This window comes from Rhamphochromis sp. 'chilingali' (assembly GCF_963969265.1).
Source record: "Rhamphochromis sp. 'chilingali' genome assembly, chromosome: 17".
Taxonomy (NCBI): domain Eukaryota; kingdom Metazoa; phylum Chordata; class Actinopteri; order Cichliformes; family Cichlidae; genus Rhamphochromis; species Rhamphochromis sp. 'chilingali'.
This window is the reverse complement of record NC_137944.1, coordinates 12,511,941-13,088,656: the sequence shown is the minus strand read 5'-3', so window position 1 is coordinate 13,088,656 and position 576,716 is coordinate 12,511,941. Positions and strand designations below refer to the sequence as shown.

At 41.2% G+C, this 576,716-nt stretch overlaps 3 protein-coding genes and 3 long non-coding RNA genes across 7 annotated transcripts; 2 read left to right on the top strand and 4 right to left on the bottom strand.

Annotated features, from left to right (window-relative positions):
• The first annotated feature begins 110,401 nt into the window (after positions 1-110,401).
• Positions 110,402-124,131, top strand: LOC308384306. Of its 2 annotated transcripts, none has more exons than XR_013969301.1 (4): positions 110,402-118,669; positions 118,760-118,897; positions 119,437-120,715; positions 120,795-124,131. It is a non-coding gene; the product is annotated as an uncharacterized lncRNA (long non-coding RNA). The 2 variants fall into 2 exon arrangements; XR_013969302.1 differs by having other exon boundaries at positions 118,760-118,909.
• A 10,278-nt stretch (positions 124,132-134,409) lies between these two features.
• Positions 134,410-430,933, bottom strand: csmd2 (CUB and Sushi multiple domains 2). The gene is made up of 72 exons (XM_080862285.1): positions 430,097-430,933; positions 407,144-407,360; positions 378,428-378,540; positions 335,874-336,068; positions 330,307-330,514; positions 290,437-290,549; positions 286,306-286,383; positions 282,391-282,478; positions 281,373-281,497; positions 277,464-277,585; positions 273,619-273,722; positions 271,683-271,795; positions 265,415-265,597; positions 263,742-263,932; positions 263,343-263,478; positions 260,176-260,370; positions 256,982-257,120; positions 255,418-255,605; positions 253,671-253,859; positions 252,959-253,075; positions 252,310-252,525; positions 251,187-251,375; positions 249,599-249,768; positions 249,313-249,469; positions 248,929-249,120; positions 243,350-243,476; positions 235,114-235,316; positions 234,731-234,922; positions 233,144-233,282; positions 232,738-232,925; positions 228,897-229,091; positions 227,719-227,835; positions 225,815-225,928; positions 220,990-221,085; positions 219,774-219,977; positions 218,966-219,090; positions 216,574-216,670; positions 215,806-215,910; positions 215,533-215,651; positions 212,923-212,992; positions 210,946-211,062; positions 209,713-209,922; positions 207,906-208,094; positions 196,285-196,462; positions 194,897-195,042; positions 194,723-194,803; positions 194,087-194,200; positions 186,216-186,404; positions 185,259-185,405; positions 182,836-183,024; positions 181,624-181,809; positions 181,305-181,499; positions 180,992-181,165; positions 180,698-180,871; positions 177,780-177,953; positions 173,838-174,026; positions 169,365-169,538; positions 168,142-168,324; positions 164,988-165,164; positions 163,317-163,496; positions 163,000-163,173; positions 162,691-162,864; positions 161,242-161,315; positions 160,591-160,702; positions 160,186-160,365; positions 157,454-157,519; positions 156,359-156,520; positions 154,689-154,801; positions 153,951-154,038; positions 149,324-149,456; positions 140,111-140,288; positions 134,410-139,575 (listed from the first exon to the last, which is right to left on the bottom strand). Exons 1-71 carry the CDS (start codon positions 430,269-430,271, stop codon positions 140,129-140,131), a joined length of 10,806 nt encoding a protein of 3,601 aa, XP_080718411.1. The 5' UTR covers positions 430,272-430,933; the 3' UTR covers positions 134,410-139,575; positions 140,111-140,128.
• On the top strand, positions 416,871-420,005 carry LOC308385155 (nesprin-2-like; the record flags this gene model as incomplete). The annotated part of the gene is made up of 5 exons (XM_080863937.1): positions 416,871-416,922; positions 417,855-418,003; positions 418,704-418,868; positions 418,943-419,077; positions 419,982-420,005. Exons 2-5 carry the CDS (start codon positions 417,947-417,949, stop codon positions 420,003-420,005), a joined length of 381 nt encoding a protein of 126 aa, XP_080720063.1. The 5' UTR covers positions 416,871-416,922; positions 417,855-417,946.
• A 79,915-nt stretch (positions 430,934-510,848) lies between the features above and the next one.
• Positions 510,849-512,066, bottom strand: LOC308385038 (uncharacterized protein). The gene is made up of 3 exons (XM_080863752.1): positions 512,021-512,066; positions 511,780-511,859; positions 510,849-511,301 (listed from the first exon to the last, which is right to left on the bottom strand). The coding sequence occupies exons 1-3, from the start codon at positions 512,058-512,060 to the stop codon at positions 511,005-511,007; spliced, it is 417 nt and encodes a 138-aa protein (XP_080719878.1). The 5' UTR covers positions 512,061-512,066; the 3' UTR covers positions 510,849-511,004.
• A 10-nt stretch (positions 512,067-512,076) lies between these two features.
• Positions 512,077-513,072, bottom strand: LOC308385037. Its single transcript, XR_013969447.1, has 3 exons — positions 512,919-513,072; positions 512,422-512,628; positions 512,077-512,189 (listed from the first exon to the last, which is right to left on the bottom strand). It is a non-coding gene; the product is annotated as an uncharacterized lncRNA (long non-coding RNA).
• Positions 513,073-513,785: 713 nt separating this feature from the next.
• LOC308385049 lies at positions 513,786-514,940 on the bottom strand. The gene is made up of 3 exons (XR_013969448.1): positions 514,823-514,940; positions 513,970-514,165; positions 513,786-513,882 (listed from the first exon to the last, which is right to left on the bottom strand). It is a non-coding gene; the product is annotated as an uncharacterized lncRNA (long non-coding RNA).
• Positions 514,941-576,716: the final 61,776 nt, after the last annotated feature.

Here is a 576,716-nt window from a genome sequence, read left to right as displayed (position 1 = left end):
GCTCAGGGTGCCGGTGGCGAGAGTGCCGCTTCTTTTTATCCGTGGAAGCGGGCGGGGTGAGCGGTGGAAGTCCCTGGCAACTCCGGGGACCCCCAAGAGCCAGTCGAGTCCCCCGGAAAGAGCGCTCGTCATGATCAGGAGCGAGCCACGGCTCCCTCCCGAACTCTTCCACTAGCTGTGCGCCTGCGGCGTGCTGCTGCCCCTCGTGATCGACGTCCAGGACCCCCACAGCGTCCGCGGGACGCTTCGTGGAGGGCGAGACAGGACGTAGCAGTGCGCGACGGCGGCGCTGACGCCGGTTCTTTCTGGAAGTGTGTACGATGGATGCTGGAGTCACCGAAGCAGAGGGTGATGTGGCGGCGATCTCCTCGTCGTCCGCCCACATCCTTGCCAGAAAAGAGGCAGGCGAAGTAAAGTCTGAGCAGTGTGGGGAGGGCGAGCGGCTGGTCCGAGGCGGTGCAACAGGTGTGAGTTCCTCCTCTGAAATGAGCCAGGGCTTCCAACGAAGCTCGTCCTCCCGTAAGGCTAGCAATACCTGCTGTCGCTCATCGTCGTCGAAATCTGTGGCCTCCACCATCTCGGTGCGCTGGGCTATGTAGTTTGACAGTGGCGGAGACGAACTGTGAGTTGATGGCGGTGCAGCGGTGAGCCTCAGAGTCCCTACTCTGACTGCCTCCGGCTCGCGAGGCAGCGGCAACGACAACCGTTGGCGGGTCGGAGTCGTAGGTGCGGAGGCGGCGTTTAACACCCTCTGGGCCAGCGTGCGGGCGCGAAGCTCCTCCTTCAGGGGGGCCAGAGAGTCGAACGCCTCAAAAAGCTGGGGAAACCGCCGGAGCTGTGGCGCTTGCTGGAGGATTGCGTCAATGGCCGCCAACCCGGTGGACACCACTCTGGGGTCCGTGCACCCACAGATGCGCGTCATGAGCCGGCAGAGCCGTTGCAGCTCCTCCCCAATCTCGTCCGGACTGTCCGCTGGGTCTGACATGGTCAGATCGTACTGGAGGTCCGCGGAGGGGTTGTGAACTGCTGGGTCCATGTTGTGGTCGTGTTCTTCTGTCATGTTTCGGCCGTGTGGCAGGCAGGATGAGGACCCAAATTGCAAACTCACAGACACGGGGGATAAACTCAAAATGCAGCTTTATTGCTGATAAGTGATAAACAATAACGATGATACAAAAAGTAATACAAAACTACACTAAACTGGGAAAAGCTAAAGTAACATATACTGGAAGACACGGGGAGAACCACACACGGCATGAGGGAGAACACGACACCGAACAGAGGGAGACTCAGACAGAAATACACAGAGGGTAAACGAGGAAAGTGGGCACACACGGGGAACACAGGTGACACTGATAATCATAACGAGACAGGGCGGGGTGAACTGAACATGACATGTACAGGCACAGAGGTTCAGACAGGAGGAGAGAGAGAGCACGGGGAAACACAGACGTAACAGGCTGGGGAAACATGAAACAACCACAAAGGGAGACGAGGGCTCATAAATACATAGAGGGCACACAGGGGGGAGAGAGCCATGAAGGGAAAACACTTAGGGAACAACACAACAGGGCAACTCAGAAAACATGGCCTAAATAAGGAACAAAATACAAAAATACATGAAAACTAAGAATACTGGGCCCACATGGCCCAGGACCATGACAGCTTCTCTTCTAAATACTTTTTTTTGCCTTGCAAAACCCCACAACTCTGTAGAACTTCTTAAGTTTTGTAAAGCCAGCCCATGCCCTAGTTCAGACTTCACTCTGGTCTGAATATTTGACATCCTTGGGCTCAAAAGAAAGTTTGTGGCAGACACTCTCTAACTCATCTTTGCAGTCACTTGGCAGGAATTTGATGCCCCTCAGCAAAAGCTTTAATCTAGTTAAAGTAGAATCCCACACTGGCTGATAAGGCTTATTTGGAGAAGAGAATGAATTGTAATTATATAAAAGAAAGAGTGGGGAAGAAACCTAAAGTTCCACAGCAACAGTTTGCTCCGTGACTCTAATTACTTTACCTCTAGATTCATTTTGTCACATCCAGCTAAAGCACGTTCCTCAAGCAAAACCTTTCTCCCATCATTCTTCATTGTTTTTCCTGACTGCGTCTCATTCTACTTGTCAACAGCCTATCCTGAGGCTCTCGGCAGAGGCGAGGCTTACTGCGTATGATGAGACTTGTTTTTCATACTGTTACCCAGTAAACAAAATCAAACATTTATGAGAGTTTTATGCAAGACATCAGAAGAAGCCCCTGTCTGTGGTAGATTCAGGGGGGTATAATATTACTCTCCTTACAAGACCTTCCTGCTCTGCTCTGGACACTCTGGCAAAAGTGATCCTGCCTTATTAGCTCACTGCAAGAGATGTCAGCAGGTCACCATGGCTAACAACTTCCCTTTGAACTACACCCACTATGTGTCTTGCTTTTTTTCTCACAGTCACATCAACTTTCATTTTTCGTCATCATTTGTTCTCAATTTATCTTCGCTCCATGGCTGTAATGACAGGTACTGTATGCATGTGCTATCAAAGACTTCAAATATATCTTCAAATATTTATGTTAGAAAGAAAACGACTGTGTTCAAGTAAAACAGTCTGTACAGCAGGTATAAAACCCTAAACTAATTTAGATACTTAATCCAGAACTCCAATCAGCAACCTCAAACTTGCCAATGAAATTTCCCATTTTTCTGGCACAGCTCCTCTGAGTCCCAGCCGAGCCAATCCACCTTCATCTGTTGGGCCAAAGTTGATACAGAGCCATCAATTCCATTAGGCACTGGCCTGATACACCGTACTAAAGCTCCCCCTTAGAACAGGTCCCTGAACCCGATAAGAACTGGCAAGGAAATAGACTGACTTGTAATTCATGATATGTCACTGTCTCAAAGTTTCCTTGCCTACCTTCTCCCCATAGATAACTCCAGACAGTTCTGCTTTGTGACTTAATTACAGTGTGTGGTAAGTCTGTGATAAAGCCATCTTCTGCACGGGGATTTAGTTTGTCCTAGAAAAGCACAAAATAGGAGGTATGAGCAAATATTGAATGTACCTATTGATTTCTGCAAATGGCTGTGATAAAAATACACGAGCATCATCTTTGTTGTTTCCATTAAGCGTTCATTGGATTTTCGAACCTGTTAAAAATTGTAACTCATTTTCTCACAGCACCACACTGAGACAAGTCTTCATTAGTGCCTTTTGTGTGCCGACGCCTGCCGTTGTGTTGGTTGGTAAACACGTATGTCTTTGCTCTGTGAGCTCAAATGATGATTTACATGGCAGCAGATGCAGAACAGAAATACCCACAAGTTGTTCTCTACATTTCTCTAACATTCCATGTGAAATGTATGGTTGACATTTGTAAACTTTAGAAGCTCTATGAAATTAACAGAGTGTCACTGACTGGTGTAGAAACCACCTGAGTGTCCACAGAAATGCTAGCGGCTCCATACCTGCTGGTTTCCTGAGCAAAATACCAGCAATGCAACATGATGATAATGTTAATATCCCAGGACACTGAAGTGACACCTTATTAGTTACACCTTGCTAGGATCCCTGTTGGTCTTCAAGACTGCCTTAATTCTTAGTGACTCACATTCAACAAGGTGCTAGAAACATTCCTCACAGATTTTGCTACATATAGACATGATAGCATCACATAGTTGGAGGTGATTTGAACATTTTCCACTAGTGCCTACTTTGTCTGATTGGATTCAGTCGTTTCCCATTATAATTGAATACAAGCTAATGTTCACGAGGTCACTAGAGCAACGTGGCCCAAAGTCCTGTGACGTCATTTCTGTGCAACACAACACAAACACAACACAATAATGGAGGACGTCAAAATGATGGTATGCTTGTTCCTCGGTATATGGCTTTTTGTGAGATTCAGGGACCACTGTGTTGGTTTTTGTGTAACCATTTCTCTCTTTACCAGGTTTCAATACCAGTTTTTTATAATGCAATATTTATTTGCCTTTAGAACAAAGGGAAACTGTCTTATACAGCACACCACCACAAACATGCAATATATTGGGTTTCCTGAGAACATTACCCCAAACCGTAAGTCCCTTTTCTCCCCCTCCTCACCCCCGCCCTCCCTACCAACACATATCACATTTGCAGCATAACTGTAACATTCCAATGAAACTACAGGTTAACATAATGAACAAGGAGAAAGGTACAATAGGTCAGTGATTTAAAACAAAAAGAGTGAAGGAGACACTCTCATGGCCGATGCTTTATTTGTGACATTAACTGTTGACATCACATTTTCATATTGACTCAGCTCACTTGGAATCTCTGCCAAGATAGTACTAAAAATTACCTAGTACCAGGTACTACCAACTAATAGAAAAAAACTAAAAACCAAGTTGAGGTGAGTCAAACCAAGCCAAGTATGTACTAGTGGAAAATAAGGGGCCCAAAGTGTGTGAAGAAAATATCAAACACACCATCACCACCACTAGCCTGAACTGTTGTTACCAGGATGGATCTATACTACTGTCATGCTGGTTATCCCAAATTATGACCTTAACCTGAACCAGGACATAAATGCCAGAGAATTCTGGTATCTCATGAGCCTCATTAAATTTTCAGACTGATGTAGAAGTCTCAAAAACTCATGTATCAAATATGATACACTTCTCTTTCATGGGTTAACCATTTTAATGTTGTAGCAGAAACTGAGAGTCATCAGACCTGGCAACATTTTTCCAGTCTTCTATGGTCACATTTTGGTGAGCCTCTTTGAATTATAGACTCAGTTTTCTGTTCTTAGCTGACAGGAGTAAAACCTGGTGCAGTCCTTTGTTGCTGTAGCCCATCTGCTTCAAGGTTCAACAGAAGCTTCAGAGCTTCAGAGAAGCTCTTTAGCATACTTTGATTGTAACAAGTGAGTTACTTTTGCCTTCCTTATCAGCTCAAAGCAGTCTGGCTCTTATCCTCTGACCCCTGGCAATAACAAGGCATTTTTGCCTAGTAAAATGCTTTTCACTGGATGAATTGACCATTCTCTGTAAACCTTAGACATAGTTGTGTGGGAAAATCCCAGTAGATCAGCAGTTTTTGCATATAACTGCTGTTTAATTAGGTTAAGGTAGCAAAAGTAATTGTTTAAATAAAAAACACCCCTGTACAAGTATGACATTAAACCCACCTATGAAAAATTAAACAAAAAGGTTGATGCCAAAGTGATGGACTGTCTGATGAAACTTTCCTCCCACACTCTTACTGGTGAAAAAAGGTCAACTGCAGAAACACTAAACCTTATACGAGACGTGTAGGAAAGAAAGGAAGCATGGAAGAGATAAACAAAAAAAGTATTAAAAGTCAGAGCAAGTCTAGAAAATATCTTTGGATGCGAGCAAACATTTTTTTAAACTGAGTCTCGCTTATTATGAAAGTGGATAAAGATATTAGATCAGTCAGGGCAGACTTTAGATCAGAATTCTCTTAAATAAAGAGACTTGGAAGAACCCTGCATAATAGCCCCAAGTGGCTCAAATTAGCCTTAAGAAAAGTATTACCACTCTTTACTTTCTTTACCATTGAGCACTTAACTTTGCAACATCTGAGATGTAAGCCTTTAGAGAACTTTTAAGCAGGGATACTGCATCCAGATAATCATCACTAATACCATTACGTTTCAATTTTATATACAAATTAAAAGGATTTACACAGAGCTTTTGAATGTGTTTATCTTAAAGTTGGTGGAAAAAGGTCAACACATACCAGGGGTGATCATACTGAATGCATTATATGCAATAGCAAGAATCAAGGTATAAGAACAGCCTTTTTTTCTGATTTTGTAAGTAAAAAGCGCTCTTTTTTTCCTCAGATAAAAGCTGCCGTCTAAAGATAGCATTATTGACCAGAGAAACGCACACAGGGATTCGAGAACTTTAGTGTGGAAATGCTGTTTTTGTGTGATATTATGTTTCAAGGTTTTATATCAGTCTCTAGATACAGAAAACAAATATATAAAAAATATATTAAAATGTTCCAGCTCGATGTGGAACACAGTGTTCCCAGTGCACACTACACACACAGAGTTGATATTCTAGTTGTTTGAGCTTATGTACAGATTGCCCTGCCGGACACAAAAAAGAACTAGTTCAGAATCTAAATTTGAAATAATATTGGTCTTTTATAACATGACATACAAGACTGTGATATCATTTTATTTTATTTTACACTGAATTGATATGTTGATAAATTTTATCAACGGGTTTTAGACTGTTTCATTGTATCATCCAGGAACGTTTAGAGCACTGATGTGTTAGCTGTGTTCTAACATGTAATTGGATGAAGACGTGTTTGCTTCCAGTGGCTCATTATATCACTAATAATGTCAGTAAACAAATTCAAATTTGGATGAGTGTGGATAGAACATAAACAGTGTCCAAGTTCTGGGAATGCTGTCCCTCAACAGCATCATCTTGCATTTTGAGTTTTGGGTCAGACATATTTTCCATCTGCCCCCCTCTCTTTTTTTTTTTCTTCTTTTTTTTGCAGATGGTGATTAAATCTTTAATTGTCAAGGGGAGGCGGGACTGCAGAGCATGGAGAGGAAAAACTGGCAAACAGATTTTTAATTATGGCTCACTAAATTAAGACACCCAGATTCAGTCCCATATCTCCAGCTGATCTATTCCTCCCTCTCTCTCTCTCTCCCTCCCTGACTCCAGTGCCCCATGACTCTGATTGTATTACTCATTCAGAGAGATCATCAGTCATTTCCAGCTATCATACAACGTGGCCATGTATAACAGCCCAGGAATGAAGGACAAAGTGACAGTGAGATACTGAGTGAAGAAAATTGGAAAAAGGAAAAAAAAGTACCAAAATATTTAAGGATTCCTCTGCTGCCTCGTCCTCTAGTTCTCTAAGATTCTCTTAATTATTATTGTTTCTTTAGAAAAACTGCTAAAAGCTAGTGGCTGATGGCAAACATGTGAAGCGCACATCTATTATTCAAGTTTTCTTTAAGTATTAAGCAATTTGTGTGTGTAAATATATAATATACATTCAATGTGTGACACAACAAAATAAATCTAATACTCTAATACAGTATTACAAATTAAGGCAGAATTCCACAGTGGAATTCTGTGTAGAAAAAAATGAACAACAACAACAACAACGACGAAAAAAAACCATGTTGACATCATGTGTTCTTCACTGATTATGTACTTGACTCTCTTATCAATTGCAGTATGTGCGTGTTTACATTTCTTTGCTACACGATTCAATGCATATATGCATCAATTAGACAACTATGTGTCTGCTTTTGCTGTTTGACAGAAATTTTTTGCAGAAATTTCTGTCAAGAGATCAGAGTATTGATTTTAATCCTGCACTCACACAAAGACAGCAAGCTGAATAGCAATGCTGGGGCATCATAACAGTGTAGAAGCTGTGAAAGCGTATCAGTGTGTGACAATATACTGAATGTGAAATAGGCAGAGCGTCCTCACAAGGAGCACCCCAAAATGGTGTGTTTACATTCAGATGGCAAAAGTCTTTCATAACTCAACTACCTGTCAGCTTATTGTTTCAGGCTACTTAGGCTATGTTCACACTGCAGGTCTTAATGCTCAATTCCGATTTTTTGATCAAATCTGATTTTTTTGTCTGCTTGTTCACACTACAAATAAAATGCGACAGCAAACGGGCTCTAGTGTGAACACTCAAAGCGGTCCGCTCTCATTCTCTCCCCCTCCCTCTCCTGTTTCTACTTCAATCATGAAACTGATCAATGATCAGCTGATCGGCTTTTCTCTCTTGTTTGTTTATCGCCCACTTTGCTTCAGAAAGAAGAAACCAGCGGAGGCCACGTTAAACAACAGCAGCAAGTTTAAGCTTGATCAGCTGTTGTTAGAATTTATTTAATATTAATTTCTAGAATCAGCTGATGTTTGCTGGAGCCACAGCTGGAAAAGCTGCTGGTCAGGATATTGTTTGGTTATCTGGTGAGAGGGAAACATGAAGATGAAACCAGGAGATGTTCTTACTGAATCATCAGAGCTGTGATGGAGAAACAGGTTTACCTTTTAGGTGACATGAATGAGTTGAAGGGAAGTTATGAACTGTTTCTGAGAGATAAATAACACCAGGATCCTTTTTTAGGTAGCTGACAGCTGGTAACTGTGCAGGTGTGGGTCTAGTTTTGTCAGGGGGGCCAGGTAGGGCATTGACAGGGAAAGGGGGGCACAAAGAATTATTCTTATTCTCATTTAAAATATCTAGCTTTTAAAAAATAATTATTTGAATCTTACAACAAACGATTGATAGATTGATACATATATACCATCAGAACAGTGTACATCACTGTTACAACAGGCTTTATGATTTTTCCTATAATGGTGGGCCGGTCTCTAGTCAAAACGCCCGGGCCGATTTTTTGTCCCAGTCCAGCCCTGTATGCAGCTCATCTGCAGTCTGGTGTTACCTACATCTTCCTATTCGGAAGGCAGAATTTCTGAGTTCTGAGTACAATCGAAAGCACCACGACTGCAGTTTTCGTGTTGGATGTAAAAAGCGCACATGACGCTGTGACGTAGGCTAGAATCATGGCGGCGGTCAACAACGGTCCAGGCGTGGAAATATGCACATTATTTTTTCCTTTCTATTGGTATGTGGTACAGTGCACTTGTGGCAAGTAAGCAAGCTAGAAGACTGGCACTCTTGCTGGGTATCCAGTTATGGAAGCAACACATTAGCAAGAGAATTCTGAATAAAACCAAAGTTACTTTCCCTACTAACTAGTTACTTTGAAAGTAACGAGTAACTTGAAGTAACTGAGTTACTTTTGATAGAAGTAACTAGTAATGTAACTAAGTTACTAATTTAAAGTAACTTACCCAAGACTGCAAATAACATAACATTTCACATTTTGATGGATGCCTACAACTCTTTTCTAAATTTAAAAAAAGAAACTTTTTCTAGTGACCACACAAATTCTCATGGACACGTTACCCAACTTTTTGTCTTCATTTTACATTATAATGAAAACCGGTGTTGTTACTATACATATAAAAAATACAAACTTAAGAACAAAAAACATTTTGTATTCAGCTTCCAGAATGAGTAAACTTTGGCAAGGGGAGTGAAATGTTGTTTTAAACAGGCAGAGTGAGGACAGCCTGCCACAGTGGTTGGGTCATCAGTGTGGTCATTAAGCAGACTGTAATGGGCCATGAGAGAGACTGTTCTGCTCTGGCGCCGGGCCGGCCGACCTGTGGATCACACCGCCATTATCATTCAATGGATCGCACCATTATGCCCTTGATGGAGGGGAACTCGGAACACGTCTGGAGGAGGTCTGAAATAGCCGCAGTGCGCTGCTTTCCCGCAGCCATATGGTAAGCAGGTGTGTTAGTGGGAATGCACTGAAATCTACATTCACACACTTATACATGAATAATGAATAATGAATAATACGGTTTACAAATGTGCATTTATAACCTATTTGGATCACAAATCCAGTTCAAATCCACCAAAATTGTAAAAACGTTTTACTTTTTAGAAAGCCAGCTGTGCACACAGGTACAGTTCTGTCACACACCTTCAATTGAATTTTCCTCCTTCTTTTATCTCTAGTCATTATATTTCATACATGTTGAATGTTGAAGATTCTGTGTGCGTGTGTGTGTGTTGGGGGGGTCATAGAGAAGAGAACATAAGGGGATGACAGCATTGCGATCACAACTAAAGCTAGTCACGGGAACTGTCAGCCCAGACGCTCACGCCCTTCTTGTTTTTCCTGGCGTAGACTCTCTCCAGGTGACTGACAAAAACAATATGACATGTTTCTTTTGTCTAGATACCTAATGAGGCAGCTTTCTTACAAAGTCTAGGAATAAACAAAACAAATAAAACTCAAAGGTACAAGACTGTCTAGGGAAAAAAAAAATCATAAACCCTGATCTGTGGTGGTCTTATATTCCAGCAGCATTCTCCATCTGCTTATTAACTTTCTACCTTCGTTCACCCTGTGTTGAAATACCATGTCAGGGCAGCATTCAGAGCAGTTTTTTTTTTAAGTTTATGTAACTCAGCTGAATACAAGTGAGATTTTCATATAGAAGAACCAAAAAACAGCTGAAAATTTTCAGCAAACACTCTGCATTCTTTATCTCACGCTCACCGGTCCATGTTTTTTGATGGCCAAGCATGTAGCCAGCAAACACTACAACACTCATTAATCTTGGAGTGACTTTCCTGGTGGGAGTTGGGGGATTGTAGCCAGTTATGTCTCTCTCCACATCTACTGAGTGCTCAGTCCAGCTGCCAGCAGTGGTCCGAATAAGCGGAGCTGAGGCCATTCTCAATAGGGAGGGATGTGGGCCGCATATGCCCACAGCAGCTCTAGGACAACACTCACGCAGCACGGCAGTTGGCCAGACAAACTGTGCTAAGAGTCAATTTCGTTGAGCTTACTTGTGGAGTTCAGTGATTTTCAAAGCCTGAGTGAGAGACCCCGCATTCGCCGGGGAGATGGTGTGAACAGAGGGGGGGGGGAGGCTTTTCTTTTCAAAACTCAGGACATCAAAAGGTGGTTGATTTCACTGATGGAGATTATTTCTTCTCGTTTAATCTCAGCTTCCCTCATGAAATCTGTATCATCTGTTTTCATCTTTGTCTCTTATTAGGCTTTCATAAACGACACACACAAAACGTTTCATGTCCAAGCCAGCCAATCGGGGCGGGAGGTCTGGACTCTATTTGTGGCCATTTGGCTCTTTGGTTGCCAACACAAATTGAGTTAGAAGGGAGAATTTTCAACACTGCATGCAACAGCTCTAGGTCTGACCTTCAAACGGAAAGAGGATGTCAAAATCAAACAATGGTCTTTATTACAATCAGCATCTTAAAAATACTCAACAAAAAGTTATGTTGTCGCATTGGGTTGAAGACGAGTGTACAATCGTGTTGGTGTTTATTGGTGTTTTCATTATGTATCGCTAAAGAAGTGGAGAGATTTGCAGATCATACTGGGGGAGATGGTGCAACAGCTTGAAAACATGAGACTTTGTGGGGGGAAAAAATCAGCAATATCTTTGCTTCTGTTTTTGACTTGTTCTCCTCCTGCTGTGTGCTGGTGTGCTGGGACCTTTAGCCCTGTGCTTGAGGTATTTTCATTTCAATGGAAAGAGACAGAATATCAACCCAAAATCCAGAAAAACTAATTACATAAAAGGTATAAATTAATATCCATTTCTCATACCCATGAGTGAAATAAGTAACCCAACCAGGCTCCCACAGATTGTCTGTGTGCACATTTGCACACAGATTACAATCAATCATTTACAGATACTACTTATTCATTATACACGTATCTAAAGCTCACCTGTCCACAGGGTACCATGCCCACAGTCAAGCATGGAGGTGGAAACATAGGGGCAAATGTTCTGGTATAAAATGCTGGACGAAAACCTCCTCCTCTCAGTCAGAACAGAGAAAATGGATTCTGGATGGGTCTTCTAGCATGACAATAACGTAAAACATACCATAAGGTAACAAAGGAGTAGCTAAAGAAGAAGCACATTAAGGTCATGGAGTCAGTCTCCAGACCTTAGTGCTATGCAAAATCTGTGGAGGATGCTAAAACGTCAAGTTGCCAAGAAACCTAAAGGATTTAGAGAGTTTCTGTAAAGAGGAGTTGGCCAAAATCCCGCCTGAAATGTGTGCAAACCTGGTGACCAACTACAAGGAATGTTTTACTCCTGTGCTTGCCAACAAGGATTTGTCCACCTAGTAATATGTAATATGATTGTTTTACAGATGTATGTGTTTTTTGGAATTTCTGGTTGCTTTTCTGTCACCTTCTGTTGAAATGAAACTAGCATTAAAAATTAGAGACTGTTCATTTCTTTTGTAAGTTGGCAAACTGACAAACTCAGCAGGGGAGGAAATTATTATTTCAATTCAACTTCACCTTCACCGTCAACAGTCACCTCAAGGTGATTTCCCCCTCTGTATCACGTGTTACATCATGATATCACAGTTCAGCTGCTGATTCTTGTGCTTGATTCATGACTTCAAAGATGTCAACAGTTTCAGTGAAATCGTTTATTAATAGACTGACTTTGACCCCTACCTTTGTTGTTCTCAACATGCCTGTAAAAACAAGGAAGACACTGCTGCATTGCAACTTTCTTCAAAGGCATGAACCATATTTTTATGTTCCCCATTGATGTAAAAATGCAATCTTTTATCCACACATGAATTCAGAGTTCAATTTATTTTCCCAAGCCTAAAATCTTTAAAATCAAATGAACTTAAAATTTTAGCAAATGTCCACATTAACTTCAGCAGAGCTTTATAAGAGACCACAATTCATCACTCGTGCTTTTCTAGCATTCAGTCACAGTGATTGATTTGTCTGTCAGCAGCAGAGACATTCCGAGGTGAAACGCTCTTTTTCCAGTGTAGTCCCACCATGCCCTTGGATTGTGACCTTTTGTCCAATCCATCAATTACCTCGCTGTTTTTAAACTCATTTAGACTGACTGCAGCCGAAAAAATTGAAATAACAGCGCACATACAAACACGTTGCCTGTGGTTACTGCGTACACACTCACGGCATACGCATTCTTACATAAAATGATTGATGATCAGGATGGAGTAGGTTACCTCTTCCATGAGCTGCCGTTGGCCCATGTGTCCAGAGGACTTGTAGACACGTGCGAAAACCAGGAGGAAACCTCGAGAACCAAAATAGAAAAGAAATCGACCCAAAGCAGAAGTGCTAAAGATGAAGTGCAGTTCCTCAAATGACCACTTGAGACTGGTTTTTAGTTTTTAAAAGAAAGTAAATCCTTACAGAGTCTTATGTTAAAGTCCAATTCTGCTCAAGTTTGGAGCGAAAACAAATATCCTTTCAGTCTGGTACTAAAAATCCCCATACACCTCAATATAGCCAATTCTCCCTTTTCAAAACAGCTGAATGGGGGTGGGGGTGGGGGCGCTCTTATATTAAGAGATAAAGTCATGCATTAATAGATGCTTGGATCCTTTGACAGTCAGGTGTGCCAACACAGGCTTCTGTAGCTGGAGGCTGTCTGCTAGGCTTTAATTAGAGCCACTGAAATAGACCTCTTGACCCCATTTGTGGGGTTTGTGCCTTTTTAAAGCAATTATCATATGCCAATATGCCATGCTGTGTGGTTAATTGTACTACCAGACCCTCCAAGAAGTTTGTTTTCCAGTTTTGCGAATGAAAGCACATTTTTGTATGCACTGCTTAGCAAGTATCTGTGTCTATGCAGTGCATCCACACAACCTATGGATACACGTTGTAAACCAAGGTTGATAATGTTAAGCAATAATATAAAACTAGAAATATGATCACTTCTGTGTCATATAGAAAATACTATACTAAATGCATTAAAAAGAGACTTAGTGTGCAATGTTGTGGTGGCTATGTGCACTTTTTTATATAGAGTGCATGGTGAAAACATACATTAATGTTGAAAATGTATGGCAAGGGCAAAGATGATAAGAAGGATAGCTTCAGCTCCATTTGGGTAATACTGTGGTAAATAACCTTTTTTTTATTGAAAAGTGATAGGGAACACGGGCCCATCACTGATGCATTTTTGGAAAGGGCTAAAACCAATGGGGAAGAAAAGAAGAGTAATAACAAATGTGAAGAATTAAAATAATAATATAAACCATGAATATTTAAAAATCTAAAATCAGTCCTCACAGTGGATGACTTATTTGTTGGTCATAGTAATGAGACTATCTGCCACTTTGCACTATTGCACCCGTTGTGTTTCATATAACTTGTACATAATGAAGGGATTAGTGTGTATAGTGACTATTTGACTTAAATTATATGACAAAGCTATTAGTGTCAGATAATTGTAAACTGCATGGCTAAGTAATAGCTAAGTTGTAGAAAGTAATAGTCATTTATACAACTTTCATTTTTATGATTAAATGTTTTATAGAGGAATTTAGAATTTTTTGTGGGCCACAACCCACCTAACCTTTACATATCATTTACAACTAAAAAGCTTATGTACATGAAAATCAAAATATATCAACAAATTATTTTTTTTAATTTAACACTTTTTAAATGGAAATTGTTGACCTTCTGTAACAGTTCTGATGTTATTTAATACATTTGTGAGCCTTTAAAGTGCTGATAATTTTTTTTACTTCAATACAAGCTTTGTCTAACCTTTTCACCCTTATTGCTAGTGTTTAGCAGTATTGTGGTAAGAGTGAGGTATCTCCCTTAAAGACTCAAATGAGTCTTTCAATTAAGACTCTTTCAAGAGGTATCAAATTCCTCACGTGTCTGCAAATGAAATTCAAACAGTGAACAGGATATTTAGCCCTCTTTGCATTGGCTTCATGTCTTCAATTTCTACTTTAATTCTCTCTCTATCTCCGCTTGCCAATTACGGATGATTGTAATACAAGAACCACTTCTAACAAAAGGCTCTTTTTTCAGCCCTGCATGATAACACAGTAACATGGATGTCACTGCTTCTCCAACAGAGTACAGGTTATAGCTTCTGTAGTGTGGCAGGGTCATTGGGACACTAAGCATCGCTGGCTGGAAAGCATATACCACACCTGCCCTTATAGAAGTGCTTGCCTCTATAAAGAATGCAACATTGAGGTCCTTCATTAGGTCTATTACTAATATCTGTCTGGAAAGTTTAGCCTCTGAATCCATTTCCATGTTGATGCATTGCTCTGACCTTTGGTGATGAGAGGGATTTGTGTGCAGTAAGCAATTGCTTACATGCTGTAATACAAACATGACAATGAACAGCTAAATTAAGACCATTATTACACTTGCAAATACAGATAAACAGAAACCCATGGCAGGTTGCCATTACATACCCCGGGCACAAGCAAAGCTTTGGGATATCTTGGTGAAAAAGCCATTACCTCGGCCATGATGCTTGTCACCCCACATTTGATCAATGCTTGGATTTTAAAGCCTCTTTTAAAATCTCACATCTACTTAATATCACATTATTCACCAGATAGAGTTCAGGCCTTTAAGGTTTTCCATTCCTTTCCAAAGCTGCAGAAATTCTCTATGTCATGGAAATGTGCCGGCAAATGCCACCTGAATGATAATTTGTATATTAAGCTTTGCATCAAGGAATCCATGGCCTTTTCAAATGCGCTTTTCAAATGCAATATGAATGGAAGTAAAATGTGTTTTTGTCTTGGGGTTCTTAACCAGGAAAATTCCATTTAATCTCAGATAAAAAAAATCTGTTGCTAGATTATGCGTGTAATATTAAAGAGAAAAAAAATCCTCCAGGCACTGGCTGTGTGGGATATGCTACAACATGTAAATAATAACAGTGTACAGTGCAAACATAACGTTAAGGCCTTATCTGTTGCTTTTTTCACTCTTTCAGCACATGAAACTAAATGGCTTAACACTAGAGGGCTCACATGCATTATCATACAAAAGAGCTCTTCATTTGAGTACTGGGGGATGGGAAGTGGGTGGGGGGCACAGATGACTATGTATTATTGATTATGCTTTATTGTGCTGAAACATCCCTTTTATAGCCGTGGACAAAACTCAAGAGGGGATGGAATGTATCATCAGAATTCATACCCAGCACTCTGTCTTGTGTCATGACACCCGAGTGCAAATTGAGGACAGTGGGAACTCAGAATTTTTCAAAAGTTTCAAATTAATTCAGAAGGAGCGGCGATGGAAGGTGTCAAGAAACTAGGACTTATGTGTGCGTCAAAGAAAGAAGAGAGCAAAACTACCTGACTGTATCTCAATACGCGCATCCCTGTTTCCTGACGTCCACGTCATGTAAAGTTTGCGTTATCATGCACACGCTCTATCACACCACTGACTCCATCCTGCGTGGAGTCGGTGCATGCGTAAGCCGTTGCAAACTGAGCAGCTGGTCTCCCCTGTGGGAGTCATTAGCAGTGAAGCTCATCCTTTTGTCACACACTCCAGTGTCTGTCCCTCACCTCTCAGCCCAACCTCAGGGCCCATCACGTTCCCCCCTGCACACCTGGCTTTATTTCTTTCTTCTCCTCTCTGACTTCAAGGCTCTGCAGGCTGGCTGCTCCCATAGAAACTGAACTATATAACTATAAAAGAGAAAGGGCAAATGAGCAAGATATAAACAGAATGGAAAGAAGGAAGAAGTAGACAAATAGGGAAGAGGCAGTGGGGGAATGAGGTCTATCAGCCCTCCGCAACCTATTATCCTGGAGTCCTGGAGGATGCATTTCCCTATACATACTCCCCTAGACGTCACTTTCTTCCTCTGTACCATGTTATTTCTGTAAGCCCCTTGCCTCCCTCATCCGTCCATCCGGCTGTCCCAAGTTTGCCCGCTGCCTCTCTCTGTGGTCACGCCACAGAGAGAGGCAGTTATATTAAAGCCTCCTCTTCTCTTCTAATCTCACCACGGCAGAGAGGCTGGAGCTGGCTTTGCTTCAGATACACAGACCCCCACTTGCCCACCTCTGCCCAGAAAAATCTCTGCTCATAGTTACCACTGACAAATATGCCAACACATTTTCCACACCAGCCCAACAAGCCCCAGTGCTCGCCTCTGTTAAAGGCTCAGCTCCAACCCTATTCAGTTGTACATATGTACTTATTAAGATGTAAATTCAAATTGTTTGTCTATCCTCTCTTTAGTATTTATGAAATGGACATTTGAAAGTGGAATGAGGTACTTGAAGATAATATAGGGAGTAAGCAGGTGGGTGGATTTAGGGATGAGTGCTGTTCCTTGGAATTCAATATTTTCCACTGGAGATGTCCCATGCCTCATCTATATCAGACAGAAGATAAGGTACAATTGATCCCAGGGGGAGGTAGTTTAAGAGAAAATGCTTAAACACTTTTCCTCCTGTTACCATAAAGCCCAGATTGAGGGAAATTAATGTGATTTTCAGGCTGGTCCACTTGTCATATACTGTATTTGCTGCACTCTCCTGGGATGGTTTAGGATTCCTCTCAGCAGCTTGAGGCCATACCTCACTGGATCCAAATGGAGTTACTGAAAATTGGGAATGAACTCCATTTATGGATTTTCACTCCAAATAAAGTGGCTAATTCGGTCAAAAGAGCCATGACCCCAGCAGAATTAACCTAGCAATTTGTCACTTCCAAGGACATCTCCAGGGAGTTTGCTGAAACCGGCCAACTTGATATAATCCTTCATTCCCCGATCAGTAATGGAGCAGAGGAGAGGTGATAGACGTGATTTACAGTAACCTATACTTTCTCTCCATCTTTTCATCCCTTTTTCTTTTCCCCTCCTCTGATGTTTGGTTTTCTTCCCAAAATGAATCTCTTCAATTTTGCTTTATGACGCTGATGCCTACGCTCACTGTCGCAGTATTTACATAAGCGTTACGGTGCGCATACTTTTAGAACCCTATTCATCATCACTGCCACAACTGCTCGTGGAAGCAAAGTGAAGTGGGCCCTCCCAACTGGATGAATAAAAATCCCATTGATTTCCTTTGGAGGAAGCATACCAGGCCTGATGCCGAGGCACAGTGCACACCTGTAGATCAGGTGTTAATGAATATCAATGTTAAAAAAAAGAGAACTGAACGGGGGGGGACATATTTTTCCTTTCAGATACATAGATAGATAAATCCTCAATAATCTTTGTGTTCATCCACTGTCTAAAAAAGATCTTTAGATCTTGTCCCCCTCCCAGGCTTTGCGTAAGAATTTTCTTTGAGCACCTCATCCTCTTCACTAGGGTTCTGATATAAACGGTAGTAACCAGACCAAAAAGCAGCGCACATTTCAGTGCTTCTTTTTCTCTGAAATGTCATAAACTTTGGATTCTAGCCAATCATTTTACCTTTGCAAGGATAGTAGGCGGGCCCAGGGACGTACGTTCTTTTAGAGAAGAGCTACAGATTAAAAATGCCCAAGGCGAAGCGGTCAAAAGTCTGGCTGTACTTCACAGCAAAAGATGCAAACTCAGTAGCCTGCAACAAGTGCTTTAAGGTGATACTGTGCAAAGGAGGTAACACCTTGAATCTGATGAAACACCTGGCAACGCATAGTGTTTTTTTGAAAGCCGAGAAATGCACCGTATTTGATAGCTTGCTGCAAGACCTCACACCGAGCACATCTACTGCAGGTGTGGTGCCTGTTATCAGACCCGGAGTTAGCAACATCCCCCAAGAACCCGAAGAGGAGAGTCCTGGCCCCTAGCCCTGCCAGTGTAGCAGAAATGATGACGGATGATGATGGCAGCAGCAGCCATTCTTCTCTGCGTGAGTTGCTTCATGTTGTTCGTGTGTAATTTACGTTGAGTAGGCTAACCACGTTATTACATTAATGCATGTAAGGTGAACTACCAAACACCGTCGTAGTTTCATGCGGCTGTCTTCTTGTTTGATGGCAGATACTAACTTCATGTTGTATCAACAGAATAGGCTAACTTGGTTATCATTTTGCAGAAAAAACATAAGAGGTTTTTGGACAAAGTTTGTGTTCTCCATTCTTTAAGCACCGGTTCGAGCACCGTTTAGCACTGGCTTTTACCATAGAATACCAGAATTGGCAGGTCCACCACCACTGGTGCCCTGTGCTTTTCACAGATAATAGCAGGTTCACCCTGAGCACAAGTAATAGATGTAAAATGGTCTGGAGAAGCCGTGGCGAACGTAATGCTGCCTGTAACATTGTCCAGTATGACCAGTTTGGTAGTTGGTCAGTGTATATTTGCAAAGAAGGATATATATATATATTTATATATCACTTATATAATGAATATACGAGTGTATATTACACTTGTATATTCATTTGACCTCAGTTATCCATTAGTGTTTTCGGCACCTGCTTTTGATACGTGTGTTAAAGGTTTACTTGTGCAGAAAAAAAAAACCTTTTCAAAGAATTCATAACATTAGGTTCCCGTCACTCGCTCCCTCTTAAATGCAGAACTGAATTAAAAATCCTTCTTCTTACATACAAAAGTCTGAATGATCAGGCCATATCGAAAGCAGAGCACTATATTATACTAACAAAGTGCCTCACTCCAAGTGCCAGACCACTTGTGGTTCCCAAAAGTACAATGAGAGCCAGCTATCGGGGCCCTCTGCTGCAGAACCAGCTCCCACAGGGTTCACGAGAAAGATGCCCTGTCTACTTTTAAGATCAATCTTTAAACTTTCATTTTTGATATAGTTTACAGTTTCTGCTGGAACAGATGACTCTGAACCATCCCTTAGTTCACTGCCCTCTCTTCACACCTTATGTGAGGTAATATACTGTAACACTATTTTAATGCCATTGCCTTGTGTTACTGCATCCAGTAGTTTTATCTTTTGTAGTTTGTGCCTGTTTACTCTCTTCTCTCCCAGGAGATTCTTCTGGAATCTCCTGGCCTTCTTCCAGAGCATGATTCTGCTGGAGTTGTCTTCTTATTGAAAGAGAGTTACAAGTTGTTGCTCACAGGGGATCACTGATCATTGGGGTCCTCTCTCTAATATGGAAGAATCTCCCTTGACACATGTTGTTTTGAACTAAATTGTATTTAGTATGTAATTCTTTTGTCACTATGTTGTACAGACAAGTTTGATTTTCTAGGTCTGCTGTGCCTCAAATAGATGACCATGAAAAGAAATCCATGACAAGCTTACCACAGCTCAGCGCTAAAGCAGTCAAAACACTGCATCCCTAGTGCGCCAAACAGTCTAAAGCCTGAGATTTAGACACACGGGGCTTACTTTTATATATGGTTACCTCATTAGCTGAAACTTTTGTTTTGTTTAAGAACAAATAACACTATAACGTGAAAGAAAAACCAAGAAAACCTTAATTCGTACCCTTAAAAGGAGCTTAGTTTTCACAATACTAATAATGTCTAGGTTTTTTCTTGCCAATGATTGTTTTGCTCAGACACAGAGGAGCTATTACGTTATCACAGCCATTCTTGTTTGGTCTTATCCTCCTCTAGTGGAGCGATTATCAGGGTGACATCGTGAAGCCCGTCGTCTCGAAACACTCCAGGTCAAAGCAGACTGTCCTCCCCTTGCTCTTCAACCATTGTTAATTCTTCCCTATTTTACACCATTGATCTCCTGCCTCCCGGCCCAAACAGCCAGGTCTTTGTGGAGCTGTTAAGCTGCTCCGCAACTGGACTTTCTGCCTTCGTGTTGCAAGCACAGTATCGATCCAAAGTTCCTGAACTGCCAGCTGGGTAGAAAAATAAATAAATAAAAAAGAAGAAAAGGTGAGGTACTTAGTTCGATGAATGGAACAACCTTAAAGAACACTAGAGCCATTTATTTTTATTGTGTAGTTCTTGGGGACACTGATTGTTTTTCCAATGTGTTCTCAGGTTTGTTCACATGTGAAATATATTTGCATGACAGGATGTGTTCAGTGTTCAGCGTGGGACCTGATAAAATAAATAATTTCTGCTCCTGGTATTGTCTTTAAAAAGTGCTTAAATGAAGGTCTTTTTCTTTGAAGTCTAGTCCTATAGTGATGCGTAATTCAGGTTCAGGCAAAAACCATGAAAATGAAAATGAATAATTTCATTGACTGACTTTGTTTCTTAAAGCCAATATGCAAAGTAAAGAAATGCTAATCTGCTGTGGCTCAAAGAAAATGCTGATGTTCAACAGAAAACTAAGTAAGTGCTTGTACAGTCAGTGCTATTAGCATCATACTACTATATGTTTCTTCCTGACAGTCAACTGTTAAAAGCCATATGGCATCTACAATAAGACTGCCATCAGAGCAAAGCTGCTGACCTCCTGGGGCTAAAAATTAAGAGTCAAAAGCTGCAGTTTCTTTTTGTACTGACTCCTTTAAAAAGCAGTGTGATACCCAATACTATCTTGGCTTCTATCTGCTATCCGGTCTTTAAGTTATGACGTGATGAATCCTGCTTCCGGGCCCAAACTACCCTGCATTTTATAAGGCTTTTGTGTTTTAACATGTTTTAATGCTTTGTATCTTGTTCTATTTAATCTAAAAAAAAAACAACCCTAAAAACTGTCAGTGTTCACTGTTGGCCTCTCTCGGTTTTTATTACCACGACTCATTTTAAAGCTCAGTTTTTAAACCCTTACGATGTAACTACAGCCCAGCCCATGCAGCAGCAGTATATTAATGACTAACCTCGTATTGTGGATGGATTATCTTGGTGGTTCTCTGGACAGACGTTTGGTCCGTTTACAGCACCATGCCATGCGATTGCATTTGTCATCGAGAACCCTGACGTTAACTTTTATCGAGTGGACAATTAGTGTTCATCCTCCAGTTTCACTGTTTATATTTTGCTCTCATAACTGTGTCGCTAGCGATCACGTAGCACATCATTATATACCAGCTAGCCCAACTTCAGTAACCCTACAAACGTCGCTGTTTACTTTCCTATCGTCATTTATGTTGGAAGTGATAGCAGAGCTGTATGTTTTAATTTGTTTAATAAATCTCTCAGTCAGAACATGGTATATTATATTTAGATGGAAGATAGCGAGCTAACTCCCTGCTAATTTATAACTTAGTTAAATGTCATAAATTCTGTTTTCATGGATGCCTGGATGTTACACTTAATTGTTACACCTGGTAGAGAAGCCACACTGATCATTTTATTACAGATGAAAGGATTTAGACAGTTTTTAACTCTGAGTGATGCTGCAGTGATCATTTGAGTTATGGACCTGCAGCAGATTTTGGGCCCAGACACGGCTAATGACATCAGACTTAAAGACCAGATAGCAGACAGCTGATAACTTTGACTCTTCATCCCCTTATCTCACTTGGTCATTCTCTAAAAATCCAGTGCAACTAGGTTTTTTTGTTTTTGCCAACCTAAACCTTAGCAATGTTTGCATGCATATCACTAGTGCAGGGTGTAGTCAGTGGGCTTAAAAGGTGCTGATCAGCCAAAGTAGGCTGTGTAGCACTGCCTTTGCTAAGTTACTATTTAAAGAGCCTCCTTGGGATTTTTATGTATTAAAATATATCCAGTTTACACTGTGTGTGTGTGTGTGTGTGTGTGTGTGTGTGTGTGTGTGTGTGTGTGTGTGTGTGTGTGTGTGTGGGGGGGGGGGGGGGGGGGGGGGGTTAGGTGTAATAAATGTGCTAAATCTATTCAAATTTATTATGCTTTTTTTTTTCTTTGCAGTTCAAGCACTGGCCATAAATCAATGCCACAGCTGTACTTTCGCAAAAAAAAATAAAGTTATCAGCTAGGAATTTTTAAAAAGAAGAACAGAAGCTGAGCGAAGTTATAAGAAACTTATAAAAACCGTATAAGAAAAACAGCTGACAAACCTAGTGAGAAATTATAAAATGGCTTGTTACAGTAAACTACCAGAGGATAACAAAAATAACAAGAAAAATACAAAAAAAATTAACTGGCATTCTTAACAGCATAACCAAATAACTATTATATCCAAAAAGTTATGTGACTATGAGAATGAATTGGCTCGGTAAATAAGTCATTTGGGGTTTTTTTCGTTTGTTTTGTTCTTACTCTGGTCATCTGGATATGACTATTTTCTATTGTTATTGTTGTGTGCACACAATAATATTCCTTTCCCCACCTCACAATGTTTGTTCCCCATCTCTTTCACACAAGTTTAAGTAGTACATCAATGGAGTGGCAGTGGTGCAGACATCAACTCTGCACAGCAGCTTCTTTCAGCTTCAAAGCCAAGCAAGACAGCCAAGCACTTCCAGGTCAGTTACAAGAGGTCCCCTCTCCAGTGTGTCCTGTGGTGTCCTCGCACACAGAAGTATCTTCAGCACTGACAAAGGAGAGACAGCACGGGTCATTCTCATTACCTCATTTGACCTTTCTGTGTAGAGCTGCAGCAATGCCAAAGGCTGCATTATAGCTGGAGCCAGAAGCATAAAATCAGCACCAGTGAATATATTTACCAGAAGTATTGTTTCTAGCTAGCTTACTAGGTAACAGCTAACGCCCATGTTCTATTAACCTGCTCACAGTAGCATCATTACAAGCTCAGTTTAACAGGTTCAGTTAATTGCGTTCCATACCAGTTTCTTTTCTTCACATGGCCCTGCCTGGCAAGTATATCACACTTTTTCTGGCCCCATGGATATGTTTAGTAGCCTGAAAAATTAGGAAATTGGGCAGCACAGTGGAGCAGCAGTTAGCACGTTCCCTCATGCCAACAAGGTCCTGGGTTCTTTTTGTGTGGAATTTGCTCTCCCCATGTCTAAGTGGGTTCTCTCTGTATTCTAGCTTCCTCCCACAGTCCAAAGACATACATGTTAGATTAAGTGGTCAGCCTAAATTGCCTGTAGGGGTAAATAAGAGCATGACTTGTTGTCTGTCTCTATGTCAGTTAGCACTTTGACAAATTAGCAAGCTAATTAGTAACTAAAGATTTTTAATTAATGCACTCTTCCCTTTTAGACACACCCCTGCATGCTGCACATATTGGGGAATGGCTGCTGCCATCCTGCAGCAAAATGTGCAGAATATCTGCCAAATTTAAACAGTTTGTCTACATGCTTTTTGTCACGGTCTATGTGGCAGACCGTGGGGATGAGGGGAATGAGGAGCCAAGATGCAGGACTTTGTGATGAAGGCAGTGCGTTTATTTACAGTGTTGTAAATAGTTCAAAGACTAACCCCGTGTTTTCCCCTTGACTTCCGTGTCGTGTCTTCACCCACAAGTTTGTGTTCTGTGCTCTTCCGCTCCTGTGTCCCCGCACCCCGTGCAGCTGCTTTTGTCTTCCCTGTCTTCCTTGGTACTAACACCACTAACGTGGAGTCTCACACAACAATCCCACACCGAGGAGCGCTCAGCCACAGTCTTAAGAAGCTCCCCAACGACGCTTCATTAGCTGCAGGTGTGTGAGTCATCTTCTGCTTCAGGTGTGGCCATCCTCTAGACAGGACACGCCCACCAGGTCTACCTGAAACCAGTACTCAGCCACACTCACAGACACACCCACTTGCCTATACAAACAAGGATGAGGAATAACAAGAACAGCAGCAGTGCAGACAAAACACACATCACAAAATAACAGCAATAATTATAAGAGTAGTCCACACTGCTGACAGACCCTGAATCCCTGGAGCTGGGTCTGTGACAGCTTTAGCGGGCTCTTAGTTCAATGACCTTGTTGCTGTGTAAAATAAAGTGAAGAGGATCTGGTTAAAATTGTGCTTTTTTTTCTTTTTTTAAGTTTAAGCTTATTAAAGATGTGGCTTGATAAAGGACTTTTTACCTGAAAAGGTTTTGATTGTGATTAGGATAGCAGATGCTGCTTTTGTCAACTCAACCCAGCTGGAATAAACCTTTTCTTTCATTCTAAGTTCTTTCATTCCTGCTGGGTTCACTGTAACAATCATAGTGCTCCCTCATTGGTGCACAGTGTGTGTGTGTGTGTGTGTGTGTGTTCACTATTATCAAACCCTATTTTGTCATTTAAATCTGTAACACGATATATTTAGTCACTCCACATGACTAAGAACTGCCTCTTTGTTTCATTCTTGACGCCAACCCAACAAAATGGTGTGTGTATCAAAGCTTGCACTGACATTAGAATCAATATGCAGTACACGTCTGCTGTTAAAAGGGGTATAGTGGTCACTCTCTGGAGGGCAGACTTTGTGCTCTCCGAGTCAGAGACCAGATTAGAATTCCTCACAGATTAATCTTTGACTCATAACAGACTGTAATTAAGTCGAGACAACTTCTAAAGTCCAGAGTAAGGAAAGAAAAAAAAGTCCGTTTATATCACCCCCGCTTGTGCAGGATACAAGAGGTCAGGCCATAACACGCTGATTAAGGGATGAGTTATTCAAAAGATTTTTTTTCTGAAATGCTCCACAGGACTGATGGTATATGAAGATGAGAAAAATAATCTGCTCTGCATGCTAGCTGCTTTGTGATATATCAGCCTAATATCGTGGGACATTTAACAGGATCGCATTTATGGAAAGATTTTTTGCGCTTAATGTATGTGTTATCATTCAACCATAGGAGGAGTATTGTAAAACTTTTACTGTACTGTGGCATACAGGCAATAGATCCAACCCAACCATCTATCTCCCCATCCTTCCCTCTCTCGCAACTGTTCTCCTACTGCTATCATTACCTCTGCCATTTCCCCCTTTTTACCTATCTGTTAGAGCCCATTAAACAGTTTGTGGAAAGGAGGGGGGGGGGCATGGATTTGACACCGAAACAAGCCCTACCTCACTGTACCCAGAACACACACACACCCTCCATTCACATGTACGCATTATCCTAAGCCAAACCATTCGAGGTGTGTAGCGTAAGCCTCTGCACTGCGCCTCATGTTTCATGAAGAGATAAGGGCCACTAAAAATACCCATCGTGTACGGAGAGATAGCCAAGCTTTAGGAGAGGTATCTACAGCGAGCAGCCAGCAAAGCGGTGTCTCCTTTAATTCAATCCACAGACACAGACAGTGTTTTGCAAAGAAACAGAGCTAGAAAAAGAAATATTTGAAACAGGCTTTTTATGGGTGTCTTATTATTATTATTATTATTAACACAATATGTTGTCGGATGTATCTCCGTTATTTAAGCAGGTTCATTTAGACAGCTTGATAAAACAGGTGTATTGTTTCTGATTGGGGTTGATTCATGCATTATGTTAAACTTAAAATGAGATTATTACGGATTGACTTGAAACAACGATCACACTTTGATTAAGTCGTTATTATTACATCTTCCTTCACCTAAAGTCAGCTCTCAGGGAAGTCTATCCAGGTAGTGGTGTAAAATATCTTACAAAGCATGGCTCTGTGTAAGACCAGATCTTGATATTAGAGCAGAGAACTGTGTCAACAAGTTTCCCGCTGTTCTGACGCATGTTAGATCCTGTAGCTAAACAGAAGCTGATCCTCTGAGGGAGATCTGTTACCCTCTGCACACACAAGTCAGCAAAGCACAGTGGCTTTGTTTGTACTGCTTTATTTTTGCTTTATGTTAACACATATAGAAAAAATATAGGTTTATGTGCATGTACACATTCATAAGGAACCCTATATTCTGTAATAATAAAGTAGACCTACTTTATGAGTAAATACCTTTGTTTAAGTATTGCAATAATGATACTTCAGTGCACTGAATAGGCTATTTTTGGACTAAACTGACATTGTGTTACGCTGTTAAGTGCCTAATTGTATACGCTTCATATTTTTGAGAGCTGGATACAGTTACCTGGAAACGATTTCTTGCAGCAAGGAAGGGTGACTAGATATTGCCCTTTTCTGCCATTTTAAGTTAACGTGTGAATTCATATTTTGATATCAGTAATAATAAGAATTGGTGTTTAGCTGGTTTTTGCGTGTGTCATGAAAGGCACATCGCTTGCCAAGACCCTGTTGTGTTAGGATCTTAGTTGCACTAAGAACAGACCTGTTTGCAGTACTTTACTAATTATTTACGAACACAAACTGTATGTATGAATCCAGGCCATAAAGCCTTTTACTAAAAACAAAGTTACTAACACATGAATAATAGTAATGACAGTGACAGTAAAGACGTGCTGGTGAAGATAGGGAAAGTGAGGTACTGACCATTTTTCCTGGAGTTGATAACAAATCCACCCATAGTTTAGTTCAGGTATTAAGGCTGGGGGAAATCTGATCAGCTGACAACAATGTCAGCCAAGGTGATGTGATGTGCGCTTGATGATAAACCTGCCATTTATGCCACCAGCAAACCTCCAGCTTCCTTTTTTTTTTTTTTTTTTTTTGGCCTGTCCCGTTTGGCTCTTTTGCCATCAGAATTGTTGTCTAAAGGCAAAGAAAGATGCCCAACGGATTTACTTTACCAAACTGACCATCCCAGCCTTGCCGTAATGGTCCATTTGATTCACCTTTTATTGTTTATTTTATTTTCACTTACTGAATACGGGACAGACTTGACTGGGGGAAAGAAGGGGAGAAAGAAAGAGGGAAAGAGAAACAGCTGAGAAGAGGGACGGGGGAGAAGGGCAAAAGACAAAAACCAACAGAACGGGCAGAGAAAAAAAATGCATATATCAATCACCTGGATCACCTGCTGAGAAAGAAAAAAGAAAGCAAGCAGAAGAGAACAAGAGTAATAGAATAAACAACATCACAATGATATATGGGAATATGACAGTAAATACTAAATGTTAAACATTATTGTGCAGCACATAAGATCAACAGAACACAGTGTGCTTTGAGGTAGGAGCCAAAAAGGGTGTAGTTTGTGGGTGTGATCACCCGTGTGTACACCTGTGAGCATGGACGCGCTTGTTTTTTGTTTTTTTAAAAGGTTCCTTCATGAGAACGTGGAACATAAAATCAGCCTTTATGCGGATGATGTGTTACTCTTTCTCCAAAATTCACAAACCAATATCTCTGGGGTGATTGAATTGATAAACTCTTTTGCAAGAATATCAGATTACTCAATTAACTGGTCAAAATCTACAGTCCTACCGATTAATTGCTCCTTCCATAATTCCTCTTCTACACCACTGCAATCGGGAAATATAAAATATTTAGGTATTAATGTTTCTCCCAAGCTTGCAGATCTAACTAAATTAAACCATATCCCACTTTTAAAGAAGGTAGAAGATGATCTGGCTAGATGGAAATGTCTACCCATATCACTCATGGGAAGGGTTGCCGCTATAAAAATGATGGTCTTACCAAAAATAAATTATTTATTCTCAATGATCCCAACTAAACCGCCACAAGATTGGTTCAGATCTCTAGATTCATGTATGTCCAAATTCCTTTGGAAAAATAAACCCCCACGTATAAGCTTAAAAACACTACAAAAGACCAAGGATAAAGGAGGACTAGAACTGCCTAACTTTCAGCACTACTTCTTAGCCAACAGGCTTCAGTTTATCTCAGGATGGCTAAAACACACCCTCTTAGATGAACCTTGGCTAGATGTAGAACAAGCACTCTGCAATAATCTAGAGATCTCAGACCTACCATTTATCAGCTCAAACATCCAACGACATGAATGCTTTAAAAGCATCAACATCAGCTCTTCTCTGACAGCATGGTGGGAGTTTCTAAAATTGACGGCGTCTTCATTAATCCCATGCAAACGTACACCTATCTGGAACAACCCTGACATATTACAAAACAATAATATGATAAACTTTTCAGATTGGAGTGATAAAGGAATCAAATATTTAGAACATATACTAGAAGGAACAGAATTTATTTCATTTGACGGACTAGTTACACAATATGGGATCAACAAGAAAAGATTTTTAGAATATCAACAAATTAAATCCATAGTAAAAAAGAAATTTAAACCGGGTCAAGTTGAACTACAAACACCACCAAGTGTGGTCCAATTTCTTACTCTTAAACCCCCCAAATTACTATCCAAAATATACAGAATGCTTTCTAAAACAGATGAATCAATATCACTTCCTATTGCAAAATGGGAAGCGGATTTATCAGTTAACTTAGACCTAAACTTCTGGTCTCAGATTTGCTTAAAAACCTTTCATCTAATTAGAAATCCCAGTCTTCAATTAATTCAATACAAAATACTACATAGAGTGCACTATACAGGGCATCAGTTGTTCAAGATGGGTTATATGTCTACCAACAACTGCTCGCACTGCCAAACCAACTCACCAGACAATTATATCCACGCTCTTTGGTTCTGTCCACCAGTTCAGAAATTTTGGCGCGAGATATGTGAAGACTTATCGAAGTGTCTGAAATGTAACATTCCAACTTCCCCCTTAGTGTGTTTGTTGGGCAGCTTAGATAATGTCACTTCAGAAAAGAATATCGCCCATATGGTTTTCACTGCCCTATGCATAGCCAAGAAAACAGTCCTCATGAACTGGAAAAATAAAAATAATCTTAATTCTAACCAATATAGAAATTATCTATTAGATTACATTAGTCTTGATACAGCCTCTGCCACCACATCAGATCAATTGCTCTGGGCTCCTTTGATCAGCTCCATCACCTAGTGGGGGTGGGGGGTCATAGTTTGGTCCCGCCTTCACTGTTGTGATTGGTGTGGGGGTAGGGACAGGCTTAGGGCGTCGGGGGGTTCCCCGGAGGCATCTTCCTTGGGGGGCTCAACCCGGGTTAGCGGTCATGTCCGGTTAGGGGCTCTGTTGGCTCTCCGGTGACTGTTTCCTCGCGGCTGCGTGCAGCGGGGCTAGGGGAGGGTCTGTGCTGACGGACGTGGGTTACTGACCTGGTAGCCTGGCTGGCCCTGGGTGGGTCCGGGATGGGCGTGAGGTTCTGGGGGCGCTCCGTCTCTGGGCTGGGACCCGGACTGGGCCTCGGGGGCTTGGGTCCTGGTTGGTGTGTTGCCGGGGTTGTGGGCGGGTGGGTGCATGGGGGCCCAGCCCTGGAGCAGGGTGCCGCCGGTGCGTCGAGCCACCTGGGGGGCTCTTCAACTGGTGGGGGAGATTGTCACATCTTGCAGGAGCTTTCCTCTCCTCAGGAGCTCCCTCTGCAGGAGGGGGAGATACAGGAGAGGTGGAGGAAGATCTCAGCCTGGGTGTTTATTGTCTTATGTAGTCTGGAAGATGAGTGGATGGTGGGGTGGGTGCAGTTTTCTCTGTGGTGGGGTTGGGTGGACTGTCCCGGGCTCTGTGGGGCCGGGCGGCGCTGCTGCACTGGGCCCGGTCTGGATGGGCCTGGGCCCCCTTTCCCTGGCGGGTCGCGGAGTATGGGGGTGCCTACTGGGGTCAGCGGGGGAGCTGGCCCCAGGGAGGGGTCACTTGCCCCTCCCTTCCTTCCCTCCCCATCTCCAGCTGCCTCCCTCTTCCCGCTCCACCACAACCACCCACACATGCAGGGCCTTGGAGTAGGGGTATGTCACCAGGGTGCAGAGGAGGCTACCCCCCCTCTGTCCCCTTCTGGCTGCCTCTGCCTCAATTTTATCCCACAACTTAGACATTCACATTACTCACACTCTCATTACACATACATATAGGATCTTGGGGGTGGGCACGATACACGGAGTCCAAAGTACCATCAGGGTGTACACCCCACCCCTGGCATCGTTGCCCACCTCTCAATTTTAAATACACGTAGACATTGAGGGCTAGCAGGAGGGACCATGCGCTTACCTGCTGCTCTCTGGCAGGTAGCTCCATGCCCTCCTGGGTTTTAAATGCACCTTAGAACACACATGCATCAACATTACAATGAGCGGGTGGAGGGAGGTTTGGAGTCTTCTCTCACCCCCGTTCTCTGCGACCTGCTGGAGCAGGGGGGCTAGGAGGAGGAGTTGGCCGTCCGACTGCGGTCTGGAGTGTGGAGCCTTCCTGCTGCTGCGGAGTCGGGGCGGTCTGCCTCCCCCCACCGCAGGGAAAAGGGAAACACCACCTGGGTCTGGGTGCAGTTCCCCCCTCCAGGGGCGAGGGCACCTAGACCCGGTTTGTAGAGTACGCTTGGGGAGTGTGATCGTGTGTACAACGTCTCTTTATGTCTTTCTCCACGTTGGTTGAGTGTGGAGTAAGTGCATATGAGAGCATGAGGGTGGGAATGGATGTTTGTATCTGTGTGTGCCTGTATGTCTGTGTCTATATGTCAGGTTGGGTGTCAGGCGCCACCTCTCTGGGGACATCTCAGGCCCTCCAAGGTTTGGAGGCCTATCTCCCCCTACCACCACTTCCCCTGCCAGTGGCGGACCCCCTCAGACATCGGTGCGTTGGTGGTTCTTTGTGTCCGGGGATGGGCGTCCAGGTACACACCGGCTCACTCCTTGGCGGCCGCTTATCGGGGCCTGGAGCCTGGGGCTCGCTCGGGCCACTTCGGAGGTGGGGTGCCCCCGGCCTCTCGGCCTGGGGCTCGGTCACTCAGGCGCAGCTGGCTGCCGGCGGAGCTCACGGGCGCGTCACTGCAACTCCCCCTGGCTTCTGCTCCGCGGCTGCTGAGTGAGCCCTCATCTGGGACTCTCCTCAGCTCTTTCCGGGACAGTGGCGCAGCTGCCCCTCTGTTGGTCTTCCTTGGTCTCTTGTGTTCTGGGGGCCTCTGGATGTCTGGAGTTTTGATCTCCTCCACACCTGCTTCACGCCCTGGAGGATGGGGCTGTGGCCCCCCCACACCCTCTAGCAGATTATTACAAACCTCCAGCTTCCTACTGTTTAAATTTTGCTGGTCTCTGAAATAGAACTGTTATCGCTCAGCCGCTGAGCCTGTCAATGTGAGTCCAAAAGAGCACAGAGGTTCAAGAAAACCTTTGCTCATGAAGAGAAGACTCGGGCGCTAGCTGAAAAACCTGCATTATGTTACACACCAGGATCATTTTAAACAGCTACGTTCTCACAACTGGAAACCTGGAGAGCACAATTCATGTCCTATTTTTTGAGTTTCATGCTTTACCGTTTGTTTTGCTGTGTTTCCGCTTGGTTCAGTTTAATTTGAGCTAGATTTAATCATCTAAAACTGCAGGGTTAGTTTAAAGAAAAGGCCATGGTTTCGTTTAAAATAAAAAAACATTAACATTGAATGTTAAAAAAGCATTAAGAGTACCCAGGCATGCAACAGTCTGCCATGACCCACTTACCGTTTGGCACCAATGCCAAAAGGCACACTGACACTGTGGATTTCAGAATCAGAATCAGAATCAGAATACTTTATTGATCCCTGGGGGAAATTATTTTTTGTTACAGTGCTCCATTTTAAACCAACATTAAGACAAGACAGACAATACACTAACTAAGAATAGTACAATATATACATATATATACATACATACATACATAAGTCACTCATAAATAAATAGTTGGAAAAGAAACATGTGTAGTTGTAGCAGCAAACAGTGTGTTAAGTGGATGCGTTGTACAGGGAGATGGCCACAGGCAGGAATGATTTCCTGTGTCGTTCAGTGGTGCTTTTCGGTAATCTCAGTCTCTCACTGAACGAGCTCCTGTGACTGACCAACATGTCATGGAGTGGGTGGGAGGTGTTATCCAACATTGTCTTTATCTTGGACAGCATCCGCCTCTCCGACACCACCTTGAGGGAGTCCAGCTCCATCCCCACAACATTGCTGGCCTTACGGATTAGTTTATTAAGTCTGTTGGCATCTGCGACCCTCAGCCTGCTCCCCCAGCATGCAACAGCATAGAGGATCGCACTGGCCACAACAGACTCATAGAAAATCCTCAGCATTTTCTGGCAGATGTTGAAGGACCTCAGTCGCCTCAAAAAATAGAGACGACTCTGGCCCTTCCTGTAAAGTGCTGTGGTGTTTTTAGCCCAGTCCAGTTTATTGTCAATGTGTACTCCAAGGTATTTATAGTCCTCCACAATGTCAACACTGACCCCCTGAATTGAAACAGGGGTCAAGTGTTTCCTGGTCTTCCTGAAGTCCACGATCAGTTCCTTGGTCTTTGCCACGTTGAGCTGCAGATGATTCTGCTCACACCACGTGACAAAGGAGTCGACCACAGCCCGGTACTCTGTCTCATCATCCCTGCTGATGCATCCAACCACCGCAGAGTCATCAGAAAACTTCTGAAGATGGCATGTCTCTGTGCAGTGGCTGAAGTCTGTGGTGTAGAGGGTGAAGAGGAAGGGGGAGAGGACAGTCCCCTGTGGTGCCCCTGTGTTGCTGATCACCTTGTCAGACACACACTGTGGGAGACGTACATATTGTGGTCTTCCTGTCAGGTAATCAACAATCCAGGACACCAGAGAAGCATCCACCTGCATCGCTGCTAACTTATCACCCAGGAGGGTCGGCCTGATGGTGTTGAAAGCACTGGAAAAGTCAAAAAACATGACCCTCACAGTGCTCGCCGGCTGGTCCAGATGGGTGTAGACACGATTGAGCAGGTAGATGATGGCGTCCTCAGTTCCGAGACGAGGCTGATAAGCGAACTGAAGGGGATCCAGGTGTGGTCTTACTATGGGTCGCAGCTGGTCCAGGATGAGCCTTTCCAGGGTCTTCATGATGTGGGAGGTCAATGCCACGGGCCTGTAATCCTGGGGGCCACTGGGACGAGGCGTCTTTGGTACAGGGACGAGGCATGATGTCTTCCACATCACCGGGACCCTCTGCAGACTCAGACTCAGCATAAACAGTTTATGAAAGACTCCACACAGCTGGGGGGCACAGGTCTTGAGGACAAGGGGACTCACTCCGTCTGGTCCAGCAGACTTGCCTGAGTGAAGTCTCCTCATTTGCATCTCAACCTGGTATTGAGTGAAGGTGATGGGTGGGGGAGGGGTGTCAGGAATCTCACAGGAGGCAACAGCGCCATGTGAAGAGAGAGGCTGGCACAGTGGTGTGGCTCTGGATTCCAGGCTGACTACAGGTGAGGTTGTGGGGGTGGGAGCAGACACTGTGGTGTCGAATCTATTGAAAAACAGATTCAACTCATTGGCTCTATTCTCACCTCCCTCAGTTCCCCTGCTGTTGGTTGGCCTGAATCCAGTGATGGTCTTCATGCCCCTCCACACCTCTCTCATGCTGTTCTGCTGGAGTTTCCACTCCAGCTTCCTCCTGTAATTGTCCTTAGCCTCTCTGATCTTGTCCTTTAGTAACACCTGGATCTTCCTCACCTCCTCTTTGTTGCCCCCTCTGAAAGCCCTCTTCTTGTTGTTGAGGAGGGCTTTGATGTCCTTAGTCACCCACGGCTTGTTATTTGGGTAACAATTTGACAGAATTTGACAGAAGTAGCCCGTTGCGATATCTGCAGTCAGTCCTGCAGTGATTCCACATCAGCAGCATGTGGAATTTAATATTAAGTAATTTAATTCCAATCCTGCTTTATATGTTAGACTAAAATAAAAATAAATACACATATTTCTTCGAATAAACATTTACATTTTCAGTTATTAAAAGACTCGATTCTTTCTCCTACACCTGAACACATTTTAGGGAGAGAAATGTCTCCTTTTTCTAAGCCCTGCAAGACATACTGATTTGCTCTAGGTGAATCAAGAAACTTCCTAACAAGTTTTTCGCCCTCTTATGTGTGCAAATTCAATCCTACATTAAAAACTCCTGAGATGGGCTTGACCCTTTGAAATATCAGCAGCAATCAATTATTCAGTGTCAAACTTTGAGTGCTGATTTAGGAGAGGGATTTTGACTTGGCAAAACATTTCCTCCTCTCAGCAAAAAACTGTCAAAGTTCTAGTTTTCGTGATGTCAAGAACTAGTAAAGACAAAAGTTGACTAAGTTGGAGGTTGTAGCACCACTTTGGAATATTCGATAAACTTTTTGTATTCTTCCTTATCCCCTCCTACCTCCAGCTCCTCTTTTACTTCAGTTTTTATCTTCAACGTCCACATTTTCTTCATCTTCCTCCTTTACTCCTACTGCTTTTTCCCCTTCGACCTATTTTCTTCCATGTACAACCCCTCCTCTGCCCTTTCTGCTTCTCCTTTTGTTCTAAATATTTTTCAAATTTCCCCCACTCCTTCTTCTCCACCTTCTCTTCAAATTCAGAGCTTTTTTTCTAATGTCCTCATATTCCACTTTACACCTCCTCTTTTTCCAACACGCTCACAACTTCTTCCATTTCCATTTCACCTTCCACATCCTTATTTTCACTTCAATTTCATCCACCATCCACTCCTCCATTTCCATTCCCACTTTTTGTGCTTTTTAATTTTTAATTTCCACCAGTTTTTTCTTCTTCTTCTTCCTCTGCTTCCATTACTTTTTTCTTTTGCAGAATTTTATCTTTCAGTTTTATTTTTCACATCTTCTTCTTTCAGGACAACTTTTAGTTCTCATTCATCCTCCACTTCTGCTGCTTTCTTATTTCCTCTCCCTTATGCACTTCTAATTCCAAGACTTCCTCTACTTTTTCCCAGCTTGACTACCACTTTCAACTGTCATTTTCACAGTTAAACTTTCCTTCTTCTTTTTTTATTAACTTTTTCTGCCTCTTCCTCTCCATCATCTTCCAGTTTCACACATTTTTCTTCTGTATTTACTTTCCTGTTTGCCCATTTCCTCTTTCATTTTCTTTCTTTGACCCTCAATTATTATCATTCTCATGTGTATAAAGGTATTTATTGTATTATGGTCTGTTATACTGAAATCCTGAAATTAAGGCTCTCCTTAAGGAGAAGAAGAGAGTGTTTAGATCTGGAGACAAACAGGAGCTGAGAGCTGTTCAGAAGAAGCTGAAATGGAAGATAAGGCATGAAAGGAAAACTACAGGAGGAAGATTCAGTTTCAGTTTTCAGTTTTATTTGTCACATGCAAGTTAGCACAGGGTCAACATTGCAATGAAATGTGTTTGACGAGCAGCAGTCACTCAGCATCATGATACAGTAGGAGAAAATATAATAAAATAAAATAAAATAATAAAGAAAATAGAAAAATAGTAAGGAGCAAAATATTAGAGAGACATGGTAAAAGAGAAAAGATGACTAAATATATATGTATCTATAAATATAAATATATGTACACTAGTGATTAAATAAGAGCTGTATAGTCGATGAAGAGCATCCTTGCATATGCATTCCCTTTCTCCAGGTGAGTGAGGGTGGTGTGCGTTGCCACGGCGATGGCATCCTCTGTGGCTCTGTTTGTCCGATAGGCAAACTGAAGAGGGTCCAGTGTGTCAGGGAGGGAGGAGCAGATATGACCTTTGACCAGCCGCTCCAGGCACTTCATGCTGACGGATGTCAGTGCAACAGGACGGTAGTCATTCAGACAGGAGACCACTGATTTTTTGGGAACGGGAATGATGGTGGATGCTTTGAGGGACGTGGGGACCACTGACTGCCTCAGGGAGAGGTTGAAGATGTTGGTGAACACCTCTGCCAGCTCGTCTGCACACACTCTGAGTAGCCGGCCTGGGATGCCGTCTGGTCCTGGGGCTTTGTGAGGATTTACCTTTTTAAAAGTCCATCTCACAGCTTCTGTTTTCAGAGTTAGAGTTGCAGCCTCACTGTCCTCCTGAGGGTAGAGGATCTGTTCTCTGTTGTCTGCGTCAAAACGAGCATAGAAGTTGTTAAGCTCGTCTGCAAGAGATGCAGTGGGCTGAACACTGACTGTGTTGACCTTCTTGTAGTCAGTGATGCAGCGCAGTCCATTCCACATCGCCTGGTGTCAAAGCCGTGGTAGCTGGACTCCATTTTGTCCCTGTAGTCCTTTCTGGCCTTTTTTATGGACTTTCGGAGGTCGTACCTGGCTGCTTTATATGCATCAGCATCCCCGGAGTTAAAGGCAGAGGTCTGCACTTTTAGCTTGGCGCGAACGTCTTTATTTACCCAGGGTTTCTGATTTGGATATATGCGGACAGTGGTTTTTGTGATGGTGTCATCCATGCACTTTCCAATATATCCAATGACAGAGTCTGTGAGTTCATTGATTTTGCCATCAGCTGCATCCACAAATATCTGCCAGCCAGTTGTGTCAAAGCAGTCCTGCAGGACCTCCTCAGCCTCACTGTCTCATTTGTAAATAACCCTGGAAGCTGGTTTTTCATGTTTCAGTCTTTGTCTGTATGCAGCAGCAGCAGTATGGAAAAATGGTCTGCCTTACCAAAAGCTGGGCGGGGGGAGGGGTTTGTAGCACTCTTTGAATGGAGTGTAACAGTGGTCCAATGTTTGATCACCTCTTGTGGGGAAGGAGATGTGCTGATAGTCAGTGTTGGGGAGTAACGGAATACATGTACCGCCGTTACGTATTTAAAATACAAAATATGAGTAACTGTATTCCGTTACAGTTACCGTTTAAAAAGGTGGTATTCAGAATACAGTTACTTTGTTGAAATAAATGGATTACACTGCAGTACTTTCCTGTTTCATATTGTCGCGGGTCAGGACTGTTTGGGTTTTGTTTGACAGCTACGTTCTTTTGTTCCAGGCGGCAGCGTTACGGTTGCCATGGTTACAGGGCGACGCTCTCTCTCTCTCTGCGACTGTGTGTTTCCTGGGTGAGAGAGCGCATTTCGTTGTTGTTGTTGTGCTAAGCTAACAGGCAGAATGCTACAAGCATAGCTCTAAAGAATGTAGCATCATAGGCAGTGTAGTCCGTGTTGCAGGGAGAATGGACTGCCATACACGTTATGGGTCTGTGAGCGCGAGGAGGGAGAAAAAGGGGAGTGGAAAGGTACGAGTTGTCATCGAGCAAAAACGGGAGCTGGAAGCATGTAAATATAATAATAACCACTGCAGCCAAGAAGAGAGCGTGACGAGCCCAGTTGTAAGTAAGCTATTAAGACTCGACTGTACGCTGTGTTCGTGCAGCCTTTCAACGCCTCTCTCTGTCTCTCGCAAGAAAAGTTGACCCACACAACAAAGTAAAGCTATTTGTCGGCTACGAGCCGACAGGGACCCCGCCGTATTAGTCAGAGGTCCCTTTACTACAGTTCGGAGTCGCGGACTTTCAGTAATAGTAATAAATCACACAGCAATAGCACATTCACGCTGTTGTAAAAAGCATGATAATATATTAAGTAATCCAAAGTATTCAGAATACATTACTGTCATTGAGTAACGGAATACGTTACAGAATACATTTTGGGGCGTGCATTCTGTATTCTGTAATGGAATACATTTTAAAAGTAACCTTCCCAACACTGCTGATAGTGTTGGGAAGGTTACTTCCCAACACTATCGTCCCAGATTTAAACCTATCGTCCCACTAGGTTTAAATCTGGGACTCCCCACCATTTGACCTTAGAACTGAAGAAGCTTCTCGGATGAGAGGTGAAACGTCTTCAAGTAACTTAAAGAAGTCCAGACGCTTTTCTTTGCAAGCTCCTTTGACCCAGTGCTTTTAACACCATCCAGCTACGACTTCTGAGAGACAAGCTGGAGCTATCGGGAGTGGGGTCTGCAATACGGGGGCCCCACAGGGAACTGTGCTGGCACCGTTCCTCTTCACCCTCTACACTCCAGACTTCTCCATCAACTCCCAACGCTGCCACCTACAGAAGTTCTCTGACGACTCTGCCATAGTCGGCCTCATCACAGGTGAGGACGACTCAGAGTACAGACAGTGGACTCTGGACTTTGTTGACTGGTGTCAGCAGAACCACCTGCTGATCAACGCCGGGAAAACCAAGGAGTTGGTGGTGGACTTCCGGAGACGCAGACCCACCACACTGACACCGGTGAACATCCAGGGAGTGGACATTAAGATAGTGGACTCTTATAGGTACCTGGGTGTTCACCTGAATAATAAACTGGACTGGAGCCACAACACTGATGCTCTTTACAGGAAGGGTCAAAGCAGACTCTACCTGCTGAGGCGGCTGAGGTCGTTTGGAGTACAGGGAGCGCTTTTAAAGACCTTCTATGACTCTGTGGTGGCATCTGTCATTTTTTACAGTGTTGTATGTTGGAGCAGCGGTTTATTGGCAGCTGAGAGGAAGAGGTTGGATAAACTCATCAGGAAGTGCAGGTGTTTTTGTCTTTTGGAAGACCAAGTGCAGATGGTGGGAGACAGAAGGACTCTGGCCAAAATTATTCTATTCTATTCTATTGTACTTATATTGCAGCTTTTTCCCCCTGCAAGGTAAGACCTTGAAAACATCAATGCACATGCACAATTCTCTAACTGAAGAGCAAACACTTACAACTAGATTTGAGATAATGACATCCTGTGATGCCTTCCTTTCACTCATCGCCTTTCCTATTCTGCCTATAAAAGTGCTCGCTGCACTCCAGTTGCAGTTGGCACAAACAAGACCGACATGAGTTTGACTCAAAGAAGGTCAAGTCTGCCTCAGAAGCCACCCATTTCCTTCATCTCTTTTACAGACGTCCACAATTTGATGGAAAGTAGATGTCAAGTCATCACTTGCTCTTCATCTTAGCCGGGATATGGATTGGAAAAGATTACTGCGGATACACTCACCCAGCCTGCCCCACCGGTCCAGCATTTCATCTCTCAGCATGATTAAATGGGAGACATTCGCACCCGATTTGTTAATTCATCAAAGCGGGGTACCTTGTGGGATATAGAGGTTGTATTAATCACATTTTGGGCAAATTCATGTTGGCTTGCATAAAGCTCAAACAGGCATGCATTACAGATTAGTCTTCTGGTGAAGGTGCCTCACCGGAGATTCATCGCATTAATATATTACCCCAGTCACAAGGTCTGAAGTTAGGAAGAATGAAAGAGCGCGAGAGAGAAAGACAGTAAGACAGAGACTGGGTGTCTTTTGGTGTTGACAGCAAGCTTTACAGTGAATAAAAATGATTAACTTAAAATATCAAGCAAGGATCTATGAGTGCTTTTTCAGAAGACAAAAAGCAAACAAAATAAAACAAACAAAAAATGATACATGAAGCGGAGTCAGAGATATAAAACATTCCGATTTGTGCGCTTTTCTTCGAGCATGTCCTCTTTGAAGTGATTGCCTGCTAAAAAGGAATCGCAATCAGCCGCAGGAGAAAAAGACCAAAAAAACAGCACTCTGATTGTTATGAATAGCATTTAAGGATTATAACATTCCGACTGTGTACAGGGACATGGGGTCTCACTTTCCTCTCCCTTGTTGTCTAATTTGTCTCATAACTAGGTTTTATAACAGTCATTAGAAGGTAAATCCCCTTGGCTCAACTTTCCACAGTAAAGCACTGGCATTCGGAGCTTGATAAATGGACACTCAACACTGGTTATTATGATGAATGGGAATTTCACACTGGTAACAGTGCCAGGTATGGGAGGGGAAGAAAACCCTGAAAGAAATTCCTCCCAAAAGTGCTGCCAATGGCAAATTGGAAACTGATGCCTTTAGGGTAAGTTGACATTCACAGTATTGGCTTTTATTGGATTCCTGGACTTGCCTGAGGTTAGGTCAGGGTGATCCATTTCCCCCCAAAAAAGAAAAAAAAGTTACAAAGTGATTTTTTAAATACCACTAAGACTAAGTTGCAAAAGTGATGCAATAAACAAATCAGCTGTTACTGCAGATTAGTGAGGGTCCCTGACAATTTACCCAGTAGTACAGGTTGCTAGGCTTGTGCTTCAGATGTGGATGCAGCCAACCAATATTTTACAGTAACTATAATATCATTATATAAATACAGTGGGGTGACTCTGCAAACTAAAATTGGTGTCTAATAAATGGGTTATGGGCAGAGGAGAAAAATAGAGCAAGTGGAGCTAAAGGGAGAGGAGAGATGCAGAGGCGAAGAAGGTATAGTATGGGGCAATTTAATCTCCACGATCTCAACTGGCTAATAAGAGGAGAGCGAGGGAATATAAATAGTGAGCGAAAGACTAATGGAATTCATTTTAGGAGAGTATTTAACCTATTTCAGAGAGAATCCAGTGTAATCAATTAAAAATGCCTCGAGCCAGGGCCTCAACTTTAATTACTCTTCAAATGTGATTATTCTCTGACATGCTACCTTCCTTGAAATAGATATATTAGCTACATTAAAATGTTGGCTCTTGTACGTGTCTGTAACCATGGAGCGTAGATCCAGAAAATATATACATGTATTCGGGATTATTTCTTCGGCTTGCTTTATGTAAAGAAGCATATCCACAGAAGGAGAGTGGCAACAATAAACGGAACCTAGACAGATGCTAACTGGCTACAGCTAGCTGTGTCAGCATGGCCTAATAGCTAGGTTTCATTTGACGTAGACGTGACGTCGACGTAAAGCGCGAAATTTGACTGGCGGTCGGAAGTGAAAAAGATAAGCGCAAAATCACAGACAGACAGTACGCAAAATGCCTATGTCCTGTTGTGTTTACGGATGCTCCAGTAGGTCGACCAGAGAAACTGATAAACTGTATTTTAGGGTACCAAAAATAGCCCAACGAAGAGGAGAAAAATGGAAAATTCTAACCGAAAAACGTAGGAAAAAATGGATTTTAAATTTACGTTTACAGTCGGGAGGAGCAGAGTCTGCCAATGCCCGTGTCTGCAGCGACCACTTCGTCAGAGGTAATGTTATGTTTGCAAACGAACTTATTAGCATTAGGTTGTCGTTAAATTCTCGTTTACTTAGTGCTTTTAAGTTAGTAGTCTAATATTGATTTGATTGGGACTATAGGCTGCCCAAGTGCTTTGGATGACGAGGAGTCGGAGGACTGGGCTCCGACGGTCAATCTCGGCTACGAACGAAAACCCAGATCGGAATCAGTTCTCAAACGAGAGAAAAGAATGAAGCTTAAGGCAGAACAGCATCGATGTGCAGAGGCGATTTTGGATATGCAACAGACGGCTGAGAGCCCGGATTTGAGCCTAGTGACAGTGGAGAACCCCGAACTGCAGCTTCCAGCTGAGAATCCACAACCAGAAGACTTCAGTGTGAATGAGACATTCACTTATCCAGGTAAGATATTGTGCTGAGATGTAAAACAAACAAGAATCATGTCAAAGAGAAAAAGATGCCATTATCTGTAATGATTATGGTCCAAGTTACATATTACATGTTTGTGATTTTTTAATCACAGAGTAAATCCATACCATTTTATTCAGAAAAAAAGAAAAAGTGGCACTTATTACCGTCAGGCACACACCACAGGTTTTTGTACACTGCTATGGTTCTTATATTGCCAGATTCCAGACAGTCTCCTTTCACAGATAAGTAAAGATATCCGTAATGTAAGGTTTCTGTGGTGAGAAACATATAAATATATTTTTTGTATATACCCTCTATCTGAAAAATGCATCTGAGTGTCATGAGGGATCTAAGGCAATCACACAAATTCTTAGCTGATGAATTCTTAGCTAAAAGAAAACACTCTCTCCCCACTACTACTGAAGTACACCTGCAAAATGCTAGCAGTGCCCTATGCGTATATGTGTGTGTGTGTGTGTGTGTGTGTATGTGTGTGTTCTCATTGCAATAACATCGTACTTAATTAGGCTACTAACCCTGCCATACAATTGCAATGAGCTGCAATCACTTCTCCATCCTCCTTTGCAATTACCCAAGTCTTCAGAGGTGTCTCGTTAGACCGCTGAGAATGGTTTACCTTGAAACAAACAACTGTCACTCTAACGAAGTCCTAAGGATGTGGCATGTTTGTTGACGTTAAAGCCGCTACCGCTAACTGTTAGCGTGTTTAAGATAAAGCAATATAAGAACAAACACTCACCCTTGCAAACACCAAACTGTATCCATCACGGAGACGTTTTGTTCCAAGGTTGTGGACCCACCCGCTGACAAAAAAATTGTACGCCTCCAGACTCTTGAAAGCTTTCATTTGCTGCCTAGTGTAGTAAGAAGTCTGGAGGACCAAGTAGTTGGTGATATCCACAGCCTCGATAGTAGGCAAATCCTTTACTTCTGTGGTGTATTCGGACATTTTCAAAGAATACGGATCACGTCCGATATATTTTTTAACTATCTGTTTATATCTCTCCCGAGAAACGGGGTCTAAAGTTGCACAATAGCTGCTCTCCTGACTCTCCACAGTGTCCTCCATGTTTACTTCCGCCCTCCACTCAAAAATCGCGCTGCCTCCGCACGTCATCAGAACCACGTGACCGCAACCCAACTATTGCGGTATCCAGATGGATACATTTAAAAAAAAAAAAAAACTCACTAAAAGCTCTTCATTTGTGGTGATAGTACTTGAATAATAGCAAAGTGACTCATCATCAGATCTACCCTGTGGTCTTGCTATCTGGTCAGGCTGTCAGTCCACTGTCTATTTACTGTGGAGGAGGTTGTAAAAATTGTGAAAGCTGTCAGTTACAAGTTGATGAGTCAGCAATCCTCATTTCTGTCCTGTGACAGTAATACTGAGGTGAGCCGAGGATATCCTGAAGTTTTCTCTCAGTAAGCACTGCTGTTTTTGTTATTGTTAGCTTTTGTTAGCCAGTGTTTGATCCACTTTGAAGGCATTTTGACTAACACTGTTGGACGCTTAGTGAATGACACTTATTGAATAAACTCTGACGTAATGTAATAACGTGTTTAAACTATTTAAAGTGTGATTTTTAGGATATGTGACCAGGAGCTTTGGCTAAAAATTCACGGCTGGACACCAGAGTTGTCCCCACCCCTCCCGGAAAAAAAAAAAAAAAGAGAGAATGTAGTTTTAGGCAGGTTTTTCTCGCTGAACTGCTCTGGGTGCTGTGTCCCTGAATCTCACCAGTGTTAACCTCTGGCGGAAGACATGGAAAAAAGGAAAAGATGTTCCTGGTAAATGACTGAAACAAATAAAACCACACACAACCAGAGAAAGGTATGAGAAGTGTGAGGAACAGACACATGTGCGTGTTAGAGAAATGCCTCATTTGAGAAAAAGTTAAATTAACCCATATACAGACGCACCCATACATGCAATGAAGAAACAGCTTACATACATGTGCACGTACATGCAAGATTAAAGTAGCGACACTTAACATACACCTGTTTTTAAATGATATAGTTCATACATTACTGACAAATAAACTCTCTGGGTTGCAAGACAACAACTTAACGTCAAAAGACAAAGACACTGGTCTGATGATTAAGTGAGGATACGACAAATTTAGTGGTTAAATTGGGACATGTTTTTGTTGATTGTTTAAGACAAATGACTACTGAATGGTAGAAAATTCCTTTTTAGGTTTCTAAACAGGATCTTAAGAATTTTAACACGTACCTGTGTTGTCCTGTCAACTTGAGGGGTTATGAGTTGATTATATGGTGAGAAAAAACAAAAAAGGGGGGAGAGGAGACCCCGTTGTTTCTCCCCTCTCTGGATAACACAGCCAACACAACACAGCCAGCACAACATCATTTTCCTGTTCGCCTGTTTTGTTTTGTTTTTGTTTTTTCTGAAAGCCGAAGCTGACCTGGACTCCTACCCTCCCCTCTACCATCGTTGCCCTCTCCGCGACTATCTTTGACCCTTTGACCCCTGAAGGCCACAGCAGCTGGACTCACAACAACAACTTGAGGATGTCAACAGTGCTGCAAAAAAGCGATCTCATGCAGCAGAGACGGAGAGCACTAAACCTAAAGCCCGTTTCACTACACGGGGGAAATTCCCAGACTGCGTCAGCTGACAGAGCTGTGACGAGACGCACATTAAGCCCGGAGGAAAAGGGAGGGTGAGCAAAAGAATGCTGACCTCTGAGAAGAGCCGAACAGCAGAGCTGCAGAAGGCCGTGGAGCAAAGTAAGGACAACATAAACAGACTCCAATCTGACGTGGAAGGAAAAGACTCTGAGGTTTTTGCCCTCAGTAAGAGCTCAAGGCATCAGAGCAGAAACTGAGCATGGCTCCGGAGGAGCCGGCTGCTAATTGAACCCATCAGTCAGACTTGGAGGCCCACATACAGGACTTGAAATCAGGCGGAAGCTTGCTGGAGCAGGAGGTCGTCAGACCTGACGCAAAGCTCCAACAGCAGGAGCAAACCCTGAAAGAGTTACAGAAGCAAAAGGGTCAAGTTACAAGGAGAAGATGCAGGCAGCTGCAACAACGGATGAAAACAGACCCAAAGAGGAGGGGAGGACCCCAGGGCATGCTTCAGGCCGCTGGTTTACCCAAACAACAGAACAGGAAGGTGATGAACACAAACACACAAACACACACTTCTGCATCCGCCGACTTAGAATGAAGAGAAACACACACATGAACACTTATGCACTCGTTGAGTGAGTGAAAACTGATACACACCCATGCACCAAAATCAAAATGTTGATTTAATTCACTAAGAAGTGACACACAATGCTCCAGCTGCTGCAATGAAGAATGCTTTACTGACAAAGGCTCAATGCTGCACACGACAAAGTCAAATACAGAATTTGCTATAATAATAAGCCCAGAGGGCATTTGTGTGGTCTGGGGAGCAGAGTCCGGAGCGGTTTGGTTATGAAAACGATGCCTGTGCGAGATATCTGGGGCTTAAGGCCTCGACTCAATTGTTTACTGTACACTAAAAAGAAAAGAAAACAGCCTGAGCAGTGGTGCAGAGTGAAAACGATGAATTAACAGTGTGAGTCTTATTTCAGAGCGCCACATCATTGTGATGGAGATTGAATAGAAGGAGGAACACACGGACAAAGAAGAAGAGAAAGGGGGGGCAGCCCTTGAACACGATTGCCTGAGGTATTAAAGTTCTGTACTAAATTCTGGTTTCCAGTGTGAGAAAAGTCACGCAGTGCCAGTAGTAGAGCTAGGTTGAGTGATGATTCTAAATTACTGTAAGTAAATCATCGTACACCCGTTCAAGTTTCATGATAACGGGGATCTAGACTTTGTTGAACCCTAGGCAATTTGAACAGGTAAAATTTGAGTGACCAAGTAGCAGTTGAATAAAAGTCATTGAATAAGTGTTGAAATAAACTGGCAGAATTAAGAGAATTAAAACATTTCAAGAGCTCAAATTACTTAATATGGAAACGGTTCTATTTTGTTTCACGAACGCAAAACATATAGGTTTATGAATATGAAAAGGTTGAGGTGGTGTTGATTTGAATCTGTGTAGGTTTAGATGGGCATTTTTACTGATAGGAGGAATATTCAGTGACAAGTCCTAAGACCCGGGCGTCTGCATTTTTGTTTTTGTTATCTTTCATTTTATTTTGTTTTATATTTTGAACAGTGCACTGATTTTTGTTTGTGAATCTTTTCTTTAAGCAGATCTGCACATCGGAAATTACAAGCATTACACGTCGGCGAGAAAATTGTTGTAAGTGAGTTTCTCCGCATTAGAATTGGCTCTGGAGGAAACCACTTATGGGGACAATTAGAAAATGAGAGTCCCTGCCCAAAAAAGGATTCAGCGAGGTAATCCGATCTCAAGTTCTTCTTTTTCTTTTTGAAATGAGCTCATTTTGCTGAGGGCGGAAATCTAAATGCGGCGATGGTTTCCACTATCAGCAAAGAAAGAAAAAATGGATGAATGAATGAATGGATGAAAGACTGGAAATAAAACAAACGGACTGACTGGTAAAAGCTGACAAGACTTGACTACGACTTAAGGTTAACCTCCACCGAGATAGAACAAGAGGGTGGATGAATTTATGTGTGATTCTTTTTACAGGAAATCTTTTTATAGCACCTCTGGAATGTGGATGTGCTGCTAATGTTTGCTTTGCTGTGTTAAGAATGTGTGAGGAGGGTGCAGTAGAAAACAGACAAGTGACATGAAAACAAGTAATGATAACAAATAACTAATTTGGGGACAGTTTAACCTAGAGCCCACTAACTGGCCATTAGGGGGCTCTCTCTCTTGGAGTAACATTGCCCAAAGGGTGAATAAAGCAAATTGCGGCAATAATAGTGATTTAATGATTGGAGAAACCTGAACATGATACTTGTCTGGTGTGCCGAATCTTTTATTACTCTTATGATTTGCAGGTGGTTGTAAATAAGCTGTTTACTTTAACAGGTTTGCTTTTTAGCTGAATTGCAAAATACAACTAGAACGATTAATTGAGACTAATCGCAACTAACCTGAAACTGAGGAGGTTCTATATAAGGAAGAATTAAAACAGGTATAAAATGCATCTGATCTTTAATTGCAGGTGTGACCATGAAGATTTTTGGTACAGATTGCAGGTTGTTGCTCATTATTGAAGTGTGCTCATAAAGGCAAAAGCTATATAGGGGGTCTATGATTTGGTCTGTGTTTTAATAATTTAGGTATGGCAAAATTAAAGGTTTTTAGACAATTTAGGGGACCAGTGAGAAGCATAATTAGATGATCAGAAACTGAGTACTACACTTAAGTTAGAATTGAGAACGCCCAATTTGTTTGAGGTCTGTTGTTCATTATTATACACACATTGCAAATGTGCTTATAAGGAGCTGGCACTTAGTCTGTGAAGGTCAAAAGCTTCATCCGACAACGGATCGGATTGATATATTGGAGCTATTGACTTCACGTGCAGAGGGTTAAATGCATGCACCCTTACACACATAGGCATAGCATAGGATTGGAATAAACAAAGTCAACAACATTAGGGTAGGAGAGCCAGCGCAGGAGAGGTGTTGGCTTTCTGTCTCTTGCAGAGAAGGGAACAGACACCAGACGGGGACACGGAGATATGGGGACCCTTCACAGCAACTGGGGTCAAGTGTCATGGCCTTGGGGCTCCTTGAGAAGATGGATCCCATAACCACAGCGATAACCAGGAAGGGGTTGGCGAAAACTAGGAACACCAGAGACCAACGAGGTTCGAGAGGCTTTTGGCAAAAAGGGGGACACGGCGGTGACAACGGACAACAAACACACAGATCTTTGTTTGGAAGTGGGGCAGAATAATCCCCAGATCTGTGTAACGACTGAAGGGTGGTCTAACCCCGGAAGTCGAAGAAAGAAGAATCCGAGGGCGTTTCTTCACTCCAAGAGGAGGTGGTAAAGGGGCCTGAAGCGTGACAGGCTGAAACTCGAGTCTGAAGCTAAAAGAACAGCTGGGTTGTGGGAAAATTGGAAAACAACGGAGGTGTTGGGGTTGATAAGTGTCATAACGTGTTTGTTTGGTTTGGAGACAAATCCTGGTGTGAGTTGGGCTGGCAAGCCAGCCCAAAGAGGAGGAATGTGACCAGGAGATATTTTATTTTGTATTCTTATGATCACAGTTATAATTAGAAATATCAATCATTAATCATTTACCATTGTGGAATCTGATGACAGTATAATCTTTGTTTTATATCTATGGTAATCTGAGTAAAGATTAATGTATGCAGGTTATCATCATTGTAATCAAGTCTCAAATGGTATCCACAGCATTGTATTCACCGTCCATAACTGGAGGGTCCAGCAGGACCTTGTTCTAATTCATTTGCAGGCCTACATCAGAACATGCACATAGAGAGTTATGTAAACACGCACGTTCACCCTTATTTACACAGGGAGGTCATGTCAGGACATTCTCTAGTTGGACACACAGGCTCACAGAACTGCACAACATGACATGTCACACACTTGTTTTTCTCTAAAGTGTCATCTGATGTTTGTATAAGGAGAACTTTGGACTATGGGGAGACTGTTATCATTTCCAGTAAGGTCTAACTGTGTGATGTCATCATGGGTTATATAAGGATGGGGAACGGTCCACTCTTTGGAGATCTGTGGCTGTACGCTTGTCTTCCCATGCTTCTGTTTTAGAATTGTGTAATAAAATCACTATTTTTGTCACCTACACGGACTCGGCTGTTTTTCCTTCTTACCCAAACTGAACCAGACGTAACAGATACTCATCTCTAATATTTCTGTGAAGGTTCTCAGTCATCCAGGTCATCGTAGTCAAAGGAGCTTGCAAAGAAAAGCGTCTGGACTTCTTTCATTTGCTTGAAGACGTTTCACCTCTCATCCGAGAAGCTTCTTCAGTTCTAAGGTCAAATGGTGGAGAGTCCCAGATATAAACCTAGTGGGAGTAACCCCCCACAGAGGGACAAAAGGACCCCCTGATGATCCTCTAATCGCCTGAGCCAAGGTGTGAAACTGGGTGTGGGTCCCAATCAGCCAGAGTTTCGGGTGTGTTCATTGTGAAACCTGGCCCCACCTTATCATGCGAATTCCTGAGGTCAGATGGCCCAGGATGTGAGTGGGCGTTAAGGCGTCTGGGAAGGGATCTCAAAACTGGATTATAGATGGCAGAGAGTTGGTGTCGTAAACCCCCGCCTCTGTTCAAAGATGGTCGCTCACAGTGGACATACAGTGGGGCAAAAAAGTATTTAGTCAGCCACCGATTGTGCAAGTTCCCCCACCTAAAATGATGACAGAGGTCAGTAATTTGCACCAGAGGTACACTTCAACTGTGAGAGACAGAATGTGAAAAAAAAATCCATGAATCCACATGGTAGGATTTGTAAAGAATTTATTCGTAAATCAGGGTGGAAAATAAGTATTTGGTCAATAACAAAAATACAACTCAATACTTTGTAACATAACCTTTGTTGGCAATAACAGAGGTCAAACGTTTACTATAGGTCTTTACCAGGTTTGCACACACAGTAGCTGGTATTTTGGCCCATTCCTCCATGCAGATCTTCTCGAGAGCAGTGATGTTTTGGGGCTGTCGCCGAGCAACACGGACTTTCAACTCCCACCACAGATTTTCTATGGGGTTGAGGTCTGGAGACTGGCTAGGCCACTCCAGGACTTTCAAATGCTTCTTACGGAGCCACTCCTTTGTTGCCCGGGCGGTGTGTTTTGGATCATTGTCATGTTGGAAGACCCAGCCTCGTTTCATCTTCAAAGTTCTCACTGATGGAAGGAGGTTTTGGCTCAAAATCTCACGATACATGGCCCCATTCATTCTGTCCTTAACACGGATCAGTCGTCCTGTCCCCTTGGCAGAAAAACAGCCCCATAGCATGATGTTTCCACCCCCATGCGTCACAGTAGGTATGGTGTTCTTGGGACGCAACTCAGTATTCTTCTTCCTCCAAACACGACGAGTTGAGTTTATACCAAAAAGTTCTACTTTGGTTTCATCTGACCACATGACATTCTCCCAATCCTCTGCTGTATCATCCATGTGCTCTCTGGCAAACTTCAGACGGGCCTGGACATGCACTGGCTTCAGCAGCGGAACACGTCTGGCACTCCCTGCCGTTGTAGTGTGTTACTGATGGTGACCTTTGTTACTTTGGTCCCAGCTCTCTGCAGGTCATTCACCAGGTCCCCCCGTGTGGTTCTGGGATCTTTGCTCACCGTTCTCATGATCATTTTGACCCCACGGGATGAGATCTTACGTGGAGCCCCAGATCGAGGGAGATTATCAGTGGTCTTGTATGTCTTCCATTTTCTGATGATTGCTCCCACAGTTGATTTTTTCACACCAAGCTGCTTGCCTATTGTAGATTCACTCTTCCCAGTCTGGTGCAGGTCTACAATACTTTTCCTGGTGTCCTTCGAAAGCTCTTTGGTCTTGGCCATGGCGGAGTTTGGAGTCTGACTGTTTGAGGCTGTGGACAGGTGTCTTTTATACAGATGATGAGTTCAAACAGGTGCCATTCATACAGGTAACGAGTGGGGGACAGAAAAGCTTCTTACAGAAGACGTTGCAGGTCTGTGAGAGCCAGAGATTTTCCATGTTTGAGGTGACCAAATACTTATTTTTCACCCTAATTTACAAATAAATTCTTTACAAATCCTACCATGTGAATTCATGGATTTTTTTTTCACATTCTGTCTCTCACAGTTGAAGTGTACCTCTGGTGCAAATTACTGACCTCTGTCATCATTTTAAGTGGGGGAACTTGCACAATCGGTGGCTGACTAAATACTTTTTTGCCCCACTGTAGATGGCTTCTTTCACTCCTCTTTCAAACCATCTGTCCTCTCTGTCCAAAATGTGAACATTGGCATCCTCGAAAGAGTGTCCTTTATCCTTAAGATGCAGATGGACTGCTGAGTCTTGTCCTGTGGAGGTGGCTCTTCTGTGTTGTGCCATGCGCTTGTGAAGTGGCTGTTTGGTCTCTCCAATGTAGAGGTCTGAGCATTCCTCGCTGTACTGTACAGCATACACCACATTGTTAAGTTTGTGTTTTGGCGTTTTGTCTTTTGGGTGAACCAGTTTTTGTCTGAGCGTGTTGCTGGGTCTGAAATACACTGGGACGTCATGCTTGGAGAAAACTCCCCTGAGTTTCTCTGATACACCGGCTACATAGGGGATGACAATGTTGTTGCGTCTGTCCTTCTCATCCTCCCTCGCTGGTGTCTGGTCTTCTTTTCTGTGCCTCTTTGCTGACTTTAAGAACGCCCATTTAGGATAGCCGCACGTTTTGAGTGCTTCCTTTACATGTGTGCGTTCCTTCTTTTTTCCTTCAGGCTTAGAGGGAACATGTTCTGCCCGGTGGTGTAGGGTCCTAATTACTCCAAGTTTGTGTTCCAAAGGGTGATGGGAGTCAAAGAGGAGGTACTGGTCCGTGTGTGTGGGCTTCCGGTAAACTTCGATATTGAGTTTGCCGTTCCCATGTACCTGAAAGTTCTTATGTTTCAGGTACATGGGCCAGACGGAAAGGAAGGCTCTTGGCTCTTTCAAAGGAAGAGTACCCAGCCACTGGTACAGATATGTGGACGACACCTGGGTCAAAATCAAGACACAAGAAGTGGAATCCTTCACTGCGCACATTAACGCTGTGGATAAAAACATCAAGTTCACCAGGGAAGACACAAAGGACAACTGTTTGCCTTTCCTGGACTGCGCTGTGCACATTGAAGAGAACGGCAAACTCAAAATCGAAGTTTACCGGAAGCCCACACACACGGACCAGTACCTCCTCCATCTCTAATATTAGCCTGCATTATTTTAGCTTATAACTAGCCGGTGTATCAGAGAAACTCAGGAGAGTTTTCTCCAAGCATGACATCCCGGTGCATTTCAGACCCAGCAACACGCTCAGACAGAGGTGTATGTGGTGTATGCTGTACAGTGCAGCGAGGAATGCTCAGACCTCTACATTGGAGAGACCAAACAGCCACTTCACAAGCGCATGGCACAACACAGAAGAGCCACCTCCACAGGACAAGACTCAGCAGTCCATCTGCATCTTAAGGATAAAGGACACTCTTTCGAGGATGCCAATGTTCACATTTTGGACAGATGGTTTGAAAGAGGAGTGAAAGAAGCCATCTATGTCCACTGTGAGCGACCATCTTTGAACAGAGGCGGGGGTTTACGACATCAACTCTCTGCCATCTATAATCCAGTTTTGAGATCCCTTCCCAGACGTCTTAACGCCCACTCACATCCTGGGCCATCTGACCTCAGGAATTCGCATGATAAGGTGGGGCCAGGTTTCACAATGAACACACCCGAAACTCTGGCTGATTGGGACCCACACCCAGTTTCACACCTTGGCTCAGGTGATTAGAGGATCATCAGGGGGTCCTTTTGTCCCTCTGTGGGGGGTCACTCCCACTAGGTTTATATCTGGGACTCTCCACCATTTGACCTTAGAACTGAAGAAGCTTCTCGGATGAGAGGTGAAACGTCTTCAAGCAACTTAAAGAAGTCCAGACGCTTTTCTTTGCAAGCTCCTTTGACCATCTCTAATATTAGCCTGCATTATTTTAGCTTATAACTAGCTGTGGTTGATTAGCCAGCTCATAGTCAGCTGGCTAGAAACAGGAGGACAGCATGTCTAATCTGCTGAAAATGAGTAATTCTGATAATATTGGAATAAAATAAGCATAGGTATGCATGTTTTTGTGTGTTAGACCCCTGACTTCAGTTTAGGAGATGAGGCTTGAGGTGAGGAAGAAGAGGATAACATTTTATTAAGATACCAATGACGTTGTCTCTTTCCCTCATGTTTTTGCTTCTTTGGTGAAGGTGACCCCTTGTCACATGACAAAAAAATTGGTATGGTCCTTCATATCTTTTGTCTGAAGGTGCAGACATTGATTACAATTTGTCTCCACAAAACCCTATAACTTCTCTTCTCCTTTGCCTTCGGCATACATATGTGGCCAGTCTGCAGCCACATATATAAAACAAGAGTAAGTGGATGTCCATCTCTGCCACTGTATTCAGATGGTGGGGCAACATGGCGGCTTCCAGAAACTGTCACCCTCCTCTATGTGTTTTTAATGGATTAATTCTAGGTTTATGAGAATGCAATGACGTAATTACCCACTAATCAATGTACATTTATGAGCACAATATTCTTTTTTTCTATGAAATAATCTAAAAAGTGACTGACTATACCTTTGCCATATTTTATTGTCCTATTTTAAGCCATCATTTCTGTTCAGAATGAAATATCTCAACAATTACTTTTTGAGTGTCAGTCCTGACATAAATGCTGACCCATCAGTGCTGTGACAATCTAAAATCACTTTTCCCTCAGACACTGCGTCATCAGGCAGTTAAAACCCTAGACTACAGATGTTCAGTCAATATGTACTCACAGTTCCCCGGATACTAAGAAGGTCTGTAAGAGCCGCAGTGCCAGTCAAGCAGTAGGCTAGTTTGTTTGAAAGTCAACCTAACACTAATCCACTCCTCTGAAACCCTCTCAGAAGGGAAGAGGGATCAAAGTGCCTGGAGGGCACACTCCAGAAAATATGCAACTCTGCACTCACATAAAACTCTCAGTGAGATTGGGATATCAAAATGCATAACGACAAGTAGAGAAAACCACATATGGAAACACGGTCCGTACAATTCTGGATCCTGGCTGGATGGATGAAAAAGGACAGCAGAACAGGAGGTTTGATTTTGAGACATTAGCTTTGAAATGCTCACCATCATCTGTCATATCTGATGTATGCAAGCAGACATTACACTGTGGGTCACATCTTCCTGTATTTTACATCTTTCATCCAAGCCCAGTATAGCCTTTGTTTCATTCTGTCACAGCGAGCATGAATGGATGACACGAGTGGCCACTTAATCACTGCTGTTCAGTGTAAGACGTGAAGCTTAGTGGCACAAACACTCTTAGAAATAAAGGTGCTGTCTACAATATGTTTAGATAACCCTGTTTGATTCCTGGTACAACCATCATGGTCATCCATTACTATAACAAGGTATATTGCAATTACGAATTTATATTTTTTTATATATACATTCTTTTTCTGAGGTTACCAAAGATTAAACCAGTGGAATTAGCAACATGACTGACAGGAAACAAGCCAGCTGTACAAGACAATATTCAACTGGTCAAATTTACGTACTTTCCAATATAGTATAGACAACAAAAAGAAGAAAAGAAACACCTTTAGGTTACCTCTTGCCCACTTCCCCACTTATTAAACAAATGAAATCACAAGCCTCCTACAACCAACAAAGTATACATGATCCAATAACTGCAGTGGGGGCAGAAAATAAAGGCGACAATGGAAATATGGTATATGGCTGTTCAAGAGCCTCCACTGGAGCAGAGACAGGTAAAGGTCAGGAAACATAACAAAGTAAGAAAAACAAACAAACACTGGAATTCAACTGAAATCCAGCTTCTACCCTTCTAGACAGGTGAGTGGGCAGAGTGAAGTGGAGTGAACAGACCCATTACCAAGGCTATTATTCGAAGTGCAAGAGTATGTGTGATGATGTAACTGTTACCCTTAAAAAGTGTAGCAGTCAAGGCATATGTCTCTGAGCCTGGTGGACGAACCATGTGGTTCAAGCTGTAGAGCAGCTAGATCTCAGTTCCCATATATCGACTCCTCCAAGGTAGCCGTTTGACAGCTCTCACCAGTCATTCCCCAGGGGGACAGGGGTTCAGTTTCCCTGCATCTCCTGCAAACACAGGTATGCAATTAAGTATTATATGGTGAAACTGACAAATTTAGTGAATGAATGCAGTTTATAAGACTGATATCTAACTTATACTTGAAACCATGGTTGTTGTAAAAAAAAATAGTTTTTAATGTAACCTTTAAATAATACAAAGAACTCTTCAAGAGCCCTTTGGCTGTTTGGGGCAGAATCAGCCCTTTTAGGAAGAACCCCTTTGTTAGCCTTATTTCTAAGAGTGCTCAGTACTCAGTAGAAAATCACTGGAAAGAGGACATGTCAGAATTCTATTTGAAAGAGGAACCTAGTGGACCCTCATGAAAATTGTACTTTGACTATAAGAACATTTCTAAAAGAAAAGGGAAAAAAAACAAACAGCTGAATGATTCATTCATGATGTCCAAGGTGCAGATCAGTGCTCCATAAACACCCCTGACAGATGGTTAGGATTCCACTTTTGTGCTCACTTTTTAATGGGTATATTGAGAGTAAGACCAGGTTGACCCATTTAACAATTAATTTAGTGCAATAGTCCAATGAGTTCAGTTTACAGCACCCTTGTGGTTCTTTTTAGCATTTCTATTTTTACAAGTGTACTATGCCCTTTTGCTAACCCCTGATGTTTTTTTTCCAAACTTCAATCCCTCCAGCTTTGGGCAGACTAACTTCTCACTAACACTCCTCCTTAAACTGATTCAAGTGAACAACCATAGCTGCAGACTCACAACTGTCCACGCCCATCCCACTGGATGAGGACTCTGTGACTCAGAGATGGCTCGACAGATGGATTATATTCCTGTTGTCGGTGCCTCGCTGTCGGCTACAGGGCAGAAGTGTTTGATAAAAGCATGTCAAAACAGTTTGTAGGGTTCTTGGACTTAGAAGTCCACATTTTGGGAGGGCCAAGCTCATGTCTGCTGCCTCTGCAGTGATTCACGGATGGTAAAGGTGTTTACTTGAGGTGGTGAGAGGGGGAAAAAGTGGGGAGAAAACACTTTTTAAGGCAAAAGATGTTCCATTTTGATTCCTAGAAAGCATAATTCTGTCTGTTTATTTGGAGCTTATATATACACACACACATATACATACACATATACATATATATATATATATATATATATATATATATATCCACCACTATGTCCAACCGGACATAGTGGTGGTAGATAAACAGAAGAAGACGGCCGTAGTGATCGATGTAGCGGTTCCGAATGACAGCAATATCAGGAAGAAGGAACATGAGAAGCTGGAGAAATACCAAGGGCTCAGAGAAGAGCTCGAGAGGATGTGGAGGGTGAAGGTAACGGTGGTCCCCGTGGTAATCGGAGCACTAGGTGCGGTGACTCCCAAGCTAGGCGAGTGGCTCCAGCAGATCCCGGGAACAACATCGGAGATCTCTGTCCAGAAGAGCGCAGTCCTGGGAACAGCTAAGATACTGCGCAGGACCCTCAAGCTCCCAGGCCTCTGGTAGAGGACCCGAGCTTGAAGGATAAACCGCCCGCAGGGGCGTGCTGGGTGTTGTATATATATATATATATGCTGAGTAACTGTTCTCTGGTGACCTTGTATCCAGCTTGGCTGTTTTCATGTGTGTGAGGATAATACTAAATAAAGGCGGGTCCTTCTATACAGTAGATGTGCTGCAGCTTAAGTTTAATTGCTTGTGGTGGCAGTCAAAGTCAATGTGCTGGTCAATGGCCCGTGCATGCCGCAGGTTCATTTCCCCATAATTACTCTACATGCGCCTGGTCAATGCATAAGTCTGTCATCATTAAAATAATAAGAATGGGTTGGGCAATGAGCAAGGCAGAAAGAATGGAGGGACAAATGCATAAGAAATGAATAAATCAATACTGCAGTGGAGAAGAGGTGGAGACTCGGCACGTTAGAGGCAAGTGCTGGGCTGGTATCTGGGTTTTTTAGACACGTGCAAGCAGTCAAACGCACATTTATAATTATACTTTAATTATACAAAATTAAAGGGAAACTTTGAAAACACATCAGATCTCAGTGGCGAAAAAATCATGCTGTATATCTATACTGTAGGGGTGCAACGATACTCGGATCGATATTGAACCGTTCGATACAGTGATTTCGGTTCGGTACGCATATGTATCGAACAATACAAAAATTTTAATTTATTTTATCAACGTTTCTTCTGACGATGCTGCCTGTGTTGAGCGCTCAGTGGATCTGCGTTCGACTACTCCGCCTTGGCTGCACTGTCGAGCGCAGATCCACTGAGCGCAGCACAAGCTAGCAAGACAGAAGCTAAGCTCGTTGCAACATGGCAAATTGAACCTCCCCCACCCTCAGTCAGATCTGGCCTTTGGAACTATTTTGGTCTTCATGTGAAGTATGACCCTGATGGTAAGCGCTTCATGGACAAAAGTTAAACAGTATGTCGGATGTGCCACGCAATGCTCAATTACATGGGTGGGAACTACTGTGTTAGCGCAGTTTGCTCGTTAACGTGTTGCCGTCCAGCCCCAAGCACGGGGCGATCCGCGGTAGCTCGTTAACGGAGATTTGCCGTGTTGTGGCGTTAACATCATTTCAGATTAACGCTGACAGCACTAGTTGGAACACAATGAATATAACTGCACATTTATTCCGACAGCATCCTAGTGCAAAGACAAGTGGAAGCAGACAAAAACAACAAGCACGCATGCTACAAACTTTACACGAGTCATTTAGACAGCTGTTAGAACATGATTCTCCTTATGGGGACCTGATATGTTTAACACTTACATCACCACGGACTGCCATTTGGCTTTTTCTACCTTTAAAACCCGGAGAGCAGCCAAATGGCTTTTAGCTAAGCTTTAGCTTCAGCCAAGTGGAAGCTAAATTGGCTAGTCATTCATATGTAAATTGGGTTGTTACCTGGGAATTCTGGAGGGAGGGGAGTGGGGGTGTGTGATTGAGGGGGTGGGGGAGCTGCTAAAAGCTGTGAACTTCCTTTTGTGTTTCATCTTGATGCATTCTCAATCATCCAGGGAAATAAATCTCCAAAAGTCACCAACTTGGAGTGTTTCAGTTTGCCGTCTTAGGGAGAAATCAACACACATGGGTGTATTTCCTTTGTTGCTGAGATTTATTGATAAAAACAGTACAAAAAAACCAACCATTTGTATACATATTTACAAATAATAATAAAAAGTGAGTGAGTACATTTCAACATTATACCAGTGGTCTGATTGATGCCACAATGGAGCAAATCGAGCAAAGACTGATAAGTTTGCTGCAATTTCCAGTGTGTGGGGATCATTTGTCACCAACTGCATCACGTGCTACAACCCTGGTCTACATATCACCGTTGATGAACAGCTTTTCCCATCAAAGACTCGGTGCTGTTTCCTGCAGAATATTGCAAGTAAACCTGACAAGTTTGGGATCAAGTTTTGGGTGGCTTGCGACCTAAAATCCAAGTACATTTGCAATGTCTTCCCATATCTTGGCAAGGACCCCAATCGTCCCACTGGGGAGAGACTTTCTGAAAATGTAGTAATGAGGCTGATGGAACCATTCCTAGACAAGGGCAGAAATGTTACCACGGACAATTTTTTCACATCGCTTTCACTTGCGCAAAAACTTCTTAGACGGAAAACCACCATCCTCGGCACAGTCAACAAGATTCGCAGGAAAATTCCTCAATCCACTAGACAGACAGATCGCAATGAATTCACCACTCAGGTATGTTGCAGGTCTTTTGTGGTTCTATGTTTATGTGTTTCATTGTGTGTAAAAGGGCTATGGAAATAACAATTTATCTTATTTCTTAGGTGTTTTCAACCTCTGCTGCCATGCTGACGGCGTATGCGGCCAAACGGAAGAAGACAGTCTATATTCTTAGCAGCATGCACAGCGTGGTTCAGACTGATAACACTACCAAAAGGAAGCCAAACACTGTCACCCTTTACAACAAAACAAAGTGTGGCGTGGATGTGATGGACCAGATGGTTCGGGAGTACACTGTCCGCAGAGGAACACGGCGCTGGCCAGTTGCCGTGTTTTATAACATGATTGACATGGCAGCACTGAATGCATATGTGCTGTATCAAGCATGCACCGGGACGAAGGAAAGACGGGTGGACTTCCTGGTGGAGCTTGCAAGGGAGTTGGCTCACTCTCATGTAGCTGCGAAGAAGGCAAGAAAAGAACAGTTGCTTCGGACACAACCCTCCACAACGAGCCCTGGAAAAAGAGCCATGTGTCAGGTCAAACACAATTGCAAGAACAATCATGCCACTGTGCGATGTGTTCACTGCAACAGATACACATGTGGTAAATGCAGACTACAGATACCATGGCAGTGCCAGGATTGTGAGTGATTGCTGAAAATGTTGAAATGTACTCACTCACTTTTTATTATTATTTGTAAAAATGTATACAAATGGTTGGTTTTTTGTACTGTTTTTATCAATAAATCTCAGCAACAAAGGACAAACACCCATGTGTGTTGATTTCTCCCTAAGACGGCAAACTGAAACACTCCAAGTTGGTGACTTTTGGAGATTTATTTCCCTGGATGATTGAGAATGCATCAAGATGAAACACAAAAGGAAGTTCACAGCTTTTAGCAGCTCCCCCACCCCCTCATCCACACACCCCCACTCCCCTCCCTCCAGAATTCCTTTTTAACAACCTAATATACATATGAATGACTAGCCAATTTAGCTTCCACTTGGCTGAAGCTAAAGCTTAGCTAAAAGCCTACCAGCCATTTGGCTGGTTCCGGGTTTTATAGGTAGAAAGGTAGAAGCCTGGGACTCCTAGTGTTAATATGCTGCTGAGAATATAGCCCAGAAGAAGCGTATAGTATAGCTTTTATTTTGGAAAGAGCCATTTCTCTCTAATAAACTCTCTTTTCCAAAGATGAGTGATTTCTCGATCATAGATTTAATTTTTTATTACTTTGTTGTTTCAGCAACATTAAATTTAAAAACTATACTTTTGAGTTAAAATATATATTTATAATTTTAATAAATGACAAATTAAAAAAGCATGAACATTTATTTGTATCGAAAAAATATCGAAACGTGAATCTTGTGTATCGTTGCACCCCTACTATACTGATATGGACATATGACGCCCTGGACAGAACTGGGCCAGAGCATCTCTAAGCTCTTGGGCAGTCTTAGGTTCAACCTAGTAGTGATGGGATTTCCGGCTCTTTTTAGAGATCCGGCTCTTTCGGTTCAGCTCACTAAAAAGAGCCGGCTCTTTTGGCTCCGAACCGGTTCTTCAGGTTGTTTTGTTGATTTATTATTGACAATAATATAAAATTATGCACAAAAGGAATTACTAACGTAAAAAAAGTGGTTTTATTCATATATGTTTATATATAAATATATGCGGTGGCCCCTAGAGACAAAACACGTACAAACTCCAAAACACATTTCTAGCATGAACTGAACTTCCAAAGCAGAGCTACTAGATCACTTAAATTACACAACTGAAAGCATGTGTGTATTGTTTGTGTATTTATACACAGGCACTCATATATATTCAAATAATTTTTTTTTAAAAAGTTCATTTACCTGTTACTACCACACACCAAATCCAGTCGTTGGTACTTGCTGGCTTGTGTAGCCACAAGATAACAAAAGCTCAACATCCTGGAGCACTTCTGTTGTCTTTTGTACATGTTTTGAGTTTTTATGTGCTTCTGAGTTTTTACGTGTTTTGGAGTTTGTACATGCTTCAGAGTTCGTACGTGATTTGAAGTTTGTATGTGCTTTGTCTGTAGGGGCCACCGTAAATATACTTTTATTTATTCACTCCACATAAAATGTAATAAATAAATCATATAATACAAAAATCAACTATTCACATTTCAACTTTTAACTATTTAAATTTTCAGCTTTTTTCTTTTACAAATTTAAAGTGAAAACAACACAAAACACTGCAAACCACAACACAATTAAATATAAATTATAATATGAAAACAAAAAGAAGATGCATATTCTCTGTCATATGGACCTGCATGAAAAAACTTTCTGAATCCTTTTTCATCCGCAACTGGAAATAGTTGTGGATGATTACCATCCGGTTGTTCAGTCTGACATCACTAGCCGTGTCTGGGTCTAAACTCCGCTGCAGGTCCATATATCAAACGATCACTATGGCATTACTGAGAGTTGAAAAACTGTCTAAAGTCTTTCATCTTTAATAAAATGATCAGCGATCTGCTCTACCAGGTGTAACAATTGAGTTTAACATTCAGGCATCCATGAAAATGGAATTTATGACATTTAACGGAGTTAGAAGTTAGCAGGGAGTTAGCTCGCTAGCTTCTATCTAAATACAATATAGCATGTCCTGACTGCGGGGTTTTGGAAACAAATTAAAACGTACAGCTCTGTTATCACTTCCAGCATAAATGAAAACAGAAAACTAAACAGCAGTGACGTTTGTAGGGTTACTGAAGTTGAGCTACCTGGTATATAATGATGTGCTACGTGACCGCTAGCGACACAGCTATGTTAGCATAATATAAACAAGCTAACTTTTTTTCCACTCGATAAAAGTTACCGTGAGTGTTCTCGGTGGTCAGGAACAAATGTAATCGCATGGCAGGATGCTGTAAAAGGACCAAACTTCAGCCAGGAGAACAACTGAGATAATCCATCCACAATACGAGGTTAGTCATTCATATACTGCTGCATGGGCTGGGCTGTAGTTACATCCTAAGGTTTTAAAAACTGAGCTTAAATAAATGATTAGCGGTAATAAAAGCCGAGGGAGGTCAACAGTGATCACTGACTGTTTTAGGAGCTTTTTGAGATCAAATAGAAGAAAATACATAACATTAAACATGTTAACAACACAAAAGCCATATTAAACGCAGACTACTTTAGACCCGGAAGTAGGATTCGTCGCGTCATCACTGAACAACCGGATACCTTTCTAATGTGACGTTGTTGTCCCTTGTCACTACCCGATCCGTACCGGAAACCCGATCGGTACCCCGCATGCGCAAATCTTACGTCACTTCCTCTCTTTGCCAACATTGTGACATTCAATATATTTGAATGGTACCGTTAGCGCCCAGTTAGCTCCTAGCATTTCTCAACAGCTCTGCCTCCTTTTCGACTGCCCGGGACATTTAAACAATGGATAATCCGTATACAAAGAAATTCATGCTTTTCTCCTCAACAGAGAGCGTCCCCCGATTGAGCAACAGCACCGTAAAATAAGAAGAATGGCGCCTAATTACAGAGTTAATAATGCAGACTTTGTAATATCTCACGTGTAGATTCATCAGCCAGATTAAGTGTTTACTGACAATTGACAGTGATAGCGCACATCATCATCACTATTCCAACAATCCTCTCCTCACAGACAAGCATAAACACACTCGACTATCGCTAAATCAGATTTAACACACGTTTGTAATGACGATAATTCAGTTTATAATAGGGTTTATTCGCTCGGTCAGCAGGTGGCGGTATCCTCGTACACTGGGGAGTAAACTGCCATTAAACGAACAGAAGAAGAAGAAAACATCTGCACATGCGCGGTACGGATCGGGTAGACCCGATTTGTACGGTCAGACTTTACACATGTGCAGTAAGGATCAGAGAGTCCTGATCCGTAACTTTATTTTTATTTTTCGTTTTTGTACTGAAATGCTTCATTATTGCAAACATTTTAAGATATAGTTGTTATTCTTAACATTTTAACAGATACTCTGACCCATAACTATCGTAAAACGCTACGACCGGAAGTAGAAACCTTTCGCGCATGCGGGGTACCGATCGGGTTTCCGGTACGGATCGGGTAGTGACATCCCTGGCCCTCTCTCTCTCCCTCTGGCTCTGTTCCTGTGCTACTTGAGTGTAACTACCGCCCCTCCCCCCTCTGCCCAGCGTAAAGCACAAGGCTCACGTGCACAGTGAAGTGGAAAAAAAGTGCGAGAGAGAGAGGGTGAGAGAAAGGAAAAAAAACAAAAAACCACGTGACGGCTCACGATAAGGAGCCGGCTCGCGTCCTTCACGTCAAAGAGCCGGCTCTAAGAGCCATTTCGTTCGCGAACGACCCATCACTACAACCTAGTCACCTTGACTGGACTGAAACATAATGTCCCAGAGGTGTTCTGTTGGCTTTAGGTCAGTTGTGAATAATGAGAAACCCAGGATCCGCTGCACCAGCGTAGGGTCTGACAATGGGTCCAAGGATTTGGACCCATTGGACCCAAGGATTTGGACAAGACATAATGTGGATTGCACAACACTTGTCACTACATTCTACATTTCCAGTTAATACTTGTACAGCTGCTGTTATTGTGTATATATTTATTTATATTTCTTCATACATTCTTATATAGTTCTATATTGTGTATTTTGTTGTACAGTTATTTTATTTTCAACTTTAATTTATATATTTTATCTTATTCTTTCCCAGTTAAATTTACCCTTCATTCTAATTTGTGTCGTACAGTTATTTCATTTTTAACCTTAATTTATATTTTATTCCTTCCTAGTTAAATTTACCCTTTTTAATTTTTCAGATTTATTTCCTATCTTATTCATAGCCTTTTCCTTTTTTGTTTTCTTTAGGTCACGAGCAGTTGTCCAAGCATTTCACTACATATCGTACTGTGTATGACTGTGTACGTGACAAATAAAATTTGAATTTGATTTCATTCCAACACCTAATGTGAGTCAGGGTGCTGTTGCCCAGCCTATAGAGGTCCCTGTGTCCTTCCATGGATATGCCTCCCTGAACAATCACTGACCCACAACCAAACCAGTCTCCATGGCTTCTCCAAATGCTCAGGCCACCTTCATTAAGTTTGCTTTTGATTGTTTGGACAGAGACATTCACACCAGTGGGCTGCTGGAGGTCATTTTGTAGGGATCTGTTCCCATCCTGCTCCTGTTGATGGGTTAAGGGCATTCTGCAGCCCTGTCCTGCTCTCCTAGACTAACCTACCTCTCTCCTGGAATGTCTTCCATGCTCTTGAGACTGTGCTGGGAGACGCAGCAAATCTTCTGCCATCCTGTAAAACTTGGATTACCTATTCAACCTCTGTAGGGTCCAGGTATCGCCTCATGCTGCCAATGGTGACACTGACCCTATCCAAATGCAAAAGTGAAAAAAGTCAGTCAGAAACAATGAGGAGGAAAGAAATATCAGTGGCCTCCACCTGTTAAATCATTTCTCTGTTGGGGTTAGAGCACTAGTTAATTAATCCTTTAATATATACATCATTTGCAAGCCTTTTGAACATTTGATTTTTCTTTAAAAAGGAAAAGTTACGTACAAAAGGCACAATTAAAGAAATAGTTTAAATGAAAGAGACAATTTTTAATAACTGCCTCTATTTGCAACTGTTTAGTTTTGAAACTGCACAGTCAAACACAGTTATAGCAGGAACCCTGGTAAATCTGACAGCACATACCGAATGACAAGGTCACAACGAACACTGCTATATGAATAACAATTCACCAAATGTATTTTAATGTGTCTGCTGTAAGCGTTTCTACCACAAGCTGCAAACTGAAAACCTTTTTTCTCTTTTGTGATAATGAAGAAATCTGATCAGATTTGCCTCTGCCATTCAGCCCTCAGATAATTCATTTCATATTTCGGATCAAAATACTTGGACGGAAAGCCATTTATTGACAGAAACGTATTAAGCATTCCCGAAGCAGCAGCTCAGCTCATTACAGTTCCCCTGAACCTGCAGGACTGCAGGGTAAGGCGGAACCAATAAAAAAAAATCCTGTGTGTCTGTACGCGTGCACAGCCGTGTGCAAGAGGGGATGTGTGAGTCCTCCGTGGCGCAACCATGTGTTCTACAGTTGCTGGGTATAATCCTCGGCCTTTACCAGCTGCCCGCAGGTCTTTCAAAAGCATCTCACTTGAATTAAAAACAGGTGGACACAGTTTGATTAGCTTGTTAAAACACACCTGCTCCTAAAGGCTGAGGCGTTAAATGCACATCCAGACACACACGCACCAGTATGCAAAATACACATTTTCACAGGAACATAAAACGTGGGCCTGTACAGCAAAGATAATTATTGTAGGTAGAAATATTAGCAACATTAAAGGGTTTTTACAGTAAAAAAAAGTTTAGTACCTATCGGGAGAATTATATGAAAAAAATAGGTAATGTAGGAGTGATTGTAGGTCATAGTCATTTTTTTGTGCATTATAGTCAAATTATTAAGACTCATTTTATCCAAGTTAGCTAGTAATGTGCCCCTCACTGTATTACCTTTATCTTCTATTCCAAGAGGAGTTTACTCCCTAAATATGGACTGTCCTAGTTTTAGTAGAGCTCTACCGAAATGCAAAATAAGTTACACTGATAGTAGAAAGGTTTTTTTTAACAATTCATGGCAGGATTTCTACTCAACAATACAAGTAGGTTAACATAAATAATAAAATAATAATAAAAGAAACACTGTTTCTATGTTAACATAATAAAAGTTAACATAGAAACAGTGTTGCTGTTCAGGGCAAAGCAGCATGCTCCAGTACAAATAGGTTGTGGTTCTACAAATGCTCTGTAAAGCTTATTTGTAACTAACATTAGCCCATAATTTTCCTTTTACAGCTTCAAAGGGTTTTGGACATTTATTACATTCACATAGTCTTTATTTGAAAGCTCCTTAACTGTGCATTGAGAGATATGCATATTTCTAAAACTGAGCAGGGCTAGGTGATCAAACTGAATATAACTGGCAATATAGAGACAAGACCTGACAATGGTGGTATTGCGATACATTAATTAAACTAATAGATGGTCTAATGATTCAGTGTGTGGCTCACAGTTTTATGGTGTGCTGTGATGTTCCCACTGGCTGCATTTAAAAGGCACCAGAGAGGGTCTTTGCAAAAGCATTTTATGATATGCCAGCAGGTTAACAGCTATTTGAAAGCCCATTGAGTCATTCTTACACTTAAACATTCTCACACATGAAGCACTTTATTCACAGTCAAACTTTACTTCAGTGACCAACAAGTAAGTGTGTGTGTGTGTGTGTGTGTGTGTGTGTGTGTGTGTGTGTGTGTGTGTGTGTGTGTGTGTGTGTGTGTGTGTGCAGGTAAGTTTATATGGTATTGCAGAGTAATTTGCCACTATCACCAATGAGACAGGGGCAATTGAATCCTGGCATTTTATGTTTAAATGCTCATTTATGCATCAAATGTAGCTCCGGAATATACTGAGACACCATAATAGAATTTAATCCAAATGCATTACATGGGAGGGAAGCTAGAGCAAGTAAACCCTCTTCCCTTCCTTTTGTCTCAGCTTTCAACAAATCCCTTTCTAGCAGCTACGCATTGGGTCCATAAAACTTCTCCATATGAATATTTAATGTAATGCAAATTCTACTTTGTTTTATTTTCCCTCTGCCCGGTCCATTATTTTGCCAAGTGCTGCGACAGATTTCTAGCTCGCTGGTTAGAGTCCAAATGCACTGCACACACATTACATGACTTAAGTGTCCAGATGCTGAAAATACAATGGAGGAAATACAGGTTTTATGCATGGTTTAGCATTGTTTGGTTGGATGCTAATACAAACTACATGTATTAATTATTATGTACATGTCTTTTGGGATGTGGGAAATTAAATAATGATTCCTGCTTTAGTGGATGTTCAGGTCAAAGGTGACTGAGAGGTAGAAACTGGAGGCAGATGTTTTAATGGAGATGGCTTTTTTTTTTTGTCACACTTCCACAAGGCACTCAGTGTTCAGACGGTTTTATTCACACTAGAATTTGGATGAAATCCTTAACGTGACGTGTAATTTGTTAATGCCAAATCAATTAAAACGATTTCAAAAAAATTGACACAAATTGGAGTTTGACGATGAGATCAATTTCAGTGTGCTTGTTAAATTTAAAAACCTAGCCAGGAGACAGTTAACTTGGCTTACAAGGTCACAGAATCCATTAGAAGAACTGGCACCTGTAAAGCTCACAAATTAACACATTATCTCATTTGTTTAGTCCACACACAAAAAACCATTTGGAAAAATGACAAGTTGTCGTTTTACCAAGGTCAGTGTGATGGACGATTTGCTGGTTGCCTAGCAATCACTGTGTCAGCATCACTCCAGCTTTTGTACAGCTGGAACAAACTGAGACATGAAAATGAAATGTCCATCAGTAAGCTTTAGAGGAACCAACACTTTTCTAGGAAGTTAATTAGCATGTCTTGGTTGAAGTTTAAATGTGGGAATGAATCTTTTCATTACTAACTCTTGACAAAAAAGCAAATATGCATCTTTTACGAACAGTCAAAACACTGCTTGAGGGTGTAAATATGAGCAACTGAATAGAGGTGGTATCAAAATTGCATCCTTAAATGCATATTAGTGGACTGGTTAATTTTCTTAATATAACTGCTTACATGCTTACTCCTCTTGGAAGAGGAGTATGCAGTTTTATGTGAAATGCCCCATGCATCTCTCTTGCAAAGTGATTTGCTGACAGGTATAAAGACGTGGATAGCAACACCATGTGTCACAGAGAATACATATTTGTTTACAGAAGGGCTTTCTCCTTGGAGAAATGAATAAACCAATAACTGAAAACAGACACATTAGTTATATCCCCTCTGCTGTTATGGCATTTTTAGTGTTTTTCAATTTTTTTACATCCCTGCATGTGACATGATTCCCAATAGTAATATTCTTCAGATTTTATTATCTTATTCTAGTTAATATGAGAAAACTTACGATTTTCCTTGTTCCCTAATGTCTGATGAATATGGTCTCTTCTGCAACTTAGGGTCACAAGGAGGCTGAAGCCTATTCCAACTGTCATTAAAGGCTGAACACACATGTTATGTACACATGTGCATATATATATATATATATATATATCTTGCCCACCAATGCCTTCTTGTTCCAGTAGCCCACTTTTCGTCTGGGTGCCCTGGTTCCTCAACACCTGACCTTGTTGATCCGGGCGACGTCCGAGCCAGCATGCCTTCATATTTATCTGTCTCGCTCATGTCTGCGGTAGGCTTGCTTTGCATAGGGGGTCTAGCCTTAGGACCGTTACTGGATACAGACGCCCCAGGCAGGAATCGAACTTGCGATCCTCTGTTTCAAAGGCGTGTAGTCTAACCACTACGCTATCCAGAGCGGGATACATGAGCGGGACACAGAAAGGGATTGGCAAGAATACCAGAGGCGCAAAACACCAGCTACTGGTAGACAGAACAGTCAGCCGAGACTGCAAGACCAGACTGACCAACCTGTGCACTGCCTGGATTGATTACAAGAAGGCCTATGACTCAATGCCCCACAGCTGGATACTGGAATGCCTAGAATTGTACAAGATCAATGGGACCCTAAGAGCCTTCATCAGGAACTCAATGGGGATGTGGCGTACAACACTAGAGGCCAACTCCAAGCCCATAGCACAAGTCACCATCAAGTGCGGGATCTACCAAGGAGATGCTCTGTCCCCACTGCTGTTCTGCATAGGCCTGAACCCCCTCAGTGAGATCATTAACAAGACTGGCTACAGATACCGACTACGGAACGAAGCAGTTGTCAGCCACCTCCTGTACATGGATGACATCAAGCTGTATGCCAAGAGTGAACGAGACATCGATTCACTGATCCACACTACCAGGCTATACAGCAATGACATTGGAATGTCATTCGGACTGGAGAAGTGTAGTCGGATGGTAACAAAGAGAGGGAAGGTAGTCAGAACTGAGGGGATTGAACTACCAGAAGGCAACATTGCAGACATAGAGGACAGTTACAAGTACCTGGGGATCCCGCAGGCGAATGGGAACCATGAAGAGGCCGCTAGAAAAGCTGCAACCACCAAGTACCTGCAGAGGGTCAGGCAAGTCCTGAGGAGTCAGCTGAATGGTAAGAACAAGATCCGGGCCATCAACACGTACGCCCTGCCCGTGATCAGGTACCCTGCTGGGATAATAGGCTGGCCAAAGGAGGAGATAGAAGCCACTGACATAAAGACAAGAAAGCTCCTTACCATGCATGGAGGGTTTCACCCCAAGTCCAGCACCCTGAGGCTGTACGCTAAGCGGAAGGAAGGGGGCCGGGGACTGGTGAGTGTCAGCACCACAGTCCAGGATGAGACAACGAACATCCAAGAATACATTGGGAAGATGGCCCCAACTGACCGAGTGCTCAGTGAATACCTCAGGCAGCAGAAACCCAAGAAAGAGGAGGGAGACGAGGAACCATCATGGAAGGACAGGCCCCTGCACGGTATGTACCACCGGCAGATAGAGGAGGTGGCTGATATCCAGAAATCCTACCAGTGGCTGGACAAAGCTGGACTGAAAGACAGCACAGAGGCACTAATCATGGCAGCACAAGAACAAGCTCTGAGCACAAGATCCATAGAGGCTGGGGTCTATCACACCAGGCAAGACCCCAGGTGCAGGCTGTGTAAAGATGCCCCAGAGACAATCCAGCACATAACAGCAGGGTGCAAGATGCTAGCAGGCAAGGCATACATGGAACGCCATAACCAAGTGGTCGGCATAGTGTACAGCAACATCTGTGCCTAGTATAACCTGGAAGTCCCGAGGTCAAAATGGGAGATGCCCCCAAGGGTGGTGGAGAATGACCGAGCTAAGATCCTGTGGGACTTCCAGATACAGACGGACAAAATGGTGGTGTCTAACCAACCGGACATAGTGGTGGTAGACAAACAGAAGAAGACGGCCATAGTGATCGATGTAGCGGTTCTGAATGACAGCAATATCAGGAAGAAGGAACACGAGAAGCTGGAGAAATACCAAGGGCTCAGAGAAGAGCTCGAGAGGATGTGGAGGGTGAAGGTAACGGTGGTCCCCGTGGTAATCGGAGCACTAGGTGCGGTGACTCCCAAGCTAGGCGAGTGGCTCCAGCAGATCCCGGGAATAACATCGGAGATCTCTGTCCAGAAGAGCGCAGTCCTGGGAACAGCTAAGATACTGCGCAGGACCCTCAAGCTCCCAGGCCTCTGGTAGAGGACCCGAGCTTGAAGGATAAACCGCCCGCAGGGGCGTGCTGGGTGTTTTTATATATATATATATATATATATATATATATATATATATATATATATATAATATGCTGCATTAAAACAAAAACCCCTACCAACCACAACCTGGGACTACCTCAAGTAGACTAGTACACTATTTTCCACACAGCAAAATCTCCAGTGTTAAATTAACACTGGAGAGTGTCTATATGGGTCCACACCTCTGAGTGTTAAATACAACACTGTTGAGTGTTAAATTAACACTTTTGACAGTGTTATATGTTTAAAAGTAACCTAGTCAGTTTTGAAGATTAACAATGGCTAACACTGAGCAGTGCTGATTTCCTAACACTGGAAAATAACTCAAAATGTTAGAAATATTCCAGTGTTAGGAAATCAGCACTGCTCAGTGTTAGCCATTGTTAATCTTCAAAACTGACTAGGTTACTTTTAAACATATAACACTGTCAAAAGTGTTAATTTAACACTCAACAGTGTTGTATTTAACACTCAGAGGTGTGGACCCATATAGACACTCTCCAGTGTTAATTTAACACTGGAGATTTTGCTGTGCAGGGAACACTGTTGGAACACTTTATTTTATTTATTTTTAGGTCTTATTACCTTATTGTTAGGGCTGTTTTTGTTGTGCATCTGCACTTTAATGTTGTCAATGTCTACGCATGGGACAGTGTGAAACGTAATTTCAATTCCTTTGTATGGCAAGTACATTTGAAGAAACTGACAAATAAAAGTTTTCTATTTCTATTTCCATATATATATATACACAAGCAGTTTGTGTCAAGCCATTTGTTGGCTTCATGTATGAAAACACAGACGTATGTGAATTTATCATGGCATTGTTTTTTTATCTTCATTACATCACTGTATATAGTGAGATGTAAAAACTTCATGAACGCCAAATATGTGAATAATTAATACATATATTTATGGCTTTTTTTCTTAGCAAGCTACACATCATTTGTATGAAACAAAGTAATCAATTGCAGGCACTATTAGTGTCACTGATGAACACTTTTCACAGATATGCATGGCAACTTGTTTCAGTGACTCCAAAGTGCCACTGCCCTAAAAATTGCTTACAGTAGCAATATGCATTGATAAACAACAAAGTAAATGTAACGGACACGTAATGTCGCAGTTCATTTTAAAATCAGCTACTACATATGATCTATCTAATATATCTATCTTTTTAAGGATTTGAGTGATTAGAAAAAGCTGTATAGCAGGGCTCTAGAGTGCGACCAATTTGGTCGCAAATGCGACCAAATTTTTCAGTGGTGCGACTAAAAAAAATATTTGGTTGCACCTGTGTGACCAACTGTTCGGGTAGCAAAAAAAATAAAAAAAATCTGCAACCTTCCCTGTGGTCAACAACAGACACACATTTTGCCCCTATCGTGGACTAAAGCAATCAGAGATAGTAAGGGGCAGGACCTCTCTGATTGGCCGTGGTCCAGTTGAAAGTGCAGGTGGAAGTGGGAGGTGAGTAGCTTGAATAAAGCGATATCAATTCATTAAATCCTGAATCGACTTTTAAATATAACTGTGTTTTGCCAGAAACGCCAGATTCTCAGATTAAAGCTCACAAAGCCATTTCAACAACAACCAAACAGCAAATGAGAGCAGGTACACGGACTCCACACAAAGACGTAAACACAGAGCGGACCGACGCATCAGAATCAACTTTGTCTTTCTCGGCTTTCTCACCCGACGGCCCGTAGACGGACACGCTGTCGGAGCTTAGCGATCCTGATGCGTCCGGTCCGCGCTGTGTTTACGTCTTTTTGCGCTGATTCTGAGCTGCAGGTTTTGTCTCTCTCCAACCAAAATCCACCGAGCCAGCAGCAAAAGAAGCAGCAAACTGCGCTTCACATTTGATCAATGTCATCATGAATTTTGCTGTTTTGCTTCCACGACTATTAAAATCACACTCCATGCACAGCTAGCTCTCTCTCTCTATCTCTCTCTGTACTTCAAGAACAGTTTCCCGTCTCCAATCTCTGTTTTCTGTATTATTCATTCGCTTATTGCCCACCAGTCCGTTGTTTACAGCGCTGTCGGCTGCTGTCTTTTTCTTTTCTTTTTTTCACTTAAATGACCTCGGATAAGAAAGCCTATTTTTTCTGTTGTTCAATACTGAAGAAATTTAAACTTTATATGCAGAACATTGTAGAATATTTTTAAGGTTATGTGCTATAAAAAGCCAGACCAGGAAAATCTCCTTCATGTTTTTCTGTGTTTTATTCTCAGTTACTTTCACACAAAGGCATCTGCTGTGATGTTCACAATTCTGAAGAAGTCAGTACTGATAAATGATCAGAATTATAATATTTCTGACTGTCTGAGGCTAAGTTGAATCGAATCGGGACTTTAAAAACCGGAATCGAATGGATTATAGAAATCAGTGATGATACCCAGCCCTAGTGAGCAGCCTAGGCACGACAGAAGTGGATGTAGCTGTAATAGGAAAAGAACTATTGCTAACTTTTCTGTTAAGTTAAGGCCTGATCCTTCTGAAATTCATAGCCAGTGCTCTGACACGGTGTCATCAATCTTTGAATGCTGAAAAAGCACAGTGTATCCAGAAAAACACATTATATTATATAAATTATTATAAAATTTGTGTGCGCCTAACTTTTGTGTCGGTACGCCTAACTTTTTAAAGTTAGGCGTACCGGTACACCCATGGCAAAAAGTTAGTCTAGAGCCCTGTATAGAGGTGGATAATCCTGGTACCCTGGGCAGTTTATATATTAAGTTTTAACCAGACTGATTAAGGCCTCTAGGAGGAGTCAGGGAACAGCTGTGATAGGAAAAATATCTGACTCTCTTAATAATCACATATTTTTGTCCTTTCAACTTTCTAAACATGCCGCCCCTTTATTAAATTGGACCCAAAGGTTAAAAATAAAGAAGTCACATAGATCACACGGATAAGGTGTCTTAGTTTCTTTTTTAAAAAGAAAAAAGGAACTGTTGCTGATTGATTAATAACACTGATCATTCAGCTGTGTTAATAAAAGATCAGTGTTTGTGCCAAAAAAACTAAGTAATAAAACTGTCTGTTTTCTTATTTCCCAGTTTTATTCTCTGTATTCTGGCTTTTTAAACTGTGAGGAGGTGAATGCTAACCACAGAGGATGGACATTTATATGCTAGCCTGCCATTAAGGGCTTTGAAATGGCAGATGGGCAAAATGGCTGACCGAGGTCTGTCCAGGCCTCCGATCCTCCCATCCCTCTCTCTGCCAGCTTTGCCTTGCCAGACTTAGACGTGCCAGAGAGTTAACCCCTTTCTCCCCCTTGAGGGTGTCTCTGCGGGGTGGCAAGGGCATGGCAAGGCATTCTGTGGAGCATCAGAAGCAGAGGTCAGCATGTGCAGTTAATGTCCTGTGGCAAGCCAGTTTTATGCAACCAAACCTCTGCTCGTGCTGAAAAACCATTTTTTAAGAAGGAGGGGGGTAGATCGCAAGTGGAGCATTTACCTGCTTCTCTAATAATAATATTCAAGATGACTGATGAAGTGGACTGCCTGAAGAAAATAATTGTGATATTCATGTTAACAATGCATATTATGAATAAGTGTAGGCTTTTTGGCATGTTTTCTACAGTTATAGTTATAGACCCTCTCCCCACTTGTACTTTAACACTTGTAAATGTTTGTCAAGACAGAGACAAACTGCAAAACCATAAAATTATAGAGAATAATACAGGAAAAACATTTTTCCCATAACTACTGCATAGTAACAAGTCTGATTTCAAGAGCTTTAGTAAGCACATAGATCAGCCTCCAAAATCAGAGAATCAGAGTTGTCCATCTGTAGGTGTGCTTTGTTAGGACAGATATAAGGAAATTTCCTTTATACAAGCCATCAACATTTTTAGTGAGCAATAAGGCAAACTCAATAAGTTTGCCGGAGGAAACGTTTAACACTGTGTGTGTGTGTGTGTGTGTGTGTGTGTGTGTGTGTGTGTGTGTGTGTGTGTGTGTGTGTGTGTGTGTGTGTGTCTTTCGCACTCTCTTTCCCATTATCACTTACTGACCTGGCAGTTCCTCCATGACTCATTACTGTTAAATAATGTGAACGCCCCTTGAGGCCAAAGTGCTGGCCTTCGCTTTGCAGAAACATTTACCTGAATATTAGTATGCATGTTTCTGTACACCCCATTTCCTCGTGCTCTCTGCCAGCACAGGGCAGCAAATCAGTAGGTCAACTGGTCCGTTGTATAATATCTGCAATACGGTGTGTGTGTATGTGTGATCGACAAGGTTCGCGAGAGGGTCGATCTGGGAAGTGGCGGCGCTATCTTTGAAAGATGGCGAGAGCTAGTTAGCTATTCCCATCACAACACTTTGCAGAGCTGGAAGAAATGACATTTGAAAAACATGTTGCAAAGTCATATTGCTGAGTGTCTGCGGTAATGAGCGTCTTTTGTAGATTTAACAGGTCTGTTGATGTTGGTGGTGATTTAGCAACACTCAGGTGCCCTGAATGCAGAGTTGAAAAAAACATTTAAAAAACATTTGTACTCTATTCCAATTATTCATAAAGTGAATACCAGGAAAAAATAAAAAGAATTATACTTGAAGTATTTGAAGTCATTAGTGTAATGATTTAATTATTTATGAGAGCGTGGGCATAACCTAGTATGGGAAAAGCTTTCAAGATATTATTGAAATCAAATGCTAATGGCTATTCCTCTCTGTGCATGAAACATCTGGAAAATATATGTTTTCAGTCAGCTATTTTTGCTTCGAAGCAGGGGAGAAACTCTAAGCTTTGTGTATATCTTCCATTGTTCCATTTTCACGTCTTCAATTTGTAGTTCTCCTCCCTCTTCTATTATACCGAGCCTTGTAGAACTGAAGGCCCCCAATCACTCCCGTGTATTTTGCTAGAAAAATGGGAAAAAAACATGCAAACATAAATGCAATACCACCATTGACAGGTCAGTATATAAGGCAAAAACACAGTTTTTACCAATTTGACAAGCTTAAAAGTCGATTTTTGGGATAAACGCCTTTATTCTTCAACACAGCCTGAACTCTATTAAGCAAGCCTATTTTAATATCTGTAAGTAAACTAAAGGAATGGTTCTCCAGGCTTGACATTAATCTCTTCTCTGGATGTTGGCTGCCTTTTGTTTCATTCTCTGTCACGATGATTTTAGACTGCTTCAATAATGTTGAGGTCTGAGCTCTGAGGCCAATGTAAGATTGTGTTTGAGGTCATTGTGTTCAATCTGCTTTCAAGGTGGTTTTGTGTGGTCGATCAAAATCTGATTGTAATTTCCTGTGTTCATTATTCTGTCAGTTTTGGAAAGATCCTCCACACCACTGGCTGAAATGCAGCCCTAAATCATGAAGAGCCTCCGCCATGTTTTACTGATGGTTCGAGACACTCACTGTTAGACCGCTTTTCTGATCTCCTCTATACATATTGACAATGATTTCAACCACAAAGTTCAACCCTTGAGGACTTGTTTTCACTCCAGCATACCTTAGCCTTTTCTCCCCCGTTTTGCTTCGTTAAGAATGGCTTCTCGACACCCACCCACGGTTCCATTGACACAATTTTTAATGAGGCTTCATTGAACAGTGGATGGATCAGCTGGTGGGCCAGATGTATCTTCTGTATCAGGTCTTTGTTAGATTTGTTTATATTTCTTAAGGACATGATTTTCAGATATTGTTCATGTGCTTTAGATCATTTTTTAGGCTTGCCACTTCTTCCTTCGTCCTTTTTTAAGGGTACACTGCACACCATGGTGAGATATGCCACATTTTATCTTAATAGCTCTATGTTAATAACATTTTAGTTGCCATACTATTTTATGTTTTTTATTTTCAATTAAAGACATGAAGCCTGATTTGCAGTGCAAGTGTCTAAATATACAATTTAAAATTATTATGCTGAGCTGCATGTTGACACTTGTTCTCATGGTCAACTGGAGATCATTACAAAGTTGCTCTGAGTCATCACATTCATTGCACGATGTAAAATTTTTTCCCTAGTGAGAGTGCTCTCTTCCCGTGAGACAATTATCCTAACCTTAGAGGTGAGACAATTATCCTAACCTTAGAGCATAAGGTATGACTGAATAAATTGGTACAGGAACCATTATTGTCAGTACTGATGAAATGGTGGTCATGCAGCGGTAATGAATTCAAACAAAACAATCTGAAACATCATTGTACATACAACATATATATAAGTTGCATACTGCATTTATTGAGAACAAAGTATAAACGTAGTTGCACATAGAAAGGGAAACACTACTTAAAGAACTTAAAAATTCAGTATTCTTTAAATAAGCAGTGCACCACATGTGGTTGTTTTACCCAATCAGTTGCTTATATGGCATCTTTGTGCTTCATCCTGGATCAGATGCTACCAACTAATTTCATTTCCAAAAATATGTCAGTTAAAATTTGGCTTTGGTTTTGAGCTTCTCTTTAAATGTCTCTAATTGTTATCAACGGCATAAAAAGCTCAACCAAACTGAACAGATAGGAAGATTTTGGACACTCTAAACTCTAACACTCTAAAATCTATGAAATAAATAAAGTCATATGTTTTGAAAGAATTGTGTTCAATCCCTCTAACAGAATTCCCAAAACCTGACGATTGAATGCTAAGGTGTACTACTGCTGTTTCGTTGTGTGAACAGATGACTCAGTTCCTCATGAAGACATCATTTGTTAGTTTTTTTTTCTTTTCTTTGTATTTGTCACTGATCTGTAGATTTAAATGCAAAGAAAATGGACAAACTATGTTACACCGTCTTGATTTCCACTGTCTCTGGCCCAGAACAGACACTCTGCTCGGTACTTCTATTCCCCGGATTATAGTGAACTTGCCAGGCAGCCTGTACACATGCTGATTCCTTGGTTTTTTGCCTGTCCACGATCGAACAGGGGCATAATCCTCTGTGTGTTTTGCTCTCAGCTCAATCATCTGGAATGGCAGAATTAGAAGGGAACATTGTAGAGCAAAGCGCCTGGGGGAAAAACAGTGGAACTTTACCTGTATATGAGCCTTGCACTGGTGTGTGCTTTTCTATATGCTATTTCATCTCACATCTGGGGGAATTTCTATTTTAATTGCTAATATAACTCCCAGTATAAAAATGTATTTTCCTGATTGACAGAATTCTGTAGATTTATTATTCAGCTCTTTGTCCCAAAGAAAAATAAATACGATAATGAAACTGATTCGCTTACAATTTCATTTCAGTTTCATTTGCTAACAGATTCAGGACTGGTTACTTGATTTTTAGCACTGCTGTAGGTCTAACAGTTAGCCACTCAGTGCTGCCGGTAGGACTAATGCCATCTACAGGCTGTGCACTATGAGAGGGACATTTAAATGGACAGTGCTTCATAACTTTAGCAGCCCTGAGGCATAGCTATTGTGTGATAAATGGAGGAGGCTGCTGAACCATTTTCCTTGGCTTCGCTCCACAATGACATTGATTTAGGTAGAGATTGTTTTTTTCTATAGTGATTGGTTAAGGAGAATCAAATCCCCACCCCACATGGAAATCACTTAAAGTGGATACAGTGCCAAACTGAAAATGAAAGCAGACTCTTACAATATACCAAAGATCAGTTATATCAAACTACTGATCCCATATGTTACATGTAAAAGCTTCATCTGAGGAGCAATAAGCAGATACCTGTTACAAGCAACTAAATATAAGTGCATTTGTCTCGCCAATGTAGAGGTGTAACAGCTCAAAATGGAAGTAATCAAGTAAAGTATAAACTAGTACTGAAGCAGTCTCTATCAAATAATCCACAAATTCTTCATATTGACTTTGTCTACGTTACCTTACTAAAGGAAACTGATGACGTAACCTGGGCTTCTCACAGCTAACCTTACAATGGAGTACAACTTCAGGTTACTGCCGCTTGAATTGTGGGACCACAGACATGGAGGACTCTCCACAAACTGTCACTTCCCTCATCAGGCATCCAAAAAAGCATTTGTCAGTGTGACGATTGGCAACGCAAGCACACAGAGGTTTTTAAATTCAGTATGGAGAATTGCTTCTATATAGAGAGATGACTGAAAGTTCATTCAAGAACTTTATAGCATTTCAAGAAATATCAGCGGTAACTATTCCAAATAATTTTCTGTCTAATTCTGGTTCAACTGATTTTTTTCTTTCCTTTTTGTATTGTAGATGTCCAGATTAAGATCATCTGAAACTGGCACATCCATTCTGCCTGTAGAAATAAGCTGCAGTAATTTGCTGCTGCTTTGAGATTAATTCTAGATTACAAGGCCCTCCTAAATTTGCAGCAATTTGTAAAATTGTGACAAAATTTGATCCACTTTTCTTTTTCTTTTTCATAACAGCACAATTTAGAAACTGGTATGTTTCAGGTTTCGTGCAGCATTTTTGAAAGACTGTCCTTTGATTAGAGTTGCTACAGATGCAACCTAAAAAAAAGGAACTACCAAACTGATTTTTCTAATTTAACCAAAGCCGTGATTTTCTTCAACTTTTTCTAACTTTTCTAAAACTCAAATCAAATTCAAATTTTATTTGTCACGTACACAGTCATACACAGTACGATATGCAGTGAAAGGGTAAATTTAACTAGGAAGGAATAAAATATAAAAAATTAAGGTTAAAAATGAAATAACTGTACAACACAAATTAGAATGAAGGGTAAATTTAACTGGGAAAGAATAAGATAAAATATATAAATTAAAGTGGAAAATAAAATAACTGTACAACAAAATACACAATACACAGTATAGAACTATATAAGAAAACTGCAAGCAACATAATTTGTGACCAAATCATGGATACAGTTAGTATTCCCTGAAACTGGACTGAAGATGCTATTAAATTGTGCATGCAAAGACTAAATACAATCTTCCAGATCCGAAAAGTGAAGCTAGTGTGAAAATACCTTAAACATCTATACTCCATAACAGAAGCAGCACGGCATGGTTTCCCAGTGGCCATGACTGGATGTCAAGTTTCTACTCCTGGCTGTATAAAATACAATTTTGCACGTACTATATTTTAACATATCCAAATCATATTAAAACAAAAAATCAGGAATAACATTTTTTTACCTTCAGTTCACCTCAAATGCTTCAGCTGATGATCTTGTAAATGCAGCCTGTCAGTTCACTGTTTACCTCAGCTGTCGAAATGCTGGGGTCATTGTGACAATGATTGCCAAGGCTCCAGTCACAGAGGCCTGGTGACCACCTGTCACTAAGGAAAAACATGTTTTCCCCAACTGATTGGCAAAATCCTCCCTGTGACTGCTTTGGTCACTAGCATAAGCGCACCTGGAAAATACTCATGGCACCTCACTTGTTTCACATGTTACAGATGACATTCACATGTTACTTCTATAAGCAGAAGAAGTTTGGTGATCTCCCTGACTAAGCCCACTAAGATGATGAAGGCCAGTTCAGCGATAACTGCTGCAGAGTTTTTTTTTATCAATCTAAAATGCGTTTCCCTGCTTATTGAACACAATATGGTATTCGTTTTTTAATACATGCTCATCATTTTGAGTTAATAAAATTAAGATGAGCTAACTTGTAACCAGCGTTGGTCAAGTTACTTGAAAAAAGTAAACAGTAACTAATTACTGATTACTTCCCCAAAAAGTAATCCCGTTACTTTACTGATTACTTATTTTCAAAAGTAATTAATTACTTAGTTACTTTTTTAAAACACGATTTACAACCTGAATAGGTGATAAAGCGATAGATCTTTCAGCCCAATTCCACTTTTTCTACATAATCCATCATACAAAATGTAATCAAATGGAAAAGTCTCTTTTTAAAACTTGTTTTATTAGTTTTAATCTTTTAACTTTATGCATCAAGCAAAAATTTAACTATATGCAACATTCTCTGACTGGAAGAAATTTGTTTAATATTTAAACCTATTTTCTGCACATTCCAGCACATAAAATACAATATTTTTTGTGTTTACACTCACTCTTTCAAATAGATGCAAGTAAAACACAGCAGAAAATAAATAAAGTCAAAGACTCAGCGGTCCTGTTGCTCTATTTTCACCTGTAAAGCAGGACTGAGGTAGGCGGAGGTTTACCCTGGTGCAGGTGTGCCGCAGCGGTCAGTGGAAGAATCCGCGAGTTTCTCTCTGAATTTCCCATTACGTCGTTGCGCACTCGGTGCTTGCTTGGAAGTTTAGGGGTTTTTTTCGCTGTAAAAAGAAGTTTTCTTCCCACGCACAACGGACACTAATGTTTTTGTCACTTTTTATGGAATCAAACTCAAAGTAAGGTCAGTACTTCCACGCTTTAAACGCTGCACGCTCATACTCTCTCCCACAATCGATATATTATCCATTGTTGATCTGCACACAGCTGTTGTCATGAATGTTGCACTTGCTTACGTCACTGTCATGAGACATTCTCGCAAAAAAAAATCACGGTTTTAGTAACGCAGTAACGCAGCGTTCCAACGGGGAAGTAACGGTAATCTAATTACCGTTTTTGCAATAGTAATCCCTTACTTTATTTGTTACTTGAAAAAAGTAATCGGATTACAGTAACGCCTTTCTGCCCATCTCTGCTTGTAACTAACAACAGCTGCATGCTTGATTTCTCCGTCACATATACCCTCAGCCATTATGTTCATTGATTTCAAGGTTTAAAACACAACCTTTAAGATGTGACCTGCCTAATGGGTGATGTTACATTGGCTACGTATATATGCACTACTAAATAGTCTTCTTCCTATAGATGGATGTCTTTCTCTTATAGTTTATTCTTATTTCAGATCAAGCTTTTGAGGAACTGTCATACCTTAACATGAACTCACACAAAGTGCTGCAAGACATCACAATAACATGTAGAGACATCAAATTAATAAGAAGTCACATGATAAATAAAGATCTCTGTAACTACATAAGATTTACAACACTCAGTAACACATTCTGAACTGTCCCTGCATCCAGGACATCCACAAATTAGGCATAGGAATCTAGCAGGAACACTTGATTATAAGGGGGAGGAAAAGGTCAGGCCATTCATCACCCACATACCTGGTCATTACAGCAACACCAGTGGAAACTGTGACAAATGAACCCTTCCCACTTTAATAGACTTGGCATTCTGGTATTCTGAATGCACACTCCAGTGCGACTTGGAGTCAACAAGCCACATTCATTCACTGTGGAGAGCTGGAGCATTCGTAACCTCTTCAACCAAGACCTGGCAATTAACAAAAGCCTATGAAAGAAAGTAGGTGCAACGGATGAGGACGTGGGAGAAAAGAGACGAATAAAAGAACAAGCACCGTGTCTTCATGCAACCTTGTATAAGAGGCTTGGTAGGAGAGTACAAGATTTCATGCATTTTGTCTTTGACAGGTGCTCCAGTCCACTGTTGCTTTTTTGCATTTGCATTTTCAAATTAGAGAGCAGAAATCCTATTTTGTCTAAATGTATACCCCCCAAAAAATGTAATAAATAAATAAACCAACATACTGTAATTTTAGCAACGACTCAAACTGTTAACACAATAGGGGTATTATCGATGAGGGGACAAAGCAAAGTGGTCCCTCCGGAGAAACTGCGTTTTTCCAAACTCTCCCACTGTTTTCCCATTGACAGCGCTCTTTGCTCTCTGGCTGAGCCCCAAACACAAGAGCGAGCCCTCAGTGGCAGTAATTACTGCACCACTCAACCAAAATGACAAATGAACAAATGTCACAATACCACGGCCTGCTCGCTCCTTCTTTGCACCAATAGCCTTACCCCCCCCCCACACACACACATGCACGCATACCCTTTAAAACCTCCCAAAACCCCTTTGTCTCTCTCTCTCTTAGGTGAACACACAAATTCACACAAAGTTTTACTGCAGGAAGTCAATCGCACAGATCGGGCGAAATGGCTGCGACAGGTGTACACATACATCTTTGGGGAGACAAACAAAGACACACCAAGAAAGAAATGAAGGGGGGTTGAGAGAGCTAGATAGCCTGTCAGAAAGCAGGCACCCATGTCCGTAGCAGCAGGGTCGTATGCCGAACGCTAATTACATTGATGAATGGCGTTGGCTACGTGTCCCGCTACCAAGGATTTACAGCCTCAGTGACCCCCACCACTATCACTATCACACATGAAGGACAAAGGATGCAGTATACAGCGAAAGAAAGAGGACAGAGGGAGATAGAAGCAATCTCCAAAAGAAGAAGAAGAAGCTAAGAAAGATTTGATGCTTGTTGACATAACCAGCCTGTATTATCACCATTTCATGGCGCCCACAAAGCTAATTGAATCTGTGCCTCCACGCTGCACTGAATCCTCTTTACTGCTGGCAGGGCCACCTTCATTACGTTGTTTTTTGTTTTTTTTTGTAACAGAACACTTCACATTTGACATGTGACTCATTGAAACACACAGACACTCATCACACAACACGGACACATTTCGGGAGCTTCATTCCCACTGTGGCTCACACTAACAAAAGCCACATAATACATGTGTTCTCGTCATGTGTTTGAGTGTGCTGGAAAAATGAGAAGGGATAGGAGCTCTCACATAGGGGGATAAATTGAAGCTTTTTGCTCATGTCATGAAAGACGGGGGGAAGCTGAGAATTTGGGGTCGTGCGATAACGTGTGAGAGTAAAGCAAAAGACGAAGAGGGAAAATAGGATGAAGAGAGTACATAAGATAAGAAAAGTAATACTCATGTTCACAAGTGTGTGTATCTGTGCGTATTTCACTTTCATGCTTGACATTTGTATAAAGCGGAGAGAAAACGTGAGTGAATTTTTTCAGCTTTTTGGCCTCTGTTTTACACATGTGTGCATTATCAAAGAAAGTCATAGTTATCTTGAATGCAACTGAGCAGGCTCAGCTTTGACAGAACTGTAATCAAACAGGCCAGTGGGGAGGAAATGAGGACATCACCGCTGGGTGCTGCATGTTCACTTCCTTTTATTGCCCTTTTTTTCCATCTTGGCAGTTTTCTGCCGATATGAAGGATTTGTGTACAAAAGAGACTGGATGACAGCTCGAACTTATCAGGCATCCGTCATCTACAGGTAGCACCTGTTCCATGCAGTAACTAGAGAAGAAACAAGGTTTAAAGTCTGAAATTCTGCAGTGTTTGTGACTCGTTATAGACATACAAAAAAAACGTACAGGAACCCTGTTTTAATCAGAGTATATTCGTTAAGCTTAAGTCAGTTAAACATTTTGGATATTGATCTGGTCAGTTAAGTAGCAGAGGGGTTTTTTAATCAGTTTCAGCTGTTTCGGTGCTGATGAATTTAACAATAGGTGCACTCGAGGGGCAACAATTAGACGACCCCCAAAACAGAAATGGTTTTACAGGTGGAGCCCACTGACATTTTTCCCTCCTCATCTCTTCTGACTGTTTTTTTCATTAGTCTTGCATTTGGCTAGTGTTGTTGTGACTACTGGCAGGACGAGGCAATACCTGAACCCTACGTAGAGTTGCACAGAGTCCAACTCTACGTGCTATCTAGGAGAACTGAATAAGGCCGTAGAAGGTCTTTAACCCATCAGCAGGACTAGTATTTGCTCCTTTGTGCATGGAGGAACCGGATGAGCACTCCCAGAGCCACAAAATGACCTCCAGCAGGACACTGGTGTGAGTGTGTCTGACCAAACGGATGTAAACAGACTCGGAGGCCCAACATCCTTTAGTGAGCCCTGTGTTCACTGCCCAGCACCGTAGAGTCAAGCATTTGTCATAGAATACCAGAATTAGCAGGACCAGCACTGGTGCCCTGTGGTTTACACAGATGAGAGCAGGTTCACTCTGAGCACAGAAAATGATGCTGCCAATAACATCGGGGTGCATGACCAGTTTGGTGGTGCATCTGTGGAGGCATATCCATGGAAGGACACACAGACCTCTACAGGCTAGGCAACGGCACCCTGACTGCTATTAGGTATCAGGATGAATTCCTTGAACACATTATCAGCCACTGGCCAAATAGGTCCTTGATTCCTCCTGCTGCACGACAATGCCTGGCCTCATGTAGGGAGAGTATGCAGGCAGTAACTGGAGGATGAAACAATTGGTACCATTGACTGCCCCCCACTGTTTGCCTGAGATAAATCCAGCAGAAGAACTCTGGGACATTATGTTTCAATCCTTTCAAGGCTGCCAGGTTGAACCTCATACTGTCCCGAAGCTCAATGATGCCCTGGTCCAGATCTGGGAGGAGATCCCCCAGACACCATCCATTGTCTCATTAAGAGCAACATTGCCCCAATATTGTCAGGTATGCATACAAGCACATGGGGGCCATACAAACTACTGAGTACCATTTTGAGTTGCTGCAGTGATATTTTGGAAAAATGGACTAGCCTGCCACGCCAGTTTTTAAACTTTGCTTTTCAGGGTGTCTTTGAATTTAGACCTTTGTAGATTGATAACTTTCATTTCCATCAAACAGCGTGATATCCTTTTATCCTTAACACATTATCTAGTCCAGATCAGTGTAGATGTCCAGCATGATTTTTTTCTGATGTGTTTTCAAAGTATTCTGTATTGATTTTTTTTTTTTTTAGTAATATATAAGACAGCCAGGTTTTCTTTAATGAATCTTATTTGATTTCCATTAAGTATGTACTGTACACAGCAGTGGCAACAACATCTCATGGTTTCTGGTTGTAATAGTATTTAACAAACTTTGTGGCACAGTTTTCCAGAAATAGCAAGTTTATGAGCAAGTGGTGTCGCTACTGTTCACTGAGTTCAAAGAAACGCTGATCCATCTTAGCCAGATGGTACAGAGGCTACAGTAAATGCCTCATCTTCAGAACAAAAAAAGTTCAACAACCAAGTCTTATAGGACTTAGTGATGGCCAAAGCTCACTTTGATTTCATCTGTTGATTATTATTAAATACACACAAGGTCAAAATAAAATTTGGGAGCATAAGGTGGCAGGAAAGCAGGAAGTGCAGTAATAACTCCTTTTGAAAGCCATTTTCACATGGGTGAAACTGTGACTGTGATGTTGGGGGCTTTCAGAATGTCACAGATGCTGTGATCCACTGTTAGTCAAAAGTGCACCGGCCTTCACTGCAGGGGTCGACTCTCCATTTGGCCATCCTGACATCCATCTGTGCCCGTACAAACCGCATTCACAGAGCAGATCACAGGCAAAAGCAGAGAGCTGCGCAGACCTCGGCTCACCCCCGAATGGCTACAAGTTTGACATTTAATATAAGAGAAGAGTAAAATATCACAGGCAGGAAATTGTGCTAAATTAGCTGCAAAGATTAAAAGAGAGTGCATTTGGAATGTAATAATTTAGAGAGTATTAACGTATCAAAGTAAAATTTGTTGTTCATCCTCTATAAAACAATATATGACTAAGAAAACATTGATGTGCATTTGTTTTCCAGTAGTAGAAAATGTATTTAATGAAAAAAGGCAGACGAAAACACTGCTACTCAGTCAGATACCCAGACAATGTCAGATAGTTATTTTCTCGTTTTGGCAAATACACTACAATATACTGTCAAAGCACAACAGCTAAAATGTTTCCAAAGCATTTTTTCAAAACAGCTTTTTGAACTTTGAAGCAGGATTACACCATGGTTCATATTCTTCATGAATGTTTTATTGTACTTGTCATTAATAAAGCAATGAGAACATATTACTTAAACATGTCTTACTAGAAAAAAGGGGACAACAAAGATGATTCATCACTGCTGCTAATATATATATATATATATATATAAATATATATATAAAATCCAATGATCGAGGCTTTAGCCCATAGTGAGATGGCGAGGTCAGGAGAGTATTTAAAGACACCTCCTAGTATTGCATTATAGCTTAAACATGGCCGTGCACTGAGTCCTATCAGAGCCTACAGCTTTTCAGACTGCCATCGACATACCATAACTATATACTGTCACCAGGGGGCAGTATCAGAAGAAGCCAATATGTGGGCCGCTCTTGTGGAGAAGAGGGAAGCTCCAGAACCGTGACAGTATGTACCGCAGGTGAGGTAAAATACCTTTGTGCATATGCTATAAATAAAATTACTTGCCTCAAGCAGAGGCTGTATTGTTCATGACACATCACAATATCACAAAAGTGAGAAAAACCATTAAGCCATCACACAGTGTTATTATCATGCTATTCAAGAAGGTCCTTATGAAATGGAATTTAGATATTTCTCTTGGACAGATTCTAATTTTGGCCCGATGCTTGATACTGCCGGGAAGTTCAAGACATTCATCCAAAACAACAAATCTCATGTAAATCTGGCCAATTATATTGATTGCATTGTTGGTCAAGGGAGCTGTTCCTAAAGCATTATTCATGAACACCAAAATGGAAACAAAGCAGTGTATTGTGCTTTATTTCCTTCCCAAAGCTGTGCCAGCAGGACAACATATATGACATGGGTCATATTCAAAAGTCCATTTTTAGTAAAGGTTCATAAGCATGCATTAAGCAGCAAATACTTGCCAGTTGAATGATGACTTTAAGCTACAGTGCGTAAAATCTCACCACTAGATGTTAGTAGACTGCAGATTGCATTCAACTGAATTCTGTTTTCTTCCCCCTCCTAATTCAAGTTCGTTTAACAAATCCAAATTTCACAAATCCACAGCACAATAGAAGGGATGGACAGCCACACTGGACAAAATCGGTTTCAAATTTCTCCAGAGCAACAGGCAACAAAAGAACTGATTATTCCCACTGCAGAATAAAATTGCAGTAGAAAAAGAGCCTGTGTCCTCATTCACTAACCAAGCAAGAAATGAAGTTAATGCTTCAAATTCATCCCCAAGAAGATATCTATACATCACTATGCATATCATGTGGGCTGTGCTGCTGCTATGCAGTTTCTGAGAAGCAATTTAAAGCAATCAGCTCTACTGCTAACAGAGGATTTAAAAAAAAAAAAAAGTCTATATCAAAAGGGAAAAATGATGACTATGAATGCATTATTTTTGTAAGCAGAAAAGAAACTAACGGGACACTGTGGAAACCACTCAGAAAATATTTGAACGGCATATTTTTTTTAATTCCCCGTTCCTGCTTTGAAACAAATCATTGTTTCTGTCCGTAAATAATAAAAACCCATTCGGTTAGGCATGTCATGGAGTTTGGCTCAGTCTCCACATGCTCTCCCTGTTTGGCTCATCATCTTCTCATCTTTGCTTCTTCTCAGCCAACAGACAAGTTCAGCAAGGGGAAGCCTGTTGCTAGGCAACTGCACAGAGTGTATGATTAGAACTTTGATTTCCAATCTATCACCTGAGAGACTGACGTGGCTCCTTTCCTCCGATTCACTGTAGCCCAGCTGGGATAGACTCATACACAGCAACTCCACATGCCAAATTAATCTTTACTGTGAAATTAAACATTTGGTTTACACGGAGTTGCGCTAGCCTCCTCTTCAACCAACCTATTGTTAAGCTGCAACTCCAGAGGATCCTTTTAAACAGCAGGCCAAACTTTCGGCCGAGTAAATGGGTTTATTTTGGGATCTGGAGAGGATTCTGCTTCCATCTGTTGCAGATTTGGCTTCAAACTTTGCTGGAGATGTGTAATTTTGTCAATCTGGTTTTGTCCAATAGGCCTCGACTCCAGATAAAAGTAACACTAGTTAGGCTACAAGACATGATAAAAGGATTTACAAAAATCTCATTCATGTCTGCTTTGTTGGGCGACAACACCTACAATGATGGAGGCGTTGCAACCAGGTTTCATCATTATGATGGATTCAAATCTGTCTGAGATGCTCCTATGTTCTGGTTAATGATTTGAAAGAGGATTGGAGGAGGGAAGGTGTCTAAGCAAGAAAGTGCCTTTTCCTAGACGAGCAGTGTCAAAGCACCTTAACAGTTTAGCCCCAGGCAGTATAATGATACATGAATGACATATTTTTCCCCCACAAGGGATGTCAGTATGAAAAAAAAGAATTGACAGGTGTGTATAAATGAGTAACATACCTGTCTTTAATATCTATGTGTGTGTGTGTGTGTGTGTGTGTGTGTGTGTGTGTGTGTGTGTGTGTGTGTGTGTGTGTGTGTGTGCGTGCGTGCGTGCACTAGTGATGCAAAATTCATCAAAATGTTTCCCTCTGGCATGCTATCCCAATAGGTAGGAAATCCAATCTAAGGGCCAAAGATGATAAGATAGTGGGACACAGAGGTAAGATGAGATGAAAATTTCGAAGAGACGGTGAGCTAAGAGGAGGAAAAAGGGGAAAAAAGTGGGGAGTGGAAGAGAAATGCGACAGACATTTTGTGACTTCAGGGGACAGGATAAATATATAAATAAATATAGACACCCGAGACTGGAGGGGCTTCACAATGGCTACTGCATTTAAGGAGAAGATATGAAAAGGAAAACAGAAGAGAGGAGATGTGGAAAAGCAAGCATCTGTCAGTATGACGGGTGAACCACGGTGGCCACAGGCATTTCATGGATTCCAAGTCTTCACCTTCAGCTTGAATATATTTCATGTCAATGTCTCGGCCAACAGGTGACAGCTCAAAAGCCTGCAAACAGACAATACAACAAGCAACTGTTGTTTGTGGTTCAATAGGTTCAAATTCAGGAAGGAAAAAATATTTATTGAAATTCTGAATTATAACAAACCAATATCTCTAGATGCAACAATACGAGGAAACTGCCTCACAACATCCACCAGCAGACGTCTTGTTCAGTTGTTACAGTTAGGCCTGGAAATGTTTGGACAGTGTCAAACTTTTCATAGTTTCAGCTCTATAATAGATTTGAAATGAAAAAAACAAAAAAACAGATGCAGTGCAGTCTTGCTGCTTTGATCTGAGGCACTGAACTAAAAGACCGCATTAACCACTGGGGAATTACAAACATACACAGCCCCCTGTTTTCAGGAGATCAAATGAAATTGGACAGTTCACTCAAAAGCTGTTCAGTTTTTCCTTCATAGTTTAGGTGGTTAAAAGTTCTGGAGTTGATACCAAGAGATTGCATCTTGAATCTATGCTTGTGAATTCATAACATGCAGTCAAAGGACCTGTCAGTGCAAGTAGAACAGGCCATCCTCGGGCTGTAAAAGAAAATCCATCAGAGAGATGGAAGTAACATTAGGAGAAGCCAGATTAACAGTTTGGGTACCAAAAGAACCAGCAGGTCATCTTAGAAACATAAACGGGCCTTGACCTAAATTTAAGACGGGGGTTGATGAGCACCCCTGTCTTAAATTTATGAGCACAGTATTTAATTGAAATAAAAAGCTATTCAAAGAGCCAAGTGTAGGCCTGTCATTATCCCAAGTATACCATAAAGTAACACTTAAATACAGTATACATGAGCGTTCCTCCATAAACACTTTTCCAGATTATGTTTGTGGTCAAGCCGTGGCTTTGTTGCAAACACTTTGACCTTGAGTAACTGTTAGAAATTATTTTCTCAATAAAAGTTTGTTTTAAAAAACACATGGCAGACAGGACTGGTACTCGACTGCAATGGAAAACCAGTCGATCCGAGTCGAGTCGTGGCGAGCCATGGTGAGTCGATCGGAGTAGGTACTAATGGAAAAGGGGCTTAAGTAACCTTAAGTTGCCTTTTTTTCTGCCTGTTTGCATTTGGGTTCTAATGTGGTTCTTGACACATGATGAAGAGAAGACACAGTGAAGGACACAGCTAACCATGGACAAGAAATCAGTATCATTATTGATTTCTTATTTAGTTTTTATTTATTATATCTCAAATTGTAAAAATTAATAGCCTCTTTCATATATAGCCCCCCATTCTCAGAGGCTCATAAATAATTGGGGACAGTTGAGTGAAAACCAGTTTTCATGGCCAGATGAGGTCTGTTCCTAATTATTCCATGACTAATTAAGCAGATAAAACATCTGGAGTAGATTGCAACCACTAAACTTGGTAGGTCCAAAGAAATAAATCTAGAGAGAAAGATAGCGGAAACATTAGAAGTACATTCTTAAAACGAATGCACTGACCAGCTCAGGAGCACCAACAGTACTGAAGGACCACAGAACACAACTGAAATGAAAGATGACAGAATTGAGAGAAAGATGAATTTGCACAGAATGATGGGAAGAGTATGGGGAAGGAGTCAAAGCATATCAAATCAAATCAAATCACTTTTATTGTCACATCACATGTGCAGGTACATTGGTACAGCACATGCGAGTGAAATTCTTGTGTGCGAGCTTCACAAGCAACAGAGTTGTGCAAAATACAATAACATAAACAGGCAAAATATACGAATGGCTAAATCTGAAACTGTCATGATCCTGGGTCCTTTTGACCCAGCATTTTGTGTTTTCTCTTCGATTTTGGTTCTGTTCTTCCTTTGTTTAGTGTTTACTCTGTTCTGCCCGTGTGTTCCTGTTTTATTGTGAAGGTCTGCGTCTTATGTGAGTGTTTTCAGTTTGCCTCCCTAGTCTCGTTATGTTAATCACTCCCAGCTGTGTTTCCCACCTGTGTGTAATCTCCCTGTGTTCTCTGAGTGTATTTAAGTTGTATTTTCTGTCTTAGTAATTGCTGGTTCGTCTGTGTTGTTTCCCCTTGGTCTCCCTGCGTCTTCCCATATGTATTTCTCCGGACCTCCCTGCATCCTCGTTCTGGTTTGTCTTATTAGTTTACCCAGTTTAGGTTTCCAGTTTCATGTTTTGTCGCCACCGCTGTTTGTACTTACCCACCCCTGTTAATAAACACTCACCTGCACCAGAGCTGCTGCCTTTTGGGTCCTTCCTACATTCCACACGGCTTGCCCCGGCAATCCGTGACAGTACGAACCAGCCACCATGGACCCAGCAGCAGTAAATCCGTCCAAGGAGCTCCAGGACGACGTTACATATAACGTGGAGATTCTCCTCGGGCTGTGGCTTGAAAACCCTCCAGAGGAGCTTCGCCGCACCGTCGAAAGCCGGCTACAACGGCTCTTTTCCGGCCTGCCATGGCTTCTAAAATCGCTTCCTCCGACCATGCAGGCTTTTCTCCAGCACACACCTCACCTTCTCTCAGCCACTCCTGCCTCGCTGCCCGACTCGCCGGATGTGATCTTGCCCGGCCCGTCGGAGCCGTCTGCGGGGAGGAAACGCCGATCGCGCCGCCGACGCGCCACCCCACAGCCGGACATTCGGACTTCTAATTTACCGGCTGTGGTGAGTGAGGACTCTGTGTCTTTTCCAGACAACGTGACTGTTCATTCAGGGGCTGTGTTTTGTGTGGCGGATGTCAACGCGAGCTGCGTATCGCCTGTGCAGCTACTCCCAGCTCAGTTAGCTCCCCCGCAGCTACCCTCAGTTCAGTTAGCTCCCCCGCAGCTACCCTCAGTTCAGTTAGCTCCCTCGCAGCCACCCTCAGCTCAGTTAGCTCCCTCGCAGCCACCCTCAGCTCAGTTAGCTCCCTCGCAGCCACCCTCAGCTCAGTTAGCTCCCTCGCAGCCACCCTCAGCTCAGTTTCCAGTGTCCCCCTCAGCTCAGTTTCCAGTGTCCCCCTCAGCTCAGTTTCCAGTGTCCCCCTCAGCTCAGTTTCCAGTGTCCCCCTCAGCTCAGTCTCCCGTGTCCCTTTCAGTTCAGTCTCCCGTGTCCCTTTCAGTTCAGGCCCCAGTAGCTCCAGTGCCGCCTGTAGCGCAGGCCCCAGTAGCTCCAGTGCCGCCTGTAGCGCAGGCCCCAGTAGCTCCAGTGCCGCCTGTAGCGCAGGCCCCAGTAGCTCCAGTGCCGCAGGCCCCAGTAGCTCCAGTGCCGCCTGTAGCGCAGGCCCCAGTAGCTCCAGTGCCGCCTGTAGCGCAGGCCCCAGTAGCTCCGGCTCCAGTATCCCCGGTTTCACTCATTCACTCCATGCAGGGAGAAAGTCTAATATCACCTCAAGGGGCTTTTCGCGGTTCAGCCGCCATTGGCACAGTTTGCCGCTCCAGGGCTTCCCCAGAGGCTAGGTCTCAGTCCCCAGCTGATTCTGGACCCCTGAAGTCTATGCAGCCACCTGAGAACTGCACCATGTCAGCGTTGCCTGGGCAGAGCCAGTGCTCAGTGCATTGCCAGTTGCCTTCGTGTTTGCCAGAAGACTCCATGACTGCTGGCTTAGTGTTGACTTCTGCTGGAGGGTCCGAGGGACCGCTCCGGCCTTTGTCTCTAGTCTCCGCTGGAGGGTCCGAGGGACCGCTCCGGCCTTTGTCTCTAGTCTCCGCTGGAGGGTCCGAGGGACCGCTCCGGCCTTCGTCTCCTGTCTCCGCTGGAGGGTCCGAAGGACCGCTCCGGTTTTCGTCTCATGTCTCCGCTGGAGGGCTCGAGGAGCCCGTCCAGCTTCCTACCTCATCAGCTGGGGGGCCCGAGGAGCCCGTCCAGCCGCCTGCTGCAGCTTCATCATCCTCCTCGCCGGCTGCAGCTTCATCATCAGCCTCGTCTGGTCCAGCCTCAGAGCCTTCAGCCTCGTCTGGTCCAGCCTCAGAGCCTTCATCCTCGCCTGGTCCAGCTTCATCCGAGTCTTCATCCTCGCCTGGTCCAGCTTCTGCCTGTGCTTCGCCTGGCCCAGCTTCTGCCTGTGCTTCGCCTGGCCCAGCTTCTGCCTGTGCTTCGCTTGGTCCAGCTTCGTTCTCGCCTGGTCTAGCTTCAGCTTCAGCTCCAGCCTCGCCTGGTCCAGTTTCATCCTCGCCTGGTCTAGCTTCAGCTTCAGCTCCAGCTTCGCCTGGTCCAATTTCATCCTCGCCTGGTTCGGCTTCAGCTTCGTCCTCGACTGGCCCGGCTTCAGCTTCGTCCTCGCCTGGCCCGGCTTCATCATCTCCGCCTGCTGTGGCCTCAGCCTCGCCTGGCCCGGCCTCGTTTGGGTCTGGAGCTAAGCGGCCGTTTTCTAGACCGCTGGCTAGGCTACTGGCCGGCCACCATCGCCTGAGTGGCCGCCGTTGCCTTCCGCACGGCCGGCCCCCGGACCCTCTTCGCCTGAGTGGCCGCCGTTGCCTTCCGCGCGGCCGGCCCCCGGACCGCCATCGCCTGAGTGGCCGCCGTTGCCTTCCGCACGGCCGGCCCCCTGGACTGTTTGGGTTCCTGTGCTGTCGGCCCCCTGGCCGGCCCCCTGAACTCTTCTGTTTTGGACTCCTGTGCTGTCGGCCCCCTGGCCGGCCCCCTGGTCTTTTCTGTTTTGGATTCGGTTTTCCTGTGCTTTGGTGTGCTTTTCTTTTGGTTTTGGACTTGTGTTTTGTTTTTCTTTTTGTCTTCTGGCCTTCTGGTGCTCCTGTTTTGTTTTGCCTCGAGCCCTCCGTCCTGGACCCCCTCCGCCCGCCCTGGTCGGGTTGTTTTCTGTTTTTTTTGTTTTGTTTTTGGGCTGTCGGGAGCCAGCCCTTGAAGGGGGGGTTCTGTCATGATCCTGGGTCCTTTTGACCCAGCATTTTGTGTTTTCTCTTCGATTTTGGTTCTGTTCTTCCTTTGTTTAGTGTTTACTCTGTTCTGCCCGTGTGTTCCTGTTTTATTGTGAAGGTCTGCGTCTTATGTGAGTGTTTTCAGTTTGCCTCCCTAGTCTCGTTATGTTAATCACTCCCAGCTGTGTTTCCCACCTGTGTGTAATCTCCCTGTGTTCTCTGAGTGTATTTAAGTTGTATTTTCTGTCTTAGTAATTGCTGGTTCGTCTGTGTTGTTTCCCCTTGGTCTCCCTGCGTCTTCCCATATGTATTTCTCCGGACCTCCCTGCATCCTCGTTCTGGTTTGTCTTATTAGTTTACCCAGTTTAGGTTTCCAGTTTCATGTTTTGTCGCCACCGCTGTTTGTACTTGCCCACCCCTGTTAATAAACACTCACCTGCACCAGAGCTGCTGCCTTTTGGGTCCTTCCTACATTCCACATGGCTTGCCCCGGCAATCCGTGACAGAAACTAATAAATATATGTACAATATATAATAGTATATGCAAAAAAAAAAAAAGTCTCTTTCAGTCTCTTGAGAAAGAAGAGGCACTGCTGCGCCTTCTTCACTGTTTTGTTTGTGTGTACTGACCACGTAAGATCCTCAGCCAGATGTACCCCAAGGAACCGGAAGCTGCTCACTCTCTCCACAGCAGCGCCGTTGATGGTGATGGGGGTGTGTACTTCTCTGCACCTCCGGAAGTCCACTATCAACTCCTTTGTCTTTGCGACGCTGAGGGTGAGATGGTTGTCTTGACACCAGTGGGTCAGGGCGCTGACCTCCTCCCTGTAAGCTGTCTCATCACTGTTGGTGATAAGGTCCACCACTGTAGTGTCGTCCGCAAACTTCACAATGATGTTGGAGTTGTCAGTGGCTGTGCAGTCGTAGGTGTAGAGTGAGTACAGGAGAGGGCTCAGTACACACCCCTGTGGAGCACCAGTGTTCAGTGTGATGGGGGATGAGGTGATGCTGCCCAGTCTGACCACTTGGCGTCTGTCAGACAGGAAGCTAAGGATCCAGCTGCAGAGGGAGCTGCTCAGTCCTAGATCCTGCAGTTTCCTGTCCAGCTTCGAGGGAACGATGGTATTGAATGCTGAGCTGTGATCTACAAACAGCATTCTCACATACGTGTCTCTCTTCTCCAGGTGTGACAGGGCATGACTTGAGGACGCGGCCGGGAATCCCGTCCAGACCAGTAGCTTTGCATGCGTTCACCTTCCTGAAGCACTTCCGCACATCCTCCTCAGACACAGTGTGCGCACTGATGTCATCCGCGGTGCGCACACTGTCCGGTCTCATGGTGTTCGCTGTGTCGAATCTAGCGTAGAATACGTTTAGATCCTCACACAGAGAGGCCGTGGTCTGCGGTGTGCATACCACATTATCTGTTGAATATGGTGGAAGAAATGTCATGGCATGTATCAGGATGGATTGTGAAGTGTCAGAGCTATACTCTCTGCTCAGATTCAGTCAAATACTGCAAAACTGATTGGACAGCGCTTCGCAGTGCAAATGGATAATGACCCAAAACATACTGCAAAAGCAGTCCAAGACTTTCTTAAAACTTCAATTGTCAAGTGAGTCACCTCAGAGCAGCTTTTCAGTTACTTAAGACAGAACTGAAAGTAGGAAGACCCACAAATGAGCACATTCAGTGATGTCTGTGGGTTCTAGATTTCAGGCAGTCATTGACTACAAAGGAATTCCATCCAAGTTTTAAATGCAATCCTTGTGTAACACCCGTCCCACGTTCTATTGAGAGGGGCCCTGGGTTCCTGTTGTTACTTTCCTATTGATACTCCCTTTTTAATGCTTATGGTATTAAATATGTAATAAAACTACACTACATGGAAATAAATCACACACAAGCAGGTCAATTATAAAGTTAACTCCACTTTAGTGAATGCTGAATTAACAACACAAAGAAAATAAGTAAAATCAATAAAGTTTGTTAAACAATGATAAGGTATCTACCTCAACAGAAACAAAATAATCAAATAATATTGTGGGCCCACACGCACTCTCACCAAACACACACACACACACACACCTCAAGTGCTACAGTCTTTCTGCTAGCAAACCCCTCATTGCAGGCCTGAGTCGTGGCTCGGGTGCGTTGGGACCTAAAACAATATGGTCGCTTCACTTGTTGCCAAGCAGTAAAAATAAAAAGCACGTGCAAACAACAGTACTCACACCTCCAGGCAGTTCAAGGGGATAGCGGGGAAACTGGGTCACGGCTACCAGCAGGCCGCGGCAGCAGCACTCACAGTCGTCCTTTCCACGTGCTCCCACGTGAACACATAACTTCAGCACACCAGCAGAAGGGACCTCTCTGACCACCAGCAAGACGTCCGTCTCCTCCTACTGAATCACACAACTCCGCTAAATGCCAGTTCACATGCGATAACATTCAATCTTAGCATTAGCTTAATAAATAAAAACAGAGCAGAACAAGAGCTTAGCGAATATGCTAGGCTACGCTAGCGGCTATGTTAGCAGTTGTGCTAGCGGCTGTGTTAGCGCTAATCCGTTTTACACAATAACATTGGGTACAAGTGTCAGACAAAATCCACCTTTACCTCACAGTAGGGTACAACAGTTCTCGACTCCAGTTAACTATCCGTTAACCCGAAAATGCGTCTGTCGCCCTTCTATGAACTCTGCGTTCACTCGACACTGTTCAGCTCTCGTCTCTCTCGCTTCCTGCAGAGTGCACACGGCTCCCCACTTACTCCCACCCCTCTACCTGAGACTACTTCAGGGTTCACTGGAGCTGTAGTACATATCAATACCATATCAAAAATAATGACATAAACCTCAAAATACAAATAAAAAGGTTGTGCATTTAACTGACACACATCACATACTTTGCAGGCATTTGTATACATTCTTGAACACATTAAACATTTGCAATTAACTATCAATATTAATGAACAAATTGAAATAATGAGCTACTTATATAGCCAGGGCTACACTTGTATTTACATTTCTGTTAGATTGTCCATTCCTTTTAGCCTCTGAAAACAGGGTGCTGTCTTTACAAAATGCCTGTAATTCCCAAACAGTCAATGCAGATTTTAAGTAAGACCCACTGAATCAAAGCTGAAGGTCTCCACTTCAATCATACCTTGTTAGCCATTGTCGTGCAGAGAGGTAAAATTACAAAAGTTGTTCCATTGTTCAAAAACAAAAGGATCTAATTGTATTGAGTCTCCTTAGCTGTGGATTCCAAATCCAAGAAAGGAAAGTTGGCAGTTAGACTCTCTATATATTTATAGTTTTTTCCAAGTAGACTTCTTTTAAACAGAAGCAAGAATCGGGACTAAAACTTCTCTGTTTCAGAATAGACCTGTACATGCTGATAGATTTTCCCTTCACTTCATACTTATTCCATTTTATAAAAATATACAAAAATAAGCACGTTGTTATTTTCTGTAATTTCTTAATGCACCAAAAACGTGGTATTATTCGAATGAAAATGCAAAGTTTTAGTACCAAAATTCATAAATCACCCACTGCAGACTAATAATGTGGTAAAAGACTGTAATTATTTACACCTATTAGTAAAATTACACTTAATAAGCCTTGTCACCAGCTCCCCTGGTAAAAAAATGCCCAGGTTGACTTTACAACAGGACACAGCGGTTACATCCGGTCTATAGGTGCAACATGTAGTCAGACGCAGGAAGAGTGTTACTGCTCAATTTTGTGTTTTAATGTAAAGAAGCTGCAGTGGGTATAGTAATCAGTTATTGCTTTCATCTTGGTCTGGTCAAATGATCATTGCACATTTACCACAGTAAGCAAAACTCTTCAAAATACTGTAGAAAACACAATAAAATAGAAAATATAGACAAAAAAATTGTTATTTCTTCTGTCAATGTTTGAGCTGCTGAATATGTAAAGTTTTCCAAACGCAGCAGGAAGCCGAAAATGAGATTTTAAAAACCCAAACTCTTAGAAGTTAACTTAACAGATAATGCATTGTTGATGTCGACGCTGTAGTCATAAAACTGTTTCGGCGTCTCTGTATTTTATCATTTAATGTATATTTTGACAGTATACACATAAAAGTATGCCTCCAGATCTCATTTTCACTGCAGCAAAGTTGGTAATGGCGGGGGAGCCTTGCAGCATTTATGTCTTGGCTTGTAAGTACTAATAGACTGCTGAGAAAATGCTCCACTCTTATCTTTTATACATATATGGAAGAATGCAGACTATAGTGAGGGGGTTGATCGTCTCTGTAATAAGAGCTTTAATTGGTGAAAAACAAATTACTTGCTTTTATTCTTTTCTTTTTTATCAATATAAAACTTTTCTTCCCTCACATTTCTCTTTTTCTCCTCTTTCACTGGAAATACTGCTACAAGCAGTTCCTGCCAGCAGAGCACACATAACAATGTATTTCAGTGACTACTGGAGCTAATTCAAATAAGTGAGCGTATACTGTATGTGTGTGCAAGTGTGTGGCTGTGTTTCACCCAAGAATTGGCAAGGTTAGAGCCTTTCTTGATTGATGAAATCAACAGCTAACATGGGTCATTAGTCACTCTTGTTCTTCATCAGGTTTCCCACAGTGATTAATCAAACTTTGTCAAGTTGCCCTGACCTGCAAGTGTTCTTTCACACCGGCCAGTTAGCCCTCCATACTCAAGCCTACTTAAAAAAAGATTAAAATCACTGCCTCTGTGTTTGTGTTCCAAGTCAGTGTGAAGTATTAACTTAAGGCTGCTCTACTTTATCACCAGCTGACGATGCAGATCAAAAAAATATATCGATTTCACTTCCAGGCAGATAAATCATACGTGCTGCCGTCTTATGAGCTCTCTCATCAGATTACAAAGTGATTCTGCTCAAATGCACTGTGTAATAGTTTGTTCTCACCTGAGGTCAAGCAGAGCGCTGTGATGGGGATTTACTGGTGGCTTTTTTGGTCGTGGTTCATAAGCTGCTTGTTGCTCTGACTTACTGATAATTCTTTTTTCTTTTCATTTTTTTGCATTTGCATCGCCGCTTCTTTGAATTTCAAGTTCTCAGTTTTCACTTACTGTATCATTGCTCCTCTGAGTCCTCTGATAGCATGCTAGCTCTGCCAAACTAAATTCTGGCTCACACATTTAACATCAGCATTCAAAAGCCTACTTAACGTCAACATCAGTTTTACTGCTGTTCTCTTCCTGCGCCACCCCAGCGTGTCCCTCGGGCCTTTTAATATCAGGGAGAATTTTTTCAGAGAAAAAGAATGGAGGCGGTTCCCAGAGGCCTCGAGATTTTCTTTGAGCGCAAAGATGCGAGACGACAATTAGCTTTGCCACTTTTATCACCGCTCCAAATCTGACACAACCGTACACTCCACCATCTTTCCTGAGACGTCAGCTTCCTCCAGTTACCTAGGTGTCCGGCAGCCACGTTCACCTTTGTTGCTTCTCTAATAAAAGGTTCTTATTATGTACCTGTCAGTTTACCAGAGAGGATGTGAACTGTTTGCCTGATTTTTTTTTTCTTTTTCACTCTTTTTTAAATTTAAGACACTGTGGTTTTTCCAAAATTCCTGTTATTACAGCTGTAGGCTGTGTTTAAACAGACATATCAACACCGCTGTTACAGTGATAACTGTGCATATACTATGAATGCTAATAATTTCTCCTCCACTAATTTGAGAAGTGAGTTTAAATGTAACGCTAAGGGGTCGACGGGTCGTCTCACCATGATCCTAACCTGATACATTAGGTACTGACACCAAATAGCACCATATGTATCAGACACAGCTGACTTTGATTTAAAAAAGGCAATATTTTTGATGCTCCAACAACAGGAACAGACTAAGCATGCAATCTGTTTGTTTTCTCTCTCTCTTTCACTCTTCTTTACCTTTACTTTGTTTGTTTATTGCAAGGTCTGAAGGGGCATCCCTTTTGGATCAGTCCACTCAGTTTCCTGCTATCCCTTGTTTTACTGTGTCAAGCTGGGATATTCGAGGAGACATCAAAGCGAGAGGTTTACTCTCACAAATCCCTCAAGCAGGCTGGCCTGGGTCTTGGCTAATATCATGCAAAATCCATGCTCTGGTGTCCCAGAAGACATTGGACCAAGGATGAAGGGGTTGACTGATAAGAGGAAGTATATATTTGCTCTGTCAGATGAATTTGTCAGCAGGGGGTCTGACGGGTTAGGGGGTTGCTGGCATACTTACTCCATATAGCGCACCCTGGGACAACTCGCTGTAATTACCAGTAAACATCAGAGAGCTCATCATCTTTGACGATGCCTTCTTTAGACCCGACTCTAATCTGACATTTATGAGCTTATAGCAATAAAATAAATACTATAACCTCTTTAAATTCACTTACTTTCAAGTTTTCTTGATCTCTTCTAAATGTATTCTGCATATCACTGTTTTCAATCATTACCATGCTAAAGTTGCAAACTTCTCTGGATTTAAAAAAAAAAAAGCCAATTACAATAACTCCCTCATCCCCTCTTTATTCCAAATAATTGGTGGTTTAATGAATAAAGGAAGTAGAGACCAAACAGACTGATAATGTGCTTGTGAATCTCAGAATGAGAGAAAACTTTTCATCTTAAATAATGAATGCATACAAAGAAAATCCCAGCTCTGTGATAACAGTCAACAATGAATCTCCAATTACCAGCATCTTTGGATCATAACAATAGGACGATAACTAAAAGGGAACTGTCAGTGCTTTGGCGTGATGGAATAATAATACCCAAGGCTCATCGGGAGGATATGCACAAATCTGGAAGCACACTTCCAGTATTGTCTTCCGTTCTCTCTTTCTCGCTTGCTTTTCTCTCTTTTGCCTTATCAGTCAACTGGAAACAAACAGGCTTGCCATGTGTGACTGTCAAATCAATTCATTAGCACATTTGTGTAATTACTGAGGTAATTAATGTTGAATCAATGGCTAAGAGAGCTATTGATAGGGAAGCTTAATGAGATGCTGTTTTGATTACTTCACACTGGACATGAGGAAATGCTTGTAGTTTCTAGTGCAGCATTCAAATGAAATTAAATTATCTATAAAAAAAAAACTAAAAATTAGCTGGTCTCCTTATGTGGAGCCCAAATGCAGAGCTAAAAACTGGACAGAAACAGCTCTGTGTGAATAACAGAAGAAACATGGAGTGATAACGTAAAAAAGTGTCTAAAGCCTGAATATGAACATTAACAGTACTTGGAATATAGTGCAAGCAACTTCAGTTTAGTTCTATATTGCATATCTAAAGCAAATGCTATTAATGGAAACAGATGTCATTATTTAGTCCAACATTGTTCTACATGTAAAGTTCAGCTCATTAGCAGATCTACACTCTCACTGTTATATTTCTGTTTCACTGCACTAACAGTAACCTGTTAGCTTTAGCAGAAATGCACACACACACTGACACAAGCACACATTTTACACCTATAGAATGCAGCAAATATTAGTGAGTTGGTTGGCGAATAACTAGTGGAGAGACAGATGATGAAGTGCCAAGCGATGGAGGTTGAGGTAAGCAAACTTATTACATCCCAACAGAAAGGGCTGGGTGATAAAATAGCTCTGAGCCTGGTGTTAAAAACTGAAGGAGAGAGATGTGAACAGAAATTGAAACAATTAGAAGAGGAGTCTAAGGGACATTCAGTGAACAGGAAAGCCAGAGGAGAAATTAAGGACCTAAAAGAAACTCATGACAGGTGCTGTAAGTGGCTGTTCCTGTGGAGGGCAGCCTCTTCCTGGATGACTGAGGAGGAGGATGACACAGGAAAATCAGGAGACATGGTGAGTATAATGGAGTCTTTGAAACATTTGAAGGAGGAAAATAAAAAGCTAGAGGACCAAGTGAAGGACTTGACTCCGAAGGTAGAAGAGGCTAACAGGTATTACACACCGAAACTATATCCTTGGGCCGAATTGGCACGTTGTGCACCACCACCACCATATGTCATGCCTGTAATGACCCTTGGAGGGGGACAAGTTCGTGGTCCTGATGGACAGACTGGAGTTGTCCTTGGCGGAATAGCAGATGTTGAATATACTACTACTCCCCTGAATATCCCCGAGGAAGGGATAAGGGCAGTGGAATGTCAGTCCCAAGATATGGGAGGGAGAATGATAGCCTCAGCTGCAGATGAAGGCTCGACCTCGCCTCCCAGTTTGGTGGATAGTGGAAACATCATACAGGCCGAAGTGTCTATAGTGGAACAGCCAAAGCAGGACGGGGAGGCCAAAAGGACCCCTAGAATGAAGGACAAAATACCACAAGGAGTGATAACCAAGGGAGAACATTGGGAAGGAGAAGTGTACGGACAAATGCATGAGCCCCCACGTGCGTTAATAGAGGCATTAACGGCATTGGAGGTTATAAAGCAGAGAGTAATGCAGGGAGGGCCAGAAGAGGAGAATGAAGACCGTGCGAGGTCATCAGAAGAAGAGGACGATGAGGAGGACGAAGATGGAGGAACTGAGCCCCAACCAAGTACAAGCCTAATTTTGAGGAAAAGAAGTGTGAAGAGAGACCAAGCACAGAGACGGCCCATATTTAGGAGCTCAAAGGGAAAAGGAAAGTTGAGGAAGAGTAGAAAAGTGAGTTTTGAACAAGGAGCTCCTGACCCTGGTTTAAATCTGCCTCTAATAGCAGGTCCAAAGAACGAACCAGTTTATCGCGCCTATAAGGTGAGAGATTTGGAAGCATTGGTTAAACAACTTCCACCAATAACTGAGGGAGGAGCTAGCTGGTTGAGAAGGCTGGGCGCGTTGACCGAAGGAGAAGAATTAGCGCTGGGCGATTTTCGCGCTTTGGCCGGACGTTGTATGCTGGGTGGTGGGTTAGCAGATGTAGAGCAGATAGCTCAAACAACCAGATATGCAAATGACCTACAATACCATGAGGTGCAGAATGACTTAGCAGATGCAGTCCGGGAGAAGTACCCAACTCCTAACTCTGGAGCCATTCCAAAAATTATTTGGGATCCCAAAAACACACCCAGAGAGTTCTTAGCTAAAGCAAAGGAACAATGGTTGTTAGAAACAGGAATACATCCGGGGAAGGAGGGTGAAAGTAGAGCGTGGTTTCGTTCGGCAGTGCTGGCAGGGCTGCCCAACCAGGTTGCAGTTGACTTGGAAAAGAACCCAGATTTTGCCGTTGCAGACTCGGTGCAGTGGGACAGACATGTGACCCACAGACTTCAGCAGGAACAGGACTTGGCAAACAAACAAAAGAAAGAGTTGGAGGAAGCCCAGGCGTGGCTGGTCAAGTTGCAGCTGGCAGAAGCAAAAAGCAAAGCAGGAGACAGAAAGAAAGAGGATAAAGAGAGCGCAAGGAAAATAATGGTGGCAAGGCCCCAGCCTGATCCTGTGCCTGACTGGCCAAATCAGGATCCAGGTCTCTACCCTGACGATCGTTGGCCCGCCAATCCACCAAGGCAGCGTCAACCAGTGGGGAATTGGGGGACCGGTGGACCGCAGAGAGGGCGTGGTGGATCCGTGAGGGGAGGACAAAGGGCTCGGAATCCGGGGAATCCTGGCAGTGTGTCTTGGACTGCGTGTCTGAGATGTGGAGCAGAAGGACACTGGGCCCGAGATTGCCCTGAACCGCCGCAGAACTATCAGGGGCGAGGCTATCGATCCCAGGCACGAGGAGGCCCAAGACAAAGAGCTGCTTACGGGGGAGCACATCAAGCTCCAAACCCGAATGCAGCACCAGCACCCAGTAGCTGACTGGGGCTGGGAGAGTACCCAGTACCCAGTAGCTGACTGGGGCTGGGAGAGGGAGCAATACTGACGGAGCCCGGAGAAACCGAACAGCGTGGGGACGGCAGAACCCATACTGTCAATGACCGTGGAAGGCACTGAATTGCCCTTCCTGGTGGATACTGGAGCAACATACTCAACACTGAAAGACACACCAGACAGTGCGACACTCTCCTGTCACACAGTTAATGTGGTAGGCTTTTCCGGGATTCCAATGACACTGCCATTGACAGATCCAGCATTGACACAGCTGGGAAAACAGACTTTGAAACACCAATATGTGGTGTCCTCACAGGTGCCTGCAAATCTCATGGGCAGGGACCTGCTTGTGAAACTGGGAGCCACAATCATGTGCTCACCAGATGGACTGATTGTTACTCTGCCTGGAGGAAAAGAATTCCCGTGTCTGGGATCACCTTCAAAGACTCAATATCTAGTCCAGAACTCTGAACAACCCACAGCCGAAATCTACTGGGGGAGGCTAGTGGAAGAAGGCATTCTGAGACATTATCAGCTGTGGAAACCCTGGATAATGAGTCTGGCCGTCTATTCCCCTCCACGAGATCCTTTCCACGTTACACTCTTTTATGATAGGGAAGATAACGATATCTATCGGGAACAGTTCCAGTCTGATCTTGAGGGACAGACGTGGAATGTGCGAACACATAACATTTATGTTGGACCAGAAGGTGTGGCCGCGGCTGTGAAATTTACTGATGAACAACTGCCTTGGTACAATGTGGGAGAGGATTCAGCCCCTCACATTACATTGGCGGTCCACGAGGGTCATGGGCCAAGAGATCTGGGACCAATTGTCAAGCGGGCGCTGGACAACGCATGCTGGCAAACCACCCAAATTCCAAATGTCTGGTATGCACCAAAATGTAAAATATATCGCATAACTTGTTTGTCCAACGATGCAGTGATCTTAGAACATAAAGAAATCTCCAGAATACATGGCAGGGAAAGAATGGATCATCCTGATGCAGTAGCTGAGCTCTCAAAATTGCCTGATACTTTGTGGTCCGCAGGGCCCACAGATGTAGGTCTAGCTAACTGTTCGCCTGTCCTGTTCCAGCTGAAGTCTGACACACCAATTAACAGACCACAATATAAGCACAAAACTGAAGCAGAAGAAGGTATAGCTGAAACCATTGAAGGACTGTGGAAGGCAGGAGTGCTTGAGCCCTCATGGTCATTTTGGAACACACCTATTTTGCCAGTGGAAAAACATGGGACAGGGAAGTACCGTATGGCACATGATTTGAGAGCAATAAATGCCATACTGAGGACTGACACTGTGCCTGTACCAAATCCCTACACAGCTCTGACCGAAATTACTGGGGACCAAAAGTGGTTCACATGTATTGACCTAGCGAATGCATTCTTTTGTCTCCCACTGCACGAGTCACTCAGAGACATTTTCTCATTCACATACAGAGGCCGGAAATTTAGGTACACACGCCTACCACAAGGCTTTGCACTCTCACCAGGTATTTTCAATCAGGTGTTAAAAGAGGCATTGTCCCCATGTCAACTGCCAGAGGGCTGTACATTAATACAGTATGTTGATGATCTTCTTATTGCAGCCCCGTCAGCAGCGGCCTGTACGGCAGCATCGCTCGGGGTGTTGAACAGATTGGCGGAGTGTGGCTTCAAAGTGAGTAAAGAAAAACTGCAGTTGGTCCGGCCAGAGGTAACATTCCTGGGCCGGGTGATCGCACACAGATCAGTGGGGTTAATGAACACACACAGAGACCAAATTCTGACACATCCAAAACCAAGAACTGTGAAGGAGTTGCTTTCCTTTCTTGGCTTGACAGGTTACAGCAGGCAGTTCATTCCGAACTATGCGGGTAAAACTGCCCCTTTAAGGGATCTGATCAAGAAAGTTGGTGTTCGAAATCTGAAGGCTGAATTGCCTTGGACGCCGGACACAGAGACAGCGTTCATTTCGCTAAAACAGGATTTGTCAAGAGCCACAGATCTGGCCACACCTAACTATGATGAGGCATTTTATCTTGATGTTTCAGAAACAAAGGGAGTTGTGAATGGTGTGTTGTTTCAGAAAAAAGGGGGAGGTAGGGATGTACTTATGTATGTTAGCATAAGATTAAATTCAACAGAAGCAAGGCATCCCACATGCACACAACACGCAGCAGGAGTAGCAAAGATAATTCAGAAAACAGCACACATAGTGAGGGAACACCCACTGAAAGTGCTTACCACACACAGTGTAGTGGCCTATGTGAACTCACAGGTATTCACAATGACTCCACTGACGCAACAAAGGTTGAGCAAAATTTTAGAGGCGCCAAATTTGATATTCACACATGAAGGAATAAATATGGCAGACCTAATGGGGTCAGGAGAACCACATGACTGTATTAAGAAAGCCCAGGTTGAAGGAAAAATCAGGGAAGACCTAAAGGCAGAGCCCATACTTGGAGCTGAGGATTGGTTCACAGATGGATGCTGCCACAGAGATGAAGAAGGATTGAAAGCGGGCTATGCAGTAGTCTGTAGAGTAGGAACTGAGTTTCAGGTGAAAGAAGCAGGAAAAATTGAGGGACAACAGTCGGCCCAGAGAGCTGAAGTGATAGCCCTAACTCGAGCCCTGAGGCTGGCTAAAAACATGAGAGTGAACATCTACACTGACTCAGCATATGCGTTTGGAGCAGCTCATGTGGAACTGGCTCAGTGGAAGAGAGCCGGGTTCAGAACGGCCACTAATGCACCCATCTGTCACAAAAAGGAAATGGAGGAACTGGAAAAGGCCCTGGAGGACCCAGACGAGGTAAGTATTATAAAATGCAAAGGCCACTCACAAGCAGACAGTATGGTGGCAAAGGGAAATCAGAAAGCTGATGAAGCCGCAAAGGAAGCAGCGGGCTACAAAGGACAGAGACAAATGGTGCAGGTAACCCCAGAAGAGGAGGTTAGCACTAACAGCATGGAAGAAGTTAGACAGGCTCAGGAGGAGACATCCCCAGAGGAAAAGGGGGTGTGGGAAAACAAAGGAGCCTGGCAAGATGGCGGTTTGTGGAGGGGGCCAGATGGGCGTCCCGCTTTAACGGCCAAAATGGCGGAACAAAAGGTGAATGAAGCTCACGGGCTTGGTCACGTGGGAGTGAAACAGATGGAGAGAAATTTGTGCCGATGGTGGCATCCTGATTTGAGAAGGATGATACTGGAAAAGGCCAGAACGTGCCTAATTTGTGGGGCACACAACCCAAAGCCAGCAGTAAAACCTGAAGCTGGTAAGTTTCTCATGCCAGAAAGGCCAGGAGAAGAGGTCGTGATTGATTATACCGACATGATTGATACAGGCCCAGGTGGGGTGAGGTATTTGTTGGTGTGTGTGGATGTTCTGACTGGATGGCCCGAAGCATGGGCGACCAAACGTGAAGACGCGAAAAGCGTGATTAAGTGCTTAATCAATCATTACATTCCAAGGCATGGGTTTCCCAAGAGAATTAGATCAGACAATGGTACTCACTTCAAGAGCAAAGATTTGCAAGAGGTAGAGAGGATGTTGGGAGTGCAACATAAGTTCGGGACGGTCTATCATCCTCAATCTCAAGGAAAGGTAGAGAGGATGAACCTAAATTTGAAAAACAAGTTGGCTAAAATCTGTGCGCAGACAGGGCTAAATTGGGTCGCAGCCCTGCCCATTGCTTTGATGACCATAAGATGTTCTGTTAACCAATCCACAGGTTTCACCCCTTATGAGCTGCTGACTGGGAGACAGTTTCCAGCACCCTGGACAGTGGTCCCGGTGGAGCAGCCCAGGACAAGCAACAGGTCTCATGCAGAATATTTTAATGAGTTGAAAGCTCTTGTGTCCAGCTTTACAAAACAGGTCACTTGTGAGAGACCCACGGGGAACGGAGAGGTCCCGGACGCAAAGGCAGTGTGGCTAAAGGTCATTAAGCGAAAGTGGAAGGAGCCCCGCTGGACTGGTCCGTATGAGGTGACCGCCCGGACGGCTACAGCAGTCCAGCTGAAAGGGAAAGGTGACACCTGGTACCACTGGTCGCAGTGTGCACCCGCACACGAGAGCTTGGTGGAGGAAAATTCGTCTTCAAAGAACGCAGGTGTCAAGGAACAGAGGCAGAATAAACCTCTTCACCTGTGTAACGGGCCGACCAGTAGTCCACCTGGAAGGCCGAAGAAAGAAGAGCAGCCTAGGAGGAGATCGCCGCGCCTATAGAAAGGAGTGGTAACAAATTGAGAGTTTGAAAAGGGGTGGTTCAAATAAAAAGAGTAAAAAAGGGAAAGAGGAAAACAGAAACAAAGTTTTAAAATTTATGCTGAGTATAAATATACATAACACAATGCCATCCCGCGAACCGGAGATTCGTGAGGAGAAAGGACTGATTAAAATGTTGCTTGTGATTGTTAGTTTGATGACTGTGATGATATTGATAATGGCCCTATGTTTGCTTGTTTATATTTTGCAGGGAGGCCCCCGCGAACTGTCTGAACACTGGGGCCAGTTGAATCCAGCACCAAAAGAGAAACCGTTTATTGAAACAGGGCTAAAAAGGAGATCAAAACGCGAGGTTTCGGGTAAAAGGGATGAGTGCCTGAGTACATATGGTGGTTTAGAGTTGAACTATGTTAATGGGTCCACAACTTCATTCACCTTTGACTTATGCGATGTTTTAAAGTGTGAGGGAGCAGATACTAGTTGGAGAGGATATAATGTGTGGGTTTGTTGGGATTATGCAGTAAGTACACATTGTGAAAGAGGGAGTAGGCCCTTTGCAAACTGGTGTCGGAACTGGAATCAGGTAAAGGGTTACACTGGGGAAAATGGGGAAACGTCAGGACAAGGGTCAGAGAACGTGTTAAAACTCCAAAGAGATTATAGTCCATCTAAGAATCCTTTGACTATGTCGCTGGGCAACTGGCGGCGTAAAAACTCTTTGTATTTAGTCTTGGGTGTGGAGACTGTGGGAACTGACCCGAAGGGGTTAATTAAAATTAACTTTCTTGAAAAGGCTAATCCCGTAAATCCCGTAGAGCCAGTTAGAGAAGAAAAGGAAATACACATGATTAACAACCCAATAAACGCTGTTGTAAATTCTATAGGAAAAAGGGGAAATGGGTCGTCATATGTGGTACCAGAGGAACAGGAACTAAAGGATAGACGAGTCCTGGCGGTGGACTACACTAGACTAAAGCCTCAGGATTTAATTGAGCGCGCCACTGGGTTCAGTGACAGTAATCTCTGGCTGGACTGGATGGCTCTAAATGCTAGGGAACAAGAGGTATCCAATTGTGTTGCATGTGCCTCTGCTAGACCACGATTGTTCACAGAGCCCGCTCCACTCCATCCGGAGGACAAGTGGGGTTATGATTGCATGTTACGAATGACTAGAGGAGCGGTGAGTACTGGAGACTGTACTGTGTTATCCAGTTTGTTTCCTCCAGTTGATAAGCGGACAAAGGTAGGACCATTTTTGCCGAAAAAAGGTAATTATACGTGTTTTAAGTTCTCCACAGATAAAGTAATATATAACGTGGGGGAAATAGACCCAAGTTGGTGCGCTGTTACCCAGACGGGAAGAACCACAAACAATGTAAGTGATCCCAACACTTTAATTGGGACTTGGGCTAGAAGTGGACTTTATTATTATTGTGGGCACAAGACTCTTTTGGCTCGTGTTCCTCTGGGAAGTGTGGGGACGTGCGCGATGGTGAGACTAGGAGCACCTCTTATGCTAATTGGAAATCAGGTAAAAAACATTCCACAGCACAACACACGCACATTGGCAGCTAGGCGGAAGAGACATATCCTGTCCAAAAGCGGGATTGAGGGAACACACGCTTATGACCCTAGGCTGAACTCGCCAACCTGGATTGACTCAATAGGGGTCCCCAGAGGAGTTCCGAATGAATATAAACTCATAGACCAAATAGCTGCGGGTTTTGAGAATCTTCCAATAATTTCTGCTCTTTTTCCAGTGACCCCGAACAAAAATGTAGACAGAATCAATTATGTTCACTATAATTTGCTGAGGCTCTCTAACCTTACCAGAGACGGGATGGAAGGGTTAGCGGAGCAGATGGGTCCGACCTCATTAATGGGAGTCCAAAATAGAATGGCCCTTGATATGTTATTGGCGGAAAAAGGGGGGGTTTGTGCGATGTTCGGGGATCAGTGTTGTACTTTTATCCCGAATAACACTGCTCCAGATGGCTCGGTGACGCGAGCCTTGGAGGGGCTAAAGAGTCTCTCTAGGACCATGCATGACCACTCGGGAATTGACAACCCGCTGGAGAGCTGGATGACCTCAGTGTTCGGAAAGTGGAAGGGGCTTGTTCTGTCAATTATGTTGTCTTTATCTGTATTGGTGGGTATTTTGGTGACCTGTGGTTGTTGTCTCATTCCTTGTGCCCGAAGGTTGGTAGAGAAAGTGATTGTAAAGGCAGTGGACCCTGGGGCGGTGGCCCCTATGTCCATGATGCCGATGATGGATCTGGAAGTAGTCGAGTGGACTGAGGAGTGAACAACAACCTATGTATCGACCTCTGGTGTGCCAGAGGTCGAAAGGGGGATTGTGGGGATGAATAGAAAAGTGTTTTACCAGCATAATATAATCTGCAGTATAATCATTGTTTTAACAATGTAACAGATAGCTTTAAGATGGCCTTAAGATGTTTATGATGATGTTAACTTTGTATTTCAGGTGCAGTTATAATTATTTTATACATATTGCATATCTGTGCTTATTTGAGTTGATGTTCAGGTTCATTAATGGTTTTGAGCTTCATCTAGTGAGAGTGTCTAGGTGATACATGCTGAGGGAAAACTAGAACATAGAAGGAATTGCAATACATGCTTACAAAACACTTATATCAGGTCATTTTATATTAAGGTTTTAGTAGAGGTTCTTGGTTAAAACATTTATTTAGTAGAAGACATACACATAGTCTCAGTGAGCTTCTGGTCTAGTGAAAGGTCAGAAGTGCAACAGGTGAATTGAGAAAGAGCATTTGAGGACGAGACACAGACAGTAGGAGGTGAAGAGGTGACACAAAGAGCATGTGAGGTCAACACGTACACACACATTAGTTAAGATTTATTTAGAGGAGAGATTAGTTAGGTCTAGACAAGAAAGAGGAACAATTCATTTTAAGACAAGAACGGAAAGTACAAGCCATGAAAATAGAAGATGATTTTCTGGGTGAAAAGTCATGATGATGTTGATCTGATCTATGTATAAAATGTATCGGTGACGCATGAAGGGGCGTCAGTAAACAAACCCTGATGTTATAAAATAATTGTTTGTGCTTTAGTAAGTCGAAGATCAATTGCTGTTTCCAGTGAATCTTCCCACGTGTGAATTAAAATCTTCGTTTGACTTCACCCGGCCGGACCAGTGTGGTTATTTTTCGATCACCTCTTGTACCCTTTCTCAATTCTTGAATCTTAACACTTCACACTGGACATGAGGAAATGCTTGTAGTTTCTAGTGCAGCATTCAAATGAAATTAAATTATCTATAAAAAAAAACTAAAAATTAGCTGGTCTCCTTATGTGGAGCCCAAATGCAGAGCTAAAAACTGGACAGAAACAGCTCTGTGTGAATAACAGAAGAAACATGGAGTGATAACGTAAAAAAGTGTCTAAAGCCTGAATATGAACATTAACAGTACTTGGAATATAGTGCAAGCAACTTCAGTTTAGTTCTATATTGCATATCTAAAGCAAATGCTATTAATGGAAACAGATGTCATTATTTAGTCCAACATTGTTCTACATGTAAAGTTCAGCTCATTAGCAGATCTACACTCTCACTGTTATATTTCTGTTTCACTGCACTAACAGTAACCTGTTAGCTTTAGCAGAAATGCACACACACACTGACACAAGCACACATTTTACACCTATAGAATGCAGCAAATATTAGTGAGTTGGTTGGCGAATAACTAGTGGAGAGACAGATGATTCCCTCTGGAGCTTGCTGATGATCAGCAGAGCTAAATTGTCACATTGTTGCTGTTGTATCACTGTAATAATCTTTTTTTCTGGTGCAAATATTAATAAAGTTAATATAAGTTAATGAAGCAACGCGTTTTTACGATTCTGCATTATGCTATTAGGTCATGCATGAATCCTATTTTGTTTAGGACTACATCTTTGTTTCACATCCCATGATAACGATTGATTTGTCGTTGTAACTCTTTGTTAAGTCTAATTGTTGAATGTTGCCATTGTGTTTCTTAAATTTGTACAGTCTTAGTTTAAGCAGTAGGATCAAAGCCATTCCTTTGATTCTGACCACCTCTCCAGCCACTCTGTGCTGGGGGAGGTTTTATTGTAGATACATCCTATCTGAAAGATCTGTTTCTTTTGATGTAAGCTTCCTGGGTTTATGACCCTTTGGTCAGCAGGAGGTCACACACACACACACACACACACACACACACACACACACACACACACACACACACACAGTGTATACATTTACATACAGTGCCTTGTCTTTGTAACCAAAGGGGGGTTGCAAGGGGAGGTGCTTTGTAAACTATTGTTTGAAGTTTGTCAATAAAAGGCAGCGAGAGGAGGCCACCATTTTGGGGTTCTTTGTCGTGCTGGACACAGACGAGGCCTCCCTTGTGCAAGTAATGGATCGATCGACTGTCTTGTTTTCTTCATGATGAATAAGTCTCTAGAATTAGCGGGGTTTGTGGAAACACAGACCCAACATTTATTTGGTCCTTCGGAGCCGGAGCCTAACACATTGCATCCACCGAGGAGAGGGAGAGGACGCCACCGCAACGTCTGGGATGATTGACGTAAAGCCCTGGTGTTTTTGGCTTGCCACCAGGCCGGGAAGTTTGCGCCTGACCTCCCCTCGGGATGGATGACGATTGACGGGATCCAGAGACTCTTCCCATGAACGTAAACAAACAGTGAGTACAGAAGGCCTTAGAGAGCGTCTCTATAACCGTGTGAATGAATGTGGGATCCTAGAAACGCGTCACCGTGATTCTGCGTGAAACGTTTGAGTCCCGGGGAGCGCTGGTCACGAGAGCGCACGTGGACCCAAAACAATAGAGAGCGGCTACGGGCTGTGCGTTAAACGTGAGTCCGGGAGCGCGCTAGCCGCGTGAGAGAGACGCAGGCTTCTCCGCCGTTTGGGGCGTAGAGAGTTCTCCGCCATTTGGGGCGTGGAGAGAACCTAGGTTCAGAGTCCGGAATCTCCGCCATTTGGGGCGTTGGAGAGTGTCCGAAGGTTGAATTCTCCGCCATATGGGGCGTTTGAGAGTTTTCAACAGAGAGCGCTAGCTGTGCGTGCAGACGCAAGCGATAGGCCTATGTTGTGTGTGTGTGCGGGCCAGACGTGGTCTGCGTGAGTGTGGCTGATTGTTGTCTTGTAATGGAGAATAAAATGTGTAAGTCTGCCTTAGAAGGAGATGTAAAATTTATGCAGAAAGTTTTACCAGGCAGCACGCAGTATGTAGGTTGTTGGTATAAGAAATGTGGATTTGAAGGGACATTAGTGGAAGTTAAGTGTAAAATGCTGGTAGAAAGAATATCTGTAAGTGTAGCAGGTAAAACAGGTAAAGCGAAGCAGAGGAAGGAATTGCAGTTAGCAGTTGCTAAGTTGTGGCTGGAGCAGGCTCAGAAGAGGAGAGAAGCACAGAATGTTAAAAGAGCAATATTGCAAGAAGTAGTTGTGAAACCTGAGGATGAAACTACAGCTCAATCCACTGCAACTACTCTAGAACAACACCGTAGAAAAGCATTAGGAAGAGCAAGAATGTTAGCAGAAAGTAGAGTCAGAGAAGAGCGTGAGAGAGCAGAGGTAGAAGTGGAGGAGAGATTAGAGGCATATTAGGAGCAGCATTGAGTCGAAGACAGACTAGGCAAGAGAGGAGACAGAAAGGAAAGAAAGTGAACACAAACGTTACAACTACATATCCATCCCTGACACAACACAAAAAAACAAAAAAACAAAACATATGGTGTTTCTGTAACAGAGTGTGAAGATGAAGAAAGTTTTTCTCCTGATCAATTCCGCGAGTGTGAGAGTGTCTGACGTCATGGTGTGTGTGAAAGGTATCCAGCTGGGGCAGACGTGATTCTGCAGGTCACCTGCCCAGTGGACAAAAAGAAATAAAATAGTTGTGTGGATGAATGATGGCACGAAGAGTGTTTGGTGTTTCTCAGTCTGAAACAGCTGTAATGCTATTTTCTGTTTTGGAGAAAAGTACAGTTAAAGAAAAAAAACAGAGAGAGATGTGTGTTGTTTTAAGCAGTGATGAGAATAATGGAAGTGTGGTGAGAGATGAACACAAAAACATACTGAAAATGCATTAACTATACTAACCCCACATGCATATACACATACAATGATACTCATGAGACCAGACAGCATCTTAAGCATGAGATTCTGTTTGTCATCTTGTCCAAGTCACTAGTAAGATGAAAGTGATACATAGACTAGTGGACTGAATATTATAGGAGGACAGATGGTTGCATCATAGAGGAGGAAACAGAATGCTGATGAGAGGTCTTAAATGAGTGAGTTGAGTGAGCTGATTGTGAGTTTCTGGTGTGTGAAGAAGTTTTACCATGGCACACATTTAGTTACATGAGAACTAAAACTTATTATGTGCTAAGACAACAGGGTTATGCTGTATGTTGTGTGTATGGCTGATTGGATGAATGTTTGAGATTAAACTGGCTGTTTGATTTGTCTTTTATTACTAAAGTTGAACCTGCCAATTGGGTTGTTACGATTTATCCCCCTGGCATGAAGAACACGTGTCATGATTTAAACAAGGCCTATCTTTCCTTTATTTTCTTTGATTTCTCTTATTTTCTTTCTTTTATTTTGTTACTTTCATGGTGCACTGAAAGTTTTGTTTGATGATCTCTGTTTGAGCAGATCTGCACGATTAGAATCGAAGCGTCGTCAAGAAAACTGTTGCAAAGTGAGCTTCTCCAAAATTAAAATGGGCTCTTATTTGGGACAATCAGGAAACAAATTCCTGTCCAAAAGGATTCAACGAGGAAATCCAGTCTAAATTATTTTTCTTTTTGAAATGACGTTGTTTTGCTGAGCGTGGAAACGAATGCGACGATAATTTCCACAATTAGCAAAAGAAGGAATCACTGAGTGAATGAGTAAGAATTTTAAAATAAATGGGGAACTGACTGACTGACAAAAGCTGACAAGACTGACTGACTTAACACCATTGTGTGAAGTTAACCCCCACCTGACAAAGGTGTGGATGTATCTCTGTGTGCGTCTCTGTTGCAGGAGCAGGAGACCACAGGAGGAAACTTGGGTCACATGACTATGTGAACTCTGAAAATTTAACCTTTTAGTTTATATTTTTCTGTGTCTGTGAATTTACCATGTGTGTGTTATTCATAGGCTTGTGTTGCTCACAGAGATAACTGTGACAAAGTATGCACACACCTGCGCAGCGCTAATATTTGCATTTTCTTTTCTTACAGCATGCCAGTTCTTCATGTGAATTGATGATGCGATTTATACCAGGACAACTGGTTGATGTTCTTTCCCACTACAGGATTTCTGGGTTTATATGTGAATGACATTCTTTCCACGGCTAGGGTTAGCTAACTTTATGGTGTTTTTATGGCACCTCTGGAACCTGTTGACCTGTGTCTGACCTCCGTCTGACCACAGTCAATGGGTATTGCTAATGTTTGTTTCTCTGAGAATGCTGTGGAGGATTCGGCAGAAGCGGACAAGTGACATGAGTAAAACAAATAAGAGATTACGATATTTATGGAATAGTTTATTATGGGCTCATTTGCTGGCCACTTTTGGACCCATAATAAATATATGAGTGGAGTGACTTTGCTTAAGAGAAGTCACCGATTACATTAATGTTAACTGAGCACATGGGATGATCCATGTTTGAGGCGAATTACGGTAATGATAGTGATTTAATGATTTGAGAAAACCTGCACATGACACTTGTCTCGCCCGTGCTGAATGCGTATTACTTTTTTGATATAATTGTTTATACGTGTGAAGTTTGATTTTATTCCAGATTTTGTGTATGCAGGCTCCTGGTGGAGCCAGTTTTTAAGACAGGGATCCAGGTTTGGTGAGTTGACGCATGAGAAGTGTCCATGCGTCAAGAGGTGGGGTCCAGAATTAATATTAAACAATGTTTACTATTATTGTTGCAGTGATTTGTGTGATTAGCTGTTTATTTACAAGTATTAAACCTATGCAAGTGGTGCATCCATGTTCAGATGAGGCTTTGATGGCCTATAAGTGAAGTTCACTGATTATAATGTGGAATGACGTTGAGATGTTAAATAATTTGGAACAAATTATGGGAAAAAGTAGAAGTTTAATGAGTTTAGAATAAACCCGCAATGATACTTGTCTCTGTGATGCTGAATACTTTATTACTCTTATGATCTACAGTTGGTTGCAAATGTGAAGTTGTTTAAATTTAAGACTTTGTCTTCTGTGATACAGGAGCTGGGAGTTAAACAAGCTGAACATTTAAGTGCTGATTAATGTTCTTACACAGGGTTACAGCTTGGAGTGAAGCTGCTCCAAGGGACAAACCCTGGAGATTGTTTTAGGGAGACTGTGCAACACTCTTGTACATGTCTCATTGGGGAGTTGACACATGGCGAAAGCCGTGTGGCGAGAGGAGTGTCATTTTTTCAATTTGTAGATGTCATGAGGTGCCATGATGAGAAGGAGTGACTGAGAGGATCGCCCACAAAATGGAACCTGAGGGAGCGTGCCAAGCTCCAAAAAGTGACAGCGCAGAGGAGGTCCAGCGATGGACTTGTGGTTCTGTGAACAGCACAAATGCCAGGTGACTGTAAAATAACTAACAGCACTTTTTCCACAAGTGAAGCCAGTAACTTACTATCCTAAAAGATTAGCTCTAGTTGCTCGTGCTTTACCTCCATGCGTGAGACCAGTATGTGCAGCAGCTTAAGCTGTACAATGTTTCAATAGTTTATTTCACCCTTTGACACTGTTAGTTCCACACGAGGTAGATGTTTACTATTGCAGACTAAACTTACATTTCTGTCACCTACAAGACACTTGTCTTTAATGTTACTGTTACTCTCACAACCACACATATTACCATAAAGTGGTGCAGAATTCTGAATCTGCCAAACCCTTTTTGCCAACGGAGGAGGGCACTTCTCATGAGAGTAGAGAGCGCGAGGAGAAGAAGTGTAAGCTGAGGGATGACTTAATAGATGTGCCACTCGTTGAGGGAAAGGTTTGGTTTGTTGATGATTTGAGTTTTACAACAGCAGAGGGACAGACTAGAACACGTTTTACTGTAGCTGACAGTGAGAGAGAGTTATCTATGTAGGACAACTAGCATGTTTCATGTTTGCTTGAGCAGCAGAGATGCTAGCTTTAACGGAAGCGTGTAAAGCTGTAGAGAGACAATATACACTGATAGGCAGTATACATTTGCTACTGTACATTTCTTTGTAGTGCAGTGAGTGAGACGAGGGGTGACAACCTCTACAGGGAAACCTGCAGAACACACCAAACTCTTGCAAAATCTGCTGGAGGCAGCGTTATTAACCAGTGGAATTGCCGTTTGTAAATGTGCAGCACACATGTGAGGGAAAGATCCGGTTGCATTAGGGAAAGTTTTTGCAGATAAGATCGCAAAAGAGGCAGCTTTAGTTAAACATGGTGTTAACCTTTTATCAGTACAGCATTAGCAGACATGCAGGCCCACTCACCTACTGCAGGACAATAGTTGTGACTTACAGAGGGAGCAAGCTTGCAGGATGATTTTTTATCTGTGTGATAAACCAGTACTGCCTAATAATTTGTATAAGACTGCTGCTATTTTGAGCCATTGGCTATACCATGTCTCAAACAGGAGGGAGATGAGCAGTCGTTATACTCACTCTAGGATTATTAAATACTTTTAAAAAAAACTTTTTTGCAGAGAGAACTAATGGAACAGTAAAGTTAAGATTTAGGAAGACAGGCAGGACATGGTTAGACTGTATAGAATAAGTACACGAGGATTACTCCAACAGAGAATGGTCTGACTCTTTGAGATTACACATGTTAGAGGATTTAGAGTTAGAGTTCCAGTCTTCTGTAGTGATGATAGAAAAGCAGAAGAGAGAGCATATTAGCAGATTAGATGCTTGAAAATGTTTAAAAGTAAAGTAGTCATGAGAACAAATGATCTGCCAGATGATTCTGTTTCTTCGCAGGAGCAGAGCCTGAAGTCTGGAGATTGGATGATGATAAGGCCATGGAGAGGAAGTGCTGGTCCAGTCCATGGTGGGAAGGTCCATATCGGATGCTGCTGACGACGACCACAGCAGTGAAGATTGCTGGAAGGAACACTTGGATATATCAAGCGCACTGCAAGAAGGTGACGAACATTCAGGCCAGCTCGGAGTAAGTGGCAGGAAGACCGGGAACAAAGGGGGGGGAAAGCCTCCAGGGCCCCTCGTCTCAATCCGGTGAAGAAACCAACTGAGCCACAGGTACTCATCAGAATGGCTGGGAATGTGCTGTGCATCTTCTTGTGCCTGTGGACCCTGAGTGGGATGACAGGGAGCGCACTGGGACAGAGCGAACCACACCAGGTACCCGCATGGGTTTTCAACAACTACTGGTGGCAGTTTAAGAACACAACCGCTCACATAAACAACGAGACCAATGGTTATGCTTGTGATGCCACTGGCTACACATTCTTCTGGACTGTGGCCCTGTAGCATCACTGAGAGCGAGACAGTTTGTTTGGTTGCTTTAGCAACACATCCAGGAACACTGCCAACTTTTCAACTGCTCTGAACCTGAATGGAAGGTTGATTCACCAGTAGCTGGGAAGGTGAACTGCTCTGGTAGGACAGACCTGCTCGTCTGACTCAAAGAATATGACTTGTTGCAGGACATTATACAGTTAAACGAACTGGAAACAGGCCAAATGCCTATGTGTATGAAGGACAATGGATTAGCCCAAGTTGGAGATTAACCATGGAACATGGCAACATCACCTATTCTTTTGTCTTCTGCAAGAAGGATGTAAACAGAGAAGCCTTTTGTCTACATTTACATCATGAACACTTGAGGTTTTGAGCCAAGAAGATCAAAACAGCTTGATCCAATTTCCTTTACAAAGCTTTTTCTGCGGTGACAACAGGACAGGAGAAGAGTTGTAAATGCAGATAATTCACAAGTTGACTCTAACCCCCACAGGATGCCTACAGTGAGAAGATTTGGGGGGTTGATAGGAGTCATAAAGAAGGGTGTTGACTTGCTGCAGCTTTGAAGTTAGCTGAGAGCCACATGGACAAACAATAAAGTCAACTGATGCATTTAAATACCTATGTCTATATACAGTTGGATTGTAGTGACACATGATTTTTGAGAATGATGATTCTTCTTGTTTGACCTTTGACATTCAGTTGTTTACTTGAAGAAATACATAATGAATTGCACGACAGGAGTAGATCCGCCACAAGGCTGGATAGCTTGGTTACCGTCTGGTCCTTGGTGGCATCTTCTTTTGAAAATATTAATTCCTGTTTTTGAACTGTTGACATTGATTTGCTTATGTACAGGATGTAGTTTACTGTGCATGAATGAAATCTACACTGACACTGTCTGAACAAAGGGTGCATAAGTTGAAATTTAAGAACAATGACAAAAAGGAGGGAAATGTTAAGTCTAATTGTTGAATGTTGCCATTGTGTTTCTTAAATTTGTACAGTCTTAGTTTAAGCAGTAGGATCAAAGCCATTCCTTTGATTCTGACCACCTCTCCAGCCACTCTGTGCTGGGGGAGGTTTTATTGTAGATACATCCTATCTGAAAGATCTGTTTCTTTTGATGTAAGCTTCCTGGGTTTATGACCCTTTGGTCAGCAGGAGGTCACACACACACACACACACACACACACACACACACACACACACACACACACACACACACACACACACACACACACACACACAGTGTATACATTTACATACAGTGCCTTGTCTTTGTAACCAAAGGGGGGTTGCAAGGGGAGGTGCTTTGTAAACTATTGTTTGAAGTTTGTCAATAAAAGGCAGCGAGAGGAGGCCACCATTTTGGGGTTCTTTGTCGTGCTGGACACAGACGAGGCCTCCCTTGTGCAAGTAATGGATCGATCGACTGTCTTGTTTTCTTCATGATGAATAAGTCTCTAGAATTAGCGGGGTTTGTGGAAACACAGACCCAACACTCTTCTCCTCAACGAACATTTTTTTAGCTGCTCCCTTATTTCCCAAGGGGTCACCAGAGTGGATGGATCCGCATATTTGACTTGGCACAATTGAATGCCCTTCATCAAACATTTATCCAGGCTTGGGACCAGCACTGGGAGTAGCTTTTGAGTTTCTCAGGCTGTGTTTGTGTCTTTGCGGTTTTAAAGAGACACATATAGGGGAGAGATTCATCACGACGCCATGGAGTCACAAGTAATTTTTTTCCTTTTACTTCTCCAAAATGATTCCTTAATGTACGGTAACATTGGCCTATTTTTCTGCCCTGTCTCCCACCCCTCACAGTCTCTGAACCTGGTTCTGAAGGAGGTTTCTTCTTGCTAAAAGCCTCTTTCACCATGACAGCTGGGATAGGCTCAAGCCCATCTGCAACGCTGAATATCATAAGTGAAAAAAAATGGATGGATGGAAGTATCTACAGTGGTAAACTATATTGTAAATAATTACGTTGTTATGAATTTCACCCACAGTTAAACTATTTTCTAACTTTTCATCTCAGACTTCTTTTGCTCTCAAGGCAGCAGATAAAAAATGTGAAGTAAATAAGTCATAATCAGGTTGAACCTCACAAACTGTCATTTGTAACGTGGCAAAACGGTTCAAAAAATGACTGGTATGAGAAAAGCAGCCTGGTCCTTAATGCCAATAAAACAAAGAATTTGATCATAGACTTCATGAGACTTACTTTGTCCAATTACCTGACATGGCCCTTCAAAACCTCAAGCCGTTTTTCCCAAACATAAAACAGGGCTTATACTCCTTCTTCAAAATCACAATACACTTGAAGTAATGTCATCTGCTGAAATCATGGACTGCCACTTCCTGTGTTGTGACAAGTGAAATGACACAATTTCACAATTTTCATATCACTTTCATAGCAAAAGCAGCCCCAGTGTGATGGATGTTGTTGTTGTTGGTGTTAAACTGTGACTAAATTCTAAAGTCTGTTTCTTTCCTCTCAGCGTTGACCTGCCAGCAGGCGTTAAATCTTGCGGTGGCTTCAGAGATGTCCTTTACGCAACCTGCACAGGCTGAACAGTTAGTCCCTGGAGGCTGGCTCTTCTCCAGATCCTGCAAGTATCCCGGTGCAGTCCCAAGGCAGGCGACCTTGAGCAATGTCACTAAATGTTTGAGAATGAACGACAAGAAGCCCGTGGCAATCAGTAAAGAAAAAGAGCGCTTCAAGATCATTGGAGGACAAAACAAGAGGCATTAAATACTCATCACACTTCTTTTGGATTTGCACAGTATACTGTATCTGTACATTTATAATAGGCAGTGTATAATTTCTTCAATTGGTGGTAGATTTCTACAAAAACAGGTGTCACGTCTTCAGTTTAAAGAACTGGCACTAGGTTTATATTAGTATTTAGATAAAGGAATGCTTTAATATAACGCAAATTAACACCTGTGAATTTCTTCCTTTTAGTCGCCGAACTGTAAAGGTCTCCAGTAATGTCAGTGGGCCACACAATCAAGTAAAAGATGGCATCCTGTTTGTTCACACTATGTGTCAACAGCCACCACGTAGATCTCAAAAGTGCTCACAGTGAGTGTAAACACCAAGCTCCCGGTTACTTTTATCCAGTGACAATTCCAATAAAAATGCTTTCAAAGAAGAAAACACTGAGATGTTTTCTCAGGGTTGACATAAAGTAGAGTGAGAAAGGCAGTATTGGTACAGTACTGTGTAAAAGGCTTGAGTCATTTCTTTATATTTTGCTAGGAAAATGGAAAATAGATGTTGCAATTCATTGAAATGTACAAGCGAATACAGTAAATAAGGTAAAAACAGTTCTATCAAGCTTAAAAAGTAATTTTTTGTAGGAACACCTTTATTCTTCAGCACAGCCTGAACTCTCTTAGAGAAGCTTTCTTCTTCTGGATGTCAGCTGCCTTTTGTTCTGTTCTCTGTCAAGACAGTCCCACGCTGGTTCAGTAATGTTGAGGTCACCAGTGATGCTTGTGCTGTATTGGCAATATGTTTCTGGTCGTTGTAATGCTTAAAAAATAAGCTTGTCATGGTCCCCGTGCCTGCTCGGCTGGCCCTGTGTGGCTACATGTTATGTTTTGTCTATTCTCTCTCTCCTCTCTCTCTGCTCGCTGCCTGGGCGGAGCTCATTGTGAGCTCCCGGCCTCCACCACCTGTAGGCAATCACCTGTGGCTCCTCACCTTGTTTGCTCCCGCTACTTAAGGCAGTGACTGAGAGCACCTCGCCGCTGGACTATTGAGTAACGCTCGTCAGTGCTACTTTAGCCTCAGCCAGTTTTGAGCTCTGTCCGTGAAAGTTCCGTGCTAACTCTTGTTCTCTGTATGCAGATTTCTCGTGCTTGGTTTGGGGACTCTGGACGCTTTTCCCGACTCCTCTCTGCATCCCTGGGAACCCTGGCCCCCTTCTCCTTCACCTGTATATAGTGCACCTGGAGTGTGTAAATAAACCTGTTTTTCTGAGATTTCAGTCTGCGCCGAGTCCTCCCTGCTCCTCCGTGACAAAGCTGTTTTCAATCAGATGCTTTCCAGATGGTATTGCATGGTGGTTTATAATCTGATGGTAGTTCTCTGCATTCATAATTTCATCAGTTTTGACAAGATCCTCAGCAACATTGACTGAAATGGAGCCCAAACCATGACAGAGCCTCCACCGTGTTTTACAGATGGCTATTGAGACTCACTGTTGCTTTCCTGACCCCTCCATACACGATTTCAACAAAAAATTTAAAAATTATTACTGATTTACAGTCCACACAGTGTTGTGTATTTTGGCATACCTCAGCTTTTTCTCCCAATTTCCCCTCCTTAAGAATGACTGCTTGACAGCCACCCTGACAGAAACCCCTCTGATGAGGCTTCAGTGGACAGTAGATGGATCTCTAAGGTCCTGTGTCAGATCTTTGATGGATCCCCCCCATTCCCTAAGGACTCTCAGATATTGTTCATCTGCTGTAAATTGTTTTATAGGACTGCCACTTCTTTTGTCCTCCACTTGTCCAGCTTGCTCAGATTTTTTTAAGGACGCTGCACACCGACCTTGTTAGTACAAAATGTTGTATTTTATCTCTGTCAAACTTTGTTATCTGGCATTTTTCACAGATTCATGAACAAATGATTTGCTTTTGCATCAAACTCCTAATGCAATTGCTAAGTTGTCTCTTACATACAGATTCAAACATGCAGATTAACAAACATTCCTCTGGCTTCAACTAATTACAACCAGGACCTGACTTTATCTCATCTCTGTCAGTTTAAATGAATTTTATTTGTACACCATCAAATCACAACAGTAGCATCAGGATGCTTTATATTGTAAAGTTAAAGACAATAATAGTGTGAAAACCCCCACCACTCCGCCCCAAAGAGCACTTGGCGACTCAGGAAAGAAAAAACTCCCTTTTAACAGGAAGAAATTTCCAAACCAGGCTCAGGGAGGGCAGCCATTTGCTGCAAACAGTTGGAGTTGATCATAGAATGAGATGGGACAAGAGACCGACTGTGGAGAGAGCCAGAGATTAACAATAAATGATTAAATGCAAAGCAGTGTGTGAACTTGAATTCTTGATTGGTGTTGTGGACCAGTGTGTAATGGCATGGTCACGTTGAACATAAGAGTCTAAGATGATTATCAAGACCTTGTGGTTTTAAGAAAAACAACAATTCAACTAGTATTATGAACATAAAATTTAGCTGAATGTGAAAGAATGCCGCTGTTCCTGAAAGGGCATGCATTTAGTCGTGCTGTTGGTAATTAGTGTGGTGGTGGACAGGTTTGAAAAACTGCCTGTGAGTATGTGCCCACATGCTCAGTTGTAGATTTTCCTCAATCATTCAAATTAACCAATGCAGATGAATGGATGGCAAAGGAATGATGAAAATAATGAAAAGAATTTGTCAAGTCGTCAAGGCCAAACAGAAAAGAAACCACTAAGAAAAAAAGCTAAGCTGCAAAACATAAAATAACAACAATGACAAAGACTCCATGGCTGAAAGGTGATTTGAAGCGAGCCCCTGCCAAGCTCCCTTTAACCTCACAGGAAGGTTTAAAACTGTACAAAAGAAAAGTCAGCTTTACAAGTCTCAAGACACCTGTTTAAAACCATGACAAACAAGCCTAATCAAAGTGTCCACACAGCACAGCGCCTGATAGCCAAATTGGAAGGAGCGCATGGCTGTACAGCCCCACTAACTAGCAGATGCTGTTCAGCTGTGGCATTCATGGCCACAACATCACAACTTCACCAGTGTTTTGTTGCTGTTGTCTCTTCTCTTTCCTCTTTGTGCGCCATTGTACTTGTGTTTTTTTTTAACTAATACACAACTTTGCAAAAAACACAGGACTCACCTTTGTGTTGACTCAGTAACATAATTAGATGAGTCCATTGTTAATTCTTGATGCGGATTGCACATCTTGTGTACTCCGATCCGCTTTTGCAGTTGAGAGAATGTATATGGAAAAAATATGAATGAGGCATCCATAAAATATGTACTTATTCATGGAGACTAGGGGATATTTAAGACATTTCTAATTAAATTCAGCAGATCCGAGGTGTTTTGCGAGAAATCCCCGTAGCCTGGGCCCATTTCAGTGATTGTAATGGAAGAAAAGCAGAAGAGAGTGATTATAAAGTAGCAAAATAAATTGCTTTGCATGGTTGCCTCTAGTGGTGTATCAGACCCTTTATGACCCTTTGCAGTATCTTGTTGGCCTTAGTGATTTCTCTACAATAACTTGTGGAGAGTATTAATTTAATTTTTGTCCTCGGATCGCGTGTCATCACTATGATTCTCCACTCCATTGCTAAAGAAAATAATTTTGTCATCATATACACTGCTATAGACTGATAAAAATAACACTTGACAGCACATCAGATCTCAAACTACTGCGTTTCTTTTGATGGAAATGCAAATTATCAACCTAAAGACAGATCAACTCAAAGACACCCTAAAAATCAAAGTGAAAAAATGATGGGGCAGCTAGTCCATTTTTCAGAAATTTCATTGTAGCAACTCAAAATGAACTTAGTCTGTATGGCTCCCACATGCCTGTACACATGCTTACCTGTCAATATCAGGGCATGTTCCTAATGAGATGGGGGATCCTTGGGGATCACTGAGCTCTTGGACAGTCTGAGGTGCAACCTGGCAGTGTCAGATGAAGCGAAGCATAATGTCCCAGAGGTGTTCTATTGGATTTAGGTCAGGCAAACGTGGGGGACAGACAGTGGTATCGATTATTTCATCCTCCGGGAACTGCCTGTGTACTCATATGAGGTCAGGCATTATTGTGCACCAGGAGGAACCCAGGACCCACTGCACCATCTTAGGCTCTGACAGTGCAGCATTTCATCCCAACACCTAGTGGGCAGTGCTAATCCTGTTCCTCCTTGATAAAGGCACAGATGCTGATCCTGCTGATGGGTTAAGGGCCTTCTACGGCGGTGTCCAGTTCTCCTAAAGGCACTGGTTGTCTCTGGTAATGTCCTCTATGCTCTTGAGACTGTGACTTTTGAGTTCTTGACTTTATTTTAATAACCACGTGGTAAAATATTGTTTTCCCTCCTCCAAGTACTCATGTTCGTCTATGCATTTTTTATGACACACTACATGTTTTTTTAAGCATGTACACAGCACACTCATACATAAATCTGTAAAGCAAAGTGAAGACACACGGTGGGGTTTCCTCTCTGTCCAATACTTCAATGGTGAAGCTGAGCAGAGGGGAAATCTTTTTCTTTTGGTTCCATGAGTAAGTTTATACATGTCCTTGTTTTCTTATTCTGCTTGAGTAAAAAGAAAAGAAAAAAAGGGAACTTTGTATTTCTATTCTGTTTTAGACGTGCCGGTATATTTAGCTTTCAGCTTGATTTCCCCAACAAATGTTCAAAATGAACCAAAATTGCTTTCCTATTCTCTTTCTCTGTTGGTGCTTTGATTCATGCTGCATCTGATTTTACAATTTTTATATAGTAACTTACTAAGAGACAGTTTAATGCAGGGATGTTAAACTCATTTTACATAATGGGACGCATACTTTGACCCTAAGTGGGCCGGACCAGTAAAAGTCCTCTTTAAAAAAGTTTAACCTACACATTTACTCCCTGAGAATGATAGTGAAGTTTGATTGGCCATGGCGGAGTTCTTTATCAATCAGAAGGATCTGCAAACCTTATTCAAATACAATTAAAAGACCAAAATTTAAGCCTTCCTTCTTATATTCCAAAGCAGTCTACTGGGCCAGATTGGAGTCTTTGCATGGCCAATTCTGGCCCCCGGGTCTTATGTTTGACACCTCTGATTTAATGTGTTTACAGTATTCTCGCGTGACTGAAGCCACATCAACAGAGCTAAGCACTTGATTTCCCCGCTGCCTTTAAACTGTGATTACACGTCTCTCTCTTTGCTCTTCTGGCGCTGGTGTCTAAATGTAGATGACAGATTGAGTCCAGTATGAAAAACTACAGAGAGACTCTGGTCTTTTGTGGTTACATGACATTCGAGCAAAGAGATATTTAAAAGTTAAAAAAAAGTAAACCTGAAATTCTGTAGTTTTGTGTTATTTTCTGTCTCCCCCCCCCCATCTTAAACTGAGAGGCTTTATGGAGACGTGCCGCGGCGTTCTAGTGACGGTTGTGAGTAAGAAGAGTAGGTATTGTATGTCGAAAGACACGTCAGAGAGTGGTGGAGAAAATGCAATCAACTACACACTCTGTGCTGGAAAAGCTCCGAGCCATCTGCCTTTGTGGGAAGCCGGTTGAATAAACACAACAACATCAAACCCAAAGGCTGCTGGAAAGGCTGCTTTGTTCAGCTCCTCAGGTATTTCTAAAAATCAAACGATCAGTCATTCCACTTCAATCACCGTCTGCCACCGGTCAGCCCCGAAGTGAATGAGGCAGCAGCACACCTACTCAAATCCCACACAAGTATGAGTGAAGACCTTTCCACACTACTTGAGCACTAACAGAAATTTTCCCACAGCGCAAACTTAGCGTTTCCCTTATTTCTTTTGTTTATCTGCACACGGATCAGCGCTTCTTCCCTGCTCTCTGTAAATCTTTTCACCACAATCACTTGGCTGTGTTAGTACTGCAGGATATGTGGTTTTCCTTCAGAAGAGGGGATTGGCTGAGAGTGGAAGCCAGCCCCTTGGGATTTTTGAAGACAGGCAGGTAAGACCTAGATCATTCTTCCTGTCTGTATAGGGCTAACTGATGCACTCGGAGTCAAAGCAAATGTGTTACAGTTCAGGTTCTAGTGGCCACTTGTCCTTTTGGATCCTTTGTATTCATAAAGAGATGCATTTGGAGAATGAGAAATGAGGTAGCAGATCCATTAAATCGAGAGGAATGACCTTGCTACTAATAAAAGTCAGTTTAACTTCCGTACCATTAATGCAATAATGCATACAGTGTGTTACTGTCCTCGTGAAATTATTGCAAGCACTTTTGGACTTTGCTTCACAGTGCCTTGAGAAATCTGATGATATTTTGCTTTCCCAGATTTCTCTTGTGATCATCGTGATCATGATCGCAAGGCGTCGACACCTTTCTGTGATATAAATATATTGTAATTAAAGCTAGTGGCCAGCCACTGCATCATAACATGCTAAGAGTGACACGCAGGCCTGAGGGATGGAGTTTTTGGCTGTGTCAGCATCTGTCTATAAAAACTAAAGCACATTTACAATCAGCCGGCTGGTTGAAAGTTATTATCCAAGGGGATGATAACCTGGTCGCTGACTTTACAAGAGCTTATATGATGTCTCAAATTATCTGTGAAAGTAGGAGAGCAAGTTGTGAAGTTTCACTTGCACATCACGTATTATTGCAACCTTAGATGCACTCCACCCTCAAGTCTTCCTTTGTTTTCTTTGTATTATTGTAAAGTCTTTACCTTACAGTATAAAGCACCTTGAGGCAGCTGTTGCTGTGATTTGGCGCTGTATAAATAAAACTGAACTGAATTGAATATGTGCATTTCTGATCATCCACACACCCCCAAATCTTCCTTTTTATGGAGACTGAAATACAACCCCAGATCCAAAAGAACTGTCCATAGAATGTAAATAACAAAGGAATACAAGAATATGCAAATCTCATAAATGCATATTTTATCCACAGCAGAACACAGTAAACAAATCAAAATGTCTAAGCTGAGAAAATGTAGAATTTTAAGAAAAAATATTATCTTATTTTGAATTTGCTATATAGGACAGAGCCATGTACAACTGCATCGAATCTTTTTTTCTTTTTCTTTTTTTTTTAAATGTCTGGGAACTGAGGAGAGCGGCTGCTGGACTTCTGGGAGAGGAATGTTGTGCTATTCTTATGTTAGGATTCTAGCTCATCAGCAGAGTTGAGGGATGTCTCCTGAAGTCCACTGTCATCTCTACAGTTTTAAGAGTGTTCAGCTCCAGATTGTGCATGCAAGAACTTCCCTGAAAAAGTATCATCTCCATGGGAGGACACTGCTCAAAAGCTTGTATATACTTTTCACTGTTAATGGGGCTTTTCAGATGTGGAGGCAGTCACTGCCATAATCACGGGTCCACCCCATACTCTCAGAGATGCAGGCTTTTGAACTGAGTGCTCATGGTCTGTGTTTAGTGTGGAGAACATGTAGAACCACCTTATGTTTTCTTAAAACTATAAAAAAAATTTCAGTTGAAACATTCGATATATTTTCTGTTCTGTGAATAAGTTAAGAAGCAAATGCAGTGCAGCTCACTACATTTTTAAATTTAATTTTTACACAGGGCCATTTTTTTTAAATTGGGTTTTTATACCTTTCTGTTTGGAAATAAAAGATAAAATATTGCCTTCGGCATGCAATATAAGCCCTATGGAGTCTTCATGGGCCATAATACAGTATGTCTATACACATAATATAGTCATACTGTACTATGTGTATTATAGATACACATAATATGTGTAACTATAATGCTATTAAAAGAAGAGTCACACAAAGTGTCACTGCTGTAAGTGATGCAAATATGATGAGATGAGATAGCCTTTATTTGTCAGTTGCAGGTCTTTTGCCCACAACCGAGATGACAGACCTTGCCGACCGTACATACAATACACAAACATCACATTGGGGAGACAGGTCAGGCTAGGTAGCGAGGAAAAAAACATCGAAATGTGTAACACAAAAGGATAATACAGGAATGCACAGATATCAACGCACCATAGCACAATAAACACAGACAAGCAACATGGGAAAGAGTTCCAGTGTGTACATCTGATCTGGGACCGCTGCAATCTTCGACTGCGCCTCCAACTGACCCGATGTCCACATCAGAGGGGAGGTAAGCGTTGGAGGTGGCGTTGGATCCGGGGTAGGGAGGGTGATGCGTCAGTGAGTGCTTATCAGTATCAGTATATGTATGTGTGTCCATAGTTCAGCTGAGACAGTGTCCTTCGCCCTGCCAGGCTAAGTAAACAGTCACCAGCCAACCCAGGTGGCCTATGCTTGGAATGGGAAGGAACAGACTCAACACAGTCGTTATCAGGGAGTTTTTGTTCGACTCCAGCCTTGAGCCCACAGCTGGCGCTGAAGGGGTAGCCGGATTATGATGGTAATTTTTCTTTTGCAGCAACTCATGAGAATTTCAAGCTGTTCTTTAACACTCCGACACTGGCCTCTCAATCTCCCGTTGGATAGCCGCGAGTTTCTCCATGATGTTATTAACCTTCAGTTCCGTGGTCTTGTCATTCTTTTGCTCAAAGAGCAGATTCTGAGACCTCACGACCGCAGTCAGCTGTTCCAAGATGTAATCCAACTTCCGCTCAGAGGTGTTGTTCTGAGTGGACTTTTCCTTGATGTAATCCAATGTACGCTCAGAGGTCTTATTCAGAGTATTCACTGCTGCCGTAGGCGCCTCCAAGCTCTTAACCATGCTGCACTCAGTGAGCCTTTTCTGAGAAGTCGCGCCTCGCTCGTCCCAACTGTGTTGCTAAACACGAGTCCAACATCATCATCAAGTTTGCGGATGACACAACCATCATAGGCCTCATCACAGGCAATGATGAGACGGCCTATAGAGAGGAGGTGATGGCACTGTACGAGTGGTGTCTGGAAAATAACCTGACTCTCAACATCAGCAAAACTAGAGAGATGATAGTGGACTACCGGAAACGACCAGTCAGAGAACACCAGCCCATCCATATCAACGGTGTCAAGGTCGAAAGGGTGAGCAGCTTCAAATTCCTTGGAGTCAACATCACAGAGGACTTCTCCTGGACCCTTCACACAGACACTGCTATCAGGAAAGCTTGCCAGCGGCTTTATTTCCTGAGGAGGCTGAGGAAGTTTGGCATGAACGCCAACATCACCTCAAATTTTTACAGGTGTGCAATTGAGAGCTTGCTGACGAGCTGCATCACAGTTTGGTACGGAAGCTGCTCGGCAAGCTGCCGTAAATCACTACAGAGGGTTGTGAAGGCAGCAGAGCACATCACTGGCACGAGGCTTCCTGCCATTCAGGACATTTATCTCCAGCGATGAATCCGTAAAGCACACAGCATCATCAAGGACCACAGCCACCCAGCACATCAGCTCTTCTCCTTGTTACCATCTGGCAGACGTTACAGGAGTCTGTCTGCTCGGACTCAAAAACAGTTTTTACCACCAAGCCATATGACACCTCAACCACAACACTTAAACACACACAACACAGCACTCAGAAGCTACCTGCAGCTTCACAAGTACTCTGTTTAATCTGCACTGGTCACTCCAGTTTATTGTCATTGATATTTATATTTAAAAAGTGCAATACTGTAATTTTCTGCTGCTCATTCCTGTGCAATATCCCATCTGCCCTCCCATCATATTTCTTTTCAAGATTTTCTTATTTAATCACTAGTGTACATATATTTATATTTATAGATACATATATATTTAGTCATCTTTTCTCTTTTACCACGTCTCTCTAATATTTTGCTCCTTAGTATTTTTCTATTTTTTTTATTACTTTATTTTATTTATTTTATTATATTTTATTATATTTTCTTCTACTGTACCATGCTGCTGAGTGACTGCTGCTCGTCAAACACATTTCATTGCAATGTTGACCCTGTGCTAACTTGCATATGACAAATAAAACTGAAAACTGAAACTGAAAACATCGTTTCAATCCCAGCGGGCAGCCTTGGGGGGGTTTGAACAGCCGGTTCCGCTTTCTTAATTCTCCGATGAGCCAGGGCCAAGCCAGCTCCGATCAGCAAGAACCCTGTTATCATGGTTTCGAATAGGTAGATATCTTCAGCGTCCTCGATCAACAGTCCCGCCAGGCACACGATCCTCCATTTCTGCCACCCGTCCATCGTGTATCCGGCAGGGAAAGTCCCTCCAGGGCACTCGAGCTCTCCCAAGTCCATACTTCTCGTTGAGAAAAGGGTGTCAATAGCATTCAGAGACCAGTTGATCAAATCCATAATGCTCTTTAGGTTTTAGAAACAGACTGTGAGAGAGTGTTCCAGGGACAGTAATACAAAAAACACGAGACTAAACAAGGACATGAGAACTAAGCAGGGAAGATAAGGGAGAGGAGAGGAGAAAAAGTGCGTCCGCCTCCTCCGAGAGCCAAAAGGAAAGTGACATGACATTTTTGACAGTAACATTTTTTTACCGATAAGTGCTGCACAGATAAATTAAATGTTTCTCAGAGGAAAAACTTCCCAGTCATGTGGTGTTCTAAAAAGAAAACGCTCATGAGTACGTGACACATCCTGTCGTGTCAAACACTTCTGCTCTTAATCGGTGCGGTGATTCAGCAACAGGCACCCACACTTTAAAAGCTTAACCCTCTCAGGCTCAAATTAAACTTTTTGTTGCTAATGCACAACCAAGCCCTGCAGTGGTACTTCTGAGTAAAAAAAAACTCAGAAAATATGTATGTGGGGTAATCAGGTTGTTAGTATTTAACTGTTGCAAATCGACAACGCCTGCCTCGAGAGGGTTAATAAAGCATTCCATTAAATGCTGAATGTCAGACGTCTCTGGCTCATAGAGCGACAAACAAGATGTCAATGCCTTAATGCCCCAACTCAGGCAATATAACATTATCAAAGGGGACCCACATACAGAGTCCACATCAAGAGGTTTGAGAGGTGGTTTCACAAGTTTATCAGCCAGATGATTACAGGATTCTTTTCCTTTTCATCCACTTTTTACTTCTCGTCTAGCTTTAGTCACTTACGTCATATTTAATTAGACTAGGACACCAAAGACTACTTTATTTTGGGTTTAAACACACTCCTTCACAACAACCCGTTAGATTTGTCTCGTAAGCTTCATCTTTTCTCCTTTACCTTAAGATTGAGTTTCAGTTTAGTCACTCCATGTGAAATAGTTTAGCTTTTTCCTTTTCCTTCCAGCTTTTTTGTTCAGTTTTCCATCATTTTTGTGCCACACCTGTGTTGAGGTAGTCAGTCAGTCTCTTCAGTGTATGAGCTGGCAGGTTGTCTCGTCAGACTGAGACTCAAGACCCCAGACTCCTTGTGTGTTTTTGTACTTCCTTGTGATTGTGCATGACCTGTTGCCTGACTTTTGGACCTTTCCTTTTTCCTCATCACTTGCTTCACAAACAAACACCTGTGTATGAATATATCTACCTGGATAAAAGATTGGGATTTTTGGATTGATTATTCAATGAGCAAGCTAATCTGGAGGATAGCTGTAAGAGCAGTGAATGTATGAGCTGAAACTCTGTTTGGATCTAAAAGAGAAAGCCACTGTCCTCATTAGTGGAAGGACCACTCCCCTTCACAACTGAGGTACCAGGGAGTTAGAGTGCATGCCCTCACTAGATCTATTGATCAATTATCTCCCTATTGGTGAAGATGTTTCCTGATAGTTTATATTAATTCATCCTTGTTGAGATATTACTGATTAATAATATACAACTCGAGCTGACTTCTCTCCCTGACTTTCTCATCCAGACTTTTTAAAACATTTTTACTCGCTGCAAAAATATTGCGAACACGAGCCATCGCATTTTCAATTTTGTCTACATCTGCACCCAAAATCACAAGATGCATTGTAATACTCCTTCTGACTCAATTTCGTGTAGTGTATTTCTTGTTTTCTCAGATCATGAAGTGTGCGCATGCTTGCAATGTTCTTTTAAAAAGAAAAAAGAAAGAAAATAAGCTTGGAGCCATAAATTCCAAGCTTATTTTGACATCAGGTTGCATCAGGCATACAAGTATACCAGCAAAGACCCATTAAGATGTTTACTGGTATATTGGGGGGAGTCATTATTTCATCCATGGCTGAATTGATCATTTTTATGCTAGTGTCATTTTAATGGAGAGAGACAGAATATCAACACATTACATAAAAGTATTGAGGTTATTGGCATGAGTGGAATAAATATTTGATCCCAAATCAAAACATGAAACTCAACGATAAGAGTTTGAAGTTGGTCACCAAGTTTGAACACATGTCAGGAGGGATTTTTGTTCACTCCTTTATACACAAACTCTCTATATCCTAAAGTTTCCTGGCTGCTGCTTGGCAACTGAAAGCCTGTCCATTTTCCCCTCAATCTGGTGAAGTCGTCCTGTACCCTCAGCAGGAAAACCACCCCTTGACCTTGGTGATGGTGTTCTGTGGTTATACTCCTTTCAAACACAACAGGTCGAGTTGGTTCCAACAAGCTTGATTTTGGTTTCATCTGTCCATGGCACGTTCTCCCAAGCCTTCTCTGAATCATTTAGATGTTCACTGCCAAACTTAAGAAGGGCCTGTACAGTGGGGCAAAAAAGTATTTAGTCAGCCACCGATTGTGCAAGTTCCCCCACTTAAAATGATGACAGAGGTCAGTAATTTGCACCAGAGGTACACTTCAACTGTGAGAGACAGAATGTGAAAAAAAAATCCATGAATCCACATGGTAGGATTTGTGAAGAATTTATTCGTAAATCAGGGTGGAAAATAAGTATTTGGTCAATAACAAAAATACAACTCAATACTTTGTAACATAACCTTTGTTGGCAATAACAGAGGTCAAACGTTTACTATAGGTCTTTACCAGGTTTGCACACACAGTAGCTGGTATTTTGGCCCATTCCTCCATGCAGATCTTCTCGAGAGCAGTGATGTTTTGGGGCTGTCGCCGAGCAACACGGACTTTCAACTCCCGCCACAGATTTTCTATGGGGTTGAGGTCTGGAGACTGGCTAGGCCACTCCAGGACTTTCAAATGCTTCTTACGGAGCCACTCCTTTGTTGCCCGGGCGGTGTGTTTTGGATCATTGTCATGTTGGAAGACCCAGCCTCGTTTCATCTTCAAAGTTCTCACTGATGGAAGGAGGTTTTGGCTCAAAATCTCACGATACATGGCCCCATTCATTCTGTCCTTAACACGGATCAGTCGTCCTGTCCCCTTGGCAGAAAAACAGCCCCATAGCATGATGTTTCCACCCCCATGCTTCACAGTAGGTATGGTGTTCTTGGGATGCAACTCAGTATTCTTCTTCCTCCAAACACGACGAGTTGAGTTTATACCAAAAAGTTCTACTTTGGTTTCATCTGACCACATGACATTCTCCCAATCCTCTGCTGTATCATCCATGTGCTCTCTGGCAAACTTCAGACGGGCCTGGACATGCACTGGCTTCAGCAGCGGAACACGTCTGGCACTGCGGGATTTGATTCCCTGCCGTTGTAGTGTGTTACTGATGGTGACCTTTGTTACTTTGGTCCCAGCTCTCTGCAGGTCATTCACCAGGTCTCCCCGTGTGGTTCTGGGATCTTTGCTCACCGTTCTCATGATCATTTTGACCCCACGGGATGAGATCTTGCGTGGAGCCCCAGATCGAGGGAGATTATCAGTGGTCTTGTATGTCTTCCATTTTCTGATGATTGCTCCCACAGTTGATTTTTTCACACCAAGCTGCTTGCCTATTGTAGATTCACTCTTCCCAGTCTGATGCAGGTCTACAATACTTTTCCTGGTGTCCTTCGAAAGCTCTTTGGTCTTGGCCATGGCGGAGTTTGGAGTCTAACTGTTTGAGGCTGTGGACAGGTGTCTTTTATACAGATGATTAGTTCAAACAGGTGCCATTCATACAGGTAACGAGTGGGGGACAGAAAAGCTTCTTACAGAAGACGTTACAGGTCTGTGAGAGCCAGAGATTTTCTTTGTTTGAGGTGACCAAATACTTATTTTCCACCCTGATTTACGAATAAATTCTTTACAAATCCTACCATGTGAATTCATGGATTTTTTTTTCACATTCTGTCTCTTACAGTTGAAGTGTACCTCTGGTGCAAATTACTGACCTCTGTCATCATTTTAAGTGGGGGAACTTGCACAATCGGTGGCTGACTAAATACTTTTTTGCCCCACTGTACATGTGCCTTGTTGAGCAGGGGGACCTTATGGGCGCTGTAAGATTACAGTGACATGCGTTGCCAATGGTGGTTTCAGATCACTAACAAGCTCCTCCCATGTAGATTTAGGCTGTTCCACCAGATCTACAATCTTGTCCCTGATATCCTTTGACAGCTCGTTGGTGGTTAGAGGTTGGAATAGGGAAAAAAAAAGATCTTTGGACATGCTTGTACACATAATGAGTTAAGACCAGGAGTATCTGTTTTGAACAACTGATTGTAATCTGTGTCACATACTTAATGTGATGTGATTTGTTTTTGGTTGATATTCTGTGTCTCTCCATTAAAAAAAGTAACATACATGAAAAAAAAAACACCATAAAGAGCAAATCAGATATTCTGACCCACAATTGCAACACGCACCAGGAACACTGGATATATGGCCTTGCCTCTTCCCCCCTTAGAAAGGCTATACACGATACATACATTATACTATGCATTAACTAATGATTATGGGTTTGAGGCAATAAACACAAGAATTCACCCAAGTGGTAGGTTTTATGTTTTATTCCAAAACCTTCAAAATAAGTTTCAAGTTCAAGAAAGTAGAATAAGCTTAGACACAATGCAAAGCATCATATACAGACAGATAAAATACATTTTATATATTGCAGACAAGCCATGGTGGGTCTTACATATGTACAGTATGTATGTAAACTTTTATATACAATCTTTTTTACATATACAAAAAAAGCCTTGTTTCTATTTTTCTTTGTATATATTTATATTTATATATATATTTATATATATATATTTATATTTATATATAGATTTTTATATTTATATATAGATTTTTCATATACTCCCCACTAGCATTTGTACTACAATAATGAAAAAGAAAAACATTTACATATATGTCAATCCATTTTTTCTTTTTATATTACAAATGTATTTTCATAAAAATATATCTCTGTACAAAAAAAGGTTTTTTTTTTATTTGTTAACATATTCTCTTATCTCAGAGATATTTCCTCTGCAGTTGCTCTGTCGTTGCACAGTCTGCTTAAGCTCACGTTTGTCCACGTCGTCACCGGTAAATCCTTTTGGTGTACAGCGAGACACCGACACTGGCTCTTTGCCTTTCGCCGTTTTGTCTTTTTTTTTTTTTTCTCGTTGAGGCCTTTAATGGCCATGTCGAACCTGCTTGGGCATTGCGGGTTTTTCAGTCTCACATAGAGACTAGTTGAGAGATTTACAGAACTGGCTTGAAAAAAACATGTTGAAAGAAAACAAAATGAAAATATGGGACTTTATAAGTTTGTTGCCATGGAAAAACTAACAGAAAAATATCTGGTAATAAAAAAGCAGCTCTTTGTAAATACTTTGCTATATTATACTCTAGATAAATTGGACATTCTGTTTTTAGTCCAAAGATAACACATACTGACAGGTTTTTTTTATATTTTTTTTTTATCCATTACTGCACACAAACAGAGAAAAAGTTGTGGGATTACAGATATTCAACACAGTATAGATAGATAAATTCTGGTGCACTCAGTGAAATGAAATACATTCAGTAGTTTTTGAGCAATAAATCCAGTGATCTGATCACGAATGATCCTACTACCACGCTGCTCGCATTTCACATTGAAAGAATAAAACTCATTTAAGCTTCAAAGCTTTTCAAAATACATCCCTTCCCTCTCTCCCCACGCTTTAGTCCACTAGAAGAGCTGAAATGGGCTGAATAGTGAAGGCAAATTGCATGGAATGGGCCTGTAAAACACAGCGGGGAAGTTGAGATTTGTTGTCTGGCCATCAATATGTGGTGGCAGTGAGAGACGGGAGATTATAAATGATAGCTGATGCAGAACGTGTCACACGGCATAACTGATGGATCGCTCGGTCTTTCAATACATGTGCAGTGCTGTCCTGTGCTGCGCGAAGAAAGGGAGAGCCGTTGGTCGGGTCCCTGACTGCGAGGAAAACTCTGTGAACTTTTGAAGGAAACTCAAAGACCATAGCTGTGGTGTGTTTCATTATAGAAGAGATGGGAGAGCAGGACAGAACCCAGAGCTGTGACCGGCTGATAACGAAAATGAACTGAAGATGAGCGCCGTTTGTGTCTTAAAATATGCAAAGAGAACCAGGAAGTAGCCTGCTGCTATTAAGAAAGACTTAATTCTGACTCTTAGAGCACGGCTTCATTGAGAGCTCTGCGATCTTTACTTTCATATGACTGGACTTTCTGGGCTAACACTAGATAGGTTAAATACTTCTATAGATGTACTGACCATTAAGGGAAATGTATCCATAAAATGGTTTGCTTGACATAAAAAAACAACAGCAGAAATAAATTAAGCAACATCAAGACGTGACAGAATAATAAATCTTAATTTTTATCACTATATGTCTAATTCTAAATCGTCTGAATTTGGATAACTTTCTTTGGTTTATTTTTAAACTCGCAAAGCAAACAGAGGGCAAACACCCAGCCGAGCACGAAGCCAACAACATAAAGTCCTGGCCATTAATCCTTGCACACCAAAATACAGTACGACTGAGCACACGGCTCGTTTGGGGGGGAAAAAAACAAACTGATGGTGACTCTGGCATGAACCTAACAAGCTCAGATTTTCAGTGAGATCAAAGATTAAAAACAGATCTACAAAGCCTGCGGACTCTTCAGTGTGTGTGGGTTACTCAGGCAGGGATAAGGGCTTTACCGAAAACCCTAAAAGACTTACATTTCTAATATCTGACATAACAAGAGGAAACCCCCCTTCCCAAAGAAAAAAAAATCCTAGGAAAGATACTGGAATTCCTTAACATAAGAACACTGCGTCTAAAGCATATTTATGATATAAGGGGGTAACAAGGCACTATAATTAACATAAAGTGCTTCCTGGAGGTATGAACATGAAAAAAAGAAAAAAAGAAAATTGTGTTTGGCCCTTTTTTTTAATCCTTGAATTTGTGGGGAATGAGCCCTTGTTAGTAAAAACAATCATATTTGTGTGAGCGCTTGCTTCTGTATTATGTTAATCCAGATTTATAGTCTAAATCTAGGCAAACGGAATTGCTTCCTCTGGGGTTCGTGAACACGCCGTCCTTATTTACACGTGTTCGTTTGATCGTTTTGTGTAAGTTGGGGAAAAGACCGCTTGAAAGTGCCCTCAACAGAAGCTGCGATTTAATAATGAAGCTGTCCACTTTGCTGACATATTTGGAGCAATTTCACAAAAAAAAACAAATGAAATGCAACGTGCAACAGCCACAGAAAACTATAGGAACTGAGTAGCAGCTCCTTTGAGATAATGCGCGAGCGACTTCTCCTCTCCCTGTGAAATATCCAGGGTAATTCAATCGTTTCCTCTCCCATCAATTCACTACCAGAGCAAGCACGGGGCAATATTCTATCTGTACGGCCGAGATAAACGCGAGCTTTAAAAGTAATAAAATTGTAAAAGCAATTACCGACCCACAGCGAAACTGATTGAAGAAACAATACGGTGATTGGTTTCAAAAGGTCTGGAATTCTGAGGGAAATTATGTACAACGGGCAAATTTAAAGACTTCATTAAAAAAAAGAAATGTATAATAATAAGAATAACGCAGCAACAAAAATCCATAAGATGAATTTCCTTTTTTGATTTTAACACACTCACACACACAAAAAAGGAACTAAAGAAGTGAAAAGGATCTGAGCGTGTCCTGATATTGGGAATGTAAAAATGAATTTTCTTATGGGTTTGATAATGAAGCTAAAATTAATGCAAATTAGACGTAATGGCCCAATTTGCTCCTGTGAAATTCGCACACTATTCACCTCACCTAGCAGCTGCAGGTTAGCATTTACAGGTACGGGAGCACACACAGACACACACACACACTTAATACGGGTCACAAAGCATTCGTATTTTCATCAGACGTGTCATTCACCAGCCAAGGTAGAGCCCCGCTGTTATATTAGATGACAGTTTCCTCCTGTGTTGCATTTTCAATATAATTTTTTTTTGCATATCACTCCCCAGTTGCCATAGATATGGGGAAGCGTTAGCAGCAAAGACATAAACACTTTTTTCAACCCCCTCCCAAAATCATATTTATCATTTCCGCAATTTTTTTCTTTTTCTTTTTTTTTTCCAAAGGGGAGCGAGCTGTCAGAAGTGAGCTTGCATGAAAAAGACCTGAATGCAATCCAGAGGGAACGCATCTCTCGCTTCATCCATTCTTCAAACCCCATGCGCCTTCATTTGAACATTTCCAGAGAGCGAGAACATGACCGCACTTTGATCTTTGTTTTCCTAAGGCCAAAGTTTAGCGGAGCTACTGCTGCAACTTGTGTCACCTTTTAATCCAGTGAAACGAGCAAAGCTGGATCCGGGATTAAAAGAAACTTTAAAAAAGAAAAGAAAAAAAGCAGATAGTGTAATCTAAATACAGATTTGCTGTGCTACATTGTGGTTTGTTGCGACATGGTCCCTTCTCCTCAAGGGCCTCAGAGCAGAGGTGGCGGCATGGTTAAAAAAAAGCCTGTTTTTGGAGCAAATGTCAAGAGTACTTCCCCTTGCTTAACCTTTGATTCAAGTGTGTTAGCTTGAGAAGTGAATTTGTCTCTCTTCGGTCCCTTTGATCTATCTGATCGATCGCTACAAACCAAAAAGAAAAGAAAGAAAAATGATGGAGACTGGATTTATAGATTGTCGACGTTTAATTTACTGGTTTTCGGAGCCTCTGAGTTGGCGTAATCCTAAACTCGTAAACTCAATACTTTCACTTCTTAAAGCAACAAAAAAATAAAATAAGACAGCATTGCGTGTTTGGTTGGATTTTTAGGGTGAGAACAGATGAGGGCAGCTACAAGATGTGCACATGAACATACGCACTCACACTCGCATGTACAACTCTCACTACAACCTCACTAAGTGCTTTTTTTTTTTTAAATTTCAGCAGCCCAAGCTACCTTTGAACCCCTACACTGGACACAGCTGCCTCGCCAAGCAGAATTTTATTCCTGCTACAAAAAAAAAGATGAAGTCGAGTGTGTCTGTGTGTGTGTGTCTCCAGCAAGGCCTTCAAAAACTCACTGATTTTTTAATTCATCCTCTGCCAGAAACTGAGAGGTCCCCGATGATACTTTTCGAGAACCTCAGGAGCGGACAGCTGGGAAGAAAACTGGCATCCAGCGACTCAAAGAATAAGGTGAGCAGCATATAAGAGCGAACACAATAAAAATAGCTAATGAGAAACAAAAAACAAAAAAACGAGAAAGATGAATCGAAACAGTCCAGACCGTCTCCCTCAGATTCACACACAAGCCAATACGCCGCTGCCCGTCTTACAGTTCGCTTGCACAGAGGCCTCCGTAAGCTACAGGTATATTTCTCGACTTAAAAGTTTACAGGTAAAATTCCCTTTGGGTTTAGGCGGTGAGAAAAGTCATCACAGCTTTGCTCCCAGTCGTACTCCCCGCTGGCTGCAGTTTAAGGTGGAAGCTTTTCCTCGAAATATGGAGAATGATCAAGAAACCACGTAAAGTTACGAAAAGCGCGTTGTTGTTGTCGTGTGTTCAGATGGTTGTCTTCACGTGGTTTCTTTCTGTTTGTTTTCTTATCGCCAGCAGGTAAGCGCCTTTTCCGCTGGAGATGTTTCTTGAAGGTATTTCAGCAAATAAAATAATCTTTGTCTTGCCCTCTGCTCAAGGAGCTATAGATGTCCTCAGCTGGCACGCAGGCGAGGACGTGGTGCACCTCTCGTCCCCGGACTGAATCGGTGATGTAACAGAGGATGAGTGTGTAGAAAATGGTGGGGAAGGGTGAGGGAAAAGAGATATATTCAAATCCAGGAAACAAGAGAAGTGGGTTGAAAAGAAAAGGATAAAGAAACAAACAATGGAGACGATAAAGATGACAGAGAGCAGAGAAAATATATGCATTAATGTCATTTTCCCATGATTCCAAATAACCATTCTATTTTTATAAACAAACTACACTTTATTTTTTTTATACAATTAATATGATGGTGTGCGGATCAAAGGGAAGACTGCAGGAGGAAAACCAATCCCTGGTTTTTTTCTATTCATAGAAAAGTCTTTATGGGACGAAGGTAAAAGGTTGAGTCTGAAACTACATTCGGAGAAACTGTGTCTTGCTTCAACAGTTGTGGTGCCTCAGATGTGCGATTATCTCAGACTCACGTTATCTACGCTCAGAGAAAAATATGAAATCATGGATGCCTGAAGTTCCAAGTTATTTTTATATCGTGCAGCCAGGGTGACCCAACGGTGGTGTGGTACTCACCTTCAGAGGAAGCGGTTGCTATACAGCTGTGCACACTGTGCTGACTGTGAACTCTGTCTCATTGGCCATGATGTCAGTGGGTTGGATGTTGCGGTCATACATGGGGTTCTCGAACGTGGCTCGCCCGTTAGTGTTCTCATGGCCCACGTAACCATTGAAGGGAACTTTGGGTCTTCTTCTAAAAAAACAAAACAAAAGGAGGTGTGGGTGGGGGTGGATGAACAATAATCTTTATCCACTCCTAGCACCAGATGTTCCTAATGTTGTGAGCATCCACAATCTGCTGTGTCATGGTTACGAAGCAAATTTTCTCTGCAGGGAAGGTTTCCTGTTATCACAGATTTTCTCATATTGAGGGTAACATATGCCTTTAGTGGATTAAAAAAAGTGAAGTTGAAGTTAATGTATTTTGGAGGAGGATGCATATACTCAAGCAAGAGCAAACTTCACCAACTTGGAAAGAACTTCAAGTAAACATATTCCCTGTCAGCTTCTCTTATATGCATGTGTTGTTTTCTCTCCCTTGTCACTTGTCTTGTGTCATATCGGTCTGCTTCATGCCTCTGCTGTTCCCTGTGTCTGCAGTGTATTGTGTATTTTGAACAATAAAGCATGTGCGCCTCAATATTCTTGCAGGCTCACAAAGTAAAAAAGAAAAGGAATCCGTGCAGAATATGGGTAACCTAATCACTGATGCAATGATATTGAGTGTGCGACCACAGATGAGTGTGCGACCACAGGAATGAGTGTGCGACCACACTCCACTGGGTAAGTGACGGAAGTGAGAGGTAAGTGACGGAAGTGATGTTGTAGGTGACGTCAGACGCCGGAGATTTTGGCGGAGAAAAAGCAAATGGTAGCATAGAGTTTAACAAAGGTTTTCCAAGCTTCAGTATTACCAAATATACTAATCAATTGTCATATAACTAACAACATCTATTTTATCATCTCTAACACCCTGGAGGACAACGGGGAGAGTTTAGACGCTCTCCAAGATTACATCGACCGCTGTTTTCAAGATTTAGTAATGCATAAGGCCCAGAGTGCATCTTCCCCGGCCAAAATCGAGACGCCGTCATCGAAGAGAAGTCGCCAGGCAGACTCCCCCGGTACAACATCGCCTGCCGGCAAAGACATCGCAGAAATCCTGGAGTCCATCGACAAGCGATTGTCCAGTTTCGATGCGAGGCTGTCCCTGGTGGAGATCTTACACCGGGAATTTAAATCTCTGAGAGAATCCCTGGAATTCAGCCAGCGGCAGGTGGAAACGCTTGCCGCTGAAAATGCCACGCTACGGGAGTCGGTTAAATCTCTCACCGATAACGTGACCCAGCTAAACATTGAAAATAAAAAAATAAAAGAGTCCGTTATCGATTTACAAGCCCGTAGCATGAGAGATAATCTTGTGTTTTCTGGTATTCCAGAAACTGCCGGAGAGGACGCAGAGGCAACGGTGAAAAGCTTCATTAAAATCCACCTGAAGCTGCCGGAGGACACCGTAAAGAACATCGACTTCGATAGAGTACATCGCTTGGGGGGCGCGCGGTCGCGGACCGGGAGACCACGGCCTATTGTGGCCAAATTCAGTCAATTCAAACAGAAGGAACAGGTGAAGAGTCGCGGCAGAGAGCTGAAAGGAACGGACTTCAGCGTGAACGACCAGTTCCCCAAAGAGATCCTGGAACGACGCAAGGTCCTGTTCCCAGTTCGACGTAGCTTTATCCAGAAAGGCTCCCGTGCTGTCATCGCTGTGGACCGGCTCTACGTGGACGGACAGCTGTACCGCGACCCCGGCACCACACCGTGGTTATACTGACTGCACTCCAGATAAGAACCCGCTACACTCTTTTCTTATTCATTCACACTTTCTCCTTTAAAATGTGTTTAACCTAGTAATATCAGTAGGATGTCATAGCAGATATAACACCGTCACCCTCCGTCATTGCTTTAATTGGAATGTTTCCGTTTCGTCTCTTTTTTTTTGTTGTCGCTCACAGTTCATGTGGTTTCTTTCTTTCTCTTGTCTTTCACTGCTGTGGTCACCTACTTCCCCACTCACCTACAAACAACACCCTCTATTTCTACATATTTTCACAACACGATCACGCAAACACATCAGCTCAACGGCAGCACATTCACAACAGCCTCACAGCACGCACAGACTCGCAGGACACATAAGCAAGCCACGCTTGTTCATATTAGTGAATATTCACACACATAGTCAGACTTATGGAGTCTCTCACCACACTTCTTTTTCTCTTTCTATTTACAAACAAGGGATGTTTCCATATTCTCTCCACCTGTCTAAACGAAACACCCAGCATACATCATTAAACATACACGCACAATTAAGGGCATGCTGAGGTTTGTCACATGGAATGTAAATGGAGCTGGCACCAGAGGAAAGAGGTTAAAAATATTTAACCAGCTTAAAAAACTACAGGCAGATGTTGTTTTATTACAAGAAACTCACAAACCTGTCACAGGTTTAAATGAACTTAAAACACCTGAGTTTCCTAACGTGTTTGCAGCCGGTTATAATTCTAGACAACGGGGAGTAGCAATTTTAATACATAAAAATGTTAATTTTACAGTACTCGATACAGTTATAGATCCAGAGGGTAGATTTCTAATTATTAAACTATCAATATTGAACAAAAAACTATGTATTGTTAGTATATATGGTCCAAATGTTGATGAACCCTCATTCTTCCACGGTTTTTTTAGTGCACTCTCTGAACACCTTGATTGCACACTCATTCTTGGCGGTGACCTCAACCTTGGACTAAATGAAGAAATGGACAGGCTCAACACAACAGGAACTCAGCGTAATTGGCAGTCCACAAATATAATCAAACAGTATATGAACGACTTTGGTCTTTGCGATGCATGGCGCTCTCTTCACCCCACCAGTAAGGAATATACTTTTTTCTCGCATGTTCATCACTCTTACTCTCGTCTGGATTATTTTTTGGTCAGCAGCTCACTGCTGTGTGACATTTCAGACACTGAGATTCATCCTATAGCTGTCAGCGATCATGCTCCTGTATCTTTAACACTAATGCACAAGAATAATACTACGCCAAGTAAAAACTGGAGATTTAATATATCACTACTTAAAGATGAAGACTTTATTAAATACTTTAAAAAGGAATGGACTTCATATTTAGACTTTAATGACACTCCCGGAATATCTGCTTCTGTTCTATGGGAAGCAGGGAAAGCTGTGATGAGAGGTAAAATAATTTCTTTCTCATCACACAAAAAGAAAGAAGAAAACAAAAATATTCAGGAATTAGAAAAAAACATCAAATCACTAGAAGAAGCCTACGCGTCCCACCAAGATCAGGAAACATTGAACAAAATATGCAAAACAAAACTAGAATTAAATGAAACTATTAATAAAAAAACACAATTCCTTATACAAAGACTTCGCTTGCAGAATTTTGAACACAGTAACAAATCAGGTCGATTTCTAGCTAACCAGCTAAAAATAAATAAAGAAAAAACAACTATATGTGCTGCTAAAGATTTATCGGGGAACACAATATATGATCCTGGAAGAATAAACAACATTTTTAGGGATTTCTATGAAACTTTATACTCACCACAAATAAACCCATCTAAAAATGAAATTGATCTGTTTCTTGACAACGTAACTCTTCCAAAATTACTAGACAGTCAAGCAATGGAATTGGATTCGCCACTGACGCCAAGTGAACTCCAGGAAGCCCTGATAAGTATGCCCAATAATAAGGCTCCAGGTCCAGACGGCTTCCCTGCAGAATTCTACAAAGAATTCTGGACAATTTTGGCACCAGTATTCCACAGCATGTTGCAGGAAATCGAGGAAAAGGGCAGACTACCACCAAATATGAATTCTGCCAACATTAGTCTCCTGCTAAAACCAGGCAAAGACCCTTTATTTCCCTCAAGCTATCGTCCAATTTCTCTTTTAAATGTAGACCTTAAAATAATCTGCAAAGCTCTCTCAAATAGATTAGAGAAAATGACCCCCCTCTTAATTCATCCTGACCAAACTGGTTTCATAAAAGGTCGGCACTCCTCAACAAACACTCGTAGATTACTTAATTTAATAGACTACTCATACGATAAAAACATCGAAGCCATAATATTATCTCTAGATGCAGAAAAAGCATTTGACAGAGTTAATTGGAAATTTTTATTCGCAACTTTACACAAATTTGGTTTTGGAAACTCTTTCATAAACTGGATAAGAATATTATACAATTCCCCAACGGCTCGTATCAGAACAAATGACCAGACATCCTCCAGCTTCTGTCTCCTGAGGGGCACCAGACAGGGATGCCCACTCTCCCCCTCACTTTTTGCAATTTTTATCGAACCTCTAGCAGCAGCATTTAGACAGGCTACAACAATTAAGGGCATAAAATGTAAGAACATAGAACATAAAATCAGTCTCTATGCGGATGATGTGTTGCTTTTTCTGCAAAACACACAAACCAACCTCTCTGAGGTAATTACTTTAATAAACTGGTTTTCAAGAGTTTCAGATTATTCAATTAACTGGCCAAAATCTACAGTTCTCCCCATTAACTGCTCCTTCCATAATTCTTCCTCTGCCCCACTGCAATCCGGAAACATTAAATATTTAGGTATTAATATCTCTCCTAAGCTTTCAGACTTAACTAAACTAAACCACATCCCACTTCTAAAGAAAGTAGAAGGCGATCTGACTAGATGGAAATCTTTACCCATATCACTCATGGGAAGGGTCGCCACTATAAAAATGATGATCTTGCCAAAAATAAATTACTTATTTTTGATGATCCCTAACAAACCATCACAAGATTGGTTCAGATCTCTGGATTCATATATTTCCAAATTCCTTTGGAAAGATAAACCCCCGCGTATTAGCTTAAAAACGCTACAAAGAACCAAGGATAGAGGAGGATTAGATCTGCCTAATTTTCACCAATACTTCTTAGCCAACAGGCTTCAGTTCATCTCAGAATGGTTAAAACATACCTTCTTAGTTGAGCCCTGGCTAGATGTTGAACAGGCACTATGCAAGGATCTAGAGATTTCAGACCTACCATTTATTAGCTCAAACATCAAAAGACATGAATGCTTTAAAAGTATCAACATCAGCTTTTCTCTAACAGCATGGTGGGAGTTTCTAAAAATAACGGAGTCTTCATTAATCCCATGCAAACGTACACCTATCTGGAATAACCCTGACATATTACAAAACAATAATATGATTAATTTCCCAGAATGGAGTTGTAAAGGAATTAAATATTTAGAACATATATTAGAGGGAACAGAATTTATTCCATTTGACAGACTAGTTGAACAATATGGGATCAACAAGAAAAGGTTTTTAGAATATCAACAAATTAAATCCATAGTAAAAAAGAAATTTAACCTCAGTCAAGTTGAATTACAAACACCACTAAGTGCGGCACATTTTCTTACTCTTAAATCCCCCAAATTATTATCTAAAATATACAGAACACTTTCTAAATTAGATGAATCAATATCCCTTCCTACTGCAAAGTGGGAAGCAGATTTATCAGTCAACCTAGACCAAAACTTCTGGTCTCAGATTTGCTTAAAAACTTTTAAATTAATTAAAAATCCCAGTCTGCAATTAATACAATACAAAATACTTCATAGAGTGCACTATACAGGTCATCGGATGTTCAAGATGGGCTTTACATCTTCCAACAACTGCTCACACTGTCAAGGCAATACACCAGACAATTACATCCACGCTCTTTGGTTCTGTCCACCAGTGCAAAAGTTTTGGCGCGAGATATGTGAAGACTTATCAAAATGTCTGAAATGTAACATTCCAACCTCCCCCTTAGTGTGTTTGTTGGGCAGCTTAGATAATGTCACTTCAGAAAAGAATATAGCCCATATGATCTTCACTGCCCTATGCATAGCCAAGAAAACAGTCCTCATGAACTGGAAAAATAAAAATAATCTTAATTCTAACCAATATAGAAATTATCTATTAGATTACATTAGTCTTGACACAGCCTCTGCCACCACATCAGATCAATTGCTCTGGGCCCCTTTTATCAGCTCCATCACCTAGTGGGGGTGGGGGGTCATAGTTTGGTCCCGCCTTCACTGTTGTGATTGGTGAGGGGGTAGGGACAGGCTTAGGGCGTCGGGGGGTTCCCCGGAGGCATCTTCCTTGGGGGGCTCAACCCGGGGTAGCGGTCACGTCCGGTTGAGGGCTCTGTTGGCTCTCAGGTGACTGTTTCCTCGCGGCTGCGTGCAGCGGGGCTAGGGGAGGGTCTGTGCTGACGGACGTGGGTTACTGACCTGGCAACCTGGCTGCCCCTGGGTGGGTCCGGGATGGGCGTGAGGTTCTGGGGGTGCTCCGTCTCTGGGCGGGGGCCCGGGCCGGGCCTCGGGGGCTCGGGTCCTGGTTGGTGTGTTGCCGGGGTTGTGGGCGGGTGGGTGCATGGGGGCCCGGCCCTGGAGCAGGGTGCCGCCGGTGCATCGAGCCGCCTGGGGGGCTCTTCAACTGGTGGGGGGGATGGTCACATCTGGCAGGAGCTTTCTTCTCTCAGGAACTCTCTGCAGGAGGGGGAGATACAGGAGAGGTGGAGGAAGATCTCAGCCTGGGCGTTTACCGTCTTATGTAGTCTGGAAGATGTGTGGTTGGTGGGGTGGGTGCAGTTTTCTCTGTGGTGGGGTTGGGTGGACTGTCCAGGGCTCTGTGGAGCCGGGGGGCGCTACTGCACTGGGCCCCGGTCTGATGGGCCTGGGCCCCCCTTCCCTGGCGGGTCGCGGAGGGTGGGAGTGCCTACTGGGGTCAGCGGGGGAGCTGGCCCCAGGGAGGGGTCACTTGCCCCTCCCTTCCTTCCCTCCCCATCTCCAGCTGCCTCCCTCTTCCCGCTCCTCCACAACCACCCACACATGCAGGGCCTTGGAGTGGGGGTATGTCACCAGGGTGCAGAGGAGGCTACCCCCCCCCCGTCCCCTTCTGGCTGCCTCTGCCTCAATTTTATCCCACATCTTAGACATTCACATTATTCACACTCTCATTACACATACATATAGGATCTTGGGGGTGGGCACAATCACGGAGTCCAAATCACCATCAGGGTGTATACCTCACCCCTGACGTCGTTGCCCACCTCTCAATTTTAAATACACTTAGTCATTGAGGGTTAGCAGGAGGGACTATGCGCTTACCTGCTGCTCCTTGGCAGGTAGCTCCATGCCCTCCTGGGTTTTAATTGCACCTTAGAACACATATGCATCAACACTACAATGAGCGGGTGGAGGGAGGTTTGGAGTCTTCTCCCACCCCCATTCTCTGCGGCCTGCTGGAGCGGGAGGGCTAGTAGGAAGAGTTGGCCGTCCGACTGCGGTCTGGGGTGTGGGGCCTCCCTGCTGCTGCGGAGTCGGGGTGGTCTGCCTCTCCCCACCGCAGGGAAAAGGGTAACACCACCTGGGTCTGGGTGCAATTCCCCCCTCCAGGGGCAAGGGTACCTAGACCCGGATTGTAGAGTACGCTTGGGGAGTGTGATCGTGTGTACAGCGTCTCTTTATGTCTGTCTCCACGTTGGTTGAGTGTGGAGTGAGTGCATATGAGAGCATGAGGGTGGGAATGGATGTTTGTGTCTGTGTGTGCCTGTATGTCTGTGTCTATATGTCAGGTTGGGTATCAGACGCCACCTCTCTGGGGACACCTCAGGCCCTCCAAGGTTTGGAGGCCTATCTCCACCCACCACCACTTCCCCTGCCGGTGGCGGACTCCCTCAGGTGTCGGTGTGTTGGTGGTTCTTTGTGTCTGGGGGTGGGCGTCCGGGTACACACCGGCTCACTCCTTGGCGGCCGCTTGTCGGGGCCTGGGGCCTGGGGCTCGCTCGGGCCCCCTTTGGAGGTGGGGTGCCCCCGGCCTCTCGGCCTAGGGCTCGGTCACTCAGGCACAGCTGGGGGCCGGCGGAACTCACGGGCGCGTCACTGCAACCCCCCCTGGCTTCTGCTCCGCGGCTGCTGAGTGAGCCCTCATCTGGGACTCTCCTCAGCTCTTACTGGAACAGTGGCGCGGCTACCCCTCTGTTGGTCTTCCATGGTCTTTTGTGTTCTGGGGGCCTCTGGATGTCTGGAGTTTTGATCTCCTCCATACCCGCTTCACACCCTGGAGGACGGGGCTGAGGCCCCCCCACACTCCCTAGCAGATCATTACATGGAGAAACCTTTGGAATGCAAGCATGCTGATCCACACAGGTATGCACACATGGGTATTCACAGACGCGGACTAAAGCTTTCTTGGCTGCTGCCTCAAAGCACACTGTGCGCTGTCTATCTTGCGTGCTGCACAATATTGTTTATTACTTAGTAAATACTGATATCTATGACTAGCTAGTTTATTGTGATGGTGCTTTGTTTTCTCTATTATTATGTTGCTCTTTGTTGTTTGCTGTCTCCTCTGTTTGTTTGTTTGTTTTTCTCCATACAGGTGACCCAGGAGTTTTTTTTTTTTTTTTTGTCTCTCTTCCCCCCCCTTCTCACCGTCTCTTCTCCCCTTTGGTTTTCTTTCTTTCTCTCCCCCTCTCTCTCTCATTCATTCCCCCTGTCCTATTTATTAAAAAAAAAAAAAAAAAAAAAAAAAAAAAAAAAAAAAAAAAAAAAATGACAAAGGATGAACTGAAGCTCTGCCATCACGTAATGTCGCATACTGCTGTTTCTGATGTCATTTAAAAAAAAAAAAAAAAAAAAAAAAAAAAAAAAGGAAAGAACTTCAAGTAAACATATTCCCTGTCAGCTTCTCTTATATGCATGTGTTGTTTTCTCTCCCTTGTCACTTGTCTTGTGTCATATCGGTCTGCTTCATGCCTCTGCTGTTCCCTGTGTCTGCAGTGTATTGTGTATTTTGAACAATAAAGCATGTGCGCCTCAATATTCTTGCAGGCTCACAAAGTAAAAAAGAAAAGGAATCCGTGCAGAATATGGGTAACCTAATCACTGATGCAATGATATTGCTTTCATAAACATAGGGAGAATGACTTGAATAGGATGCGGCCACTTGGATGCTTCATTTCCTGAAATGTAATCGCACTAAGCATTTCTTCAGCACTGTCAACAAATAAAATAAGCTATCAGAAAATGTTGTTTGTCATTTTTCTGGTCTTATTCAAGGACACTCCTCCTTGAATAGGGAAATAATAAAGATCAGCTTGGAGTTGTAGCGAGCCTTACCTGTGTTTGTAGAGGTACAGAGCGAAGCCTGCAATGATCATGGCTATAAAAGGCACTAGGATGGCTGCTGCCACTGAACTGCTGTTGGAGGCAAAGTTGTAGCCTTGTTGGTCTCTGCTGGGATCTATACTCTCTGGAAGAGAGACAGACAAGAAGTTGAGACATTACATGAGCATTACTTCAGCGTATGACTACAATTAAGTCCCATAAAAAAAAGTTCCAATAAACAAAAGTGATATTATCCTCCTCAGTCCATAAGTGGAAATAAATAGGATAACAATTTCATAAAAGAATTTGTGATGACTGAAGAAGGCTACCAGGAAGACTCCATTTATAAATAATAGCCCGAGCAGCATAAACTGGCTTTTTTTCTTCTTCTTGGTTTATTGCTTTACTTTAGCTTCATTTCGCCCCCTGGGAATGTCAAATTTCATTATCCCAACAATGACTCTTAATTACTGACATCAAAGCCCGACAGCTATTAACTCATTTCAGATTCATTCTCTAATTTATGGAGGTGTGTGTCTGTAACAGCAACAGCGGAGGAGTGACAGCCCACCTGTTTGCCACGGAATGCCAAAAACGCTCCAATAAAGGACGAGAGACAAACAGGAAGGAATTAAATTAGCGGGTTGTGCGGTGTTTGCCAATCAACCCCCCACCGCACACAAACAGATGCACAAACACAGGCAGACCGCACTGGCGGTTACACCGCCGAGTTAAAAACAAAACGCAAAATGTCGACAAATTAAGTTGGATTATTTCAAAGATGTCTAGCCCACCTCCCACACACGCATCTGCTTTTTAAATTTTTTTAAAATAAACGCTTAAACCTGCGTACACATGAATACCCTGGTATAAGCCCTAACCCTCGGTATTAATTAAGAGCTGTTTGCTCAATCAGTTTGTTGTAGCAGGATGTGCATGTGTGTATCTGTGGACCGCACCCGCTGTTCAAACACCTTTGTCACTACAGCAGATTTTCACATCCACTTTCACCGTGTACACACACACACACTTAATCTATGTTACCCTCGGCGTAACTTCGCGCTCAATTCCAAATTCCTGCTTGTATCTGATCCGTCTTTGTACCTACACTTTGGCTTCTTTAGTTTGTCTAGCAGCCAATATGGAAGCATCTCCAGCGTGGGCTTTGCTTTTCAAAAGCTGCTAAATTCCTCTGAAATATGTCTCTGCAAATACGAAAGCAGCCAAAGCAGCAGCAGCATTTGCGATTTAACTGTTTATGTGAATACGAGATATGACATCATGTGAGCAGATTAAAAAAAAAAAATCTGGAGGACAGCCTCCTCTATTTTAAACATAACAATGTCACAATTCATTCTTCCTCTAATCGTTTCTCTGTATAGCGCAGCGACCTTTAATGAATACCGTGAGCTAAAGAGACTCGGAGCGAGGCAAAACCTATCACGGGTACGTGAGAAATTAACAATGCTTAATCAAGCGTCCCTGACTGCTGATGGAAGCTTAGGACAAAAGTAATCTTTCATTTAAGTTATTATCAGATTACTAAGCAATTTAAGGTACCCACTCAGAAATCACACTAAGCCCAATGTACGGTTTCTGTTATAGGAACTTTAAATTCACGTCCCCAACTTTTCCCATTTTTTTGTGGATTAGTTCTTAAACCAGAACTAATATGAAGAATGATGTAAAATTAAAGAATAAATGTACAGCAATACAGTTAAAAAAGGGCCTTAAATATACTCTCTTTTTTATGACACATGCATCATTAATTTCTGACATAAAAGAAAGCCATGTATTGGTGCATTGAAGCATTGTATGTCAGGTGGATCTGACACAAAAGCAATGTTACTTCAGGTTTAAAGGTACAGTATGTAATTTTAGGGATATTGTTCAACAGAAAAAATAATATTGTACTTATAAATATATACACTGATTAGTGAGCCATAATGGCTTCCAACACACTGATGCATTCTCCTAAAGTTAGATATAATACTTTCAAAATCCATAGGAGCAAGTGCTTTTGATGTTTTGATGTTGCCCAAACATCTTGAAAACAGTGGACAAGAAGGACATTGCCATCCCGTCTTCCTTCTCTCACCCCAACCAGTCACGGCAGATGGCCCCGCCCCTCCCTGAGCCTGGTTCTGCTGGAGGTTTCTTCCTGTTAAAAGGGAGTTTTTGCTTCCCACTGTCGCTAAAGTGCTTGCTCATAGGGGATCAAATGATTGTTGGGTTTTTTCTCTGTATGTATTATTGTAGGGTCTACCCCTTACAATATAAATTGCCTTGAGGCGACTGTTGTTGTGATTTGGCACTGTATAAATAAAATTGAACTGAATTAAATTGCTTAATCGGGTCTTGTCAATTCAATTCAATTTTATTTATATAGCGCCAAATCACAACAGCAGTCGCCTCAAGGTGCTTTATATTGTACAGTAGATCGCACATTAATAGATACAGCGAAAAACCCAACAATTATATGACCCCCTATGAGCAAGCCCATTGTCCAATTTGTTAATGTATATTTTCATCATCTCTGTCTCATTATATCTTTCTCCTCCTCCAACACTGCTCTCTCTCTCGTCCCTCATTTCTTCCTCACGTCATGCCTCATCTGGTAAACTAAAGTCAGGGTGCTAACAGATGAAAACATGTGCAAACATGCTTTTTTATACCCGATGTTGTTGCAATTAATCTTTGTTAGCAAATTATACATGGGACCCTCCTGTCTCCACACAGCTGATAACGAGACGGCTAAATAACAACAACAGCTTGTTATAAGCTAGCATTATTCCAGCTAATGTTTCAGTCTTGAGTGTCCTAAAAATCCGTCTTTCCCTCTGATAAACCATTTGATTACATTTTAACATCGTATGAGAGGTTATCTGCATTGACTTAAACAATGTTAGATCTACTTCAAAGAAGTTTTCACTACTGTCAGCTAACAGCAGTCCTTACTGACAATAAAGTTCAGGATGTCCTCAACAACTCGCCAGAAGTGAGCTTGACTGACTCATCGACTTGTATCGGACTCCTTTCACAGTTTTACAGCTTCCTCCAGGGTAAATAGATTTGGGCACATATTGACAGGTAAACAGCAGACTGACCGACTATATACTCTCTACAGATGAAGGGCGGCCAGAGTTGTTTTTCCCTAATCCTTGATCTTAATCCCCAATTTCCTTAGGGATTAATAAGTGGCCCCTGTAGCAAGGATTCTGCACTTGAGTAAGAAATCTGCTGACAGCTAGTGGTGAAATTTTACACACTGTACCTTTAACACATAAGGCATGTATGAGTTGCATAATACATCACAAATTTGAGACAGGATACAAGGCGTGGTGAAAAATGTGCCTTAAAAAATACTAATGCACAGTTCATCTACAGCTTGATTAAACAGCTCTTGGGTGCATGAGAAGATCTAAAGCTCTGTTCATATCTTTCACGGCTGTTTTTACCGCAACTGCTACGTTTCGATCTGTCAGTGGAAGTTTTGTTCCGTCCATTTGCACTTGTGCTTATGTGAGGCGCGGCAGTCTGTCAAAACAGGGACCCTTCAGTTTCATTTTCAAGGAGTGGACAATGTTGCAGGAGGCAAATATGGCTTGTGGGGCAGATGGTGATCAAAGATTGTGTACGTGTAGCCAAAAACCTCCTGCGTTTTCAAAGTGCTCTGCGCTGGCTGGAGATGGCAGGTTGGCACACACTTGATGCCGTTTCCACTCAGCGCTCTCCCCCTAGACGCCTCAGGGCGTTTCAGTAGAACTCTACAATAACAGTCTCACCCTGGGGGACAGATTTACAGTGCATAACCCCATGTCTAAAAGAAAAATAATCGAACAGCATGCTCCTGGTCACTCTTCAACTGACGGTTTGCCTTTGAGCTTAGAAACAAACTGTGGACCCTTTGGCAAAAAACTGCTGAGATGGACCCCCATCACCAGGGATGATCATCCACATGAAGGCCAGGTCAGGTTAAAAGTAAAATTTTAATTCTGTGGAAAAATCTTGTTCACAGTGCAAAAGGAGGTAGATGGGAAATGTCAGATCTCCTGCTCAGTATGATTTTCTTGGGGCTATCCAGACTGCACTCAGGACAGATACTAACTTTAAATCAGTTTTAATTGATTCAATGTTTTAATCTTATGGGCTTGTTTCCAAAACCTTCTGATCACCTTGTATGTGGACAGCTGTAACTCTTTGAAAAGCACTTCTACATCTCTGGCAGCAAAGCTGAAGTTGCTGAAGGAACTACAGAATGACGCACAGCAATGAACAGATAATATTTGCTACATGAAAACTGCCAGATATGAGGCTACTTGGCAAAGACTACAGGTGTCAACAAATAACTGTCAAAGGAAACATTCTGTTTAGCTGTTTATGAATGTGAGTGTATGGTTTGTGTATACGGATGTCATTTGTGTTTGCCTCTTGCTAGCTTCACAGACACATGATCCTAAAGAGTATTTACACTGTACAGATAAGTGAAACCCACCACAGTGTATGCTGTAAGAGCTTAGAGACATTACATACATCTCAAGTGACATTTTTTTCCGAATAGAAATCCAAAGAAAAACAAAATCTTCCCAGGAGATCACTCGGTCACAGGTTTCTGTGACCAAGTGGACCACTCACTCACCCAGTCTCTGGAGACCAAATTGGCCAAAGCCTTTTCCGGTGACAACTCCCTGGTACACGTAGGAGTTGGAAGAAGAGATGTAGGACACCTGGGGAGAGAAAGGATTGGAAGACAGACGCTTAATGTGTCACATCCCGGCTTCACAAAGGAGCGTATCACCAAAGTGTCAGCAGCTGGTGCACGCAGAAAATGAAATATCACGTCAAAAAGAGCTGAGAGGCACTCGCGTGGCTGACATTTAATGTGACGGGTTTTTTTCTTTTTTTTTTCTGATCCAGAGAACAAACATACGCACACTCAGCCCCGCTGCACACATGTGAGCTTGTTACCCAAGAGGATTACACAGAGGATTCGCACCGGGGCACACTCATGTGATGTGCATCGTATGACACATACGCATGTTTGAATAAACACAGCACCACATAACCACATTTACTGTGACCTGCTTTTTTTTAATTAATTGGGAGAGAGTGTATTAGTGGTGCCTGAGGTCGGAGGATAATATGGGAGAGAAGAGTGAAAGGGGGTGGTGTGGGTCTGTGGAGTCCTGATTACCAGGCAATGATTTAACTGACATTTTAATTAAAGAGAAAACTCTTGGTGGGCCCTCCATCTCCCTAGAGTGACAAGGTTAGTGTGCTCGACATAGTTCACAATGTAGATGCGTGTGTGTATGTTGTGTAAAATCTTTTCAAGTACAACAAGAGGTGTTGTTCTGGACCAGACCCTTGCACTTACACGTCCATCTAGGGACCAGTTGTCCATTTTGAACTTGTTGACAAAGATCTCCACAGGGCCTCTGATCTGATGAACCTGCAGCACCAGCTGAGCATCCTCTCTCTTATATGTACCTGTAGAAAAGGGGTTGCAGTTATTTCGGAAAAACAGACACTCGTTTGATAAAAAGACATGACATTTGCTCTGAGCCGGCCTCTTGTTGAGTTCATGTCGACTCTTTCTTCTGTTTCTGTCCACCTGTCGTTATCTTGTGAATCCCCCGTGGGAAAATGGAACTCTTATGGATAATGGCAAGTCACCAACACTGTCTAATAAATGAATCTAAATTTAGGCTTTTAGGAAACGGGTGCAAGGTGGCGCCCTCTTGAAAATGTTTCAGTATTCTACTTTCATGTTCCCCTCTCACTAAAATGCATTTTTGAGGAGGCACAATAGACACGTGCACGTCAGAAGTTTCACCAGCATGTGGCAGGCCACAAGCAGGCCGCGTGAAACATCAAAGGTGTGCAAAAGAAAATCCTGGAGCAGCAACATAAGTCCAATCTCCTTTTTAAAAAAAAAAAAAATCAGACTTTTCTTCCTTGAGAGCCATTTAAAATTAACATATTTTGTCTTAAGACCTTAGTGAAACTTTTGCACTTTTGATAAACTGACTGGCTATGGCACTGTTTTGCCAAGAATTACTGCAGGTAAAAATACATTATTAAATTTTGAGACGGTTCCCAGCCTGGAGGCACGAAGCGCAGTCTACTGGCTTTAATGAATCTTTAATTTTCTCTGTATTTATATTGTGTGTTCTACACATGACATGCAGCGATAGACGTGCCATTAAACAAAACACAAAAAAAAGAAACTGTGAAGGTGCGAGAGCCCAATCGTTGCTGCTCGCTGCTGTGATTCATACAATAACTCGTATAGTAACACACAGTTGCTTAAGTTTTATTAAACAGCGTTCCCATTTCACTTTTATTCCCCTTCCAAGCGAGGCAATTTGTAATGAAAGATTATGGCCGACAATAACCAACTTTTTTTGTCACTGTCAATAAACCCCATAAAAACCTACAGTGTATGTGAAGTCAACTCAATATAACACCTCTATAATAAAGATATCTGTCAGCCGGTGCTACAGCAGGTCTTACTGATGGGTTTTTAATCGTTTAGGGACAAAACCGAGTTCTGGAAATGCGAAAGCTTTGCCTAGGCAGAGGAAAAATCTCATCAGACTTCCCATTTAAATGATGGATCTATTAAAAGATAAAATTCATAAAAACAATCTTAAACATTTTGAAAGCTAGTTAAAAAAGGGAAATTTATAGTTTGTTGCTCAGTTTGTCTATTGAAAATATGTGAATACTATATATAAATACTAGCAGCTACAGGAGTGAAGTGTCCAGGCTGCTACTGATGAAATTTGATGATGATTGCAGCTGTGCAGTGATTATACCACTGAGAATAATATAAAATGTCTGCTGCTCTGTTACAGCAGCAATAATCCAATTCAAGCAGAGACCACACTGATTTCTTGCTTCTTGAACTCACTTGAAATTTGGATAAAAGCAAACTCAGTCGGATCTCTGATATGAGAAGCAATTTAGAAGAACTGACCCACACAGACTGTTTTTATGAGTGATGTTTATCTTTTGAAGATCTTGAGTTACTGTTGTACTCACCTGCCAGTTTAAGTTCTACTCCACTGTGGTCGATGAGTGTCCCATTAACCCGGTTGCTAAAGGGTTCAAAGGCAGTGATGCTCAACATAGCTGGTTGCTTCTTCCCGAGGTACTCGTAGGATCCCCTCCAGAGGGAGTTCTTAGCAAACACACCAACAGGAACTGAAAGACAAAGGAAGAATGAATAGTAAAAATAAGGTGTTTTATTTTGCAGAGGGGGTTTCTGCAAAATTAACCTCGTGATTACAAGTCTTTGATATTTGATACATGAGTTTTTGAGACCTCTAGATCTTCGGTTTGATTTTTTGAACCCTAAACCCTCGTATGTTTTTTGTGCCCCCATAGCGAGGAAGTATTGTAATTGCTTCCGTTTCTGTGTTTGACTGTCTCTCTGTTTGTCCGCAGCCTTGAGTCCACAGTTTTCATGTTATTTTTGAATGTGTGACGGTAGACACCAATAAGAACTCAAGCTGATTTAATTTTGGTGAAAATCAAGTCAAGGTTAAGTTTACACCACATGTGAAAATCTGTTAAATAGCTATATTACCCACAATTTGTAATGGATGGACTACACAACAATTTGCTAGGCCTTGGTGAACATGAGTACCTAGGCTGGCGTTTTAACTTGACCTTTGCTGTTAGCACCCAAGGTCAAAGCTTGAAAAAAAAATTCAAGAAACCATATCAGGTAATATATCATATTGAGAGAGCTATACATCGAACTTCAGGGAGATTTGCGCTCTCTGAGTACTAAACAATAATTTGCACAAAAATCCTGGATGTAGCAAAAATATTGCAAATTGATATTTAAATTCTGTCTTTTAAAGAATTCATCAGAAGGTTCAATAAACAAATGTTTGGAATGTACAGACAGATTTCCCATGACAGTTCAGGACACGATTCGCAGTTCCTGCACAATTCAGCAGAAAACGTCAGACTACGAAATCAGCTTAAAGGTAGAACTAATCACTGAAGTCAGGTACGTATTGTAGATAACAAGGTTTCACACGACATTTTTTTTTGTTATAGACTTTATTTGAGCACATTTAGGAGTTTAAGTATGGTAATCTTACATCCCAGGAGTGCCTTTCTTACCTGGGTGCTTGGAGGACGGCTCCTGCACTGGCACCACCGGGCCCCTACCACTTGGGCGAATATCAGCTAAAGAGAGCACAACACACAATATTAACAGAAGAAAACAATAAACCTGAGTATCCTGTAAACAGGTACAGTGTGGGCCTCAAGAAGTGACAAAAGAAGATCTCATTTCTACTTTCACCACAACAGCTCGAAGGTAATTGCAGTAGAAGGATGTCACCATCAGCACTTCCTGTCTACTAGTGATGGGATTTCCGGCTCTTTTTAGAGATCCGGCTCTTTCGGTTCGGCTCACTAAAAAGAGCCGGCTCTTTCGGCTCCGAACCGGCTCTTCAGGTTGTTTTGTTGCTTTAATTAATTTATTATTAACAATAATATAAAATTATGCACAAAAGGAATTACTAACGTAAAAACAAGTGGTTTTATTTATATATGTTTATATATAAATATATGCGGTGGCCCCTAGAGACAAAACACGTACAAACTCCAAAACACATTTCTAGCATGAACTGAACTTCCAAAGCAGAGCTACTAGATCACTTAAATTACACAATTGAAAGCATGTGTGTATTGTTTGTATATTTATACACAGGCACTCATATATATATTCAAATAATTTAAAAAAAAGTTCATTTACCTGTTATTACCACACACCAAATCCGGTCGTTGGTACTTGCTGGCTTGTGTAGCCACAAGATAACAAAGGCTCAACACTGCGCCCAGCATCCTGGAGCACTTCTGTTGTCTTTTGTACGTGTTTTGAGTTTTTATGTGCTTCTGAGTTTTTATATGCTTCTGAGTTTTTACGTGCTTCGGAGTTTGTACGTGTTTTTACGTGTTTTTGGAGTTTTTACGTGTTTTGGAGTTTGTACGTGTTTTTACGTGTTTTGGAGTTTGTACATGCTTCAGAGTTCGTACGTGATTTGAAGTTTGTATGTGCTTTGTCTCTAGGGGCCACCGTAAATATACTTTTATTTATTCACTCCACATAAAATGTAATAAATAAATCATATAATACAAAAATCAACTATTCACATTTCAAGTTTTAACTATTTAAATTTTCAGCTTTTTCCTTTCACAAATTTAAAGTGAAAAGAACACAAAACACTGCAAACCACAACACAATTAAATATAAATTATAATATGAAAACTAAAAGAACATGCATATTCTCTGTCATATGGACCTGCATGAATAAACTTTCTCAATCCTTTATCATCTGCAACCGAAAATAGTTGTGGATGATTACTATACCTTTCTAATGTTGTTGTCCCTGCCTCTCTTTCTCTCTCTCTGGCTCTGTTCCTGTGCTACTGAGTGTAACTACCGCCCCTCCCCCCTCTGCCCAGCGTAAAGCACAAGGCTCGCGTGCAGAGTGAAGCGGAAAAAAAGTGCGAGAGAGAGGCTGAGAGAAAGAAAAAAAAAAAAAAACCCACGTGACGGCTCGCGATAAGGAGCCGGCTCGCGTCGTTCACGTCAAAGAGCCGGCTCTAAGAGCCATTTCGTTCGCGAACGACCCATCACTACTGTCTACGCCTAATAACCCCTGTGGTGGCCAGAGTGAGGGCTGCCTGTGATAGGACTTGAGTCATGTGTCAAAAAGCAGCTCAAGTATCCCTGCGGCGTGAGAGACACGGTTTCACAGCTTCAGCGGAAGTGCTTTAATAATGCCTTACTGCTCACAGGGGGCCGCGGGAATACATCACAGTAGTAAACATACACCCACGCAGGTAAACAGAGCGGAGAGGGCTTTACTCGCAACCGCAAACAAAGACAGGTATACTGATGGTAGTTTATGAGGACAAAAAAAATCACCTCGGATAAACGCATACAGACACAAGGAAACATGCACATCACACACACACTCCCACTGCCTTGTACTTTATTAGCTGCCAGTCTTTTGAGCTGCCCTTCCATCACTTCACCCACAGGCGCTGTTAATATCCTGTATGTGCTAAGGCTCTCTCTTTTTTGCCTTCACACTTAATGGCATGGCCTTAAAAACACCCATCAGCCTATATATTTCAGCAGAAGCCCCGACATGGAATCTATCACGTGGATATCCCCAACTCTAGTGCAGCTTTCTCTTTCAGCTATTAGCATTTCTCTACACTACATAATCGTATGTCGATTACTCTTTTTTTGGCCCCTCCATATGTATTTAAGTCAATGAGGGTATCTTAATGGCAGTCTATTTGTCTGCTAGACCTTTTTAACACTACTTCTCCATTTATAAGAGCTACTTCTGCTAACCTAATCAATGGGAAGCATTGGCCTAATCAAGTTTTGCACCCTTGCTAATGATACGAAGCTTACGCGTTTGTGCGTGCTTCTGTAGGTAATTCCATGCAGTCTAATTGCGTGATGGATGGGCCACCCTACCCTGGCATGTGTCTGAGAATAAGCGAGCGTTAACAAAGCAATTCATCAGGATTAGCTGAATCTGCGGTTTTCCCAAATTCTTTATCTGCCTCAATAATCCTTATAAATACACATTATGGAGTTGTGCATGACAAATACAGGGTGTTTTAAGTGTCTAATACACGTAGCTATGTAAATGTTGAAAGTGGATGGCCATGTGCACACATTTTTAGTCTTACAGCGATTACATTGTTTAGCCATGTGAGTGAAATTTAGCATCAGAAAAAACAGCAAAGCAGGTGCATGAGCTTTTTGAGTGTCGAGCACGTCTTCGCGTTCCCTCATGGCTCGAATGTAACAATGTTTATACCTGCACACAGAGGCGGTTTCCCTGACCAGCTACCGTCGGACCTGCACGTCCTGTGCTCTGATCCTCCAGCCAAGTAGAAGCCGGGCTGACATGTATAGATCAGTGTGTAGCCCAGGGATGGCAGTTCAATGGCTCTCACATCAGACTGGGCTGGCAGCTCTGGCTGGCTGCAATGGTGGGCTGCAGAGAGAGGGAGGAGGATTAAAGAGACCAAAAAAGAAAAGAAAATAGTAAAGAAAGGGGACAAGAAAAGGATGAAAAGATGAGCGAGATCAGGAATCAGATGAGAGATAGTCAAGAAATAAAGGAAAAGTTTATACAGCAGAAGAGAAAACGTGACAAGGGGTTAAGACAGAAGTATGTGGGAGATATTGGCCTCAGCTTGTTATTAGATTGTGTTCTTACCAATGCACTCAGGTTGAAAGCCACTCCAAGTGAGGTTTGGTAGGCAGGTGCGAGAAATCGAGCCCTGCAGTAAGTAGCCCTTTCTGCAGCTGAAGAACACCATACTGCCGATCTGTAAATGAAAATGCATAAAAAAAAAAAAAGAATAAAAATCCAAATAACACCTCAGTTTTTACTGAAGTGGAGCTGCAACTTTGCTATTACACTTGCCGTTGTCGGGTTACTAATCACATTAACAGCGCATTACAGCGTGTCGCTCGGAGTACACCCAAAACCAGAACAACGAAAATAAAGCAGCTGTAGGGGATTCAGCTGCCATTTATTGTATTGCTTATTTATTTCATCATTTCCCTAAGCCATCTGGGCCCTTGTCACTCAACTCTGTACAGAAAATAACAAATGAGTACAGACAAAGAAAACATTCTCAATATGGTATCAGAAGAAAGACAGATGTGGGCTGAGCGGTGCTGTAACATCAATATTGCAGTAGCCATTAAGTCATGCTTCCTGTTTGCTCCTGCAAAATAAGTATTAAAGGAGGGAAGTGTACAATATGAACGGCATTAAGGTAAAAGAAAAAACACATTTTGGGGGTTTCATCACATTTTTAATATATGGAAATCAATTTCTGGAGTGACCACATATTCTCACCTGGTAGCCCTGGCTGTTGTTCTGATTTCCAAAGAGAGGCGTGCCAGAATCTCCACAGGTAGTGTGACTGGGATCTGAAATACGCCCCCCCACACACACACATACAAACACACATACACACACACACACACACACACACACACACAAAAATGCTTTGATAACTATACTAACTATTCCCGCAATACAGAAGGTCCTCTAAACATACAGTACTGTGCAAAAGTTTCAGATTCTCATGCATCACATAGTGCCGTTATTACTGATGGAGGTAGTAGTACAGCTTGCAGAGGAAACATTTTATTGTATTTAGGTGGCTTTGTGAGTTTATGTCAGCTGAAATGAATAATAACAGTAGCACTTTATAGTTACTTAATGGAGAATATTACTGAAGGAATGAAGCCCATTACTTAATGTTAATCAACTGTTTTTCAATGTGTCTGTCATTTTACTTTTCTGTTCACAAGAACATAAACATTCTCAAACAACTTTATTTTAGCTTATGGAAATAAGATAAGCTATAGTATAGTTATAGTTTAAAGAATAAAGAGATAAAGACAAGGAATGAACGGAACTTTTGTACGAGGTTTCAAAGAGATTTTAAACAGTTTTTTGTGAAGTCATCTTGTTTTCTGTACGGTGAACAAAGCCACAAAAAGGAAGACTCTGCTGTTAACCAAGGTTTTGCGAGAGGCAGAATAAAGCAGCAGCCATACAGTAACACACAGTAAGTAAAATGACATTCATATTTTTTATAGACTGAATCTCACTAAATCTTAGTTTAATCTTTCCAACATGACACATCTGGTTAAACAAAGTCCAGAAATTGACTGCGGCCTTAAGAAATTCCTGTTTACTAGCAGCAGGGTCAAAGGTTTGCATGTGTGCATATTTTAAAGTATCCAAACACCACAACAACCTCCAGGGCTGGAAACATTTATTTTATTTATTTAATCTTTAATCTGTTCCTGACTTTCTGAATGCCTTTAACAACAACCCCCTCATGGCTTTAGCACTGCACACCATCGCAAGGATAGAGTTTGCATCAATTAGTGAAATAAATCAAATTCAATAAGAAATGTTGTAAATTCTATCAATAAGGACCCTGACCCTGTCAGAACTACAGCAATTAACTGAGTCCATACTTGCTTGGAAAATGATTCAATAAATTCTTGTACTGGCTTTAAATAACTCCACAAGTTAATTCTGACTCGTGGAGTTAAGCAGCTATTTAGCTAGGTCTAATGGTTTTGCCTGTTTCCCGTTTTACTTCTTGGCGGAAAATAGCAACCGGAACTAAAAAGTGAGCCGAAAGCAGTAATCAGACCAGCCAAAGAGAAGCTTCTGTCAGGTTCAAGCTTATTTTTATATTGTTATATAGAGGCACTGATTTCTGTGCTGTTTTAGGATTATGGACATACCCAATAGGCTCAAATCATAAACAATCATGCTTACCTATGCAAGACGGCTGCGTGCCACTCCAGGTGCCATCATACTGGCAGTATCTCCGCGATGAGCCGACCAGGACGAGTGGCGGGTCGCAGAAGAAGGAGACGGAGGAGAGATAGGTGAAACCGCTGTCCTCCCTTCTCCCCTGTGTTGGCATTCCCGGGTCTCCACAAAAAACAGCTGTAAAGATGGAAGCAGAGAGATGATGTGACCGACTGCACGTTTTTCATTTTAAATCGATATTCTTCTGAGGACACACACTACACTATACGTGGGTAAAACAATGTCAGAGACAAATCATGACATGCCACTTACGGAAGCACTGTGGTTTCTCTCCACTCCAGTTGCCGTTGCCTTGGCATGTTAACACAGTGGGTAGGGACAGCTGGTAACCTTGGTTGCAGGAGTAGCTTATGCTGGAGCCCCAGGTGAAGTCTGTCCCAACAACCTGTCCATTAGGGATGGTGGGTGGTGGACCACATACAATTGCTGCAAGGAAACAAGGGTGCATTAGAGGACTTTTATGTTTTCTGTCGGTTTCAGTGTTTTAATGCAAAAACTGATAGAGGCAAAAAAAAGGCTAATCATTCTGTAACCCAAAAATACAATCAGGTCAACGTATACAACTCTACCTTTACAGAGAGGTTTGGTGCCATTCCAGGTGCGGGTCTTGGTGCAGATGAGAGAGGAGGCCCGATCGGCATCCATGGTGAAACCAGGGGAGCACTGGAACGTGACCGTGTGGTTGTAGGTGAAATCACTCCCAAATCTCACCCCGTTAGCTGGCACTCCGGGATCGCCGCAGTTGATAACTGGAAAAACATAAAGGTACTAAAAAATAGATTCAGCTTGCTACCCTGTTGTGTTTGAGATATTTGACAATTTGATTATTTGCAGTGAAAAGAGCAAACACAAACAAGTTAATAAATGTATATTTAGAGTGACAATAGACCGAGGCTTATAATTAATGAGGTGCTATAGGCACTTGATCCAAGTAGTTTACCCCCAAACTTTGTGTAAAACACAAACTGAAAATTTCTGATGTTATTGAATGGACCATTAACCCTCTGTTAACTTATAAACAACCTCTTTTAGATAACACTGGGTTTATGGCACACGAGAGCTATGCAACTATCACAACTCTCTTCTTGTAGTTTGTTTCCTATTTTGAGTTTTTAGGATGCAGACACAAAATCTTGTGTTGAGTATCCGTCTGTGGTCGCTCCCTATAGTTCCAAAATGAACCACATTTCTCCTTTATTGTACTTTTTACATCCTGCAGGGAAAACAGCATGATTGAGTAACAACAGAGAGAATTCCACAGTGTGACTCAGCAGCCTTGCTGCTCAGCTCTGCTGTAAATATCAAAGAAGGAAAATCCAGGCCATATGACAACTTGAGCTTAGATGCCTTGGGACAAAAAGGCACTGCAAAATGTGTACATGCATGTTTCAGCAATATTCAATACAGGGTGAGGGAGCTGGTCCTCTTGGAAGTGGAGTGGCTCCTCTTTTCCCGGCAAAGCCTGGCTGGCAAGATTCTACCTGGAACCACAATACCTTTCCAGGACTGTCATCTCTTTAACAACACACACAGAACTGACGCGCACTGAGATCATTCCCCTCTTCCATAATATAATAACGATGCAAGTATAAATTTCATCTACAAAATCCAGTGTCATTGCCACATCTTCCCGTTCCTGTAGCCATCTTTGTCAAGCATGGCCTTGACATAGAGTTTTTCCTTCAAATCAATAGAAATCATTCAGCCAGAATTGCTTCGCCTCACATGTGCCTCCCTCTCTGCCTCCAGGTGCCCTTCCAAAGAGCTTCAACACGTACCACATTCACTTCTATGAATTATGTAGTTCTGAAATCCATAATGGTGCTGCTTAGGGCATTATCCCCTCCATTCAGAAGAAACTGGTTCTCTTAGTGACCTCTATTTGCTGGGGTCTCTTGGTTCTGTACAGCAGCCACACGTCTTTTGTGAGACATGATGACAAAGGGCTGTCAGTCAGGCCCTTGAAATGGACCATGAATCGTACCAATTTCCTCCAGCTGAGCCAGTGAACCACATGAGCGATCCACCACTAAAACAAAGGCCACTAGAAGCAATTATTGTGACTCACGTGTTCTCTTACAATTCTTGTGGAGCATTAAATAACTACATTTTACATTTCCCTTCTCTAAAAGCAAAGCCTTCGTGGAAACAAAATCAAGCACAGAAAACGAAACTATTATCATTTAACTATTGATAATCTGACAGTCCTGAGAAGTTCTTTTGTGGGAGCTGTTAATTACCTGAGCACTCAGGCATGTTGCCGGTCCAAGTCCCGTTAACAGTGCAGTGCCGGGTCAGGAGTCCAGTAGAGTAGTAGCCCTCCCTGCAAGCGTAAGTGATGGATCTGGAAAAAGTCAGGCCATCGTGAATGAGGATCTGGGCATTCCGTGGAGTTCCTGGATTTCCACAAGAAACCACTGCAAATAAAAGAGAGAAAAAAACAGAGAAAAGAGAGAGAAACCATTAAAATAAGTCATATTCATTTACCGATAACCAGCACTAGGAAAATAGAAGAGATGTGAAAGAGCATTAGGTCTTTGGTGTGGAATTTAATTTAACTTAATTGATTATTTTAAAAAGATCAGAGACAAAAGTCTGAATTATACATGAGAAATTATTTAAATCTTTTTTTAATTCCTTCATTTCACTCATTTATTTTCTATTTAACCTTCAAACCTTTCACTCTAAAATCCCAAAGCCTATAATTACATATATTTATTTTGTAATATGCATAAAGCACATTATTTCAGTGTTTCTTTTCTTGAAAGATGACTTCCGCATCAATGTAAGAGTTTTATTTGTATGCATTTTGGAAAAATCAAACTATGTATTTTACAAAATTACTTTTAATTAATCGACATATTTGATGTGCATCATCACTCGGCTTTTTTCCTCTTTTTCTCTGTTCTTCATCCATCCACTCTAACACTACTCATGCTCCCCTGTGTCCTGCTTCATAAGTAACTCTGCTTTGATGGACACATCCTTTGCACAGAAAATCCCTCAGTGTCTGTCCGGCCGCCAGCAATGGTTCTGTTCATTACTGTCTCCAGCTTGCCCCGGGCCCTCAGAGCCCTGTGGACATGATCGGCCTCCCTTAATGACCAGATGTGGCCTGGCCCTTGAAGTCAGTGCCAAGTGAGAACAGGTGGGCAACCTCAGCCAGTGGGCATACCACACACATACCAGAGAGGCATCGACACAGAGTGAGGCGAAGGAAAGACGTGGTCGTGTTGGTGGTGGTGGTGTGTGTGAGAGAGGGGTCTGTGTGAATGTGTGGAGGGGTGCTGAGAGCACAAGTGGAAAAAGCCCATGAGACTGGATGATGCTTCTGGAAATCACACACTCTGCACTAGGATTATGGAAGAAAAGGGCCAGGTTTATATGGAGAGCAACAAAAGGGCAGGGACAAAGAAATACAACCAGATAGCTGCCAAGAGACCTCGCCAAAATGGCAAACCGAGCGTATCAGTGATTCTATAATTCTAGAGTGCAGAAAGAAAAATGTAGTTTAACACACAGAGGGCAACATAGAAAAAAAACAGGAAAAAATATATGGGTGTTTTTGGAGTAATACTCCTATTACTATAGCACTTCTAAAGCTGATATGAAAGGGAAAATAGAAAAAAAACTTCAGGTATATAAACCATACTATACATACTAGTCATACTCACTGATGTGTTAATAATCTAAACTCCAAGCACACTCACAAACACTTCTTTCCCTTTTCCTGCCTTCCAGATGTTTGATGGAAGAATAACTGCTGTTTTGTTTTCTCATTGTGCATAATGTCTTCTATTTCAGCAATATTAATAAAGTGTGCTTCAGCGAAAAGCTTAAATCCATCGACTGCGCACAAAATACACATTCAGCAAACTATTTTGGGGTTTTTTGCCCCCCAAATGACTGCAATGGAATAGACGCAGTGTTGCACAAGGACAAATATGCAAACCTTTATAGTGCTCAATAGAGAACGCATTCTCTGTAATGTGCTCTCTTCTGTTTAATCACTTACAAATACACAATAAATGCATATTATACGAGTTTCTCAATGAAACTGAAAAGGCAACACCTAATTACACAGTCGCTGATTGTCGCGTTAGTAATAACCATTTCCAGCTGATGATTTTCTGTTTTTTTTGGGGGGGGGATGTTGCTCCACTTTGTGCCGTGGACTTGATGAGGCTACTATTATCATTATTCACTCATTCACACACTTCCGAGTTATGGTAAAGCTACCACGCAAGGTGCTCACCCGTCATTAAGAGCACCTTGGGTTTTCATTGTCTTGCCCAACAACTTTATGGTGACATGAGGAAACTGAGGAACCAAACCTGCAATTAGTGAACCCGCGCTGCCACCTCAAGCACAGTTTTGGTAGATATATTTCACTCATTACGTGTCTGTTGCACTAGAAATTAAAGTCTAGCTTCACAAAAAGTCAAAGCAAACTTTGTGCATAAATTACTAAAATAGAGCAAAAGGAAATGTAAATGTGCTATTTATGTGCTTATATATCTCCCTGTAGTTTTCCAGGTTCGGGTTGTGGTGGTTTCCTCAAACAGGTTCTCCAATTCCTCATAAGGAATCTTGAGGTGTTCCCAGGGATATGTAACCCTTCTATCATCTTCTGGGTTTGCTCCAGGGTCTCTAGTTGGACATGTCCAGAATATTTCCACAGTACACAGGGGAAGGCACCGTGATCGGGTTCTCGAACAACCTCTGAAGCAGCTGTTGTATTCCAAGCCCTCACTTGATACTGGAGCACCAAAAGCTCAAAGGCGAAGGCGGGTTGGAACTTCAATTGACAGCTAAATTGAGGGCTTTACCTTAGTGCTCAGCACCCTCTTTTCCACAATTTGAAAGATTCCACATCAATCCACCTATTGATCCTATCTTACTCTTACCTCACCGAATCCCAGTATCTTTAGAGCTCTTCACTCAGAAGAAGATTCAGTATAATAAAATCTCTGAAAACACACAGATTTTCTGAAGTACAGCACTCACTGTGAAGTACCTAAATTATCACCAGGTATACGTTCACGACTCCAGCTATATGCTTCTAAAGACCTAAAGACAGCCAGCAAATAGCTATGATTTTGGCACTTCTTACTCTGACAGTACACAATAGTTTCCTGCACACATGCAGCTCTCAACCAAACCTCACATGAAGCTTTAATATCTCTGTAAGGGTGATGATAGAAGGAGACAAGTCCATACTGCATATATCCATTCAATGGTTAAGTTTGACGACTGACATGGTCTCGTTCCTGGAAAAGCTCAGAAGTCAGATCCAGTTGTTGAATTGATGTGTGAGTTTCAATTTACAAAAACATGACTCGACCGCCCATTTGTACCAGCCTATGAGAACAAATAAGAGTATATATTCCTTACCATGGCACTCTGGTTGTGTGCCCAGCCAGCTTCCATTGGCCAGACAGGTTCTCTCCGGAGAGCCCTTCAGCGCATAGCCTGGCTCACAGCTGAAGCGGACAACACTGCCCACCGTAAACTCCTCTCCTAGACGGATCCCATGCACGGGAACGCCCGGATCACCGCACAACCCAGCAGCCTCTCCTGAAAAAAAAAATGACAAAGAAATAAAAACTAAACGTAGCACGAAACAAATAATTTCTGACAACCCGAACACATATGAGAAATGTGCTCTATATTTTCTCACCTCACTACAGAGTCAGTTACTTCCAAACACATTTTACTGCTCTTTATTCAGCACGGTGAACACGTAAAAAATGATGTGACTTTTTCATTTCACTGCTTTGACATATCTTTTACACCTTCCTTCAATAATTCCAGGTCTTCCATTTAAACAAGCTCAAAACGCTTAGCACTGCTGCTCATTTTACAAGGCACCATCCAACATCGCTTTAATAGCGCACAGCTAAGAAAGTCGGCCAAATCTTTATAAAAATGTTGTGTTTATTGCCTGTCGAGAGAACACTGGCAATCTGCAGGATATACCATATATGGATGTCATGAATTATGACATTAAACTGTCAGAATGGTACTTTATTTTAAACTGCTTGTGTGTCTCTATGTCTGTACTTTGTGGATATGCATTTGGATGTATGGGCTTCCCCACAGCCTTTTTCCATGCGCGACTATAGTTGAATCCCTGAAGCAAAGCGCTGTTAGAGGAGTGGGAGTAAGGGGGGGCTGACGTCTTTATACTGCTTCATTACCCGGCTGAAGTATGGGCATTGATGTTCCTCAGTCTAATGTGAGCAGATTAAAACAGTTTTATGGAGGACACTTTCTTTGCCCTTCAGGTCTGTGACACAGACAGGCAACTCCATCTTTGGTCCACCTACTTTGCTCATTACCTTCCAGCAGCTGCCACCTAAACTCTTTATTTGTTGGCATGCCGTTGTGAGGGCCTCAGTGTGACTGGGCGATGCTATTGCATCTGAATAATCAATTATTAGATGGGGAAATATGCAAAGAATGCAAAGAAACCCAAAACGTGTGGCTTAGCACAGGAAACACCCCAAAATATGAATGGAATTTCGATGGTTAGAGTCTTTTCTTATGGATCTCCTTCAGAAAATATTGTCAGGTTAAGCGTTTCGAACTCTCATTCTGGGTGTATTTTTCCATACCAGAGCAATGTGGTGGCGAGCCGCTCCACTGCCCATCCAGCTGGCACATTCTTGTTGTATTGCCAATGATGCTACGCTGACCGATGCAACTGTAGCGAATGACGGAGCCCACTGTTCGACGGTCACCTGAAAGCTGGGTGTAAGGAGGCACGCTGGGGCGGTCACACAGCACCACTGTCCGAACAGAGCAAAGAAACGTTTTAGGCATCACATGTTGAATATGTTGATTTAAAATGAATACAATACTTTATATTTACTAACAGTGTGGGTATCTTTCCTCTGCTGTAAAGTTGTAAAAAATAATTATCTGTAAGAATAGCTAAAAGAGCTGGTGTAACATCACCCCTTAGTTTTTTGGGCTCCTGTTTTGAAGATTGAAATTGAGTGTTTTGCCTATTACCATGTTTTTGTTTATTTAAACCAGACACCAGGAACAACGAGTCAGTCTGACAGAGGAACCAAGAACGCTGCCTAATCTGATGGTAGCAAGCCCAGGTGCCTTAAAGTATACCCTCTGTAAATGTCTATTACAACAACAAAAAAAATAAGACAAACAAAAATATTGTATTTTAATAAGTAAGATTTGAAACTACTCATTGAGGAGATCAGTTCATCAGGAAAGTGTTTACAAAGATCATAAATGAAGTCTTAAAAATAAGGTTTTTGTCTCATATACGTCTATACAGGGAGTGCAGAATTATTAGGCAAGTTGTATTTTTGAGGAATAATTTTATTATTGAACAACAACCATGTTCTCAATGAACCCAAAAAACTCATTAATATCAAAGCTGAATGTTTTTGGAAGTAGTTTTTAGTTTGTTTTTAGTTTTAGCTAATTTAGGGGGATATCTGTGTGTGCAGGTGACTATTACTGTGCATAATTATTAGGCAACTTAACAAAAAACAAATATATACCCATTTCAATTATTTATTTTTACCAGTGAAACCAATATAACATCTCCACATTCACAAATATACATTTCTGACATTCAAAAACAAAACAAAAACAAATCAGCGACCAATATAGCCACCTTTCTTTGCAAGGACACTCAAAAGCCTGCCATCCATGGATTCTGTCAGTGTTTTGATCTGTTCACCATCAACATTGCGTGCAGCAGCAACCACAGCCTCCCAGACACTGTTCAGAGAGGTGTACTGTTTTCCCTCCTTGTAAATCTCACATTTGATGATGGACCACAGGTTCTCAATGGGGTTCAGATCAGGTGAACAAGGTGGCCATGTCATTAGTTTTTCTTCTTTTATACCCTTTCTTGCCAGCCACGCTGTGGAGTACTTGGACGCGTGTGATGGAGCATTGTCCTGCATGAAAATCATGTTTTTCTTGAAGGATGCAGACTTCTTCCTGTACCACTGCTTGAAGAAGGTGTCTTCCAGAAACTGGCAGTAGAACTGGGAGTTGAGCTTGACTCCATCCTCAACCCGAAAAGGCCCCACAAGCTCATCTTTGATGATACCAGCCCAAACCAGTACTCCACCTCCACCTTGCTGCCGTCTGAGTCGGACTGGAGCTCTCTGCCCTTTACCAATCCAGCCACGGGCCCATCCATCTGGCCCATCAAGACTCACTCTCATTTCATCAGTCCATAAAACCTTAGAAAAACCAGTCTTGAGATATTTCTTGGCCCAGTCTTGACGTTTCAGCTTGTGTGTCTTGTTCAGTGGTGGTCGTTTTTCAGCCTTTCTTACCTTGGCCATGTCTCTGAGTATTGCACACCTTGTGCTTTTGGGCACTCCAGTGATGTTGCAGCTCTGAAATATGGCCAAACTGGTGGCAAGTGGCATCTTGGCAGCTGCACGCTTGACTTTTCTCAGTTCATGGGCAGTTATTTTGCGCCTTGGTTTTTCCACACGCTTCTTGCGACCCTGTTGACTATTTTGAATGAAACGCTTGATTGTTCGATGATCACGCTTCAGAAGCTTTGCAATTTTGAGACTGCTGCATCCCTCTGCAAGATATCTCACTGTTTTTGACTTTTCTGAGCCTGTCAAGTCCTTCTTTTGACTCATTTTGCCAAAGGAAAGGATGTTGCCTAATAATTATGCACACCTGATATAGGGTGTTGATGTCATTAGACCACACCCCTTCTCATTACAGAGATGCACATCACCTAATATGCTTAATTGGTAGTAGGCTTTCGAGCCTATACAACTTGGAGTAAGACTACATGCATGAAGAGGATGATGTGGACAAAATACTCATTTGCCTAATGTTTGTGAAGGTTCTCAGTCATCCAGGTCATCGTAGTCAAAGGAGCTTGCAAAGAAAAGCGTCTGGACTTCTTTAAGTTGCTTGAAGACGTTTCACCTCTCATCCGAGAAGCTTCTTCTGTTCTAAGGTCAAATGGTGGAGAGTCCCAGATATAAACCTAGTGGGAGTGACCCCCCACAGAGGGACAAAAGGACCCCCTGATGATCCTCTAATCGCCTGAGCCTAGGTGTGAAACTGGGCGTGGGTCCCAATCAGCCAGAGTTTCGGGTGTGTTCATTGTGAAACCTGGCCCCACCTTATCATGCGAATTCCTGAGGTCAGATGGCCCAGGATGTGAGTGGGCGTTAAGGCGTCTGGGAAGGGATCTCAAAACTTGATTATAGATGGCAGAGAGTTGGTGTCGTAAACCCCCGCCTCTGTTCAAAGATGGCCGCTCACAGTGGACATAGATGGCTTCTTTCACTCCTCTTTCAAACCATCTGTCCTCTCTGCCCAAAATGTGAACATTGGCATCCTCGAAAGAGTGTCCTTTATCCTTAAGATGCAGATGGACTGCTGAGTCTTGTCCTGTGGAGGTGGCTCTTCTGTGTTGTGTCATGCGCTTGTGAAGTGGCTGTTTGGTCTCTCCAATGTAGAGGTCTGGGTATTCCTCGCTGCACTGTACAGCATACACCACATTGTTAAGTTTGTGTTTTGGCGTTTTGTCTTTCGGGTGAACCAGTTTTTGTCTGAGCGTGTTGCTGGGTCTGAAATGCACCGGGATGTCGTGCTTGGAGAAAACTCTCCCGAGTTTCTCTGATACACCGGCTACATAGGGGATGACAATGTTGTTGCGTCTGTCCTTCTTATCCTCCCTCGCTGGTGTCTGGTCTTCTTTTCTGTGCCTCTTTGCTGACTTTAAGAACGCCCATTTAGGATAGCCGCACGTTTTGAGTGCTTCCTTTACATGTGTGTGTTCCTTCTTTTTCCCTTCAAGCTTAGAGGGAACATGTTCTGCCCGGTGGTGTAGGGTCCTAATTACTCCAAGTTTGTGTTCCAGAGGGTGATGGGAGTCAAAGAGGAGGTACTGGTCCGTGTGTGTGGGCTTCCGGTAAACGTGCGGCTATCCTAAATGGGCGTTCTTAAAGTCAGCAAAGAGGCACAGAAAAGAAGACCAGACACCAGCGAGGGAGGATAAGAAGGACAGACGCAACAACATTGTCATCCCCTATGTAGCCGGTGTATTAGAAAAACTCAGGAGAGTTTTCTCCAAGCATGACATCCCGGTGCATTTCAGACCCAGCAACACGCTCAGACAAAAACTGGTTCACCCGAAAGACAAAACGCCAAAACACAAACTTAACAATGTGGTGTATGCTGTACAGTGCAGCGAGGAATGCTCAGACCTCTACATTGGAGAGACCAAACAGCCACTTCACAAGCGCATGGCACAACACAGAAGAGCCACCTGCACAGGACAAGACTCAGCAGTCCATCTGCATCTTAAGGATAAAGGACACTCTTTCGAGGATGCCAATGTTCACATTTTGGACAGAGAGGACAGATGGTTTGAAAGAGGAGTGAAAGAAGCCATCTATGTCCACTGTGAGCGACCATCTTTGAACAGAGGCGGGGGTTTACGACACCAACTCTCTGCCATCTATAATCCAGTTTTGAGATCCCTTCCCAGACGCCTTAACGCCCACTCACATCCTGGGCCATCTGACCTCAGGAATTCGCATGATAAGGTGGGCCCAGGTTTCACAATGAACTCACCCAAAACTCTGGCTGATTGGAACCCACACCCAGTTTCACACCTTGGCTCAGGCGATTAGAGGATCATCAGGGGGTCCTTTTGTCCCTCTGTGGGGGGTTACTCCCACTAGGTTTATATCTGGGACTCTCCACCATTTGACCTTAGAACTGAAGAAGCTTCTCGGATGAGAGGTGAAACGTTTTCAAGCAACTTAAAGAAGTCCAGACGCTTTTCTTTGCAAGCTCCTTTGACTCATTTGCCCAATAATTCTGCACTCCCTGTATAACTGTTCAGGAAGAGTTCAACCAATATTGGATTTTCACTACCGGTATCTGAAATATCAGCCGATATAAATACACTGATTTCCTTAAAATGTGTTATTTGTACTAATTTATGAGTCTGCTCTGATCAGCTGGATGTGATCTAAGTGATCTTATTCAGTGTATAATGCAAACAAATAAACAAAACAATATGCCTCATCACCTACAACAACCCAGAGATTACTCACACAGGCATTTGGGTAGGGAGCGGTCCCAGGTGCCATCTCCCTGACAGGAGATCGAGCTGGTGCCCAGCAGGTAGTAGCCTGGACTACAGCGATATGACACAGTGGTTTGGAAGCTGTAGCGATGCGGCCCGCTGGACAGTACCTGCCTAATGCTGTTCTCCACATGTCCTGGCTCTGTGCAGTTAACAACTGAAAGAAAGGAACACAGAGGGGAGCGAGGGAGTTAGCGAGACTGCAAAAAACAACACATTAAGCAATAAGCATTTACATTTTCCTTTTTACAGTTAATAGCAAGAAAGATGAAAGAAGACTCTCATACTGGTAATAGACCACATGTCCTGATATTGATATGACTGTCTCCCACATAGAGACTCAGTTTTAGAAGCATAGTTTTTTTGGTTTATTTTTCTTCATGCCAACTCTGTCCATTACTTTCCCCATCGACTCCTTCCGCCCATCCATCTATCCACCCCAATCCAAATGAAGTAGGAGGCAGACTCCGGAAATAAACATTTGCTTCATTAGAGGCAGTCTCCTGCCGGCCGTCGTGGTGCAGAGATGGTGATGGATGGAAAGCTCACAGGAGAAGAGGCACCATGTCAGTTTAACACCAGATGGAGAGAGTTAGGGAAGGGGAGAATGAGGGATGAGTGAGGGACAGCACGGGAGAGGGTGGAGGGCTGTGCTGTACAAAGTTAGTGAGAAATAGGCCCTGATTGTGGCGAATATACTAAAAGTCGTAACAGAATGTGAGCTGAAGAATGTTACCAAAGCAAGCAAACTGAAATCTGATATTACCTCGACAAAGTCAGCACACATTGGGGAGCAGCTGCTTTCTAGTCTATACCGTTAACCGCCACTAAATGTGTACTACGGAGCCAAAGTTCTAATGGCCTCTACAACGCTGTCTGGGAGTGCCCACGCAGCCATTATGCCCCAGTTGGCCTTGCCAGTCTCGCCCCCATGAGTATGCCTTAGCTACAGCCAAAATGAACCTATTGTATGCTAATGTGCCTAAAAGCTTGCTCATTCTCCTGCTCCCAAGCTGGCCAGCACAGCTAAATCATCCCCCAAATACCTATTATAATGTATTCCTTCCATCGGAGCGCTGACCTGTGGTGCCATCATTTACAACTTACCGCATAATAACACTACAAAGCGCATTTGAAGCAGTGGAGCTGCTTCAGCGCGAGGCTTTCCAAGCTCGGAATTCAGTTTTTGAAAAAATGTACTCAGGCAACACACACACACAGACACACACAGACACACAGAGACACTCCAAAGCGATCCAACACTCATCTAAAATGACTGACCTCCTGGTAAATTCTTGTGTGTGGAGAGAGGGGAAGTAAAAGGATGAAAGGAAAAGACGACTAAAATGGGAGAGGGGAAGAAGGGATGAGGTAATTCATCTCTGTTCAACTCAGAAGCGGGGACCCTGGTTACCCTCTCCTCCTCTTGGCCTTCTGTCAAGTAACAGCCCTGTAAGTGGTATGTCAAAGGGTCTTTTTTTCTATCCTGCGTCTCTTCGCTTTTATCACCGAAAGACAAACACGCACGAGTCTTCCAAGAAAGGCAAGTATAGCTGCAACTAAAATTGGTGATTAAAGAGGGGCAGAAGACTGGCTGCACTGACGGTGCTCTCGTGTTCCCTGCATTATTGATGGCACCTACGAACTCTTATAGTTAAAATCTAGACCATGGAAATCATTAGCTTTGTCTGACTGACTCCCGCCCTTACCCCTTTTTTCTGCCTTCTGCGTCTATTTCTCTCTATGTTTTCATCTAAGAGAAAAGCTAAAGGTTTAGTTAGAACTGAGGTGTTATTACTGCACAGTTTTCCACTCAGGGAGGAAGTACATGCCAGACAGGAGAGCACACTTCACTAAATACGCCTCGATTGCTATAATTACGGTGATAAATCTGATTGACAACGAGACCTCTAAGCTACTTATGTCTCCACATCAACAGTGGGGATAATGGCCGTCGAACGCACGCATCCTCCACCAACACAGCATTCACATAAAAAAAAGCCCCCTCAGAGTCAGCATCTGCATCGAAACAAGGCCAATGCTAATATGATGTCACTGCTAGAGCGAAGAGATTTAAAGCGTATGTCTGGGAGAAAATCTCGCCTGCTTATGCATGCAGCAGCCAAATGTGCTTCTCCCCTTTTTTATTAACCAAAGAAGCATTCCTGTGATACTTGTAACCTCCCCATCCCATCAGAAGTGTCGGGAAAAAAAAGAGGCCACATTCTTTTTCTCCTCATTTAAAACAAACTCATGAGTCCATCAGTCTCCGGTTCTGTCACTGTCTTGTCACATTTAGGGCCCGACCTTGCGAGCGGCCCGTTTCTGCGCCTGTCACACAGCCTCAGTTAGTACGGACTTAGAGACAGACACGAGTGCCTGAGATGCGCCGCTTGTCACGAAAACACTGTCAAATTAAAAGTCCTTGCCTCGCTCATTCAAAGCAAAGCAGGGTACTTCTTATTCAGAGCTAAAGCCAGGACGCCGGTCTCCAAAGGCGGCTGCCTTTCATACAAGCTCAAGGATTCTGCGATTGTTTCTTGGCTCTCTCTGCATGGTTATTAACTGACTTTGTCTCTCTGACAGACAGGTGAGCCTAAGGGTGTAACAGAGGCAGCTAGGCTAAGAGGAAATAATACGACATGTAAATATTACCCAGAACCTCCACGGACCATATGGTTGAAACTGCGGTAATTAAATGATCGGGTCTTCTCTTTGAGTTTCATTTCATTTTCCTCTAATACGTGTCAGTTAAACTCTTCCTCTCCCCAGATGCTGCTGTGCTTCGCCTGCGCTCTCATTGTGACTGGGGGAGAGTAAAAAATACCTGCACCTCCATAAGCAAGGGTGTAGATACAAACTCACTTTTTGCATCAGGTACCAACGCTAGCGTGGTTTTGAATACCTCAACAAGACTTGTGCCTAATGCTGGACTATTGTAACTCATTATTATCTCAGCCTTTGATCCATCTGATCCAGACTGGTGCAACAAGAGTACTGACAGGGATGACAAAGAGGGCGCATATTCCTCCCACGTTAGCTTCTCTTCATTGGCTTCTTATTAATCTAGTATTGAATTTAAAATCCTGCTCCTCACATACAAGGTCTTGAATAATCAGGTCCCATCTTATCTTAAAGACCTCATAGTGCTGTATCACCCCAACAGAGCACTTTGCTCTCAGAGTGCAGGCTTACTTGTGGTTCTCAGGGTATTTAAAAATAGAAAGGGAAGCAGAGCCTTCAGCTTAGAGCCCCTCTTCTGTGGAACCAGCTCCCAGTTTGAATTCATGACAAACACTGCTTTTAAGGTTAGGCTTAAACTTTCCTTTCTGATAAAGCTTCAAGTCAACAACTGCTCCTAATGCACTGTCATTATTATTATTGTATTCATATTATTAAAAATCTGGAATTTGCATTAGATTTTTATTTTGGAATCAAAAGCTATGGGTTTTTTTTTTGCATTTATGTATTTTTAACTGTCGTCTCTTTCCACAACTTTCCACAACGCATCTGGTCATTGCGTTTTCAGTGGGAGAAACTTTTCAGCTGGAACTTCTTCAGTCTCAGCTGACTGCAGGTTTCTACAACCTTATAAACAGTACATTAGCACAGTGACTGAAACTAGGATCACTAGCGAACAATGGGCTGTGAGGTCATCATTTCTTTTTATATTAAAAATGGATACATATATTTTGAAATGATGGAGTTGTCGTGGATAAACTGTCACACTAGTTTGTCTACACACGGCTGTTAACCAACTTTGTTTCCTTTGCTTTTAATGAAATAATGAACATCACACTGGTCACAGGATCTGGTAAAAGATGACATCCCGCACATATATATTTTTTTATCTTCACATGTATTCTTGGAATTTCAGCAATAAGGTACTGAGCATTGATTTGGCACTCACTTTTACACCTGGGTAGGATGTTGCTCCACTGCCCGTTGGCCTGGCAAGTCGATTTTACAGCCCCTTGTAGAACGTATCCAGTATTGCAGATGAAACGCACGACATCGTTTAGGTTAAACTGGGTTCCTTGGGTCATACCAACGGTAGGGTTGCCAGGGTGGCCACAGGTGATGGCTGAGAGAGTCAAGGGAGAAAGAAAGTCATGTCTACACACTTGCTGAGCAGTTGAGTGAATGAATGGGCTTAACACCACCACCTTAGTAAGGCCTGTATTACAAAACAAAACAAAAGATACTAAAGCCACAGGCTCTACACCAGTGACATGTCTGCTTTTTCCTCTGCTTTTTCTAGCTGCTTGTCTTCTAACAATTTAGCTATTCAAGAGGACCTGGTACTTTTTTATAATCATAGCCTTAGTAGTATTTTAAATTCCCTGGCTCCACAAAAAACCAGAACTGTACTTTTTTCTCGCTCTGCACCCTGGTACACCCCTGAACTCCGGCTACTGAAAGCTAAAGGCCGACAGCTTGAACGCCATAAAGAATAGCATTAGAGCATCACAGAAGTTAGATGAATAGAGATGAGCAGGGAGAGAATCAGGTGGCCTGTTAAAAGAATTGAATAGTGAGAAAAGGGTCTTGGTAGAGTTCTTACTTGAGCAGACAATAGCAGAGTAGTAAGCAGATTTGGTTTGACTAATACATTCCTGGTAAAACAGAACGTGGTTATTAAACATATCCTTATGAATAGTAAGGCCAGTTTTCTTATAGAGGATAAAATTCATAAAATACACTTAGACCTGGACCCTAATGCTCAATGTAGCTTCTCTGTCCTAACTCCCCCCCCTTCTCACTTCCTCTCTGTTTTTCAACTTCCATCCTTAGCTGATATTGTTGATCTCATCCATAAATCAAAGCCTTCTACCTGCCAGCTCGATCCTATCCCCACTGTCCTCGTTAAAGCCTGCTTACTCCCTCTCCTTCCCCTCATATCTGCTATTATTCACTCTTCACTCACCACTGGAACTGTTCCTGCTTCCTTCAAAGTTGCTGCTATTACCCCAATCCTGAAAAAAACTGGTCTAGATCCCAACAACTTTAATAACTTTCGTCCTATCTCCAATCTACCATTTCTCTCAAAAATCCTTGAAAAAATAGTTGCTTCACAAGTCCATCTTCACCTAACTGATAATAACCTCTACGAACAGTTCCAGTCCGGCTTTCGTCCTTTACATAGCACTGAAACTGCTCTTATAAAAATAACAAACGACCTTCTTATAGCAGCTGATTCTGGTCTCCTCTCCATCCTTATTCTTCTTGATCTGAGTGCAGCTTTTGACACCATCTCTCATCCCATTCTCCTTAGCAGATTAGCTTCTATTGGTCTCTCTCACACTCCACTAGCCTGGTTTAAATCATATCTATCTGATCGCACTCAGTTCATTCAATTAAAATCCTTCACTTCTCAACTTTCTCCTTTATCCACTGGCGTGCCCCAGGGATCTGTCCTCGGGCCCCTTCTCTTCATCATCTACCTTCTTCCACTCGGATATATTTTTCGTAAATATAATATTCAGTTCCACTGCTACGCCGATGACACCCAGCTCTATCTCTCTACCAAACCTGACTCTACTCTTCCTCCACCCTCCCTTATCCTCTGTCTAGCTGAACTCAATTCTTGGTTCTCCTCCAACTTTCTTAAACTCAACAGCAATAAATCGGAACTTCTTCTGGTTGGCACCAAACGACTGCTATCCAGAATTAACAATTTCTCTCTCACCATCAATAACTCGCTGGTCCCTATCTCTCCTTCTGTGAAAAGCTTGGGTGTCATTCTCGATAGCACATTATCCTTTAACTCGCATATCAATAATATTACACGTGCAGCATATTTCCAACTCCGTAACATTAATCGCCTCCGCCCCTTCCTCACACCTTACGCCACTGCCATTCTCATCCATAATCTTGTTATAGAGATACTACTGCAACTCATTATTATTTGGCCTCACACAAAAATCTATCAACAAGCTCCAACGTGTCCAGAACTCTGCTGCCCGTATTATTACTAGGACTTCTTCTACCCACCACATCTCCCCAATCCTGAAGCAACTTCACTGGCTCCCGGTCAAATTTCGCATCCATTTTAAAATAATTCTGTATACATTCAAGGCTATTCACTCTCTCTCTCCACCGTACCTCTCTGACTTATTACAGATGAAGCTCCCATCCCGCTGCCTCAGATCTTCATCTTCTCTTTCTCTCTCTGTTCCCTCTGCTCGTCTGATCACAATGGGAGGGAGGGCCTTTAGTTGCTCTGCCCCTCGACTTTGGAATTCCCTACCCCCGGACCTCAGAAATATTAGCTCATTCTCTCTTTTTAAGTCCACCCTTAAAACTCATTTGTTTAAAATTGCCTATTCTTAAATTTCTGTATGTTTTAACTTTTATCTTCTATTCTTATCATTGTGTATATTTCCAGTTTTTATCTGTTGTACAGTGTCCTTGGGTGCTTTGAAAGGCGCTATTTAAATAAAATGTATTATTATTATTATTATTATTTAACTGCTGGCATCTTGTAAAGTAATCTTCTTACAAAATTATTTGTATTAAAAGACAAATACCATGCATTCTTTTGGAATAATAATTTTGTCTTTGTAAGTAAAAGTGCAAAACATATATAGAAGCTTCTAAGTAAAAATGCTTGCAGCAATAAAATAACTGGTGATTAGTGCCAGCAGGCCCAAGTATAATCACTATGAACTGGCAGTCAGTTAGTGAGTTATGATCAGAACAAGACAACATGTGTGTCCATTTACTAAAAATCACTACGGCACTTTAAGCAGAGAGAGAAAGTCAGACACGCACTAGCTTACAACACACACAGCTTTACAAATAATAGGTGTTTGCTGTGGCACTTACGAACACAAACAGGAGTATGTCCTGACCAGTGGTGATCCTGTTCACAGACTCGCACTGACACTCCAATGAGCCGAAATCCTGGGTTACACTGGTACACAACGCTGCCTCGATAGTTATAATTCTCCCCAATGATCTGGCCATTCACTATTGGCTCTGGAGTACCACAATGGCCCGCTGAGGATGAGCAAGAGAAAAAAAAGAAAAAGTCCCACGTAAGTGTTGCTAATAATGCTTGAAGCAAAGTGCAGGACACATGGAAAGTAGTAAAACATTTTAGGGTGTTTAAGCTCTCACCCAGGCACTGGACCTGTGTTCCACTCCAAAGCCCGTTGGACATACACTCTCGCACCCGAGAGCCCACCAAGGTATAGCCCGTGTTGCATGAGAAAATAGCTGTAGCTCCATACACAGTAAGGGTTCCAATCTTGTGTCCGTTCGGTGGAGTCCCGAGGTCCCCGCAGGAGATGACTGAAATGGGGGGAAAAACACAAATGGGTATAGATTCCCATTGATTAGAAAACAGTTCTGTTTGGCTCCATTCTTTTTGTTTGGGTCAGATGAGCAAGATGTTAAAAGTCTTTAAAGTAAGAAAACTGTTTACACTCACTCTCGCAAACTGGGCGAGGATTTGGATAGTTCCATGTGCTGTTGGCTTGGCAGCGAATTACCCTTTGACCTCTGTAATAATATCCTGGGTCGCAAGTGAGCATCATGATAGCATCATATTGGTTTTGAGTCCCATAGATTAGCCTCCATCTCCCATGTTCCACTGCAGAGTGACCAATGTCGGGGCAGGTGACAGCTGGAAGATCAAAGATCAAACCATAATTCATTCAGATTAATTCTTTTTTTCTTGTTGGTGGTGGGTTTTTTGTAATGATTTGGGTTTTTTTCTACTTGTGACTGCAAACCACTACTATACTCACGAATACATCTAGGTGGGGCCTCTATGGGGCTCCACCTCCCAGACTCCTGACAGATCACTGAGGTGGTGATGGGCCCCGAGAGCCGAAATCCAGGGTTACATTGATAGGTGACTCTGGCTCCTAGAGAGAAGTCCTGGCCAGCAATGCTGCCATTAACAGGAGGAACTGGCATCCCACAGGACATGACTGGGAAAGAAATAAAGGGGGGGAAATGCAGCAGGTAGGTAAGATATCAAAAACTAAAATGCACAAACCATCTTTGTATGCAGGGTGCTTAGCTAACAACTGGCTTCCTGTACAAACACACTGTGAAAGCCTTCACCGATGTGCAGTAAACATTAGCTTGGGCCACCATCTGCACAATATAAACAGTCTAGTGTAGAGAGAACACATGCAATTCATGTGGAGATTACACCTGGTGCAGACTTGACCAGACACTGAATGGCTGGCACTGGCGGCTCTGAGTTTATGCTTCAGCTGATTTTGTTAGCAGGGCTGGTGGAAAGTAGAATGTGGAAATAGAGCTTTTAGATTTCATGCTTTTGTTATAGAATAAAGGCGAAAATCTGAACACGCACACAAACACATTTCACTGATATTGGAACTCGATGAATGTGACACAATAGCCTTGTGAAATCTAAAATGCTACTTAGTAATTTTTAAAATAGACATATATTACAACTCTGTGGTTTTATTTGTTTTGTTTTATTTATTTATTTTCTTTCAACAAGCAATTCAATCAAACATCTGTGTAGTTTTTGTTAAATATGGGGAGTTTCAAAGATCGATTAAACTGCTGGACGTTTTCAAAAAGTGACAAGCAAACAACAGGCTAAAACCCAGCAGATTAACACATAAAGCAATTGAACTGAAGATCTTCTAAAGCAACAATGAAGTGTGCATCCTCTAAAACCGTCTTAGGGCTGCAGGTGACATCATCAAACTCTAATCTCAGAGATTCAGAGAAACGTTTTTATCAAATCATGCTATCACAATGTCTTCTTGAATCCCAATTAGCTAAAGTGTGCTAAAACTTGAGCAATTCATTACTTTTGAGAAACAGTGCGAGAGTAGATGCTGAATCAGAAGGATAATGGTGAAAATAGTTTTATGAGCAAAATATCGAGGCCAATCAAAACTATCTGACCCCTTTACTGATTTTATTAAACATATTTGTTATTTACTCATCAGTTACTGCTGCCGACCGCTCACCTTGGCAAAGCGGGACCGGTGCGTTCCACTGGTAGATCACCTGTGCAGTCCGCGTACAGGTGGCACTGCTTTGGCCAATAAGACGAAAGCCCTGGTCACAGCTGAAACGCAGGGTGCTGCCGAGTTTTGTGCCTGTCAGACTGTGCACTGTGCCATTTACTGGGCTGTTTGGAGGGCTGCAGTAGGCAGCTTTGACACAAAAAAAAGAAAGAAAGAAAGAAAAGATACAGGAAAAGATAAAATTGAGTTCAATGAGGACAACAAACAATCACGAGCCAATAAGATGCAGTTGTTAAAAAAAAGGTGACAGATTAATGTTCTTTCAATAGTCCCAGATCCCTTTTTCATCTTCTACCCCAGGTGACATAAAGGAGGATATGAATTTATACAAGTGTTAACCTGCAATTTCTTTCTGGCAAAACCCCCCAAAACTACTTGAGACAAGAAAAATTGATTAAAGAAAAATATTGTTCTGCAAAGCAAAGCTGGAGTTTGTCAGACACCCCAGAGGAGATTCGTAAAAGTGACGGGTACAAAAAAGCAGGAACAAAGTGTATGTTGTTGTTTTCGGTTAAAATTGGTAGCGGCGATGATCATTCATCATGGCAAATGGTGCCGACGATGGAGTCCAGGTTTCCAAAGAACTGAAGGCTCCCAGGCCTAAACTGTATTTTTGCAGATTTCACAATAGCGTGGCACATCACTGCACATCAGCTGAAGATTGAGGGAGTTTAAGTAAAGAAACACAGATTGTCAAAACGGTTTTCAATTTATGCAACGGGATAACGGGACATAGGAAATGACGCTCGCTGTGGGAACTGCTGACTGCATTACATTTTTAGAAAAATGCTAATTTAAATTCAACTTGCTAACATGTGGGAATGGAAATGGCCTCTCTTTCAAGTTAGTGTGAATTTTTTAAAAACAGACAATCAGATGACTCTTCCCTGCTGTATAAAATCTTAAAGCCATGTCAAAGGTTAGGATGTTTTTGCCCATTTTTAAACTGTTGCTACCTTGAAACATTTTTTTTCCCAAGGCGAGAGGTAATTTGAGCCTTTTCAAGTGAGCTGACAGACCTTTTTGTGGCACAGAAGAGATGTTAGATAAAACACACTTTATGCAGAATTTGACACTGAGGTTCACTAAGAAAGATGTTAGATTTCTTAGGCGATGATACACGGCAGTTCAGTGCAGGCCTTGGGCTGTCAAAAGTAGTGTCTGAGCTTAATGTTGAAGAGCCAGACATCTCCACTCTCATCAGGAGGATGGCTTCTCATTAATATTCTTCTTGATGACTACACAGATAAGAAAAAGAAGACATGCAAACCCAAATTAAATACCCTGCAAAGGTACTGTATATGTTCCTCTGCAAGGCCTTTTCCTGTCAGTCACTGTGACTGGCGGCTTCTGAGCCACCCTTGAGTTCAGTTCTTTACTTCTATCTGGGTCTAGCTCATTTGCCCGTGTTCATTTCTACTTGCCCTGTTATACAGTTTGTCTTTTTGCAATCAACCCTGCAGCTGCCGACAGAGTCGGGCTCACTGTAAGTTAATTGAATCCACGGAGAAGATGAATGGAGTGAAACAGTGAGGGAAGTCTTGGATGGAGAGTAAAAACAGGAAGTAATGGAATGGAATACCTTCCCCTTCAGAGAAAAGATGGATTGATGAGGAGCATAGCTGAACACAGTCCTATCTGTTTCTTCCTTCCCACTAAGATACCACAAAAGGTGATTCCATACAGACCGAGGCAACTCTTGGGTTCTCAAACAGACCTCAGTCTGTGGCTTAACCCGCTACAGCAAAATCCGTCAGTGCTTAGGAAGAAGATATTAAACGAGGCAAAAGAAAAATAGGGCAGAACATCCGGTTGGGGAGACAGAAAGCTCCGCTGAGAGGAGGGGAGAGAGACGATTAGTCAATCTGGCTGAGTGGTGTTGATACAGAACGGAGGGAGCCTTTTAAATATTTACACAGTCATAATTCACAGCGAGTTATGCAGGTGTCGTATACCAACAGATCCTTCACAGGAGCAGGACAAAACAGAGGAATAATAGGCAATACAATACACAGTGTTTACTAATTCCCAAGTGTTGCAGATGCCTACCACCCCCACTAGGTTGTCATAGAGATGGCTGATATTTCTGGTCATCTCAGCTGCAGTTGGCAGTCCAAATATTGGTCTCCTTTAGAGAGTAAACCGAACGCACCACTGAAGAGACTGAATTTACAAACGAGGTCCAGAATTATCAAGTTAATATTCCCCAGTGTACATATGAAGCTGTCAATGTCTGCCATTCCACACATTTTAAGCATTTCGGTGTTGGCCTTGAATTTCATAAAGACTTGAAAACTTTAGAGAAATTCGATTTCGAAAGAAGCCATGCACCCCATGCTAGCAAATCGCTGCTTTAGACTCACCTGAGTAGCGTATGCGGAAGCCTTTGTGGCTGGTAGTGTGATCGAAGGACCAGTGCAGGTAGACTTTGTTACTGGAACTGGTGATGCTGAGCGGACTGGAATAGTTACCACTTAGTGTGATTAGGAGAGGACTCTGTCTGGATGGGCCTGGATGAAGACATGGGTGAGGGGAATGATGATTTGAGAGGCATCCAGCTGTAAAAATCACAAGACTACTAAAAAGGCACGGTTTTTATCTAAGCTTTTATGTTCTATAAATGTGAGATAAATTCTGTAAAGTATATTCTAGTCAAAAGTAAAAAACAAAAATGTAATGAGGACACATAATTTATATACATATATATATATATATATATCCACATATATATATTTGCACAGAATTTATCTTTATCCAAACAGAAGCACAGAAGTTTGAAAAATATCACAATTTCCTAATCTTCTAATGATGGGGAAAAAAATAAGACTTCAGTCCATAATTGGCTTGGCAGCCCCAAGGTTAGCAAATGTCTGTTCCTCTACACTCGGCAGAAGATAAAAAGCACTAATCAGCATCACCAGTGTATACGATCACCACTTTCTCAGAGCAGCCTGGCAGAGATGCTGACTGTACCTCTAATCACATGCAAATGTACAAGGCAGATGTAGATGTTCTGTCACCATAAAAGGGAGCCTACATTTGATTTTCTGTTACCAGTGGCAGAGAGCTTTGTTGGGAATAGTGGATTTAGCCTTCTGGCTTATTTTAGCCTTTAATTGCAGATATCTGTGAAAATGACTCTTTTTGCCAGGGGATATGTGAAAGGAGATGTCACAGGGAGTCCAGCTGGTAATCCAGACCAAGAAAACCACTAGGAAATGTAATGGTATAAACCAAACAGGTACAAACAGATAAACACTGTCGTTTATGTTAGCACTGATGAACACAAGTTCTCTGTCTTAACAGATGCAGTCACTCACCATCAAAGATTTCAAGCTCATCGAACTGACGGCTGGTCTGGAAATGTTCGATAGTGAAAGTGATGTTGTAGCCGGGTTCTACCTTAACCACCCAGGAGCAGGACTCAAAGTGGGGAAAACCGTTGCCGGGCGACTGACTCATGATGACGCCCGTGGAGGCTGTGAGTATCTCGTTCATGGGACACGTCACTGTTGACAGAAAGAAACAGCAGAGAGACAAAACGTAAATCTATTATTGTGACCTACAGGAATGATGATCTGTTCCTGTATTGTCGTTTCATAATTGCGCATCACATTCAGCGATTGTTCATTTGTTTTAGTGGAATCAATTTACCTTGAAACACAAATTGGATTGGTTAGAGCCATACTGTTGCTGGAGGGCAACTCAATGTGACTAAAAGCATAGCTAAGCTAATTGTCATTCTGGTCCTGATGCTGTCTCGGGGAAACAAAGCTGTCCATGCTAAGTCACTCCAGGAAACGGCTTATACGTTACATAATATTACTGACTTGCCATTAGCGTATTCCGTCTTCTTTTCCCATTGTGAGTGTGCGACAGATGTGATGCTAACTCGGTGGTTAACGCTCACATCTGCCTCAAAGCGCCTTTTTGAAGAGGCACGTCTGGGCGGACCTCATACATCCGCTCATCTCATTTTCTCCCTCTGTCATTTGCATTCTTGCAGGACGTCTCCATGACATCCTTTGACATTTTCTAGTGGTTTCATTCCATATTATCAGACAGCACGCAGCGCTCCTGTCTGTTGTGTTTTTGCTGCAGTGCTGTAAAGCCAACCTTTTAATCTGACAGAGATGTCTGCATGCACACTGCAGCCCCATAAACAAGCTGCAAAATGAAAGGATGCAACATGCTGTTATGGCGACACAATGCAACAGCTACACTGTTTGTTTAAATACTACTTGTCTTCACTGTGTCTATATGCATAGAGAAGATGAAGCTGATGTGTAATAACACTTTCAACAAAGCTAAAAAAATCTCTGTAGTTGCACACAAACATTAAAAAAGGATTTTTCTACTGCTGTGATTACAGCTTTCAATAGTTTCCATAGAAAATTATCTAAGAACAAATTTTGCCATACCTAACAGTATTTAACTGTTTTAACACAGAAGCCCTGCTGCAACTCAATTTAAATTGCACTGAATTCAAGTCATCCAAGTCATGGTAATCCCATGAATAAACCTTAGCAGAGGTTGTCCCTTAGAAAGGTCATTGAGCCACTATTAATCATGTGTGTCATCACATGAGCCAAGATGGGAAAAAATGCGAAGGTCATTACCTCCAGAGGTTTCGGGTGAAACCACTGTGAGGGCTTGCCCAATCCTATAATGTGACCCTATCAAGTCAGCTGATGCAAGATGACTCTCCACCTTTTGATTTTAGAACTGAGGAAGCCTTATGGATGAGAGGTGCAACATCTTCAAGAAAACCTCAAAGAAGTCCAATCATTTTCTTTCCAACCTCCTTAGACTCAATTCATTGCTATTTATACGGCACCATATAACAACGTGATCTCAAGGTGCTTTATATTGTAAGGTAAAGGCGCTAAAACAATAGAAAGAAAATCCCAACAGTTAGACGAGCCTCTAAAAACAAGCATTTGGTGACTGCGAGAAGGAAAAACCTCCTTTTAACAGGAGAGAACAGGCTCAGGGAGAGGCAGCCATCTGCCGAGCCCGGAGATGAAGGGAGGGAGACAGGACAAAAGACGTGCAACCCAACAGTTTAAGTCCTGTTGAAATTATGAATACATCCATTCCAACTAATAGCAATAAAAAAAGAGTATATTTAAGCTGTTACACGCCAAAGGCTTTAAATTCTTTCATTGGAGAAATCATTAAAAACACACACACATACATAAAAATGTACTGACAAACCGCTTAAAACAGCACTTACTCGACCAGGTGCTCTCTCTGCATGTGCATAGATTTTTTTGCAAGCATTTGTGTTTGTCAAACAAATGTGGCAGAAAACTTTGCTTGGGGTATAAAGTATCTGCCGTGTGCTGCAATTTTAATACCCATGCACTGTTTTACCTTAGGGCAAAGGAAGCACTTGGCACTTTGAGGTCCTTCACAACAGCTGAGAAATCCTGAATTCTCTGACTGGAGCTCAAGCTGTGTGCCTCTTTTCTTGAGCAATGTGAAGCGACTATTAACTTGTAAATAGGTGAGCCTGTGTGTGTGAATGAACAGTTGTGCATGCCTTGGTTTGTTCATCATCTTCTCTGTGTTCATAGGGGAAAAAGATTATGAAATTTGCATAAAAATATGGCAGAAAGCCTTGGTTTAAACAGCATCTGCAAATAATTCTTCCCGTTTGTTTTACTGGGGTTGGCATGTCAGCTAGATGGGATTTATTCCCTCAGGAAATTTCGGATAATGTCAGGTAAGCTGGCATGTAAGAATTATTTTCTGTCAAATGTAACCATTTGTTGCATTTGCTACATTTCCCTAAGTATAATGCTTCCAAACAAACAATTAATATTTGTCAGTGTTCTTCATCAACCAAAAACAGCAGTTTTGTCTAAAAAAAAAGAAAAAGAAAAAAAGAAAAAAGAAAATAGCCTGGCAAAGTACCACTTCTGGCATCGACTTCTGGAAGTAAAGCAACATTAATCACCTATGATCCTAAATTCCGAGAAGACATTCCCCAAGTCTGCAAAAATCATTTACAACGTCAAGCCCCTCAGTGGATATGAGTCAAAAAGGTTTAAATCCGTCAGTGATAGTGGAAGTGATTGCACCTGGAAGTGGCATATAAAATCTAAGAGTGAAGTTCATTAAATGATCAATTCTCCGAGGATGAGATATGTGTTGTCAGTGACCTTTCAGAAAGCCTGGATGTGTCTTCAAAACTCCCTTCAGCTTGTCTCGGAGCTGATGGAAAGAGATGGGCAGGGGCGCTTATCTATAGGCTGCTACTTATTAAACTAATCCACTTTGAAATGAAGCATCACTCTGGCTGTAAACAAAAGGGTATTAGGGGACAAATCTGACAGCTGGAAAAAAGAAAAAGAAAAAGAAAGTGTGTGTGTGTGAGGGGGGGTGCTTCGACACACAAGGTGAGATCAACCCTGATAGAGCTCAAAATGAAATCTCACTTTAATGAGACGAGGAGCGGAATAAACAGGCAGCAGGGAAAGCGTTCTGTGAAGCGTCCCTTCTGTTTGTGGGGAAACTGTTCAAAGTTTGCAAATATCTTCCCAATCAAACTGCCCCTATACATAAATCTACTATATGTATCAAGCTTGAACTGCTGCATTGCCGTTGAGATGGCTTTTAATTAGCATAAGCCGAGGTCTGATAACGAGACGAATGAATAGGAAGGGCCACAACATAAGTATTAATGTGGATCAGGGCCTAACAACTCTTAGAAGTCAGGGATGACAATGAAGATGGGAAACGAAGGGGGTAGCTGTAATCCATTCTAACAAAAGAAGACAGGGGCAGAGAGAGAGGGGGAAAAAATCGGAGCGGAAGAGAGATAAATGAAGAGGCGAGAAAAACAAAAGGGGACAGGGATGAAGAAAGCTACTGTAACTAGAATCAGAATCAGAATCAGAATGGGTTTATTGCCAGATGTTGAGGTTTACAACATTAGGAAATTGCTGCGGTGCTTCAGTGCAGACAATAAGAATTAAAGTGCTATGTAGAAAGAAAGATATGTGCATGAGATATACATGAGATATATACATGAGAATAAGAATTATGAGTGCTACGTAGAAAGATATATACATGAGTGCAGGTGGTGATCAGTGCCAAACATGAAATGATGCAGTGACACAGCGTAGGGTCATGTGTTAGTGGCGGGGACAATCATGTGGTTATTGTTCATGTGTCCAACAGCAGAGGGGAAGAAGAACTAGCTGGGAAAGTAATGTGATGGATTATTATGCAGGTTTTAACCAGAAATCTGTCTGGGGGATAAACACAGGGATTTGGACTCATCAGAGCTCATTGTGTTTTCATTAATGAATTCAAGCAACACTTTGTACTGATGCTGCAGCTTTGTGTGTGTGATGCCTGAACTCCCTGTGGTCTCTGCAGACAGCAAATGTAGTTAAGGGTCGTGGGTCCAATACAACCCAGTGTAATCAAATAGAAGGGAAATCAAATGCTGAACCAAGCCACCGGTTGCTCCGATGGCAGCAAATACCCATCTGGATGACTGGCAACTGTTCTCTGAATTAAACAGCTAAAAAACTAAAGTTACTGTGTGTCAGTGTTTACATATTTATGATGGTAGGTTTTATTTCTCTGCCTGTATGACAGGTTTTTGGGAAGGTAGAGACAGATAGATCTGGGTATTGACAGACACCTGTGTGTTATAAAGTGTGTGGGAATGCACGGCGCTCTGTTTTCAAGCAGCCTCAGACAATGACAAAGAAAGTCTGGGGAACAAAGGCTACATGTGTTATGTAAGAACATAAGTCTGATGTTAGTGAGTCATGGGAGAGAAGTGAGTGTCGAGTGAGGGAGGAGGGGAATGCAGAGGATGAGAGAGGATGCTGGCGCCGAGGGGGCAAGGAACACTGCAGACCCGGCAGTGGTTCCAGGGCTGCACTCTTGGAAGACTGTCACAGAATGACAACATCCAACGCTGCGTAACCCAGACACCAGCTAGACCGGCGTGGAGGTGCATACAGTATACGTATACAGCGACTCGGTGTGTGTTTGTGTGCGGGGAGTGAGGGCTGCTAAATGTGCAGGGAGGGTTTTGCTTGTCAGAGCTAGAAGTGGTGATTTGATAGGTGCAGCTGCAGCCGGCATGTCCCCTGCATTTCAATGAGCTGTTGCTCTTCGTCTATTCACTGCCCTCCAACTAAGTCTCTCCCTGTCTCCCTTTCTCGCCTTGCTTTTAAACTCTAGCCCCACTCTCACTTACTCACTACCCTTCTGCTCATTTAGCAATTTCTCCTCCATCTTTTCCAGGCCAGTTTTTGGCTTTTTCCAGCGTATCCAGAGTTATACTCAAACTGCTCTCTTCCTATCGGTTTATCTTTTGACCCTCTTCTCTCTCCCTCTCATTCGAGCATCGTCTTTTAACTTTTTCTCTGCTTTCAGCTCCCTAAAAAAAGCTAATAAAAGCTGGAGAAAAGGGGAGCAGGAGGTGGGTTGTCTGTTCTCAGTACATTAGTCAGCACAAAGGGAAACAAATTGTTGAAGGGAATTTTGCAACTGAACCTATATTAAAAGCCTAAAAAAATTACTGGATTTTATGCATTAGTTTGATTCAATTTTATTTATTTAGCGCCAAATCACAACAACAGTTGCCTCAAAGTACTTTATATTATAAGTTAAAGAGCCTACAACAACACAGAGAAAACTCCAACAATTAGATGACCCCTTTGAGCAATCACTTAGCGATGGTGGGAAGAAAAAAAATCCTGTTAACAAGAAGAACCCTTCAGCAGAACTAGATTTAGGGAGGGGCAACCATCTGCCAATGTTCCATGATTGTAAACACTGTAGGCTTATTCTTGCACATATAGAGGTGCAAATATCTGTCTGTGGGGTAAAAATGGGTGGCAAATAAATCCAGGGAACATACATACAAGGGACTGCCTTGTTCCTCTCGCTTTTTGACACTTTCGGTATTCTCCGTTCTGCCTCTCACTGGGTGTCCTAAGCACTTTCCACATCTCCATTATTAGCCTACACATAGTTCCTCTTCCCCTTTCATTACCCTCTTGCTTTCGTCTAATTCTTTTTTGTATCTCTCTCCTTTTTCACCTCATGCTGAGAGCTTTGCATATTTTTCCTATTTAGTACACTAAATTAGTTGCATTTATCAAACTTCGCCTAAACCTCCCTCTCGCCCACCACCTAACCCACAAACAGAACGGGACACACGAAGCATTCTTAAATGAGACACACATTTCCAATAAAGAAAGAAAGAAAGAAAATGAAAGATACGCTTTTATGATACTGTGAAGCACAAACCCCTTTATGCACCCAGACTCTCGCCCCGAGGAAAAGTAGCGTGCACAACGTGCAGCATTACGATGTTATAGCGCGTGCGGTGGGTGCTGCATTCCTCTGGGAGGACGATATCTCAGCATGTAGAGAGCGCCACAGCAGCCGCGCTCGGCCTCACGGGAGCCAAGCATCATCCGCCAAGATGGGAAATGGTACCAAGCTGATATCTGGCTGTCGCTCCCTGACTACAGGCAAAAAAGGGTACCCGCAGGAGCAAGAAAAGAGGCGAAGCTCCATGTTTGAGTCATCAGTCCATGATTAGAGCTAAGGGATACATAACACTGCTGAAAATAAACTCATACAGTCCCTCTTGGAGGATGAAGGCAGTGTTGACTTGTGCTACATATAAAACATTATGATTCATCAGACTCGAAAATGGTTCGATGCATCTTAAGATATATATTATGTAAACAAACCACATCACTGCATTTGGTGCTTAAACATTTTGTGTGTTCATATTCAGACTGGCCCTGTTGTTTCTGTGCTGGTGCACGTAGAATGTGTGTTTTTTACACCATGTGCTTGATGCTATTTGATCAGCTTAAATGTAGGAGAGGATAAAAATGGTACAGGCAGATAGGATTACTTTGGAATACTGTAAGTTATTTCTTTTGACAGTAAAGTGTCTTAACTATCACAAGAACTCATAACCAGTAGGACTTACCTATACCATATATAGTTCTGACATACTGTTTATTTCACAGCAGCAGAACCCATTTGTCTTCTTGGTGCTTTTTAGGCAAAATATACACTTAGTGGCAGTTACATGTTGCTAGAAGAGGTTAGACCCTATTTTTCTTGGTGCTTGAAACATTTCTCAGAGATTTTGGTACATGATACATGATAGCGTCACACAGTTAATGCAGATTTGTCAGCTGGACATTCATGATATGAATCTCCCCTCCCACCACATCCCAAAGGTGCTCTATTGGATCTGACTGAGATCTAGTGACTGTGGAGGCCACTTGAGTACACTGAACTCGATGTCATGTTAAAAAATCAGTGTAAGATTATTTGCCTTTTGTGGCATGGCATGTTATGATGCTAGAAGCAGCCAGAAGAGGTCATAAAAGGATGGACATAGTCAGCAACAGTACTGCGGTAGGCAGGGGCATTAAACAACTGCCATACAGAAGCCCAAATTGTCAAGAAAATGTTGCCAAAACGAATACACCTTCACCATCAAACTGAACTCTTAATACAACAGAGGATGGATCTGTGCTTTCGTGTTCTTTATGCTGTTTTCTGACCCCACTATCCAAACGTTGCAGCAGAGATCATGACTCATCAGACCAGTCAGTGATTTTTCCATGTTGTTATTATCAGCTCGAAACAGTCTGACCTCTGGTAAGGCATTTTCTCTAGTATATCAACAATTTCTGAAACAAATCCATGCCACATTCAAAATCTCTAAAATGACCGTTCATCCCCATTCTGAAGCTCGGATTGAATTTTTGCAGGTTGTCCTCACTATGTCTACATGCCTAAATGCAATGAAATGCTACCATGTGATCAAATATTTGTCCTAATGAGCAGTTAAACAGTAATACCTAATGAAGTGGCCAGTGAGTTTATATTTAGGCCATGAGGTAAAATCCCAGTAGACCAGCTGATCTCATTGGTGGCCCCTGATGACTCAACCTTATGAACATTGGCAAATTTGATGTAGGGCACACTAGTTAAGGTGCTTTAGCCTTCTGCAAGATCCTTCACAACCCATCACCATACTGTGTCCAACTCAGTGTTGTATACGTCACAAAAATCACCTCCCAACCCTTGTTTGATGTGTACAAGTGTGCTCAAAGCTAGGATATCCAGGGATATATCAATGGTACTCCAGGATGTTTTCAAGTTGTAAACAAACACTTACCATCACATGAGGGTGGAGGGCCCTCAAATTCCAAATGTGTACCTAGCCGACAGGTCAGGATGCTGTTTCCACTTAATTGGTATCCTGGGAGACATCGGTAGCGCACTATATCACCTGAAAACAGTGATGGACAAAGGAGAGCAACAGTCAAGGTCAAGGTCAGAAGCAGTAGCATTAACTGTTATGATACATGTAAAAAGTGCTCCTTATAAAGGATTCTATAACAATACAGAAGTTATCATCAGTCATGTGTTTCAGTGAAAACTGGGATGAATCTGTGGACACAAAAATCCCCATGGGATCCTACAGACACTATGTCAGTGTTGCTACGTTTATGCCTCTGAATAATAAAGGTCAAATAGCTACACAAATACAGAAACAGGAATTCATCTCTGTTGTCTTCAAAGGGAATGAGACCACCTGCCCTAGGTGATGCATTTGAGGTGTGTCTGAATGGACTGTGTATTCAGCGAACCTAGGCAATAAAAACAGCCAAAGTTAGAAGCTTCATGAATGCTTCAAAATGCTACGGTTCTGCAAATCTGCATGGGAACAACATTAAATACAAAAAGGCAGAAGTGTCAGTGCCATTGTGTTTAAGTGCATGGGTCTTATTGTGACAGCATTTCCACCTACCAATTTTAAATTCCTTGCTTGCCATCAGAATCTCAGCATTAGGAATGATGGAGGGAGGGAGGCAGTACTGTAGTCTGTAAGCTGTGAGTGCATCAAAGACATGAAAGGAGTTAAACAAAGAATGTATGTAAATCAAGAGCTAGAAACAAAGCTAGATCCACACCATGTACAAACCTTGATAGCTGATACGAAAGAGTCCACCCTTCTCTGTATTACTACGGAACCGTATCAGCACCTGATTAGATGTGCTGCTGGGTGGGTCGTTGGGCTCTCCATCAGTAAACACACCTAGTTTCCTGGCTGTTTCTTGTGGACCATCCCTAAAAATGGAGGAATGTTGCAAGTCAACCATAAATGCAAAAACAACAATACACTGGAAACACCAGTCTATGCTCCAGAGCTCACTTGTATAGGAGCCATAAAGAACCTTAAGGGTCTGTGATGCAAACAAACTACTAAGCCACATGCCAGATTATTGTCAAGCAGCTTCAGAAGAGTATAATCAAGCTGCTCACACTTCAACAAACCCAAAGAGATTACCCCTCACCTGTTTTGGATGATTATGTTAAAATAAGGTAGAATTTGAGATACAGTAAGCGTGGAGTGACAGGTCTCGACTGTGGTGCTCCTGCTAACAGCTATCCAAAGGGAGTGTCTCTGGAAGCTGTGGCCCAGCCTTGGCAGTCCCCTGGTGTGGGCATGGCCGATTAAGCCAGCTCCCAGATTCCTGCCACAACCATTCAGCTTAAAAACCATCTGTCTTTGGCTGTCAGACTGGGCATGGGAGATTACAAGCAGCTCTGGAAACGGCTGGCTAGGGACTTCTGCCTGACAGCACTCTAGCCAAGCCGCCATTAAGGGGCCCATTTCCTTGGCTCAGTAGTTCAGTGGATAGATACACAGCGGTGGTAGCTGGAAAATGGGGAACAAGATAGTCCCCCATCTTGGCTCTGTAGGAACTAGCTGGGAAAGATCAGCACAGCGGGGACCATTTAGAGATGAGAAACAATACGATAGAAAGTGGACATTTTGGCTCGCTTTAGCCATGTTGACTTAAATTATCGGTGGTCTAAAAAAGCCTCAAACAAATTTCTATGAGTAGCGCAAACAGTTAAACGTAGATGTCACCAGAAAACCATGTGGATCTTTCATGTGGTCATGTTGCCAGGTTGGCTGGCAGTCAGACCTCCTGTCTCACTGAGAGCTGGGACCTTTGGAAGCTTTGGAGGATCAACTAGAACTGGCAAACATCGTGTATGCAAAAACCTGGCTTTGGTGCCACATATGGCAATTTTAACCATGTATTATGGAGGTGATGAAAGGAAGCTTTACCCACTGATGCTCAGTCAAGCACAAAGGCAAAAGTGTATTTAACACATCGTATTAAAAGACAAAAACAACAAATAATCAAAGATTAAAGAAAGCCTGATAACAAGTTCTTGAGAATTTTTTGAGACGATGGTGAAGTTTAATACTGCTTTCCTCAAAATAACAAACTGTCCGCATTGTCTCATTGAAACTATTTCTGCATATCTGGAGCCTGTTACGCTGTCATTTCTTACCAGACAGTAATGAAGTCGTGTGGCCCATGAACTTGAAGGAGGGAGAAGTTCAGTTTGATGCCAAATCCAGGAGCCACAGTAATCAGCCAGGAGCAGTCAGCTGAGCTTGGATACTCCTCAGGGTAACCCGGGGAAAAGATGGTCCCATTGTCTGATGTGATGTTCCCACCACAAGGCACTGAGAGAGGGCGGTGAAGACAGGGAAAGTGTATATTTTATATAGGCAGGACAGATACATTAGGGTTGATACATAATTCAGGCACAATCAGCGAAAAAAGAGTTTTTCATCCCTCTCTCCTCCTGCTTCTCTGCTCAGTGTCTCTTTCCCACTCTCCTTCACTTTTCGACTGGTGCCCAGGCACTTGTCTGAGCTAAAGATTAGCCAGTAAAGCCTGTTAGTAAGTGGGGACTTGGATGGAGTGTTTTGCTAAGATAAGGCCTCAACCCTTTCCCATTGGGGCAGTAGAGAGGGAGTATGGAGATGAGGCGAGGGTTTCATGTGGACGAGGCTTTTGAGGTGTGTGTGTGTGTGTGTTTGTGTGTATATATGTACAGCAAGTGTAGAAGGGGTAGATATGTGTGAGTGTGCAAACTCTGAGTGACAGGAAAAGGTTACAAGTGCGTGTACACTGATCTGATCTGGCAACACTAGAACCCCACACGTCGATACATGCCTGATACCCTTGAGTAAAAAACAACAACAACAAAAGAAAAAAAACAACTGCACAATCACAAACAGTAAATCACACTCAACCACTATTCATTGCATCACATAAATGTCTTCATTTGCTTTGGAAATGAACAAATCCTTCACAGTCCCCAGGAATTTCTAACCACAGCTCAGCATTGCATAAAAATATATCTAGTCTAGCTTCCTGAAAAAAGCCATATTATTTCTGCCAGTAATTTTGTTGTTTTGATGTGTATTAAATCTACCAAGCCCAAAGAAGAAAACACAATCACTGCGCAATCTGAACACTCTCTATCTCGCTTACTCTTTTTTTAAAAGACTAAAACACCTAAAACACTTTTATAACACCATTCACTTTCTGATCTAGTAATAATGAATTCCCGTTTAAACCTAGATTTCTATTGAAACATTTCCAGTTCTTCTTTAAATATCTTCTTAGGCTTTCATGTGCACAAACTTTAATCATTAACCACCTTATTCTGTATACGTCACTTCCTGCAACCTCTAGTTTGTATATGTATTAATCCTTTTCAGAACAGTTAAATTATATGCTTCCATGATTCCAGAAACTTAACAAAGTTCAAATGCATGAATTTAGCAGTTTCCATTAAGGCTGCAAGACATTACAACCATTTTTCCAACATGCTAGTTAGGAGCATTACCACTTGTGGCTGCACTTATTACGTTACTAGCAGAGGATCTCATTATGGTCACAGACCAGCCAGTAATTTTAAATGACTGTTATCTGCAAACACATCCCTGTAACTGGCCTCAAATTATGCCATCCATAGACATATTTTAAATATCCCTTCAAGGAGATCCGAACAATCGTGCTGGTGGGCAAATGGAAACCTCATATTCACTGTGGTGGGGCACAGAAATTTAGAGAGCGTAGTAATCGCAGTAGTGCAGGAATCAACCCAGAAGAGGTTTTCAGCTTGAGGACACACCCTTGCATGTTTTATCCTTGCGTTTGTCTTTCAGGTTATATGTTGTGGGCCGCGTGTTCACATTATAAAACTGCCAATTGTATTCCTGTAGCGGAGAGGCCCTTCTGCTGCTGCATCACCTGTTAAATGAGCTATCGATCAGGCCTATTGATTAAACCCCAGACACTCTATGGAGTTGCACCTCCGGTTGACGCATTGACTGTAAAGCTACTTAAGACTTGTGTGAAGAAGAGTATATGTTTGCTTGTGGAGTTGAACAGGCGTGAACAGAAGAGAAAAATTCAGTCGACTATCTCTTAAAAAACAGAAAACAGCAGCGTATTAGCGCCAAAACTTCACATGTTGGAACTCCTCATGTCAGTCTTAATACCAAATCAAACAAATTAATTGTGTCCAAATGAGTCTAAATGAAATCTTTTTAACTCCAAAAAGGTTAGTCCATCTAAAGCGAGGCCTTGGACATTATTAATTTATTACAACATTCACACATGTTAACCCACACAGATGAGAATTGACAGGATCCTTTACCAGCTAGAAAGCTGTTGGGTCATAATAATATAGAAGTTTAATCAATCAATCAATCAATCTTTATTTATAAAGCACTTTTCATACAGAAAAAATGTAGCACAAAGTGCTTTACATAGTTAAAAGCAGCCCACCCCACCCTCCAACTCACTCCCCACACTCTCAATACACATATATCCCCCCACCCCCACCCACACACACATACACACACGCGCACACTTAAAGAGTAAAAATTGGGCTGGGCTCGCATGAGCCAAGTGAGGAAACATTATAACAGAGAGCCGTCTGCACCGGGAGCCGGTCACAGACCGCAGCCTCCGGGCTGGGCACACAGCAGGAGGGAGGCCAAGGAGCCCCCCAACCAGGCTGAGAGGACCCCAGAGACCAGCAGCCACGGTCAATAACAGCCCCGGTGCAGAGAGCGCCCTCCGAGGAAACACTGGAGATATGACGCAATACGATATATACAGGGTAAAATGATAAAATAAATAAGAACAGGATACAATATAAATATAAATATAAATAGAGTAAGAAGATTAAAAAATGAATAAGAATAAAATCAAGAAATATTAGGTAAATCCTAAATTAATAATAGAATAACAGGATAGAATAAATAAGCATAAAAAATAAATAAACGCTAAGTAAAAGCTAAATTAAAAAGGTGGGTCTTGAGCCTGTTCTTAAAAACATGTACGTTCTCTGCGGCCCTGAGCTCCTCCGGCAGGCTGTTCCACAGACGAGGACCATACCACTGAAAAGCTGCCTCTCCGTGAGTATGTGTCCTGACTTTAGGGACAATCAAAAGGCCAGTACCAGAGGACCTCAGGGTCCGCGAGGGTTCGTATGGTAAAAGCAGATCTGAGAGATAAGAAGGCCCAAGACCATTAAGACATTTAAAAACCAATAAAAGAACTTTAAAATCGATCCTGAAACACACGGGGAGCCAGTGCAGCGATTCTAAAACCGGTGTAATGTGGGCCCGCCCTCTGGTCTTCGTCAGCACACGAGCTGCCGAGTTTTGCAAGAGTTGTAAAGTTGAAATATTCTTCTTAGGAAGACCAGAGAGCAGGGCATTACAGTAATCAATGCGACTGGTAATAAAAGCATGCATCAGCATCTCCGTGTTGGCCCGAGAGAGAATAGGGCGGACTCTGGCTATATTTTTTAGATGATAAAATCCAATTTTGGTTACATGTTTAACATGTGGGATAAAACCAAGCTCAGAGTCAAAAATAACACCCAGGTTTTTCACTTGTAGCGAAGGACATAGTGAAAATGCCTCTAATTTAGACAAGAGTTTCTCTCTCTGAGCCTCAGGACCGACAATTAAAACTTCAGTTTTGTCCTGGTTAAGCTGTAAAAAGTTTTCTGCCATCCAAGATCTTATATCCAAGATACAGTTAAAAAGGGCATCCATTGGTCTGGTGTCATCAGGAGACACGGAGATGTACAGCTGCGTGTCATCAGCGTAACTGTGGAAGTTCACTCCATGCCTCCTGATGACACTGCCGAGAGGCAACATATACAAATTAAAAAGTACAGGGCCTAGAACCGACCCTTGAGGCACACCACATGTCATTTCATGGATCTTAGAGGAGCATGTATCCATACTCACCATAAAAGATCTGTCAGAGAGATAGGAAGTGAACCAGTTGTGTACAGCACCAGAGAGGCCCACCATGTGTTTTAGTCTGTTTAAAAGAATAGCGTGGTCTACTGTATCAAAGGCTGCGCTTAGATCCAGTAGCACCAGGACTGAGAGCTTTTGGGCGTCCCAGTTACATCTAAGATCATTTAAAACCTTTAGGAGAGCAGTCTCTGTGCTGTGGTTCACCCTAAATCCAGACTGGAATATCTCCAGGATCTGTCTATCATTGAGAAAATCAGTAATCTGAGTAAAAACAAGTTTTTCTAAGACTTTACTTAAAAATGGTAAGTTGGATACAGGTCTGTAGTTATTAAAATCATTACAATCCAAATTGCTCTTCTTCAGAAGGGGCCTCACCACCGCCGTTTTAAAGGCAGCAGGGAAGACACCCAACTGAAGAGAGCAATTCATCATGTATAAAAGCTCAGCCTCAAAAAATCCATAAAGTGTTTTAAAGAGTGAAGAAGGGATTGGATCTAAAAGACATGTGGTGGGTCTCACTGTGGAGAAAACCTTCTGAAAGTTCTCAGCATTAACCAGGACAAAGCTGTCCAGTGTCTCCTCAGGTACAATCGAGCCCTCAGATGTGTTTACAATCATATCGCGATTAGATAAAATATCAGATCTGATGGCGCTGATCTTTCCCCTGAAGTGGTCTGCAAACTGCTCACAGAGCGAGTCTGTGGGGGTTCTTTTGGAGCTTTTAAAATCAGGGTTAAATAAATGATCTATGGTGGAAAAGAAGACCTTGGGATTATTTTTGTTATTACTGATTATTTTGGCGAAGTATGAATTTCTTGACTTCCTTAATGTATTATTGTACATTTTAAGTTGCTCGGAAAATATTTGATGGTTGATATTATTTTTATTTTTCCTCCATCTCCTTTCTGCTGCCCTGCAATTTCTTTTGAGTTTTTTGTTTAAAGCATTATTATAGCACTTAGTCTGCTGAGAGACAAATTTGAAAATGCCTAAAGTCACTTATTGAGGCAATGGTTCGACCTGGCCTTGTGTATCTCAACAGACCTCCAGTTATTTTTTTATGTTCATTTAAGAAAAAGGTCTGTTAATTGCAGCAGTAATAGATTCACAAGGTGTGCAAAGGAGCCAGCCTCAGAATAACGTGTCCCTGCATGAGCCAGTTTAAAAAAACAACAAGATATGGTTTTTCCAAGGCATGGGGGGGGGGGGGGGGGGGGGGGGGGGGCTTTGATTTGTGCATGTCTATGCATGCATTTAAGGGTATGTGTGTGTATACATGTTTATGTATATGTGTGTATATGTGCATGAGCATCTATTTCTTTAAATATGGATATGTTTTGGCATGTTACTGGGGTTATGGAACCAAATATATATGTAGCAAAATGTAGAATTTAAGGTAGGAGGGGAGAAGTTTGTGCTTTTTCCTACTGTTTATTTCCCCTCCTAACTACAGTTTTATCAGTGAGGCCAGGGTGAGCAGGAGAGGAGGGGGGGGGGGGGGGGGGGGGGTTGCTGTCTTATTTAATGAATCATTTCAATGTAAGCAGCTATCTCCTGGAAGTTTCCAGTCTTTTGAATATGTGGCTCTACAGCTGAAGGCCCCATCCAAAGTTGTGTTTCTTAATGTTTACAGGCCTCCCAAATACTGCACAGACTTTTTTAGTGACCTCAGTGAACCGCTGTCTGTGATCTGTGTTGATTTCGACTGTGTAATTATTGTTGGGGATTTTAACATCCATGTGGACAACCCTCAGGACAAAGGGACTAAAGACCTGAGTAACACTCTGGGCAACTTTGGGCTGACTCAGTATGTAACAGAGGCCACACATAATAGAGGACACACTCTTGACCTACTGATCTCCAAGGGCCTGAGCATTTCAAAGGTTACTGTGTCTGATGTGGGCGTGTCTGATCATTACTGCGTTTTCTTTGAAAGTAAAATTTCAGGCCACACAAATATATCAACAACAGTGATCACAAAACGGTGTATAACTGAATACAGTAGTGTGATCTTTAACCAGGTCTTCCCATTAACACCTGACCTGTCCAGAGGTTCAATCAATGAGCTCGTCAATAGCTTCAATGCTAACATGTTAAATGTAATGGACACTATTGCTCCCATTAAGGCGAAGGTTATCTCTGGAAGGAAAAAGTCTCCATGGAGAAACTCCACACTGGTGAAAAATGAAAAAAGAGAGTGTAGGAAAGCTGAGCGCAGATGGAGAAAAACAAACCTCCAGGTTCATTATGAAATCTATAAAGAGAAACTTCACAATTATAATTTACAACTGAGGAATGCAAGGAGGTCCTACTTCTCTGACATCATCACCAAAAACAGTCATAATGCTCAGGTCTTATTTCCTACAGTTGACAGGCTAACAAACCCTCCTGTGTCAGTGGCAGCTGAACTTCATTCAACCATGGCCTGCAATGACTTTGCCAAATTCTTCACAGAAAAAATCCAAAAAATTAGACAAGCAATTGGTACATCAACAGCAGATCCAGAATATGTACTGTGTCCACCGAAAAACTGTTTAAACACCATCAAACAGTTTCACCCTATTAACAGCAAAGACCTGGAGGACATCTTAGGTCAACTGAACTCCTCTTGCTGTTTAGATGTCCTGCCAACACGTTTTTTCAAAAAGGTCTCAAAGACTTTGGAGTCAGACCTGTTACAGATCGTCAACTTTTCTTTAATGTCAGGTGTGTTTCCAGAGCCACTAAAAACTGCTGTAATTAAACCTATACTGAAAAAGGACAATCTTGACAAGACACAAATGAACAACTACAGGCCGATCTCAAATCTCCCATTTTTAAGTAAGATCATTGAAAAAGCAGATTCTCAACAGCTCAATTACTTCTTAAAACAGAATAACTGCTACGATGCCTTCCAGTCAGGTTTTAGACAGAACCACAGCACTGAAACTGCTCTGACTATAGTGTTTAATGACATATGTCTGAATACAGACAGTGGAAAAAATGTCAGTCTTAGTTTTACTGGATCTCAGTGCAGCATTTACAGTTTTTCTCAAATGTTAAAACACAAAAGCCAATCCTGTAACCCAAATGACCAGTAGTCTAAACACATTTACTAAATGTAGCCACCATATTCCAGTACCATAAACACATGTCACATGAAGACACAAGTCACAAAACACAACCCTCTGTACTCATAAATCTAAACACATTTTTCCTTGCTAAAACACATGTTGCAAAACAACTCTGCTCATATTCTCAAATGAAAGCCCATGTGATGCAAAATGCTTGCCACAGTCACCAATCTTTGAACACAGGGAACACACCTGGCGTCATTCACTACACACAATGACTCAAAATTGAAGACACTTGTTGCTAATGCTGTACCCACATGTAAAAGCAAGTTCAGAGAGCACAGTATGCTGAAGATTCCAAACAAGCACAATGGATGAAGGCAGAGTCAGGGGAAGAGGAATTTGATGCAGAGGAGGGAGAAGAGCTGGCCCTGGAAGAAGAGGAGCAGGCCAATGAGGAAGAGGAGTTCAAATGAGAGGAGGAAGAGGAGCGACCAACGAGGAAGAGGAGAAGGCCAACATGGGAGAGGAGAAGGTCCAGGAGGGAGAGCAAGACAACCTCGCACCATCATTACGGACGAGATGCGAGCAACAGCTCAGCGACATGATGCCGCACAGCGATTGTGGTGTGTGTGTGGTGTGAATAACGTAAATAAAAAAACTTCACACCCTGTTCATGTTTTCAAGATTACTGTTGTGTGCAATAGATTCTGTTTTTGCATTGAGTTGTGTTACAGTAGTGTACGTACATGCAGGATTTTCTATAGATTTATACTACTCATATGAAACTCACAAATCTAAATGCCTAATCCTCTGCAGAGATCTACGACGATCCGTTACTGTATAGTTTCTAAAATATGCATTGGCAGTTATGAAACAAAGAACCTTCTCACAAATTGAGCATTGTGTTTTCAATTGTTTTGCTGTAGTGTGTAATGCTGTGTATAGTGTTTACAGTTTTGACAGCTTCGAGCTGCTCTCTTGGTGTGGGAGTTTGAGTTTTGCAGTGGGAAGGTGTGGTTGTGTTTATGTAGCTTTAGAGAAGGGTGTTGTGTTTGGACATTGGGGGACCTGGTGGTAACGTTTGTGACATGTGTTTTAGCATTTGAGAAAAACTGTAATACAGTTGACCACTACATATTACTCAAATGACTGGAGAACTGGGCAGGTCTTTCAGGAACTGTACTAAACTGGTTCAAAACATACTTAGAAAACAGGAAATACTTTGTATCAATAGGTAACTTCACATCTGAGCAGACAAGTATCACATGTGGAGTTCCCCAAGGTTCCATCTTGGGACCCCTTCTGTTTAACATTTACATGCTCCCACTGGCACAGATTATAAAGAACAACAAAATAAACTATCACAGCTATGCAGATGACACGCAAATATATATCACAATGTCACCAGGAGACCAAGGCCCTGTACAGGCTCTTGGTAAATGCATTGAGGAAATTAATGACTGGCTGTGCCACAATTTTCTCCAGCTAAACAAAAACAAAACTGAAGTAATAGTCTTTGGTGCCAAAGAAAAACGATTACAGGTCACCAGAGAACTTCAATCTATACACCTAAAAACCACAAACCAGGTGAGAAATTTGGGTGTAGTGATGGATGCAGACCTAAACTTAGAAAAACACATTAAGACAATAACAAAATCAGCTTAGTATCACCTTAAGAATATATCAAGGATAAAAGATCTGATGTCTCAACAGGACCTGGAAAAACTAGTCCATGCATTCATCTTTAGCAGGCTTGATTACTGTAACGGCATCTTTACAGGTCTACCTAAAAAATCTGTAAAGGACTCTGCTGCTCGAGTCCTCACTAAGACCAGAAAAGTGGACCACATCAGTCCAGCTCTGAGGTCTTTACACTGGCTGCCTGTCCGTCAGAGGATAGATTTTAAAGTTCTGATGCTGGTCTATAAAGCTCTGAATGGTTTAGGACCAAAATACATCAGTGACCTCCTGACCCAGTATGAACCTTCCAGATCCCTCAGGTCATCTGGATCCGTTTTTTTATCAGTTCCCAGAGTCAGAACCCGACACGCAGAAGCTGCATTCAACTTTTATGCTCCATATATCTGGAACAAACTCCCAGAAAGCCTCAGATCAGCTGAAACACTCAGTTTATTTAAATCCAGGTTGAAGACTCACCTGTTCTCAGCTGCATTTGAATAAAACACCAAATCCACACTTTTAAGCTTAAATTTCAAAACTTAAATTTTAACTACTGATTTTATCTATTGTTCTGATTTTATCTACTGTTTTTTTGTTTGTTTGTTTTTTAATCAATTTTAAATCATGCTTTTTATTTGTTTTTGTTTTTAATGTCTCTGTAAAGCACTTTGAATCACCTTGTTGTTGAATTGTGTTGAATTGTGCTATATAAATAAACTTGCCTTGCCTATTGAATAAATTTAATAGGATTATTGTTTTGTTTATATTTTTCTGTCGTTTTCGCACTATTGTAACATGTTCATAATAAAGCCTTATTTATATTTATATTTATTCTATATCCATCTACATGTGTGGGTTAATAAGTGTCAAACTACTGGTCAGTTATAAATAAGACCGGAATAAGCTATATTTAATCTAGAGTAACTTGTTGCCTAGTAGCAATAGCAGCCTTGTGTTTGAGCTTATTTCAGTGCTATTTGCTATTAATGAAGAATGGGTAGTTATGGAGACAAAGCATACTAAGCTTTTAATTCATGTACAACTTAGTATAGGTGGCAATGGCAAGGATATTAAAGGAACAGTTATAGAAACTGAAATAAAGGATTACTAAGTGCTTTATGGTTATAATAACGATCTAGTGTGGTACTAATAGAGATGCTAATAACAGAAGTCCTTTTTTCTATTTTGCAGACTTAATTTTTTTCATAGACAAAAGGGTTAAACTGAAAAAGGTGTTTTTCTCAAGTATTTGATATACATATATCATTTTAATAGAATTTATTTTATTTATTGTAACCATATAAAAATAAAAAAACAATCTAAATAAAAAGTACAAAGAGACCAAACAAGAGCACAAATATCTAGTTAATATCTAGTTCTGAGACATGATAATAATGCAAAGTGGGCTAGTGCAGGCAAAATAACAAAAAGAAGTCAAATTTAAATAGTAACATTTATACCCATTGAGAAGAGTATTTTTTACGTGTTATTAATTTTCAATATGCTATGCCTCTACTGCCACGCATACCGAGCTAACCTTCAGCATGGACGGGAGAAAGAACAGAGTTATGGACATAAATCAGAATTGGATTTGCTCTATGCGCTCCCTGAAGACGAGTCTGGTAGTCTGGGGGTTTCAGGACTGAGTGATTCGTCCTGGATTGATTCTGCATCTGATGGGTTTTCATCTGACAGTTATCCAGAGTCTGCACGACAAGTATGCACTACACAAGTATGCTATAAATAGCCTGCAATTATTGAAGTGGTTATAAAACATGGGCTTCTCTTCGCTCACTCGTGTGTTTGTTCAACAAATTCAACAAGAGCAGAACACGCGCACGGTCAAAGACACACGGAAACCACAATCTGCATGTTTGCGCACAACCCTGAGACGGAAAAGCTTATTGCTCTATTATTTTATTGTCACTTTATGTGAAGCAAACAGGGACTACGGGAAGCATTCCTTATCAAACCCTGTGTTTTAGAATGACCTGTCTGCAGCTTTAATAGCTGAACTCTTGCTGTTTTAGCATTAAACCGAATGTTATTTGGGCATTAGTGTGGTTCAGTTCACAGGTGCATTTATGCCATTAAACAGAGGTATCTCTAACCTCTTCATCAGACCACAAACCAGGCCACAGCATCAGGGCAAAAGTGAAATACGGCAACAGTCAGGACTTATTCAAACACATATCTTCACATACAAGCATATGCCCACTTTGAGTACACATGAATACACAAAATACTGAGTGCATGGATGCATACAGATTACTACATATATGCATTTTAATGGGTAGTATTCATTAGTGAAAATACTGCATTAAGCCAGAATGAAATGAAGCATATTAAATGCTTTATCTATCAGTATTACAAAAATAAACAGTTCATTTATACTAAGTACTGATATCATAGGACAATGCAATAGTATTTGAATAATAACAATACTAATTCTTCCCATTAACATAATTAGAATAAGAATTCTATTATACTACAAGAAGCATATCGCGCACACATGCAAGTATAATTTTCTTTCAGGTCCCTGGAAATAATCTTTCAGCTTCAAACTGGACGTGACTCATGAAAAAGCCCACATACAAGAAAATAGCACGAGTGCGAGAATAAACTCTATCTCCCGTTCCCGGTGCCTTTTCACTCGGTTGCTCCTCCTTTCACTCCCATTTATCTCCCTGCTCGCCCATTCAAAGTTCCAGTGTCACGGCCATCACCTCTCTCTGTAATTTTGCTGGCCTTATTGAATAATCGACGCAAGAATGTGGGTCAAGGACGAGGCGAAAGAACAGCATCCATTACTTTTCCTTTCAATAGAGCCTCTCTTTTATTCATCTTTTATTTGTCTCCGCTTCTCTTTAGCGCGGTATTGATTTTTCGCTGAGGAGTGCTTTGCTTCATTAATAGGGGATAATAATTCAGTTTAATTACATTATTCATAATAGATAATTATTATCTCCATGGCCACACTTTGCTCTAATGATGTAATAGTTCAATACGTTACAGTTTTAAAAGCAAGTTATCTTTTTATTCGTTTAGTTCTGCGCACAGCTGTCCTCTTGTTTGCTCGCATCACTTACCTTCACAGCGAGGGAAAGGGTGATCCCAGTTGCGGGTGGTGCCGTGCTCACAGGTGAGGATGGAATGTCCCGTCAGCTGATACCCGGGCAGACACTCGAAGGAAATAGACTGGCCCACGTTGTAGCCAGCACCCACCACCACCCCGTAGCGAAAAGGCTCTGGATCTGGGCACTCCTGTAGCTCATAAGCTAAGGGAAAAAGAAGAGAAATTTGCGATTAAAGCTAGATACATTCATACAGCTATGAAACTTAAACAGAGAATCATATTATTTTCACATCAACAAAGTCGATCAGGAAAGTACGTTTCCTAAAGGCTCACTGTTCTGATGATTGCTGTGGTTGTGAACGCTACCCGCATGGATGTTCAAATAGTTTTTCTCTTACTGTCTGAAGTTAGCTAACAGTAGCTTTCAAACCACTAAAGACTTGCCTTAATGTGTGAATACTCAGCTTCCAGACAACAACACTGTTATAGCGGAGGATCCTCTATTTTTATTTCCCACTTTCAATTCCCCTTCATCATGTGTCTGTTGTTCCTTAGGCACAACCTCCCACTCACTCCTCCTCATCCCTTTCAACATGTAAATTAATCAGAATGTTTTTTTGTATGTAATTTGTATAGTATATTTTTTTTTCTCTCATTTCTTTTCTAAATGTACTTGTATATTGTTCACATGTTGAAATAAATTACCAATCAATCAATCAATCCCCCTCCGCCTTCTTAGACAGGAGTTTTCAGAGGAGGGAAAAAAAAATGCCTAAGGCAGGTTTGACTTGTACCAGAGGAGTATGATGCAGTCATCAGAGGTAGCGTGGGTAAATAATTCTTACTTTTCTTATTCCTATTTTTTTTTCCTTTTGGATACAAAACCAGGGCAAGCAGTGAGCCTTGAAAAGCACGAATATAAATATGACTAAAGGAATTGATTTCTATGGATCACAGCTTCTCTTTGTAGGAGATAACTCATGCAAATATTGCAAAAAAGGGGAGGGGAGGGCTGGTATTTGCAAATATAATGCTTGAATTTATATGCTAATGTACACATAATTATGTAAATGCACAATGCTACCTTTCAATTTGCTGGCTCGTTTGCTGAATCACAAAACACAAACTTAGTGTGCCTGTTGCATTTGCGGACCGGGGGAATTTATTCCTTGCAGACGTGCAGATATGCAATGAAGCCTTTTATTGGCACATGCTAAAGCAATCTTTGAAGTGATCAGCAGTTTTATATACAGCTATTTATCCGGGGAATTCGCTGCCTCTCTGCGCTGATTAGTTCTTCAGAGTCAGTTATAGCACTAATTCAGTAATGTTATGGCTTTACATGAATAAATTTCACACTGAAGCGACACTAATAGTACTTAAGTGTACTTGCTGAAATAAAAGTAAACACTCCTGAAGATAATGATTGATTCGTTTCCTTCCGCAAGATGAAATTCATCACTGTGGCTTTCACTCTTATACTGATTTTGGAATTGCTTCAATTCACGCAAAATAGCTCTGATATTCTGCATTAGTTCTGATACGTGCATTCGGCACTCCTCTGCTGAATCACATTTCAGTAACAGGAAAAATGGACTGAAGCAGCCTAAAAGTGCCACAGGTGCTGGAGTAACGCGTGCAGAACAAAGTAGCTCTAAATATTGATACTGGCCCAGCTCTGCAATGGGTAAAATTTTTTGGTTGTTATTTTTAGTATTAAAAGCATATAATAAGTCTGCTTTCTCAGACATAATCCAAAAGTTCAGATTATATCCCACCTTTAGTCTCCCGATCTTTTAAAAGGCCATTTGGATACCTACCCTGGTACTCAAACCTGAAGCCAGGCTTGTTCTGCGAATGGTCACTATGGAAATAAATTGTGGTCTCGTGAGAGGTGGTGAGAAGGGAAGAGGGAACATCCTGGCCACTGAATCTGCCAATGACAGCACTTGTTTCCAAGGGCCCATTGCGTATCTCGAGGAAGTCGTGGTTGGCTTCAGTGGAAAAGTTGAGGAACTGTATGTGGGCTCCTGTTTATAAGAAATAGATAATGGCCATTAAAAAACAAAATTGCATTGTTCTCCCAAAAATACTATCAAAGTTAAAGTAGGCGAGTCATTCCGCTTCTTATTATGTGCAGAAAATGGTTGCAATTCAGCCGTAGCACTCAATTGACAAGAGTGAATGGACGAGGCGAAAACAATTGTTTACAATTATTCCAGAAATAAACAAAAATCCTAAAAAAAAAAAAATGCCAAAAATGAAATGACACTGAATGTCCTTTATTTTTGTTTTTACAGGGGAGCTGATTTACGCATGCTGGTACTCAAGGATTTGTATTGTAGCTTAGTCACATCAGAAACCTACTTGAGTGAATAGGAAGCAGCTTGTTAAGGTGACTGCTGTCAGGTGGCTGCTGCCAGACTGCTGTTGCACATTTCATCCATGAAATCAAAAAGGTAAATGTGGTAAAGTAGATTGTGGTGCTCTTATACTTACTTAAAAAAAGTATGAGAGCACCCCTATTTTGTGCGAGTAGCTAAATGCTGCCCTCACTTATCCCCACCAGAAATATGAGTGCGGATTATTCCTGAGAAGTTGTCATGACAGCTGTATGAACCAATGCAGTTCTATTATACCTTCATGTAGAAAAGAATAGTCGTATTTAGGCTGTGTAACATTCTGGAAGCTAGCACGCTTAAAAGAAGGGCTAATGGTGCTAGCTCCATTAGTGTTAGCCACACCTAGCATAACTAATATAGCATTGTATGTGTATAATGCTACACATTTCAGCAATATTTGAAACACAATTTAATCAAGGCCAACTTCCCCAAAAATGTTTATCCACTATTTTTAGTCTAAGGCTCCAGATAGTTGCATTTATTTTAGACTACCTCTTGAGAGCCTTCCAGACACGACTGTCATTATCACGATAAATCTACATGTATAAACACTGTCACTCCACGGTCCAGCCTTACAAGTTGCATAATTAAAGGTTCTTTAGTGTAGAAATGCCAGCGTGACATGCTGCAAGAGCCTCTCATGTCTCTCACCGTAACCAACTGGCAGGTAGATTCTCCAGGTGCAGTCACTGTTGCTAGGGTAGTTGCCAGGGAAACCGGGACTGAGAATCATGCCCTCCATCTCTTCCCGAATTCCACCACACTGAGCTGGCAGAGTCCAGACAAAGCATTTCATTAACATCCGCAAAAAAGTGATTCAGCCACATTACAACTATTTTACAAAACAATGATCTGCTCAGTCGTCAGATTCATAAAAAAGGATGTGGGTGAGAGAGGTGATGAGGTGCTTGAACATAGAGCACTTGAGATACAGTTTGAGAGGGTCCCAAAGTAAATACTACAAAACCTGGTTGTCATTTACTGAAGTATGATGTAATACTGCTTTTATCTGTGTTTGGGTTTATTTCTCTTTCTTTCTTTAATGCCACCCACTATCTGTAGCAAGCCAAAAAGAACTGTGCACAATGCAGCCTCCCCCTTTTATTTATGTGTTTATTTTATTCTATTTTTGTTTGTTTTGTTTTTGGTGGCTTTTGTTTTTTGTTTGTTTGTTTTTTTGCCTTGTTCACATGGTAGTACTTTTTTTTTCTTTCTTTTTTGTGCCCATAGATTACACATTCTCCTGCATCCAACTGGTTTGCCACTGCGTGGCGCAACCAGTTTTACAAGGGCAGTATTTGTAATCGCAATTTGAGTTATATTTTTCTGCACTTTTTTCATATTGGAAAATCATAAATAAAGTTGTCAAAATGTAAAAAAAAAAAAAAAAAAAAAAAAAAAAAAAAGGATGACCATCCTTTTACTGAAGCATAACAGAGGTGAAAATGAATTTAAAGCCACAATTTTTTCACTCCAGTCAAAATATTTACAGATCTTATTAGCAACGATAAAATGCAATGTATTTTATGTTAAAGATATCAAAATAAACTTAAAAAATACTGATAAATGTGTTAAACATTTAACATCTAAAGATGACAGCAACTGGACAGGGTATCTCAACCACCAATGAACTCTACAGCCACCTCATACTTTTATTAATCACAAGATATGTGATTTAGCGGTGCCAAGTATGGTATACTTTGCTGTTCTTCATCTTCCTCCTTTTATGTTAAACAGCTTATTCAATAAAAGCATTTCTTTGATTGAAATCAAGGACTAAGTCTCAAAAGAGATTAAAAAATGCACGGAAATAATTAGAGGAAAAAGGTGATGAGATCAAAGAGGATGAAAAGAGCAAGAGATCATGTCGCCGAGATGAAAGTATACTGCAGCTAGTGGTAAAAGAATTAGCTGACTCAATGAAAAAGAATGAAAGAGGCACTGTTGGGAGGGGGAAACAGGCAAACATAGGGGGGAAGATTAAGAAATGAATGGGACAAACAGGCTATGTGTCAAACAGAGAAAATCAAGGTGATGTATCATTGTGTCTCTGCAAGGAACAAGTGAAGGGTTAAATGTAATCCTGTAGCAGTGAAAGCCTGAGGTAATCAGGAAACTGCTGATGCCTGTAAACACGATGAATCTCCCACCGACTTCAACCAATCATGGTGTGAGTTGGAACTAATTAGGGTATAGTAGGTTGCTCCAATAAGTGGAACCACTTTGTCAAGGTGTTCTAACAGACAGGAAACACTTAAAGAGAGGAGCTTTTGCAGTTACTTTCAGCGTGTTCGCTCAGCTTTCAAGGTAGCAATATAAATTCACTTTAAAAGTGCAAAAGCGTGCACAGCCTCAAGCAAAAAGACAAACAACTGACTATAACCTTTTCTTTTGCTGTCTTGTTTTAATGATTTTTGATTGGGAACAACCTTGGGAGGAACTTTGTCATCTGCACTATACTGTTTAATAATAAAGTAATTCATTTCAAATACTTTGAATCACCTGGCTGCTGTTCTTTTAAAGCGAAAGATCCCCAATAAAAGGAAAAAGCTGGTATTTAGAAAAGACACAGGAAGCAAACAGGAGGGGGCAAGGACACAAGGAGCAAGTAAAGAAAGGCATTTTTACCTATGCAGAGAGGAGGTGGGTAGTTCCATCGTCTGACAGTTCCAGGCATACAAGTGATGTGCGAGTTCCCCTGCGAGAAGCGTCCATGCACACATGCACAAAGACAAAAGTACAGGGAAAAAAAGAGCAGGCAATGAATTAACTTGTTCGCTCCACTGTCACTCATCTGTTGCTCCAATTATTTGATCCTGCTGCTTTTCTCTGCATGACTTCATGTGGTGCCTAAAAGACTAAATCCATCTGAAGTGACAGAGAACAATAGTGGCATATAAAGAGCATCATACAGAGCAAGAAGAAGACAGGGAAAGAGTGCGGAAAAATTCAAAGTCATTTCTACAAAGCCAAATATGAAAAACTGGCATTTTTCAGAAAATTTAAAAGCACTTAACGCAATTCTTAGAAAATTGTCATGAAAATGGCTTAAAAATGTCACATGTGCATGTTGGAACATAACAGACTGACAAAATAGACTGTTTATAATCAGACAAACCCTGACAGCCAGGCCATTAGAAGTCTTCAAATGTTCAATGTTTTAGAACAAAATCTCAGAAGTCTGTGGCTATAACATTTATTACGAAGGTATTTGTTCAGCATTGAAAGAACAGTAATCCTGAAGCTGGGGATAGGTTTTATGCACAGTCACAGCTATACAGGATATCTTTGTTAGGACATGACTCGGTATGTCTGGTGTAAAAGCAGAGGAAAAGCAGTCTGCCAGCTGATAGAGTGAACTAACACAGGAGAACGCATTTACAAAACAAATTTAATTAGAAATGCTGTATAATTTATTTATTAGACCTCAGTGATAAAAATAATGTGATCTGATGAGCAATGCTAAACATAAACACACACAAAAAAATATTGTTAATCCTTGTGAAGCTGACTGTTCGCACATTGTTCCCAAAACCTTTTTGGAAATTTGGTAATTTTAGGGAAACACGTCACTGCCACCGGACCAATCGAGCTTACTGAATGAAGTCTACTGAAAGGAAAATGCTAAGCACAACCAGTGAGAAAATAGGGGTGACGTAAATCCAACCTGGCATTTTAATGTGAGAACAAGGAGTGAAAACTGACAGAGACACATAGTCTCAATGGAGTACAAATAGAATTTGTGTGAACTACTGTACCCAGTGTTCTCCTCCGATGTCACCATCTGTCTCCTGAAGGACAGATGACTTCAGGAGCACTTTTTTGAAGGGAATACAGAATTCTGATTTCTCAGCACACAAGCGTCACGGCCTTCATATTATAGCTAATAAACCGAGGACACTTGTCAACATGCCTACTTTGAATTTGGATGGTAACTTTCTTATAAGCTTATTGGGAAGTTTAGAGGTATAAAATTACAAAACTAGTAAGTTACATAATGAAATGTAACTCTTGCTTATAGATATTACTTACATTTTATGAATGTACAACACAGCTTCACTGTTGGTCGTAAGGTGTTATGCAGCCAATTGTGACTAAATGTGTCTGCAGCCCTAGCTGGCGGCAGCACCACCGTCTCTGTGACAGCAAGTTGGTAAGAAGGCAGAAGGTAAGACAGATGACAGCTGTGCTAATCAGGGCAGCTCTTCATCTAGAAAACAGTTCTATTTGTGTCAGTGAAACTGAAATATAACACTCGGCCACAGCAGTGTGTAATTATATTCTGCGCCACCGTGTTTCTATTTACCAAAGGAATACTGATAATGCTAGCGCTGCTAATGTTATCGTCACAAATCAGACAGTATATCACAATGTGCGCAATGTCATGCACACTGCAAAGTCCCACACATTTCAGTGCCATTTAATATATCACATTATTAAATAATCTGATTATGAATTTGTGTGTTTAAGTCTCACTCTTGTCTGTGTGAAGTTTCTGACTTTAAGTCTATCTAGTACCATTTTTCTTCATCATCAGCTGATATTAGCTATTGTGGCTACTTATTTGCTAGCATTTATCATGGCCAGTGGATGAAAGCAGAACTAGGAAAATCACTTGAACCATGATATGAGAAGTGATATTGAATAGTTGAATTGACACTGTCCACTATTCTTGGCAATACACGTTTGCCAAAAACACAACAACCAGCTGATCCAATAAGAGTCAGATATAACGTAAATGAGTAAATACACAATTACACATAATACACGTTGGGGAAATCCGTTTTGTCTCTGAAATAAAGAAGAAGAAGAGCTTGGCTTTTTAAATCACTAGTGTCAGTCATCAGTATAGGTCTTACAATCCTATATTGGTCATGATTTACTTCCAAGTTAGTCATCTGGCTTTTACAGAACATAATACAGAACCCATACATGGCACCTGTTAAAGCCAAAGCCAGGGTACTGCCTACCTTATTGCAAGTTTGCAACAGACTATAGAGAATAAAAGTGATCACTTGCAAGAAAAATTGAAATGAACTAAAATAGCCAGAAGACCAAGTCCATCTATTCAACTTCTGTTTCTCTTTTTCTTGTGCCGTAAAAAAAAACAAAAAACTGCAGCATGAGCAAGCAAGTGAACAAAAGCAGGGCTGACAAGACAGACACTATCGAAGGTGAGATTCAGCTTATTTTCGATGGTCATACATGACAGAACTATATGAAAGTTGGAGAGTTTACCTGTAGCGTATATCCTGGTTCACAATGGAATGACACCACGTTATTCATCTGAAGGCGCTCTCCAACCTTGATACCATTCATAGGAACTACAGGCTCTGGACAGTTAGTCAAAGACACGGCTAAGTGGATGATGAATGGAAACAAAAATATGGAGAGGGAGAAACAAAAAGAAATATCAAATTACAACAAGAGAAAATATCAAATAAACCTTAATGTCACTCTCAGAAGAAACAACCACTGTTTGAAGAACATGTTTTTTCCCACACCACTTACTTTTGTATTCCAGCCTGAATCCAGCTGCAGACACGCTGATATCAGAGAAAAAGTGGAGGTAGAGTTGGTTGGAGGTGCTGTTGAGCAGAGCTGGGACCGTCGTGCCTTTGCGAGAAGATTAACAGTGGAGTTCAGGAATGCTATCTCCTCTATAGCTGCTCACTATAACTAACTATGCGTGAGTTGCTGGCAAACAGCTGAAAAGCGCGTCTGTTAGCGGCACAATGGTACGACCCATTGACTTTTTCACAAATAGAGAATTTATTCCAATATTTTAGCAAGTGTTCAGATGATAAAAACCAAAAACTGTTCCAAAAGAGAGAAAAAACTGTAACCTGATATTAGCAACTCAAACTAGTGTGCCACTTTTCTGTCATCTCTTTACTTCAGGGCAGATCTAACATTTACTTTTGGTCTTGTTCCAAGTATAAGTTCCCTGTTGTTGCATTCTCGCTCTGACAGGAGTCGCAAAGATACTGTAAACAAACATTTGCCTCAACTCCACAAAGAATAACATAACCTTTGTCCAAAGGCAGCAAGATTTGTACCAGATTAGAACTGAAACTGAGCTACATGTGGCAGCCATCTTTTTTTTTCTAAAGAAATCTATGCTTTGGTTAGTAAACACAATATCTCTTCCAGACTGCAGGCTCTGCTCTGTGAAAAGTAATGAGGCTGTTTTCAAAATATGTTTTATGTCCAAGGTTGCACACATTAGACACGTTGAGGAAAATAAAGGGATATATAGAAATGCATATCCGGCAATACCCGAGAAGCTGCCAAGCATGGTGTCAGTGTTGTCGCCTCCGTCAAACACCTCCAGCGAATCCCAGTTCTGCTCTGTCACAAAGCTGATTACCTGGATCTGAGGCAGGGAACAGACAGGGAGAAAGAGGGGGCGGTAGAGGAACACAATTAGTGAAATGTAGACCAAAAAAAACAGTAAGGAAAGAAAGAGAGAGGGATGAGGGAGCAGATCTGGGAGGATTATGGGCAAGAAAATTAGAACGAAAGAAAGTATGTGAAGCTAGTTACTGTAAGTCAAGGACTAAAAACATGGTATTTGGTTATATCTACTCTTCCTTTAGGGTAAGGCCTGAAAAAACATAACCCTGCAGAGTGATTAATAGTCCAAGTATGAAAAAAAGATATTTCTATGTACAGCTCACTGGGGTTCCAGAGAAAACAACAGTAGTTAAGATTGCTGCGACAGCCTCTCAGAGTATACAGACATTTTTAATTCACTTCAAAATACATAAAGAGGACACGAAATGTCTGAAAAGCCAAAGAATAAGACACGATTAATAAGGCAATGCTTAATTAGACTCGCCTCCTTTTCCGACTGCGTTCAAGTGGTGGGAATTGGATTTTAAATTAAGAAGACTGTGCGACATGTGGCGAATGCTGAATATTCTTCAAAGAGACTAAATCTACAAATGACAGTTGCGACCAGTAGGAAGACCAAAATACCACATGCTATAAGAGTAGCAGTCTAGATACCAAAACTTATTTTGCTGTTAAAACAGAAAAAAAAAAAAAAAACAGTAAAACATGCCAAATTCTATGAAACTGACAATGGATTTTGTTTTCCTCAGTCTTTGTTGTCCTTTCTTTTTCCCCCCACTCTCCTTCCCATCCTCCCCTTTTTTGTTCCCTCTCACGTCCATTCCTCTGCTGTCTTCTCTGCTTCTGATGGTTATAGATCGGATATGAGCCAATTAAGGGGGCTGTAGGGGCGCTGGTGCACCGGGCTCCCGGAGAGACGAGGCAGATCACAGATTGATCTTTCATTAGGGGGCCACAGCAAATGTGCCAGCAAGGCACCTCGCTCCTTTAAGTTCTCTTCTAGATCGTGACACTCCAATCTAATGTGTTTCGGGGAGCTGGTGGAGGAGAGCAATGGAAGGCAACAAGAAAAAAGATGTCTGCATAAAAGAGAAGGAACAGGGGGGCAGGATTCTGCTGCAGAGACATAGATACAGAGCCGTAAACTCTCTTAAGTTTGCAGTGACCGTGTAGCAAATGTGCAAATGTGTCTCTCTCTGTAGAAATATTACAAAGAAAAATGATGGCATACTATCATTTGACTGTACCTCCAAAGTCAGAAATGCATATGTAAGTTTTGTGCTGTTTACCTTTTGGAGGATTACACAGTGTCAGCTCTCTGCTGTTATTTCTGGTCTACTTCCCCTCCAAACAAATGCTGGCGTGAAGTGTGGCATGCTAAGTGTGCCTTTGGGCCATGTTGTGTATTTGACCTGCAAGGACAGTCAGCTGAGGTAGGGGAGCTAATAGCTGAGGGACGCCACTGAGGTTATTAAGCACAGAAGCTGAAGCATAAGCCTAAAAACTTTTCTGCCAGGCAGATCCACAGGGACCTTGCCCAGGTTCCATGAGATTCCATCACGCACACATCGCAGAATAAGAATATGCAAACTGAATTAACTCCCGGGAAAGGAAAAGGAAAGTAATTGAAGAGGTGATTATAGGAAAATTTATTTCAGGTTGTACAATCTGAAGGTTCTGGTATAGTGATCTGCCAAATTAAATTCGGAGCCTTTAAAAAGGCCCAGAGACACTATCACCTCACAGCTCCCCACAACTGAGAGGCCTGTAAAAGCAATACCTTTATATACTGTGTGCAGCACCATTAATTGGTCTTTGGTAAGCTGAAAGCATCTCGTCACACAGAGGTCTGTTGTCAAAACAACAAGGATCATAAAGGCTAGAAGCTAGAGGTGGACAACCACTGTGAATGGCTTTAAAAAAGTGGTCAGAGACAGTTTTAGAAAGATTACTCTGCATGCTCAAGAACAGGCTGCTGTAGCTCAGACAATGAAAGCTAATGTGTTGGCAGAAAAACAAATGTGGTCTTACACTTATATCCTTTATGTCTATAGGAAACCTATAGAAAACCTTCACCAACCCAGAACCCCAGCATAGATGCCAAACTCTAACTATAACATGCCGTTGTAAAATATTTTCAAATGTGATTTTACTTTCCATAAATATAATCAGAGCGGGGTTTCCTTGGGCAACATGTGGAATTGGAAAGGGATTTAGGGGACTGACTGCTAAGGTTGGTGAATCTGCCTCTGGTTTACCAATCCTAGCATCCAGGAGGTGGTCTGATGCCTACCAGAAACTTTATTGTACAAACCTGGATTCCTGATCCTTCGGGAACTGTGATCTTCCACACACAGTTGAGGCTGTTGAGGTAGGGCTCAGGAAATCCAGGAGATAAGATGGTGCCAGTTCGCTGGGTCAGATTACCTCCACATGGAACTGTGAGATAAGAGGATGAGGTTAAGGTCTAAGTTACTTTAACAGTGTGCAAAATGCAAAGAGAAACAGATCATGTAATAAACATGCTCATATCAGAACCAGAATCAAAATGTACACGACGACGACATGCTGTACATGATCCGCCTGGTTTGTGCTTGCACACACAAACTCCTAAGGAGTGTTTACAGTCCTCAGACATTGTCCTCCCAGCTTGTCTTGTTCAAGTCACATCTGGCGACAGCACAGGAGCATCTGCTTCAGCTGTAAGCTGTGTATGAGAGTGTGTCTTCGTATAAGCATGTTGGTTTCTGTGTGCGCATCTGTGTGTGTATGTCCATCGGTGTGTATTTGTGACCCTGAGCAGTGCCTGCCACCTGCTCGTTGCATGGCTGAATCTCACTGTATAGCTACAGGCGATGGCTGGCAGCCCACATCTGTGTCAAGATGGAAGCTTGAAGCTCAAAATATCAAGTATGTGAACCAGACAGAAGGAGAGAGTGAGTGAAAAGGCAAATAAACTGAGGTAGAAAGAAAACAAAAAGAAGCAGAACTCAGCTCAGGATTAGAGTCCAGTTAAACAAATGCTTATATTAGGATATCAAACACGTGGAGTTAAAGCTTACAGCCTGACTTTAAAACAAGTGTGTGTATGTTTTTGTGTGTTTTAAGTATCCGTGTCCTACCTATGCAGCTGGGTATCGAGCTGTTCCATTGCGCCAGGGCATTGGGAACGGTTAAACATTCGATAGCGCTCGATCCCTCCAGGACGTAACCAGGGCTGCACTCGAAGCGGACCACGGCGCCGACGGCAAAGTTGTTACCCATTCGTCTGCCATTTCGGGGCTCGGGGACTGAGCTGCACTGGGTGGCGCTGGTCCGCGGCACGGCTGTGAACAGGTAGGATGGTGATGTGATTTGATTTGAGTCATTATGCAGGATACTTTAAATTAAATAATGTGTAAAAGGCTGCTGTGCTTCTACGTAACCTGGAGTTAGAGATACCGACCTACTATGCTTTACATTTGAGTAGGGGCTCAAGCAGTTTTAGTTCCTTGCCTTTTAAACCAGGAGTCTTCTGATTGGCTCCCTCAATAAAAACAGAACATATGACCAACTGTGTGCCTGAGATGAACATATTAGGAATCTCCACCTTTGTTTACATCATCCAGAGCCAAAGGTGGAGAAGTCTGTTGTTTCTAAGCATTTACAACCCATGAAACTTTATCTTTTGACTCACATGGATTACCTGCACATACGGCGTCATGCTAATTATTTAAAACTTATTATTTCACCATGACAGGAAAAAAAAAGAGCATAGCAGCTACTCTTTAAATGTAAACTACCTACACATTTAATATACAATAGAAAAATCTCACTACTTGATTTTGTGATTTCTTTTTAGTGTCTATGTCAGTGTGATCACAATGCCCAGAACAGACAATACAAAATATGATATTCAGCTCTGCTTTTTCCTTGGCGTTGTTTCAGCGTACTTGCCAAAAAGAAAAGAAAAAAAGAAAAAAAAAGTATTATTTATTCATTAAACATTCTTCGGGGCTGCCACTGCCTTTGGATATCTACAGCAAATGTCATTTCTGGTACAGTGCACTGTTTAAGGGAAATAAGAATTCAAAAAAGCCCCTCTTGGGGGGGAAAAGAACAACGGGAGAGTTTAAGCACAACTTTTTCGCACAGCTTCTGCAGATGCATGCGCTCGAGCACATCACGGCTGAGACAGCGGCTGAAGGTGAATCCTTGCAAAATCACTCAGCAAGTCATCTGATATGGACACGGAGGGGGGGTGTTCGAAGAGAGGGAATTAAAAAAAAGGTAACAGAATTTGTTTCGGAGTGTGTGATTGTGCGTGTGTGTGTGTGTGTGTGTGTGTTGCACACTCACCCTGATAGACCAGATGGAATCCTCTAGAGCTGGATTGGCCTTTGGAGGTAAAGCGGATCAGGATTTGGTTGGAGGTTGCTAATGGCAACGACTCACCTGCGATAAGATCAAGGTTTTTTAGCAAACATATTTTTAGCAAAACGCTTTGTTCTGCATCAGTTTACGTTTGTGTTGCTTTCTGGTCACTGAATCACCAGCTCTGTTAATTTCCTCCCTCCTGAATGTGAATCCTGGAGACTATTTTTAGGAACTCGTTCTGCACATCCAGCATGAAAATTAAAGAAATGCAAGAGCTAGGGAATCTGCAATGACTGAGGGAAAGAGGACATTCTGTAGGTCTCTGGATATGGATATATTTAGAAGTGCTATTCATGTACTGCATTGCAGGAAAGTGCAAAGAGGAAAAAAAAACACGTAGGTATCTCATCCAAGTGAAATCTTGCTGTTTGGTCTAGAGCTGTGCTCGGTGATGTTACGCTTTCACAGAAAAACTCACTGGGGTGAAAATATAACATGCTTATAGAAGGCTTTGCACCATCTGTGGTGCATGCAAATGCATGTTGATTATTCAGATTAGCTTAATACTTTGCAGCCACAGAGTACTCTGTTTATCTTCCATACCTGTAGGAAAGCCAGAAATATCTGTCAGGTACATTGTGACTAAATGGTAATCTTGCTTATTGGCACTGATAGCATTGTGTGAGGGTGCAGCTGAGCCTCTGACTGCAGTCTGCCTATACCAAGTGAAAAACCTGCATTTGATCAGCGTTTGAGCCTCACTCTCTATCATGTTCTTGTTTTTCCCGGTTTGATAATTGTTTGTGTTATTCCAGCTGGGCTAAGGCAACTCACATTCCAATTTTTAGTTCTCAAGAGTTCCTCAGTTCCCCAATAATTTATAAGGTGGGGTGTCAGATGACTTTTAAGCGCTGGAGAAGCAGCTGCAGTGACCAGACCTCCTGTGACTTTTTGTCCCGGGCTGTTTCCGAATTACGGAATCAAATTCAAGGTTGCATTTTTCACCTGCTGCCTAAGGCTCTCCACAATCAAGCTCCTGGAAGTCTTACTGTACAGCTTAAATTGCTTTGGGTAATTGGTGTGAGCAGGCCTTTTGATAGTGCTCTTTGTTCTTTGGGTATAAAATTTGATTTTTAAACTACACGCAAGGACAGTTTACTAAGAATTTAAGGGGTTCGCCACATTACGAGACTCTTTACTCTAATAGCATTAGTCAAATAAAATGTGATTATACTGAGGTCAAAAACATCTAACTGTGAAACAAATCCTGAGAGTACGTTTTTGTTTTGTTTTTTAATTCCTAAAAATTACCCATACGATCCCCTGCAATCCCCATTAGCCCATATTGTAATTACACAAAAGGAGAACCCCCATGATGTATCCAGTGTGGTGTAAAATTTGTTGACTGACACAGAACATGATACAAAGTGTGATCATCTCTGTCTCTGCCTCTCTGTCTTTCTCTCAGTGTGGTGCTGACTGGCGTTCTGCTGTGAATCTCATTACTCTATGTCTGCTTGCTGTCACACTGTAGTGGGAGTCAGACGTGCTTAACCTCAGAGGCAACATCTGTGTGTGGATGTGTGCGTGTCTGTGTTAGTGAGTCTCAGTGAGTCTGCTCTGTGCTCTTAGGCTTTCTGAGAGCTTCTGCACCTTTAAATGCGGTGTCCTGAGATAGCTCCAGCGGCACAGTTTCTTAATGAGTCATCACCGTGAATGTTCAGGTTCCACTGCTGGATCCCAGAGCACGCTGGCTAGTTTATTAGAGGAACCCTTGCTGTGTGCTGTCATGGTGACAGTGTTTCATAATTTGCTGCACAGGGCAAGTATCCGTGCAGTAAGAGCAAACACGTGTCAGCATGTAACTTACTGGCTCTCTGGCCATTGTCCAGCATCCCGACCACTTTGTCCTTAAAATGATCTTCAGCACTGACATGTGAAAGGCTAACGAGGTCAAGTCTGACTTTGGCTGGGATCAGTGCCTGAATTTCAATGCTAGTTACTTCTGTGCACTGATAAACAGCGTCAGCGAGAAAAATTCTGGTTGTTAAAAATCACAACTAAACAACAGGTTTAGAGTTAAAAAAAAGAGTTAGTCAAGTGCGGATATCAGGTGGTGAATTTTAATTCTTAAGTTACATTTTGTGTTTATTCTGCAGTGAGCTGAAAGGGGACTTTAGCAAACTCTAGTCCTATATGGCCAGGAGAGAGACAACTGCCATTTTCTTCCCTTTTTTCTTTTTTTCAAATCGATTATTAAAAAATTAGCATTTAGATAGGTGTCCTTGATTTCTTGAATCAGTCATTTTGTTCTTCTCTTTTCTAATTCACACCTTTTTTTACTGTTAATTTATTCCACATTTCATTTCTTCTTATTTTATTCTGTTTGTCCCCACTGCCTCTGATAACTCCGAATCACTGGCATTTCTCTGTAGAGAAAGTATTTTACCTCAATAAGCATAAAAGGAATGAAAGCATACAGCTGAATACTTGACTGAGATCATTTAGTAGAGAATCTGTTTTTCAAGGTCTGCATAATTACAGAAAAATGCTCCGTGCTTTGACTTCTGTGATTTAACATGTTTGGCAAATGCCATCCTGCCATTAACCAAAAACCCCAAACTGTACTGTACATACTGATAATGTCTATTATTTTGACATGACAGCATGTGTGACGAAAAACAGATTCAACTGAAAACACAGGAGACAAAAGTTCCACAATCTAAATCAGAGTAGAAACAAGAACTGATCAAATAATGGTATTAATAAAGTCTACCAGCTAAAGTAAGTGTGGACCTGATAAGAACCATGTAAAACAAGGACAGGAAGTGGGTGAAAATAAGGTGAAATACATCAGAAAAAAAATAAATAAAAAGAATGAAGCTAATTCCGTGCGATGTACGCTTGCAGATGTAAATGTTAGTAGATTTGTAAGCTTTGCTGCTTTGGTATGGTGAATGGAGATACATGATTCTGGTTTGTGCCTAATTCAGTGGCAACGTGTGGGCTAAAATCTCTCTTCCCTTGCCAAAGTGTGTCAGCTTTGCTCTGCCATGCCTGGTTAGATAGCTCTGCGAACCTGCTGCCTCGAGTCCGTAGTTAATATAGCATCCTGTTTATTGAGCTGTAAACTGGATTTTCTGAGGCTGCCCTGGACACAAACCAAAGTAATCATTTTGCTTTTGTCAAGCCACAGGGCGAGGGCAGGCTGAGACGGAGGGGTGCCCTAAACTCGGCACCTTTTCACTCACACCCTCTTCAGAGGTCGAACCTCCCCGACTACAGCCATTGCTTTTATAGCCTATCAGTGCAGTTGTAGTATTTATGACATCCATTCATCAAAAATAATATGGCACACATTTAGTTATTTTTCGCCTTTTAACTTTTAACCTTAAAACTGTTGTCCTTTTTTTACCATATTCCACTCTCATAACTCTCTTTTAGTGAGTTGTGTGCGTATGTGTGCTCCACTTTCTGTAGACATCTACTCAGCACTGCTACACAAGTGGGCTCTTTATACACTAGTGACACACGAACCACTGTGTTGTATTTGTCTGCAACACGCACTTGATTCAAATATGACAGTATAGGTTAAGTTTAAGTTTGGACGCTGACCTAATGACAGAAAACAAAAACTGGAATTAAGTTACCAAACAAACCGAACATGGATTGTCTGGTTAAAGCAGTACTATCTACGTGCCGTAGCTCATCATCTGTGGCTTAGAAGCACTAGCAGAACTACACTGTGCAAGTCTAGCTTTGCAGACACGGCCAAATAAATGACTGAATTTAAGATTATTTAGCACCACTCATGAATGTAATGGGAAGAGACAGATATCAGCTCAAAAAAAGTGAAGGTAAAGTGCTTGTTTAAATGTATTTGAATCATAACATCATTACGAAACTTGAAGGTTTTCCTGTAATTGCTAATGTCATTAGGTAGGTTGAGCTCCAGGAATACAATTATTACTTTTTTTTTGTGAGGTCACTCTCTACCGGCCACCTATTGCAAATATGCAATAGTTTTAAAGGGAAGCATTCACACGTGCTCACAGGCATGTGAGGGCATCGTATTGCAATATATATGGAACGAGTGCAACACCGTTACTTTACATAGCAAGCTGTTAGCGGCTGACGTCATAAACCCTTAAAGATCCTTTAGCTCCCAGCAAGACCCTGTGTTTACAATCTCTGCTTCCATTTCTTTGTATATCATAATATATTATCTTATTTATCTTTCCATGTAACAATTAATATAAAAAAAAGTATCTATCCAGTTGTTCCACTAGTTTAAAAAAGTAGAAGTTATAGCATAAACAGGCACCTTGTGGATCACTGCACTTGTTTGCCTACATAACTACATAATTTGTGTAATACCAATTCAGGTGTACGCTCATGCAAGGCTTGAGCCTGTCTGTAGATATGTTATCCCTGTGACTCCTGTTGTCACTGCTGAATTGTGTTACAGCTCAGTGGAGCCCACCTGCAGCCACCGCGGTTCTGTCTGCGTCAGCACTGTGTCTCTGAGTTTAAACGGATCCTTGTGAGAAGGATAAGTCTAAGACAACAATTTTATTCAGTCCCCTGTCATGTCAAGAATAATGGCTTCAAATAGTCAAACCACTGTTACTGATTTGGAACGAGCTAGTGCTGAAGATGAAACAAAGCTATACAAATGTGCATGAGTCACGTCTTGCCTACCTCTAGTTGCATGCAAATAGCTTCTATTTTTTGCCTCCCTCAAGTTTGATACCTGCTGAAATCGGAATCGCGTATTCAGGCATCTGAAATGTGCGTGTGTGGGTACCTGTGTGTGCTCCAGAGAGCGAGCTAAGAACGCGGGAGTGCTGCGTTGCCCCATCGTAAACCTCCACGATGTCATTCAGGGCCGTCTGGAAGAAGGCGAACTGACTGAAGACCACTAGGAAAAACAGACGCAGTCATGAAATTGACATCAGAGAAGAAATGACTCAAAAACAAAACAAAATAAAAGTACTCATCATCCAAAAGAATATTTTCAACACCGTTTGTAATCAAAAACTCTCCTTTAAAGCAAGCTAGATAATACTGCCAGTTATGACAACGCAGCCAAAAAAACCTGATATTACAATAGAGATCAGCAATCCTGTCTGGCCTTGATTGCCTGTCAGGAGATGAAAGGCTTTGCAATGACAATGTGTAGCTAAATCTCCACTACAGTGCTTTCATCCTTTCAACCAACCCTTTCCACTGCTGTTGCCTGAACATATTCAGCCCCTCCACAATCAATCTGTCTCGTTTACTCGCAGCACATATCGCAGGTGGAGAGTAAAAAAAGAGCAGAGGTGAAAGAGGGGACTACTGCTCCTCCATCAAAGTGTGGTTCCTTATGTTCTGAGATCCACTTATTTGACATGATTCAGCATCTATAATCTCCAGCCTCATCTTCAGCGATTCCCATTATTTGTGCATCCTCTTCATCTGCGTCTCTGATAAGAGAACCCAGTCATTGCGGCAACACCCACCCTGTCCTCTGCATTGAAGAAAATAGCCTATCATTAGCATTAGTGCATCAGCCTAATGAGAAGTGGCAAGAATGGAGGCGAGAGCATTTGTGGCTCATCACGACAAAGTGAGTTGCCTTGGGCCTCGCTGTCATTTTCCAAGAAAATGCAAATGTGGACTTTAATTATTTCAATTTCCTTTCTCGCTTTGATTCGGCCGAGCGAAATACGCTGCCGACAGGTTCCAAGAAGGATAGGTGCCCGGTCGTTTTGGAGCAGAGCCGGACCTCTGAATGAGCGTCATGACCTCAATATTCAAAAGACTGGGGTGAAGTAGCCAGAAGCCAAACACATGCCCGCCACTGCTTTTTTGGTGTAATTTAACAATGATAGGACGTGAGCTTGCCCCTCGAGAGGCATGGTGCTGATAACTCATTAAGGAGCCAGAGGGAAGAGAAGAGGAAGCAGGAGATAAAAGGAGAGCAAGACAGAGCGCCCGAGATAGAAAGTGAAACGGAGCGGCATCCCGAGCAGGCAAGTGAAACATGTTTAAATCTGAATATACGTGCTTGTGCTGTGTTGTGTTCCTCTTCCCACACCCTTTGCTTTCTGAATAAATTCCCGCTCTTACAGTATGGCATCACATATTGGAAGAAAACTGTGACCTTTAAGAAGGAAATGCCAAAAAGCTGCAAAATTTCGGAAACACTGGATCTAATTATATTTCGGTGGATGCGTGCCTCTGACTGACGTGTTATATGACTAGTGTATAAGCTGGTGATTAAATTGCTCTTCCACAGTGATGTAAAAAAGTATGTGTAGCAATGAGACCGATGAATATAGGGACTATCAATCACTCTGTGATTTTAAAAATAAAAAAACATTTGGCAAGAACTGAAAGAGGATGGGAGCTTTTACAAGTTTGACACAAACTTTCTCTCTCTGGTGCAGCTTTCGCTAAAAATATTTAGTTATGGGAAAAAAATCTCAAGTGTTTTTCTTTTTATTCTCTTGCCTTCAGCCTTGAAAAATATGTATAACTCAGTGAGGTACTTGAGCATTGTTTGAGCCTGATAAGGAATTATTATTATTATTTTTTGGCATTACAGAAAAAAATTCATCTTAATTAAGCACCAATAATTAACCACCTTTATACACCGGCACAAAAACACACAATAAAACATCTGCCAGGAAGAGTGTAAAAGAACGCTCTCACTTCTTGGCTTACCGTAATCTTTGGGCACGACTACAGAGTACAAACAGGTTCGTGCGCTGCTGTAGTTACCGGGGTAACCAGGAGACAAGACCACTCCCTCTGAACCAGTGTACTGTCCACCACATAGAGCTGCAAAAAGACATCAATGAGAAATAAAAAAGAGACGACCAAAAAAAAAAGGAAAGGACAAGGCAAACATGACAGGAAGGTCTACAGCCAGAAGTGGAAGATTCCATTTCTCTCCCCCCTCCTCCTACCTTTCCATCCCCTCTGTTCCATCACTCCTAAATTACTTTTCTTGTCTGATTGGGCTTTCAGTGGAAGATGTCCCCAGTGATTGTCACAGTGAAATTGTAATGTTTTCCAAGTGTCCGTCTGGGTTAGCCTGGGCGTGCTGAGACCCGGATTGCTTCTACTGGTTAAACCCCCCCAAAAAATGCTCAGCACACGCTTGTACCCTGAACCCTTGTTTCCCCACGTGTGAAAATCTGCATGGTATGAGCTTGTCTTCCACCTGGCATACAACTAAAGCTTCACACTGTGAGGGCCATACGATTCTGTGGTGTCAGGGATCTTTCACGAGCTCTCCCGGGGGGTGAACTAGTGAGCTAGTCGTGTCATGGGAATATCAGAGAGCAGTTCCGCTGTGAGCGTGAGGAGAATATATGCAAAATAAGCAGCACTCTTTAAATTAAAGCTGCACTTGCACAACTATTAATGTTAGCAAAACCCACACAGCTTTGCACATACACCTGTAGGACACTGCTCTATGGGAAAAATAGCCTAATTGTATAGACATGTTTACACGTGACAAATCTATAAGCGCTGATGTGGTTTGTGTTCCTAACAACCGTCTCCAGATAAGATAAGATAAGATAAGATAAGATAAGATAAGATAAGATAGAACTTTATTAATCCCTCGGGTGGGTTCCTCTGGGAAATTTGACTTCCAAAAAAAGCACAGCAACGACCGAAGTTACAGTTACAGAACTGTTATATATATACACACACACACACACACACACACACACACACACACACACACACACACACACACACACACACACACACACACACACATATATAAATACAGAGACAAATATAAATAAAATATACAAAGGGGATAAATAGAATAAATAGGAATAAAAAATAAAAATACAAGTGAATTGCACACAGATGTCAGTGTTTACCAATGCAGATGGGTTTGGGTTTGTTCCAGCTCGGCTTGCCATCCACCCCCATGATGCAAGTGAGCGTTGGGTCTCCCTCTAGTGTGTAGCCACTGTCGCAGTGGTAGGTGACGGTGGAGCCCAGCTTGAGATTGGTGCCCACCCGTGTCCCATTGCGCACCAGGCCGGGCTCAAAGCAAGACTCCCTAGGGTTCTCTGCAGAGAGAGGTAACGCAGTGGAAAATCAGTGACAGAAGTGAGCAGGCGTTGTTATTTCATGAAAGGATTTTTTTTTCCCTGCATCCAGCTGTAGCCGTGATACTGGAACAGAAGCTGTTCTCTGCCTAAGGTTACTGATACACTTGGATTTCGAACTTCCCTTCCTCCTTTGTGGCTGCGTTTGCTTTCACCCCCGCCCCACCGTTTCCTGCAACTCTGTGCTTTCCTCTGTCAGTAAATATATCTCACTGACTGACTGCCACTTTTCTCTCTAGCCCTTGACGGTGGCCTCTCATCTGTGGCTGCTGGGGTATGTATGGCTGTGGAGAAAGACAGGCAGCTGATTGAGAGTGACATGGCTCTGGCCCAAGGTCTGCTGACTGCACATAACCGCCTCTCAACCAACGCTTCGCTGTGCAGTCAACTAGAGAAGACAATGCACATACGCAAGCTTTCTTTGTCGAAGACACACACACACCTACACTCGTACCCTGCCAAACTTCACTTGCACAAAACCTGCAACCGACCACACACATCAATCATCACTTCTGAGATCATAAGAAAGATGTCTTGCTCAATTTACCATCGCATTGTTCTCAGGTGGAAAATGTACACGTGAGTGGAGGCCTGTCAATTTGTCACACTTCACACCTTTACTGCTAAAATAAACACGGGGGGGAAAAATGCCCAAAGCAATTTAATTCAATCTTAAAACCCAGTCCACTTTCCCAGCAAACTTTAATATTTGATGACTTACACCCAGCGTAGGAAGGTGAGTCAACTGTTTTCTCATTAGGGAAATTTCAACTGACACTTGAGTGTCTGACAGAATATATGTTCAAGAACCTGAGCTGCGTCAAAGGAGCTAGCTGAGTGCAAACTTTAAACAGGGAACACTGTAACAATGTTCATATAGCAGAAGCATTTCTTAAAAAAGGTTCACTGGGAGGTCAACAAAAAAAGACTAACCCACTTTAAAATGAGTCCCAGAGCTGACAAAAAATGTAACATTCTTCTTGTATTTTATTGCTTCACTGAAAATAATCAAAGCATGACACCTTTATATTTTAAGAACTTTTGGCCTCCTTATATCATCTTGCACTTAAAGATTTATATTTCGCATTGTACACCAAGTACTTTAAAAAAGTTTCTTCATTTCCATTTAATACTTGTACAGCTGCTGTTATTGTGTATATATATATTTATATTTCTTCATACATTCTTATATATTTCTATATTGTGTATTTTGTTGTATTTTCAACTTTAATTTATATATTTTATCTTATTCTTTCCCAGTTAAATTTACCCTTCATTCTAATTTGTGTTGTACAGTTATTTCATTTTTAACTTTAATTTTTATATTTTATTTTATTTTATTCCTTCCTAGTTAAATTTACCCTTTTTAATTTTCATATTTATTTCCCATCTTATTCATAGCCTTTTCTTTTATCTTTAGGTCACGAGCAGTTGTATAAGCATTTCACTGCATATCGTACTGTGTATGACTGTGTACGTGACAAATAAAATTTGAATTTGAATTTGATTTGATTTGAAGTACATGGTGTACTAGATCAAATTTCTAATTCATTGATGACAAAATTAGACACACAGGAAATAAATGTTGAATTTCTAAGCTGAAAGTTGGGGAACTAATGATATCACAGAGTGCTAGGGCCAGGTATGTCTGCTGACTGCCACTACCTGTTCTAAACAAGGGTTATTTAGCCATGAACCTTGTTTTGATATGTCATGAAAAGAAATATATATATTGGTGGTGAAAACATCTTTCAACGATAAGAAAGATGTCAGCTAGGACACCCTGCCCTCACCCTCGACAAAAATACCCCAAGCTTTTGGGGCTGAAGGGTAAAAATGATGGACATGAAAAGAGACAGCGGAGCTGTGATAGATATAGTAGGCATTAGGAAAGGGCCGGCCCTTGGCACAAGCTGGTCTGTAAATAAAATGAGCTGATTTAACAAGCCTTGACCCTGATTTACAGATGTGAGTGAAGATGTGAGAAACGCATCATCTGTTTTTTCCATTTTATTGTTGTGTTTTTAAAGGAGACATTTAGTGGTAAATTGGAAGAGAGCCCAAGATTTGATGAAGGTGTTGGATTAGAGAAATAATGTGCATGTTCCATACCTGAGCCACATTTAAATGTGGCTCAGGTATGGAAAGTCTTTGAGTCCACATATTTCCCTGGAGAGCCAATGTGAAAAGCGTAAAAGACCTAATCAAAGGATGCCTGAGACAAGAAAACAGAAAGACATAAAGACTGCTCAGTGAAGAGGCTGACAGCACCTCGGGCGCATTTTGTAATATGATTTTCAGGGCCGGGTTGACCAAATGCCGGATCGGGCCAACTCGTCGACGTGCTGTCTTCTCACCAACCAGACCCGAACTCGCAGCCAAACGCGCTTTTGTGCCATGTTGTTTGTCTGAAACCGAGGAGGTAATTTATGTATTATTTGGTTATGGTTCATTAGTGTGGAGAATTGGAAGTGGGGCGAGGGAGTTTTTCGAAGCCACACACTGGGTCCATCTGCTCTACCAGATTGGCCATACAATATCACACACTGCAGTGAATGTTGCTGGGAGTGAGTTAAGGGGTAGACTCTGTAACGCTGTCTTGCCGAAACATTGTTTCTCACTTCATTTAAGGACAGTTTGCCAATGAGTTGGAGGGCTGCGGCGCATAAACAGGTAGAGTTCTCAAATCAGTCGACTGCTTGTACATCAAATCCTATCTGAGCGCGAGCCAAGAAACGGGAAGCTTTGGGGTCAATGTGGAATTGGTTAAGTGTCTGATACCTTAAACAACTCTAATTGAGGTAGGGAGACTTAGGAAGATTTAACACTGCTCTCTCAAGCAAAACCCCTAACATAGATGCTGTGTCTAATTTAGAGCTTCCTCAGCATCTGTGTATTTGCTAGGAAGTGAGGTAGTCCCCTACAAGGCTGAAACAAAAATGCAGAACAAACAGATGTGCAACACAATCCTTAAACCAAGTGGCCCTCTGTGACCACTCGTGAACAGATACATTTGGGTCCCCTGAACAATGTGCTGCGGTCAACCGTGCTTAGACATGACACAACAAAATGCTGTTTGCTCCAATCTATCAGAGGCTCTTAGCCTTAGTGCAGCTGCACTGATCACGAGCCGACAGTTGTTTGTTTTCAGAATTCCTGCTAGGAGGCGCACGTTAATAATGACACCCAATCAGGCCATAGCAGAAACAGGGAGGTTGCGATCAGGATGCTGCAGCGCAGACAACCCATTCTTTCACTGGAGAATGTTTTCACACTGGTAATCGTATCCGCTCTGGACTACACTGAAGGGAAAGTTAAAAAGAAACAATCTGCAAGGTCGATAAGCAGCAGAGGGTAAATGCACTCTCTCTGTGCCAGAGGAAGAATTTTAAAATGTGAACTGTTCGGGGGATAAAGCTGCGCAACCTTCTTGAAATCTGCTGTTTTGTTCACAATTATAAGATGCTGGATGTGGAAAAAAAGAAGCCAAAATGAACACTTTAATTCTAATGGAAATGCAAAAAAGACAAAAAAACTCTTTCTCCCAGCGTCACTGTTTTTTATCCAATTAACCAAATACTGCATTGCTTTAAGAAAAGACATGTACCTGTGTACTGCAGCACAAATCCATTGCTGCTGAGAGAGGCGTCGCTGCGGAAAGCCAAGAAGAGCGTGTTGGAGCTGCTCTCAATGCGATCGGGAACATCTGTGCCATAAAAGCTACCCAACAAGGGGCTGAGGGAGTCCGGTCCATCATAGATGTGCAAAAAGTCATAACTTGGCTCCAAGCTGAACCTGGTTAAAGAGAATAACATTAAAAATATAATCACATAACTGCTGCTTAGATAGGCTGCGAGTAAGGTAACATAGCTTTACTAGGATGACTTTGAAAATAAAATGTGAAAAGTGGAAAAGGTTAAAAGATCAACTGAAGCATAAATCCCCCCCTCTGTTGAAAAGTCAAAACATATGCGTTGACATTTTTTCCTTTTTCTTTTCTACTGAATGCTTACTGGTTGAAGGTCAGAGAGATGACATAGTCCTGTGTGACAGTAACTGTCCAGTCACACTCTCGTCCGTGAGGATACGGTTCAGGATAGTCTGGAGACAGAATCAGCCCACTAGGACCTGTCAGGTTCCCGCCACATGGAGCTATGACAAGGAAGAAATCTATTACAGTTCACTGCAGTCGAGGAGCAAACAGCAGTGGCATCTGGACAGCAACTGAACTGCTATCAAACAACAGAGCTGATCTCAGTTTATCTTAAGATGCTGGAATCTTTTATTTTTCATTGCATAGATGTGTGTTTCATTTTGTTTGAGAACTCACTGATAAGTGTTCTTCTTAGCATTTATTGTTGGGTAAGACCAACACATTTCTAGTATGAGCCTCCATCATCCCAGTTAAAAACAAATAAACAACAAATATGATCAAAACAGAGGACACACAATTGTATGGTGTATACTGCAAGTGAACCTCAAATAAACTATATATAGATTACAACTACATGATGCTGCCAAACAAAAAGAGTTTATATAAGTGAGGAAAATATGCAATGTTTAAGCTGGAAGAAGGATGAATCAGAAGTCCTATTAAGTAGTTAAAATAGCCTGCAGGAAACAACTCAACAGTAAATCTTCTTTAAGCCTTTTGGACTTTGATAGCCTGGATCTATATAATGTTTTTTTCCCTGCGATTGTGCTGATGGCTGATTATAGCCAAAAAGAGTTTGTTGTTCTCAAAATAAATACTTATCAGTGAGTGTTGGGATTGTGTCTGATCACCAAGTGTCCCTACGCTTTGGAATCTGACAAACTGCTAACTTTAAATTTTTATTTTTCTAATGTTTTGCACAAGCAAAGTGACAACTTATAATGAAAATCAATTTGAAAAACAAACGAAAAACTTACTGGTCAAAAATTGCCCTAAAACAACACAGCTACATAGCTGTAAGAACCTCAGCTCGTACTCCATGTGCTGTGCAGCTTCCCCACAGGACGTTGGAGCAGCAGTTGATTGATCTAACTGAAACCTAGCTAATGCACACAGATGTTCTCTTACCTCATTCTCACCTGTGTCAGAAGTGTCCGATTGTTCGCCAAAAATGATCTAATTAAGCTAAGTGCTAATTAAATAAGGCAGCTAATCACAAGCTCTTAATTGCTATTGTTAATGACTTCACACTGTTTAGCAGAGAACCACGTGCGATAATATATTAACACAAAGACTGTACAAAGAGTGTAGGTCTGACTGAGAGGTCTGTGTTGTTATTGAGGAACAGGATAATCAGATCTCTCTGTCTGCCGCAGTGACTTCAGTAAATGTCGAGGGAACATGGCAATCAGGTTTGCCACTTAAGATTCACTTAAGGAGTCTGTTAAGTAATCGAGTTAGGAATCTGTATTCTCTACCTGTTCTACAAAAGTCAGGCCAGTAAGAGGAGATATACAGTAGACTGTATTAGGCAGGCGGCAGGAAATAATACGACTATAATAAAATACGAGGAGCCTCAGTCTTAGCACTTGCACAGCAGTAGTAAAGCTGTGATCCTCATCCATACAGGCTTTCGTAATACGGATGGGGTTATGTTGTAGAGTACCTGTGCATGTAGGAGGGTCTGGCTGCCAGAAGAAGCGACCATTGATTTCAGTGCAGGTGATCCTGTTGGCCCCCTGCAGGATGTAACCCGGATCACACTGGAACACCACATGGTCTCCGGGTTCCCTGCTGTCGCCACCGCGGGTCCCATTAGTAGGCATGCCTGGGTCATTGCAGGAGGTTGCAGTAGACACTGAAGGAGCAAAGAAAGGCTCAGTGAGTGAAAGAGTATTTAATGGCGCACGATTAGAAGATGAAAAGAGGGTATTATTGTCATCTCCTGCAGTGAAATGTGTGAGAGCTGAAACTGGTCCCACCCAGTCATGTTCATTTAACTTTCCCATCACTTCCTATCATCCTTCCCCCCCCCCCTCTCTCTCTCACCAGAAAACTGAAGAGCGAAGCCTTGTTTGCTGGTGAAGAAGTCTGTGGTGAACTGCAGGTTGATAGTGTTAAAGGTGCTGTGGACGTCTTGGGGCAGCACTGAGCCACTTAGCTCCCTCAGCAGGACACCTCCATCCTGGGGCCCATCCCAGATCCGAAGTACATCATGGACCTCTTCCGTGTGGAAAACCAGGAAATGAAGACTGAAAAACAAAAACCCAAAAAAACAAACAAACAAAAAAAAACAGACTTCAGAGGCACTGACAGTTGATGGATGAGTCTTTGTGATGAAATTAATGGAAAGCAACCTCAGACAAAAAAAATACACAAAACACCTCTGAAAAAAAGAAGAAGAAAACCCTTATATGTTACAACCCACATGTCCTTCTGATGGAGGGAAGACAAGAAAGGACTGCAATTGTTTTTCAATACATATTAAGAAAAAATTACCCCTATGATAAAGCAACAGGTATAACGTCCGCATTTTCTAAAATGCAATGATGCGTCTGAAGACGACCAGGAGAAATAAACGGATTACCTCAAACCGTATATGTTAAAGAATCAAATTACAACAGCTAATGTGATTAAAGGAGGCAATGACAATAGAGGAAAGACAAAAACACAGTTAAGGTCAAGTGTAAACAAGGGAAACAAATAACTTTTTAAAATGAATCACTGACGCCGGATCCAGAGCATTCAAGGGATGTTCCACAATGTCAGTCAAACAGATACATCTGCCACAGCATTTAATAGTTTCAGTCTAGACATCAGAAAGATGATGCTGTCAAAATATCTACCCTTCACTTTGGCTTAGACAGCTGTCAGCCAGCTGGTGGTCCGATGGATGTGAAAAGCACTATAGCGTGCGGTACGTTTGTGCCTGTTTGTAAGTGCGGTAGCCTCGACTGTGCCGTGATTCATAATGACGCATAGTTTGCAGTGACTGCGTGTACGTTAGATTTTGGACAATCTGTGGAGGAGTAAAAGGGCACAAAGTAGTGCAAGCTAGATCAGATGGCATTTGTTGACTTTGCAGCTTTACCCTGCAAGAGAGACTCAAACGTGTATTTATGATCATTTAAATTGTTGCTTTGATTTTTTCTTCTCTCGCTCTGAAACACACTGCTGTCTGGCAAGCCTTCAAAATAGGTGACTATAAAGTAATGAGGATGTGCTAAACTGTTGTGCTGACACAGAATAAAAGCATTTATCGCACAGTTTATTTGTCTTCTAATGCGCTGCAGCAATAGAAACACAGTCTCTAATGTTGCTTCAAGCGCACTACTTATACAAATTCACCGATACACCTTCAATAAGAGCTCGGATGTGCACAGGCCAGAGGCTACCCGCACATGTGCCGTTTGTGTTTGTTTGTGTGTGGATATAAGTTATGGTGCAAAAATGTCAGAAAATACTAAATGGTGGTGCAAAACTTTAGCGGGAAATTAACTTGAAAATCCACCAGAAAAAACAACTTTATGCTAATTCTCTAACAAACATTTTGGACCGAGGCAAATTCCTGACACTTTCCCCCATGTTTCAATAATTATAGCATTAATGCAAAGCAAACAGCTGCATTCTGAAGTTAAAGTTATTGGAATATAATGCTTATGCTGCACTTAAGTTCATTTGTTTTAAAGAAAACAATTTGTAGAGGTGTGTATATTTCTGTTTTGTGAAGAATCTTACGCGAGCTTTAAATTTCTATAAATTTTACCAGTGCTCACTTTTTAAAGAAAAAAAAAATCTGTGACTTGAATGGTAATCTGTTTCCCAGTATCCTGTGAATGCTGGGGATCATGGTACTTCATGTGCTTTTACTATTCTCATGGCTTTACACACAGACCCACACAGAGCCTTGAGGTATAGATGATGCAGAGGAGAAACAGCAACCCACTGATATGTCGGGTTTAGCAACAAGTTCCCACCGTTTCTGCATAATTGGTGTCAGACTCCGATTCCCATACTGTCTGATGTGTGAGCAGCAGCCAGAGGCTACCCGCACAATGTGCCGTGTGTGTCTGTGTGTGTGTGTGTGGATACTGTACGTAACCTACTTGACAAGTGCTGTCGCAATGCTTGTGAAAGAAGTGCACATAAAACAAACATGTGCAGACAGGCGGACCAGTAAATACTCACATAAATGAACACCGATAGCTATTTTAAAGGACACGCAGCATTACATAGTCTTACATAAGCTTTGATGCTTTTTACACAGATACGAACACACGGACGTAAACCTGCTACATTTATCAGGCGCACTGGAGCCTTTGTGAGTAATGTGATATAATACTCTCGGATTAAAATGCTATAAATCCTGATGCACATGTCACTTATTTTTACACCACTGTCTGCTAATGGTAAAAACACTTATTGTTGGCATGGCTCTTAGAAAATTGTGAGTTTCTTCTCCTAAATGTACCACTCTAATCTATCACTAAAGTTATAAACTTTAGCGATAGAATTTCTGAGATTTTTCTCAGAATCTGCTAAAGGATCATAATATGCCTCAATGCTGAATAGTGAAAAGTAAAGTTGCACAAGGATTTTTCACTGGCAAATCCTAGTTATGAGCTTCTTTTTGTTTGTGACCTTCATCAGAACTTTTGGGCTTAGCACCACACATGAATAAATATTGGTATGGCATCACATTCACAACACAACCTTTCCTATGATAAGAAACTGGAATAAATATCATTCCTTCTCATGGTATTCATTTCCCTGCTAATCTCTCTGCTGCTAAAATGCTAATATTACAAATGCATAGATGAGACATCTTTACATTTTTTCTGTTTCTGTTAGAGTCAAACCTTTACATTTTTATTAACGCTAAACAAAAAAAGAAAGAAGAAAAAAAAGACCTCTTTAGGCTGCTGCCACTGCAAACAAAAGTCTGATGAAACAGATCTCAAACTTTCAGTGGTTTGAATCAAAACGTGGGTGTAAGTGTGACCTTTTTTTTTAAATCAACTCCTGCTGAAGAGCACTTGAGCAGGACAATTGACTCTGAAGTGCAGCAGCACAAGAAAGCGACTCTCCTTGACAGCTCACAGGTGTAAGTAAGCAAACCTTTTGCACATGCCACAATTGCGATGATCTACTGAAGCATTTCTCACATGACCCTAAGCGTCATTATATTTGTAGTAGTTCGAGTGTTGCTCTGCTAATATTCCGCATGCTGACTATTCCCTTCACTTTAAGCAAACAAAGACTGTGTTCAAAGGTCTCCATCCTGGTCATGTACGTGCCTCTGGCAGTTAGATGCTTGTTATGAAAATGCTGTTATGAAACCCTCAGGTACTATGATCCACTTACGCTCCACCTCCCCATACTTTAGACAGGAGATGCTGAAATGTTTCACTGAATTTGCCAGATTGAATAAATGAATAAAACCAAAAAAATATTTTTTCTTCAAATATATGTATGGGCATCTGCCTTCTTGTTCTTGTGTGTGTGTACTGAGACAATATTGATTTTGTGCTTGAGCATAATGGTTTTTTTGGGAGTGGGGGATTTGCCTAATCCAGAATGTCAGAATCAAGCACAAGTCACGTGTTGGACCAACTCACGTGTAGAAGAATCTCATGCCTTAAGTCAACCAAGCTGTTTAATAGCATTGTTCTCGATTTCCAGATGTGTGTGTTAAATAAAAGAAGGAATGGTGTGTGGAAAGACAGAGGTGTAATGAAACAAGGAGCAAACACACGATCAATGTTAATCATTGCTGGGTTGCTGGAAGAAGAGAATACTAGCAGGAGAATAAGAAGTTGATGGCAAGCAAAGGAAGCTCTGGATGTAAGGATGAGCAGTTGAATTGATAGGATGGACGTTGGGGTGCATGTCGGAATAACTGGTTTCTTTTATAGAGCATCTGAATACCGCATCTTTTTTTCTGAGTCAGGAATGAACACTCACATGTGAGGGATGCGAAGAGAGTGACATCTAGAATACAGAAAGAGAGTAAGAGTCCTGCAGGACGATTGTAAGAACACATGCTGACATTAGAGCTCTCAGAAGAACACGTGCAAGACCATTGAGAATGTACTCGTCTTTTAAAGAACCAATCCTCCTGGCAGGCATTTTTCTTTGACTATTCCCTGATTTTTTTTTTTTTTCAGAGGGACCAGGACCAGGAAGACAAATGTTACTTTCCAACTAGGAAGCAAGCCTCCCCACTTAACTCAAGTACTTTGCGGGGGTTGGGGCGGGAGTGAGGTACAAGAAAGATGAATGAAGCAACATATTGAGAAAAGTGGGTATTACAGTTTATCTCGCTAAGGAAAAGGAAATTTGGATCTCTGCGTGCAGTTAACGTTTTGTGGAATCACAGGGAACCATGTTTTGAAGTTTACGGTGAGGGGTCTCCTTTTACACTCAGTCCCCTCTTAGCAAGATAAAATGGTTCAATCAAGTGTCAGAGGAATCGCCGCGAGGAGACGAGATGGAGAAGAGAAGGATGGAAAAGATTTCTTAGGTCTCTTTTGATTCTTCCTTAACTATTTTGTATTCATATGATAGAAATAGAGAGTGTCGAGAATCTCTCATATGAATACAAAACAGTCTAGCTGCAATCAAAAGTCCTGTGGGGAGTCTTCAGAGTAGGTGCATGCGTGCATGAAGATGATAAATAAGTAAGTATGTGCGGATGTGTATGGATATGTGTGGTGTGAAGGGAATGACAAAGAAAAGAGATGTAGAGCAAACACACTCCTGCAACTCTTTTTTTAAAACTAATTGAGAGCGTGTGTATAAAGCAAATGTCACAGTGAAAGCTAACCTCATCAATAAGTGTAAATGTGGCCTCTGTGGGACTGTCCCTGTGGGATCATTCATCAGGATGGAGACGCATTTATACAGCAGGCTTTAAAAAAGACGGAACAAACGAGACAGTGCGGTCGGCATCTCTTCGCCGGCTGGACACCTGAAAAACTCTGCGGTCACGGCGATCTTTGTCCAGTTCATTTACTGTGAGGCACATGATGTAATAGCATGTAAGCAGTGTTATCATGCAGAAGAAAGTAAGGTTGCAATTATTCTTAGGCAGGAAAAGGTATGAAAGACATTGGAAAATGAATCAGTGAGATAAAAGCAGAGGCTGAAGACCCCCCCCCCCCAAAAAAAAAAAAAAAAAACCCCACCTCATGGTACCCAGCCTGTTATCATTCCCATTTCGTCATCATTCTGGCATCTTATAGACAAGCGCAAAGTGTCCTTTGGTATTGATGCCTTGATGTGGTGAGTTTATGGTAATGGTGAGGTGACAGGTTTGTCACTCTAAACTCACATATGGATGCTTGTAAAGTGGGTAAGTGTCATGGTTACACCGTGAAAGAGCATTATTGACTAAGAAGACTTATCTTTTTGTCCCCAGCAGTGCAGAGGTTGGTGCACCAACACCAAATAATAGCTTGTGTTATCACTGACGCCAAATCCTTCTGCTCACATACATGTTGTGAAATCAGTACCATGTCACCCCAACAGAGCACTTTGCTCTCAGACTGCAGGCTTGCTTGTGGTTCCTCGGGTATTTAAAAGTAGGAGACAGACCTTTCAGACCCTCTTCTGTGTAAAGGTTAGGACACCCCTACTTTTAAGATTAGGCTTCAAACGTTCCTTTTTGATAAAGCTTATAGTTAGGGCTGGATCAGGTGAGACTGAACCTTCCCTTAGTTATGTTGCAATAGGCATCGACTGCTGGGGGTTTGCCATGATTTACTGTTTCTTCTTTTTTCACCACTTTTCACTCTTTGTGTGTATACACCACTCTGCATTTAATCATGAGTTATTACTAATCTCCACAACATATCTTTTGTCCTGTCTTCCTCCCATCAACCCCAACTGGAATCGACAGATGGCTGCCCTTCTCCGAGTCTGAGTATGTCGGAAGATTCTCCCCGTTAAAAGGGAGTTTTTCCTCCCCACTGTCACCAAATGCTTGCTCATAGCAGCTTGCCTGATTGTTTTTTTTTCTGTATTATTGTAGGGTCTTTACCTTATAATACAAAGTGCCTAGAGGTGACCGTTGTTGTGATGTGATGCTGTAAATAAGACTGAATTCAACTGAATTGAATTGAATTGACAGAACTGCAATATTTGATGCAGGGGGATGAGGCTGACCACATTTATTTTCTTCTCAGATTTATCCTTTATTCCAATTATAGCACTGATGCCTTGCGAACAGTTAAAACCAAGTTCAATATCGTAAATACAAATTAGAGTATATGTTTTCTTACTGAACACTGTGTTTAAGATGAACATTTACAGCTTCGTTGTTAAGTTTACTATGTGGTCTGCAGCAGTAACCACTGAATGTTACCTCAGTAAAATGGCTCATTGCCTCCCTTATCATCGCAGTTCATTTGATCTTGTTATTATCTCTTCATGCCTATAATCCACTCTTTGCTTCCTACCTATATTTTAATTCCATCAATGTCCCCAGGTAACCTTGTCTCTAGGCTGTACAACTTCTGGTCTCTCACACATACTCAGTACAGTTTGATTAGTGTGCTACCTTCAGCTACACCACATGATACACAAGGAATCCCTGGGCTAATGCATTGCAAATTCCTCTCAATAATGAATTTCATGCGTAGGATCAAAGACATGAGCCAGAGCATACCTTCTAGAGGAATGCCAGGGAGCCAGAGGAAGGGACGACACTAATGAACCTAAACTAGCAATCATGAGGGACCTGGGAATGTCAGATGTTCAAGATATGCAGCGGCATTCACGCATACACAAATCTACGATGACGACATGCCGAACATGTCTTTTTAAAGACATGTTTGCATTGTTTGGGATGGAAAATAGATATGAATCAGACACTAACCAAACAAAAACACAGAAGTCCTGAAACAAGGAAGAGTGGCACGATTAAAAGTGACGCATTAAAAGGATTAACACTACGGCAAAACCTCTGCTGTTGTGTTTGGGTGAGTGTTGTTGTCTATATTTGTGACTAGATATTACTCCTCATCAGTTATGATTTATGTCAGTTCAAGTATACTGGAATACAGAGGCACACATCAAATAACAGTGTAGTGCATATATAAAGATTAGGCATTAGGCATGATATACATTATTAGGATTAGTATGAGATCTTGTAGTGGAAGTTTATCCAATTAGTGATAAGAGATCATAGATCTCCCACTTGAACCTTTTTATTGTGTACCTATGGATTTAGGGGATTCTCCCAGAGGCTGAAGTACACTGTGCCATGAGGCTTACACGATTATTTTATCAGATTTAATTGATGCTCCATCACAGCACACTGATCCAGTTATCCAGTGCTATTCTGAATAAATGATAAATTTCTATACCATTCAATATATCTATACCATTGTATGTATGTATATAATACACACACACACACACACACACACACACACACACACACACACACACACACACACACACACACACACACACACAAACACACACACAAACATATATGTGTGTATATACAATTTTAAGACTTGGCAAGGACCAGATTATTTTTTTACCCTGAGATATAAAACCTTAGAATTTATAGAAAATGCACTTTCTTTTTACCATGACCATGGCTTTAACATCCTAATGACCTCATCATGTGTAAAATGTTTTGTTGTGACACTGCAGGCTCAAAAGAACTCAGTAAACTCTTGCGCAATCTTACATTTATAAGAACACAAATTGAGTGATTAAACAAACACACAGAAGCCTGAAGGTGTTTTTCCTTCCTCCAAGGGCAAGAGTAATGGCTACGTATTGAATTATGGAGGTAAGACGAGGTGAGGCGAGGTAAAGAAGAGCAAATAGTTTCATTAACAGACTGACAACACCAGGGGGTGAAACAATGAAAATACTGAATATAAACTTAAGTTTCTATTGATCAAAAGTGCAAAAGTGTCAAACAAGGAATGTATCAAAACCAATACAACCTGCAAGATCTCTCAAAAACTCAGAGCGCTTGACTTGCTTTTTTTTTGTAGTCTGACATCTTTAGACTCAGAGGACGCATTTCCTTTCAACCAGTTGTAACTCAGCTGTTGGCCAACAGTAGCTCACTGAAGATTGATTACACAGCAGCCTGTGAAAGTGATGAATACCACTGCAAAAGGGGGCTGGGCTAAATTGGAAGTATATTGAAAGGTGGTAGATTGAACGAAAGCCTGTAAAAAACAATGTAATCAGAAAACTAGACTGAGAGCAAAAAAAAAAAAAAAAAAAAAAAGAAACCAAGGACTGTTGTTCAGACCTTATAGTGCTTCCTGGGGCCGCCTCGATGGTCCACATGCAGTGCAGGTTGTGCTCGTATGGTGCCGGGTAGCCCGGAGAGAGGATACGACCGGAAGGCTCGTCTTTGATGGTCCCCCCACACTCGGCTGAAAAGTAGAGTGAAAGCAGCGAGGGGGAATAAAAGAAGTTAATAATGATTGCTACAACAAAGGTTAGCATACTTAACAGACCAAAAGTTGCATTACTGCACTTCCAGTAAAGTACAGCTCATCGCTTCCCTCTCATCATTATTAATTATTGACATAGCAGTCAAATCCTCCAATGTGACAGACTCCATCATGTAGTTAGAAATTTGAATGATAGGAGGGAGAGCGGCCAACTCAATACACTCTGTGTCTCTTTGGCTCAGCAAAGGCAATTCACCATCTTAACCGTGATCTCATCTTTGAAAGCTGATGGAATTATTGACTGAACAACACAATATTCAATTCATCATACTCCAGTTCACTGCCACTTTTAAGGAAGTGTGAAGAGTGTCAAACAAAAGTATAGGTGCGCAACACGATAGGCTGTGAATGACTTGCTCATCAGATGAGTGCCATTGTTATGAGTGTGTGTTTAGTACTAGTGGCTGCAGTCAGTAGGATCTCTCTAGTATCATATCACAGTTCACAAAACATAACCAACATAAACTCAGTCTCTAGAAATTTGTCAACACAAAAACACATTCTGGGAAACAGCAAAGCAAAAATCGGAGCGCCAAAACAATCTGTCAAGAAAAAGGGGAACAAAATCGGGTTCTTTTCCAGTAACTTAAGTAATAAAGTGCTTTCAGAAATACTATGACTGAAAAGCAATTTTCAGCCCTTCCTTCAATTACCACAAATTACTCTGAATGAAAAAAAAGAAGAGAAAAAATGTTTAAGATCAGATTTTAAGTGTTTTTTTTGTTCCCGTTTTGTGAGGCCACTGTAACTGACAAGAAGATGTTAAAAGTGGCTCGTGTTTCTTTTCCTTCCCCTGAGAGAAAAATGGATCCTTCAAACAGAAGGAAAATTGAGGTCTGGAAATCATACTGATGATGATGGTCTGTGAAATCCATCAGTGACAAGTAAGCCTTGTACTTCAATACAGCAACTAAACACAGACACGCAGGGAGAAAAACAGAGAATAGGAAGGGGGGGGGAAAGGGGGACTGACTGCAGGAGCACTTAAATTAACATAAGATTGTAGTACTTTACAAACTGACCATCAGAGAGGGAGAAGCTGCGATTTCTCCACAAACAGACAAAAATACTTTGTTACCTTTTATGCTGCAAATATGTCATTTCTTCTAAATGCAAACAAATATATTTCTGTCTTTCAAACCTCCTTATACAGTACATTATACACCAAACAGGCATAACATAATGGCCCACGTCCTCACTTTAGCTTTGACAGCATTTTAGTAGATAAAGGTGAAGTGAGCCGAGCCTGGCAGATCCCCATGTACTAAATAGAAGTGAAAGAATTGAAAACGGGAGAGAGAGTGGGGTAAAACTGGGGGATCATACATAGATAAGAACCGGAGAGAGTGTGCTTGGAGGTGTGGTCCCGCTGCTGAAATTCAGATACTTTATCTCCAAATATCCCATTTATCATGGAATATATCAGGGAGCAAATGAAAAGTTTTTCCAGAAAGTTGATGTATTAGAAACGAGGAAAATGGGCAGGCACAACAATTTGAGCGAGTTTGACCAAATTGTGATAGCCGGATGACTGGGTCAGAGCATCTCCAACACTGCAGCTGTTCTGAGGTGTTTCTGGTTTGCGGTGCAGTATCTATCAAAAGTAACAGTGGTAAACTAATGCTGAGTGATGGCCTGCGTGGTCCGATTCAACGAATGAGCTACTGTAGCTCGAACTACTGAAAAAGTTCATGCTGGTTCTGATAGAAAGGTGCCAAAATAGACACAGAGCATCGCAGTTTGTTTGGGGCTGCATAGCTGCAGACCAATCTGGGTGCTCATGCTGACCTCTGTGCACTGAAAAAGCCCCAACAATGAGTATGTGAGCATCAGAATTGGACCACGGAGTAATAGAAAAACTTGGCCTAGTCTGATAAATTCTGTTTTCTTTTGCATCATGTGGCTAACTGGGTGCATGTGCGTCGTTTACCTGGAAAACACCAGGGTGTACTAGCTGGCGGAGGCAGTGTGATGCTTTGGGCAATGTTCTGCTGGGAAACCTTGGGTCGAGCCATCAATGTGGATGTTTCTTTGACAAACATCCATGGAGGCAACATCTCACAACTTACAGGACTTAAAGGTTCTGTCAATACCATCTAGGTGCCAGATACCACAGCACACCTTCACGGCTCTAGTGGAGTCCATGTCTCAACATGTGATGGCTGTTATAGCAGCAAAACCGGGACCAACATAATATTAGGCAGGTGGTCATAATGTTATCCCTGACTGGTGTACATTTAAGTAACAATGATCACCATAGTTAAACGTTTCTTAAAAACATTAAGATGTGGTGCAATTGTGGCTCAAGAGTTGACAGTTCGTCTTGTAATCGGAAGGTTGCCGGTTCGAGCCCCGGCTCCGACAGTCTCGGTCGTTGTGTCCTTGGGCAAGACACTTCACCCATTGCCTACTGGTGGTAGTCAGATGGCCTGGTGGTGCCAGTGTCCGGCAGCCTCGCCTCTGTCAGTGTGCCCCAAGGCAGCTGTGGCTACAATGTAGCTTGCCATCACCAGTGTGTGAATGTGTGTGTGACTGAATGTAGTGTAAAGCGCTTTGGGGTCCATAGGGACTAAGTAAAGCGCTATACAAATACAGGCCATTTACCCAAAAAATAAAAATATGAACATATCATTCTTCACGCTCCTGCTGAGGCTTTCAGTCTATTTTCAAGCTTTTCCTACCCCTTATCCTTTTTTTGTGCTGAAGAAAACTTGCTGTTTCGTGGATTGAAAAGGCAGTGATCTATCACAGTAAGACAAAGCCATCGCTTTCTTCTTGCCTTATGACCTAAGAAACTACCGCTCAATGCTGCCATAGCAGTATAACTCCCCGAACCACTCTACCCCTTCAATCTGCCCCCACATTCATCAAAGTTCAGCTCAGCATCTCTTCCCTTTGTCTCAGTCTCAGTCTTAGTGGTTTTATTTTTTTCATTTTTTTTCCCAGAATGCTTTTTCAGTATGATCACAAATGAAACCCATGAAGTCATGTTGCTGCTTTGCAAATATGGAATTTCTCTCTCTCTCTCGTTTTCTGTGTAGTGGGCTATCATTTTTGAATGACATTAGATGTGCACACATACCCAAACATAACAATAATAACATCCTGGTGTCCACATCGGAGCTTCTGTGTGAGATTCAACCTTGCAAATTTCTTCTTCTGTGACTTTCAGTATACACCAGACTCCCCCCCCCCCACCACCCCCTTTTTTTAAACTCCATTCTCCTTCCTGGCCCTTCCCGCTATACCCTCCCCATCTGTGCTCAGTGTGTCCTCACTGCGAGAAAATAATCCCGCCATTACAAGCAGAAACAGTCCCACATCTGCTCCTAAATTCACTCCGGATGTTAAGCTATCATCTGCAGTGAAAGGAGCATCGGGAGGACAAACGTGTTCGGGGAAATACAGTTTGGCGAATGTTGTTTATATCCAGACATGAAATTACCTGTCAGTTTGGTTCGGAAAGGGAGCAGAGCAACACTATTCTAATCACCTTGGCTGATGTCAAAGAACGCCTGTCTCCCTGGTTTTCTTCCTGACAATGTCCAAAAAATGGCTCTGGGTGGGTTAGCATGATACTATATATATATCTATATGTCTGTGTGCCAGAATATATGCATACAGTGTCTGCGGTGGCTGGCAATAAGTGACAGGTGACTTGTAGATGAACTCTGAAAATAAAATAGAGGGATCTTCTGCTAAACTTTCATGAAATTATCTCCATCAAACACATTTTTGAAAGTCTTCAGAGTACAGACAGGGGGGTTAAAACCTTGCTTCCTGGGCTCAGGGTTGCTGCTGATATAGTGTCTTTTTTTAGAAAAAAAAAAAAAAACAGAGTGAAAGGGGGAATTTGCAATCATGATGCAATAGGAATATAAAAAGAAAAAATAGAGCACAGTCATTTTGGATGAGATAATGCACTGAATTGCTGGGAAAGCAACCAAATGGATGCCCCAGAATAGCAGCGCTAAAACAAACCACAGAGCTTTTTTTCCAAACTGGTATATTCACATTGTTATTAGGAAGAGGAACTAGGTCATACATCAGCTAAAAAAACTGAAGCCGGCTTGGATTAGCCGTGCAAACTATAAAGAAAACACAGATAAATGCTGTAATATATGAGGATGCAACACATAATGCTACTTTAACTGGAAATCTTTGCCTGATTTTAATACAATATATTGTAACAAATAGCAATGGAAGAAAAGGGAATTACACAAAGACATGATATCATAGACTGATGCAAAAGTATGTGATACTACACAACATGTCATGCTCTTACACACTGCACTTGAATATGGAAACATATCTATTTATATTATATTTTATAGGTCCACTTCACCACATTTCTGAGACAGTTTTAGTTTTTTCACTCCAGATCACTCAATCATGTCTATCATTGTTTAAATAGCTTTTTTTTTTCTTTTTACTCCTTATTGCTCAAATAACTTTTTTATGTCCCTGAAATTCCCCCAAATTCTCACAGACCACTGGTGCTGAGATACAGCTATGATGGCCCCTAACAACATTAGGACTGAGTTGGAAGTATTTTAATAGAAATCACAATATTTTCCTAAAGTTTACCAAGTAATCTTGGTTGCTAAACTAACGTAGCTTCAGGGGTGGCTTTGGCTCACGAGGTACAGTAGGTCACCCGCTGATCGAAAGGTTGTTGATTTGACCCCCGGTTGCTCCAGTCTGCATGTCAAAGTATCCTTTTCCAAAATATTAAACTTGAAGTCACTTTTACTGTGTTGATTGGAGTGTATATGCTAGATAGAAAGAACTCAGAGGTAGAAAAAATGTGCTTGTATGAATGCAAGTGTGAATGAGGCATGTTGTATAAAGCACTTTGAGTGCTCGAGTAAGAAAGTGCTATTTAAGAAACAGTCCATTTACCATTTAACCAGCAAGTGAAAGTGAAAATAAAAAGGACGGGCAAACCTCCCTACTCAAAATAACAACCCCCCCTCAAAAACTTTACCTACAAATGAAAGTCTTCCAGAGGGTAAACAAGTGACTGGTACCGCTTTAACTTATCTCTCTATGTCCATCATTGCTATGTCTGGTACATAATGGCACCGGCACCAAAGGACACCTTGTGTGCATCAACAGTGTCTGACAGAAAGCAGTTTTTTCAGCCTTAGTTATTTTATTTTTGCATTGAAGTACGTAATTATTCATGTATGCAACAGTTGAATTTAGCATGTTAAGATGTCAAAAACCTGGGTTAAATAAAACAAAACAAAACAAACTTATAAAAATGCAGTGCAAATCTAAACAGAGCACCCAGTTGGCTAAAGTCTTTGCTGTCTCAAAACTTCAAACTTCAAAAATCTCCAGCCAAATTCAAAACGATCATACTCACCAACACAGAGTGGAAGGGGGCTGTCCCAAGCCCTCCTTTCGCCCCTCAGGCAGGTGAGCACCTCAGGACCTTTCAGGGTGTAGCCCGGGTCACAGCTGTAAGACACGATGCTCCCTGCAAAATGACCCTTGTCCTCCCGCTTGTAGCCAAACTGGGGAACACCTGGATCCTCGCATTTCACGAGCTCGAAACCTTTAGCAGAGAGCGAGAGGTAAAAAAGAGGCAAATTCGGACGGAGAAGAAAGAAAGAATTGTTGTGCTTTTAATGCGCCAAAGGCAACAAAGAAAAAATTGGACAAAGCAAGCACAAACTACACTCAAAAGACTCTGAATTTTAAAAAAAAGTACATTGTATTTGTGTGCACAACAGAGTGAGTTACTTACTGGTGAAGTGTAGTTCAAAGCCTTTACTGGTGTTATCCGCATTGCTGATGAACTCGAGCCACATAGAGCTGGAGGTGGAGTTCAGGGTTGTGTCTAGCAGCTCGTTGCCTGTAAACACCCCCAGCAGGCGAGCCTTATTACTGCTTCCATCAAAGACCTGGACGGAAGAGAGAGAGAGAGAGTGGGAGGAAGTATTGGAATTAGGAGAAGCAGGTGCGCGCACGCAGATATGCTAACAAGGCGTCATACAGACACGGGGAGGATACAACTCCCACCACCCTCTCACTTTGAGTATGTCATCCTCCTCCAGTCTGAAATCCCGTGCCCGTAGCTGAATGCCTTTGCCAGGCTGCGTCTGGATGGAGTAGATGCACTCGTGGTTGTTGCCGTAGTAACCGGGGTAGTTGGGTGAGAGCAGCACCCCTTGCATACCAGTCACGGATGAACCACATTCAGCTAGAGAAAAAGTAAGAGAGCAGAGACAGACAGAGAGAGAGAGAAAGAGGTGGTGGTAGTGGTGGTGTTGGAGAGAGCAGAGGACATGTCAATCGCTATATGCTTGAAACTCCGAGTGTATTTATTCATGCTGTCATGCACGGGGAGATGGGAGAGGTGATGGGGAGAGGAATATGGTCACTGACTAAACCTGAATGTTGAGTGGCACATCATCATAATCACACTGCAATCTGAATATGATTAACACTAATTTCAGCTCTATCTGAAAACTACTTTTTCTGAATCACATCAGGGGGGGAAACTTGGGGGAAGACAAAGTTTTCTCTTAAAAAAATGGCAGCCAGAATTTAAATGGCCACAAAGGCACCCTCCTTTTTTAACTTTGAGAATGCACCCAAGTAAGATGAGGTAAGGTGATGGGGCTGTCTTGGAGGCATATGGAGAAGAATCAAGTTTCTAAAATGAGGTTGAGAGTGATAGCAGTATGAAAATATCAAAATGTGTCTCTGGTGCCATCCTTCAAAGACCTGAATTCATCTGGAGGGCAAACCGAAAACCAGCAGCCAAAGCTTCAGACAACTAAACAGAAAGCAGAGCGAGCAGGTTTTTGTCAGGAAATTGACTGACCTACTTTACACACGCCTAAACTCTGCGAGCAAACATTTAGAAACAAATCATGTATTAACCGAAATGCACTGTGACGTCACCATCACGCTATTCACTCGAGTCTAATTGCTCGTTTTCAGCAGCGTGTTAAATTATCTGCGGTTCCAATTACGTTCCGAGTTTAGACACAAAAAATAAATTGAATGTGCAAATAAAGTAATTCGTGCAGTTTCCAGTGTTTCCACATTAAGTTCCATTTTAATGGTGCTTTTAGTTTATTAAAAGCTGCCACGCTGAGGACAAACACAAGTAGGTCAACGATTGCCATGGTCACTGATGCACCTATCATTATCGTTACGAGCATTAAGATGAATTCATTTTCATATCAGAGCCTAAATGCCCATTAAGGTTTGCTGCATCACAGAATCAACACACTGACCTACATCTTCGCAGTCTGACCCAACATGTTTCACATGCATTAGCAACAAGCACGATCAATAATTAACATATTTAAGCTGTTTAATGCTGTCCTCATTAGAACGGTGGCACTATGTAATTTGGACAAAGTAAAAAAAAAAGCTCAGTTTCTGGGAAGCTATCCAACGAAGAGACAAAACTTGTGTGTATGGAGGGATGATAATGAGGAGATTTGAAAGGGGAATGCCTCGCTGTCTAACGTGACTGACACTTCTGTACATTTCTTAATTGTGGGGGTGTGTGGAAGGCTAATGTGCTGGCATGGCATTGGGAGATTAGAGAGGTGGGGAGGCGGGGAAGTGACAAAAGCCAAAATAAAGCATGTGACCACCTACCAACACACCTTGGCAGAGGGGAGCTCCACACCCGCCTCCTGCCCCCTAAGCAGACCACCCTCGCTGGACCCTCCAGTCGGTAACCTGGGAAACAAGAGAAGATGAGGGCATCGCCCACTCCGTACTGCAATCCCTTTCTGGTGCTGTAAGGTGGAATTCCAGGATCTTCGCACGGCTCCAAATCATAATCTGGAAAATAGAGAGAAAAAAGTATGAATCTTCAGCACTGGCAAGTAAAGAAAGTGTAATAACAGTTTTGTCTGTGTGGGGCTTTTTATCTGCGATGTGTAAATGTGTGAAACGGGCTAATTAAGACTTCTGTCATGCTAGGAAAGTTAAGAAAATATTTCAAAAAGTAAAAGAGGGCTAAACCTTCTGAAATATGACACTTTTCTTCTAAACCCAAGTTCACGTCTAAGGATCAGAAGCCCATATGTCATTTATTAAGATTATTCAAGCAGAGCCTTCAAAGGGATTTTGCAAGTAATGAAACCATTCCAAACATTAAATCTTTCGTCCATTCAGCCACTGATAAGAATTCACACTTGCTATTTTAAGCCATCAATAACATCTCATTAGATTTTATAAGAATCTCTTTCTTCGGCGTCCTAATGTTCAAATCTAGAAATGCTGTGAGAACAAAGGAGGTAAATTATGCTTTCAGTAGGTAAAGGGTCATTAGTGCTCGTTTCTACTTTATTCATTTAAAATGAGTCCGTTTTCTTGGTGTTAACCTATTTTACTATTCATTCTTGAGTACATGTAATCACAGATTTCCAGAGGACTGTTTGTATCAATAACTTTTTCAGAAACCATAATTATTAAAAATACATGAAGAAATGCATGATTAATGTTCTAAAGCAGAGATTTTACGTTCTGGGGCACATGCAGCCCACTTTGATCTTAACAAGGCCGAACCAGACCAGTGAAAGTACACGATAAATGAGTAGGATTACAGAAAAAGTGATGATAATTCATAGCAGACTGTCCTATATTTATCTGATATGGCATATGTTTTCATTCATTTGCAGAAAATGTACTTTTTAAAATTGTGAAGTCAAACAAAAAAGGACAAAAAACAGTTCAGAAGGCTTTAAATCCGTAAAACTAAATTTATTCTCACCAGAGAAGGTGATGTTGAATCCCTCATACGAAACGGAAAAGTCAGACAGGAAGCGGATCTGTGCTGTGTAGTTTCCAAACAGCCCTGCGCTGAGAGGCGGAGGCAAGGTGGAGCCCGTCAGCCTCCAAAGTGGCTGAGAGAAGCTGCTGTTCTCTGTCACCAATAAATGATCGTGAGGGCTCTCAAGGTGGAAGGTGTGGAAGGTGAACTGGACACCTGAATACGAGGAGATGAAAGAGCCATTGTTGAAATGTTTGGGTTTTTTAAATCTTTACATAACTTATATATGCATAATAATAAACATCACATACATAATAATCATGAAGGTGGAAAAAAAAACATTGAAAACACAATATTTTCTATATCATAACACATTCAGTACAAATTCCCTATCCTTTTCCAAACACAGCTGCACCTGTGCAGATAAAGCATCTGCAAATAAGGCTCAGTCAGTTTGATATGAGTGCTCGACCAAAGGCTGGAGAATCATCCCATGGCGCCGTAGCCTTAGGCCAGCCTCTCAGCAGCCCGGCCTTACAAAGACAGCTTGTTCGGCAAAATAAAAAGGCCACTCAGTAGAGGGAAATGACATTGTAACAGAAATTGAATTTGACTGCCGCATGTGTCGACACAGAATTTCTCTGCTAACCTTTGCCGTGGGAGGTCTCGATCATCCACGTGCAGTTCAGGTTATGCGGGTAAAAGTCTGGGAAGCCGGGAGACAAGATGGTGCCGGCGTTGCCCTGGATGTAACCTCCACACAATGCTGGTGACGCGGGACGAATGGAAACAGTGGAAGATGGATGAAGGAGAGAGATGAGCGCAGAAGCAAAATCAGAGAGGACACGAAGACAGAAATAACGTTCCCCAAAAATAAATAAATAAATGCTAAAACCGTCTGTGCAATTCCAATGTGGATGAATGCATTTTCCAAGATGTGCCCTTCAAGATGGCACACAAAAAGACCGAGTGGATGTTAACAATATCATTACAGACAGGACGGGATAATCAATACTGTCCTTAAATATAAAAGCATTTACAGACGAGGAAAAAGGGAAACATCAAAGGGTATGTTCACTGCCGCACATATAAAACATTTCTGATGAAATGAAGCAGAAACTTTTAAAGTCTAAAACAAGAGTCCTTGAAAGAAATGTTATCATCTCATATGGATTTTATAATAACTCAGGAATATATAGCTATTTAAATGTGATGCAATATGAAGCAAAGTGCTTAAAATGATTTCTCATGTTTCATCTCTAACAACACACAACAATGACTTTAGCTTTAATCCCATTTATGAGTGGGGAGAAATCTGGCAGGGGGACCATTCATTTCTAGGTCAATATTATGGAACGTACCATCACAGCTAGGCAGGGGGCGACTCCACTGAAAATTGGGTTCACATTCTAATGGCTCAGAGTCACTAAGCGTGTACCCTGCGTCGCAACTAAATGTCACCAAAGCTCCGACGTAGAAGTCGTTCCCGTGTCGCTGCCCGTTGACGGGGATGCCAGGATCCACACAGTGATCTGATTGTAGCTGCAGGGCTGCAGAGTGAAGAGAAAATAAATGACATTTGATCAGAGGCAGACACAAAAGGCTCCGAATTCACCTACAAGTGTAATTATCATAACGGGTTACGAGGAGGTCAACAAATGTTGAAGGGCAGTTTACTTTTATCAAACGATTCTTATAAATAATTCAAACGAATATCATTTTTCCACAGAAATGAACCAATAAGAAGTTTTCAAAGTACTTTTCCGCTCCACCTCGCGTGGTGAAGTTGTGGTTATAGTGAATTATTGAAGCTTTGCAAAGATTTAGCCACAGAGAAAGTGGAAAAGGTTGCCAGTATATGCTGCAAAGGTGGGAACGAGGCTAGGTAGAAATGTGTAAGTGTGAAACCATGGGAGTGTAAATACAGTCTCGAGCTTGGCAATATGTCAGGGCAGAAATATATGAAAGAAAAACCCATTTTCTTTCTGATTATACGTATTCTAATAACAGTGGCATCGTGGTGAATTTACATTTACATCTACAGCCAAAACTGAATAGCTTTCACACGTGCAGTACAGAAAATAGGTTACACAATCTACAGTCGGGGAAACAATTATTTGATCCCATGGTGAATCTGAAAGTTTCCCTACTTCCAAAGAAACAAACTGTCTCTAATTCTTATGATAGTTTCATTTTAATGGAGAGAGACAGAATATCAACACTGCATAAAGGTTATTTAAATCAATTTGCATGTCATTGAGTGAAATACGTATTCGATCAAAAAACATGACTTAATACTTGGCGAAGAAACCCTTGTTGGCGAACAGTCAGTAAGACTGTAGTTCCTGTAGTTGGTCAACAGGTGGATTTTGGTCCACTCCTGTTTACAGAAACTAAATCTTTTAGGTTTCGTGGCTGCTGCTTAGAAACTCATAGTTTCAACTCATAGTTTCAACTCAACTTTCAAATCACAGCAGGTGATTGGAGCTCAGTTTTGGCACTTTCTCCCTAGCCTTTTCTGAATCATTGTTCATGGGCAAACTTAGGTTGCGCATGTGCATGAGGCTTCTTGAACAGGGGGACCTTGGTAGTGCTGCAAGACTTTAGTCCATCACAGTGTAGCGTGAGATCAATGGTGTTCTTGGTGATTCTGGTCCCAGGTGTAATCAAATCATTAGCAAGCTCCTCCTGTGTAGTTTTATTCTGATCCACCACCTTTCTCATGATCATCCACACCCCATGAGGAAAGTACAGCACCAGCAGTCACTTTCTCACCAAGCTTCTTGCTAATGGCCTTTGGCAGGACAACAGTTTCGTCCCTGATGTCCTTTGACAGCTCCTTGGTCTTGGTTGTAGGGGATCAAATTCATATTTCGCTCAATGACATACAAATCAATTTATAATGTTTATGTATGTGTTTTCCTGGATTTTGTTTGATATTCTGTCTCTCTTCAGTAAATTAGAGATTGCTCATTTATTAATAAGTGAGCAAACAAATAATTATTCCCCCACTGTATATGCAACAGATGTATTTCTTTTAGCGTCTGTGGTGCATAAGTGAACAAACTGCTTCCTGTGTCACTGTGTTCAAACGTGGTAGGCCCTTACTTTCATAACGTATACGGAAGCCAATGTCAGAGTGGCTCTTGTCAGTGGTGAATAGGAGATACAGGAAGTTGGAGGTGCTGATCAGGAACTGGGGAACTTGTGTGCCCTGGTAACTGCCAATTAGTGGTGAAGAGGGAAAACGTCCATCTCGCACCTCGAGGACATCATAGTTAACCTCGGTGCGAAACCTGAAAACACAAAGCAAAGCTTTTTTTGACTGCACCTCACAAGATCCGAGACAATAATGTATGCCTTTAGTAAATGATTGTTGAAATTAATGAAATGGGAAAATAAAGAACTAAACAATCATAATCATGCTAAAAATGTATATGTGAACTAGTCTGTCTTACATGAGCATCTCAATTCAAACCTCATCGTCTTCATTATTAAGTCAGATCTACAATAAATGCAAAGCTCGGTTACAAATCAGACAAAGTGGAGCCTGCCCTGGAGCTCCACACCATCACACAACAGTGACATATCCACTGGGACTTCTGTGCATTTATTTGAAATTAAGCAGCACGAAAGCAGAATATCAAACGAACAGACGGGAGTTTAAAGGTAAGATCTGCATTAGTAGATTGTATCAAAAATAAGGTTTCTCATATTCCATAAATATATTTGCCTTCTGCTAAATTATCAGGGAAAAGAGATCAAGAGTGGACAAAGAGCTCATTTTCACTTCATGTTTTAATCTGTGCTTGACTAGCTGGATAAAACTTGATGAAATGAACAATTTGTAAAGTAAATGAATCAATATGGTCTTAACCAAAAACAGGCAATGTAGAGAATCCCATCTAAAAATGTATTTTTGACATTTAGCCAGTCAGTGTAATAACAGTGGTAACTGTACAAAAGCGAGTGATGCTGCTTTTGGAGAATCCTGAGACATTTGGCTTTGGTGGGTGTATACAGTATTTCAATAGCATGTATGTGTGTTTCTGTCTTTGTTGCCTGAGCCACTTCATCTTCAAAGCGTGAATAAATTGCTTAGTTTCAGAACCGTGTCATCTAAATGAAGCGGTTTGTGATATTTTATTGATGTTACATAAAAATTAAAGAGCAACAAACATTTACGCGCTATTCATTTTGCATGGCCCGCTGTCGTGGAAGCGCTCAGGATGAGCCGGGTTTGCGAAGATGAGCCTCAGTGAAACACTGATGTAGCATTTGATCCTACAACTGTCTCTCTCTCAAACATCAGGACAAATTACATCCACTCCCATTTCCACAGTCCCTCTTGACAGACCATCTCAACTTACATAGCCCTTTGCATTGTGTGTGTTTGCGTACTTAGGGCTCAGGATATCAAATGAAAGCATCAAACCCCTCTGAAGGACTTTAGTAAATAAAGCAGTATTATCCTGGTTGGTGGATGTGTTGAAGTGCATTAGATCTACTGCATTACTCCGATAAAGGAAAGGCGTTGGGAGAGGTTAAAGTGAGACATAACGATATAAGAACACAGTGATACAGTGAGAAGGTAAAAGCAATAAAAATCCAAGCCTGTTATGAGAAAACAGAAAGTGCTGGCACAAGAGCAGTTGCTATGTGGGTGACTCACTTGTCGAAGATGATCTTGATGGGGTAGCCTGGAGGAGCCTCAATGATCCATTCACAGTTAAGGGCCTCCTTGTATAGTTCTGGCCAGCCAGGGGAGAGGATGATTCCATTGGGAGCCTTCAGATCCCCTCCACACGGGGCTAACACAGAGAGATGAAATAGAGGTAGAGAAAGAACAGATTAAAAAATAAAAAATGAATGCACGTCTATCCTGGATGATGTATGCCATTGCCCACAGATGTTCCCATGCATCAGCTGGGGCTCATCCCATTTCTTTTTGCTGCCAAGGTTTATCTTATGGAAGCTGGTGACAGCGCGCTTCAAGGTTAACCGCTTCTCCCGGAACACGCGTGTCAGTGTTTGCGTGTCTGTGTGCACATGAGCATTTATTACGCATTTGTGTGCCACCTATGCAAGGAGTCAGGGTTTTAAACATATCATCGAGCCCTTCTCCCATCAAAAAGACGAAATGGGACGTCTTTGATCGCTAGCACAAAAGACACTTGAGTGCGCCGACCCCTCTCCTGCACCCTAATCTCTGTTACAGCTCTCTTTGCCGCATCTCCTTTTAACTGCCTATCCTTAACCAGAGCACACGGGCACAGTGGACGGCTTCGTTACTGTGCCAGCTCCTCGCTCCCTTTGAAGTGGAATGATTTAATCAGCCAACTCAGCATACTGAAGGACATCTATAAAACGCATTAGGCTACAAACGCAGGGGTATGATAGATGGAGGAACACAAAACTGCTGTGGCACACGGGGGTGGGGTGGTGGGGGGTTGTGACATGTTTTAATAGTGGTGCCTCGTTTGCGTATCACAGACAGAGAACCTGATTAAGTCCCTTGGAGCTCCAGCCATGGTGACTGCACTTAAAGCGGCTAGTTAATGGTGAGTATTATCTAAACTAAACTACTTCTTGGGGATAGTTCATTGAGTATTGAGTCAGGCAGAGATGATTGTTCAGCTCTCTCTATATAAGCAAATTATGGCCGCTGCATCACAAACTGGAAAGAACAAAGCCGCCGGGTCATCACCAGCTTCAATTTGAGCTCAGCTGTCACTGACATAAAGTTACTGAGAATGGAGTAATTAACTATATCTCCTTTAACTATTTGAGAAAAATCTAATTCAGGTGGAGTTATTACTATTATTAGTATTATTTTATAACATTTTTGCATACTTAGCTAGCTATACCATCAAAACTACTACTCGCGATTCAAAGTTTGCTAACGTTTGTATACAAGAGGTGACAAAAACTTTTTTTTTTTGGCGGTATTTGAGGCAAATAGCTGGCTGGGTAGTACCATTGGGAGATAAGAACTGCAGAAGCATTCAGAGGGACTGGGACATCAAAGTCCAAACTGGTACAGATATTTCTTTTAATCTCTTTTTTTTCTCCTTAGTTTGTTTTTGCAAGGCGTATTCTGAACTTAGTTTTGAACTTTTTTTTTGTGTGTGTGTGTGTTAGAATTTTTTATTATTCTAACCACAACAACAGCTGCCTGTGAGAAAATACACACAGTCACAGCAAGACTTCAGACACAAAACCCCGAGGCTTTCATTATTATATCTGGAGACTTTAACCATGCCACACTGGACTCTACTCTACTCTGGCTGCTTTTCACCAGTTTGTGAATTGTCCCACAAGGAGCAACAGGACAATTGACCTACTGTATGCTAATGTGAGAGATGCATACAGAGCCACCCCCCTCCCCCCACTAGGGAAGTCAGACCACAACCTGGTTTACCTACAGCCACAATACACACCCCTCGTCCAAAGGCAGCCGGTCACAACGCGCTCCATCCGGAGATGGACCCCAGAAAAGGAGGATGCTCTGAGGGACTGTTATGACAACACAGACTGGGATGTGCTCCTGAGCCCACATGGTGAGGACATAGAGGGGGCGACACACTGTCTTACAGACTACCTCAACTTTTGTGTGGACACGGTCGCCCCTGCTAAGACGGTACAGTGTTATCCTAATAACAAACCGTGGGTAACACAGGAAGTCAAAGCTGTCCTCAACATGAAGAAGAAGGCTTTCAGGAGCAAAGTGAAGGAGGAGATGAAAGCAGCACAGCGGGAGGTGAAACGCTGCCTGAGGGAAGCAAAGGACACCTACAGGAGGAAGGTGGAGCAGAAGTTGGAGAGGAACAACATGAGGGAGGTCTGGAATGGTGTGAAAACCATCACAGGCCACAACACCAAGAAAAGCACAGTGGGGGGGACTGTGGAGAAGGCAAACGAACTCAACAACTTCTTCAACAGGTTTGACCAGCCCACAACCCCCCCACCCTCACCCTCACCTTCACTACAGAGTCCTCTCCCCACTCTCCTACCTCCCTCGCTTCCCCCCCTTCCTGACACCATGACACCCCCCTCCTCCAATCCCTCTCTCAGCAGCAAGACATCTCCCCCCCTCCCCTCCTCCCAAACATCTCCCAGTGTCACAGTGGATCAGGTCAGGAGACAACTGAGGAAGCTTCGCCCCAGAAAGGCAGCAGGCCCAGACAAGGTGTGTCCTAGGATGCTAAAGGCGTGTGCTGCTGAACTTGGGGAGCCGCTACAACGAGTCTTCAACCTCAGTCTGCGACTGGGGAGAGTGCCCGCCCTATGGAAGACATCCTGCATCGTCCCGGTCCCCAAAAAGAACCGGCCCAATGAGCTGAATGACTTCCGACCGGTGGCACTGACGTCACATCTTATGAAGACTCTAGAGCGGCTCTTCCTCAACCTCCTCCGACCACAGGTACAACATGCCCAGGACCCACTACAGTTTGCATACAAGGCGGGTGTCGGAGTGGAGGATGCCATCCTGTACCTCCTACACAGAGCCCACTCACACCTGGATGGGGGAAAAGGCACGGTCAGGATCCTGTTTCTTGACTTTTCCAGTGCCTTTAATACCATCTGGCCCTGTATGCTTCAAGAAAAACTGAACAGGATGGAGGTGGACCCCTGCCTGGTGGCTTGGATCTCCGACTACCTCACCGACAGACCACAGTACGTCAGGCTGAAGGACATCACGTCTGACACAGCCAGGGGTGTCAAGCATAAGGTCTGGGGGCCAGAATCCCCTTCAGAAGGATATATTCTCCCGTTTAGCTGTGTTATACCTCCAGGACAGTCCGGGTAATGAGCTATCAGAAGTTTTTTTTTCTTCTAACGGTACACATGAGCCCTCTTACACACCTTCACAGCGAGGAACAGCGTTGTCCCACACCACATTGCCGTCCTTGAGAATGCAGGAGATGGTCAGGGAGCCATGGGTCTTAACAAAGCCGTCCTCGCACAGGAATGAGATGGAACTGCCCAGCTGAAGGCTCTCTCCAAAGCGTTTCCCATTAACCGGCACACCCGGGTCTGGGCACTCGTTGTGGCGGAACGCTTGTGGAAGTGCAGAGAAGAGATGGGGGTTAGTGACGAGTACAGAGTCAGCTTTTAGAAGACTTTAGAAAAAAAACAGACTACTTAATACATTAGCTATAAACAGGAAAAATGCTTTCCCTGTTGCTTAAAGTCTTTGCTTGATAATGAAATGGAAAAAGAGATTGTCTATAATTCTGCTGATATTAATCCACATCACATGCTGTCCTGTGTAAAGACTCCAAAATAACTGCTTGAGTTTCAAGACAAAACTTTTTCTGTCATTGTACCGTCAGCACTTAGCCACTCCAGCATGTAACAAGCGGGAATTTGTTTCACTTAGTCACACTGATTCACCCTGCTGCAGTCATTCTACAGGGTGGGAAACCACACCGTATGCAGATCATCAGTGCCAGATGACACTGCTGAAGTAATCGTGAGGTAAACAAACAAGGGTAATTGCTTTCATGCAGCCTCACAACTTTATCAATCAGGCCTCTCGATGAAATTTCAAGTAGAAAGAGCACAAAGAAACACAGTCATACAAGAAGAGTCATAACCCTGAAACACGGCCTGTAAACAAATACATCACCTCGGCTGCTATCTCTCTCACTTACTCTCACTCTTGTAAACACATGCAGGTATTTGACGCGTGTAGGTGTTGATGAATCCCTGTTCTGTAGTTACTGGACCCAAACCAAGTGCCAGCTACACCTCATCCATCACAAATATCTTATTCATTAACGCGCTAGAAATTGCCTAAATACAGTTTGGCATGTCCTTAATTAACATGAATGATGAAAGTTGTGTGCTCAGCCCCACAACCTCCTCAAAAACCGTCCTGCAGTTAGATGACACTGTTCTCAGGAACAAACCGTCATCTTCAATTAACTGCTCGTGGCATTCGTTCGGCACGGTTATTTATTTATTCATCTAGCATGCTAATTAATGCATTAGCCGCCATGTGTTGTCCACATTGTGGCTTTCCAGATGCACCTGGGCTTGGTTGATGTCGCGTCTGCAAATGAGCTCGTGCAAAGGGTGGGTGGGGGGGGGGGGGGGGGGGGGGGGGGGGGTTGAAAGCATTCTGGCCTTGCTGAGCTGATATAGATTAACATCAAAGAGATATTTTGGTGAGAGCCGAGGTTAAGTTGAAACAGGATGAGCAATCTTCATAGTATACTGTAAACAGGCATCACTGTGCACTGCATTTAATGAACATATAAATAAACAGTAAGAGATCTCTGTCATGGAGGGGATTTGATTTAAATATCCTAACACAAACCCAGCTGCAGCTATCCTTTCAGGGCTTTGTTAAGTGTGAGAACAAAACTTGTATGCCAATGCTGATTCATACTATAAGACATATATGTAAGACTATGGCTCAAAATGACTAAATGTGGCAAATTAGCGTCTGAGTGCAGTGCCTACAGTACTCGTACTGTAGGTGTGGTTAGTTTTATGAATGATTTACAAAGGTGGTGCTGCTTACTAAAAACGAGGGCAGTTGGTTTATTTCAATATCATGCGCAAAAAAACAAGATGTGCTTTTTTTTTTTTGCAGTGTTAAGTATCGGTGTATTTATGTTTATATCAGCTTGCAGGCTTGATTTCATTAATCTCTCACCATATTTTACAACTTGCGAAAGGAATTCTCAGAAATACGACTGCAACAGGGTCAGCAGCAAAAACCTCTGAGCTCCCACCTCCTACACGCAATCCTGTCTCTGCATTCCCTTCGTAAATACCAACAGCACTTTTTTTTAACGCCAAAACCCAGGTCGCGCTGGCACACTGAGTTAGCAAATCTGGCCTTAACCATGGTAGACATTTTCTGTATATTTTAATATTTAATCATGTTGACTGTATTGTTTGGTTTCTAATTACACTATATTGATTCTGTTCATTTTTTCATCTTTTTTTTTGGTGGGGGGGGGGGGGGGTTGGCACCTATTTCTTAGTTGGAGATTAAGTATCTGAATTTCAGGAGCGGGACCACGCCTACGAACACGCTCTTTCCAGTTCTCATCTATATAGGTTCCCCCAGTCCTACAAGCTGTTAATTCTCGTTTACATGCTCCACCCTTGCTCCCCTTTTCAGTTCTTTAACTTCTTCACTTCTATTTAATGCATGGAAATCTGCCAGGCCCGGGAGCCGCCGCCAGTCCCCTTCGAGGCGTTCCCCAAACTGCAGCTCAATTCATGTCCAAGCCATTCACCTTTACCTACTAAAACGCCGTCAAACATAAATGAGGACGTGGGTGCAGCTAGTGAATCTTTTATTAGGTTTTAGTTAATAATCTCATAATCTTGATTTGCATGATAAATATTAACTAATTACATTTTAAAACTACTATGAGTGCGCTCTCAATTAAAGACGGGAGAAAAAATTTAGATTTTTTCTAGCAAAAGGCACCTTAACTACCCGACACTTTGCGGCTCAGTGAGGGTTAGACGCTCCCTCCCGAGTTATTTTCTTTGGTGTAATGTAGAAGAATTTCAATACCAGGCTCATAACACAATAGTGCGCATGCAATGAATCCTGCTTCCAACACTCAGAACAAAGTATAACCATAAAAACGGTTTACCAGAACTGCAGCCAGTGTGCTTCTAGAATTTCCTCAGAAGTCAGCAGCTACCCAGAACAGAATATAATGAGCACAGGTGCAAATGCATCTGTCAGGTAAAGATGCTACATCTTCGCTTGGGTTTTATTTAGATGTCAAGTTTCTATTTAGACAATAAAGTGAGAGTTTGTCATTTTTCTTTGAGTGTCTAAGTAATGTTTAGCCAGTTTATGCAGTCTATGGGAGACAAGCACAGAGATACTGTGGATGATTCATGAGCCCTATTGTATGTGCGCGCAAACACAGACACACACACACATACTGAAAACATGCACAAACAATTGAGAATACAAAACATCCAACAGTCAATGTGGGCTTTTGTGATAAGCTTTAAAGACTTCACTTTATCTCCTTTGAGGTACTTACTTGTAAATGTGATGTTAAAGCCTCTGTCTGTGTAGGTGTGGTCAGTCAGGAACTCCAAACGGGCTACATGCGCACTGGTTGTTATGGGAGGAGGCAGGACATCACCAGAGAAGGTCCCCAGGATAGGAGATTCAGCCTGACAAAGACAGATAACGATTTTCTGCTGAGACCAAAGCTATACTCAGCTTAAAACCATTAAAAAAACCAAAACAAGAGCAGAAGGATCCTACAGTGAGGTAGACAGATAAAGCGATAAAGTCCAGTGATACTGGAAGAAAGGTTGTTTAGCTTGTACGCATAATTACAGAGGCTGCTTTTCCTGCTGACAAGCACCATGACTGATAGACAGGTCAGCAAAGAGCCTTTCAAAGTAAGCGAGGACATCCGCTTATGCGCTACCTTTCCCCCATCCTTGATGGAGAGGAAGTCAAACTGCTTCTCCATGCTGAGGTCGTTGAAGGCCAGATTGATTCTGCTCTCAGGGTTGGTGATGATGAGCCACACACAGTGCATATTGTTTCCGTACTCCTGAGGGTAGTTGGGAGATAGCAGCACCCCCGATGGAGTGGTAAAGTTGAAGAAACAGGAAACTATAGGAGAGATAGAGAGATAGAGACAAAGACAGCGGGTGAGAGGAAGAAATACAGATAAGCAACATAAAAATGAGAATTGTTCAGGAGACTGAAAACAAGAGGCAAATTCCATTTCCTTTGCTGACAACAAGCCACTATGACTTGATTCATTTTACTGAATCTGTACCACCTCAAGACACACGTGCCATAGACATATTTCAAAAGAAGGAGACAACTCCAATAACCACCACTGTGCTGACAACAACCTCGGGCGACGTGCAACCTAATACATGTTACATTTTAGAATAACTCCACTTTTGCTGTGTTCACCTTCCTGTCCCCACTATTCAAGCAATTTAATGTGTCGACCGTGTAAAAACACTACAGACTACATTAGCATTTAAGTCTGGATAGGAACAAAGTGAGACTTGAACGATGATTCAGGCACTCATGTTCACTTTCTCATGGGGTCTTATCAGTAATTGCTTATGCGTGCCTTACTAGTCAGATCCTGTGACCCTTTTCCACAAGACAACAAGACTGCCTAGACCACCGGCAGTTAATTGAAAGCCATGGTTGACATTTTTTGTCAGTGCAAACAGCTGTTGCATTGCTAAATTCTTCAGTTTGTCACTCTTCTGGTGACTACATGCACAGGAGATAAGGCGAGCAATATGCTGAGCATTACGCGACGCACTTTGTTTTCAGTATGGACAAAAATTGCTTCTGAAAAGCATCCAGATGAGCGTGCACATATTCTTAGGCTCATCAAAGGGTTACAGATAATCAAAGGCATAAGACAAGGCAAATTAAGAATGCTTGCTTTACTAAGGTGTCCTAGTTGGATACATTATACTTTTAGCTGACAGTAGGACCTAACAGAAATCAACAAATCTCATTTAAGCATGAAAAGGAGGATAAAATAAGATGCTTGGTAAAAATAAACATACTGGCGACTCTCTCACTATGAAAACACACAATTGAACAGTTGTACGTTAGAAAAGCATGCGATCACATTTACAGCGTCAACTTCAACGGCAAAAGCAAGCCGGCTGCATTGTTTCAACATGACTGTAATATTTTGTTAAGCGTTAACTAAATAACCCATTTTTTCATAGTATTATGCAGCCAAAATGACATTTGGGCCAGGAAGCTCTCTGTCATTCAGCTCTGTGATGTTTATCTGCACACTGCAGCTTTTTGTCCATTCTATTGTCTCATCAATAATACAACAGTGGGTATTATCTGCATGGTCAGCTCTCTTCCCTCTTCTCCTCACCCTCTAATTCTCTCACTTTGTGTTTGTCTTTCATGGCGTTAATTAGCTAATAATCCCTCCTATTGTTTCAAAATCCACAGCCTCTGCAAGGCAAACTGTAAGGATAATCTGACAATTTATTATGCAGCCCTCCCTGTACTCGTCCCTGCGAGCAGTGTTTGATTCATGCACGTGTGCGCAAGGTGTACGTCGAATCGGAGGGGAGTCGTCCAGTAACTTACAAACGCAGCTGGGTTTCTTAGCTGACCACTGGTTGTTCTTCTGACAGGTGATGTTCTTCTTCCCCACCAGCTCGAAGGCAGGCAGACACTCGAAGTACAGTCTGTCCCCGTGACGGAAACCTGTCCCCTCCCGCTTGCCGTAAGCTGGAATTCCAGGATCTCCACAACTGCCTTGCTCAATCTCTGCGCAGGTGGACGTAAATACATAAGACAGAACAATTCAGCAAGCAACAGACTTATGCAAATTTCTGTGTCATGCAGAGAAAGATGAATTTGTGGTGTACACAGTACAACTACAGAGAGAGAGGGAGAAAAAGCCTGCTCTGAGATGGTTTTGCGTTTCTGTTCTGTTCCCTCCTGTTGGGGTTTGTAATGTTTGATAGTTTTACTATTGATCCTTGCGAGTTTTCTGCCACATCTGTTCACCTAATCATTATCCTCAGTATATATGGCCCTGTTTCTGTCGGTCACCTGTCACATTGTACTCTTAAAAAGTAAAGGTCTGACTATTCATTTAAGTTTTTATTAATGTAGTTAGTAGACCCTAGCTTGTTCTTCCTGGGTATGGACTTGAAGTCTGCTAATGTACTTGTCTGCATAGTTTGCGTTTGCTGACTGAGCTCTGTGTATGACAACTACTCGGATGAAAGATTTGGATTTTACTTTGTCGCCCTCTGGAATCTGAATCTGGATCCTCTTCCTCATGAAACTACAACAGATATGATTATAGCTCCCATTGGTTTGTTCCATCCATCAATTTTCTTCCGTTTATCCAATTCTGGATAAACGGGGGGGCTTAAGTCTATCCTCATCTCCCACAGTGTTGGGGAGTAACGGGATACATGTACCGCCGTTACGTATTTAAAATACAAAATATGAGTAACTGTATTCCGTTACAGTTACCGTTTAAAAAGGTGGTATTCAGAATACAGTTACTTTGTTGAAATAAATGGATTACACTGCGGTACTTCCCTGTTTCATTTTGTCGCGGGTCAGGACTGTTTGGGTTTTGTTTGACAGCTACGTTCTGTTGTTCCAGGCGGCAGCGTTACGGTTGCCATGGTTACAGGGCGACGCTCTCTCTCTCTGCGACTGTGTGTTTCCTGGGTGAGAGAGCGCCTTTTCGTTGTTGTTGTTGTTGTGCTAAGCTAACAGGCAGAACGCTACAAGCATAGCTCTAAAGAATGTAGCATCATGGGCAGTGTAGTCCGTGCTGCAGGGAGAATGGACTGCCATACACGTTATGTGTCTGTGAGCGCGAGGAGGGAGAAAAAGGGGAGTGGAAAGGTACGAGTTGTCATCGAGGAAAAACGGGAGCTGGAAGCATGTAAATGTAATAATAACCACTGCAGCCAAGAAGAGTGCCTGACGAGCCCAGTTGTAAGTAAGCTATTAAGACTCGACTGTACGCTGTGTTCGTGTTTTCCTCCGAAAACAATAAGTTCCGCTGGAGCAGCCTTTCAACGCCTCTCTCTGTCTCTCGCAAGAAAAGTTGACCCACACAACAAAGTAAAGCTATTTTTCGGCTACCAGCCGACAGGGACCCCGCCGTATTAGTCAGAGGTCCCTTTACTACAGTTCGGAGTCGCGGACTTTCAGTAATAGTAATAAATCACACAGCAATAGTACATTCACATTGTTGTAAAAAGCATGATAATATATTAAGTAATCCAAATTATTCAGAATACGTTACTGTCATTGAGTAACGTAACGGAATACGTTACAGAATACATTTTGGGGCATGTATTCTGTATTCTGTAATGGAATACATTTTAAAAGTAACCTTCCCAACACTGATCTCCCATAGGGCGAGAGTTGGGGTACACCATGGACAGGCCGCCAAGGCTGTCACAGGGCTGACACAGAGAAACAGACATACATTCACACACATTCACACCTAAGACTATTTTAGAATCACTAATCAATAATTTAGAATCAATCATCTCTTTTGCTGAAAGAGGAAGTTTGTAAAAATGGTGATTTGGAGTCAAAATAATGGAAAATACAATGAAATACAATACAATGCTGCTTAAGCACCAACTCTCCGATGGACCATTGCAACAGCACATTCCCTGCCCCCTTTTCCTTGCAGCGGAGTAGCAAAATACATTTTTAACTCACGGGAAACACTGAAGGGCACATCGCATGGAGAATAAGAGCTGCTCCACATTATCTGCATCAAGCATTTATGCAAAAGTGTCATTATGGGAAATGCACTTGTTTACCACCCACAAGATCAATATGGATTTAATCTCTGCAAATTCAGAATGCTGATAAGTCCGGGCTTTGTTTCAGATAACGCAGTTTGTGCATAAACCTTCACTGACTTTGACGTTTACCTTTGTTGACGCCAACATGAATGAACTCCCTGTCTCTTTATGCACTGTTTTCCACTTTGGTCTCTTTACTGTGTCTTTATTTTCCTAAACTATTACCTTCTAATCGTGCAAATCTCCCAAGTGCTTCTCCCTCCCCCCACTGAAAATGTACTCCTCGACTTACTGTGTGACAAACTACCTCGTTCGTGTTGGGAGCTGATGTGAGTACTTCACGACTCGTGCGCAAAACACACCCGCACCTCTGCGACCACTCTTCTTCCTTAAAACCAAACACGCCAATTTCATTATTGCAAGATTTATGCGGCCGCCTTCATTCACTAACTCTTTTTTTTCTACTTTTCTCAGGTCTTAGATTGCAGATGGGAATGCTGAGGCATCCTATTGAGGCATCTGGATGGGGGAACACAGAGAGCGAATAAGCTCATCCATCCAGGAAATGATGGCAGGGCCTAATACGATTTTAAATCGCACCGGGGGTGATGCCGGGTATAAATCCATACTCAGCCCTAACGATGATCATCATTTAGAACACATATTTAGAGCTCACTGCTGTTTGGATGTATGGCTGTCCTGAGGCAGCCTCATTCACAAGACAACTCATTGATCTTACGTGGAAGTCACCTTTAAAAGGGGTGGTGGGGGGGATGCTGAAAGCAAGTTTTGAGGTGAATCCAAGAGAGAATGAGAGAGAATGGAGGATAAAATGAACCGAGGGAATGACAGAAACCAGATCTGAAAGAGCAATCCAGCTGTTACGCAAACACAAGAAGCAAACACAAACAAGATCATGCAATCACTTGTTCGTCCCTACACCCGTAGGCCTCTCTGCCTCATGGGTCCCTCTAATTACAACTTTAGGAAAAATTGGCTCAATATATAAGAATCCTTTGAAGTGTGTGTGAGAGCGTGTGTGTGTGTGTGTGTGTGTGTGTGTGTGTGTGTGTGTGTGTGTGTGTGTCTCTTGTTTAAAACATATTTATAAAAGTGTGTGTTGCACATATGAAAGCATCTTGTACACAACATACACAGGGTGGTAAGTGAACGAAACAGCTGCTGATTCTCATGAATAAGGGAAGAGATGTAAGGGCGTATTTGTCGTCCTTCCCTGACATTCCAGAATAATCCGGGCACGTTAATGGGACTCAGACTCAAATTACTGTCAACAGCTACACTGCAATCTCCTAAGGCCTGGGATGACAAAAGGACTTTATTAGTCAAGTTTATTGGTATAACCCAGTACTGCACACAATGTCTCAGTGGGCTCTAAAGGCTCTCAGTTCCACTACTGAATCAACAGTATTTAAAGTATTTACAAAATTGCAGTCGCATTTAAAAGTGCATGAAGATAATGGTAACCTTGCAATGAGGCGAAAATTCAAAATTCTGTCAACAGATGCTTTCTCAACTGCTGCTTTGCTAACAGATGATTATATCCGATGTTTAATCATAAACTGTTAGTGCCCTGCACAATGAATGGGCTGGAGTACTCAAAATACAAATGACATGATGCTTTGCCCTCAGTGTTAGCCCATTGGTGCGTTCGTTTGCATCTGGATAACAAGAAGTTCAAGTGTTTCATATCACATACCCTCAGTTGTCAGTATAAAGCACGACAGTGGTTGGGTTTTAGGCTCATTTGCATTAACACTGATTTTCTTTGCAAGCGCTGCATTTTCAGAACAGACAGAGCCCACTGCAGAGTGTGAGCAACCCACAACGTATGGGTAAGGTGGGAGTGTGGGTTCTGGTATGACTGTGTTTGCAATTACACTTGATGATCAGGCTTAAAATACAAGTAATTGAGAATGCAAATTAGATTTTGGGTGCTCCAATCTGGGAGGTGAAGTGGTTCAAAGCGTTTCTTCCCCTTCATTAAGTAGAACTCATTGTTTTAATTACACTTTGGTTCAGCATGCTGCTCCACTTTTGCTGTTATTTTTACTGATGAAAAATAAGCATCTGTGGGCAAGGGAGAAGACTTGCTGTGCTTCTGAGAGGCAAACAGTGCACTTATCTAGAAGAAAAACCTTGGCAAACACCCAGTACTCACATGCTTTCACACTGGAAAACAGAACGCACACATACTCATTCACAAACCCACACTTGTATCTGATCTTCAAACACGCGTGCAAAAACACACATTGATCTATTGTTAAAGCTCACACATACAGACACATAATTACACAGAGATAGATGCACTGGTATTAGACAGTAGGATGAATGTAGCTAGATGACCCACTGACTGTTTATGACCAGTTTAGTGAACGCAAATATGAGGTCTTGAAACAGGGTTGTTTTTTGTATTGCAACATGAAGTACACAGAGATCAGAGGGTCTAAAATTTCATACCTTGTTATGATTTGAATACATTTTATTCTAAAAAATAATATATTATATAACTATATCAAAGTGGCTCCATTTTAATAGCATTCTTCTAGTAGCATTATCGTTATCTCTCCTATGCTCCACTATGTGCGACACGGAGCTGAAGGGAAGCAGACGTGACATGTAGCTGGGGAAATAGAGAGCAAAGGAGAGAAGCAAAACAGCAGTAAAGACTCAAACTGAATTAAATTGAAAAGAGGACACAAACATCACCCATAAACTACTCAAATACTTGTTTGCTTATGTGTGGTTAATGTTTCTTTTTAATTCTTTGTTTAGTTGTTTTGCTGCCTGAGAGCTCCAGACTCTACTGCCAAGAGCCAAGAACAGAGGCACTGAGATCGCACACAAAAAGGGAGACTTAATTTTCTCCTATAGTTCCAATTACTCTTCTTTTCCTTTTTTTGTTTGTTTGTTTGGGTTTCTTTTGCTAGATATCATCCATATATTAGTTGTGTTCGTGATATGACAGTATTGTGGTTGGCACCATCGCCTCACAGCAAAGAAAGTCCTGTGGTTGAATCCACGGCAGGCTGGGGCCTTTCTATGTGGAGCTTGTATGGTCTGTCTGCAAACTCTGGCGTCCTCCCACAGTCCAAGGACATGCATGTTGGGTTAATTGGTGATTCTAAATTGGCCGTATGTGTGAATGTGAGTGTAAATGGTTGTCTGTCTCTCTGTGTCAGATTGGCGACCTGCCCAGGGTGTACGCAACCTCTCGCCCTATGACAGCTGGGACAGTCTCCAGCCCAACTGCAACGCTGAATTGGACAAGTGGAAGAAAATGGATGAAATCGATGTCATATTACTGTTTAAAGTCTCATATGAGACAGATACATAAACTCCAATGATTATGTCTTTGAAGCTAAACTTGGGATGACACATACTGGGAAGACCAGCAGCCAACTGAAGAAAAATGTGTTATGTTTGGACATATGATAGTTAGACTTGAGCGGTGAGTCACAACGCACAAGCGTAACTGATCAAAAAAGAAATCCACTCCTATTTCAAACTGTAAAAGGAGAAAGTCGAGATTTAAAGTCTAACTATAAAGACTGCTTTTGCTTTTTAACATCAGTGTACCACCGCACCATGATGACTCACTGCAAAACCACTAAAAAATACTTTACCATTAACATGACTCCCCTTTGATGCTACTCTTAAGATGATTTAACCTCCTAGGACCTGGCGTCCACATATGTGGACATCACATTTTTCGATGACTAGACCGAAATACTTCATTTTTCCCTACAAGGGCCTGATATCCACTTACGAGGACATTATACTGCCACTGTTCTATCAAAATTTAAAACAAATGTCCTCATATGTAGATCTCATTTTTGTCAGAAACAAAAATCAAGTAAAAAAAATAAAATCGGGTAATTCTTTGTTTTTACATTCATCGGGTCCCAATCAACACAAATAGCAAAGAAAAATTTAAATGCATGCCATGAAAGAGTTCGGATCTTAGTAGGTTAAAGTTAAACAATCCGTTTTAAAATGCAGTTAATGAGCCAGAACCAAAATATATACAGCAACCTTACCTTCATAGGACACCTTGAAGCCCAACGAGCCACTGGTATCATCTGTTTTGAAGTTGAGCCACATCTGATGACTGGTGCTCACGACAAGGTCTGGAGTAGTCGAACCAGACAGACTATAAAACAAGAAAAGCCAACATACACCTTATAAAAAGACATTTCTTTCTGTTGAATATTCTATATCTTTGTGCAATTTTTTAATCAGCAGTAGAAGTGCTTTAGCTGTGGACTTGTCATCACCTAGAAAATACAGAGAGACCTTGTTTTTGCTAAATCATTACACAAATTAAGAACTTTACAAATTTTGTAAGGAATATTAAGCTAAGAAATGTTTTTATCCTATCCCAACACTTACATTCAAAATAGCAGGAGACAACAAAGTGCAAAATGAATGCAAGATCAGTCAATGCCACAGAAGTAATTTAATCTCATTTGAATAGTAATTCCACCCAACTCTAATTAGGAAGGGTATAGCTGCAGAGTAAGTGATTAAGGGTTCTAATTTTAGTGACAGAACATGTAGGATGGTGGGATTGCTACTAGTGTCTGGATAGATTTTTGTTCTCTTTTACAGCCTTTTGGTAATGCGCTGAATGTCTGTGAACTCCTAAGCACTTGTGAGAGAAAGTATAAAATGCTGCGTGTCTAATGTAGCACTAAAAAGCTTGTCAAAAATAATAGACAAGGCTATTATATAATTTCCACCCAGACAAGTTATATCAGTATGCTAATAATTTCCCTGTAAGCTAATCACTGTCTAGAATACTGTCCTTGTTGATGACCTACTTTATGTTTTTGTGTGTTTTTTGTTATCGTCACCACCCTTTTAATTGTTACTGTTAGATCCAAAACAAGGACATTATTTCCCTTATGGGAAAAACTCTTGTCGCATATTCACTGCAATAGTTTCTTTCCATTCTAAACTGTCAGAGCACAGTGTCTTGAAATGAAAAGAGTGGATTTGATTGGTTGTGACTAACTGCCTATAAAGCACATTTATGACTGTGCTGCACTAAGGTTACATGCCTCTGACCATAAAGTTACAAAAAAATATTAAATAATTCCCTACACCCTGCACGCGCTCGGCTGCACCACTGATTCTCAAAAAATATAGTCCTGAGTTTAACAGTGCTGATAGCTGCAGTATATTCTCCAGTACTAAATTGTTCTAGTTTGTTTGTGTGCAGGAGCGCAAAGACTCAATTACTCTCTCTACTTTTAAAGCATAAAGAAGTCCATAAAGGGGGAGGAGAGGGAGGAAAATCTTTAATTGAAGAGATTAAGCCATATTCAGTGTTTGTCCTGTGTGTGTTGTTGGTGTTTGAGCAAGTAGACAAAAAAATATGAATGTGAGGATGATCTCACATCAGTAACCCCTTCCTTTGCATACTTCTCCCTCATTTATCTCCAACCTCCCCCTCCCGGTTTCCACCCCAGCTCGGCAGCCTTGCATAAAAATTGATCTATAAAAACTTTATTAAGGTGGTAAATTTCGGCACAATTAATAACAACATCCTGTGAATTGTTATGGAGCATCTGCTAGCGCAAACTCCATTAGGGGGCATCAATATGCAGTTTTGCAATGCTGCGCCACATGGCTGTGATCTTGTTTTTAACAGTGAAAAGAGAGATGATTGACAATGTGGTGCGACATCTATTTTTCATGCCCTGCTGCATCAGGTGGTGATGAAATAAAAGAGAAACCGTAGGAAAAAAAAGGGCTGGAGGGGAACAGGAAGACAGACGGGTGCTGTCGGGCGCGGGGGGAGGAAGAAAAGGCGAGTGTCCCGCAAAGGTGAGGAGGAAAGAGAGCGCGAAGGCAGAATATGATTACCGGGAACATGACTTGCAAAAGTGAAACTGACGGGTAGCTAAAAGAAGTTAGGGAACAGAGGGTAGATTAAAGGCAGGAGAAAACGAGGTCAAATGAGTCACTCACACGTGGAAGATGGTCTTCTGGTCTCCCACTACCTCGCCATCTCCAACCGTCAACGTGTCGTAGCCTCGCTCCAGGTCAAAATCTTCAAATGTCAGCTTGATCACCTAGACAACGGAGGGGACATCAACGAGACAAATGAGGGAAGCAGATGCTTAAATACTCCCTGAACCAAATGCAGAGGAGAGATCTCTTCCCATCTGTGACTCCCTTTTCCTCTGTTCATCAATCCATCATACATCAGTTTTTTTTTTTTTTTATCTGTCCATCAAACTTCCAGCTGTATACACTGTAGTAGTTTTTTTATTTTATTTTTTTTGTTATTAGAATTGTTTTCTCCTTTAAATCTCATACTGTGTGACCTAACAGCTCGGTATTGGTATTTTGCTTCTGTAAGTGTTTACTGCGTCTGCTGATTATGAACTGTTTCTCACTAATCAAATATCTGATTGCCTGCCAGATGGTCTGCACGACCTTCACTCTTGCCGATCATGATAGCAGCTTTCAGATGCCTTCGTGGGCTATTACACGTGCCTCTCTATGCATACATATATATATGGATATATGTAATCCAATAGGATCCATTAAGGCAACAAAAAGACTTTGTTGCAATCTAGTGTATAAATCTTTTCTATAAAACATAAATCATGATTTCTTTGAGTGCAATTTTAGGTCTGCGCTGCAGCTGAAGGATAAATCAAGATAAAAACAAGGAAACAATAATTGCGTCCTAGCCGAGGCAAGCGAAAGGGGTCAGCTCTAAACATACAAACAAAAACGGTTTAATTATAAACGTGCAGAATATTAATAACAAGGGCAAAAAATAGAGTGACAGAGGAGGCTAAATAAAAATAAAAAAGCCAAACAAGGAAAAGTCTTTGCCTCCTAGTTTAAATTGGCTGCCACTGATTTCCGCCAAATTCTTAATGTTTTCAGAGGGCTGAGAGAGAGCAGGGCCTAATGAAAAAGCTTATATAAATGCAAATTGCATTCTGTCCTATGTTAAACCTAGTTCTTAATGAAAATTGCCAAGGTGGAGAGGAAAGATTGATGGTGTGTAGGCAAAATAGGTCAGATCGCTCGATAAATAGAGTTTCATACCACAAACTCATCTCCCATCTGCCAGCCAACAGGTGAGGTACAGAGGGGGTGAAGATAAAAAAGAGGGAGAGAGAGAGAGCACAGCAGCCATATTGTGAAAGAGTTGTAAAAAAAAGAAAACTCATCCATAGTGAACAGCTGAAGCAACTTCAGCAACGTAAAACCATGTCTCCAAAACTGTGTAAAATGTAAATATTAAATGAAATAAACACTCCTACAACTTCAAAAGTAGTTGGGAAAAGACAACAAAATGGAAAAAATATTCAATCAGTTCCATGACAGCCTATAGAAAATGGCTGGATTTACCACTAAGAAGAGTTTCTGATGCAATTGTTTTGAGGATTTTATCATTTGCACTACTTCATATCATGCGAAGATTTGGAGAATTCAGAGAAATCTCTATACGCTTGAAAGAAAGCTAAAAAACCAATATTGTATTGCCGTGATCTTCAGGCCCCGCAGGCAGCACTGCTCTGAAAGGAGGCGCGACTCTTTGAAAATCACTGCATGGGCTCAGATACACTTCTGAACACCATTGTCAGTGAACACAGTTTGTTTCTGCATCCATGAAAGCAAAGTAAAACTCCAGCAGGCAAAGATAAAACATTTAGAAAATCATGACCGTTGTGTCCTCTATACGGGGGGATGGGATGGGGGAGGTGTCTGGCTCATCCTACACAGCCCCAGGATTTGTGATGCGAGGGTATGCGGGGTGCATTACTGCACACGGCATACCCTCACATAATTTAAACATCTGTTCATATACCATTTATTCTGAATGATATATACACGATTTGGCGCAACATATGCTGCCCACAGATGATCTCTTGCAATGAAAGCCTTGCTTGTTTCATCAAGACAATGCCAAACTGCATTCTTCAAAGCAACAGCATGGCTCTGCAGTAAAAGAGTCCCGGTTCTAAACTAGCCTGCCATTTTGTGCCAAATGTTCCAATAAAAACATTTAGTTAAAAAAAATCCTATCATAAATTAAATCCTATTGTAAGCAAGACTGGGGACAACATTTAGTTTTCTGTTCTGCAGCTGCTGGTCTAGAATATTTAACAGTATTACATAACATATTAGCTATTGTAAATACTTGAATAATCCGTAGGCACATATACCTGCCACTGTATCCAACAAGGTTGAACTAAGCATTATATATAGAGGGCACAGTTAGTTCATCTGTGGACTGGAAGAAAACCTTGCAGCAGCTCCGTTGCCTGTATTTCTGCTTCTGTCAAGTCAGCTGTAAATCCCTTGTAAGTCTGCTGCTGTGACTTAAGTAAAGAAACCCCAGCTCTGGATGTCTGCCCGGACACTGATTATTTATTAAACTATTACATACACCCTGCTCCTGGTAAATACTGCAGCATCCTTGCGGGTCATTTTTCCACTGCAAACCAGACACACACAGTTACATGCATAGGATTTAGGCAGTAATGACAACATGAGAGTGCTTTTAAAAATAATATATATTTAAACGAGTTCATTACCATTATAAGTAGCATATTAATAAGAGAAAAATCTCATTTCTGTGGAGATCATTTGCTTTAAAAGAAAAAAAAACATGACCTGTATTCAGTCGATTTTTCAAAGCACATTGATTTGTTTTACGTTGTCTCAGAGCTTTGTCGGGTCCAGATGATAGCTCTGTGTAACTTGGTGTAAGTCTGGGAAGTTGGGGCCACTTTTTGGCTTTTTCTGGCATAAATGGATAAACACATGAAGACTGCCAGCTTCAAACAGCTGCATTTAGTATCTTTGGGAAACTATGAAGCAGCACCACTTGACAAAAACCCAAATTACTTATCATGTCATGAGGCTGGTAGGTCTAGCAGAGCTTTGTCACGGCTCGCCCACCCCCCTTCAGACTGAGGCTGTTCTGCCTCAGTCTGCTGGCTGACCTAACATTTCTGGCTGGGCAGGAATAGAAGCCCATTACGTCTCTAAACAGAAAGAGCAGTCTCTCTCCATCTTCATCTGAACCAGTCACAGAGCAAGAGGCAGCCTAAAGTACTGGTGTCTGTTCCAGCAGGCTGCCTCCTGGGTATACCCAAGGGTGTCAATGTTTGTTTGTGTTTGTATACATGCAAGCAAAGGGTGGACTTTTGTGGGGGCATATTAGATCTGACTCCCCGTCCTCCCTTGCCTCTCACCTTACATAGCCTCTCTTCTATCCCGCGCAGTGGAATAAGAGAACGGATTTGTAAAACCATTTTGTTTGAGTTCAGAGAAGGATATTTGGCAGGATAGCAGCTGGTTGGCCTTGAACACTACTCCAAAGTCAATGGTCTGAACAGAATGGCTGTGACACTTTCATGATATCCTCCAAGCATGCTCTCAAAACCTCTCCATTACTCTCCTGTCCATTTTACTCACTCCTTCTCTCCCTCACCACAGGTGTTTCTAACAACTCGCTTTGTCTTTTGCTGGCTCGCTTCCAGTGCTCTTTCCCCACCTTTCATTTTCCTTATCGCTCACATTTTTCAATAAGAAAGCTGCTGTCACATGGTGTGTTGAACAGCCCCTAAAGTGTCCTGTAGCAATTATCAAAAGCATAAAATGAGTCATCTGTGTCAGAGAAGCGCTTCCTCTGGAGCTCCTCCCTAAAAAGGTGCAAACTCATCAGGCAGCTGGCAGCTAAAGATACCACTTACGGCACCGCTGGAAATCTGTGCTTACAGCGGCAAAGCAAAATTAACACCCTGCATTGTTGCTTCAGTTCCGTGTTTAATGACATTTACCTTAGATGTGTCTGTCGCCGTGATGACCCAAGTGCAGTTGGCGTTGTTGTCATACTGAACTGGGTAGTTCGGAGATGTGATGACACCACTGGGTCCTCTCAACTGGCCTCCGCACATTGGTGCTAAAAATCAAGACAGAGAGGGACACATGTTCAATGACAGTTTAAATACGTACTTTCTGTTCATAAATCAGAGAAGATAAACTGAATGTTGTTTGCCTTTTGTTCCATTCTTCCATTCATATGCTTGCCAAATGATGACTGTAATATTACCAAACACCACTGGCTAAAATAAAGCCCCCAATTTTCAGTCAAGTTCTTGTGTAATTTGGCAGACCTTCACCTTTTTCTCAAGTGTCTTCTTGACAGCCACCCTCCCACTGAGATCATCTCTGATGAGACTTCACCAAACAGCTGATGGGTGAAGTGAAGGGCCAGATGTATCTCTCAGTTCTTGTCAGGTCTTTGCTCAATTCCCCCCCTTTCATAAGGACATGACTTTCAGATACTTTTTTATCTGTCTGACTTGTCTTTTGTGCACTACTTTTCTTGTTTTTAGTTGTATTTTAGATTTATTTTAACTAAAAAACGAGAACAGATTCAGTCTTTTTGCTACAGAGGCTAAATATACAATTTAAGATTGGTTCATTTACAGTTACATATAGACAAAAATGAAATAAAACTTTCATTTTGCATTGTGTGTATTTAATAGTTAACTGTTTTTTTTAAAATGTTGTACAAATAAGGTGTCTGAGCCCCATTTTTCTATTCTCCTACAGATATTCTCCTTTTTAATTCAGTCCAGCTGCTGCTAACAGCTGTGGTTGTGATTGTATAGGACAAGTGCATTTGTACAGCTCGAGCATATTTCCTTCCATTTTACATGCATAACTATACTGGATGGATGTTAGGCTTAGAGCACCGCTAAAATACAGGTGACCTACTTTGGATATTGCGCCTCAACACATCCTGTGTAGTCACAGATGAAGCACTATTGACGCTGTTGCTCCTCCGCCAAAGTGCTGCATGCTCTGCCTCTTGCACGAGCACAGGAGGCGAGCAGCACTTTGAAAAGATGAAGATGTTTGGCAAGTGATTGGTAACGATAACGTGATAAAAAAATTAACATGAAATTAAAAACCACCGTTGCAACAAACTCCAGGGCTCCCTCTGAATACTCGACTTGATTTAGTGTGGCAGTATGAAAAAAGCAGACTAATGAAAGACTCAATAAAACACGTTAATCAGAGTTTTACCAAAGGTCTAAAGATATACTGGAGTAAGACTCTTTTTATAAATACTGTCATCTTCTGTAAATAACACATTAAGGAAAACAAACTTGATGATTTCATACTTAAATAAAATAACGAAATGCGACGAGTGCTGCATATCTACAGGGAACACTGTCAAATAAATGCAAACAACTAATTATGAATCAAATAGCACAATTAGATATTCTGACTGAAAAGAGTAGATGAGCAGTTAGCATACCAAGCATCAGAGTACAAGGTGACTTTCCTACCCGAGGGTGACTGCTTAACACAACTATTAAACACCCTTCAAACTGAAGTACTTTAAGAAAACAGTGTGTACGTGTGTACATATGTGAAGGGGAACCTGAAAGTACTTGAAAGAGCTTTAGCCAACTACCCAGATTTTAATGAATTGTGTCTAAGCGAGGTCCTTTGGGTGCTCAAGCCCCACTCCGTGGCTCCATGCTCCACCCCTCTCACCAAATCACCCCTATTAAAATTTTAAAAGAACTTTGGCAAAGTTAAGGGGTGAGTAGAGTAATTAATATGAGTTGTGCTGACAGTGAGGGTGACCTTAACGAAAATAATACAGCAGGAAGTCTACTGAAGCCATCACATTCTCTCCAATTTCTTTTTTTTTTAATCACGGGGATCGTTATGTCTGATACATCCTACTCTGTGTACTTTGCGAGAGACATGAAAGTGCAGTGGGCTAAGCGGCAATCAAATCTGCAACGGAAAAAGAACCGCAGCTTGGTGTGCGCAGGAAAGGAGGTACGAATGAAAAGGGAACCATGAATTTTTTATAAAGTGAATGAATCTGCACCCAGAGATGAAGTTTTTTCCTGTGCTAATGATAGTGCTGTTCAATTTAATGATGACTAATGCTAATTTAGGATACAGATCTTCAATTATTCCTAGATGATGTTTAATCTTTATTTAAACATGGGGAGCCAGAACAATGGCACGGTCCCAAAGGTTAAATGAGGACGATCGAAAGGGCAGTTACACTGACTGACTGTCGATGTAACGTCAATGTCTCTTTACACACACACACACGCAGATAAAGAAAGCCAATTTTTCTTCTGACTGATGAGAAAGAAATATATACCCACTTTTAATACAACTTTTTAATTTAATGTTTTTGAAGCAACTATGAAATGACATGCAGCTTTCCCATTTAGACGCCACGTCTTAGGTTGTTTCGAGAATCCTTAGACTTTGTGGCGTAAAAGGTCTAGTGACAAATTAAAGGAAAAACTTTGGTAGCTCTGTTGTGCTGTGTGAGGCATTTTGCTGGCATTGTTCTGTTCAGCCACTGCAAATCAATATTCTCTATCTTATGATGAAACATTTTTATCTTATTTTCTGGGAATGAAGACGCACTGAATGTTCATGAAAAAGATGTGAATCATCTCCTATGCCTTTCACAGCCACCGGATCATCACTCAATTGACCACGTGAGAGAGATTTTGTACGCTTTAGATGCACAGCTATCATTAAAACATAAAATGCGGAAATATCTGTGAAAGAATGGTACAGTTCAATATTGATTCAAAAACAGTTCTGACCCTGTCTGTGTATTGCCCGTAAGATACTTTCCATACCGGCATAAACCTACTCAAAGTCAGGGGCGTAATTTCCAGGCGGGTTAGGGGAGTTATGACCCCCCCCCCCCCCCCCCCCCAATAATCAGACCCAACCAATATAACCTCCCAATAAAAATAAGAATTATCTTCCATAAATAGGCTGTTTTTTCTTTACTCATTTCAGGTATTACTAGCAAAATAGTTGCATGTTTATTCATATGGGTATTTACCCCCCCCCCCCCCCCCCAATGTTCAGCACAAAGTTACGCCAAAGCAAAGCTGAGATTTTTATCGTAGATTATAATTTATAAGATTATAATTTATCTTAGAATAAAAACAAACTCAAAGCAACTAAAGGCTGGAGACACCTTGAATTAATGAAATATTCCCAATTTCACAGTTTGCTTTTATATTTACAGGAACAGTAACAGATTTAAATAAATATATATATATATATATATATATATATATATATATATATATATATATATATATATATGATGGTAGATTCAAGTTACATAAACAATGTTTCAATAAACGTATACCCATCATTGATTGCCAAATTAATTCTCATCAAGTCATCTTATTGAGTGCTGCATGTGAGATGAAAAATGAGGGTAACACAAGCAGGAAAAAAAAAAAAAAAAAAAAAAAAAAAAAAAAATATATATATATATATATATATATATATATATATATATATATATATATATATATATATATATATATATATATATATATATATATATAAAAGATCTCTGATCCCTTCCCCGGCCTGTCACAAAATGGCCACAGGTTAGGAAAACATGATTGATGGACAGCACTTTGCCAGCATGGCTAAACAACAGGAAGCGAGAGAACGCCGGCCAAAGGTCAAAGTCAGGCCAGTCACAACATAATAGTGAATACTGAATCATGATACGGAGAGACCGAGCACCTATACAAAATGACAGCAGACTTGCCCACAAAAGCGACTTGAGCACTTGAGTATGAAATATAAATAGAGGTCACACTGAGTCTACCTCCATTACACAGGTGAAAAGATGAACAAGACACGTCAATCCTTACCTCTGCAGATGGGCCGATCGTCACTCCAGCCTACGTAGCTGTCTGTCACTCTGAGACAAGTGATGCTCTTCGAGCCCTGCAGTTCATAACCCTCGTCACAGGAGAAATGCACTGTGGCTCCTCGCCTGCAGTTAGGTTGCACACAGAAAAAAACACACAAAAAAGCACGTCAGCACCACAAACCCTCCTGGTGCAATTCACCATTCAGCAGTGGATTTGCAGATGAGGTATAAATATAAAGAAGAAAAGTTTAGTGGGAAAAAATACACATTTGTTTTGCCTTTCCGCCTGTGATTTCCCATAGCGAGAGATGGATGTTACCCATTTGTCTGTGTTATCGCTGACCACTGATAGGGAAAATGGCTCAGACAGGAACAAAACTCCATGATCCCACTGGTAACATTTGTTTCTCTGTGCACATTTCTCTATTTGGTTTGGTTTCTGGGGCTGTCTATGGTGTGGCATCAGGTAATATGGTGGGTGCATGCTGGAGAACAATAGATGATTTGGTTTAGATGATTTAAATTCAATTCAATAAACTTTGTGAAGCTAAAACATTAATAAAGATCTAGGAGACTGAAATAAGGATAAGTCTGAATTTTGAAAAAGGCATGATTAGCACTGCAGTCCTAATATTGCAACGTTCTCTGACTAATGTAGATTGTTTCATTATTAAAACAGTAAATTTTACTGACAAACTAAATTGAGAGAAAAGAGGAAAAAACTCATAATTTAAAGAACCACTGAAATCAGAGAACTGGATTACATTTTTTGTACAAGCCATATACATTTCTAGTGTAGGGAATAAAGACAGAGATAAAGCCTATTAGGGTCAACTCATGACTTTAAGGACAGTAAATAACAGAGATGAGAGTCTTTGCTAACCAAAACCTATTTTCTATGATGGCATTGTCTCAGTCAGACAGCTCTTCTTCAGGAAATGTTAACCTATTCATCTGCAGATAAAGTTATATTTTCTCTGAATATACTGATGTACCTGCTGGTTTCTGTTTTTTACCTGAAGTCAGAACCTTTTCTTTTTCCTCGATCTGGAATCCCAGGATCCGGACACATGTTGTGGCCCTGTGCTACACCCATCTGAGACACTGACAGGCAAAGACAGAGATAAAACATTAAAAAGATTCTGACAAAATCACAGGAATGTACAAAAATGTAGCAAGTGTCAGTGAAATTAGTTACTCAGCAACAAATATGCTTATCATTTGAAAATAAATGTTATCCTTGTCCACGGTTCTTAAATTGTCTCAATGGGTGCAAAACTGGAAAGTGAAGTGTAACAAGGGGTCAAGTAAACATAGTGAGCTGGGAGAACCCTGACTGAGCAGGATGGGTCAAAGTTCTGCTGGGTCCACTGAGCGTGACACCTGCTCATTGGCCAGACTCCAGGTCTGTGGCAACGCGGGACAGAATTTCCAACAAAGGTGAAAAAGGCTATGTTAATAGATTATTGTTAATCTTAAGTGATAACTGTTTAATAAACAGGAGGACAACAATGTTAAAAAGTCAGGGAAATTAAGCCTGTATGTAAATATGTGCTTAAATGTCAGGCTTATGCACATTGCACATAATGCTTTTAATCTTATCCAATTAAAAATAAATCATTAAACAAATACGCTATAAACTATAAAGAGTCAATGCAAAATCTGAGCAGTAAGCCAGAAAAAATCAAAAGATTAAAGAATAAATAAGTAACACTTGAAATTTAAATGAAAAATCTAAAAGAGGTTGAAGCTATGTTAAAGTATAACAAATACCAAGAATGCTGCAGTTATTTATGTTACAGTTCTGTGAGAAAAAAATGAAATATTTTGAACTTTATTTACCATAATGCTTGTTTTTTAAATACATACTCCCAGCAGTCAAAAAATGTAGAAATGCAAAGTGAAGTACAGTAAGGTAAATTAATACAAATTGAAACATAAGGGTTAAAAGCAGTGTGGGAGAAAGAAGTGGCTAAAACAACAGTAAATGGCCTTGAGGCAGTATTGAAATTACCACCTCAAGGCTCCTCTTTTGTTCAACAGGTTGTTATTAGATCCTTAAACATCCATCTCTGTGTCACTCTACACAGGTGACTCATAGCTGTCACGTTGCTAACGTTACAGATATTTGAAGAAAGCGAAATCGGTTGTCGCATAGTGAAATCCAACACACGATGAGAGGAAGAAATGGCAAAGAAAACACGGCCAATGCAGTTACTGCTCTCCATTTGCAATGTGAAGTACATCTCTAGCACAGACTGTGTGTCTTTTTTGGCTATGGCACTTTTGACAGTCAGCAGTCACTCTTGTTTTTCTGGCCAAAGTGTAGTGCAAGAGAGAAACCTTAAAATGACTTTGATGATGTGAGACAGGCGTCTTCTCAAAAGCCTGACAGATTAGCTGATGAAACAATAAAGTAGGTTTGCCACTGATGGAATTCAAGCAGCATATTCCGAGTGTCTATATGCTTTCTGGTATTACACCTTGAGTCACTTGTGTTAGCTTGTAGCTGAGCTGATGGACACTTGTCAAGAAATTCCTACATGTTATTATATTAAAAGTAGTGCTGTCAGCGTTAAACTTGTTAAAATGACTTTACTGCCATAACCGCATCAATGCTGCAAATCTCCGTTAGCAAGTTAACGCGGATCGCCCCGTGTGTGGGGCAGCACGGCGCTAACATGTTAATGAGCTAACCGCGCTAATCTGCTTAGATGTGCAAAGGTTTCAGCTGAAGGCACTATATGCATCTCCTTGCTGGTGCAAAAATATAATTTAATACCTGACAAAATCGGGTTATCTTTGGCATATTTCAGCTTATCGTGATTCAACTTTGATCGTCTGTAGACAACGGTGCTTGATCCCATGAGTTAGGTGCTTGAACGATTCATAGGCCAATGTGAGATGACTTCATAAAGATAACACAGAAAATGAGTTAAAAAGCAGCCAATGTTCAAAGAAAAAACTTAAAAGAGCTTCAGAAAGCCTGGAAAGTTTTTTTTTTTTTCAAGACCAAATTACAAGTCTGGATCCTTGGAAGCAAAATATGGAATTGAACTATTAGGGTGGCTCGTGACTTTCTCATCCTTACAAATTTCTTTGGTAACACCTAACAGTTTATACAAGTAAGTAATTATGAACAGCAATAACTTACTTACTAAACTAATACGTAGTACTAGCCCGTTAGTGAATGATAAAAAATACTCGAGAGAATTTCATCTAAAGGTTACAAATGGGCGTAAGGCGTTTGAACATAGTGGACTGCACAGCTGTGTCAGCATATCCACAGCATATCCATTCATCTTCTGGGAGGAATGTTTAGCGGTTATTTACATTAATTCAAAAGACATTTAGCATATAGGCCTAAGAAAAGAGGCGGCGAGGCAGAACCTGAAAACTTAACAAACAAATTCCAACTTGAACAAAACATCTTAGTGCAGAAGAGAGAAGAGAGTGTGGCTAGCCCAATTTGGAGATGATAAAATGTTGCTCTGTACTCTTCTTTCCTGGACAGATGGAGTCCAGTAACTCCTGAGGACACTTTTGCAGCAACAACTGGTCATACATATAACTTGTCAGCTTTCACAGCAGGCAGCCAATAGATTTCTCTTTCCACAAACAGCGTTAATATATAACAGCCTTCCGAGCCTTTTATCTCGAACATGACGTAAAATGAATGACAATCCTATTTTTGTGTTTGTAAGAGAATTTACTATGAACAAACGATTACACATTTAAACACCAGTTAGCATACCTACTTTTTCCATCTGGTTTTGGTTACAGTGCATGTGTCATTCTTTAACTGTGGCCTGAGCTGACATCAATAAAAAGCTCTACAATGTACCCCTGAATTTGCAAACATCAAACCCCAAATAGTCTCCTTTAGTGCATCATTCGATTTTCTTTACGGTTTTCGGTTTCAGAATTATATGACGGAGTAACTTATTCAACCCCGTCTTCATCTCCGCTACAACTAAAAAGATGAACAGCACAGCTCTCTATAGCACTCCAGGCCAAAAACAGTCGGATATAAAATCGCGCTTTATGGACAAGACCTCGAGCAGTATTAGGTGACATTTTTAATAAGTTTCAGGTCAAACTCTGACACGGAGGGGGCAGTAAAAACTTACATCTATTCCACTTTTTCTGTAACATTTAATTACAGTTTTAAAAAATGTTTGATGAGTGGAACCTGGGGTAGTAATGAAGTTGAAGGCAGTTAGGTATCCATTGATGCCTGTATTCAAAGCACAGGCTTGCAAGGCTGTGCTTTGTTCCTAATTTTAATGACTGGGCGTAGGCACAAAACTCCCTAAGCATTTCAATCAGGGAATATGTGCTAAAAGATTGCAGGCCTATATTTTTACCTTTGTACTGGGAAAAACAAAAGACTAATGTTGACTAATTGTTTTATTGTTATATTTATCAAGTATTCCCTGTGTCAGATAGCCAAGTACAACAAACAGCCTGGTAGTTGTTGACTACTGTAGACTACCTTTTGCATAAACTAACAGGGAAACTTTTTTTCTGTGTGCTGTGTCAGCCTTTAGTTAAGCTGTCAGTTACTGTTAATGCCTACCTGATCATCAATAACAATGCAGGTTATGTTCAGCATGCCCATGTGCGTGTGAATGTTTTCATAATGTCGTAATAATGCAGTGATGTGAGAAAACAGTGGTGCTGGTGGCGAGGGAGCACTGCCAGCCCTGACTTTACAATCATAAAGACTTTGAAATATTGCTATAAGCTCACCCTTCTTCATCTTAATCTTTCCGATGCCAAATTATAGATGTCCTTTATGATAGATAGACCTAATTCCACACTTGCATATACTGAATACTTGTCCGGGGGACTTAACACAGTGACCAAATATGCAAAAAAATATCTTATGGTTGTAGAAAAAAGATAAAAAATTAAGGGCTGTAACTTACACACTGATATCTTGTGGTGGTTGTCTTTGCTGGGCAACATCTTCACACCCCGGGACTTAAGTTCAGTCATCTTCTTCACTGTAGAGAAAACATAGAAGAGAGATTGGAGGGACATGGCAGAAAGTGATGCCCACGTAGTTCAAAAAAAGCACTGCAATTATGTTCAAATCAACATTTGCAAATCAATTGTGAAACTAATGAAACACTGTAATGTTAGAGAAAGAAGGTTCTGGTTTTAAGGCTCCTGGTTGTCTTTTCCCTTTGGAGTTTCATGTTCTCCCCGTGCCCATGTGAGCTTCTCCAGCTGCTCCGCCGTTCTCCCGCACCCCTAAAACATGCTTGTTAGGTTGATCGGTGAGTCTAAATTGGACTTGGTGGGAAATGGTGTGGAAGTGGATGTGAGAGAGCGTGTTTGGTTGTCTCGCTGTGTCAGCCCTGTGATAGACTGGCAGCCTGTTCAAGGTACACCACATTTTGCACTGTGTCAGCTGAGAAACGTTAAAGCTCCCACAGCACAAGATGATAATCAGAAAAAATGGATGGATGGATGATAAACTTTTAAATCTAAAAATGACAATAAAACTGAAAAGACCTAGAACACAGATTTATGTTCATTTATAAGAGTCACACCTCTTACAGTGGTTTATATTCAGGAAGCGATTTTGACAATCACCATATTTTTGATTGTGGAAAAAAGGGCTCTTAGCATAACATCACTGTTTCGTTAACAGGATGCAAGGGCATCCGAAAACACTCTTTTCTATACAATAAAAAGATGAAGTTTAAATGGTTTGAGTTTGGTTATAATTGCAACGGAGATTAAAAAAAGGTAATCAGAAACAGGAGACTTGTTTAAATGCATATTTATTCGCCAATTTTCAAAAACTATCAGTATTATCTGAGCTCCCCTTCACAGTCGTCCTGTTTAATTAGTTTGACGGTCCCTGACAATGGAACTTCACTTGTTTTCCAAATGTGTTTTCATCCCTTCCTCTGATTCAGCTGCAGTTTACTTCAAAGCTTATCTGAGTCATGTGTTAAAAACTCTGTTTATTATGTGTCTAGAAGGGGAAAAAAGTCGGATAAAAAAACTCTTTTATTTGATTTGTTAAACTGATTAAAGAGGAAGAAAGAAAAAGGTATAAGCATATTTCAAGTAAGAAGACTAAGCTATTAGATGCTGGGTTTGATGTGGTGTGGCTGATTATTTTCCTACATATAAATAAAGGACACAGAAAAATAAATAAGGTAAAAAGGAGGCAATTAAGATATTCAGTGACTTTATCACTCCAACAAGCCACTGCTGTGGAATCATGGGAGTTGTCGTGATGAGAATAATGCATTGAGGGATGGGAACAGTGGCGTGAGTGTTTAATCTAATTAAAGTATTAGTTTAACGCTTCATTCCGATCTTCGAAACATATTTACCTACCACTGAACCTGTAATCCCACTGGCTCCCTTTTCCAAATTCTTCCCTCATTTGTCTCTTCTTCTATCTTATTTTCCTCCATCGCTGATATTTCCAGCAGATGGCTGGAGGTGAGACCCTTAGAGATCACCTCTTTTGGTGGACGAGCTAATCCTTTTCCCCTGCTCATCCCTTCTCAAAGGTGATCCCTGAACCTCTAAGAGTAATGGAACAGGAAATGGATGCCTGGTACAAAAAGGATTTTGTGTTTGTGTGTGTGTGCGCGTGTCCACATGTATGCTTCTGTGCAATTATGTGGCACTCATAATAATGCTCCTGTAATCATCTTTTTTTTCCTTTTTCCTGAAAGCATTCACAACTATTCTGTGGCAAATGGGCTCCAAGAATAGAATAAAATAAGAAAGAAGCTCATGAAGTGTCCAAAATGGCAGAAGTTCACAACTATATTCTGATTATGGCACCCTTTGCCTCTCTGATGCCTCTCTTCAGGTTGGATCGGGCTGTGGTGTAGTAATCCCTGTTGCCAGACCTGAACGCAATGTTCCTCTCCTTCAGCAGCTGCCTGACCTCCCGGGTCATCCAGGGCTTTTGGTTGGGATAAGCCCGGATCCGTTTGACTGCTGTAACAGTGTCTATGCAGTGTTTTATATAGCAGAAGAGTAATACCAGCCGGCAGGTGTGGCAAGGCATCCAGCACCTAACCAACTATAAGATCAGTCTCGGAGCTGCGGACGGTGACCTGGAGCTGGCAGAGGAGCTGAATATCTTCTTTGCCCGCTTTGAGACCAGGGTACCGGAGGTATTGGAGCCACAGCAGCAACACGCCACCCATAGCAGCACCACCCTCACCCTGGAAGAGCACGAGGTGAGGCGCATGCTGCAGGCTGTTAACCCGAGGAAGGCGGCGGGTCCTGATGGTGTGCCAGGTCGAATATTGAGGGATTGTGCAGGACAGCTGGCTGGGATCTTCACCAGGATTTTCAACAAATCCCTCGCACAGGCGACTGTCCCACTCTGCCTGAAGTCCTCCACCATAGTCCCCTTGCCTAAGAAGCCCCACATCACCGGCCTGAATGACTACAGACCGGTGGCACTCACCCCAGTGGTAATGAAATGCTTTGAGAAGCTGGTCCGCAGACACATCACAGCAGCCCTGCCCCGCAGCCTGGATCCACACCAGTTTGCCTACAGAGCAAACCGATCCACGGAAGACGCTGTAGCCACAGCACTCCATGCTGCATTAACTCACCTGGAAGAGCATGGTAGCTATGTGCGGATGCTCTTCGTGGATTACTGCTCAGCTTTTAACACCATCCTTCCACACAAACTGGTGGCCAAGCTACAAGACCTGGGGCTTCCATACAGCACCTGCATGTGGATCAATAGCTTCCTCTCGGGCCGTAGACAGAGAGTCAGAGTTGGCCATCACACATCCTCAGCCCTGAGTCTCAGCACTGGCTCACCCCAGGGCTGTGTGCTCAGTCCACTGCTCTACTCTCTCTACACACACGACTGCACTCCTCGCCACCACAGCAACATCTTTGTGAAATTTGCAGATGACACCACAGTGGTGGGGCTCATTTCCAAGGGAGACGAGTCTACGTACAGAGACGAGGTGGAGCAGCTGACGTCATGGTGTAAGGCCAATAACCTCCTCCTCAACACTTCAAAAACCAAAGAACTCATAATAGACTTCAGAAGGAAAAAGGCAGAGATCCAACCACTATTCATAAATGGGGACTGTGTAGAAAGGGTGGCAAGCTTCCGCTTCCTGGGAGTCAATATAGAGGAGAACCTTTCCTGGAGTGTGAACACCTCCGAGCTGCTGAAAAAGGCCCAACAGAGACTGTACTTCCTGAGAATTCTCAGGAGGAATAACATCACACAGAGACTGCTGGTGTCCTTCTACAGAGCCACCATTGAGAGTGTTCTAACTTACTGCATATGCATCTGGTACACTAGCTGCACAGGGGCTCAGAGGAAAGCACTCCAAGGGATCATTAACACCGCCCAAAAGATCACTGGCTGCCCTCTCCCCACACTGGAAGTTCTACACAACGCCCACTGTTTTAAAAAGGCCCAAAACATCATAAAAGACACCTCACATCCTGGCCACTCCCTGTTCGAACTGTTGCCCTCAGGCAGACGGTACAGGGCAATCAGAGCAAGGACTAATAGACTCAAACACAGCTGTTATCCAACTGCAATAACACATCTGAATACTACAAAAAAATGTCCATCACGCCACTCTTGTGTTAATCTATGCACGGTCTGAAGCATGTGTGTGGGAATGTATGTGAATGTTTTACTGTTATATCTTATTAGTATTTTAAGTATTCTATCTATTTTATTTATTGAATTTTATTGTTTTATTTATATTTTGATATTGCTAGGGATGATGCAATGATCGGGGACCATTCTTAATTTCGTTGTTCTCATGACAATGACAATAAAGTTTCTGATTCTGATTCTGATTCTAACCAGTCATTTTTCTGGGTCTCCAAAAATATAAAGGATTCTTTGTTGGGATGACCAAGGAAGTATATTAAAATATTAAAATCAAATATCACAGACATGTAGCTACTGACAAAAGGCCTTTTTAGCAAACCTGAACTGAAGACAAAAAGTGGTCTATAATTTATTCAGTAAAATCTCTAATGAGCCTCCCTCTTTAAAATATCAACCGTTCTCATGGTCTTACCTTGGTATTGGGCACTGAAACCTCTTAACTTATGGTTGCCATCTGAAGTAAAGTGCAGTCGAAGCCAGTTCTTGCTGCTAATGATGGGCGAAGGAAGGTTCGGGCCAGTAAACCTGTAGGTAGAGACGGAGAGCTAAAGACTTTTGGAGTATTACCACAGTGATTTAACATGCAAATGCAAATTTAGCAGATTGGAAACAGAGGTGATGCATTGCATATCCCAACACTCCTGCACACTGAATTTATTCTAGGTTAAAGGCAAGGTATGAACCAGTAACTCCAGCACCTGCATCGCCACTGATATACTTCTTCAGCATACAAATTCAACTAATGAATCTCTTCTCAACTTCAGATATTTTAAGCTTCTTCTATTTATTTTGTCATATAAATCCCTGCCAACCAAGCGCACATACATACAAACTAAATCCAGTTATATCTGCCAGTGCAAGAAAGTGTCTCTGCCTACAGTGTGCTTCTGTTTTGTGGCATAACGCAATTATGTAATCCATCATGTTACCAATAAAGTCAAGCTCAATGGCAGACAATATATCGCAGAGGCTGGCAGAACCTGTCAGTCTTCCCGGTGATTGTCTTGTTTGTTTATGGTAATTATAGCAATGTTTCAAAATTAATTTGGCCATGACTTGCAGATGTTAAAATGTTACACCTTTAAGATCTATCAAAGGGAGGGTCTGGTACTTAAGGGGAGCTGTAATGTTAACAACTCTTAACAAAACTATAGCCTGGTAAGAAAAAAATGGGAACGGGAAAGACCAGCACTGACATTAGTGGAGAAAATGCACTCCCTTTATTGCTTTGGAACAGCAATAGTGAATTACACTTCACAAACACTTATAGTGCCTCCTGATCTGTATGCTAATGAGGGCTGTTGCTTACCAAGCACTTCTTCGGTTGTTAAAGCCAAAGCCTTTTGGGGGCACATCATGTTTTATCTTGAGACACACTAACATAAGCATTCACGAGCGCTCCTACACACATACAGTATGAGCACCGACACAGTGAGGGATACATTTGAACAAGGGTTTGCATAATTTCCAATTTCCCTACTGTAAACTGTATATTTTTCCCAGTGATGTCCAGCTCATCTGATCAACCTAGATAAGTGTTTAGAGTAGATACATTCTAAGGTGCACCTCCAACTATCTCTCCCATTAATAGAACTGGATACAACACTTAAGAAAGTAAAAGAAAATTACATCTAAATTTAAACTGAGCAATTAAACCAGATACCATGGGTGGGAATCACTAAAACACCGCTACACAATATTATCACAATACTTCACTCATGATTTTTTTTTAAATATTTTATGATATGATGAGCATTGCAATACAATATGTTGTGATTTATTACCTTTTTCAACTGCCAGTTATGTCCTCAAAGTTAAACTTTGTCAGTCTTCATTTTTTCCAGTAAGATTAATTTTTCTCACGTCAAGCACATTAAAACTGCCACAAAAAATGACATAAATGCTGTCATAAACCACAGTCAGTCTGCTGTTAATATCTTTGCAATAGAATGGAGTCAAGTTGGCAATTGCATGCAATGTGTTTCTGAACATACAGCAAATTAACTGCAATAAATCATCGAAAATCACACATCTGTTGCTGTCGACATAGATAGGAATTCACATTTAACTACTACATCTGCACTTATCAACGTTTCTGTTCTATAAGACTATAACCAGAATACAATCAGCATTAGACCAGCTGAGTAAAGTCTTTTTGAACGGGCTCATCGACAAAGACTCATTTAGAAAGACATTGTTGGCAGTCTGTTTGCATTTATAAATCTGTTATTTGCAGACCTTCCACAGTCTCTCTGACAGTGACTGTAGTCAGTATCCAAGTTAGACTGCAACTGTTTTCAGAAAGGTTGCGTCCAATCAATTGTCTTGTGGTTGTGAGCGTGCAACACGTATTTTAGATTTGTCAAGCTAAGCATGTCCAGTGTTGGATGTTTTTTTGGCAGAGTCGATTAAATGTAACTTTGCTTGGCTAACATTATCTCAGGATGATGGCGCATGACATGACCGCTCTAGTATTTTATTCTAATTAATAAAATATCAACATTTGGTGTCCTTGTATTGACACAATACTGCCACAGAAAATATTGTGATCCTATGCTGTATTATATGTTTTGCTCCCACCACTACTAGATACCATACTGCAATGGGATCAGCTATTGGATGATCTCATACAGCTTCTTGAAACATGGCATTCAGTTCAATATCAACTAAATACAAAAGGTTTTTGAAAGCATCACTTATGACTGCAACTCAGTTGTGTTGGCAATACCACTTCTTAGAACAGCAATGCATTCCACCTGTGTTGCAAAACTAAATAAAACGCTCATTTTGAGTACCACCAACATTCCAGTAAAGACTCACACAACTAGCTGAAAGAAACGGAGCGCACATAGGGCAAAAACCTGAGCCTGAATATGTTAACAAGTAGCTCAAGTGTTTTGCTTATGCTACAAAATGTTTCCAAGTTCTAGCTCTGACAGGTTTGCCACACCATGCAAGTTGATAGGATTGATTTGTTAGGCTTATTATGTATGGAAACACTAGCTGCCAGAATGCATTGTTCTTCCTACATTGCAGTTTCAGAAATATTCATAATACTCATACTCATAATGTGTATTTTAGCTTATAAAAGACACCATATTAACACGTTAATAAGAAAAAAAAATTATATCAGAGGGGGTCATATTTAATGCCTAAACAAAGTTAAATCCATGGATATGCCACAAAGCAATTCAATCACATGCCCCGTCCAGTATTATACACCCTGGGATTATCTCAGTGGGTTATTCCTTTTCCCTCCTTACACTGTGGTCTAAAGTCTGCATAGAGCAATCAAAATGAGCCTCAACCCTAAAGCTGTGTTTTTTGAGTCTGGCCATAATTTACAACAACAAGTGGGACACCGATAGTGTGTCTGCATGCCTTTGGGGAGGCTTGAAGAGAAGAGGACGGATAACGAATTGAGGGGCCTTATGTTGTGTCTGTCACATGTGCGTTTAAAGCTACACCACTAAGAAGAACACAGAAGATCCAAATCACCACCAGCTCTTAGCACCAGGCTGGGCACTGAAACATTGTGAGTACTAAATTTCATATCAGTGAATTACAGGAAATGAACACCCAACTCACATTTATGCCCAAAGGCCTTCAAATGCCAGATTTAATGTAAATCCTCTATTGTGTTGGAGGTCACTGCACTTATCCAAAACTCCCTTTAGATTTAAATGCAATCAGGTTTAGTTTCATTAGAATGCAACACTAAACCTTAGACTAAAGTAAAAAAAAAAAAGAAGCTCTAGCAGAGGATAGCTGGATAGACTGAGAGATTAAGAAATCGATAAATACAGAATGAGGCGTTGACCATAAAAATCATTTCAACCCAAAGTCACACCTGCCTTTCACTGCATGCCCTTTGCTTTGTTCAAAAACTTAATGTTTTAAGTTGAAAGTAGAAGGCAACGCAAAAAGTCCTCATGGAGGTCTCCTCAAGGGTAATGTGGCTACTTCTATAGCTCCTTTTCCCTTCAACCTCTTGCTCTCTGTCCGGCCATATTAGATTTTATGTGGAATTGTCCTGAGAGTGCAGTACTAAATAAGTTTCCATTTCCAGGCCCCAAAGCTCCTGAGTCTGAGTCACTTTTTTGATGATTGTCCAAGAAATGTATTTTGGAGCAAGGCAAGGTGATAGAGGAATCCAGGGGGAGGCAGAGGGGGGTATGTCTTGCACTTAACTGTGGTAACTGTGGGGACTGACCTTCGAACATTACACTGAGACACAGCTGCTCCTGATAAACAGTTTTTTTTGTTGCTATCTTTTAAATGAATGCTATCAACATTTCTACAAAGCCTGATAAGTTACAGTTTAAATGTATAGGCGACATCCAATTAAAAGGTACCTAAAGGTGCGTATGCATAATGCTGTTGCTTAGACTTGTATTTTCACGATAATATTATGACTGAAGGTCTTAGGAATATGCAGGTCCAGTCAAATCCAATTACAAAACACTAGCACAGAGGTGCTTTCCATATTGATGTGATGTGACTTATTAAATTGTTAATGCCTTTCAAGGTTTCGAACAAAGGTCATCGTCGTCAGGCAATTCAGCAACCTTTTCCAGTGAAATTGATCTTTTTTTTCCTGCTTTATATTCATCGTTTCATGTCATCTGTTTTCTGTTCTTGGGCCAAAGTGTCAAATTGCTCTATGCATAATCAGTAAATGGGCGGAGTTTGGGTGCCAAAGGTCACAAGCTGCACATTAGGATCAAACGCTTTAACTAGCATCCCCAGGCTTCTACCTTTCTACCTATAAAACCCGGAGAGCAGTCAAATGGTGGAAGTGGAAGCTAAATTGGCTAGTCATTCATATGTATATTAGGCTGTTAAGTAGGAATTCTGGAGGGAGGGGAGTGGGGGTGTGTGGATGAGGGGGTGGGGGAGCTGCTAAAAGCTGTGAACTTCCTTTTGTGTTTCATCTTGATGCATTCTCAATCATCCAGGGAAATAAATCTCCAAAAGTCACCAACTTGGAGTGTTTCAGTTTGCCATCTTAGGGAGAAATCAACACACATGGGTGTAGGTCCTTTGTTGCTGAGATTTATTGATAAAAACAGTACAAAAAACCAACCATTTGTACACATATTTACAAATAATAATAAAAAGTGAGTGAGTACATTTCAACATTATACCAGTGGTCTGATTGATGCCACAATGGAGCAAATCGAGCAAAGACTGATAAGTTCGCTGCAATTTCCAGTGTGTGGGGATCATTGGTCACCAACTGCATCACGTGCTACAACCCTGGTCTACATATCACCGTTGATGAACAGCTTTTCCCATCAAAGACTCGGTGCTGTTTCCTGCAGTATATTGCAAGTAAACCGGACAAGTTTGGGATCAAGTTTTGGGTGGCCTGCGACCTAAAATCCAAGTACATTTGCAATGTCTTCCCATATCTTGGCAAGGACCCCAATCGTCCCACTGGGGAGAGACTTTCTGAAAATGTAGTAATGAGGCTGATGGAACCATTCCTAGACAAGGGCAGAAATGTTACCACGGACAATTTCTTCACATCGCTTTCACTTGCGCAAAAACTTCTTGGACGGAAAACCACCATCCTCGGCACAGTCAACAAGATTCGCAGGGAAATTCCTCAATCCACTAGACAGACAGATCGCAATGAATTCACCACTCAGGTATGTTGCAGGTCTTTTGTGGTTCTATGTTTATGTGTTTCATTGTGTGTAAAAGGGCTATGGAAATAACAATTTATCTTATTTTTTAGGTGTTTTCAACCTCTGCTGCCACGCTGACGGCGTATGCGGCCAAACGGAAGAAGACAGTCTATATTCTTAGCAGCATGCACAGCGTGGTTCAGACTGATAACACTACCAAAAGGAAGCCAAACACTGTCACCCTTTACAACAAAACAAAGTGTGGCGTGGATGTGATGGACCAGATGGTTCGGGAGTACACTGTCCGCAAAGGAACACGGCGCTGGCCAGTCGCCGTGTTTTATAACATGATTGACATGGCAGCACTGAATGCACATGTGCTGTATCAAGCATGCACCGGGACGAAGGAAAGACGGGTGGACTTCCTGGTGGAGCTTGCAAGGGAGTTGGCTCGCTCTCATGTAGCTGCGAAGAAGGCAAGAAAAGATCAGTTGCTTCGGACACAACCCTCCACACCGAGCCCTGGAAAAAGGGCCACGTGTCAGGTCAAACACAGATGCAAAAAAAATCAGGCCACTGTGCGATGTGTTCACTGCTACAGGTACACATGTGGTAAATGCAGACGACAGATACCGTGGCAGTGCCAGGATTGTGAGTGATTGCTGAAAATGTTGAAATGTACTCACTCACTTTTTATCATTATTTGTAAATATGTGTACAAATGGTTGGTTTTTTGTACTGTTTTCATCAATAAATGTCAGCAACAAAGGACATACAAAGGACATGTGTTGATTTCTCCCTAAGATGGCAAACTGAAACACTCCACTCCCCCACCCCCCCACCCCCTCAATCACTCACCCCCACTCCCCTCCCTCCAGAATTCCTAGGTAACGACCTAATATACATATGAATGACTCCAGCATTTGACTGACTGCTCTCCGGCTTTTAAAGGTAGAAAACCAAAATGACTGCTCTCCGGGGGTCTAAGTGTTCTTTCAGTTCATGAATTCGCTCCGCGATATTATCTGATGACCATACATGCGTGCCTGTGTGTATGTGTGTGTGAAGAACGTTCCTATTAATTGCACCTACTTAGGCAGATCAATCAGAGCTCTGCTCAGTATGCTGGTCCAGGCACTTATAGCAGACTGGGAGGGGTCACAGTGACTTTACAGCCAAAACTTTCAGCATTTTAATGAGGCTATGTGAATTATAACACAGGTCAGCTTATCCAGATGTATGTGGAAAACACATGCTTGTACCCGCACTTCCAGCTCTGAATACAAGTAGAGATATTGATAAATTCTCTTTCTCCCGCATTGACAGTCACTATACATACTCTAATGCACATTAGAAAATTACATCCATATCTCATCCTGTTGAGGTAAACTAATCAGTGTGGATGTCCCTTAAGTCCAGAATGGTAGTATTAAAGCTCTGGCAGTGGAGCTGTAGCTATGACCTTTATATGTTACTCTGAGCAGATATACTGGTGGTTTAACCGAACCACCCCTGCTCCAAACAACACAGAACCCTCAATGCTGTCCATTCATTTCTTCAAACGGCAAGCACCCAGGCAGTAAAGAACATCAACCTTACACTAGAAGTTAAAGCCAAAGCACAAAGAGAAGCCCTTTGGAGAATTACAGCATGTCTCATGGGTGTGTGCTTAACTGGACTGGAGCGCTCAGTGATAAAAAGGGTGTTGCAGTGTATACCGAAACATTCACTGACCAAGCAAAGCTGCAGACCCATCAGCGCCAACATGCCTAGTTTATCTGAAGATTCCTTGCACCAACACTGTTCCTTTCTCTTCCCTCAGCCCTCATGTAATATTTATGGGCAGACCTCTGGCCCCATCAGAGAGCCTTGTTAAATCTCCTGAGGGATTCTTTTCTTTCTTTTCCCACAACTCATTTTCTACCCTCACATAACATATGATATGGACACTGATTGTAAGAAATTTTCTTTTGGGAAGAACAACGCACTAGCCTTCATCTTTGTTTCCGTCTCCTCACTGTATATTTGCAGATTTTTCATTTTTCAGTCTTATCTGAAAGCGCTCTACAAATCACCTACAGTGTTTAAGTCATTTTACAATTACAAGGTTGGAGATAACGCTAAAACTGCCATTTGACCAAATATCCTGCAGTTCATAACCGGTCGTCAAACACACATTCAAATCCAGCCCGAAATCTGTTTTTCAAAGACAGGAGTAAAAGGCAAGTGTGCTTTTGTTGAGGATGTATTTTTCTAATTTTGGTACCCATGCAAATTAAAAACTCAGTAGCTACTCTGGCATGATGATTTATTTCTTTCATCTAAGAAGAGGGTTATTCAGCAGCCACACAAGCACAAGTGTTAAGCTAGGAAAGTATGAACTCATTTTTCTCCCAGGGGCATGGCATTCACATCAAACAATAGCCTCTTTCACACTGCACAAACTTGGACTAATAATAAGTTTGTGCAGATGTTAACAGGAACTTATCACCCCTGTCTGTTTCTACTGTGAGGTAGGACCGATCCATATGATCAGTTGAGAGCATGCCAAAACAGCATAAAGTTTGAATCTAACTATAGGTCTTAGGGTAATACAGCATGTGATAATCTCCTGAGTTGTGTCCACGGGCAGAAATGTTTCACTTTATTTCATTTTCATGAACACAAACTTGTTCTGAAGAGTCAAAATTAGTCAACATTAGGTAACTCAAGGTCAGAGGAGGTCTAAGTACACCAAAGACTGAACTCCAAATTCCACACTATCAATGACACTTTCCTTTGCACTTTGATTTTATATTTTTATTCACTGTTTAAATAGGTCAAGGCTTTAAAACTTCTCAGTTCAGAGTTACGAGTAGGATACTTCATGTGGCTGAATGTGTCACACCTGCAGTGTGCAGTATGTATGAGGAAGTTGGACTATATCTGTGATAACCCCGTATGATTAATGGATGGAGCTTTCCCAGTTCCTGTGATGCTAAAAGAAAATAATGCAGCAGTTATAGAGCACTTTGGTTTAAAGAGTCACAGGTTAATTCACTACACAATCTTATACAGATCTTTTTTATAATATCAGAATTATAATTTCAACTCAATTCAAGTTATTTATACAGTGCTAAATCACAACAACAGTTGCCTCAAGGGGCTCTATATAAGGTGAAGACCCAACAATTATACAAAGAAAACTGAGAAATCCAAATGGAAGCTGGTTCAACAAAAGGGCCTGACAGCTAAAGTCTTTGTCTCCCATTTTACTTTTAAAAACTCTAGGAACCAAATAAGCCTGCAGTCTGAGAGCAAAGTGCTCTAATGGTCATCAAGGATTTAACAGGGAGCCAATGAAGAGAAGCCACCATAGGAGAGATATGCTGTCTCTTTCCAGCAGCCGTCAGTATTCTTGCTGCAGTATTTTGGAACAACTGAACGCTTTTCAAGGAGTTTCCTAATAACAACAAATTAGTCCAACCTAGAATTAATAAATGCATGAACTAGTTTTTCTGTGTCAATCTGAGACAGGATATTTACAAGTACAAAAACCTCAGTTTTATCTGAATTTAAAAGCAGAAAATTAAAAGGTCATCCAGGTCTTTATATCTTTAAGACTTTCCTGCAGTGCAAATAATTGGTGCCTGTTATCTGGCTTTATGGATAGATAAAGTTGAGTGTCATCTGCATAGCAAAAAAATGTATGCTATGCCTTCTCATGAAACGTCCCAAACAAAGCAGAATTGGTCCTAGCACGGAACCCTGTTGAACTCCATAATTAACCTTAGTGTGTTTAGAAGATTCTCCATTTACATAAACAAATTGGAGTCTATTAGATTGATATGATTCAAACCATTGCAGCGGAGTACCAGTAATACCTACAGCATGTTCTAATCTGGACTAATCGAGGTCTAGCAGGCCTATAATTAGCTAAGACAGAAGGGACAAGAGATGGCTTTTTAAGTAATGGTTTAACTACTGCCAGCTTGAAGGCCTGTGTTACACAGCTGATTATTAGAGATAGGATGATCATATTAATTAAGATAAGTTAAGTCTTTGTTTCCATTTCACAGTCATACTTAGTACAATTGGAAAACTGCCCCACATCAGCACCAAACACAACTAGACACAACACAATAAACATTTAAAGTGAAAGAAAAATATATAAATTTGTGCAAAAAATGTGTGAATAATAAATTCAAGAATGAATGTTCATTGAACATTACATTGCATCCCCAGCATGCAGATAAACATGTCAATTCTGGTCCGATTGAAGGGGGGGGGGACCAGGGAAAACTAATGTCTGACAATGTTTTGGCAAAGTTGCACAACATTCAATATAAATTTTATAGATGTAACTGGGTGTCATTACTGCTCATGTGAATTATTATTTTACAGAGTTTACATTTACACTTAGCCAGCAGTTTTAAATATCCCTCAGTGTCGTGTGCTCTGCTTCCTGGTAGACAATCCACTGTGGTTGCTGGTGTCTCAAGATTCACGTCTCAGAACAGAATCACCAATTACCAGAGCTCACTGGCAGGTGTGCCACCGAGTGGGGGAAAATGGTTAGACGGAGATATGCTACACAAACACACCAAGGTGTGTTGTGCCAGGAAGTGATACTACCTACAGAGTATTCTGGCTGAAGCTTTGAAGTAATCTTAACTAAACTAAGATCATAATTCAGTCCAGTGGATGTCATTGTGTTTAGTGTTGCGATCCAAAACATCTCAGCAGCTCTGACAGACTATGAGTTGAAGAGCTACATGTTTTCACTAGAGTTCAGTGAAATGTTTGGCATACTTAATCTCTTTCACTTTGAGATGAAAAACTTGCCCTTGAGGTATGTTGTTTTTCAAAGTGATCTCGGGTGGTTGCTGTTGTAATGAATTATTGCACTCCATGCGGTTCCTGTAGACAGAAGTAAAAATGCTTCCATCTTGGTTTAGAGGTCGTTAGGCCAACAAAATAAATGGTGCTGAGGTCACACCCACTGTAAATTTCCAGAAAGAACTACCTGAATTCACATTTGACACAAATCAACTGTTCTTCTACTGTTCCATTCCAAAATATTAGAATATCATTCAAAAATGTTTTCCACAGCTGTAGCTGTAAAAGTTCCAAATGACATCTTCAGACCTTTCAATGCACCACAACCATGGACACATGCATACTTGAACAGCAATGGAAGGTTATTTGCTACTTCAATACGAATTTTGTTCATTTTCATGTTTGTATTTTTTGAATATCCCCTATATTACTGGATTTTCATTTCTGATTTCTTGTAGTTTTGTAGTTATTTATCATATCCCTATTGAAAGATCTGATTATAATTTCTCCATTGGTTTTAGCTCTGTTAAAAGTTTGATGCTCAACACTGCTGAGATTATAAATATTTTCATTCCCTATGTTTTTTTGATTATTTCTTCTATGTAATATTCTATTTCTTTATGAAGCCAGTTGGCCAAGTCATGGAGTGAACTGCGGTAAAAATGAGGTACTTTGGGTCTTTTTTAACACAGCAAAAAAGCCAAAGAAATGTGAAGGAAAAATGGATCAACAGCACAAAGTCAGTTTGAGCAAGTAAAAAATTTAGTGCAGCTTGTTCAACAATTGATCCCAGCATCAATGAGATTTATTACTCTTTCTCAAAAAGTCAAGACAGGTGTAGACGAAGTCACAAAGAGCTATGGAATGGACTCTGAAACAGTCCTGAGAGAAAGCCATACAGAGCTTAATGGCTAACATTATTGAATGCTTTACTTCACCAAAATGACCTACAAAGGCCCAAATTACTTGTCTGGCTAAGATAAACTAAAGACAAACAGAGACACTGTCAGTTTTCTTCCCCTTTGTTTAATTTCTGCCAAATCCAATTGACATGATGCCTCACCATCATCTACAAGGAAGGTTGTTAAAGACAGGCACACCCGTATACCAATCACTCACATGACACAGTGCAAAGCAATATCGGTGCAGCGGGTATAATCCTCTGGGTACTGGATCTTTAACAGTGTAAAAACAAATGAGTTTCCAAGGTCACTCTTAAAAGTGGCAATGATAATTGAGCCCTCCCTGTAGATCTATCAAACACAACAATAAACAAAAGCCAATAATTTCCTAGGGCCGATTACAGGGACATTATCCTTCTATGCTACAGGGCACTTGAGACAGAGAGAAAGAGGTGCCAAAGCAACCATCACAGCGTGACAGATAAAAGCAAAGTAAACATTTAACACATAAAGTATAGGAATGAACAAAAAAAGTCCAGGCGAGCATTATTTTGGGGAAAAAAGTCAATTTTCAAGGTTATGACTGGATTTAATGCGTATGATTTAAAAAATTAAAAAATAAAACACAATCTCCCACTACCATCCAAGCTCACTGAATAGATCTGACAGCAGCACTTCCAATGTTCAGTTTTAGTTACTGCTCTCCCTTACCTAATAAGTAATGTTCTCTGAAGTGTACAACAACAACAATGTAGAGGGAAAAAATGACAAGTTGTAGATTTAGAGAAAAGTGGAATAATCTTTACTTTTCTATTTTTTTTCCACTTTTTTGGATAATATTAGCAATCAAATTACCAATACTCTTACGCTTTCACATATCTCCTCACCATCTCTTTCCTTCACACTTCGCCCCCCCTTATGGTTTGTGTGCATGAGCTGTTTTTGGGGTGGTTTTTTTTTGTTTGTTTGTTTGTTTGTTTGTTTTTTTACAGTGAGTCTCGATGACAGTATTTGAGGAGACAGGTGAAACCATGCTAATGATATTGACCCGGGCAACACTGTCAAATCCAACAAACACAGTCAGCACATTATATTCCTCTGAAACAACAGCATCCTGAAATAATGTGTATATATACATATACATATATATGTGTGTGTGTGTGTGTGTGTGTGTGTGTGTGTGTGTGTGTGTGTGTGTGTGTGTGTGTGTGTGTGTGTGTGTGTGTGTGTGTGAACATATAACAATTTGCACATGCATCTATGTTTGTTTCTATTTGACTAAATTTCATTTTTCCTCTTTGTATCGTGATGCACTCCAACCTACGGTGTGCTTAAATCACTGCTCTTGGTTTCAGTACATACTAAAACATTTTTTTATTACTTTAGAGGTTCATGTGATCATTAAACGCATGCATGATTTAACAGCAGCCCATTAGAAACAGCAACTTACTGGCATTCATAAAACTAAATGGCATATAAACCTATGTTGCTATGCAATGTGCCACTGTGCACTTTTTATGATGAAGGCAGGGGATAGTGCAGACTCAGAATTCTTGCCTTAAAACAATAAGCCCCAAGGCTCCCACGGATTAAAGGTATTAAAGGGCAACACAGTACAAACTGAAATAAAGGCTGACATAAAATATAATGCAAGCTAATTAATCACAAGTGGGGGAAATAAAATGAAACAGCAAATACCATTAAAATCTACCTACATTTATTTTGAAAGCCTATTTGTGAGGAATTTAAAGGAATTGGTTATTTTTTTAATTGTTTTTTTGTCCTTGTCCTCCGCATTTCTTTTTATTTTCTTAACTAAAACCAAACCAACAACTGTCTGCTATAAAAGCAGGGAGTGAGGTTGGGAGAATAGTGTCACGGCGAGGTATACCGGCGTGTTTGTGAAATGGACCAAAAAGTTTTCAACATAAAAACAATGACATGACCGTGACGTAACCGTGAACAGGTACCTGCAAAAACATGAACTGGGACCTTTCAAAATAAAGGTAAGGATTAATTGGTAAGGATAAATTAATACTGACTTATTTGTAATGCCACAGTGATGAGAAAAACAAAACAAAACATGTACAATTCCACACTTGTACTTGTCCATTAACGTGGATTCAATGTTATTATGCAATCGCAGTTTTTTTGTTGTTTCATTTTTGTTACACTTCTAACTTATCCACACAATTTACAGCTGCTTCCTAGGCTCAGTTGTTTACTTACCTCTTTTTGTTAGTTGTCTTTGTTCAAATTTCACTGCTGTAAACATCCTATTCCAAGATTTCCAAGTTGTTATTTGCAAGAACATGGATTCTGTTTGTAAGGAGTCCATATTATTGTGCTTGTACATGTTCTGGGAATATTGTTAAGTTCAATAGTGTAATGATTTAAAAAATTACCATTGGATTGTGAATATTATAAGTGATTGTCCGGAAGAATTAAAAGCTTAAAACTACCAGCAACTCTCTGTCATGACATATGTTAGACTTAGTGCTATCTGACTATCTGATCAAACTGCAATACTGTGAGTTTCCAAGAAAAAAAAACAATTGTTTTCCCATAGACCTAGTCATGTGTCTTGGTTTTTCAGACTTCAGCAAAAGGGAGCTGAAAACCAGCTGTATTAAAGGAAACACAGCAGAGAGATAGCAGCTGAATAACTGAAGTTAAACTTTGTTGTCAGGACCTTTGATTTGTATTTGTGATAACGTTATTTTCAGCCACTTTTGACAGCACTAACTCAGATGACTTCACTCTGGTGTAAGCATCTGAGGTTGCTTTTATGCAAATTAGCTTTTGCTGTATAGTTTTTAATCACACAATTACGTCCTCCACATTCAGAACAGTCACGAAGCAATCAGGCACAAAGTGATGGCTCCAAAAGCAAGACAGCTATAGGAATGCTGAATTGTTCGCATATGTAGGAAAGGTCTGTTCTCCATTATAGTGCTTTTTGGTGCAGAAGCGAAATGGTGTCTTTTCACGGCGTTCTATGGATGGGATTTGCAGAAGTCTCCAGAATTTTAAATCAAATAAAAAGCAGTATTATCTACTTCTGGTGAAATATTTAAGGTGTACATTTGTGCCTTGCATCTCTTCCTCTGTGGATAAAATCTATTTTCTCTTTACAGAGGTTGATCTGATATCCTCGTGTTGGTGTTGTTCCCAGATCATCATACTAAATGTTGTTCCAGGATCAACATTGCAAGTGACCAATCAGAATGTTGTGACGTCATACTTTTGCGACTTCGGGAAAAACCAGCGTAAAACAAAAAACTGTACTAAAGCTGCGTGAAACCGCCTCTGTCCGCCGATCAACGGACCCTGACCCTAACCCTAACCCTAACCCTTTAATAAACAGTAAGCAGAATTGATATTGTCCTTGCAACATTGGAATTTCATAAATGCACGAATGGCTTGGTGCGCAAAAGAATAACGTCACAACAATGTGATTGGTCACTTGCAATGTTGAACCTGGAACAACATTTTCATGTCTGGGAACAACACCAACACGAGGATATCAGATCATCCCTTTACAGAAGTCATCTTCTTCCACCCCATTACGAAACTGCTGCTTCTAAACTGGATGAGAGGAGTTGATTTGATTTGAGGCCGATCTTCCCTTTCTTTCCTGTGTGTTCCACAATCACAAACAGCATCACGACTGCGCCGTAAGTCACCACATTTACAAAATCAGTTGGATATACAGATATATCTCTCTGCCATGGGCTTGTCCTTGCCATTGCAAACACTAATATACATCTGTAACCAAATTTATTGAGCCAATGAACTTGCAAATGACGCTGCCAATGTCTTTCTTGGAACATAATATGTATTCTTTCTCTTCTTTTTAAATCACTGCCTTTTAGTCTGATTAAATCATTTCTTTTTTTCTTAGTTTATCTACATAAGCAGGACTTATATTACAGCTGAGGCAAGTTTAGCATTGTATTGAGATTCCAGAAGCTTAATTTCCTTTGAAAAAATTGGTGACCTTATTTCCTTCTAATGAGTTATAAAAAACAAACCCAGACTAGGATAGAAAGGTAAATCCTGCAACACATTACATTAAATGAAACAGCAATGAAACAGAAACCTGTACATAAAATACACAGTAACTTGTGAAATATTGCAATAACATAGAGACAAACACTGTGACAGACTGGTGGCCTGTCCAGGGCTTACACTGCCTCTCTCCCTATGATAGCTGGGATAGGATGCAGCTCTCCCCAAGACCCTGAATTGGATGGGCAGAAGAAAATGAATGGATGGATGGATGGTTAGAAACACTAGCTCACTTCATACAATTATCTTCCTCCAACCTTTTTTTCCCAACATTTCTAACCAATATTTTGTCACATATTCAGTTCAACCCATTCCTGCTCTGGCTTATTATCTGGAGAAACGCTTTGCCTTAAAAGTCCTAACGTTGTCCTAACAAAAAAGAGTTAACACTTATTGATCCATGAGAGAAATTCAAACTACAGCCTGAATCTTTGGTACTGACGCATGATTTTGAGTATTAACTGAGCTTGTGAAGGTCAAACCTCCATGCGATGGTTTTTTAAATGAACGAGACAATGAACAGCCTGTAAAGCGTAAAGTGTTTTCCTGGATTTTCTTCATGCTTTTTTTTTTCTTTATTAGAAAATCGGTGCTGAAGAAGCTAAATCTCTATTGATTTTTTTTTTTAAGGCACATGTTGTCAGATGGTTGACTCCTGGATGTTATATGAGGCTCTAAGACGAGCTGAAATGAAAAAAAGAACTCCAATCTAATGGACAGCTGATGGCCTTTAATCACTTTCCACTCATCCCGACTCGTCTGGAACTTGTGGCACTGCTCACTCAGTGTCATGTGTTACACTGCATTTGTTTTTCTCACACAGTTCATAAAATACAGCCAAAGTTTTTCCTGCAAAAAGTTTGTTTTACAAGGTTTTTCAGATTATGTATGTGTCAATTTGCCCAGGTAACGAGATAAGATTAGACATTTTTAATAGTGAAGAATATCAAATGTGGGTGAAAAGCTGTTTTGCAGAGAAAGGAGTAGAAGAAGAACAAAACAGAGAAGAGATGAGAAGCTTCCAGAGGACACAGAGAATGAGTCATCCAGGCATCACGAACTGCCAAAACTGAACCACACCATCTACTTTCAGTGACTTCCTTTCTGCACAAATCTTCCAACTGTCCACCCACAGTATTTTCTTCCCCCCTGCAGGAGTTTCATATATTCATTTTCTTTTAATTAGATTGAGGGTTGCTGACAAAGCCATTCATTTTTCATTCAGAGACTCTTAATGCATGAACTCAAATTGATTCAAAAATATATATATACAGTTAGGTCCCTAAGTATTTGAACAATTACACAATTTTTTTTAATTTGGCCTCTGTGCGCCACCACAGTGGAATTTAAATCAACCAATCAATGTGTGATTGAAGAGCAGGCTTTAATTCAAAGGGTTTAATAAAAGTGTTGCAATTGTTGAGGGATTATAGCTAATTCGATACAGAGACCCCAACTTCAGAGGCTCAAAAGCAGTTACATGGCCTGTTTGTCGTCATTCCATGATGGAACAGGCATATAGAAGATCCGGAGCTGACTCTGAATGTGTTGTACTGGCGTTTGGTACCTGTCTTACTCTCCTTCATGTTTAGTTTTGGGACAATATGTGATGTCAAAATCAGCATTATCTCCTCGGCTTTCTCTTTCAAATTCAAAACAAGGAAGACATGAGGATAAAGATGAAATGGCAGTGAAGAGTGTTTCTCTTACGTCCCACCATCTAGTGGCTGTAGAATAATGTGACAAAGTTAGAACAGACAGGTGGACGATCGGAAAATGCCAATTCCAAATCCAGATGGCTGGCACTGCTGAGAGAGCAATGGAGAAAAAGCTTCTAAACAACGACTGTGGGCTGGCAACTTACCAGGATGTGAACTTTGATTATAGCAACTAGGGGAAGTTTGCAACTGCTTAAGTTAGGCTACAAAATTAAAAATAGAAAAAAGGAATAATGTGTAGATTCATAGGCTCATAGGCAAGTGTTCCAAACCGGATTCACACAAACACAAACTAACACAAACAAAGAGACACTTGAAGAGAAGTATGTGCAGGCACTAGAGCACACAAGCTCAATTAAATGTAGCACGGTGTTAATTAGCCAGGTATTTTAATTACAAATGTTCAAACACACAAATTTATGTGTACTCACTCTCATGTCACATCGCCCAAATGGAGACTTGCGGGTATGTTTGGTCTCAGTCTGTTCAAAGTCATCTTTGATCCTTCTGCCACATGTTACACAAAACTTCAAACAGGACTGGTAGAATTAAGCCTTTAAGTTATGTGGCAAAGTGGAAGGAGGCCAAGTTCTCTTCCATTATACAGCAGAGAGCTGAGATATTCACTCTAGCTGATACAGCCTGATCTCATTTTCCATTAGCTTTTATTGGCCGCCTCGTCTAAATCCATTTGTGGGAGATAACATGCATTCCTATTGTCTTTTATGGCTATACACTTTTTTCCAGCTCTGAAAGATATTAATCTATTTCATGTGTTTCTGCCTTATATTATTGTATTACTTTGCACAACGCTGAGAGAGCGAGATCACAGGTAAATACTAAAATGGAGAGTGGAAGAATGGAGAACATGGCGAGGTAGAAAAAGAGGCAATCACTTGTACATCACACATGACCGGGATGAATAAAATCACCATCCAGTTAAAAGAGGCCTCTCCATCTGTTTCTTCTTGAGTCAGCGCTGACCTTTAACCCCCAGTTTAATGATAAAACCACCTCTTCTCTATGATGCAAGTGTGCACAACAATACAAATGACTGGAATGCAACTGAAAGCACACACAGCAGATGTGGAGAAAGAACTTCACATCCAGCCAAAAGTGTTGTTTTGCTACTCTTCACCAGTTAAAATAGAGCTTTGTATCAGTTTGCATCAGCACAGAAAGCAGAGGCAAGTCTCTTACCGTGGGTCATTGTCCCTCTTAGCAACATTTCCTGGGATGTGTCATTTTCTTGTTTACCTTAAGATCCATCTTCACCGGTCCGGGGATAAAGACTGTTTTGCCCTCAGCAGAAATTAATGCAATTGCGGTTCAACCGAGGTCAGTTGTGCAATTTTCAACCCTTGCAAAAAAAGGTGCAAAGTCAGCCTTTAATTACATTCATCCTTGATTTCATGCTGCTGTTCACAGTCGCTCCTTTTTTCCCTCCCAAAGATGAATTACCCACTCAGAGATAAACTCCTAACACCTGACCCCGCACACACGAACACGCGCACATATGTAGTTGTGTGTTGTTTTGAATATATAGCTGTTTTAATGCACCAACCACCACCAACAGTTGGCTTACAAACTGCACAAACAAGAGAAATAAATAAATACCCCACTGATCTTTCTTAATCAACGTATGGTGCTGGAAGACAAATTCCACTTATGCGCTAAACAGTGAGTCATCTGAAAAACAATTCTGGATGTCCCCAGCTGTAATCAATCCTCTTTAAAAGTGAAGAAAACAAAATGTACACAATGTGGCAAGAAAACTGACTTTTGGCAATATTTTTCTTTAATTTACTTTAGGCTTGTTTCTGACTCCAGGCAAATATTTCACCAGTTAGGTCTGCTGATAATGAAAAATATTTCTACTGAGTGCTCTTCATCAATGACAAAGGTCTATTACTCTCTCTATATGTTTCTGTACGTAAAATCTGAATAAAATCTGGGTCCATGGAGGACACTGCAGTGATGGCTGACACATTTCCTGCATCCTCATTCCCTCACTATGAGGATTAATGAAGCGCTAATAGGCCCTCTCATTAGTCTGGATGGTCATTGACTACACTGCAAAAACCTGGAGATGCTTTAACAGTTCTATACCGTTGGGCATTATATAAATAAAAGCGTAGAGTAAGCCCAATATGCAAAATGCAAAAGCTATTTGGTCCTGTCCCATGGGGGCTCTCAGTTCAAAGGTGACGTCTGTCTGTGATGTGACGTAAAAAGGTTCAAACATGCCCTCAATTCACAACAGCTACTACCCAGGAGTCATTAGAGCGGACAGACATAAATCATTCTTTTGACATGTGCGGTGTGAACCCGTATGATCTCAGGAACCACAGCACTCACGTGGCCACACAAGAACCCGACAGACAAAACTGTGCGAACACAATGAAGCCTGGTTTAATGATGCTAAATGACTAGTATTAATCGTGCTTCTCTGTCTATGTAGTAATTATCAACACATTAATCAGCAGCATGTCTGCCAGCAGGAAGTGGGCATGCCAGACAGAGCACAGGACAGAGAAGAATGAGTGAGAGGTACAAGAGGTTCAAGCCACTCAGATCTATTAAGAGCAGTTATTTAGACTCAGATTTGTGGTAATTGGGGCTTCTGGGTATTATGAGTAATAAACAATGGTCTACTCGCCATTTGTTACAATGCTCAATACAGAGCTTAGATTGTTAGGTTTTAAAGGCGCGGATGCTTGCCGTCATATAACTGTAACTGAACAATAAATGTCCAGATGAAATGTCCTTAAGAAGGTAAAGAGGCGGTTTATCAACTTGAATAGACTAACATTATCCACAGCCAATAGGTTTCTGCAGCACATGGTGCTGAATGCATTTAGTTTGAAGTGGTTCAATGATATTCAGATGTAACATCAATGTCCACAGAGTAAACAGAAAGATGGTAACAGAGACGAACAAAAGAGGAAAGAAACAAAGGCATACCTGCTTGAGTGAGTAGCAGATTTTTCAACCTAATGGTTTATGAAAAGTTGAATGACTCTGTGAATGTGGAGAGGTAGGTGATGACAGCTCTAAATCAAACCCTCCTGCCTTACCTCTGTATTAAGAGTGTCCTTCACCCTCATCTGGCTATTTAAAGCAACTAAATCCAACACTTACTGGTCTTTGCTCAGGCAAGTAGCACACATCTGAGGACACAGACATTAGCATGCGTGCGCAGGTACAGTTGTAGGTGTTTGCATTGGCATTTGGCGACAGCTGTTTCCCAGCTGTGCATTCTCTCGCTCAATTTCCGCTCTCGTCACTTTTTTTCTTTTGAGGCAAGTTGCTCATTCGCTGAGCAAACAAACTCGATTTGCCTCTCGAAAATGGTTTCACTAAAAGTGCACGGCAATTGATATTAATCTCTACTTAGAAATTCAAAAAGGCGACATAATGAGAATGACGGCAGTAACATCAGATAATTGGGACAGGAGCAGCCTAATGGCAGCACAATGGTGGCACTGTCGTTAATTTCGCTCTCATTAATACTGGAGCCCCGAGCAGGAGGCACTTAAGAGGAATCAAACAGCTTGCTGGGGTGGATGTGTGAATGGGGTGAGCGGGGTGGGGCTTTGATAGCATCAAAGTCAGGAAAAGTTCAGCCAAAAAAAACCAAACAACAACAACAAAACTCTTTTGATTAAGATAAAAATATATAAGTTTAAACCTCTGTGCCTCATGCACAGAGGCAGAGAGGCCTCTGTGCATGAGGTACAAGGAAAACATTTATAACACACAGCAACACAAAGTACACTGCAACACAGCAGTTCATAGACACATCTACGCTACATCGTTTACATGAGTTCCCCTATATCTAAATACATCGTGGTTAAAAAAAAAAGCTTTCATGCATTTGATTCCTCCAGGCCATCAGGGCATCACAGGCTGAGTATGCCTGAGCCTTACTCTGGTGAATGTGATTACAGTAGCTTTGGCAGAGACCTTGTGTAAGCTGTCAATCAACATCAGTCTTTCCCTGACAGAAAGCGAGCCTGCAGGAACACAGTCACTCAGAGTAAAGTAATGCAAGTTGCTATGCTCTGTAAGGAGAGGAGGGGAGCAAAGCCCTGAGGTAGAACCTTGCCTGGCTAGAATTTGTTGGATAATTTTAACCTTTCCTTTTTGCATCTTCTCTTTTTATTTCCAGCTTTTATTCCCACAGGAACTTTAGCATTTCTTGAATTTATTAATCTCAAAAAGAATACTGAAAAAAAAAAAGTTTTAAGGATGGTCTCGGGCTGACAAAGACGTCTATCTGAAAGACATGAGCACTTTTAAACTCACAGAAGTCCGTTTAGTGCGAACAGGGAATACTTTCTTTGAAGCCACAACAATTACAACTGCTTGCAAATCAGTCCGCTACATTTCTTACTTCATGAAGTTCAACAAAACTAGAAAATGTTTTGACCTTCATTATTTTTCTTTCTTTCTTACTTTTACTGTATATTGATGGGATATTTATGCCGAAAGACTATTTGGTAAATGTTGTGATAAAATGCAAAATGTGTCTGCTCTTGACATAAATCTTAGTAAGTTAGTTTTGCTCCTCTAGGGAACTTGCATAAATAAATAATATTTGCAAATAACATATCTTCAGATTATTTTTTTAAATTTATAATGTTTTTCTTTAATTAGGAAGAAGGCTTTTTTATGTTTCTCGAAAACAAAGTGTTTACTGCAAGACAAGTAATTACAGCAGATTAATTTTTTTATACATTTACTTGCCTTTTTATTTCTTAGCTGTGACAATGCCAAACGGAAACTGTGATTTGTCTTTCAGGCTGATTGTTTAACCAAGGTAATCAGGAGGCATTTTTTTTACCACTGTGAGCAAAATATGCCAACCGCACTGTATAAACAATGAGTCATCTCTAAATTATATGACATCTAAGGATGCACATCGTTAACAACCACTGATAGACAACATATTATGATAAGTGGGATTTTCACTTTGTGGTTAAAAAGAAAACAATGATATTCACTTGTCAAAGGCCATTAGACACATTGTTTGCAATATAAATGTGTGATAGAGGAAAGGGCAAAGAAATATGAAAACAATAAAATCGTACCACTTCCTTCGTTTTGAACTCCAACCAAGAGAATTGAAAACAGACTGGGACTGTAACATGCAAGTATGTTAAAAGCTCTGTCCATCTTCCTTCCTCTGTCTTCCCTTTACACAGAAGACAAAGCATCACATAAATAATCCCACTGGACTCAATTAGGTAAATAAAATATGCGACTTTAATGCCCTGCCCATGAGCGCCCAAATATCGTCCCAATGAACACCATATTATTACCGCTGTGTGAGTATGTGCAGGTGCGCCTGTTTATATTCACAGTCTTCTGTCTTGGGATCTGCCCACAAAGCTCCCTGAGCAGTAGTGTGTGCTTGATAATTAGCATGAAATTCATCACTTCTGCGAACAAACGACTGGCTGGCACAGAGGGCTGCCTCGGGAAGGGATGAATGCTGTGAGTGACTATCATTTTCTACCTGTATTCAGCGATGACTAATGCAATGCCTGAATTTTTTTTTTTTTTTTTAATGTGTAAGTACAAGGTAATAACCAGAACACGCAGAAGACAGAGCAGTAAGGACCTTGTCCTACAGAACGAGCTAATATATATAGATAAGATAAGATAAGATAAGATAACTCTTTATTGTCATTGCACAGTCATACATAGTACAGTAGTACAATGAAATTGGAAAAACTGTCCTACGTCGGCACTACATATAACACAACACGACACGATATGACACATCACAACGTAACAAACAACACAACACAGTATATTAACTTAGTATAAAAAAGAAGAATAAGTGTATGTGTATTGCACACTGTTATTATTGCACATTAATTATTATTGCACCTTGTTATAAGTATAAATATTATTGTTATCGTTTTAAACATTGTTACCTCCCCCTAAAAAGTCCAGGGAGGTATCCAGTCAGGTCAGCTATTTACATTGATCAGGGCTATTGCCCTGTTGTAAAAGCTGTCCTTGAGTCTATTTGTTCGGGACCTCAGCAGCCTGAACCTCCTGCCAGACGGCAGCAGCTTAAACACCCGGTGTCCTGGGTGTGTGCAGTCCCGTAGGATGCTGCGTGCCCTCTTGAGACAGCGAGTGCTGTACAGGTCCTTCAGGGAGGGAAGAGGATGTCCAATGATTTTTTGGGCCATGTTGATGACCCTCTGGAGTGCCTTTCTGTGTGCTGTGGTGCAGCTGGAGAACCACACACCGATGCAATATGTCAGCACACTTTCAATGGAGCAGCGGTAGAAGACGGTCAGCAGCTCCTTCTTCAGGTCCATTTTTCTGAGGATTCTCAGAAAGTGGAGACGCTGTTGGGCCTTCTTTAAGACCGCAGAGGTGTTAGAGCTCCATTGGAGGTCTGTGTCTATGTGCACACCCAGAAACTTGAAACTGGAGACCCTTTCCACGCACTCCCCGTTGATGCTGACAGGCTGCAGCTCGGACTTCCTCCTTCTGAAGTCAACTACCAGTTCTTTTGTTTTGGTGGTATTGAGGTCCAGGTTGTTGTCTGCACACCAATCTGACAGCCTCTGAACTTCAGCTCTGTATGCAGTCTCATCTCCCCCTGAGATGAGCCCCACCACAGTGGTATCATCTGCAAACTTGATGACTGTGTTGTCTGGGTGGGAACTAACACAGTCATGTGTGTACAGAGTGTACAGTAGGGGACTCAGTACACACATGACTGTGTTGTCTGGGTGGGAACTAACACAGTCATGTGTGTACAGAGTGTACAGTAGGGGACTCAGTACACAGCCTTGTGGAGAGCCGGTGTTGAGGCTGAGGGCTGAGGAAAGATGAGGCCCCACTCTAACTCTCTGTACACGGTCTGAGAGGAAGTCTCTGATCCAGCGGCAGGTGGTGGAAGGAAGTCCAATTTCCAGCAGTTTATCTATTAGTCTGTCCGGGAGTATCGTATTGAAAGCAGAGCTAAAGTCAACAAAGAGCAGCCTGGCGTAACGGCCCTGCACTTCCAGGTGAGAGATGGTGGTGTGGAGCGTTGTAGCAATGGCATCTTCAGTTGATCTGTTAGCTCTGTATGCAAACTGGAGCGGGTCGAGTGTGGGCCAGAAATAACATGAAGATGAGACTTGGGGTTGGTTAGCATGGTTGGTTAAACCATGTTATGTAAATGGGAGAGAAAAAGACCAAATGATTCAATTTTGTTTTTAAACCTTTACAAATTCCCATAACCTGAGTCCAAATAACAAATCAACACTAACCGTGATATCCTAACTGGGTGCATACATACGAAATACATGCTAGATGTAAACTGTATACACACCCAAAATTATTTATGGCCAAAATATTAAATGCTAACTTTAAGTAATTAATCAAATCAAATTTGTTCCACAAATAAATGTCAAATGTTCAGTTTAATGGAATCTGGTCAAATTAAATGTTAAATTACACAATTAGCCAATAGCTTCTATATTATCATGTATTTAGATTGTTACATTTTCAGTCTTATTTGAAGCATCAAGATTTTTTTTTTAATGAAATTTATGAGAGGAATATAAACAGCTAAAAAAAAGTTATATTATACTAAAATTGTTAAGATATACCATACAGTGCTGTATTTAAAGCTCTTTCCAACATGTTGTTGGTGATGCTTACTGTAACTAGACAGTCCAACAGCTCAGTTACTGTTATTATCTGTATTAGCCACATTTGCAGCTAATGTATTTTGATATTGAAAGGTTTTTACTTTGCCTTTGTTTCTTTTTAATGCAACAAGAAGAGCAAATAAGCATTGTATGTGTTACAGTCTGATGTCAGCATGGACACTTACACACAGCTTTATTCAAACAGATGTGGCTTGCAATGTGATGCTACATACATTAATGGCCTTTGTAGCCCACTACACACAGTTATCAGGTTTTTCATGGTCTCGTGTATTCTCACAAGTCTTTTGAATTTCCTCCTCCCGTTTGAATCATCAAATAGGAAAAGGAAATTTTACTCGACCGATTTTCATTTTCATTTCATTTTTCGGAGTGAAACAACAAATGGAATGGAGCTCCATAAACTCTATTTGACCTTGGTCTGATTTGGATACCCTGCGGCCATTTAGCCAAAGAAGTAGATTCTGATCATCTGGATATAGCGTTTTCAGCGGGAGAAACGTTTCATCACTCGTTCAAGAGACTCCTTTGGTCTTTTGGATCCTCCGTACCTATAGCACATCCTTATTGCTTGTCCCCCCCCTTCCGTACTAGTGCCAGTATTTGCTGTCCTGTGTCTCTGCATCTCTACAGTGGCTCCCTCTCTTTCCTTGCACCTTTGATGTGAGGACCACAGCTAAAGCCTGAGCTACAGTAATCTCCTGTGGGGTTTTCTGAGCCCTAACCAGGCCAAGGTTTGGAATTGAGAACTTGGCACAAAGAAAAAAAAGGATGAATATTGACAGAATATTAGAGCACAAAATGCATCATCAATTCCCTTTTAATGTGGTGCAGATAATGTGCTGCGGCGGCTTAATTTTTAAGGATTCTTTTTAAAAAATGGGTCACAAACTAGCTATATCTTAAAAACTATGCAGCAGAGATTCAAGACAGATCACTAACAAAGCTGTATCCCATTAAAATGACAATGCTTCCAGTTTGATAATATTTCAAGATTAAAAAAAAAAAATCACAAAAGCATACATTTGTTAAACAAAGACGCCAGTAACCACGCAACCTGATAGGTAAGCGTGACAGTAAATACAGCTTTTAGAAGCATTAATGACATCAAATCTAACAGAAAAGCTAATACAGCATAGAAAACAAAGGCTTAGGGCACACTAATTACGGATTTTGGACAGTAAGCGTGCCATCAAGCACAAACTGTCGGATGGGGAAAAGATATACAACTCTCATAGGGTAGTGTAATATCTGCTTTAATGAACTGGGACAGAAAAGAACAAAAGGAAAAAGACTGGAAGAATCCCAAAGTGGAACTAAACCATTTGCTAATTTGGCACCAGTTTATATACGACCAGCATCTACAGGAGCAAATGGCCACAGAGACCTCAGGGCTTTCAGAGTTCTTGGAGAATTACCATGTAGCACTACTGAACCACAGAGGCAGTCCGGATAGACAGGTGATAGACGTGAAAAACAGTTGTTACAATGAGTGACAGCCTAATAGTTGATATTTTATTCTCAAAATTCTGCCCAGATAGCAAAGTCTCACAGATAATGACTTCTAGGAAGAGGAGTTTGTTAAAGTCACAAAGTCCTTTTATGCAGCAAGAATCCATTATGCTTATTAATTTACTTTCAAAAAAAGGATAATAATCATAATTCTTACTGTAACTGTTAAAGCCCTCAAATGCCACAAGCTGTCAATAAGAAAAGAATCTGGGCTGACAAGTCTAAAGTAGAAAATCCATCAAATAAAATGTCCATTAACAAGTGCAACACATTCATAATAAACTTAAATTAGCCATAAAAGCCCGAGGTGCCATTGTAGCTTTAAAAATTGCACCAAATAACAATGCCTTTCTTTCTTTTTGTCAACACTGAGAACATAGCTCATCGTCTATGGCAGCTAATTTTCCTCCTGCTCGTTGAGAATTTATTTTCTCTTTGACAGTAAAACGACTTACAGGAATCTCAGGCGTGTTACACTTACAGAAGTCTTTCAGAAATGATTTTTTTTTAAGGTTTGCTACAATCTTGTAATCTCAAAAGTAAACTTCTTAATAATATTACAATTTCAAGCTGAAGTTAGAGTATCAGGTCAAGAACCTTTTAGACCCCAGCATGTTCTTACATTTGTATGTACTGTTTTAGAACCGTAGCTACAAAAAAACACCCAAACAAGTAACTTTGTGAAAAACAAAGAGTCAATACCCCCATTCCCTTACTAATGGCTTTTATAATAGCCAAAGAAAAGTCAGATTGCTCTCAAAGCAACACTGTTTATCTATTCTAATGGTGCCATTCATGGCACATTAAAAGGGGTAATTTTTCTTGTTGTTTTTGAAAAGAAAATACTAAATTATCGCTCTGAGTTAAAGCTCTATTAACAGCATGAAGGCTTTAAGCAAATGCACTTTGGATAAAACGAGAGGAAAAAAAGCACAAGCAAATATGTCAAAGAACAGAATTCAAATAGAATACTTAAATTCCAGTATTATGAGGTACGGCATACTTCAGCTCAGCCATCATTTAATTTACGCTGAAAAGAGATTTCATAACCATGGAAATGAATCAAAAGGTTTCTTCACATATTGTAGGTAATTACCCTACAGCTGAGTGCACCGCCAACACTGGGACTAATTATGAATACAATGGATGTAATGCAAGAGAACCAACACCAATTTATACTGACCAAGTAATTTCACAACATGCCCTTCTTAGCTCCAGAAGAATGCCAGTAATAGCTGCCTTTGGATAACGTGCCCTTCATTTTCGTGCGCGTGATGCAGGAACTCGTCAGGATTGTAGGTCTTAAAACTTAATTAACCCTTCAGCTCTGGCACTGGTCACCAAGCAAACATACACAACACACAAGGGAATGAAGTTATTATTATTAAAGTTAAAACATATATATATATATATGCAATCCATTACATGTATCCCTATAAACCAATAGGTCATACTCCATTATGTCAGCAGCAGCATTAAGAGCAGTGCGAACAGGTCTCAGGTTATCCGGATGCAGGCCTGCAGCCGTGCCCACGTCCGTTGCCTTACCATGCCAACACTGTAAACTGATCACCAGTTGTTTATTAAAGCATATGCACAGGAAAAATGGCTGAATGTTTATACAAGCATTTTCATGTTGAGCCACAATATAGCCTCCACAGCTGGCCCTCTGTCAAAGGATCAGCTTTATCCCTGATCCATATCATCCATGCAAACAGCGCACTAATTAGCCATGCTAAGACAAATCACACTGTTTTTTCCTGGTTCACTGGCCACAGCACCTTCTGTAATCCTCTGTTATCACACAGTTGGGGAGGATAGTGCAGCTAATAATACTGTGATATTAGCAACACTGATCTGCAAGTGATAGAGCGAGACAGCGCTCGGCGTTAATTCTGTCTACACGAGGCCCCAGACCAGACTAATCCCTGTTTTAATTATTATTTTTTTCTTCCTTTGTACACTTCCCAACCCTCATCAATGTTCTCTAATCAGACCATCTAATTAAAAAACAGGAAGGGTGGCAAACAGGCACCCTCAGTGTCAAAAAAGACGGAAGGGTGTGATGTCAGTGGTAAATGAGCTGCACGTGTTGGCACGGGCGTAAAGCTGATCGCTTGTCCAACAAGACACCAGAGAGAGCAAACACCACCCTTGGCGTGTATGTGTGCATACGTCCGATTAAAAAGCCAACACCTAGAAAAGCAGATCACCTAAAGAATGAAACTGTTTTTGATGTTTGATGACTAAAAATTAAAAAATTCTGATGTTAAAAATGAACTTGCTTACAAACTCCTGCCACCCAGGGGCGCATTATATTAGAGCTTACTCGAGATAACGTTTATTTATTTATTTTGGATGTCTTTCTGTCACTGCTTCTGTCTCATCTCGTCTGTGAGGAGAGTGGGATTAAGAAAGATTGCAGTGCTGTGGGATCAATATGATCCAGACACCTCTCTGGCACTCTCCAAAAATCTCTACCAAGCAAAAAGCCACTTACAGAAGGAGTCTAGTGGATCATATAACCACTGTGCTGTTTGAGCTTTTACTTCACCTCTAAAAAGGAACAACTGCATTTGCAATGAGTTTATTTGGTTATTTAAAAAAACACATCCCTCTGCTTTAAATGGTTCATACCATACGCGCAACCATTCACACTGCTGTAGAATGAAAAACTTCAAAATCATGTCACCAGTTTTCCATGTACGGGTTCGACAGTGCAGCTTAGACTTTCCTACGGTGAATTTCAACACTGCCTGTCACCTTTTGCCTCCCCACGTTTATTGATGCAGTTGGGAAGAGTTTTTATGGAGGCTCACGGCCGTGCAGCCTGTAATTGCCGGTCAAGGCACGTTCACCAGAGTTCATAAAGGTTCCTCTGTAAATATATTCAGGTTGGCCTAATGTCACCTCATACAAAAAGACAGGCTCTGTCTGATGAATGGGAAGAGGACGGGTATTTCATTGCCACACAAACACACCCCACAGTAGCACCAGACGAGTGAATTCATACCGACTGTACAAACTCCGGCATACACACATGCAACCTGTCCTGCTGTCCCAAAGAAGATTAAGATATATTACACTCCAAACCACTGAGCATGCCCTTGCTTTATTTCACCTTGCAGGTTCCCTCATTTTCCTCTCCTGATCCTTCTTTTCTTCTTTCATTACCAGCCACTAATGCGAGCTTTCCAAGCCTAAAATGCAGGGATATTTAGCCATGAGTCTCAAATTGTGTAGAACAAGACCTTCACTATGTGAGTAATACTGTCCTCTGAGGTGAGAATGACTAAGCCTAAAAAGCTAGTGCATCAACTCAGGAGTCCAGAGTGGGTTAGCTTTAAAGCTACTTACTGTTATTTTTAGAGATTTTAGTCAAATGTACTGTTTTCAATTATGAAATTATAATAATAAATACTAAATACAAGCACTTATTCACAGACATAAGATCACTCCACTACTATCGACACAATGGTGCTTAATTCAATGAAAGCAAGCAGAGTTGGTTAAAAAAATATATATAAACTATTAAGATACACATTATAAAATGCAGTTTTTTGCCTTTCTTGTTATCTATATTTCCATTTATGGAAAAACTGGGGATGTCACAAAGACAGAAGGGATGTGTTGCTGTTGAGCAATGACCCAGATCAGACAATGACATGTCCGTCCACTCTGGGGATGCTCAGGGACCAGATGTTCTGCTGTTACTGCATCAGGGTCACACTGCAAACAAAGATATTTTTTTTATTCCTCTTTCTTGTCATAGCAACAACCAATTATATGTTAAATAATAATAATAATTAATTTAATTGTATTAATGTTGATCAGATGCTAAGTTCTTACTAAGTTCTTTGTCCTTTTTCACTTGTGTCTGGTTTGGATGTTTAAATTTAGCTTAACAAATTACTAATCATATAGGTGTCTCTGAGTGGCCAGTAATACGATCACCTCATATAAACATCACTATAAGACAACAAGACCTTTTATGCTCAAGGGCTTTATCCTGAGCACAAATTCACAGTTTCAGACTAAATCCTGGACTACTTTCAAGCACTTGTGGAACATGCAGTGCAGCAGAACCATTTCAAGTGCATGTGTATGCAGTTACACACAGCATCAAACAATCGGGCCTAATGGAATGACTTTGCTGTACTCATCCTTGCAGTCCTGCTTTTACAATTTAAAATGAAACTCCATTTTCCTCTGTGACAGACCACTAACTGCAGCACTTTTGGCCAATTGATTTCATACATTGCTTTCCTTCTAAGCCGCTCCTCTTCCCACTACTTCTTCCTTTTGTTTTATCGGAGCTAATTACTGTGATTGATTAATTGACCGAAGTGACACCCCTTACAGCTCTGTGACACCCAGTGCTGCACCAATCATACTTGGAGAAAGTTAAAGGAATAACAACCTTTTTTTAGGTTGTCCTGAGAAATTGCCGTTATTTTTATTTCACTTTTCCTTTTGTTAACTGCTTTAAAAAAAAGGAAGGGAGAGCAGAAATATACAGACTATGTGCCACCAGCAGAAATTCAAATTAATTCAACTTTATTTAAATAGTCCCAAATCACAACAACAGTCACCTCGAGGTGCTTTATATTGTGAGGTAAAGATCCTGCAATTAATGTCAAAACAGTGGAAAGAAAGAACTCTCTTTTAACTGGAGAAACATTCAGCAGAACCAGGGTTAGGGTTAACTGATCCTACACTAACTATATGCTTTATTTAAGAAAAAAAGGAAAAAATTAAGCCTGATCTTTTTAGGGAGGGTTTCTATCTCCCAGATCTGGCAGCTTGTTCCACAGAAGAGGTGCCTGATTGGGATTCATCTGTATGTTGCAGGTATGTGCTTATGGACCTCAAACATCAGGGTGCTCAGACGCCCAAGGGTACAAAACCCTGGCAGAGAACAATGGTGTTGACCAAAAGCCGTCAATAAATATAAATTTCCATTCAACGTCTTTTGATCACACCACAACAAAAGAGCCTCTGAAGTAAACCATCCTTCTTAAGGTTATCTGCACTTCACCCAGGACGTGATTTAAGGGATCAAAGCAAGCTGTGGATGAAGCATCAGTAGAAGCTGCAGATCAAACATGAGCGTAAAACAATTAGTTTCACAGGGGTGACAGATGATGAAAGACAGAAAACAAGAGCATCATTGTGGTTTTGACCATACTGATAGATGACCTTTCTCTGTTAATATAATTAGTTAAATAATTAGAAAGGAAGAAGGAAGACAGACGTGACTGTTAAGCAAAGACGATGAAAAGCTTCGGGGATTACAACTAAAAAACTGTCAAAAAAAAAAACAACTTGGATTATTTCAAAAATATGTTTTGTTATTGTCATAAATGCACTACTGCAGTGATGCGGACAGTACTTTAGTATTCAAGTTCTCCCTTGAAGCCGCGATGGAAGAGGTGTTTATTAAAGTTATTTCTGAAATATTTTTGGCATAAATGAAATGATATATCTTTAAAAAGACATCCAGTCCATTTGGAGGCCCAGGGTGCCAGTGTTTGTAACTTAAATATGCCTCTGTGTACAAATTATAAGCCATTAGTGCATCTATGTGATTGCTAAAAGCAACATATTGGATCCCAACGGTGCAGTGCTTGGTAAAAACAACTAAAAAGACACCCAGTCAGGGCAGAGTGATCTGCCACATTACCTCCAACCTCTGTGTGCTCTCTGGTGTCACTGGGATGGGGGTGAGGTAACACATGGCTAGACATGCTTACACAGACACTGCTGCACCGGCTGCTCCGGTTTACATGGAATATTGACTAATAAGCTGCTGCACCTGCTGTTTTTAAACATAACACGGATGATCAATGACAATTAAAGCTGCATATTAGTCACCAATCTTCATGTGTGCTGAGGTGTAATTTTGACAGTGGAACGGAAATAGTCACCTTGAGAAAACACAGGTATGCACATGCAAGCCAGGGAGGTTGATAGAATCCATGGCTGAGCTTTTCTTTGTTTTGTTTTTTGTCAACCTTACTCTCTGCACTCAAACATACCCTCTCCTCTCCAGCTCTTAGCCTGAGCAATGTGACAGAGTGAGTAACACGGTGTAGAGTGCTGGGGTGAGCCAATCTGCAGCATGGCACCAGGTGTTGGAGATAATGTTCAGCTGGAGAATTTCTTGGCGGGTGGCACAAACTTCATCATAAATGCTGCTTTGATCAATGGCACGTTGCAGATTGAGTCCTCAACCAAGTGCTGCTGCTCATAAATCTGAACTCCGGCAAACTTTGAAGGCCCACAGTGGCGTGACTGGCAACAAGAGCTATTGATCCAATGGTCAAGCAAAGGCTAATAAGCAAAACTGTGCTTGAGTGTAGAAAGCTAAAAAAAAAAATAAAAATACACAATGGGAGCTCAGACATTCAGGAACAAGCAGAGCTAAGATTTTGACAACTGGTAGGCAAAAAATAAAGTTTAAAGGCAGACACAGCTACGGTCTGGAGGTTAACAAAGAAACCATGTGTGTGTAAGATAGAAAGAAACTGAGATACAGCTGCTGCTAAATAAGAGGGCGTGACATTTGTAGACAGATAGCGCATCTTTTCATTGCCTCTGATGTGAGATCCTTGAGGTGTCAGGGCATCATAACCATTAGCCCTGAGGTATTTTTCATTTTAGTCCCATAAGCTTTTAAATGAAAAAGTTTACAAGAGTGCAGTTGTGGGACTTTAGTTATGCAGACAAGCCTTTCCAATAGAACATAAATCCACATCCAAAAGTGATGCATTATATATTACTTGTTACTTAATGCATGGCGTTAATTATTCCCTGGAGAAATGAATTTGTTAAACCACTGGTTACATTACTTTTGCATTACTCTGTAACTTGGTGTGAGATACATTGCCATATAGCCATTTAGCAGTATAAACCTCAGGCAACAGTCCCACACACTGACATAAATCCTGATCCTAATGAAGACAAAAAAAAAAAAATCTCCCCTTTGGTATTTAAATATTAACACAAAACTGACAGCAACGCTGAAAACCAGCCCAAAGAGCACTTAACGGGGCTCGGCAGCAATTCTACTGGAGAAGTGTGAATGCTGTAAAGCTATAAGCCTGACCATCACTACTGCTTTTGTTACCTGTTGAAGATCAGGCTCTTTCTACTTGGCTGAGCTCGGTATGCACGAAGCTGTTAAATCTCTCTTCTTTATTAGCCCAGGAAGTAGATCGTGTTCATCTGGACTTTACGTTTTTAGTGGGAGAAATGTTTTCATTTTTCAAGAAATGAGCTTTCTACATGTGACATTTTCTTACCATCATGATTAAGCACACATCAAGATGCTTTGTGTTAGCATGTGATGTTGCAGAAACTGTTTTGCAGCAGTTGCTTCTGTCCTGGGTGAAATTTGCACTTTGTGATCACATTCTTGTCCCTAGCAAAAAGCTGTGGACAGCTCTACCATCTTTCTACTCCGTCCACATGGTCAGTTAAGTGATTATAGCACAAGTGTGCAGAAAAAAGGCAAAGAGAAAAACAGTAAAAGCCAATAGTCAAAGGAGCTTGCAAAGAAAAGCGTCTGGACTTCTTTAATTTGCTTGAAGACCCACACCCAGTTTCACACCTTTCACACCTTGGCTCAGGCGATTAGAGGATCATCAGGGGGTCCTTTTGTCCCTCTGTGGGGGGTTACTCCCACTAGGTTTATATCTGGGACTCTCCACCATTTGACCTTAGAACTGAAGAAGCTTCTCGGATGAGAGGTGAAACGTCTTCAAGCAACTTAAAGAAGTCCAGACGCTTTTCTTTGCAAGCTCCTTTGACTACGATGACCTGGATGACTGAGAACCTTCACAGACAGTAAAAGCCAATACTTTGAAATCTGTGTTTCAAAGGCAAATCTTTCCATATGGTACGGGTAGCAAGCTTAACTCTTGAAAACTTGCCATATCTATCACTTTCTACCCATTTTCCTGAGCTTACTTTTATCTTAGATGATCTGTACGCGGGATTTCCGATAACAGCCCCGGTTACTGGATTTCAGTTGACAAATTAGACCATTAAAATCAGCCATTAAAATGCCTTACAGTAACAACACAGTTACGAGACACAATGTCTGAGAAACAAAGACACTGAGACACTGAGAAGGAAAGTTGTACCAGTGTGACATGACCTGCCTAGCGATTTGGTGATTTATGGATAAAGCTCCGAAGCAAAACGTTTGCTTTACTACAGCAGCCGGTTTTGTGCAAAAACAGGGCCGAGCATAGGAAACAGATAAGAAATGTATTTAACATTCACAATGAGAAAAAGCGCCCACTCAACCGTGACACAGTACACATATTTATGCAAAATGCCCCTCCATACGCTGCTAATGACCTGTATTCAGATGCTGGAAATCGCTGTCTGTGTGCCCAAATGTACATATAATTGTGTTTTAACCCTTTAAGACCTACCATAGAACCAAGTCCGCCAGAGCTTATATTATATTTTTACATGCTGTGGAGCCATTTTTGGGAGCATTTCAAGTTGCTATACATCAATACAACCATTATAGCCCAGATTTTAATAATATGTATTCATTAAGTGCATAGTAATTACATAAATTGCAAAAAAGTGCAATAAACTACAAAAAAATTGAAAATCGTTTTTGCTTTTTTAACATATATTTGTAGTTAGAGAAATTTAAGAGTCTTATCCCTCAAAACTGTAATTACAAAAAAGTTGCACAAAATAGTTTCCCACCACAGGAAATTTATTTTGAGTGTCTTCATAGTTTTATTTTTGAAATACACCAATTTTTATACACTGCAGGAAAAACGAAAATAAATATTATACTGCAAATTTGCAAAAAAGCAGCATATGCATCAAAATAAACTATTTCCAGCAGTGCAATATGAGTCCTAAGCATCCCAGAAACGACACAGAAAGTCATAAAGTCAAAGATAACTTTTAAAAAGAGCAGTATAGGCCCTGAGGCCCTGATCGCAAAAAAGACTACATTTCCGCGAAAATGACGTCACTTCCGGTTTCGGGCAGGTAATGGCGGAAATCCAAAAGTTCGCGCTGACGTCTATTCCAACGTAGGAAGTGTTTTGAACAGCTGATCAGATCGGTAAAGCGTGTTTCTGGAATATTATGTTTTTGTTCCTGCAAGCGCTTTTTATGCAGTTTTTGCAAAGCTTTATGTGGAAGGAAACCGTGACCTAGGACAAGCTGATGGCATCAGATGTAAGTACAACTCCTCCGGTTTCATATGCAAAAAAAAATTTTGCGCTAGCTTACGTGGTTGCAGTGCTACTGGGATTTAAAAATAGTTACGCATAACAGAGCGTTCCCGCTCCGATCGGCTCTAAAGGGTTAAAGCAAAGCATGAGTGCGTAATCACCTTTTCTTGCACTGTCAGTCAAACACTGTTCACCGGAGAAGCCGCACAATCACTCACTTCCACACACACTCTCGCCGTGACCGTTTTATAACATAAAAAAATAGCAGCTTTGCAGAGGAGTCCCAGTGGGAGGGTGTGACTAATGAATGTGTTTTCCTCATGGCGAACAGCAGTTGGCATGTTCATGACACATCTGCATACGGTAACAACTCTCACAGCTGTAATACAACATGCACATGACTGTATACAAAGCAGGAAAATGATCATCTTGAGTAAAAAAGCTGAGTTTAGGAAATCTCACGAGCCCTGACATGGAAAAAAAACAAGTTTTCCACTGTCTTTTATAGAAGGAGAAGAAAGAAGCATTTATCTCCACAAAAACGAAACACACTCATTTCTCTGGAAACAAAAGAAAAACAGCCCCCGGACTTAGAAAGCTTTTCCAAAGACCACTCATTCACTCACTCACTCACTCACTCACTCACTCTCAGGTGAGTCAACCTAACAGCCAATCAATATATCCAGTGTTCTGCACTCCTCTCCGGCAACTCTTTATCTCTTTCTGCCTCTCTCGTACACACACGGACGCGCTCCCATCGCCAGGTTGGGACAGGTTGACACAAATCAGCACGCCGGGGATAATCCATAGGCTGGCTAAATGTCAGCGTCTCAATTCCATAAAGGCGTGGAGTTAAAACAGACACGAGAAAGCAGGAGGTTACCTAGAGGGATCAAAACTCAATGGGTTCTCAGATCTCCAAACAGGAAGAAATAAGTTGCATTTTCCCAGGGAGCAATGTGTTGTCAGAGATGGATGCATAAAGAAAGAAAAAAAATCACCTGGGAAACAGAAAGAGTTTGCAAAAGTTACCAAGATAGAAAAGAAAAAGATGATTTAAGTTTTTGTTTGGAAACACTTTCTTTAAAATGGTGCAATCGCTTAACTGTGATGTGGCATTTTTTTTACATAATCTTTTTTTGTAGAACCGAGGGAATAAAGCCAATATTCAGACTTCTTTCAAGTACAGATTTAGGCACTTTATACTCTCTATTTACAGTATTCAAGCTGCTGTGGGAGTTCCTTTCAACATCTCAAGAGAGCACTGCTGGTAGATGAAAATGTATTATAGTGCTTTGAAAAACAATTGAGCACCTAAGAAAATTACAAGTCAAATAGCTGTGAGTTCCACTTAGTAGCTAGTGGGCAAATGAGGATCTGGCAATTGGTTAGCATCGGGCATTATTTACATTGCCTCAAAGTGGATGGTGATGGGGAAGAAAATCAATGTGGATGCAAACAGTGTAATAGCAGAGTAATGTGTTCCCCTGGGCAAGCAACAGTGAAGAAGTCCTGTCAGGGTACCGCTGAGCAGAGGCAGAATTCACCTAATTCACTTGCCATTTTTACCAGGCCTTTCCCGCTGCCACATTCAATCCACATGCACATCTCAGCTTGTGGAGCTGGTGTTCAGAGCTGTCTTTTTCTGCCGCCTCTTCAGAATGCTAATTCCGTGGAACCGCCAATTAAAGTGCAGGATGGTAGAGATCGCATCCTATCAAGATCACATTCAGATATTCACAGAGGTGACGTCCTTGTTGGTGAATGATGGTGTTAATTGTGATTCGTTCTCTCCCTTTACCAACACATATACAAACAAACGTGAGCGCAACAAAGAAACTCAGAACATGCAAGCTTGACTTGCTTTAGTTTAAAATGCTGTGGATCGATCTGGGAAGCATGGTTTTGACCACGATCTCTTGGCCCTTCTTTTTTGTGTCAGATCAATGAACCTGTCAGTCAGGTATCAATCAATAAAGTTCAGACAGATTCCCACATATTGAACAACGGCTGCAATCGGATAGAGGGAGACCGACATCACCCACTCAAGAACAAGAAAGCGTTCTAGTCATTTGCAAATACCAGTAATTTATAGTGATATATTTCTTAAAGCCAATGGAAAGCAATACAAGATTGAAAAATGTAAAAAAAAAAAACAAAAACAAGTATTCTCATATTAGCGACATGACCCTTTGGAGCTAAACTGTAAACCATAAGATCTGAAATACAGAAACAGCTTTTAAGCTTAGCAGCTGTGTACACACCAGTGTGATGAAATCAGAGAGCGTATTTGCATGATGAGGAAGAGAGAGAGATCATCAACCGTCAAGCCCCGCTGAGTTGAAGGTTCACTGATCCTTTCATTCACTGAGAGCAGAAAGGCTTTAGGTCAGCGTCATCAAACAGCCAAGCCTGACCTCTCTAATTGGCCACCAGCTGAGTTTTCAATCCTTGCACCCATCTCTCAACCTTACGTCCACCCTCTTCTTCAAAGGTCCTGCCCTTCCTTTCACACGTCATCACTAGTGTCTGCTCATTCCTTTACTGCTGTACCATAGCATCCCTCTTTTGCCCTCACCAATCAGCCACAACATTAATAATAATCTTTGTCCTCTTCTTGGAGAGTTGTTGAGAAAGAAGCGTTGAGCTTCACACAAACACACGAGGTTACAACCCTCTTCTCAAATCATCCCTGAAAGAGTTTTTTTTGGCCAGGCACATTAAGGAAAACCACTGCCATGAGGATGCACAATGTTTAGGTTGGTGCCCAAGCTAAATTAAAATGAATTCCAAGACCAAAGGTTTACAAGCAGAACAACGCCCTGAGCATCACATCGCCTCCTACGGTTTATCTTCTTCTCATATTGTATCCTGCTGCTATCTTTTCCCTAAGTAAACCAGCACCCAGCTGCTCACATTATGTAGCAGAAAATGCAATTCATAAGACCGGGCCACATTCTTCCATAGTAATACTCGCTGTGATTCACTTCACTTTCTCCACATCCTTAGTACTCCCTGCTCACTACCTCGACACATTGGAGGTAAAGTGGGCTGATGAGTTTTTAAAAATGAGAAAAAATAGCCAAAACTTTTACAAATCAGTGGTACAGTATGTGGGTAACACTTAAGCTAGCGAAACAGGAGAAAAAAAGTGAAACAATAGATGCAAGCCAGCTTGTCTGCATCGTGTCCTCTGTCTCTTGTACTTCCTTTTCCTTCCAATGTGCATGATCAACTGTGACTTGCAGTATCCATCACTTGCCAAAGCCCTTCTGCCACCTCTCTAGTGACTTACTCCCTTCTGCTCTTCCTTGTTCTTTAAGACAGCAAAGCCATGCTGCAGGTGCACTACCATAGACGCCACTGGCAACAACTGCCACAAAGATGACACAGCCAGTAGAGAACTGGGCGCTTCCCCATGACAACATAGAGCAAATCAAAGTCTAGGACAAGAAGCTGATGACATCGTAAAATATGCAAAAGAAGCACAGTCAGGCGGCGGTCTGTGGGAGCCCAGGAAGCGATCAGCTCTCCACTGGCCAAGCAAAGATTCAACGAGACTTTAATATCAGACTACTAGGCAGAATTTTTTCAGTTCTAAGACCGCTCAGAGTCAATCAAGTTCTTCTTGGGAAGTATTTTTGCTTAACTACTAAGCGAATGAGTGAAACCGACATGAGGTTTCCTGGGGCCTCTCACTCTGAGATGACTTCTCATATATTCTTTCTGAACCTGTTTCCCTTATCAACAGTCTTTTTTCCCTCCTCTCTGTCTCTCAGAGCCTGTGTCTCAAGTGTTAAATAGCTTGTCCTTTCCTGCCAACTGCCTGTGGCTCTAACTCCAAAGTCTTCTGTCTTTCTTTTTTTTATCTGAGCTGTCTGTCTCCGACACGATCCTGAAACTAAACCTGCATTTTTATATTATATCCGAGACAAAGGCAGCATGGCAGATTTTCCTGATGCATAAAAATGCATCTACCTGTATTCAACCAATATATAAATATATATTTGTTTTTCAAGCTAAGCTTGGCTATGTGTGGTCTCGGAAGGCACAAAACGCCGGTGTGTATGTGTGAAAGAATATATCTGTTTGCAACAAATCTTTAAGCGGCAGTGAAAATATATTAAAGTGTAGCTGAAAGTGTGAATGCTTTAGCGTGCATGACCGTTTGTGCTCACGCGGGCTTCTCTCTGTTTCCGCGAGAATGGGGGTGAAACAACACTTTACGGCTGGCGGTGGTAATTGAGCTCTCTAATTACTTCCTGAGCTGAGAGAGTTGTCAGAGAGAGGAGGAGCTGCCACAGATGGTGAGAGACCCACGCTGACGCCAGGACATCCTATCTCTTCATCATTAGAGCCGAGCATGTGTGTTTGTGCGAGACTGAGTAATCGAGAGAATGAGTGCGAGCGTGTGACCATGATTGAGTGTTCAAATTACACTTTAGAACCAGAGACCATATGATATACCCAGGCTGAGTTTGTAATATAAAAGCTAGGTGCTGCCTATCAAACAAATTACTGTTATTGCCCTATTTCATTTTGAAGCTAGTACCAGCTATGATCCAGCTCCACCAGACCTACATACAGTAACACCGATCCACTTCCAACCATACTTCACCACACTCATTCGACCACCTGAAAAAAAAGCCTGCATGCCTGTGGTGCATTACCTCTCCCCCCTTCTCAGCTCTCTCCCCAGATAAATGCCGCAAGCTGACTACTCACCATTGCGAAGAACCTTCAGTGCCGCTGACCTCCAACAGATCATAATCATCCTCCAGCTGAAAGTCAGAAAAAACCAGGGCAATGGTGTCTCCTGGCTCAGCCAGCACAGTCCAGGTGCAGTCGGCATTGTTGTTATATTCAGATGGGTAATTGGGAGTAGTTATCACCCCACTCTGGCCCCGCAGTGTCCCTCCACATCCGTCATCCGCTGCAGAGAGAAACAGAGTTGTGAAAGAATTAATATCAGAAGAAAAATCTTTGCAAAACAAAAATAATCACAGACACGTGAGTGTGAGGTGTACCGATCGCTGAATGTGTACAGAGGGGTTGCGCAGATAGATAATGGTGGTGGGGATTAACGTTGGTCGACGTGTTCGGCAACAACTCGTCACTCAAGGTGATTTTTATATAGTTTCTCTACGTTGGTAGTAAAATGATAGCATTATTATGAGGTTGATAATAAATGAAATCTGCCTTGGTATAGTGTCACACCACACCCTCACACCCACATATAACCAGTACTTGCAACACAAGTTTATTCAAGGACTTACATGACCTTTAGAGTTATTGTGTGTTTGTGTGTGTGTTCGGAACAGTTACTTTGATCCATCGTAATCATCAAATGATTAAAAACAGGAGGACATTTGTGACTGCTGATTTGATTTTTTAAATCAAAGCGTAATGTGACTGTGCGTGTGCAGGCACGTTCATTTATTTCGTCTCCTTAACTTTTTTTGTTTTTTCCCCACGGTTCTCCACTGTGTGTGGGAACCGCAATTGAAGAGTGCAGGAGTGACAGGTGAGATATTTTACACAGAAAGGGCAAAACAAACTGGCAAGAATCTGGTAAGGACAAAAATGCTTTGATCTCATACTCTTTTAGCTGTTCAGTTGATATCCATCCACTTATGTTAACTAAGCTAAATCTATCAGCTGTGAAAGTCAGCATCAAAATGTTACTTCATACTGAAAGTGTGAAATAAACTCCTGGTTTGCATGTTTGTCTTTCATTCATGCCTTATTTTTTTGTGTTTGGGAACACACATTGTGCGTCATGGAGGGTGGATAGTACTACCCCAGGGGTGCATGTCAGCCTTCCATGCTGCCCACACCAATGCTATTGGTAATCAGAGATGCCACAAAGAGATATGAGGAGTCAGGAAACCCTAGTGTACAGACAACTGGCAAGCAGCTGGCGAGCGAGGTAAGTTAAACACTAATAAACAAACTGCAGCTTAACTGCAGTCAAAGGTCACGTTTGACTGTTGAAGCTATCATAATAAAATTTGATGGGGTAGTTTCTGGCTTACACAAAATGAGTTCATATTGACAAAAATCCCTCTCAAACATGGTTAATGCCTTTTGAAAATGGACGCTATTTATATATTTTTATTCTCCTATCAGGGTCTTGGAAGCAAACTTTTCCAATGACAACAATTATATGATTTATTTCAACATCTTCCAAAATTATATTCTATAACTTTTTTAGTCCATTTCTTTGGAAAAGAACCTAGGCGGTACCGTAAACTTTCCACCTGTTAGGAATACATTTATAAGATATACAAGGTGAATATCATGTAAGAAGAGAACTTTTAATTAAGGATTTTCCAGTATACTGATTGATACAGGACTGCCAACAAATATGAATGCAATTACTGAAGAAAGGCTAATAGGACAAGAAAACATCAGCACACAGATGAAAACATCTGTAGATGTCTCAGTTTCCATGACACCAAACAAACAAACTATCTTGAAACTGTTTTGAGACCAGCATCATAAAACTGTTTCAATTCATTTTTTAAAAATTCCTACAATCAGTCGACCCCCTGTGAATGAGTGCTTGGCAACAGTAGGAAGGAAAAACTCCCTTTTAACAGGAAGAAACCTCCAGCTGAACAACACTCAAGGAGAGGCAGCCATCTGCCACAACCCATCAGAGGTGAGGTACACTGGGGGTTACTCACCACTTTTAACATAGAGAGTGAAAAGTGATAAGCCAAGAAACGCTCAGTGCGTGATGGAAAGCCCCCAGCAGCCTAATATATACCATAAGAACCACAAGTAAGCCTGCAGTCTGAGAGCAAAGTGTTCTGTCGGGGTGATATGGTGCTTTGGATAAAGTCTTCAATAAGATGGGGCTTGATTATTTAAGAACGATGATGTGAAGATTTTAAATTTGACTCTGGATTTAACACGGAACCACTGACCAGCAACAGATATGGCTTCCTAGCCTTATTTATTGCAATTTACAATAACAATAATAATAATATTTTTTCCTCTTTTTTTACATTTTATTTATTTTTTGGCTACACATTATCTTTCTGCCGCAGGCTCAATTGCATATTTCCAAGCTCAGAAGCATGAAATTGTGTAGTGAGTTACAGCATATTGTTCCTTTGTCTGCAATTTTTGCCATAGGCCAGAGAGAAAGAAGTCATAGGATTTCAAAATGCCCTACAGTGCTCTTACAGTCGTCAGGAAGCGGGGAAAGCAGCATGATGCAACTTAATGCAACGTGGGGGGAAGTGATTAAATTCTGATTAATTCAGATTTGTGTTAATCAAAGCAACTCTTTCCCGCCTCAACGGTGCTTTAAGGAGATCATTAAATAATAACGCATGCATTTAAAATGTTGCCAGGTTAACTCCCCATGCCAGCTTCTGATATGTTCATTACAGCTGTGAACAATGCAGCATGTGACACTGCCTGAAATACAGCCTTCTTTCATTTATAGATCAGTTCACAAATCTGTGAACAGAGGGGACACGTCAAAAGAAGTTTTGAACGACACTTCCACAGTACTTGTGAAGGGTGTGTGTGTATGCGTGCATGTGTGAGTGTCTCTGAGGACATATCTGCATCACCGTGGAGTGGGATTCATTATATCGAGTGGCCAACTAGCTGTGTGTGGCGGTAAAGAAGGGAGGAGGAGATCAAAAGTGTCTGGCCCTGTCTATCATCCACTCTACCTGTCACCACCACACTCCCCCTGAGGGAGGGCAGGAGAGTGTACGGGCGAGTGGAAACCTGTGAGGTGTGAACCTCAATAGAAGGGAAACTACGACAGAAGGGGGAAAAGAAGGGGATGAAGAGGATGACAGGTGACATGCGAGGCTGGGTAAGGGAAAAGTGCAGGAGGAGAGTGGACGATGAAGAGAGAAGAGAGGCGCATGGCGGGAGGGGCGAGAGGTGATCGTTGCAGTTGGAGTGACAGGAAGTAGAATGCAGACAGAAAAAAGGATAAGGAAGTGCATTGATATTCCACACAGGACTGTTTCTTCACACTTGAAGGGAAGTCTCCGACTCCTCACTCTTGCCTTCACCTTGACTTTTCCCCGTCACTCTCTGAATTTTTGCAGCCGGCACCGGCCGATGCAAGCACTGTACGACAACGGAGCCAAAGCGGGTTGTACCCACAGAGTATATGAAGCCAAAGCCCGCTCCCCAAAAAACTTCTGAACCGTTCAGTATGTGAGGTGTGCAGAAACTTATTTAATTTTTTTCTTCAGTCAATTGTAGATGTCAGACTGCTTCCCACGGTTGAACAGTGCATTTTTCAGCCTGTCACTTAGGATGTCATGGTTCTCTATTAAATGTTAGGAGCTGCTTCGATTGCTCTGAGAGTCATGGCAAGATATAAGACATAAGCATGACTGATGCATGCAAGCTATAAAAACACATTAGTGTTTAATATGCATCCAGAAATCAATCCTTATATAAGACCAGCAGAAATCGTGAAAGCTATATCTGGGACTTTCTAATTACATGTGACCGACTACAACTAAAAGTCAGAGTGTCTTTGCAATAAGCAGGATAATGGATGCGTACACACCAAACATAAAAAGTTGTGTCAGTGTGATGCTGCAGGTATGTGCACTGACATTTAGAACTTGTCAGAAGTAAGCTTATTTCTGGAAAGATATGCAGCAAAAAAAAAAATAGCAAGAGAGATGAGGCGTGGGTCTGAGCACAGAAAAGCTCAGAAAAGGGCGACAGTGGAGATGGAAAGGGTGTTAAAATCTGAATAAAAGACTGATGTTAAATCCTTTATAAGTGTACTCATATGATAAGCAATGACATTTCTCACAGCTAAAGAAAAAAACAAATTGGGCACAAGACAGGAAATGTAAAACATTATCTGTGTCATCAACGGCTGGCTTATCATCTTTGGCCCGACAGTGCTGGCACGTTGGTCCTCTCCTGTGTCCAGAATGGTGACTGTGCCAAAATGTTCTCTCTGCTCCCAAAGTACAGTGCAAGTTCTGCTCTAGCACATATGGGCAGGCTCTATAATTGGAGTGACATTAACAATACACTTATGCATTATGAAGGAGCACTCAGGTGTACACGTTGACTTTTATGTGGCACCAGGAGACCTCAATTAATCACAGGGGAAATTGCCAGTTTCTAAAACTTGTTGGCGTGTAATTTCTGCTGAAAAGGTGACATAATCACATCCTTGAGTGCTTGAGTGATTTTTTTCCCCCCCAGGATGGAGCCTTGGTGGGAATGGGGTGAGGAGATTGACAAAGCTGAATTGGGGTCTAAACAGAAATTCTCTAGGAAGCAAACAGAAATGAAAGAGGGGACAAAGTTATCGTTATAAATTACAAAGAACCATGATTTTGAAATGCATGCAAAATAATCTCCCATTTTGATGTGGAGAAAAGGCATGTGCATGTGCCTGCGTGTGATAGGGAGGGTGGGGGGACTGTGCTGGCGCGTGGTGCCCAGCCATGTGTGCTCCTATGTGGGCTTCCTGACTCCCGGCATGGCTGCAGATGGCATAGAGTCTCAGCGGTCTGCTCAGCAGGCGCACTGACTCAAACCGTTGGCCACACGGACACAGTGACACACACACACACACACACACACACACACACACACACACACACACACACACACACACACACACACACACACACACAAGAAAGCAAATGAATATAGATGGTCAAGCAGTTTTCTAGGAATTAATCTTTTATTCAAAGACCAATCTTGTAAACTGAAGTATTATAGTGTCACTTTTGCCTACAGTGTAAGTATTTTCAAGAATCCTCATGTTGTAGCAGACAACATGCACTGGCAGGTGTCGCTGCCACAGGGATGCTTGCAGGGAAGGACAACTGGCACGAGCGCCTGACTGGGAGCTAACACATGAGGTCCTGCCATGGTAAATAAGATATCAGAATAACCACCGAAAACCAGTGTCAGGTCATGTAGAGGCATGTGTAAATATACTGTATGTCGGTGCATGTGGGCTGGAGAAGCTGGTTTATCCACCTGGTGGAGAAAAGACTAAATGAGTGAGACCGATTGCTCTTCATTCCAAAAACAAGGTCAGTTATTTTTTATAGCAACTAGTAGATATAACCAAAGCAGATTTCTTGTTTCTTTTTCTTCTTTCTTTTAAACAAAGAATGAACTTTTTTCCATAAAAATAAATGAAAGACCTCAAATATCTCTGAAGAGTTCACGCAAAAGCACTGAAAACAGATTCAATTAACATGTAAAAATTTAGCCAAAAGGTCTCTTATAACAGACGGCCTTCTGCTGAGCTTCCTACTTACCTCTGCAGTAAGGAAGGGGGAAATCCCAGGCAGCAGTACCAGCTGAAGTGGCAAGGCAGGACAGGGTGGTATGACCCTCTAGTACATGGCCCGGGCTGCAGCTGTAGCGGATCTTGTCCCCGATATTAAAAGTAGACCCCTGCTGGTGGCCGTTGAGTAGCTTTCCAGGATTACCACAAGTGTAGCTGGGCAAAGCTGTAGAAATAGAAGGGGGGGGAGAGAAAACTGACAGTAAACGAGGCGGGTTGTGGTAAAGTATGTGGCACTGCATCACGTTAGCACTGCCAAGGGCCAGAAAACGAGGGAAAGTCTGATGACAGATAACGACACACAGAGCCATCTGTTCATGGCAACATTTCTGACCCAAGCAGCAACATCTTTCCAAAACAAACAGATAAACAGATAAAATCGTATCTTCTGAGATGTGTGCACATAGTTAAATGTAGTAGCAGAGCTCCGACAGAAGTTGACATAGTCGAGAAATTCCAAATGCACTAAGTGCTGTTTTACCTATCAGGGTAGTCGCTTGAGCACGCTATGTTGACCATCACTGCTTGTGCAATCATGTAGGTGCATGCAAAGGAGCACGCTCACTATTGGTAGAACCTTGACTAATTATGTATTATTATGTAAATCAAGTTCAGAGGAAGTTCAGCCAATCTCGTGTCTGTGAGCTCATGTTATGTTCCAGTGAAAGACACAGTTTCCATGTACCTTAATGACTTACGCCTGAACAGCTAAGTCACACTGCTACAGTACTATATAGGAGTGCAGTGGATTAGAGCTTTGCTCTGCATTTCAGACAGTAAATCCTTAGAGTGTGAGCAAAAGGGCAATGACCAAACAAACATCATACACACACACACACACACACACACACACACACACACACACACACACACACGTACTCTGTGTCACCCAGCTTACTGTCCCGGTCACACACTCCCACACAGCGAGGGACCTGGCCAGAACATGTGCTGGACTTTGGATGAAGCTCAGTCCCTCAACAGGAACTGGGTTGAACTCCAGCGAGGACAGAATGGCTCCTACACAGAAACACAGCTCGCTGGCACCTCGCCATCATGCTCAAACCACACTCAAGTTTTTTTTTATCCTATCTAATGTCTCCAGCTCTATAACGTATTACCAAAAAATAAATAAATAAAATATTTTTAGTCTTCTCTTACTGACTGCCCAAGAAAAAAGCATGTCTTAAGAAAATTTTGCCTTTTCTTTAATTAGAAAATGTTTGTCATTTGTTTAAATAACTAGCTCTTAACATTCATAAAGACGAGTGCATGACTGGCATGTTAAGATGCTTCTTGTGATCCTTTTCTTGGGAAAAAATATAATGCAATGATCTTTTTGTTGTGCTGCTTTGACACACAAGAAATGCTTTAAGTCAAACCCTAAAAGCCCCTTTTTATCTTTTTTTTCTTTTTCTTTCTTGTGATTGTTTGTTTTCATGTTTCAGGTTTCCTCACTCTAGTCTAAGCTAAAGACTTGCTTACAGCAAGGTCTAACAAGGACGGATCAATCATTTCACCCCATAGTGCATTCTACAGAGCTTGAGCTGTGGAATTAACTGGCTGGTAAATAAACTGCAAACAGTTTGTGTCCAGTCCACGCAGCAGACAAAAAACATGACCTCTACGAGTGCGATTTGAAATGTCTTTGTGTGTGTGCGAGCATACTCTGCTACTCCCAGGTGTGAAGCTAACGGAAAGAAAATGTTGTTAATGTAAGTAGCTTATTACAACTTTTAGTTAAGTTTTAAAATGTGTCACAAGCCACTTTATGTACCGGTATATTTTAACCTAAACTATAGTCTCTTGCACAGATGTAACAGCAAGCGAAAATAAAAGTAAAACTAAACTTAAAAATAGTCTCACACAAACCCCGGGCTCCTTCTCGAACATCATGTGTGTTTTTGACACCGCCAACCTCGCCTTCCTCCTAATTTTATTCCTCATTTTAAGCTGAATACATTATACAGTAGTTCAAGTCAGGATTGCCTACAGCTGTTTTTTGCAAGTGCACTGCAGCTCTGAACTTTTCCAGACATTCCAAGTCAGACATTACACTGTTTAAAATGCATGCACCCTGGTTCTTGTGACGTCTGATACCCATGATTTGCGTCAATGTAAGATTATTGCAGTTATCTGTCCTGTACACCACAGCTACCGAGTGGGTGCCCTGCCCACTGCATGCTTTACTAAGCAGACACCTTTTTCTAAAACCGCAGTGTTTCCAGTAGCTAGAAAGCGGCTGATGCAAACTGCACCCCGCTGTGTGCTAGACGTTGTCGGAACATTGTCTGAGAGACAACTTCAGACAGCTTTCCAACCGTATCCTCCTGACATTTTCAGGAGTTTATATGTGTAAACAGCTTACATGGGTTGATTCAGATGGTAAGAAAAAAAAATATGATTGCGAAGGTGGAACTCATATCTAAGTCATGGTTAGATACAAATTTTAACTGTCTGTGTTCATATTTGCAGGACTTAAAATCATAGCATGAGCAAGATTTCTTAAAGAAACACAATAAGGCATCTGCTTAAAGATATTCATTGTAAATTCCTGTGTTTAAAAATAGTTTCAAAACTTTGAAAACTAATAAAGGTTATTAACAGAATGTGAAGACACAGCCACTTTGTATGTATTGTGTTGAAAGGATATTAACTGAAGTCAAACTGGTCAGGCTGTGCCTTTATGCAATACCATTTGTACCACTAAGAGGTGGAGAAATAATCCTAAATTAAGTTCACATCAAGCGATAATGAGATAAAAAAAACAAAAAAAAAAAAAAACAGAAGGAGAGTCTGGGTTTGTCCAATTCTCATGAGAAGGCAGGAGCAGGAAGAATTTCAGTTTGAACTCTTGTTGGCAGAGGTGGGACCACACGTGAGGAGGCAGAGAAATCATTTCAGAGAGCCGATTGACCCGGAGAAGTGTCGAACTGTGTGAACTTTAAAAAAATGTAAAAAATTGGCAAATCTGTCCAGCAAAATTATGTGGCCAGTGCGAACGGCTGCCCTATTAAGATAGGATAAGTAGGTGAGTCTGATCCATATTTGTAACATGCAAAATATTCACATGGGTTTTATGTGTCTGGTGTATAAAGGCCTTAACAGGTAAAACACTGCCCCTTGTGGTCAACATTTGAATTAAACTCTGCACTGAATCTTTACATAAAGTATCTTCATGTTTAATTTTCATATTTGGAAGAAGGTATTTTTGACTGACAGAATAAAAATTACTTTCATTTGCAAATGTCAGAGAAAGTTAATACATTCCAGTATTTATACATTGGATCCGTAGATGCACAAATATACATAAAAGCACCAACACACTGTGTAAAGTGATTATGGAGCACAGGGCTGAATGGGTTGGTCTCACCATGTCAACCAGAATTCCCTGATTAAATGAGTCAGTATGTTTGCTATCTATGGATATGCCCTGGCTTTAACACTGTTAACCAACAGCAAAACATCTTAGCCAATTCCACACCCCTAACATTTCCCTATTCTTCTGAAGAGGGTTTTTAAGAGTAAAACCAGTAGTGACTCACAGCTGCACTTTGCACTTCTGGCTCCATCAGTGATTTCACAGCAGGTGTTTCCCATCATCTGTTGAAGGCAGAACACCTGCTCACACGCTAAAGATGCCCTACGCGACTTGCTGCTGATTTACCTTTTAAAATACCTGGTTAGTACTTTTGTACTCTCCCTCTGGCACAATCCACTACTCTAATGACAGGCTGACTTGTCAATTCCCAGCCTTTATTTTGACCAGCCGATGCTACCTTATTACAGCTTCCCTTCCAACATTACCACATTAGCATATACACAAGGACTCTGCTGGATTAGCATATTAGCTGCTGGGACTGACTTTTTTTAGTGCTGCAGTTTGGCCACAGGGGGCTCTGTTGCCAAGCAGGAAATGGTTTTGACCCTGTCATTAAACCATGTGAGTCTGAATCAAAGTCACTGTGAGTGTTTGATACTGAAGGCAAAGGATAGAGGAAGACAGAAACATGGAGTGATGCACAGGAACAGAGCTCATTCTTACAGCCAACAGTTTGACTTGAGTAAATAACAGCATCAACACTGGCTGCGTTCCATTTTAGATGTGCCAGTACTAGAGCCCTGATATTGTACATGTTGGCTTACCGGCATGCCTAAATGGAACGGAGCCATCGGTAATGTTATTAGTTACACCTGTGCTTTTCCTTCTTACAGTCAGAATGTCTGTGAGGTCTATTTTTAGACTGGGATGACAGATGCGTGAGAAAAAGACGGCATGAACACAGACTGGATGTGTACATTTGTGTGTCTGCAAAATAGTGACAGAGACAGAGAGATGAACCAGCTGGCTGATTTCACTGAATTAAAAATGACTGAGGGTGCAGCACTGTCAGAGTGGAGATGTGTTAAGTATGGGAATGCATGGACTCTAATACACATCCATGTGTGTCTCTGTGTGTCTGCACGTAATAATCCCATCACACTCTTCATTTCAGGTTATTAGTTTGGGCAGTAAATCAAGTCTAATAGTGCCATTACCCATGCAATCCCCAAACAGGGCTAGGCCTGGAGCGCAGATATAGCACATACATTTTTAACCTGCCGGTGAATCATCAATATTGCCTTTACTCCCACAATGTGAAGCAGTTACCAATGAGCAGCAGGATAGAAAAAGATGTATTTGCTTCGCACAAAGGAAGCGAAATGAAGTTTTTGTCTTGGCTTTGCTATTCTCCCTTTGGAATGCTCCAGAAAACAAAAATACAAGTTGAGCAAAAGTGACGCCTCTCTTTACATAACAGAAAAAAACTAGAATACCGAGGCAGCGGTGTATAAAGACAACCAGCATTTAAAAGCTCATTTATCACAGTCTGTTCCATTCATACCTGCAGGCTAAATCCTAAACATAGAAAGTAAGAAAATGGGAGAAGCTTGAGGGGGGGGAAAAGCAACATAACATTTTAAATATTTGTTCACTTTTTTCTCCTTTAACTTTACATGTTTTTATATATCTGAATTATTTTCCACACAATTTACAGCTTTCATAAGGAAATAAAGCAGGCCTTAGTAGTTCCTGTTTTCAAGAAGAGACATGCATTTCTTCCACCGAGTTTGGCTCATGTCGTTATATGGACTATTCCTTTCCAACTGGTTGCATCCCACCCAACAGCACCAGCCATTTGTTGTTCCTCATGGCAGGTCCATAAGTCACTTGGATGGGTGATTGTGACAAGGCCTGTCCCTGGAGCCCATGTGCTTTAAGCGCTTTCGCTGCAAGTGGTCGTCCTCATCCATCAGTGTAGCTAATTCTACAACACACAGCAGCTAGAAGTAGAAGCATGCGAACACGCCAAAGTGCACACAAACAATCAGCACAGGCACCTTGCCATCCATCGCATCATCCATCCCTCACATTCTTTTCATCACCTTGCCTCTACTCCCCATCCTCACTCATTCCTGCTTCCTAGAACAGAAGATGGGGTGGCCTTTGACCCCAGTATGATTGATGTGCTCACTTCCTGGGTGTGTTCAAGCCTGTTTCTCTATTTGTCATTTTCTCTTTCTCCAGAAGAAGGAAAAGCTATCTGCCCTTGCACACCGCACAACGCATCTATCACAAAACAATGATTAGAAAAGGCTTACGTTGCAAAATAAAGGCATCATGAATCTGTAGTGCTGTAGTAAAAGGTGTCACATGAGCAACTTAACAACTGATAATAGCAAAGTAATGACCGGTTTTGAGATTTCTTTTTTTTTTTTTGCAAATTCACAAAACTCAGAAACAGAATTTGGTCATGAAGAGTTCAGTCCCTTTTTAGTCCTCCGTTGAAGACTCTTTGGCAGTAGTCACGTTTCTGCAAATGCATTGTTGAAATGTGAATTCAATAAACCAAAATTCAATAAAACAAACAATTGAAAACAACAAGGGTATGAATACTTTTTGATCCCTTTGTAAAAAGCTGCATGTCATCAACTGCAAGAGCCAAATGATAGGGGGAAAAGAGAGCTTTGTTTGAGGATAGATTTGTTTGTTTTACTTTGGTTAAGTCGACAGTAGTAGGAGGGACAGAGACTATATATCTAAAAATTACAGAAAGTACAAGAAAGAAGAGCATTGAAGCGTGTTGAAGGGATGTAGAGACACAGGTTGGAGCCTGTCTCTGTAAAGTTGATGCAACATCACTCTCTCTGCCATGTATCAGATGGGAGTAGAAGATGCATGATTGACAGTGTAACAGAGCAGATAAAGTATATGCGCACAAATATAGCTTGAGAGATACTACGGAGGTGCAGAATAAAATCCATGCACTACGCAGAGATTTGCTATTTCCTGACTTGACTCGTCTCATTTGCTTTTTTTTCTTTCCAATTTCCTTCCATACAAGTTACATCACTGTAAATAAATACAAAGCAACACAATGGGAAAAGACGCGATTGTGTGTAACGGTAATTTAATCCAACTCATTTTCACGCAAGACTGCAAGAGAGATCCAAACAGGCAGGTGGTAAGGACTAAACAGCTGCAAAGATTTTGCGCCATCATGAATTGAAAGAAATTGCAGTTCCTGGCTCTGACTTCAGCCTGACTCAACTCTCTTAAGCCTATTTATGCCTTTATGTATCTGTGCAGGAATTTACATACTTGTATTATGTTGAAAGAGAGGCTACATGTGGGGTATAATAACCTAAAAAGGTCATAAAAAGCAACAATTAACTTTAATGAAATTTACTAGAGTGGAACAAACTTTGAACAAGGAAGCAAAAATAAGAAAAAGTTGTCCAAGCAGGCAAAGCACAGCTCAGGTCAGGCCAAAAATAAATCTCCAAAAAGGAAACCCAAAGACAAGGGGACAAAGCAGGAAAGGACGCAGGCACACTGATGAACAGATGATTAATGAGGGAAGATACAAGACTCTAATAAGTGGCACCAAATACATGAACTTTAATATTCTAATTATTATTTGTCCAAAAGCCAAATCAGATTAGAAATGCCCTGTTTAAATGACCTAAAACATAATTAACCAGTAGGTTAAACCAGTGGGCTAGAACCTAAACAATTTTACTGTTTTAAATTACTTAACTTTCTAATCTTCTTCTGCTGTGTTCCTCCTGTACATACAATGCATATGTTTCATAGTTATAGACTGTATATAAAAGTTGGACATAGACATTGTAACGCCACTGATCAGCTGGTGAAATCCCACTGTAAGCGCTTCTGTTGCCATCTTTCTGTTTTGTGTGGCAAGAGAGACATGAATCTAACTTATACTGAACACTAATAACAGAACAATCAAGAAGTAGGTCTGCCCCAAACAATGTCCTGCTTTATAGGCCTTTTTGATTCAAGACCATTGTATACTAAATGAGTATCCCCTTGTATTTAACAGACTTTAAACTCATCAACAAAGTGTTCACTGAGGTCATATCAAGGCAGCTGAAGGCTGCTCTCATATATAGCGCTATGATCTTTTGGTTGGATACCTGTTCGTTTTGCAACCATATGCCTCTTATTACCCCTTCCTGGTCACTAGTAGGAATGTAGGTTTAAAGCACTTCCACACTGGCTTCACTTTTCAGACAAAGAAGCTGTATCCGGCTTTTATATACCAGCTATAGTAAGGAAGCAAACTAAAAATTGAACTTTCCAAGCTGAACTTGTGCTCTGTGGATAGTTTGTCTTTTATTACAAATGATTACAGCAGATTTCATTAAGCCTTGACCAGGAATTGGAAAAAAAAGTCAATGCATACCTCCACTTAAAAAAGTTTATGGTCTAGGACTAGACTAAATCTATGGCTTGGAAACTGTGCCCTGAAGAAAATAAGATTAACAGTGACCATTATGCTCAAAAGACAATAGATATCTTATTCCGGGAGGCGATCAAACTTCTGCCAAATGAATAAACTGCTGATTAAATCAAATGCACGGCATATTCATAATCATGCTTTTCCTCATGTAAACACCGGACTGTAACAAAGTCACAACTCATACAAACAGCTGATCTGAAATCTTAACAATCAAATAGGCTATAAAATACCAAGGGAGGTCCCAAATGTAAGAAACGTAGCAGAGAGGCAAACAGGACATCCACAGATTATTAGAATAGAAATAAGCACAGGAGATATGGGGAAAGGAAAATAGAAACTATCGTTACTAAACTAAAGTCTTACCAAATTCCTCTTTCCAATCCCTTCTGCGTGTCCCTTTCTTTCCTCTACATCTTCCTGCCACGCATTTGCAAGTGACATTGCAAGATCGATTCCAACACACAGGTGCATTAGCTCAATAAGCAGTTTCTGCTTTGTCAAGCAGCAATTCAATCAATGCCTGCTGTTCCTTACACATGGGCAGGACAAAAGCTGGCAACACCCATCACTTCTGCTTAGAGAGGCTGAGAATGCAAAAATTAACTCCCCCCTTTGTTGATACTTTGAAAAAAATATCCACATGCCACATCCAATCTATTTGATATAAAAACTTACAGTTTTCTGGGAGTCTGGACCTAAACTACCAAGGTAACTCATTTTTGGATAGAGGATTTCATCTAAATTGCACACTACAAAGGCCAGAAACCAAAAACAATTTAAAGAATTTCATTTGATTTAATAAATTTACCTTAACATATTTTTTTTTCATCACAAATTGGTATTTCAGTACCTGTGCCGTGTTCTCTGCAGAACTAGATTGTAGTGATGCATTTTGATTACTTCGCTTAGCCAGATTTAGATAGGCAGGGGAAACCCTTTATCAGTACTGCTGAGTGTAATCACATTTGACAGTGTTTATAAGTGCAACTGTGGGTGCAGGTAATAGTTAATGTTTCACTGTGTGTCGCTGCCTCAGTGGTTCTTGGTTGAGGATTCACGAGATTTATTGCGCAAACACAATAAAAGACACACACACACACACACACACAAGAATGCATATAAATACAGACCGGATTGAACTCAAGATATTCTCATTTCCCACGCACACAACAGCAGGTGCAGTAAAAGGGCCAGTTCCTGTGTGGGAGGCGCTGAGGTGTGAAGGAGAGCTCATACAGAATTGATGGCTGCTGACAATGTCTGCAAAACGGAATAATGTGCCATTCAGTAGCCATTCACTGTATATGAGACTAAACTAAGAGGGATCAGGGAGCATGAGAGACTTCAAGGAAAGCCAGAAGACAGATGAGAGACAGAGCTGAGGGAGCTGGGAGGAGAGATCAGTACATCTGTGTACAGCCTTGACTCTGTCTGGATTGAAGTATCTATATCCCCCTGGCTTCCCAGGCTTATCTCTCTACTGACATTACTCTTTCAAACAATAAAATCGCAGAAATCCTGTGGTCACCACTGCAAGCTCACGTACACAGGTGCACACAGGGACATTTACACTGAATTAAGAAGATCATATGTGAATATCTGGTGCACTGGTTTGCTAAATGGCTCACAGTTCATCACTGGTGATACTGCACTACAGCGTGTGTCGTAATAATGAAGGTGTACCGATACAGCTGATTTGGCATTACACAGAGCATTGTGCAATTCTGAGATCGGAGAATTGAATTAAAACAAGTCTATCAAACCTTAAACGTGATAAGGACTGAGAGATAACACTTGAAATCAATACAACAATAAGACTCATCTTTCCCTTTAAAACGATCATTGATCCTGATCATTCTTTACAAAAATGTAATGTATTTCTGGGGTGAGGGTACAGGGGGCAGTGTGGGGCAGTTGACAGTATAAAAGGTGGACTTATCCATGGTGACATCATTCACTGGTTTCTGAAGGCCTGTATTGAAGCCTTGAGATTAGCGTTTTCACTGTCACCATTTTGGTTTCAAAGAACTGGATGTGACATGGTGGGGAAGGTTTGACTGTGAAAGTGCTTGCATATCTGGGATAATCCTCCTTTTTGAAACATAGTATGACCAAAATGAGTGACTGAGCCCATAAATCCAACAAGAAAGTGTTTACAGAGGTCAAGTCAGAAAGGTATTTTGACTTCTATGGGACCAGAAGTCTTTTTGTAATGCCATCTGGCAGTCTTCAGATAGAAAGCAGGTTTAAGGTACTTTCCTTTGGAACCCAGAACCTATGTACATGTTCCACTGTTAATCATTTTGTGTTTTAAAAATGAAACCTACTTAATTTCACATTTCTTGTTACTTAATGAAAGAAAAAATAAGCCATGCCATATCCTCATAAAGGTGCTTAGAAAACTAAAAAATGTTAATTAAAGAATTAGTGCTAACACCAAGTACCCCGTCACGGCAGATGTCCGCCCCTCCCTGAGCCTGGTTCTGCTGGAGTTTTCTTCCTGTTAAAAGGGAGTTTTTCCTCACTGTCGCCAAAGTGGCTAAGAATTAATTAAAATAACTGATTAACTCAACCTGCTATCTGCGAGTAGAATTACAAGAATTTACACAATTTAGTAGAACATATTTATTAAAATGTGTAGGAAGAAATCAGGATGAATTGCTACAATTAGTCCAGTTAGAATCTCACAGCGTTAAAAACGCCTGTGTGGAACTCATTCAAAACGACCAAAATGAGGTCCAGCACAAACTGTGTCGTCTGCAACAGTTATGCACTTGAGCGTGGTTTGGGTTGGAAGTGGCCTTGAAAGAACAGATGAATGGGTGCTAAAGAATACTGAATAGTGTTTTGCTTGCAGCAAATTACAACACAAGAAGAAAATTCCACACAGTAGTCTCCATTTGGCGAAATAAATTCTTTAACATTTGTATTTACGGTGGACACTTTAATTCATCATTACAAAATGAACAATTTCACCTCAGCATGTGTCTAGAAACACTGTCACTGAAACGTCACAACAGTCAAAACACATTAATATTTATCCCCTTGGGTAAATTAGTATTCATTCAAAATTTCATGGCAACCCAGGCAGTGGGTGTCAACACCATTCTTGTTTGACGGCCAAGTTTAACAGACAGGTGGACCCTCAGAGGTCCTGCAGGTGGGGCATAAACTAGAATCCTCAGTGCCTGTTGTTTTCCTGCATTTTGTCTTGCTTTGCCATTCCCTGAGCCAATCCTCTTTCCCCCACTCTGCAGGTTGCCTTGGAAACAGTAAGGGCCCACCAGAGAGGACATTGCGAGGGGAAGTGTTGATGCATAAATGTGTAGGTTTTGGGGAGGGGGGGGACGCAGGAAAACAAATGCATCTCTTTTCTTTGTATGCAGTGGTGGGTACGCTCATTAATATATAAGTCAGTGCACTTCCAATTTACATGTTGTACACATGGAGATATGACTTCAATACACTGTGGGTATGCAGTATGAGAACAATAAACATCCTAACAAGAAATGTGTAGAGGCATCCATCAACTCATCAGGGGAGATCAGATGTCACTTCAATCCACACCTCATTAACCATGTCTTCTTTTGTTCACTTTACTACTTGGGTAGTGAATCAACCAGGCATGGCTTGATGAAGCAGAGGTACTTTGGCAAGTTTAATCAATACCTTTATTTAAGATTAGCTTTTCCTTAAATTTCACTGTCTTTTAGTTTCCCTGATGTCTGCTGTGGTAAAAGAGGAGCGAATCCCAGACTCATCTCGTGCCATGTTTAGGCGTGTGAAAAAGGCAAGGCAAGGCAAATTTATTTGTATAGCACAATTCAACAACAAGGTGATTCAAAGTGCTTTACAGAGAAATTAGAAACAAAAACAAATAAAAAGTATGATTTAAAATTGATTAAAACAAGCAAACTAACTAACTAACTAAACACACACATTTCACACCTGTTCGCGCGATCTGAACCCTTATCGTAAGGGGAGCTACCAGTCCTTCTGTGGACGAGCTACTTTCTATTTTAAATTCCCTGAATTTAAAATACTCTCTAGACCCAGTCTAGACCCAGCTGGGGAGCTACCCAGAGCTCTAACCCACTTAACAAACAAACAAACAAACAAAACAGTATGTAAAATCAAAACAGATAAAATCAGAACAGTAGATAAAATCAGTAGTTAAATGTAAGTTTTGAAATTTAAGCTTAAAGTGTGGATTTGGTGCTTTATTCAAATGCAGCTGAGAACAGGTGAGTCTTCAACCTGGATTTAAATAAACTGAGTGTTTCAGCTGATCTGAGGCTTTCTGGGAGTTTGTTCCAGATATAAGGAGCATAAAAGCTGAATGCAGCTTCTCCGTGTCTGGTTCTGACTCTAGGAACTGATAAAAGACCGGATCCAGATGACCTGAGGGATCTGGAAGGTTCATACTGGGTCAGGAGGTCACTGATGTATTTTGGTCTTAAACCATTCAGAGCTTTATAGACCAGCATCAGAACTTTAAAGTCTATCCTCTGACGGACAGGCAGCCAGTGTAAAGACCTCAGAGCTGGACTGATGTGGTCCACTTTTTTGGTCTCAGTGAGGACTCGAGCAGCAGAGTCCTGAATGAGCTGTAGTTGTCTGACTGATTTTTTAGGTAGACCTGTAAAGATGCTGTTACAGTAATCAAGCCTACTAAAGATGAATGCATGGACTAGTTTTTCCAGGTCCTGTTGAGACATCAGATCTTTTATCCTAGAAATATTTTTGAGGTGATAGTAAGCTAATTTTGTTATTGTCTTAATGTGTTTTTCTAAGTTTAGGTCTGCATCCATCACTACACCCAAATTTCTCGCCTGGTTTGTGGTTTTTAGGTGTATAGATTGAAGTTCTCTGGTGACCTGTAATCGTTTTTATTTGGCGCCAAAGACTATTACTTCAGTTTTGTTTTTGTTTAGTTGGAGAAAATTGTGGCACAACCAGTCATTAATTTCCTCAATGCATTTACCAAGAGCCTGTACAGGGCCTCGGTCTCCTAATATATTTTTGATCTAAAACCGCTGATCTTGACATCAAAGGCAAATCAATATTGATATCTGATAATTTCCTATTCCCTTTCACACTCATAATGGCTATCGATTTGTGCACAAGATTATTTATACACATTTTTAGTCCATATTAAATATTATTGTTATTAATATTATTGGGCAAAAGACACTTTTAGTTTGACATGGCTGTGTTATTGTAGCTATATAAGAGGAGAGGCAGTCTAAAATGGGATATTGGCAGTAGAACTGACAGGTTTGTTGGAGTCGAAAGTGCAAACTGACTGAAAAGTCTCCCAGTATTGAGGGTTATATACATTCATTACTACTTCTTCTAAATTAGGTGCTATTTGCTGCAAATTTGTATCGATTCTGTCTTTAATGTAGTTTCAAAATGCTAAACCTGAGGGAAATACAGGTGAGTGCTCTGTCTGAGGAGAGCAACACAGCCAGTGGTGTCTAACATCAATTTCACAGCTTGGGTCTTTATGAACAAAGCATTATTGATTAGAGCTCTGTGGAGAACAACCTTCAAAAAATGGATATATGCAAGCAATGTTGCAAATACCAGGTAAACCATGACCACCATGGTAGACAAACAGACTTTCTTTTGTTGTCATGTCCTTTAAGTAAACTTTTAAAAAAAAATGCTTAAAAGTTTCAAACTTATTGAGGTTTTAAACTAAATAGCTATTATACTGCTTACCAGCCTAACAAGGGCAAAAACAAACAAAAAGTTATATAACTAAACCCAAGTTTTGTTTAATATCAGTTGCTGGTTTCTGGTGCTCTAATGCAGACTGGCACTTTTATAACTAATAAAATATAATATTGTGCACCATGTTAACAAAATGCCAGCATTCTAATAAAGGCCTTCATGCACAATAGGTCAACTGAAGTATCAAAGTGTTGCAGAACAGGGTACTGTACACTCGCTAACTCAGAGAGCTGCCCTCTTTCTTGATGCTCTGTTTCACCAGTTAGCTCATCCTGTTGTCTTTTTTTTTCTCATGGTCACAAGTGCCTGATCTGCCTGTGTGGCTGTTGTTAAAGCATGACAATGCATTTTTAATGGTGTGCTGGGTTTAAATTAACCAAAAAAATAAGCTGTGAAAGGGCCTTGAGAAACAATTTGTCAATGTTAATAGTTTCTGAGAAGACGCCTAATTTGAACAGTTAAATTGTTCTACCTCTATTATGAGAGGTTTCACTGATTCCACGTGAAGCATCTGTTGCACGTATAAAATCGCTTCATATTATTACCGGGCCTGTAATCTTCATCAAGTAAACCACAGTTAGATCATTTTCAATAGTATAATATGCTACATTCAACCAAGTATTGAACTGTAGTTATATGAGAGGAGCTGTGTAATTATAAAATCAATTTAATTGCTGGGTTCTGTTACATGTCTAGTGTTCTGCATTAGAAATTCCTTTAGTTCTGACTCGCTATTATGACAATATGATAATCTGTCATAAGATGCGCTACTATCCTCCATTTAACCTCTTGTCTTTTCCCACCCGCAACATGGGCTATGTTGCCTTATTTTTTTAACATGACTCAAGGTTTTTTCTATAATTAGAAATTTCATTAAAGAATTGTGTCTAAATAGTGTTTACCTTTCTTTTCTTTTCTTTTTTGTTTTTACTTTAACCTCTCCTGGTCTAAAAGTATCTGAGTGATTTCAGGTTAAGTATCTTTTGTGCATGCTGGTTTCCCACTACATTCCCCAAGCCAGTCCCTTATTTTGAGGTTCCCAGGGGATAGTGGATCCTACCGTCATGATTTAGTTTTCAACTTATGTAAGCTAAGGGTCCCTATTTTTCTTTCTTTCTTTCTTTTTAGATTTAAATAAATGAAGCATAATGATAATGATAATATCCAATGAAATCAGCAGAACTACAAATCCGTACACATGCCATTCTGGAAATAGCCAAAGGATGGCTCTAAATTATGTGGTACTTGGGGAAGATCCAAGTAAAACCCAGAAATAAACCCTGTGATCATCTCACTCAAAGCACGTTCTTCGAGAGCTACATTATCCCGCATACACAGAGGCATAATTTAATTTTAGGTCGTGGTGGGTAAACATGTACACACTGACCACGTCACAAGCATTTGACAACACCCAACTTTTCTTTCGTATTTGTTTGGGGTTTTTTACATTACTGTAATGAGATCCAGATGTCATAATTACTAGATGTGGGTCTCAAAGCTCATAAATATGAACACCATTAACAATATAATTGTGTTTTTTAAGTATTTTGTAAAAGTCTTTACTTATGTGTACATTTTAAAATTTGCACTGCTAGTTAAAACTGGTTCCATTTTTTTCTACATAGATAAAAGAGATTAAAAAATATATATCTATTGAATGTAACATGCTCTTTTCATTTGAAGAGCATTCAGTAGCTGTACTCTGACACACAGATATGGAGTGGTTGTGAAGATGAACCAGTAGAAAAATAGTCTTAAACAGTTGGGGTCATTTTCATGGGTGTCACCAAGTAGACGTTATAAAACACTGACATAGACACTGTGATGAAAACAAATGGTTTTAGACTGTACATTTTTAAGCTTTATTTTTAGTTTTAACTGGCATCATGCAGCTGTTTTGGAACCAAAAGGGACAATAACACAAAAAGATGGACTCCTAAGGTATCAGCTACAGCTAGCTATTATGGTTAGCATTAAACTGTGCAGAAACACATAACCTGGTAACTAGAAAAAGTTGCATTTCCTGCGAAAATGCAGTGTGAATGCCCTGTAGTGGAAAGAATTTTTTGCTGAAATGAGGTGAAAAAACTGAAAATTCTGCAGAAAAGGGGTGAAGAGGCTGAGATTTTTTACCGAAAAGAGGTGAAAAAGTTGAACTATCTACTGAAAGGAAATGTTGCCATGAGCTGGGTTCGAACCCGGGCCTCCTGGTCTGAAGAACGCTACTCATCTCACTGAGCTAACCTGGTCCTCAGGTGGCTGAAAAGAGATGAAACTGAAAATTGTCCTGAAAAGAGGTGACCTCTGAATTTTCTGCTGAAAAGAGATGAAAAAACTGAAATTCCGCTGAAAACAAGTGAAAAAGCTGAAAATTCTGCTGAAAAGAGGTGAAAAAACTTAAAATTCCACTGAAAACAGGTGCAAAAGCTAAAGTTTCTGCTGAAAAAGGGTTAAGAAGCGGAAATGTGTAGAAAAGAGTTTAAATGCTAACTGAAAAAATTGTTGCCATAAGCGGGATTTGAATTCGGGCCTCCCACTCTGAGAATGGCTGCTCATCTCACTGAGCTAAAACATGGCTCATCCCGGCAAGCTAAACTTGTTACTAGTTACACACTGATAATGTGGTCCAAATTGGCCAAAAAATGGCATAAAAAGCTTAATATCTCAAAAAGTATAAAAGTTATGAGCACCAAAAGATATAGCTGGCATTAGCAGAAAGAGCAGAACAGTTGAAAATTTGAATGGTGAAACAGATGAAAAATATGCTAGAATTTCACTAATCAAAACTCAAGCCTTAATTTCGATCAGATAACCCATTAGCATGCTTCAGAAGGCACTAACAACAAAAACACAGACCCCAACAGCTTTCTGTGTTAGGATACATATCAATCAAAAAGGCCACAGAACTAACTCCAAAATCCAGGCAGAGGAGTTAGAAAACAAAAATCACCACAGAAATGCTGTTTACAGCATTTTGTGCTATGCTGTAAATATGACTTTTAGTACTATAAAGTTGGAAATTTAAACATGAGAGTCTATATTGACTGACCTTTTGGAACCAACCTCATGTGGTACCTAAAGTAAATGCGGTCTTTATCACTTTCTCGTTGCCCCTTGCCTTCATACTATCACCCATACATTTCTCACAGAAGCCCAACCAATTTATTGGCAGGTCACTATAATCACACAAAAGCCTGGACTGGAGCAAAAATTGGCCCCAGTATTTTTGGTCCAGGCGGCTCACTATGAATGGCCAGTAAAAAAAATAAAAGTTTGACATCTTAGTTGTTTAGTTGTACTGTAGTGCAGCATGTTACAGTTAAAAGCTACACTTTAGCTATTAGCAGTGGCTCATGGTCAAAGCAGCCATTTATTTTACATGAATCTCTCCCTTCCTAATTATACCCTCCGTCTATTTTCTTGCCATGTTAATTACACCTTCCTCTGTCTCTTCCTAATTCTCTTGTTGGGACTGCTGTCCCTCCTCTTGCACTTCTCCAAGGCCAGTGCTAGCAACAGCAATTCTTTGCGACTGCGAGGGCTTCTTACTAGTTCTTGCTGGTTCCACAGTTGACAGCTGCTAGCATGTCGGTATTTCGAAACACTTTGCTGCATTTATTTCTAGCGTCTCTTTCTTTTTCTCAACTTCTTTCACACTAAATTCTGTTCTACAAGGTGCATGGGCACACAGGGAAGGTAGGGGAGGGGCTGGCTGAATTAAGAGAGATTTAATTGGTCAATCCAGTGACAGCAATGAAAATAAACCAATGGGCTGCTATCAGTGCTTGCAGGGCTGGTGCACAGCTGCCCTACACGAAGTGACCTTTTGCCTGTAGAAATAAATTGACCAAAAAACACCATCCAACCATGTTATGAGTCTTGACGTTGCATAATACGTCCACCACCCACCAGATGGCACTCCAAGGTGGCAGCAAACATGTTTGCAACACCACAAAACAAGAAGTATTTGATCTGAGCAGAATAAGACAGAGGTTATACAAGTAAACAAATAACACAAATGTTAGGGAAATATGTTTATATCAGCCTACTGATATATACAATACTGGATTTTGAAATTAACAAATCACCAAGTATCAGTCTTAAAATTATTTTCTTTCCAGGCTCCTTAGACCAGTCTTAAAATTCCTTTATCGTTCAGGCTCTCTTTCACACAGACGTCCCTGACATATTGCAAACAAGTGACTGATGTCTGTCAATTATGTTAGTTCTTTGGTTCATACTACTTGTCATTCAACTTGGAGACAGATTTGAAGACATCAAAACCTTGTTCAGCTTTAAGATAAATATATCATGTCCACTCCTTCGGTATTTCCCTTCTTTTACAGGCATTATGTTGTTTCCACCTTTTACCAGCCTGTGGTAACAAGAGTGAAAAATGCGTTAGTCATCTAAAATCATACTCTAACAAAATGTATAAACATTTGCACCTCTACATTTTGTAGATCAAACATCTGTTTGTAGATTACAGCTCAGCATTCAATACCATCGTTCCCTCGAAGCTGGACAGGAAACTGCAGGATCTAGGACTGAGCAGCTCCCTCTGCAGCTGGATCCTTAGCTTCCTGTCTGACAGACGCCAGGTGGTCAGACTGGGCAGCATCACCTCATCCCCCATCACACTGAACACTGGTGCTCCACAGGGGTGTGTACTGAGCCCTCTCCTGTACTCACTCTACACCTACGACTGCACAGCCACTAACAGCTCCAACATCATTGTGAAGTTTGCGGACGACACTACAGTGGTGGGTCTTATCACCAACGGTGATGAGACGGCTTACAGGGAGGAGGTCAGCGCCCTGACCCACTGGTGTCAAGACAACCATCTCACCCTCAACGTCGCAAAGACAAAGGAGTTGATAGTGGACTTCCGGAGGTGCAGAGAAGTACACACCCCCATCACCATCAACGGCGCTGCTGTGGAGAGAGTGAGCAGCTTCCGGTTCCTTGGCGTACACCTGGCTGAGGATCTTACGTGGTCAGTACACACAAACAAAACAGTGAAGAAGGCGCAGCAGCGCCTCTTCTTTCTCAGGAGACTGAAAAGATTCGGCATGAGCCCCCGCATCCTCAGGACCTTCTATCGCTGTGCCATTGAGAGCATCCTCACTGGATGCATCACCACCTGGTACGGCAACAGCACCGCCTACAACTGCAAAGCTCTCCAGCGAGTAGTGCGGTGCTCTGAACGGATAATTGGAGGTGAGCTTCCCTCCCTCCAAGACATCTACAGGAAGCGGTGCCTGAGGAAAGCGGGGAGGATCATCAAGGACTCCAGTCACCCCAGCCATAAACTGTTCAGACTGCTTCCATCAGGAAGGAGGTTCTGCAGCATCCGGTCCCGTACCAGCAGACTGAGAGACAGCTTTTTCCATCAGGCCATCAGACTGCTGAACACGTCATAGACACCTCAGCTTCACTACTGGAACTTCAACATTATGCACTCCACACTGTATATAAATGCCACTTGTTTTGCACATATTCAACTCTGTATATTTTATATATTTTATTATTATTATTATTATTATTATTTTATTTTATTTTTTTACTATTTAATTTGTAAAAATTAAATAGTAACACACACACACACACACACACACACACACACACACACACACACACACACACACACACACACACACACACACACTCACACGTAGGAAAATATTTAGTATACACATCCAGAAATGCATACACTATTATATATTGTACATATATTTATTAGTTTCAGGTTGGCCATTCTTGTATTTTGCTCGTTTGTGTTGTTGTGTTTGCACATCTCTGTTGCTTGTGGGGCTCGCACACAAGAATTTCACTCGCATGTGCTGTGCCAGTGTGCCTGCACATGTGATGTGACAATAAAAAGTGATTTGATTTGTGATTTGATTTGACATTTAACTCATACAAAATATGTCAATTTTACATCCCTCCCACTCTAAAAAGGCTAAAAACACTCGGACTGCCTTTTGTAACAAAACACCTCCACTTGCTCCTAGTCTTTGCCTCATTACATCACTGAATAGCAACTGTGAATTAAGGCCTCAAACAGAGAACGCTGCAATGCCAAATGATGGGTAAGAGACAATCACAAAACAAACAGGTGTGGCTTCACTTTATGCTTCAGTGATGGCGCATTTGCACTGTGAGCTCAGGCAAGAGCTTGTCAGGCGCACACAGAGGCAGACAGTGTGGCACACTCAAAGAGGAACACAAATCAACACAAGGATAAACACGAATCAGTTAAAGGCCTGGTTTCTATGTGACTATGTGAAGATATTTGTCTGCCTCCGAGTAGTCTAGAGAAGAAGGTTTATTTCTTCACAACACCTCGCTTTTGTCTCCCCACCACCCACCCCCAAATAAATCATCATGAAATGGCCCGGACTGTTTCGCCGCCGTCGGTGTCATAACAATGGAATGCAACTGAGTATGGCAAACATTGATTCTCTATAAGTGAAGAAGAACTAGAACAAACACAGCTGACCCAGGTGATTGTGTATTGGGGCGATGATATTATGCCGCACTTGTTTCTGCATGCCTCTGTGCATCTAAATGTTTGTCCATATTGTTTCCTAGTTTATGTGTTTGTGTGTGCTATTCATAAAGATTCAGCACTGGGATTTATCACAGTATAGACAGCATTTTTAACAATCCAATACAAAACAATCAGCAATCTTATAGCTAATCAGTAACCATGCCTTCCAATACTCAGTATGTGTATATTAACAGTCAGTGCTTTCCAATTAAATTCACATATTGGTAAATATATAAGAAAAAAAATTCAATCAAAAAATCTATACCGAGACTCTGTCAACAAAGCGTTGACTACACTAACAACTTCTCAGAGCGAATATGCTTGATCTTAAATATGACCTTTTGACATTTAGGTGAAATACTCAACTGTCGATAAAGTCTGAAATGGATGACCAGAGAGAATTGACGATGGATGATCAATAAATCTGGCCTGATGAATGGCTGCGCATTAGGGCCGCCTAGTAAACGGAGAAATGATTAAACACAGCAGCCAAGAAGGAACCGCTTGGTTGATATCAATTAAAGCAATGAGAGAGAATGCACCAGCTCCTGCTCATAGCCATCGCTGGGTATTTCATCACAGATGTTAACATGCGTGCAAGGCAATCTTAATGATATATTAGATACCACAGCCACTTAATGATAAATGCGGGTTCATTCAAGTGGCCTTTACTGGAGTCTTCGGCAAATACGCTTTACGCTGTTAAAAGTTTAATTCCAATCAAACTAGCTGGTAAAATGCAATTGAGGGGAAAGACTGCATCAAATACCTGACAAACGTGAGAGGTTGATTATATATAATCTTTCTGAATTTCCATTCAACTCCGACACCTCAACACTTTCTGGATCAATAAACTGTCACACTAATTTACCTGTGACAGAAGAGCGTTAACAAGCCAGTAAACACCACACCATCCAAAACAATAGATAAAAAGTCTGCTGAGGTAGTGCCTAGAGTTTCTTGAGCATCTTGATAGTCGCAGCGTATCCGCCAGCCTTCCTCCCCTCCCACCTGCTGAGCGTCTTTGTCACATAGTGCTAACACATAATCCCTGCTAGCCGATCAATACAGACAACTCTTTTTTTTAATTTAACCTTTGCTCCTTTTGTCTTTGGTGAGTGAACCTGGCATGAAATCATGGCAATCCTACCTTTGTATCCTTACATTTCAAGTGCTTCTTTCCTGCAAGTCTGTCCTTTCAACTACCTAATCATAAATGGGCATTCAATGCATTCCAAGTCCTAGGATTTTGGGGCCATATTGCTTACACCTAGCACATACTCCTACATCAACAGTTGGCAGTGAAAAAGACATATGCCAATTAGCTATAAAAGAAAAGAGCGCATAAGTCACAGAGCTTTCCACCAGCCACTGCAAAGCCTTCTTCTTTGTGCTGCATGCATCCAAGTACAAAAGGAAATATTCAGAAGCACGTCTCCACCTCATCCCATCTCAGAAACAATGACACCCTAATCTGAGGACAATACGGGCGCTAATCCACACAAAACAGGGATTGTATGCAGAGACAAACATGGGAGCGGGGGAGAAAAAGAGCTAGCATGCTAACAAGCAAAAGAGGCTAATCCTGATAAGAGATAGAGGCTCGGAGAGACGGATAAGCATTACTGTTAGGGCAAAACCGATGGGGAGGGGTATGAAAAGGGGAGAGGGAGAGAGAAGAGTAAAAGCCCAGACATTATAAGATGACAACAAAGTTTTAATGAGTTAGTAATTCACAGTGCAATGTTGATGAAAGCAGATAAAATCGAGAAAATATGACAGCTGCCATTCCAGCTAACAAAATCAATGGAGACCATGTAAACATGAGTCTGTGTGTTGTTAACACGCAGTCAGTCACTTATATTACACGCCAGTACAAGACCACAGTTTCTTGGTGTTTTTTTTCCTGTATTTTTTTTATGTAATGCCACTAGAAAAACAAGTAGGTTACCAAAGTAACATATTTCTCTATGATGGAAACAAAAATCAAACAGATTTAATCGCGAAGAAGGCGATAACGCCAAAAAGATTAGATTGTCTTGGTCGTAGTCAAACTTTAAAAAAATGAACGCAAAGTATTTGATATTAGCTCTACCACAAAGCTTTGCAAGCTCAAACACTATTAATGAACTCCAAGTGTGCGTTGTACATAGCACTGGAGTTCTTTCTTAACACCCCTCGCTGAACAGGGGGCATCGTTTCTAAAGGGGAACTATGACCCCTACTTACTGCAAGCTGGTTGATGGGGGTTATCTCAGGCTGGAATTAATTACATCAAAGTCTACAATCCAGAGGGCCGAGCAGATGACATTTACAAGAGGCCAACTGAGGCGCTTAATTACACACTTTCATAAAGTAGTAGAATTAGTGTGCCAGACTGGTGCTGCACATAAACATTGGAATAACAACGATAGCAACCTTTTGGAGAAGTCGCACACAATGGGGGTTTTAGGGATGAAGTGTTTTGGGTGACATTTTATGCGGTCAAGCTCAAAGTGCTATGTCAGAGGAGAAGTGAAAGCAGTTCAGGTCCCTGGTACTTTTTTGGGGGAGATGAGCTCACTGACTAAAAAATGCATGGCTGTGGAGATGGTTGTGCGCTGTGCGTGAGTAACAGTGCAGCAAATGTGCAGGGTTGCGTTCTTTCTCTTCCTCTGACCTGCTTTTTGCAATGATACATTTCCATCAGGGTGCAGCAACAATATTGGGGCAGGGATAGCTCAGTAGGTAAAGTGGTCGCCCCATGATCGGAAGGTCGGCGGTTCGAATCCACTTAACGGCTACCCTGAGGTACCCCTGAGCAAGGTACCGTCCCTACACACTGCTCCCTGGGCGCCTGCTTAGTGGGCTGCCCACTGCTTCACTGAGTGAATGGGTCAAATGCAGAGAAAAACAAGTAATTTCCCCATGGGGATCAATAAAGTATCCATTATTATTATTATTCCCTCATAGCTTCATCCATTACCTCAGCGCACTGTGTCATCCTTGTCTTTTTAGAGCTCGCACTTCTTTCACTGTATTACGTCTTCCCAGTTTGTTGCTCTATATTCCTCTTCTCCTTCTCCATATGCTACAAAGAGACCATCTTCTAAGTCTCTTGTATCTCCATGCTTCACCCTTGTCTTTCTCACCGCTTCCCTCCTGATTTGTTAAGATTCAGTCAGGGTACCGCCTATTGGTGCGTACCCTGTCAGTGTGGAAACAGCAGGGAGCACAGAGGAGTCCTTTCAGAGAAGAAAAAAATAAATACAAGCATGTGAAAAACACCTCCACGTTCACCCTGCACACCACAAGCTCTGTATGTATGAGAAGTATAGGAATGCAGACAGCTGCATGCCATCACGCACACAAGCAGATAAACAATACTGGCAACACATCCAACCCCCTGGCCCAGTGTTCGCCTCACTTTGTCTTTCACTCTCTGCCATTGTTATGGTGCTCACACCTCAGTTGCCCTCCTGCTGGGACAGACTTCCTTTCACCAACACACAGCTCAGTTCTATAGAAAGTCATATGCATTCCTCACAGGTAAAACAAAACAAAACACAGCAGTTAGTTTAGGAAGGCCAATAAGAAGTATGAGAAGCGATTGCAAAAACCGTGAAACATTCAGATAATGCACATTATATTCAGTATTATACACAGCATTGCATAACTGGAGAAAGAATCATATCACACAATGTTTTATCCTTAGATCTTACACATAAGTACAAGCCACTGGAAACCACCAAAGATCTTCTGCCTTGCACAATTTAACATAAAAATGAGAACATACATAACAAAGCGGAATGAAACCCGTTTATAACTCATTTATATTGTATGGAATAGGGAAAACCTGTATGTTTATGCCCACATTTACTTAAACTGTGATTAAATATGTATTGCACACAGTGACACACTCCCAGCTTCAGTTTCCAGCCTTGGAGGGGAGGAAAGTAGTACAAGTATTGACTAAAAACTGAGAGCTTTAACAGTGTTTTTTTTTTCATGAGACATTAATAGCAAACATTTATTTATTTATCCACCCCTCCATCTATTTTTTATTGCTCATCCAGGGCTGGGTCAGGGGGCGGGGCTATATATATATATATATGTATATGTATATATATATATATATATATACACACACATATATTGTGTTGCCTGCAAAGGCAGTAACAAAAAAAACTTCATAGGTGAACATATGGACACACTCTGAAACACTGCAAACAAACTCACTCAAAGCGATAGGTTCACAGGGAAGACGACCTTTCTGTGCGTGCTCTGGTGCACAGTGAGTGCTACGTTTATGCGAGTCCATAGTGTGTGAGTGCGTATGCCTGTGAAGCTCGTGTGTGCACATGTCTGTGTATACCCATGGTGTGGGGTGTTGTTTTCCACCCTTTATCTGGAGAGCAAAACAACAACTTGTCCTGACCGCAGACTAGACCCTGTCTTGCCGCCCATTCACCCAGAAAACAAATAGAGGGCAAGAAAGAATGAGGGTAGAGACCAAAAAACAAATAAAAAAATGAGTGTGTCTTGCAATGCTGTGCAGAGCAGACATGCCTGGCAATGACTCGCGGGGCAATGGGAACTGTCAGGAGCTCTTTTCGCTCATGTCGGGTCTATAAAAAGAGGAACAGAATAAAGAAAATATGAAAAATAATTCCAGAAAGGCTCAGATGTGGGATTCAGTATCAAATATTAACATAATGTGAAGCAGGGAGAGGCAGCTGGTATGATTTCAACAAATACAATTCTCCTCTGAACCCCACCAAACCAGTCATTTTGAGTTAGGAACAATATAACGCATCATTACACTTGAGCTAAGTCTAAGAAGCTTGTCTCCAACTTCACTCTCTCATCTGACAAGTACAAATAATTTAGATTGTTCAGAAGTCAGAAAACATTTAACTGCCCCTACAAGGAATTTCACATGAAGAGAAAAGGAGCCAGAAAGAATAGTTTCTCATAACTGTCAGAATTTTTTTAAGTTAATTTTTTCTTCTCACTTTTGTGGTACATACAAAAAGCTGATTTGAAAAACAAGTGCACCATGGGTACCATGGTTGCCAAAGTTCATCAGCATTTCTTGAGAATTGTGTGACTGAATTCAGTGGAGAATGAATGCAGAATGTGTGTTTGTGAATGCCAGTATCCATGAAAGATGTATGAATGAGTGTGTGTGTGTGTGAGCTCAAACAGTCTTCATTAGGCTGACGGAGAACTGCCGCACAACAATCAGCCATTAATTAAGTGTCAGAAGCATTTAACGGTCAGACACGCTGGCGGCCGATTCCCATGCCAGACACTAATAACAGCCACAATCTGCCAGAGCGGAAGCTCTGCCTACCCAGACGTGCCAGACAGCCCATATTTTCAAAGAAAATTAGTAAATAAACATAGTAAAATTACAGCCATACACTCAAAAAACAGATTCAGGTCCTCCTTTCAAAGAACACATACAAATTTTGTTAGTTGTTCATAAATGTAATTAAAAAATACCAAATTAATTTGATTTTCTTTGTGTAAACCTAAAATTATTCTAAACCAGCAGAGGCTGATTCTGAACACAAAATGAATGAGTTTGTTGGGGCACTGGGGGTAGGAGGAGTACATTTTTGCAATTAAGTATTTGTAAACTCAAAGAAATAAATTCAAGCCCCTCTTTAAGCTTAAACATTTTTTTTAATCTCATTCAACGCAAATGTAGCACTCCAGCATTACTGCAATTATTATTCGTGTGGTGAACCTAAATTATTTTCTCTCAAAGCAGTCTTTGTTACAAGAACACAAAGTTATTGAGTTACACAACGGTCCGCCTTCTTTGAAAATTTTGCGCTCTTTCAGGATCACCTAAATGAATGCAGCTGCTCTTGACCTTTCTGTACTTTTTGGATAAAACTACACCTTCAGGTAAGGTAAAATATTATTTTTTCATATATCCAATTGTGTATTTCTTTATCAGCTAAATCTATGGCAATGCTATTTATCATAGAAGCTTGTAACAGTTGTTTTTTGAACTTTTGGTGGTGCTACCATTCTCTTCTCTGCTTGAATACTATTTTTTTTGACAATATAGCCAGGTCTTTTCAAAAGTGCCTTGTTTTAGAGGAGAAATTGTGTAGCTGCCAACTTTTAAGTCGGAACGTGTGCTAGCTTATTAGCAGCTAGCCATTGTGCTCAATGAAAGATGATGTCCTATAGCTAACTTCTTTCTTACTGTTTTCTTTTTATAATCTAAAAATTATGTATTCTGTGTTTATTATTATATAATGCCATTTTCTAGTAGAAAGTATCGTTTTGAGGTGTCTTTAAAAGCACTACATAGTTTACTGAGGGTGCTACCAAAAGCGAACCATGTGGCCGGAAGAGTAACTGCAGGCAGCACAATGCGCACTCCCGTGATGTTCAAACCTATTTATTATTATAAAAGATTTCGGCTACGTCCACACTTACACAGGTATTTTTGAAAACGGAGATTTTCCGTTTTCGTTTTAAAAAATAATCCCGTCCACAGGTAAACGCAAAAATGAAGGAAAACGCTGCTAGGAACATGCCAAAGCAACAGGTGGCGATATATTCCTAAACTCAGCTAAAAACAGTTTAGGTCTTGACAAACTTCACTGATGGTTCAAATGTTTAGCAACTTTCAGTGTGTTGATTCAGCAGTCTGTATTTAAACTTCTAGTTTACTATATTTATGTATGTTTTATTTCCAGGTGAATGCAGACTTCCTGCAGATCACTACAAAACCCCTGCAGGCGAAGTTCTTGGCTCAGCTGGACAACTTAACAGACAAGCTGATGCAAATTTTTGAGGGGAGCAAAGGAGCAAAGGGCCAAAAGATCAAGGATATCATGGTGATCAGTAGTTTGGTCAGTACTAATGATAAACCCATCAATTAAATGCAATCAATCAATTCCATTTTTTTCACCCTTTTTTTCCCACCCTTGCATTAGTGTGATGACATCGACATAAAGAGGGAGCATACTCTTAAAAGCCTGGTGATCTACTTTAATGAAGATCCAGACCTACTGTTCAAGGAGTATCTGGTACGCTTATCACACTTTCTTTTCTAGATTCAATTTGAGTTAGGTTCATCGCACGCAAAATGCTCATATATTCAAATAAGACAATATAATTGTGAAATATGTATTACTCTTAATAGTCATTGTTGAAACTTGTACTGGAGAGCACCTTTTAAGGGGACAGATTCAGTAAAAATTCAATTGTTCATTTTTTTGGGGCTGCCATGTAGGTATCTACTGCCTCTATAAACACGGTAAATGTGAAGAAAACATTCATCCACTTTCTGTCAGTGTTTAAATTCAGTTTATTTATATAGCGGTATATCACAACAACAGTCATCTCAAGGCACTTCATAAAGTAAACACTCCAATGAAATTCAGTTAATTATGCCAATTAGTAAAAAGTCTTCTATATAAGGAACCCAGCAGATTGCATCGAGACACTGACTAGTGTCACTGGCGTTACAGCGATCCTCTGGTTTCCGGAATAATGTGCCTAAAACAAGCTGTTTCAAAAGGTCCCCAATTGTCATGAAATAAGGGAAATTGACCCAGCCCCCCCCCCCCCCCACAAACACACACACACACACACCTACACCTATAGACACTTGAGGAGCTGCTCCTCTATTTCAAGCCCCTCCCAAAGGGAGGTACATAATACCTTAGCCCAAACTATTGATAGAGAACAGATTGATGGGTTTTATTCATGTTTGGAGTGTTTATAGAGGCAGTAGAGACCCATGTTTCAGCACAAAAGGATACAAAGCTGAGTTTTGCATAATATTTCCCCTTCCAAGTGACAGAGCCCTTAAACCTGAAACATCCTGTTTTTCAGACCTCCTCCACTGAGGATGAACAGTTGAGATCCACTGCAGCAACTGTCATGGGTATTTACACCATCAGAAGAGAAGGCATTCAGGAGCCAGAGGATGTTGCAGTTGTCATTGAAGGTACTACAGTTATGAACAACCTCGGTAGTGTCATCATGTCATTCATCGTTCTCTTTGGACTGATTTATGCACTTGATCTGAGCTATCCAAATGACCTCAAGTACACTTTCGAGTTATGTCAGAAGAATTTAATGAATCTGGATGGACAAAGGCTCAGTACAAATGCAACAAATGAAATTGAAGATGTTTGCTTAGGCAAACAAGACCCCAGCACAAAATTTGATTTTGGCCTTTTTATCTCTTTTGTTCAAACTGTGACCTTTTTTTCCCCCTTTTTTTGAAAAATAGAAGTTGTCTATTTTTGTCTGCTGTTCTGTTGTGAGTGATGTAACCTTTAATCTATACTACTATAGATGGATAAAAGGACTGTGAGAATTTAGCTCAAAAAAAATTCAATGGTTGTAACCAGCATCTTCCTTTTAATTGCGTTTGGGATTTTCGAAGAGACAAAACAAATGTTGACAAGTTTGGTGTCTTCCAGTGTTTTAAAGTTGGTGTTCCCGTTCTTATAAGCTTGTAAAAGTTTGAATTAGAGAAATAAAGGTTTTTTTTATTAAAATACCTCCCCTTTGGTAACACAAAATGTTCTTAATGAAAATCTTTTTTATACATATATATATATATATATATATATATATATATATATATATATATATATATATATATATATACATTATATATTTGTATTTAAGTATTTTTGGGTTGTTTAAAATGTTCAGTGACTGGCATAATATGGTGTGAATTGCAATGTTTAGTAGGTTATCATTGTGAATTTGCTGAAAACCTACCTGCAAGTGTCACTATAAATATATATACAATGATTCTTACGTGAAATCGGATTTTACAAATTCCAGTTTGTTTTCAGTCTTGCCTAGTAATACAAAGGTGTGTGCTTTTCAGATTTGATATTCATTTCAAATGTAAGGCACTTTTTTGTGAGCACTTTGATTTTGTTAAGGTTAATTTGACCATGTGAAATGTATGTTTATTCACAAAATATTCTGTTTCTGCTTTTAATTCAAGTGAATAAAACTGAGTTGAAAAAACAAATTTATTTTGTCATTATTTTAATAATTAAATTAGTTTTCTGGTAATTAAAATTATGATTTAGTTGAACTTAAAATAATCATTTCAATTCGAAAGAAAATCTAGCTCAAATGAATGACATTGTATTGAGTTGAACCAACCAAAACCTTTCACATCTTATTAATGTAATTTTTTTCCTTTTAAATTGTGTTCTACTGACTCAATTTAATTAAATTGTCATGATGTATGTAGATTTGGTTGAACCAAAATAAATGTATTACGTGGAAAACCTGCCATCAGTCAAATTGAGTTCATCCAATGACTAATTTTTATGAGTGTAATAGCTAATATTAAATGGAAGCCTAGCTAAGTTCAGGCTCTCCAACTCCATTCTAATCTTAAGCACTTGTTCCTTGCCGTCCTACTCTCAGTATATCTGCTTGTCACTGTGACATTCTCCTTGGAGCACAAGAACACACGCAGTATATCCAAGATAGAGAAAGGAAGCAGCTGTTTTTAGGAGCAGCTCTTGATCTGTGTGGTAACTATATTTGACCCACTGTCTCTATGACAAAATTAGAAAGCCATTCTGCTGTTGTGAAAGCAGGTGTGTAATTTGCAAACACACCAAGACCACCAGGGAGTTTTTTTGAGACATTTCTGACCAAGAAGGAAGAAGCCTTAATTGACCTAAATTTAGCTGGACCTCTCTGGAAAAACAAAAATAGATATACACCATGAAATTAGCTAGAGCAGTTACAAGAACAACTCAGTGTTACTTAAGTTTTAGTTAATACAAGTTTTACAGGAGCTGGTGATTTATACATGACCATAACTACACTTATCCGAGTCTCAGAAAATAAATAATACATCTGTCAAATTAAAATATGCTTGAAGAAAAACTATTAAGATACAGGAAATAATGTTGCTAAAATGTTTAATCCAGCAGGCGGTCCACAAAGTCAAGCTGCATTTGAGGCAAATCAGCTCATCTCAGATCACACATCAGCTTATAGCTCAGTTGATTACCTTTCAAACATCCAGCCTCATGTAACCCGCCTAAGGTTAATATGCATCTGCAAGCTGTTTTGCAACCCATCTCCACACTACTTCACCTTTTAACGTAGTATCCAAATTAATTATTTTATCTACTTATGTTTTTTTACTCTTACAGTCTAACTTTTCATATATGCTAATGGCATGCTGTCCTATGTTTTCCACATGTATACATGTTAAAGGGCCCAGAACAGAGCCATTATCAACCAGTACAAAAGAAGGAATGGCAATATCAATCTACTGCCCATTACCAAGGCAAAAATGGCAAAAACACCAAATTTCACGCTACTTGTGCCGTACAATACTATACAAAAGTCTGGATCCACCTCTCATTTCATTATATTCGGTTATTAAAATGGAGTAGCTTAATGTTGTTTGTGTGTAATTTACGTTGAGTAGGCTAACCACGTTATTACATTAATGCATGTAAGGTGAACTAGCAAACACCGTCGTAGTTACATGCGGCTGTCTTCTTGTTTGATGGCAGGTACTACCTTCACCCTGGCCAAAAAGGCTAAAATGACCAAAGAAAAAGTGGAAAACAGCTAAACATGAGAGGTTTTTGGACAAAGTTTGTTTTTTCCATTGTTTAAGCACTGCTTCCAGCCAAGAGTGATGCCATATATGCCCCATAGCTGCAGAAAAGGCTAACATTGTTATCTTTTTACAAAAAAACAGCTGAACATGAGAGGTTTTTGGACCAATTTTGTGTTCTCCATTCTTTAAGCACTGGTTCGAGCACCGTTTAAGCACCGGCACAGTTTCAAAAGTACTGGTTTGGGCACCGGTATCGGATAAAACCTCAACGATACCCATCCCTAGTTGTAAATATATACAAGGCGAAAAAAAAAATAAAATTCAATCCTGACAAGCTTGAAAGTCAATATTGATAATTTGAATGATCACCTTTATTCATCAACACAGTTTGAACTCCTTTAGGTAACCTTTCTTGAGATTTAATTAAGTAGTCTTCAGGAATATTTCTCCAGGCTTGTTAAAAGCCATTCAAAGCTCATCTTTGGATGTTGACTACCTTTTTTGGTGTTCTCTGTCAAGATTATTTCAATCATTTTAAAGTCTTGGTTCTGGGGAGGCCAATCCATGACTGATTTTCATTTTGTGTTTTACTGTCCAGGTATGCTTTTATTGTAATAGCAGAGTTTTGGAGATCTCTGTCATACTGAAAAATAATATTTTTCTGCATTCATAAGCTTGTCAATTTTGGCAAGAGCCCCAACATCACTAGCTGAAGACCCAAATCATGACAGAGCCTCCGCCGTGCTTTACACACTCCCTGTTGTACCTCTCTGCTGACCTCCTCTGTAAATACTGACAATGATTTGAAGCAAAATTTAGATTTGTTGTCACTGATTTTGTGGCAAGATATGCCAAGTTTTCAGCTAATTGGCCCTTCTTGTTGATGCCAAATTACTATTATATGCCTGTCAAACTGTGTCATCTTTTGCATTATTTCATGAATTCAATTAAAGAAATGGGAACAAATTATGTGTTTTTGCAGCAGGCTGCTAACAGAGTGCCTAAAGATGTCATTTATGAGTGATTCATAGGTCAGCGCTATGTGGCTCAATGATTGAAGAAAAACTTCAATAGACCATCAGAAAGCCTAAAGAACTGAAAACCATTTAAAAACATTACAAGATCCACCCCCCCCCCCCCCCCCCCCCCCCAAAAAAAAAAAATAGGGGTGGTTTAAGACCTTTACATAGTATTGTACTTTTAAAGGGAAATATAAGTACTCCAGTACCCCTAACAAATGAGACATTAGCATTAATGGCAATAATAATAATAATAATGATAATAATAATATCCCCTGCTTGTCAATCCAAATGCCTGCAATAAGAACAGTCAGTATTATCAAAAGCTTAACATACTGCCTACTGGGGCCCGTTCTTCGTACCTCGCTAAGTAGGTTAGCTGGATTTGATTGTTGACGATTTCGCCTGATCTTGGATCGTTCGGTTCCCCGAAGCTCATCTGGGACTTGCTGTCATAGCAACAGAGCCGTAAGCGTAAACCTGCTCGGGAGCAGGTTTACTTTATGTAAACAGGATTAGATCGCGGCCACGCAGGTATGTCCGCTTCATTTATACGAAAGCAACAGCGATATTCCACCACTGTTTCACCATAAATAAATAACATCAATGTAACTAAAGACAATGCAGCACCTGATCCATTTATTGATTTCACACAGATACATACAGGTCATTTCCTAAAAAAGGGAAATGTACTATTAACATTCTATCACATGTATGTGATTATTACAGATGTAATTCATATTTCAGAGTAGCAATTGCAAATTACTTTGTGTAATCAAGATGAGAGACCACGGCTATAAAAGCGAAGGTGGATTTGGGAAGCCTGTCGCAGCCATGTCCTGTCCGTATACGCGAGCCACCCTTTGCGGAAGGTGCAAGATTGATAAGGAGAGTTTTCAGAATTCAGCGTATATTGCGGGACAGACAGGATCCTTTAGCTCAGCGCGACAGTGTGCTCATAGAGAGATATCGATTTTCCCGTGAGGATATTATTTACTTAACCAACTTGTTGACGAGGGGGTGCAGGACCACCACCTGTCTTTTTTTGCTCTGCCCTTTTCTTGGTTGCTGTTATAAACAAACAGATTATTTCAGGGTCTCTTTCCAAGAGACGAAAAGCAATATAAGTGATAAATATTACCATTCTGTAGAATATTCTTATATTTCACTTTTACCTGTTCCCATGTTCTAGTGGGTCCTGTTGTGGCTCTAATGTGAAAGGGGATATAATATAACATATTATAATATAATATAATGTAATATAATATTGGATAATATAGTGTGATATGATAAATCTACCCTACCGCCTACTGGTGTTGGCCAGAGGGGCCGATGGCGCGATATGGCAGCCTGGCTTCTGTCAGTCTGCCCCAGGGCAGCTGTGGCTACAACTGTAGCTGCCTCCACCAGTGTGTGAATGTGAGAGTGACTGAATAGTGGCATTGTAAAGCGCTTTGGGTGCCTTGGAAAGCGCTATATCAATCCACTCCATTATTATTGTTATTATTAAATTACTTACGAGTTTAATTTGTCAGCAACTTTCTGCCAGCCCTCTCTCCTTGCTTTTGCAGCCTTTGCAGTGTTCCCTTGCGTTCTGATTAAACTCTGAAACTCCTGAAATCCCTCACTCAAGAGTTCTTGCTCTGCTGCCGAAAAATACCGAGCCGAGCGCGCTCCGTCGACATTTTCGCCGACCAATCAGAGGGTTGCCGATCAATGTTTCCACTATCGATGCGTAGCCCCTTTTACGACACCCAGTGATGTCACATTCCTGCGTCCAGCTGTACTAATCGTCAACAGCAGGTGTGTTCGGGGAACCGGATTAGCGAGCTCATGGTTAGCGCGATGGTTTGGTCTTGGATGTGTCATTTGATCTTGGATGTAGTGAGCGACGTACGAAGAACGGGCCCCTGAATGCACTGAGAGGTTAACATCCATGGCTAGCATGAATAAGCAACAGACCTTTGTCTACAGCAGACGTTTTGACCAGTCATAGCAGGTGCAATTACTAGCATTAACATCTTTGTTCCATTTAGCAGTCCCGCTAAACCATGACAGTGAGCCAGCACGCACATTACCAGGGCCCTGAAACTAACACAGCTAAAGAGAAATGTCATGATTAATTTTACTAATTGCACCCGTGCTTTTCCCGCTGTGATCTGTCAAAAGGTCTGCTGTAAAAAAGCTCTGTACATGTACAGTGATATTCTTTTCATTAGGCTACAGAGAGATTTAGGCTAAAACCTGAATATTTGAATCAGATAGGGAGGACCAATCTGATCAAAGAATAAATACCTGTTCTGAAATGCCTGTACACAGGGAAGGAGGTAAATTTTATTTAGTTTTTACAATATGAAAACCCAAGGAACCAGGAGAAACAGTCAAACGAAGTTGAAAAACACAGTTTAATCATCATAATTAAGTCTAATCAGAAACACAGGATCTACTAAAGATATATTTGGTCATACCTGGACAAATGGAATAAAAATCAATGAAAAACAAGAACATAACAAAGTCCTTTGTGGATAAAAAGAAACAACTCCAAATTAAGATGTATGTATGTGACTAATACCATGGCAGAGGTTATTTAACCTGACTTGTTTTGTGTGGTCTATAAATAGTTGCAACTATTAACAGACATCACTGCTGTAATTATAATGTATATTAAAACAAGTTCATTTAGGGTCGAGTTCAGGTAAATGTGCTCTGTTTAAACATACTGGAGAGCTCTTAAATAATTCAGCAATAGCAAATGGAACAAAAAATCATTATCCTCTTAATTTATTTTGTGATTCATTTTATGACAATGCTGATATAAAACCATCATTTACTACCCCTTTCATCTATGCTTTTCAGATTCGCTGCATAATTAAAGCTTTAATTGTCATGGCAGCACAGCCAACTGATATGTCATGCTTCTCCTCTGCTCTCATCCCAACCGGGTGAAGGAAATGGTCTTAAGGGGGAATAATAATAATGACAATAATTATTATATCATCATCAGCAGTATCAGTTTATGGGTTCAAAGCATTTTTGCATTCACTTTGAGTAAGAAGCCAAACTGCCCCCAGTAAACACTGCAAAGGTTTTAGTTTTGACAACGCCAGTCAACGTGTGTATGTGAATGAGGTCTGTTGAGGTTATGAAGTATTTCCACATATTTTCTAGTAAAGGCGCCGAGTACCATGACTGCAGATAATTTCAGCTCACAGGAAACTGATCAAAGTCAGACAAGGGCAGATGGTGATGAATAGCGCACATGCAGCAATCAATATGGTCCATCAGGTACTTCTCAGTACGTGCCCCTAGTTTCAAAGGCCAGTTTTTTTACACATATGCTTTTTAGCCACTTTAGACCTAATTTTAAACACTGCCTGAAGATATCTACTCAGATTTATGGTGGCTAGCAAAAATGATCAATAAATTGACACATTTCCTCCTAAACCCTGCTCTTCTTGAATCCCTCTGTTTAATGGCCGTCGTGTTTTGTCAATCTTGCCTAGAATAATTGTTTATCCCAGTCAGACAACACTGTATAACATATTTGTTGTTGATACACTCAAAATCCAAAAAGAAGATGTAACTGTTTCATGTTTATCACATTATGCAAATAAATAAGAATCTATCATAGTGGACTTGAGCCTTCCAGCTCGGAATGAGCTGATAGAAAGGCCCTACTACTACTACCACTGCTACTACTCCTGCTACTACTACTGCTATTACCACTGCTTCTACTACTGCTACTACCACTGCTACTACCACTGCTTCTACTACTGCTACTACCACTGCTACTACCACTGCTTCTACTACTGCTACTACCACTGCTACTACTACTGCTACTACCACTGCTTCTACTACTGCTACTACTACTACCACTGCTACTACCACTGCTACTACTACTGCTTCTACTACTACCACTGCTACTACTACTACCACTTCTACTACTCCTGCTACTACTACTGCTACTACCACTGCTACTACCACTGCTACCACCACTGCTATTACCACTGCTACTACTACTACCACTGCTACTACCACTGCTACTACTCCTGCTAATATTACTGCTACTACCACTGCTACTACTACTACCACTGCTACCACTGCTACTACCACTGCTACTACCACTGCTATTACCACTGCTACTACTACTACCACTGCTACTACTCCTGCTAATACTACTACCACTGCTACTACCACTGCTACTACTCCTGCTAATACTACTACCACTGCTACTACCACTGCTACTACCACTGCTACTACTAATACCACTGCTACCACCACTGCTATTACCACTGCTACTACTACTACCACTGCTACTACCACTGCTATTACCACTGCTACTACTACTACCACTGCTACTACTCCTGCTAATACTACTACCACTGCTACTACCACTGCTACTACTCCTGCTAATACTACTACCACTGCTACTACCACTGCTACTACCACTGCTACTACTCCTGCTAATACTACTACCACTGCTACTACCACTGCTACTACCACTGCTACTACTACTACCACTGCTACCACCACTGCTATTACCACTGCTACTACTACTACCACTGCTACTACCACTGCTACTACTACTACCACTGCTACCACCACTGCTACTACTCCTGCTACTACTACTACTGTAATTTGTAATTCTATAAAAAAAAAAGAGAGAAAAAGAGTAATGATAGAGAAACTGTTTACCATGCAAATACAGAGGCAGCAGCATGCTTGTTTTCACAGCAGAGGAAAATGTGTAGTGCATGTGTGTCCAAGCTCTCACACACAAACACACACACACTCACAGAGACAAAAGTGCATTCACAACCTGTCCAGTCCAGCAAGCGCTCAAGAAAGATAGGTGGGTAGCAAGACTGGAAATAACTACAGTCAGCAGTGGCTGGGGTAAGATATCAGAGTTTGTCAGAGATGTATTCAAAACCCATTTGCTTCATTACAAATGACATTCATCTGAATAACTTTTGAATCCAAATGCAATTTCCAGCGAATTTAAAAACCGTGCCTAATGCAGCTACTGGCAGTTTGAGACCATGCTGACATTTAAAGTGACCACTCCCTTTTCCAGTTTTACATGGAGCCAGACAAGAGTCAAATATTGCACACCCAGTTTTTTGGGTTTGTGTGTGTGTGTGTTTTACATGAATACTGTACTTAATTGAGGTAATCTGTGTCTCTGTAACAGTTGCATGGTACTGTTTTCTATTTTTGGCATGTTTGTCAAAGCTAAGTAAAAAACCTCCCTAGCAAAAGTAATGCATGTAAAATAATAATAACGTTAACCTAACTGTGTGCTTCACCCCTGTAAGTTGTAGCTGTTCCAATATTCAACTAATGCTCACAATGTGGACTAAAACATAATTTTTTGCCAAAACAGAATGCTTAAAAAGAGCAAGGAAACACTGTGAGAAAGGTATAAACATTTGTAGAAAAAAGATGGCAGCTAAACTTTACTGAATTTTACTACATTTCTCTAAACAAAAGCAATTTTACCAAAGCAAGTGGCAACAGCATCCAAGAAAAGCATCTCTTTCAGCATGTTGTAAAACCTCCTCAAGCCCTCACAAACACACAAACAGGGTGATAATATACCCCTCACTCCAATGTGTATTACTCCCTGTGGAGAGAAAATGGAACATTAGGATTTGCAGGATTTGATCCCAGTCTACACTCTCCTCTTTTGCCTCTGTCATCACACTTCCATTTGGCCAATATCGAGACTTAAGAGGACGAGCCTCATTTTTCAATTAGGCACTAAAACTCACTCGTGCTTCACTGCTCTCTCATCATGCTCATCTAGTCACCACTACCTTCTTCCCACTCAAAATAATAGAGAAGACAGAGGGAGAAAGGGTGGGGCAGAGTGCCACATAGAGACAGTATTGTAGATCAGCTCTGATGAGTGCGGGAGAAAAGCCGCTTAGCTGGAGTGACTCCCTCCGCTGCTCTTTTACTCACTTTCAAAAGAAATGTGACTGCCTGTGATGACATTATAGCAAATCATTTCAACACATTTAATTTTTTGTTAAGTCTCCCTCGTTAAAACACAACAAACTGACACACTTTTCGAATGTAAAACAGTATGGAATTAAGTAATAGTGGTGATATGGATAAAGGTGAGGCTGGTTAATAAAGTTTGCACTCATAAAATGTTATATACGTCTCTTTCCCCCCCTAATTTCAGACACCTGCAGTGACTTGCTGAGGAAGCAGACTAAAGAGTCAGACTGCCTGAGTCGTGCAGCAGGGCTGGCTGTGGGTTGCTTTTTTTCTTTCAGTGACCCAGTTGGGAGGCACATTGACTATGCAACAAGACACAGACTGAAGACAAACTTGGCAGCACATGACTGGATAATCATCACAGTACTTTCATATTAAAAAGATGGGGAGGGCGAGCGAGTGATAACATTAGGGAACATGCTACAGAATATGGAAAGCATCAAGGATGAGATTCAAGGTGCAGCAGAAGCAGGAGGAAAACAGGCAATGGTGGTTTGCAAGGACTGCAGCAAGACGCTGAGCGATGGAAGTTCATATTTCAAGAAGTGTTTCTAATGTTCTTTGCCTCCGTCTCTATTGCTACAGATTAAAAAGGAATAAAGACTTTAGAAAGATATGGAGAACAGAAAGAGAGGAATAAGACGTTGGGGAGGGGAGGAAAAAAAGAGTCTGGTGGTTGCTATGGCGACCAGAGGGGAGAGATTCCAGAGTGGTCTCGGCCATTACGCAGTGTGTTGGGGAGCTGGACTGTGCAGCACTTAGGCTTATTGCAGTGTGGGCTGAAAAAGAAGAGATATATAATATAGACGAGAGGGGCTCACACCAAAATGGTGGCTGGTAAGCACAGTGCTAATAAAAAAAGGGGGTTGAGTACTGAGGTGCTGAGGAAAGCCAATCAGGCTGAGCAAAAAAAGGAAGAAAGAAACAAAAAAGGTTTATCTCATTCGAGAAAATGGGAAGAGATCTAGTGGGTGAAACCAAAACACACAGACACAGTGATGTCCACATAGCTATATATATATATATATGTGTATATATATATATATATATATATATATATATATATATATATATATATATATATATATATAGAGAGAGAGAGAGAGAGAGAGAGAGAGAGAGAGAGAGAGAGAGTCACTGATCCCCTCCTACAGCAATCAAATACAAACACTCTGCTAGTAACAAAGCCAAGCTACCATCTTCAGCTAAGCAGTGGAGTCATATATAATAACAAGCACAGCAGCTTATAAGACAGCAGCTCCCTGTACTTGCCTTTAAGATTTGGCAAATGGAAGCACAGTTAATTTCAATTATCTTTTTTCTTGATTAAAAAAAATAATCTAAATGTTGTCATCATTCATTTCCATGATTGAAGATGTTTCTTCCAGAAGAAAGGGTTCTCTGGTTGTTTTTCCCCCTGCATATCCTCTACCGCAATATCATTCCTGTATGGCACAGCTGTACTGTAGTTATAAAAACAACAACAACTAAAAAAAACAGCTTATATGGGATATAGAATAGCTAGCAAAGCTATATAAATGCATACATGTTACTGCTTATTTTTATATTTGCATATGTAAATCCAAACCACACTGAATAGAATTCTAAAAAGATGTAAGTTTAAGGTGAAAATCATTTTTCATATTTAACAAGCTGGAATCACAGCAGAGGCGTGATGCAACCAAGGTGCATTCTGGGTAATGCAACCTACAAACAGCTGGCATTCTTTACTTGTGTAAGTTCATTATTCACAAATCTGCTTTCCCTGAGGAAAAGATTACACCTACGACTTGGACTAGAACTCTTATATGGAGGGAAAGTAAACAAAAAAACTGAGAGAAAATGATGGAGATACAAAAAGAAAGATGGATGCAGGTAACATGTCGTTTAACAGGGTGATTATGATATAAACTTGGTACATGAAATACAGTAGCTACACTTAAGATGAGCTTGGCATATAGTTATAAAATGTGCTTGCTATGAGAAAACAGAAGGAGATTGTGTAGAAATCCATTATGCATACAGTCTTGTGGCTGCCCATTGCATTTTACTGCAATAAAAGAGGGTTAGTGCAGAGAATAAAGACTGGTCATGTGCAGCGTTCCTTGTTGATATGTGTATTTGGCTCAAATGGAGTGCAACAAGCTGCTTAAACGCACAACAGTTTTGGAGACAAAGAATACAAACTGAGGAAAGGGTAATCTGATATGCTGAGTTCATGTGAGAAATTGCTGAAATTGAAAAGGCAAGAAAATGAATGTCACTTCATTCATAGGTATAATTTAAACTTCCACCTGGCAAATGGCAGATACAGGTGCGTTCCTGAGATGAGACGGTGTGATCGCTGATTATGTACAATCTTTGGTCAGTGCCTGCTCTTGTTCCCTGCTGTCTATTTCTGCACATTTCTAACTGTGAGCTAATCAAATCAAAGCAGGGAAATACCTCTATGCCAGCAGCTTCTGGTCAAACCGACTTTAAACGAAGGGGCACAAAGCAGTGTGTCAGCTTCCATGACTTCTTCCTGCTGTTTCTTGGCTTCCAGGGTAGTTCAATTGCCGAAAAGTCATTTGAAACTTCACATTTCTCTCACAGCTTCCAGGTATGAGGTTGCCAAACATTAAAAAGCAGTGGAAAAGATCTATTGTGAAATATAACTGGGAGAAATTAAATTAAAATGCAAAATCTCTTCATCTCTTCACTTAATGTTTTACACAAAATCTAATAAAAAAAACAGGTCTGTTTCGTGTTTAGTGTTTCATTTGGTCACCGTGGAATAAACGAGTGACCAAGCTGCTGTTAGGAGTTTGCTGATTCTTATCATTGTTAATTTTAATAAGTAACTAAATAAAATCGATCTAAGAATGGAGATTCATTACCTCTAGCCTTTGTACAGTACCAGGAGACACTCCATGTGTGCCAAATGGTAAAATGGTTTTACAGGGAAGAGCAGAACAGATTGACACAACTCCAGGAAAGGAGGAAGAAAAAGGGTGGTGGCTTCACATCTAAGAAATTAGGGATAAGAGATGCTAAAATTCTGATGTGCATATACTGTGTAATACAGGCCAACTGTGGGTGGTCTCCTGTCCATTCAGTTACAATAAAGCGCTGCTATGCTTTATTTCCTGTATTTTTTACTCTCCAATTAACATTCACTCTAACCTGCAGGGCAGCACCACATGTCAGCTCAACAGGGCCCCTCTCTTTTTCCCTATAGAGGGTCAGTGCAATTGGTCTTGCCAATGTCATGTGAGCTGGGAGACAGGTAATTACGGCGTTGCACTCATTTCCCCTGGTGCTCCACAGGTTTGCTATCGGCTAGCCTCTGTTGTACCACAGCCACCCCAAGATGTGCATTCATTTTTTTCCCTTCAGATCCCCAAAACAGCAAGCACTGAGGCACCATTGAAGGTTTAAAGGGGGCAAATTTACCTCAACTTAGTAGAGTGATCACTGTAACTTTTCCCCCCCTATTATCAAATGTAGCATCGAGTCATGAACAAAAAACGGAGGATTTACAAGGTTGAAGGGAGTAATTTACACAGGTAACATTTATCAAGTTTAAGCTGTTTCCCCCCTAAAAAATGGTCATTTGGAATTGTTACGTTTTTGGTTATTCTTCAAGTAACAAATTCTTATTAGCCCGGTGATTCTTTTTCACAGAATCTAAAATTTGGTGTCCAGAACACGGTCAAAAAAAGGAAATGTATTGTACAGTGCGGGTTTTTGAACGCTTAGCTTTGAGATGTGCTAATGAAAGACTGTAGATCAATAGAATAACAATTTCTACAATCGTTTTTGCACTCAGAACTACTGAAACAACAGGGGACCAAGCACTGGGACAAGTTTAATGCCAGTGTCAACACTTAACAAGTGGATTCACGCAGCTTTATTGACATGTGCTATCAGCAGTACAGTTTGTGCATAGGGGTAAACGATTGCTTACAGCACAAAGCAAAAGTAGTTGATCTAGCAGTGAAACTGTTCAAACTACGAAACACAAAGCATCTGCAGTCTTGGCATTACTTTAGTTGCCAATGTAGTTTTGCAAACTTATTTGCAGCAAGAGAGAGTTAAATCATCCAAGGTCAGAAGCTAGACACGACTGGCAGTCTTGTACCCACTAGTGAGAAAGAAAGATGCAATGTCCCAATTGCCTCCCAGTGGAATTAACAAACAGACTCTTTTATTTGGCTTTACATAGTTACACAGTGTGGTCTTGGGCTTTCTGAGTCTACTGTTGTTGCTCCAATGAGCCACATCCCTGCATTCACAATATCTCAAAAAGACTGACAAACCCATGTCAGGTAATTAGCCTAATTAGTCACTCACTTGTATTTTCTTCTCCCTAGGCTCACCGCTACTCCTACATGGAACTGAAGCGTGCTATCATTAATATCACCTCGCCATGGATCATAAAACACTGTATGTCACCATGATAAAAGTGCTAGCTCTAGCATGAGAATGGACAAATGATAACCCATACTAGTCGGATAGAATGGCTTTAAATTACACTACCAGATGACTGAATTAGTTGAGTACCCATTGGTTATTTTGTACTGCAATGACTCACCCATTTTCAGCCCTTTTGTTACAATAATCAAGAAACTTGTCTCAATAGCAGCAATATCAACAGTGTTTGAAAAATAGCATTATTTTCTAAATTTTCTGCATAAATCGCTCACAAAATACATTTTAAAAGTGACTTTTAGAACTGAAGATTTTTTTAGATTCAGTTTAAATGAAACATCGCATTGAAAGACATTAAAGTAAGCTATAATAGCGGGTATTCTATGAAGATGGAAGTTGAGTTACCTTCATATGCAGCTTTGAATCCCTGCCCGCTGACCGCATAGTCAGAAAGCAGCCACAGTGTGAGCCTGGAGCCCGTACTCACAATTGGTGGAGGCAGCTGGAAGCCAGTTAACCTAAGAACAAGTGGACAGAAGGACATTAACGGTGAGACAAAAAAAAGAAAAAAAATTAAGATCCAATCAATAGCACAGTTGGTTGCAAGGTCAGGTATGAAGCCCACTTCCATCACACCAGCTTCTATTAAGCCAGCTGTTACCTCAGGCATTCAAGGATCACTTTTGTATAACGAGGCTCTGAATCATCAGCAAATTATTAAAATGCCAAGACCTCAACAAGACAGTTAACTAATTTCTTTCCATCAGCAAAGACACAGTAAGTGCAATCATGTATTCACAGTAAATTAGAAACACAGCAGCCAGCAAACAGATAGCAAACATACTGTCAAACTGATTCAACAATCATTTCTAATAACCAAGCCAGTAGTTTGCAGATTATTACATATATTACATGGCCATGTGTCTGGTAAAGGCGCTGGTGACTCTTTAAAGCTTTTTCCACTTTCCCCACCAGCTTGGTGAAGCAAACCTGCTTCTAACTATCTATTTATTTTTTAATGTTTTCATTTTAATGTGAATATTTAATGAGTTTTACTTGTAAATATAAATATATCTTTAGCCCTCTTAACCTTGGAAACTGTCCTCCTCCTTCGCAGGACTCCCAATTTAATAAATAAGAAATAAACATATGCTCACTGCTGCGAGTATGAAAACACAGAATATGATAAAATGCCAAATAACACGACAATCAATAAATGATTTGTTAATTATTGTGATCCAGATTTATACACACTAGAACTCTGAAACCTCTTTTGCAGATTGGTGGTTGCCTCGGATTTGTCCGTGTCACACGCCGTGAATAATGCGCATAATACCAAACAATATTCTCTCTCCGAGAATAGATGAGATCGCATAATGCATACCACAACACATATTACTTATGCATTCATGATATTTGATGTTGTGGCCAAGTGGCCCAGGTGCACATGACGCACACACACCCCCGGACCATGACAGGCCACACCGAAGGCAGTGGCAAAACATTGGCAAGGCACATGAATGCACATTTAGGAAGAGTTCTTACATAGTCAACCAGAAAAAAAGGGTATTGGAATAACATTGTCACCTCTGTTGGTGGATCTGTTTATGTAACATGTGGTACAACGCACAAGCATATTTAAGATTATTTCAATATGCCTACATTTAGCCTGGAACGGAGAGTTTTCTGCAATAACAACCAAATTCTATTTCCAAGTGGGCCAATTCTAACATAATTCAGGTGTTTTCCTATCTCTGAACTGATACAGAACAGTGCCTTTACAAACAAACTCTCAAAAACTAAACCAAACTTTCTCTAGCATTGATAAAGTGAAGTGCTAAAAAAGATGAGCTTTTGAGTGTTAAGGAACATCTCGCTTGTGCTGGGCTGGACCCCCTTTTGGCTTCAGAACTGCCTTATTTCTTCATGGCAGAGATTGAGCAAGATTCTGGAAAGATTTAGGTCCATACTGACATGATAGCATCACACTATTGCTGCATATTTGGTGACCACAGATCTATGACTCAAATCTCCCTTTCTGCCAAATTCCAAAGATGTACTGAGATCTGGTGACTGTGGAGGCCATTTGAATTACGTGAACTCATTGTCATGTTCAAGAGACCAGTTTGAGGTGATATGATATATGATCCTGACATGACACGTTATCCTGCTAGAAGCAGTCATCAAAGGTGGCTACACTGTTGTCATAAAGGAATGGACACAGTCAGCAACAACACAGGAAGGCTGTTGCATTTAAATCAACACCAATGCTCAGTTGGTACTAAGAGGTCTGTGAAGAAAATATCCCTAAATCCCTACAAGACAACAACAACACTAGCCTGAATTGGTGATATAAGACAGGAATGATCCAACAATAAAAGCCACTCAGTTAAAATCAAGAGAAAATCAGGAGTATGAACTGCTGACAGAAGACAGCATGGATCCATGTTTCAGTTGTTTTCTGATCCTACCATCTGAATGTCTCAGCAGAAACTGAGACTCATCAGACAAGGCAACATTTTGCCAGTCTTCTCTTGTCCAATTTTGACCAGCCTGTATGAACTGTCCCTGTTCTTTTTTGGCACCCAGTGTGGTTTTTTGCTGCTATAGCCCATTTCTTTCAAGGCTGGATTCGCTGTGCATCTGGAGATACTCTTCTGCATACCTTGGTTGCAACGAGTGCTTATTTGAGTTACTATTGTCTTATTATCAGCTCATATTAGTCTGGTCATTCTCTTCTGACATCTGGTATCAATGAGACATTTTCGCCCTGAGGAATACTGCCTACTGAGTATTTTCTCTTTTTTAGACGTTTCTCTGTAAACCATATGCAGGAAAATAGATCACCACTCTCTGAAATAGTCAGATTAGCCCATCTGGCACCAATAACCATTGAAAGTCGCTTAAATCATTCATTGCATGACACCAGGCAAGGCAGTCAACTGCTTGGAGCCCCATGCCATTTGGGGGACCCAAAGGGCTGACAAACTTTAAACTTCTGTTTAAACCTAATGACTAATAGATCCAGAATGTGCTAAGACAAAATATCTCCCACACCATTACACCACCACCACTAGTAGGAACCAAAAACTAACTTTGTATCTTAATTTTGTTACTGGCAGCCTATCAGAAAAAAGACATAATTTGATCTCCTTGACATGGGCCAAAAACTTATGGTAGGGCAGGCATAGACATTTGAGGAAACTGGACAAGTGAAGACAGAAGACAAAAAAACATCTACAGCAAATGAACAGGATATGCATATGAAATATGAAAAAACTCTGTTTTTCTTTTCATCTTTTGCTGGTTTGGGGGATCTTATTAAAACTGATGACATTATGAAAGCAGATAACTATAATCAGAATTAGATTTACAATGCAATATAATCTACAAAGACAAACACGCTGTGCAGTAAAAGCATACCTGGAGAGAAACACAACCCCGACCTGAACATTACTGAAGCAGTGTGGGATCATCTTGACACAGAATATAGCAAAAGCTCACTTCAGTTACTAGCTGTAGCCAATTAGCGAAATAACGAAAAAAAAAAACATAACCTTGTAGCCAGCAAACCCAAAACTCTATTGGGAGCATGCACACATTGTATTTACTGCTTTCTGTATCATAAGATACAAGCTAGGTAGCCATTATATACAAATAATAAAATATAAACCTACTGACCTCAGTAATTTATTTAGTTATAATCCAGACTTCCCCAACTCCAAATCTATTTTTGTGGTTGTTGTTGTTGTTGTTGTCCCCTCCCTTCCCACCCCAAAATTTAAACTAAATAGTTTCACTGGCCGATATTTGCTTCCTGATGTACTTGCACAACGTGTGTATGGTTCAGTGCCCCCTGGTGGAAAGAAGGTAAAACTGTATTTTATACTTTCTTTTTTCTTTTTTGGTTTATCAAAAACTACTTCCAGGGGTATTTTGTTTGTTTGTTACCAACACAAATTAAAAGGCCACAGTTTGCATTCAAAATATACAAATGTAATAGTGTCAGATAGGAAAATGTCAATGTAAATGACATTTTTTCGCCATCATATCCATGTAAGGTGAAGATTGAACCATGTGAAAAAAAACCCAAATCTATCAAAACTTATGTACTTCTGTTGCTACTTCTTTTGGACATTTAACCTTTCTTATTCTTCAACTCTATGACTCTTTTACACCATTTCCCTCTCCATCTGTGCCCATACAAGCTGCTCTGAATGTAGATGGTAATTCTTGTAGATCTGTGAAACAATCCTCGCTTCTGTTTTTTTTAAATTGATTTATTTTATTTAACTCACAACTATGCACTTCAATCTGCTACTGGACTTTCTGGCTCGGCTTTTGCACCTTCTGTTCTCACTCACAAGTCTGCCATGCGCCTACTGCTTGACAATATACTCGACATTGAGGGACGGAAAGTTGAGCTTTTTGTAAATCTCGCAAATGAAGTGAACAGAAATGCTTTTAGAAGCTCCCACTCCGAGGTCTGTTTGAGCGGACATCTCAAACTGAGCACACACAGGTTCCCCTTGCATCTAGATGCAAAGTATCAATCATTGTTTGACTATAGTGCACCTAAGTGAAAATAGTTTAGATAAGTGAGCCTTGTCTTATTATGGCCTGCTTCCAGCAGCACTTTTGCAGGTTGCGCTATTCAATCAGTGTTTACCATCCACACAACAGAGATGCCCACATATGCATGCTAATTAAAAATTAAAAATCCAGGTGTCCATTGTGTCCATTGTTCATTTGTGGCCAGTTACCACAGACTGATTAATCTGCATACAGTAATGACTGTGTGCATGCATGCGCGTGTGTGTGTGTATACGTTTTACATCCCTGATTTACAGATTCTAATAACAGAATATGTTGCCCACCTAACTTTTAGCTCATCCTTGAAGTTTCCCTTCAATTTAAAACATCCTCTCTCTCTCTCTCTCTCTCTCTCTCTCTCCCTAACTCACTGCCTGTGTATCCCACTCTTTACAATCTATTACATTCCCTCACTTTTATCTCTTAACATTAAGAGAGGCCTCTGTGTTTCAACTAATCCTTAAGTACCACACCAGAGGTGGGAAAATTGCAAAACACCAGAACTGGAGGGATGTGTTGGACCAAAAAAAGGTGGAGAGGACTTTATTAAATGTGTGATTTCACTCCTCTCTGTGCGACACACATAGGGGGATATCAGCTAAATGATGGGACACATGTTCATGCAAATGGCTCCTTCGCTGACCGCAAATTGACTTGGAAGGCAGCCATCTTGGTTCAGCAGGCAGGGCACTGCCGTGAAAAGGGGGTTTGACAGAGGGTATCATGGAGCAGCTAGAGAGGGGAGCAAACTGGCCTCTTGCATAAGGCAGAAATGTCCCTGAATCATATTTCCAAGCTAAGGGAAAAGAAAATGGATACAGTTGGGAAGCACAAAGAAGCTGACTTCACAAGCAGAGGTAGATTAAATTTTGCAGTGTGATATGGGCTGTGGCAATCTGAGGAATGCAGCTGCTATTGTGGGCGGGGGGAAACAGCTGGGGGATTGCCTGTTATCAAGGAAAAGATGCGAGATATGATTGCAACCGAGCGATACAAAAGAATGGATTTGCAGCACAGGTATCTCAAGTGAGTGGTAAAGTGACGGAGGGAGGATGAAGGAGAGTGAGGGACACGGGAGGAGAGAGAGACACACACAAAAGTTAAGAAAAACGACGCTGTTATGGGAAATCATTGGCTGGTTCTATTATATGGAATGCTGAGTAATATCAGAAATTAGGTCCTCCCGTGGAGAATAATAGGCGTGTCCGTGCATGGCTGCATCCAAACAGAAGAATATATGCTGTGTGTGTAAGTGTTTACATAAGCTCTCGTGTGTGCGTGCATATGTGTGTGTGTGCGTGTGTGTGTGTGTGTGTGTGTGTGTGTAGGCATGGAAAAGAGCAGAGGTCTATTAAGAGGGCTTTCCACCTGACTGGCCTCAGCATCATCTCAATGAAGAACCTCTGCTTCCAATTATCCCACCACTACCCACGGGAGCGAGAGCAGGAGAGACGGACAGATGGAGGATGGTAGACAGGGTAAATGTGTAAGAAAGATGGCTGCATTGAGGAGGACTGGAGACGCTGCGATGAAAGAAAGGCCCGCTGAGGAAGACGGGCAGAACGCAGGCTGGCATGGAAGGCGAGAGGGGCGGATGCAGACACCTCAACAGCCATGAGATGGGCTGAGGATGAGGTAGAAACTCCACGGCTAATACAGGAGTCACAATTAGGGAGACGTGTGAGCACACACGCATGCTGTTTTTAATCATTCAAATTTTTTTGAGCGGGCATGTGTGTGTGTCCTCTAAAAGAAAAATTAATGCATATCCACAGCTGTAAACCGACAGGGACTAAATCAGGTCATTCATCCTTTAATCCTATGCACTTTGTGAATGCGTGTGTATGTGTGTGTATATATATGTGTCTGTGTGTTTGCAGGGTGGAATGTAACTACAATGCTGATGCAGCTTATTTTCTCCCAGAAGGAGGGAAGAGGGAAGATAAAAAAAGAAGGAAAAAATAGATACAGCAGCAAGATTTTGATGGCTGAGTAGAGGGGAGACATTAGCCAATAAATGATGGGTGGTAAGAGAGAGACATGGGAAGGAGGGAAGGAGGGAGGGAGGGAGTTGAAGTGCAGAGAAAAGAAATAGGTGTGTATTTCTACACGTGTTTGTGAAAGTGTGTGTATGTGTGTGCGTATTCTTTCTATACGAGACCCTGTGCAGCTATATCTTGTCAGTGGTCAAGGCCAAGGGCTGATGCTCTCCTGTGCTCTGTAAGCTCTAACTCTCCACTGACTGCCTATCACACTAAAAAGCAGTGCTTTGAACTAGTGCCCTACCACTGCAAAACACACTCACACACACACACACACACACACACACACACACACACACACACACACACACACACACACACACACATATATATATATATATATATATATATATATATATATATATATATATATATATATATATATATATATATATATATACATACATACATATATATATAAAACACCCAGCACGCCCCTGCGGGCGGTTTATCCTTCAAGCTCGGGTCCTCTACCAGAGGCCTGGGAGCTTGAGGGTCCTGCGCAGTATCTTAGCTGTTCCCAGGACTGCGCTCTTCTGGACAGAGATCTCCGATGTTATTCCCGGGATCTGCTGGAGCCACTCGCCTAGCTTGGGAGTCACCGCACCTAGTGCTCCGATTACCACGGGGACCACCGTTACCTTCACCCTCCACATCCTCTCGAGCTCTTCTCTGAGCCCTTGGTATTTCTCCAGCTTCTCGTGTTCCTTCTTCCTGATATTGCTGTCATTCGGAACCGCTACATCGATCACTACGGCCGTCTTCTTCTGTTTGTCTACCACCACTATGTCCGGTTGGTTAGCCACCACCATTTTGTCCGTCTGTATCTGGAAGTCCCACAGGATCTTAGCTCGGTCATTCTCCACCACCCTTGGGGGCATCTCCCATTTTGACCTCGGTACTTCCAGGTTATACTCGGCACAGATGTTCCTGTACACTATGCCGGCCACTTGGTTATGGCGTTCCATGTATGCCTTGCCTGCTAGCATCTTGCACCCTGCTGTTATGTGCTGGATTGTCTCTGGGGCATCTTTACACAGCCTGCACCTGGGGTCTTGCCTGGTGTGATAGACCCCAGCCTCTATGGATCTTGTACTCAGAGCTTGTTCTTGTGCTGCCATGATTAGTGCCTCTGTGCTGTCTTTCAGTCCAGCTTTGTCCAGCCACTGGTAGGATTTCTGGATATCAGCCACCTCCTCTATCTGCCGGTGGTACATACCGTGCAGGGGCCTGTCCTTCCATGATGGTTCCTCGTCTCCCTCCTCTTTCTTGGGTTTCTGCTGCCTGAGGTATTCACTGAGCACTCGGCCATCTTCCCAATGTGTATGTGTATGTATATATATGCATGCATATATATATATATATATATATATATATATATATGCATGCATATATATATATATATATATATATATATATATATATATATATGCAGAAGCAATGAATGGCTCTAGTTAAATCTGCTGTGTATATTTTTAAGGCAAAAGAATATATCTTAAAAAAAAAGTTGATATAGTTGCTGGATTCAAAGCTGTGCCCACTGAGCACGCCTGTGTATGACTCATCACTAGCTCTACTTACAATTTATAAAAAGCTGACCTTGATGCCTGGTGGAAGTTAAAATGGCACTTCATTCCCCCCCCCCCCCCCCCCCCCTCCCCCCTCACGCACGCACACACACACAATTTGACTCCCCCGCTTAACAGGCAAAGTTTCACATGCAATTAGACTGCATCTCTATCAGCCTTCTTTCCCTACTTGTTGGGCGAGCTGTAATGTACCCCGTCACTTTGCCCAAAGGCATGATCTGGCCTTGATAGAGCTGCCTTCAGCTCTCTCGCTTTCAGTTCAAATTCTTGGCATTTAACGTGTATTAACAGTAATCATAGTGGATTTGCAGGAGCTGACACTTTTTTTTTTCATTTCTATTAACCACTAAGTTTTCTGCCCGTTTAGCCTGTTAATTTCAGCTTAGCCGCAAAGGTAAGAGTGCATCAGCAGCATCAGCGATTTGGAAATCTCACACACAGCTTCCCCAAAACACATCAATATTTCAAACAGGGCTGATGTCTTTTTTTTTTCTTTTTTTTCGACTCAGACTAGTTCTTCCCGTCTCCATCGTGAAGAAAGAATGGGGCTGTGGCGCGCAGCTGATCATTAATATTCATACGTGGGTGACATCACAAGGTGTTTGCGTTTCGCGGCGAAACGATAAGGGGGGAGGGATCCTCTCAGAAGTGCCTGATGCTAAATGCTGATGGCGAGATAATCAACCACAGTCAGTTCCAGCTAAAAGACAAACTGCAGTGAAGTCATTAACAAGCTGGTGTCTCCAGAGAAAGAGAGAGCAACAGTGTGTGTTAGAGAGAGAGAGAGAGAGAGAGAGAGAGAGAGAGAGAGAGAGAGAGAGGCTGATAAGAAGGAAACGCAGTGGAAGAGAAGGTGAGAGGAGGACTGAGATAGGAGTGGGAGGAGAAAATATTAGCAGAGACTTGAGGAGATTTGAACAGATGAAGTGCTCCAGAGAAAACAGGAACAAATAAATAGAAGTGTATGTGTGTGGGGAGGGGGAGGGGGGGGGGGGGTGTTGGCTCTGAAAAAAAAGATAAAATGTGAAAACCTTTTTTTTCCAAGCCCGGGGGGGGGGGGGGGGGGGGGGGGGGGGGGGGTGAGGAAAAGAAGTAATGAAGTAATGCAATAATGAAAACAAGTAAACTGTTTAAAGACTTTAAAGAGTCATATAATGCTTTTTGGACTGAAAACAAAAGAGGTGGTAGACACACGACTTCATCTGCACACAATATCTCAAGTAACGACCAGAGCTGGAATAAAGGATGAGGGAAATGATGGATCGTCTTCATTTTTCAATCTACCTATTACAGTGTGTTATTAAGACTTTTATACAAACTTGGACCCATGTGTTTACTAGCACTAAAGCATCTACAGGTCATGGAGTGCTTTTGACTGGTTTATCTAAACGTTATATACACTTTTTAACAGTGTATTTACATTCTCGTGTTATTATCTGCATCTTCACAGCACCATACTTAACTTTAAGGCTACAGAGCCGGTTGACCCCCATCTACAGGATATTACGGGGGACCTGTATTCACCAGCTGCTTTGTTATGTACACCTTGCTGGTACTCAGTATTAACTCGGTTGTTACTTAGGAGGCAGAGCAGGGCATCTACTAATCTGAAGGTGGGTGGTTCAATCCTGCTCCAGTCTGCATGCCAAAGTATTTTTGGACAAGATATTGAAACCCAAGTTGCTCTCCAGTGTGTTTCTAGGAGCATGAATGTTAGCTAGAATGGGTGTGAATGAGGCATGTTGTATGAAGTGCTTTGAGTTCTCCGATGGAATAGAAAAGCAATACATAAGAACCAGTCCATTACTATTTAGTAGGCTAGACCCCATTTTACCTTCAGAATTGCTTTAATTCGTCATGGCAGAGCTTCAGTGAAGTGCTAGAACCATTTAGAGTCCACACTGGTCCATACTGACGTGACAGCATCACGCAGTTGCTGCAAATTCCTGAAACAAATCTTTCCTTCCACTTCATGCCAAAGGTGGATTGCAATCTGTCAACTGTGGAGGCCTTTGAGCACAGTGAACTCATTTTCATGTTCAAGAAACCAGTTTGAGATCATCTAAGTTATAATACTGAAAGCTACCACCAGAAGATGGGTTCACTGTGATCATAAAGGGACGGAAAGGTCAGCAACAATACTAAGGTCGGCTAAAAGATACTTGGTATTGAGGGGCCCAAAGCATGCCAAAATATCGCCCATACCATTACACCATTACAGCAGTCTGAGCAACTAAAGCAGGATGGAGCCACACTTTAATGTTGTTTGTGCCAAATTCTGAACCTAAGATCTGAATGTCGTAGCAGAAATCAAGTCTCATCAGACCAGGCAATGTTTCTGCAATCTGTTGGGTCATTTTTGTGACCCCATGTGAATTTTAGCCTCAGTTTCCCAGCATGGTCTTCTGCTGCTCTAGCCCATCTTCTTCAAGATTCCACTTTCTGTGCATTCACAGTATGTTCTTCATACCTTCTTTATGACAGTGGTTACCTAACTCACTGCCTTCTAGCCTTTCTCCTCTGACCTCTTGAATCTACAAGGCATTTTCACCCAGAGAAATGAGCGTTGTCTGGAAACCACAGAGATAGTTGTGTGAGGAAATCCCAACAGATCAGCAGTTTGTGAAATACTCAGACCAGCCTGTCTGGCAATAACTACCATGCCGTACTCAAAATCACATAAATCCCCTTTCTTCTTCATTCTGATGCTCAGCTTGAATGTTAGCAGGTCATCTTGACCATCACTACATCTCTAAATCCACTGGGTCATTGCCATGGGGTTGGCTTAACAGATATTTACATTAACGAAAGGTATACCCAAAAAAGTGGACTTCCCCAAACATCATTTTGATTCTTGAACTCTACTAATATAACTTTGCATGATTTACTCTGATGATTCTTTGATGCCCTTCAGTTCATCCTCTGTGAGAAGCAAGCCATTTAGGCTCATCTCCTGTTTAAGGCATCTTTCTTCTGATTGGCTGAAAAGCAGGTGGGTGGAGCTTTATTAATCACAGCTAGAGTTAAAACCTCATGCTGACAAACTTTGGTGATCTTTAATCTAAGCACCCACCACTGTAACAGCATATGACAGAATATTGGGGAAAAAAAGCAAAATGTGTCCATTTTAAATAAATGTCAGAAAAGGGAAGTGTTTAAAACATGAATCACAAATGTGAATAATAATGTAATATTTCTAGCTGACACACTCTCCTTTGCAAATAACAGTCTCAATAACTAGAAGCCTTAATAAAGAATTCTAAAATGAACAACAAATGCACTCCGACACAGGAGAAGTAAAAAAACACAAATGAATTCTTTGCTCATTCATTCCCCCTTTGTAGAGACATAAGTCAATTACACTTACAGCACACAAATCAAGGCTGACAAATGGAACAAGGTGACGTTCACACGTCCACCGTGTTTTCCCCGGGTCCGCACAAATCGCTTTGCAATAATCCTCAGGCCAAAAACAATTAGTGATCAAATAAAACGAATGCAGTGTTGTGCAGTTCTCGCTCCTAGGAGAGTGACAAAGCTAAGTGGTAGCCCTGAGATATGCTGTTGTTTACTGGCTTGTGCCAGCCAGCAGTGGTGTGAGCCTCTCCTTGTGTGCATATATGTCAGTGGATATATAGAAATTACGACACGCCGTGACGAAGTCAATGATCCAGGAGAGGGAGAAAAAAAAGACAGATTAAAGAATTGCAAATGAAAACAAACTATAAAAAGGTTATTGCACATTTTAGTCGTACTCAGCTGCAGGGATGTTGAATTCGTTTCAAATGGTGTGCCACATACAGTCCATTTTGATCCTAAGTGGGCCAAACCAGTGAAACTTCCCTTTCTGTGAGCATAAAGAAGTTTAACTACACATTGAATCCCTAAATATAAGGAAAGGAAGGGCAATTTCAACAGTATTTCTTAGTTTTCTATAAAATGCTGCTGTAGTAAATAAAAGAAATGTATCAGCATGACTTAAATTGCAAGGAATGTGTGAAATTACAGGACTAAAAAGGTTTCTGTGAATTCACAAAAAATATGCAGCTTTGTTGTTGTTGTTTTTAAATGTAGACCAATTGTATGAAAAAAAATCTATAGCAGATCATAAAAAAATAGAAACTCTTCAGTAATTTAATCGTTACTTAATTATTTGTTGTATTATGAATGGCCATTGTGGAGATCTTTATCAGTAGGAGAGGCTGCAAAATTTATTAAAATACAATTAAGTCCAAAATTTATGCCCTCCTTATTTTCCAAAGCCGTCCAGTGGGTCAGATTAGAGTATTTGCCATGAGGATTCTGTCCACAGGGCTTTATGTTTATACTAATAAGTATTGGGTTTATGTATATGTATTATCTATGGCTCTAATAATATACTAATAGAGGCACAGTTTAATGCACTGCTCTAAAAATGACTATCCTTATGTTGTTACTGTTGCTGCCATTGGCAGCAGTAATCGCTGTTGCCCAAACACTCATCTAATGCTTTGTGAATGTTTCATTATGCCTAAATAAGGTTGTATAATGCCTGGTGCAAACAAGATCAAATCATGCGTTGGTGAGTCAGCCTCACAAGCATCAAGATTTTTAATGTGTAATACGCAGATCAGGCCAAGTGTAGTAGCAGTAGGAGTGAGGCTTGATGAGGAGATGTATATGAAAACAAAAATGTGTCAGCGCTGCACTTTCCAGAACCGCTCGAAATCGCATTCAAATGCAGCCATTTGGATCTTTACAGATGTTTAGCAAACATGAGGCTTTTCACTTGTATGCTCATCTCATCCTCTCTCTGCAATTTAGTGGTAGTTTTTTTTTCTCCCATCAGTTAAAGTTGAAGCACAACTCACATTTCACTTCAAGTCCTGAAATTGGGTTCATGTTCAATTTGCGTTTGGAAGAGATTTTTAACCAAGTGACTTCCCATCCACACGAATGTCATTTTTGTGTTGATGTATTGATGCTGAAGCAGCATTAACGGTTGCTAGGAGAAGTTCACATTTTCTGAAGAGAAAATAAAACCCCAACTTTTTTTTTTTTTTTTTTAATTTTATGAATTAGCTCGCAACAGCAAGCATGGTTCATTCTCATCCACATGTGGTGCTGCTTTTGCTGCCTCTTTTTTAACTTATGTTGCTCTTTCATGAAGAGATCCCCTCCTCCAGTACAAAGCTCAGAGGGAACAATTACTTTCCCCATATACATAACAGAAATAGAGTTGGCATACCATCAATGGGCATTCATCAGACCTATTTGAGTCCCAGAATGGATCTAAAACAGGAGCAGGGTTTAAAGGTCTAAAGCTTTAATTGGTAAGTTTCACTTAAGAGAAATCTTCCTACTAGGAAATGATATTTTATACAACAGTGTGCTCTAACTGGAAAGGTCTTAGGTAAGGACCTTTCCTGTACAACATCACAGTATTCCTGTGAACAAATCCCCATTCATGAATAAATGTTTTATTTTATTTTTTTTCCCGCTTCATGACTGCGGTGAACAGATTCTTGACCTCAAACCCATCCAACATCTTTGGAAAGAATTGGAATGCCTACTGTTAGAGAGAGTCCTTGTCAGCCAACATCAGTGCCTCATCTCACTAATGCGTTTGTAGCAGAATAAAAGCAGATCTCTGCAGCCAAGTTTCTCATTCTTTCCAGGACAGTGTGGACAAATTTATCAGGTTTTTAGCCCCCTGTCTTTTGGGTTCAGATGTTCAGCAATCATATATGGGTGTTGCGTTCAAATCAAAAGCATTGATTGTTGATAAATCACTCATGCTGAAGACGCCCTCTGGGCAGTTGAGTGATTGGCATAATTTTGCTTTTGTACAGGGTCGCAATGGATGTGAAATGAACCAGTCAAGATGTGATTATAAGACTTTTAGCTCTATTCGAAGGAGTATAAGCAGAGCAGGCTCAAAATAATTGGCCAAACTAACCAAATTTTAAATCCCAGGATTGTTTTTAAGAATTAAATGCAAATTCTTTGCAGTCTGTGACTACCTGAAGTCATTTCTGGCCCTTTGCGAGGCATTCAGTGCCGCTACCTTCAGTTAATGTTTGCTGCTGATTCATTCTGCTTTTAATTTTATCTTTGGTACGTTAAAAGCACGCTTGATTGAGGTCGTCTACTAAACCTGTTAATGTAGCTTCCATTTATTTACCTGTCAGGCAGTGTTTAAGGTCACTACAGCGTTGCTACATGGTTAAATCATCAATGAACATTGGTGAGCCATTTCTACTGGCATAAATACAATTCCATGCCATGATGTGCTTTCTGTCATGACCTCTTCCTTTCCTCGATGTTCTTCTTGGTTTCATGTGTCTGTCACCTGTCATTTAGGGGTTTTTTTTTTGTTTGTTTGTTTGTTTGTTTTGTGAAAATGAAATTATCTGAAAAAATTAGCTCCCAAAAGTTACAACCAGTATATTTGTTAAATCTGCTGAATTCAATCTGAAGGTCTAGGCTTTAATCAGATATGTCGCAGAGGCAAAATTACAACAATTATGTAACTGTTTTAAAATGCACATTGAACTGACTTGATATTTAAACTTCCCCTCTAGTTGTGATCATCAATTCCCCACTAAGTCTGCAGAGGGAAGCCTCTAATAAAATGCAGAACACGCTTGGGAATAAGATCTGATTAGCCAGCAAGGCTAACAGGGACACAGTGACCAATGGAGCGCCCAACCAACGCTATTGAATTTCTAAACATCAATCTTCTTTTGCTTTTGTGGCAAAGATGATCAAAAAGCAGCAGAGAGAAATGAGACACTGGGAGAAAAAGAGAGTGTGTATGAGTGCGTAATAGAAAAAAGAAAAATACTGGATCCAGAATTAGCTGCAGGCTCGTACAAACATTGTTCATATGCCAGTCGTCTTATTTCTTGGATATTGTCAACGACCTTCCCTTTAGTTGTTTTATGCCTGTAGATCTAAATATTGATGCCCTTATCATGTGCATCTTAATTGTCTTTTTTGGAATGAAGACTTTATTAATCTGTTCTATTAGCATCTTTATATTTTAGCCCTTCAACAGACTGGGAACCTGTCCACGGTGTACCTCTCGCCCTATGCCATCTAGGATAAGCTTCAGGCTGTATGTAACCATGAATTGGATAAGCAGAATAAGAAGGATGGATGGATTACAGTTTTTTACAGACGCTAGGACACATTTCTCAATACTTAGGTCACGTTTGCAAAACTCCTCACACAGTGAGCACAACAGAAGTCTATGTGGGCTAAACTGAGGATCAGTTATCATTGTTTTGGCACAAAATGCATTCAATGACTACATCTCTCAAATTTCATGAATTATCTTCTCACTCAGACACAACAACTGCCAAAAATCTTTGTACGGACAGGACATTTTGCATGTGCTTACATACTGTTTTCAAAACTGTTAAACTTATGGCCAAAACAATAACACAATGCAAAACTTGAAAAGACAGCAAAATCCAACAGCAATATTTTATTGAAACATATTTTAAATCTAAAAATGCAGTTTAACCAGCCACAGCTGATTCTCATTGTAGATGAACATCTACACAGGTGTTACTCCTTCAATTTTTCAACTCCTTCAATTCTGGCATGCCAGAAGATTCTTTCCTAGGTGTGTTGCCCTAGATGACATGAGATGTGATGTGGATGAGAACATGTGGCCAAATGGAGAAGACCGAGTAGATTAGCATTACTATTGTATGTGTATCAGTGGATGGTGTGTATACAAATTCTTGTATTTTGGGATTACTTAGTGCAAAAAAATAAAAATACATAAACAAATATTAACGAATTCTGCATGATGTCTGATTCATTCCAGTAACATATATTGAAATTATAAACAGAGATGTGTCCTTGTTTTACACAAGAAAACACTGTGTAATGCTACATGTTGTTAGTGTTTTTTAGGTCATTGTTTTGTGGGTGACAAAGTGTGTTTGTCGGCTGTCAACCTTTGCTAGTGTTCTGGAAGAATGAGGTTATTTGAGACCTGAATGAAGTGTTTTGGTAGTTGTAGTGCATTTTGAATGTGAAATGAACTGCTTTGCCAAGCTGACGGTCAGTTAGGAGGATTGTGTGAAGAGTTTTGCAAAAGTGACCTAAGTATTGAGAAATGTGTCCTAGTGTCTGTAAAAAACTGTAAGTGAATGGATAGATTGTAGTGTATGTAAACCCAAATTGACATCCTTGCTCCTTGCTATGTAGTCACTAACAGTATTCTTAGAGCAGAAAATGCTGAGTTAACCTTTAACCTTTTGACAACTAAATAAGCATGACAGTAACTGGTCAAATGCAAGAGGGGTCTAATTACAAGGCAGGAAAATCCTTTTGACACAGCATGGTCATTGTGTACGTGTGTGTGTGTGTGTGTGTGTGTGTGTGTGTGTGTGTGTGTGTGTGTGTGTGTGTGTGTGTGGATGTGCATGCGTGTGTGTGTGTGTGTGTGTGTGTGTGTGTGTGGATGTGCACGCAATATGACTGCTTTATCCATTATCACATTTCACAAGGTGTTTGTATAGCTAATTAGACTGTTATGCTGTGTGTCTCCAAGGGATGAACAGGCAAAAACAAAGAGAAAGGGTGAAATCAAGGAAGAAATACGTGACTACAGCCATATCGAGGAAAAAATAAACAAACAAAAAAACTGCCAAATCAACATGGCTGTAAAAATACACCACAGATTTGCCTAAGCTTCCAAACAAGGGGTGCACAAGGGCAACATCTGTGCTTCATAGTCCTGTAGATTACAGCTAAAGGGAATGTAGTTCCTTTGTTTTAGGGCATGTGGTTCTGTGCTACCATATTGCGTTTGCTGGCTGTTTTTCTGCTGTTTTCTTTCTTCTGTAGTGTAGTCTATAGCATTCATAAAAAGCCATGTTATTTATTATTAGTAGTAGTAGTATTTGGTTTCAGATAATAATAATGGATTGGATTTATATAGCGCTTTTCAAGGCACCCAAAGCGCTTTACAATACCACTATGCATTCACTCTCACACACTGGTGGAGGCAGCTACAGTTGTAGCCACGGCTGCTCTGGGGCAGACTGACAGAAGCGAGGCTGCCATATCGCGCCATCGGCCCCTCTGGCCAACACCAGTAGGCAACTAGGGTAAAGTGTCTTGCCCAAGGACACAACGACCAGGACAGAGAGCCCAGGGATCGAACCTGCGACCTTCCGGTTACAGATGCGATTCCCAACCCCCTGAGCCACGGTCGCCCCAAATGAGTCTGACACATTTTTCTGCAAACACAGCAATCACAGAATGGACAGACTAGAGCATTAGTCCAAATGTCAACTCATGTGGAAATTGGCTGCAAAATGGTATATGGTGCTGCACTGAAAACCTCCTTGCTTTGGTGGCTTCCAGGCTGCCATAGTTGCCAATAGTTTTCATGGAAAATACAGACTTGTCTGTAAACAGTTGCAAATTACTCACCAAGCAGTAGTGAAACTCTGAAAAGTGCAACATAAATCAGAAAAGGAGACGGTTAGCCTTCAAAGTAAGAGTTGCAGGGAGGAAGCACAAGTTTTACTTTGAAGGCGAATGTCCTCGGTTTCTGGATTGCTTCTTTTGAGTTTCATGCAGCAGCTCTGTTCCTTTAAGGCAAAGGCTCTGTCGATGGCGACTCCAGACTGTCAGTCTGCCTCAGATTTTAGTTTCAGCCTCTCATCAGTTGCCCATGAATACAGTGCATGCTGTCATTTAGATAAAAGAATAGGCAGTTCTAAAAGGTTGAGTTGAATCCTGGATCGTTGACTGACACTTTGACTTCTGAGTTTCATGCAGCAGCTCTGTTCATACACAATTCTTTCTTAGCAGTAACAGCAAAAGAACCACAGGGTCTGGAGTCGCCATCGACAGAGCCTTTGCCTTAAAGGAACATGGCCTTGTTAGTGACCTTTGTGTGACGTACATTAGTGGCAGAGTCAAAGTCTTCAGTGACCCCACCGTTCTTTATATTTTGTTAACAAAATGGGAAATAAGTTTATTGGCAAACATACATGGTAGTATAGTTTATAAGACAATAACAGGGGTTCTGTAATTCTAACAAGCTTGATATTGGAATCTGGTTTGGACACGTTTAACAGTGTCTTTAACACTGACTGAACTCTCATAGGCAAGCTTTCTTGTCATTTCTTTACGTAGTCTTCAGGAATAGTTCTCTAGACTTCTGGAAGGACATTCAAAGCTCGTCGTTAGATGTTGCCTTTGTTTTGTTCTGTTCTCTGTCAAAATGATCCCACACTGCCTCAAAAATGCTGAGGTCTGGGCTATTTGGCATCTTGATGCAAATGATGTGTTTTTGTGACAGGTTGCTGGTAACAAGCTGCCTAACGACACAATTTAAAATTGGTTCTCTGCTAAGTGGTCTGTCATGTGTATTCACTTAATAGCTCCTCTAGAGCAAAATATAAAGAAACGAAGGGTGACTCAACACTTTTGCACAGTACTGTATTTTGACGTAAAGTACTGTGCAAAAGTGTTGAGTCACCCTTCATTTCTTTATATTTTTGCTTAGTGTTTAGTGTAGCAGCTATGAAAATGTTGTGCACTCTGTTTACTGCCTTCCCCATCATTCCTCCAAAGCTGTTCTGTACAGATGCCACACTGGTGTAAAGACATGGCAGCATTTTGAATTTTTTAAGAATCTTTTAAATGTTAAATGCAGACAGTGTGCAAGAACTACAATGTCATGATTGTTTAATTTGAGTGATTAAATTGATCGAATTAGAAATAATCTAGTTAGAAGTTAGAGTTGTGCAAGTTTGAATGACTTCCAAAAATATCCAATTGAACATACTGTTCCATCCAAATAAGCACAAACTTTTCGGAGACAGTCTTTATTTCATTTATTTAAAAAAAACAATCACCGTGGAGACATATTCATTATAATTAGTTTTTATTTATTTATGAATATCCTTGTGATCAGTCCAAAATAACTGGAACAAAGTGAAATTATATCAACAGTGGGAAAAAAAAGCTATGGCAAGTTAGCTTCCCTGTCTGCCTGTCTCATTTCACAATGTTAAACCCAGACAAGCCGTGCATGCTTTGCACTTATGAGCCTTACTCTGCCTTGGGTATTGTAATTGTAAAATTGTGACTGACGTGATTTGCATAAGTTGTCATGCACATCAACAAATTGAATTCCCTGCAGTGAGAAAAGCATAGCATCCACCTCCCACCAACCCTTTGTTACGTGGTGTTTATCTGCTTCGATCATGAAGTTTTTGGCTTTGTCTCAGTTCCCATCATATCTGCAGTTTCTCTTCACGTTAAATTCTCTACAAAGCTGCCAAAATGCCAGCAAACACTTAAATGAAAACAATGCTTATCGCCCAATGCTCGTTGGGTTTTTGAACGCTGGACTAATTGGCAAAGATAATTATGTGGTGACTGATAAAAGCAGTATGCGAACCAACAAAGCAAAAGTGCTTCACACAACCTTTAGCTGTATAGCTGTTATTATATGGAATACAGTGCTGTGCAAAAGCCATGAGCCCCTTCTTGCTTCTTTATTTTTTGTTAGAAAATGGGAAATGGGTGCATATATACAGTATGTAAGGCAAAAAAGAAAAAATCTAATGAGCTTGAAAGTCAATAGTTGGTATCATCATCTTTATTGTTGAACACAGCCTGAACCCTCTTAGGCGAGCTTTCTTGTAATTTCTTTAAGTAGTCTTTAATTCTCCAGGCTTCTTGAGGCACATCCCAAAGCTCTTCTTTGTTTTACAGATTGCTGTACACACATACATACATACAAATTTGGATTCATCACCCTGTAAGACCTGTTGTCGCTGATTTTAAGCTCAGTCCTTGTGAAATTTGGCATTAATCAGCATTTTCTCTCCATTTTTCTTTCCATAAGAAACGGTTCTTGACAGTCACCCTCCCCCTGAGACCATTTCTGATGAGGCTAGATGGACCATGGTCAGATGCATTTCCAGGTCCTGTGTCAGTACTATTGCTGAAGACCACTTTAAAAAAGTTACAAGAAAGTCTGCCTCCTTGGAAGCAAAATATAAAGAAATGAGGGGTGGCTTGAGACTGTATTGTGAATTTTCAAAGGAAGACTTCACTAACTCAGTATTCTATCCGAACCAGCCAAGTTAAATTTCAGATTTTCTTTTGCTGGAAACATAGACTGCATTTAAAAGATGGACGTAACCACTGTCTCTAAATGAGATGTCAGAAGTATGAAGTGTTTCTCAACCGAGAAACTATGAACGCTGCACTAGTAGTGAAGTGTTAATCACCCCCTTAAATCATGCCCTATCTTGTAGTCCTACTGGGTGCATAATTTTCAAAAAGAACATCATGTTGTGTTAGTATTAATATTATTAATAGTAGCAGGGATAGTCCATTAGCAAGTCCATTAGCAGGTTCATACCCAGGGAGAACAAGCTAGAGTCGACTAAGTACATTACTAAAAACTTGCATAAGAAATCCCCTAGACCAGCGGTCCCCAACCTTTTTTGCACCACGGACTGGTTCAATGTCAGACAATATTTAGGTGTAGCAGATAAATACAACACAATAAAATGATATGACCAGCACAAAAACTCTGGTATTTTGTAAATTGTGTCCTGTGACAGGACAGCTGGCTCGATGGATGGGTGAATTGATGAAATTAGCAGTACATCCCAGCATTAAACTCATAAAGAAAATGGTTAGTGAGATCATTACTTTAGTGACTCATCTCCTGCTGGCCATTTCAAACAATGCTAGCTTAAGTGAGTTTTGGATTTGCTTTAAAGCAGAGGTGGGCAATCTCAGTCCACGAGGGCCGGTGTCCCTGCAGGTTTAGATCTCACCTTGGGTCAACACACCTGAATCTCATGATTAGTTCGTTACCAGGCCTCTGGAGAACTTCAGGACATGTTGAGGAGCTAATTTGGCCATTTAAATCAGCTGTGTTGGTTCGAGGACACATCTAAAACCTGCAGGGACACCGGCCCTTGTGGACTGAGATTGCCCACCCCTGCTTTAAAGGGTTTAACCGGTGCTTTAGGACTACTCAAAGCCAGTCACAAAATTAGTCTGCAAAATGGTAAGGCCCATTCATGTAACTGTTCTTTTTCATTTCACCCCTTTCATTCAGTTAAACTGAAACTAAACTCATTCAGATTTTCTGCTTTTTATGTGATACTATGCACATGAAACACTTTATCAAGTGAGGCTGTACAAGGCAAAAGGTGCAATTACTGTATGTAATTTCCTTTTGGAGAACTCGTTGTGACTAAAATGTAAACAGGGTGCGCTACATGGGCATAATTATAGCACTATTTGTAGAGGTAATATTTACATCCTTGGAGGCTTAGATGTGCTGGTTTTCCAAAATTTCAGAGTATTCCTTTGACTCTATAAAACTGAAATCACCAGCACAAAAGGGCCGAAAATTGCATATTCTTTTTTGGCACAGTGCGCTTCATATTTAATCTTTTATCTCAGCAGGACGGCATTTAATTTCATGCTGTTGTTGCAGTGTACCCTGTTAAGAGTATTGATAGGCCACGGGATGGGGGGGAGGGATGTCAATAGCAATAAACACAATGAGTGATACACGGGATGTGAGATATAAATTCACAGGCATCTAGTTGATTATTTCTCTAATCTGGGGTTACTGGGCCTAATAATTCTGCCTTACAGGTGGGCAGATGCCATAAATCTCAACATCGTTTCACTTTTTCCCGATGCGGTATGATGAAAAACAAACTATCACTCTTCGTCCTGTTTTTAGCAGTCTGTCGTTAAAGCTGGCGTTGATAAGTGGCAGTCTCTCCATTAACAGCCCAGACTCAAGGGAACCATAAATCCAACAATGTGTGTGCATGTGTGTGTCTCTGTGTGTTTGCTTGTGCATGTGCTTGCACATGTCTGGGAGTGTGCGTATGAAAAGAAGAAGAAGAAGAAGAAGAAGCTATCAACGTGTTTACATGGAGTGAATGCCTGTTTGCAAGAGTCGTGTTGAATAAGAAGCTCAATCACGATCAGCACAAACTAATAAAACCATGCAGCCTTGAACCGTATTCCTCACACGTGCAGAAATCAAACCCACAACTTCTTCCTTTAGATGAAGAGATGAAAAAGACACCACGCAACATGTTAACTGCAACCACTGAACATCCAAGGTATGGACATTGAGGCTGTGGACAGCTACAGGTACCTTGGTGTTCATCTGAACAATAGACTGGACTGGACTCATAACTCAGACGCCCTCTACAGGAAAGGGCAGAGCAGGCTGTACCTGCTGCGGAGACTCAGGTCGTTTGGAGTGGAGGGCCCACTCCTGAAGAAATTCTATGACTCTGTTGTGGCTTCTGCTATCTTTTATGGTGTGGTCTGCTGGGGCGGCAGCATCTCTGCTGGGGACAGGAAGAGACTGAACAGGGTGATCCGAAGGGCCAGCTCTGTTCTAGGATGCCCTCTGGACCCAGTGGAGGTGGTGAGTGACAGGAGAACGGCGGCTAAGCTGTCATCCCTGATGGACAACATCTCCCACCCCATGCAGCAGACTGTGACAGCACTGAGCAGCTCCTTCAGTGGGAGACTGCGGCACCCACGGTGTGGGACGGAGAGATTTCGCAGGTCTTTCCTCCCCACTGCTGTCAGACTCCATAATAAAGACTTTAACTGATCAAGCACACACATCCATACATATGCAATAATACTAAGTGCAATAATCCTTTCTGTCATCGTTGTATTTTTACTCAGTTGTATATAGTATTTGTATTTGTATTCTATTTTTATCTTATTGTATATTTATTTTATTTTATTCTACTGTATATAGTATTTTATTTTATTCTATTCTGTACAGTTGTGTACTGTATTTATTCTTATTGTATTCTAATTTTTGCCTCATAACTTTTGCACTGTCCACTTCCTGCTGTGACAAAACAAATTTCCCACGTGTGGGACTAATAAAGGTTATCTTATCTTATCTATCTTATCTTAATATCTCAGGGCTGAGCAGAAGAAAAAGGCAATGCGCATGTTAAGCATGCCTGACCCAGCGCGCTGACGTGCGCGAGTCATTTCGCAGAGTGTGTGTTGTGAGGGATTGATGGTCCGGGCATTCAAGCGGGGAAGAGTTATTGGGAGGAATGAAGCGCCACTATACGTCACCCGCTCTCACCATGACCTGCAGACATTGGCTCTTTACACTCTTGACTAACAATGTACTCGTTCACACATACAATATGAGACGTGGATAGACAAATTATAGAATATCGAAAGCTAGATATAGGTGCTGTAAACTACTAAATGCACATCCATATCTTTTTATGTGAGCAGCTACTATAATTGAAGAGAAAAGGTTCATAAAGAGCAGAAAAGTCTAAAAAACAATCTGTTTTCCAGCTTGCTATATTCCATGAAAGTCCGTGTGTGTGTGTGTGTGTGTGTGTGTGTGTGTGTGTGTGTGTGTGTGTGTGTGAATAAACCTTGATTTTGTCGACACTGAATCAGCTTGCTGAGATGGGCTATGATCTAGCTCCCCTTTTGTAAGCACAGACTGAGCGCACACACCCATTTGCACACATACACGTCCACATATTGTGACACCCCAGCCTCACAGCACTGAGGGCTGACAATAGTGTTAATGCCACTCCCAGAACCATGCGTCAGTGCTCCTTATTTAGGTCCTATCGAGCCCGCGGGCTGAAAATCTGTGCCTTCCTCGCCTCCTCCTCACTCTCGCCATCCCTCCTCTGACACCCCTCCTTTTTTCCCCCCAGACTGCCAAGGCTTAAGTCCCTCTGTTCCATCACCGCATCAATGAGACGAAGGCACGTTGGGAGAGGTGCCTTCACACACCCCAGCAGCTTTTCCATGTGCTGAAATGTACTCGGTGCTCCCTGACTCGTAGTAACAATGTGTAATGTGACACGGAAGTGAGAAAAAGATTGCTTTTCACAAGTGAGAAATGTGCACTTTTGTGCATAGAGGCTCAGTCTCACATAAGGTCAGCTGAGTGATGCTTTAACTTTTGGAAGGCCTCTCCGACTGCTATGCTGTAAAAGCACAGACTCTTTAACCCAAGTCACCCGGGGTTAGTGGATTCTAGTGAAAAATTCCCTAATGATAATTTAAATGTCATTTAGCAGCAATAAAATAGAAATATGCTCTTGAACATGGATTTTGTATGCTTTAAACCAGCTATCTTACTACTTTGTACAAAAGGTATAGAAATTTAGGAAAAGGTTAGTCTTAATCTAATTATAATCTAATTAGCATTTATTTGCAGTGATGGTGCGAGCGGGCAGCACAGTGACACGGTGATTAGTGTTGTTGCCTCACAGCAAGAAGGTTCGAATGAACCATCTGGCCGGGGCCTCGGATAAGCAGAAGTAAAAATGGGTGGATGGATGGATGGATGCATAGTATAAGCATGAAGACTGAAAGCAGATGAAAACAACTGGCCTCTTTGTGCAATAAAATGATCTGACACAGCATGTCTAGTTCTATCATTAGACTAATAGACACCACAGAAGCACAGGAACTCGCTAGCTATGGTTAAATTGTTCTTAAGGGAAGTGCGTGCTAAGTGTCAGTCAGTGATATATTGCACTTGCAGGTGAATGGTTGGCAGAGGCAAGCAGCTTCATATGTCAAGAAGAAAACATGGAAACTGCCGTCAACAGAGTGTGTCAGATGACACAGTCCACAACAAGAGGTTAGTCATTAAAATGCCGGATGGTTTGACATATTTTATGTCTAAAAAGTCATAACCCTCAATTTAATCTTCACATCAAAAGTTGAGGAAGGTGGCTGTAGTAGACCATACACCGTGACTTTTTTAAAAGCACAACTTAAAGCCATGCTTTCCATAAAGAGTGCTAAAGAGAAAAAAGAAAGAAATAGTGGAAAGGTGAGATGTTTTTTGGGCGATAGTATCAGTTAAGGAGCACAGCATGGACTGAACTGGCCTGGTGGAGGCCTAGATCCAAAGCAGGATCAGTACGTTGTCACTTAACAAGGGGATTGTTGTCACAGACAGGATATAGAGCTGAAATAGGCTAAGCCTACAGAGATCTGTGCACTGGCTGTCTGTGGCAACCGACACTTTTAACCCCTAATGCTGTCCAGTCATATAGCATGTGATACAACCTTGAACTTTGAATTCTTTTCTTTTTTGTTCTTACTTTGAAAAGAACTACTCTTACTATTCATGCTAAGCTACTTTAATCGCTCCAGCTCTGAATTCAATGTATATGAAAACGATTGAAAATGGCTTAAATGGGTTAAAATAGGCAATATAAATATAGTTCTCTATAAAATTGTATACATCTCTCTTTCATGGTTTCATTCATTCTTTTTCATTTTTAAAGAGAATGTTGAACGATTTTTACAACAACTTCCACCACACCATCGAGCACCCACGATGAACTTGACCAATTAATCACCTTGCCTTTGGAATGCAATGCTCTGTTTAATTAACAGTAGTCAAATACCAGCAGCAGCTTGTGCTTGCGTTGTGGGATTTAAATCAGTGAGTCTAAGTTCTGCGCACTTCTTTTTCAAACACCTGAAATTTCCTTCAAGTTTTCTGTCTGCTTCCCAGGTATCAGTTGGGATCGGCAGTTTAATGAAGTGCTGCAGCAACAGACTGACTCACATATGCATTTCTTAAGGAGTGGCAGTGACTCATAAAGCAACTACTGCAGGAGAATACACGCTCGCAAACACCCACCCACCCACACCCACACACACCAGAGTGCATATATACTTTGAAATACACACACACACACACACACACACACACACACGCGCGTATACATAGCTAATTTGTAACCCAGCATTCCCCTGATAACACCGTTTTTCTTGGCTTTGCTGTGACAGCAGCGAATAAATTAATGGATAAATAAACAAATCCAACACAGAGTGACTGCTTTGAATAGGAAATGAAAGGTGATCATTTGAATATGAAATTAGGGAAAACATTTTTTTAATTTTATTTTTTTTATGACGACTTGAGATCAAAGAAAATATTTAAAGCTTGAAGGGCCACACAGTGATGCACAGGAAGCACTGATCAAACTTAGCAAAAGAAAAAAAGGCATGCAAGACACAAAATGGAGAGCAGCAAGAAGAGATATGATTTTTGAAAATAGGTGTGGATGGAACAGAGGGCGAAGAGCAAGGAGGATGGGAGAAAAATTACCTCTGACACAAGTGGGAGATGAGAGAAGAGAGAAGGTTGAAATTATCACGTGTGCGTCTGCGTGCACACGAAAATGCGTGCACGCGTGGGGGTGTCAGTGCAAATATACAAGCGTATTCTGACAGACGCCTGTTGACTGGTAAAAGCTGCTTGCTAGCTTAATCCCGAGCTCACTCAAAGATACAGTCTGAAGTCTGACGTTATTACAAGATGCCTCTTTTGAAAGGAGAGGAACTCTCATCAAAGTCAACACAAACAAAATCCCCAGCAAGAACTTCACTGCTTCTCCATCTCGCTCACTGTTTCATCGACCCCCTCCCCCAACTTTCTTTTTTTGTGATCGTCTTTTTAAATTCATTTTCTTTTCCTTCACTTATTTTCAAAGGACTTTGACAGAGAGACAAACGCTTCCTCCCCTCCTTCCCCACCCCCACCCCTCTGTCCCGCCGGAGCATCAATATACAACAAGGCCCAGAAGTCCAAACAGCAGAAAGGCTGGGTGAGAACAGGGCAACACCAATCCATAATGGATTTTCTTCTCTCTTTCATTTGCTTTCTGTGGGGAGATGCTGTAGAGGCACCACTGGCACAAAATGAGAGATGCAGAGGAGGGGAGGGGAAGGGGAAGAGAGGGGGTGAGAGCTAGAGAGAGAGAGAGAGAGACATATTGACGGGGAAAAACAGAGAAGGCCCGACGGAGACTCGAAACAGTGTCGGTGACAAGAGCGCTTAACATTTTTCTCATTTGTCTGCAGAGGGCTTTCATATGCTTTAAAATGCGAGGCCAAGCTCGTAGCAAAAGGTGACAGGAACTAAAAGCATTTTTCGGTGTGGCTTTAATTGATCAAACGGTGAAATTGTCTCTAATTAGGTGAGTGTGTTAGCAAGAGGGCTGCCAAGAGGTTAGCTAGATAGCCTGCAAACAGCGATATCCCAAAATAAACTTAATTGAATCAATGAATTGAAGCTCTCCGGCTCTATCTTTTATAATTGCAGCTGATATAAATAGAATGTTTACTTCTAAAATCTCAAAACCAAACACGGACTGTATGAGTTTCACGGGAAAGCACGAGGCAGGATTCTCTAAGGGTATTAAATTGGCTGAACTGGAGGAAGTTGTTTCAGAAATTGTTTGTTTGAGTCTCCACACCCAAGTGAGAAGTTATTTCTTTTCGTGGGAAGCTCTCAAGCATAAAATGTGCCCAGAATCCCAAGGAATAACCCCGGATGCCGTCGCAGGGTCCACAGAGTCCGTATGGTATTAGTCACCAAAGAGTCTGCTCCGACTGCTTCTGAATGCTTCACTGATTTTATTCTTGATAATTTCTCCTCTTTTCTAGTTAACTGTCCGTTGCCGTCATCAATACCGTTGAGGGCAAACGACTCAAAAAGTGCAATTTAATTGATTAAAATCAGGGTTTTCTTTTCAGATTTCCAAGATCTTTGTAGTGGCTGCATTAACACGGATTTGGGAACGTGGCGCCGTCTTTGACGCAAAATCTGAGCATTCAAAGGGGTGAGTGGTTGGGCAAAAAGTACCAAAGCTTGTCAGTGGAGCACTAATGTACCTGTAACGAGGGGTACTTATTTGTACTTCAGTGAGTTTTGAACCTCTGGTGACACTTTGGTACTTTAATGTAGCAGTGTTCAAAACGGCTGCAGGGTCCCCGTCATTCACTCACTTAAAAATGGACTGGGACAGAATACTTTTCTAATCTTATTGATCAGGTTTATCAAGCTCATATCTGCACCTGCAGGCACAGGGAAAACACAGGCAGGTTCAAATCCAGAACCTCCTTACTTCTGTGCCACTATGGTGCTGATGTATAGAACAGATACTTATCAGACTGTATTAAATGCTTTTCATTTACCTTAAATGAAACAATTAAACCTTAAAATATGAAAGCAACGCTGATATTTCAATTTTGCATTAATCCAAATACAGACACTTATACAGTCACTTTTTTAGGTACCTATAGACCTAAAGACATGGTCAAGAAAACCTGGTGAAGTTCAAAGTGTTCATCAAAATGAGAAATAAATTATGATTTAAGTGGCTTTAAACACGGCATACTGGAAAGCTTGCTGGTGCCACATGGGCTGGTCTAAGCATTTCAGAAACTGCTGCTGATCTACTGGAAGTTTCTATCCCAAGCATATTTACAGAGAGTGGTTCAGAAACAGGAAATATGAATGGCAGGTCTCTGAACGAAAATGCCTTGTTGATGTCAGAGGTCATAGTATGATCAAGTTAATAGTAACTCAATAACATCTCGTTTCAACCAAGATATGTAGAAGTGCATCACTCAGCGCTAAGCACACTGAACCTCGATGTAGCCACACAGATTTCCCAGCAGTGTAAAATGAGTGGTCAGGCATATCTATTCATAATTACAGTAAACATGATGTTAAGTGCAGGTTTCTTGGCAAGCCACATCCATAATATAAATTAACATGGAATTTGTTTAGTGCTTTGGTAAAAGAAGCCAGCACAATGGATTGAGTCTTTAATGAAGACTCATTATTTTTAGATTTTTCATCCTCACTCAAAAAACACAGTCACCAAACCTCTGTTGCATCTATATGTGCAGTTTTTATGTCTTTGAAACTGAAACCATGGCTCATCCCTTATTATTTTACAGAAGTGCTACAGAAGTGTTACTAATATGGTAGCCAAATAGCGTGTGTGCTTCTAGTGAGGCTTTTTCAGAACATACACAAAATAAACTACCTTGTTCGCAGGTTTCCAGGGCTGGGCGGCCCATCATATACAGACAAGATGTCAAAGTCCTCCTCTAGGGCAAAGCCTTGAAACACCAGCTGTATCCGGTTGTGCTCTGCCGCCACAATGACCCATGTACAGTTGGCATAGTTAGGATAGCCGTAAGGGTATCCAGGGCTTTCTATTGTCCCATTGGGATTCTGTAATGTGTAACTGCAGTTCTGAGCTGTGAAGAAAGAGAAAGAGAAAAAGAAATAGTCAGTTATTAAAAGGCAGAAAGACACGTTAGCAGAGTACAGAACAGCTAGCAGAGTGCTTAAACGTTAAGGATTCTCCAAATAAAAAGACAAAAACCTCACTCATCTACACTCAAGAAAGGAAATTATACAAATGCACACCCACAGTCAAACATTTTGCACCAAATGCAGCAACATCCATTATCACCTACAGCATAAGCCATTAATATTGCAGTGCTAAATGGCTCGCCCCCCCCCCCCCCCTTCTCTCAGCTTTCCCCACCTCTACCCACCTCCATCATCACACGCTTGTTCATCACACACAGCACTGGTCCTACCACCACATTAATAATAGGTTCCCACGTTAATACATGCCATAGCTCGAGAAGAAGAGTCGAGGTGACGAGAGGGGAGAGGAGGAGACGTACTTGATTGCTACATTAATTGAACTCATCTTGCATTTTTTTTCCAGCAGCCACTTAAACTGCCTTCAATCTGAGATTTTAATTGTATCCGTACAAGGCTCGGGGTGGATGTAAGAAGCGTTGTCTATGTGTCTGTGAGCGTTTTCAATCTCCAAGCTAAATGACTTGTCTTCGACTGATCTGAGCACAGCCGAGACTTTTAATCAATGTTAGGATTTGCCTGTAATTAATCGCTAATGAGGAATGATGTGTCATTGCTATATTATGCACAACTCTGCATTTTGTCTGTGCTTTCAGAGTTAATTTACAAATTACTGTGTTTATACACATAACGTTCAATAGTTAAAGAGGCACATTATTCCCAAATCAAATTTCCATATTTCCCCCTGGTCTATGCCACTTTTCCTCTATCTAGATGATTTTGGTGTCACCTGCCGGGCTCGGTAGATATCCACTGTAGAGATGCCAGCCTTCTCTTGAATATGATGGAATGAATGGCCACAGCTAATGACTGCTTGCGTTGTGGAGCAAAAGCAGACCATACAAAAAAAATCTAGGTGAAAAATAACACTACAGCCTGGTGGAAAATGTAGGAGTTTGGTTTTGGGCTAAGGTGCCTCTTAAAACGATATTAATTTGATTTCATACATTGTAAAAAAAAAAAAACAAACAGAATGGAGATGATTGTAATTTTCTGCCACTACAATACCTGTTTTTTTCTTCTTCTTTTGTTTTTTTTAAATCAAAACTTGCAATGCATAATTGAAAAAGATATAAAAAAAGCTGTGACTAGCACTTTTCCCTCACAGCAAGAAGGTCCTGAGTTCAATTCCACCATCAGGATGGGATCTTTCTGTGTGGAGTTTGTGTGGGTTCTCTCCGGGTACTCCGGCTTCCTCCCACAGTCCAAAGACATGCAGTGAGTGGGGTTAGGTTAACTGATGTTTCTTAATTGTCCATAGCTGTGAATGTGAGTGCGAATGGTTGGCTCCCTGAACTGGATAAGGAGAAGAGATGGACATGGCGATGATTTTCTTTATGTCAAAAAACCATAACCCCCCCCCCCCCCCCCAAAGAACACTAAATCTGAACAGACAGATTTAAATCCCTCATACATCAGGGATCTCGTACCCTATAAATATATTTGTGGTCACACAGAAGTGAGCTAAATAAATATATCCTTGCACATGCTGTTAATACAAATGAAGTATATTTCCCTTTTGTTCACTTCAGCCAAAAAACCTGCATCATAATGTAGCCTGATTAAAATGTAATTAGGAGAGTATAATTGCAGGACATCTGTTATCTGGATAACCCACATTATTCAACAACCAGAATGCAAGACTTGCAGTAGATACGATATTTGTTTTGTTCATTTGTATGCACAGACAAACAGGGCAAATGTCTGTGATGAATCAATGCATGCTACCTGAGGGCATAAAAAAGTGACAGTTTAAATAAGGATTATTGAGTAAACACATCGCAGCTTTGAGACAGGTAAAAGTAGAGGCTGCTTTGATGGGTTGCGGGGGTGGGGTGGAGGTGGACATTGAATGGTTGTGAAGCATATAGACTCTGTTCTACTTTGTGCACATTCTCTGATGGGTAGGGAAAACTCAAAGCCCAAAATCTGTCCATATTTTCACTCTGAAATATGCATCATGTCTGAGAAAACAGTAGGGATTTACAGGTAATAAGGCACCAAGCATGAAGGCAACTAAAGAGACTAAAAGGGGAGGGGCTTAACAAAAATACATTTTACTTTCACTCAAAGTTGAAAGAACAAAACAAAGAAACCTGAAAAAGTGGGTTTGTTATTGGTTACCCGGACAAGCAAATGCTGCATTTGATCTCATGGTAGCAATCAAAGTGAATGTCAAAGATTTCAGGGGCTACACACCACGTCAAGGTGTTTATGTATCCTGAATCGCTACTGGAAAAACATCCACCCACCCAAAAGCACATGCACACACACAGATACAAACATATTTTTCTTTCCCAGGTAGAGGAAATGCATTTTTGGGGGGAGAAGGATAAAAGCAGATAGTTTCAGAAAGTTAAGATATAGGCTGTCTGGATGGCATTGGCAGCAGCTCGAGGTTCATCCAGTCACAGTGTATCTGTCATGCCACTGTTGACTCCCAAGGGCCTGTCTGGTCCAAAAACAGGCAGAAGCCTCTCCACCGTCACTTTTCAGTGCTTCATGTGCGCTTGACCTCTTCCAAAAGATGCTAATGTGAGTGCACTCGTACGCAGACAAGAATTAACGTATGTGGAACAGAATTAAACTACACGTTTAATAGTGCATCCAGAGTTTAGCTATTTGCTTGCTTTAGAAATCTGTAAGTGAATTCATGGCATGTGTAAAATCATGTACTTTTTTCCCTTTTCTTTAAGAAGAATCAAGAGAGAAGAACAAAAAATGATCAAACTGAGAGCTATCCTCATCTGATTTTTTATTAAAGCCTTTAAATAGGCTCAGCAAGTGAGCATCCAGCCTCCCAATTACCATCAGGTCAATACTAATATCCAGGTAAAACCCCCACATCTAACTCTCCCACCTGACTTTCTTACCCACAACCCAGTCAATAATCTCCTCATCATCTCCCTCATTACAGCGCCTCAGTTAGACAATGCCAATCAGGAGCTCACACTGTAGAGCAGACAGATTGCAGAGCTTGATGGGGATCAAAAGGGTCTGCCAACCTATTGTACTGAGTAAAGACAAGTAGAGTGGACTGTATTATAAAACAATACCAGGAAGGTTAGGGCGATTGAATTGTTATTAATCACTTTCAGCATCAAATTGAAGAAATAATTGATTTCGTGACTCTTGAGGTGCTACCAGCTGAAGTGAAAACATTACAAAGAGAGTGTGTTCTGCAGCTAAATAAAAGGTTTTCACACACAGTGCACATGCCATTACAGCATGAAGCACGCTGTATGACAGGTGATCAACCAGGCAGGAACTCAAGCTCTGTGTTTTATGGACACAATTAAGCGAAGCAAAAAAATGAAAAGAAAAAGTAATAATGATGGAGGATATGTCTGCTGCCAGAGCTCTGCTAAATGCTGTTTTGAATTGTAAGCAGCATTGCCAAGTTACCAACTCCTAAATTGATAATGATGCATACAATCTTGGACAAAAGACCAAACTGGAGTTTTACGAGAAGCTGTTTTATTCTGGCTGTAGCCAAAAACAGTTATATTCCTGATGAAAAATGGTTAGGCTCAGACTCAGAATTCAATTGTAGAAAAAACAGGCACTTGAAAATGCACTTCTGTGGCCATTAAGGACCAATTTGCAACATTATTGAGTTTGATTTTCATATCGGGGGGGTGATAACAGGGACACTTGCAGATGTTTCTGCTGCACCCTGCGGCCATGCTCATTCTAAATTATGCGCAACTGCAGAAAAAAAGGTTACCATAAGATTCAAGTGAGGTTAACCGAGGTTCTGTAAGTCTGCTGTCCCTGTTCTTTGAAAACCCGGAGCCTTTGATTAAGTGGATCCTGCACTTGGGGCTTGGATGAATTATTTAAGGCTCGCCCAGGATGCATTATGAAATTAGCATCTGGGAGCTGGTGACCTACTCTGAAGGCCTTCGGTGTAAATCTGCAGGGAAGAGCCCAACCTGCAGTTGACTCTACTGACACACCATAAAGACACCATAAAGACACTGCTGGCGGTGCTTTTTTAGCCACCGGTAAAGTAAGAAGGTCATGTTTTCTCAGATTGTGTAAATTCTGGTGAACCAGTGAATGCCGAAGAGCAGCAGAGATGCTAGTTCAGCAATTAGGAAATGGCCATCGTTTTTAAGTGCTTAGCATATTTCATCTTCCATCATGCCATTGGGAACTGTTTGCAGAAGGCTTGTAGTGGAATGTTAACTGTGTGGATGTTCAACAGATATGTTGTCCACTGCTTAGCCCGCTGTGCCACTGGCAGCATCCACTTGGCACTTAGCATCTCCGGTGCGCAGGCTGCCAAATGAGTGTACAGGGAGAGGTGTGACCTTGCTGGGGCAGCACTCCAGGTTCTACCTGTGCCTGTGTTTGTGTGCAGGTGCTGTTGTTTGCTTTGCTGGTGCAGTTGTTCAGTAGCAGACACACAGAACTGTGGTGGCGCGCTGTGACACTTTGATGAATCGATGGTCACCGCGCTGCACTCGGGCAGGACAGCAACCCCTCCGAGAGGAAGGAGACAAGAAGAGACCAAAAAGGAAAGAGAGAAAGAAGCGGGGCTAAGGGCGAACGGGTGGTGGGGCAGACAGACACAAAGCAGACTGAATCTATGGACATATGAGAAAATAGATTTGGAAGACGTGATGCGAGGAATAATAGAAGCAAAGGTGAAATGAGGTCCAAACTGCAGGGAAATAAAAAATAGCAGAATGAACGTTTGCCAGAAAGAACAAGTGAGGGCGACGAGAGAAGGGACACCAGCCAATGGGGGCAGCAGGGGGGGTTGAATGAGTGGGACAGAGGAAGAACACTATATAAGGTGGGATATTTTTTACCTGTTTTGCTGAGGTCACAGACAGCCAGTGTGACATTCACAGCAAGATAGTGCTTAATCTGCACTGCTGGCAAAATCTAGAGGTCCATTTCGAGGGAGGCTTCAGTGGAATTTGTGCGTGTGCTCGTGTGTGTATGCGTTCGTTTGTGCAAGTAAAGAGAGACAGGCGTATACACGTGCCTGTGTGTGGAGGTATCATTTGTCTACACATGTATGAGTGTAATCCCTATACCCTGGGTGAGTATAGTGTCTGATGTCTGCATGTAACTCTTCTGCTGAGATACAATTACACTCTCCACAGTGACTATGAATGGGAGGATATTTCATCAAAGTGAACACAATCCCGACATCACAGTCTCATAATGCCATAAAGACGCAAATAATACCGGCAATACAGCAGTGCAAATCTTCTTTCTGGACCCCATCAGTTTTTTTGTTTCCTTATTCCCCTTGCTCTCTCTCTCTCTATCGCTCCCTTGTCTCCCCATCTATGATTCAAGACTGCCTTTGGACAAAAGACAAAGATGCAGAGAGCATCCTGTTCTTCCAGACAATAATAGAAGTGTTTTATGTCTTATGTTGCGCAAGATGAATGCAGTTTCAGAGAATGAGTCTTGTTCCAAGTTTAAAGGGACACTTTAACAACCCACAATCAAACTATATATATATTTATATATATATATATATCTATATATCTATATATATCTATCTATCTATCTATCTATATATATATATATATATACACACACACACACACACACACACACACACACACACACACACACACACACACATATATATATATGTGTGTGTGTGTGTGTGTGTGTGTGTGTGTGTGTGTGTGTGTGTGTGTGTGTGTGTTTTGCCTCCAGTGCTTTCGATCCCTATGTCTAGAAGAAGCTGCGGTGGGATGCCATTAACGTTCCTTTAATGTTTACATCCTGTCACGCAGGATTTTTGGATTTCCTTTTCCATATTTTCCATCACATACTCTGGGTCCCAAATCTTAATCTGTGAACTCAGGCATTTTCAGTCCCATTTTCAGTTGCCTGAACCACAGCAACTTGTAGCATAATAGCCATTTATATGGTATAGCACCACTAGGGGGTGTCATTCTATTATTGTGGTAGTTTGAGAGTCTCCTAGTGTGAGTGCAGTGGCAGCCATTACAGCCGAGCATGCTGCTCACCATGCATCTGTTTAGAGAGACCATACCATTGTAACGGGCTAGCGCAGGCAACTACCTAACACTAATGAACGAATAGGGTAGAGCCGTGGAGACCTGGCTTGTATGGTCTGTTATCGCCAAATAAAGGTCTGTTGTTCTGTCTAACTGGCTGGCCTCCAAGTTGTCCAGCTAACCTCCACACCACATGCCTGCTGGACCTGCTAGCCGCTCCTTCCTCACCAGACAGCAGTTACAAACTCACCCATGTAGAAGCAGACCACATAAAGTTACATAGTATAAAAGTTGTGAACACTCTGCTGATTCAATAATTGCAGTGCTCCAGACCTTGACTGGCATTAGCTTCAGCACAAAAACTGTGTGCTGAGTTTCCATGGTGGAACAGCTCCTGTTGGTGTTATTTGGTGGTACATTTATCCATATGAGTTCAGCCTTTTCATTATTCCCAAGACAAACTAAAAGCATACTATATATGGTAAGTATGAGGCAGTATAGAAAAAAAAGCATCAAGCTGGAATAAAAATTTCAAACTAAAGAAATGCTTCCTTTTGAGTGTGTTTATTGTTTGTATTACTATAGCCTATCCACATCTAACTTAGCCCATGAGTACACTTCAAAAAAACAATTGTTTAGTGTGTGTGTATGTGTGTGTACCGATAACTGCTCCCTGGTGGACAGATAAACCCTTCCGCCCCATGGATCCTCTCAGCACCACCATTTGTCTCTTGACGTGTCAGCACGTAAGCACGTCTTGACCGCATCACATCTGAATTAACCTTGCGATGGCCGCCATTAAAATGAAAATGTGCGAGCTAAGTGATCCGGCTCACCCCCATACATTTGGCTAATGTCTATGCCTCCTGCCGTTAACAGGCAAGCCAAATGCAGTGGAAGGTGCTAGTGATAGGCTTTGGTCCCTCTCAGCCCTCCCTTGCACAAGTTGTTTCCACTGGGCTGAATGGTAATTATTATTTTTTCCTTAAAAGAAAAACAAAACAAAACAAAACAAGTTTCCATTTCCATAATGGTGCACATTCAAAGGCTGGAATGGCTTCCTGCTGCATGAATGTGTCAGGTCAAAATACAGCAGTGATTTCTCTGAGTGGATACTCAAAGAAACTGATATGTGAATACATTTGTTAGCACACACTCTCAACTGTAAATCAGGGAACACATGCTAAGAATACCAGTGCTAATGATGCAGTGTTGTTCTAGTTGCAACATCTTCACTGCAAGCTTTATGAAAGGATCTGTTGATGCCTATGGCACACAAAGTTAATACTGACACGCGCAAGAAACCCCACAAAAACTCACTGTCAAGGCAACGTAGCTGCAGGCTGAAACGTGTGGGGTAAGAAAACAAACAGCGCCCACATGCAAAGATTAAGCTAAAGATTAAAGAGCTGAAAAAAGCGGCTGGATACTAAGAAGACACTGAAGAGGGATGCGTGCAGAAATGCACATTTGCATGAATGCATGCAAACATTCCTGCCTGTTATCAGGGCTGGCAAAAGAAGCACAATGAAGCATGTGTTCTCTCAGACAGAGGAAGAGAAGGGGGAGAGCCAGGCAGTTCCTTCCAGCTGGGTCATATTTAACCAGCAGTATTACCATTCCAGCCAAAAGGACCTGCACAACAGCCACCTACCTACCCCCTGAAAAAAAACCCCTATCTCTCACTAGGATTTTAGCACCTTTTCCATAGAGATCAGTGTTTTAGGTAGACTTCATCATTTTTTTTCACTTTCTTATCAGTACATTCCAACAGCCCTACGGAAAGTTGGTGCTACTGTGAGCAACAGAGCTCCGCAGCAACCTACGCACCAAGTTAATCAATAGAAAATAGTCCATTCAGAGTCGAAGACATGCTGGTACAGTTGATATTCTACGCTTTCAGAAAGACCTCTGTCTTTCCTAGTGTATCATGGGTGCAAATGGGCCTCCCTTACAAAACACGATGAATTGCGTATGTGTCCTTAAGCTCTGTGCGTACACTTGCATTTTTAGCAATGAGTGGAGGATGAATAAAAAAGAAAAGAAAACAAGTGCAGTTCAGTGTCATTCACTGCTCCTGACACAGAAGCTGTATGCTGTTCCCATGACAACAGTGTAACAGGAAAGCACACATAAAGACAAATCCCTGTCTTCAAGCATTTTTTCATACTTGAGCGCGCTCTACCCCGCACAGGTGTGCGCGTCTCTGTTCAAACATATGTACACACACGTGTGCGCTGCTCGAATCATTTCAATTTTATTTCCCAGTCTTCTTGGGGGGGGAGAAAAGCACAATTACGTGTGAGTCTAATGTGTGAAACAGCGAAAGTCAATTATCAACTCATTGTCATTCTCCTCACATCTTTGAGCTCAGCTCTTTGAGTTACATTAGACCCCACACTCAGAAAAATTATGGTTCTTAAATGGTTCTTCAGATGTCTTCATGGTTCTTTAAAGAACCATCATACGTCAAAGAACCTTTTTATTTTGTTGATGGTTCTTCAGCTATTACAAATGGTTCTTTAAAGAACAAAAGGTTCTTCATCCTTAGCAATCTAAGTTTGATGGTGTAAATGGCATAAATATTTATTCACTATAATGAGGCTGTGAATTATACTGTGTGTTTTCTTTGTGTGCATGTGTGTGCGAAGGGAGAGGGCGGGATACCTGGCAATTACCCTTTAAGAGAAGATGGTAGCAAACTGAATATTCAAATAAAAGTTAGAAATATTTGCTTAAAAATATACTGGTGGCAGGGGTGGGGGCCAAAGCCTAAAGACCCTAACCCCCCCCCCCCCCCCCCCCCCCCACACACACACACACACACACCCCTAACCCCACAAACACATTATGAATATGGTGAGTTAACAAACAGTAGACACAATACACACATTCAAATACTGTACTTTAGTTTTAAATAGCATTACTATTTTCTACTCCAAGGCATTACTTTTGAGATTATTATATATTTTTGAAAATATAGCATAATGATAATACTAGTTATTGTAAACTTTACAAACCACCCAGCAGTATGTAAAGTCAAATTATAAAATACAAGTAAATAACAATTGCAGAACAGAATGTCAGTGTAATGGACACACTTCGTTTTGACAAAGCGCACTGCTTAGGGAAATGATCTGAGTAGTTGTTCATCACTGAGCAATTTGTTAATATGTGTTTCGAGCCAAATAAATGACAGGGAGAGGGAGAGTGACGTCAGAACACGTCATACTATAACCTCCCGGGAGCGGACGGAGGAGGTCAATCGTTGGGATGCGCATGCGCAGACAGAGTGCGCGAGCGGCGGGCCTTGACCTTTCGGGGAAAAAAAAAAAACACTTTCTCACGGACGGTGACAGCGAAACGGATAACAGTCTTCAGTACCTGCTGGACTTTGAAGCTGTGGATTCTGGGACTGTTAGAAAAGGTAAAACATTTTCATTAAAACCTTATTACTGTTTTGTTTTTGTTACTCGTCATTGTAGCTTGCTGTTAATGTGCTAACAGTAGCGATTAGCTAGATACGTTAGCCGTTGAGGTCAGCGCAATTTAGTATCCGGTATACAGAAACTGTTTTCCTAACAAAACCACTGTTATAATTAAGTGAAGCTGCTCCCAGCTAATTTGAACCTTTGGCTTCTAAAATATGTGGTTCAATTGCGTGCTGCGTGCATAACCTAATGTCAGCTAGACCGAAATTAAAATGTAATATATTGTTAAAGTCACTAAAATGGCGCCTGAAGCCTGTTGTGGCGTGAGCTCTGTGTCTGCTCTAGAAACTCTGAAATTCTGTAGATCTGAGCCGTACATAAATACTCACATGAACCTGTACTTTGAATTCTGTATGAGCTGTATAAAATGCAGCTATGCATAAGAGTTTTGAATGAATAATTAGATTAGATACAGTAACTCTTTATTGTCTAATCAAATTATATAGAAATGAATAGCAATGTGACATGAGAAGGTGTGTCTTTGACTGTTCCTGTATAACTTATTTTCGGACTAGTTGACAAGTTATGCTCCAGTCATTTGATGTTTCCAAGATAGATGTTATTTTGTAGTATAGTTAATTTTTTTGTATATTTCATTTATCCACCATCATACATCATACATGCAAGCTAAGAAGAGGTCGTTATACTAACAAGAGGTATCAACGCTGGGCCAAAGTTGAGCACATGGTTAAAGTTTGTAATCCAGCCAGGGTGTAAATATCACTCAGCAGCCAGAGCTGAAGCAGGTAGCATCAACAGATAAATCTACTCTACCCGGCGTAAATCACAAGAGCACCTCTGACCAAAAAGCTGTAGATTTTTCTTGTTTGCACAAATTAATCCAGAGTCACATTAATTGTGTTCACAGCGCCAACAAAATGAGGAAGAGGAGGGGCAGAAACACAATTAGGTTGAATTACAATTGGATGGAAGGCGAGGACAAGGAGAAGGAAGCTTAGGATGAGGAGGAAGAGAAGCAGCAGGAGCATCTTTAGGGATCCCTATCATGTCATTGAGGTTTGTTTCATTAATATGGTCCTCTCACAAAGAAAGATGACTTGTTTTAGTTCACCTACTTCCTGTATTAAATAGTGATGTGCAAAATGTTGTGAAAAACCATGGAGCAGGTACGTATAGTGCATCTGCAGGTAAATGAACATCAAATCTCTAAGACAGACTGAAATCTGTATATTTATCACCCTTATGATAAAACCCATGTCAGCCATTGGTTTATGGACTTTGTATTTTGAAGCCTCAACATTTGCTTTATTGCTGTTGCTATGTTGGGACCATATTAGGATGAGGGATCAGAATCTGGAGTCATGCACACTATTGTTTCATTTAGTGTGTATCCATAAGATTCGTACAGCAGATCCAAGTTGTGCCTTGAAAACAGGAAAGTCGTCTGCATAGAGGAGAACTGTAATAGCAGATGTACAAAGTGAGGCTTTTTGCACTCGTTTTACTTCTGTCACCCTGTTTTGATGCAGATTTCACTTGAAATCAGGCAAAAACTGGACTTATTTTTTATAATGTGTTCTTGTGAACTGCTTGTGTATCGCATATGTTTGATTTGACTTTCTGCAAGACAACAGTCGTCCACTGGCCAAAAAAGTTTTCCAAATACCTCCACGTGATCTAGCCTGGATTTAGAAAAGAATAGCAAAAAAAACCCTGCACCTCCTGCTTCAGATGCAATTTGTGTTTCTGTGTTCAGAGGCAGCAGCGAGAGGGGAGACCTCGGCTCATCCAGCTGGAGAGCTTGACCAGGAGGAGTCGAACATTAACTCAGCTCTTCCAGGGCACCCTGCAGACTCGGCTGCTGGCATCGGCGAGGGATGACGTGAACGCCAAACTGGAGTCCATCACAGGTCAACTGCAGGTATGCGAGTCAGACCTGAGGAGGGTTTCACTTTTCTCTCTTCTTTATAATTGACTCTTTTCTCTCTCTTTCAGCTCCTTGTCTCAGAGTGGGAGGGATTTGAAGCACAAAGGGAGGAACTTGTCGTTTGGTTGGCTGATATGGATGTCCGCCTGAGTGAGGTTGACCAGCTGACAGGAAACACCAGTGAAAAACTGAAACAAGTGCAGGTGTGGGCTTGTTTTGATATGACATATTTGATATGATACATACGTCAGAGACATTGTCCTAAACTGGACTAACAAAGGACCATGAGTACAACATGAAACGTACATTACATAACGTAAGGCTGAAGTTCATTGATCATTTTAATCATAAACTTGTTGAAATGTTTTTACTGAACATGCAAACATCTGCTGATGAAAATGTGTTGATTTATTGGTCTGTTATGAAGCTATTTCTATTTCTAATGTGTTTTATCACTTTCTGATGTTTTATTAATTAAACAATACATGTATTATTTGTTGTGTTATCTGTAGCTATAGTATTTATATATATTTATTTATAGTATAGCAAATATATTTAATTATTACTGTTTAAAACACTAATATGTGACATGTATTAGTAGTGATGTTGTGCTGAGGGTTAAAATGCCTTTTTGTCTTTTGGTAACTACAAAATGACAATAAACCATTAATATATGTCTATGCTGTGCTCGTATTTATTTTACCCTACTCAAATTCAATTTATGATGCATTTTATTTTGAAAGATTTAAAATGGTTTTTTAAAGAACCACTCAAAAAAGGTTCTTTAAAATGGTTCTTTTAAAGAACCATTTGAAGGACCTTTTTAAAAATGGTTCTTTAAAGAACCATTTTTAAAAAGGTTCTTTGAAAAACCATTAAAGGTGCCCCAAAGAACCATTTCTTGATGGTTCTTTGGGGCACCTTTAAAGGTTCTTCAATGAACCACTGAAAGAAATGGTTCTTCAAAGAACCATTATTTGAAAGGTTCTTTGTGGCACCAAAAAAGGTTCTTCTATGGCATCAGTCTAAAGAACCACTTTTGGTTCCAGTTGGCACCTTTATTTTTCTGAGTGCACATATTCTGATAATCCCACTCACATTCTCCAGTGCATTTGCACCTACATTGCATGAGGAATCAGGGGAAACTACACTTTCAGGACCAACAGCATCCATAGGAGGTGGAATAATTTTGTGACCATGTTACATTATTTTACACCCTTCTTCCGGGCAAGACTCATGCTTGCGTGTCTGTTAGATAGTGAGTGGGCATTTGTGAGCGTTTAATCTTTTGTGAGTAATGTATATTAAAACCAGAGAGGAAGCACTGTTCCAAAGGTCAGGTCAGGAATGTCCCAGCAGAAATATACCATCTATCACTGAGAGACGGATGAGCAGACGATCAATCTGCCTCCCTTCAGCTAACTGTGGTGCAGTTTAACCTTTCAACTCAGAGCCTAACAGCCCCCCAAGGAAGGCTCAAGTGAACTGTGGACCACATTCATAATCAATGGGCCGCGTGCATCGCAGTCACATAATTAGAATTTATATTGAAATAAAATAAAATGTCACAGCTACTCATTACATTACATAGACTCTGGATTTCCACATTGCTTTAGGTGTTAGATTTAGAGCCTTTAAATCCACAGATATGTGCAAATTACAACCATTAACTTGTTTAGACTGTGAGAAAGAAAAACATGTTTTAGCAGTTTGCATCTAAGTCCTGGATTATAAGTTAAAATAATTAAATAACCATTAAATCATTATTCTCATGTACTCCCATATGGAAAAGAAATAGTAAAAACTTATATGTGATTACTCATGAAAGTGGCCACTTTCTCATTACTTTCATACATTGTTTTAGTAAGTATCAAAAACATACAAGTTTCATTTTATAATTTTTCAAGGGATCTTATATCTGTTTTCACTCTTGTATGCTTTTCATACAAGTTTCACACAAGACAGATACAAACTTTATAAGATTTATATATATCTTTTCCATATGGGCTTCAGGCACAAGATTGCATCTAATTTGCAGTGATACCGGATATCATTAATATTAATAGTTTTTTTTTAAATAAATATCAAAATAGACCAAGCATGAGTAAAGAAATAATTCTAACAAACATTTTTTTAAGAATCTGTGTCCTCTTTCACAATGGCTTTCTGCCATACTGTTTTCTTCTCGTCCACTTAAATAGTACTTAAGGGGATATTTTCCCCTCACTTGTTCTCATTAGGAATTTATTTTCTCAGCAGAACATGTAACACAAAGCAGAAGAAAACCTGTGATAACAACAGGTTAAACTGGGTTTAACCTCCAAAAAAAACAAAACAAAACAAAAAAAAAAAACTGAGGGTAACTAAGTCTAGCCGACAAATCAATGGAATGTGTTAGCCTTGAAGAACTTTGACAACAAACTCAAGTACAATATTCTCTTAAAGGAACGATTCAACATTTTGGGAGAAGAAGAGTGTAAATACCAGGAAAGACCAGAAAGTTCACATTTGAAGATGTTTGGCAGAAATTATAAACAGTAGTACCTTGAGATGGGTAAGCTCAAGTTCTAGGCTCCCATAGAGCAACTGAAGCTAGTATGGAAGCAAAAGATGCCCTTGACTAGAGTAGCACCATCCTATCTCCAGAGTAGATAGGAGTTTTAATATTGATATCAATACGGATACTTGATGATTTAAAAATCAGATATATTGGCCAATATTTTTTTTTCTATCCCAGATAGAAATAGTTTGTCCTAACACTTGTTACATGTAGTTATTTACTAGCCCTTACTGAGATAATATGGCGATGCACTTTAAAAATAATCTTGTTTTATTGTCGCATAAAGCCATGGATCACTTGCTAATATGTTGCACAGCTCTGCTCAGATTGTTTAGCTCTTATGTTTATGGCATTCCAAATGTGTTGCTAACAGGGAGGCTGCAGAGTGCCCTAGTAGACAAACCTCGCAACACCAAAACTCATCAGATGGCTGAAGGGTGTTTCTCCTGTCTTTTCTTTACTTTGTTCACTTTCATTTATCAGCCATTATAAGTGCTGATACTTATATATCAGCAATAGTTGTGCTCTACTACAGTGGAGTGAGTCACCTATGCAACTAGAGCCTGCAATATCCACTAAGAACCAGTGATTTGTGATATAACACCTCCCATATAAATTTTCACGTGATAAAAAAACAGCTTATCACAATGCCAATGATGTAGTGAGGTCATGTGTTTATTTTCCCTTGTACAATGACCAACAACACAAGCCCAAACATGTCTGAGAGCGAGAGGTTCAATGATGATTTAATACCTAAAAACAGAGCTGCTTTAACAAACTCCAACAAAGCAGAGCAATTTGCAAATTAGCCAAGAAAACTATATCAGCTAAAGGTGGGAACAACAAATCCTTCAAAAACACATTGTCAAATATGAGAAGACACTAGCAGATGATGATGTTTGACCCAAATATAAACCGCACTTCATATGCCAGGATGCACAAACGGTGGATAAAAAATTAATGATGCAGTTACATGGTAGAAAAGCAAGGGTTTAAGCAGGTGGTTAAAAACTTGGAAAGGTAGAAAATGTGTTTCAATTTCAATGTTATTATGTGACAACACCGGTTAAGCCCCTTCAGTTATTGTTAAGCTAAGTGTGAAGTGTTAAACAGTCATTTTATACTTTCACTTCAAATTTCCAAAGAAAACACTGCCTACACTAGGCCGCTTTTGTATATTGATATCAATGAGTTGCCAATGAGTTGCCATGACAATAACTAATTGAAAAAGGGCGGAAAATGCCCTTAATTTTATTTGTGCTAAACAAAAAAAATTCTACTGCCTGTCCTATAAATCATTGTTCAGTTTTTTTATTATGTGTTATTATTATTATAATTTTTTTTTTTTTTTTTTTACAGATTTTTCACAAATTTCCTAGAGGTATCATTTGCAGCTGTATGGCTTACCTCTACTAACAAACCAATAAATTGTTATTTAAGATACTGACAAAGAAATTAGGCAAGCAGCTGCACTGCCTTTTAGAATTTACTCAACCTAGGGGATGACGTGCTGTAGCGCGTTATGTTAGGACAGCTCAATCACTGTGATTATTATTCAGATCCACTTGTGTGCTCCAGTTAACAATATTATGCTATTAATCCATCCATCCATCCATTCGCTACCGCTTATCCTTTTCAGGGTCGCGGGGGGTGCTGGAGCCAATCCTAGCTGTCATAGGGCGAGAGGCGGGGTACATCCTGGACAGGTCGCCAGTCTGTCGCAAGGCTAACACACAAGGACAGACAACCATTCATACTCACATTCACACCTAGTGGCAATTTGGATTATCCAATTAACCTATCCCCACAAACTGCATGTCTTTGGACGGTGGGAGGAAGCCAGAGTACCCGGAGGGAACCCACGCAGACACGGGGAGAACATGCAAACTCCACACAGAAAGACCCTGGCCTGATGGTGGAATTGAACTCAGGACCTTCTTGCTGTGTGGCAACAGTGCTAACCACCGTGCCACCGTGCTGCCCTATGCTATTAATATTAATATGATATCAATTTAAAAAAAAACATCTCATGTATTATTGGTGTAGCTAATCGGGCTTGTCCTGATTTGAATTCAAACTCACAGTCATTTTTTTTCATGTGGTATTTTAGTGGTCGACGTCCTGTAGAAAGACATATTTCACACTATCTGCTCCATTACATTGCAATAATGTGGCTTTTATGCTTATGTGTTTTTTGTACCTTAATGTCTTGAATTATTACCCAAAAGCCAACGGCAAAGTTGGTCAACACCAGCCCAAAAGAGCACTTAGCAGAAAAATGTGATGGTGACGGTGATTCAGCTGCAGAAATGGGAAGCACTTCCATTTTCAGTCCATTTACACCAAGTTGTTTCTTTAATTTTTGTGAATCAGATTGTCAGAATGTTGGCAAGCCTTGCAGCTTTTGGCAGATTTTGGGATGCTGTGGCACACAGCATCAATACTCTCCAACTTTGAGAGCTAACTTCTATCCTGATTTACCATGAAAAATGTACTAACTGCTTTCTCAGGTTTTATTTAACTTACTATTTTCAACTTATATTAAATAGAAACCAGAGTGTTTTTCTCCAAGCTGCTGAACTGTTCCTTTGAAGTGCACAACAGTCCTTCTCTAATCAAACAGAATTATCTTCCATTACCGACTACAATATAGAGATGGAGTAAAACAGTATCCTTCTACACCAAAATCTAAATTTGAGCAAGTGTAGGAGTAAAAGACACTCCCACACACATTTACTGCTTCTTCCCCGCCTCGCTGCCACAAAAAGTCTGCAGACAGATTACCTATATGCTCAATAGAGAGAGAGAAGCAGTATAAAGAAGAAAAAGACAAGGACAAGGACAAGATACCTCCTGCCCACTATCTAATCTTCAATCTCCGGGATCACTGATATCTGATAAGACAGTGTAAATCAGGAAGCTAAAGAAATCCTTTCCTGAGCTTTGCGTCTATACAAGACAGACAGGGCATCTGTGTCTATCACTCACGTTGTGAGGATTTGCCATAGCTGGAGAAAATTCCCATACCTGATAACAGCAAGATGAAAATTTGAATCGAGATGGAGGATTCTGTGCTAGAGCTGTTCACAGATATGTGGCTAGTGGCAATGAATTATTGATGTGTTTATTTCACCTTTACTTATTCAGGGAAAATTGACTTAGCATGTATGCGCTTGTTCCTGACATTTCAAACCTCACGTCGGCTCTATTGTTGTTACAGCCGTTACACATATGGGTGATGCCCATTTCAGTCACACTCCTCCACTGGTGTTTGCTGAAAGAGAACAGGCATGAAAGTGAAATGACAGCCACTTTCTCCTCACAAATCACTGATGTATTCTCATACGGCAAGCCAATTTACCATTACCTGTCCAGTCCCCATCAAATGTCTTTAATGGAGCTCGATTGGAACAACGGAGACAAAATACGGGTGAATAGAATGACTCATGCTTAAGGAGCTTAAGGGCACATGCTATTCTGCAACCAGTGAACGTGATGCCTTAGAACTGCCAGAACAGAGCAATACTGCTCCACTCATATTCCCTGGATAAGTAAATGAGCCAAAACATACATTTATTAATTTAATGTTGTTCTCTCCGACAAGCTGGGAGTCATATCAAAAAGAATCCAGATGATTTCGTTGGCAAGATTTCCGGTGGCTTTGGTTGGATGTGAAGTACTGACTTTAGAACTCGAACAACAAGATCCATAAATACCATAGTCTTAGGCATGGATCATATTTAATTAAAGTAAATTTAAATTAATATGATCTTCCTGAATGTTGTTATACCTTTATCTATATGCTCACAAAGTCTGAATGTCTACTTTGTGTTTAGCTTTTGTAAAAACCGGTGAAGACGGTCATGCAGAAGTTGGCTTAAATGCATTTAAGAAGGCTTTTTCTCTTTTTTTGGAAGGGTTGTATGCAAGTGTGCACAAACTGCTGGGTGCGTGTGTTTGTGTGCGCGTGTGAGTCGCTGTAGCTGTTATCACTGTGACGAAGCACAGTGACAGAACTCTGGCCATCTGGAGAAAGATGACGGTATGAATCACTAGAGAGGAGGACGAAGGAAGAAAAGACGAGGTGGTGAGGGAGGAGAGAAGGAGAAGGAGAGATGGCAAGACAGACAGAGGAGCAGGTTGACACAGCGGCAGGTGAGTGGGGAAGTAACAGTGCTCGTGAGGAGGGGGGCACTGGCATCATCTGAGAGCTGTGTGCACACACGCGCGTGACAGATACGTGCACGCCGGGGCACGTGCACAAACAGCCTCTCTGTGGCACTTTCTGAACTAGCTAAAGACCTGCTTGTCATCACTTTAGTCTAATCATCCTCGAGTGAATGGGGGTGGCAGCTCACAAACTCATCCAACCTCACACATACACGTGCCCACAAGCTTTCTTACAAGCTGTTAGTTGTTGAAATAGGAGTCTGCTTGATGCCTGATAAGAAAATGAACCCTCTAAATAGATAATTTACTGAAGAAAAAGGAAATCACCAGGCACTCAAAAGGCACAGAAACATAGGGCCCAGATTATCTCTCAGCTGGTGTAAGCTTATCCTCCATCTACTCCAACAGTTGCATCCTCTGTCTGCCTCTTATTTCCCCTCAAAGCCAGTTCTTGCCTGCTGTTTTTTTTTTCCCTTAGTGGGACCTCTTCTTCTTCTTCATCTCGACCACTGCGCACTCTCTCTCATCCTCAACTACACAGCTTCCCCCCGCCTCTGTTCAAGTCAAGCAATAAACATCTGGTTTGCATTCCAACCATTTCTCAGTTTTGAGTAACTTGATCATGTCATCTGTTCCCTCCTTTTCATTTTGCTCAACGGCGAATGTGGAGAGCAGATGGGAGAACGGGAAGCAGCGGAGCGTGCAGATAGAAGAGGATTTTGAAATTGAGAGTTGCAGGCAGACAGGTGAGAGCGACGTGAGAAACAAAAGGGGGAAGCAGGATGCACGCGCATTCGCTGGGAGGAAAATTAGGACACTTGTCTAAGCCGATACAGCTGAGCAGAAGCCAAAGCTCAATTTTCACATGGCCATGGTTTCTGATTGTTTTAGCTTGATACACTATCTCAGCAAATAATAAATGTGCATGATGCATAAACTGTATATAAAAGACACTGTTGCCATCTTGGTATTTTAAACCCAAGCATGACAAAAGAGCCGTAAAGCACACCTCCTTTACAGTCCTTTTTTTAAACTAGAATTGGGACAATAATTTATGAAATGAATACCATGCTACATTCGAGTCGACTGATGACAAAGACCAACATTTTTTTTTTAGAAAGGTTATACTGAGGGGATGGATCAAGAGAGGATATAGAGGTCTTCATAACTGATTGCCTTTAAGCAAACACCCCATGTTGGAGGTGAGAAAGTAGTGAAATTTAAGGGCTCTTCTCATTGGATTCACTTTTGAGACGTGAAAGCTAAGTCCATCTTTTATGTGCAGTCTGTGACATGATTGCTGTTGAACTTGCTTACGAAATCTAAATCCAATATAAAACCAGAAGAAGAGCAAAACCCTTGTGGTGTGATCCTGTCAGTTGGGAGGAGGGAGGGGGTGGGGTCTGAGGTTAACTGAGAGTTTAAAGCTGTGGGGAAAATAAATGTTGGACAAGTTCAAGTGTTGACTTTTGAAGCCAGCAAATCCTTTATCGATGGTGTACTATGGGGAGCTGTCCATGGTGCTGGAGAGAATTTCCACTGTGTAGCCGATAGGGCGGCACCTGTTGCTGTCCTAGGTGCTGAAAAAAGTCACCTTACAGTCAGTTCTGTAGCTCCCCTTGTGTCAAGTGAGGTGAATTCAAGAATTGTACTTATTTAAAATGAGATTTAAAATGAGATATACTGTCTTAGGAGACAGATTTCACTGCTGCCGGATTTGATCAATTGCGAATTTAACTATTTTTTTCATACTTTAAACTTTTAAAGGGCTTCTTTGTTTCTAGTAGGATTTAAAACGAATATACTCGAGTTTGTGTGAAATGTTCTTGGACGTGAGAGAAAATAGTAAAGACTTGATCAAGGTTAACAAGGCTCTATTTCTTGGACTTCTTGGACTTCTTGGACTGGCCACATAAACATACTCTTCCACGCCAGACGCACACACACAGCCCGTCTCTTTCTTCAGGAGCCTCATGCGAATCCAAGCAAATATCATCAAGTAAAAAATAAATAAATAAAATAAAATAAAGGAGATAAAAAGGAAAGGAGCATCAAGCCCTCCAGTCCTCATAACATTACTGCAAGTTGCATCATGAGCACAACGCCGTGCTTTATATAAAGGAGAGCACGACAGAGCGTGATCTTGCGTGTAAATGGACATGCTGAGAGGCTGTCTCATGCGCCGCTGACGAATGATAATACCGCTGGACTTGGAGTTAAGAAAGCCGAAAACGCTCCCCGGATAGGAGAGGACACGTCATCCTCGATTCCCCTTCCCCTCCATCCCCGGCCTTTGCATTCCCTGCCCTGGTCTTTCAAATGAATGGAGGCTGATAACTGTTTATTGAGCGGCGGGTCCAGTGGGGACAGCTGCTTTTGATCCCTTGTAGACAGCGCGTGGTTCTATTCATTTTTTTCTTTTTTCTTTTCTTATTTATTATAATCAGAAACCTTTCACACGTCTCTATCTTTGTCTCTAACGGCCCCTGGGATCGATACTGCTATTAGTACAGTAAAGAAAGTCCGCTTGATCCACTAAGACGGCGTAAAAGAGCCTAAGAATGGCTGTCACACACAGCCTGTAACGGAATCGTTAGCACTTTCGTATACGCGTGTGTATATATGAGCCACACTTGATAAAAGTATGTGGAGACAGAAACGCCAGGAACTCGAAGTCTCCTCTTCCCCACTCCCCCGCTCCGCCCCTCAGCATAGTGTGAGGCTCTGGTGCCGCTCAATGGGAGGATGGGGCAACTGCTGGTGGCTGCAGCACCGAGGGATGTAGCAGACCACCTCAACGCGTGGTGAGTCAAACATATTTATCGACAGCGTTTAAAGTAAAGGTTGTTATACAGTGGGTGGGCGGCTAGATGGATAGTCTAGTCCCCTCTGCTCTTCGTAAATATGTGCGATAAGTTCAAGTCGCTTTATCGGCTCCAAAAGTAGAGCCAAACGGCAAGAAAGTGGGCAAGAAAGAGCTCCCAGGGCGCAAATAAAACAAGCAGTCTCCTCCGAATATAGCTGCATTGAGATTTACTCCACGGGAGAGTCGAGGGAGATTTGTCACTATCATTAGGAGCTGAACTGAGTGTGTGATAAAGCTACGCCTTACCGGCGCTGAAACACGTTTTCTTTTCTTTTTCTTTTTTAAATTTTATTTTAAATGTTGGGTGGTTGATGACACAAGTTGGAGCAAAAGGTGGGTGACAGAGTGGGAGTTATTTTGGTGGGAGGATTTGAGGGTGACGCTCAACCTCAAAGCACACTTTCGCACTTTTCACACATCGTGAAATCGCACGGCCCACTGTGTGTGCGAGCGTGTGTGTGAGTGTGTGCGCTTATGGTGATGCCGAAAATGTGTCTATTTCCACTCACTTGTGGATTATGAGCCGTCCAAAAAAGGCATGAGTGGGCTAACACAGAGCAATGACTCACTGTCAAATTCATATTGTGGCCATGGCAGTATTCTTGGCTTTTGCTAAAAATAGTGTCCATTCTCTGGTAGGGAGCCAAGACAGTGATAAAACGGTTGGCTTTCTTTGCCAAAGGACCTGCTCGGGACGGCAAAAATCATTGCGGCTCTTCCCCGAAACACCCTGAGCTCTAAATATGCTTTTCGTAACATGTCTCATAGAAGAAGAAGAAGAAGAAGAAGAAGAAGAAGAAGAAGAAGATTATTTGTAACAGAGCCTCACATTTCAGGAAGACATCAGAACTGGACGTGGAAGTAAATTATTAGTAATGATAATCTGTTGAATGCGCGGGCTCCGGTTGCAAGATTTCCATTTGAAATTAATCAAGGGCAGAAAACCCAAAGTAAGTTAATTAGGCCTGCCTCCCCATGCATGCACGACAACAGATAGAAACTACACGCAAAATTTGTTTATGGGTGGTTGCTTCACAAGTTAAGAATGCTTGTGGATGCGATGAGGAAGAACCGAGAAGAAGCAGTCCCAAAGAAGAGCATGACCCACAGTGCGCCCGCGCACACGTGCACGCACGCACACGCACACACCTTTTGGACTGAACAGCATCACAATCAGCCGCCCGCTCGACCACCTCGGTGGATTTCCTCATGCATGCAGCACATGCTGCACTAACAGCGAGGGTTTCGTGTGAAGCCCTCATTCACTCGGCGTCAGTACGTCCATGCAGCACATTTAACGCTCCCCTCCTGTTTTTAACAAAATACCCAGCTTTGCTCAGTCCTTTAACGAAACCCATCAATAGAGTGAAGGATGGAAGCTCGAAACTCGATCCGCTTGTCACGAAAATAGCCACCCAACCAGCCACCTATAATAACTTTGTGAGGTGGAAGAGCAACATCGGAGCGAGCCTGATCCTAAATGCGCCTTTAGGATGAGCGTGTGCCTGCGTGTTGCTGATACTGATTTGCATTCAGTCAGGGATTGGGAAAGGGTGGGCGGTGGAGGGGGGTGGGGGTAAGCCTGCTGCATTTTGCATGTCTTCAGCTCTAAAGATGGGGACTTACCCTTTACTGAGGCGACCAGCAGCCCCATATATAAGAACAGCATCCGGCTCCAATGGTGCGCCTGCACTCCCGCCTTCATTAGAGCAAAAATCCGTATTCCGTCCACTTTCCTGCCTGCGCATTCCGGTCTCCTGAAAAGTCCCGTTGCTCCGTCCTGATTTGAAGCGGCGGTCATGGCAGGGCTTTTTCTCTGGTCTGGCAGGCACGACGAGTTTTCAAACGGTCAGAAAAGGGAGATTCACTCGGTGTCGGCGCTGAGAAAAATCCCAATGCATGGAGGAGGCTCGGAGCTCGCAGCTGGACTGAACCATGTCATGCGGGGACCGAGGGGTTCAGAGTCTCTGTCTGAGAAGATAGATTTCACACCTAAAGGAGGGGAAAGAAGAGGGGAAGGCAAACCAAAGGGGGGACGCGATTCAAGTGGTCAGTGATCTGCCCAGCACGAGTAAAAATCACAAAAGAACCCTCGCCAGCTCCACGCATATAACTGAGATTACCAGATACACGTCAAGAGAAAAAAAAAAGAAATCAGGAGATTCCTCCTCTAGTTTCTCCGGCAACACTTACTTGTCCTTCTGTCTAATCTATCTCCAGTTAATAAGAGCATCTACGGTGCCAGTAATCCACGCTTTAAGTCGACATGAGACCGAAATTCAGAGGAAGGATGAACGAACTGGTTAGAACCACGGAGGATATCCGGATCAGAGAAAGATTGCCTGGTTTGAGAAGTTTTCAACCAACGCCGGAGTGTGGTCAGCGATCTTATTGTACATAGAGAAATATGCAGTATGTATTCCCAGTATCTCAGCGCTTGGCCACAGTCGTCTCGGGTCTGCGCGGCGCCCAAGATTCCGACTGCAGACCTGCTCCTTCTCCGCTCTCTCTCTCTCTCTCTCTCGCTCTCTCAGCTCTCGGTTGGCTCTCCTCACTACCATCACTAGTCATATCATATACCCACATTTTTTGTGCTGGAACATCATTTCAAAATAAACTCATTAAGGGCGTATGTAAGTTATAAGTTTTAGCTTTTAAACCCTTCTCTTCCAATTTCTATGCATTGATTGCCATTCCCGATAATAATAATCACAACCATAACAACAACAACAACAACAACAACAACAACAACAACAACAATGATAATAACAATAATACGAAACCTTTAATACGCCTTAATCAAATTTGTAAAAGTAAGATTTAGGGGAGCCCACCAACAAGGCCATTGTCTCCATCCATTCAGACCAGCAATGGGATTTCCCGGCAGTTTAGCACAGAAGTCCACTTGCTGCTCACTAAACGTGAAATTGATGCTTAACAGGCCAGAACCCTGGCCAGTAAATTTGAATGTCATTTCCACTTTTGCATATGACCGATATAATTAGTTTTTTCATAATGCTGCGCGCGTGGAAACAGTTGGGATAATGAAAGGCGTGTCGGCCTTCAACCCCGACATATATGATGGAGGCCATAAATAGTCTTCATGCAACATTAAATTAAACTTTGCTAACGCTGGATTGCTCACTCATCCTCACCAGCTTGTTCTGGGCTTCAATCTTGCATTTTTTCCCAGGAGTTCAGGAAATAGATCTAACTGAGATTCTGAAGCCTCCTGTACTTAAAATATTTACGCTTACAGCTGGCCAGGGGAACCCTTACATGCATGTAGCCCAGATGTACTAGGGGAAGGCCCCTCCATCTACTGGAGAGAAATGTTGCAGCAACTTATTTATGTCAGGCACTGAAATACTAAGAAATGAAATGTCTCAGAAGATTATCCTTACAACCGCTGGATAATTGTTGAAATTCTGGAACTGATACTGGTTGCCATGACAGCCTAACATGCTGACATGCTTTTGAAAAAAAGAAACAGCTTAAAAATACACATTTGGACTCTGTAAAGAAGACCGATATGGCCATGTATACGAAAAGCAGAGGGAAAATGGTCCCTCTGGAAGAAGATCACTTGACGTCAGTAACTTCAAATCAGTTCCTCGGCGCATTTGCGCCATTTCCGCGTTTCGCTTGGATTCATCCAAACGCACCGAGGGACAGCTATGATATGGTGTGCAAAATTGTCTGGAGCAAAGCTACCCAGGTGAAACCGGGAAGAGGTCAAAGTTCACTGGAAATCCAAGCTAGTAAAGACGACACTCCTTCAGTCATAATGTCAAGTCACAGGTAGGGTTATCTGTGGCTATACAGGCTATAACTGACCTCTCCATCATAAGCGATGAAACATGCCTTCATATCGCTTATAAACCCATAAGCTATGAAATTAGCCTCACTGCGAACCCACTATGTCTCATATCACACTTTATCCAGGTTTAATCAGTCTGTCTATATGAAGCTCAAGCAGCTTCATCATTTTGTTCCTGGGGTGTGCTTTGATCTAATTTAGATGAAATGGGAAGCGGTAGGCTCCTCAGTAATTAGTGCTAACACTGTAATATCTAATATAGGAGATGGCAACAGGTACAGCCAGTATTCTGTGTTTTTGTTTTGTTTTGTAATAATACAGATGGTGAAGTTATAATTTGGAGTTTACAAGCGTCTTTAACATAGTTTATAAGTAGTAACTATTGAAACCCAGCATTCAAATGTTTAATACTTTATTGTTCAGTAGATCAGGTAATTTATGAGTCATTAATAATCATGCTGTATAATAATGATAAAGTTCCCACTGTTGACTCCCTATGATATCAGTGAGAACAGATTCCCTTTATATCAGCATCTCAAAAGTCTGCTGTTTGTGAAGAAGCTCCTCCCATCTACTGTTCAGACCTCGTGTTTAGGAGGAGCAGCCAATCAGAACAAATCTGGTTTGGGGCAGCCCCAGGGTTATTAGGGGTTTCTGTGGCTCAGCTGGTAGAGCAGGTCATCTGCTGGTTTGAAGGTCACTGGCTTGATCCCTGACTCCTCCAGGGAGGAATGTAAGTACCTTTCTACTCAACTGGGTACAAAGTTACTATGTAAGTGCCAGTTCATTTTAGCTCAATGTATTCATTGCACAGAGCAGTTCGACCTCTGACTGAAGCAGCGCTACCATACAATGTTTTCTAGATTAATTGCAATTTTCTTTTTTTTCAAAGAAGAAAAACATGGCCGACCAAGTAACACTATGCAACTGTCTGGCTTTGTTTACGCTGGCAGAAAATTGGTCTTTCCTTTTGGATGAATTCAGTTGTTGCAAGGACGTTTTACTTGGAACATTCAGCAAAAATAATATAATAATGACAAAAAAAAAATGTGGATAAAAAAAGAGATTACAGTGATGGAAACCTCCTGTTGCTTATAATGAACACAGTGCAAGCCTGTGACGGAACTTCCTAATGTGGCAGGTTTCAGCACTTCTGTTAATACTTCAGTCAGACTCAGGATTGTTTCCTTTGTTTCCAGTAGGTTACTGTGGTCTCCAAAAAACTCTGGCATTTTAGTGCTCTCTCTCCACAGCAATGTTTTCTCCCTCTTTTATTGAATACCTCAGCTCAAAACAAGTGTCATTGATTGTTACCGTGGCAACATCAGTCATAGGCTAGAGTTAAAATGGGGATAAAGTGTCTATTTTTGGTAGTTTATTTTAACCTTGACTAATCAAAAAGCAAAATTACGATTGACTGTCTAAACCCACAGGCCAGTCTAAAGTTTCTATTTATATTTTGTGTATTCTATTTAATTAAAATGGCCCACAGGCTCATTTTAGAAATCATAACATTTGTTTTGCCTAAAACAGATAGGGTTATGGGAAAATAAATGGATTAACTGGATGGATGTGGAGTTGTAGCCTCTTTATAACTTATAACCAAGATCCCAAGACTTCATTGGAGATCAGTTGGGCTGCTGTGCGGTCATAAACCCACTGTATAATGTTAATGTACACCATCTGCTCACCCACCGCCCAGAGCTACCATGACGTCTCCGTTATCATAAGCATCCCGGGTCTCACCGGACCGTCTGCTCCGCATCGCAGCTCGACAGTCGACAGGCTGGTGACTAAAGAGTAGCCTCATTAAAAAGTCATGCTTTGAAGCGGGTGATGCATCATACATACAGGTTGGAGCCGTGGACTCTGTGATTCCTTATTTTCTAGGGAAACTGGTTTACCTGTTGGTGAGGGCAGTGAGGTTAGAAGGATCTTATGCAGGGTAACCCCCCCCCCAAAAAAAACAAAACAAAAGCACTGCTTATTTCACCTGGAGGTGAAATAAGCATAAGCATCTTAAAATGCGATGTCAGAAAGCAGAAAATCGGACAGTACCTCCAATTAAGCCCATTTTGGCATGTTCGTGATACAAGTGACCTTTTCTTTATGCATGATCACCACAGTGATTTAGTATGAAAATGAATGTCATTTAATTTATAAACGCCTTCAAAAAGCATGCCTAACACACAATGCATGGGAAACTAAGTGACATCGCTATCAAGCTTTCTCATTTTCTTCACGAGGGGGAAAAAAGAAGGTGCATACAAGACGACATGAGCTGGCTAACCTTGAAGTGGCGGTAATTATCCTGTGATAGCCTGTTACATGCAAAAAGATCTGTTTAACCCTGCCACACACACACACCCTACGTGTCTGTGTTTCTCTTCCTGTCCAGGGCTGAGAAGCAGCAAGAAGACACAGATGATTACACGCACTATGAGGAGGACAAGAAGCAATACCACACTGACTTCACCCTTCCTTGTCCTTATCTCTCGGGCTGCAGACATCACGGCCTATCCAACCCCGCACGGGTGCTGAGCCCTGTGCTGGAAGTGGAGATGAGGCAAATTAAGGAAGAGGCGGGTGGAAAAATAAAGTCGGTGAGGGTTTTTTAATCAAATCTAATAACATCTGCTTTTCTCAGCATGAATAAAAATAGCATTATCCGTATTCGGCTAAAACTCGCTAATTAATGCAAGCAGTATTTTCCATTGTTTTTGATTTCGCAGTCCTGTCGGGAGAGGGATGTGCAAGATAAACAAAGGAGTGTTGAAAACTCTCTTCAGAAGATGCAGGTCTCTCAATCCAGCAGAACAGGCACACAGAGCTCAGTACCTGCACCTCAACATCTGGTGACAAATCCTGTCTGCTTTGAAGGCCACACCCCACACCTGCCAGACAGAGAAGGTTCTCTACACCCTTCTAAACTACCCGGGGATGAATGTGGAAGCAAGAAAGAGCAGAATGCAAGTAGGGGCTCAGACAGCTACTCTAGTGATGAGAGTGATGCTGTTAGTCTACCGGGGGTGCAAAGTTGTGCCAGCGACAGCAGCAATAATGACTCAGTGGTTAGTGCAAAAGTGGTGAAGAAAAAGGAAATTCCAAGCTCATCTGTTGAGCTAAGCTGCGACAGTGAGCAGGATTCCTTTTTTACAGCTGATGAAGACTTTCCTGCTCTCACCACCATCAACGCTGGCATTCCGCTATCTCTCACAGGGCCTCCAGCCTTGGGGAAGATAAAAGGCCAGTGGGAGATTCCCCTTTCATTCCACCCACATGACATACCCACTGTCACGTTGGCAAGTGGCATGAATGACCCTGTGCAGGCTCCCATCCAAGGCAAACCAGAAGCACCTGAGGCAAACTCAAAAACCAAAGCACCTCTTCCAGTGCAGGAAGAGGCTTATGACCTCTTGGCTGACTTCCCAGCCCTCCAGCCCCCAAAGAACCCTTTAGCGCTTGGTGGATTGCGTCAGAGGAATCCCAAGACCAACGATGCAAAGGGGAAAGGAGTTCTCATTTCTACTCCAAGCCACTGCCAAAGCTGTAGGGGTTCCCATGAGAGGAGATTGGAAAATTTGCCCCACGAGGTCTCCTCCATCTGTGCAGGAGATCAGAAATCTGTGCTGGACCTTCAAACATTTGGCACAGTCCGCCATCGCAACTCTCCCACCATCAGCTGTGAGCAACGGAAGGCCAGCAAGCAGCCGCCGCCTAGAGGTAATAAATCTGCCATGTGTCTCTATGCCGTTAACATGCCTCTCCTTCTATCAGGCAGTATAAATAATCTGGTGCTGACAAATATAACTTTATGTCACTCTTAAAGCTTTCTGGAGCTAGAAATACTCTCACATTATCTCTTTCTGACAATGCATTATTAATATTAGAGACACCTTCGTACTTGGGTAATTAAAGACAGGAGAGGAGGAGCAGCAGCAGCCTGTCCCAGGCAGAAACTCTAGCTTGTCAAAGAGTCCAGCTCTCAGACTGCTACATTTTTTTTTCTCCTCGGTTATTTTTGAAGCCCATTTAACGGAGCACTTTTGTTTCTGCCACGAAGCAGGTGGCTTTACTACTTTGTTTTCTGTCCTTGAGTTCTACTTACTGATAGAAAAATAGCCAGATGAAACATCAAAGCAACTTTACCAATCACAGGGCAGCGCTTTGCCACCTTTAATCCTCAACAAACACCCAGATGTGCGCACAAACTCACAGACACATCCGCGCTTGCAAACATTGCAAACATGTCTCTGTGTAGGTGTTAACACACTGTGATTCTGCATTGCTGTTGCTGAGAAGTACTTGCTCACTTGGATGACTCAGTGGGAAAATGTTCTTTTAATGAGGGGATTATTTTGCAGTGGCAAAGTGAATTACACGGTGAGCCTTCCTGTTGGTGCAGAACAGAGCACAGATATAAGTACACATGCATAAGTACATGTTCATTTTAAGTAGAGAGTATGCCTTGTACAGTGGATACAGTACCTCAAGGAACTTTGTGCTGGAGAAGTCGTTCCTTTCCTATTCCAGCTATATTTATATATCGTATGGAACAGTATAATCTATTTGGTCTTGTTTGATTTCCCCTCGCCTTTTTAACAGGTGCAGAGCTGTAACTGAAGGCGGCTCTGCTTTGCTCAGTAAATGTGCATATGTGATATACACACTGCTAGCCCTCCTCCAGCAGTTCGCAGCCAGCGCTGATATGATAGAATATACTCTCTGATAGCATGGCCCTGTTGATTCAATAGCACTTTGTCGATCCCCAGAGGGGGAGACTGCAGAAAATCTGTGGGGTTTTTTTTGCAGCTGAGAAGAACACAGTTCTTTTTAGGCTTACCTATGGTACAGGCCAGACAGGACACAATGCATGCAAAATGCCCATAGCAGTAATCCGCGTTCCCTTGCTGTTCATTTTGCAGTTGCAGGTGCAGATGGCGTGGGTGTCAGTGCCAGGTCCTGGGCTAATGCTGCCAAGGCAGGCATGAAGCAAGCAGCTGCCCCTCAGGAGAAAGCCAGACCTGCTACCTTTCAGCAGATAGTTACCATTAACAAAGCCAAAGGTAAACTTATATCTTGGCATCTGCAGGTAATGTGTGCTTGTGTGTGTGCGTATATATGTGTTGGATGACACATTCAGAGGGCATCGGATATTACGTTTCACTGTGGGCCCACATGAAGAATTCATCATGATCATTCCCGATCCCTTATTTTGCAGTGCTCTCAATGCTAAATGCTACAGAATGCCATTTTGTCCTTTACTCTGCTGCACCTCAAAGATCAAGCGTTTAGAGTTTTCATACATCCATATATCATTGTCAAATTAATTGTGATATTTTGGCATAATTACTGGATGCAAATGAGGCTGAAGTTGAAATGGCTGCTGCTGGAGGACGGGGCTGTGGCCCCCCCACACTCCCTAGCAGATCATTACATGGAGAAACCTTTGGAATGCAAGCATGCTGATCCACACAGGTATGCACACATGGGTATTCACAGACGCGGACTAAAGCTTTCTTGGCTGCTGCCTCAAAGCACACTGTGCGCTGTCTATCTTGCGTGCTGCACAATATCGTTTATTACTTAGTAAATACTGATATCTATGACTAGCTAGTTTATTGTGATGGTGCTTTGTTTTCTCTATTATTATGTTGCTCTTTGTTGTTTGCTGTCTCCTCTGTTTGTTTTTGTTTTTTTTTTTTTTTTTTTTTTTTTTCTCCATACAGGTGACCCAGGAGTTTTTTTTTTTTTTCTCTCTCTTCCCCCCCCTTCTCACCGTCTCTTCTCCCCTTTGGTTTTCTTTCTTTCTCGCCCCCTCTCTCTCTCATTCATTCCCCCTGTCCTATTTATTAAAAAAAAAAAAAAAAATGACAAAGGATGAACTGAAGCTCTGCCATCACGTAATGTCGCATACTGCTGTTTCTGATGTCATTTAGAAAAAAAAAAAAAAAAAAAAAAAAAAAAAGAAATGGCTGCTGCTCCATCTTGCACCATTGTTACTGTTTGTGACATCAATTAAAAATTGCCTTTTATCAAGCTCGACGTTGAACGCTGGCAGGTCTCTGGCACTGAGGTGGTCTGATATCGATATAAATAATAAAGTGGTGGTTTAACAACACGCACGTATCTTTCTGGTTCCAAAGCAGATATTGAACAGAAATTTCATTAATCCATCTGTTTTCTGCCTCAGATCAAATTCTGCAAGTCAGATGTGGTTTTAAGAGGATCAAATTCATATGTATGACTGGAATATGTTAAAACTTTGCTTTTAAATGTGATTAATTATCAAACTTGTCTTGATGAAATTATGATTTAGATTAGGCATGTATCTGCACATTTGGTCAATGAAATTATGTTTCTAAATTTCCCTGAAAAGAAAAAGAAAATCTGGGTATATCAGCAACTAAACTGAATGTTTCAGCCAGCTTCCTCTCCAGAGAAGCTGCTTCTGTGATTCTGTGTGTTTGCACTTACAGTTTAAATGCGGAGGAGCACACGCAGTTGTTTTCTGTATAAATTCAAATCTTTGGCACGCCTGTTTGGATGTGTTGCAGCAGAAGATGCATTAACAAGATGTTTAAACGACAGAGTGATGTAACCACTGCAGAAACTTTGCAAGGCAGTGGAGCTGAAAAATCAACAGTCTTCATGCTTTAGCTAAAAGTCTGTAAATAGTGTTTGAGTGATAAAAATGAATATTATTGATGCTACTTTTGTGCTATCAAAGTAAGACCCCCAAAGGGTATGTATACATGGGACATATCATATGTCCCATTTATGTATCCTAAAAAATATTATAATTTTCCTGGGATTCACTAAGGTAAAAACTGTTTGTTTGTTTTTTTTTTAATTAAGAAAGTAGGTTCAGTATAGAAGCTTCCAGCATTCTCAATCTTACCTAGTTGTCCTTCATTTTTTTGCTTTTAAAGCTGAATATGGTGCTACTCCAAAAATCAACAAGAAAGCAACAGTTTTCCATCCAGGATCAAATCAGAAGGTGATAACCTTGAAACAGTGCTGCTTTCACCCCTGCAACCAAATCCACTTTGTCAGATTTTGCAACCCTCCTGGCTATCAGGTGAGTGTACTAAACAGTTACTTCTCTACATTAGGGCTGTGCGATATGACCAAAATCTCATATCCCGATATGAATTCTGTAAATTCTGTGAATCTCGAGCAGCTCGACTTGCGTGAAGTGTTTCCAGCTGGGTGTCGTGTACCTGGAGTCGAGTAACGATATATTTTTAGACATAAGTTGTAACGGACGCTGTTTTCTTTGTGAGCATTTATTACACAGCGTGCTGCGGGCAAAAGCCTGTTCTAACATTGGAGTCTAAGGTTTATTTTTTAGCACCCGACGGCTCTTTTTTTTTTTGCTTCTGATCCGTAAACACTCTGCATCGTTCACGTGATTCAGTTTATTTTGAAAAGTCTCAACAGGATCTTGAGCTTTATTGTGAAAGGTTTATGTGGAAAATAAACAAGCGGACACGCGATGCTGTTACCATTGTTGTTGCTAACAACGCATAAAAACAGGCGCTTGTCCATCCGTAGTGTGGTTATATTAAATATAAGAGAAAGAGAGAACTTTAAGAAATGAATACAGCCACTACTGTCACCATCAAAGCGATGAAAAAAATATTGCCGCAAACAGTTTGCGACACCACGAAACAAACGATAGCATAAAATGAAACGATAGACGTTTTTATATCGTCATCTGATATATATTGTTATATCGAACAGCCCTACTCTACATATATTTTGTTTTATTTGTGTTCAAGAGTGAGTTGTAGGGGTTGTACATGCGTGATTATTTTTTTAAAAACAGTATTTTTAAGTGTGCTCAGAGGCCCTTGGCTTTGTTCACCTGTAACCTCATTAAAGTCTTTTGACATTATGATCTCGATTGCTAATTTTGAGTCTTACTAAATACAGCCTGGTGTTAACTTTGTAAAGAAGAACAAGATAGAATAAAGTATTTGGGCAATATGAATATGCAATGTCTGTTGGCTTCAAGAAATGAAATAGTGACATCACAGTGGGCCTGTCCATCTTTTAAGTACAGTCTATGTTTAAACTATGGTCAGTCCAATAATGTTGCCAGCTTACAGCATTACCTAAGAGATAGAAACAGCACAGGCAATGACTTTACCGTCCAACCTTTGTCATGCTGAAGTATCTCATACCTAAGGAAAAAAGCTGTTATCATTTCAGCTACATCTGTTTTTACACCTACTTTCACTATATACTTGCAGAGTGGGCGGGTTCTGACAGACTAGTGTTGTTCAAACCAAATACAGCAAGTTGTGCAGTTACCTGACAGAAGCATCACATTCGGTCACGACTGTCACTCTTGCTGCTCTTCCCGGAGGAGCCACTGTGACTGAAGCACTGGCGATATAAAGAAAATGACTAGACATTATTATGTGACTGTTGTGATCCTGTGGTGTATCCTGAGTAATTACTTTTAGACAGCTGGTGGTATGATGCATACAGCAGGAATGTCCAGGAGAGCCTGTTTTACCTGAAATGAAGGTCCATGCTGCTAGTGACTGAATTGGGTTACCCATTCTTTTATTTTGGTGAATTTTGGATCTTTAAAACATTGCACTGAAGAAAAAGGACCCAGATCTCAGCCTGGCTAAACACCTATGGGTGATTTTTAGTATGTCAGCACCCTCCAGCACCATCATTAAACACCAAATGAATGCATATGCTTTAATGGAGAGATCCTCCATCCATGAAGCTGTTTGGGTATGAAGCAGCTCCTTTCTAAGACATCCAAGACTCCTTAATCTTCCTTTTGTCTTGATTCAGAAAAGAGTTAGCAGTGTGAGTAAAGCGAGAAGAAAAAAAAGTTTCTTTTCTCCATTAAAAACAGAACACCACATTTTTATATCTTCACCTCTTTCTCACTCTGCCCTTTTTAGTCTCTGACCTATTTAAATTTGGGCTGCACTTTCTTTTAGCGTGTGCGATGGTGACAGTGACAGCAAGGCTTGCTGCACTGTAAGGTTTGCCCCTTTGGCCTAAGCACTACCAATCCAGCAGGATAATTACTAAAGGTGCAATGCACATTCCCCCTGGGTGGAAGTGGCAATGTGAAGGTCTCTTGATGTCTACTGAGAAATGAATTGCAAGGCGACGAGCCTGGGCAAGGGAGAGAGACTGGAGATGGAGAAACTGTAAAATGTGTGATGCTGATGGAGAGAGACATTATGAAAGTTTTATTTTTGGCAGCAAAACAGCTGATGCTGAGATTTAAGTAAATGTTTATAGATGGCGTGAAAACGTTATGAGTGCTATCTTAGACACTGACATATCTTCAAATCTTTCAGTCTGTCTTTGTCAGTGTTTTGCTCTCAGACATGTAGAGGTCTAACTCATGTGCCAGCTCTCCTTCTGATGCTCTCCATAACCTAAATATTCTGCTATAAAAGTTTCACAGGACAGAAAGAAAGGCTAGAATCTGGAAAGGAATATCTAAAAAGACCTTGTTCTATCTCTCCATCCTTGATGCTTCCCCTTGGTAGACTGTATGGATGAGAATATTCTGTAATATTCTGTAATATTCTGTAATATTCTGTATACTAATATACTAACTACTTTCTGAAAACCTCAAGGTCACTTAACTAGGTCATTAACTAGGTCATATATATATATATATATATATATATATATATATATATATATATATATATATATATATATATATATATATATATATATACATATATACTAGGGGTGCAACAATATTCGTATCGATATTGAACCGTTCGATACAGTGCTTTCGGTTCGGTACGCATATGTATCGAACAATACAACATTTGTAATTTATTTTATCAATTTTCCTTCTGACGATGCTGTCTGTGTTGAGCGCTCAGTGAATCTGTGTTCGACTACTCCGCCTAGGCTGCACTGTCGAGCGCAGATCCACTGAGCGCTCAACACAGACAGCATAGTCAGAAGGAAGAGAGCAGATATTGAACTGTATCGAACGGTTCAATATCGATACGAATATCGTTGCACCCCTAATATATATATATATATATATATATATATATATATATATATATATATATATATATATATATATATATATATATATATATATATATATATATGCCTGCAATATGAAGTGTTTCTAACTCTCAGCCTTTCAATAGGTCACTCGAGCCACTGTTAAGCATTGATTTAACCCTTTTCTGTCTCAAGAATTGAATTCATGATCCATTAGATACTACCTCAAAGAAAGAGCAATTAAGTTAAGCTCCTCTCATTGCACTAGGGAGTTGGCATACCTGAGCTAGTATTTGGGTGCCATGGCTTCAAATTTAAGAATGAAAAACCAAACAGAATCACAAACTGACAGTTAAAAATGTTCCACACTTGGCAGACACACAAAAAGAAACGAGTGGCCAAATTGTTCCATTTAGCAGCCTGATGGATTGGCTTTTGAAAATGGAGGATTTTCAGAAACACAGCACATTCGGGGAGCAGTGAGGAGGAAGGAGGGATGGCTTCAGCACCCCTCAGCCTGTGTGGTGTAATAGTGGCGGAGCCGTAGGCTGAAGTTTTCGCTCTCGCGTTCTTCTGTCTTCGTCCACCTAACAAGCCCGTCTTGAAGCTGTTGCTAGGCTACACTGGTCCGTTGTTATCCTCCGGCTGGTGGCATTTTCAGTCTTCATGTCTGCGTGTTCGTATCGGTGTGTGCGAGTGTATGTTTGATATCCTTAATGCAGAAAAAGACGGAAAGGCAAAGTGCAAAATGAAGGACAAGGAATATGATTAGAAGTTTGACCCTGAAGATCCACGAATTACATTAGTGCTTTGTGTGTTTAGCGGCATATCCAATTGATCAGAGTGGTATGATTACTACCTCTGATCATTAGTTAGATTAGTGAAGTTTAAGTGTCCTAATCACCCTGCAGTAAGGTAAGCACTAGATTGAAAAAAAATTAAGAATCTGTGTGCTTTCGTAATAGCAAATTTTGAGGTTTAATCAAAAATTTTAAGGCAAGTCTGTATACATATGTGCTCAAAACAGCCCCTAAGTTATCTGCAAGGTAATTATAGTAAACTAAAACTTAACAAAAAACAAAAACTACATGTAAAAAAGTTTAGTTAACTAAAACTAACTGAAACTGTTTTTGAACAGTTTCAAATAAAATAAAATAAAATAAAATGAAAGATAGAGGCACTTTCCTTAGTTTTAGATTTTTAGTGTGGTAAAATCCTTTCTAAAACTCGCCTTATTAGCATAATTTAACAGACAAAATTATTGAGACTTAAATCCTTACAAGACTGCTTTCATCTGCTTTCAAAAAGTTCTCTTTTTGTATTGTAATACCTGTACTGATTTCCCGAATCTTGCATATGGCATATGCCCTAATAATAACTAATGATTAAATGCAGAGTGTTGCATAAACACACAGGGAGTGAAAAGAGGTGTGTGTAGAAGAAACACTGCATCACGGGAAGTCCACAGTAGCCTAGGCCTATTGCAGCACACCTAAAGAAGGCTTTAGGGCCTCCTGATCTACCCAAAAGGTAACCAGTAAAGCTTTCAAAGAATATGGGATGCTTGGAACAGTTTTCTCTTGTACGTCGAGCAGAAGACACCTATAACTTTTAAGAGCTCCACTGATTGGCTGTAGGTCACGAGAGACACAGATGTTTCTGGGTCCATACAGTGTGAACCGTGCTCCGTGTCACCTGTCATGCTAACCCTTGATTTACTCTGAGGTTGCAGAAATTGCAGAACTACAGAAGGATATGGGAATATGATTAGCAGTCGCTCAGACGCATCAGTGAGAATGTGTACAGGGCCGACTGCACCGTCTGCCACTGGGTTTTCTCCATTAGTCATGGAGGAATCTGTGACATCAAACAACATGATGGAAAATCAAGAGGAGTGAAAGGCTGCAGATGGCACTTCCAAGTGACGGGAAATGATGATAGCCATCGGCCATAAAAAAGTGCATCATTGAGAGCCCTGAAGCTAAAATGTATCTCATTGTCCCAAATCCTGGAGATGTTTGCTCGATTCATGCGTCAGCTTACAATGTAGCAGATAATGTTTTGGCTACAGTTTCATGTTGTCTGGTATTGAGTGAGCAGTACAAAAGTCTATCAACTACCCTTATATGCTGAAACCTGACACTGAAGTGTCCCAGTGCCTAGAGTCAAAAAAAGTGAAGCCAAGGGGTCGCACTGCATATAAAGTTTTTAGAGCTCACTCTCTGCTCGTCATTCTGTTTTTGGATCACCACCTCCACCTCCCACCCGCATTCTGACATTATCAAATGGAGGGTAGAACAATGCATGAGCACCCCGCGTTGTAATCCCCAGCCAAAATGCAAATGACAAAGTATTATTATTAGTTTTATCATTATTGCACGGCTTTACGTCATGATAAATTACCTCTTGACTGCAATTGTCAACTGGATCTCTCCTCTAATTAGCTAATTTGCTCATCTACGCGGTGGAAAAGTGACTATGTGATTAATGTGATTTAGAGTCCAGCAAAATATGTAATAAACCTTGATTAATGAAAAATATTATTTAATAAGAATGACTGAACTCGGCACTTTTTTTTCTTTTTTAAATTATGATTGTGCGATAACACGGGCATGGAAAAGCAATAATCACTGATGCCTGAACATCACATAATGTTTTTTATCAATGACACAAAACTATGCGTAAAATTTAAACAGGTCCCAGAAGTGGGTTATATTGTTTATTCTTGTATTTTACCAAATGGAGTACAAACTAACCAGCCCAGGTTTAGTTTGTGTTCCAAGCATTCAGGCACATAACCACTTGTCAGGAAACTTATTGCTCTTTACAGTCATGTAATGAGTTGTCTTGTACAGCTGAGTAATCTTACTCCCTTACTCCTCCTGTCTCCTCTTTCCTCTCTCTCACACACACACACACACACACACACACACACACACACACACACACACACACACACACACACACACACACACACACACACACACACGAGTGAAATAAAGTGAAAAGGAGGGCAGCACACCACAGTGCACAAGCACAACACAAGCCTTCGACTTGACTATGTTGTCAAGCAGCTGCTAATGTGTATTCAATATTGATGAACCTTGTTCTTTAGCCTCAGCTCTGAAACGTTTGCCCCACCCTGCGAGTTCAAAGGGACTGTCATTATTATGGTGTAATTCCAAGGAAGAAACGCACAACATTTGGATACACTGCTTATTTTGGTTCATGTCTTATAAAGTATGATTTGAATTATTGTTTAAAACACACTGGATTTTGCAATATTCTACTTCCTGGCCTCCTTTCAGATTAGCAAATATCAAATATCAAAATATCCAAAATACACATTACTCATATTCATTTTTTTCTACCTTTCTATTGGATGTTTGTACCAATTAGTACGTATTTAATGGTTATAATCTGCAAAACAATGCTTTCCCTAGAAATCAACTGCAGAAAAGACCTGCAGTTGACCTTTTCTGGTCGTTAAAATTATCATTGACATTCAAGAAAATATTTATGCTCAAAATTCTGACTTTAAGTAATCTGATTACATGTAATCTTTTCAGGTAATTTCTTTTTACAAGCTTTTACCAAGCATAATTTCTTTAACTAAAAATAATTTGAATAAATAAACTTTTTAATTACAGTTTTACTGACAATTATTGCAGCAAGTTTATCAGGGCAAACAAACATTAATTTTTTTAGTGTAGTGTAGTATACAATATCCAAAAATCTGCTATTCAAATAAGCACAATTGTTAATAGGTAATGCCTTATTTACACATTTAAACAGTATTTCAGAAAAATACTCACTGAAGAAAGGGTGGCTTTTAATCACAGTAAGAAACTGTTCAGCAAAGCAGTACCCTGTTCTGCTTTCACAATGTTATAGTACTTTTCGGCATTATTCACATTTCTAACATAGTGCAGTGTAGGTGTTTTGTTAGCTTTCTTTATTGAAAAAAACCCCCTCCCCAAAACAATTCGTACAAATTGTTTTCCTGAAAATATTACAGAAATTTGATCTCAGTTTCATTGTGTCTCTGAAATATTACACTCCAACAGTTTTCTGAACTCAAGTCTTTACTTATTTATTGGCTTTGCCAAGGCAAACATGCCTAACATGGTGAGGCTGTTTATCTGTGAAAGAATACCTCAGATCGAGTCCTTATTGACTTTTTTTTTGGCTTTACACCTTGTTAAACACTGATTCCTTCTTTCACATCCTAAGGCATGTTCTTTGATCCTTCCTCTTCCTACATTTTTGCTCTCTCTTCATGCTTCAGTCTGTTGTTTGTATTCTTCTAATTATTTGTTTAATTGTCTGCCTTTTTCCAGCATTTTGGAGTCCAGCCGCATCAAGCCAACTATCCTCCAGGATTCAGCTGTCCCCGTTTTCCTTTCCAACAGGTGAGGCTCCAAACAATCCAATTCTCTGCTGTCCCCAAACCTTTGAGCCAGCTCTAATCTGCATTGCTGAATTTACCTCCAACACGCGAGTGTGTGCATGCCTGCCTCAACTGTGAGTTGGATCTCTATTGAGTCTTTTTTTATTTCGTGAAACTGTCAGCTTGTATTACATATAAAAGTCCTGCCAATGTGAAATAAATATTCCTCAGAGATTAACTAATCTCTTGCAAGAATGAGGCAAAATATAGGTCACATCAGATTCTGATAACGTGCACGTGTCTGTATGAATGTCTTGGGCATGAGCACATTTTGCGTGTATGGTTTGGTGTGTGTATTTGTGTGTAAAACCTGCCTCGCGTTATATAATTGAATATGGGGGGGTTGGGTTTTATTTGTGCGGATGTCACTCCTGATGGATGCTCCTCATAAGACAAGCACAATCAGGGATCATTCCTCATCTTGCCTCCCACTCCTTACCATTACTATCCATCATATTTTATTCACAAATTCAAGACCTTACTCTTTTTCCCCCCTCCTTCACTTTGTTGGCTCTGGTAGATAGTGGTGTCACAGAGAATTTCATGCTGCCACATGTTGTGTCTTTTCTGTCCTGATTGAGAAGGAGGCTGGCCGTCTTTAATAATAAGTCTCATGACCGTTACAAGGCGACGGGTAATGGTGGAGCTGTAGAACAGATGGCTTTTCACTTTGAACCAACACACATATATATACTGTAATTATACACTTTTATGGCTGCATTCTCATTGAAGATCTATTACTGACACAATACGGTTTCATGGTTTTTCACTGGACTGGTGCTCATTTCCTCCACCTAAGTCTCCTGTTATGATTGTAAGTTGTGTGTTGCCACAAGCTCGCTGAGTGGTCTACGTGCTAAAGTTAGCTAAAGAGAGTTATTGTAACTTCTCAACAATTTCAACATCACCCCCTAAGGAATGGCCTCAGGTAAGGTAAGGTGTTATGGACTTTCATAGAAACAGATATCCATGCCTCTGAATTTTAGAACACCCATCATGCGTTCCTGAATATCTGAGGTAGTTTGAGGCATCTTGAAATGCCTTGAGGCCCTGTTTTTTGGCAGTTATTTTGAAGCATCTTATAATGTCTCTGCAAACAAAATAATATATAGGGGTATATATTTTTCAGCCAAATTCTCATTAGTCAGACAATTGCTGGCAGTTCTTTCATATGATGAAATATGCTTCATCAATAGCCTCCCAGGATTAATCCTATTGCAGGAGGAACAGATTGTGAAAAAACAAGGATGTTTTGACACTTGAGCTTGGATTCAAGAGCCTGGCAGCATCAGCTACACTTTGATCAAGCTGGATCGGATCCTGTGCTCTCATCAAAACAGAAAAACCCATATGATAATGAAATGAAAGGAGGAATTTCAGTGTTTTTGCTCTGTAGTTGTAATGCTGGGACCACCTGTCGATATACACTCAACAAAAATATAAACGCAACACCTTTGTTACTGCTCCCATTCCCCATGGGATGGACGTAGAGACCTAAAATTCATTCCAGATACACAATATAACCATCCCTCCCAAACAGTGGTCACAAATCACTCCAAATGTGTGGTAGTGGGCACATCTGCTATATTGAGATAATCCATCCCACCTCACAGGTGTGCCACATCAGGATGCTGATCTGACATCATGAGTAGTGCACAGGTGTACCTCAGACTGCCCACAACAAAAGGCCACCCTGGAATGTGCAGTTTTGTCTCACAGCAAAATGCCACAGATGCCACAAGCAATGAGGGAGCGTGCAATTGGCATGCTGACAGCAGGAATGTCAACCAGATCTGTCGCCCGTGCATTGAATGTTCATTTCTCAACCATAAGCCGTCTCCACAGGCGTTTCAGAGAATATGGCAGCACATCCAACCGGCCTCACAACCGCAGACCTCGTGTAACCACACCAGCCCAGGACCTCCACATCCAGCAGGTTCACCTCCAAGATCGTCTGAGACCAGCCACCCAGACAGCTGCTGGAACAATTGGTTTGCACAACCAAACAATTTCTGCACAAACTGTCAGAAACCGTCTCAGGGACGCTCAACTGCATGCCCGTCGTCCTCATCGGGGTCTTGACCTGACTCCAGCTCGTCGCCGTAACAGACTTGTGTGGGCAAATGCTCACATTCGATGGCGTCTGGCACGTTGGAGAGGTGTGCGCTTCACGGATGAATCATGGTTCACATTGTTCAGGGCAGATGGCAGCTGAGAATGTCCCAGTTCTTGCATGGCCAGCATACTCACCGGACATGTCACCCATTGAGCATGTTCGGGATGTGCTTGACCGGCGTATACGACAGCGTGTACCAGTTCCCACGAATATCCAACAACCTCGCACAGCCATTGAAGTGGAGTGGACCAACATTCCACAGGCCACAATTGACAATCTGATAGACTCCATGCGACGATGTGTTGCACTGCATGAGGCAAATGGTGGTCACACCAGATACTGACCGGTTCTGGGTCCCCAGACCCCCAATAGCGCAAAAAACTGCACATTCCAGGGTGGCCTTTTGTTGTGGGCAGTCTGAGGTACACCTGTGCACTACTCATGATGTCAGATCAGCATCCTGATGTGGCACACCTGTGAGGTGGGATGGATTATCTCAATATAGCAGATGTGCCCACTACCACACATTTGGACTGATTTGTGACCACTGTTTGGGAGGGATGGTTATATTGTGTATCTGGAATGAATTTTAGGTCTCTACGTCCATCCCATGGGGAATGGGAGCAAAAACAAAGGTGTTGCGTTTATATTTTTGTTGAGTGTAGTTCTATCTTGTGAAATTGTTTGAGAATAACCAGGTACTGGAGCCGAGTTGTATAAAGCATAGGGCACCGATTAATTTCTTTTGAGCACATGACTTCATATTGTGAAAATATATGCAGGTTTTATTTAAATAAAGGGAAAAAGTCAGAGAAGAAGAAATCTGCATGAATGTGATTTTGGAGATGAAAAATAGTTTGTTGCTGTATCTTACTGACCAAAACTTTACTGAAATGCCGCTTATTCCCCCGTATAGACTAGCTTGCAGCTAGTCTATAGTTTAAATGAAATATCATTTCTCAGTATCATTGGGACACTGACCAAAGAGAACACAGGGCTAATATACACAGAGGGAGCAATCAGGGAATAAGAGACAGGAGGGAAACACAGCTGGGACAAATCAGGGCTGTCGAGACTAAGGAAGCAAAACCAGATGCATTAACATAAGACATGGACCTTCAAAGTAAAACAGGAAACATAACACAGAGACGCAGACTTGACACAGGGATTCAGCAACTATGGAACAGAACAGAAACCAGAAGGCACAACTCTGACAAACTAAACACAAGGACCCAGAGATCAAAAACAGAAAACACTGGAGCCCAGCAAACAAGTCAAAACAACCAAACAAACAAAAAAAAGGTTCACAAAAGGTGCAGGCAGCCAGGAAAACCGCTCCGAAAAAAGTTCAGGGGGCTGGCCCGGAAGCTGACGGCACAACACTCCAAAATCAATGGTGGCAACAAAGACGAAGGAGATGATGTCCAGCCAACACCCTGGAAAGTGGCCGGACAGGACGAGGACGTGGAGGCCGGACAGGATGAGGACGTGCAGGCAGGACGAGGACGTGCAGGCCGGACAGGATGAGGACGTGGAGGCCGGACAGGATGAGGTGGCGCTGAGACCTCTGGTGCAGACGAAGCAGAACCAGCCCATGCGGAGGCCTTAGGCAGAGACGAAACAGGACGGGGTGAGGCAGGACCAGATGGCAGCACGCCAACCGCAGGCGACAGAATTGGTGGTGGCACTGCAGGTGGCAGTGTGGAAACTGCAGGAGGTGGCTCTGCAGGCAACGGTGTGGGAGGAGCAGGTAGTGGCGCTGCAGGCGACGAAGACTGGATGGGCCCCTCGGACCCTCCAGCGGAGGCAGGTTGCTGGACCGGTCCCTCGGACCCTCCAGCGGAGACAGAAGGCTGGACGGGCCCCTTGGACCCTTCAGCCTGGACGGAGGATGGCTGGCGCAGTTCTCCAGAACCGCCAGCGGGAACAACAGACTGCTGGACGGGCCCGTCGGACCCTCCAGCAGGAACAGGTGGCTGGACAGGCCCCTCGGACCCTCCAGTGGAGACAGAAGGCTGGACGGGCTCCTCGGACCCTTCAGCGTGGACGGAAGACGGCTGGAGCGCTTCTCCAGAACCCCCAGCGGGAACAACAGACAAAGGCCGGACGGGCCCTTCGGACCCTCCAGCAGGAGCAGGTGGCAGAACAGATGACTAAGGAGAGGAGTGGCGGTGGCAAGGGCACAGTTTCCTTCGGGATGAGGGAACAGGAACCGGTGGAGAAATGGAGACCTCATCCTCTGACCACATAGCGGCCAGGAAAAAGGCAGGAAAACGAGGTCCTGGCTGGCGTGGGGAGGGAGAGGAAGTCCGTGGCAGCGTTGAGGCAGGTAGAGAGTGTGTGTTGTCCTGGGGCAGCGGTAAAGAAGTGGAGGTGGAGATAGAGAGAGCAAGCTTGCCAACCCTCATTTGCTCCCTCCAGGCAGCTATAGAGCTGCCCAGCACAGTGTCTGTAGAAAACTAGCATCTACTGCACTTAGCCCAACCGCCATGGTCCTCATCATCCTAGTTTTCTTTCAAGCATGTCTGAGGACCGTGAATATATTTTGTTGGAGTTGGAGCAGAAGTTATGTGGACTTTCTGTGGAAGAACTGCTCAGGGTATGTGAACTATGTAATATTACAGAAAAGCACAACAAAGAAATACAAAGCAAATCTCGCAGAGCTCTCGTTAAGCTTATTAGCCAGTTCTGTGAACGAGAAGAATTTTTCCAACGAGAGCATAAAGGCATGTCGGTGCTTCTGGAGCTAAATGATGTGCTGGCTTTGCTGGTGGAGGCACGGTCAGTGGCTGTTGGTGCGGGAGCGGCGGCCAGACAGACAGAGCGGGGATGACGGCGGAGACTGTGCACGAGGGGCAACTCGCAGCGGCGCGGGCACCTCCGGAGCGGCGGACAAGCCCGATGACATCGCTGGAGCATCAGGTGGCCATGAGGACGTCGCTGGACGGCGAAACACAGTGCAGGGGGAGATACTGCATTGGCAACAGTTTCATCAGGTGGATTCAGAAAAGACTTCAGGATAAGTGGACATTTGGGTGACTCAACAGCTAAAGACACGCTGAGTTTCAGTAGGTTAGAGCACCAGATAGAAAGCGACTTAAAAACGGGCTACTCTGAAGCTGAGATCGTGGAGGCTGTCATACGTCCCATCAGTCCTGAGTTAAAATTAAGGAGCTATTTGGAAGGGAAAGAGGATCTCGTATTAACCAGCCTGAGACAAGTTCTAAAAGCCCATCATGCAGAAATAGATGTATCAGCAATTAACCAAGGCTACACCCACTTGAGTTCCTGATTAGAGTGCTGGATTTGCCTCAAAAAATTATTTTTGCATCTGAGCGCGCCCAGTCTAGCCTAAAGTACAACAAAGAACTTGTTCAAAGTCAATGTTTTCAATCCATTAGAACGGGTCTTCTAAGTAACAATGTCAGAGCAGAAATGAGAGTATATTTACAGGATGAAAACTGTAGCGATGAACTCTTATTAATGAAAATGCAAACAGCCCAGTACAATGAAAGCGAAAGAGCGTTAAAGGTAAAAGTCCACTGGTCTTTTAGAACAGGACTAAATGTAGTTGAGCAGAATGTGGCGCTTAGTGATCCCTGCACAAGCCAGCCTGATACAAAACCAGCTAAACCCCTCAAACCCTTATTTGCAAAAATTGAGGAAAGTAACTCAGCAATCAGGGACCTTAAAGGACAGGTAGCTTCACTAGTACAAACTGTCCAACGGGATAGAAGTGGTGACGGTGATAGGCAAGCCAGGGTGTACAGAAAGGCAGCTCACAGACCAAAAAGGCGAAGCTGTGCATGTCAACAAGAAAACAGGGACTGTGACCATTGTTTCAAATGTGGCAGTGACTCTCACTGGGCAAAAGGATGTAAAGTAAGGGGAGCTCAGAAGCAGGGAAACTGGGCGGGGCTGTGACTGCGGGACAAGCCACAGCCTCAGCACCAATGTCCCCAATGTGATAACATTCCCAAGGCCCAAAGCTTATCCCATGCATCACCAACTGACTCAGGAAATCCTAAAATTAGGAACCAACCCCCAAACGTGTTCAATCTGAGTACCAAAAAAAAAAAAGAAAAGAAGCACAGCTTGTGGGCAAAAAGTGTCTAGTATGGTGTAGAAAAAACTGCAAAACACAGGCACCGTGGGACACGGGAGTCCAAGTTTCAATATTGAGCGCATGCTGGAAATCAGACAATTTACCTCACTTAGAAGTTCACCCCATCAGTGATTTACTAAGTAAGGATGACCTTTTAGACTTAAGAGCCGTAAATGGATCTGAAGTCCCTTTCCAGGGTTGGGTAGAAGTTAGCCTTAGCCTTTGTGATCCGAGAGGAAAAGCTGCAGCTCAGAATGAAGTTCGGGTTCCAATCCTAGTAAGTCACGATGTGGTGCAGAAACCAATAGTAGGGTTTAATGCTATTGAGGAACTGATAGAAAAAGACACTACTCAGTCCAGTGAAAGCTTGTCTTTACTCAGAAATTCATTAAGAGTAGGACCAAACAAAGCAGAAGCACTGTTGAACCTTATACATACCACCAGTAGTAAGATAGTTACTTATCCTGTCAGATCAGGACGCAAAGCTATTGTTGTACCGAGTGGAGAAATGCACAGCGTTAGTTGTTCCATCAAAACAGACTTAAAGGTAAAAAGTGAAATGCTTTTTGAGTCGGATGAAAACCTGTCTTTAGCTGAGGGTCTGAAATCTAACTGCCAGTTGCTGTATGTATCAGGCAATGCCCGCAAAGTCAATATCTATGTTACTAATGTTACCAAACATGACATTGTTTTGCCACCTAAAACCCTTCTAGGTAACATAGAGAGGGTAACACAGTTATCCTGTGAATCTCAAAGAAGCTCAGATAGGTTCGGTTGTAGAAAAAGACAATCAGAACTCACCTAGCTTACCAGAAGAACCTTGGGAACCACCTGTTAATTTGGGCCACCTTAACACAGAACAACAGGCAGCTGTCATGGAAATGTTAAGAGAGGAGTCAGGCGCATTTGCTAAACACAAAGAGGAAGTTGGTTACATAAAAAAATCTAAAAATGGATATCAAACTCACTGATCAGATTCCTGTAGCCAAATCCTATAATGCGGTCCCACGTGCTGTCTATGATGAAGTAAAAAATCACATTCAGGACTTGTTACAAAAGGATTTTATTTGCAAATCAACCTCACAATATGCCTCTCCAATAGTGTGTGTGAGGAGGCAGGATGGAGGCCTGAGACTGTGTGTCGATTATAGGGGTCTCAATAAAAAGACCATTCCAGACAGACACCCTATTCCACGAATACAGGAAATCCTTGATGGACTTGGCGGCAATATGTGGTTTAGTGTGCTTGACCAAGGCAAAGCGTACTATCAAGGTGAAATCAGCGAAGACTCGAAAAAATATACGGCCTTTCCAACATCCTGGGGGCTGTATGAATGGAATAGGATCCCATTTGGACTCACCAATGCACCTGCAGCTTTCCAGCGGAGCATGGAGGAAAGTTTGGAAGGCTTGAGGGACAAAATATGCACTCCATATTTAGATGATGTTTTAGTGTACAGTCAAACATTTGAGCACATTTGAGTACATTTGAAGTTTTGAGATCAGTTCTCAAATGTCAGCAGGCTTGGGGAGTAAAACTAAGACCTGATAAATGTGACTTGTTTAAAAATGAGGTCCGCAATGTGGGCAAAATCATTTCAGCAAACGGTTACAAAATGGATGAAAAAGAGGTACAAGCAATACGAGCTTTGAAGGACAACCCACCAACAAACATTAAAGAGCTGAGAAAGCTTTTAGGATTTTTAGGACATTTCCGAAGCTATGTACAAGATTTTTCAAGACATGTGAAGTGCCTATATGATTTACTCTCAGTTGACCACACCCAAACACCAGCGCGGTCAGCCAAGGCGGGGCATGCTGCACCGGCCCAAAAAATCATATGGAGTGACAGCCACCAAAAAGCACTAGACTATTTGGTGGATGTTTTGACTAATTCACCCATGATGGCTTATCCTAAGTTTGAGGATCCCTTCATTCTGCACATCGATGCATCAGAAGAAGGCCTTGGTGCAGTTTTGTACCAGAGGCAGGACAGTAAATTAAGAGTAACTGGATATGGATCAAGAACATTAACACAGGCTGAGAAGAACTACAGGTGGCACTCAGGGAAACTTGAGTTTTTGGCACGGTGACTGAGTGCTTTAGAGACTACTTGTCCTATGCTCCCTCAGTGACAGTATATAGTGACAACAACCCTTTAAACTACATTTTAGGCACAGCTAAACTAAATGTGACAGGACACAGATGGGTTTCCGAGTTGGCTGATTTTAACATAACACTGAAATACCGACTCGGAAACAGTAATGATGCAGACTTTTTGTCCAGAACACCTTCTAGTATGGACTCATACATGTCAGAATGTACTGAGCTGTGTTCGCCTGAAGTGTTAAGCGCAGTACTGAATGCCATTGAAACACAGGAAGAAAAACAACTGGATTGGATATCAGCTATAACATGCAATCCAGAAGTAAATAAAATACTTACAGAAACTCAGCCAGATGTGAGAATCACAACACAGGAGCTATTACAAGCTCAAAAGCAGGACTCTGCCATAGCTTATGTTCTCAACTTAAAAAGTACAGGTGCAAGCTTTGACAAAACATCAGCGACCAAAAATCCTAAAGTAAAACAGCTTCTACATGAGTGGAAAATGGGTCACTTGGGGGTGGACCGTGTGATGAATTTGGCAAGGAGTAGGTTTTATTGGCCGAATATGTACAAAGATATTGAGTTTTTCATCACACAGGTGTGCAAATGTAATATTCAGAAACAAAACACAGTTCAGTGTAGGGCCCCCATGTGTCACGTGCCGGCTACTGCACCCTTTGAAATGGTTTCAATAGACTATGTCCATCTCGAAAAAAGCAGGGGAGGGTATGAGGATATTTTAGTATTACAGGTCAACTTCACCAAGTTTGCTCAAGTCTACCCTAAACGCAACAAATCTGGCAAAACAACAGCAGATAAAATTTTTAATGACTTTTCCTTGAAATTTGGTTTTCCTGGTAAATTACATCATGATCAAGGCAGAGAATTTGAAAACCATTTATTCAAACAGCTGCAGAAGTACACAGGAATAGCCAATTCAAAGACTACACCCTACCATCCACAGGGGAACCCAATGGAAAGGTTTAATCGCAACTTGCTGTCAATGCTGCTGTAAACAAAGTTGTGCATGCCTATAATTGCACAACTAGTGACTCGACAGGATACTCATCCTTTTATTTACTCTTTGGTAGACATCCACGTCTCCCTATTGATTTTAATTTTTGGACTGAGTGATTACATGAGGATTATGGAGTGGTGTAACAGTTGCATTACCCAATTTTGCCCAAACTTTAGCTGTCTATCAGATGGTCACATCTGACTTTAGAATATTTTAGTATACAAATGAGTTTATGGTTGACTCAGTGACTACAAGGTGTGTTTTTGCTGATATGCTGCATTGGTTTTTCCAAATGTGGTCCTGTGGTTTGACCAAATATCTCTGTTTTGGTCTCATCTGACCTCATTTGGTCTTTCCAAACCCAAGCTATGCTACCTTGTGCGTGTGTGTGTGTGTGTGTGTGTGTGTGTGTGTGTGTGTGTGTGTGTGTGTGTGTGTGTGTGTGTGTGTGTGTGTGTGTGTGTGTGTGTGTGTTTTAAGAGCAACTACCCTTCCTTCTGGGAATCCTTCCAAAAAAACGCATTCTTGTCCAGAGTCTGAGATGTGGCTCTTTGACACTTTCGGAGCTTGAGGTGAATTTGCTTGGAAATCTACTCCTGGGAAGGCTGGCAACTGACTTGGATGTCTTCGACTTGTTTCTATCTGTAGGATCCCATATGGTAAAGAAATAGTAAAAACTTTGATTTACTCATGAAAGTGGCCACTTTTTGATTACTTTCATATATTGTTTTAATATGTATCCAAAACATACAAGTTTCGTTTATATAATTTTTCAAGGGATCTTATATCTGTTTTCACTCTTGTATGCTTTTCATACAAGTTTCACACAAGACAGATACAAACTTTATAAAATTTATATATATCTTTTCCATATGGGATGATGGACTTCCAGCTCTTCTTAGACTGATGTGCAGCAAAAATAATTTTTCTATGGTCACTGCTGTTGTTTTTCCTCCTTAGTTATGTGGTACCACACATCCCAATGCTCCAGATAAGCAAACTACCAATTCTGCTGCTTTTGTAGAGGTGCTCACAGTTACTCAATTAATCACGTGCCTTTGATTAGATTAACCTGGCTGCTACTTACTCTGTTAATTCCTGTGAAAGCTGTAGGGGTTGTAAATTTTGCATAGACCGTTTCTGTTTAGTTTTTTGTTTAATAATAATAGTGTAACATGTATATATGATGTAATATTTTATAGTTCATCTGAGGTCATAGTAAATTCATTGTAAGACCTGTTAAGGACCAGATTATTTTTATTATGTCCTGATATGTAAAACCTTAGACCTGAAAGTCAAAATACTTATGGTATTGTGCTGCATTGCACTACACTGTGCTTTAGAAAAAAAACCCACATACATAAATGAGAAACACAGCATGCCTATCACTGAATGGTCTTTCCATAAAGATTCATAATGGTTCCTGCTATATATGAAGTGGTTGTGATCACAGCTTATGGTGCTTAAAATCCACCTATAACATGCTATATGTATAGATTTAACAACTTCTCACTAGGTTGTGAAAAAAGGTGAAAAATACACAGTGTGTGATCACAGCACCTACTGACTTTTTCTTGTACTGTCAAACTGGCAGCTTACTGCTAGCAAAAGGACACTAGTGACATTCATCTAAGTATTTACTGATGCATCACTTTGATTTAAAAAAAAAAGCAATTTATTCACAGCATAAACACCTTGCAGTTTTTATTGTTTTTAATGTCTGAGAACAAATATTGAGTGCATATCTTTTTAATCGGTTTATTTTCCCTCAGAGCGCAGCGTGTGCATGAGAGTATCTGCATGTACCTTCCACCTTCAAACCACTGTGTGATGATTGTTCTCTAAATTATGACTCTGTTGAAAAATAAAAAAAACCAGTCCTCTGGCTGTGGTCATTTACGTTCACAATTTGTAATTGCTGTCAGTTAGAAGCTGATTTACAGGGGTTTGTGTCTTTATTCACCCCGAGTGAAGCTTTTGTACACAGCTGTGCCTGTATGTGTCTGCTTGTTATGCATCATACATTTGATAGGTGGGTGAACAGCCGTTGCCAGAGGAGCCCATTTCTCAGTTAGCTTCAAACAGACAGTCTAATAGCTGCTCAAAGGACACATATGCCTCACGCTGTCTCCTTTTCCCCCTCCTTGCTTTTTACTGAGGCAGAAATGTGCCTTGTTGTGGTGAAATGAGTAAAGATTTGACTGAGTCGATGAAAGCTGTAATTAATATTTAACAAAACTCTTTCAACTTACATGGCACCACTGCCAAGTTGAACCAGACGAGAGGCAGAAGAACAGCGGAGACGTAAATGAGCGGGAAAAGGAGAAAGGGAAAGAATAGAGCCTTTTGGGCCTTTTAATTTCTGGCTGGAGTCCCGAAACTCAGAAATAGATCTTGGCTTCTATAACACATGCAATTGAATGATGGTATACTTGTTGATTTTCCATGATTGAAGCTTACGTTCACGAGGACATTGACATACAGCAGGGCTGCTTTGGCTCAGATACTCCCTTGATGTTATCTGTCAGTAGGAAAGACGTCTACATTTTTTTTCCTCGTGTCTTGACATATTAAGCGAGTAAACAAGCACCCCGTGGTGCACGGAGGTGCATGGAGCACAGCAAAACTCACACATACTGTAGCGCTCAGTAATATGGAACACCTCCACCCACTTCTTCACAGAAAAGACAGAGGGGAGGAGATGAAGACACAGGAAGAAAGTCATGAGGTAAATAAGAAAAAAACAAGAACAGGAGAAGAAGAACAGAAAGGGGTTGGATGCTTAATAGATTATTCCAAAGCTTTCTCTGCACTTATCTGATGTGCTGATTTGGTTTTTCTTACGCATGTCACTTCAGTCTGCTTAATAAAAAGTTGGGTAAAGATACTAAAGCATTGTCTGTTGTGACAGCATCATCATTTTTGTTATTTGAGCTAATCAAAACCACCCATGACCTGTTGGCCTCAGAACATGAACTGTCACTATAGGTGCTTGAAAGTCAGTAGCTTCTTTTCACCATAGCTTACCTCAGACCCATTTGCTTTATTTGTTTGCTTGTTTTTTTCTGATTTCCGTTAGCAAGTCTGGTGGCATCTCTTCAGTAAGTCTGTGGTAGGTGTTGAGGAACCAGGAGACACTGATGAAGTGGGCTCCTAGAACAAAAAGGCACAAGTGGGCAAGGAATAACTCCAGCAGAAGGGGTTAAATGAAGAGGATGTGGGACATATTGAAGAGGATGTGGGACCTTTGATGCCCAACTTACAGCGACTTATGGTAAAACAAGTAGTAGCTCAGTGTTCCAACATTTGGAAGAAGCATCTGCTATGACAACTGGAAATTTATTAGGTACAACACAAATGCTACGACAAGGGGGCGATATCATCATGCCTGCCCAAAATTGTGTACAAAGTCCCAAGCACAACTGGTGCAATGAAGACGTTGAGTGTGAGGGGAGCTGACCTGATGTTGTTGTCTGCTGTACTTCTTAAGCATCCTTTCTTTTCCATACCTTTCTGCAGCTCTGTTTCTGTAGAGCTTGCAAGAATGTTATAAACTAGTAGCAACATTCATATCTATCTATCTATCTATCTATCTATCTATCTATCTATCTATCTATCTATCTATCTATCTATCTATCTATCTATCTATCTATCTATCTATCTATCTATCTATCTATCTATCTGTCTGTCTGTCTGTCTGTCTGTCTGTCTGTCTGTCTGTCTGTCTGTCTGTCTCTGTCTGTGTCTGTGTCTGTCTGTCTGTCTTACAAGCTCTACAGAAACAACATGGTGCAGCAGGTGTAACAGATCAGTCCTTAAGGCTAAGTGTAAGCCTTGATGGTGCAATTCCCTCATAGTGTTGCACTGGTGCTATTCATGGGTGAAATGCAGACAACATCTTGCAAAATATCAGATTAAACTGGTTGAACAGCAGTCCTCCAACATTGACAAAACAGAGTTATTATTTTCAGTTTTCTGTTTTCGCAGAAGAGCAGACAAAGATATGGTTTAATTGCTGTTCATAAATACTATAGAGGTAACCTGTAATACTACATTATTCCCTCACAGATAGAGATAAGGTTAATAGAGATTGATTGTCTTTACACTTCTGCTATACAACACCTGACTGTGTGTGCAGAAACATATGTAATTGCTATGAAAATACTTAGATTCCCCTATGAGTCAAAGCTGTTCAGCTTTTTTCATGTATATATATTTAAAAATGTCAGCAAAGAAGCTGGAATAGATAGGAAAAGCTCTGTTTACATTTTGGACACTTTGGTTGTTAACTCTAATGCCATGCCATGTTTTCCTTGTTCCAAACACTATACATGTAAAACGCACTAGTTCCTTCATGCCAAAATGCTATTCTTTACATTATTAAATGTAAAAGCCTTTAATGGATTTTCATAACTGAGTATAGATGAATCACTCACAGAGATCAATTAAAAAACAAAAACAAAAGTAGCTCCTTTTACTTGATGATGGAAAAAAAACTAAGACAGGTGGCAAATATCCAGTTGACTGTGTTTTTATAGATTAAATTTGCAGAAGCATTATTTGCAGTAGTAGTATTGTTCATGAAAAGGAAACCTTAAAAATCAATTCTGCTCTCTGTCATCAAGTGAAGCTCTTTTTACTTGCACCAAAGGCTGAGAACAAAAAATGTCTTTGAAATGAAATAGTGCAACCTTTTTCAATCCCTTTTAAATTCTGCAATGCTTTTCATCAACGGTCTCTTTGTGCCTCTATTTTCTCCGAATTTCAAATGCCATTTTCTCTCTGCCTCCTTTTGTGCACCTCCAGTGAGCATGTGGGATAAAGGCTGACAGCAGTAGGCCTTTATAAGCGGAACTCCACAGCAAACAGTGAGGGTGACTATCGGTGTCAAACTGTCACAACCTGATCTGTGTAAGACACAAGGCAGGGTGAAGGGTGAAGCGCTACAGCATTTTATGGTTCAGCAGTGCCATTTTGGGAACATGAGCCGAAGAATGAGAATAAAAAGAAGGGCTATTTTTATGGAGCCATCAGACTCTTTCTTCTCCCTGTCTTTACACTCTTTTCTCTCTTATCCCACCTTTCCTCCCATCTGCTCACCCCATGTGACCTCTCTTTTTCATGCCCTCCACACCTTTCTCATGCTTTCAACATCCTGTCCTTTACCTTGATAACAGCTTGTGTCTCTGAATATGTGCATTGTGTATTTTCACTCTTAGAAGGTATCATCAAAAAGTGCCTATTATTATTTCAATGTATTTGCCATCAAGTGCTTACACACAATTAATTTAAATAAGTAGTGTCTCTATATTAACACCTCCTGTCATATTTTAGGTGTACTATGAACAAAATTTACACCAAAGCAAAATTTAGTTATCTCGTTATTTATTTATAGAGGATTTTTTTCACCCCTATAACATTTCATGTCGTATTTGAGAAGAAAAAGCTACATGATTTAGTTTTACATTTTAGAAATATTTTAACTGCATTTTCTTTACTTGTAGCTAGCTTATGTTTATATTTTCAGTTTATCAGTTTAGCTATGCATTTAAATAGTTTATTCTTTCCTTTAAACTGTTTGTCTTTTATTTTTTATGTTTTATCTTACTCCTAGCTAACTTGAGCTACTTAGCTATCCCTGTAACTTACCCTTTTTTAAAAACTGTGTTTGTATTTCTTTTAGCCATTTTAAATGTTTTTAAATCTCTTATTCTCTGACTTTTCTGACACACCCTTACCTGCATGTCCCACACTTTAAAAAGCATTGCTTTAGTCTTTACTAACACGTTCTACATTTTCCCATTTATGTTTTTTTTCTCAGTTTCAATTGCTCGCTTTGTAACTTGTCTTTACACATACAATTCGCAGACTACCATTTCTAAGCCTTGAGTTGGCCCTTTTAGTTATAGGCACTTTATTTGATACCATAATCAGATGGGTGGCTGGAGTGCTAGCCAATGCTACATAGCTTTATTAGCAAGTTGTATCTATAAGCGTTTCTATATGAGACCCATATTGTGCCAGAGTTATCCGCCATATTTGAAATACAACCACATGTTCAACATGTGCAACCGCGTCACAGCTTTTGTTAGCTGTCTAACGTCAGGGTCTGGCTGCTGGGCTAGGGTTCAGCATTCACTCAGCATTATCATCACTGGGGCTTCTTGCTAGCTTTGTCTTAGCATTCTATCTGTGTAGATGCTTCCTAAGAGCCAAAGTTCTGTTACAAGTAAAATGTGGCTAGTTTCAATCCAGGAAAAGTTGTAGACTGCTTCAACATTTTTCTTCTCCCAGCAAATGAACTCCCAGCAAACAGCTGATTGTCATGGAAGAAAAAAAAGTTTGTTTGATTGTTTTTAATGGACTTTTTTTTGTTTTTTAGCCACCCGCGTGCAGATAACTGAAGCACTTTTGTACAACATAATTGGTACTGTAATATAATTACTGAATTTTGATGTACACTAATGCATTATTGAAAAATGTAATGTGATCACTTTATAATATGTGACACCCAGTGGTGGTCCTAGCCTGTTTGGCACCCTGGGCGAACACTCCCTCTGCCCCCCCTCCCCACACACACACACATACATAAAACATATTAAGGTTTGTACATTAACATAAAACACACACACACACATATGAAGGCTACCAAACAGCCATCATAATTCATCATACAATGAGAACAGGACAAATCAACAATTGACACTGACTAATTAATATTAAAATCTGTAACATAATGTATTGTTTGGAGTTTAGTCTGTTACTGTTAGTATTTTTACCATTTCTTCTTGGAGAAACTGTAATCCACATTATTTCCTTAGGGGTTAATAGAGTCTTCTGATTCTGATTGTTTCAGGATACATGATCTGCCATTATCCAATGACACATCTGCTTACCTGTATCATTTGCTCGTTTCTCCTCCTCTTCCTTTCTATTTTTTCTAAACTCGGCATCTGATGGCTTTGAACTTTTCTTGTCCATCTTCCATTGGTTTTAATTTTGCACTCCAGTATGAACACCCATCCCCCAACCCGAGGATCAACACAACATAACCTAATAGACCTACACCTTAATTCACAGATTCACTTTGTCTAAGGTTTATTTCTGGGATTTCGCACAATCCATGATTCAAATCATGAATAGATAATGGGCTTGGATTTACAACATTACGAATGAAATGTGCTCTATTTGGAAGCCACCGGGCCCCTCCCCTTTCGACAGGTTGTGAAACTTTAAATCATCAAACTGTAAATTATAAATTTTAAATAGTTATTGATCCCTTTACCCCTGGTCCTAAAGTGTATATTTATTTTCTTACTCTTCTTAGATTCATTGTTTGTTTACTTGCACTGCTCTAACTGGAGCTTCGTCGTCTCGTCTCTCTATATACTGGACTGTATGTAGTAGAGATGACAATAAAGTTTACTTTGACTTCAGCAGCGAGCAGCCGCACCGAGGGCTCTCGCACTCACTTTTCATGTATAGAATTTCGAAAAAACATTGGTGCAAATTATAAGTCTGTATCATAATGTCTGGTGTTTTCGTGTTTGTTGGTTTGTTTTTATTTTGTTTTATTTTGCGATTTGGTTATTAGACGCTGCTCCAGCCAGCCAGAGAATCCCCCGCCGCCCCGCCCTCTCCTCCCTGTGCCGCAAGCAGCAGGCGCACCTCGCAAACGGAGGGCGCCCTTACTCCCAGCAAATGGGCGATAGAAAACCGATCGGTGCCTATGCCATTCCCAATATGCGCCGGCTGATGTCGGGGCAGCATGAGTACGATCAATTTATTTATTTTTTGCCGATGCCCATGATGCCGCCCCCCACCATGATGCCGCCCCGGGCAACCGCCTGTGTCGCCCGTATCAAAAACCACTACTGGTTACACCCAACACTGCTAGGAAATGTATATAATGCTAGAATATCACACAGTAAAAAAAACCAACAACACCCCTCCCCCCCAAAAAAAGAACAAAAAACAAAAACAAAACAAAAACCCCGTATTGTAGGGGCTGTGGCAATTCAGGGTCATGCCATTCGGGCTTTGCAATGCGCCAGTGACGTTCAAGAGGCTGATGGAGAGGGTGCTCGTGAACATCCCTCGTGGCCGCTGTGTTGTGTACCTGGATGACCTGTTGGTGCACGGTGGCGACTTCGACAGTGCACTGTCCCACCTGAGCGAGGTCTTCAGTGCCATCGACAAGCTGGGCTGCGGCTCAACCCTGCGAAGTGCCGGCTGTTGGCGAGAGAGACCACGTTCTTGGGCCATGTGATCAGTGCTCAAGGTATTGCCACCGACAGCGCAAAGGTGGCTGCGGTCCGGGACTGCCCGACTCCCTCGAACGTCAAAGAACTGCGGAGCTTCCTGGGCCAAGCCTCCTACTACCGCCAGTTCATCAAGGGGTTCGCAACGATAGCCAGCCCTCTCCACCGCCTGACTGATAAGGGTCAGCCGTTTGGCTGGGGTGATGCCTGTGCTGCGGCTTTTGCACAGCTGAAGGAGGCCCTCACCAGAGCTCCAGTCCTGGCCTACCCCTGACGCAATGTAGGAGTCGGGGCAGTCCATTCACAGCAGGATGAGGCCGGAGAACGAATGGTAGCATACTTCAGCCGTGCTCTGGGGTGAGCAGAGAGGAACTACTGCGTGACTCGGCAGGAGCTGCTCGCTGTAGTGCTGGCGGTGTGGCACTTCCGGCCATACTTGCATGGCTGCCGGTTCCTCCTGCGCACTGACTAACTTGGCTTCTGAATTTCAAACACCCAGAAGATCAGGTGGCCCGCTGGCTGGAGGTCCTTCAGGGCTAAGACTTTGAGACCCAGCATCGGGCAGGTCGACAGCATGGCAACGCTCATGTCCTCTCCAGACGGCCCTGCAGGCTGTCAAGTGCCACTACTGTCAGCGGCAGGAGGAGCGGACCCAGGAGGCACTGGGCGTGACTACTGCTCAGGCCACAGCCAGCGGAGGGGGATTGGTCCCATAGACCACGCAACAGCTGAACCGGGAGCAGGAGGCTTACGCGACGTTGGTTCAGGTGGGGGCCTGGCTGGAGGCAGCGCAACGCCCAGCCTGGACAGGGGTGTCAGGACAGGGGCTTGAAGTGAAGGCCTACTACTCCTAGTACAACAATCTGGAGACCCATGATGGCCTCCTATACCGGAGATAGCGGGGCCCCAGTCAGGGCAGAGATATTGTGCAGCTGTTGGGGGCCGGCCACTATGGGAATGCCAAAACTCTTCACCGTCTCAGGGGACGGTTCTACTGGCCTAGTTGTCGATGGGATGTGGAACTTCATGTGCACTGCTGTGACACCTGCATGGCACAGAAGAGCCCAACTCAAGGGCCATGGACTATTTCACAAAGTGGCCAGAGGCCTATGCGGTGCCGGACCAGAGTGCAACCATGACGGCAGAGAAACTGGTTGAGGAGATGTTCACCCATTTTGGGGTCCTGGCTGAACTCCACAGTGACCAGGGGCGTAACTTCGAATCGAAGGTCTTCGGGGAGATCTGTCGGCGGCTGGGGGTGGAGAGGATGAGAACCACACCGCTCTACCCGCAAAGCGATGGCTTGGTTGTGCACTTCAACCGCACGCTGGCCACTCAGCTCGCCATTCTCACCAGCCGCCACGAGCGGGACGCCCTTGGATTTGGTGTTCGCGTTCCCCCCCCCCGAGCCAGAGATTGATGGTGGGCCAGAGATGGACTACTACAGGAGGCTGAGGGAGCGGTTGCAGGTGGTTCATGACTACACCCGCCAGGCCCAGGCCGGTCCCGAGGGGGGAGCTTTCGTGCCTGGTTAAAAGGTCTGGGTGTACTGCCTGGTTCGCAATAGAGGAGTGTCCCCCAAGCTCTGCAGTCACTGGCAAGGGCCGGCGTAGGTCGTGGAGCAGCTAACAGAAGTGGTGTACCGGATCCGCATGCTGGGCCCGGGGCGCATGGTGGTGTAGCACCAGGACAGACTGTCACCGTACCGACTGCTTGCTCCAGCAGCCGCCGAGGCAGGGGATGCTGGAGGCATCCCATGTACTGATCCGAGTGACTCTTCCCCCGCCGGTCGAGATCGGCTGGTGCGCCGAAAGAAGACACCTGGACATTTGCAGGACTTGTTGGGTAATGGGGTTGTCGGGGATGACTGACCTCTTAGGTGGGGGCTATGTAGCGGGTCACGGTTGTTTGGGTTTTGCTTGACAGCTGTGTTCTGTTGTTTCAGGCGGTAGCGTTATGTTGCCATGGTTACCATGTGACGCGCTCTCTCTGCGACTGTGTGTTTCTGTTTGGAGAGAGCGCCTTTGTTTTTGTTGTCGTGGTGTTCTGTTGAATGCTAATAAATGGCTGTGCTCCCTGGCTAACTCACGGGAAGCTAGACCAACCAATACCTCTGTCTCCTCCTTGTCTGAGCTCGCCACAGTATGTATACTCTGTTAGTACAATTAAATGCACAGCAAGAATGTTAAAAGCTGTACCAACACCATAAACATACTCAAGCAGGCGAGCTCAGTGCCCACAACTAGCTTGCAGTTGTACCTGTATGCATCTGCACTCAGATCACACTTTTTCTTTTTTCATCTTGTTCAGCTGCAACAATGCATAAGGATGCTGTCAGTCACATGCTATGGAAATTATGTGCATGGAATGTTGGATTTATGTGATAGTGCACCTGATGTGATAGGCTGATTGAGAGGAACAGACACAGTCCTGTGTTAAAACATCAACCTTAATCTGTGTGTCAGCGACTGCATTATTCACAAGGTAGAACTTGCTGTTCATAATGCTGTGGAACACGTTAGAGACCCGGGTCAATTTCACATATTTATTAACGCTCTCCAGCTCATCTCAGTAACTGAACAAGGTGCCTCCTACTAATATTTTGTGATTTGGGTAAAAGGGGGTGATACTGTAGATAACTGCACACTACATATCTGCAAAAAAGCAGGAAAGGTTTATTTATTTTCCTTCTTGGTCTGGGATGCATTTTACAAGGAAATCATATCTTAATATTTACTTTGTTTTCAGGCTCTAAGTTCAGTAAGTATGTGTCTGTCATATACATATAACACGTTTCCATTTCTGGTTTCCAAAAACCCCAGTTTCAAAATATATAAGCTGAAAAGCTGAAAGGTGCATTGTGTTGTGTTAACTAATTACTGTAGAAAGTACAGTGACTTTGTGATCATTAAAATGTATAAATGTCATAATTGTCACCAATTTGATGATGAATTGATGATGACTCATAAATTATGACACCCTCCCCTTTATAAGTTACTTTTAAATTGGTATTGGCAATACTGGTCATGTGTTTACTTGGTATCAGTTTGGCACCAAAATTGCAGTATTGCACACCACTACTTTGCAGATCTTCCATGGCAACTGAATAAGCATTTACTCTGGTGTACAAGAACTAACAGAAAGCTGACTGGAGGTTTTTTTTTCTTTTTTCCCCTCTTGTGTTTGTTTGAGTTTGATTTTGGCAAGACGGCTTGTGAAAAGAAGTTTGTGATATTCTTTTGTGTCTGGGAGGAAGTAAGAACAAGAAAGAGAGGGACTCTTTTTTTTTTCTGACCATCAAAGTGATTCCATAAAAAGCATATCATTGCTGGGCCAATATTTCCCTGTCATCCAAACAGCCTCGAAATGCTATCCTCGCCTTGATTTTTTTTTTTTATTTGAACTTCATTGTTTGGACATTAGCAAAGGCACAGTTACGCACACAGCAACGCAGAGTGATGCCAGCACACACAGAATCCTGTAGACTCATTCACTAAGTGACGTGAGCACAAATATGCATATTTATGATACCCACACACCAGTCATCCTATCAAAAGCAGAGCCGATGCTTCTGAACTAATTACTCCCGCAGACACTTTGCACAAGTGCATGCAGCACTTATACAGTACAATGCAAGCTGTTGTGCACTGCAGTGAGGACAATCAATCAATTATCCAGCATCTTGTGACTGCGCCCCGATTTCTTCCCCTTGCCCTCTAGTGTCTTAAATATTTAGACTGTTTGACATCAAATGCATACATGAATGTCAATGAGGCAAATCTCAGTCCCTTAATAGCACTCACACACACAGACACACACACACACACACACACACACACACACACACACACACACACACACACACACACACACACACACACACACACACACACATATATATATATGGTATGAAAAGTAAGCAGATGCAGTCACACGAAAATCATCCCAAGAACCAAATACAACAACAAACCTTTTTTTTTTTATTTCCCCACACTCAGGCCCCATTTATGAATGCCGTGTTTCAGGATAGCTAGAAGATTGCTTGTGGACACCATGCAGGCAGAGAGTGATCTGCTGATTGTTACTTCAGGAAAATTGTATCTCTAGTCTTTGACACACAGAGAGGGAAAAGCCTATTTGAGGCATCCATTTTTTTCTTGTCTTTTTTCCCCCCTTATTCTCCTTGAGAGTGAAACCAGTAATAAGGCAGCCTGAACACAGCTCTGTGGCGCGCCTGTCAATCAAGGATCTCAACTGAGACAAAGCCACAAAGTCTGTTTCTTTACACACAGGAATGTAACATCTTCCGCCATTCTTTGTGTAACAGCCGTGTTTTTGGGCTTTAAAACAAATAGTGCCTTCCATTTTTATCTTCTTACTTTTGTGAAGTTTATTCTTTGTGGTGTTTTTATTGTGCCAAGACAAGCTGGCCATTTTTACAATAGTGAAATAGTAGAAAGTTTGCATATTATGATCTCATTCCTTCAAAGATCAGGCTACCAGGAGCCTTGGGTTTGCAAACCCAGGAATGAGGAGAACTTTTCATTATCCATTGCAAAAAAGAAACTAACCATGCCCACAACAGGCTACAAACATATAACTGCGTCATTGTCTAATCACCAAAATGTACCACCTCTCAGAAGCCACAGGCGCAAATTCCTCACTCTTGTTGTACATGCGTCTCAGTAATGCATATGATATCTACCTGCTTCTCTGCCATTACAGAAAGTTGTTGGGAAATGGACAAGAAATTAAAACTTTGAAGAGAGGGAAGAAGGAATAAAAAACTTTCCTGGGATGAAGAAAATTATTTTTATACAGGGCACAAATAAACCCGAGGACCAGTAATCCAAGTTTTATATTGTTCTCAGGTCCACTTGAGATCTTTTGCTATCTGATCTTGTTCTTTTCCACCTTGAACTTAGCTTCAACTGTGGGTCAGTTACAATGGTAATTGCTGACCATGAAGGTTCTGTCATTCACTTTTAAATATCCTCATTCATACACTCAATATCAAAGCACAAATGAGAATTTAAAGCAGTTGCAAAAAACCTCTGAAATAAACACTGAAATTTTTTTTTCTTTTCTTCTTCTTTTTTATTTATTTATTTATTTATTTATTTATTTATTTTTAGCACAGAGAGCGTTTCAGCAAGATTTTTAAATGTCAAAAATGAATGTCACCAAACTCATTACTACTGGCTTGGACTGTGACTTTGTAGCTTAATCCATTTTAAAATTTGTCCCATCTATTTTATTCACATCGTTGTCTTCAGCAGCTGTCACATTTCTTTTAACCCCACTGGGTTACAGTTGAATAGATATGACAAAACCACTGGTTTAAATTACTGAATAATGGAAAGCTTTCAGCACAGTTACGTTAAGTATTCAGCAATATAGACACTTACCAGCCACTCATTAGGACACCTGTTCAGCTGCTAGTTACCGAAAATATCTAATCAGCCAATCATATGGAAGCAACACAGTGTAGTTGGGCATGCAGACATGGAGAAGTTCAAACTGAGCATCGGGATTGGGAAGAAAGGCGATTTAAGTAACTGCACATCCAATCACGAAGCTGATAAGACCACAGCAGGTGCCATGTCTGTCAGCAAAGGACAGACTCATCAAAGTTGGACTATAGAAATAGAATAGATATCTAGATAGATAGAAACAGTAAAAAAAATAGAAAAAAGAAATCATGGGCTGATGAGTGTTGATATCTTTCGTGACATTCCAATGGTAGGATCAGAATTTGGCATAAACAACATGAAGGCATTGCTCCATCCTGCCTTGTACCAGCAGTCAAGGGTTCTAGTGGCTCTATAGTGTAGGGCACACTTTGGGTGAGTATTATTGCTGAACATGTCTTGGAGCATGATAACTCACCACAAAGCTCCCTGAGTTCTTGAACATGACAATGACTGTATTCATTATTCATTGACTGTATTCAACTTTAGTTAAATGACACAATGCCAGAGTCACCACATCTCAATCTAATAGATCACCTTTGAGATGTAGTCATGGATGTGCAGCCCCCATCTATTATACTATTATAATGTCACATCACTATGGACTAAAATCTCTGAGGAATGTTTCCAACACTTGTTGAATCTATAGCATGAAGAATTCTGAAGGCAAAATGAAGGGCCAAACCAGTAATAGCAAGGAACACTTAGTGAAGCAGCATACTGAATACATATTGAACAAGTATCACTGAGGGCCAATATAGAAAGTAATTTACAAATTATAGGGGGCAATAATTATCTATGTATAAAAAGAACTGAATAAAATGACCAAAAAGTATTGGTATCAATTTTTGATGTTGTCAAATTATCATTTTACACACCACTAATAGAACTGGCCAAGAATTTCACAGTTGATGCAATGTTGATTGAGTAGATAACACAGACCAAAATTTCATTGTGTTAACTAAATGGTTCTTTTTTTTTCTCTGTCTTAAAAAAAATCTCACAGTCTACATTGACAAATGGTCATATTTCCAGTACCCCTGCATTCAAATGTAAAAACTTTGCTTACCCTGTGTTATGTTAAATCATAGCTGGAGCTCCACTGATGGCTTTTGTTCATTACCAAAGCACATGCTTAACTAAAAGTCAAAATGCTCAGACTGAACAGACCGAGCTACCTCTGATCACCTGTTCTGAGCCTAACAGTGAGTCTCCATTCACAGGGTCAATCAACTCAGAACTGAAGGTTACAAGTCACATGTCTTTTTGAAAAAAAGAAAAGAAAAGAAAAAAGCAACAAAACAGCTACCACAAAAGGAAATACAATCAGAAACAACAAATGTAAATTCTGGCACACACGAAGTGGCTGAATGCCAGGTAGTATGTGTGTTGTGTTTAAGATTCTGTTGGAAAAGTCAGTGTGCTTTTTGCCAAAGTGTTTAGGCACACTGTGCTTACTACGTTGCTCTTGTGGCTATTAAATGCATTGTTAGTTAAACATTTTAATCTCTCTAATCATTCAAGGAAGTCACCCATGCCTTTCAACAAGCAGTATGAAAGGTGCTTCCTTTTACCCGCTCATATAAAACTGATGGGTTTGAAAATGGCTTTTGTATAAGCCATTTTCAAACCCACTCTATTTCAAGTGTGTTTTGAAAGAACCTCTAACCGTGTGCATTCAGAGGGTTTCACAACGTCTAATCAAACCTTGCAGAAAACAGCAACTGTAAAAGTCTAAGATTTTATCAAGTTAAATGGAAAAATAGCACTTTCCAGGCTTCTCAAGGTTTAGGGGGTTTCACGCGTGTTGAGGGACTTCAGCCAGTGAGCTCTTTTGCCTGTGGTAGTCGACCTGTAAAACACTGGATTGTGCACTTTAGGAAACTGGTGCCTTTAAAGAGATGTGCCCAGGATATACACGCTACATCAAATTACACTCCTCCCTGTGCAATGCCTTGATAAAATTGTTTGTTTGAGCCTAGAGCATTTCATTGTTTGTGTTACTCAGAGTTAAGCCCCGAGCCTGGTATACACATCCGTAGCAAACACTGGATCCTTTGCCCATCAAAGTCAGCCTCCTGCTGTGATGCAATTACTCTTTAAAAACTTCCTGTCCAAAAGATTTGTGTGCAAATATCAACACCTTGGAAGCAGCATGGCTTTAAGACTGAATACCATGTGTGGCATCCTTAACTTGTATTTGTGTCAGGATGTCTACAAAATCATGTAGATGTTGTCAACATCTATTTGCAGTAATCCACCGGAGTTAAATTCTGCTTTGTGGTTTCAAAACTGGGGGAAATTCAGAGTGAAAGTAAAAAGAATCTAATATTTTTTACTTCCTGCACTAACATATTATCTGCAATGATCAAATTAAGCAGCACTAGTAAGTGTGAAAAAGTGCTCAAACCTCTGAACTCTCACAATCATCACTATGCGTATACCAAAGTATACCAAACCAATTATTGCTACTTTCATTATTAGCAACCCTTTCTCTCTGTACCTCAGAGGAATTATTTAAATGCATCGGTGTTTTTATTCAACGAAAATTTCTGCTACTGTTGTGTAAAAACATTTTGACTTTAGTTGCTAACTGTAGTTCTTGTGTGTCTCATAATACAGTGGGCAGTAAAGCTTTTCCTTCCAGTTGTTTGTCTTTTATTGTGTAGTGGCTCCCTGCCACTGAAGCTTCAGAGCAGGGGCACTAGCTCTGTGGTGAGTATTAAAAAAACCCTGTTCTTTTGTGTGTTTTATCCAACTGCAACAGGATTAGTAAAGGTGAAGCACAGCTTTAAAGAAGTTGGATGCCAGTAATAAGGTAGTAATACCTTATTACTGGCAGTGTAATAAGGTTGCACTGCATTAATTTTTATATGTTGGGTGTGTTTTGTACAAGTTGTAGTTATTTCTTATTATTTATCATTTTTTTAATTTTTTTAATTTAATCAGCGCTTGCAGAGGACAACAGTTGAACGGTTCATAATGATGATTTTCTGTGCAGAAGGGGATACTGACTGTGCTGAGTTTTCTCTGTAAGATGTGCTGCATGATAAAAATACAAATTCTTTTTAAAAAAAGTTCTCTCCTTGTTCTTCCACACTTCTACCAGATGAGCACAGGCATATGCTAAATGTAAGTCAGGACCCACTTTTGGTTTCTCGCAGGATTCAAACTGCACTTTTGCACTTTCAGTACCTTTGTGGCACCTTGTCTTACTTCTGTATTGACTTTTTTCACTCTATGTTACTCACCTTATCTGGTCTGAAAAGCCCTGTGATTGGCTAAAGTGTCTGGCCTCTCTCTGCAAGCAGAGCTCAGAGGAGGCACGTAAGTCTAGTTTCCTGTAAGACCAGCGGAATAACTATCTGCTACAGTGCTTTTAGAACTAGTGTTGGATTTCACCATCATCTTAGTCCTATGATGCTTCTGGTAAATGTGTCCTCTAGAGTGTATACAGTGTTTTTGCCTAGGGCTGCACTCTTCTGTGCTGAGAAAACAAGCACTGCACTACTTTAATCTGCCTTATAAACATTTCTTATTCTGAAAAGCTCCCTGAATTTGAGTGCTGTACTTTAATAGCATACTGCCATTGCTACAATGATATTTATTTAATTTCTTTTTTCCTTGATATTCCATGATTAACTGTGAGGGGTATTATTGCAAATTGGAAGCATTTACAAACCACAGCAACTCAGCTGTTAAGTGGCAGAACACACAAAGTTACAGAGCACTGTCACTGAGTGTTGAGGTGCATAATGTGTAAAAGTTGACAACGCTCTGCTGACTCAGCCCAGGGATCTTCATGGCATGGGTTGCCATGGCTGACAAAGTCCTGTAGGTCCCAAAAGGTTGATTCTGTTCATCTGGACATAGCATTTTCAGTGGGAGAAACATTTCAAAACTCATTCAAGTGACTTCTTCAGTCTTGGCTGAGTGCAGGTTTCCCCAGCCTTATAAACAGTACATTTGTACAATGACTGAAACTAGCCCACTGAAGGAACAATGGGCTGTGACATCAGTTCCTTGATCATTAATATGCAAATTGTCATGACCATTGATCAACAACCACTGATCAAAGCCCATTGATTATTGATCAAAGACCTTTGATCAATGGCCATAAGTACAAGTACTCAAAAGACTGGTCCAGTACTTTGTACTTCAAGCTTGGGTCCTTTATCAGAGGCCTGGGAGCTCAAGGGTCCTGTTCCTGCATATTATGTCAGCCAGTTTCTTGTGTTGTTTCCATCTATGGCCTGCCTGCTAGGATCTTGCATCCAGTTTCTATTTGCTGGATTGTCTCAGGGGCATCTGTGTACGTACATGAATATCTATATGTATCTATATGTATGTATGTATGTATGTATGTATGTATGTATGTATGTATGTATGTATCTATCTATCTATCTATCTATCTATCTATCTGTACATATATATATATATATTCCAAGATATCTAGCTGATATTATGGAATAGCATATAAACCTTACACAGACTTTGTGTGTGATTTCCACCCATTTTCAATCTTCTACGTGTTATTTTAGAGCATTAAATGCCATGAGGTAGTTAGAGTCGGGGATATAATACCCTCCACTATGTGACCTGAAAATGACACATAAGGAAAAAAAATGCATTGAATAACGTGCAAAATGGTTTGTGGATGTTTGTCTGTTATTTGTATTCCATAACAGCATGATACCAGGATGGGAAATCCATGCATGTTTATATCTCTCTTTCTATTTTTCAGGCCACGGGTGTCCCTCCTGAAAGTGGCCGTGTGAAATGGCAGCCGTGGTGACACAGTTTTCTTTTCTTTTTCTTTTGTTTGTCTTCACCCATGACAGTTCTGGTCTGTATAAAAATGCACTAACCTCAGTTGTTTTTCCTTTATTATAATCCCAATGAATATTTGCATCAAAGTAGCACTTGGGCATGGGTAATATACTCTTCTATTCTAAAACACAGTACTGTAGTGAAATTTATTAAATGAGGCAGAGGCAAAGGACACACAACAGTCATTGCTTTAGTTCATTAGTGAGCACGCACAAGTTAGGCTCTAAATACAAAATGCAAACTGTATGCACTTTCCAAATGAATTGAGTGATGCGTAGTAATAACAATATCTCATTGCACTGGGGTGATAGTGAAATGACGATTATTCAACAGTGCAGTGTCATTTTCGCCAGCGGACCTTCTCATACATAATGCATCCAAATCTTTGCATTTTTCCTTCTTTCTGAGCTACAATGCATATTTCATCAAGTCAGTGAAATATTAAGCACTCTTATGATTTGATATTCTCTTCCAAGAGGGATTTCAGTTTATATATTATCTTCACATCTCTTGCGTCTCCTCCGGGACTAAACTTCAGGGGATGTCTTTATTTGCCATGTTTGTTTACTTGGGAAGATGTTTGATTGGCTAATGCTGAAGTAATGATCAATGAGACAGCCAATCAATTTCAGAGATTATCAAGGCTCAGAGGCCATTGATCCATGAGAGGAGTCGGCTCTGAACAGCAGGTTGGGTATGGGCAGAAATCTGTGCCATCAGAAACTGAATTTGAATAAGTTCAATTTGAATTTGAATTGCTCAGATTGAATCTGAATTGTAACTTGAATAAATGCTTTTGAAAACTGAATTTGAATTAGTCTAATTTGAAATTGAATTTATGGTTTGAAAATGAATTGATTTGCTTTGAAACTGCATTTTATCCTTTAAAAATTCAGCTCTCGAATAATTTCAGTTTCACTTCTCACCATTCAGTTTCAGTTCTACAATTCAATTTCAGTTCCAAAATTCAGTTTTTTGGAACTTACATCCGGTTCCGGTTCAAGCGCAGATTAATAGAACTACGTTTTACTAGCGGACCGAAAGTGTTACTGACGGGAATCTACAGCGTCTTGAGCTGAATTAAGACTTCAGAAGTCATTCGTCATGTCGAATGACCAGCAGATAAACTATCAGGTTGGTAATAAATGTATTACATGTATAAGAACAAGCGTCATGTTAACAAATGATAGCCGTAAGGTAACTTTTATGCTTATTGTAGCTGTTAGCTAAAAACGCTAATTTAGCGTAGTTTGCCCTGAATTCAGCTTTGACAACAAATATGATCGACTGTTTCTAGTAGAATTCCAAAGCTGTCATCTTGTACCCTCTCAGAGTACCCCCTCTGTATGCTTGCAGAGATCCCTACAGTAGGGAAACATGCAAAACGGTGTCCAAACCTTTGTGTTTTATCTTTACACAGCATCCCAACTCTTTAGCTAACTTAATAACTTTAGCTAAAGTGAATAGTTAGTCTAATTCATTAGTGCAGCATTACTGGATCACCTCTGTTTGAAGTGATATACAAATATCACTGTGTTTAACTACCATAAATAATTCTTAGGGTACTGAGTGCATGCTTAATTAGATTTTTTTTTTTTTTTAAAGCATACTGCTCCATTAATATGTTTGACAGGCTGAAGTTGTCGGGTCACCTCCTAAATTGACCATCTTTTACAGGAGTTTTGTGCCAGAAATGGAGTGTCCACTGAAGACTGAAGATACTGAATCTCTACGCCTTGCCATTGATCCCTCTTGTGCCTTCATCTAGACAAGAGACATTAACTTAACCACTCTCATATGCTCTTTACCTACATCACCTTCTCTGACAGTCGTAGCTTGGCTCATCTGAGGGTGAAATTATAAGAATGTGTTATTTTGCAAAGTGTTCTCTAGGGTTCCTAAATAAAATATGGCATTGAGGTCATTTCTTTTGAATTAATCCCTTCTTCTGAAATATAAGAACCTCTCCTGGTTTTAATGGCACTTTGGATTTCTTTACTTTCTGTTCCACTTCCAAACCCAAATAGATGCTGACACAGTAACATGGAAGAGGGAAAGACGTTGGAAAGGACTACTACAAATAAACCTAATGTCTAACAATGAAAAGTGTAAAATAAGAACAATAATAATAATAAAGATAAAAGATGAAGTAACAAGTTTTTAGTTTTGTTTATTCCAAATGATCATCCAGATGTCTGTGACATGTGATGACAAACACCATAATGGAAGGCCTTAGTCATCACATGCTTAAACTCATATATTTTTGCATATGCTGAACAGGCAGTCAGACATGCTGTAACTGTGGAGTGGAAAACAGCATGAACACCATACAGCAGGGGTCTCAAACTCCAGTCCTCGAGGGCATGGAAAAGTTGCATGACACTGGCCCTTGAGGACTGGAGTTTGAGACCCCTGTCATACGGAATATGACAGGTGTGGTTGAACTGCATGAAGACTCTGAAGTTTCTCTTCTCTTCTGGCAGGACAGGAATGTGGCCTTGTCCTGTGAGCCACTGTAAGGATGTACTTAGAGTAGAACTGGACTGTCACCGGCCTCAGGCTCTTCACCCTTTTCAAAGACAAAGCAGTCATTTAGATAAAATATTAGATATTGTTTACCTGTAAATGCACAAAGTCAATTTAGAAATGTAATTATTGTCAAGAGTGAACAAGCACTGGTAGTGTAATCTACAGCTGTGGCCAAACGTTTAGAGAATGAGAAGTGTTGTTTGCTTATTTACAAAGTTTGCTGTTTCAGTGATAGTTGTATATCATATTATATCACTTCAAACAGAGGTGATCCAGTAATGCTGCACTAATGAATTAGACTAACTATTCACTTTAGCTAAAGTTATTAAGTCAGCTAAAGAGTTGGGATGCTGTGTAAGACATAAATAAAGATAAAACACAAAGGTTTGGACACCGTTTTGCATGTTTCCCTACTGTAGGGGTCTCTGCAAGCATACAGAGGGGTACTCTGACAGGGTCCAAGATGACAACTTTGGAATTCTACTAGAAACAGTCGATCATATTTGTTGTCAAAGCTGAATTCAGGGCAAACTACGTTAAATTAGCGTTTTTAGCTAACAGCTACAATAAGCATAACAGTTACTGTACGGCTATCTTTTGTTAACATGACGCTTGTTCTTATACATGTAATACATTTATTACCAACCTGATAGTTTATCTGCTGGTCATTCGACATGACGAATGACTTCTGAAGTCTTAATTCAGCTCAAGACGCTGTAGGTTCCTGTCAGTAACACTTTCGGTCCGCTAGTAAAACGTAGTTCTATTAATCTGCGCTTGAACCGGAACCGGATGTAAGTTCCAAAAAACTGAATTTTGGAACTGAAATTGAATTGTAGAACTGAAACTGAATGGTGAGAAGTGAAACTGAAATTATTCGAGAGCTGCATTTTTAAAGGATAAAATGCAGTTTCAAAGCAAATCAATTCATTTTCAAACCATAAATTCAATTTCAAATTAGACTAATTCAAATTCAGTTTTCAAAAGCATTTATTCAAGTTACAATTCAGATTCAATCTGAGCAATTCAAATTCAAATTTAACTTATTCAAATTCAGTTTCTGATGGCACAGATTTCTACCCATAGTTGGGCCTATTCCAACTCATTTGATTGAAATTAGAGAAGTTCAAACTGTGCAGCCACTCTCCCTCCCTCAGCCCTCAAATTTTATATGTCAGCTGTTATTTAGGTGAAAGAGACTGATGTGTGAAATGTGAAAAGGAAAGATTTATAGGATGGTATTAAGCTTCTTACTCCCCACTAGCCTATGTTAAAATAAAAAGAGTTGGTAGCTGTTTATCAACAGCTAGCATAATTGCATCAAAGGTTGTTTTGCTTTAAACTACTTCTGAAACCTTTTTTTTTTCTAAATTGTCACTGAAGTGCTACACTTTTTGCCGTGTGTGGTGTCATAAAGTCTTTTTCAACTAATGAAAAACTATCACTTTTTTCATTACCATGTCAAAAGTGATTCTTTGCTGAATAAGAGAGACTGGTAATTCAGTCAATGTGTAAACCTGACTGCTTGTGTTACTTTTAGCACCTCTGCAACAGGTAGTAGAGATTCAAGAAGACATACAGTTGTGTGCTTGCAGTAAATTCTCACCAAAACCAACTGAAACTGTGTTATCTGTTATTCAAATAATAGCTCATATGGGATCCAGCATGCCTTTTACTTTCCCGCTAGGAGTGATATGAGAAAGTTGATAGTAGAAGCATACTAGATGTTTCACTTTGTTCCCAGTCTTTATGTATGATTAAGTCAGTGGTTCCCAAACTTTTTTCGCTGGGCCCCCCTTTGTTTTACAGAAAAATGTTCGCGCCCCCCCTCGCGTGCGCGCACACACACACGTACGCACTAGCACATCCTCCAACCACACACACCCATATTTTGCTCAATTGCAGTTTATTTCACACCTCAAACATTTAGTAAACAATTAAGCAAATACAAGTAATCTGCAGGTAGTAAGAAAATAACAGTATTTTGTCTCTATCTTCAGGTTTTACACGCTTACATATAAACACGCAGTTACTGTCCCTCTATTTAGAAAGGCAGAGGCCTCACGATGTAATTATTTTACATGTAGTTGTTTTTTTCCTGTGTAATAATGTTCAACATTGCTATCAATACATTTTTAAAAAAAAATGCCTCTCTGTGCAAAATCGGTTCAAAAACATGAACAACTTTGGGATACTGTTTGTCCGTGATTTAGACAGGGGGAACAAATCGTGGCAGGATCAGCCTGATGTTATTTGTATCCCGCTGTAACTTTACTGTATAAAGAGCTAACATCTCCAAAATTTCAGGAGTAGTTAGTCATTACAACAAGTGTTTGTGAACTAAAAATCAAGAATGTGGGATGCTGTTTGTCCGTGATGTGGAGAGCCCAGCGGTGCTCCCGACAAAGGGAAAACCAATTTTGCAGGGGAGACCTACCTCGGCACTTGTGCAGGTGAAGCCAAAGGGAAGATATGCCTCACCATATTTTCTAGTCTTTGGCTTAGAATGAAGTTGGTTTGGAAACATATTCAGCGATGCTTCATCTCCTGCTTTGCGTTTGTGTAGGCGCCCCATGCAGTGTCCAAGCATTGTTGGTTTTTTTTTCCCCTCTTCATGCGCCCCCCAGCAATGGCTCTGCGCCCCCCCTAGGGGGCGGGCCCCACACTTTGGGAAGGTCTGGATTAAGTAAACTGAATTGAGCATGGGAACACAATGTAATTGTTTTCTTAGTTGTAAAAGTGCTTTTTTTTTTTTTTTTTTTTTTACACACATAGTAGGTCGGTTAGCTAAAGTTGAGAGTTGTTAAAAGGTCTTTTCCGCTGTATTCTCTGCTTCACCATCATCCTATTGCACATATTATGATCTTTTTGGTAGGATTAATCACATTCATTGGTCAAGCTGATATTAGACTGCTCTCAAACAGTCCCTCATTTATAATCGGTCCAGTGGTGTTTGCAGCCAGTTTGTATTTTTATCAGCTCATCAGCTGTTGTCAAACTCTGAAAAGGAATTTCAAAATTAAGCATCCTTCCATATTTTATCAAAATCAGATTAGACATGTAGCCAACTTGGCACATCCAAGTTAGAAATTATGTTCTTTAATTAGAGTGCCACCCTCAGGGCAATTACTGTAATATGTTATAACACCAGAACACAGTGCTGATGTATCATCCCTCTAAGCTTCATTAAATTTAGGCCTTTGATATCTGTGATGTCACCTGAGATATTATGCCTGACGGTCGATTAACTCTGCCACTGAGTGGTGGACAATGATCTATTGTGATATTCAGTCTGTTCTTCTGCATATCTTTTGTCACACGTGCGCCATTGCCGCCTCTCTTAAAAAGGAGGTTATGTCATCTGGCCAGAATCAGCTTTTAATACAATTTCAAAAGATGTTGATGTTTGGTTAATGAGAAAAAATAAATAAACAGCAATCTGGGCCCAGAATAAATCTCTGACACTTTCTGATTGACCTCATTGTGCCAATTAGATTGCAGACCAATCTCCATAATAAAATCTGTACTTTCTGAGTAAGCACCTGACAAATTGTCTTCCGCCTCAGCAATATCCATTTCATTACTATGTCACTTGGATTTGAATACCAACAAGGCATCTATTGTTTCCAACTAGGGGTGCCAGAATGGCAGGTGTTCAAATTGACAATATTGGCGCAGGTGCAGCAAGAAAAAACAAGAAATAGTGTGATAAAGCAGTTTCACACTCTCTTCTCGAGTCTGAGCTGGTTCTTAAATAGCACTAAAAGGGATAAGAATGTCTTCATTGTTCTTTAAATACTAACTGCATATTTCTCTGTTTTCTTTTCTTTTGTTTTGGTAGAAGAAATAGCCAGAGTTTTAGTTGAAGAAAAATGGATCAGTTAACAGCAGTCTGTGTTCATCACGATTCATAAGAACACCCCCAACCTAAAAACAGAAAATAAGTAAGTGAAGTTTATTTAAACAGCACTTTTTACAAAGATAAAAATCTTAAAGTTTTGTATAACAATTAAAAAACAGTATCAATAGAGAGCCATGTACTATAATTCTATTGTTGGCCATAGTAGAGACATTTAAACTTTATTTCTACTTTACAACTTCTAGAAGAAGCTCAGTTATAACTTTTCTCCTTGAAGTTTTACTTATACCACCTTTACTATTGTGGAATTCTTCTATTGATTTCAATTCAAACTTGTTTGCTTCTTCTGTGGTGATTCATAGCACAGACACAACCCAAATTGCCTCTTATCCGGTTGTTCAGTGATGACGTGACGAATCCTACTTCCGGGCCTAAAGTAGTCTGCGTTTAATATGGCTTTTGTGTTGTTAACATGTTTAATGTTATGTATTTTCTTCTATTTAATCTCAAAAAGCTCCTAAAACAGTCAGTGATCCCTGTTGACCTCCCTCTGCTTTTATTACCACTAATCATTTATTTAAGCTCAGTTTTTAAAACCTTAGGATGTAACTACAGCCCAGCCCATGCAGCAGTATATGAATGACTAACCTCTTATTGTGGATGGATTATCTCAGTTGTTCTCCTGGCTGAAGTTTGGTCCTTTTACAGCATCCTGCTATGCGATTACATTTGTTCCCGACCACCGAGAACACTCATGTTAACTTTTATTGAGTGGAAAAAAAGTTAGCTTGTTTATATTATGCTAACATAGCTGTGTTGCTAGCGGTCACGTAGCACATCATTATATACCAGCTAGCCAAACTTCAGTAACCCTACAAACGTCACTGCTGTTTAGTTTTCTGTCTTCATTTATGCTGGAAGTGATAGCAGAGCTGTACGTTTTAATTTGTTTCCAAAACCCCACAGTCAGGACATGCTATATTGTATTTAGATAGAAGCTAGCAAGCTAACTCCCTGGTAACTTCTAACTCCGTTAAATGTCATAAATTCCGTTTTCATGGATGCCTAGATGTTAAACTCAGTTGTTACACCTGGTAGAGCAGAACGCTGATCATTTTATTAAAGATGAAAGACTTTAGACAGTTTTTCAACTCTCAGTAATGCCATAGTGATCATTTGATATATGGACCTGCAGCGGAGTTCAGACCCAGACACGGCTAGTGACGTCAGACTGAACAATCGGATAGCTATATATCCATGAGGGTACATGAATATTGATGTTTTCACATGATAGTATGTGAGAGTTATCTTCCGTATTGGACATGATAGAACCATTGTTTGCTTGGGAAAGGTGTATTTCCTGAATGGTTGGCAGTGATTTCTGATAGTTGCTGGTTCATGCTGGGTAAAAGTTTCTGCACTAAAAAACCTCCTAATGATTGTTGTGGCTTCTAACTGATTGCCATCTTTGCCTAGAGGTTTTCATGTTTGCCTGCAGATGCTCAGTAACTAGAAGTGTGACACTCCAGAAATGGAGATGTTTGTCTTAAAAGACAAAGTTGTACCAGACTGGTGCAGCTAACATGTTTCAAAAGGCTCAACTTTGTCTTTGAAGGTAAATCTCTCCATTCCAGTTTGTGTTGCATTTTTCACAGTTTTACCACAGGTCTTAGAGTAGCTGGACAGCTTTTACAGACAAGTCTGTCACTTCCTTTCAAAAAACATCTGCAGCAATATGCTAGGGACCAAAGCAATTATAACAACATTTTGCCAACTATAGTTGAGGAATACACATTGCCAAGGGGTTACTGACTGATCTGTAAGCCTATGTGACTGGGACTTCAGCAATTGATTATTCAGCAACTGCCATCAGCTTCCAGCAACCAGTCAAAACTGGTCAGGGAATACTTGTTTTTCCCTCATGATCCGTTGTTGCCAGATGGTTATGGACCAGTCACTAGGTTGTTATGACTGGGGCTTTATCCACTTGATCCTACTTTGTCACCAAGCTGTCACATGTTTAAAATAGCAGACAAGTTAACGCAAAGTGTTTAGTGGTCAATATACATGACACCCTACCTAGTCTATAGTTATTACTAGCAAGTGAAGCAACAGGTCCTTTGTTCGTATCTGTATAATATAGTAGAAAAAACAAAACAAAAAACAACAACTTTTCTTTAGTGCTGGCTTTTATGCTTTCCTTAGTTTTACATTTTTAACTATGCAATAAATTCTTGGTGAAATTTAAATCATATTTACCTGCAAAAATTACAACAAAGCTTCAAGAGATCTTTGTGCTAATCACCCACTTAAGCAGCTTCTCATAATGTTACAAAACGACTTATCTTGACAGATGTCTGTGAAGGTTCTCAGTCATCCCAGTCATTGTAGTCAAAGGAGCTTGCAAAGAAAAGCGTCTGGACTTCTTTAAGTTGCTTGAAGATGTTTCACCTCTCATCCGAGAAGCTTCTTCAGCTCTAAAACATGGCTGCGCCATGGGATCCCCCGTGTCACCTATTGTAGCCAACCTTTACATGGAGGAAGTGGAAAGGAAGGCTCTTGGCTTTTTCAAAGGAAGAGTACCCAGCCACTGGTACAGATATGTAGACGATACCTGGGTCAAAATCAAGACACAAGAAGTGGAATCCTTCACTGCACCCATTAACGCTGTGGATAAAAACATCAAGTTCACCAGGGAAGACACAAAGGATAACTGTTTGCCTTTCCTGGACTGCGCTGTGCACATTGAAGAGAATGGCAACCTCAACATCGAAGTTTACTGGAAGCCCACACACACGGACCAGTACCTCCTCTTTGATTCCCATCACCCTCTGGAACACAAACTTGGAGTAATTAGGACCCTACATCACCGGGGAGAAAATGTTCCCTCTAAGCCTGAAGGAAAAAAGAAGGAACACACGCATTTAAAGGAGGCACTCAAAACATGCTTCCTTTCCTAAATGGCGTTCTTAAAGTCAGCAAAGAGACACAGAAAAGACACTTTTCCGCTTTCCGTTTACGACACCAACTGTCTGCCATCTATAATCCAGTTTTGAGATCCCTCCCCAGACGCCTTAACGCCCACTCACATCCTGGGCCATCTGACCTCAGGAATTCGCATGATAAGGTGGGGCCAGGTTTCACAATGAGCTCACCCGAAACCCTGGCTGATTGGGACCCACACCCAGTTTCACACCTTGGCTCAGGCGATTAGAGGATCATCAGGGGGTCCTTTTGTCCCTCTGTGGGGGGTTACTCCCACTAGGTTTAAATCTGGGACTCCCCACCATTTGACCGTAGAACTGAAGAAGCTTCTCGGATGAGAGGTGAAACATCCTCAAGCAACTTAAAGAAGTCCAGACGCTTTTCTTTGCAAGCTCCTTTGATTATCTTGACAGACAAATTTTTTCTGTCAGAAGCTGGGTCAATTCAGAGCAAGAGCAAATTCATAGTTGTGTGAAAAGCTGGCCTTCACTCGTGGTAATCAGCACATTTCTTCCATTACACAACACAGCAAAGTCAAAGAGATTATAAAAGAGAGACAGGGCATTCAAAGACATGTTGATCCTAGCCCCTAGTTACTGCTTTTCAACCACTGAAGCGGCTTTCTGATGTCACTCATTGGTTTGTGGACTACGGTTTTACAGCCTGGAGTTTTCATTTGGCCATTGTCAGCTTGTGATTTTTGAATGCAACATGTGGATGATAAATCTGAAGGAGAATCTGAGGACACGATGCAAGCCCACTGCACAGGGAGTTTTTAGTCACAAGGCAGCCGTGCTTTAGGGGTCGTCCCCACAGGAAACCATCTGTCTGTCCGAAATTGCTGGCAGTCCAGGCTCTAATTGGCCTCTAATGTATTTAATGCCCCTTTATATGTCAATCGCTTGTATTCTTTGTTTCATTGACAGTGAAAACTTAAACTCGAAAACCACTCTTTTCATATTCCCAGCAATATTTTGGCTGCTGTTCTTTGAAGCCACTGAATGTAACTGATTACCTGAGAGTTACTTCCTGGTTGAACATCCCTTTAAAGCATTCTTCTTTACATCACACTGTGTTAAGGACAAACTGGAGCAAGCGATTGGGGCCATAAATATACTGTGAAAATATTCACCGTGTTTAATAAATAAAGTGACAAGCAGAGTAGAAGTAGCACAATGCTTATTATATATAATGCACATTGTTTTAGGTACCTGGGCATTACCTTAATTTCTGAGACTTAAAAACATTATTTTTCTTTTACATGCTTTCTTAAGATGTGCAGCATTTTACTTCCTGTCCTCACAGTTCTTGTGCTGTCAGATGCTATAGTATGCAATGGATATCGTTTTATAAAATGTTGATAGGTAAATAAATTTCATTCACACCACATGGAGTGCTAAAATATTAAAATACGGGCACAAAAGTGATTTCTGAACAAGAGGGGACATGACAGAACAGAAAGACTGAGAGTAGTGTTAACTGGCATAGCTTGAATTTTTTTTCTGACAAGAGTTTGGGTCATTTTTCTGTCTGAAAGGTCTATAAGACTTTGTAATAGTGTTTATTGGTCTGAAATGTAATTTTTCAAGGCTAGCAGCTGAATTGTACAGGTCCCGCTGTGGCAATTTCTCATTGCCGCTGCACTGGAGGACAACATTTTTGTGCTTTTTTTATATACTTGTAAATAATTTGCTAACAAGTACACAATTAAGGTTCCTAACATGTTGTTCTCATATTTTCCAACAGGGCAGTACAAGTCTGATAAATAGTTCTGTGCCTTATTTTCTGTTAATGAATAAAGCGTACAATGGCAAAAATAATCTGTCACCTTTGTATTTCTGTCACTTGAGGACCTAGTTGACTTGCAATGTAGTGGAGTGGCACTTTGTTCTTTTGAGAGTATAATTTGCAGAGGCACTCACAGCTGGAAAGCATGTAACTGCCACAGAGCTCATTTTCACTTTTGTTTCTGAATACACATTGCATAATTATCACTTCAGTTATGTGTTAATATATGTTGAATGACAAGTTTTTTATTGAATACTTGGATTAGAAAAAAGTAAAGTCATTAAAAATGATTACAGCAAGTGCCTTTGATCAGCCGTGTGGTTCAGTAGTGACAAATTGACTGATTTGTGTGATGGAGACGCTGAGCTGGAGATGTTGCTGATGAGATGCTGGATGCTGGCAAGAATTATTTAGAGCCTTGAAACCTTGGCAGCAATTAACAGCATTTGTTATCTAATATGTTGAGATTAAAAATCCACCAAGCACCAGACATCCATCCATGGACATTTTCTGGACTAAATGGTTGGCCAGTCATGGCAGCCTTTCATAAGCCCCAAAATATGTCAGCGTGTCAAAAGTGTGCAAAGTGAAATGGCGTCTTCTCAGATCATTTAATAGACATCTAAAATATTTATTATACCCACTAAGCAGTCTAATTGTAAAGTCTAAAGTCTAAAGGCATATGCAAAGATACCTATGCTAAAATCAGTTAGTGTTGTTTTAACAGTTATATCTTTAAATATAGATGCAAGCATTGGGAATGCATCTTGTATTTGGTGTTTGTATACTAAACCTCCTAACTTAATAAACCACTGTATTATGTGTTATATGGATGTGACAGTTCATAGGCCTATATAAATGAATTTTAATGTAGTGATACAATATGAAGCCGGAACATGTTTTTGTAAATAAACAGTCCTGTGCAAAAGTTTTGAGCCACTCTTTTTTTTTAATCAAATTCAAATTCTATTTGTCACACACACAACCATACACAGTATGACATGAGGTGAAATGCTTGTAGCTGTGCAATGCAATGCCCGACCATATATATATATATATATATACTTTGTTAGGAATATGGGAAGTTGGTGAGGCAATTTAGTGAAAGAAATCGCTGCATGTAAATACATGGAAATAAAGTATACAATGAATACAACTGATTAATGCACTGTCATGTTAAAAATGAATCTGTTGCCAGTCTAACAGTTTCCAGATGGTATTATATTATGGATCAAAATCTGACGGTACTTTTTTATGTTCATAATTCCATCGATCAGCATGACTGAGCCTCCATCATGCTTCTGGAAATGTATCTGATCTAACAAACTGTTGCTGTGTGTAGCAAAGGTGTTACACCTGTGTGTGAACTCTTAAAGTACGAGCACTCACTGTTATACCTCTGTCCTGACCTCCTCCACTCATATTTGACTCAAAAATTTGACTTCAACACACCATAAGAATGGCTTCTTGACATTTCTTCAGGCTTTGGCGAACAGTTAACAGATTGACTGATGGGTGGGGGGCAGCTTTTAGGTCCTGAGTCAGGTCTATGTTATATTGTTTTTTTCCCCCTGTTTCTTATAGACATGACTTTCAGATGCTCTTCAAGTGCTGTAGATAGTATTTAAGGCCAGCCACTTTTGTCCTCCACTTGTCTGGTTTCCTTAAACTTTTTAAGGACATAATGCACACCATGCTGAGATGTGCCAAGTTTAATTTGGTGTAAAAATACTATTTTAAAACTATCAATCTGTGACTTTTATTTTTTTATCAATTTAATAAAAAAAGGTAACAAATAATGTATCTTTGTGACAGGCTCCAAGTAACACAGTGTCTAAAGATATGATTTCAATTGGTTCTTTGCTATCTAACTATTGTCTATTATTTGTAGACACAACAATGGTTTGTTGAAAAAACAAAAAGGTTCCCCTGAAAAGAGTCTGGAATAAGGACTGCACTGTAAGTGATAGGAAAAGCAGTCAGTGTCTGTCTGAAGAACAACTTTGAAACACCTGCAGAAAGTCTTATCTGAAGTCTTAACTATTGCTGAAGACCACTCCAGTTTGATTTGTGAACATTTGGGTAATTAAAAAAGGGCCTATGTAAAATGAGTAGATGCTGAGTGGCCATATGATGACAAACGATCTCATATCATTTCATCAAAAAGGAAAAACAAATAAAAAACTAACAGATTAATATTGATACTAACTGAGTGGCATAAAAGTAGGACATAGTCAACAGGACATACATGCCTAGCTTTGGCTCATTGAACTTAGAATCTGTCTGACCCTTGATTGATTTGCTGTCAATCTCAGGACATTTTCAAATGATGCCATTGGGCTATTTAATATTATTCCAGGTTAAAATTAGACTATAGCTTTACATATCTGTGCACTTATGAGACTCTGTTCAAATTCTTTTAGTTTAATGTGAGGACTTCAGATGTGCATATTATATAGTCACAGTTGTTCTTGTGTCACTGCATATATATAGTCCACTTGCACAAGGGCTGATGAGTTTGGTCCAGGCTCTGATGACGCTAGGTGAACAAGTGATGAGCCAAGTGATAGAGGGGACATCCCTTTGTTTTTAACCAAATTTAAATCCAAAGAATTGTCCTTTTCAAGGTGTTTCTTCAACAACCTGAAAAATTCTCTCTGAAAAGTTAGTGCTGTGTGGAAAGGCTTTGAACAGTTATAGAGTTGAGCTTTAAAAAAAAATCACAGTTGAATGTACACCATTTACTACAGGCCACTTTTTGTACAATAATCACTCTGAAAGGCGTAACACACCAACCAGGCCTTTGGATTGCACACGCAAGGACTGTAAATTTTAGCTGTATCGATTAACACCAAAAGAGAACATCAACATGAAGACATTATTACTCATGGTCAAAAATAAAAGACAGCTAAACCTCCAGAAAAGATTTATTTTTTTTCTGAGTTACAATCATTTTGAGTTACAATGACTCAATATGAAATCTCAAGGGCATCATTTCAAGTTTGTGAGCATATTGTGCCCGCAGAAGATCAAAATCCCTCTCTGACGAGCTATGAGAATGATGACTCATTGAGAAATGAAGATAGAACACACAACAGCGGAACAATATGAACACAGAAGAAAAAAGAGAAACCGTAGCAGAAGACTGAAAGAAAGATAGCATTGTAGGAATATACCTCCAGTCCCTCATTCTGTGCCTGTGCTGCCAGCTAGTTCTTATAGTAGTCTTGTTTGGGTGTCTTAAAATTAAGTAGCACACTGTGTCTATAGATTACCTTTTGAGGGCAGTGCCTTATAAAGCTTGGCATTTCCAGCACCGGCTTCTACCATCTCAGTGAACTTTATAAAATTTTTAAGGCTTTTCCCCAAAAGAGGACGCAACTGATGAGATGAAAGAAACGTCAGCATTTTAGTTACAAGAGTGACCTGGTCACATTTCTCTTCTCTGCAGCTATTCAGCATGTGGCGTGAGTGAGTTTTTCCATTGTCTCTGTTCCTCTGAGGCCTGATAAGAAGTGTGAGACACGAGAGAACCTTTATTCATGAGTCATCAGCATCCTAACTCGCAAACAAGTGCAGCGGGTGACGGGGTAGAGGCGGAGGAGGGGTAGGGGCTTGGGGGTGCGGAAGGGAATAAGTGCAGAACATAAGAGTGTAAAAAGCATTCAATTAAGACATGAACTGCAGGGTTCATTAAGCATGAGCAAGCCAATGAAAATGACCATCCATCAAGAGAGAGTGCTGTGGCAGCGCTGGGAAGTCTATGCAGGCATGCGCACGTACAGCATCTACAATTGCTATGGGGGAAAAAATACCCAGTTTTGATCATTTAAAGAAGAATATAAACTATTAGAGCACATTCTCTTGCTGGTTTTAACTGTCGCAGGTTAGAGAGCAGAGGACACAAAAAACACATGGTGAGATGGAAAATAAAATACATCGCCAAAGACGTCACACTAAAAATGACATTTGTGCAGGTTTATTCTGAAATAAGTAAAGCAAAGTGAACCACTTATCATATGTTTCAGTTGGATACATGTCTTTCTGTGAGGCTTTAAGAGGTCATGTCAACACTTCCTTCTTTAGCACCTAAAGGTGCACATGCATACATCTGAAAGACTGTGACACGCTGTCTTCCATTACTTATTCCACCCATGCCTTTCACTTGCATGCTTGCTTGTGGTGAAAACCAGAACATATGGGCACATATGGTACAGGCAGGTATGGTTAGCAGAGATACAAATCACTGAAGACCAGGGTTAATAGCTGAATGCATATTCTGTTCTCTCGAGGAAATGTGATTCAGTACAACTTGTCATATGCTTCTTTAAAAGGGCTAAAGGCTTTTTAGCCATAGTAAGCCATCAAACAGCTGTTTGTAAGTCGCCTTGCCATCAAACTCTCAACAACATGCTTTCTGTGTTTGAATGTACTTGGTGTTCATTCAGTAATCTGGCACCATAGACCAGGCCCTTCACTCTGAAGAGTTTGATTATAACAAAAGACGACAGCAACTGCATTTAGGTGCTTATACTTAGAATAGTGTTCTAGTGTTAGTTAGATAACCTCTGCAACCCAACAAGACAACAAATATCTGACTCTAACGCAGGCCGATTAAAATGTCTGCATGGTGCCAAAGTGCATCTGTATTTAAAAGTGCATCCACAAGCAAGTCCTAAGTGTGTTTCTGTGCATTTGTGCCATACCGCTGTGTGCTCAGTAGGAGAAAAAATACCTGTTTTCAAAAGAAATCAACCGTTGAGTGTTCTGAGAATAATTAAAATGAATTTGCCTTAGATGAAGCCTTCATTTTCCATTACTTCCCTCAGTCTAAGTCAGGGATCATGTGGCTTTTAACAAATACAGAAATCCTGCACTCTTGCTTAGTAAAATCCTACTTAATATGCAATGCAGGGCAAGAGGTAAAACGTCTGGAGCCAAACAACTCTGAACCTGTTTGAATGTAGATGAATACTAATAGTTCGACTTTTGTGGCAACGAGGCAGTGCCTATAGCAGGATTTGTTTATACAGACAAAAAGTACAACTTTATTGTTGGTTTAAGTCTTTTTATGGGATCTGGATCCTCCATGAATCTATTTATCCATCCATCCATCCATCCATCCATCCATCCATCCATCCATCCATCCATCGGAACTAGCTCTTTAAAAAGATTATGCAGGTTTCTAATCAGAAACTACTTGATAATAATTGATGGTTTCACAGATTCATTAGCCACTAGCCAGAAAAAAAGCCTTTATTCAGGCTTTGGTTGGCATGACAAACAGCAGACTCTCAGCTCTTATTAGCACATTATGGTTAATTCCTGCTTTTTACTTTTTTATTGATTTAAATATACTCTGATGTGTCAGCTACAGTGAGTCTGTTAACAGTATTAATTCTCTCTGCCACTCTGGTCCTTTTAACACAATGAAAGTGTATGAAAATGAAATGCTTTTGTTACTACTGTTTTGAACTCTTCTCTGAACAGATGGGATTATTGATAAATGTTCTAAATTGAAAAGCGGAATCAGGAAATCAGTGGTTACCCAGTGTTTTGAATCCTTCTGTGTTTGTATTTTAACCCTCTCAGGCTCAAATTAAGTTTTTGTTGCTAATGCACAAAAGAATACCTGCAGTGGTACTTCTGAGTAAAAAAAACCTCATAAAATATGTATGTGGGGTAATCAGGTTGTTAGCTTTTAACTGCTACAAATCTGCAACACCTGCCTTGAGAGGGTTAATTGGTTAGCAGATTTAATGATGAAAGACTGCAATTTAATGGCTAAGTTTGGCAACTGGGAAGCTCAGGCAAAACAATTACAATTCTCAAAATGTCATAGCTTTGTATGTAGATGCATAAGACAAAAAATGTATTAGAAACTCTACTAGAAACTCTCACTTGAGGAGTGCTTCACAAAGAAGGCACACCTTGTGTACCACCTACCTCAATCGTAGTCACATATCACTTCAAGCAAAAACCAACAATCCCAAATAGGTCTGTTTCCACAGACTAAATATCCCCAGAGGGAGTGTGAAGAGTGCACAAGAGCTGTCTTTTCTTTTCTCACCTAGTAGTTTCTAATGCACATTCACCTTCAACTGAATTTGACTACAGATAGGGGAAAGCACAGGGCAGCAACACAAAACCCAAAGGGCTCTGAAATTATTTACAAAAGAAAAGCAGTCCAAATGCTTCACTTATACATTATCTATTTACAAAACATCATTATTAATGGAAGAGTAAACAACATTAAAAACTCTATAAAGGCTTTCCTTGCATTTACTCAACATTTACTCATTGAGGCTTTGACGTGAGATTAGTTTTGATGCCACATTTTAATGCTGTGGGAAAAGTTATTAAATATTCAAACTGTCATAATTACAAACAGTAGCTCAAACTCAAAGCTTGAAGCTTTCATTTGATCAAGCTTGGGAGTCCTTGACCTTCGTTCTCAGCAAATATCTTGTTGATCAAAGGGAAGTCATACATCAGTGTGGGCAGAAAAGGGGAAACATAACAAAGCAAAGTCTCTCAAAAGGGCTGTTGTGCAGTTCATTAGACAAGGACATATTAAGAGAAAAATCTTCAACGTGCTGTAATAGTGTTTAAAGTCGGTTATTAGCTCATTTATTGCAATTCTAACAGTTAGAGGGGAGGTAAACAAGATCAGAGTGTCATGAGTTTAAATAACACTCCCAGTCATCCCAAAGGTAATTACACAGAGGTCAATGAGCAAAGGATGACCCTAAAAAAATAAATGGCCATCAGCGATCAATATTTCACGCTTACACACAGAATCCGCCCCAAACACATACACGCACTTGAACATGCGTCCCTCCCAGGCAACGTGTGGCTAATCTGAACACTCCTCCGGTCTGCTCAAACAGAATGCGGAACCCAAATTACATTTTAATGGCCTTTCCCTCTTATTAGCACCGTGGCATCTTTGCATGCACGAGAACAAGATTAAGCTTTCAACCTTTCTTATCCCTGTGTGGTTTTACCTGGTGTGATCAAAGCTTCCACGCACAGTGCAATTACAAACACGATCATATACATTTCTATTGCACATTAAGCAAGAGTTAAATGGTTAAAAATATCATAAATTTGTAGTAGCTGCATTTACTCATATTTCTCTTTTTAATTAATAATTATCAGAAGGAAACAACATAGACACTCAACTAATACATGAAGAAGAATGCCTTAATATACTTGTTGTTGGCATTAATCACAATCAACTTAATATACTTCATTTTTGTACATAAAAAATCTGTTACTTCAAGCTAGTACGCAACAATAAAACAACTCCCACAAATTTTCACAAGGTTTAATTTATATTATTTTTCTTAGAGTAAGGAAAAACATAGGCCAGTAGTTCTTAAATGTTTTGTGGTTCATCATCTGCACTACATTATTTTAATCAGTCAGTAATAATAATAAAAAAAAACCTCCAAAAGATCTGCCAGCCACAACTGAATGCCTAACTTAGTTTACCTGTACAATCCAATATTATTTTCTAGTAAAAAATATGATTTTAAATCAGTTGGTGTTGATAATATTTAGTTGGTTCAAGTAATGAAGTTCATGCAGGTTTCAGCTGAATATTAATTGTTGTTTATTTGATATATGAATACAAATTCCTTCCAGTACCAGTTTTAAATGCTACAAACTCACTACTTTTTCAGCTTTCATTAAAGAAGGAGACAATCTGTCCTATTAACAAAAAGTTAATATTGATCTATTTTGTTTATGTATTTTTGTTTTTGTTTTATTATGTCTTTTGTATGATGGAGTGTTACAAGCAAAGGATTTTTTTCCCACCTTGCAGCAATTTCCATATAGCTCAGGCTGTGTAAAGATGTCCCTGAGACAATCCAGCACATAACAGCAGGGTGCAAGATGCTAGCAGGCAGGGCATACATGGAACGCCAAAATCAAGTGGTTGGCATAGTATACAGAAACATCTGTGCCGAATACAGCCTGGAAGTCTTGAGGTCAAAATGGGAGATGCCCCCTAGGGTGGTGGAGAATGACCGAGCTAAGATCTAAAATCCAAGTACATTTGCAATGTCTTCCCATATCTTGGCAAGGACCCCAATCGTCCCACTGGGGAGAGACTTTCTGAAAATGTAGTAATGAGGCTGATGGAACCATTCCTAGACAAGGGCAGAAATGTTACCACGGACAATTTTTTCACATCGCTTTCACTTGCGCAAAAACTTCTTGGACGGAAAACCACCATCCTCGGCACAGTCAACAAGATTCGCAGGGAAATTCCTCAATCCACTAGACAGACAGATCGCAATGAATTCACCACTCAGGTATGTTGCAGGTCTTTTGTGGTTCTATGTTTATGTGTTTCATTGTGTGTAAAAGGGCTATGAAAATAACAATTTATCTTATTTCTTAGGTGTTTTCAACCTCTGCTGCCACGCTGACGGCGTATGCGGCCAAACGGAAGAAGACAGTCTATATTCTTAGCAGCATGCACAGCGTGGTTCAGACTGATAACACCACCAAAAGAAAGCCAAACACTGTCACCCTTTACAACAAAACAAAGTGTGGCGTGGATGTGATGGACCAGATGGTTCGGGAGTACACTGTCCGCAAAGGAACACGGCGCTGGCCAGTCGCCGTGTTTTATAACATGATTGACATGGCAGCACTGAATGCACATGTGCTGTATCAAGCATGCACCGGGACGAAGGAAAGACGGGTGGACTTCCTGGTGGCGCTTGCAACAGAGTTGGCTCACTCTCATGTAGCTGCGAAGAAGGCAAGAAAAGATCAGTTGCTTCGGGCAGAACCCTCCACACCGAGCCCTGGAAAAAGGGCCACGTGTCAGGTCAAACACAGATGCAAAAAAAATCAGGCCACTGTACGATGTGTTCACTGCTACAGGTACACATGTGGTAAATGCAGACGACAGATACCGTGGCAGTGCCAGGATTGTGAGTGATTGCTGACAATGTTGAATTATTTGTAAATATGTGTACAAATGGTTGGTTTTTTGTACTGTTTTTATCAATAAATGTCAGCAACAAAGGACATACACCCATGTGTGTTGATTTCTCCCCAAGATGGCAAACTGAAACACTCCAAGTTGGTGACTTTTGGAGATTTATTTCCCTGGATGATTGAGAATGCATCAAGATGAAACACAAAAGGAAGTTCACAGCTTTTAGCAGCTCCCCCACCCCCTCAATCACTCACCCCCACTCCCCTCCCTCCAGAATTCCTAGGTAACGACCTAATATACATATGAATGACTCCAGCATTTGACTGACTGCTCTCCGGCTTTTAAAGGTAGAAACGCAAAATGATGACTCCGCGGGGGTCTAAGGTAGAAAACCAAAATGACTGCTCTCCGGGGGTCTAAGTGATATATCCAGCCTCTCTTTCACTAACTGCATGTATTGCGTTATGGCGTTATGTGTTCTCTGAATGGGCTTTCAACAAAGTGTCTGACTGAAAACATGCCGGTCTAAATTGAATTCACTAGTACAAAGCAGGAACAGCATATTAATTTAATCATTCAAAGATTAATGCATACAAGATAAGTGGTCTTCGTTGTCTAGACCTCATCCATTATTTTCATATTTGGTGACATCTTATTATGCATTATTACCTTCCTGCTTGACACTGGGAATATGTTACTTGCAAAATAAAAGTCATACTGACTGTGAAGCTCAACTATATGTGGGACTGAACTTTTAAATGGCTCAACTGAATTAGGATCCCAGTGAACACCTTGAAGAGAAATAAAAAAAATCAAACAGTTTTGCAGTTCAGTAACTTAGTTTTCATTTGTAAGACTAACTCCCTTGCATACATGTGATACCTTACATGGGGTTGCATGCACTGAGTTGTTGTGAAATATTAACACTGTGATTCACGTTTGCACGCAGTAGCTTGATCAAAAATGATTTCATGTAGCGAGTTAGCTTCCCTTGAAGGCTTTGGCTCTCCTAAGACGTGATACTAAACAGTCCTTCACAGCGAGCTGCTTTTGATAATCTGTAACATTTTTACGGTGTACTGGGAAGTGGTGAAATCTGAGATGAGCCAAAAATGGTTTGTGGTTAGATGGTGATTTCAATTCCCAGTCTCACATCTGTGCTTATTTTTATTTTCCTTTATTTTTTTTTGTTTTTCAAAATCATCCCCAGTAATCTGCTGTTCAAAGGGTAAACACACTAAGTAACATTAGGAGTACTTTTAAAACACACACAGTCGCACACAAGCACACACTTAAGCTCTCACACCACTTGTTGTTCCAATACCTTGCTAAGCCCTTTGGTTTCCACTGTGTTTGGCATTAACTCACCCGAGTGTTGCGATAAACATGATCAGAGATTTCAAGCCCACCACAAAGTCGGCACTACTTTAAAGTTGAATGTCCTATTTTTTTTAAGTTTTGGATTAAAAACATTCATCAAAGGTTTAACTTTTTAGAACTTTTTGGAAAGTTTCACAATATTAAGTGTCACTGAGAATTACTGTAAAGGTTTGCTTCAGCTCTGCAGAAGAACAGAAAGAGAAAAAAAATGTGGGTAGCACTTTATGGAAAGGATCCAGGAATTATCATAAATTTATAAATGACACGCATGAAGGAGCATTAATTAATTCCTGCACAGCCTTATGAACCGACAGATACATACATGATTTAACATTATCTAATATCTGTTTTAATGCAAAATCAATACATTCATTTACAGCCTAGTCTGCAGTTAATGAGCTCAAAAACTGACCAGTAATGGTAATAAATGTACGTTTAGTGAGATATCAAATGATTAACTAAGCATAATTTTATCACGTTGTGGGCCTTCATATAAAAAGGCTTAATGCTGGAGAGGAGAGCTTTCCTGGTCATCAGGAATGCTTTTTCAAGGACAAACGAGCAAACAATATTCATGGATCTGTTTTATTTATACGGCACAAAGGTAGACCAAGTGTGCTCTACACAAACTGCATAAATATAATTAAATAACAGGTTAAGGTTGTTTAATCAATAGTTGCTCTAAATGCCTTTTTCCATGAAATTAATGTGACTATGGCCTTCTGACTTTTCAATACAAGTGAGTCAATACTGAGGGAAAGAAGAAGAGAATCGGTCAGGGAGACAAAAACAGCCTGACTGAAGGTCTCGGATCCACAGGGAGATGCTAGTGTTGATTAAGAGACTAATCAGGTACAAGCAAAAAACACACACACACACACACACACACACACACACACACACACACACACACACACACACACACACACACACACACACACACACACACACACACACACACACACACACAGGAGAGCCATATAGCTGTAAATTAGTTAGACTGAGGACCTGAAGAGGTGATGCGATGCTCTTTAACATTAGTAAATATGAAATGCTTGATAGTTTCAGAACATTGATTGATATATTTTGTAATAAAAAGCACCTCTCAGCTGCCTACAGCTGCCTGTTGAGACCTTCCTAATTCCAAAAAATGGGACTTGACTTAACACACAAATAAAAACACAATGCAATAATTTGTAGATGTCACAAGCCCTATTTTATTTACAACACACAAAAAAACCATATCAAATGTTCTCGTGAAAAATTTGAACTTGATGGCAGCTAAACATCTCAAAAAAGTTAGGACAGGGGCAACAAAAGGCTGGAAAAGTCAGTGGTACTGAGTGATTGGGTGATTGGGCATATAAAGAGCATCTTAGAGAGGCAGGGGAGTTCCTCAGAAGTAAAAAAAAAGTTAGAGGTATACCAATCAGTCAAAAAGAACTGTTCTCCTTATTCTAAGTCATTAAATAAAACTGCTAAACACTAAATGTCATGGTTAATCTGCTTCCTCTTGTCTTTCGGCTGCTCCCTGTAGGGGGTCATAAAAATCCACAGAGACTCCTGTCTGACCTCATCTGTCAGCATGTCCATCACCAAAGCAAACAAGAAGGGGCTCAGAGTGGTTCCCTGATGTAATCCCACCCCCACTTTGAATCCATTTGTCCCACACCTTACCGCTGTCTCGCCATCCTCATGTCTTGCACCTATCTCATATGCTTCTCTGCTCATGTTTGGTTTTGCCTCAAAGGTATACCTTTCTTTCCAAATTATTACCCACATTTTCTGGCCTCTTTTTACCCAGTTACATAAAGTTCAATTACTGCGCTATAACCAAGATAATCACTTGGATATTTATTATTTTATGTGTTTAAAGTTAAGTGTTAATAACTTGCAGGTTCTGTATTATTACCACCTGTTATCCACTTTGTCATTCTCCTATTACAAAATTGTAACTGAGCTACAATAGAGTGCCACTTTTAACAGTATAGTTTTGGACAGACCCACAAACTGCAGAAGAAGACACTGATATAGATAATAATGTGAATGCCTTAGCTGTTGCATTAAATAATGAAATGTTGTTGCATCCATGCAATGCTGCTAATGCAAGTGCATTCCTAACAACACATGAATTATTAGGAATGCAAGTGCATTCCTAATAATTCATGTCTTATTAAATTACTTATTTATTTGTTTTATTCAGTTATTTGATTTTTCATATATGAAGTAATGTATGAATTCATTATAACCTATCTTTCCTTAGCATAATGTGAGGTTAGCATAAACCATTTAAGCAAGTAATGTGTAAAATGTAAATTAAATTATGAATGTAAATTATAAATGCTCCACACAATTCTTTTGTGCCTAATTGGTGTTGGTGAACCAAGCGACCTGAATCTTTCTGACCTGAGTGTAGGGTGAAGACTAAATAATTATTTATTCTAATTTGCAAGCTGGTTTTTCTGTCTCAGAGTTGTGCTAAGTTGTGTTTTTTGTGCAATTATATTGTAACTTACTGACAAAATTACTTATAGTTTTCCAAACAAGACAAACAGACTAAAACAAAAGAGGACAGGAAAAAAAAACATAACAAATATTAAAACCATCCTTTTGTGCTCCTTTAATCGGTTGCTCATACACTCTTTCCATGTCACCATCATGCCTGATGTTAAGGACAGGGACTGGTGCTTCTCATGATCAGAACAATATTTTCACACACTCTGTCACTAGCAATCAGTGGAGAGAAGAGGGGTCTAATCAGAGAATATCTTAATGTGTAAATCTTGGTTTCATGTCTTCAAAGATTTGCCATCTACATGCTTTGCCATGGAACAACGTAGAACATACCACACCTGGTCATGAAACTGCTTGTTGGTTGAATTATTTCTGAAGTTTTGAAAACGGAGAAATCTGTTTCAAAATGATTCTATTTGGCTAAACAGTTAATGCAATACTTTTGTTAAACCCCATGAATTAAAGCTGAAAGTTTGCACATTGGTAAGCTGATTTTAAAAGACTTTGGTGGTTTAAAAAAATTTGAAATGTCTAAATCTTTCTATACCAAACTAATATAAGCAGAGTAAATTTTAAAACAGAACAGTATGAGGTTGTTATAAGTAGTAAACAAAAAGGCTAACATAAATATATACTTTTTAATAAATCAAAAAAACCTTCTCTTTTAAGTCCCCTTTTAATTAAAAAAAAGTAGGATTACTGCATGTTTGATAGGAAACTACATCATTTTTCCATTTACATACACAATGCACATGTATTTATTATGTATTTATGTACATAAAATAGACTGTAAAAATTGACATATCCACTCATTTTGAACCCTCTGACATGTTTTATGACGTTGTTGTTGCTGTTTGTTTAGTTTTTTTCCCCTGGTGCAGGGGTGACCACATTTACAGGAAATACTATGTTATCAGCTGTTGCTAGCAAGATTAGGTTATAAACAGCATCACTGTTCAGATACAATGCAGAAATGCATATATATATATATATATATATATATATATATATATATATATATAAATACTAAATTTTAAAACAACAAACATTAGATCACAAATGTCTTGGGTGGTCTGTACTACATATTACACTGTTTTATTTGTGAGATAATAGCATTAAAAAACTCCATATGGCTTAGAGACATGAATGGTACTAACTGATGAGTTGTGAAACCATTTACCCCCTGTAGAGTGGTTAATCTTTGAAGTCAGCCATTATAACAATTGAGTCTTTGGCACATCCTTGGAGCCAGCCGCAAGTGGTTATTCAAGGAACTGCACGCATAGTGGTTTACACTGATACTCTACTGTTTTTCCTTCTGTGCTAAACTCAATGCCTATAATGCTAGAAAAGCTAGCCAGTATCTGCATATGTACTACTCACACAGACCTGGGCCCTATTTCAGGAAGCCGGTTTAGAAAACTTAGAGTGAAAAACGATACCCAGGGTTGAGTAACCCCGAACTGTCCAACTCGGAATATTCGGTTTCAGAAAGGCTGATAACAATTAGTTCAATCAACGCGGAGTTGCTTTAACCCCAAGTGAAGCGCGCGCACGAGGATACATAAAGCCCTGATAAGCGGAGCACAGAGTAAGCGAGTCACCATGGAGACGGAGGGAAAGAAGGCGCGGTCAATGTATTTTACAGCGCTTGAGGCCGAAATTCTGATGGCAGCATATGCCGATAACATGCAAATTTTGCAGAAAAAAAGGTAACACAGCCTCAGCTGCAAAAGAAAGGGAGCATGCATGGCAAAACAAAGCCGACAGAGTCAATGCGTGAGTGTTAATATAAACATTGATCTAGGGATTTCCACCCATTTAACACGTTATTTTATCATATGTTATTTTATTTGTTATTTTATACATTTTATGTTGTGATGTGATGTGAGCGCAGGTGCAACCCAACAGGCCCCAAACGTTCCTGGCAGCAAGTAAAAATGAAATATAAAAATATAGTCCAAACAGGTGAGGTGTAATTGTATTATGAGCCATAGTGCTTGGTCTGTTTGTCCGATGTAAATCGATTGCAGTTAGAGGCTACATTAATTTTCTTTCTGTAAGCACTTATTGAAATTATCTGAGCACATTACAAGTACATATTTGCTTACTCTGTATGCTCAAATGTGACCCGTTATAGCCAACAGAAAAAAAGCGGAGGCCCGAAAAACAGGTGGGGGTCCTCCACCACCACCACTCACAGAGGCTGAGCAGTTGGCCCTCAGCCAAAACAGTGGGCGCCCTGTGGCCGAAGGCATCTCTGCGGGGACATCCTCTGAGTCAATAACCCCGCAAGACACAAGTGCCTACATAGGGGGTAAATTCAAAATAATACATGATGTGCATACATCCTTTCTTCACAGTCACCTTTGCAGTGCTGCTCATTCATTTGATAAACTCTTTACCATAATGGATTATTTTGTAGTGAAGTTATTTTCCTACTGATTTTGCCTTCCCTCAGTCTTGGTTGTCTTTGAGAGCATAATGACAATGAAGTGTAAGCTGAGTGCTATATGTTTGTTAATTGCCATTTGGTCCCTTGTAAGTTATAAGTGACCTGTATAAACCTCATATTCTATCAGTTGATGGTGATGGTGTACTGCATCTGGTGCAGCCTCCTGTTGAGCCAGACCAACATGCAGTTGTGAGTAATACTCCACAGATTATATGAGTTTACAGTAGAACAGCAATGTTGTTTATTTCTTTACTGCAGGAAAATAATGAAGAAACATTGACAGCTGTTACAGAGGAGGAAGCAACAGAGACACTTTATGAGGTTTACATCTTTTAATACTTTGTGTACAGGAAATACAGGCGACCAATAAAGCCAGTTGAACAGAAAATCTGTTTATTCGTCTTTCAACATGTTGAGGTGATGGGTCAAAAGAAATGATTGTGACATATGGTGTCTCTGACTGCGCTTCCATCTTGTATGTCCGTGGGAGGGTCAGGATGTTCATGGTTTGGATCACTGCTGATGTCTGGTTCAGAAGGACAGTGTTCTCCTCTAATTGTGACAATGTTGTGAAGAATCACACATGCCACAATAATGTCACATGCCCTTTCTGGGGTGACCCTGAGTCTTTGCAGGCACTGGAACCGGGCCTTAAGCATTCCGATAGTCATTTCAATTCTGGCTCTTGTCCTGCAATTAGCCAGATTATATCGCTGCTGTGGGCCCGGTTCAGGGTCAGGGTAAGGGGTAAGCAAATAGGGTAAACATGGATACCCCCTATCACCAAGCAAGTAGCCAGTGAACTCTCCTAAGACAGAAGGATACACTTCAGTTCAAATGTCCCTGTAGCAATTGGTCTTTATATATTTTAAAGTATTTTCAACTCACCATGTCCAAATTTTGTGCTCAGTGTACATTCACGGAATATTTGTGAGTCATGGACAGAGCCTGGCCACTTGGCTTCCACATTTGTGATAATGTTGGCAGCATCACATATGATCTTCACAGTGCAGAGAACACAAATTAGCATCCATTACTATAATGAAATAATTTGTTAGTTTGAAATGCTACAGGGAACTATGTACCTGTACATTAATGCTGTGGAAAGACTTCCTGTTCACATAGTCTCCTTCATTTACTGAAGGAGCAATGATTGGAATGTGAGTGCCATCTGTACAGCCAATCACGCCTGGGAACCGTGAAAATAAATGTAAAATTTATGTAGTAGTCCAAGCATCACCACATCATAAATTAAGTTTTGGTCATCCTGCTACCTGCAATTTTGTGGAATCCCTCTTTGATAAATCTTGTGGGTCTGTGACCGGGGAACACCACAAACGAGTGCAGGAGACGTTTCAGTGCAACTGTAACATTCCTGACTGCCCGACAAACGGTAGCCTTGGAAACGTGCTCAGCGTCATCAATATTATACAGAAAGCTCCCGTTTGCAAAGAAACGGAGTGCGGTACAAAGAATATGTAATGGACTGAGCGCATGTCCGCGATGTGTCACATGCGCAATATATGGCCTGAGGATGTTATCCAAATAACTCATTGATTGTGCTGAGAAACGGTAATGTTCGCACAGGAAATCATCAGGTAATGATAAAATGTCCATACGCGCTCTGATCACTCTCTCCCGGCGGAGAGCTCTGCGGAGTATTTGGGCTTCAAGATCTACTGGCTCTTCAAGGAAGGGACACGCCATGTCTGACACTTCCTACTGTCAGGTTTCCGACAAAGAGGCGGGGACAGTCAGGGTTAGTTGTAGTAAACCTGCTAGGGGGCAGGTTAGCTTCACGGAGTGTGTCGTCATAGTGACTCACTCAGGCTTCAGCTGAACTCGCTTTGTGAAACCGAAAAACCAGAGTTTTCGTTAACTCAGGGTATACTTAGTCAGACTTTGCACTAAACCGGCTTCCTGAAATAGGGCCCTGGCTGTCTCCTCTTTATGACAATTATTAGGTGAATGAGACGGAATCTAACTAAATTGAAATGAGTTTGGTTGAAAATGTGTGCACTTTTTTAGGAAAAACAATGCATATTAGAACAGCATATTACAGTTTTTCTCGATTGGTTTGGCTCATTTCTTGAAACCGAGATGACATTCTCAAAATAACATGGACAAATCTCCAAACCACCTTGCAATTGTTCACAACAGAATGTCATTTTTCATTGGTTTTATCAAATTGCAAATGCTTTAGTACATGTCTCAAGTGACTCTGTGCTTCTTTTCAAATGATTATGTACAAGTAGCTACAGTTAGCACTAGGGATGGGTACCGGTGTCCGGTGCCATGATGGCACCGGTTCTGACATAAACGGTAGTAACCAGACCGAAAAGCAGCGCACATTTCGGTGCTTTATTTCGGTGCTTTTTTTTCCTGAGCTGTGATACACTTTTAGCCAATCATTTTACGTTTCCGAGGATAGTAGGCGGGGCCAGGTACGTACGTTCTGTTAGCGCAGAGCTACAGATTAAAAATGTCCAAGGCGAAGCGGTTAAAGGTCTGGCTGTACTTCACAGCAAAATATGCAAACTCAGCAGCAACAAGTGCTTTAAGCTGATACTGTGATACTGTCAAAGGAGGTAACACCTCGAATCTCATGAAACACCTGGCGACGCATAGCATTTTTTTAAAAGCCGAGAAATGCGCCGTATTTGATGGCAGCAGCAGCCGTTCTTCTCTGCGTGAGTAGCTTAATGTTGTTCTTGTGTGATTTACGTTGAGTAGGCTAACCACGTTATTACATTAATGCATGTAAGGTGAACTAGCAAACATCATCATAGCTACATGCGGCTGTCTTCTTGTTTGATGGCAGATACTCTCTTCACCCTGGCCAAAAAGGCTAAAATGACCAAAGAAGAAGTGGAAAACAGTTAAACATGAGAGGTTTTTGGACAAAGTTTGTGTTTTTTCCATTGATTAAGCACTGCTTCCAGCCATGAGTGATACCATATATGCCCCATAGCTGCAGAAAAGGCTAACATTGTTATCTTTTTACAAAAAAAACAGCTGAACATGAGAGGTTTTTGGACAAAGTTTGTGTTCTCCATTCTTTAAGCACCGGTTTGAGCACCGTTTGAGCACCGGCACCGTTTCAAAAGTACCGATTTGGCACCGGTATCGGATAAAACCTAAACGATACCCATCCCTAGTTAGCACAATGAGCCCACATTTAGCACATTTTCCAAAAAAATAGATCTTGGCGATCTAAACTGATTAGTTGATTTTTCAGTGAAATGGTTACTCACTCCAAAACATATCAGCATGGTTTCATTGTGTAAGTCATCATATGCACAATTGTCTGTTCAACTGTTAAAATTAGTCAAAGATATAATACCATGAAAGAATATCTTGGAACATTTGATAAAGTTATGACAGTACTTGACAATCAATCAGGTGAAATTAGAACTAACGAAGGAGCAGTTTCCCACATCTCAGATGACCAATCAAACAGGTTGTTTAGATACCTGACAGGTGTTGTCTATGATTATGACTGCTGCCAAAAGTATATAGACAGAGCTTGGCCCGGGGCCAGTTTCATTTGCAGTGTGAACATGGAAGCACCTCGCCAAGTACAACAGCAACTTCCTGCTCGAGGAAGAGGAGGAAGAAGAAGAGGAAGAGGAGGAGTGAGAAAGCGTGGAGGAATATAGGGGGAAGAGGCCGGGGAGCACGGAGGCACCATGATGTCCCAGATGAAATCCGGGCCACCCTTATTGACCACGTTATAAACCATTGCCTCACAATGGCAGAGGCAGGTTGCCGAGTGCAGCCTAATGTGCCTCGGTCTACAGTCTCCTCCATCATCCAAACCTTTTGCAGGGAAAACAGGTACAGAACTATGCTATTGAACTATTCAGTGTTGGTGTGTGTGTAGGCCTAGAGTACTGTAATATCTTCATGTGATGTTATATGATACTATAAAAATGACAAAGAAAAAAAAATGGAGAAAATACTGTGAATAGTATTCCAGTCACTGTGCAGTGCATCACACTTTTAGTACCATAAAACAGCAGTACAATTACATTGGTAACTCATTTTGTAACAAATTTACAGTGTTGACCTTTGACTTGTATGTCTAGGATTGGACGACAGCCTCAAGTGGGTGGCAGAAGAAAACTTCTAAATGAACAACAAGAACGAGAAATATCCAACATGGTCATTGCAAATACTGCCATCACACTGAGACAGATTCGTAATGCAATCCTGCTAGACAATGTAATGTTCCAAAATATAAACTCTATCAGCATCTCCACAATAGACCGGGTATTGAAGAAACATCAGATGACCATGAAACAGATTTACAGGGTACCATTTGAGAGAAACTCTGACAGAGTGAAAGGGCTGCGGTACCAGTATGTGTCTTCATGACAGGAAGTACCGGCCATGAAGATAGAAGACAATGTTCTTTTAAACTGTGTTAAAAGTCATTGTGGTTTTGATTTGACGTATGTAGATATTCTGTCTGTGACGTATGAAGGGGCGTCGTTAATTCAAACCCTGATGCTATAAAAATCTGTGTATGCTTTGATTAAGTCGAAGATTAATTCCTGTCTGTGTACAGAATGGTCTTCCCACGTGTGTGTTCATTAAAATCAATTGTTTGACCAAGATCTTCTGGACCTGGTTGTTTGTACTCTCCTTCCTCAATTATGTGAACCTTAACACTATCATTGTAACACTATTACAGTAAGACATGGTTACCACTGTTTTTTTTGTTTTGCGTTATCCTTTTTACCTTCAGAATCCAGCTTTGTGTGACTAGAGCATTTTGCCTAGAAATTGTCTTCAGTTTTCCACTCCCTGTTTTTACAGTACTTTAGATCCTCCCTGCAGTATCTGTTGACTGATTAGATTTATTTCTATTCTATTGTAGAGAATAATGGCATTAGAAGGCAACGAAACCCCTCACATCCTAGTGTTCGTTGATGAAGCTGGCTTCAACCTGGCCAAAGGTCAAAGGCGTGGCCGTAACATCATTGGCCACCGAGCCACTGTGGATGTCCCAGGCCAGCAAGGAGCAAATATAACAATGTGTGCCGCTATATCAGAAAGAGGTGTGGCCACACACATTCCCAGTTTAGGGCCCTACAATACACAAAAGCTCAATTTTTTGGACCACCTTTATACTGATCTGATCCCAGAAAATGAGAGAGGTGAAGAAGGACCTCAGCTACCACATTATGTCATTGTGTGGGATAATGTGAACTTCCACCGCGGCCCATGCATCAGAACCTGGTTCACCACCCATCCCCGGATGCTAATGGAGTTTCTTCCACCTTACTCTCCTTTCCTAAATCCAATTGAGGAGTTTTTTTCAGCTTGGAGGTGGAGGGTGTATGAGCATCAGGCTCAAGACCAGAGGGCCCTGCTGCATGCAATGGATGCTGCATGTGAGGACATCCCAGGGGATCAATGTAGGGGATGGTTGAGACATTCACGCCGTTTCTTCCCTCGCTGCATCGCAAGAGAAAATATCCGTTGCGATGTGGATGAGAATTTATGGCCTGACAGAGAGCAGCGCGTCGATGGCCAGGGGGATGAGGATGGTGGCCAGGAAAGAGAGGGTGACAATGGCGACCACTGAAAATATTACTGTACTATAGTTCTGAAACTTTATTTACAGTATGGTAGGCTAGAGGTTTTTTTTTTTGTTTTTTGTTTTTGTTTGTGTTTATAACTGTTCACATTTACAGAATCCTGTATATGTTTTCTTTTCACAGTATGTTCTCTAATGTTAACATTTCTTTGTACGAATAAAAATGTTTACAGTTTCCTTGAGTATGAGTGGTTTATTGGAGGCTGATTTTACTGTAAAATCTTTTAGTTTTATTCATAGTGGTATTCTGTTGCTAGACCTGTGCCTCAGTGACAAAACGTCTAAGCATTTTGACTTGCAGTGCTTAAACAATGCCAAAGGTATAATGCATTTTGGGGGCATTGACTATTTATATGAGAAGGATATTTAGTTTTGACACATGGATAAACTCTTTTGGGAGAGATATGAGCTTTTGCAGGGGATCCATGGTGTTGTGCTAAACCATCCAGGTTATTTTGACAAAAGCACTAAATGAATGCACATCTGCCAAGGCACTTGAGAAGGATCTGTGCTATTTTGACTGTACTGACCTTTTATATGGGAAAGGAATCTGCTTTTGAAGCATGGACGAAGAGTTTGGGGAAAGATATTTGATTTTGCTAGTGAGCTATAATGTTGGGCAGAACTGTAAGACTGTTTGGCCAAATGACCTTATGGTTTTGAGATTGTCATCTCGGTTTCAAGAAATGAGCCAAACCAATCGAGTGAAACTGTAATATCTCCTTTGCATTAAAAATACACTAGCTTCCTTCCCAAATGGAAATGACTTCACATTTTACAACAAGAGACGAAATTCCAGGCATTCATCAATATGATATCACAGTCATCATCATGCATTTCTAAAATCTCTCTTCAATGAAGCTGAACTATATCTCGTGTGATTTCTAGATTTGTAGAAAATTTATGAACAACCGCTAATTGCCTATGGCATGGTGATTAGCTGTTTCACACAGGATACATCCCATGGTCCCAAAACCCATAATCAGACACTGGATGGAAGCTACTTTGAAAGTCTGGTTTATGTGAAGAAGCCCATATTTCTAAATTATATACTTTGACCAAGAAATATAGAACTACAGTCTAATAATCTAATTGTACCTGTATTTGTTTTAATATAAAAGCCGACTAAAATAAATATGATGCAGTTATATTTCATCCTAAGGCAATATAGACCCACCCAGTTTAAAATTCATTTATTCAACACGTTCCTCTGTACTGTAACAAGAGAGGAAAGATTTCACGTTAACAACACATTGAAATTATTTAAATGCAGGAAGAGCTCTGGAAACAAACTCATCTACATTATAAATAAAACAAGCACATGTAAGCACTCTCTCCTTCCTTACAACAATACAAGACTGCCCTGCTCCTGAACTAAAGTGAAAAAAATAAAACATTGCCTCAGTATGGATAAATTCCCTAAATATAAGCAACAAAGTTGAGACAAAAGACCATGTATGATATGATATGATATGATATAATATGATATAATATATATATATATATATATATATATATATATATATATATATATATATATATATATATATATACCACCACAAAATGGTGGTGGCTAACCAACCGGACATAGTGGTGGTAGACAAACAGAAGAAGACGGCCGTAGTGATCGATGTAGCGGTTCCGAATGACAGCAATATCAGGAAGAAGGAACACGAGAAGCTGGAGAAATACCAAGGGCTCAGAGAAGAGCTCGAGAGGATGTGGAGGGTGAAGGTAACGGTGGTCCCCGTGGTAATCGGAGCACTAGGTGCGGTGACTCCCAAGATAGGCGAGTGGCTCCAGCAGATCCCGGGAACAACATCGGAGATCTCTGTCCAGAAGAGCGCAGTCCTGGGAACAGCTAAGATACTGCGCAGGACCCTCAAGCTCCCAGGCCTCTGGTAGAGGACCCGAGCTTGAAGGATAAACCGCCCGCAGGGGCGTGCTGGGTGTTTTTTTTTTTATAGCCACCTCCTGTACATGGATGACATCAAGCTGTATGCCAAGAGTGATCGAGACATCGATTCACTGATCCACACTACCAGGCTATACAGCAATGACATTGGAATGTCGTTCGGACTGGAGAAGTGTAGTCGGATGGTAACAAAGAGAGGGAAGGTAGTCAGAACTGAGGGGATTGAACTACCAGAAGGCAACATTGCAGACATAGAGGACAGTTACAAGTACCTGGGGATCCCGCAGGCGAATGGGAACCATGAAGAGGCAGCTAGAAAAGCTGCAACCACCAAGTACCTGCAGAGGGTCAGGCAAGTCCTGAGGAGTCAGCTGAATGGTAAGAACAAGATCCGGGCCATCAACACGTACGCCCTGCCCGTGATCAGGTACCCTGCTGGGGTAATAGGCTGGCCAAAGGAGGAGATAGAAGCCACTGACATAAAGACAAGAAAGCTCCTTACCATGCATGGAGGGTTTCACCCCAAGTCCAGCACCCTGAGGCTGTACGCTAAGCGGAAGGAAGGGGGCCGGGGACTGGTGAGTGTCAGCACCACAGTCCAGGATGAGACAACGAACATCCAAGAATACATTGGGAAGATGGCCCCAACTGACCGAGTGCTCAGTGAATACCTCAGGCAGCAGAAACCCAAGAAAGAGGAGGGAGACGAGGAACCATCATGGAAGGACAGGCCCCTGCACGGTATGTACCACCGGCAGATAGAGGGGGTGGCTGATATCCAGAAATCCTACCAGTGGCTGGACAAAGCTGGACTGAAAGACAGCACAGAGGCACTAATCATGGCAGCACAAGAACAAGCTCTGAGTACAAGATCCACAGAGGCTGGGGTCTATCACACCAGGCAAGACACCAGGTGCAGGCTGTGTAAAGATGCCCCAGAAACAATCCAGCACATAACAGCAGGGTGCAAGATGCTAGCAGGCAAGGCATACATGGAACGCCATAACCAAGTGGCCGGCATAGTGTACAGGAACATCTGTGCCGAGTATAACCTGGAAGTCCCGAGGTCAAAATGGGAGATGCCCCCAAGGGTGGTGGAGAATGACCGAGCTAAGATCCTGTGGGACTTCCAGATACAGACGGACAAAATGGTGGTGGCTAACCAACCGGACATAGTGGTGGTAGACAAACAGAAGAAGACGGCCGTAGTGATCGATGTAGCGGTTCCAAATGACAGCAACATCAGGAAGAAGGAACACGAGAAGCTGGAGAAATACCAAGGGCTCAGAGAAGAGCTCGAGAGGATGTGGAGGGTGAAGGTAACGGTGGTCCCCGTGGTAATCGGAGCACTAGGTGCGGTGACTCCCAAGCTAGGCGAGTGGCTCCAGCAGATCCCGGGAACAACATCGGAGATCTCTGTCCAGAAGAGCGCAGTCCTGGGAACAGCTAAGATACTGCGCAGGACCCTCAAGCTCCCAGGCCTCTGGTAGAGGACCCGAGCTTGAAGGATAAAACCGCCCGCAGGGGCGTGCTGGGTGTTTATATATATAAACACCCAGCTGTTCGTTGTCTCATCCTGGACTGTGGTGCTGACACTCACCAGTCCCCGGCCCCCTTCCTTCCGCTTAGCGTACAGCCTCAGGGTGCTGGATTTGGGGTGAAACCCTCCATGCATGGTACACTCTCAGAAATAGGGGTGCCAAAGTGTACCAAAAAGGGTACAAATGCTTGTCGCTGGGGGTGTTCCTTTTTGAAGGACATTTCTGTACCCTTTAGGCTTGGTACATTTTTGTACCTTATGAAGTTGTACCATCTGAAGTACAATCATGTACTTTCCTAAGACATAAATGTACCTTCAAACTATAGTACAGAAATGTTCCCTTGAAAAGGGTACAATAGGGTACCTATGAGGGTACCCCCCCAGCGACAACCTATTTCGTACCTAAAGAGACAAAAATGTACCCCAATAGTCCAAAATATTTGGTTATTTAACCATTTATTTTCGATAATAGAATCACATCAAAGCATTTAAACAACCACAGGAATACATCCTTGATTACATTCGTATATTGCCATAGGACATGTCAAGAAAAATACATTCATTTTAAAAAAGTAAACAATCACATAAAGACATTAAACACCTGAACACAATGTTTTGACGGATCACACATGGCGTTGAAAAGAGTGATACTTGGAAAAAGCTGCCTGGCAGTCGTTTATTCCACAAGTGATGCCGAAATGAGGCTCATGTGCGTGTACTAACCCAACATGTGTAATCAACTTCCTCAGAGTAAATGCCCTTTTTGAACATTTTGAACATTTGTGGAGTGGGGGCATATTTAATAGAGTTGGTTAAGTACCCTGGTGACACTTACTGGCAGGGGTTTGTCTCCCTGGTCTCCTATGTTGACAATGCAGTTCTGAAGAAAGACAAGTGTTTTCTTGAAGTATGCAGGGTAGGTCATGTTGAACACGAAGAAGGTGGAGAATGCTGAGATGTAGGCCTCATCCAGCGAGCAGCATGAGCAAACATCCACTCCTTCAACTGTGACAACACAGCGACACTGTCTTGAGAGGGCAGTTGTCCAACTCTTATCCTTCATTCGAATGGTTGGGTATGGACTCATGGGAGTATTCTGCAGAAGAGGAAGAAAAACATTAGTATACAGTATGTTTAAGCAATATGTGCCAAGTGGATTTTCAACAGATTCCTCAAATTACCTTCTTTTTTTTGCTGCAAAACAAAACTGTCTATTCTGATAACCTGTAAACATGGCCCCTACTCCAAACAAAAAGCTTCTTGACCAATGACTGTTGTGGTAGTGTTTGATAAGCTGTTAAAGTTTGACATAATATTCAAGGGCAAAAGCAATCACCCCTGACAGTGACAGTACCTGTGAAGAAGAATTTCCCTAAGGGGACAATAAAGGTCTATCTATCTATATAAACACCAGACAAAACCCAAGAGCACAGCAGCACTGTGGATTAACAGCAGTGTTTCCCCTACATTAGCTTAGCTGTGATGCTGAACCGCAGCTGAATTCAGCTCCATGCCAACAAAACACCGAGAATGAAACTTGTGGCCAAAGGCTATGCATTGCATCATGCATTTACCTCTCCAAGGATGATGAAATCTTCTATCTTCTCCTTGAAGATGGATGGCAAGAGGAGAAGTGCCCCCTTGAAGTCAATTCCTAGGTCATACAGATGCAAATACACTTCATTAGATTTTGATAGCATGCAAATTCCCATTAACATGCTCTTGACATGGCACTATGGTACATCAATTATCTTTGGAAGAGAGAGCAAATGAATTGTCACAAAATTTACTATTTGTATGAGGTCAAATTAGCACCTGTAATGTCTTCAGCCAGTGCATTCTCTCTTGCCTCCATGTAGACCTTCTTCAGTGGAAAATCCTTGGTCATTTGAAGAATATTTTGAAGAACAGCAGTGAAGTTTTCGCTAAAGCGGCGACAGATGTTGTCTTGGCAGGGATGCATTAAATCAACCTCATAACACAACTGGAAATGAAAAGAGCAGAATAGACAAAAGAATGACATTTTACATTGAGGATTTAAACTTTTGACATGTTTAAAGACACAGACTGGAGATAAATGTAAAGTGCTTTAACCCTTGAACAAAAATTCTAAAGATAATGAACAGATTGATTAATCAGTTAGTACAGAAAATAATAATCAGATTTAGAGACAAAAAATCATTAGCCGTTTCCCCAATCATCTTAACAATTCTTACCCCTGCAGATGTCCCCAGGAATGGATATCTCTTTAATAGGTCCACAGTACACATTCCTTCAGCTACCTCTCGACGTCTCCATGCAAAGGTTTTTGTCATGCGGTCTTTCACCAGTGCTGTGTCAGGATGTAGCTTCTTGTGCTGATCATTTAGCACCTTGATATGAGCATCAACGGAGGCTGCATCTTCCCCCACAAAGCACGAATCCTTTGTCAAAGCAGATATCAGTATTATCATAAGTAAACTCTGATAAGTTAATGTTACTCGAAATGCGGTAATTTGTACACCAAATGCTTTGAAAAAAATGCAAAAATGTTGAATAGGAATTGCAAGTTGAGCTGACTTTTGTTAAATCAACTGTGAAGTTCCTTTTTCTATGTTAATGTTATCTGTTAACATGTTTCTTTCAATTAATGTTTACTTTTAGCTTTACAGTGAACATAATAAGACTACATATGTTACCTTAGCTCTTAGAGGCTGAGGGTGTGAGGACTTACGAGAGAGGGCTTCAGTCTCTTCAGACAGGAGCTGCTGGATTCCTCTGTGGTCCGATGTTTCTGCGTGCGTCCAAACTTTTCTTTAACCCGGTTCACTTCTTCGTTGCTGATTAGGGGAGCCCGTTCTGCTTTGAACTTTCTCTTGAGTTGGCTGTGCCAGGTGTCCTAGTTGTTTCAAATGTATATAAGTAGTTAATTATGGTTACTTTATATTAATATAATCTATAAAAGAAACAAAAAAGGAGAGGTACTCACATAAGAAAGGATACTTCACAATCAGGGCTTTGATGACCTGGATGTAGTCTGAGTGGGTTGGGTACCTGTTTCAAACATAAGAAAAACAACCCACAGTACACTGATTACTCTTATCCTTTCCTGGGGGCTTTTCTGTTCTTCAATTCTTCTAATCATATTGTTATTACCGTAAATAGTATGTTGTAGACCAATGTCAAATCAATGTAGCTAAAGTTGATTTTAATTTCTTAAAAATGGGCGTGGACAAACAGCCACACCTCTCCCAAACTTCATTAATTTAATTGACTGCAGTCCTGAATTATTAATTTACTCTTGAGCAAATTCGAAAATGAACACTTTGGATATCATAGTCCAGACAAGGTCTGGAGACACAGGATGTATGGTTTTACCACTATTGCCAGTTCATTGGAACCGTGTGTCACGCCAGACTCGAACGCTGGTCTCCAGATTGGGAGGCAGATGGGCTAAGCATTTGTTCTCTGCCTCTCTTACAACAGCAATATTAATATTAAGAAATTAATGTAATTATTCAGAAAGGAACCCTTACATTGTGTACTGTGACAGCATTTCATAAAGAGTCCCAATTATTTTGTTTTGGTACTTCTGTTTTTTCTGGACTGGTTCTTTGAGATCCAAGCGACTCTGGACATCTTGTGGGAATTTTGGAATGGAAATAACTGCAGGCAGTCTACGGCAAGAAGGTATAGAACTGCAATACAGTAGGAAAACAGCATTAACTAGCCATTTTGCAAACACTTAAATGCATATGCAAATTTAGACATTTATCACAACCTACCTCTGGTTTGCTTGGGACACTGGACCTTCAACTGTACCTTCAAATGGGTCGACCGGTTGTAAAGTGATGATGACTTCCTTGTAGCGGTTTGTGAAGTCTCTGAACTTCAGCTGCTTTTTGAAAGACTTGTCAAAAAGATATGCAACCATGGTCTCAGTGAGTCCACAGTCTACCGTCTCTCCATCTACATCGTTATCTGAAATATAAAGTACAGTATGAAATAAAAATAAAACCATTTTCAAATTTAGTTTTAAAGTGACATTATGGTCAATACATAATAATAATAATAATAATAATAATAATAATAATAAGCTATCATTGTGAATCTGTCTATATTCCCCAAAAGGAAGTTACAATTAATTCTCTTGATTAATTGTTAATATAAATTAACTGGTAATATAAAAATGTAAGTAAGTGTCCCTGCGCAGAGCTTACAGCTCTCATATTCGAAAATCCCACTAAGTAGGTGGAATGGTACAAATGTGTACCTTCCATTGTTTAAAATCCCTTTGAGCGGGAAACAAGTTAGATGCGATAAATTTTGCTTAGAAAACGATTTTGTTAATAGCTATATTTACATACTAGCATGTTTTGAGAAATTATTGATTTTTTTACATTGTTGTACACGGTTCGTCACTATTTATTGATAAAACACTCGAATACCGCGGGCAGACAGACGTTGAACATTCCACCAACAGTCTAAATAGTCCACATTTGTACCTTTCTTTGTTTAAAACTTAGTTAACTGCTAGCTTTCGCCCATGTTAAATCTAGCTCTTCGGACTTTTGCTAACTCTACTGTAAAATTACACGTTGTAATTTTTATAAAAACACAAAATCACACCCGACTTACCTCTAAATCTTTGCGCCTCGTCGTCTGACACATCAATGCCTTCTTCCATCAACCTTTTAAGGAGCTCCTCCGTGGATAACCCCCTGAGAGTCATTTTCTGCATCAACGCTAGTCAGCGAGGAGGTGGAGCACTCATCGCTGCTGCCTTTTCGGCCTTTGGGATTAATGCGCGTTGCGAACTTGACACATGAAAATACAACATTGTGGTATTAATGCGCAGTTGTTTAGAAACCGTTATGCTGTCTTGGCGAACTATATTTGTAACTTACAAAATGTAGTCACTGTAACATAAAAATCTGCTTGACATTTTAACTTCCAAAGAACCTCGGTTTAACTTGATGTTGCAAATTCCATAAAAACCTCACAATTAATGAACAATTCTAGGATGTAGTAAAAGCAAAAAAGTAAACGGCCAAACATAACAGTAAAATGATTTCACGTTTTTGAAAGATTTAAAACATTAAAAAATTATAACTGGAACTTAATAAAATGGAAATGGACCAGTTTTTTTTAACATCATTTGGTTGTGCCTGCATGTCATTGTGTGTGTGTGTTTTTTAATATAATTTAACATAACTTACACAAAGGTAGGTTACAGATATTCTTTGCATCATAGGATAATTTACGTAGAGAGGAGAGGACCAACAGATTTGATTATAACATGTAGCTTTTATGAGCACACTCACATCTCATATGAATTTTACAATTAACCAGGCCCATCCAGATTTTCCCATGCTGACCCATTACCACATTCTGCCACTGTCACTGCAGTACAGGTCAAAATGGTACAGATTTGTACTTTATTTCAAATTGTACCTTTAAAGGGGCATTTCTGGACTTTTAAAGACCAGTATTGTACTTTTAAGGGAACATTTAAAAAAAATGTACCTATAGGTACAAAAATGTTCTTCTCTCGTACCTCTATTTCTGAGAGTGTAAGGAGCTTTCTTGTCTTTATGTCAGTGGCTTCTATCTCCTCCTTTGGCCAGCCTATTACCCCAGCAGGGTACCTGATCACGGGCAGGGCGTACGTGTTGATGGCCCGGATCTTGTTCATGCCCGTAGTGCTGCATTAACATCATCTAGCAGACCTTCTTCACGTAATCTTGGTAACCGGCTACGGGGGATCCAGGTTTCAAGCTTGGCCATGATCCTATTTTTCAGGTCAGTTCCTCTCGCACTCAACGATCCTTCTCCTATTGCACTTGGGGCTATGTACTCAATCTCGGGTGGGGGTGATGATATCTCCCCCCTGACCTGGCGTCCTGACTCCTCCTTGCCGTAGCATTTGTGTTGTACCTCGTCAATCTCTAGCTGTGAGAGCAGTCCCTTCTTTCGAATGTTGGAACACTCAGCTACTAGTTGTTTCACCGTCATTGTGGATGTTGGGTATCGAAGAATCCATAGGTCCCTATATATATATATATATATATATATATATATATATATGTGTGTGTGTGTAAACTTGAATATATAGAATGAAGCTTGAATATATAGAATGAAACTTGAATATATGGAATGATCGTCTGAATATATAGAATGAAGCTTGAATATATAGAATGAAACTTGAATATATAGAATGAAGCTTGAATATATAGAATGAAACTTGAATACATGGAATGATCGTCTGAATATATAGAATGAAGCTTGAATATATAGAATGTATGAACCTCATTTTTAGAGATGAGGTGTTTCTGAATTCTCTGCCTTTACAAAATGGCATCAGCTGAACTATTTCAGTACTTTTTAGAGCTTGACAACTGTTTTGCCACAGCTGTTCAAACTGCAAATGGTAGAAATAATTTGGAATTTATACTACGTCACCTTGAAGAACACGTTTTCATTATTGCAACATTTCTAGTGCTCATGAATAATGTTCAACAAAATGTTTCTGGGAGAAGATCATGCACACTTCTTGAGGGAATTTATCAATCACTGATGGAGATGTCAACTGAGCTAACACTTCGAGCAGAAGCTGAAGCCCGTTATGGGCTCATTATACCATTCTACGTCTCAAAGAGGAAGGCCAAGGTAAGTGATAAAAATGGAAACAAATTTATTCATAATGTGTATGGAACTTGAGAGAGTCAAGAGATGGCAAACAAGATAATGAATCCAAGAAATAAGAAAGAAGTTAACATATTTGTTACTCTTTTAGGTCCAACATACCAGCTACTCAGCTGACTGACATGCGAGACTTGGGGTTTAGTTGGATGGCCATATCTCAAATGTTGTCAGTAAATGTTTGAACACTTTACAACCACAGGATACAACTAGGTTTAGGGGACTATGGAACTTTTAATAATACTTCAAATGTGGACCTTTATCATCGCATTACTGAGATTCTTACACATATCCCTGGCTCAGAAGAATCCTACTTTAGTGGTAGTTTGAGAGGAAGAGGAATCAGAGTTCAGCGGTGGTGAGTGCGAGAACGTTTAAGAATAGTTGATCCAGTGGGAAGAGCTTTGAGAGGACGGAGAGCAATTCAGGGGAGGGTCTACAATGTCACTGTCCCAAATCAAGTGTGGTATGCCTTTTTTCACTTTTTAAATTTGATTAATGTTAATTATTACTTCCTGCATTGTAGTAATATAATATATTGTTTTAATAAACAATGTTGTATAATGTCTGGGTTTAAAATATTGTTTATCTCCAGAAATAGGTTACATGACAAAAGTACAATGTCAAAGTCATAGACCTTTATTTTAATGTACATCTAGTGTCATAATAATAATATATTTCTTCTTATTCCAGGCATATTGACACAAACCATAAGTTAAATCCTTGGGGGTTTGTGTTTCATGGAGGAGTTGACGGCTATAGTCGCTGCATGTATAACACAAACAACAAACCGGCAAGGGTTTAACTTATGGTTTGTGTCAATATGCCTGGAATAAGAAGAAATATATTATGTACATTAAAATAAAGGTCTATGACTTTGACATTGTACTTCTGTCATGTAACCTATTTCTGGAGATAAACAATATTTTAAACCCAGTCATTATACAACATTGTAATAATATATTATATATTATATATACTCATACACTACATGAGATGCTGCACAGATAACAGAGCATCAACTGCTATGCAACTTTTCCAGAGTGCCGTTGATCTCTTTGGCCTCCCACAACGTGTCAGGGGTGATGCTGGCAGTGAGAATATTGATATTGCACGGTTTATGATTGAACATAGAGGGCCAAACAGAGGACGCTTTATGGTTGGACGAAGTGTGCATAATCAAAGAATTGAAAGATTGTAGGGTGAACTAAACAGAGTTGTGTCAGCATACTTTAAAGACCCTTTCCTCTTTATGGAAAATGTTGGGATTTTAGATAGCACTGACCCATTTCATATTAGGGCTCTTCACCATGTATATCTTCCAAGAATTAACAGATCTGTGGATGAATTTGTAAATCAGTGGAACCATCACAGCTTAAGGACAATGGAAAATAACTCCCCGCTGCAGCTGTGGACTGCTGGAATGTTGTAACTTCCTCAGCATCACACAGTCTCAGTCAAGTGCACTTCAGACATCGTTCTTACCATCACCAGCAGTTGACGGCTGACTTGAGGCAGATCGACCTCTTGAGTGACGATGGAAATCATGGGATAGACGTTTTTTTATACAGCATGCTTCAGGTAAGTTATTAGTAAATTTGTTTGTGTTAATTAAAAAAATGTATTTGAGTGCCAGACACTAAAAATTGTGAAATATCATGATATTGAAAAAGGTCCAAGACTATTATTTAGGTAAAAGTAAGGTAAGGTAAAAAGACTGGTTTTATCTTCATATTCACTTGTGCCATTTAAATCATAAAAGTAGACAAATAAAGTGTTTAGACTACACTTTTCTTTCATGACAAACCATACTTGTCACAGTATATGTTACATATGATTGTATGATGTACTAATTTAACTGTTAATAAACATGAATTATGATTCATTCATTAAATAAAATATGTTATACATTTTAAACTCTTTAAACTCTTTTTTAAAAGACACAAATTACATAAAAAGTAGGAACACAGAACACTTTATTTGTGTATTTCCAGTACCCAGAGGAAGGAAATAATATTCTGCAGTAATAGGGCTGGTCTTAAAAAAAAACAAATGAACGAGGAAAAAAACCCCCCCCAAACAATCTACAATGAGCCTGTGTTATCAAGTAGTATAGTAAAATATGCAAACAAAATCCTTAAAACACTCCCTGCAAACCAGGTTATGTTTATTATTATTATTATTATTATTATTATTATTATTATTATTATTATTATTATTATTATTGTTTATAATACTTTGATAACATTTAATAATTTGATAATATTGTATTATCATATAGTGTGATATAATGTTCATATTCCAACTGTAACATAACCAGGTTTGACCAAACCAATGTCTGTCACATTTATAGACAACTTTGCTGCCAGTGTTGGAGATACTCTTTCCACCTTTTAGTATGTAGGGTTACAGTAATACTTTTCAAAACTTTACCAAAACCTAACAAAAACATTTTTTTAAACCTGTGAGTTAAGCTAAAAGTTAAATGATATTAATACAAAGTTCTGTGTAAAGCATAAATGTTCATATGGGACACTGAAATAAAGCTTAACTCATCTCATTTGAAAATTCGCATTGTGGAATAGTTGAACACAGGAAGCATTTGAGAAAACTTCTATATTCTATTCTATTCTATTCTATTCTATTCTATTCTATTCTATTCTATATAACAATGAGATTGTGGCATATTATATTGCTCACTGCAGGGGTGCTAAATAATCTAATGTTACTATGGGTCATTTCAGAGTCAAAACATGCCATATAAGCAGGAAAACAAATTAACTACAATCAAAAAACAAAAAATGCCTCACATGTATAAACTGAAACAAAATTATTCCATCCATTCTCTTCGGCTTATCAAATCCATGTCTGATTTGAAAGTAGTGTACACTGCATGAACTGGTATTTAAGCTGTAATTTGAAAGACACACATGAAGCTTATTTAGGCTATACAGTCCTACTGCTGTCCAGGGTGTACTCTGATGTGGGGTTAACAACATTAACAAAAAACAAGAAAATAAAAAATGCATATGCAAAATAGAAAAAACCCCAAATCCTCATCATGTCAACAATCTTTAAGAAAACACATCATGATCTTCCAAATCCTGATGAATTCCATATTGCAAAATCCATGTCTGATTTGAAAGTAGTGTACACTGCATGAACTGGTATACGAAGGATATTTTCACAAGTATTGGGCACTGGAAATCTGCAGTTAGTGACGAACTCAAGGCTTGGCTTTGGAGAAAAACCCAGGGCTGGTATGCTGTCACATCCAGTGCAGAAAACAAGAATATCTTCCAAAGAGACATCATTTTCAACTATAAGATAGAAAAACTACAAAATGATAATGAGATTCTGACTAAGACTACTGATGTACAGATACATTAAATTACCAAAAGATCAAATCAAAAGTGAAACATGTATATTTTTTAAAATTAAGCTGTAATTTGAAAGACACCCATGAAGCTTAATTAGGCTATACAGTGAAACCACAATGTCAAAAAAATAAGTTAGTGGAGACCACAACATATTAAACGTACGTGGATGCAGAAATAGCCTATTATTTGTACTCAGTATACAGGATTGGTAGTTATCCTCCTATTTATCCTGTTATTTATTTATCCTGTTAATACACTGAAGTCAAACTGAAATCACATTTGGATAAAATGTTCTTTGTAAATCCAGCACTTGCATCAGTACTATCTATCTACCTTTTTTGTTATGGCGTCTATGTCTGTAATTTCATGATGCTGCTGCACAAAAGTGAGAATTTCGATTTATGGTCAAACAATGTGCCAAATAGTAAACTGACATTCTGCCTCCTGAAGATAGTCTTGCCAGAAAGCCAGGGTCCGGCACTCGTCTTGAAATACATTACTCCCTCGTTCGGAGTGAATGATCTGGAATAGATTCTACATATCAGTTGCTCTCAGAGCCATTCCAGCTTTCACGAAAAGGCACTTCATCTGAAGAGGGTATGTCTGTAGAGCATCTAGGACACCTAGAGACCTCAAGCCATCTCTGTTAGTTTTCTTTCACCAGACATAACTGAGTTAATAACCTTTGAGTTACAATCCTCCTCTAAGGTTTCCTTTAGGCAAATTTACTCATAAAATATATCTTCAAAAGTTGATATTGTTACAAGTCCTTTGAAATAGCAAGAAAGCAGATACATACAGAGGAGAAAAATGAAATACAAAACAAAACAGGCCGCTAATCAGTGTCAACTGAAACTGTCATCACTACTTTGCAGCTGTCAGGTGGAGCATTTGGCCTAAGGACAGTCAAAGACTTTTCTTGTATCTGGATTTTTAATGCTTTAATCACTAAAAGTTGATGGCAGGAACTGCTATGTCAGCAGTTTCACAGACTGTTGATGGAATTTGTTCCTTCATTTAGATAATTTTGGCACTTCATGGCCATGTTTCTCAAAATACAGACAGATAAAAAACAGTTTCTAACTTGCTGCAAACTCCTTTTCCATGTGTGTTTAGAGGGGTGAAAAAAAAAGCAAATCGCTTACAGTTTAGCATTTATCTTAGAAAAATCTGTTCAATAAATTCAATTGAGCCAGAATCTAATCCAATACTACTGTGTAGTACCTGAGGTTACACTATATAACATTCACTATAATGAAGGCAGAAAGCCTCTGAAGTCATCTCTTGTCACACGGTAGGATTGCTGGAATAGTAGATGTACACTCAACTTGAAATATCAAAGACGTGTTGTGAACAAATTGACTGATATCAAGTTTCCACTAAATATTTTTGAAAAATAAATAAAAAAAATGTGGCCTTTTAAATCCTCCTTAAGCTTGGCTAAGGTTTACTTAACTAATGTTAAAGGAGGATTTAAATGACCCAGTGTCAGTGGTTTGAGACACATTGCAGCCAGTTCAGCTATAATGGTGCAAACACATCTTTGTATCAAGATGCAAATGAAATCTCACATCCTCCCAAATGTATCCATGGCAGTAACAGTCTGCGGAGTATGTCTCCCAGATTATGTCCACTGAGATTATGGCAGCTAAACATACATTAAAATTAGCTGTAGGTCTTAATGTCACATCACATTACAGAGAAGTACCAATTCAAACATGGCTCCAATGACATACAGAGTGCTGTTTTGGCATCTTCAGTTAGGCACATAGTATGTTACACATACAATTTCTGAAGTTTCAGTACAGATTGGCATGCAGCATTGAAAACCCATGATGGATGGCGATCAGATTTAAGATGTGGCACTAATGGCATTCAATTAGGATGCTTTCAAAAGTATTATATATATATAATGTATAGTAAAGTTTGTTCCAACAACTGATTCTCCTTGAGACACTTGAGCACAGTTTTTTTTTTTTAAGATGCTTGGCAGATTGCTTGTTCTATGTATCTTGGGAAATCTGGCACAATTCAGGCTGTCTCTACGGATTTTGTCTCTGAATGTGATTCCAAGTGAACTCAATGATATTAAGATCAGGGCTCTGTGGGGGCCATACCATCTGTTGAAGAACTCCATATTGCAGAAGATAGTTCTTTGTAACATCGGCCATATGTTTGGATTCACTGTTATGATGGAATAAATTTGAAACTGATCAGACACCTGCCTTATCTTCTTCTTCTTCTTCTTCTTTTTCAGCTGAACCCTTTAGGAGGCACCACAGTGGATGTTCCTCCTCCATCTCACTCTGTCAACTCCAGTTTGGCTTTTTTGTGAAGTTACTAAAAATCTAAACATTAACTGTATAATGTGAAGGCTTGTGAATCCCTGTTTTGAAATCTCCATATTAGCATTTTGGCTGTCACCAAGGTGGAATTTTAGTCACACCTGACCATGAGAGGGTGGCGTCCATATACTGCTCACGTGCAGTTCACAGCTCTTAAGAAGAACTCTATATTGCATTAGAAGTAAATTAGCACCTGCTTCTTGTATAGACTGTATGAGCACAATTTAATAAATTAGTGCAACAAAGCTTAACAAAGTTTTCCAAGTCTTAATTATACTCATGTATGGAGGCTGATTATCGCTATTTGTGTCTGGACAAGAAACTTCTCAGTCTCACTGGCAACCACCAAACTATAACTTAACAGTATCTAATCAACACTCATGGCAATTATTGAGCAAAAATCACCCATAAAAGCTTGTGTTTTCTGACTTGTTGCAATGGCCACCACACCAGTATGGCTTTAGTGGGTGTTGCATGAAAGGGAAATCGGCGGCTGTGCAAAAATTGTGATTAACGCCAAAAAGAGCATGAGAAATTTGTTATGTTCACCAATGAACCAATGAAATTCTAACTAGTCTCTTAACTACAAATAACAGAAGACACATGTGATGTTCTTCTGTGTCTTACTCGTGAGTCAGTCAACAAAGCACAGTCCTCCAAATCAATACTTTAATAAAGTCATTCCATGCGTTTATAGCTGGAATAACCTACTGAGCATGGTGTGTGGGGGTTGATCATGTTCCCATTCCCCTCCAAATTGCTCCTCCTTTTCACTGATCGCACATATGTATTCCGAATTTTGCCTCACGTAGCTCTCCTTCCTCCCACAGCACTGTCTCTCCCCTGTTAATCAATAAGGGATGGCTCTGCACTTGTTTAACCTAGCACAGCTCCCCCGCTTGAGTGTGGATCAGGTGACACACCGCATTAATAAATAAATAAGCAGAGGGAGGGAGTGGAGCACTCATCACAGTGCCAATGATGGGACAATTATCTCATTGCAAATAACGCTCTCCCACAATCACCTGCCAAAATCGAAGAAATCGATAGGGGTTGGAGGCGAGATAGAAAAAGGGGAGGGAGGTGGGAGGGAGTGAGGGGGAGGTGGGAGTCGGTGGGAGGGAGGAGGACAGAGGTTAAGCAGAAGGAAAACAGAGAGGAAAAAAAACAAGGGGAAACAAAACAGGTAATGGAACAGACCTGCTGGAGGTGTTGTTAGTCATAATAGTGGTTTACTGCTATAAGCATCTGCATGCTAAGTTTTATCTTGAATTTGAACATCTCATTTTACTTTATTTAGTAAACTATTCCTTTACTATACCATGGTTTTGTGTTTTTGTGCTGCATTTCTCATGTTCTCTTCAAATTTTTTTGGATTTTCTTCTTTGTGTTCCTCATCCCTCCCACCTCACATGTTTAGTGTTAGTCCTGGCATCCTTGTGTAGTTATTTGTTATTTGGTTAATTCTGTTTTTACTTTGAAGCTTGTTTCTTTTACTGTCTGCTTTCCCTCGTTTGCGACTTTTTGGCCCCCTTTGGCCGTTTCACCTTTGTTTGATTGTTTCCACCTGTGCTGAATCACGGATCACCCCTATGTGTTTAGATAGTTCAGAGGAGTGTACTGAAAAACAAGTTGAACAGAGCGAGGCATTCTTTGCGTTAGATTACTTCATAAAATCGGAAGCCCCAGTTAGAGGTAACAGAGGGATGGCCTACAAAGTGAGATAACTGGGTTAGCGAGCTAGCTTGATATTAAAGTCAGAGTTTTCTGTGCAATGTAATTGTTTCATTTTACCTGGCTAAATCACCATGGTTACTTGTGCTGAGCAAGTAACCTGATCAGGAGCAGGTTATCTTTAACGTTTCATTTTAAAATTGGCTGGAAGCATCACGTTTTCACTGGTTCTTGAATTGTCTCTGCCAATGACGTTATGTTTTTGGCAGTGGTTGCATGTGTGGATGTCATAATTTTTGTCTGGAAACACAACAGCTTAAAAGTTGTGATCAAATTCTGATAAAACTTTGTAGGGAGAGTGGGGCCATGTTAACAATAAATTAAATTGTGGCTTAGCTCCACCAAGGTCCTCAAGGTCAACTTAAGGATGTAATGGTCAACAACTGACTGAAAACCTTTTAATTTAAAACCAATGATTGTGCTATTTTGCTAATAATAGACACATTTAGAGACATGTAACACTGTAGATGTGTATTATAACAATCATGATACAGTAAATATTTGTTTAAAGTCGTACATTTTGATGAAAAATAACAATAAGTTTTCAGACTGACTATGAGTATGTTGACTTGGGATACAGTGACAGGTTATAACTGTTTAAGTATATAATTACATATTATTGTTTTTGGAAAATAAAATCCATCCATCCATTTTTGTCCGCAGACACCTCCTGTCCAGGGAACACCAAGGCATTCTCAGGCCAGCCGAGAGATAAAATCTCTCCAGCATTTCTTGTGTCTGCCCCTGTGCAGAGGGTAGGGACAGACTGACTGGTAAACTGAGAGCTTTGCTTTTACTCTCAGCTCTCTCTTCACCGCAATGGACCAGAATCATTCACGTTCATAATATATTAATAAATAATATTTAATCTTTAAATGACTTGTGTTGATTTCATGTTCTTCAGAGATTTTTCATCGCCAATTTATCATCAGCATTTGATAACGTCTCCGATGGAAGTAGGTGACATTCATAAGGATCATACTGAATCACGTGACATGTGAAATGTGAAACAGCTTTTTTTTGAGCGGGCACAAAACCTGAAGCACAAACTCAGCTATAAAGCAGAAGACTAACTACTATTGTGTTACCTGTTATTGCTGACTGTGGATTTAGACAAAAAAAAGCCTGCCTGTGTTGAACTTTGTTAATCCAGGTTTTCTGTGAGTTCTGACACAAAAGGAAGCATCTCACGTATCATTTGACTTCATTATCTTATGAACAGTTGTTGAAAAGAACTTAACAGTAAAATGCAACACTGTTGGTGCAACTAACACAAGAGAGCAATGCTGCAGAAAATCATTAATGCTGGGAATTCATGACCATCATAAGCACAAGCAATCAAACCAATATATTACCTTGAGTTTATATATATATTTTATGTGATAGAGCTCAGAAACGTCAACTTCTGATACAATCCCTTAGCCTAATAAAGAGGGGCTGTGGATATCACTAAAGTTTGTGGCCATTTCAAAGTGAAATTAATTTGGAATTTGTGATTCTTGCCATCCATCTATAATCACACTCAGGTGCTTTTGTATGAATATGACGATTTTTGGTTGCTGTTATACTAAATGAATACCCAGTGAATTAAAGACGTGCAGTTCCCTCAGTTCTGTTCTTTTTTTTTTTGCAATTTTTTTGCAATCAGCTCTCATCAACCTCGTCTCTGTTTAGATTATGAAAAGCTTTGATAAACCTATTGTATCCCACCTTCAGCTTCCATCAGCAGACAGATGAAGTTAGCGTCTAGACTGAGGAAACAGAGAAATATTTAGCTACACAACACCCACAGATTGGTTTTCATGAGAAAAAAAACAAATGGAGAGAGTGTTGTAAAGGACAGCAGACGGCTGATCCAAGTATATAAAATTATCTTAAAGGGGTTATAAGAGCATAAAGTACTCGCTCCAAGTTTTTAATGGTACTCTATTGTGTACATGTTTTAATCTCTCTATGAACTTGTTATAGTCAGGCGACAGATAATGCTGCTCTAAATCTGCTGTATGCGATAGGAAATACTCTCCACTATCTTTTAAACATCATTTGTTATTGTTGTGCTTACAGTTTGTAGCATGCCCCCCAAGATGTATACAACAATTTAAAAGAGGAAATGTAATATGTATAAACGTAATACTTATCAATGTGATTGTAATTCTTTTTTCACTTATATGCTATTAATAAAATTTGTAAATGAATTCTGAATTTCACCGGAAGTCAGTGAAAGGCAAAGAATATGGATGATGTGCATTGGGTTAAGTGGGGAGTAAATGTTCCAATCAATTTTCTCAAATAATCTCTCTTAAGGAGTTTTTTTTTTTTTTTTTTTTAGAAAAGTAAAAGTTTTGAAAGTAGGACATTTTATGTTTTAGAAACATAAATAAGGACAAAATATATTCAGTATTTTATTGCAAACAAGATCTTTAGACAGGACCTTTTCACTTGTAATATTACTGATCTTCCTACTACCCCGCAACAGCAACACTTTATTAGGAATCTGTTTTTCTGTCTGGTTGATAGAAATACAACAACTCTTTCTGTATAGCAAGTGGAACTCTATGATAACTCCTATTGCACCTGCTGTGTGAGACTGTAAATGTAAAGCTTATGTGCACATATAGAGCACAGTGATAAACATCTCTAGAGGCCAGAGGCGTGACAGGCAGACATGTATTGGAGCTGCATTAGAAACAGATGAGGGTGAAAGACTGAGGTAAAAAGGAGGTGAGAGTCAGGCTGACTGACAAAGTAGAAATGAGAATATCTTTTTAACTTTGCGAGAGCCACAAAACAAGGTGTTTAATCTAGTTTTTATGAAGGTGGATGGACATTTTTAAAGGTCTCCGTTTGTTATAAATGACTTCACACTGAGAACATGTCTCTGCAAACAGGCCGTTTTATGCACTTGGGCCATCGGGTGAATTTCCCTCCTTTACTCTTTCAGCCTTCGAACTTGTATGTGATGAAACTGTCCCCTTTTCTTCTTCCTTCCAATATATTTTCATGAACTGGTAATATTTTGTTTGTAGCGTGTTATTTCTACCATGCTGTTAGGAGACATTTAGTCATCATTACGTTCCACGTTCAAGAAGCTGGTATGCATATTTCAGTTCACTTGGTACTGGGTTACTGTTTGCTTGCATGCATTCAAAACCATTATTATCACCAGATTTTGGTAACTTTGGATTTTACAGTGTGTTGAAGCCATGCGTAAAAGCTTTTATTGCTACAGTTATACAGCGTTTTGTGTCTTAAATGTGTTTTAAACACATATATTGTGAATTAAAATCGATCTAAGTAAAACTTCCAAGACTCTGTATTTGTCAGTGATCTTTACTATTATTGTGATGTTGATAGAAGCTTATATTAACACTGCAGACTACGCACTTGAGTTTTCCTTCTCAAAGTCAGGCTGATGAGCCGTGAGGACTTGTCATTGTAATGAGTGAGCCTCATTATGAACCAAATCACCCAGTTCTCTTAGGAATTCAGCATGAAGAGCACTCTTTTTAGGTAATTAATCCAGTACACTGGCTTATAAATGCAGCTACTGTACACACTCAATACTTTACAGGACTTGTTACCTCGGTCACGGTCAAAAATATGTTAAATGAGACTAACGAGGCCTCTACAGGAAGTACCAAGAGAACAACTTTTGGAAATTCCTACCACCTGGTGTAGATTATGTTCAATAGATTTTAAGTAATTAATAACAGACTAAATTTACGCTAATAAATACATAGAGTGAGGAAAGTTGTTGTTCAAGCAGATACAGCTTACAGAGATGTGGAGCATCATTCACTGTTTGGGGAAAAAAAAAGAAACCAGCAAAAAAAACAACAACATATGCGCTCCAAGAAGAATCCAAAATATTTAAATGTCAAGCTGGAGAGCTGTCACTTTCTAAGCATCCATTTGAACTTTTCTCATCTGATGCCTATTCAGAGTATTATTCAGGTTCAGTCTCGTTTTGTTTACTCCCCCATTCTTACCAGTTCAAATGACAAACAAGTGATATGCTGGGAAAGGAAGAGTCGAGAAAATCTCAGCTCTGAGAAAGCTGTCATCCAGAGTGCTGATGTGAAAGTAGAGCAGGACAGAGAGGATTGGTACATGTTACAGTAAAAGATGCATTTACTCTCAGCACCAATGTTTAATGCGTTGGAGCTATGGCCACTCAGACTCCACTTTGGTTTTAATTATTAACAGGACAGCGCTGCTGACAGATAAGCTTCCTGTCAGATGTTGGGGAAAAAAAGGCCAATGCAGAAAGTCATAGTGTGCGAGTGTTAGAAAAAGGAAGCACACCAGAGCGTGTTTAGGATGGGGCTGATGACTGTGCTTGATGTGGTGGCATCTCCACACCTGTGCTGCCATCTGTGCCCTTGCACCCCCTGTGACCGCTGGCACACAACAAGTGTCGCACAGAAACCTTGATGAACACATCTCATTCTCCTGTCCTCTGGAAAGAAGACACAAAGACTTTTATAGACTTAAATAGATGAATCACAAGTGAGATCAAGGAGAAGACTAGCTGGTCTCTATCTGTAGGTGAGAAAAAAATGTCACCACAAAACATTGTTTTAAAATGATTCTTTTACAGTAATGTGGGAATATAGCCACACTGAAGATAGTGAAACTCTTATGGTATAATACGGTATTTTTTTGTTGTCTTTTGTAATTAAAGCCTCACAGGCATAGAGACCGATTAGCAATCCCCTGTCAACCTCCAGTCACTAGGGAAAAATAATTGTTCCCAGACTGCTTTGCGTGTGGTTGCTTGGGGTTGCTGACTGTCTTTGGATAATAGTTACAAAAGAAATGCTGCTCCAAGAACCTCTTGGTTGCAAGCAGATGGCTAAAGTCACTTGTTGTTTGCATGAAAGAGGCAGATTTGTCTGCAAAGACTCTCTAACTAACCACTGAGAAATAACAGACCTTGACAACGTGTAAACAACGAGAATGTTTACCTTCAAAGTAAAAGCTGCAGACAAAACAGCGTCTTCCATACAAACTACAGCTGAAGATGCTGGAATCTGCTAGCCACCACATCAATCACAGGAGGGCTTCAGTGCAACGGATTTCACCTAGCAACTGATAGTGACCTTTAGCAACCACTTGCCAACTGGTTGAGGAATGCATGTTTTTCACAGTCACCTAGTGGTTTCTTCCAATCACTGACTGGTCTTTAGGCCTGTGTGACTGGGGTCCAAGTCTCACTCTGCTCAGGTCTGACCATCCATCCATTCTCTTCCACTTATCCTTTTCAGGGTCACAGGGGGGCTTGAACTTATCCCAGCTGTTTTAGGGCGAGAGGCAGGGTTCAGCCTGGACAGGTCGCCAGTCTGTCGCAGGGCTAACAAACAGACAGCCATTTCCTATGGGGAATTTAGAGTTGCCAATTAACCTATCCCCATTAACTGCATGTCTTTGTGACATGGAAGCCGAGTACCCGGAGAGAACCCACGCAAACACATGGAGAACATGCAAACTCCACACAGAAAGACCCAGGCCTGATGGTGAAATTGACCTGTGAGGCAACAATGCTAACCACCGTGCCCCCATGCTGCCCCTGACTGTAACCCATTTGATCAAATTCACATAGATTCTCAGCTCTCAATTTAGTAAGTATGCATAAAATATTATAGCAGCCCAAAGCTGCAGTATGGACGATGGGCAACTAAGTAAATGCTTCTGTTTCAAGTTCTTTAAGCTTGCAGTGTTGTGACTGTTTACTTGCATTCAGTGTATGATTATTGTAGGTGTGTGTGATGTGGTTCCCAGTATTTGTGTAATCAAGAACAGTGTTTTAGCTAACTTCAAAGTTCAGCAAGCATTGGGCCACCATGGCCAAAATCCCTTTAGCTATTAATCAAGTCTGGCCAACTTTCATCTTGATCCCCTTAAGAGGTTATTAAAATGTTGAATACAGCAGTAACAAAGCACCAGTCAGCTGTACTGTGCGAGGAGTAAGGAAGCCATGCCAAAAGCCGAGATGGCACAGCTAATGACAGAAAATAAGTTACATTTATTGTACATGGAGTAGGACATGCTCATTGAGAATATTCAGCAAAGGAAATGGAGTTGGTACATAAGTAAATCTACAGTACTTTAGCAAAATTTATATTATTATACTGCTCATGGAAATAATGGTGAGGGCAGTAACTCTAGACAGTGTAGTATTATTTCTCTCAGTAGGAACCTTAGAATAAAGGGGATTGCGATGTAAAACAACCATGTCATGCTGTAAGATCCAGCTGCCAGACCTTTACTGTAATTTAGAGTGCTCCTAAAAGCTGCTACAAAGTACGCTTTTTATTTATCATGGCACATCTTGTTTGGTTACAGTAAACTGTAAAATCTACAGCTTTCTCTTTTACAGGGATTTACTAATGTCATGGCCAGGGGCAGTTTCTGAGAAATCAGCAGATTGACTTCAGATTGACATTTTAAAATTTGATTTCCATGATAATAAAAACTTCTAATCAGTGAGGTTTTGAGGGGTTGTCAAGTAGATTTTGTTTATTACCAGTGGAAAACAAAGCTATACCAATTTACATCTTTTAACATCGTGGTTTTTCAATGTTAACCCATTTGTGCAAGTACAGCAAACATTTACCTGGATATATCTGAGAAATGCAAATATAAAGGTTATGCAATAATAATAAGACTCTGGTAATGAAAAGAAATACGAAAGGCACACAGAGAAAGCAACAGGAAGACTGAAATAAAACAAGTGACAGAGAATTAAAAGAGGAAAATAAAATGACTGAAGTTCTTTTCAGGATCATTCAAGGGGACTACACGTGGCTCAGAGACAAGAAAATTTAATCAAACGCGCACTAGCATTCAGACTTACATGATGACAACGCAGGTTTCACATCAGACAGGCTTCCACTGTCCAACTCTCTTTCTAGCCACAACAATTCATCAGCGTGGCCTGGCGTCCTCCATGTATGCCATTGGGGCAATGCGGGAACATGAATGCAGTGCTTAGTTTGCAGAGCTCCACCAGGGAAGGCTGTACCCCGAGGGACACTATGCACCTCCTAAGTGGATCACTCTGCGTTGTCACAACGTTTTCACAAAGCTCAGTGGGACGAGGCTGTGTACTCCTTTCATCACCAACGCACTTAAATGAGCGCTGTCAGGCTTGCTAATGCACGCTTGTGGCTCTGTAACTTTCATTGAGCGTCCGCACACGTTACTGTGCATCAGCCCTGCATGTCCACGTTCGATGATGAGAAACCATTAAACAATCACCTTCATCCACAGTACTTATATATCATTAGCACCTGTTTTTCCCCACTGTTTGTTTGCAGTGCAACTCATAGTGGTCAGAGCTGGCCAAGGGCAGAGTTGGACACCAACTCAGCAGGTCGCTGGCTCTAATTACAACCAGTCATTGGTTAAATGCTCCCTCGGTTTTCCTCTCACGCAGAGCAGGGACAGTATAATGATGTAGTTGAAAGGCTGTGTGGAATGAGACGATCAGGAAGGAAAAGCAGCGTTCATGAAGCTGTGAGGAGGTTAGAATAAGGCAACCGAGGAAGGGAAGGTGGTTAATCACAGATATAGTGGGCGCTCAATGAATTGGAGAGAAAACGGGGAGAATGATGCGATGAGGCTGATTTCCTGAAACAGAAACCAATAAAATATTACAATATATCCTCTTCCTCTCTAAAAACATTAGCAAGTGTAGACAAGCGTGATTAAGACCAGAAAGGACGTACAAGGGTTAGGATGGCAACAGATGAAGGCAGATAACGAAGGATGTGACAGGTTGACTTGAAATACTGAGAGTAATTATAATCATATAGCTCTGAGCCTTTGACTTTAAGCGCTTAGGATTTTCTGCTCTCTGGTCTTTGAGGTTTCCTGAGGTTAACACAAATCTCTGATTGAGTGCATTACTCTGCAGCAGCCTTCAGATTAAAACATTTTTCCTGTCCTAATCTACAGCCTCATTACAATATGAATATTTCAAAAGACACCCACATGGATCTTTGGTGTGGTGTAGTGCCTTACGATGCTGCAGATTTTGGTATTGATCTGATACCCAATAAATACAGGGCCAGTATTGCCAATATCAATACCGATACTTAGCTTACAAAGGCAGCTTGTGTAGTGGAGAGCAGTGTGTCGTGATTTATGATTTATTTATTAGTTAGCACAATAAAATCCCACCTGATGAAGACCCTGGAGCGGTTGGTCCTGGCTCAGCTTCGGCGCCTAACAAGCTCATCACTGGACCCACTTCAGTTTGCCTACCAGCCTGGCATTGGAGCGGATGATGCCGTCATTCACCTCCTACATCGTTCCCTCGCTCACCTGGAGACCGCTGGAAGCACTGTGAGAATCATGTTCTTTGATTTCTCCAGTGCCTTCAACACTATTCTTCCCTCGGTTCTGAAGGACAAGCTGGAGAACTCAGGAGTGGACCATCACCTCACTACCTGGATTTTGGACTACCTCACCGACCGACCACAGTATGTGAGGACTCAGGGCTGTGTGTCGGACAGGGTCGTCTGCAGTACGGGGGCCCCACAGGGAACGGTTCTGGCTCCGTTCCTCTTCACCATCTACACTGCAGACTTCTCCCACAATTCCACCCAGTGCTTCCTGCAGAAGTTCTCTGATGACTCTGCAATAGTCGGCCTCATCACTGATGGGGACGACAAGGAGTACAGAGGACTGACTCAAGACTTTGTGGACTGGTGCCAGCTGAACTACCTCCAGATCAACGCCAGTAAAACCAAGGAGCTGGTGGTAGACTTCCGCAGGCACAAGCATTCTCCACTGCAACCACTGAACATCCAGGGTATGGACATTGAGGCTGTGGACAGCTACAGGTACCTTGGTGTTCATCTGAACAACAGACTGGACTGGACTCATAACTCAGACGCCCTCTACAGGAAAGGGCAGAGCAGGTTGTACCTGCTGCGGAGACTCAGGTCGTTTGGGGTGGAGGGCCCACTCCTGAAGACCTTCTATGACTCTGTGGTGGCTTCTGCTATCTTTTATGGTGTGGTCTGCTGGGGCGGCAGCATCTCTGCTGGGGACAGGAAGAGACTGAACAGGGTGATCCGAAGGGCCAGCTCTGTTCTAGGATGCCCTCTGGACCCAGTGGAGGTGGTGAGTGACAGGAGAATGGCGGCTAAGCTGTCATCCCTGTTGGACAACGTCTCCCACCCCATGCAGCAGACTGTGACAGCACTGAGCAGCTCCTTCAGTGGGAGACTGCGGCACCCACGGTGTGGGACGGAGAGATTTCGCAGGTCTTTCCTCCCCACTGCTGTCAGACTCCACAACAAAGACTTTAACTGAACAAACACACACATCCACACATATGCAATAACACTAAGTGCAATAATCCTTTCTGGCATCGTTGTATTTTTACTCAGTTGTATATAGCATTCGTATTCTATTTTTATCTTATTGTATATTTTTATTCTATTTTATTCTACTGTATATAGTATATTATTTTATTCTATTCTGTACAGTTGTGTACTGTATTTATTCTTATTGTATTCTAATTTTTGCGTCATAACTTTTGCACTGTCCACTTCCTGCTGTGACAAAACAAATTTCCCACGTGTGGGACTAATAAAGGTTATCTTATCTTATCTTATCTTAAAACCCACCTTTTTGCTTTTCATGTATTTTGAAACTGGTTTTTTTGGAGACCTGGGATGTAAATGTCCCTAACTCGACCTGACAGTCAACAGCAAAATGTTATTATATACAGACCTTTATCATAGTTCATGTTTGAGGTATTTTTTATTTCCATTTTGAAATATTTTATGATCGGTCTGCCAGAGTAACAGCTATGATAACCTGGAACAGTTTGACATTAACTAATGTTGAAGATCCAGCACCAGTTATGACTGAAACATCACTTTCACCACTGTATGAGCTACCAGGTTATTCTTCCTCTCTCTGTAACGACTCTGACAGTGTTCTCTATCTCTGCACTGGGGTCCAGGTTTGTCTCAGGGATTTCCTTCCTCTTTCCTTCCTCGTGATACGATTGATGTATCAATCCAATACCAGTGCCAGTGTTGATCTGCCGAGCGTTGGTCACTAGGTGTCAGTTTCTTTAGAGTAGGCTAGAGATGCCGACATCTGAACATGGAGTGACTTGTCACAATGAGAATGCAATGCTATAAATAAGGATAATATTATAGATTTAATGTTGTGTAGCTGTGCCATATCAAATCCCACAACAACATGTTTTTACATATTGTCTCCTTATTATATGTAATTACATATTCAACACTTTAAAACTTTAAGCCTTTAAGCTTTCCTTTTACATTCCACCTCCCTATTTCTGCCCTTCTCACAGTGTTTCTACCTCACTCTCTCACTCTCTGTAGCTGGTATTCCACTCTGGAGGCTCTCTCCTGGAAGGTTAGATGCTAATCCTCCTGGTGTCTTGAGTTTGATCACTTCAGTTGCACCATACCCGCGGGCCCACAGCGTCGATGGGATTCTTTCACCCGAACTCACGCACATGCCCACAGACACAAATATCCCTCCACTTAACAGCCCCCCCCCCACACACACACATACACACCAATTTCTTACTCAACTTTTGTGTGGACACGGTCGCCCCTGCTAAGACGGTACGGTGTTATCCTAATAACAAACCGTGGGTAACACAGGAAGTCAAAGCTGTCCTCAACATGAAGAAGAAGGCTTTCAGGAGCAAAGTGAAGGAGGAGATGAAAGCAGCACAGCGGGAGGTGAAACGCTGCCTGAGGGAAGCAAAGGACACCTACAGGAGGAAGGTGGAGCAGAAGTTGGAGAGGAACAATATGAGGGAGGTCTGGAATGGTGTGAAAACCATCACAGGCCACAACACCAAGAAAAGCACAGTGGGGGGGACTGTGGAGAAGGCAAATGAACTCAACAACTTCTTCAACAGGTTTGACCAGCCCACAACCCCCCCACCCTCACCCTCACCTTCACTACAGAGTCCTCTCCCCACTCTCCTGCCTCCCTCGCTTCCCCCCCCTCCTGACACCATGACACCCCCCTCCTCCAATCCCTCTCTCAGCAGCAAGACATCTCCCCCCCTCCCCTCCTCCCAAACATCTCCCAGTGTCACAGTGGATCAGGTCAGGAGACAACTGAGGAAGCTTCGCCCCAGAAAGGCAGCAGGCCCAGACAAGGTGTGTCCTAGGATGCTAAAGGCGTGTGCTGCTGAACTTGGGGAGCCGCTACAACGAGTCTTCAACCTCAGTCTGCGACTGGGGAGAGTGCCCGCCCTATGGAAGACATCCTGCATCGTCCCGGTCCCCAAAAAGAACCGGCCCAATGAGCTGAATGACTTCCGACCGGTGGCACTGACGTCACATCTTATGAAGACTCTAGAGCGGCTCTTCCTCAACTTCCTCCGACCACAGGTACAACATGCCCAGGACCCACTACAGTTTGCATACAAGGCGGGTGTCGGAGTGGAGGATGCCATCCTGTACCTCCTACACAGAGCCCACTCACACCTGGATGGGGGAAAAGGCACGGTCAGGATCCTGTTTCTTGACTTTTCCAGTGCCTTTAATACCATCCGGCCCTGTATGCTTCAGGAAAAACTGAACAGGATGGAGGTGGACCCCTGCCTGGTGGCTTGGATCTCCGACTACCTCACCGACAGACCACAGTACGTCAGGCTGAAGGACATCACGTCTGACACTGTGGTCAGCAGCACAGGAGCACCACAGGGAACTGTGCTGTCCCCTCTTCTCTTCACCCTGTACACCTCTGACTTCTGCTACAACTCTGAATTATGCCATATTCAGAAGTTTGCAGATGACACGGCCATCATGGGGTGTATCTGGGATGATCAGGAAGAGGAGTACAGAAGTCTGGTGAGGAACTTTGTCGCATGGAGTCACACAAACCACCTGCAACTCAACACCTCAAAGACTAAGGAACTGGTTGTGGACTTCGGGAGGTCCAGAGAAGGTCCACTGCCGGTTCAGATAGAGGGGGAGGAGGTGGAGGTGGTCAACAAGTACAAGTACCTCGGGCTGTGGGTGGACAATAAACTGGACTGGTCATGCAACACAGAGCACCTGTATAAAAAAGCCCAAAGCCGACTGTACTTCCTCAGGAGGCTGAGGTCTTTTAACATCTGCAGGAAGCTCCTGAGGATGTTTTACCAGTCGGTGGTTGCTGGAGTACTTTTCTATGCTGTGGTGTGCTGGGGGAGCAGCACAGCAAAGAGGGACTCATCCAGGCTGGAGAAACTGATCAGGAAGGCTGGCTCTGTGGTCGGCATGAAGCTGGACACTCTGGTGACAGTGGCAGAGAAAAGGACATTAAAGAAACTGCTGGGCATCCTCTGCACACGGCCATTAACAACCAGAAGAGTCTGTTCAGTGACAGGTTGCTTCTCCCCAAGACAAGAACTAACAGACTTAAAAACTCCTTTGTCCCACACGCCATCAAACTGTTTAACTCCTCTCTGGAGGGGAGAGGGAGGGGAAACAGGAGGACAAAGGAGGGGGGAACAACTAAGCTGTAGTGCCTCTTCACCTCACTGTACAATACCTTGTGCAATACTTTTTGTAAATAGTCAACAGTGCAATAGACTCAATACTTGAAATGTGCAATTCACTTGTATTTTTATTTTTTATTCCTATTTATTCTATTTATCCCCTTTGTATATTTTATTTATATTTGTCTCTGTATTTATATATGTGTGTGTGTGTGTGTGTGTGTGTGTGTGTGTGTGTGTGTGTGTGTGTGTGTGTGTGTGTGTGTGTATATATATATATATAACAATTCTGTAACTGTAACTTCGGTCGTTGCTGTGCTTTTTGGAAGTCGAATTTCCCAGAGGAACCCACCCGAGGGATTAATAAAGTTCTATCTTATCTCTTATCTTATCTTATCTCTTACTCCTTCTTCCTTTCATCCAAATCCTCTCATTTTCAGCTCTTAGCCCATCTCCAGTCTTTTATAGTTTACGATCCCCCCCGACTTTCATTTTTCTACTTTCTGTGCTCTGATGTGACCACTGAAATCGCAGCTGAATTACAATTGAATACCTTAAAAAGGTATTAAAATATCCCGAATGTCGTTAATAAAGATCTCAATTCCCACTTCTCTCTGACAGGATTCTTTGTCCCGCACGCTTAAACTTGGATTAATATTGAATATACGGCCCTTTATTATAGTTGGGGTTTAATAAATCACATTTGGTGCAGACTTGGCAAGTGTTCCACTTTAATTGCAAAAGCATTTTTTGCATAGTTTCCTTTTTTTCCTGCTCAGTCAAATTTTCTAACCATACAGCTTTTATGACTAGTTTTCATTTGCATTACTTATTGTTTTATTATTTTTGCAGCAGACATCTCCAACGGGCTTTTTTGGATTTAAGGGATGGCTGAAAGAGCTGTGGGAATTTGTCTCGAGCCATCTGAAGACGTTTTTTCCTTTCAGTCCTTTCATATCCATCGTTAGATCACTTACTCAACTTTCATTCTAATTTAAGAAGATTATCCAAAGGACCATAATTATCATGATCTTTATTTCTATGTCCCTCACCCTCCAGTCTTACCTGAGATTCCCTCTCTACCTCTTTTCTAGCAGCTCTCAGCTAATTTAAGTCCACCATCTCACATAATGATACAGAGCAGAAGTATAGAAGAGGATGCAAGCAATCTAATACAAAGACTGGTGGAGGTCGAAATATAATGTTGGAGAGGTTGTTAGTGTGAGAGTTCATATGTGTCCCTGCCTCTTCGTGATGTAGTTTCTGACAACATGTACAGCTGGGATCTGTATGCACATTTACATATATAGCCGGCGTGTTCCTGCATTGTGTCTGACAATGAAAGGTAAAAAGGAAGCCTTCCAAGTAAATAATTTGCCTGCTCCAGCTCCTATAACCAGTGTTGGGGAGTAACGGAATACACGTACCGCCGTTACGTATTTAAATTACAAAATGTGAGTAACTGTATTCCCTTACAGTTACCGTTTAAAAAGGTGGTGGTCAGAATACAGTTACTTTGCTGAAATAAAGGGATTACAAGGCGGTATTTTCCTGTTTCATATGTTCGGCTATGCCCTCTCTATTTTTGGTTTCCATGCCCCAAACAAAACACACATTAAGAGGCTCTAATGCCTGTGTCTCAATCTTGCGGCCCATGTTATCCCTACTTGCGACCCGCATAATGACATGAAGAAATATTTTTAAAAATTATTCACAAAAATGATTTAATATGAAGGGCATAATCAGAGTGTTACAGGCATAGCCCTAAAGAATGTAGCTTCATGGGCAGTGTAGTCCGTGCTGCAGGGAGAATGGACTGCCATACCCGTTATGTGTTTGTGAGCGCGAGGAGGGAGAAAAAGGACAGTCGAAAAGTACGAGTTGTCACCGACCAGAAACGGGAGCAGGAAGCATGCAAATATAATAATAACCACTGCAGCCAAAAAGAGTGGCTGACGAGCCCAGCTGTAAGTAAGGTATTAAGACTCGGCTGTACACTTTTTTCATGTTTTTCTCTGAAACAATAAGTTCTGTTGAAGCAGCCTTTCAACGCTTCTCTCTGTCTCTCACTAGCAAAGTTGACCCAGACAACAAAGTAAAGCTAGTTTTCAGCTACGAGCCCGACACAGAACCCGACGTATTAGTTCGGACCTGTTTTATATGCGCGTGAAACAGTTTTCTATACGAGATCGTTGCAAAAAGTGCAGCCTTACCTAATGTCCACCCTACTGTTACTCATTTTATATTAAGAATTAAAAATCTAGTCGGTATTGGTATGGCGAGCAACCTTCAGTAAAAGTAATCTTTAACACAGCAATAGTACATTCATGTAGTTGTAAAAACCATGGCAATATAATAGGTAATCCAAAGTATTCAAATTACGTTACTGTAACGGAATACATTACAAAATACATTTTGGGGCGTGCATTCTGTAATCTGTAGTGGAATACATTTACAAGTAACCTTCCCAACACTGCCTATAACCAAATAGAAATGGGATGAGAGTTAGCTCAGACCACTACAGCTTCCAAGCTAGCAAGATTTATCTGTTCATACTAGCGTTAACTGTGCCTATACACATACACAGCACACACGTACCACATGTTTTGTATAATTATAACAATATGTAATTTATGACCAGGTTACACATATACATTTCAAATATTTTACATAAATAAGATGCCTGTCATTTGTTTAAAGATATAAATACATTCAGCAAAATTCCAATCTCTTCAGCACTTCCACACTCACAGGTAGTATTTTAATCCCTTTTCAACAAATGGGGAAAATGTTTAATACATGCGATTGGACGGCTACAGCTTTTCGGCTTTACATTAGAAGACTGCAGACAGCTGTTCTTTTTTTGACAAGACATGGTCACATGCACATGTAAATGTACTGCAAGATGAAAGCAGCGAGGATGAAACAATAATAGGCAGGTACATAGTCACACTGTACCGCCACTGCTTTTATAACTAGGTTGCACTGAGGCCACCTCATCACCATCGACTCTCTCACACACACACACACACACACACACACACACACACACACACACACACACACACACACACACACACACACACACACACACACACACACACCACCAAGCTGGCGGGTAATTTCAGCAGACAAAAGAACCAAGCTGTGTGTGCAGACTACCATCTTAATGCACCCTGACATAAGCGAGCAGTTTTGAAACAATACTTTTCGTTCACAATGTGTTTGTGTTTGCATCGGCTCTGCCACTTCAATCAAGGCCTCTTTGTCTGTCTCTTGCCACTTTGTCAGCTCTCAGAGAGGCTTCAGCACCAAACTGTCCTAAGGGCATTCAGCGCAATAACTTGAGACCATTTAAGAGATGCACTTGTACAGAAACTCTCATGCAGGTGCATGAACATTTTGGAGACGTGGGAAGCCGGTGACACAGGTGGTAAGGTGGTGAATTGAAGCCAGTAAAATTTAGATCTGCCACGTAATTGCTCCATGTCTCATTCACAGGATAAATTGATAGAAAAAAAGCTCAAGTACCTGATTTCTACGGAGAAAAATTCTTTGTATTTATACTTTAACGTTGAAGGTGGGCGATGGGAGGACATTTATATTTGCACTGTTAATTATTATTGGAATATTTCTTGTAGGTGTGCTTGTGCTGTAGGCATGATTCTAAAAGTCTTGATTTCTTTTTTTGGCACATGCCATTTCAGCTACTGTGCATATGTAGACTTTAAATGAGGCCCCATAAAGAGGTTGGCAGATGTGTTCTGTGAGTTATCTCTGAGCAATTTTTGCAGTGTGGTAGGGTGCATTATGGGGTGGGGTGCTGCTTGATCTACGGCAATAATTAGGCTTGTGGTATTTGTCAAAGCAGCTTCCACATGAATACCAAGACCGAAGGCTTGCCAGCAGAGCATTGCACTGCAACAACATGATCAGTGCTACAAGCTTTTACCTGTCAATGATTTTAATCTTGCGGCCGATTGGTCAAATCCAGCACATACACATGAACACACATAGAGGCGTTGGAAATACTTGGCTGCTGACAAACTGCTTACACACCTCTCTGTGTGCCAGTGCCTTGAGTCAAATTATCTAACACTTTTCACACAGGGAGCACTTACACAACTCTCTCCCCGCAGGGGCTACATTGAAGGTGTCCTTCTGCTAACAACGCTATCATGGACAGACTCTTATAAACACACTTTCCCGAACACTCACACGTGCTCACACGCAGACATGCAACTATGTGCACACAGGTGGAGTAATTACAGACATTTTAATCACTGAACTCTACTCCTGTGGGGCACAGCAGACATAGCAGGGAGTGGGCAGAAGTAGAGGTCCTTGACTGATTTCAACCTTGGCTTAATGATCATTGTATGAGCTTAAATGCTTTGCTGCAGCTACTATGGCAGGACTGAACACAGCTCTAACTTTTCCCTATTCCCTTATCTAAGGTGGCACACTGGTAGTGTGAAACACAACAGGGCTGGCTTCCCAGGATCATATCACCTGTGTTTTGTTCCACATTAGTCGGGGGAAAGGAGAAGGAGTGCACAAAGCCAGGGAGTCTGCTTCAGACTGCTGGGCTGAGCTTCCTGAAAGGACGAGACCTCTCCTTGACCCCCCCACCACTTCCCTCCCATGCCTTGCAGTTCAGTAGATTAGCTGGAGCACAACAGAGGCCAGTGCTATCGCTGGCTTGCAGCTTCCACAACCCCACTGGCCACACAAGATACTGCTCTCACTCACACAAACACACAAATCTGTGTGTGCTACTTGTGGCCACGCATGAGCCACCCACACACTTATAACGTCTTTAATTCCTGTCCCTGTGCCCGAAGGTTCATTAGTGACACTGAGGCCACTTCAATAGGAGCAGCGCTCTCAGAGAGTTTTGCTGATTCTATATAAAAATATACATATGTCCATATTGTGTTATTATCAGTGTGTATCTGTGAATATCTATCTATCTATCTATCTATCTATCTATCTATCTATCTATCTGTGCAATCAAACAGCCGAACAGCAACAGTACTTTACACTGTAAAAACTGATGTCGGGATCAACAATTCAGTGCCTAATTATTTCAAGGTCAATTACAGCAGCGCTCTGCTTTGAAGTTTTGCAATGCAACATCAAAGGTGTTTTTTTTTTCCTCACCCCAGGATTTCAAAGCAGCAAGATGCCATGGAGTAATGTAACAAAAAAGGAAAGACGTGAAAATGAGGGTAGACATTCACGTTAGATGATTTCAAACATAAGAACATAAGTAGATTTCTTTTAGCTGATATTCAGTGTGACTTGTTGTATGAGCTACATAAGGTATGCATTTCTGTGTAAAAAAGTTTCTACAGCAGTCTGTGATATAATCCCCATAAGAATTAGTCAACGTGAGGCAATTGGCATAAACCTGGACAAAAGCTAAATACAGGCAAAAACCCATCAAGCATTATTCCTTAAATATATTGTAGTTCGCAATTACTGTTGCTCTTAGTCTTGGTTTGTCACTTTATAACAATGTCTTACAGTTGACTTTGAACCTCACAATTTGTAACCATTCTGAATGAAACGTTATTACTGAAGTGTGCAAATTGCTATAATTTAGAATAAGAAATCATTACCGTAGACCTATTAAGGAACTGAATTTGTTCAAGTATTTGACTTTGGACATTTCGTCTGTTATAAAAATTGAAATATAATTTCTCAAATAATTTGTTACAGTGGCCACACTCAGACAGTACCTGCAGTCCCTAATACAGCAAAGGCTGCAGGATCAACTTCTCTGGGGTGTAATTGAAGTTGTTGGCCAAAGGTTTTGGCCGAGGCACCACTTTTATGTATTTGCAATAAAAGCATTTTAAACTTATGAAATCATGCAATCTCTGTGAAAGTTCACTATATAATAGAAACATGTAATTAAAAACAGAATGAAAACTCTGTAAAAGCAAATATTGTGCCACTGTACCAGAAAAAAAAAAAACAATGTCTCATGACACCGGTCACTATCCTTGTAAGCTGAATTTCAATGTGCAGTATTCAAATCTTCTGTGTACGAGGAGCTGCAAGTAATTGTGCGTCCCTGGCATCTGCGTGCTTGTGATATTTCACATACAGTTTCAAAAGGTGGCTCATCTGCCGAGCTTCATGAAAGATGTTTGGTTAATGTGAGGTAAATTACTAGTGGTGTCCTAGAATATAACATTCAAGAAAAATGAAGACAGGGATTTAGCTTTTCCTACGGGATGCACAATGATCTGCACTACTCATCCCAATAACAACAACAACAAAAAAATGGCTAGCAGACTACCAAATACACAGAGCAGTAATTGGGTGTTTTTATGAATATGAAAGCAAGCGATTTACTGTGTTGTAACCCTCTACAGAGGGTTGTGCGATCAGCTGAGCGCACCATCCGCTCCGAGCTCCCTGACCTGCACTCAATCTACAGCAGGCAGTGCTGGACCAAGGCCAGGAAGATCGTGAAGGACCTCAGCCATCCCAACAACAGACTGTTCTCTCTGTTGAGGTCAGGAAAGCGATTCCGCTCCCTGAAGACCAACACAGAGAGACTGAGGAGGAGCTTCTTCCCGCAGGCGATACGGTCTCTCAATCACACCACCACACAGTACTGACCCACACATATAGTTCTTACACACACACTGGACATTCTGGACATTGTTTTCACTTCATCACTTAAATCACTTTAAGCATATTTGCACTGCACAAGACATAATGTGGATTGCACAACACAGGACATTATATTCTTCATTTCCAGTTAATACTTGTACAGCTGCTGTTATTGTGTATATATTTATTTATATTTCTTCATACATTCTTATATAGTTCTATATTGTGTATTTTGTTGTACAGTTATTTTATTTTCAACTTTAATTTATATATTTTATCTTATTCTTTCCCAGTTAAATTTACCCTTCATTCTAATTTGTGTTGTACAGTTATTTCATTTTTAACCTTAATTTATATTTTATTCCTTCCTAGTTAAATTTACCCTTTTTAATTTTTCATATTTATTTCCTATCTTATTCATAGCCTTTTCCTTTTTTGTTTTCTTTAGGTCACGAGCAGTTGTCCAAGCATTTCACTACATATCGTACTGTGTATGACTGTGTACGTGACAAATAAAATTTGAATTTGAACATCAGTGTGTGAGTATTAGAGAAAAACAGATACAGTATTTATCCAAATGCAGGGATTAGAAATGAGACTGTGGACTTCCGGTGAAGATGGTTGGCTAGAAGACTTGCTTTCACTATGTTCCTACTCCCACCTGTATTTATTACAGTGTAATGCGTGCTACTGTCTATATTTTCATCTAAACTATTGACTGAGAGTTTTGGGAATACGCAACAGCCCTAAATACGCTTTTGGATGACAAGTAATGTCGAAACAGACGAAGATACAGACTCGACAGATGACGGCCGCCATGACGAACAGTGCTAGCCAAACTGACATGCTAGTAGCAGTGGGCGACCAGCCCTCGCCCCCGGTGGACACCGCAGCTCTCATCCGTGAAGTGACTAATAGCATCAGTGAGGTAATTGACCAAAAACTGTCTACACCAGTGGTCCCCAACCTTTTTTGCGCCACGGACCGGTTTATGCCCGACAATATTTTCACGGACTGGCCTTTAAGGTGTCGCGGATAAATACAACAAAATAAAACTAGTACCGGTACCGAAAAAAAGAAGATTTATTCATAACACACATGAAAAGACCCAGGAAAACCAAGTTAACGATAAAAACGATAACAAAATAACGCTGAAAACCAATAAAAACCCTGAAAACCATACATTTCATACCTGAGCCTCAACTCTCGTGGCCCGGTACCAAACGACTCACGGATCGGTACCGGTACAAGGCCCGGGGGTTGGGGACCGCTGGTCTACACTGTCTGGGACACTGGAGAAAATTTCATCCTCGCTGGAAAACGTCTCCAAACGCGTCACGGAGGCAGAGCAGAGAATCTCAGATGTGGAAGATGGGGTGACTGACCTCGCGGGAAGACTGGCTGAAGCTGAGGAGAAGATTAAGATCATGGCAAAAGCTTGGATGATTTAGAGAACGGCAGCAGGTGTGACAACATCCGCATTATTAATCTGAAAGAAGGCGCGGAGGGTGAGAGTCCTATTCAGTTTTTTGAAGCCTGGCTGCCTGCTACGCTTGGGCTGGGGAACAGCTCCACAGGTAAAGCCCGCATTAAAATTGGCCGTGCACACTGGGGCTGTGGCCCGCGGGGTGCTCACCCCAGGCCGGTGATTAGTAAGCTCCACAACTCCAGAGACAAACAGCGGATCATGGCAGTAGTGAGAGCGGCCCCAGAACTTCACTACGACGGACAGCGGATCTTTATACACCAGGATTTTTCCTACGCGATCCGTGAGAAACGACGGGGATTTAATGCTTCTTGTCGTGCCTTAATTGACAAGGGCATCCGCTTCAGAATGCGCTACTCAGCGACGCTCGTGTTGAATCACAATGGCACTGAACACAAGTTTCATTCGCCTAAAGATGCTCAAAGTTTCATCAATGCGCTGGATTAAAAGACAACTGATACTTGTCCCCTACAAACTGTGGCACTGTTGGATTTAACCTAGAACATGACATTGGTTCAGCACGCCAGTAAGTCCACTGTGTTTAATGCAGCTTGAGGGAAAAGAGACTGTTTAAAGGGAAAATAGAGATTTGTTCATTTTTTTGTACCTAAAGTGGCTTTAGGGCCAATATCTAGTATACAGTACTAATTGTTTACTCGGTCTTTAATTTTGTTTCACAACTGACAGTAACCCGATTTTATTCAGGTTTGGGAAGCGGGGATGGGATTTTGTTGTTGTCTGTTTCTTCTTTTCTCCCGTGGAGTGAAACTTCTTTTGGCTACACTGGTCTTGTAATACCACCCAGTGGGTGGCTTTTTCGTTTTTGTTTTCCTTTGTTTTTCTTTTGTTTTTTCCTGGTTTGTGATATTTTGACGTTTATCCTAATTTCTATATTCTTGTGCAGTTTGTTGTGTGTGTAAGGGTTCCTTTGCCATTCATTTACAATGGTTTTGTTCATGTCAGCACGGCCAGTCCAGGCCATGGGTTAAATCTTTTACAGTGTGTTTATTATGATGGGTCTTTTTTTTGCAATTTTTGTCCAATAACTGACAACTTTTACAATGAGTAACATTAAAATGATAACTCTCAATGTCAAGGGAATTAATCACATTATTAAGGGACGCAAAATACTTTCCTCACTCAAAAAAGACAGAGTGCAGATTGCATTACTGCAAGAGACTCACCTCACAGATTCTGAACACTTAAAACTCAAGCGTGATTGGGTGGGACAAATTTACTATTCCTCTTTTAACTCTAAAAGTAGAGGCATTGTAATATTGATCCATAAAAATCTACCATTCACTCTAAATACTATTGTAAGGGATACGGACGGACGATTTATTCTGATTACTGGGCTTTTATATGGGGAACAAATTCTATTAGAAGTGTTTATGCACCAAATACTTTTGATAGATTGTTTTATTCAAACCTTCCGGCAAAAACCTCCTCTGTGTGTCCGAATCACGTAATAATTGGTGGGGATTTTAACTGTGGTTTGAGTCCTGACACTGATTATAATCCACCAAAATCTCAACCACCTTCAAAAATGGCAAAGGTTACAATGGACTTCTGTTCAGATCTTGGTCTTTTTGATGCCTGAAGAGTTTGTAATCCACATGTGAAAGACTTTATATTTTTCTCACGCCCCCATTTTTCTTTTTCCAGAATTGATTACATGTTTGTTTCTAGATCTGTCCTTGACAGAACTCGGGGTTGTCTGATCAACACATGCGCTTTCTCAGACCACTCTTCAGTCTCAATGGAGTTATTACCACCTTATTATGATCCCTTGTCTAGACACTGGCGGCTAAACCCAGCTCCCCTTAGTGACCCTGAATTTGTAAAATATTTAGAAAATCAGTGGGAACTTTTTCTTTCTACAAATGAATTACCGGGGGTTAGTGCTTCTACTCTATGGGAGGTGGGTAAGGCATTTCTCAGGGGCTCTATTATCGCTTTCACCTCAGCGAAAAAGAAGAGCACCTTAACCAAACAGTTAGTACTTGAACGCGACATTACTAACTTGGAGAGGGAGTTTAAGAAATCCTCGTCTGTTTCTGTGCTTAAAAAACTGGATGCAGCCAGATCAGCCCTGGACCAACTACTAACTCAGAAAGCGAGAACTGCAATATTCTATGCAAAGCATAGATTATTTGAATCGGGCAACAAACCTGGACGCTTACTTGCCCGACTTGCCCAGGGGAAAAAGGGCTCTTATGCAATACCCTCTTTAAAACATAAGAAAGGTGTTTTACAATTCGAGGCTAAACTTATCAGCAAAATAATGAAAGAGTTCTATCAGGACTTATATCCCCCTGAGTGTCAAAAATACTGTAGACGGTAGGAAATTGTTTCTTGATAATGTTAATCTCCCTATACTATCAGAGGAAAGTCGATTAGATCTTTGCAGTCCTACTAGGGCGCAGGAGATCTTAGATGTAATCAAATCCTTACAGAGTGGGAAAGCTCCAGGCCCTGATGGGTTTGGGCCAGAGTTTTATAAAAAAATGGCCAAACACATGGTGGGTCCTTTATTAAAAATGTATGTAGAATCTCTTGAGAGGGGCACACTTCCACCCACCTTAAACCTTGCCCATATATCCCTGATCTTAAAGAAGGATAAACCTGCAGATCTGTGTACATCTTACAGACCTACTGTATATGTTTACTTGGTGTAGATTGCAAGTTTCTGTCCAAAATTTTATCTAGACGATTGGAGGAGGTTCTGCCTGTTCTGATAAAGCCTGACCAAACGGGTTTTGTCAAGAATAGATACTCCCGCTCCAATGTACGCTGACTCATAACTGTTGTGCAGTTCTCTCAGAACACCAATTATAGGGCTCTTGCAATTTCATTGGATGCTGAGAAAGCATTTGATTGGGTGGAGTTGGAGTATCTATTTGATGTTTTTGAAAGATTTGGTTTGGGATCTGAATTTGTCAAGTGGGTCAAACTGTTGTATGGGGCCCCAGCTGCAAGGGTATTGGTTAACGGCTCGGTCTCAGATGTTTTTCCACTGGGTAGAGGAACGCGTCAGGGATGCCCCCTTTCTTCCCTACTGTTTGCACTTGCATTGGAGCCACTGGCAGAGGCTGTAAGAACTCACCCTGAGATCTATAGGGTAACCTTGTTGAATACTGAATACAGAATTTCCCTTTACGCAGATGACGTGTTGCTCTTTTTCACTAAGCCAGAAACATCTATTCCTGCAGTGACACATGTCATTAATCAATTTGGCCTTTTTTCAGGGTATAAAATAAATTATGATAAATATGAAACTTTGCCACTGGGTGATGGGGGGAAGTGGGACACTCCTCCTAATTTTCCTTTCAGGTGGTCGACCACTGGTTTTACATATTTAGGTATTAGGGTGTCCGCAGACACAACAGAGTTGTACCGGTACAAGTTGAACTTTAAACCAATTGTGGCCTCAATCAAAAATGACCTCAATAGGTGGTTTGACCGCCCCCTATCTTGGATGGGTAGAATAAGTTTAATCAAAATGAATGTTTTACCCAGAATATTATATCCCATACAAATGTTGGCTCTCAGGATCAACAGAAAAACATTCTCAGAGATTGAGGGATATCTTTCTAAATTTATATGGCATGGGAAGAAATCTAGACTAAAGAAACAGATTTTACAACTACCTACAGATGAGGGGGGGCAGGCACTTCCTAACCTTTTATATTATTTCTGGGCTTGCCATGCACAAATAATCTCAGGGTGGTTACATTCCTGTCTATACCAAGGGAAGCCACTGGTAGATACTTGGTGCTGTAACCCTCTTTCGCCTCTTAGTCTTTTATCTATTGATCTGGCTGACCTTCCTCTTGGTGTCACAGATAATTTCATTTTGATGCCTACACTTAAGGTTTGGCATAATATTGCTGCTCACGTCGGAAGAAGAGGTTTTTTTAGTGCACTACAACCTCTAATTAGGAATAAAGCTTTCCTCGCAGGTATTAGCATTAGTATATTTGATGATTGGTGTTCTAAAAATATAAGATTTATTTGCGATCTGTTTGAAAGGGGTAGTTTTATGGCCTTTAATCAAGTTCAAATTAAATATAATTTACCACAGAAACACTTCTTTGGGTTCCTACAAGTAAGGCATTTTGTAAATTCCCTTAAATTTCCAGACAATCAACCCGTTTTGAATCCTATTGAAAGCTTTCTTCTTAAATTTAATGAGGAAATAATCACAAAAAAGAAATTTCTCTCTTTGTTATGGGAAATTATTGTCTTTGAATTTTGTAACCACTGATAAGGCCAGGATTCGGTGGGAAACCGACCTCGAAGTTCAGCTTAGTGCAGAAGCATGGTCCAAAACTTATCTGCCAAGAAATTGTTTTCCTGTAACAGACTCCAGGAATGGCTGATAACCGTCAAAAACCTTCAGAGCCTCTGAATTCAACAGACCATGTGCCGCTCGCTTAAATCGGCATTCGTATGTGTAGCCATGTGTTTTGCAATAAACATTTCTGCTGATATTAATGACCAAATTGCAGTTCAATTCAATTCAATTTTATTTATATAGCGCCAAATCACAACATAAGTCGCCTCAAGGCGCTTCATAGTTGGTACCTTAGTAAATATTTGTGTAGAAAAATGAATCAATATCCAGATTTTCCAGAAAAAAATGTCTCCATATGCACTAAAATAACTTTAATGCTGTTTTGGTAATGGAATTTATGCCTCTTACGACCCAAGAGCTTCTTGTGGTGGTTTTGTGCATTGTTTTGCAGGAGTATCTAATGTGGAGATGAGGGAAATTGCAAGAAATGCAGTATACTTGGCCAGTGTTCTGTTTAAATCCCACCTTTCATGGATTTGCCCTCCACTGCTACTGTTGTTCTGATCTCCTCTTGTGATGGTGCCACATCACCTTGTACACTTCTCCTATTTGCATGGTCATTTTAGTTTAGTTTTGCACATACAACAAGCCCCAAACATCTGCCAACCCAACCATGCACTGTTTGACACCACTGATACACAGCATGCTTTTAGCTCAGTATAATAAATCCTTGTTAATCCATACTCAGTTGGCAGCATGACTCCATTCTTTTACTGCAGCCCATGAGCTGATTGTAACAATAAAACCCCTCAAAAACATGTACATGTGTGCATGTGCAAAGAATGTTGGGTACGAACATTCTGCCGAAACATTTTGTGCAAAGACTGTTGGGTACGAACATGCTGCCTGAAAATTCTGTGCGAACATACTTTCTACAGAATATTGCTCACGAACCTTCCGTGCATGTTGGGTATGAACATTCTGCATGAACATTCCGTGTACAGAATGTTGGGCATCAACATTCCGCCTGAAATTTCTGTGCAGAGAATGTTGGTTATGAACATTTCGCTTGAATATTCTGTCCACAGAATATTGGGAACAAACATTCCACATGAACATTCTATGCAAAGAACGTTGGGCACAAACATTCCACACAAATATTCCATGCACAGAATGTTGGTTAGGAACATTCCGCATGAACATTATGTGCACAGAATGTTGGGTACAAACAATCCAGACAAACATTCCTTGCACAGAATGTTGGGTACCAGATTCTGTGCACAGAATGTTTGTCATGATCTGAGGGGACAGACCGTGCGGGGGGGTGTGTGGTGGACCCAGATGCAAACACAAGAGAGTGGACCGGAGTAAACTTCAACTGAAAGCGAGCCTTTATTGTGGCTGATGACAATTCTCAACACAAAGCAGAAACATCGTGATTAAACTGAACCTAAACTAAACTGGGAAACAGGTACTGATAAACTAAGGAGACTCAGAAAACCATGACAATGTTGTACAGACTGACCGGGAGGACATGGAGGGTAGGAACACAGACGACGCGAAACAGACTGTATGAAACACAGAGACTAAATACACATGAGGGAAGATCAGGGGAAGTGGCCACACATGGGAACACAGCTGACACACATGAACCTAACGACAGGGCAGGAGGAGTGAAACTAAATACACTGATAGTGAATACAGGCTTTCAAAGTAAAACAGGAAACATGGAGATTAGGCATGACACATGGACCGGGGAGACGTAGTACAGGGGAGATGACATAACTGACAGCATGAACTTGACAATACAAGACACACAGACATAAACACACGAAGGGCAAGGGAGACTTAATACAAGGGTAATAAATACAACTGGCTGGACTACCTAGTGAACCTAAACAAACAATAAACGATAATCATCAAAATAGGTTAAACACAAAACACTGGGTCGCACGACCCAGAACCATGACAATGTTTGGTACAAACATTCCACACAATAATGCCATGCTCAACAGAATGTTGTTGGGTACCAACATTCCGCATAAACACTCTGTGCAAAGAATGTTGGATACGAACACTTTGCATGAACAATGCGTGCTCAGAATATTTAGTACCAACATTCTGCATGAATACTCTGTGCACAGAATGTGAGGTACAAACATCGCATACAAACATTACATGCACAGAATGTTGGGCAACAACCAGTGTTGGGACTAACGCGTTATTAAGTAACGCGTTACAGTAACTACGTTATTATTGTGGTAACGAGCACGGTAACTAGTTATTATGCCAAAATCAGGAACGCGTTAGTCGTTACTGGGATTTAGATAGGCTCGTTACTCGTTACTTCGTGTGGTGGCTATCGCGGAGCTTCCACAGATTCAGTAACATTAGCAAGTGGTGGAGGCCAGCAGGTGGATGAGGGAAAGGGGACGCAGAAGGAAAAGAGACCCGAGGCGGCCGCCGGTCGGAGCGTCAGGTGAACTGAACTTCAGGTAAGAAGTTATGACCTGCAGTTTATCTGGGTCAGATATAAACCATGTTTAGGTGGAGTTTATTTTCGTTATTCTGACTTTTTCCGTACTGCGTACTAGCTAGCATGACGGAGTTTCTATACAGCTGGGTGGGTGCTATGATGTTACTGATGTTGAACTTTATTTTGTTCATAAGTTATTAGAGTTGCCAACTGTCCCGTCTGGTATTCAGAGAAAATATTACGCGTTTCTTATTGAGGTGAAAAGGAACAGTTTGTCCCGTAATTCAGCTACGATGAAAAAGGCACAAAGCTAGAGTTATTCAGTGTCTTTGCTGCACAGCTGCCTCTTCTTCTTTCATTCTCCCCCCTCCCTCTCCCGTTTCTACTTCAATCATGAAAACTGATCAATGATCAGCTGATCGGCTCTCTTGTTTGTTTATCGCCCACTTTGCGCCGAAAGAGGAAACCAGCGGATGTCGCGCTAAACAACAACAGCACGTTTAAGCTTGATCAGCTGTTGTTAAAATTTATTTAATATTAATTTCTAGTATCAGCTGATGTTTGCTGGAGCCACAGCTGCAAAAAAGCTGCTGGTCATGATATCGGTTTGGTTATCTGGTGATAGGGAAACATGAAGATGAAACCAGGAGATGTCCTTGCTGAATCATCAGAGCTGAACAGGTGATGGAGAAACAGGTTTACCTTTTAGGTGACATGAATGAGTTGAAGGGAAGTTATGAACTGTTTCTGAGAGACAAATAACCCCAGGATCTTTTTTTTAGGTAGCTGACAGCTGGTAACTGTGCAGGTGCGGATCTAGCAAAGTTTTGCCAGGGGGGCCAGGTAGGACATTAACAGGGAGAGGTGGGCACAAAGAAATACTTTTCTTTCTTATTCTCATTTAAAATGTCTAGCTTTTAAAAAATAATTATCTGAATCTTACAACAAACGATTGATAGATTGATGCATATATACAATCAAAACAGTGTACATCACTGTCACAACAGGCTTTATGATTTTTCCTATAATGGTGGGCCAGTCTCTAGTCAAAATGCCCAGGCCAATTTTCTGTCCCAGTCCAGCCATGTATGCAGCTCATCTGCAGTCTGGTGTTGCCTACATCTTCCTATTCAGAAGGCAGAATTCGAGTTCTGAGTACAATCGAAAGCACCACGACTGCAGTTTTTGTGTTGGATGTAAAAGGCGCACATGATGCTGTGACGTAGACTAGAATAATTTCAGCAGTCACTGACGGTCCAGGTGTGGGGTTTCTCTCGTGGAAATATGCATATTATCTTTTCCTTTCTATTGGTAGGTGGCACAGTGCACTTGTAGCAAGTAAGCAAGCTAGAAGACTGGCAAAGTTATGGAAGCAACACATTAAGAAGAGAATTCTGAGTAAAACCAAAGTTACTTTCCCTAGTAACTCGTTACTTTGAAAGTAACGAGTTACTTGAAGTAACTGAGTTACTTTTGAGAGAAGTAACTAGTAATGTAACTAAGTTACTATTTTAAAGTAACTTACCCAACACTGGTAACAACATGTTGCATGAGTATTCTGTGCACAGAATCTTGGGTACGAACATTCCCCATGAACATTGTGTGCACATAATGTTGGGTTCGAACATTTTGCCTGAACATTCTGTGCACAGAATGTTGGTTACAAACATTCTGTGTGAACATTGCGTGCACAGAATATTGAGTACCAACATTCCGCATGAATATTCTGTGGACAAATGATGGGTACGAATATTCAGACTGAACATTCCATGGACAGAATTTTGGATACAAACATTCTGCATGAACATTCCTTTCACAGAATGTTGGGTACCAACATTCTGCCTCAACAGTCCATGCACAGAATGTTGAGTACAAACATTCCGCACAAACATTCTGTGCACAGAATGTTGGGTAAGAACATTTCGCAAAAATCTTCTGTTCACAGAATGTTGGTTACGAACATTCCACATGAATATTCCTTGCACAGAATGTTCAGTGACAACATTCCACATGAACATTATGAGCACAGATTGTTGGGTACAAACATTCCACAGAAAAAAAAATTTGTGCACAGATTGTTGGGTATGAACATTTCGCCTGATCATTCCTTTTACAGTTTGTTGGATACGAACATTCTGCATGAACATTCCGCGCACAGAATGTTGGGTACCAACATTTCGCCTGAACAGGTTGGGTACAAACATTCCACACGATGCATGAACATTCCGTGCACAGAATATTGAGTACCAACATTCTATGAGGTGCCGTAAGGGACATTATTACTGAAACGCTCTCACACACACTACTGAAACGCTCTCACACACACTACTGGCGGCGCGCACGGGTGCAGCGGCTCTTAGCTCTCCAGTTTGGTGCTCGTTTTTACTTTTAATGTGGATATTTTTGAATGTTTGCAACGCCGCCATCTCTTACAGTCGCCAGAACCTAATTGACCTAGGTTTTAAATATAGTTTGTCTGTTTCTGGCGACTATCAGCGAACACACAACATCCTGGTGGAGATAGCGAGACCGCCAGGGTCACCATGGATGGTCTGCCCGCCCAGCAAGCGTAGAAGGCGACGGAGGGAAAGAAAGCTATCGAACGCCAGATCCATCACCCACAAACTGGACGAATTGGAGCTACAGATAGCCAACACAAGCTTTGCACGTAACTGCAGCATTATTCTTATTACGGAGACGTGGCTTCACCCGCTGATTCCCGACGCTGCAGTCGAGTTAGCAGGCCGCACGCTACACCGGCATGACAGAAACAGCAACTCAGGTAAAAGCAGAGGAGGGGAGCTATGTGTTTACGTGCATAACGAGTGGTGTTGTAACAGCAGGATCATTCACACACACTGTTCTCCTGATTTGGAGGTTCTGGTGGAGGTGCAGACCTTTTTACATCCCGAGGGAGTTTACAGTAGTTATTGTGATAGCTGTTTATATACCGCCGGATGCTAACATTAGCACGGCTCTCAGCCTCTTGCTCAACACCATAAACAAACAACAGCTTGCCCACCCGAATGGGGTTTTTATTGTCGCCGGCGACTTTAACAAAGCGTGCCTAAAGACTGTGCTTCCTAAATTTGTCCAGTTTGTGGACTTTGCTACGAGAGGAGAACACACTTTGGACCATGTCTATTCAAACATGTCTATTCAAACATCAGGCATGCTTTCAGAGCGACACCCCTCCCCCACCTGGCTGGATCTGACCACCTCTGCATGTCCCTCACCCCCACCTACACCCCCCTGCTGAGAAAAACGAAAGCCCCAGACAAAGACAATAAAAACCTGGCCTGAAGGAGCCCTTTCTCAACTGCAGGACTGCTTCTCAACAACTGTATGGGATTTATTCTCCAGCCACAACCTCCAGGAGTACGCGGACACTGTACTCTCGTACATCAGGAACTGTGCTGACAATGTCACCGTCAACAAAAGGGTCAGGGTGTTTCCAAATCAAAAACCCTGGATGAATAGCAAAGTGCAATCCCTCCTAAAAAGCCGCAACACTGCCTTCAAGTCAGGGGACAGGGCTGCGTATAGGGCGGCCAGGGCAGACCTGAGTAGAGGCATCAGGAAAGCTAAGGCTGCCTATAGGAGGAGGATTGAAGATCACTTTGCTGACAACGACCCCAGAAAAATGTGGCAGGGGATCAATCACATTACCAACTACAGAAGCAATAACCAGGCAACATCTAGGACTGATGCCTCACTGGCTGAGGATCTAAACCGTTTCTTCGCCCACTTTGAGACGACCAGGCCCTCAGCTGCCACACCACTTCCACCCGCCCCCAGCACTGGCAGACTAACACTCAGGGAGCATCAAGTGAGGTGTGTTCTAAGGTCAGTGAATCCCAGGAAGGCGGCAGGTCCTGATGGAATACATGGAAAGATTCTCAGAGCATGTGCTGACGAACTGACCGGAGTCTTCACTAAAATCTTCAACCTTTCCTTGTCATCAAACACCGTCCCGCCCTGCCTCAAAACCTCCACCATCATCCCCATCGCCAAGAAGACAGCTGTGGCCAGCCCAAATGACTACAGGCCTGTTGCACTTACGCCTGTAATGATGAAGTGCTTTGAGAGACTGGTCTGTCAGCACAGGGCCGGTCTGCCTCCCACTCTGGTCCCCCACCAATTTGCCTACAGGACAAATCGTTCCACCGAGGACGCTATCACCATAGCGCTCCACACTGCGCTGAGTCACCTGGAGCACAGAGGAAGCTATGTGAGAATGCTCTTTCTGGACTTCAGCTCAGCATTCAATCATATCATCCCAGAGATCCTGGTCCAGAAACTGTCTCACCTGGGACTCTCCACCCCCATCTGCCTCTGGATCAAGGACTTCCTGACAAATAGACCACAGTCTGTCAGACTCGGCCCCCACCGGTCCAGCACCATCACGCTCAGCACCGGGTCTCCACAAGGATGTGTTTTGAGTCCCCTCCTGTTTACGCTCTACACATTCGACTGCTCCCCTACCCATCTCTCAAACACCATCATAAAGTTCGCGGGTGACACCACAGTGGTTGGACTCATCTCAAGGGGGGATGAGTCGGACTACAGAGATGAGGTCAACAGACTGACTGAGTGGTGTTCAGTTAACAACCTCCAACTGAACACCACGAAAACTAAAGAACTTATCTTGGACTTCAGGAAGGGCAGAGCAGACCCGGCGCCACTTTACATTCACGGGAACTGTGTGGAGAGGGTACACTCCATGAGGTTTCTTGGCGTGCAGATCTCTGATGACCTCTCCTGGACTGCAAATACTATGGCGGTGGTTAAAAAGGCCCAGCAGCGTCTCCACTTTCTGAGAGTGCTCAGGAGGAACAACCTGGAGGAGAGGCTGCTGGTGACATTTTACAGAGCCACCATAGAGAGCATCCTAACGTACGGCATAACAACATGGTATGCAGGGTGCTCAGCTGCGGACAGGAAAGTACTGCAGAGGGTCATCAACACAGCCCAGAAGATCACTGGCTGCTCTCTGCCCAGCCTGGAGGTCACTGCAAACTCTCGGTACCTCAGCAGAGCTGGCAATATCATCAAGGACCACTCTCACCCCAGCAACCAACTGTTTGAACTATTACCGTCAGGCCGACGGCACAGGTCACATAAAACCAGGACAAACAGATTCAGGGATAGCTTCTTTCCCAGAGCTATCACCGTAGTAAATAAGCACAAAAACAATTGAACCTATTCCATACCGTCACTGTCATTATATTATGCTGCTATTCATACTGTCATTATATTAATGCTGCTATTGTTTGAGTACTTACGATTGTTTTTTTGTACTTTTTATATTTTACATTTATATTTATTATTGAAACTTGCACCAGGGGAGTGGCACTCCAATTTCGTTGTACTCTGTACAATGACAATAAAGGCTATTCTATTCTACTGAAATTTTAGCTCTCACACACACTACTGAAACGCTCTCACACACACAACTGAAACGCTTTCACACACACTACTGAAAAACCAAGACATTTCAGTTGAACAGGAAGGCGTTTCAGTTGAACAGGAAGGCGTTTCCGTTGAACAGGAAGGCGTTTCCGTTGAACAGGAAGGCATTTCAGTTGAACAGGAAGGGGTTTCAGTTGAACAGGAAGGGGTTTCAGTTGAACAGCAAGGCATTTCAGTTGAACAGGAAGGCATTTCAGGAAGTTAATTCTTGACAAGGAAACTGAAGGAAAAAGTGGTAGATTTACCACTACACAGATGTCTACCCAGCAACCTGTTCGTTAGGGGTGGGTTTTTATAATCGATTTATTGATTAAAATCGATTCTGGCTTGGATAACGTGAAATCGATTCATTAAAATCCTGAATCGATTTTTTAATATAAATTTATTTTGCCTGAAATTCCAGACTCTCTGGTGAAACCTCACAAAATTTCAACAACCACCAAACAGCTAAGACAGTAAATGAGAGCAGGTACACGGATTCTGCACAAAGACGTAAATGCACAGCTGGGACCCGCGGATCAGAATCAGTGAGATGTCGCTTTTCTCACCCGACGGCACGGACACAGTCGGGGCTGAAAGCCGACAGCTCGCTGACTCTGATCTGTCGGCAGGTCCGCGCTTTGTTTTCACGCCGTTTTTGCGCCGATTCTAAAGCTGTTAGTTTTATCTCTCTCCAAACAATACTGACTGAACCAGCAGCAAAAGAAGGTCCAAACTGCGCTTCACATAAACATCGTCATGAATTCCCTCTGACGTTTACTGTTTTGCTTCCACCACGATAAAATCGCACGTCATGCACAGCTCTCTCTCTCTCTTTCTCTCTCTCTGTACTTCAAGAACAGTTTCCCGTCTAAAAATCTGTTTTCTGCATTATTCGCTTGCTTGTTAGGCACAAGTCTACTGTTGTTTACAGCGCAGTCGGCCGCTGTTTTTTTGTTTTTTTTTCCATTTTAAATACTTACGAAAAGAAAACCTAATTTCTGCCGTTCAATACTGAACAAATTAAAAAATTTTAAAATTATGCAAAATGCAAAACGTTAGCCGTGTCTCTAATAAAACCACTGTAACGTCAGAGGTAACGTTCATATGTTGATTAATGGTTTTCTTTCGTTTTTGATGTACTGCAGAATATTTTTTATAAAATCCCAGGCCAGGAAAACCACCTTCATGTTTTTCTGTGTTTTATCTTCAGCTACTTTTACACAAAGGCATCTGCTGTGATGCTCACACCTTTGATAAAGTCTTGCGTGTGTCAGCTTCCTTTTTTTAGATACAAAAATATGTAAATGTACTGATCTGAATTATAATATTTCTGACTGTCAAAATTCCCCATAATCAAATCAAATTGAATTGAATTGAATCAAATCGTGGAACAAATCGATTCTGGACCTTAGTGAGACAGCTGCATTACTTAACAATATATTAGCCTCAGCATAAGTCAAAATTTAGAATAGCAGGAGACGGGCATTATCCTGGTTATTTTTTTGGCATATGTTATTTTTGTCTTTTTTAGCAAAGAAAAAAATATCTTAAAATCATCAATAAAACCAGGGAGAGAAGGCTTAGCATTCCTCCATTTAGCACAATGGATATGATATTTACTCAAAAGTAAATGGCAAATGGTCTGTATTTGTATAGCACTTTACTTGGTCCTAAGGACCCCAAAGCGCTTTACACTATACGCAATCATCCACCCATTCACACACTGGTGATGGCAAGCTACAATGTAGCCACAGCCACCCTGGGGCGCTCTGAAAGAGGCGAGGCTGCCGGACACTGGCGCCAACGGCATGATGATGATGAAGTATGATGATGTTAATAATGTCTGAGACACCCAATGCTAGATGATCCATATAAAAAAAATTATGATGTAATTCAAATAGTGGCACTGATCCACCTCAAAGCCAAATCTCTTTTTTTTAGAAATTCTGCCACAGGATTAGTTTTGTTTAAAGTGTGTTTCTTTAACTTTAGGTAGAATAGGCTATTTCATAAATTTTTAGTATGCTTTATCCAGTGTATATGAAATAACTACATTAGAACCATGCCATGTAACCATTCTGTTGTAACTATGAAATATTTTGTCTTTGAAGAAACTACTAACAAATTTCTTATTGCATTTTTATCAAACAGCTGACATTGCCCTAGCAATAAATTTGGGAGCACTGATGAGAAATTATTGTATATCATAAAAATTTTAATCAAATGAAGCAGAGGCAGTGGGACCAGTTCACAAAATTTGTTATATTCTCTTTGAGAACAGTTTAGACAATATTTTTCTGAAAAGTCTGTGTAACTTAGAATGACACCGTTATCATCCAACAAATCTGTTATGAATATAATATTTTTGTTCAAACCAGTCACTCTCGAAAATTGATTTTTGATTAAGTGTTATTACCCTATTATTCCATAAGGTTGAATTATGGGGAGAAGTTGTGGGTAAATCTCATTTTCCCAAAAATGCAAAGTCTGTTTTGGAAAGTTTGATATCTTTATGGGGATTTTATTTACCGCAAAATCACATTTCAAAATAAAGTCTAATCCTGTATACTATTTTATTAAACAAGAATCATGGGATGTGGAGCTAAGTAGAGTCTGGCTGTGACAGACAAGATTTTAACCATTTAATTCTAAGGGTGCCAACCATAAATTCTAATTCTGGAGTTTTGATACCACCTTTATTGTATTCCTTCACAAGCTGAGATCTTTCTATGTAATGGGTTTTATTCTTCCACAAAAATTCGAAAATAACTGTGTTAGCCATATTATTGCTTTTAGAGGAGATATATAGAGAGTGACAAGGATAAATCAATTTGGAGATGCCTTCAGCTTTAGATAGGATGTTTCTGTCAAAAATAGCGAGGTCTCTGATTAACCAGTGGCTAAGTGATTTCTTCATCTCCATGATACAGTTAGAAATATTGGTGTCTTTTCTGATAATTGGGTTTTTCAGATATTATCAGCCCTATATATTTAACTTTAGATTCAACTAACCAAAGCTATTGAGGAGTTCACATTTTTTGATAATGAGAGATAAACGAGAAGTTTTAGTTTTCTCTACCATGTATTTATCTTTCAAAAAAATAGATGTATCATCTGTGAATTGACTTATGTTGAAGTCTTTATTAAAAATTGATATTCCTTGTATGTCGTTAGAATTTTTGATTAATAGTGTTAACAACTGAGTTGCCAATATAAAAAGCTTAGGGGAAACAGGACATACTTGCCGAATTCCCTGTTGCACCTTGAATCCATTCCTTGATTCAAGGAAGCTAAAATATTGTTAAGTAATGCGGCTGCTTCACTTAGGCTACAAGCACAGCTGTCCCCAACCCCCAGGTCCTGGACCAGTACCGGTCTGTGAGTCGTTTGGTACCAGGTCGCAAGAGTTGAGGCTTGAGTTTGAAATTTATGGTTTTCATGGTATTTATCATTTTTTTTTATTTTTATATCGTTTACGTGGCGCAAAAAAGGTTGGGGACTGCTGTACTAGCAGGTTGCTGAGTAGACATCCTTGTAGTGTTTTGAAACATACCACTTTTCCATCAGTTTCCTTGTCAGGAAACAACTTCCTGTTCAGCGGAAATGCCTCTGGTTTCAGTGAAGTGTGTGAAAGCATTTCAGTAGTGTGTGTGAGAGCATTTCAGTAGTGTGTGCAAATATTCCGCCTCAACATTTCATGCACAGAATGTTGGGTATGAACATTCTGCATAAACATTCTGTGCAAAGAATGTTGGGTACCAACATTACACCTGAACATTCTGTGCATACAACATTCTGTGCACAGAATTATGTGTATGAAAATGCCGCACAAACATTCCGTGCACAGAATGTTGGGTACCGACATTCCGCACAAACATTCTGCCCGAACATTCTGTACACAGAATGTTGGGTTCGAACATGCCGCACAGACATGCCGCCTGAACATTCTGCATGCAGAATGTTGGGTACAAATATTCCACACAATCATTCCTTTCACAGAATGTTGGGTACAAACATTCCACAAAAACATTCTGTGCACAGAATGTTGGTTACGAACATTCCACATGAATATTCCTTGCACAGAATGTTCAGTGACAACATTTCGCATGAACATTATGTGCACAGAATCTTGGGTACAAACATTCCACAGAAAACAATTTTGTGCACTGATTGTTGGGTATGAACATTTCGCCTGATCATTCCTTTTACAGTTTGTTGGTTACGAACATTCTGCATGAACATTCCGCGCACAGAATGTTGCCTACCAACATTTCGCATGAACATTCTGTCACGGCTGCTGAGACGAGCCGTGTGGTATTGAAGGGAAAAAGGACCCAAAACGCAGGTAGTAGATGATAACGCTGGTGATGATTTACTTACACAGTGGTGAGAAGGCAAAACAGGCAAGAGGGAAGACAAAACTAAAGACCTAAACTGGGAAAGCTAAATGACAAACCTGAGAAGATACAAAAAGGGATGAGAGGCAGAGAGACGAGCAGGACACCAAGTAACACAGACTGACACGGAGGAACACAGACGAACCGGCAACAGGCAGGAGAACACACAGGGCTTAAATACACACACCAGTAATCAGGGGATGAGAGACAGGAGGGCAACACAGCTGGGAGGAATCTGGGCTGACGGGACAGGGGAAACGTAAACTGATCACACTCACATACGACACGGTCCTTCACAATAAAACAGGAAACTCAGACACATGGAACCAGACAAGACATTGAACTAAACAGACAGATTCACAAACAGATGGGGTGACACCATAGACAGACAGATACAGACGCAGACTCAGAGGCAGACCGAATATAACACAGAACTTAAACAATCATCATCTAGAAAATGATAACAAACTAAAAGCGCTGGGTCACCGACCCAGGACCATGACACATTCTGTGCACAGAATGTTGGGAACAAACATTCCACACTAATATTTCATACCGAGAATGTTGGTTACGAACATTCTGCATGAACATTCCGTGCACAGAATATTGGGTTTGAACATTCCGCATGAACAGAATGTTCCGTACAAACATTCCACACAAACATTCCGTGCACAGAATGTTGGGTACCAACATTCCGCATGAATATTCTATGCACAGAATGTTTGGTATTAACATTCCTCCTGAACATTCTGTGCACAGACTGTTGGGTACCAACATTACACCTGAACATTCTGTGCATACAACATTCTGTGCACAGATTTATGGGTACCAAAATTCCGTACAAACATTCTGCCCGAACATTCTGTACATAGAATGTTAGGTACAAAAATGCCGCACAGACATTCCGTGCACAGAATGTTGGTTACCGGCATTCCGCATGAACGTTCCGTGCACAGAATGTTGGGTACGAAAATACCGCATGAACATTCTGTGCACAGAATTTTGATTACGTACATTCCGTCTGAACATTCTCTGCACAGAATGTTGGGTACCAACATTCCACCTGAACATTCTGCACACAGAATTTTGGGTACAAACATTCCACACAAGCATTCCTTGCACAGAATGTTGAGTACAAACATTCCGCATGAACATTCTGTGCACAGAATCTTGGGTAAAAACTTTTCACAGAAAAAAATTTTGTGCACAGATTGTTGGGTATGAACATTTCGCCTGATCATTCCTTTTACCGTTTCTTGGTTACGAACATTCTGCATGAACATTCCACACACAGAATGTTGGGTACCAACATTTCGCCTGAACATTCTGTGCACAGAATGTTGAATTCCAACATTCCGCATCAAGATTGTGTGCACAGAATGTTGGATACAAACATTCCACCTGAACATTCTGTGCAAAGAATGTTGGGTAATAATATTTCGCATGATCATTCCGCGCGCATAATGTTGGGTACCAACATTCCCCCCCAACATTTTGTTCACAGAATGTTGGGTACAAACATTCCATGGACAGAACGTTGGGTACAAACATTCGTTTCACAGAATTCTGTGTACCAACATTCCACCCAAACATTCTTTGAACAAAATGTTGGGTATGAACATTCCTCCTGAACATTCCACCCGAACATTATGTATACAGAATGTTGGGTGCAAACATTCGTCACAAACATTCCGTGACTAGAATGTTGGGTACCAACATTCCGCCTGAACATTCCCCCCGAACATTTTGTGCACAGAATGTAGGGTACAAACATTCCATGCACAGAATGTTTTGTACAAATCTTCCGTGCACAGAATGCTGTGTACCAACATTCCGCGTGAACATTCTGTGCACAGAATGTTGGGTACGAAAATACCGCATGAACATTCTGTGCATAGAATTTTGATTACGTACATTCCGTCTGAACATTCTCTGCATTTCATGTTGGGTACAAACATTCCGCCCGAAAATTCCATGGTCAGAATGTTGAGAATGAACATTCAGCACGAACATTCTGTGCACTGAATGTTGGGCACAAATGCTTTGCACAAACATTCTGCACAAACATTCCGCCCCAACCTTTCGTGCATAGAATGTTGGTACGAACCTTCCGCACGGACATAGCTGCGTAAGAAGAGTTTATATAACAGAGTGGGAAACATGCCTTGTCTGAACTTTTTTGAATAAGGCTGGTGGCACCAAGTTCACACAGAGCATGTCTTACATAAAAAAACCCAAGAAAAAACCCCAATAACAAGTAACACAAAACACTAACTTCCCTTACTTTCATCATTTAATGATTGTAAGGAAATTTTCATTTCTATTATTTTTAGCCCAATATACTGTAGTTTAAATGATTTCCAAATGATTTCTTTTTTTTTACTTTCCATTTTACATCGTGACCCAACTTTTGTAGATCCAGGATTGTAGCTTATTAAAATGTCTTACAAAGACATATACTGAGATTCAATCATGCACGCCCCTAGAATCCGTGAAAAATGTATGACAGGAGAACTCAGGGAATGGCGGTGGTGTGTATGATGAATCCATCCCCCAGTGCTTCCCTGCATTAGCATTGCTAATGTGAGTGAAATGTTCAGGACTGATGCCATTAGAAATACCAAGTCAATCTGGACACCAGTGAATGTGTACGGGTTGTCTGTAGTTGGATGGCTTCAAGCTCTCTCACTCACTCACACACACACACACACACACACACACACACACACACACACACACACACACACACACACACACACACACACGCTATCTTGAATGCAAATGAAAAGTAGCCAACTACTTTGGTACTCTTTATTCAGCCTTCTCAAAGAGAATGTGTATGAAGTAACAGATATGTGCTTGTGACAAAATATGTGTTTCTATGCTATATGTACAGTGCTGTACAAAAGTCTTAAGCCCTCATTACATTTGTTATATTTTGCTTGCAAGGAGACAAACTTTCTTGAAATCTTGAATCTGTGAAAAACTGCAACTTGTTAAGACACCCAACACTCATCTCTTATTCATTCAAGCGTAAAATCCACACCTTAGCTCAAGCAGTGAAACAGCACTGTGTCTACATAACTTAGTAGTATTTGTGTCTTTTCTCTGTATATGTTTACTAGTAGAATGGCTTAATGGGTGGCTCAATACTTTTGCAAGGTATTGAAAATGTATTCAAATATTTGTTTGATTATATGTGTCTGCATCTACTTGTGTTTGTGTGTACAGGATAGCAACCTACTCCAATGCAGTTTTTGGAATTCTGCTCCAAAATATTTTATAGGATGATGTAGAGAAGATATGAGGGAGGCCAGCAACTGTGCTTACTGTATATCACCCTCTTGCCCTTGAGCTGGAAGCTCTTACGTATCTTCACCACAGGTTTCCTCAGCTCTTGGCATCATACCTGGATGTTCACTGTGACAGGTCCCAGATAATCCAGATTGTCGCCTCTCTTTCCTGACAGCTCACATATTTTTAAGCATTCATCTCTCCTGACCCTCACACAGGCAGCTCCAAGCACCTTCCCACAATGCAGAACAGTAAGATGAATGAGCCTCTATTGGATCATTTGAGTGTTTCAATGGGAATAGCTGAATTTTACAAAAGCGCTTATACAAAGGTTTTCCACAAGGGTTGAAGTCCCACAATCTTTCATAGGTGTCTTCTGCATATGTAAATGTGCATCCTTATTGATGCATGCATACATACTTATGGTAATCCACGAGGTTCTGACTGGTGACTTCCCCAAATCCTACTGACAGGCAGCCCACTGTATCTGATAATACACTATAATCTTTACTCAATTTCAATTCAATTGTATCTATATAGTACCAAATTGCAACAATAGGCACTTAATTTTGTAAGTTAAAAGTGCTACAATAATGCAGAGACAACCCAAGGAATCAGACAAACAAGAACTTAGTGACAGTGGAAAGGATAAACTTCCTTTTAACAGGAAGAAACCCCCAGCACCTCAAGGCTCAGGTATGGGCAGCCATCTGCTGCGAGCAGCTTTAAGCAAGGTAAGGAAGCCTGGACAGAAGACACTATGTGGAAGAGAGACCAGAGATCAATAATAACTAATGGTTAAATGCAAAGAGAATGTCAGTGTGTATTTGGCAGTACATAAATGTCTATGCATGCATCTCTAAGGCCTCGATCACACAGGCCTAGAGACCGCAACATTTATCAGCCTCTAGGTGGTTGCTGGTGATTCCTGTCTTCAAAGCAAGAAGTTTCCCTTTACATTTGTGCATTACTGCAGCAATTTGCACATTTGAAAAAGTACAACTTTAACTTTAAAGATAAACAGTCTCCATTTCCAATTTACATCTGACTTTTCACATTTCCTCTTTCATTTCACAGTGTTTTTCTATTTTTTTGTCAGTATTTCCAGATAAGTTGTCTACTGCGCAAGCTTTTACAAAAACGTTTTCAGTGCATCATTGTGACCAAATTCACACCAGCAATTGCCAACAACCAGCAAACACATACCAACACATTGTGGAATACAATATTTACCACAGTGACTAATAACTACCAGGAAGGATACCAGGGCTTGGGATATTATTACATACGAGATACAGATCTTTTGCTGAATCACACAGCAAAATAAAGAAAGTGGTGTATTGAATTTCAACATAGTATGTTAGCTTCTTAAACGTGATGCTTTCAAAACTTCCCTTAGGTTCTCTCTCCTGTATTGTACAGTCTTTACCCTACAGGGAGTGCAGAATTATTAGGCAAATGAGTATTTTGTCCACATCATCCTCTTCATGCATGTAGTCTTACTCCAAGCTGAATAGGCTCGAAAGCCTACTACCAATTAAGCATATTAGGTGATGTGCATCTCTGTAATGAGAAGGGGTGTGGTCTAATGACATCAACTCCCTATATCAAGTGTGCATAACTATTAGGCAACGTCCTTTCCTTTGGCAAAATGGGTCAAAAGAAGAACTTGACAGGCTCCCAAAAGTCAAAAATAGTGAGATATCTTGCAGAGGGATGCAGCAGTCTCAAAATTGCAAAGCTTCTGAAGCGTGATCATCGAACAATCAAGCGTTTCATTCAAAATAGTCAACAGGGTCGCAAGAAGCGTGTGGAAAAACCAAGGTGCCAAATAACTGCCCATGAACTGAGAAAAGTCAAGCGTGCAGCTGCCAAGATGCCACTTGCCACCAGTTTGGCCATATTTCTGAGCTGCAACATCACTGGAGTGCCCAGAAGCACAAGGTGTGCAATACTCAGAGACATGGCCAAGGTAAGTAAGGCTGAAAGACGACCACCACTGAACAAGACACACAAGCTGAAACGTCATGACTGGGCCAAGAAATATCTCAAGACTGGTTTTTCTAAGGTTTTATGGACTGATGAAATGAGAGTGAGTCTTGATGGGCCAGATGGATGGGCCCGTGGCTGGATTGGTAAAGGGCAGAGAGCTCCAGTCCGACTCAGACGCCAGCAAGGTGGAGGTGGAGTACTGGTTTAGGCTGGTATCATCAAAGATGAGCTTGTGGGGCCTTTTCGGGTTGAGGATGGAGTCAAGCTCAACTCCCAGTCCTACTGCCAGTTTCTGGAAGACACCTTCTTCAAGCAGTGGTACAGGAAGAAGTCTGCATCCTTCAAGAAAAACATGATTTTCATGCAGGACAATGCTCCATCACACGCGTCCAAGTACTCCACAGCGTGGCTGGCAAGAAAGGGTATAAAAGAAGAAAAACTAATGACATGGCCACCTTGTTCACCTGATCTGAACCCCATTGAGAACCTGTGGTCCATCATCAAATGTGAGATTTACAAGGAGGGAAAACAGTACACCTGTCACAGACCCGGTTCCGGGGACTCGGGGTTCGTAAACAGTGTGGACCTTTATTGTTATTAGTGTATTGGATGTATGTTTGCTGCACTGTGCTCTTGTGTTCCATGCTGGTGTGTGTGTGTGTGTGTGTGAGGCTGGAGGATGAAGGACAGCCACCTGCAGGCCTGATGGGTGTGGCCCTGCCAGCTGCTGGTCACGCCTAGCTTACCACACACCTGCTTCTGATCAGGATCGTCGGGGGAGCTACTTAACAGAGCGATGGAGCTTCCTCCGGCGCAGGATCGTTGAGTTAGACTCCATGTCAGTGTTTCTAGTGTTGTTAAAGTGTATGCCTGCCGGAGTTGGTGCCATAACGGCTGTGTCTGTGTTTTTCCCCAGGAGGACAGTGGAACACAGGACTGCAAGACACACGGGGTGTGTGAAGGCACAGGGGCAGAGAGCACGGGATACCAGCACTTGGGAGAAGACACGTCACGGGAGTCGAGGGAGCACTTTTGGAGATTTAATGTGTGGTGTATATTTACCTCACTGTAAATAAACCCACTGTTCATTCCATCAAGTCTGCGTTTTGGGTCCTTTCTCCTACATCCCCCACGGTCTGCCCTCCAGACCGTGACAACACCTCTCTGAACAGTGTCTGGGAGGCTGTGGTTGCTGCTGCACGCAATGTTGATGGTGAACAGATCAAAACACTGACAGAATCCATGGATGGCAGGCTTTTGAGTGTCCTTGCAAAGAAAGGTGGCTATATTGGTCGCTGATTTGATTTTGTTTTGTTTTTGAATGTCAGAAATGTATATTTGTGAATGTGGAGATGTTATATTGGTTTCACTGGTAAAAATAAATAATTGAAATGGGTATATATTTGTTTTTTGTTAAGTTGCCTAATAATTATGCACAGTAATAGTCACCTGCACACACAGATATCCCCCTAAAATAGCTAAAACTAAAAACAAACTAAAAACTACTTCCAAAAACATTCAGCTTTGATATTAATGAGTTTTTGGGTTCATTGAGAACATGGTTGTTGTTCAATAATAAAATTATTCCTCAAAAATACAACTTGCCTAATAATTCTGCACTCCCTGTACAATAAAGCACCTTTGAATTACAGTATTGCGATCCACAGTGCATGAAAATCAGACTTACACCACTGCCAAAGCATTTGTCCATGACTGTAGATGTATGCTTTTAATGCTGTAAGGTCCTCTCAGGTCATATGGGGCAGACCTTTTAACAGTTCCCAGAACTAGACCTAAGTGTACTGAGGGTGCTTTCAGTAACTGTGGTCCTGTTCTTTATAACAAGCTGTCTGCTGACCTGAGGTCAATTAGAGCTGTGTTTATATTTGAAAACAAACTAAAAACCTTTTATTCTCACAGGCTTAGACTTAACAACTGTGTGTGTGTGTGTGTGTGTGTGTTGTGTGCATATGTTAACTTGCACTTAGTAAAGTTTGTTGTGTTGTGTTTAATGCCTTAAGGCAAATCAGACACATTAGGTTTTTACTATATGTGCTTTTATCTTTTATGTTAAACCTTGTTGGGTTTACGTGTAATAAAATGTGTTTTATAAATACAATTGGCATTGTCAAACCAATTCCTATGAGTCTCCACTTTCACTGGCCATCCTGATAGTGGTTTAGCTCAGAGAGGATTCTGGACGCACAGCAGAGCGACCCTGTTTTCCAGACCTATTGAGCAGAAAACCTTTGGATACTAGGAAACAGTAAAAAGCAAGAATTATGAGTAGATGAAGTGTTGCATTAAAAAAAGATCTTATAAGTAATAATTTATCCAAGCTCTTATAATGGCTTTGAGTTACACTTTAAATTTAAGTGACCGTGTATGTGCTTTCAGTTTAACGTGGCTGTAATTCGTAATATTCAAGATCTACAGAATGGAGCTTTGTTATATACATAAATTTAGCTTTGTAAAAGCATTTTAACAATTACAACAATCTTTTTCCCTTCCTCATTTTTTTTACTCTTGTTTTTTTTTATAACCTACACCCCACCTGCCTCATAGGGTGGCCTTTCATCAGGTCTGATGTTTCAGATGTAGCCATTCTTGTATTTTGCTTGTTTACATTATTGTATTTGCACAACTCTGTTGCTTGCGAAGCTCGCACACAAGAATTTCACTCACATGTGCTGTAGCAATGTACCTGCACATGTGATGTGACAATAAAAGTGATTTGATTTGATTTGATTTGATAAGTTGACATTCTCCCACCTGTCTGTTATAGCAAATCTACATAGGTCGCGTAGACAGAAGAAACCAATGACTAATACGATCGTTTAGCTGGAGGACTTTTCTAGAAATAAAAAAAACTTTACATAAAACTAATTTGAAACTTCAATTAAGTTCTGACTGAAATGTTATCACTTAATGAGGAAAAACACTAATTAACAATTTTGCCAAAATTGTTGATACTGAACATATGATTAAATTGTTCGGTGGCAATATATTTAATTTGTTTTCTCACAAACTCAATTTTTTTGTCATACAGATAATGTATGCAAACTCAAGGTCTGCTGTTTCCCCCAAACACCATTGCACCAAAGGGTAGTACTAGTATGCTCAGTCACAGGTTCTCAGCCTCTCCATGTCCACTCCATCTTGCTGTGGTGCTTGTATAGTATGCGAGCATGTAATATCCTGTGTTTGCTTTGACAGTCTCATAAGCTCATTAATTAGATCCATAAGTCATTACACTGCGTGTGCCGTGAGACTCTACAGCGTTTGCACTTGTTGAAATTACCCAACATGCTTTAAATGGAACAAATGAAGTCTGGATATTGCCTCCACATGAAGCGACCAATGTATCAAGTGAGGAAATGAGCAATATGCTGATACTGAAGTTCTGAGAATTTCAGCACAACTATTACCCAAATGAAAAGAAAAGCGTAATGTATATACCCATAAATGATAGATTGCTATGTGACAATAGCAAAAAGATGATGTGTCTGCATTCTCGTGTTAGGAATGGAAAGCAAATACAAAAGAGAAAGACATGAGGGATTAGAAAGAGAGGGGAGAATTATAAATGAGGAGAAAAGGAAAGAGCAGAAGTGCACAGTGGCAGGGGGGCAAGAGGAAAAAAGTAGTGAGGAAGTATGTAAGAGAGGAAAAGTAATGGGTAAAACAAAACAAGAAAAAAGGCGGAAGAGACAAAGGGTGGGTTTCAGGGAGGGGCGGAGGGGCTCGGGGGTTGTTAGTTTTAATTGGGCCTCAGGCTTTGGGACACACAGCGACAACATCAAAGGTCAGATATACATCAAACACTGCTGGGAAATGTCGACCAACATCGGGAATGGTTGTAGGGCAGAAAGTCAGAGAGACCAAGAAAGGCCATTGGCAGCAGATATGTTTTAGAGGCAAAAAAGAGCTTCTCTAGACTCAGGAATCTGCAGAAGAAAGGGGGGTAACATGACTGATTAAAAAAAGATTAGGTCAAAAATATTCCATATTCTATTATTGACAGCGAGGGTGATTGATCTAGCAACCAATGGAGTTTCAGAGCTGGTAAAAAAAACAAACAAAACACTTAAATGATCCACAGTATAGTATTGGGTGATGTTATGATTGAAGAAAGTCACTGTATGGCGCAATAGTGATCGATCTCAATTGTTATTATGCAATTAAAATAGTCCTATCAAAAGTATTCCTTACTCCTGAGCATTTTCTCAAAAAAAGAAACAAAAAGAACAAAAATCAGTGCCAAATTATGATTATATTATTATTATTTATATACAGCTCTGATTAAAAACTGATGGGTGAAAAAATATTAATGAGGATGCAATGTTAGTTTTCTCATTTTTCTCAGCAACTAGACTTTAATTTGCCAACTGCAGATTTATCAGGTCAAGGTGCTTCTTTATTTTATGAGATGCATTCTTCAGTCTAATGTTACCAAATCATATGATTATGCTCATTTATATCCCACCAACAAATAATGGTGATGCCAGACTGGTTAAATTTGAAAAACTAACAAAAACAGAAACAGAAGTGGGTGGGTGATTTTTTTTTTCTTTCCCTAGCTTCACCATCTTCTTAATGAGAGACGATAAATTAACAGAACTTAGCAAGAAAAAAACTCATTAGTAGAGATTACTTAGGTATGTTTTCTTTCCCCTTTAAGTTTTTAAAGTGCAAATACTGTATTGGTATGTCATTTCAGGCTTGCTGGGTCACTTAACATGGCAAGAACAACTGTCCAAATAACCCCAACCCTCCAATTAAACCAGGTAAGGACTTTAACAGCAGTGTCAACGATGTACCCTGTAATTATTTTTAAAAATATTTTCAGTCACAGAGCACATTACATTTAAAACATTCCAATACAAGCACATCAATATATACCACTGAGAGCCACTTAAAGACCCTAGTGACCCATATATTGAGAAAACAAGATACAATTAATCACCATTTAGGTGCCAGGCTAACTATGCTGCAGCTGTAGTTAGAAGCAGTGGCAGCTCTCAAAGAGATAGTGAAATAGTATTAATTGCAAATGGCCTCCTCAATTACTCCCATGTCAAATGTATGGGAAGTGTGTAGGATAGAAAGGTATATGTGTGTGGTTGTATTCACAAGTTGGTTGCATTCATACTTTTAGTGTGTATGCATGCGTGTATGTGTGTGAGTGTGTGTGTGTGATACATAGTGTATAGAGACTGGATAACATCAGGATTAACCCAAACTGACACCTTCTGATAGACTTCATGTCAGACTCATCCCTTGCTTCATTACTCCCACTGACATACACACAGAACTGCATGAACGCAAACGCAAACGCACACACACTCCCCGCTGCTGTCTACTATGTAGCTCCATAGAATTGGCAGAGTGAGCACAGTGGGAAGAGGTGCAGGGGTTGTGAGGAATAGAGACAAGGCTGATTCTGCCTTTTATTCACTGTGATGAAATCAATCATTGCTCCCAGAAGGGCCTATGATTTATTATTAGCGGGGGTTTTGGGATTGTGTATATGAAACTGCACGTTCTGCACCGTCCTATGGTGCAGTTCTGAAAATGACATATAGGCAGTGGTGTAACACAGCATTGACAGGCCCCAGTGCTAATTGTTTTTTTTTTTTTATAGGTCCCTCATCCAACCACGTGAAGACATACGTGCAGACGTGAGTGTCCCCTTGACTGCAAAATGTCTCCACCACAGTGCCCATAATGGTAGGTAGTGCATGACTGTGTGTACTTTAACTTTTCAAAACTCTAAATGATGTACTTCTGAGAGGAATATATGACAGATTTCTACATCATTTGATAAGTGGCATATTTGGTAGATTTATATTACCTGGTGAAAAATATCTGTGGATTTGTACTTAAAATAAACCTTATCCTGATCCAATCTGTAGCAGCTTACGAGTAAGACTGCTGCTAATATTTATCAGCACAAATCTGAATTACTGTGGCATAATGTGAAGCCAAAAGGTTTGGCTCTTACTGAGGACTTTAATTCACAATGAACCTACACACCTTTCACCTGAGGTGTGGTGATGTTACTACAGTGGGTTCTGCAATATATTTGCAGCAAATACTGCAGAAACATGAACATGCACGGTAGCAGTCAAGCAGGATTAGATTTCAGCCTGCCTTGCATCGACACAACTGCAGCCTTAAGCACTATCATGCCAGCAATGTCATGCTTAAAATCCCTGGTGCTACCGAGCGGTGGTGTATAGGCTGTATAACTACAAAGATACAGTGGGCAGAACAGTGTGAAGCCTGATAGAAGTTTATATTTTTGCACATCTGCCACATCAGAAGTGGCAAAAAAAAAAAAGTCACCTGCAAACATAACTGATAATTGCCTTTTTTCCACCCCTTTTTCCAAAATATTACTCCAGGAGCTATCTTACCCAGAGAGCCTGTTAGCTACAAAACAAGCACTTTTACTTTGAAGTGGACAATTGTCCCACGGGACCACAAAGCAGCAGTTCTGAGGTTGCTAGTTCCAAACATGTTTTGTCTCTATTAATAATTTAGACCCATAAAGATTGTAACATAGAGCCCAGGTTGAAAAGCAGTGGATTTTCACTTAGTGTGCAAATGATTACCATTGATATTTTCCTGTTGTACAACACAGACTGTAATACTTGGGGTGTCAGGTGCTGGACACAATTCATGCTTTATTTGGCTCCTCACTGTAGGACCATGAAATGACAGATGAGATTGCAAACAGAGGGCACAATGGAGGGCATGAAATCATCCATCTATATTTGAGTATCTGTCTACTAAGTTGTGTTCCACCCGTTGGCTTCTTTAGGCATCAGGCCTATATTTTATGTATGGAAAATGCTCAGAGTGTGATGTGTAATAAATGATGTTACTTCATAACCAGAAGTCTAGGTCATATTATCTTGTGCTCTCTATCCTCTTAAAAGTTCCAGAATACCTAGACAAGCTGTGCTAATGTTTTGTAGGTATTTCAGTGAAATGTGAACAGTACAGTAATGGATACTGTGAATTCATTAAGTACATTGCAGGAGAACAACACCACCCAGCATGTTATAACATTTTAAGAGAGCTGGGCTTTTGATGGTGTGCAGGTCGACATCATCAACTGATGGACACCATCCAGTAAAATGTGTACAGTAGCTTTACAATCGAATCTAACAGTTTATAATTCAGTTATTAATATGAATGTGACAGAAGCCAAATGTCCCAATGTGACTGTCACAGGTGTGGCAGAGCAGGAACTGTTTACTGCAAGTGAGCTGGACTAATGAACATATAATAATTTAAAACGTATACTATTAATTTATTTACCAATTAACGGTAGAAGGCCTGGGGAACGTGACCAGTAAGCTGGTACTTTATAATACTGGTTTTAAAGTTTGTGTATCACTTTCTGAATGAAGAAAAAGAGTCTTTTTCTCCCACTTTTACTCTTTCTAGAGGCTCAAATTTCTCTGCTGAGTCTTTGGAATTTTACCAAAAGGAAAAATGGAGGAATGTAAAATGATTAATTGGCTTGATATAAAGTCTCAAGTATGAAATCCATTTAATTTTAAAACAGAAATAGTCATAAAAGTACTGTTTTATAGACTCAAGGGTTCAGTATTTCATTGTCTTTTCACATATCAGTCATTAAGTCATTCTGACTGTTCATTTCCCGATGACCTCAGTCCCCAAGCCTGCTATAAAACTAAATGATGTAAAAAGAGGGCATTAGGTAGATCATTTGAGAGCTTTGATGAATTAAAAAGATTCCATATTTATAAAATACCTTTTTACTATTGAATGTGACACTGAAGACGATTGGGGATCCAGACTGTTGACTGGAAGAATTCCACGATGACAGAGGGTCTGTTAGTCTGATCTTTCTATCCTTTTTTTTTTTTTTTTTTAATTTCTAAGTCCTTGCTGAGTGCAGCTACTGCACAGCTGGAGACTCAGGTTGATGCCTGGAGTACCAACTTAGTTGTGACACTCTTGCTGCTTTCATGAACACCTGTTGCTCATCTGAGTACACAGTAACAAGTCAAGAAGACTAGAAAGAAAAACAGAGTACTGACACTGCTGCTCAAAAACAAAGATTAGTTCTAAGTCTCTGCCACATCACTGCTATCATCAGGGAACATGGAATAGACTTTTATTTCATATATAAAATTAGGCTAATTCCAATGCATATTTGTATTCTTATATTCTTCTAGAGTGTGTTTGCACTCTTTGTAGTTCAAAATAACAATTGTTTATCTTATTCCAAGCCTTGGTGTGACCCTTCAATTCATTCACTGTCTTATCTCTCTTTAAACCAGCTTCATTCTTATTGGCTGCAATTTAAAAACAGAAGGTTTGAACAATCCAATGGCTGAATCCAACTATTGATAGGTTTGTAGCTTGAACCCATCTGCTGGAACGTTGAAGACAATATAATTACACTGCAAGCAAGACGCAAGTAGGCAAACTTCTTCATGGTACTCGTGCACGGGAGAGAACCAGACAAACGCCGTTCCTTCGCTTGACCCCAGTAGCTCTCGTCCGTCCTCCCGTAACACTGTCCTTTTATTGAGGTTACATGAATATGCATAGGTTCATTAACATACGACGTCTACATACAAACAAAGAGTACCGTGTGTGTGTGTGTGTGTGTGTGTGTGTGTGTGTGTGTGTGTGTGTGTGTGTGTGTGTGTGTTGCTGATCAAAGGGTCAAACATCCTTGGTCAGGAAGAGGGTAGCCTCCCCCTCACCCTAGATGGTTCATCCTAGATAACACGGTGAGGAAGTCCTGCAGTTCATCTAAACAAAGAGCACTTAGACTAGAACAGACGTAGCTACGTTAATCCTACCATAAAACAATAAGACACGGTATGACCTCTCATGCTCCCAAAGTGCTGTCTAATACACACAAAGTTTGCAGACTATCAAGGATCAAAACCTCTACCAATCTACAACTAATTACAAAACTCTAAGCATATATAAGTAAATATTTCTAAGCATAAATGACAATCAACAATACAAATCTAACATTTCCCCCCTTTTTGACCTTTATGCTTGAAAAGTTCCCAGGTATGAATACCTCATGTCTGACAGTTTCAATGCAAACCTTTTTATACTCAGCATATGTCAAATCACCCTAAATTACTGAAAAGGTACACAGTTTAATAAATGTATTAGCAGTTACCCCATTCATTGAGCTCATCTCATGGCAAACTGCATCTTACGAGCAACCAAAGAAATTGTTAATTTAATAGTGAAACTAAAAAAGTAACATTTTCAAAAACATCTCAGCTTGGTGGTGCTTCCTCCGGGTGTGCACATCACATGTCTCTCTGCAGAGTGGTTTAAGCTCTGCAGGGCGTCATGAATGTCTCTTCCAGTTGTTTCCATCACTGTCCATAGGACCAGAGTCCAAATGTATGTAGAATAGACATTCAAACATACCAGTTGGTTTTGTTGTTCGTCAACATGGGTCTCAGCTATTTCCAAGCTGCAGACCTCTCAGCACTCTAGTTTTATGGCCTCTTACCAGCCCCCATCACCTGACTTCAGACCTTCGTCTTGTGAGGGGGATATTTATGACTCCTTAATTGTCCACGCTCTGCAGAAAAAGCTCTCTGTGGAAAGGGTGCTGGGTTCCGTCATCTTACTGCTGTTATGATCCCAGCAGCCTTCAGAGTGTCATCGTATGCACAGTATAGTGGCACAGCATTAGGTGATGTTCATAGGAAACTGCTGTCATCACCACCATAGCTTCTGGTTCCTGTGCTTTCACAGAATCATGATGTCATCCTCGAACTCCTTCTGCGCTGTCGATGGAGCTTGGCACGCTCCCCTCATCCC

Coding starts and splice junctions, on each gene's coding strand:
- csmd2 (XM_080862285.1), bottom strand. CDS start 430,271: ATGACCGCCGCTTCAAATCAGGACGGAGCAACGGGACTTTTCAGGAGA. Junction 221,086..225,814: donor GCTCTCTGGAGCACACACAG/GTACCCACACAC, acceptor ATCTTATCGCAG/GTGAGTCGTTGCCATTAGCA. Junction 160,703..161,241: donor ACAACAGCCAGGGCTACCAG/GTGAGAATATGT, acceptor TTTCATTTACAG/ATCGGCAGTATGGTGTTCTT.
- LOC308385038 (XM_080863752.1), bottom strand. CDS start 512,060: ATGGAGGCAAGAGAGAATGCACTGGCTGAAGACATTACAG. Junction 511,860..512,020: donor ACTGGCTGAAGACATTACAG/GTGCTAATTTGA, acceptor TGTATGACCTAG/GAATTGACTTCAAGGGGGCA. Junction 511,302..511,779: donor ATTTCATCATCCTTGGAGAG/GTAAATGCATGA, acceptor CCTCTTCTGCAG/AATACTCCCATGAGTCCATA.